Source organism: Hydractinia symbiolongicarpus, chromosome 5 (genome assembly GCF_029227915.1).
Source record: "Hydractinia symbiolongicarpus strain clone_291-10 chromosome 5, HSymV2.1, whole genome shotgun sequence".
Classification (NCBI taxonomy): domain Eukaryota; kingdom Metazoa; phylum Cnidaria; class Hydrozoa; order Anthoathecata; family Hydractiniidae; genus Hydractinia; species Hydractinia symbiolongicarpus.
The window spans coordinates 30120890-30693910 of record NC_079879.1 but is presented as its reverse complement, the minus strand read 5'-3'; the positions used below and the strand labels follow the sequence as shown (position 1 = coordinate 30693910).

Genomic DNA, 573021 nt, shown 5'->3' with positions numbered 1-573021 from the left:
TATCCAGGTATTACTTTCATTCTAAATTTAGTTTTCTATAAAACATTGAAGTTACAACAGCCATGCACTGTAGGAGTATATTTAATTGAATCTCTTTCTGTGTTATATTCTATAGGGCGGCACGCCTTACTATCGGGTTCGATGGCATGATGCATGGGTAGAGGAAGAATCTCTTTCACACACGTGGCAACATTTGATTGATAACTTTTGGAAGATTCAATCAGAACAACACAGCACTACAAAGTATGCGCAAAACACAAACAAATTATTGCCCAACTTTTCCAGTCTTTTGTCTAATAGTTGCATCACACAAGATGATAACCAACATTCCATGAATAGTAATCTTACTGAGTTAAGAAGTACTACTGTTCATCCAACAACTGCAACCACACTCTCTTTCAATAGCAGTTTCCATTACCCACAGGATAGCAGTCATCACGAGCAAAATAATGGACTTATTCAGTTTAACAATGACAGTCGCAACTTAACTCAGCACATATCTGGGAATGAGCAGTTCACAAAAACACCCCCTGCGATACTTGGTAACAACGATGTTTTTCGTCATCAGTCGAGTATTGAATACACACAACCGTTTCCACTTTCTGTACCAGACTTTACTCTCATGCCTGAGCGAACTGCACAAATGAAAGGTATCTCGTTTTCCTGCATCTTTTAATGTTTTATTCTCACAAATTCAACTAATTTCTTTTACTGGGTTTTGCTATACTTCTGCAAAATCTGCCGTTTGGATTAAATTAATTAAGCATTAAATTGGTTAGTTATTCAACCACTTATAAAAAAAGACAACTGTTTAGATAAAACAATATAACAATCCTGTTCAATCATTGAACAAGAACAAGCACAAAGAGAATCGCAACGAACAAAAAAGTATTTTAATTCTAAAGTTTTACTCGAAACGAAAATCTTCTTGTAGATTTGTCTCCAGAGGGTTACCCGTGGTATGTCTGAATATTTTGAAATTTGTATCTATTTGCAGATTCGTTGAAGGAGAAAGTTACCCAAAAATCACATTGTGTGAAGAAAGTAGCCAGCAAAGCACGTGTTGTTCGTAAAATTAAACCAACTTTACAAGCTGACGTGAGTAGCTGTAGCGATAATGTTATATGTAGCGACTGCGGGAGAGACTTTTCTCGTACTGTGAAGCCAAAGAAGAGATTACGTGAACATGTCCGCCGAATGCATTTAAAGAACGGAAAGTTCAAATGCTTGCAATGCCCAAAAACGTTTGTATGTCAGCAAGGCTTAAGAGATCACGAACCAGTTCATAGTAAGGAGCGGAAACATAGCTGCTCCTATTGCAACGAAACTTTCTTGAGGCTATCTCATTTATATATCCATCTACGAACACACGAAGAAGAGAAGAATTTTCGTTGCGAAGCTTGTTTTGGCACGTTTAACGTACAATCTGAACTTAAAGATCATTGTGACAGCAAACACAGCAGTGTTTCGGCTAACGTGAAGTGCGGAGTTTGTAAACAAAACCTTTACTCAGCGCAGTCCGTTTACTCACATAGCTTAAGACACTCCGGTACTCGCAATTTTAAATGCGACGTTTGCGGCTCGACATTTAAACGTAAACAAATATTAGACCAACATAAAAAACGGCACGAAACTAACGTGACGTCACAATCTTTTCAGTGCGACGTTTGCAAGAAGGAACTCACTACTAAGTCGTCTTTACGGGAGCATATGTTCTTAGTACATAAAAAGTCTTTGGAAGAAACTGATCACAAGTGTGAAGTGTGTGGGAAATGTTTTCGTAACTGGGCCAATTATCGACGTCACGTTCAGCTGCATCCAAAGCTGTTGGATAATTCCACTATCGCGCTGGCACAGGAAAAAGATGTTCTAAACACACTTGGTGCGAACAATTTAAGTTCGCATCGCTTCAAATGCAACATTTGTTCCCAAGAATTCGATACGACGAAGTTGATGCTAGAACATTTGAAAGAACATCAAGCAACTCCTAACACGGAAGTCGCAACTGGCGCAGGGAGTGTTGAAGGCCTGGCTTGTTCTGTTTGTTTAAAAGCTTTCACTAACCGGAAGTATCTCAGGAGCCATATGCAAATTCATAAATCCATTGAACTGAAGTGTGACGTATGTGGTATGTTGTTTAAAAGAAAAGACACGTTACGCATGCACAAGAAGAGACATATAGAGAGAAACGAAACAGCAAGCACTCTTACAAGCAAATCAGGTGAAATGTACAACGTCCGTAGAGAGTTAAGGGATAAAATCGGTAAAGCTGATCAAGATGGGCGTGTCTCTTGTCCATATTGTAAAAGGGTATTCAACACACGCAAGTTGCTGTTGGCGCATATTGTACTGCATGGCGATGTTTTTCATTCGTGTGATATATGCGGTAAAAGTTACAAACAGAAAAGCTGCTTAAATAAACATCGGAAAACCCATGTGAACAAAGCGACGAAAGCTAGTCGAGTAACGAAACAGAGGAACGTAGTAAATCATATAACCAAACTTAACCAATCGCGTTTAACTCGAAAAAAGCGAGACGAAGTTGTCGAGGAATCTTCAAACTTTGTAGGCGAAGCTAGATTAACACAAGTTTCTGACGAACATTTAAAAAATTCAGACCAACAAGGAGTTGTTAAGGAAGACAACGTGTCAAGTGAAATCAACCTTACAACTGACAAAAGTGAGTCTCACGAGGAGGATAACTCCATGTTTTTTTGTATAACGTGTGACAAAGTATTTCCCACGAAAAAACAATTGAAAAGTCATCAACTATCTCATAGCGATACTATACACAATTGCACAGTATGTGGAAAAACTTATCTCCGCCGAAACTTCTTGAGTAAACATATGATAAAAGTTCACGGTAGCCAAAAATTGGACAGCCAAGTAAGTGCAAGTGTGACGGAGGATTGTAATAACGAACTGGTTACAAATGCAGTAAAAATTATCATAGAAACACAATGCTCAAAATCATAAGAAGATCGTAAAGTATGCTTTAAATTTTTGGCTTCCAGAAATTTTTGCGAATTTTGCAAAGTTGTCATTTATGCAAGGAAATTAAGCTTATGCGAAAAAAAGCTTTATCTGTAATCAGTTTTTAATTTTATAATGAAAGCAATAACAATTTTCTTGTTTTTAAAGATTTTTTGATAATTTAATTGTCTTTATATTAAAGTTTAATGATTTGCAAAAATAAATTCTCGTTTAATCTTTTAAATTATTTACCATAATTATTATATGTTATAGCTTTGCTAGACGTCTCTAATAAAAAACGCTTATGTCAGCAAAAATAACTTTAATAACAAGCCGTAGATTCCACCGCCACCTCTTCTTTAATTTGGGGAACAGTCTGGACAGTTGAATTTCTGTGAAACAAAAAATTTGAGTTTCAAAGTTATTTTGGTGAAAACAAAGAAACCGGTAATTTTTCGTTTTTGAGAAACCGTTATATATCATTTCTCTTATCAAGTGACTAAGCACCAAGTCTAAAAAGTAAAGAGAATAATTTGCGTCCAGACGGTTTAATAACTCGCGATATTATTTTGATAAGAACTGAGATTTCTATCACAACCTAAGCAATTGTATTGCAACTGGCCAGTGCAAAAATTCGAAAAAGTTCAGTAATCAAGGCTGCAATTCAGATAGTATAACAAGCAATTTGCAAAGCAGTAGAAACAACTTCAAGGCAAAAATTGTTGGCTGTAGAAATAACTGCGGAATAGGACCTAAAGAATTGGGCAAAATGTGGAGTAAAAAAAATGGGAGTGCAAATTTCCTAATTTCCAAAAAAAATTTGGAACTTAGGGAGATAAAAGAATGCGAAATAGTAACCCCAAATAAATGAATATTTCGTTTATATCAAATTGCAAAAAATTGCGAATTCCCGTCCTTTTTTTAAAAAATAAAATTTACATATTACGAGGCAAATTCGCAAACATTAAGGCTGCATTCTTTTCTTCCGAAATCAGATTTCTTTTTTCTCTTAAAGGTAAAGTATCTGTGATTTTTCCCCAACGTAACATTTAGGTTCGAAAATGTTAAGCATGCGCCGAGACTTTAACCATTACGATTAGCAACTTCTCGGCAACTTCAAGGTGAAAATTAGAATTTTCTTCGTGTAACAAAAAACAATGTAAAGTAAAACTAAAATGTTTAATTCTTTGTTTATTACCCTTTTCTTCCAAAATCTATATTATAATGCCCGTATACGTCTGTCCGCCTGTCTGTCTGTCACGCAAAATGGTAGCTTAGCTGTGACGGGTGAACCCGTGGATTTTTCCACGGGCTAACGACTAGTCTATATTATACCCGTATACGTCTGTCTGTCTGTCACGCAAAATGGTAGCTTAGCTGTGCGATAGCGAGAAGCACGCAATGCGGTAAAAAGGTCGGGCGAACCCGTGGATTTTCTACGGGCTAACGACTAGTTTATATGTATTTATGTATATTTATTTGTAAAAACCATTTGATATATACGTTTGTTAGTCACTTTATTTTGTTCTTTTTGTGTTTAAACTCGTCATTTTTTATCTTCTTACCATAACAGAATATTTTTTCTTGACCAAATTTTGCGAATACTTTGCCAAACTGACAGTCTATAATTATAATAGTTTGCAAAATTTAGCACAAAAAACATAATTAATGCTAGCCACGATAATGACGCCAAGCTGTGTTAATGACAAAATACTTCTTTGCTATACCTTAAGAAAAGATGAAGGATCATAAATAGCACATATTTTGTTGAAATGAACCTTAAGAGTACTTTTAACCCCGCTCCTCTGATTGTTAACGCTTTTCATGCCACAGGCGGCGCAAAAATGCCTCACCTGAAATACTTTCGTCGTTAACATTAGAATCGTTAACCCAATGACTCGGATTCTTTCTACAGCTAGTTTTTTATCATTTTGGAATAAACGGACCAAAAAAATTTGAAAAAGCAGGTTCATGCTACGCCCATTTTTAAAAACTCCATCTAGTATTTTTTAATATATTAGTAATTTTCTACATTAAAGTTTTTATGCAATGTCCATATGTTAGAAATACTGCAAAAAAGCTTACGAAAATGTCTTTTATATCTAAAGTACCTTTTTAACCAAAATATTCAATATATGAACGCTATGTTTTATTGCTGGTGTATCAATATGTTCAGACTTTTTGCAAATTGGCATCCCAATAAGTTAGTGGATTATAATTATGGCTAAAATGTTACTCAAAGTATCAGAATAATACTTAATAAGGCATGATGCTCAATTGTCATGCGAGTCTCTATTTATCACCTATACTTCTATCTACTGACTACCCAACCTTGTCCCCAGGGTTTTTTGCCTTCATAATATAAGAGTAGACGGCGAAAAATTTCGCTGTCCTCTCTCAAATCTAAAAGACAAAAAACCTCGGGACGAGGGTGCTGAATACTAAACCCGGTTATAATGGACATAAAATACCGCGAAAATTAATTTCCCCCAAAATAGAACTCTTTTAATTCACAAAAACCAATTCTGCGAAAATTAGGTAGAGGTTTTTCTCATTTCTTTATTTACACTTCATTAATGTCACTTTTTTGAGGTTACTGGAGATATTGACACGGGTTGTTACGAATTTCTTGTATACCGACCAACTAAAATGTGGAACACTATCACCTTTTTGATTTTCAATAAGAGTTATAATTTTGTGAATATTTTCCTCCAGAAAGTCTTTATTTAAACAAATTTAAAGAAATTTGTATAAAAATCTATTTCTATTTAGTGTATTCTAATCTTTATTAAATGTCACCTCTGTGTTAATCTACACAAAGTGTAGAAAAAAACTTTTGTTTGGACCCCAGGTAAAAGAAAAAGTGTTTGAGATGACCTTTAATTATTCTCTATGTCCTGTCTGCTAACATCAAAAAGAAGAAACCGCGACTGTCTAAGACAAAATAATTCACAATAATAAAGCGAAAGTGAATTTATCATTCAAATGAACGCTCGTTGAAAATGAGTGAAGTTGTTATCAAAATTAAAATAAATGACGCCTTAAAAAATTTGTTTGCATACCATAAGACGAGTGTCACAAATGTCATTCTTTGAATATCTCATTTTGTAAATTAAAATTTGCCGCCTCTAAGTTTAAAAAACAACTGATAATGCATCATTTTATAACCACGCCTATCGTGACTAGACCTCCAACTCTCTGTAACATAACCCTTAATTCATCCTCTTCCTCAGCCTGATGTCAAAGCCCCTAGCGCTTACTTTGACGGCAAACAAGTCGCCAGCATCAATGTCCAAAAGGTGAAAACGCCTGAGGACAAGGTTGCTTTAATTAGCTAACGTTTTTTAATCATGAGTAGGCAAAAAATTTAACTTAATTATTATCATAAAAGTTTGTTTCTACATATAACGGAAAAGTTGCCTATGGGAAAAGTATAACCCCCCGCAGTAATGTCGACCCTCTGATTTTTATAAATAGAATTCGTACTTTGCACAAATCAAACAAACAAATAGTCACAGCACCACATTATTGTTACGTCTGTAGAACGCTTCTTCGCAGGTGTAGATGTATAATTAACATAATTCCGAAAGTTTGTGTACAGAGCATTCTGATGTGAGAATTAAATTTTGACATACTACTTCACCAAGACCTTTGATAAGGTACATGCATGCTGGTGGCTTTTTGGTGATCAAAGTTTTTCTCTCTCTATTGAAGCCTATTGAAAAACATTTCTAACGATGCATATGGAATCTTACTCAAATCTTTACAAGCAGCTTATTCTTTCATCAAATGAAGCCGAATTGCATAAAAACTGCTTTGTTCTGCAATCAGTTTGTCGAAAATAAATGTTTAATCAGAATTCTTTTTATAAACTTTTGTTTATGTACTTAAGCAGATGTATTTTTTTATATCACACGAAAAATGAAATTTTGTTGCTGAGAGATGTCGAGAGTTATTAGCATATCAATCAAACGAAAAGTAAAAAAACCACACACAGTATACTAGACTCGCAGAACCTAACTTCAAACCCCAACCCACAAAATCACTCCAGCAATGGAGGGTGAACATGGGATTAAAGTTGGTTGAAACAAAGATGATATTCACTTTGTTTATATTTGGCAAAGTCCAAATAAGGACGCAAATTGTGTAATACTTATTTATATGCAAGAATCAATGTGCTCTTTCTTACTATATCAACAATTTACTATAGTGTTTATGTCAAAACAAACACATTGGCTTCCTGACGTAATCTCGGTTGTTATTTCAAGAGCCGTTTTAGATCCTTAAGCTCCCAGCAAAACGTCGGCGCTCAATGTACTCAATTTCCATTACATTAAAGATGTCTGCGTTTCCTGAATTTTTATTGGTTGTAAAAAAATGTCCTGCCAAATACAAGCGTTGTGGCATTAAAAACATTTAATGCGCATGTCTGGACGATAAACGTTGGAAGCTTTGCCAAAGCCAGATTATGAGAAGCAGTCAGAAGTCCTTCCTAGAACATTAAATTCTGATAGCTAATAAAAATGTTTATTTTAGCTTATTGGAAGGGTTCTTGTTTGGCTTTGCACTAGAAATTTCGTTTTAGTAACAAGTACAAAAGCTGTAGTACGTCATACTTATTTAGGCAAAAAAAAATAAATTCTGTAGGAATTGCTAGGAGAAAAATAATTTAGCCAACTAAATATAAGTTTGTCATCTCTATGGCAACGATGTGTATGGTAGGAAACAGATTGCAAGTTTTAGAGTCATCATTAGCATGTGTAAGCGATGTGGCTGATACATCCGCCTCTTTTTCACAATCCAATCATAAAAACTCATTTTTCTAAAAAACTTTATTCACACATGTTAAAATATATCTTACTAATTATAAATAACAAAAAGAGAAACACAAAAACAATACTTTGAACATCAGATGCAATCAGGATGTGACACCTTTCGCCATGTTTAAAACTGTGAAGCAGAAAACAGTGTTACAATACTTTTTTTTAGTTTAAACACAAAACTGAACCTCCTCTTCAACACTTTTGATATTCATTTAAGCTTCAAGTAGTGGGAAATATGAAGGATGAGCTGAATCACAGTAAGTTTGCAAAAACAGTAAAACTTTTAACTTGCGCATAACGTAACACAAAATTAATTTTTGACGACAAACTTTCAATTGGTTGCGGACAAAAACAAAACAAAATATGTTCATTTTAAGCTCAAGTACGAGTTCTTAGCCAGTTATTAAAAAGAAAATACTTAAGGTGTTTAACAACATGAAAATAGCACTATAGCACTGCTATCTATAGGACGGGATTTTAAAAATCTAATAAAAAATTAACGTATAAAACAGGTTATTTTAGGCTATAGCCTTTGATCATCATTTGAGCGATGCGAACGAGTTGAAATACTTTTTGGAGAACCTGGCTGGTTGCCATGACTACTCCTTGGCAATGTCCCGTTGTTATATTGTGATGAATGCTGCGAAACAGAGCGCTGGTCAGATGAACTCCTTGAATAATTTTTTGAGGGTGGAGGGTTTGAAATTTCATCCCGCGTATTGTAAGCTGGTATATAATTATGATTGGTGGGATCGTATTGGCTGTTTACATCTGAATCAAAGTTCGAGATGGGAGTAACTGTATAACCCCTAGATACACTGTCAATTTTAGCGTGTGAAATAGGTACATTGTGCGCCTGCATGAAGCCGGTTGATGTTTGTTGTGTTGGAAAGAAAAATCTGGTTGGAGGTGGCATATACACATGCTGTTGTTGATTCATGTGGTTACTGCTACCGTGAAGCGTCGTGACTGCTGTTGACGGTACCCCAGACGGTGGGTTGATACCATCACTTGACGACCGGCGATTTTGGCGTTGTTGTTGATGCGACTGCTGCTTGTAGAGTTTCTTTCTTTCTTCTGGATCATCGCGTCCCGTTTTTTTCGCGTAAAATCTTCTCCAAGAATTTAGAGTTTTTGAAGTCCATATCCACACTCCGCTAGTCACACCTACGACCAGTAACATAAAGTAACGCAGGAAGAAAAGTTCAGGTTTGGGTAAGATATCATCTGTGCAATTTCGGTTGGTTAAACACACAAATATATTTTCTGTTTTCTCCTCCATTTTTTTTAAGCGGTTATACTCGTGTAGAAAACAGCCAACAACAACCGAAGCTGGCACAGAATACAAGACCGAAAATACTCCAATACGCAACACTAACCGCTCGAATTTATTCGTATTTCTCTCCCTGCGAAGCTCTTTCCGTATTTTCACCAACGCCACAAATCCCATGCACAAAAATAAAGTTCCAATCAATAAATAAATCAGCAGAGGAAGTGCGACAAAAAGTAGTAAGTCTTTACTGTTGGAGTTGCCGATGTAACACAGTCCAGACAGTTTGTCGGCGTCAACTTTTCTGGTTACCAAGGCAACAATGGTTTGAATAGTCGGTACCGTCCAGGATATGGCATGAAAAAGCGACGAATATTTCTCAATAGCTTCATGACCCCACTTTAAAGCCGACGATAAAAACCATGTCAGAGATAAAATTACCCACCAAAGCGCAGACGCCATCCCAAAAAAATAAAGAAAGAAAAACACCAACGTACAGGATGTAACAGACATTCCTTCGATGACCACGTGCTTGCCATTCTCAGAGTTTTCACAGATAATGTTTTTGTACCCGCCAAAAGCACGAATTAAATAACCAATCGAGTAGAGGTTATAACAAAACGATAAAAATATGATCGGTCTCTCGGGATATTTGAATCGTTTGTGATCGATTAAAAACGTAGTGACAGTAAGAGCTGTCGAGAGAAAACAAATAATGCCCCATGTTGAGATCCACACTGTGGCAAATTTTACGTCAGCCGACGTGAATGGCTCGTGGTTTTCACATTTTGGTGCGCAATACTCTTTTTTATCTTTCTTGATGTACACTGACTCTGGATCCATACTACATATCGTTCTAAACTTTAGATTTTTACCGCCAAACACTTTCACGAATACATTCCAATTACTTGTCTTTTTCAACGACGACAGCCAATCGATTCCCTTCGGAAATTTTTCAATAATCTGAACCCATGTCGGTTTTGTGGTTAAACTTAAAGCTTTTGTTGTTTTCCTTGATATTTTTGTTGGCTTGGTTGGTTTTGAGTCGGGTGGGCTTCCGCACAACGCATTGTCGTCCATACTTGATAAAAAATCGCATCTTAACACCTCTGGCCATTCGAAACGATATTTTTTCATTAAAGGTTCGCATCCATCTCGAGCCGCTTCACAAACATGTCGGCAGGGATATACCGGCGTCGGAGTGTTGTCGATAGTATGACAAATTGGTAAAAACATGTTACATATAAAAAACTTGAAGTTTTCATAACATTTCACCGAAAATAACGGCGAAAATTCACTAACACGTCGTGTCGCTTCATCCATTTTGTCGACATTCATTTTGACGTTTGGCATTAACGTCATGTTGTAGTTTATATCACTGCATAACTCAACTTCCAATTTTACGCATTTTCCTTCATCGATAAGTAACGATAACACGCTAATGTCACTATAAATTGATACGATAACAAGGACGGTTAGAAAGTTGGCCAACATGGCGGCGATAAAAGTTGGTTGTACCTTACAGAAAGCTTTTTTATGCGCTCTTTTCAAATCGGAATTGATGAATAATTCGATGAAGGATAATTTGTTTGCTTACGTTAACTAACAGCAGGATATCAACACAACCATACATAAGATATTTCTAAAAAAACCGACCAAAGAACATGTTAAATATTTACAAAAACAGTAAATGCACATGTTAAATTAATTATATTTTCAACTTCAAGCAAGAAAAAACTTTTCACCGTAAACACTACTTGAAAGTTGCAAATATTATTTCATTAATAATAAAAAAAAATCTATTCGCTTATGTCTTATAGTCTACATTCAAATTTGTAAATAAAAATAGAGTCAAATTAATTGACAACTTTAATGACAATCAGTGACGTCACAACCGCTAGAGCTGAATGACACAAATTTCGTCATGAAGACTCTAAAATTTATAAAATACACGTTCATTTAATAAAAACTTACTTTGAACTTCGTTTTCTGTTTATCACAGACCTACATACACTACTGCTATCGTCGAACCCCTATGTGGATATTACTTTTTTTTCTTTAATAAAGTTTTTCTTTCTTTTATGAACAGAAAAGCATCTGCAAGCTCGATAACAATCGGAAGGAACAATACGTATTGTTATGTTAATTTTAAGGTTGAAGAAAAGTTGTGAATAAAAGGCGAGCATTTTATCGTTGTGTTGTTAAACGTTCAGGCTAATGATTGTTGTGTTTATGAGGGGGTGTCCCAATGTTGATATTTCGAAGCAAGCCACAATTAGAAGTAATTAAAATATTGCACGCGTAAAAAAAAATGTGGCAGTTGGGAAATCAAAAAAATTGGAGAACAATTTGCACATCAAATATCTTTCACATTTTTTAGGATTATCTGTTTTGTTTGTATTGACGGAAATACTTTGTTTGTAATAAAATCAAGTTTTTTAAAAAAAAATTTCCAGAAAAAAAAACATATTCGTGCTAAAGTAAATTTCTTATTATTTCCTTCGCGCCATTTTCCTTTTTGAGAAAGTCATACAAGAGCAGATATCTTTATTTACAACCTCGATCCCAGGACCTCTTGCTGTCGTTCTAATGTCAGAAAATATACAAGATGCTCGGTGAACGAGCATGGTTTATATGAACATGTAAAATGTGATTTTGAGAAGCGAGTCTAATTATACAGGCCCAGTTCTTTTAAAAGACCTTTAGAACATAGAAGTTTTTAACCTAACCAGTTCTCGCTAAATAAATAAATTCATAAGAAACAAGGATTTCTTACCTTCGAAATATAGCGAACTACTTTTTTGTACTGTAGACACTGTGTTATGAAGCAATTAGTCAAGAAGAAATAACGTACTCAAAGTTCAGTTACAAGCAATTAGCGGAATCTTCTTAACTGTTTTAAAATCCCTTTAATTTTAATTCTTCTTTATCTGTCTATAATTGGAGATGTAATCCCATTTTTATATGTGTTTTTAGAAACAAACAAGACAAATGGATTACAGTCTTATAAAGTTGAGTTACATGACCAATAGTGTAATTGTGTGCCGAAATATAGTGATTTGAAAATCTTTCAGGATAATGCAATCCTAAAATGTGGAAAAATGTTTAACTTGCCGCGAGCTTTGATTATCGGAAACCGGCCGATTATGGTTTCATTCAAAAGTTACAGCTGGCTACGTGAAGTCTACGGCTGCTGAAAAGCATGGTTCCTGCAGGACCTAAATTCAACTTGTACATCCTTAGCATAAATTAGCAATTTGGCAGTCATTTGGAAAGGACGATATCGTTGTGGAGATTTCATGCTCATGTTACACAGATATAAGGACAAAGTGAGGATGCGGTGTACATAAAAAATCGAGGTTTTTTTCTCGACGACCAAGCTGATTACAATCATTTTATTTTGTTAAAAAACAAGAAACAAAAGTTGTATAAAAAAGTTCTGCCTGGTCGTCGTAGCAACTTCCATAATGTTGTCGCCATGAAAATCAAGAAAAAACACCGCCTGATAAATCTTTAATCACTTTCTTATATAGCGAATCAAAATCAAAAAATAACCACCCTAGTTCCCCTGTCCCTAAAAAAAAGCTCTACTCGCGTTTTTAAAGCCGGTGACTAATCATTAAAGTTAACTAAAGAGGGGGATAAACAGTTGCAACGAATAAATACAAATCAAAATTTCGCTTTATTGTTTTTCAAAAAAACCTAAAAATTTTTTTTTGTTTGTTATGGGTTCACAACCATTTCTCAACATCCTCCACGTATGCACGTACGCCTTTAGCCTTGCACTGATGTAGCAATATCCTATCCTAGTAATCTTGTGGGGCCCCATCAGTATATTAGATTAAAACGATTAAAATTCTTACGAAAATAACATTATTGAAATTAGAAAAAACTATGTAAAGTACATTAATGGCATGTCTGTATCTGACGTTATATTGTTGTTTTTCGTTGCCACAGATTATCTGGTCGGCGCGTTGAATAATTAAACCTCCGACAAACCAAAAGTATGTAAACAAACAGTATAACACGTTAGTTATTACCAGGAAATTAACGAATTATAAAATTGACGCGTATTAGAAAATCACTATTAACCCTATTACACCTGAGCTTTTTTGGCCCTTGTAACCCTGGGGGGGGGGGCACAAAGTGCCCGCGGGCCATAAATCCTGAACCACTTGTGCTTAAGTGATGAAACTTGGCTCAATTGGAGAATGTCTTAGTACAAACTCAATCCAGGTAAAAAAATAATTTGATGACGTCATAGGGATTAGAAATGACGTCACACATGTGAAAAATGACGTTTTAATTTCTCGCGTGTTACTAATGATATGTCCTTGATTCTTGGTAGATTTTTGGAATAAATACCAAAATATGTGATCCACATGAAAAAAGTAATTATAATGACGCCATTGGGGTAAAAAATGACGTCATTTCGGCAAAAAAATTTTATTTTAACGATAAAGATAAAAAGACCCGTTCTACCAGAAATATTGATACTCATGTCATTAAATTTGGCATATATGTAGAACAGGACATTTAAAGATAATCGAGGTAAGGAAAACAATATAATGACGTCATGGGGATCCGAAATGACATCAATTTGCTGGATCGATATTTCCTTCAAATTTGGTCTGCTTTTTGTCCCTAGTAACCATATATCACCTTAGCAACACCTTGGTTACCACGTAGTAACCAACATACATGTAATAATATATACCCAATAATTATATACCCAATACAACATCTTATAACATTCTTACATGAATGTCAACGGTTTTCAAAATTCCAAAAAATTAACCCCGTCCAAAAAAGCAATACCCCCAGCAAAGCACAAAATTTTTCCAAAAATTTTTTTTTCATTAGAAGCAATAATAAAATTTTAGCACTTAATCACAGGTGTATCTAAAGTTATGCCTAGTCATAAAGAGCAACGTGAAGAAATATCGATAGATGCTTTTGATAGGAAAGTTCAGCAAAAATTTCTGCCTAAGATTCGTTGTTAACTAGTAAGCATATTGGAGCAGAGAAAAATACTAATCAGGAAATTTTAAATCTTTTATATGTTTAAGAGTTTGCACAGAAGTCTTAGCCTGTGACTTCGTACATGTTCCAAGTTGGACATAACAGACTTTACAGTTTTGCAGATCTTGTTACGAAAAATTAAAAAATAAGATTTCAATTTTTTCTGTCTAAAAGAAAAAGATTTTTTATCTTGCTACTTTTGTGTAAAAAAGAAAACAAAGTTCATCCAAGATTATAGTTGAAATTTTCATAATGTTGCATAAAAATACAATACATCAAATTAAAACACAAGACAACGATAAAATTTGAGAAATAACAATTTTTAGGGAATTTTGAAGCGTGAGAACTCTGCCACGTAGAAGACGAACAATTTGAATAACTTAAACGTAGTATGAAAAATACAGAACAAAAAGCTCCAAAGTGCAGGTATATAACAAAAATATATTCACTAAAAATATAAAATTACATTTCTATTTTCTCAACACCATATTATGTGCTTTTCGCACAATAGCGCTGTGTCGTTTTGATGTCGTAGCAAATTCAGCAACGCCAGCCTAAACAACAGTACATAATCGAAACTTATTTTCAATATTTATCAGTAAACATTTTAATTGTTAAAGTTAGTATAAAAATCTAAAAAATCCACGAAAAGATAAATTTGGGAAAAATATTGTGCTGATTGCAAAGTAGAAATTATTTAAATCATTGTAAAATTTTCAAAATCGCTTATAAACCGTTTAGCCCAGCAGTACGGGAAAATAGCGACCGTGGTTGTGACTTCATGGACCGAACGCTGTGAGGTCCATGCAAACAACCGAGGTCACAATCAAAGTTGTGTACGAAAAAAAATTAAATATTTTCTAAACCAAATTTTAAAATCCTGAAATCTGAAATCACAGAAATTTTCATGTAAACATCGCTTGTATGTTAAGGTGGCACTAAAATAAAATTTATTAAAAACACATCAAAATTAACCCTGTTCTTCAACGAGAAAACACTTACAAGAGGCGAATCCACAAACAATTTGTTTTCTTTGGCTAGCAGTTTCTTTCTTCCTTTCTTCTTCGTAACATTTAACGATGAAACATCTTAAACAAAAACAGTTACGAAACATATTCTTTTTTTATTTCTCCACGCAAATGAAAACAAAGAAATAAAAATAATTTTTTAAAATTATATTTCTGAAACATAAGTCTGTCTGTAAATCAAAACTGATAAAAATTTATACAAGAATATTTCGCAGAGTGGCCACAGAAATTTTAAAACAGATTCTACGACGAATAAAGCTAAGTTCAAAACTGTTTGACAATATCAAATTCCACGTCTTCTAGAATTTGGTATATTTGTGATACCCTATATTGACGTGACGTCACACTTTTTGCACGGATATTTTTTCACACTTCACGCATAAATATAGAAACGTTTATCGCAAAATTCGCATAGTGACGAGTTTAAGCATATTTATTGGATGTTTATGTTTAAATATAAAAAATTACAAATTAAAAAACTACAACTACAAAATAAAAGTAAAATTTTGGATGTTCATTATCTTTCTTCGTTATATAAGGTTTGTAACTTTCGTTTAGCATCCACAGTCAATCTTTTAAAGTTGGTCAAGCGCACATTATCATGCAGAATCTGTTTTAGAAGTATTCGATCATGCACGGGATGACCATCTTTTTTGTAAACCTTCCATACTTTGGAATATCCACCTTGCCAACGTTCAAAAGTAAAATGGCTACCGTCAACATCCACAACTTTGCCAATAATTGGCGTCTCGTCCGACTCTTCGCTTCTCAATGCAACAAAGTTACCAACAACGACATCAATCTAAAGAAATTGAATATTATAATAACAATGTGAAAATTATTTGGTTATTCATCGTGTACGATTTATATATCTATAGATTAACCATATCGGATTTCCGAAACTGCGGCTAGGAATGTTTTAATTAAAAACGAACCTTACACTCAAACAACATTCGAAATCTAAAACAAACATACACGACTTGCTAGGTGCTATTCAAAGCAACTGATCTTAAACAGCCCTTAGCATTGCATTTTTACAAAGACCACAAAACAATAATAAATAACAAGTATAAATCACTAACCTTGTTGTCACAAAATACTTCCTCGTTTTCTTCAACTATCGAATGGAAAGGAGATAACGCCACACTAACAGAACAGACGAATGATTCTTCTTCCGCACTTGGTAACTCGGTATCTTGCGGCGCACCTTAAAATAAAGGAAAAGTTTAAATCTATATAATTTTTGATCAAAATCCCAAACTATTCAATCCTTTTTTAAGAACTTGATATATTATAAGGATCTAAACTTTTCCTTTCTTTAAGAAAAGCCTACGTCCGGCAAAAAAAAATAATTTACGCGCACTTTACGCAAACTTAATATACATTGCGTCCTATTGTCATATTCATGTAGGTAATTGGATTAACAAGGTCTAACTCACCAGAATCACTATGCGTTAAATCAGTGACATTTTTTACACTTTTTACCTAAAAAAAAATAAGTTTCCTATTACCGTATCAGTCAAACAGTTGCAAACCGCAAATCTTTTAAAAGATAAGGTTTTCACAAACAAAATCTCAAAAACGAAATTCATAGCAATACTCTGACAAGTTCCAATAATTTTTTGATACCATGATTTAATTCATCAACTCGTTTATTTTTTCATTCAACTATTTCTTGGACAGACGATTTGTGTGTATTTTAAAACTACATAGTACGTGTGAACCGAAAAAAAAAAAACATTTTTAAAATTTTCCGATTTGCAGGTCAGCTGTAACCCTGTACTGAAAATAAACTCTCATTGTACGTACGTTTAATGTGTCGTCAACCTTTGTCGCCCTAAAAATATACAAATAAAAATAAAATGTGCCATAAGAAAATTATTCACAGGGTTGCAAGTGACTTTGTTGAATGAAATTTTCTGTCCATCTGTTAAATTTGATAACCCTGGCACTGTGAGAAACGCTATGTACATCATCACTAAACAATTATAGTAACAATAACAAAATCAGACATATACCTTCGTGTTGATTTTCTGTATGGAGTTGCCTGCAACAACAACAAAAAAACAATAATAAAAATATTCAATACATAAATAAAAAAAATAAACACAATTTTTTTTACAAGATTACAACATTCCTACCGGTATTTTCCTTAACTTTGCTGGCGTAAAGTCCTAAACCAGAAAAACAGTTCATCAATAAAGTACAAAGACAATTTAAAAGAGAATCTCAGGTTTCAGAACGTATTGGTTAATGACGCCATCTGAAAAACTTACACATCTTCTTAATTATTTTTTAAAAGCACACGATCGTATGTTTTTGATCGGCGTTATAAGCTCTACACAACACAAGCAAAAAGTTTTTTTGTTTGTACATAGAGGGGTCATTGTTTATACTGAAATATGTTTCCTCCTGTTCATTCGCTGAATTCAATTCTTCCATAGACTTGCAGTTGGTTACAAAAAAACGCAGCAACTTCATTTAAAATTAGCTGGGCTTAAAAAATATCTTACTGGATCATCTTGGTCAGAGGGCGTGTTGGGAGAATCTGTAATATTATGTATTTCCAGCAATGGCCTTTTTGCAGGTTTCACTGCTTGTCTTCGCAGTTCATCCAGCGCCGCCCTCTTCTCATCTAACGCCGCCCTCTTCTCGAGTGTTACTTTCTCTAATTCCTTTTCTTTTACAGCCAGCATCTCTTTTAAATTTTTACTTTCTTCAGTGCACAAAACAATTTGTTCATCTTGCAGCGCATGCTCATTTTTATATTTATTCATCTCTTTATCTTTTTGAGTGATTTTATTTTGCAAACATTCTACCTCGCTCTTCAACGTGCTTACTTCTGCAGTTTCACTGGAATCCGCTTTTAAAGAATCAATGATAGCTTGTGATTCTGTTCGTTCTTGTTCCAAGCGATGTATTGTTTTGAAGTGATCTGCAAAAGATACCAATGCAGTTAAAATCACCCTTATGTCTATTGCAAATAAAATAGGTTTAATCCTCAATAAGGGAGAGTGGGGGTGGCAATTTAAAACCCACAGAGATTTTCCCCCAGAACGTTTTTCACGGGGTACAACTAGAAAATCGATTTTTATCTATTACAGAAGTATCTGGAACGTTTTCAAACAAGACAAAAAGTAACTTCTTTTTTTAAGAAATGGGACCAGCGTGAACCAGTTTTCTACCCTGCTCACAAAAATGCCAGATTATAGTGCAATAAAATATTAGAACCACAAACCGGCTTTTTCCTTTTCCGACAACTCCAATTCTCGTTCTAATTTATGCACTTGATTTCGACAGTCTTCTTTTTCTTTTTTTAACTCGTTCAATTCATTTAATTTGTCAATTAATTTGTTGTTTGTGTCTTTTTCTTTTTTCTCTTCTTCTTTCAGTTGTGTCTCTAATTTCTGTACTCGATCATCTAATTTCTGAGTTTGCTCGGCCAACACTGCTTTCAAGCTTTCCTCTAAATCACATTTCTCTTTAAAAAGTTCTTGAAGTTCAGATTTGTCTTTTCTCTCTAAAATAACATGAATTACAAATTGCAAGTATTTGGGAGTTTACGTTGTCTGGTCCGCATACAGTCCACACTCGAACTCTCAGGGGACCGGGAAGAGAGTTCGAGTTATTAAAAGTTGAGTTTCTAAGAGTTGGGTGAAAATTACACTATTCTTGAACATTTATTCAAACATTCAAATCTTTGAAATCTTATATCGTTCAGTAAGTCGGCACATTTTTCTTACCTGATTCATACTTCATAGTTAACTTGTCGATCTTAGATTGTGCATCGCGCAAGGACTTCTTTAACTCCCAATTCTAAAATTTCAAATAATCAACGCGTTTTAGTAATTTCGACACACGGTAAAAAATGTTAAACGTTTCTATAGTAAAGACAATGATTTATACGCGAATATTTAAAAAAATACTAAAATAAAAATTTCTAAAAATTCTATCAGAAAATAAGATAAAACAAAATGAAATTTAGTATTGATACAAGTTTATGGTAAGGATTTTGAAAATCACATTTAATTTCTTTGCAAAAGTTAAGAAAAAGCTAAGGCACATTGAAGAAAACATTTTTGAGGAAGGTGTAAAACAGATTTTGTGTTGTTTACTTGGCATTCCAGGTTCTCCAATAATATTTCCTTTTTTTGGGACTTTTTAAAACTAAAAATAATTTAATAAAATAAATAATTAAATAAAATCACCTCTTCCTGCAAATCATCACTCGTGCTAGTGAGGCGTTCAATTGAAGCTTTATACGAATCGGATATGTCTTCTGTTGCTTTCAATCGTGACTGACGGCGAGCTTCTAGTTCTTTCGTCAGTCTTACAGTTTTTTCCTCTGCGTTCTTTTGCTGATATGACAATTTCTATTAAATAAAGTGGTTGTGCAAAAAAATAAAAAAATAATAATAATAAATAAATAAAAAGAAGAAGATACATCTTACACAAAAAGTTATTTAGTAATACAGTCTTCCTCACTTTCTGTTTAAAAACAAACCTGAAGTAAACTTGAAGGTAATTGGACAGTTTTCGGGAGATTTTAATACTAAATCTGAGGTGCAATAAGATTGTAAATTTTTCTAAGATTTCTATTTGTATTTACCCAGGTACTAAAGAGTAAGATACTTTTATAACGTAAGAACACAACAAAGATGTGTTCCACCAGTTTATAGACACGTATGTACTGGAGGTTAGGGTAAAAAAAATAATTTACGACAAAGATGAATATAAATTGGAGATATTCCAAATCAAGTTTTTAAAAAGAAAAACACAAATTGCTTTCATTTTTTAAACTTGTAAAGAGGCGTAGTAACCCTGTAATAGAAAGGCTAACAGAAAAATTCTACCTCAATTATGCTTTCTTTATCGTCACATTTCATTTTTAATTCATTTACTTTATCTTTATAATTCTCCAAGTCAGTATTTTTAATTTGCAAGCTTTCGGTAAGTTCTTTGTTGTTTTGCTGTAGAGTATCTAGCTTGTTTTTTACGCTGTTTAAATCGTTCTCCATACTCGACAATTTCTCTTCATAACTACGCACTTCACCGCGTACGTCACTCTTTTCTCTTTTCAGCTCCGTCAATTGATTTTGCTTTTCTTCAAGCAGAGATTGCTGCTGTTCCACTTTGCTACCGAACACTTCAGTTTGTATTTTCAATTCATTTTTGAGCTCATTCAAAGTCGCCTGAGTTTGCTCCTCCTTCTTCATCCATGTAGTGAGTTCATCCTCTAAAGCAAAGCCGTTTTCTTTCTGATTTTCCAACTGAAATTCCAGCTCACTTATAACTGTTTTATATTTAGAACATTCATCTTGTACGTCATTCACTTTTTGTTTCAACAAATCCCTTTCAGCAATCAGCTCATTCATTCCTGTTTTTTTCTCATACGCACATAATTTAGTCTCTAGCTGTTGTATACGATTAACTTTTGTTACAACCAAATTAGTTTTCTTCTCTAAAGCCTTGCTTGTCTCGTCTAAAAGTTTTTCCAGCTTTTTAATTGTGTTTGTTTGATTCAGTTTTGTTGCCGGTGAGAATGGACTCCTCGCAGGCGAGTTGTGTTTCTTAATAGGCGTGGTAAACTGCTTCAAAGCATCCACACTTTTATTTTCAACAGGATGTTTCAATTCCGCAGCAGCTTCGTAACATTGTAGCTGCTTCTCCAGCCTAATGACTTTCTCGCTGTACTCTTTAACTTTCCCCTCAGCAGTTTCAACGTTTTCTTTTAATTGCACAACCTCATTAACTGGTTCTTCCTTGCAAACAACATCTGTTTCTTCTTTGTAAATATTTGGTAATGAAAGCTGCTCTTTCAGCGATTTGACTTGCCCATTCAACTGTTCAATGATGCTTTCGTTTTCATTTAAGACAACTTGATGCTCTTTATATAATGCTTCGTATTTTTCGAGTTTGATCGACAACTCATCATTTTCAAATTGAATCGTTTTGCAGTTATCTTCACTTATTTTTAACTTAGCACATAATTCTTCGCTTTCAGATTTAAGTTTATTCAATAAAGCATCACCTTCTTTCAGTTTTGTTGCATTATCTACGTTTTCTTTTGACAATGTTTCGTTCTTTTCTTTTGCTAAGTTGTACCACTCTTCGCTTCTTGATGCTAATTTAACCAATTCGGCATTTTCAGCTAAAAAAATAAAGCATTCTGTCTAACTCACAACTCTTTGCAGGCTGTTTAATCACGATAAAACATATTAGGGTAATAGATTGGTAAAAATATTATAGCAGGGAGAAACCAGCTGGTTTTACAGTGATAGTTGTTTGTTGTTAATTTTAATTCAGACAGGGGTCATTCAAAACCATCAAATAATCCAACAGAATTGTATTTCATTATAACAAATGTTTTACACACGCGAAAAAAAATTATTAAAAAAAATTACATTAAATATTTCATAATATGCAGGTTAATTGTTTACCAAAATTTCATTAAGGTGCTATTTATATTATAATACACACAAAATACAGACAAAGATATAAACAACTGGAAGATATGAAACTTTTTTGAATTGTTAAAAAGTCATTATTGTTTTTACTATGTACGCTATTGTTTAGTATCACGTGGTTTTTCTTGAATAGCAGCCAAAACACGAGGCTATTGCAAATGAGAGAAGCAAGCAAGCTGGGAAGTGACAGATTACATCCCCATAAAAAAATAAAAATACGAACAAGGTAATATAACCACAGTAAAACACCAAACACAGTGTGCTTCCCAAAACTCAATTAAAAGAAAAATATCGAACGGTTGCAGGATTGGGTTTGTAACAAAAACGCAAATTTACACCGCCGTTGTTTTAGGTGTTTTAATGCGTAAGCTATATTTACCTTTCTGAACTTCTGTTATTTTTTCTAATTCCTTTATTCTTTTGTCTCTGTTGTCTAGCTTTATTCTTGCTACTTCCAATTCCTTTATCGTCGACTCAAGAAGTTGCTGGAGTTCCTCAATCGATTTCTCCTGAACAAAAAAAAATGTACGATATAGCAATATTATGGTCACTGCAGTAATTTTTCGCACTCAAGTAATAAACTTAACTCAAAAGACTTTTTTGTTAAGATATTTGTTTTGCGAAAATAATCACCTGTTCATTGGATTGTTCATCCTCTTCTAACGCTTCTCGCAACTTGTCAATTTCATCATCTTTATCTTGCAGTTTCTGCTGCATATTCCTCATGTCGTCATTTTGCAAATTTAAAGTCTCCTTTGCTTCGTCCAGATCGCTTTTCAAATCTTCGATTAACTTAGAGTGGTTTTCTGGAGTATTTGACTTCTTTAGGAAATTACGTTCCGATTCCAACTCAGCCACTCTTGCTTGAAGGGTTAAGATCGCTTCGTCCCTTTCCTGCAATTTAAATCAATACTACCGTTTTAAATTACTTCAAGCAACAGACGTATAGAAGAAAAAGGAGGTTTTAGTTGGACATTCTAAAAGTTGCGTCCATATAACAGACACCAGAAATTGTATCTAAAACCTTTACATTTTCACATCGCTTTATTGGTTATTAAGTCAACTAGCAAATACTGCGTTAAATCATAAACTTTCGCGGTCACAAATTTTCGCAAATTTTAATTTTTCGAAAAGTTGATCACGAATTCTGAAACGACTTATTCGCGAAATATTTTTCTGGAAAAAGTCAACTTTAAACCAGATAGGGCCGCGCTTGAGTTTTTTATATTCCTTTATTTGCGAAAGATAATGCCTAGTCCACGAAACTAAAATATAAAGATTTCGCGATAGTTTATGGTCTTTTAAAGTACCTTCACTTTGCTTTTTTCTGCGTGCAGTAAAACGCTAGATACATATGATTCATCATAACTTTCTTCAGTTTTCTTTCTTTTCCTCTGTCTGTTTACAGTTTTAGTGAGCAAATCAAGACGTTTTTCCATAGTTTCTTCCAAGTTTTGCTTTTGTTCCATCATCTGAGCGCTGAAAAATATGCAAGACTTTTAATAAATTCGTGTAACAAACAGATTAAGTCACATTTAAGCATTAGGAACGTAGTTTAATAACGTACTTATGTGAACTTTCAATTTCAACAATAAGTTCATTCATTTCCATACTGACTTCCTTACGAATAGTTTTCTCTAACTGGGCTTTATCTCGTCGTTCAGCTTTTACTTTTTCACGAAGCTCTGCAACAATCGTCGTTAGTTCCTAAATATTTTTATAAGTACAGAAGAATTACCAGTGTGGATATAAATTTAAGTACCAATCTACCAAATGTTTGCACCCAACTCTCCAATGTCGACGCACCCTTAAAACGTATCATTTGTCCACTTTACTTTTGCATTATGGCATGAAAACCTTCCAAGCACTTTTAATTTTTGCGAATTTAAATGGGAACTAATTAGAGACACACAAAAATGAACAAAAGTTTTAAAATATACCTCATAGGAGAACGCTGTTGGATCTTCCAAGGTTCGTTTTTTACTAGCAGTTGCTGGAGTAATGATACACAACGGTGGTCTTTTATAACTGGGTGTTGCAGGAACTTTTGGTAAAGGAGGTGCTTTCCATAATTCTGTGGCACGTTCTGCTTTCATTTTGATCTGATAAACAATGTGCAATAAAAAATATAATTCCCAACCCGTCTAACTTTGTGCACATATTTTTTGCACACTATTTGTGCAATGTTAACTTTTGCCCGACAAAACAAAATTTTATAGATACAATTTTATTAAGAATTATTCAGCTTATTTAAAAAAATGTTTGTGTTTTTTTTAAAAAATGCGAAATTAGACAATATTTTCATACATTCCCAAAAAAATTTAAACTAGATTTCTAACTTTCACTAACCCTACAAATAAGCTAACTCTTCAGTAACAAAAATGGGACTGGGTGCCAAAAAGCAATATTTTCATGGCAATACTTATCGAATAATTTCTAAATGATTTGCACTCTCTTAACACTAGATGTTTTACAAAGATATTAACAATATTGTTGCTTAGCCTCAGTAAATCCTTCTGTTTTTTTGTGTTGTGTAACCTAATTAACACCACTATATACTGCCTAAGCTTGTCTTTTGTTGCATTCCTAGGTAAACATGAGGACATCTCATCTGATCCATATGGCTCACGATGCAGCGTTAAATTCTTTAATTTGCTTCTCAAATAAGCGTGACATAAGCCTGATTTCATTGACTTATAAAAAAACCATGTATTTTGTCAATGAGCTTCTTTTTTAAAAATATAGTGGTGCTTTCTTATAGTAAATATGGTATTTTAATTCATTTTGAAGCAAACCTTTACGAATTTGCACACACTATCATTTTTTGGCATATCCACGTTTTATGTTTGTTAAAATCAATATTTACCTGTTTTGCAATAGCAGAGAATTTCATCACATGATATGTCTCATCAAATAACGAAGCACATTGGCTTACATTCACAATCATTGAGGCTTTCCCTTTCCCAAGAAAAAAACTTTGAAACAGTCGAGTCAATTTGCTTTCCCGAAAAGGGACAATAGTTGGATGATTGCTAAAGAAAAATGCTTGCAAAATAAAAAGAAACAATACAAGAGGTTATATCTACATACAGGCTGTGTAACAGTTGTCTTATACTACATTGTTAACAATCAAACACTTACGGATGAAGTTGGTTATAACGCAAGGTGCTGATACATTTTCCAAGTGTCATAATAGAGGTGTTGATATTACTGGCTTCTTTGAGCTGCTCTCCATCAGCCTTGGTTTTACAATATCTCTCTGAACCGGCAAGATCCACAATTGAGAGTCTGCATTAAACAGATTTAAATAATGGAATAGTAAAAAATAGATAGAGAAAAGTTATTTCTGAAGAGTTTTTCCCACTTTTTGCAACTTTTTAGGAGTAAATTTCCATTTCTAGATCTTTCATGTTTCCTAAAATAGTGACGTCTCCTTTATTTTATTTAAAATAATACCTGCTTATTCTGGCTACGTGAGGCTCATCGACATCCACAATCTTTAACAATTTAATTGTAAAAATGCAGTGACTAAAAACAAAAAAATGATAAAAACATTAGGATAACCAGGGAACTATAGAAGGAAAATATTTCGGTAGATTCACGACGGTTTCGAAGTAGAATTATAAAGTCAGTTCACTAGACACTCTTTGTAGCTGGGCGCATTGTAAGTCACTTATCATCGATGCCTTATCAATAGTTATTTTGTTATTTTCGCTGTAAAATGATTCGCTAAGACGACATTTCTATTAATTCTAGGGTATATTTTAGGAAAATAAGCATGAACTGAACAGTAGATTTTTTAGACCAATGTAAATAGGATTTATTGACTAATTTTTTTCACTTACCTTCTACTTGACATCTGGTTCAATTTTGTGGCAGCCATGTGCCTGTTTCTCTGTCCCAGACGTAATACCTGAAAGCAAAATGAAAGGGTTGTCTGGAATTTTTTCTTTTATGCCATAATGTTTTTTTATAGAAAATGATAATTCCAAAAAGTAACAAGTAAACATTTTATGTTAATCAACTTGCAAATTTTTAGAAAAAAATCTAACTAATGCGTTTCTTTGATAGAAATGAAAACAAGAAGCAATTCGTTCAAGGCACTTTGAAGGAAGAATGAGTGTCAAATGTTTGAATTGCTAAGTGTTGAGTTTCTGTTACCTTGTATGCTTCATCTGATGAAGTAACAAAAACTTCAGTTAAACCTAAAAAAAATGACAAAGATTGGTTGTCACTCTTGTGGCATAGTTAATTGTTTATTAATTAGCACACTAAATTGATAACAAACCTTTTACATATGGTTTTCCCATTTTATCATCGCCCAGCTTTAACGTTGCACGTTTCTTTCCTTTGCCAATCGGAGTAAGATCAAGTAAGTCGTACATTAGTTCATTATAAATCTCCATGAAAGAAACCCACATCCCAAATTTAACATTTCCTTGCTGTTCAACATTAATAGTAGTTGAATCTGCTACGCGTTGTTTAATTTCTTCTACTATATCTGCAGCTAAGAAAAGAAAGCAAAAACGTTGCTAATTAATTCCTATTAATAGACATTAAAGATTCCCAGTACTTGATATTCATAATAAAGGGAAAAATTAATATTATATAACTTAAAACCATTCAACTTATATAATAATTATTAGCCAGTTCCATTTAAGGATACAGTAAACCCTTTTGATACACTCATATCTCCAAGTCATAAAAAATTTACATTTTTGAAAGTGTATTAATATAAGGAATTTCCAAGAAGAAAAAAAAAATCTGAACCGCATTATTTTTTTCCACCGAATAATCTATATTATAATACCCGTATACGCCTGTCTGTCATACAAAACCACTAGTAGCAAGACACACACAATGTGGTATAAAAAGAAGGGGAGAACCGGTTGATTTTTCAACAGGCCACTGAGTAGTATAAAGGGGATTTATAAAAAAAATCCCAAGCTATACGAAGAATACTACTTTAGGAAAAAAACAGTTTTTCTTTAACCTGTAAAAATGTGTTCAAAAAAACTTAACATTGGTATGTAAAACATTGAAATATTTAATTAACTGATTACTTGTTTATAATTTCAAAAGTTTAAGTTTCTCTTAATTTCGGAACGAGTAAGGTGTGAACAAAAATCCTAAATGTGCAAGATCCTTGTTTCATTGATTTATTAAATTTTGTAATTTTTATCTTAGAACAAAACATTTTACAGAAAAAAGATTTCTCAATAACATTTTTGAAAAAATGTATATAAAAGAGTTACGCAGGGTAATGAGTAAAGGGTGCAGTGCCCTCATATTTTTCCATGGATTTCGTAATTTTCAGTAACCTAACGGGTATTGGCCTGAATTTGTATTGTAACTTTTAAAATATAAGAGTAGCAAAATTTGTCACATTTAATGTCATTTGACATGGCTCAGAAAGACTTAGAGGATAAATATTTTTTTCCGCAAATTAGGACAAAAAACAAAAAAAGAAGTTATGAAATTTAAAGTAGAACACATGGGAACCTAGTCCTCATACATTGTTAAAGTTAACACTGAAGCATTACATAATTTATAAAGATTAAGCACATCTCCAGTCAAATTGAAACAAATTATAAGCATTTACAAAATTGTTTGAACTCCATGATCCTCATATTTTAAACAAATTTTACATCACTTTTAATATCATTTACAGGCTTTTTCATAAAACAAAGGTGAAAAGAAGGTTTGAAATGATTGTTTTTAATTTTAACCTGTAAACATAAAAATGATATGAAGTCAGTGGACTAAAAATTTGAAACAATTATTTTAAAAAAAACTTTTATATTCATAGAGATTGTTTCAAAAACAATTTAATGAATTGAAACAAGACAATCCATAAGTGTATTAATCACAATAAGTCTTTGATTATATTCTAAAGATATAATACCCACCATCTATATGATTTAGACTTGCAGACTTTTGAATTATGGATATATCTTGCAATGTGCAATTACTGGAAGCATTAGATACATTTGTTTTTGTTGTGCTGTTCAAAAGTTTGAAAACAGACAGGTCAATGTTCTAAAATAATAAAAGAATGTCAAAAAAATTGTAAACAAAACAATTTTTAAACCAATCCAATGAAAAATAAAGCACAGATTTCCTTTATAAAACTGACATTAAATTTTATCTTTTGTATAAAAGTTAACATTTTTAGGGTAATAAATACAAACTTAGGGGCTGTACTTATCAGGTAAGTTGGCTCAGTTAACCAGGCTGATAGTATTTTGTTCATCTAAGGCCTGGGCAAAGCAGGCTAGTTCGCTTTTCATACACAGGCTTTTTTATAAGGTTTTCTGAACCAGGATAAAAGCTAAACAAGGAAGCAGCAGGGCCAGCTTGTCTCCCTTTGAACAGACACTCAAAATAACCAGAACAAGAAAGAAAATGTCTGGAATTTGAGTCGAAAATGTCAGAAATTTAAGTCAAAAATGCTAGAAATGCGAGGTAAATAACCAGTGGAGAGAGAAGATGCATTTGGGATATTTCAAAACTTCCTGAGGTTCCTGGTGGAGTAGACAGCAGTAAAAATGAAAAACATACCTCCTTGTCATTAGCATGAAATATGGCATTGCGGATGTTATCTTCTCTGTTTTCCTCCTGTTCACTTAAACGTATAATATCATGGCAGTGTTTAGGTTTTAAATTTGCACGAGTGTAAAGCTTCTTAGATACACTATTAAATATTACATCCAATGCCCTTGGCAAAATGCCACCATCTTTTGGTGACCCTTGTATAGTGTATGTCTAAAATAAAGTGAATGAAGTGAATGAAAATTTACGCATTATTTCTTTTATCAACGAGGTCCTGCGAAGGGGGTCCTAGCATACTTAAAGTTTCTGTTTAAGCTACGAAAACTGTGCAAGCACAACAATCACACAACTAATTGATTCATACTTTTAATAGTCTCTAAATAACTTGACAAAGGTTTGCACCCTTGGCCTTCTGAACAGGAAGCTAATGAAAAAATGATGATTGCATGCCAATATTATGTTAAGGTGTGCAAAAAAGCATAATAGGCCACAATTATCTAATCTTTTCTCCCTCTCCATTTATGTATAGAATTTTCAGAGTGGAAATTCTGTTGAATATTGACGTGAGCTTCTTCCGAAATGTCAGTTTGAATTAAAAGCATGACCTTGCAGTGTCATTGTTATTTTGATTGGCTTTACTTTCTGAAAATGTCAGTAATTCCCGTCGACCCTAAGTACTTACCAACATAATTGCTGAAGTATTTCTAAATTAGATAAGCTTGCGTTGTCAATTATTTGCTAACGGTAAAATTGTACAAAACATAATAACAACGAAATAACAATGGAAAATAAATTATATTTCCTAGAGCAAAGCTGCATTGTCTTTTACTGCAATGAATGAAACATTGTAACTATTAAAAGCTCAAAGCCAAAATTCATTTGACAAGTACTTGCTTTAACATAATTAATACAGTTTATAACCATTGGGTTAAATTAAATAATTAGAAAATTAAAATTTATTTAAATAAACATTGTTTATTTTGTTATTGAAAGTTAATAATATTTATTTTTGCATTTGAACTATGTTTTATTTATTACGAATGAAATTAGCAAGTTTGCCAACATGTTTTTTGTAAGTTCAGAAAAATTTTGCGGGCTTGAGTATCAAAATTGCCACTGTGTCCTAATGAAAACCGAAATTGCACTTTTTCTAGCACACCACACAAGATAGCACCTTAAATAATTCAGCCGTTTTTAAGGAGGCGTGTGCGTGTGGCTGCACGTCATTCCTGACCAGGCCCGGGGCTTTTAGTTCTCTTTTTAGAAATTCAGGCACTAATATTATTTTACCTTTCCAGAGTTAGTTACTCCATATGTAAACACCAAGCCATTCTGACCATCTAAAATGTCTTTGACAAATGGTAACATAGTTTCGTCAAAAAATTCCTTTTGTTGTGTATTGTCCTGAAAAACGTGTGTAAATGAAAACTCATAGCTTTGGTTAGACAAGCCACGAGTACTTGATTTGAAAGAGAATGAGTCTGTTGGAGCATGAAGCTCGACTGATTCATAGTTTTTCGACTTGATGCAACCTATAAATCACAAAACAATTATATAATTAATAAAGGATAAAATAACAAAGAAAAAAATTAAACAAAATTATTAAAAAATACCTTGATTTTCTTTAGCACTTATCTCTTTGGCAGTAAAAGGCCTAATTCTTAAAAATACTTTCATAGGCTCTTTTCTTTGACGTATATTAGGTATTTCTTTTTCGCCATCATTGGTGCTTTCACCTTCATCATCAGAAGCTAATAAATATACAAAAATAAATAAAACAAATTATATAACAAAAAAAACAATGTTCTTATTATTGACCTCAATAAATATTTTATTTGTAGTACAAAGAATTGTTTCCAAAAACTAGTAGCGCAAATGGGGAATTTAAATAAGATTTCAATGAAAATGCTTCTGGTTTTGTATTATTATTTTTATCTAAATTTATGGTTATTATAAAAAAGTGCCCAAAGAGAATTAATTTTTTCGAGAACTAATTTTTGTGAGGTTGACATGTCCTAATACTTTGCAAGTATTGAATTTGGTGATGATGACATGTTTCCAATTTATCCGTTTTTCAGGGGTTTGAGACATAAATTTAAGGTTTAAATTTACATATAAATCATATTTATATACTAGGTAAATAAGACAAAAATAGTATACAACGATTTAAAAAAAGAAAAAAGAATTAAATTCTACACGATTTTTTTTTCAAAGAATCATACCCGATTTTAAATACTATTAAATTTTACGTTTTTTAAAAAGCAATTCAAAATTCAAAATCAGGCCCACTAGCGACTAAGCCTAACTATCATACCTGCTGTTTCATTGTGCCTACTTTTGTCACAAACTAATATGGTGAAAAACAACTGTTGGTCACATAAGCATAAATATTGGCACAAGCATGAGGAAAGGCTTGTGTTAACACTGGCAACATAAGCATAAAAACTCATAATGTGAATGACACAAGATATCAAACTTTTTGATATTCTGATGTCAGGCTTTCAGCATATTTCTTTGCAGGGGAAACCAGAAAAACATAAGCATAATCATTTTTTTCACAAAACTTTTAAGAGCTTTGGCTAATGGTTAAATGATTTTACATGCATCCGTGTGTGTATATCTATGAAAATTGCCATGAAATATTTAACTTAAAATAAAAAAATATTTAACCAATTTTTAAAAAAATTTCTGACCAAGGCATTTCTTTTCTTATTACTATATGTTTTTACTTTTTTCATGCCATAACAATGCTTAAAAAAATCAAATGTCCTCTCTGTCGTCTTCTGCTAAATGTTATGTTTATGTTACAGGTGGGACAGCATTATGCTTATGCTATTTTTTAAGGCATATATAACTATATTTATGTATTCATGTACTACTCATGCATGTCTTTTATGCTTATGCTTAGGTCACAGTCTGAAACGGGCTTTAGAATTTACATAATTCTTATATATCAGGAAAACAAATGAAAAATTATGGGTTAGATAAACACTTTAAACCAGAAAATTAAGGGTATAATTTCACACACACAGGATAGGAGGCTAGTGTAAGGTGTTAGGTAACTTACTAAAGTCGGAAATGTGCTAATAAGCGTTATGCGTATGATAAAAAAACATTTAAAATATTCTTGGCTTGTCCTACGCTACGGGAAATCATTCACGTTATTAAAAGATAGGAATGAAGGAGTAATGGAACGACTGTTACCCCCAAATTTCGTGGCCAGATTATTTAAACTTTTCTACTGGCCATTAGGGAGTGGGAAAGGGAGAAAGAGAGAGGGATCATTAGGCTGTTACCAGTGATGGTTGAGGGTTTTTAAAGGTAAAACAGATTAAAAAATGTTGAAACGAGACAAATACTATGGGTTGGCAACGTACCGGAAAATAACTTTTTCGCCAAAGTATCCATGACTGCGACCTACCATTGATTTAGATGTTAGAGCAGTAAACTTTTCCCACCAAAATATTGCTGTTTTTAAACTAGATTTAAACGGACGCAATATTGAAGATTTTGGCGCTTTGTGCTGGCCGCATTTGCGTATAATGAAGAAAATTTATACAACCTCTAATTTGTTTAGGTAAGTGCGGCAGACCTTCGCGGTCGTTGCGAAGTTCACATTGACATGCGGTCCGGTTCATATATTTTACATCGACCGTGTTGTCGATGTTATCGTCTGCATTATCAAAATAGGGAGGAATGCCTCGCTTTGTTGATATTCGACTCTGCTGCTCGTCGTCGAATATCCCAAGCTCGACTGAATTATTACGGATATTCAATTTTACCTTATCTGCTCAATTTGTTCAGTGATCACTGCGGCTGTCTTTTTTTATCCTAATCTGCTTGCAGATGCCGAAGGATATGCGCCCGGAGTTTGTCTAAAGGACGTTAATAAATAAACGGGAAAATAAAACACAAATTGCGAAAAAATAATTTGTTAGCCAAAATATTTTTACAGATGCACCTTTCGAAACAGACGCGTTGGTTAAAAAAACAACAATTATATTCATCCACAAGGTTTCTTGCCTAGAGCCATTGTCAAGAGGCGGCTGCCAAGTGTATTATAAAGGCTTGATGCCCTGGGAATGAAGGTGGACAATATTACCAACACCGTTTGCGTAAATATTACGTCAAAATAAATCGGTACTAGAAATACAAGAAATCAAAAAACAATTTGGGAACAAGAGAATATCAAGTTTGCACACGAGTATTTTTCGATAAAAATCGTCACTTTTGTTTTCTTCAGTACTTTTCTATGTACATGGTAAAAAAAAACACTTAAAAAACACCAGAGTTTGTTTTTACGTGAGTATTCTAATACACAGGTAAAATCTTCGTCATTCTACATGCATTCTGCAACCTGTCAAGAATTACGTAGAAATTGATATTAGGTTTGCATAAAAATTAAAGAAAAATAACCGTAAGCAAGAGGAAAATGTACCAAAACATTGACGTTTTTGTCGTCTAATTAAAAAGGTAAACAAGTCTCATAAAAAGCAAAAAATAAATACAAATATATATAACCTATAATCTATAAAATATGGTTTAAAAATCACTTGATAAGCGGCTCATTTAAAAAATTTTTAAAGTTGCTGACAACAAATTTTGACGCTTCCAAACTAATACTTTTATCAAAGAAAATTGGACCACGGCCTTCCATCGTAGCCAGAAAGGATTTGTGTAGCTTCTTCGCGATCGGCACAAAATGCTAGAAGAGTAAACAGAAATTATAGAAACAATACATTAGTGAGATTGTGGTACTGGTAAGATAGCACATTAGCTTTCTAAGTGTTGCAGTCGTGTGGGACTTTAACCTACGATCTCTCGCTTGCTGGGCGACTAACATGTTGTACAAGAGGCGAGGATACTACCTCCTTGCCACATACTACAAAGGTGTGTCCCCTTTGCGACCTTATTTTAACTAGCAAATACCAACAAAATATTAGGATAGAAATTCAGTAAGGTAGTCAAGAGAGAACTCGTGGACTTCCACTGTCTTTGTAACACTTTTGAAGTCAATGATATGATGACTATTATCAACTATATGATTTTATGGCTGTGCAGAACGAACAACCAGTTTTCCAAATCAAAAATCAGCTATTGGACCACACTTCTCTATAGTATGTGGCAATGCTTAGAATAAAGACCTTTGTGTTTTATATCGTGTAAATCCAAAAAAGAAATTTCAAAGCAAATCAGATAAATTCATCGCACAAACATTTATCGTACATCGAAAATCAAGGGTTGTGTAGTCGCCATGCCCAGCATCACGGGTATGTAGAAACGCTAATGCAACTCACTTACGTCGAAGGAGAAGAAAAAGCAACCGTTAGCATGGAATCCCTAAGTACATTAAAACTTCCTGTTACTTGTTTGCTGTTTTTAGTTCTTCAATTTTGTTTTCTATGTCTTTTGTGTTCTAAAGTTTTTAAAATCTGTGCGTAAATTTTCATGCCAGTTCTTTAGCTGTGACTTTTTTTACTTTCTGTTAATCTACAATTTATTATTGTTGAACTGAGTTTTGAATAGATGTTTAATTAAACGTTCACTTTGGAAAAAGAAATAGACCGGAACAGACAATTTTAGTAACCAGCCAGATCAAAAAATCACAATTTCGTGACCCCGCCACCTTTCGTTCTTGAGTGGAAACTCGGCTTTCCTAACTTTAATGTCTTACCTCTTTTTGAATAATCCCTTTCTTCATAAAAGCTGTCAGTTCGGCACATATCGTCTTTCTGATGTATTTTTCTGCTTCCACTTCATTTTCAGTGTCTGGATAATCCTTAATTAGAACGTTTCTTTTTGTAGGAACATTAACAATAACAGGTAAATCAGTTACGCTTGCGCTTTCGTCTGTCATATCAAATGGTTTCGGTGTCGGACATATCGTCATTGTCATGTTACTGAAGCATGCCACGTCATACAAGGGAGCATCTGGTACAGCAATTGTTCGCTTCTTTTTAACCGGCGGTGCCAGCGAAGGGGGTTGATCGTTGCTAGGTAGGGATTGATGGGATGTCCATCGATAAACACTGGCGTGAGAAACAACGATTCGCTAAAAAAACAATAAATGCATGCAAGATGTGAATCTAAATTATGCTCAACACCCAATTCCCTCTTCACTGGATTATTCTTATTTTACAGAAAAAATTAAAAAATTAGTTTGAAAAACAATGATTTGAGCAAGAGGCTCTTCTTATTTCTTGTCAAAATTTGAGGTTCGTGCTCTATCAAATTGTTTTTTTAAAACAAAACGGTTAAAGGACCAACCAACGAACCTGTTCACTTTTTTCAATAATTTCCAACGGTGGAGTTAATTCAGCAGCAAAAGCAATCAAGTCCTGATAAGTTCTCTCTTTACTTGCTTTAAACTCGACTAAATCCTGATCATGCGAAGGTACCACGGTAAATTCAAACGGGCTGAATGAATTCATCATGTCGATGCTCTTAGCGAGTAGCTCTTCGTAGGCGGGATCCATGCGAAGGTCTTTAAAATGTTGCTCGACAAGCAACCGGATTTCTACACGGCTCAAGTCAGTTGACAATAAAATTTGGTACGGCCGATCTTTGTCGTAGGTGTGTCCATAAGCCTTAATAGCTATGCCTTTGTGAAACATTTCGAGTGCTTCAGGATTATGATCGTTTAACGCTAAACAATTCACGTAAGCTTTCACTGTCCGTCTGTGGACATCGAGTTTTAAGTTGTTTATCTCGCTAGACACTTTGAGTGCTTCTTCTGGTAAGTTTAATTCGCAGAAGCTAGTACACACCTCGTTTATGAGCTTTGTCTTTACAGGAATCGACATGGTTGCATGCACATTTAAAAATGTATCCCAAGCTTCGACTGCCATTCGAATTTGCAGCAAACCTTCGATTAAACGGCCCGCGCGGTTATTTCGCTCAGAAAGTTCGTTCTCGTCAAGTTCCCCGCTCTCTGGAACTCCGTACTGACAATGTTTTAAAACATGATATCCACTGTCAATTTTGTTGTTACGGATACAAACATCAGAGCATAAATTCGCGATCGAACATACACTCATGTCTTCGTTAGTTTCCATCATGGTTCCAAACTGCCCACCGCTGTGCGAATATGATATCAAATGTTCATGACAGGTATGCAGTATTGTGTATGCTTCGGAAAAACTCTCTCGATTGTGTAAGTACCTAATTACACGAACTGCAAGACGGCCTGATGCCAAAGATACATCTTCGGGTAGCTCAATATCATTTCCTGCGTTGGTATATGTTTGCATAAGCAATCTAATAAATATATTAAACTTATATCCAGGTCGTTCATTGTTAGTTAGACCGAGAAATAAACCATTTAAAACGATGTTGTTATTTGCTGCATCCATTGACACCGCTTCCATATATAACTCCTTGAACTTGGAGCTATCTTCGCCATTTTCCTGGTATTAAAAAAAATGATAACTACAACGATCCCCGTGTCGAAAATAATTTCTGTAATACTGCAGAAATGTAATAAGCAATTAAAATATTTTCAATGAAAATACAGAGTATCAAGGATAAGAATTAAAAAAATTTTAGCGTTATGAAAGTGTAGGAACAAAAGAAATCTGTTTTAATTAAAGATAACGTCCCCCTCACATTAAGTTCAGCTGATATTCTCAATAGTTCGCGATGCGCTGTTGCTAGAACTTGCTCTTGATTGAACACACTACCATTAGAATCTAAAAAGAAAAATTAGAAAAACATTACTGGATTGAGAAAGTAAGGCCAAAATACACAATCAGTTTAAATGTAAGAAATCAAGATTTAATTAGCTAAATGTACTGTTCTTGTGGAACTCAATTAACTTCGTATTAATTCAACAGGATACCTGCGCTAGATCTGTCGTCATCACAAGATTTTTGAAACGTCTCAGAAAATTGGAACTTGCTAAATAATAGAAAATAGCATTGTAAACAAACTGATGATAATACACATTACTGACGTTTCATAGGACGTATGCAAGATGAGAACAGGCTAGCACCTTCGCAAGTAAGAAGTGTTCACTTTTTTTCCACAAACACATTGATGTTCTGGTCGCGGATATATCTCGCGCATTTTGGTGTACACAAATATAGAAGCCTCCGTGTTTGCGGTCCATTCTTCTAGTATAAGTACAACCCGTCGCAATTCCTTCTGAGATAACATATAACTTCGATCTAAACACTAAAAGAAGGAAAGCGTCCATATAGAACCCAGGGGTAGGAAAATGACCATGTACAGAGTTAATTTTTGTGTCGAGTGTCGATACAAACCTTTTTTACTAAATCTAAAATGTCGGGAAATCTTCTTTTTGCAATTAAAAGATTTAAAACTTGACTGATTCTTCTTTCTTCAGGCTGAAATAAGTACATAAATAAATTCTAGTTAGTTATGTACGAAAGCATCTACAGATTTTAATAACAATAAGCAAAACAATATAAACCGGTACCGGGATCTTCGTTGAAAGAAGACATAACACCATTTTATGATGAACTTTGTCTGGTCCAGTTTCAAGGGCGTCTGCAAGAGTTGAAGCAAACCAGTCCGGTATGGTTAAATCAGCCGGTACAATACCCTGTTCTGTTATCTCATTATAACGAGTCACAAATAGATCGTATTTCTTGTTAGCACATACCATGTTCAATACACGAAGTATGCTCTGGAATAAAAAGCATTCTTTCAACGTTGCTTGATTTTTTTAAAAAATGAATATTCTCATTTATAATAGAAAAAGCATTTGTTACCTCCTCCGTTAGTTGAATCGAAGCCTTGCGCATCAAAAGATAAATCTTCTCTACTACATCAAAACATTGTCCACCATTTTTGCAGAGACTGACCACTGCTTCATTAAATGACTAAACACAAATAATTTTGTAGAAATAGATAAATTCCCCTTGAAGATATTTAACAATTTGATCAAGATTGAGTAACACTTTAGTATGTGATTATACAGTGTAATCATCTATTCGCACATGGTTTCAAGCTCCTGCAAGAACTCGAAAAATAACAAAACTTTCTCCTTAAAATTGTAGAAATACAATCAAGGTGTGTTCAGAATTCAAACTTTTAAAGAAAATTCATACTTGATAAGACAAATAGGCTCAAAACAGACAAGGGATTTTAGTCATTTTAATAATCACAGAAGATTTAAAAGTTTCGTTTGCCTGAATACCTTGGGACTAGCACGTCTAAACTTAACTCTAACCTGAGTTCAGCCTCACATTTTTTACGAGTGTCTTGCGTACTAAATTGTGCACAAAACTCCCCATTGATATACTTCAGGGAAAGTTAAAAAAAATCTTACTTGAGAGGAAGATGAGCAAAGAGATAATGGCATTCTTTCCAGAAGTGAAATCGCTGCCACAACATTTGTATTCGTTTGTATGGAAAGCAAAAGTTTCTCTAAAGTGATCACTGGCACAACATTGAAGTCAACCCATGCATTCAGCAGTTCAGTCAGTTGACCAATGTTACAACATGGTGTGAACAATCTAAAGAAGAAAGGTCGAGTTATCCACAATTAAATTGTAAGAGGGGTTGTTCACAATTAAGTTGTATGAAGTTGAGTTGTTCACAAAGAAGTTCTTGCTTACTTCAAATACGTTTTTCTTGCATCGTTGGATAGCACCAAACTTCCATCAATTAATTTCTAGTAGAGAAAGTAACAAGCTACTGCGAGAAAGACAAGTTAGGGAAATATAGAAAAGACAAAAATTTGTGCAAAAAATTTCCTAATTCTATGAGATTTTGGGGGGCTAGGACTTAGGTTGTTAAGGCTAGAGAGTTGTTGGTGTTCAAGCTGCTTACTGTGTGCTAATATGTTACTTCTTGTCAGAGGAATGGGAATGGATGTGAGGCCTGAAGGTTCTTAAAATTTTCTAACATCGAAGTAGTTAGTTATAAAGATCTTTCTCACCTTACATATACATGTTAATGTTTCAGCTTTTATTTTTGGACTTAACACAGATATCTCGATTTCAACGAAAAATTTATCCAACAATCTATTAAAAATATTTTAGAATTAATTTTTTATAGGTTCGGCTGGAACTTTAAATACAGCATCAACTTAATAATACTACCTTTCCGAACTAACAAAATAGTTTTTAACATAATCCCATATCTTTAAAACACTAAAAGACAATAAAATTTTATCATTAGCAGGAAAGATTCGCATTTTATTACAAATATCTTTAAGATAATTTCTATGCTTTAATTCATTCTCTTTTTCTTTACAGAAAAGTTTGTAATCTTTGAGATCAAATTAGACATCACTGAAATAAAATTTAAGCCTAGAAACTTCTTTTACTCACAATCCTCTCTTGTCTGTACATAAGAATAATAATTTTTCCATATCGTTGCTATCAATTCTGTTACGATCAAAAGTTGTAAGCAGTTCTTGCAACACATCAACAGCACTACAAAGAAATTACAGAAATCTCAAACTTCATTTCTATTTACTATTACATCTACAAAAATTATTTTGTGACTACAAAATTTATTTATTACGTTTGTTACCTTGGATAGTCTCCTAGTTCATAATGGGACTGTTATCAATAAGTGTCCTCCATAGGTAGTTTTAGTAAATTTAAAGCTCCCATTTGAGCTGCAGGAGCCATGCAAGCACAGTATTTAGTTAACTAGACAACAACCTAAATCATCAATCCCCTTCTTATGTTGAACAATGCACAAAAAGAACTAATTCACACTTAAATATTATCTAGCTTGACTCAGTGGGAAGTTAAGACTGGCACTGATGATCTGTATATAGTTTCTTTTACTTGTAATCTTAATTCCCACCTCATAAAATAGATTTAAGACTTCTTACTTATTTATACGTCCAACATTTGCCAGTACTTGTGCGTGAACAAACAAGTCTTCCCATTTTAGTTTTAGCATTGCACGTTTCATCTCCACCAGTTGTGTTGCAATCTGAAAAAAGGAGCAACTTCAAGGTTGTATGGAGAAATCCATTACATATTGTGCAATAATATGAAACAAAACAAAAAAGTTAATATTGTTTTTGAGGTTTCTTACTATGCAAGCATAAAAAAGAAGCTATTACTAATAGTGTCAATTTTTATAGGTAACTAAAATAAACGTTTCCAAACTTACCTCAGCATTATCATGATTGGTGTTTTCTTTTATGCACAATAAGGTATGTTCGATTCCATGCCGAAATTTACTTTCATCTATCTTTTGGTAAGACGGTGAATTGCCTGATGTACGGTCCCTGATCTGTTGAATAATCAACCATGCTCGATCTAACAATAAAAAAATATAGATGTAACTACGTAAACATAAACAAACAAATAAAAATAACAGGGACCATTAATATTCTCACCAATGTTTGTAAGGTACTGCAGCTCTTCAAGCAATTCTAAATAGTAAGTATTAAAGATTTCTGATTCAGCAGTCAGAGTTTAACTGAGAGTGAAAAAATATTGTGACCCTATTATCCTAAAATGTATTATCCTGTTTGACCTACCAAATTTGAATGGATTTCAGAATCAATTTTATCTTTGTTTAATTTTAAAAAATTGAAAAATTTAATGAAATCATGTTTAAAACAAGCACTTAAAAAGGAAAAACGACAAATACAATTCAAAGAAGATTTAATGAACTGGAAATTTTAAAGACTAAACTAAGCTGATTTATACCATTTGCATTTCTGTTAATAAACTGGTGAAGAGGTGTAACTGAAGGCCTAAAAATACAAAAAGGGTGAAACAACATGTTAAATGCAACACATTTATTTTAGATCAAGTAGACATAGCTACCTTAGTTTCACCACACTAACAGAGGGTTCATGCAGTGAAGCAAAGAATAAAAAAGTAAAAACTGGGAGAAAAAATGAATGTTCATAAAAATTGCTTGAAAAGTCTTAAAATTTGAATAAAACACTTCACAAATGATATAAACACCCACCCACAGAATAATGACATTATTTTATGCTAAAATGCTGGTAAAAATGCACAAAAAATCACTGCATATAATCTGGACAACAGGTGAAAATATGAGGAGCAGTGGACCCATGGATTCCTTCACAGGTTTAGGATATACCAATGCAAGAGATATATACATACTACAGGAAAATTTCAGTGAATTTTCTACAGGCTAACAACTATATATTTAATAACATAGGTCATTAATGCACCACAATAACTGTGTATCTTTTAAAAAATTGTAACTTATACCTCAATCCACCATTGCTTTCCGACACCTTTCTTCCTTTATTCTGTTCTGCTGCATGAGTCTGATGTGAATTGTTCTACAAATAATTAGTACAGTTGACTTAATTCAATATATGTTTAATTTTTAGTCATTTTTCGACTAAAAATTATAGACATTTTTTATGTAACACACCAATATACTAAATTAATAATTTATATAATATATAATTATATACCACTACTGAGAAAGGTTTGACTCCAGCATTAACACCTCGTTTCATGTGATTATAACTGCACTTCTTTTTACTACAACGACCAAGCTGCCAATACTCAAAGCAATAACCTTTAGGACAATCAAATGGTGCAGAGATGTGTTTAGTTGGACTTCCTGCTACCTTATTTTTGGCTTCATGTTCACTATGTCTGTATTGGTCATTTTGCTTATACGCAAGCTTCTAAAGGGGTAATAAATTATTAAGTCAATACATTAACAAAACACAAAACAATTTATTTAGTTAGTGACCTAATACCTTTATTCCCTTGGGGGAACTGAACAGAAATAATTGTGTGTTTATTAGTTAAGAAACTTTTTAAAAGCCTTATTATAACTTTGAACAACTACAATCATCAATGGTTTCTGTTATTAACATCTAAACTCATGAATCCAAAAAATTACAGGTCCACGATAATCACAATTTCAGGTCAATTCAGGTGGGACACCACTATGTCAGGTTAGGAAAGGATGAACAAAAATATGTATTCCTTCTGTACTTTTGTAACTGATACTGGAGTTTATCTCCACAACTGCTAAAACAGTGACTTCTTGAAAATGCCCACATTTGTCCCATGGCCAGTCATAACATAAAATAGGCAGATTAAGGTTACTGTAAAGGAAAAAACTCACTTAATGAGTAGTCTCAGAAAAACCCTTATAATTTATCAATACTTTTACATTTTTTTAGATTTTTTTTTGTTTCTGAATGCTTGATGAAAGACTTTTTTGATGGTGTTATTTTCGTGAGATGTTAATTTTCCAAAAAGAAAATATAATGAATTAAACACACACTATTTTTTTTTTCACCGTACGTTTTAAAATCGCTTCTTTTTCCGAAAGCGTGGTCGCAGATGTCTCGTTTTTGCACTATTACATCCAGCATAAATTAAATTTAAAAAGGTTCCCTGTTTTTTTTGTAACAACGTCGTTATGAAATTATTTGTAATTATATGTAATCATTCAAAAAAATGCATATTTTTTTCTTTCTGTCGTCATAATTCGCTAATCAGTAATTTATACAAAAAAATCCAGGAACCTTTTGTGCATAAATTTTTCAGCTTTCCATTACCGAAAATTTCAATGAGCCAATTGGAAGCTTTCGGAAAAAGAGACCACAAATGTAAAGGCATGTATGCGAAAATTTACTAACGAGATATTTGTTTTTAAAGATTTTCGTAGGTGTTTTGAAAATGTGTGAACTGAGTATGCAGAAAGATGATGAAAGTGTGAACTTTTTCTTTATGCTGAATATTCGTGCACGCATTCAGAATTATTAACAGACAGAAGTCAGGGTTACAAGAGAAAGCTTATATGCATACTCCTTAACTTTGATTTTTTTTAATGATTTTTTATATGACAACATTTATATATATATATATATCGATGGTGAAAGTAAACTATCTAAAAATATTATTATGCATATATTTATACGGTAGTTTCATATCATGTATAATGTTTACAAAAAATATGCGTGACTCATTTTGCACATATTTTCTCAAAGGTGTGAAGGATATAACACCTGTAAAAAGGCTCTTTCCAGAAAAAAGGGATGTTCCAAATATTTTCATGGAATATTAAATATGTCATTCGAAAGAGAATTTTTTTTTTCTATATGTCATGAATTTTTTGCAAAAAACCTAAAAAAAAAAATTGTTTCCTTTACAGTAACCTTAATCTAGAATACTTTTACTATAATTCCCGTACCAGTCTGTCTGTCACGCAAAATGATACCGCAAGTAGCAAGATGCATGCAATGTGATACAAAAAAGAGGGGTGAACCCGTGGATCTTTCCATAGACCAATGACTAGTAATATTTACAATATCCACAATAGCAGAAAGAACCTTGATAAAAGCTGTGAAAGATTTTTCATAATAATTTATCTTATTTAGAACCGTAATAAAAATTATTTCCGAGGTTGCTAAGTAATATAGCTTAATTAATGAATAGACCTGAATGCTAAAAACATTTAAACACATTGACAAACTTCCCGTCTTCATTCAACAAATTTAATTACCCAGGCACACTGAACATAGGTATTTGTAAAGGAAACTATAAAGAACTATAAAGGAAACTATACTATGAATGACTGGTTACACTTTTTAAATAGGATATATTTTACTTGATTTGAACTTGGGTATAGAACAGTTCCTTCAGTTACACAACTTTTTTTCACACAGAAACAAGGTTTGATAAGCAAAAACAAACTTACATTAGCATTTGAGTTTTTGCGTTCGTGTTTCATCTGACATGGCTTAGGATTATTGCAAACTCCCAAATACCAAAACGATTGACAAATTCCAGCAGGGACGGTATTATCACGCTTCCGATTATAATCATTTCTAACATTTAACTTAGGAATTTTATCTATGCACATTGGTTTAACAAAAGCTTGTCGCTGCCCAATATGTGTGTTATTTTTATAATTTCTTTGTCTCGTTTGATTAAGCAAGGGGATTGATGCGATAATGGGATTCACTGGAGGGGTTGGCAATATAAAAGATTGATTTATTATTTTAAGCAACTCTAAATTAGCGATGGGTTGGGTTAACAGACTTGGTATTTTATCTCTGGGAAGAGGTGCTTTAAATTGATCAGAATATCTATCCTTCCAGTTATTAACTTTACTGTATGGCTCGGTAAGATCTTCATTTTTTCTAAAATTAAAATAATATAAATTGTTTATAGACACTATCATTCACAACTTCTAACTATTCTTGTAGTTCATACAAGCATGTTTACCTTTTTAAGCCAGTTGACAGATTTTCTGGAGGTTTTGTGGAACTAAATGTAAATTATATGGAATAAAAAAATGATTTGCTGTTAAATAATGTGATAGTAAAGTCTTCATCATTTAAAACATGCAGTCATTTTACCTAGTATTGACTTGGGTGTTTGTAGTTTTAGCATCAGTAGACTGAATATCGTCTTCATTAAACTCGTCATCAAATGCTGCAAGTGACACCAAATCAAAGTTACAACTAGTATCTATATCCCCATTAAACATGCTGTTATTATTTTGGTCGTTTTTATCAATTGGTTCAAAATCATTGCTTGTAGTTATAGGTTCAAAAGTGTTGTTTATATTTATTGGTTGAAAACTATCGTTCCTTTCTATTGGATCGTAACTATTGTTTGAATTTATTGGCTCAAAATCATTATTTGTATTTATTGGGTGAAAATCACTTGTTTGTTTAAAATCATCAGTCACTCCCTGGTTGCTCTCATCACCATATAGTAATGCATCTTCATTGATGTTATGGCTGGTTACAGAAATGTCATCTGTCTCACCAAGTAGTTGCGCTTCTGTGGAAAGGTCACAAGAAAAAGTATCAAATTCATTTGTAGCAATTTCATTTGGTGCGTTTGGAGTATCAGTTTCTTTGATATCACTGACAATGTCTGGGACAAAAGAGCTTTCAATCTCAGCCGTTGGAGTAGTATTTCCAAAAACATTATTGTTTTCAAGTGTAGTGTTTTTTCGTTTATTTAAGAAACATCGTAGATCTAAATTTGGAAGTGGTTCGATGGCAACCTTGCATGATGGACTAAAACCAAAATTAAAAGTTAAAGAGCATTTTTATTGTAGAAATACAAATATATTTCAGTAGAACTACAATGCGAAAAGAGTAATTTATTAAACAAAACATAGTCTTTACTAAAGATAATAATAACATATTATCAGCCTAACTTTATCAAGAAAAAAATAGCAAAAAAACAATTTTAAGGATGTTGTATAAAATCTGGCTAAAATTTTGGCTTCATACAATCAGTCCTTATTTGCTTCTTCATAAATAACATGTAACTAAAATACTTTTAGTGCTTTTTTAATTATGAATTAAAAAAATAATTGATCCTTTAAAAAATTACTGAAATTAGGTAAGTTTAACCTTGTGATTTAACAGGGGTGCACATGGTGAAATGCAGAAATATAATTAGCCGCAGTAAATTTATCCTTGTGATTTAACAGGGGTGCACTTTGTGAAATGCAGAAATACAATTAGCTGCAGTATGACTTTATTGCACAATGAACAAGAGTTCATAACTATACTTACAGTTCTTTCTTCACTTTAACAGACATTTTTGCTAAAATCAAAGAAGTATAATACAATGCTAAAAAATATAGCTATACTAAAGTAGAATTTGACATACATAACAAGATGGGGCAAATGCTTGCTTTTACATACATGCACATGATAATACAAATTCATAACATTTCAGAAACTAGGTGTTAATACTAACATTATTTTGAAATTCCTTTGAGATGCTTGTATTGTGATGTAAGGATGAAATTGATTGTGCAATATTGACAAATTTTAATGATTTCTATAAACTGTCATTAAAGGAAATAGAATAAGTTGCATGAATATTTGAACATGTTCTGATCTTTAGTTTTCAATAGAACGTTCAGGATAATGTTTTCTATATCTTCCAGTTTTAACAATAAAATAGGTACCTCAAAAAAAATTGCCCATCAATAAGAAAATCACACCCAAGCAATAATTTAAACTGGGCGAGCAATCTGAATAAATACAATAAGTTTATAAACGCATATTTGGGGGAGGAATTAATGGTTCAGCTAGTTTCTCATTTGTCGAAGAGAGTCTTTGCGTGAGCAAGAGCAATTGCTCTCCCCTTATTGATAGGCCTGAATAATGCGTCTTTTAAGAGCACCAACAACAAATTTCTCATAGCAAGGGCGAGTGTTTAAAATCAACAGGTTTTCCTGTTATTTGTCATAACAAAGCAGCTCTTTCCTGTTTACTATCAGAAAACTTAGAGCAGAACCTATGGAAAGTCTTGTTTTGACGAACCGCTCATTAGAAGTTAAGAAGTCTCTGTAATTTTTCATCTAAACTTTTCACTGATTTTAATCGTTAAGGTTAGAATTTGCAGAAACCACACAAGCGCTGCAAAAGCACTGAAACTTAACCCAAACTGAGTAAGGGGGTAGTAACCCTTTTTTAGCTTTCCAAATATATAGCTGAATTATTTACTCAGTGTATAAAACATACGATTTTTTTACTATTTCCTAAAAATATAGGTCTTTAATATATATCATAATAAAATGATTTTAACTAACAACAAAATTGCTGAGTCAGCAGAAATTTCTATTTAAAATGTATCATAAACAAGAAAAAATCGGCTTCTACGAGCTCCAACTTTTTACAATCTGGTTATTTTTCATCAGCTTCAAATGAAACTTTGGTAACCCTATTGAAAGGGTGTGCAGAGTTTTTTTGTTCATTTATATTTGTTTAACAATAGCCTTTTGTTGTTTCCAAAAGATTCTTTTTTAGCATCCCCTGCTGCATTGAATGCTGGTAAAAGAAAAATATTGCGAATAAAAAGATTTCCGCACACCATATCATGGCTGCATGGTTCACCAAGCATGTCTGAAAATCTTAAAGAAAATGAAAACACTATCGAAAGTTCAAGCTAGTGCAGTATAGCATAATGAAGATTGTCTTAAATATCTACATAGCCACCTTTGTTGTTATTTACGTTTCTCTTTGATAATTACGTCATTTCTTTCTGTACATTTTAGCAAGCGCGTAGACAGTAAACTATATTCGGCAGAACTAATTAATTATACATGATTTTAATTTAAAGAGAAATTGTTAAAGCTGGATATTTTTGGTGAAAGACAATAGTATTTTAGCTATAAAATCGTGACAAGTGTGTTATACCAGAAAAAATATGTATAATAGTCTGAAAATAACCTTTCGTAACTAATTATGTAAAAAAGGGTTACTGCCACCTTGAAATACACCCATAACTTCAGGTGTTTAGGATGTGTATATGCAGGGTGCAGGATGTTTATATATACACAAGCTCAGTTTATATCCAACAAAAACTTGTATGTTGTAGCATTGTGGAAATATATCTTACTTTCTTACTGTTTATTTTTGCCTCTTCCACTTTGCACACGTGGGAAGGAAAACATTTTTTGTATAAACAATTATCCTTTTGAAAAGCGATCATTAAAAAAATAGTGTGTTTCAGCATAAAAATAAAATTTACCAGTATTATTTAGTTAAAACGGTTCCATCATAATAAAATTAATATCAACACCAATTTCTTTGATTGCGATTGAAACAACGTGCGCAAACCTAGCCTGCCATTTTTACACGGCCGTCGTAACTTTGGTTTGCAGCATTTTACAGCCTGGTTTTTACACACACATGCAATTCTTGCTGCAATAACGTCAATATATATATTAAAAGGTAATAGTACTCTTATGCTCATAGTTTATCTTTGTATCTGTATTAATTGGTTAATTTCACCAGTAAATTTATTTCTGGAAATAACAGTGATTATTGGGTCGTAAATTGAAACCAGTTTATTTTTGGGAGAGACTCATACCATAATGATCCAAACAAGCGCCCAGGGCGCTTATTAAATTTTTCGATTTTTTGCATTAGCGCTTAATCGAGGGGGCGCTTAATCGCGGGGGGATCATTTCGGCATTTGCGGTGGTCCTATACCTGAAATGTAAAAAAATGGGATTTACTGCATTGTGTGCTTTTATTTTTTGACTGAATGTACTATTACATGTATAAAATACAATAAAAAGTTAAAAAATAATTTTTTAAGAGGGTGAATATATATATTAGTCAATATATACTAAGTTTTATGCCAAATAACAAGAGGAAAAGACGTTGCTAAGGCTGTATCCAAGGAGAATTTTTTTGATTTTTGAAAACTACTACTAATTTTTGATAACGAAATAGAGCAATTTCCAGGTTTTTTCATAAAAACGAACTATGCCACTGTTTTCTACGCATACCAAAATGTATAAAAACGATAAATTTAAAAAAATGATTCTTTTGTGATTTTCAGGTATAGGACCACCTTGAGCAACCGAAACACGGAGTCTTAAAAAAATGAACGACTTACATATTTTTGACTATGAAAACCCCGTTGTGTTTAAATATGGTTTAAAGGCTAAATTTAGGCCTCTGTCAAAAATCCAAATTATTTTCCTATTTGTTTCACTTTAAGAATTTTCCGTGAAACGGAACAGACAGAAGGATCAGAAAAGCTTCTGAGCTAAATTGATTACATCACGTGAGTGGAAACTTTTCGTTTTTTTTTCGGAAAGTAGAACTTTTTCTTTGCAATCTTTGCGGAAACAGCAGGTAGAAAATTAGAGCTTGATTATATGAGGCGAGTTGGCTCAGTGTTGGCTCGCATGATAAAATTAAACAGCTCAGCATAATGGCAGATGAGATCACTACCAAAAAATATTTGACACAGAACACCTTGGATTTGGAATAACAAACTACTGGCGACTAAAATACTTAATAATAATTTTGATTTAATTTCGCTTGTTTGTTTACATCTTGCATCCGCCATTTTCAAAAAAATATGCGTATTTTTTTCAACCCGGCACCAGTGTAGGTCTTGACCCGGGTTGACTTTTTCCATATAATATGTATTTTTTTCAAACGGGTTGACCAGCAAACCGGGCCAACACCGAGCCAACGCGCCTCGTATAATCAGGCTCTTAGATTATTTTATTTCGAGTAAATTGCGCAACGTGTGTTTACTTTCTGTGTTGAAATGTGCGCAATAAATAATATCAGGTGAAAATTACGAACAGAAATATTATGGGAAAAATATTCTTTCCATTTTTAATTGTCGAACACAGTTTCCGAATTCGCCGGCATGTCGTCGTAGCTGGAGGGAAGGGGGCAATTTTTTAAATCATTTTGGATTTTCTTTTGCTTATATGCAGGCGCAGTTGGTCGGCTTTAAACGTCAGGTGCTATGCATAATATTACAACCTTGTCTCCAGGGCTCTTTTTTCTTTTTTTGACGGCCATGCCACTATCAAAAAGTAAAAAAGGCCTTGGGACGAGGTTGCATGATATTTCAATTTTTCTTTTTTTCCATTTTCCTCGCTTTTGTTATTTCTCCTCAATATTTTTCCACTTAATTATTTTTTAAATTTTTTATCATTCTTTTCTGTTTAAGTACTTTTAATAAAAATTTGTGAAGATTTTACTAAATTTAGACATTACACAATGAAAGTGGAGCTCTCTAGCGCACTTTCGACTTTTCGCTGTTTTTTGAGTCAAGCCCTAATTTCAAGGGTCTAGCGCAGCACTGTTTCCTCGCTATATTGATCCTCTGCGCAAAGGGTCAATACCGCGGGCAATTACCGTTGTCCTGCAGCACTCTCGTACGACCGCAATGTTGTCACCCTGGTTGGGGTCACAACATAAAAAATAAAATGTCCAGTGCGTTAGAAAATTTTCCAACATATAATAAAGCAATGAGTTTCTTTAGAAATGCAATTAGTAAATTATATAGCGCTGTCTCAGCGCCAGTAGCAGCAACACGCGATGCACTCGCAGAGAGACTGCAGAGTGTGCGTGAAACTGCTTCTTTATTATGCCACAAGGCTAAGGAGAGGCTTGGTTACGGTCAAGCCTTGAGGAAGACTGTCGAAGACGCTGCTGTGGAAGAAGAACAAGTGGAAGAAGTGGATCACAGTGCTGTTGAAACGGAAGGTGGATTTGATGGTAATTATCGACATTTCCGAAGTGAAGGAACACCAGAAGGTCAACTGGTGAGTATTGAACAGTACCTGGATCAACAGAAACAACATGTGGAGAAAGTCATCACAGACTTGCAAAACACTAGACAGAATTGGAAGATTCAACTGAATCTCATGGTGGAGTTTGTGCACAAGGAAAATCCTTCCGACAAGTTCACAAAACCAATATGGAGTGAGGCTGTCACAATTATGGAAGGAAGTGACATCGAAGAATTGATCGAAGAGATGTATAAAAGCCTGCTAAAACGCTTTGAAATGACATCGGAGAAACTCAAAAAAAGCGACTACATCTTCAAGCGAATCACGGAAATGACGTTTCACTGCCACATGATTGACCTTATGAGAGGTAGATCATGGTTCAAGACACCCGAATGGCTGCAAAAAAAGCACTGCATCATCAATCCCAAAAATGAAGACGAGCAGTGCTTCAAATGGGCCGTCATTGCAGCACTGCACCACAACGAAATCAAAAACGATCCTCGACGCATCTCGAAGCTCGAACCGTTTGTTGAACAGTACAATTGGAGTGGCATCGAGTTCCCAACTCCCAACACACACTGGAAAAAGTTTGAAAGGCAAAACCCCAACGTGGCGCTGAATGTCTACTTTTCTGAAGAAGATTTTCAGGTCAGACAGGCATATGTTTCGAAACACAACACGACACTTAAAAAAGTGGCAGATGTGCTAATCATTCAAGAAGGAGGGAAAAAGCACTACGTTGCCATTAAAAGATACTCTGCGCTCATGCGCGGTTTATCATCTAGACATCGAGGTGATCACTACTGTCGAAACTGCATGCACGGATTCCGCAGTCAAGAGACACGAGACAATCACATGAAAGTGTGCATGGACCATGATTTTTGCGAGATTATCATGCCTAAAGAAGGAACAGTACTCAAACACGAAGATGGGCAAAAGTCGCTCAGAATGCCATTTGTCATCTATGCAGACACAGAATGTATCTTGGAACCTGTTCAAGGTTGTGATGGAGACCCTGAAAAATCACACACCAGAGACGTCAGCAAGCATGTGGCTTCAGGATATGCCTTCATAACCAAATTTGCACATGGAGAAGTAGAAGAATCATCCGACTGCTATCGTGGAAAAGACTGCATGGAAATGTTTTGCAAGGGACTGAGAGATCAAGTCAATAGAGCTATCAGACATCCACAGAAGAAGATGATCCCGTTGACACACGAAGAGAAAGAAGCCCACAAGTCTGCAAAAAGATGCTTCATTTGCAATGGGCTTTTCAAGAAGAACAACAAAGACATCACAATGCGCAAAGTTCGAGATCACTGTCACTACACTGGTCAGTATCGAGGAGCTGCACACAGTTCGTGCAACCTAAAATATCGCATCCCCAACGAGATTCCGGTGGTCATGCACAATCGCTCACGGTATGACGATCACATCATCATCAAGCAACTGGCCAGGGAATCCAAAAGCCACGAGTTTGAATGTCTGGGTGAAAACAGCGAAAAATACATCAGCTTCTCCATCAAGCAATCCGTCACATTTCAAGGAAAAGACGACGAACCGCTGAAGCAGATAAAGAAGAACAAGAAAACCAACCAAATGAAAGAAGTGGAATTCAGCACGACCTGCAAAATCAAGTTTATCGACAGCTGCAGGTTCATGCAAAGCTCATTGTCAAGCCTTGTGGATAATTTAGCTGGAACCAACAGTGAAAGTGTCAGCTGCAGCGACTGCAAATCAAACATGGAACTCATCGAGATTGACTCAGAGTACAAGGCGCAATTCAAGTGTCAAAACTGTTACCGCTCTTATAAGACGGTGGAACTGAATGAGCATTCTATGAAGCAGAAATTTTCCAACACATTCAAGCATGCAAGGGGCAATGACGAGCACTTTAGACTTTTGCTGCGTAAGGGTGTTTACCCCTACGAATACATGGATGCGTGGGAGCGTTTTGAAGAGACAGCACTTCCTCCAAAAGCACAATTTTACAGCAGCTTGAACCTTGAAAACATCACCGAAAACGACTACAAGCATGCTCAAAAGGTGTGGAGGGCTTTCAACATTAAAAACCTTGGGGAGTACCACGATCTCTACGTGATGAGCGACACGCTTCTTTTAGCAGACGTTTTTGAAAATTTTCGAGACACTTGTCAAAACATCTACGAGCTTGATCCAGCGTATTTTTACACTGCTCCAGGCCTCGCATGGCAAACAGCTCTAAAAGTGACGGGTCAGGTGCTCGAGCTTCTCTCAGACATCGACATGCTACTGATGGTTGAAAAGGGGCTCAGGGGTGGTATTTGCCAAGCAATCAAGCGCCAAGTGTTTGATATCAACCTGTTGATCTCGTATCTGCTGTACATCGATGCCAACAATCTGTACGGAGGTGCCATGTCACAAAAGCTGCCAACACACGGCTTTAAGTGGCGTGAAGACCTCGAAAATTTTACTCAAGCTTTTATAGAAAATTATAAAAATGGAGATGATGGCTATTTTCTTGAAGTGGATGTCCACTACCCGAAAAAGCTGCACAAACTCCACAACGACCTTCCATTCTTGCCTGAAAAGATGCGTCTGAACAACGACTGTGAAAAGTTGACGTGCAATGTGTTTGACAAGGAAAAATACGTGCTGCACATTCGCAAATTGCAGCAGGTACTGCAGCATGGATTGGTTCTCACCAAGGTGCACCGAGTCATTGAGTTCAAGCAAAGTGCTTGGCTGAAGCCCTACATTGACATGAACACAAAGCTGCGAAAGGATGCCAAAAATGATTTTGAGAAAGACTTTTTTAAGCTGATGAATAATATCGTGTTTGGCAAGACCATGGAGAACGTTCGCAAGCACCGTGACATCAAACTGGTGACAACGGAATGGAGGCGCAAGAAGCTCGCATCAGCTCCAAACTATCACAGCACATCAAGATTTGACAAGAAATTTGTGGCAATGGAAATGAACAAAGTGAAGGTCGTCATGAACAAACCTGTCTACCTCGGCCTCTCCATCTTGGACTTGAGCAAACTCACGATGTACGAGTTTCACTACGACTACATCAAGCCAAAGTTTGGTGCAGGCGCAGAGCTTTGCTACATGGACACAGATAGTTTCGTCTACCACATCAAAACAGACGATGTCTATAAAGATATCGCAGGTGACGTTGAATCAAGGTTTGACACATCGAATTAAAGTCCCGAAGACAAACGTCCCTTGCCTATTGGCAAAAACAAGAAAAAATTGTGCTTAATGAAGGATGAACTTGGTGGCAAAATCATGATCGAATTTGTTGCATTGAGGTCAAAAATGTATGCGTACAAGACACTCGAAGGATACGTGCAAAAGAAGGCAAAAGGTACAAAAAAGTGTGTCGTCAAGAAACAGATCACGTTCGCATACTATTTGAACAGCCTGCAGACCTATTAAAATTTGTATCGCACGCAACTGAGATTTACCAGTCGAAAACACGAGATTTTCACTGAAAAGCTGAACAAAATTGCGCTGAGTGTTGATGATGACAAGCGACTTCAAGCTCAAGGTGGGTTCACCTTTGCACATGGAAGCAGTCCTGGATTAGTTTGCAAGCAAGAATTGCTCACCAGGGTGTGGCATCCCAACCATGTTAAACCATGGATGTTTTGAGTCTCGCGGTTCAAAAATTTATTTGCATCTCACACACATAGTCTCAGTGTTTTCAAAATGTCAAAATTTTCTGTTTCAAACAGTCTGTTTGCATTCAGCATGGTCTTGATCACGACAATGCATTAATAAAAATGATACTTGAACTCTTGTTGGTAATGTTGTACGTAAGTTTTTTGTACGTCTGCTGCAAGTTTTCCTCTCTAATAAAAGTTATGTCAGAACTGAATGAAATTTTAGACGTCTTAGACACACCGTCACCAGCAATGAGAAAGCGGGAAAAAGTCAAGAAAAACTTGAGTCTCGTCAACTCTCTGGGAAAAAAGCAGTGGACGCCTGAGTTGCTGGATAAAGCGACAGAGAAACAACTTGACAACCTCTTGAAGAAGCTCGAGGCACAAGCGCAAAAATCAGCAGCAAAAGACTTCTATCGAAAATGTCAGGTGTTGACAATTTTCAGACCATGATGAGCGACATAAACGCAAACTTTCTGATTCAAAACCCGACCTCAGAGTTGATTGGTAATGTAACGGAGAAATTGTTCACCACAAGGAACTCTCCGATGGAAGTTGTAGGGTCATATATGTATGAAAAGTGCGGGCTGTGGCTCGCTCCCGTCTCTCTGTTTTGCACAGTTTTCAACCATCTGGACTGGAAAAAATTCAGCGAAATTGCCGAGGAGCGTCAAGCGTAAATCAAACTGCGAAAAGATTTTCCGGATGAAATAAATGGATCAACAGGAGAACCAAGTTTCGCAGAGCAGAAGCCGTCTTGATGTAATTTGTACGTCTCACGACTTACAAATAAATGAGTGAAGAACAATCTAAAGAATGAGGGTCGTGTTGCTGCTGTCTTGAATGGAACCGCAAGAACAAGGCTGACTTACAGAAGAACTTGGGCAAAAGTACTTCGCAAGAACAAGGCTGACTTACAGAAGAACTTGGGCAAAAGTACTTCGCAAGAGGGTCAGGAACCTGTCGCAAGTCCTCACAATTTGTACGTCTCACGACTTACAAATAAATGAGTGAATCTATCCAAGTCATAACCAAGAAGAATGAGGGTCGTGTTGCTGCTGGCAAGAGACTTGCTGAATGGAACCGCAAGAACAAGGCTGGCTTAAAGAAAGAACTTGGGCAAAAGTACTTCACAAGAGGGTCAGGAACTTGTCGCAAGTCCTCACAAGTTCTATATCGCTGGAGGTCTCGCTGCCGTTCTTACTGTTTGCGTGGCAGTCTATTATATACGTAAGAAGCCTAGCGTCACCGCAGGAGTACGCGTGTCAGCGGATCGCCTGGCGGCTCAGCAGCAAAAGCCTTCGAAAATCGATATTTTCGAGATGCGATAACCTATAATAAATGAGCAGCAAAGAGTATCAGAAAGAAGTCGTCGATTCCTTGTGGGAATCTGTCAGACTAGTATCCTATACTATTGTAGGCTAGGCGCAAAAAAGGCTCTGGGGGTTTCTAGACCGGGGGCCAAGATGGACATGGAGGACGGCTTGAAGCTCGCTGGCTATATGACAGGAGCAATATTATTCGACGATTACGCGATAAAACAAGGGTGGTATAAGCGTTCCATGATGCCTCCGAAGTAACTATCTAACTCAGAATAAATATGACTCTAGACATTATCAAAGACCCGCATACGGCAATCTTTACTGGACCGACAAGCTGTGGCAAGACGCAGCGTGTCCTGGATTTGCTTGAGAACGAGTATAGGCAGCATTTTGACAATATTATCATTCTCTGCCCTACAATCCGCTGGAACAAGACCTATCTCGAGAGATCCTCGCTATGGAGGGATGACTATGTGTTCCTGGTGGAGCCTAAGGAGCAGCTGTTCGAGTGGATCCAAAAACTATCGTCATTGCTGGCGGGCGAAGGGACGTTGTTTATCGTTGACGATATGATAGCCGACGAAAGTCTCGACAAAAAACGTCAATCCCTGCTTGAGCTTGCCATCAGTGGTAGACATCGCAAACACAGTCTCTGGCTACTAACCCAGTCGTATACCGCCTTACCGAAGAACCTCAGGCGACAGAAGAAACAGTTGTTCATGTGGTACCCCTCGGAAAGGAGCGACATGAAAACGGTAGACGAAGAGACCAATATAATCGAGGACTGGGAAAACATCAAGACTGAATTGAAAAAGTCCAAGCATGCATGCTTGTACGTAAGACTGGAGCATCCTAGAAGTTACAAGATCGCCTAGCGGCTCAGCAGGAGTATTGTTGGTTAGACTCTTGACATATAAGAAAAGATGTATAATGAGAGCGTAATTAAATCGTCTTTTGAGAGCCCACAGCAGACTAATAGATGCAGTGGATAATGACGATGACAGCAAACTGGTAAACACAACTCGGGATATTGATCGCCTGCGACTCCGTCCTGACGGGCAAGAGTTATGCAAAAAATATTCATGGCTTCCTCAGCTTGGTGGTCATTATTGGATCCAGTAATTTTGTGACATTTTGCGAATCACAAAATCCCTAGCTGAGCCTTGGCACCAGATATTTAACAAAATGGAAAAATTGAAAATGCAGTATTGGATGGCAGATGAAGACGAGTGCCAGATTGTTTTGAGAAAGACTGCGACGCTAGCCAAACTCTCGCGAAAGCGAAAAAACCACGCATACGTAGAGGAATTTCTAAAAGGGTGGGAAGCCCTGTTCGCGTACGGAACCTACACATTCGAAGGGGAGGTAGACCCCAACTTTTCAGCATCTGAAGCCTGGAACCTGATGCAAGATCCTGAGGACGCACAGGGCAAGACGAAAAGTTTCAAAAGGCAGATGATAAACTTTATGCGCGCTCTAAAATGGATGCAGGGCTGCGGACGTCTCACACCTGACAAAATCCAAACTATCCATGAAATCATGATGCGCGGGGAAAAACACAGGGGCGGCAAACCCGTGCTGGCAGGGAAATACAGGACGACTAAGGCATTCGCTGGTTTTCACGAATTTGCCCCTGTTTCTACAATCCCAAGGTTAGTGATAGACGCCCTGGATCGATACTACTCTACAGAAACTGACGATCCGATATGGAAGGCGGTGAGGTTGTTTATGGACTTGATTAATACCCATCCATTCGAAGATGGGAACGGGAGGCTATGTAGGCTCGTTATCTCACATGTACTTGTGGAGAGTGGAATGAGTCTCTTTCCAGTTTTACTTAGTTCGTTCCACAAACGCGGCAGGCGCTATTACATTCAGGCTGTTAACAGGTTTGAAGAGAGACCGTCGCTACTCTACACGATGGTCTGCAAGTCTTTGGTGAAGGTATGGGATAATTTCGAGCAAAACTTGGCTCTACTAGAAAAGTCGAAAATTCACTGGAGCTATTTAAAGCAGCGCTTTCAGAGAGTAGGTATTGATGGGGTTTTTGGTTGTTGGAAGGAAATTTTTTCTGGTATACCACAGGGGTCAATTTTGGGGCCGTTACTGTTTAACATATTTTTAAATGATTTTCTTTTTCAATATGACGTGAATATGCCGCCCTGCTCTGATATTCTAGTGTGTAACTATGCTGACGATAATACGTTTTGTGCATCAGCTGAAACCTTTCACGAAGTAAAATATATGTTAGAACAACTTTTTAGGTCAGCAGCTTTATGGTTTTCCGATAATGGCTTGCAATTAAACGCAAGCAAATGCGATTTTATAATATTCGGAAAGCCAGAAAGTCCACAAATCCGGCATTTAAATTTAAGTGGAGCAATTTTATCTGCATCCAAATGTGTAAAGCTTCTTGGTATTAAATTTGACAGTCAACTTACTTTTGCAGATCATATAAACACACTGTGCAAAAGAGCTAGCTGTAAATCTAATGCCCTGAAGAGAATTTCCTGGATTGTTGATAATAAACAGAAAAGTTTATTATATGCAACATTCATAGCATCTGAGTTCAATTATTGTCCTTTAGTCTGGGGATTTAATAGCAGGAAAGCTATTTCAAAGGTGGATAGAGTTTTAAAAAGGGCAAGGTCTCAGTCTAAAGTGGAATCCATTTCTTCTACGAAAAGAATTCATATGCAACATTGTAGACAATTACTAAAAGAGGTCTACAAGACGAAATGGAAATTGAATCCTTCCTACATGGAAGGTGTGTTTCAGTTTAGAAATGATACTGGATATAATTTAAGGTCATCAAGTGCTTTAGTTAGACCTAGAATAAAATCTTCAAAATATGGGCTGCAAACATTTGGATATATAGCCTCCCAATTATGGAATTCTCTTCCTGATGAAATCAAATCTGCAGAGTCTTTGGTTAAATTCTGTAGAGCTATGGGCGAACTTTCTTCTTTCCAATGCAAATGTCGGATCTGTGCAGAATACATAATTAATTTAGGGATTATTTAATTTTTCGTTTAAAAAGTCGATTTTAATTAGTCTTAATAGACTAACCATCTTCTCCAGTAGAGTCTTTCATGTTTTTCAGCTAAAAAGCTTCCGGATTGATTCTACTAGAGAAATGGTATTTTATTATTATATATTATTAAGTTTTTTTTTTTTTTATTAGTATATTTTATTAGTATATTTTAAATCTTTTGTACATTATCGACTATAAATAAAGCAATCTATCTAACTGATTCCTAGTTGAGCCTTGGCGTGTATAAGAAATATGTCTCTTGTGGTTGATTACTTTGAAGGAAAGCAAGTCCGATCATTCTTTGTTCAGGATAAAGGTCAATGCATCGTAGCCTCCGATGTTTGGAGAGCCGCGGGCTATAAGCGGGAAGCGGGAGTAAAAGCTATTCAGAGACTTGTTCCCAACAAGTACAAAATGCGGAAAGGTGACGCTGTTGTTGACCTCCAGAGGGTGGACAGATCTGTTCACCCTCAGCAAGATACAGTTTTACTAACGGAGCCAGGCCTTTATTGCTTCCTCTTGAGGTGTGGCAGACCTGAAGCAGCACTATTTTTGGATTGGGTTGTTGAAGAGGTTTTACCTCGAGAGGTCCGCAAGCTTGCTGGAATTGTAGAAGAAAATCTAGCGGCGCTGGCTCTGCTCAACGACGAATTGGAGGACAAAGATCGTCAAATTTTTACCCTAGAGGAAGATGTTGACGACAGAGATCGAACGATAGCCGTACAAGAGCAAGAAATTGAAGAACTACATAACCGAGCCGTTCCTCGCCTTGAGGACCCTAGAAAGGATAACGGAATGGTTATAATTCAAAAGAATAACGATGATGAATATCCGTATGTCGCTATATGTGGGCAACAAGGCTATGTAGCGCAAAAGATTCGCAACAAGTTAACAGATCATCCCAACGGTCAACTCGTCGTTCTTGCAGAAACTCCAAATGCTATTGTACATTACAGCTGGCTCCGAGAGCGTGGATGCATTGAAGTAAATCCTGAACGTCCAAGGCACTTACGATTAGGTCGTAATTATACACATCAGAGATTGATGGAGCTTGCCGAGATCTAGGATTTTTTTTGTAACCCTGATAGATTACAAAAAAACTACGCTTATGGGTATCAACTGAGCGGTTCCCCGTAGCAGGGGAACCTGTGAAATGGCTCGGGCTCGAGACCAAATCATATCTGTTTCACGTCGCTTCGCATCTCCATGCTCTTCGCCAGGTTGCATCAAATATCGGTAGAGACCATCTTCTGAAAGAGGCTTCTTGTCAGGCCCGTAGCTTGCTTTTTGTGAAACCTCGTCAAGTTTGACTGCATCGATAGGTTTCATCTTGATTCCAGCGGTTTTGGTGTTGTTCATCTAATCCACAATTTTGTAGAGTTGCTTGACCCATATCGTCGAGACCTTACCCTCTTCGTTGAGCTCTTGAGCATCTTGAGCCTTGAAGAGACGTCTCGCGAGCTGCTTGTTGAAGTTTTCCACAAAGGCAGTGTGTCTATGATGGTACTTTGTCACCGTCCTGTCGATCTTGACGTCATGTTTTTGAAAGGTCTTTGTAACGTCTGCAAGGAACTCGGTTCCTGCATCTATCATGACAGTCTCGGGCCACGCCAAGGGTCTGGCCTTGTCTCCGGGCTTCGCGTAAATGTCCTCTATCATTTTGGCTACCTCTGCAGCCTTTTTCGTTCGCAGGGGTCTCGCCACTTTGAACCTGCTGGCAATGTCAATTCCAGTAAGAATGTATTTATATTTCGAGCCATACAGGCCATCATGAGGCATGCTAAGCAAATCAAATTGATGTAATGCATTTGGAATGGTAACGGTGTAATGAGGATGTTTTACCACCTTTGGCCCTGGAATGTGAACCTGCCAGAAGGCCTGGTGAGCAAGGTAGATTTTGACCTTTTTCATAGACAAACCACTAAGTTCAACAAGTTTTTCAATGGCTTCGTTTCCGATCCAGAGATGTGTGGGCTGATAGTAAATACTGCTCAATTTTTTCGCTTCTTCTGGAGTAATGATATGTTTCGACATGTTTTATGTTTTATGATATGTTTCGACATATTTTAATATTCGACATGTCGAAAACGATTACGCCCACCGTCTAGGCGAACTTGTACACTGTAAAACCAAGGAGGGCTAAGGATCCTACGATGAACGTCAGCTCGCCGTCTTGTTGCTGCTTGCTGGGCGTGTAGAAGTCGGATAACTTAGGAGCCTTCTCAATCATTGCGATGTAATAGTCTCTCATACCTTCATCGAGCTCCTTCAGGCTCTCTCCAGCTTGCCTTTTCAGTTCTCGTTGATGGTTATACCAATCGATCTTTGCCTGCCGATCTCTTACCCACTGTTGCTGAGCTGCTTGAAGTTGTTCAATCGCCTTGTCGTGCCTTTTACGCTCGGCCTCACCATGGCCTGACAGCTTACTGATCAAATAGTTGCCCCCCGAGAACGCAAGGGCATTGATTATAGCCACACCCGCGGGTACTAATATGCTTGCCATCTTTATTTTAGGATTCTCGTTTAATATTTGATACTGTGAAAACACCCATCTAAGATGTTCAGCTGAGCATCTTGAAGTAGGAAAACGTAGCATTTAATATCCCCCGTTGTTCCGTCTGCTTTCTTGGTCATATGCAAGGTTATACCGTTTGACACTCTCTCTAATGGCCTTCCGGAACCGTGTAGACTATGATCAGGTGATGCTGGGAAATCAACAAACAGGGCGTATCTCTCTGTGAAGAACTGCCCAATCGTCACCTTTGAATCGTGGCTACCGAATAAGTTTACGATCTGCTTGAAGTGATCTTTCGGCAGCATCGCATGCGTATAGAGTTCATTAGGCTCACCCTCGACAGTGATTGATATTTTTTCGATCTTTGGGTTGTAGAAGACCTCGTTAGCGCCCGAGTAAGCCTTCACTTTCCCCGGGTCTACGAACAATAATAAGACGCCTTTTAAACTTTTTGATGGAGTATTAATTTGCAAATTGTAGCTGGTATCAGCCTTTTTTATCATGACAACTTTACTACGGAGTACCCTTTCATAGGGTAGCGCAAAACTCCTATACCTTGACATCATAGCGAGGGCGAGGACCTCGTTATTAACCTTGTCAAACTCTAAAGCGATAGTGATCTTGTAGGCAGCATCCGGTGGTTTAGCTGCCGTGCTTCCAACAGCTGGGGTACCGGCATCCTTTATAACGTCACCATATGATGCAAAATGTATAACGAATTGCAGATCATCGCGTAGCCCTGGCTGGAAGAACGGCAAGTCTCGTGTCAATTCAAACATTTTTCCTAGAGGAATACAAAACGTGCTGCCATAGGCTGCGACGAACCCCTATTTCCTCATCCGTTCCTACATGATCAGTCGCTTTTACCTGTAGGGCGCGGATTGTACCGTCGTTGGGATTGATCCCCTCTAGGATCAGGTTGTTTTCCCGATCAAACTTGGGCAACCATAGGTCCTTGTAGGTAGCGAGCACCCCGTAGTCTCCTATGTTTTGCACCTCTTCGTCCTTCAAATTAATATGAAGATTTTGCACCAAGGATTTACCTATGTTGCTGACGATAGTGCGCTTCGTGTTTGTTCCTGTAAGTTCCAGATTGAAAAGTAGTTTGATACTACCTGGAAAATTTTATATCGTTCTGCCCCATGTTGGGAATGTTAACATACAAGTCCTCATTCTGATTAATCATACTAGGCACATGACTTACTTTTACACGCTGCTTCTTCCCTTGCATAGCCAGCATTGTTTTAATCTCCGCGTAGGGATCGAGCTTAGTTCCGAATATGTTACTCATGCTTTATTATTAGCTGATATTCGTTTCAAATAAATGCCAATTAATCCAATATACGAAGGAGACGACTTTACGCCAGAACTAGACGAGGATTTCAGTACGCTCCAGCCTGATGCCAATTTAACACCAGATCGCCTGGCGCCAGATCAGGAGCAAGATCAGGAACAATCCGGCTCGGCACGAGGCGACCTCACAAGACAGAGGCAAGAGCTATTAAAATCAAAAGTCGACGATCTTTACGAACACCTTAGTGAGGAGCTAGGGCAGCCAATCGCGAGATTTTATAATGATTTTGAGGCACGGGGAAACCAGCTTCTTTTCGATGGCATAGAGATCACGAAAAGGCATGGTGAATTAAGGAGCGTTGCCGAGATAAAGAGAAGGTTAGGTACAAATCGCTTGCGAGCCATGGGGTTTACCGACTATACCACACCAAACAAAGGCAGTAAAGCAATGGCTCAGAAAATCCTTAACGAGATTGTTCATGTTGATCGCCTAGCGGCCCAGCAACAGAAGGCCGATGATATCGAAATGATGCCGTTGCTCGAGAACGTCCTTGATGAAACGGAAAGTCTGATCGAAGAGACTCCTTTTGGCGCCAGCGAAGCCTTCACAGAGCGTGAAAGAAGAGGGCTCAACCTCGAGCTTCAAACGCTAAGGGGTAACCTGAAGCACCTGAAAAGCAAGATGATCTTCCACGATGGTGAGATCGCTAAAGCAGAAGCCAAGGTGAAAAGGTTTGAGACGAAGAAAGCTACACCTGGGGCATCCGAGGAGCAGCTAGCTATCTGGAACGAAGACATTGCAAAGGCTAGGGAAGATCTAGAACGACTCCAAGATCAAAAGGAAGCAGTACGAGAAGCACACGGTTTACTTTCCTCGGATACCCAGAGCCAACTGAAAGCAATTAAAGAGACGCTGATGAAAATCGCAGAAGACGATAAATCTCTAACTGAAAAGCTTAGAATCTTGTTCAAGGAGCAAGGGATTACTATAGCAAGCATCGTCTCGGCTGTTGGTCTACTGATTTCCACCATCGTACTTGCAGTTACAGGTGGAGGTTCCGCAACAGGCGCAGGAGGAAGTGCCGCAGGGAAGGGTTTCATACAAAAACAGCTGGAAAGGTTTGGAAAATTTTTGAAATACCTAGCAGGTAAGGCGGGTGCGGCGCTACCAGGGATTATTGGCACGGTTGTCTCGTTCTTTTTCAGAGTGGCTGCAAAAGTTGTCGAATATGTAGCCAAACATCTATACATGATAATCGCTGCTGCCGTCGCTTTTGTTGTGGTCTACGTTGGGAAGGGTGGCAGGAAGTCGTAGATGATCTAGTATGTTGACGAACATATTAGATCGCCTAGCGGCTCAGCATGAGCACCCTTATTTAAGCCATAGAAATGCTAAGATGAGACCCACCCCCGCAGTAACCAAGGTTGCCTTGGTGTCCTCGTGAAGGTTTCCTAGATCTGACTGAGGTATCTTTTCAGACCTTGGTTTTAGGGCACCCCTCGATATTTCTTGCCGCGTAGCACCTCGTTTTAAACCCTGAGGCTGTGTGGTAATGGGCTTCGCGTTGTTTAGGTCTAGCTTTATACCAATCATCGCACTCGCCGGTGCGATCAAGATGTTGTTGTTATACCCCACAATTTTAACAATACGCAGGTTCATATCGAATGGTAGCATGTACACGTGGTGTATCACGGCAAAATTCACGGGGGTCCTGGCATATTGAAGCACCTTTTGAAACTCGGTGATATCGCGGCCTACGTTCTCCTCACGTTGTACCACGGCTTCGATAAACACGAATACTCTCGCTAAGCTTCGACAGACCTTCCGATGTCAGGCCTTGGCTCGTAGGCATGATAAACTTGGCCCAATCACCATCTACTTGCGGCCACCATCTACCATTTGTGAGCGAGGACATGAGAGCTTTAAACTTGTATTGGGTATTAGGGTCGGCACCATATTCACGACAAATCTGGGCATATCCAGATGTAGAGTAGGGGTTCTCGTATTGAGAAAAGCCGTCATCGTATGGCATGGGTACCTTCATTCTCGCTAGGATACGCCGCATGTGGTAATAGACGTGGAATTTAAAGATATTGTTGATGAGAGGCACGGAGCCATTCAAGTGCTTGGTGGATATACCTAGGGCGGTACTAGCGCAATGACAAGCAAAATTAACTTGTATATTCCAGTAGCCAAGGGCCTGGCCGGTCCAATTTACACTAACCGGGTCGTTCAACAGGTTAGTGGGGACTTTTATAGGGTATTTCGTAAACATCGAGAAGGTCACGGGAATGTGCGATTCTGTAGAAACGTAGAGGTCTTGATGTTCTAGATTAATTACACCGAGGGGCCATTCTCCTCTATTGGACTTGTATTTTGCCTTGTGGTTATAGCTATAAATGTTCATGTTTCTTTAAGAATAAACATGAGACAGCTGTATGTCACGGATATAGAGAAGCCCACGATTTTTGACAATTACCTAGGGCAGGATACGAAAATTGCCCTGAAATCGATAAGTATCAGGCCCGTATGGCTGAACCTCTACAGTAACAACGATTTTACAATACGCAAAGTAGGACCTGATCAGACTGTTACCCGAATTACAATAATGAACGGCCTGTACAAGATCGGGGATATCGCGGCCATCGTCAACAGTCAGGCAGGGGACAAGATTAAGCTGTTTGTCCTGAAAAATGGACTCTGCAGACTTAGGGTTAGTGACGGGTATACTGTGGTAATCCATCGACAACTGCAAGAGCTTATGGGGCTACCCTACGACCCTGCAAAAAAGTATTTTACCAAAGGCGATTATGACAGCTACTACAAAACTGACGTATACCAAAGATTGAGACTCGTTTGCCCCCAGCTGGATGAAGACGATTGCCTACTGGATGGGAAGAAATCAAAAATTCTTGCTTTGCTTCCCACCAAAGAGTTAAACGCATGGGGAGACATGCTTACATGGAGTTTTGACACTCCAATCTACCTTCCTTTGAAAGGCTCAACAGACAGACTAGAGTTTATGCTGACGGACGAGCATCATCATGAAAAAAATGTTTCGTTCGTCGGAATCACGGTGCATTTACTCATAGAATAAATGGCTGATACAATGAAGCTTTACCCAACTTTACCACCAAGTGCTCCTGAGCAGGAGCCTGATCGCCTGGCGGAAGAAAGTCAGGTCTACAGACTTAAAAATATCGAAGAAATCGAGCAGTACCTGCGGTCTGAGATTAAAGAGAGAGAAAAACTCTACAAAAAGTTCAAGCTTTGGGGAATGGGGCTTCGGTATGCTGATCATGGAATGATTGCCGTTACAGTTATCACCTCCGCAGCAGGTATTGCCACGCTTGCAACCGGATTCGGAGCCCCTATAGCAATTGGTCTTGAAGCCGCGGCTCTTGCAGTGGGCATAGGCCAAGTAGGTTTGAAGAATGCCTCGAAGCGACTAGAGCACAAGGTGCACAAACATGAGTGCATCAAACTCCTAGCTGAATCAAAACTAGACACTGTATACGATAAGATTTCCAGAGCGATCTAAGATGGTATAATTTCAGACGATGAGTTTACATGGATCATGCAGGAAAAACAGCGCTATATGGTGCTCAGGGAGCAGATTCGAAAACGAACGAAAAAAGCTGTGAAATCCATCAACGATAATGAACGCGCAGAGTTGCTAGCACAAGGCAGGCAAGAAGCTAAAGATGAAATTTTTAAAAAACTGCAATCTGCGCAGTATGCCAGCGCTACTTAGAGTCTCCACCTGCTTATTCGTAGATCGCCTGGCGTCTCTGCAAGAGCATCTAGTGTATTGTTCAAAACACTAGATCACCTACACAATCTCGATCACTTCTCCTGTATCTTGATCTATGAGCAAGTCGCCATCATGTACGACACGTCGCTAAGCGAGATCCCTCAAATATTGAGCTAGATTTTTCTGCCATGCAATTTTAACACAAGGCTCGCAGTACGGTCCGTCCGTTTGTGTCGACGCATCCTTATACTTGACTTTCCATATGGCTTCAACAAGGTCTATTCGCTTCAACGTGGAGTACCCTTTGAGACCTAAGGCTTTAGCTTCCTGTCGCAGTTTGTCCATTTGTTTATGTGGCTGAGCACAACCAGGCTTTTCGTTATTTTTGTGACTGTCTCCAGTCACAAAAGATTACTTTTTAGTCTCTTTAGTCTTCCACTTCCACAAGGTCGTAATCATAGTAAAATTGGCCAGGATTCTTCGTAGATTGTTTCTTTCCCAGTGATTTGATGAACATCTGACCTGTTCGACCTATCAAAGCTTCTCTCAGTACACTCGTTGCCCATGCTCGAATTCGTTCACCATCGCAATCGATCAGGGCGATGACAGTTGCATCACCTTTTTTGGTCTTGATCTCTTCAACATACTCAATTTTGAATATGATTCGAGTGGGAACATCACGCCACTTCTTAATACTCTCGTGTTCTGATTTCAAGGCATCAAATTGTTCTGCAGATAGGAAAGGCATCCCTTTATTATAGATTTTTTAAACCCCAACCAGGGTGACAACATTGCGGTCGTACGAGAGTGCTGCAGGACAACGGTAATTGCCCGCGGTATTGACCCTTTGCGCAGAGGATCAATATAGCGAGGAAACAGTGCTGCGCTAGACCCTTGAAATTAGGGCTTGACTCAAAAAACGGCGAAAAGTCGAAAGTGCGCTAGAGAGCTCCACTTTCATTGTGTACATTAAAAAGTTTATTTATGTAACGTTCTCTTCTAATTTAAAATACATCACTGGTTAAAAAACTTTTCTGGCTCAAATGACAACAAAAAAAAGGTAAGGCTCAAAATATCGAAATTTCAAAAGGGTTTAATGTTCCTTCCAAAACGTGGTTTAAAAATTTTGGAATGGCGTAGTTGTGTCAAGTTTGCAAACGTGATATGTGGGTATGTACTGCTTACAAACCGGTTCGTTCAACAGAATCACTTCTTAAAAACGTTCTGTGTCGTTTACTAAAAGACTGACGAAGCGTTTCAAAACGGCATAACACAGTCTTAACTGAAAAGAGCTTTTATAAAACATCTTCCCCACTTTCCCCAGGGAATTAAAAATACATAAAAAATAGACAACAGGCGCTGGGAACGAGGTTGAGATTTTCTGTATTCAGACGGAACCATAAACAAGTTTTAAATTACAAAAACTCACAAGACTTTTTATGTAAGCTAATAATTCACTTCAGTTTCTTTTAAACTATGGCTATCGCCATTGAGTAAAATGGACCTATTCTTCCGCACAGAGATCTTTGAGATTTCGAGAAAGAAATGTACCATTATTTCAACATGTACAAATTACCGTGATTTACCGCAAACGAATTTGTTTAATAAAACATAATTGAAACAATCCACAGAATCTTCCGTCAACAACAAAATCCTCTTTCCCAGAGCTTTCTTTTCAATTTCTGATGTGGTTTTCGCACTAGCCACAGAAAGCAATTAGAACAGAAAAGCAAGATACATTTAGCAGAAGACATCTAAAAAAAGTTAAAATCATTTGCCGAAATTTATCAGCAACTTATTGCAGACTCGCAAAGTAATTGTCTTTTGCAGCCATTTTTTCGTCCACATATAAAAACCCGTATTCGACAAAATAAATCGTGTAACGCCCGCTTTATGTCGCCAGCTCTTTTCAATACCTAATTTGTATTTTTTAAGTATCTTTAATCCCTGAACTCACAATCACTCTACATACGCGCTTCTGTGAAACGTGTGGATGACGAATTATTTTAAAATACTTTTTACTTTCTACGGTATTATCTCCAATTAACGGACACTTTAAAAGGCGGACACATTCATCATACATCATTTTGTCAAAGTCTCATAAAAAACTTTCCAAAAAGCGAACACTCTAATTAGCGGATAATATTTTTTGCACCAAAAACAAATATGGCTTTTTTTCTCCAATTAGCAAACAGTCCAAAAAAATTAAACATTACATTATTCCAAACATTTTACAAATTTTGTGTCCAAATTCTTTTTAATCTCGTCAATTTTCTTTATCAATAGAGAGATGAAATTATTTATTGAGTTTCCCCCATGAACTAATGTGCTACTCCTAGCAGGTGTTTTTAAGAAACTCGGAATGTCTTCCTGGACAACTATAAACTAGATCCTGTGCACTTCTACACTTTTCCACCACTAGCAGGGAAGCTGCACTTAAGCATACTGAAATAGAGCTGGAACTTCTAACGAATTCCCACATGCTCCTCATGTTCGGGAAGAAGATGCGGTGTGGAATCACTTATACCATTCATCAACATGCAAATAACAAGTACATGGATGAACAGTAGAATGCAGTATTTTGATGTTAACAATTTGTACGACTGGGCTATTTGTCAAGCCCTTTTAACGCCTGGATTCAAATGGCTCTCGAACATCGAGGAATTCACAGTGAAGCATATTGAAAAGCTGACCAGAACGGCTACATTCTGGAAGCGGATGTCTACTATCCTGAAAAGCTCCACGATGGGCAAAACGAGCTACCGTTCAAGCCAAAGCGGGTGGTGATCAACAACGTAGTAAAGCTACCAAATCTAAAAAACAAACGAAACTATGTAGTACATATATGCTGTCATTCCACAACGCACTAAAGCACGCCTAGTCTTTGAAAAGATACATAGGGTGATCAATTTGGTTGAAGCCATACACAAAATAAAGATGAAAAAAAATCATATCACGCAGAAGCGAAGCAGTCAATGCACACACTCTTTATAACTAGAGAATTTCAAGGTCAACAAACGTGATGGACAACCGATGATGTCATGCAAAAGGTGCCTGGATGTTTCTAAGGCGTCAAGGAAACGTAAAAAATGTCCCCGCGGAAAGGAGAAAACAAGATGTAAGGAGCATAGCGGAAGTGGTTTTTGCCCTTATGGTATTCAGAAGACCAGTTGCAGGGAGCATGGTGAATCGTCCTTAGTGTAGTAGGTTGAATTATAAATGTAAAGGGTATGGTGGTTCTTGTGTCTAATCTTAATACAGAGCCTATGTGACCAAGTGAAAATATTTTAAAAGGTTTCATCACAGTGTAGTCTAGTGTGCCAGGTAAACTTGACAATAATAATACTGCTATTGACGATCGTCTGCATACTCCTCCTTCCCACACAGCTTGCCTAAATGTTTCCAATATAGGGATGTTATTTCACATATTGTAAGCGTATAAGGAAGATGGATACACCTGCAGAGGCTGGAAAGGCTTGAGATTCGACAAGTCGACAAGTGCCAGGCTATAAAGGAGGCCCTTTAAAAAGGCGAAGCGCATCTGTTTCCGAATAAGTGTACATTAAATTTTGTGGCCAAAGCGCCAGATGAATCTATAAAGAAAACATATGTAGAGTACGTTTTACGAGAGCTGCACAATAATGGCAAAAAACAGCTGGGGCGCTCTCTGCCAGTGTAGTAACTGTGTATCCGAACGTCGTGATGAATTTTGTTCAACTCGACAATGTGAAGGGATTGGAGCGGGATATTCAGTGAAGATCCGAACATCATAAGCTCTCTGGCGAATCGTGAGGTTCCTTGTGTGCTGCACGTTCGGAAAACTTCTAGCCCCTTTGATGGTAGTGGGCCACACGCTTAACCACGCAGGGTTGTCCAGGAAGAAGAAGGAAATACCGAGGCAGAGAAAAATGGGGAATTGCCAATCAAAAATACCTAACTGATTTCGCAAAATGTTGGTTGTCAAGGTAAGCTTTTTAGGGAACCTTTTCTCCTTGAAATAAAGAGCAATAGTACACAACAGGGAGTAGATTCGCCACAAGTTAGTGAAACTGATGAAGAAGGAGGAACTACAACAGAACTGAGGCGCTACAGAGTCATCGCGTGATACCTCTACTGTGCACATCAACAGTCTAGCAATATGACTCCGGCGTATCTCATTGCTGGAAATGCTTCCGTCGTAGTCGCGAAAGGTGGTTGTTGATATATCCGCTGGGGCTAGTTTAGCGCCTGTCAAACCGATTGAGGGCAGTCAGCAGGCTGCACGCTCCGAGCCCGGAGTGAGTTTATCATGACATAGAAGGGAAAAACGTTTCTATATTTATTTTATAATAAACATGAGTTCTAAAGAGTATCAGCAGCTTTACTATAGTCACCCCTCTGGGAATGACAAAAGTACTAGGCGTCAGCGAATCTAGTGTTAAAATGGGCTTTAAAGATGGGATAATGCCTGCTGGTTGGGCAATATTTTTTAGCGACTATGCAATCAAACAATATTGGTATAATTGTACGCTGATGCATAAATAAATATGGCATTTTTAACAACCGCTATATTACAGAATAAAGTTTACTAGCAATGGCGAGAGGTACCTTAATATCGGGACAGGCATTTCCTATCGGGAATAAACTGATTGACATGACCATGTCAAGTGATCACGGCGAGGTTGAAAGAGAAATACATGATATTACTGTCAAACAACCACAAGCAGCTTAGGCACAATGAGTGCAAGATCGACAGGGTAAAATTGACTGCTATAATCATTAAAGAGAACTGAAAAAACAGGTAGGATCCTCAATAAATTCGATGATGGCGTGCGACAATACTATATAGCTACAGAGAACAAGACTCCAAGTTCACAGAGAACAAGGCTCCTCTAAAGATCACCCTAGTGAAGATCAGAAGAACGATGAACTCACGTTTATCTTAGGATTTTTGGTCCTTTTAGGATACGCTGCGTACAAGTATATTTTGAGTATGCATAAGACACTGTTTTCTCATATTATAAAGACATGCAAAAATCCAAGTCGCACACTGCGCTATACCATATCTGAGCAAGAACCAAAGCAACTGAGTGGCACATACTACCAGTATGAACATCTATAGACTGGGTGAAAAATCATCAAATTACTAGCTGCAGGCAGTAAAATGCCACGAAAGAATATCTCCTTAGTTGGCCTAGTTTCGCATACTCGATGCCCAAAAAAGATTGAGTGCTCTTATTCAAGATAACCAAGCCTAAGGAAATGCACTAATTTGACTTGTATATGCCGCACAATACGCTGTAAGGAAACACCCATAAGTATATACTAACAGGTATCGACCCTTGAAAAAGACGAAGGCTGCAGACGTCGCAGAAATGATCACAAGATTTCTTTTTACATTCCTGGCAAACACAAAAAACAACTGCTTTTTTGGTAAACATTCTGGAAGGCCCCTACAACGTCTAAGTGTTGGCATCACGTTGTACATTACTGAAAAGGCCGACAGAACTGGGGATTTTAGGTGCTACGTGTACCTTATGCAGGACGCGCAGTTGAATATACTTGATGGTAGGTTTCACTCAGTGGAGTATTAGTGACCACCAAAAATCGAGGCTCAGTTTTCTGAGACGAAACGGTTGCCTTTTGCAATGTTCTCACCTGCCCACATAGGTTGGGAATTGGTGTAGTGTAGCCCCAACCGAGAAAAACATAAGAACCTCTAGTTTGGCTGAAATCTTCAAGATCCGTCGTGAATAATGTACAAGTTTGAGTAATACAAGTAAAGTTTACAACGAGAACGTCGACGTGAGATCATTGCACAAAAAACGATTACTTTTATTGTAATCGCCTCCTACTTCAGGATAAAAACCACCGTACTCTGTAATAGCCAAACTAGAGGTTCTTATGTTTTTCTCGGTTGGGGAAACCTTTGAGATTGCTGCTCAATGACGACGTAAGCAATTACTAACATAGTTCCCTATTTAACAATGTTTAGACAGAATAATAGATATTGAATTATTGTTGATTGTTGCTTCATTCTTTATCTGCAAGGTTTATTTTGGGAGATGTTTTATGCTTTTGAATTGATTAGCTGGCTTCTTGCTTTGAGGTCAACATAATATATAAAAGAGAGAAAACAATTGTTAAGTGCGTCTTATTATTAAAGTTAACGATAACAGCTTGTCGCGAGAGAGAAAGAACTGTATTGAACTGTTGAAAATATATTAAACTCGCTTCTAACAGCGCATACGCGTAATTTACACACTGATTGCAGTGAAGAATCTCAAAAGAAACTTTGTTTCCCTAAATCCTTGAAATCAGGAAGCATCGCATCTACAAAGCAGTACCCTAAGGGTCCAATGTGATAACCGATCTGAGTTCAAGTCAGATGACAATAAAACTTCCAGAAGGTAAAAGTTGGCAGATAAACCGAGCAACAACCAAGTACCACGATACAGCGTTCGTACAGTCGTCCTTGCAGAGAGATTCCTCAATCTAAAGGACGCAGAGGGGTTACTCGCCGACAAGGATAGTACAACATGGGTGAATTACTTATACTCTGCTGTGAACAACACCAAGATGATCAAGTTCGACAAAGTTCCGCTTGCGAAGAGTGAAGAGTAACAGTACAGGTTCTGAGCGTAGCTTTGTTTGAAACGAGTCCCCTAAGATCACGTCAAAGCGTGGTTTTCATGTCTTTGTGTATCGTTGCAATATGAGAAATTCCCACTTATCTTCTAGATTAGCCCGTTTCATCGTACAAAATATTAATGGTTTCAGCAGAGAAGCAGACTGCGCTAGTAGGGATATCGCTTCTTCCTGGCTGACGATGTATGGGTGGGCACACGGCTTTGCCCAATCACAATCACGATCACCATCACTACCGCTACTACGCCTAAAATTAGTCACATTGTCAGCCTGGTAACGTTAGTCTTTGGCACATCTTCTCACAGACGGCGTATTACTCTTCTGTTATGCAGGTTTAATTGGTAGAGTCGAACATGACTATCACCACTTCGCTTAAACAACTTGACGTGAAGAACATAACTTGTCCGGCGCACTCCACAGGAGTACAGTCTTGTAGATTCCTTGTGCTTTTAGGATCGACGAACGGAAGTAGGAAGCCTTTCAAACTCATGCACGGTGTCAATGTATCTTCTTTCGTCATGGCGAACCTACTATACCTCGATATCATGGTTCACCCTATTAAATTCCAATGCAATGTTGTTGACCCTATAGGTAACGTCAGCGGTGTACTACAAACTGCCAGTTTATCGAGTAGCCCTAGTTCCCTCTAGGGATGCAGAAGGTATTCCCATAGGACGCGACCACCTTTTTCTTCTCGTCTGAACCAGTCAGATCACTAGCTTTAAATTGCAGGCCTCGGATCGTTCAGTCGTTAGGGTTAATCCTCTTAAGTATCAGATTGTTCTCAAGCTTAAACTTGGGGAGTCAGAGGTTCCTGTATGTGGCTTAGGATGTTATAAATGCTCGGCGCCTTGTTACCGTTGAGTGTAATCCGCAGATTGAACTCCTCATACCGAGATAGGATTTTTCCAAATATGTTGTTGTTCATGTTTGTTATAGGGGGGAATCCAGTTAATCCTCGCTCAGCAACAATTCATTTTTAAAGTCCTTATACTGACAGTTCAAAACATGTACCTGGGGGTAGTAGTTTTTACCTTGCACATACACGATGAAATAGCCAGGATGGCACTGGCTTGCCAGGGCTCGTCGTAGGGTACTGGCATACCATGGAATTTGGTTGTGATTGTGTTCTTGTAGCATTTGAGTTTAGCGTTCACGTAACGGTCCTTTTTCACAGGCTCTGTCGTCAATTGCTCAGATATCAAGCCTACTATCAAACCACCTCCTAAGCATACTACACCTCCTACACCACATACACATCCTGATCATAGTGTACAGGCTATACCATATACACCCCCAAGTCATGCCATACCACCCACGCCTCCTGATTACACTACATCGCCTGAACAACCCCCACAAAACCAACATGAAGATACCAAGACTGATTGATCACGACGGGGGTAAGCGTCATCATAGCCTACATCTGGCTCAAGTAACCTATTTTCTCTTTCCAACATATAGCACGACAAACCATGGCCGATGGCCATGTACAGGTGCTTGGCTGCATATTCGACAACTGTTGCCGCTACCCTGAGATAGAAGGATACAACCGTACCGATGATACCAGGCAATGCAGCACCAGCCTCACCCGCCAGATACTTGAGAAACTTTTCAATCCTTTCAAGCTGCTTTTCTACAAACCCTTTTCCACCACCCGCCGCGGCATTTCCTCCTGCAGCAGGTGCTGCAGTATAACCTCCTGTGACGAAAAGCACGATAGTGGAAACTAATAGGCCAATTGCCGACACGATACTAGCTATAGTTATACCCTGTTCCCTAAACAAAACCTTAAGCTTCTCCAGCAAAGGCATGTCATCTCCGGCAATTTTCATCAACTCAGCCTTGATATTCTTCAGATGCTTAAAAATTTCAGAGGAAAGTAGACCATGTCTACCCATTGCGACCTTCCTATCCGTCTTCAATTTATCAATATCCTTCTCAAGATTGGTGATTTCTCTATCCCTTTGCCCCCCCAGCCTTCTGCTTCTTGAGTTGTTTCAACTTGGCTTCCTTTGTTCTGATATCACTATCATATGAAATAATCTTACCCTTCAATTCTTTAATGCTATTTTGTAAGGTTTTAATTTCGAGCTTTATCTTTCTCATATCAACATCCTCGATGGCAGCGTCGTCGATAAACGAAGTATCGACAAGACCCTGCACATCATATGCAAAATTTTGAATACTGTCTATTGTTTTCATCTGGATTATTTCACTCTCCTCCTTCTCTTTACCCTCCTCATCTTCACCCTTATTCAACACAAGGACATCAACTTCATTCGCGAGGTTCTGGGCCCTTGCTTTACCCCCTTTGTTGGGCGTGGTGATATACTCTTTAAAGCCCATATCCCGCACGAAATCTGCCCCCAAATTTCTTAAAATGGTACTGGCAGCTAGTAAACCCACACCCCTACTCTTTAATATAAAACCACTAATATCTACACTCATATAGAAAAGACGTTTCCCTTCCAAATGAAAATCATTATAGGGGATCACATGGACGGTCCCCACACTCGTACAGATCGTCGACCCTCATTTGTACCAGCGTCCTGCCCGTATCAATACCCGTAGTCGTGGTGTCTCCATGCTGTTGTTGTCCCAACGTTGATGGGAGTTGCTGCGTTGATGGAAGTTTCTGTGCAGTATCTTTATTTTCATCCCCACCACCCTTATCATCCCTATCAAGATTATCAGCCATTTATTTAGAAGAATTCTTATATATATATAATAAACATGAGTGCATTCGGAGACAAAATCAACCCCTATGCGGAGACGAAGCAGCTCTTTGGTATTAAAGGACGGCAACAGAGGATTCAGATAAGCCATATTCCCTCAACCATCAATCAAAACGAATACCTCTATGTTGATATCCCAAACATGTCCCAGAATGATGTTATCTTTCCCGGTAGTCTCAAGCTTTTATTTGATCTTACACTGACGGGGACTTATACAAAGCGTGCGATCGTGTCGAATATAGGCAAAAGTCTGGTGAAGAATCTACGCATTACTTTGAACGGCAACGAGGTACAGAATATTGGCGACTACAATACCCTGGCAGTGGATATCGAAATTTGATCGTGACAATACCCTCTTTTAGAGGGTATTAATCCTAATGAAGGAACTATCAGGGCCTTACAGGTCAATGCTAGTGACCACGTTGGGACCGATGAGGAAAAAGCCATTGTTGCGGCGTATGGCAACACTTTCTGCGTCCCCTTGGGCAAGATGTTTGAACTGACGAGGGACATACCCTTTTATCCAGCGGGCTTATATGACAGATTGCAGTTTGTTCTATATTTCGTACCTCATAGCGACGTCATCAAAGATGCAGGGACAGCAGCCTAAGGAAGCACGGCAGCTAAGGGAGCTGATGCTATGTACAAGATCACCAACATCAAGCTGGAGTTTGACAAGATTACCCATGAAGGTCTCGTGAGTGCCATAATGTCAGGATATGCAAGATTGGCCCTGCCCTACGAACGCATACTCCGTAGCAAGGTTGTCACCATGAAAAAGGTAGATACCTCATACAATCTCCAAGTCGACACCCCCGCGAAAATTCTCAAGGGTGTTTTGCTACTCTTTGTAGATCCTGAAGGGAAGTGAAGCCATATGCTGGTGTAAACGGGGTCTTTTACAGATCTTTGAAGACCAGCGCGTCACCGTTAAGGGCGAGCCTAATGAATTGTATAGCCATGTCATGCTTCCCAAAAACCACCTCGAGCAAGTCGCGAATCTTTTCGGTAGCCATGACTCGAATGTGACCATTGGCCAATTCTTCAACGAAAGGTACGCCCTTTCGTTCGACTTCCGAGCAAGCCCGGACAATACCCTACATGGTTCTGGAAGGCCCCTACAACGTCTAAGTGTTGGCATCACGTTGTACATTACTGAAAAGGCCGACAGAACTGGGGATTTTAGGTGCTACGTGTACCTTATGCAGGACGCGCAGTTGAATATACTTGATGGTAGGTTTCACTCAGTGGAGTATTAGTGACCACCAAAAATCGAGGCTCAGTTTTCTGAGGGGATGACATGGGGCAACCATGGAGAGTGGCACATTGATCACAAGGTACCGCTCAGGTATCGAAAACATACTCCACTGCTTGCCGAGGTGGAGAAAAGGCTGCACTACACCAATTCCCAACCTATGTGGGCAGGTGAGAACATTGCAAAAGGCAACCGTTTCGTCTCAGAATAAAATGGCTACTCTTATGATCATAGTGAGAGGGGCGCTAATCAACGCCCTAGCATTTTCCGGCACCAACTTTCTATTTAGAAAGCTCTCGGGACACGGCGAGGCGGAGAGGAAAAGACACGACGAAGCTATGGAAAAGCTCAATGCAGCTCAGGCCCAGTGGATACGTGATAGGCGAGACAAGTTGGACTGTTTTAACGAACAGCGGGAAATGCAACTAAAGGCTGGTAACAGCCTTCGTTAATTGGATGACGATATGTACCAATACTACATTGCTTCAGACAAAAAGGCCCCGCAATTGAAAGATTTTTACGTACTCTCCAAAAAACAAGAAGATGGTGAACTCACGTTCATCCTTGGCTCCCTATCCCTGCTAGGCTTCGTTGCTTACAAGTATCTGTAAGAACGTTTTCTGACATATTATAAACATGTCAGAAAAATCACCACATGTTGTTACAGAAGAGGAGGCGGAAAATCTAAGCCAAATTTACTATACTAGTCGTTAGCCCATGGGAAATCCACGGGTTCGCCCGTTTTATACCGCATTGCGTGCTTCTCGCTATTGCGAAGCTAAGCTACCTTTTTGCGTGACAGACAGACGTATACGGGTATTACAATATAGATGCCAGAACATCTCTGGACTGGGCGAAAAGCTATTAGATTACTCGCTGCAGGACCCGGTATATTCAAAAAGAAGGCCAGTCACTGGCTGAGTAGGCAACTCTTGTGGCTACAACACATCAAGGGCCCTAAAAAGATCGATTATCCTCATTTTACCGTTACGAGGCCTAACCAGATGCATCAGTTTGATCTACTGTACATGTCTCATGATCGTTTGTGTGGTAATACATATAAGTATATTCTCACGGGGATTGACGTTGCCTCGAGATACAAGGTGGCCAGACCCCTGAGAACGAAAAAAGCCAGCGAGGTTGCGGAGATTATCAAGGATATCTACAAAGCGGGACCTTTACTATACCCTAAAATCTTCTAATGTGACAATGGTTCTGAGTTCAAGTCAGATGTAACGAAGCTGCTAGAAGGCAAAGGTGTGGATATTGAACGGGCCACTACCAAGTATCATCATACGTTCACGACCTTCGTAGAGTAGTACAACAAGGTACTTGCTGAAAGACTCTTCAAGCCTCAGAATGCGCAAGAGCTTGTCTCTAGGGAGCCTAGTACCATTTGGGTCAAGCACCTGTACACTATCCTGAAAAATCTCAATAATACCAAGACTGCCATGATTTAGATGAAACCTAACAAGGCGGTCAAGCTCGAGGATGTACCGCTTGTGAAACGTCAGCAATATCCCGAGGAAAGACCCCTACCTGAGGATGGGTTGTATTTGTATTTGCTACAACCCGGGGAAGAACATGGGGACTCGAAAAGACGCGCCACTGACGCTTTCTGGAGTAGGAAAATGTATAGGTTGGATCGTATCGTAGCAGGTAGCAGCGTTTTATGCTACCCAAAGGACGGTCCCGAAAGGAGCTTCGTTTTGGAGGAACTCATGCAGATACTAGAGGATGTTCAGGTGACTCCGGAACATGTGAAGGATTGGTAAAGAGTAATTTCAGAAGCACCCCTAAAGGTCTATCTTCCAACTCCTTACTCGGATCTCTTACATACAGCAAAGGAGGCTCGGTATAGAACGGGTACCCATAAACAATGCCTTTGATGACATCAGGTTCATTTTAAAATCAATATCAACCAATCGTCTATCCGGTATAGGAAAATTGAGGATATTGCCTATTGTTTCTATGTCAGCCAAATCCGATAGCTTCAAGTCCCTATCCTTGATAACCTCGTAACAGAGTGTGCCATAGTTGTTCTTTTTAGCCGCAACGATGTAGAGCCCTAGGGTTTGAATATCGGCCTCGAAATCCTCGTCGATTGCGCTCCTTGCGAGTGTTGCCAATGCCTTCCTACTTGACCATACCCTGTTTAAAAGCTCTAGGTTGCTAGGATATTCAAAGCCTTCATAGTATTCTCCATTTCGATACCTAAAATTTTCCAGGCAGGTAGGGCAATAGCCAGTCACCCACCCTGCCTTTATGCAGCATCGCAGGACAGGTACGCGGAAATCGTAATACTTTGTAAATCGCTGTTTTTGCGCATATGGTTCCATCTTTTGATATTTCGATAGCTTTTAACATACTGGTCAAAATTGATATCACATAGGGTGGGGTTGGAAACCTTACCAAGGGGGCCATGGGTAGTGAAAATTGTGTTTGGTTGGGTGTACGCAGATCTAGGTACACCCTCAGGACCGCTTCCGCAAGCTCTAGGAGACGTTCATGCGTGTAATGTTCACCAAGCCTAAAATGTCTCACACGCTCCGGGTTTACCTCGATATATCCACGTTCTTGAAGCCAGTTGTAGTGTACAATAGCATTTGGGGTCTCTGCTAGTACGACAATCTCCCCCCTGGGGTAGTCAACAAGCTTATTCCGAATCTTTTGCGCTACATACCCCTGTTGACCAGAAATGGCAAGGTATTGGAATGAATAGTCGTTGTTCTTCTGGGTAATTACCATACTGCTATCCTTTCCAGGATCTTCGAGGTGGGGCACGGCACGTTCCTGTAGATCCTCCATTTCATCCCTCAACACCACGAGCTGTTTGTCTCTATCGTCTAAGTCATCCTCAAGGAGCGCCATGTCAATATCCTTATCCTCAAGAGCTTGACGTTGCTCCTGGAGTTCATCCTGTAATTTCTCAACACCTTTTTGAGCTAACCATTTGATTGGTTTTACTGCCTTGGGTTTCCTAGAACGGTGTGTAATTTCAAGGACCCCGTCCAACGTGACAAATACACCATGTCGTTTTTCCTCCTCCTGGCATACCTGAACAAGTGTAGTCGCCGACTACACTTGGCATACCCGCTATTTCTCCTCTTGATATTGTCATATGGCGATCAAGACCATTTGGAATACACAGGAATCTCTCGAGATCAGCACATTTGAACAGGGGCTGATTTTGTTTATCAAACAAGATCTCAATCGATCCTGCCGGTATTGCCTTGAATAAGGCAAACTGTGAAGACATTTTCTATATACCAATGCTTGGCCAGAAGTTTTCACCGTGGTCACTCAGAATTTTCCAAGTCCTAGGGTGCTCCAATCTCTAGGCATGCAGGCATGCATGCTTGGATTTGTTTAGATCATCCTTGATCCTTCGTCTCTTCGTCTATCATTTCAATATCCGAGCGTTCATTAGGGTACCACAAATACAGGGCCTTCTTCTGCCTCCTCAGATTCTTGGGGAGAGATGTATATGACTGCGTTAAGAGCCATAAACTATGTTTTCTGTGCCTACCACTGACGGCAAGCTCAAGTAGGAGTCTGTCTCCGTTTGTCGAGGTGTTCGTTAGCAATGCAGTCGTCAACTATGAAGAGACTCTCCTCACCGGCCAACAATGGGGACAACTTTGTTATCCATTCAAAAAGAAGATCTACCTCGTGTTCGATAACATGGTCCTTGCATTTGGTGTGCCGCTTCCCCTTTGCCTTAGCCAGGCAACTTATACAACTCTTCGTTCAACTATAACCCCTAATCTTAAACTTGTCAAGTGTTAGGACGCATTTGCATCCCTTACAACGTTTGGCTTCCATTTACTATCCAGATAGTCGCCTTGTGCATTGCCTTAGCAACATCGGCAAGCGTCGGCTGCCTGCCAGTTTCTATATATTTAAACGGTACCTTGTGGTGTATGTGAATGAATTCGTAGTCTTCCCATGTTATACCCTCATGTAGGGGCTGATTGCCGGGGCTTACGTGCCGCCCTTTTGACATTTTCTTCTTATCGAGGCACCAGATGCATGTCCTTGTTAATTGACCATTTCATTTGATCTTGAAATTGTTCAAAGAAAGATAGTGTTTGCATCTCTAACACTCGGTTCCCTCCATATTGATTTCTATTTGCCTCTACGACAAATAGTAACTTTTGACTGCAGGCTCTACAGTATCCTCTTTTTGCTTCATTTCTTCCTTTCTTCTCTTCATCAGTGCTGCCTATTTGTGTCCTTGGGCCACACGCCCCGGGTGTTTTGCTGGTTTCGTGATGACTCTCTCTTCTTGTTTTTGTTCTTCTTCGCTTATGTATATTATAGCACCGTCAGAGGATCTTCTTCGCTAGTCCCCGCATCCTCCTTTTTCTTAGACATATATTGGGCGGTATGCCGTCCCACCAGGAGTTGGGGAAGGCATCTGCCGATGGTGCAGTACACCAGAATACCGAGATCTGTCATGAAATCCTTAATGATGGGGTCCTTTTCGATATCCTTGCACAATTCGTCAACACTGTCAATATCTACAATATTCCCAATCAGGTTCGCATAGAGGCTGATCACATGGGTAGTCAACGCCTTGGCAGTCTTCTCACCTTTCTCTTGAAGCTCACGTTGTACGTACTCAGTGTGCACATTGTCGATAGCCTCATCTGGAGCCTTGTCGACAAACCCTTGTGTGCATTTTTGGGGTAGGAGATGACCCTTGCCTTTCCTCGGGGCTTCCTTAAGGACCTGGCGTTTATCGATGGGCTTCTCTATCTGCTCATATTCCGCAGAGGCATTGTCGAACACTCTTGTGATATCAGACATCTTTATTAGAAGTCGTTTATAACGAAAAAGAACATAAGCGGTCATAGCATATGGTAGAAATATAGCAATATACAAACACACCTCTATTTTATTCCCCTGCATGCAGCAGGCGGTAATGGCCCCTGGCAAGCGTTGTAATTTGTTCAGGCTGTACAAGCCTTTTCTCGTCCGCCCTGTTAAGCGCTAACTTCGATACCTCTTGGGTATATACCTGGTGGTTCTTGCTTTGAATCAAGACCTGACTCTTGTAGATACCGACGCCCTCTTCACGACACCGTCGATAGTCGTCGAATGTGATGGACTTTTTGGTCACGCATATCTTTACGCCCTTGGCTTTGCGATCACCACCTCTTTCGTGAGGCTCTTGTAGGCATAGAGCTTGGCCCTAAGTGTAATAAACTCGGTCATGATCTTGCTATCCAATTCGTCTTTTATCAAGGCAACGACCTTTTTGTTCCTACCCACTGGGAGAGGCCTATTATCGTCCTTACTATATTCCGATGTATCGAAACGTGTCTCGACATCCTGCGCGATATCGCACTTAAAGTCCTCTGTTCGAATATGGTAAGCTGTCCGTGTCCATGTAACAGAGCCGCAGTTTGGAACCATATTTGGGCCGCATATAGTCGTGGTGAAACTCGTACATGACCACCTTTGACAGGTCCAGGATGGCCTGGCCTATATACACCGGCTTGTTCATTTTGACCTCCGTTTTACCCATTTCAACGCCTAGGACGTGCTTACTGAGCCGGCTTCCACCCTTGAAATTTGGCTTCATCACGAGTTTCGTGGACCATCGTGGACCGTCGTGCGTTCCGGTAGGAATGGCAGCTCAATATATTTGTCGTGTAGCCTCTCCGGATATTTTTTAATTTGCCTTTATGATGACTCAACCTCTGAATAGTACTGATCTCCCATGTACTTGTTATTAGCCTTGACATACCGGTGTACGGCCTGGGTTATACCTCTTTGGATACCCATCTCGAATATCAGGAGCATATCGGGGTCTGTGAGGAGCTCTAACCTGATTCCGGTATACTTGAGTGCTGCCTTCCAGGTCAGGCCGGGTGCACTGTAAAAGTGCGCAGGTTCAAGCGTATAATTTGTCAACTATACCTCCCGAAACGTTTCAAATACGTCGGCCAATAGCAGGACGTCTGTAGCGAGGTATACATCGTGGTAGTCGCCCATGGTGACTACATCACCCTCTGGGTAATAACATTCCATATCTTTTTGCGTATGCACATTCATTGTCGCTGATCCCCTTCATATTCAGCTTGCTGTAGAATCCCTCCTTAGGTGGTAGCTCCGGCTCTTCGAATTTTTGCCAATCATCCATATATTTGTATGGATAAAAACCTTTTCTGCGCATGAGTTGAAACTTGTCATCATTGTTGAATAACCAGCCGAGATGTTTGCACTGTTCATCGGCAAGATTACCGGCCAATTTGTCTAATGATGATGGCATTAATCGGCAAGAGTCGATGAACCTGATTTCTATGGTCTTATACGTCTCGCCATGGCCATATCCGAGACCTGCAAGCGGTACCTTGATTTTAACATTAAAACTGATGTATTTCTCAGTATTTTCAGCGATGCACCAAATGTCCTGGGTGTCATACTTTTCACCAAATTCTCCAATGAAGAGATGTGCGTCGTACCCGGAGAGATTATGGAAGATGACGGGAATATGACCAGGTATTTTGTATTTAAGGTTGCACCGGTTTGCGCTGCACCTCTATACAGCCCCGTATAATGGCAATGGTTTTGAACCTTGTGGCTATTCTCGCAGTCGTCAAAGGGTTTCATGCAGATTTGGCATTTCGATGCCTCGTCATGTTTCCTTTTTAGGACCTCCGTTAGAGGCAGAATGGGTTGTTGTGGGTAGGCATTGTAGAGCCGTTTTACCTCGTCCTCCAGGTGGTTGACGAACTTCGTCACACAGTCCTTACCCCTGTGGACTGTTAGAGAATGTGGTACATCCCCATAGGAAAAGGTATTAGATACGTACTAGATACGTGCACCACCACGATGGTACGTGCTTACTCAGCTTTTTGGTTTTCGTACCCCTTGTATCTTCCACCGGGATTAACAGACTCTCACAATCTGCATATATGGCAAAGAGTACCTTGAATTGTTAATGACCATCTCTTTAGTATAGCCATTTCTCGGCCTCTGTTGGCATTGTGATTTTAACAGCCTCGTGGTCTTTGCAATAGTCATGGTGTTTGTCCCTCGATTCAACTGTGGGAAAGGCCTGTAGGAAGTTCAGCCAAAAGTGCATCGCATTCCTATTTTTCGATGTCTCTTTCCCCAATAGTCGCAATAGGCTTTTGACAGCCGTATAGTGGGCCTTTTTATCATCCGTGATAAGCAGCTGGTTCACCTGTTTCATACGTCCGCTGTGCTCTGATCACCTCAGAATATTGATCTTCTTTCCCGTTATGTATATTCACCGCAATGTTCTTATTATTCCTCTCTAACTTGTATACGCTCTTGATGCTTGTCGGAAACTCTATACCCTTCCAATTATAGAGGTCTACGTATGGTCTCAGCTTAGTAATTCTTTGTGGATCTTTTTCAATCTCTTCATGGTGTAGGGATGCGATGACGCCCCATTTAAAACACTCCTCATCTTTATTTTTTGGGTTAATGATGGCCTTTTCTGAGGCTATCCATTTGGGTAGCTCCATATACGATTAACTCCTTGTTAACCGCAACTTATGGAAGTCTACATCAAGGTATAGGATTCGACTAATCGTAAAGCCACTTTGGGGTAGCGCTGGTTGCTCCACGTGGGTCTTGATTTGTGCAAACATCATGTCCAGCACGTCGTCTACATCGCTACCCTGGAAGATTGAGGCCATATTACTATTGAAGGCCTTTTTTACCTCAATTTACTTGTCGTTGGCCTCCTCCGGGTTTGTTTTCTTCTTCCACATGATCCATAGGGACAACTGTATCTCTGCTGAGCCCATATTCTCTACCTGGTCCTCAATCAATGTTTTTACGTTAGTTCGCACCATCCCCATATACCCGTCTACGTTGGTTCTCCCTATACCTGGAATGCGGAAACTTCAAAATGTCTCGTGGAGGGCATGCTTATGTTCCTGGGGGGTATAGTCTTGCCCCGGCCAATCATATAGATTTTTGATATCCTCTAGATAGTCTTTTTCAGCTTCTTTTTCTACCTCGTCATGAAGCGTAGGTTTCGTGTTGGCCGTCCTATTATAGAGGCCTATCACATTACGCTTGAAAGCTGCATGGTTCTCTTGACCCCCCTCCTTTATAGGCTTGGGAACGGCGTCCACAAGCCAGCTGTACCACCCTTTCATCTTATCCCCGACAATCGAACGATTTTTAGACAGTTCCTGTTGTTTAAAGAGATCCATCTCGGATGGGGGCAATACCCAGTTATGCTATTCCCTGATTTTGCCCCGATAGTTGGACGGGCCTTTGCCATCTCCTGTCTCTCAAAAATGACCATATCCTCTGGAGCCTGTAATACCCGGTTAAACCACGACCTTTTGCAATATCTTGTAATTGTTTTACGGTGTATGTATTCATTTCTTTATTGTAAGAGTTTTCCTTTGTCAGATGATTTTATTTTTTCTCAACTAACGCGTCTTGACTGCGCATGCGTTGATTATTAGCATCCTATAGAGGGAATCCCCCCTACTATGTGCGCTAGAATTTTTGACTCATTTGCAGTATTGATGACGTCAGCACTCTCTAGGGACTCAACACTACCTATTGGGATTTACCCTTGAATTCCATAGCTAAGCACCGCATGGTACTGGATTTGTTGTGGTTGGCTGTGACGTGTGTGCGTGAAGGGACATTTCTCTATCTCTCGGTTTTACCAGGATGATGTTCAACAGACAACATGAACCCTTGCATGTCTGTCGAACCTATAGGTACGTCAAAATTCCAGGTTGCTGCCAAGGTTGCTTTCTTTGTAATGCCATTATCTTCGACTTCTTATCATTCAAAGGCAGTGGTGCAGTTGGGGGCAGACAAGTCGTAGTCGACGGTAGACGTCTGTGTTGTACCTACCGTCGTAGTTTCCCTTGGTGAAATGCTTTTAGTAGGTTTAGAGAGCCTCATAAGCTCCATTAACTCGGTGTAGATGACTACTGTTTGATTTTTTGCAACACGGAGTCTGCAGAACCCGTGTTTACTTACAAAGCTTGTGACCTTTCCGTTGACTTCCTTATTGGTATACGCCGCAATATCCTCGGTCCCGTACAACCCGTTTAAGAATCTTGGCGGTTAGCATATTTGTTCGAATGAGGATTAATCCTAATTGTTTACCTTTTAACAAAATTTTAACCCAACTTGCACGAATGTGTGTTTTTCCATGCTTTTGTTTTGTCCTCCGGAAAAAAACGATCCCATTTGTGAAATGTTTACACGAAGCAAGTTGCGATGTGTTCATACATGAAGTTCTCAGTATAGTTTTATTTCCTCGGACTAACCTTCTTAAAACATTTTTTATTTGTATTGCCTTACGGTGTACTGTTTGCTGTGAGGCCGGGCTTGAAAAAGGTTAAAAAAGAGAAAAGTCTGAAATAGTTAATAGTTATGGTTCAAACCGTCTGTGACCCGAGAGGTGAGGTTAAAATTCCAAATGCTCGATTTTTTATATTTCATAGCAGCATTCATTATCTACTAGCTAGCTAGTTAATGAATGTTGCGACTTACCAGCTCGCTAGCTAGCTATAACTAGCTGAGTTGTTTACTGTTTGAGTTTAAAAGCTGCTCTTAAGCTGCTAGCTAGAAGTTACTTTTGCTAGCTAGCTATCTATGACTAGCTAGATTTCTTAACTAGAAAAGGTCAGTAGTGTCTGATTTAACAAAGACAGAGGAAGACATAGCTGCATCAGGTTAATTATTTTTATTAAATTAAGATTCCTCTAGTAAATCAAATTTAAATGCATTTTGATTGCCTTGGCTTCTCCTCAGTAAAAACACACATATTATATAATGGAGAATATTGTATTATGAAATAACTTGTAACATACATTATTTGCATGGAATGCAATTTGTAAATTTATGGAATGGATTAGGATGCCAAGTAGGAAAGGTCACTAATGCAAGACCCAGAGAACTGGCACTTTTCCCCGATTTGGAGACTCTCTCCTGATCTGGAGAAATCTCCTGACCAGGAGACTGCACAAAAAGATTTTGTGCAGTTTCTCCTGATCGGGAGACTACAGACTTTGCAGAAGTCTCCCGATTAAGAGACTGATACACCGATTGGGAGATTATTTTTTATGAGGCTCTTCTTTTTAGTTTTGTGCGTGCACTCCGGATTTTGTGCAGTTTAAAAGTTGGTTACATGAAATCATAATAAAATTTTGCACTGATTCACCACAGTTTATACTAAAAACTTTCACGCAGTATCTTTTAATAGAGAAGACTGCAAAACAAATATGGCCAACATTGAGTGAAATTTTTTTTATGCATTCGCTTTCACTTTTACAAGCTCTGCGATGCTAGCTAGGGAGTTTTCTAATGTTGTTGTCACTGTATCTAAAAAAAACAAAGAAGATATCATATCGAAAATGTATGGTTCTACAACTTCTCAACCTTGCCCTCAGCGTTTCTGGAACTTCAATTTAAATCAGCGTCGTAAACGAGGTTGACAACTTCCAGATCGATCCATCCCGATCGAGATTACCAGTATCAGCGCAGTCTCCCGATCAGGAGATTTCTCCCAATCAGGAGAAAGTCTCCCGATCAGGAGAGAGTCTCCAAATCAGGAAAAAGTGCCCTATAATCTTAAAATAGAAGTTCCAGTAATCTTAACATAAAAATCACAGAAAAATGCTTGCCCAACGCCGGTAATTACCTATTATTTATTTATTTACCTTACGCATGAAGGATGTTTTATTTCTCTTTACATTTTCATTCATTAAGGTACACTTTCACTATAAACAGATAATCACATGGAGCATATTTGTACACAATAAACACGTGTAATCAAATCTCATAACCTAAAGGTGCACATGTTGGTCCATGTATTGGCTCAGTGTGTGTTGATAGTAACTCATAATAATATTAAGTATTAGCACAGCACAGGCATCTTTCCAAATTTTTGTCTAACGGCCTGACATGCCTATCTGTTGAAAGGCAAATGTGGAAATAGAAATGAACTACTGCACCCACCACTGGTCAAAAACCTTACAACTCCTGTAGCAAAAATGGTTTTTAAGGAAACCATGTTGCTAAAGCCAGTGCAGCCACATTTTTCGCTCGGGCGAAATTATCAATGGACGAATGGGAGCTTGATCATCTGCCTGCAGTGCTCGGCCTTTTGAATGCTGCTCTCCCTCACAACTTTTATATCCAGTGAGAAATTTGAGTAATTGAAGATACTGCTCATTAGCAGAATATTCAAGGCCACAACTACTGTCAGTCAACAATTTTTTTGTTATGCAGCTAAATGAATATTTAGTCATGTTCATTGTGGTGACTATATAAATTTCATTAGTTTTAGTGATTGCTAGCACTTTTAAACAATAGCTTGTATGTTACATTACAGACTATTGTTATGGTCTGTGCACGATGATAACAATAGATAGAAATTAAATTTATATGTGAAGAAAAGATATATGCAAGAGATATTTTACACAGCTCGCCTCACAAATATTGAGGATTTGTGTCGAGGGATATACCCTATCTATTATTTCCAGAAGGGGCCATGGCTTAGATGGGGAGTACTAGAGTATTCAATGCTCATTTTGAGCAGACAACTTGTGCAGCATGCAGCGGCCCACACAGTGTGCAATCTCATGGCTTAGGTTAACTCAGGACTATGGTAATATTGACCCTACCATATAGAATTGCCACCAAGGGGAATCAAACTCCTGGTCTTACACACAAAGTGCAAGAGTTATAACCACTAAGCTACATCACCACAAGAAACATGTAAACAAGTTGTTAACCCAAAGTCTTAAAGTCTGGGTTGAACACATTAATACAGGGTAAAATGTGTCACACATCCAGGTATCCAGTCAACAGTAAATCGATTGGAGCTGGAAAAGTTTGTGTGTCAGAGATACTGTATTGTTTAGTACCAGAATTTATACCATCTTTAATTATAGTGTTAAATTTATGGACATAATCTGTCTTGTTAATAATAGAGTCTTTCAAGTCACCAAAATATTGGCATTAGGATGAAAAACAGAACATATATATATATATAACATGTATATGTAGAAACCATGTCTTCTAACAGTAGTAAACATTCAATCAACTAAAAATAAAACTTTCAATTATATGAAAATTTTCGAACCAATCAAAACATTTGTTCTTCTCTAAAGGATCTAAACATTGTTGTTTGTCTGATGGAGTGGTTGTGCTTGTTGTAAGATTAAACAAGGAATTGTTAAAATTACCATCAGAAATAATTAAAGAAGTTGTAGCAGCATCAAATGAAATTGTTTTTTTAAAAGATTTTTTAAGAGAGTTGATGGATGATTCATTTTATTTTATTCTTGTTTTAAAGATGTAAGACATTTAGAAATGTTGAGTTTTCTCAGCTGTTTGTAGCTTTTGAGGGAGTCTATATTTTTGTGGCCACTATGTCACGCAACACAACCTCTCGAAGGTAATAATTCCATATTTTGTATTTATAGCTTTCAAATTTCATAAAAGTTTGATTAATTTTTTTGTTCATATTTTAGCTTCCCACTCAAAAAATAGTGCCTGGTCAAGTGATGTCAATGAAAACATTGTTTTATAAAGAAAACATATAAAGAAGACGTTACACTGCCAGGTACTTAAGTCTGTAGTATAACAATCTTCCCGTTCTTTCTATTTGTCTTTAATTTTCCAAATTTTTTTAGTGGTTAAGTCAATTTGTTGGCAAAAAATAATTATTTGCACATGCTGATGTTACTAAACTGCTCAATTAACACAAATTAAATGAAATTAAATATTTATTATTATTATTATTATTATTATTATTATTATTATTATTATTATTATTATTATTATTATTATTATTATTATTATTATTATTATTATTATTATTATTATTATTATTATTATTATTATTATTATTATTATTATTATTATTATTATTATTATTATTATTATTATTATTATTATTATTATTATTATTATTATTATTATTATTATTATTATTATTATTATTATTATTATTATTATTATTATTATTATTATTATTATTATTATTATTATTATTATTATTATTATTATTATTATTATTATTATTATTATTATTATTATTATTATTATTATTATTATTATTATTATTATTATTATTATTATTATTATTATTATTATTATTATTATTATTATTATTATTATTATTATTATTATTATTATTATTATTATTATTATTATTATTATTATTATTATTATTATTATTATTATTATTATTATTATTATTATTATTATTATTATTATTATTATTATTATTATTATTATTATTATTATTATTATTATTATTATTATTATTATTATTATTATTATTAGATATGGTTCACAATCCAATTAAGTCTTCCGAGCTTCACCACAAATTGTCAGCATGAGTACAAGTATTTCCTTTCAAACTCACTGTTGCAGTACTATTTAAAGATTGCTGGATTGTTTCTACATTACCGATCCTTTTAATGTTTCAGAAACATTAAGATATCATTGTCAAGAAGTATCAACTACTCGCAATTTATAGATGTTTAGGTGTTTTGTATTTTTTCAGGAAGGTTACGGCTGTGGTTTACTTAATGCTACATTTGCCCAACTTTGACAGTAGGTACACCGACCTTGGGACAACACCTGCAAAAATATTTTAAGTGATAATGGATGATTAATTGCCAGATTTTATTTTATCCTGCTATTGAATTTGTCAGCGTCCTAATATCACTGGAAGATTTGAAGGATTAATTTTTAAACAGTTTAGTCTAAACAGGTATAATGAAGAAATACATGTAAAATTTACATAAATGAAGTTCTGAAATCCCCACTAAACCCCAGAATAGGTTTTTGAAGATAAGCCACCAGATTTTTACTTAATATTTTTAAAAAGGTACAAAATATTATCTCTGCTTGCAAAACTGCTTTATACCTTGAAATCTGGCATTGGTTTAACCCTTAACATCTATATGTACCTTGTCTAGGTCACTAGAGTTGGTGGTTAACCACTTCTCTCCCTTACAATCAGGTAATCGGTATTTTATAACCTGGGAGAATTTCCACCATAAATAAATATATAAAAAATATATAAATAAAGTCATAAAGGGAACCTGAGGTATAAAATGGATATTGAACTTATATTATAGAGCTTAAAAAGTTGGTTAACAAGTCCTTCTAACTTTTTTGTGATAGGCAATTTATCAATGTTTATTCTACTGCTATTTATGTTTTTTTTATTCCAAACTTTAATTAAATTTTAAGAAATAGTAGTGTTATCTTGTTTGACATGTGATTATCTTTTTGACAGATTTACTGATGAATAGATTCATTAAATATTAAAATCATTTGATACTGTTCTTTCATGATACAAAATGTGTACAAATGTTGAAATCTGAGTTGATACTCTGTGTGTTAAATGTGAGAATGTTTTCAATTATTCATCCCTGTAGTAATGGTTGCAAGTAAATCTTTCGTTATCAATTTGCAACATAAAAATTTTAAAGCAGTGAAATAGTTTTTTTTTTGCTCCAAACATAACCTGAAAAGTAATTTAGTTATATGTATGTTTACTTGATTTATTTATTTGCTGTAGTTTTTTCTTATTATGACTATGTAAAAATTCTTCGCAGTATGCTTTATTGTGTGTATTTGCTTCTGTTAGTTGTGTGGATTACTACTTATGGGAAAGTATGTTCTTAATGAACCAACAATGTGATCAACTTCTTTTAAGAGTCCTTGAACTGATGAATGATTAAAAACAAGTTAAAACATAACTGTATGTCCAGTATTAGTAATTTAAAAATGATCAAGAAAAGTACAGAAAGAGAACAGGCTTTCAAAAAACAATATGGTAATTTATTGATTTTAAAACAGAAACGCTGTATAAATGTGACACATGGTAGTAACAGACTTGTAACTTAAGTCGAATTAATTTTTTTCCCTTGTTTTATGATTAGCCTCATTCTTGTGTTTAGTAAGATCAGCATATCTTTAATATTGTGGACACTTTGGACAAATGACAACATGTTTTTGAGTAGAACAATACGCCTTAATTAGATTCCACCCTCAACAATTAGTTTCCATGTGAAATAAGAGAAATTATTTTCTGTGAAGGATTCATTACTACAAGCTAAAAAAGTTGAAGCATGTTAGTCTATTCTATTGAGAGTTGTATTGTATTGTAATAAGAGATCTGTTTGCTACATTCCATCAATTTTTTTGGTAAAGACATAATACTTACTTCAAAAAAATTAAATATACACTTTTTTGTGTTTGTGTGGACAATGATAAATAGATTATGTAAATGCTGACATTCTGTTTTTCCCTTCTGACCGTCATTTTATTTTTACCTTTGTTCTTGATGCAGTTTTGGAATATATTGGCATCAATCATATTTATTGTTTTTTTGTATTATGAATGATGTCATTAGAAATTATTTAGACAAAGGACCACAATAAAAGTTTTTTGTTTGACAGCAGAAATATATTTTTTTAAAAGATTTAAACTTATCTACTGTTTTTATTTTCATTGTTTTTTTTTTGCATTTTCCATTGTTTGATTTCAAAGTCTTTCGTTATTAATTTTTTTTAAATTTTTTTCCACGTGATTAAACATTGTGATTATTATAGTGATGTGTTAAAATAACAAGATGATACAACATCACTTCATAAGGTTTGTCACTAGTTGAGGACATGAAGACAAAAGAAGAGGTAGCAAGAACTTACGATAAAGATGGCTACAAACTTCGAGCTGGTTGCCTCTGTTATAAAGATGAAAGTGAGAAAGAGGTTTGTGTGCTCGTTTGTTATGTGCTTATATGTTTGTACATATCATTGTATGTCAGAAGAGATTGATACAATGTTGTTTTTTGTTAGATTTTATTAGTCACGAGTTCTCGTTATCATGACCGTTGGGTGGTTCCAGCAGGTGGAATTGATCCAGGTGAAACCCCGTGTGATGCAGCTGTTAGGGAGGTATTTGAAGAGGTAGGTTTTTAGTGAAGTATTTCTTGTCGTTGTTGTTGTTTGTTGCTGTGTGTTGTGATTGTTTGTTGTTGTTGTCTTTGTGTAAAAGCAATAAGAATGTTCATTTATTTTGTTTTGTTAATTTACCTAAAATCAATACACATTTTTAGGCTGGTGTGAAGGGCAGTGTGGGTGCCTTTCTGGGCATCTTTCAGGTTTGTTGATTTTTTTTGTTTGCTTGATACTTAAAATCGTTCAATATTTTCTTTAAAGTTTTTTTAAATATTTCAGAACGATAAAAGAAAAAGTCGGACATATGTGTATTCAATGGTTGTGAAGGATATGTTGAAACCAATTGGTAAGATATTTTTATTACACACTTGATAAATTTGTTTACAAACTGGATTTTCAGGTTAACAAAAAATTGACAAAAATGTCGCGTGCTTTGTGTGGCAAGAAGGGTTTTGCAATACATTTTTTGATATCATTTATCACGTGTAATACAATCCTATCACGTGTTATATAAATGTAAACTTCAAACTGTTTCCACCAATCACAAGGTTGTATTAAGAATATTCACGTCGCTAGAACATGAAATTGAATGTTTATTTTTCGTTCTTGTTATTTATATTTCTCTATTATGTCATGTCTTCAGTTAGCCGATAAGAATGGTTGTTAAACTTCACCTAGAAAACCTGAACTATTTGTATTCCTTTAACTTCTACTTAGTTTTGTCCACATTTAGAGTGCAAAGAAAGAAAGTGGTTTATCGTGAAAGATGCATTATTTATGTTAAATCACCGCCCCGTTCAACAGACCTACATAACAACCGCTATTGACAAGAAAGTATCCAACACTGTCTTGACATCCTCACAGAAGAAAGTTCTTGGAAATCTTCTGGGGTAAAAAATATTCGCAATCAAAACTTTTCTATTCAACAGGGTAAAAATCGCCATTTAAAGGTGGTTTACGTTAAACAGTCTGTCGTCGTTAAAGTTTTATTCAAAATAACTGACTTAAAGATATATGTCGACTTATTGTTTATCAAAATATACCATGCGGTGTACTTATGACAAAATAATTATTACCCATTAAGTTATTATATAATAAAATCGGGAAATAACCCTGTTTAATTATGCCATAGCGCATTAGTTTAGCTGAATGTTTCTAAGGTTAGGTCTTGGTGGTGTTTTTTTATTTTTACTTAGTAATTAAGAACGCCATCTTGAGTTTTGATTTGGTTAACTTTTCATTGCGTGGCCGAGACAAACGCGAGTCGTGCTTTCTGAGTTGCGTTGTTTCTCGTTTTCTTAAAACAATTGTTAATGTGATAAAAACGATAATGTATATAGATTTACTTAAATTTACTTTTGTATTTATTTATAGTAAACGAAATTGCAGCAAATAGTCTGTTGCTTCTTTCATATTTTGAAGTATTTTTTTTTGTAGTTTGCATTACAAGAATTTCTTGTCTAGGAACTCTTAACAATGGCTAAACTTTGTAAAAAAACCCGTCTTGTTTAAAATAGTTATGGTGGAACTTCCCTTTAGCTGACATTCACTAAAGACGATCACACTTTACTGGCGTAAAGATTTATGCTTTGCATTTTTTGTTTCTAATTTTACTTATTTCTATTTTTTTATAATCTTTCAAAATAGTTCTCTTTTTTTCATCCAATGGATTTTGCCTTGATACTCAAGCAATAAGTAATTTCCATCCGTATCAGCCAAGCTTGTAAAGCATAGAAGAATTTTAGGTCGAACCTCTTCGAGGCGAACATGACTATTGTGATCATATCTCGTAATATGGTTTCGGCTGCGGCAGAAAATAAAATTATAAAATCATGTACTACTTTTAACTTTGCGTACGAAATATTAGCTCGTTTGATAAATCTTTCAGGGAGTTATTTTAATCTGGTCCGAGATTTTTGATTACTGCCAGCGAAAGCGGAATACATCAAACAAAACTTGATGTATTCTCCATCTGTGAAACCAAAATTGATGACACCATCACTGACAATGACGTTAAAATTGATGGCTATGTTTGTTATAGGAATGATCAGAATAGACGAGGTGGGGGTGTTCTAATTTTTGTTAATGAAAACTTGGATAGCCACCTTTTGAAACACCTTTACTTCGAAAATGTTGAATCACTATGGGTGAAAGTGTGCCTGAAAAAAACTAAACCTATTTACGTGTGTGGGGTTTACAGGCCACCTGGAGGTAGTGATTTGCAGAGTACCGAAAACCTATGTACTCATTTTAAACAGTGTTTTAACAAGCTCCCAAAAGAAAAAGAAGTTTTTATCTTGGGAGATTTTAACTGTAACATGCTTTCAAAATATGCTCTTTCCTCCAAAATAAAGGAATTATGCTCCACTCTTTTCCTAAAACAACATATTACGGAGCCAACTCGTGTTACTGAAAATAGTAGCACTCTTATAGACTTGATACTTTCTAACAGTTCTTGTATTTCTAAAACTGGTGTCATGGATTTAGGCATCAGTCATCACAATTTAGTTTATGTGATCAGAAAATTCAAAAGGCCAAAATTTGAACCTAAAACATGCAAGGTTCGTAGCTACAAGAACTTCAGTGAAGAGGCTTTTCTGAAGGACTTCAGGAATTTAGACTGGTCATATTTAAATAATTATGATGACCTTGATGAAGCATGTGAGAAACTGAATAAAAATGTTAAAACAGTGGCTGACAAACATGCCCCTTTCAAAACACATAAATTTTCTGGCCGTGTTGAGGCATGGGTCACTGATGAATTAATAATAGCCATCAAAGAAAGAGACTTCTTGAAACGGAAAGCATCAAAAACAAAATCCATCATAGACTGGGAAGCTTTCAAACAAAAAAGGAACCAGGTAATAGGTCTCAAAAATCGACTGAAAAACGAGTACTATAATGACGTTTTGCAGGACTTTCAAAAACGGCCAAAACAACTTTGGAAAACCCTAAAAAAACTGGTTCCTGATAAGTCAGGCAATACTACCTCGATAAAACGAGTAGTCCAAAACGATGGTACAGAAACTTCTCACCCAAAAGAAATTTCCAACACATTCAATTCATTTTTTGTCAGTGTTGGTGCCAAACTAGCCTCTAAATTTTCTTCTGACACTACTAATGTTAATCCACCTGTTAGCGGACACGATTTTCGGTGGGCTCGTATTGAGACCAAAAGTGTCGAAAAAATAATTAGTTCACTCAAACTTAATAAAGCTACAGGCTTGGACGGAAAGCAGGTTCGTCAGTTTTAAGTATTTATTTATCAAGTCTTTTCAACAAATCTTTATTTACTGGTTATGTACCTAAATGTTGGAAGACTAAAAGGGTCTCGCCTATTTTTAAAAGTGGCAATAAAACAGATCCTACTAATTATCGGCCTATCTCCATTTTGCCAATTCCTATCAAAATTTTTGAAAAGTTAGTGCATGAGCAAATGTCTCATTTTATTTCTGAGCACAACTTCCTGAATGACAGACAGTCCGGATTTCGAAAACTCTTTTCCACAGAAACTGCAGTAGACGATGTCTCTGATTTTATTCTTACTGAGCTAGATAGATGGATAGATGTGCATATTTTACATGGCTAGCCTCACAAATATCGAGGGATATACCCTGTCTATTATTTCCAGGAGGGGCCATGGCTTAGATGGAGAGTCCTAGAGTATTTAAAGCTCATTTTGAGCTACGCAGACCCCATTAGAGCCCGCGCTCTACTAGACAACTCCCTGCAACATTCAACGGCCCACACAGTGTGCCATCTTCCTAATTTCCCTCACATAGCTTGGGTTAACCCGGGGCTATGGTAACATTCACTCGCCCGTGTTGAATCGCCGTCAAGAGGAATCGAACCCCGGTCTCCCGCACAGAGTACGAGAGCTATAACCACTAATCTACCAACGCAGCCATTTTTTAAACTTTGGTGCCCTTATATTCCGGCCACCCCAGTTTTTTGAAGTCTCTTTACGATACGGCCCGGAATGGCCGATTACCCAGACTATTTTTTTTCTATGATTTTAATCTTTGCCAATTTGATAACCAATCTGAACAGTTTGTGTACTCTTCATGGCCAGAACATTTTGTGTACGGCCATGAAGAATTGGGTCTTTTTAACACCTGTTAATTTTGTTAAATTTAGTAAGGCTGTTTGTCTTGATGCAGAAATCAAGACATTTGGTCTAGAAATCTGTTTGCTGTCTTAAGTGTCAAAAGTGACGAAGAGACCTGGGGACAGGTTGCTTTTACAGCGAGGGGTGAATAAGATAAACCTTGAAAACGAGATTGAATGTTATTGTTAGGAAACATCTATTTTGACCTTGTTCAAATTTTAAGCTATAAGCTTAAATAACATACGCATGTAGCGCTGTTTGGCTTGTGAGTTTCTTTCTCGAAAATTATTTTAAAATCTCTAATCAAGGCTAAAACGATTGTTTCAAGCAAAGAAAACGGAAATCACTTCTTCCAATCTGCTTGTGCCACACACTACACATTGCCATCATGTCATTAATAATGTTTCATGTTGTGTTACTTCCTTACCGTATTTATTGAGCATACCATATTTTGTATCAAATGTAGTTTGCTAATCTCTCCACAAGGATATTAAACAAACCCCTCGCACACGAAAGCTTAGACACAAACGAATGTGTCAAGCAAATCCTACCTAGTTTGAATCCGTCAGAGTAAACACAAAATAATTTCCCAAAGCAAACTTCCGGAATATGGAATCACAGTCCTGATATTTACTTGTACACGCATCTAAGTGATTATGTAGTGAATCAAAGTTATTTTCAGTCTATTTCAACGCACAAAGGCATTGTTAAGACTTTAAATAAATTTTAAAGAAACAGTTAAATCTCACAGCCCAGGGATTCTATTTCTATTGCCGGCAATTCAATATGGGTAAGTGAATGTTACCATAGCCTCGGATTAACTTACGCCGTGTGCAGGAAATTGGGGAGTTATCACACTCTGTGTGCTGTTAGATGTTGCAGGAAATTGGCTTGTAGAGCGCAGATCCTAATCAGGTTTGTGTAGCTCAAACTGGCATTAAATACTCCAGCCCTCGAGACCCTCCTGGAAAAAAATCCAGAGTATATTCCTTGAGGCTTGACCATGTAAATTATGCACATCTGTAGTAAACAAATAACATCGCACAGGAATTCATCTATACAGAAGTAACTAATCAAAAAGTGCTGACTGCAGAAGATTTGTTTCTGACCCAGCATAGTTTTTCTCACAACTTTTCCATTGGTCTCCCAGCTAAATCAAATGCAGCTATTTAAAAAAACTCTATACAACAAACTTTTTACAGAGGTCCAAGATACAAAACTGGTGCTATGCCATAACCAAAAATTATATGTATTTTTAAAGATATAAACTACCTGCAACATAGATGCAGGCTTTTTATGACAAATACTTACAAGACCACATTTTTTTAGCATATCTGTACAAAGCTTATTTTATGATTAAAGTGGTTGCAATACTTCCTACTGCCTTAGATGTAGCTAATGGCTGCTTCAATCATCGCAATGTATCTTTTTTACTGCTCAAAAAGCAGAAACATGGTGAAACATTACCAAAGAGCAATGAAAGTTTGTTCTTAGAAACATTTTCTAGCTTCTGTAGTTTTGAGGGTTTTTTGTATTTCATGAATGATCACAAGTAACTACACAAGTTTTGGTTCTTGTGAACTACACAAGTATGTAGATACTAAAAGTAGGAACCAGCAGTAACCAACAGTAACCAGCAGTATTTCAAAGTAACCACCAGAGAACCACCAGTATTATTAAGTAACCACCAGAGAACCAGCTGTTTTTTTAAGTAACCACAAGAGAACCAGCAGTTATTATTAATTTACTCCAGATAAGGCAGCAACATCGGCGCAAAGTTGTTGTGATTTTTATGCACAACACTTTATGACCTTAAAACTACAAAATGTGATAAATAAAAGGGCACCTAGTTACCAAGGCTTTTTTCTGATACTTTATGCTCTTGGTAACCAGCTACTTTTAAGTTGTTTTTGCGAGGTTCAGTAAATGAATTTCGCGAAGATTAATTTTCGAAAATATGAATAAAATTCGCGGAATTTGCGATAATTAACCAACTAAGTTATTTATTTATTTATTTCGCCTAAAGGCAATAATGGAAACAAGAAGAACAGAACGAAAATAGTGTTTTCGGGATTAAAGTTCATTCTTTAAAATAAAATGTAACACGTTTCAAGGAAAAAACGTTCATATAGAAAGCATATTTTTTTTACTTAAACAGAAACCATGTGAAAAAAACCCGTATATTTTCTGCTGGAAGCCACGGCGTTTCTCCACAACATTTATTAATTTATTCGAACTTTACTTTGTCTACCAAAAGAAAAAATGTCTCGTTTTGGACTCTGCTCCGTAAAGTGTTTTATTAGGTTTACAACACACAAATTGCAAAATGAAAATCCTTTGGTCAAATACATAATCTGATTAGGCAGAATAATTTTTTAGGGAGCATTGAAAAATAAACGTGTGTGATGTGTGTAATCGCTGCGAAAAATAAACTTAAATTTGATATGGATTCCTCAACAGTGGAAAAATGGCAGTAGAGGCATCTCTCACACTCGATGACTTCAAACTGTGCAGTTTATTAATTCTTTCAATTCATTTGAACTTTAACGTCTACCACAAGAAAACAATGTCTCCTTTTGGACTCTCATCCGTATAGTGTTTTTCGTTATATTTGGTTTACAATTCAGATATTAGTTTGTTATTTATAATATATATTTTTTTTGTTAATTCTCGTGTGTGGTTTTAAAAGACTTGTGTCTCAACTGTTTCATCAAGCCCGAGTCACACCAGACATAAACATTTCAGAAAAATAAGTCATGAACTGTTGTGTACATTATAAAACGTTTCATTTCTTTTTATCTATTTAACTGGTCGTTCTCTTGTGGCCACTTAAAAAATTGCTGGTTCTCCGTTGGTTAATTCAAAATACAGGTGGTTCTCTGATAATTACTTCAAAATACTGCTGGTTAATGCTGCCTCCCACTTTTAGTAAAAGCGACACAAGTAATCTTTGTCTTCACATGCTGTTTGGATAAACTATCTTTGTTATAATTGCCACATATACAGTACTGTGAAAAGGTTTGTTAACATCATGTTTGTGTAACGAGCCTGGTGCACATGAACCACAATAAAATTGTGGTCTTTATGTATAACAAACATTCAAACATTCTATCGTGGCCACCACGCTAATATTATTATCTCCACGTAGGATCGTGTGTCCCACGATTATTTTCGCGAGCTCCACGATTTTTATATCTAGTATAATTTAATTTTTTTTCTTTTCAAAAAAGTCTTTCATTAAAGTTAATTTGTTTGTTTCAGGTTTTATCAAGCTAAAAAAGCATATTCGTAGTTTGGACTTGGTGAATAATTTTTTGTCATGTACGCAATTGCATTTTTACGTAATGTCATTTGTCTGGAAAAGTTAAATTTGTCTGCGCCGATAGAAATGCTTTTTTAGATTGCATTTTAAAAGTTTAAAAACGAAAAGCGGGGATAGAAATGTTTTTTTAGATTACATTTTAAAAGTTTAGAAACAAAAAACGGCGATAGAAATGTTTTTTAAGATCGCATTTTAAAAGTTTAAAAACGAAAAGCGACGATAGAAATGTTTTTTAAGATCGCATTTTAAAAGTTTAAAAACGAATAGCGGCGATAGAAATGTTTTTTAAGATCGCATTTTGATTCACGAACGATTAAAATCTATTATATGACAAGCTTTATGACAACGAATCAAAACAACAAAGTGTTAATTTATTTTTTTGCCGTCGGGTTTTGATTTAATTGATAAACTAATACGGTCTTTGTTGTTTTACAATAGAAGTTATCTATCGTGGACACCACAGTGTAATGTTTAATTTTTGTTCGTGTAGTCCACGAAACATGATCGTGAGGTCCACGATTGTTAAAAAAATACGCATCGTGGGCTATCGCAGTTCGTGCGTTACATGAAATAAACACGAACCACGATGTTAACAAACCTTTTCACAGTACTATAGTGTAGTGTAGGTTTTATCAGCAGCTTAATTACTTGGGACAAGATCACATTCAACTCACTGCCACAATCAAATCTTACTTACTGCCGGCAGTATTTAGAAAGAAGTCATTATCTACAGACAACCGATCGTTTGCTGAAATTAACCAGCTTGTTATTACATGATTTGTATGATGTAAGCAATTAGTAAAAAAGAAGGAAAGGAAAAAGTGAACATATGCAAAACAAAAAGTCCCACTCATCTTGTTTTTTTATTATTACTTGACCTCCCTGTTAGGGTGAAGATAATATTGGAAGGAGATATTTATCTTCAGATGTACAACCTTTTTTAATTTTGTAGGAAAACATTCTACTTGAGATAATGAAGCAAAAGGTAAAGCAAAGAAATTCCTTCAAAAAAGGTGACCAATGTGTTCAAAATCCAGATACAAAAAAATTCCGAAATCAAGTAAAGAAGAATGTTTTTACTCACAAAAAATCACAAACTGGTAAGTTAAAATTGTTTTTCTTTTATTGAGATAAATGTTAACAATGTTTTTATTGATACACACTAAATTTAAATATTAGCATCTGACTTTTTCCATCGACGGTGGATTTCAATCTAAAATACATAAAGAGAAGTAGTGACACCTGATACTAACAAAGAACAACAATCAGATTACACTTGATACCTACTGTAACAAAATGACATATCCCTTACACCTTAGTTTGTTTTAGCTAAGTTGAGTACATTTTCATTAAACTTGTGAAACACTATTCAAGTCACATCCTATGTTAAAGTTGTGTATTACTACACAACGGCAAATTTTTAGATTCCCATGGCTGGGGTCCATTTGTTATATACTCTTTCTTTAACAAGTGCAGTAACTGCAATTGTTGCACCTGTTTTCCCATTTTGTGTAGTTTCAGTGCAAAAAAGAATGTTAACTCTAGTTAAACTGTTTTAGAGCAGAGTGAATAGCGCACTTGTTTCATCAGAAAGATTTGTAACTTACAGTTGACAGTCAAAACTCTATTCCATCAATTGCACGTGATTTTCTATTTCTTTAGTTCAAAACAAGCACCATTATGAAAAAATAATTAATTATCGAGGTTTCTCAACAACAAACACTAATTATTCATAAAATGTAAACAAAAAGGATAGCCTGCAAAAGTAAACAAAAGAACAAAAGTAAAGTTGCATAATTGTCGCATAATTAAAATCAACAGCACGTGTGAGTTTTTCATTTCTTTGGTAAAACGAGTGCAACTGGTGCAACAAATGAAAAGATATGCTTTTCTGTCACCAAGCGAATAGACCTAAGCTTTTTATTTTGCTGAGAAAAAATATTGATATATTATATTTTCAGTCAATGGTAATGGCTACAAAGGCTCCAGAGTTTGCGGTTCACTGGTTAAATTGTTAAATAGTCCCTGGTTTTTGTAAGCCTCAAATTTTACGTAATTGAGACAATTTTGAATTGAGCATGTGGACATATAAGTTGCATTATTTAAGATGCACTTTTCTTTAAGCTAGAACTTTTTTTTCTTTGTAAACCTGTTTTAAGTTATGCTGCTGCTCAAATAAAGGCTATGGATTTTATTTATAAATTTATGATAATTACACTTGCTGTTTCTGTTGTAGGTTTAACCTTGGCTGCGTTGGAAAAGCATAATGAAAAAGTAGAGGATGAGTTAGATATTGGTGATTTGGCAATTAGTGAAAAAACTGGAACATCAGTACAGTCTAAAGCTTTTTCTATCGGTGGATTAACAGATTGTTCCAACATGACTTTTAGCAAAGTAATGGATCATTGGAATTCAGGAAATATTATTGATCAAGAGGTTAGTAAATTGTAAAACAATTATCTAAACTTCACACAGGTTTGCAAAAATATATTAAATAACTTAGTTAATTGTCTTGATTAGTAGTCAGTAAAACCCGCATATTTTAAGAGAATATTGTATTATAAATTATAAAAAAAGTGTAAAAGTTTGCACTACTTGTTATTACTATTACAAAGCATATTCCACCTTGTAGTAGTTCAAGGTTGTTTCGTCAAAAAAATTTAAGATGTTAGGGATTAAATTATGTGCACCGATAAATGTCTATACAATGAACATCATCATTTTGTTTTAACATGTCTTTTAGAAATGTGCAATTCTTGCTGCTGTTACAGAGGTAAGTTTTAATGTATTTGTTGCATTGTGTGTAAATGCATTCTTTTTATTAGAATACTCATTCCTAATTGATAGAGGGCTACCCTGACTGTTAGCTCTTATTTTATTGGAGAGTATTAAATGAGTGCCTTTCTCAAACATGTCTTTTTCATATTTTCAATAAAGAGTGCTGATTCTATAAAAAGGTGGTCACTCTGTGTGGAGACAACAGTTTTCAGACAAATTAAAATTTCTTAATTTGAAGTTTTCTTATTTTGTTTTCTTTCTTTAGAAAAAAGCTTTTAGTAATCTTATTTATTGTAATGAAGCAAATGGAATAAATTAATAGTGTGGAGATGTATATATATATATCATTATGTAATGTGTATAGGTTGAACTTTTAGGATTTAAACTTTCTTTATAGGTTATCCGTTCAAAGGGTGGTTCAGAAACTGAATCAGAGTATTTTGCTGCTCTAGTAAGGACTAACTTTTTATGCCTTTAGCTTACAACAAATGTCATTTAAGGTAATGAATTTGCTTTGGAGAAAATAACCATCTAAATATAATTAAAACAGTTGAAATTTAGAGAAATAATCTCATATTGAAGAAGAACTACTTTGTTGATCACTAACATACTGCCTGGCAGTAAGCAGGATTTGATCTGCGGTCCCCAGAACTTAGAGCCACAGACCCACCCACTACACTATGTGCAGCAAAATGTTAGTGATACACTCAGATAGTTTATCCAGATGGTGTGTTCATAGGTGAATTCAAAAAATCTTGATTAATTGTTATATTTATATTATATTTTTGTTTCGAATTTTGTGTTTCTGTAATGCAGAAAAAATTACCAGCTGTTATATTCAAATAAATAACACAAATGTAAAGTCCAAAAATAAAATTTACCATTATTTTCAGTTATCAGAAAAATATTAAAACACTTTCTAAATTTTACTGTCTATTTGTGCTATATTATATGTAAAGCCATTGAGTAGACCAACAGGTAAGTATATATAAAACTTCTTAATAAACCTTTCCAATGTTTAAATGATCAGATTGCCTTCTAAAAATTTTCGTTACTTAATTGATGTAAGAAAATTTTCTAACATTATCACTATTCTAGACAAAAATTGTTGTTTTTTAAAAAAATTTGCAAACTGTTTTTAATAGATGACTGTTCTTGAAGCAAGTAAAGACAATGAAAATTCCATCGTAGCCATTTTGTATCTCCTGAATCTAGTTATCAAAAGGTAGTTGCTTATTATCTTGCAAACTCCTACTTAACGTAGAAGTTGATGTCAGTTATTTCCATCCTTGTTTGACTTCGTTTTTTCTACTCCCATGATAATTGGCTTTATTGTCATAGTTTTTTTAATTTTTTTTACTTATAGCTGTTTCTATTTTAGAATTCCAACTACTTTACTGAAAGCTAGATTCTCTGAAGTGTCAAAGTTGTTGTTGCAAGTGTTAGAAAAGTATTCTGTTGATGGGAAAACATCACTTGTGGCTTGTGTATGTATAACAAATAATTTATTTGTTGTGCTTCTTACATTAACTTATTTATCTCATCATTGAAATAAGAATAAGATAATATTGGTACTGAATATTTTGTTGTTGTTGTTATTGCTTCTTTGTAAACTTTGTTGGAAAACTTGTTTCTCTGTTTTTTCAGGCCACTTAATGTCCACTTATTTTAGGCCCCAATATCCATTTATTTTAGGCCCTGGACTGTTTAACAACTACTTTGTCAGCACAAGAGTCAGCTGTGTGGATGGAATCTTCAACTCAGCATTGTTTTCAAATCATGTTAAGGTTCACAACTCATTCTAAACCTAAGGTAGGCTTTGTCATATTTCCAGCAATCCCTGTTTTTTATGCATCAAGATTGAAGCTATAAAAATCTTGATTTAGATTCGCAAGCTGGCTCACAATTCAGTGAAGAACATAACAAAGATCAATCTGATAAACCATCAAAATCATCCAATTGGAACAGCTATCACAAACTTTTGTGTTCATATATTAGCACAACATACATCAGGTTTTCAAAATGTTTTTTCTCTTCTTTGTAAATTGACTTCGGTCAACAACTTTACTCATGTGCAATTCTAAAAACCTTAGTTGCTACTATTCTGTTTTGATTTTCAGAAAATGCAGCAATTTCTCACCACGTTTTAAATTTGTTGAAACTGTGCATTCAGTACTTGGGAGCAGAGGTATTTGATTCATTTATTTTTAAATTTTAATTAAGGGTAAGTTAACCCTGTTTTTGTTGTCTTGCTTAACCCTAATCCCTTAATTAAAACTGCATGTAAACAAATACTTTGTTCCTTGTGTTTATCATTCGTATTTCATACAGTTTAAAATTCTTTCTAGAGTTTAAAAGAAATTTGTGAAGCCATATTACGTATGCTAACAATTAATAACCCAGTAAGTATTTTCAGACTATAAAATATATAATTAGCATTGAACACCAATCCTTTGTGAAACATATAACATGCAAGAAGTTGTGTGCTCCAAATTGCGACTTCTGTGTTACTGCCAATAAGGATTAATACAATGAATGGAATAAAACTATATATGCTTTTGAATATTTATATTTTATTTTTGTATGAAGCTTGTCAACTATGGGCAAACAGCAGTAATTTAATGTCAAAATCATTCCATGTGTATAAAAGCTTACTTATGTCTACTTCTGATAAATAAGAAAATCATTAGTACAATATTATTTAAATAATGATTTTATGTATACGTTTATTGTGCCAGATCGCATAATATTTTCTGTTAGCATGCCCAGTTTTTTTCTACACGATTGTGTAGTACAAGCTTTACCAAGCTTGACTTCTTTATTTTTTGTAACCTGTTTTCTCGAAACTTTATTCACAGAGCGTATTAACACAATGGTTAGTTTCTGTTTAAAACCACACAAAAATTTTTAAGTCACAGTGAGCATGATAGTCTTAAATATTATTTGTTTTCATGGTTTAAATGAAGTTCCATTTTTAAAAAATAAAAAATTAATTTTCTTTTAGATTATAAAAACAAATTCCATGCAAACACTGCATGCTTTGTGCACTGCTAACCCGCCTGAAGAAAACTTTTCTGCGGAGTTAAATGCTAAGCTAATATCTGTAAGTGTGAGAAGATCTTCCTTGATTTATAAATGTATTTTTATTCTATGCTAGACAAGACTGATGGTGCAGTTCTTTTTAAGGGAGAGGTTTAAGATAGCACGTAGTACACCCCCATACACATACAAAACGATAGATACCACATGCAAAACGTTTAGGGAGTTAACCAATGTAGCAGGCCTAAAACACTTGATATGGCTGTACTTGTGTTAAAATCTTAATAAAAGAATCTGGTGTTATATTAGTTTAGTTTTTGTAGGTAACTGCATATGCAATATATATGTATATACATATTTTTTTTGTTAGGCTTTGTATGATTTCCAACCCAGCATCAATGATCCACACGTTACTAATGCTTGGCTTGCACTCATGTTGGCTGCACATTCAAATCTGTCATTGTAAGAAAATAAATTATTTTACTGCATGTTATACTTTGATAATCTTGTATTAATACTGATTTTTATTTGACTAGAATAAATGAGAAATCATGCTTGAAGCTTTTACCAAGATTTTATGGCACTGCAATGACCTACTTTACGTCTGATCACCGTGAAGTAACAAAAGCAGCCGCTGACATCATGAAGGTATGCAATAACAAAGTTATACAAGAACAGACGTAGGATGTGTTTTTTTGTTAATTTTTAATTTTTCTTTACTCAGGAAACAAGTGAAAAATGCTTAGAACCAATAATGGACACTATTGAAGAAGACATCAAAAGGAAAGATTCGTCATTCTGCAAAATATTCAAATTAATAGAATCTGGTCTGCGTTATAAGTACCAACCAGTGTGGGATATAGTGCTGCAGTCGTTACAGTATTTATATTCAAAATTTGGAAAACAGTGTGCCTCTGTTATGATTAACAGTGTAACCAGTCTAATAGACCTGCATGCTAGCCCTGCATTTCCTTTCATGTCTAGTTTAAATAGAGCTATAGGAGCTGCTTTCAAGACTTTTGGACCTCAGATGATTTTAAACGAGAGACCATTAAAACTTGTGAGACAAGAGTAAGTAGATTATTTGTGTATTTTTCGTGTATCAAACATGAATGAAACTTTTTATCTATTCTGAGCATATTTCAGCGACCAATGCGACTTCCCACTTGCTTGGCTGCTTCCTGTTATGAAGGATTGTATCCAAAACACACAGCTGGCTTTCTTTATCTCCTACTTTCTTCCTATGGCGGCTACATTGAGAGGCAAAGGTCTGTTTTGTTTTTGTCGTAGTTTCTGTGCTATCATGAAACCTAGATGATTGTAGTATGACTTTTGGTTTCAGCATTAAAGTGTAGAGAGTCGAAGCAAGACTTAGAAGCTAAAGTGTATGAAACGCTAGTTACTCAGGTAGGTACCAAGACGCGGTTTATACCAATCAAATACGAACTTATCACTCACCTTCACATGGATTTGACATTTATTTTGCTGGTGTAAACAAGTAAAAATTGGCAAGATAATAGGAAACACGGTTAGAGAAATATTACAGGCATATTGATGAAAAAGCTTATTTTTATTATTATTAAAGATTCAAATTCCTTTTTACATAAAAACGACAGACAAAAGTGAAATATATGGATGATATAAGAATTTCACATGATTGCTATGTCTCACCAAGATAGCATGCCTGAAGATTGTTCTGTGAAGAATTATGAGTTAGAAATTTCATAAATTTTGTTTTATGGGTTAATAAGGATGAAAAAAAATGGTGTGCTCTGTTAAGACACAAATTTTTTATACACAACGATCAAACACAGTTAAAATAGTTGTGCTTTTTTATGTTTTGAATGTTCTGCTTTTTTAGATTTGGGCTTTATTACCTGGATTTTGCACCAATCCCACCGATTTGAAAGAGGTAAATGGATGATTGTTGTTGTTGTTGTTGTTAAGTTTCTTGTCTCTGGTCATGATATGTTTGTACTATAAGGAATATGAATATATATATATATTTTTAGTCTTTTAAAAGTATTGCGAAAATCTTGGGAACGGCATTGATGGAAAGAAATGATCTGCGACCTCTGGTATTGCTAGCCTTAAGAACATTAATTAACAGGACGCTTGATGGTGAGTTATACTCGCACGAACTTACGTATCTAATGTAATAAACGATTTGCTTTTAAAAGTAAATTTTTTTAATTGCGAGTTCTAAATTTGAAATGCGAAACTTACACTTGTGTTTTGTTTTTCAGAAGAGGAGTTAACAGTTATTGGAAAGTTTGCAAAGAATTACATGCCTATTCTATTTAATTTGTACACCTCCAACGATGAGAACTGTAAAGCCATATCACTGTCCATTCTTGAAACAATCAAAGCATTTCTTATTGTTGCAGAATCCACAGTAAGTGTTAATTTTTATTGATTAAAACATCACAACTAAATAAAGATAAATTACATTATTCACATTAGTTTTTTTGCGTATTAATTTATGCGCAGTAAGAAAAATGATTTTGCGAAAAATAATTTTTGCGCAGTACATACGTACGTAATTCGCGCGCGTGATAATTTTTCGCATAAGTTCGAACTTTTGCACTAATAGAAGATACTAAAATTTAGGACTAAAAAATAATATAGATGCGTTTCTCTTATGTAAACTATAGAATCGTGATATATCATAAGAAATTTTTGCGCACTAACGAACTTTCTTGCGTGAACTTACAAAAGTTGATACACGTTAAAATAAGTACAAGATACCTCGTGCTGCTCACCTTCTCGATGTTTTTAGGTCTGCAGCTTCTTTTCACTTGTACTGTAGCTTTTTTACCTCCTGTAATAGGATTTTATATAGCCGATCTCAAAGTGAGATTATTCAGTACTTGTGTTAAGTCAACTTTGCTACGCAAAATGGTGCCTGCTGTTGATGGTTAGTACTTGGTGTCTGTTTACACATTACAAAAATGTAGTCCACTTATATGAATTGTATCTTTCGGTTTAGCTTGTACAAACATTCGTAAAGAAGATATTTGAAAAACTTAAAGAAGAAGACTCTGCAGAGAAAAGGTTTCATTTTATTTACAGGTTGTAAACACACCTGAGGCATTGTTAGGTGATTTCCAACACCAACCTTTTCTTTGTTGTGCGTGTATAGGCATCTTTTGATGGATTTAGCAGTATGTATGGTGAAGTACTCAACAGAGGAACAAGTACGAGGTTTATACCAGCTTGTCACTGGTCACGTGCAGGTAAGCTTGAAGTTTATTGGTTGAGAAAAGGTCTTAATACTATATAATATAATTTTATTTTTTTGTTCGAAAAGGACAAGGATAAAAGCATGCAAAAGAAGGCTTATCGTATACTGGAAGAAATCTGCTCCAGTAATTCTGAAAGTTGTAAAAATTTGGTGGAAGAAAAATTTGACGAGTTAATGTCAGTGTTGGTGGATTCGTTATCAAGTGCAGTTCCGTCTTCAAAAGCTGTGAGTTTTTAAAAAATGACGAGGAATATTCTCTGTATGTGTTTCAGCTATAACTGAAGTGTTATTTGACTTTTTAGCCACGTCTTGGTTGCATTTCTTCTCTTGTGAAGAAGTTATCAAATGAGAATAAAGATTTCTTACAAGTAATTATACCTGAGGTAAAACCATTGTATATTTTTTGAGCTGTTTGTTTATTTGTTATTCTGTTGATTTCAAACGAACCCGGATGGGTGCCTGTCGTAACTGATAAAACTTTTATTTCTATTTACAGGTCATTTTATGCACCAAAGAAGTTGGTGTTAAAGCCAAAACAGCTGCTTTTGATTTGTTGGTTGATATTGGATCATCATATGTTTTTTTGAGTACTCTACCCAAAGAAGGTAGGTAAAGACAGCTTTTATCACCTCACTCTGCTCCTGCTCAAATTGATGTACCAACAATTTGAGCAGAGCGCATAATATATTTTCTTCGAATAACTGATTTTTTTTTCAATGTTTAGAGTGTATTGAGCAGTATTTCCATTTCGTTATGGCTGGCTTGGCTGGCTCCCCTCACATGATCAGTGCAACGCTACTGGCTTTCACGAAACTTGTTTTTGAATACAGATGTAAGTATTTCCGCTACGTTTTGTGATGTAACGAATGTAAAGAATGGCGGTTTAATGTTAGTATTCGATATATGATGCAAGGATGGGGATGTGTTGTTACTTTGAAGCTTGTGTGTACTCGCTACTTTTCTTATATATTTTAGATTGCATATCAGCGAAGCTAGTCGCTACATTGCTCGATGCTGCTATAACATTATTGAAATCAAAAACAAGAGAGGTCATCAAGTCCTGTTTACTTTTCATCAGGGTGAGTATGATGATTAATTTTGTCTGAACAGACTTGATGCTTTTTTGTAACTTAGTAATGTAGTTTATCTTGTTTGTTTGTTTTTTAGGCCGTTGTCAAAATCCTAGATGCAAATGAACTATCTGGACACTTAGAGAGCTTGGTAAATCCTTATTTTGTTTTGACAGCTTGGATATATTTTTACTAACTACAGAATACTTAGATAATGTGTTTTTAGATCAAGAACTTGTTTGTGTGGAACACGCAGAATAGCAGTGCTTACAGACAACAAATCAGACGGATCCTCGAAAAACTCGACAAAAAATGCGGGTAAATAAATTTATTATTGTGTGGCCGTTGTTGATTTTGTTGTTGTTGTTGTCGTCTTTTTTGTTGTTGTCGTCTTCCTTGTTGTTATTGTTGTCGTTGTCGTTGTTGTTGTTGTCGTTAGGTTATTGTTGTTAAAATCGTTGTCGTTGTTGTCGGTGTCACGTTGTTGTAGTTCTAGTTGTCGTTGTTGACGTTGTCACGTTGTTATTTCGTTGTCGTTGTTATTGTTTTCGTTGTTGTTGTCGTTGTCGTTATTGTGGTTGTTATTTCGTTGTCGTTGTTATTATTTTCGTTGTTGTTGTCGTTATCGTTATTGTTGTCAGCATCGTTGTCGTTGTTGTTGTTGTTGTTATTGGTATTAGCATCGTTGTCGTTGTTTTCGTTGTTACGTCGTCTTCGTTATTGTTGATTTTGTGGTTGATGTTGTTGTCGTTTGTATTCTGGGTTTGTTGCGTTCTTCTGTCACGCATATATGTATTTTATCTGTCAAGTTATCATCTGGTGAAGTCTCTTGTTCCAAACGAGCACAAACGATTTATCGTTCAAATTCACAAAACAATTGAAAGAACAAAAAGACAAAGAGAGGCATATCGGAACTCTGTAAGTTCATCATTTCATCTTTTTTTGAAAATTGTAATCCTTCTCGCCACCATTTTATATTACATTCATGTTTTGTTTGTTTTGTTTGTTTGTTTTTCTTGCTTCCTTCCAATCTAAGTAGTTCTTCTAAATTTTTAGCAAGTAAAATTGTAGAGGTACAGTTTAGGTAAGGTCTTTGAGTATGATTGTATAGTCTCGAAATTCCCTGAGAGGTCTGTATTAACATTAGAAAAATAACTCTGAAGAGTCTGAGGACGAAACTACAAAAGAAACCACGTGGGATGATGTACTTGCAGATTCAGACGAAGAAGAAAACGAAGACAAGAAGAAAATAAAACAACAAGAAAAAAAACAGAAGAAATCTAAGGTAAGAAAAGTTCACAAAAGATTCTCTCAAAATTTTCACAAAGATTCTCTTACGATATAAACCTTATTTTTTATCAGCATGCTAAAACATGGATTGTGGAGAACGAAGAAGGGGTTGACTTACTTGATCCGACAGTTGCTAAAAATATTGTTGGTAAGTACACTGAAAGAGACGTCATATTTCTCAGCGCAGCACGATTTCGAAGTTTGATTATCATGCTATTCTCTTTTATAATCATTATCTCCGTAAATAAATGTAAATCTGGCGTCTTCTCCGTTAAAATTGATTTGCAACTTTGCGAGACTGACAATTTACAAGAACTATTCTTTTTTTAAGCAACAAAACCAAAGCATAAAAAGATGATCAAACATGATTTTTCATTCTCTTCGGATGGTAAAATCGTCGTCAAAGATGAAGACCAGGAAATCGAAAACAATGATGAAGCAGCGTTAGATGTTGGAGAGAAAGATATTTTAGGAGGTTTGTGGGATTTGATATATCCTCAACGCGGTTTAATTGGACTCACAAACATGTAATTACAGATCATTGAACTTTTTTGCTTCTTAACGAGGTTAATTTACGCAGTGAAATCTTTCTAGATTTTTTGTAAAAATTATTTTTGTGAAAATGATATTAAGTAAATTACAGAAAACACAATTGTGTATGATATCCAAAACTATATGTCAAAGAAAAGTTATTTTATTCCTCATTTTCTCGAATTTTGCAAATACAGTATTATAAAATTTTTCGGGAGATTAATTTTTGCTTTCCTATTGTCATTATTTTCCGCTAGTTGTTGTACGCGACTTTCCCCTAGTTGTTGTACGCGACTTTCCCCTAGTTGTTGTACGCGACTTTCCCCTAGTTGTTGTACGCGACTTTCCCCTAGTTGTTGTGCAAATTTATAACAACCTTTTTTTAGGATATGACAAGACACCAAAGCAGATAAAACTGGGTAAAAGAAAGCGTATGGAAGATATGCCAGAAGACGAGAACGTGTTTCAAAAGTACGAACATGGTGGAATTGGTATTCATCGACATCGAGATGCAGATGATTCTGCTAAAAAGAAGTTAGGAGCAGATTACAAAGCTAAGGTTTGTTTCTTCAGCACGGTTTATAAACGTACGATCGGATAATTCATTGTATCTTTTTATGAATTTAATTTGAGATATAACTTTTTGTTCACAGCGTAAAAATTAAAGAATTTGGGTAAAACAAAAATTTAGATTATTATTAAAATTGAACCATATGTTCATCTTATTGTCAGAAGAATATTTAATGTAAAAGTAACATCTCGTTGTTCATTATTATTGCTGAACAACTTGAAGTACCCGAATATGATCATCCACATATAGTCGCCATCATGGATTGATAAACAGACTCTATGTCTTTGCGAGAGAAAAAAATGAAAAAGAAAATTTTGCTGAGATCGACACGCAGAATTTTATATTTTTCTTTAATCTATTTTAATTGTAGAAAGCTGGAGGTGATATGAAGCTGAAAGGGAAGCCTGACCCGTACGCTTATATTCCACTCGATAGACAAAAGTTAAATAAAAGGTAGTTAATGAAGTTTTGATTTTTTTTTCTAATGAAAACAAAGTTATTTTATAATGACTGGTTAAATACTCCAACTTTTCTTTAAAGAGGCCGCGTTTACATGAAACTCGAAGTGAAGTAGCTAGAACCGGTTTAGGTTTACATTTCTTCAGCGGAAGTAATACTCACTTCAAATGAATTTCGGTCAAATTAAAATTCCCACTAGGTGCGAGATTCACCTGGACAAATTACACCCTTTACGCCGAAATTAGACATGAGTAAAACATGTAGACAGTCGCACTTTTCACTGCAGTGTGGGAATTTTATTTTCGCCCCAATTTCACTCCCGTGATATAAACAGCCTCAAGATTGATATTTTTTTATTTACAGAAAAAAGGCGAAACTTTCTGGTCAATTTCATGGAATGGTTAAGGCGACCAGGAAAGGAGCTGCAGCTGCTAATAAATACAAAAAGAAAAGAAAGTGAAAGTATTTTGTAAACGTTGTTTTTACTTGAAATATTTTTTACATACAAGAGTTGTCATTTAATACATACTAGAATTATAATTTAGAATGCTAACTGTAACTACGTATTTCAGTGTGCGGGCCTAGCTTGAAATCAGAAGATCTTGGAACAAATTATTTATGCGTGAAATTTTTTGTGAATGATTACATTTGCCTGAAATTTGCGATATTAATTTTATTACATCAAGTAAAAAAAAAAAAATTTTCAGGACAGTTACTTCGCGAGAATTAAAAAGCAAAATAGGAATTTAGTTACATTTTTTCTGTGTTAAAAGTGTCCGCTATTTTTTTTTTTTTTTTTTTCGATTTACCTATATATAAACAGATATGAAAATTTGACAAGTGTGTTTTATCGCGTAAGAAGTAACAAATGAAGCAGAAACCCGACCTACGCTTTTTACAAACATTGTGTTAGAACAAAAGCAGACTTTCTGCCTCATCACACTAATAATCTAGAATTGTCATACAATAGAACCCAAATGAAATTTTTGTACCCTGCACAATCCCTGACGGTTTTTTTTTAATAACTCCTGATTACTTTCCTATATAGCTATGATACTTACTGAGTTTCAACATTTATCTATTAGACACCTGCATGCTAAATTTTTAGGTCCCATACCTTTCAGAGGCTTTGATATTGGCCATTACTCGAAACTACCCCTAAAATCTCTATGAAATCCTTATAATGGGAAAAATATAATAACTCCTGTTAGGATTATCTTTAGAACTTGAAACTTGCAACACAACTTTGTTTCATCAAGAAGAATCATTTTGAATAATTTTGACACGTGACTAATCCGATTTCCCGATTTTATCGGATTTTACCCGAAAATTGGAAAAAAACGGATTTTCGGGCAATTTTTGGCAATTTTTTATCCGATCCATGTAAAAGATATGGTAAAAAAAATTTATTTAGCTTTCAAAAACTTCAAACAGAATGTAAAAATTCACTCTAGAACAAAAGTAATTATATTTTAAGCAGATAGTTGCATTTTTAACAATTTTCAAGCTTCTGATGACGTCACAAAAAAAGTACTGTAGCAAGCAAAAATTTATTGCTCCCATTTTGTTCCTTTTATGACGTACTATAAGTGTGCCAAGTTTGATTCAATTTGAACAATCCTATGAAAAGTTATTGAGGGGGGGCGGATTCCAGGACATAGTATGTTCGAAAAACCCCGGACCGAATAGGGTTAAACTCTACCCTGCTCCTCGGATCGTGTTTATCAGCAATGAACATAATTTTTTTCTTTCGAAAGCCACTTTGGTGCTGATACATGTTGCTTTTGGGAAGTTCAACTGGGAGGGATAGATGTGAGCCCTAAAAGCTGCTAAATTGGCTTGTTTATTAAAAATTAAACTTCTAAACATGTCTCATTTTATTTACAAAGTTCGTACATTCGGTTGCTTAACCATAATCTAACAAATACAATGATGAAGAATCATCGCGCTAGTAAATTGACAACAAAAAAACTACATTATTCGCGACGTTTCGGATGTTCACACACCCATTTTCAAGCAATCAAAAACGTACAATGTTCTCCTAAATATATACAAGTTTAACAGCAACCATAGTTACAGATTAAATACTAATTGTATAAATACAATGGAGCAGATCTAATGTTGTTATTCAACTGGGGACTATCCCGCATTATGAACAAACTCTCTTTAATCTCTAGCAAATACCGGTTGTTACCCCTAGAGAGTATACTAAAATCGTCGAACGAAGTTAGAAAAACTTTTTAAATCTACTTTGCATTGTTGTAAACTTTCTGTTGTTTTCAGAACTCACACTCGCTTATCTAAGTTCTTTAGATTTAAAGACCTGTTGCCCAAAGAATTAAAGTCAGGCGTCATTTACAAATATAAGTGCAGTGGCTGCAACGCCACTTATATAGGTGAGACGTCGCGTCATCTTAAGGTTCGGGCAAGCGAGCACCTCGGAGTGTCTCCCTTAACAGGTAAGAAATCAACCTCATCTAATTGCACGGCAATTAAAGATCGTCTTAAAGCCTGTCACACCACTTCATCTCTTGACGATTTTAGTATACTCTCTAGGGGTAACAACCGGTATTTGCTAGAGATTAAAGAGAGTTTGTTCATAATGCGGGATAGTCCCCAGTTGAATAACAACATTAGATCTGCTCCATTGTATTTATACAATTAGTATATAATCTAACAAAGTTAAAAATTCTACAAAACCATCCTTCTTTAAAATATATTATTTGTCATCATTAAAAATAATAAAAAATTATTTCCAACCATACCACGATTTTAGAAAGTCTCTTCGCTTCTACTAGTTTTAAGGTCAAATCCTGCTTTCTAGACTCTGTACGACTTCTGTTATATGTAGGTAAATTTTTAAATGTTTTAATTCTATCCGATACCATAAAATATTCCCCTGCCATAACACTTATGCGGCGTTTAAATGAATTTCACTTCGCGCTCTGTTGAGAAGCGTTGTATTGTCTACATGCGTGTAAAAACCTACCTTAAACACACCGAAATAAGTGCTACTGCACATACGCAGTTATTACTTGGTTGGTGTAAGAGACGGCTACGGTCTAAAATTTTACTTCAATTAAGACGAAGGAAACTTTCAACTCCACCTTAAAATTAAAAAAATATATACCATAATATTGATCTTTGATGTATAAATATATCTGAAAATAAATAGATGACACAATAAAAGCACTCTAAAATTTATACATAAAAATATTACAAAAATATACACATGATATATTACTATATAGTGAAATCTCATAAGGAAAATTTGTTCAATAAGAAAAGTTAGAGATAAATGAAAAAATAACAAATGACAAAAAAAACAAAGGCGATGTTCTATGAAGACATTTAGATAGAGACAGCCCACTGCATATTTCTTTGACTTTATTTACATAAAAAATAACATAACTTTCATCCAAATCTTTTATTTATCAGCACACAACAACATCCGCCATTATTTTTGGAGGTGGGCTTTCAACCCTAGGTCTTTCTTTCTCCATTTTTTTCAAAATGGTAGCAGTGCCAGCATTTCGTGGTAACCGTGGGTTTACAACATTTTTCACCGTTCTTTTAATAACATCCGATTTCGGATCACATGCATACTCAATCTTGGGAAACATCATCACATGTGTGGTTGTCGGAAGTGGAGCTGTAATACGGTTCAAAACTGAAGCATCTTTTAATGGTTTGCCTAAAAAAATTAAAATCGTTATTTACTGGTAAAATGAAAAAGATAGAGAGATTTCCTGAAGCTAGCAATCTGCGCAATTCTGGGCCAAAAGATATATTCGCGAAACTCAACACCTGTGCCAGTTTGCTTTGCTAAATAATAATTTTGGGCCTTTTTGATAGAAATTGGCATGATAAACCAAAAAGTATATAATGACTGACATCAAAATTATATATTTTGTAATCTTGATACAATTTTAGGCCAAAATCACTCCAAAAATTAACAATGCATTGTTTTCTACATGATTTGGCGTACAAAAATAAACATGCTGAATATAATGGCCCATTAAAAATATCGTTTTAAGGCGAAAATTTGTCTTCGTGTTAACAAAAATTGGCATAGTATGGAAAAAAATAGTAAGGATAATAATCAAGATGTTGATTTTGTGTCGCGTATTCCATTAATACCATTTTAGACCAAATAGGAAAATATTTCATGTTTTCACTCAACTAGTGGAATGATTTGCGACCAACAATCCAAGTTAATATTCTCTAAATTTCAAATTTTGCTATTTTTCTCTAAAGATACAGCAACGCATTAATTCTCTTGAAATTTTGTTTTCACAGAAGTTAACGGTTTCTGGTTTTCATATATACACTTGGATGCTTAGCAGAAGTGTGTTCAAAAACGTTCCTTTACAGTATTCAGGTTGAAGAAGAATAAACAAGAGGTATTTAGAAAATGAACCTCTGAACTATTTACCTTTTTCAGATTGCTCAAACTCTTTCAACAATTTTGCTGTCAATCGATTACCAGATTTCTTGCCCTCTTCTAAGACCTCTAGCTGACCACGTGTAAATTGATCGAAGTTCTTTTTCTCAGACTTACGAGCGCTTTTATCAAACCGAGATGTCGACTTTCCACAAGTACTGCTTTTTTGTAAATTTTGACTTTTGCGAGCAATGTTAAAATGCACGCTTGTTACTCTTGAAAGGCTTGGTTTAGATTCTCTGTTTGTGTTCTGCTCTAAACCTAAGAAAAATATAATAAATACGTACAGAATATTGAATAAAAACTTCTTGCGTTCGTTTTCCTCTAAAGCTAACAAACAGATTATAAACAGGAACAAAAAAAAATGACGAATTTCATTTTTGCAGACAAAAATATTGTACATAAACAGACTTACTGCATTCAAATAACTGACTCGTTTTGCGGTTGTTGTTGTTGTTGGATGAAGGCATCGCTAAATGTAAGAATGTATATCTTATTAGCATACATCCTGCGTAAAATTTGGTCTTTCAAATCATTCACAATAAGGAGATATTAACAAAATAACGTATACTTTTTGCGAGCGAAAAAAACGCTGAATTTAGTCCTACTAAATCAAGTTTTGATGGTTAGCTCGTTTTGTTCAATTATATATGTAAAAAATAATTTCTTTAGTTTTCTTTGCGACAAATATGTTAAAAAGTTTATCTACCTGCGAAAGTAATATTCGGGACATAAAAACAAACTTTTTTCCTCCTCTTTACTTACCATCCGAAGTAAATGTCGATTTGAAGGATTTTCTTGCCCCTGAAATGTCCGAAGTATTGTCACCAAGAGGTTTGTCTTTTAATAAATCTAACTTGTTTGATTCTGGAACGTCTTGTAGAGATATTCCTTCCTTCTTCATTCTTGCTTCCAACGACTTCAATTCAGTTTGAGCAATATATTTCGAGTAAGCGAACGAAGTGGTCAAGTGATCACTCTCTGCGTCGGCGTTCGATTCAATCGTCTTCGTCATGTAACTACAATAGATATAGTATTTCAATCTGTTTTATTGATCGAAATCTGACGTAACTCTAAAATTTTTTATTGATTTCGCTGTACCTTCAAATGAGTTTATTCGGTGTCCAAACCATACCAACTACGCATTAAAAGAAGCTACAATTTTTTAATTTAAAAAAAATAAGCACAACTCTTTGACTGATAGCCTTGTTGTAAAGCCTTTGCTTACGGCGATAAAGCCCCTGGGTTCAATCTCCGGCTGAGTCATACCAGAGATTATAAAAGTATGAATCGATCCTTTCTCCTTAGCGTTAAGAATGGGAACAAGATTGACATCTCAGGCAGTTGTCTAGTAGAGCTATTGCTGTGTTTGCACGCCGTCCGTAGCAGAAATAAGAGTTTAAAATGCACACGAACCCCTTTCGTTGATCGCAATACCAAAAGGAGCTAAGGACGCTACAATGAGTAGACAATTGTATTGAGGAATGTGTCTCTAAGGAAAAGCATAGAATATTTAATAATAATTATAATAATAATAACCCACCTAATCAAATCAGCAGGTTTTGATCTTTCTTTCGGTATATATTCTCGCTTCTTCTTCTTTTCATTTATCAACTTCGACAATCTTCTTCGCTCGATTAGCATTTTCTTTCTTGTGATGTCATCAGCATGCTGTTTTTGTAAATGTTGTAATGATTGAGCTGGACTTACTCCATCGTCTAATTGCGAGCGAAAGATGCTATACTCCTTCCAAAAATTATACAACAGCCTAAACACAGTCGCCTAAAAACAAAATTAAAGTTTTATTGTATATACTTGCAAAAAATATGAAAAAAGCATCCTGAAAAAAAAATATATGTTATAATAATAACTTTATTACCTGGGCTTCGCGAAACAAGTAGGGGCCACGCTGGGGCGGTCTTCCGCAAGCCTTGTCGTACAACCTCTCAGCTATTTCAATTGGTATGTCAACTTGTAACTCAGGTGGGAGGGATGATTTTATAAAAACATCAATGATAGTTTGAATTTTTTGTTTGATAAGCTTCCCTTCCACATGGTTGTGGCACAGCTCCTGAAAAAATTATAACTATTAAGTATCCGTGCTTGCAACTACAACTGTCGCGACACGACAAAAAAATGCCTTTACTTTCCTTTTCCTCCCTTCCCTTTCTTGTTTGCCATTTTTTTTTTCATTTCCCATCTAGCGCTACATCCAATTTAAAAAAAAAACAGTCAACTTACCTTATATTTTTGCACTTCCAACCAAAAGTTTAAATTGTTTTCCATCATGTCACCATGGATACTGATAAATCTTCGAAAAACTTCACGTTCACCGGGATCAGATAAAGCTTTGCGAAGCGCTGCTACATCACGACCTCCTGCGTTCCAACGGCTATTTAACAACTGAAAAAATAACAACTTTTTATTAAGAAGTACAAATTATGAAAAAAGGGATTAAATTTTAGACAAATGGCCCAACACTCATCAATGGTGAAAGAAAAAATGCTTTGATAAACCCCCAAGCCCTAAACTACCGCCCAGGAGTTTAATTAATGCATTAAATTGTACACAGTTAATTAAGGAGAACTACACTCACTCTCCATGCTTGTTCACTGCGTTGTAATTTTTTCTTCATAACTAAATCTTCAACAAGTTCAGCGACACAACTTTTCTTTTTCTTTCTTTCTTTATACTCCTTCGTTTCTTTGTACAACTTCATCCATCTTCGTTCAACACGAACGCGCGCGTATTTTTGAGTTTCAAGAATAACTGGACTACTTGGACGGGAAGGGAGAACCTTTACACCACCTGCGAGCTCTAAAATCTAAAATAAAATAAAAAGTTCATATCACCCCATAACAGTATCTGCTATAGTACCTGCAAGGTAGAAGGTACAAGAACTGTCACAGTTTCACAGTTTCATACAGATTTTACACCCCACTCATCGTTCTCTTTTGCACTTTATATTAATCAGAACCAGAATAAGTATTATTCAGGGAGAAAAGATCATGCTTAATTTCATTCAAAATATTCAGCGATAGCTTGTTTCGTCTCGAGCGAGCGTGTTCTTGCTAAAGGTTATGGCACACTGAATTTTTAGTGATCTTCAAACTGTATTTTTTAAGTACTCGAGTCGATCTCAAGATAAATAATTTTTTAAAAGGATAATTTTACCTGTTTTATAGCTTCTTTTGAAGCTGGTGAATTGCTACCGAAAAAATAACTTTTGTTCAACCACTTCTCGCGAATTTCGATACATAATCTATCTCGTTCTTCTTGTTCTTTGGCGGTAGTCGGTTGTGGCAAGCGTCTGAACAACTCCATGTCCGTCCACGCTGTTAAATCAATGATACCTTAAAAACAGAAAAATGAAAAATACATTATTTCAATAAATAAGTAATTACTTTAGCAAATAACAAAATGTCGGACAAAAGTGACAAAATGATGTATTAAAAGATTCATTTAAAGTCATTAAAAAAACGTAAACAGGAATTTTCAAAAATGGACGAAAGTGACAGTTTTTCTCTAGGTGGCGAATATTTTTGTCGACGTTAATTTTGTCCGAATACTAAAAAATGTTAACACGTCACCTTGTCTATGCCTGGATTCCAAAAAAGATTGAAAATATTCGAGCTCGGTTTTATTTTTTAGCAGGCCTTCAAAGTCAACACCATCTTGAGAGCTAGGAAATGGAGTGTCGACTTCATTAGGGGATATTTTGTCCTCCTCCTCATCACAACTTGTGACACTGGCATCAACAAGTTCGTCTGACGTCGAGTTATCCTCGTAACGCCATTTTTTATTTACTTCGATGTACTTTAACTCCTCTTCTGGTTTCAACTTAAATATTAAAAAATATAAATTAATTATCCGCATAACATAAGGCTAGTCTCTATATTCATACCCGTATTTTGTCTGTGTCTATATTGATACCCGCATTTTGGCTGTCTGTTCAAAATATAGCTTTTATTCCCGTGATTTTTCCGTAAATTTTTAGAAACCAGGGGGCTATCAAATCGAGAATTTACAAATTTGAATTACAATCCACCCTATAACATAGTAATGACACCCATCCAAGCAAATTTCATTACTTCTTGGTAACAGGGAGCAGGGATGTGCGAAATAGCGATGCAGGAAATACGTACGACGGGCGAAAATTTGAGGACCAGCGAACCTCTGGATTTTTTCACGGCTACCGATAAGTTGGTTTTCACGCTTTAGGACACTCTTTCTTTTACTAGTTAGACCTGATAATGACTTAAACTAACAATCTTCCATTTACAACCTTCCTTTTATGCTCATTAATAATATTTACCTGCTTATAGTTTAGCCTCTCTTTGATGCTTAACTGTAAGCACGGTTGAATAAGGATATCTAGCGCTCGTTGTTCAACACAATCAAACAAATCTTCGTATGGCGGATCCAACTGTTTAAATATCTTTGTTTGAACATCCACAGAACACTGCAAATCATGTTCGCTTTTTGATGTCACATACGCCGTGTAAATATACTGAACAGAAAAATTAATTTATTTTGCAACGAAGGGGGGCAGTTAAAAGGGTCTTGGGAAACTTTCATTGTCAATGAGATTTTTTTAGATAATGCTCTAAAGAAATATTTTCAATGAATCAATCGCTTTTATTATTAAATCTGGAAGTTATTCCGTTGTTTATTAAAAACATTACTAAAGAAGGGCTTTTGTTACAAATTTAAACTGACAAATTGAAATTTGAAAGAAATTTCGTCGCAAATAACCCTGAAAATCTGAAAAAGGGTGTTGCAAGTTAATCAGAAATTGAAAAGAAGAATCAGTGTGGAAAAATTCACTTACATTAGCTTTTCTTTTCACACAGAGAGGAGTAAAAACATCTGCGAAAAAGTGCTCAGTATACTCCTGCAACGCATGCCAAAACATATAACAGTCAAGCCAAAGCTAAAACAAACATAAACATTTTTTAAGAAATATTATTTCACATTCTCATAAAACCTTCTTAAACATGCGCATACTTTCACATTTTGCTGTTCCAGATATTTCAGGAAATAATTGCCAGTGTGTTTCTCATGTAACAAAACATCTACAAGAAAATCCATTTTTTTATCGTATTCTGTACTTCCGTTTAGATCTTCGTCCTCTTTAAAATTTGGTGTGCTAAACACAGCAATATATAGTTAAGTCAAAGCAGTTTTACATTGTGGAACTTATTTTAACGTTTGCCGTTATACGGATCAAATGGGACAGCATTACAGCGATAAAAATACGGCGTCATTAAACATTGGTACAATGCAACAAGCTATTAAAGAAATATGACATTAATTAAGCTTTGTAGATCAGTATTTTGACTATCTTATACCAGCTGCAGAAGTAAGAATGTTAGTCACGTTATTTCCTTGCCGCAAAAAAAACAACAAATGATGGCACTTGCAACGGCATTGCTAAACGTCGTTAACTTTCATGGCTGAATTATTGACATAAAGGTTGTCATTGCTACAACTGCAGAATGTTTTTTAAAGACAAAAAAAACAAGCAGAAATTAATTGATTGAGTAAAAGATACATACCTTTTTATATTCGATGCTGTCGAACTAAATGTTGGAATAGGTTGTATATAAAGACGAAAATTACTCTTGTGGTCATAATTTGAAGCATCATTATGAAAATACTTCGGCACGGGTGGTTTGAATCCGAAACCTCCGTCATGAAAACTTGATACAAGCTATGAAACATAAAAACAATTTCTCATCTGTTTTAACAACGTACCAAACAAAAAAGAATTACACTATTTACTTGTAACTGCTCGCTACCAGCGTTTGTTTGATGGGTTGATTTTGCTGACATCAGACGAGGGTAAGCAGATTTTACGCGCAGCATCTTTCTTGTGATACCGCTATCCAATCTTTCCACTTGATCTGTACAGAATATTCCAGAATCCGAATCAGTAAAGGAACCATTTAAACTGATCTAAATGTGAATCAAGATTCTGATGAAACCGTGTTTATAGACACACCTCATATTCACCGTGTTTTCAGAATAAAGAAAATAGTGTCCAGTGATAGCAAGCACGAAATTTCCATGAATTACAACCACAACACAAGCCTAAAATGTATTTTTAACTGTACCTTGCTTTCAGTTTTCAAGTGATTTACGCATGACATCGGTCTTTGAGCAAGCCTGTCACGTGACTCACGTCGCATTCGTTCATGATAACACAACTCATTATAATATTTCTTCTTTTCTTGATATTGATGATATGTGAAGCGTGGACACCTGTAACAAGATTTGGTCGAATGTTACACATCGTATGTGTACTGTACGTATGCACACAATACCTATACTATATGTATGCATAGTGTACCTATACTATATGTATGCATACTGTACCTTACTATATGTATGCATACTGTACCTGTACTATATGTATGCATATGTACCTAGACTATATGTATGCATACTGTACCTTACTATATGTATGCACACTGTACCTATACTATATGTATGCAATGTACCTATACTATATGTATGCATACTGTACCTATACTATATGTATGCACACTGTACCTATACTATATGTATGCATATGTACCTATACTATATGTATGCATACTGTACCTGTACTATATGTATGCATACTGTACCTATACTATATGTATGCATACTGTACCTATACTATATGTATGTATATGTACCTATACTATATGTATGCATATGTACCTATACTATATGTATGCATATGTACCTATACTATACTATATGTATGCATACTGTACCTATACTATATGTATGCATACTGTACCTGTACTATATGTAAGCACACTATACCTATACTATATGTATGCATATGTACCTATACTGTATGCATATGTACCTATACTATATGTATGCATATAGTACCTGTACTATATGTATGCATACTGTAGCTATACTATATTAGCGACTTTTCTTAGTTACTTTTGCACACTACATAAAGAAAATCTGAAAGATGAATATTGAAATTTTGCAGCATACATTTACTTTCCATGCTTAGGTTAGATTATTGTGCGTAGTTGCTCACGCTATTCAAAAGATTACATTGTATTTTAGTGGCACGTGACCTTGTGGTTACGGAGTTCGTTTCGTAATCACAAGGTCCGTGGTTCGGTTTACTAGGCATGTTTAGCAAGTGTCTTACCACAGCTAAGGGTTAACCCATGCCATGTGAAGGAAATTGGGTAGGTTATAGCGGTATGTATTTAATGTATACATTTAGAACAGATGACCCATATCAATAACAGTGTTTCCAACACTGAAGTGGCTATACCTCGCATAAATATTCGGGATAATAATATTTGTATTTCACTTAATCCTAGGGCATTAATTTTCATAAAATTATTTCAAAATTATCACATTACTCAAAACATTATTCTCATATGATGATAGCAACTACATAATCAAGAATAAGATGGTAACAGTACTTACCAGTATTTCAAAAGTGGATCAACAATTTTTTTTCTTATGAAAATCAACCTCTCCATACTAATCTCTGTAACATCAGTAAGTCCCCAACTTTTTCGAATCGCAGTAGGGACTTCATAAGGTGCTCCAGAACGTATAAATCGATCTTTCAAATTTCTCAACATTCTGTAACATGCAAAATATTGTTATTAGTTCGTATAAATTTTATAAGGCAGGTCACAAGGTCATGAACATGGTCTTTTGACAGGGTCTGACAATCCTGAATTTTTTTTGACCAGCATCAGTAACGATACATTAAAACTGTGAAAATACTTAAACAAAACACCAAAAGCATTTAAGTGTATACAAAGCCTACCCTAGACATTTTTACAAAAATACTTTCTTTTTCTTTTCATACCTTGCGATTTTTTCCTTTTTGTCATATTACATATTTTTCGTAATCCTAAACCTTTGAACAGGTTGCCTGCTACAATATTTTTCATTCTTCAAGCTCTTTCATACATAATTAGCTGGGTTTTTTCAAGATTTAGCTGTAATTTTTTGTCACATTTAAGAATTCTTAAGCACACTAGCTAAGGAAAACCTTAAGCACAATCAGGACGAAAGTTAAAAAGCTAAAAAAGTGGAATTGCCAAACATTGCATGGGAAAGGGAGTATTAACAAGATTCAATTTTCAGGTTCAGGACACAATCTGTCAATTTATACAAGACAAATAGCAGATACCTTTCTCTCTCTACTTGATCTAAATGTCTTGCTCTTTCAACATCTAACCAAAGCAACAAATTCTTTTCGCCAGGTGTTCCAAATAAAAATTCTTTAAACGCATCCAAGCCTTGCTTACATGATAAATTTAGAGGAAAACACAAGGGATATTTAAAAATACTTGCAGATAATTCATCAGATATCTTTTTTTCTAAGAAGAATGAGCAAATGTAAAATGTCGGTACTGTCAGAAATCAAATTATTAGAATCTTCATAGTAAATCACAAACAATGTTAAGAAGACAAGTGACTAACCATATTGAGTGTTGTGACGCTGATCTACAGCCAGCAATATTTCAGTGATATGTGCATCATCACAATCACTCAACACTTCACCCTGTTGTTCTGTCATACAAGATTTTACATCTTCCACTGATCTCCTATAAGTTAATTTATTCATAAAGTACTCAATCTTTTCTGCACTAAAGCCTCGATTAGTTTCATATATCAAAGGATTTAGATTGTCGTCAGGAAAAAAAAAGCAGTTGTCATTAATTTGAACGGAAATGTCACAGCTGGCAATGTTGGATGGTGTTGCTTCAACTACTATTTCATTATTGTCAAGTCTAATGCCACTAGAAGATTCAAGCGGCTTATTGTCTTCATCGAATTGTCCACCATAATGTTCATTATACTCTCCATTATACTCTCCATCCTCTTCTTCATCATATTCGGAATCTTTTTCTTCATCTACTTCTTCGACAAAACCTAAATCTGAATGTTGCCTGGCGAAATGTGGTTTAATACAGTATTTCTTTTTCCAGCTATCTATTGTCTCATCTACATACTTCCTCACGTCAGGTTTTATTTGTCTAACATTTTCGATTTTACTATTACCATCTTGGTTGCATTCTTCAACTTTCTTACCATCAAATACTTCGGATTCATTTTGTGTTATCCCTTCACTTAGTGAGTTTACATACAACTTCTGTTGCCACTTGGGTAAATTACTAATATCTTTACCATCTACATATGATGGTATTGTTAGTGACGCAGTCTCATCAGTAAGAGTTTGTATCAGCACACGATATAGCTGATCTCTCTGATGGGCTTGAACAATAGCTAAGTCCATCTTCACAAGCTGTGTATCCATCGCTTAGCAGCTTGTTTAAAAAAGCAACCTAAACGAAAAGGTAGAACAAATAATGACTAGAAATTGTAGCTTAAAAACTGTAAAATAAAAATTTAAATAAAATAAAAAGAAATTGAAGTTAAAATAAACTGCTTACTTGTGACTCTGATAATAACTTTGAAAGCTTATAATCAGCATATATTTCACTTTTTAAAAACAATGGGAAACGATTTTTTTTAACCCAATCCAAACCTTGCTGTTTGTCAAGAAACTAAAAAAAGGAACGTTAGAAGGGTTATTATGTCAGTACATGTAAAGATTTGGTAGTTTCTAGAGCATAGCCTGTAAGTATTGTATTTTGGCATGTTTTTGTATGGTGTAGCAGTGTAGCAATCAGAATCTCATTGCTATTACTTGCAAACATCGAAATCATTGATGTAGAGGGCAATCCTTTGTTGCTTGTGTAGAAACACGTTGTAAATGTAAAGCAATAATTTGTCTTATAACTTATTTCATTAAAAAAAACTATAGTGGATAACTACATGAAGTATGAGTTAGACAGTCATATCAGGATTGTTGCAGCAAGTTTAAGGTTAAAAAAGATTTGTAAACAATTATCAATGTAACTTGTGGGTAATGTAATGTGGGTAATGGGTAATATCAATGTAAATTATGCTAGTCTGTCAAATAAACTGCTGATATTTAAAACAACAAGCTGTCCACCATTTCACACAATGGGAAAATTCTACCTTCACATAGTAGCTTATTCTACTTCTGTTTTCATCTGTGTCACTCTTCGAAATGCTTTTTAACGAAGCTACCTGTTTTCCATCATTATCATTGACAAGAATATTTTTGAATTCTTCAAAACAACTACTAAATACGTTGTAAGTGAGACGTTGTGAAAAAGCCTGAAATAAAACGAGGTAAAATATATTTTCACATGTAGAGGAAATAAAGTCATTCACAAATCGAGGTTACGGTTTCACTTACTGGGAGAGATAGGAAATTGTTGAAATATTGTACGAAAACCAGATCCTCTGACAAAAAATACTCCTAAATTATATTAGAAAAATGTTAGTAATAAATTCTATAATAAGTAATCAAGTATCTGGAGTACTCATTTAAGATATTTATTTTCTATTTTCCTTCTTAATTTCTAGAATTCTTTAATATCAACATTATTAAGAAATGGTAAAAAAAAACAGAAAACAAGAAATTTTAGATAGAAACTCTCCACTAACTAGTCATCACTATTTTAAAAGACAAATATAAACCTTTTCTATGGAATTTCAGAGAGTGAATTAAAAAAACCTGCTTTTGAATTACTGGTGTCCTTTTTTTAAACTACAAAATGTTAAAAAATTGGCGTTCAACTAAGCCACAGGGAGTTTAAGAGCAGTGTAATATTTAATCTTATTGGGGAAGGCATACAAGACATAGTAAAAATTTAAAAGTGCACTTATTCAAGACAAGGTGTTAAATCAGCTATCTATGATAATACTCGCTGTCTGTCTGTATGTCAAAGTATACCAAGATTCTTCTCAAAGAAAACAGAAGGTTTTGCTATTGACAACACTATTATAATCAAATGTATTCTCATAGCAATAACCTCCGTCCAAAAAGTTTTAATACTTTATGCTAACAGGTGGGCAAGAAAAACAGAATTTCGTGACAAATACTCTGCAACCAGGGCTGTGAGTTGTCTGCTATGGCAGATGTGTAGGAAAGATGCATTAAAAATGTGCTAAGTCACAGTTTCTGCAATGTCTGCATTGTGGAACAATCAATGCGATAGCCCACAAAAGATCCAGGAATAGACAAAATAAGACATGCCGATTGCAGCAAGAATTATTACAGTTTGAAGTTTCAGACCTAACCAAGTAATCTAAGATCCTAAGTCCTAAGTTTGTTGTAAATATTGACAAGTGAACTTTGACAAGTTCAAAGTGTGCAAGTATTATATTGACACGCCCTAAATCATTCCTTGTGGGTATGATCTTTGAAATTCAGCCTTTATTTCAATAATATTTGAAATAAGATTGTAGTTAATTGTACTGACACAGGTCGAAAATAAAGAAAAATCATTGTACAAAAAACATACCAAACTATCTTCTGTTACTTCCACATCTAAAGTAAAAGGGTTAAAAAGATTATAAAATAAAGATAAGATAAATTAAAAATATACAATTATTGCAAAATTTCTCACCCAATGCTAAATTTTTGGTTTCATTTTGCTTCATATTTTGATCTAGTTCTGAACATTTTCCAATATGACACACTTTTCTCGCAATTTGATAATAAATTACATAGTCTAAATTATATAGTCACAATTACATCTTCCATCAATACTTTCTTGTATGCAAGTTCTCCTTTAACATGTTACAATACTTGTAACTCGTGTTGGCGAAATTTTGCTGACATGGTTTTTGAATTGAACAAAACACGTTGGTAAACTTACTACTTCAGTCAGTTTATGTTTCCACACATTATATAGCATTAAAAGCGCTCTCATTTCACATGTCATTTTGCTCTCAATGTAGTTTTAATTTTAGGTAAATGTTTCCTTTTGCTCGTGAAATGTTACAATTTTTTTACTGGAGAGAAGTATTATTTATCTTAATAAACTATAAAATAATATCCAATTCGAAAACATTAGTTTAAAAGTATAATTAAATATTACAAGTTCAGTGCAGAAAAAACAGCATTTAATTAAATAAATTTCAGTGTTTTCCTTGATGAATTAATTTAACCACAAATGGTTACAAATTGTTTTCAATGTTTTTTTATTTTTTTGTTTTCATGTGTGATCGCAAAAGCCATAAGAACTTCTTATGTGCGATTTTACTGCATCAAATAATTGCTGATACGAGCTCGTAAACTTTAAAAGTATGCCGAGTGTCAATAAGAATTGCGAAGGCTGCAGTACATGTTATGGAATCTTACACACCTACTAATCCTTCATGTAATTGTATGGCTGTTAAAAAAGCTAAAAACTTCTGAAAAGAAAAACTAAAAAACTTCTGAAAAGAAAAACGGAACAAGAGATTTATGGTTTGTGATAGAGCTGTTGATGTATTTGATGAACAAACTTGAAATCATTTAAAACTTTAACTGAGCAATTGTGATGGAGTAGATAAAAAACCTTGATGAAACAAGGAGGAATATTCTATAAAACCAACATGTTACGTCCTTTTTTATTTTAAAATAAGATGGCATATAATTTTTACCTGCGTCCTATAACTACTTTAAATAACAGTTCTTAAAAAAGTAAAAAAAAAATAAAAATAACTATAGATATCAATGATCGAATTAAGGAATCACTAACGGTGATGTGCAAGTACATGTTAAAATTCTTTCAAAATACAATCCCATGATGATTGTTTTCTCAGTTAACATGAATAAGCCAACAATCATCTTCTAAGATAAAGATATTAATTTATTCCCTGGATATGTTATCCACTGTCTATACAAAGGATAGAAACTTCCCAATGTCACAAAGATTGACCTTCGGCCATTCAGACAAGATAAACAAGAGTTTGAATAAAAAAAAATAATTAATCAAATTTAAATACCAAATTTAAAATAAAAAAGTTCAAATATTAAGTATAAAAATAGAAAGCAATCCTTAATAACTAAACAGTAACATGCATATAAAACTTGCATCGTAAACATGATAATTTCTTTAAAAAATATGTATATACAAACATAATCAAGAATAAAATATGATGTCAAAGAGTTACCTGTTAAATCAGCTAACCATCAGCTGAATTAGACTAGGAGTAAAATTTAATAAAAAATTAACTTTTGCTGGAATACGATTAAATCATGAAAGTTTAAGAAGTCATTTTTAACTTTGGTTACAGTGATTTCTATGTGAATTCTTTCATATTCATTTAGAGTTATTTAAAACAACGTTATCAGTTCCTCTCCCCTCAATTTTAAGTAAAACATTCTAACGATTAGTGTCAGGGAGCTTGGTTTATAATTATTTTTGTGTTCATATTAATTCAAAATAAAACACACACAAAAATTCTTGCTTTTATATCAATGTTGGCCTAACAAAATATCAGTGATGGTCACACTAAGGTAAATTAAACTGCCAAAATATTCATCACAACTTAAATAAATTAATAACAAAATTCTCCATTACTTCCTGAAAGAATGATTCGATGTAAAAACAGTAACAATGTCATAACAGTACCAATATTGCCAATTAAATTCTAATAATATTTTTTTTGTTTTTTTGAACTTCACATATTATTTTAAACTTTTAAATATTGTTTATAAAGTCTACAGCTCTTTATTATTTATCCAAGATTGACATGGCTGCAAGCACAATACAACAAAGTGTTGTTCAGCCACAACATTGTCATCAGGAGATTAAATTTATTGTTGTATCACCAAAAAAGTGTGATACCAATAAATAAATAAAAATCTGCTCTGCCTAATTCCAATTCTAATTTATAAATTCTTGCTTGCATTGTAAGAGGGTTAAAAACGTTTTTTAGCTGAAGCAAAAAAAGACAAAAAAATAACAAATCAAATCTATAGCATTTTTTAAGCTTATTGTTAGGTTATCTCATCACCTTATCTACAAGTAAATCAGAAAATTTAGCTTTATGAAAAAAAACCCTGCAATATATACATATTTACCTCTTAAAGAAATTAACTATAAAACATATAGTACAACAGCTTAAGTAACCCGTACAATTTAACTGTGTAAATATAATAAACTAAATGTGTCAATATTTCGTAAGGCAGATTGATACTATAAAAATATTGGTTGTAAAAATAAAAAAGATTTAAAGAATATTATTTCATGCTATCTATATTTTCCCCCAAATAAAATATTGTTAACAATTGCATTTCTTTTTACTATTTTTTTATGAAGCATTATCAACTATGGTTATCATTAAGTTCTTCTGTGGCCATACATAAAAACGTGGTAACGCCACCTAAAAAAATTAACTCTATTCTCTATAAACAATTACTTAAATTGTAGGATCAAAGAAAGATGAAAATTTAACCCTATTATACCTGGGGGGCACAAAGTGCCCGCAGCCTTTTTGACTAGGCATAACTTTGAATACACATGTGATTAAGTGCTAAAATTTTGTGACTATTCGAAAAACCGTTGACATTCATGTAAGAATGTTTTAAAATGTCGTATTGGGTATATAAATATTTATTACATGTATGTTTGTTACTAAGTAGTAACCAAGGTGTTGCTAAGGTGATATATGGTTACTAGGGACAAAAGGCAGACCAGATTTGAATTAAATATCGATCCAGCAAATTGACATCATTTCAGATCCCAATGTTGTCATTATATTGTCTTACTTCCCTTGATTATCTTAAAATGCCCTGTTCTACATATCTGCAAAGTTTAATGACATGAGCATTCATATTTCTGGTAGAATGGGTCTTTTTATCTTTATCGTTAAAATAAGATAGTTTCTTGACAAAATGATGTCATTTTTTATTTCAATTACGTAATTAAAAATACTGTTTTCATGTGAAACACATATTTTGGTATTCATTCCACAAATCTATCAAGAATTAAGGCCGTATCATTAGTAACAAGCGAGAAATCATAACGTACTGAAACATTGGGAAAATGACCATTTATCATATGTGTGACGTCATTTCTAATCCCTATGACGTCATCAAATTATTTTTTTAACCTGGATTGAGTTTGTACTGAGACATTTTCCAAGGCATGTTTCATCACTTAAGTACAAGTGGTTCAGCAGGGTTACAAGCACCAAAAAAGCTCAGGTATAATAGGGTTAAAGAGAATAAAAATAAAAATGCTTTCATAAAATTACGCACCTCATCAGGTTGTTGAAGATCATCAAAATCATGTGCTAAAGTTTCCAAAAAATCATCTGGTATTAAAACCTATAAAAGAACAGAAACAATCTTCAAAAACAAGCTTTAACTGATATATCCAATGTGAACAGCACCAAAGTAAAAAATTTGGGGGACAATGGGGACAATGCTGGTAAAATTGCGATATGCGACAGACATTTTAATATACAACATATCTGGTAGGTAACAAAAATATTTCGTTTTCACAATGATCTGAATTTAAAATTTCATTGATTTACCTTTAGTTGTTAAAAAAAGATTATTTTTCCATAAGCTGTGGTACAAAGTCTTAAAAATTAAAAACATAAAACAAATGACATGCTTACTTGTAACCATGACCGGAGAGCAGCGTAAGGATATTTCTCATCCACACTTGTACCAGTGATATCGGTAGAGACAAAAGTTATAGCACTGTCTGAAGACGCGCTTTTAAATGTGAAGTGTCTTCCATGAGCTAACCTCCCTCTGCAAAAGAAATCATAATATTTTCCAACATCTGTGAGTGGCTAAAATATCAACAAATTTAGTTAGCTTACCTGATAGCCAAAGGAAGCATTGCAGCCGCTTCAAGATTGAATCTCAACTGTAGGCCTTCAACGATGGGTCTGGCTCGAAGAAGGTCACTGACGGAGCTGTAATTTGACATGCGACTTGCAGAGTTCATGTCCTCATGCTCTGCTACTTCACTACGATAACTGTAAAAAAGGAAAAAATAGTTTAAAAGATAAAAGATAATATATAACATTAGACTTCCCAGTTGACCACACCACAAACATCACCGACTTCTTAAAAAATTAACAGGTTAGAATAGAAATGCTTACTTGGCTAAAGAACTTCGAATTCTCACAGACAAGCTTGAACTTGAGGGGTCGCTGTGACAGTTAATAGCTTTTGATGCAGAGCTTCGGATAGTTTCTTTACTGCATTCACCCCACCAACATTTCGCACTTACCCCACTAAGATTGGACCCATCTTGATCTATACCAATCTCAACTAACTCCTAACATTAAAAGCAAAGAAAGTATTGTAATGGAGGAGCATATGGTTATGTATCTAGTGTTTATCTTACATATTACATACCCTGAAATTTGTATTCATTTGAAATATGCTCTTGCTTCGCTTTACATCTGTTACCAGCCATTGCCCACCAGCACTAAGGAAAATTTTAAATTCTTTACCTACATCATTTAATTTATTTATTTTGAGGAAATATTAGCCTAAACATTTGTTTTACTAAAAATAATAAAGAATGTGTATTTAGAAGCAAAGAAGAATTACTAACACTGGTATTTGTCTTAACAAATTCAAAACAGCAGGACCATTCCACTGTTGAGCAGCTTGGAGTTCTTCTGTGCAAACACCAACAATCTTATTAGAAAAAATGTGTTATTTAATCTGTATGATAGCAGAAAACATTCAACCCATGGAAAAAAATTTCAAGTTCACCTGTACAAAGTTTACGAAACCAAATGGGGTGATAGTCTGTGATAACTGAGGGTCTTCTGTGATTAACATTTGTTGGATGAAACTGTTTTGTAAATCAAGTGGTACATGCCAAGATACATGATCACCACCACATAACACAGCATCTAAAAAAATCATTAACAAATAGCCCACTGTATCTAATATTTCCTTACACACATTCTTCAAAAAGGTTAGCAATGTTTTCATGAGAAACTAATGTAGAGTAATAGCTAAAGAATAATAGATTTTCTACAACACAATGATGTTTTTAAACTGTATTTAGAAATTTATATACTGTTTGTTTGAGGCTAAAAATAACTTGGTAAAAGGTGGAAAAAACTAATGTCATCTTCCATGTGGGTAACTAGAAAGCACATGGAAGCAAAATGGGTTCAAAATCGAACCAATTTTCTAAAGCTGGGTCAACATGCCTATTTTAAAGCAGACATGTTAATGGAAAACGATGAAATGAAATGAAATTATTCGCAAAGACGTGACTGAGAATACCATAGAAAAGCATACATACACAAAAAGAAAGTTTTTTTTTTCAGATGGTCATTTCTTTTCGTAAAGGAAATATAATTTATTTTTAAAAGTTATAATCAAGAGGATGATAAAAACATTCACTCTTAACTCTTATTCAATTTAAGGTGTGAAAAACCGATCAGAAAAAAAGTTAGTTATTTGGATAAAGTCAATATTTCCCTTTGAAAAATAAATAAATAGTTTCACCACTGGAAAGATCGTCGTTTCTTTACTATAAATGGCTAATAAAAAAAATCCATTTTTTGATGCAGTAAAGGTATACCGTGACCTTAATTGTTAAAAAAACATAATATTTACCCTTGTTTTCTTAAAGAGTTAGTTGAAATCTAACCTGTTGTGAAATTATTATAAAAATCATTTACATTCGCAGTTCCCTTTTTAATCAAATATACACACCTGACTGAAAAACATATTTAGCAAGGTTTTGCATGAGTTCTGCTGGCCACGTTGGAGGTACATGTTCGTCTGGTGCTCTCCTCAAACGAAAAGTCAATTCAAACCCATATCCACTGGGCCCATCATCTCGTGTCACACTGTACATTATAAAGATAATAAATTAAGTATGTTAGTATTAACTGAGAATTTTTAATTAGGTTTTAAATTTAGATGACAAACTTTTAATGTTAGTTCAATGTAATGTGTGTGTACATTACATTAATTTATCACCTGTGAACACGCCCATCTCCATGTAAATCTGAAAGTCCACAGCTGATGTAGTGCCAGTGTGGTGGAATGCCTTTTCTTGGATCACCATCATTAGCAAACATGCTAACATAATCTAAAGGATCTGGACCATTTAACCTGATAGAAGATGTGAAGAATATTAACTGCTGATACTAGCTTAAAGTTATTAATAAGAAGATAAAAACTAACAACACATGGTTAAGTATATAAACACATACAAAATCCTGCAAGTCAAGTGAAATCCACTAGATATTAGTTAGGAATATACTGAATCTCACTAAAGGATTTAAAAAAACATAACAATCGCATACCAATATTTCACCAAAGCTGTAACTTGCAATGGATTATGTTGATTGGGGTAAATTCTTCTAAGTTCTGAATATATGCAGTGTAAGCCAGGTGGTGTCACAGACGCAGGATGACTCATACTTATAAATTGAGATTTTTATCACTATATATACAAAAAGGGCATTTTTTAACTGGATTGTGTTGTGCAGAATAATTAAACATGAAATTTATGATTTCGAGATAGTAAGAATAGATAAATTTTGAGTCATGGAGTTGGGTAGTTAGGCAGTTGCCGAGGAAAGAGCTGAAGAGTTGCTAAATTTCAGGCTATTGAAGTTGCAAGTTAAATTTGCTCTCTTCTGTAGAGCCTATTACTTTTTCATACCTTTTTAACTTAGGTGAGATTGTGTCAGAAAGGGATTGATAATAATTACAGGTTTAATGATGGCACTTTTAACCAAGATTTTTGTTTTTTTAAAAAAAAAAGTTTAAAAGTTTAAAAGTTTAAAAAAGAATAAGCAGCGTTAGGTAAAACCTTATGAATTGTACAACCTGCATGCTTTGATTGTTCGACAACGTTCTATGTTTTTTAAAAAACAAGAATTGTCAATCAAACTATGGCAATAATTATATTAGAGTTATTGTGTAATTGTGACCATATGGCAAATTAAAATATGACTGCAAATAGAAATAAAAAAAAGTAAAAATGATGTCATAAATTATATAAACAACGGCAATAAGTTATGTTAGCCATTGTGGAGGAAAACCATATATTTATTTTCCATAATAACTAACATCAAAATAGTTTATTTAAGTAAGTAAGAGTTTATTTGCTGAGAACATAACTAATTACAAAAACAAAATGTTCTATAGGAAAAGGAACTTAAACTAGACAAATTGCTAAAACTTTAAACAAGCTGGACCATCACACTAGTTAAATAACTAAATCTAAGGAGATGGCCACCATTATATGTTTAGAATTTTCCATTATAAATAAATAAATATAAATTTTTTGTTTGTTTTCTTTAAGAAAATTAACTACACACTGTAACTAGGATTTTTTTATCTGTTTAGAGTATTATCATAAGTTAGTTAGGAATATTAATGAGGAGGGAATTTTTGCAGAGTGATTTTATTTTAGATCTTGATAGTGAAGAAATGTCTTGTCTAAGGAAAAGAGATTGAAAGAAGTTCCAGGCTAGTATATATTGATATAAAGTAGAATTGGTACCAAAGAAAAAGTTCTAACAAGGGGTTTGTCTAAAAGTTTAATAGAAGATCCTCTGGTATTGTAAGTATCTGGGCGAAACGCTAGACTGAAAAGACTATTTATGTCAAGTGGAGAGGTTTTGTTCAAGATTTGGTGAACTAGAGTTACATTAAAGATTTTGGTGGTATCAAAAATATCAAGAAGGTTAAGTTGCTTTAGTAGAGGTTTGGAGGGTTGATTAAGGTCGGCAAAGGTCATGAGCCTGACCGCTATTTTTTAAAGTTTAAAGATTCGATCAGTATGGATGTTATGGGTTAGACATCAAACTTGGGAGGAATAAGAAGCGTGAGAAAAAAATAAAGAGGAGTAGATAGATAGAGAGGAGTATCTTTAAGGGAACATAATGACGGAGTTTAGAAATTGCTTCATTACTTCTGGAAAGTTTGGTAGATAAGATTTTTATATGAAATGACCAATTAAAGTGAGAGTCGATAATAACCCCAAGACACTTAACACAAGTGGAAAAGGATATTTTTTTGCCATTTAGTTTAAGTCTAACATCATAGCTGATTGATTTATTGGGATGCCTGAAAAGAATAACATCGGTTTTGGCAATGTTAAGTGCAATTTTATTTACATTTAACCAATGCCATAGAAATGTTAGATCAATATTTACCCTTTTCTTAATGGTTTTCATACTGGGACTAGAGCATAATAGACTGGTGTCATCTGCAAAGTGAAAAACATCACCATAGTAAATTCCGTTTAGGAGGTCATTAATATAAATCATATAATATAAATGATATAAATCATTATGTACTAAGAACAAGCTAGTATAAAGTAACAAAATAACGTTAGAAAAGAATTAAAAGCGAAAAAAAATACTCATATGCATAAGAACACGCCAATATTGTCACTAAAGGTCTTCCCATGTGCATTTTCACAACATGCCTACAATTATTAATTTATAGATCTATGATACAAAAAAAATACAACACAACTATACAATTTTAAAAAATGTGCTCACTTAAAATTTTGATGCTAGGCTTTTAGACTTGGTGGACTTGAATAACTGGGCCGAAATAGGTTCGGATTTCAAGCCATGGCACTAATTATTATAAATAATGATGATTAAGAAATAGGATATTTAGGATATTTATATGTTCTATTCAGTAGCGTTTTAGTGGTTTTTTAATTCAAAATTTATATATAAAAACTTACTACAATATTTTTAAAGGGAAGCCAAGGTATAAAATAATGCTGAACTAAGATTATAGAGCTTAAAAAGTTGGTTAACAAGCCTTTGTAAATTTTTTAAAAAGCTCTTTTTGTTCTGAAGATATTCGCAATTAAAAAATTTTAGATTTAATTATGTTGCATAAATTATGATGTCATATTTAAGCAATAGCAATTTTTGACATTTTCTGTCATCAGTAATTTTAGACGGAGAGTTACTTCTTTTCTTGACTAGCAGTCTTGTCAATTGAGGTAAAAACTTGAGCTTAGATCTAACTGTGGAGATCATTTTGGAAGAGAGTTATTAATATGTCCTGTCCAACACATGGTAGCATAGAAAACGGGCATTAACCCAAGAATGATGATGACAATAATGCTTATTAGTTTAGCTATTTTTGTATATCAATATTATACTTCTGTAAAACAACACATTGTCAATATTGTCATTACATTATGACATTTTTACGAAGTGGATAGTAGTTAGGCTTAACTCATCTTATGACAAAGTTTTGGAAATTGTGATAGTCCCTTATTAGTTGTGCCTGTTCCATCTTATGACCTTTGCCTATAATAGTTAAGATAAGATCTTGACCGTTTAGAAAGGAATAATATGAGAATGGTTAGGTGGATGTGTAATGCCAGTCTGAGAGACAGAAAGAGTTCAGATGAGCTAAGAAGCAGGCTAAGTCTCTGTAGAATTAAAGATGTTATCCAGATAAGAAGATTGAATTGGCTGGGGCACTTGGAAAGAATGGAGGAGGATAATTGGGTAAGAAAGTGTAGAGACTTGATAGTTCCTGGGGCAAAGCCCAGAGGCAGACCGAGAAAGACTTGGCAGGAGGTTATATGGACAGACTTGATAGAGAGGAAGTTGAGTTTAGATCTAACACAGTCTAGATCAGATTGGAAGAGGGTCATTAATATACCCCGTCCAACCCATGCTAGCATGGAAAACGGACGTTAAGCCGAGAATGATGATGATGATGATGTCCAATCTTATGACAAGTTTTTGATAGTGCAAGAGTCATTTTCAGAAACTTTGCCTATCTTATCTTGAGGCAATTATGTACAATTGTCCGAGGTTGGATGAAGGCTGTAAAGCACTGACCTGTCTTTTGACAGGCTGTCCTGTCTAGACGATCAATCCCTCTCACACACTGAAGGTCATGTTACCTAGCTAGAACTAAGCTAGTTATTTTGTTATTTTATTTTTTGATGTGATCAAACAATCAAAAAAGATTTTTTAATAAAAATCACACAAAATAAATTTCTGTGAGCATTTTATTCTCCCCTAAATTCATAATTTTATCAGAGTATTTGAATTTTAAAAAATTAGCTAGCTAGCTCGTCGTAGCTTATCTAGCTAAATTCTAACAAAAATTTACCAGCTATAATTTTTAATGTTTTAAGAAACTAACACCAAAAGATGAACACGTTTTAAGAACGTGAAAAACAAGAGAAAACATAGCTAGATCATCCATCCATAATGTAGCATTTTATCCTGGCACCTATGGAAAACTTTGTTTGTTGATTTGATAATATTGCATGTTTACAGAAATAGGGACCACAAAAACCTGCATATTGCAGCAATAAATTGACAATCCTCTTTTGTTTTTGTCGTTTGTTCTGTATTTTAAATACGGTCTGCAATTTAAATGATACGGGAAATAAATATTAAACATGGCGGAGATAGTAGCGCAGTCGTCAGGAGATCCACAAAAGACAATCGATGATGTTGTTAACAATGTTAAATCCGAAGGCCTTTTTGACCAGTTTAGAAAAGAGTGCTTGGAGGAGTTTGAAAATATGGTACTGCTGTTTCACTGAATATTATTGCCAGCTACAGTAAGGCATGCACCCAGAGGGGGAGGAGTGATGGTGGCTGCTTACTACTAAAGCTTTCCGTTTACCTGTTTTTAGGAAACATATCACCAGTTGAAGCAGAGAGTAGAAAATCATGTTACCTCCTTCTTATCCAAACATAAGTACCATGATGGCCTACAAAAGAACTTGTTAAGAAATAACCTCAGAACTCACATTAGCAAGTATAAACTTTCTTTGTGTTACTGTTTGTGTTTGTGTTTATAACTAAGTGAACAATATCTAGCTAGCTAGCCAGCTACCCGGTAACTGGTAAAAAAAACAGGAATAAACATTCCTCACCACTATTTTAAAGTAATCAACTAGAGAACTGACCAAATCTTTTACTAGCACCAGAAGTAAACATGGTAGCTAGAGAGTAACCAGCCAGGAGGTATCCGTTAAGATGAACCACTTGTAATTTCCCAAAGTTTTAATTGTAATAATTCAATGACCAAAAAAAAACTGTATCAGTCTGAAATGCTTCAAACTTGTATGCTTTAATTATTATTGTTATTATTATTACATGTTGAAGTGTTATACCTAATGTTGTGATTTTATGTACATACAGGCAAAAAATATAAACAACAAACCGCAGTGATCAGTAAAGTCAAGTTAAAAAAACAACTTACACTGAAATACACAAAAAAATGAAAAGGCATTTTCATTTTATCTAGTAAATTGGTATCTAATTACTGCATATTTAAAGATGATGCTTGCTGTCTGGTGGTTTTCTGTTGATCACATCAGAATAGTCATGGTTACTGCTATTTCCAGTTACTATCTTTAACTACAGTAGCTAAAATCTATAAGAAACAATAACATTTAGTTCTGTGTATTTTGAGCAGTTATTTTATTTGTTTTAATTTATGCTTTGTTTATAGGTCCGATATTCTTCTCAATAGTATCCAGCAACTGGTTGATGAAGTGTTGAGTTTGAAAGGCCACAGTTTTTGCCTAAAAATTGATAAGGAAGTTGATAAATATTTGAATAAAGATGAATCTATTGTTAAAACTAGTCAAGATTGTTCATCTAAAACTGAAGAAAAGGAAGAATGTACAGAAGAGGTTCCCATCCAAGACGTGGGAGCCAGTAAAGAAAAAGGAAATAGAGATATCATGACGGAAGTCACTGAAATTGAAGAAGTTGAAATGGAAATAAATGATAACCCAAGTAATATTGAGTCTGAAGAGCATAATCCTTCAAATAGTAATCCAGAAATATTTGAAGTATCACTAGAATCAAAAAAAGATTCAATGGCCGCTGAAAGTCAGAAGTTAGATAATCCTGATAAAAATATCGAAAATAAAGACGAAAATAAAAAGACCCTTGATGAATTAAACGCAACTACAAAAAATACTGAAGAAAATTCCGACATTACCCATGTGATTTCAGAGGAAGAACCAAGTGATGACATACAAGACGTTGAACAAAAAATTGTTTGTGGTATAACTAAGAGCAACAAAAGTACAGATATTGATGAAAATGTCGACGCGAAGAATGGTGACGGTAGTGCCGTCGGCAAAGTTATGGATTGCGAAGAAAACGAAAAAGATGAACTTGCTGATATGAACTTAACCAAACAATTTAAAGAAAATAAAGTTATTGAAACAACAAATGAAATTAATGAATTTACAGGCCATATACCGCCTCTTATAACTGAACCGATATCTGATGACTCAGCAAGTAACCATAGTTCATTCACTGAAGAAACAAAAGCATTAGGCGAAGTAGAGCAGAGAAGAAAGTCGAATCGAGTACGCAGCCTACCCCTAAAACTTCGACAAAATGAAAGTAAGACTGCGTCAGATGATAATGATTCAATTTCTAGTAATGACACGGAAGTAAAAACTCCTAATGAAAGCTCGTCAACACAACGCCATGGAAGACATAAACGCAAGCGTTCCCAACACCCAGATGACAGCCGCGATTCGTACGATGCGCTTGAGAAACGATCATCTAGGGGGAAGCCACTTCCTGATTCAGATAAGCACAAGAAAGCAAAAAAGCGAGATCGTTCTGTGGGAGAGATTGAAGAGGCTTCTCGTAGTGGGGGCAGAAAAACTAAAAAAAAGGATTTGTCATCTGATCATCCAGATTCCGTAAGCCAAAGGGAAGACATAGTCGCGTCACCGGTTAATACTCCTGATGACAATGCGAACAAAAGGACGAGAAGGCCAATTAAACAACGGCGATGTTACTCGCCTTCTTGAGTTTTACATTCATATAAAGTTTGAAGAAACCGTCAAAGATTAAGAACGTCTTGTTACACTTCTAGCTGAATTGGAGCAGATATTTCGGCGGGATTGATTGATTTAGTATCGAAAGTTTTTGCGGTTTTATAAATATAAATCATTTCCTGGAATTTATTTTCGGCTCGATAACAAGTCATTTTTAAAAGAAAGTAAAAAACAAGTTAAGCTTTTTTGTTCAGTCAACAAAAATTTATCGATGCTTACCCGCAATTAGTGAGGAGATGAAGTAATGGAATAAATTGTCACGAGAATTAAATTTCACTAAATTTTGTGCTTTTCAAGAAAGCTTTAATTACCACTCCCGTTAACGAAAATGTGTCTTTGTTAATTCTGTCATTCCTCATTCGTATAAATTATTCGGAAATTCAATTTCTCAAGGCTTACAAGATAATAAGTCCTTGTGTTTACGTAAAATCACAAAGTTCACCGCCAACACTTTATTTTTATATCTTAATTACAGAAATAATTTTGATAAAATTAAGCCTTATTTTCATGTCATAATTTCTTAACTGTCCCCCCTCCCCGCCAAAGTCAATGTTACTGAAGAGCAAACAATAAATAAGTAAAAAACATCTTCAACTTTGACTTTTTGGGGGGAGGGGGCTTAAAATGAAATTCCCAATATATTTTTTTTTCAGGGTTTGTGTGAATTTTATTTATTTTTTTAAATTCCCCTTCTTTAACAATGTATTTTTTAAGAAAAAACAGACACCGTTTTAGAGCTTAGGATGCCCAGAACACTAATGTTTTAGTTTTGTCTCAACATTCAAAAATGCTTGTAAGGTACAAGCCTAAAACGTAGAGGTGTGAGCGAAATTTATCTTTTTTGTCAAGTTAACAGTTTCAATTTTTTATTTAAAATAAATACTCTATGAATTTTAAGCTTTCCAGTGATAGAAATATAAAAAAGTGACAAAAATACGGATTTGGTATTTAATGGTACATAATGTTGGGTATCGTTGACTAGCTCAATTCACTCTTTCTAATACATACGAATTATTTTATTGACACCCTAGTCCTCAGTAGTTACTCTCGACTTTTCAAATCATATAAAACGTTGCACTGTTTTTTCGCATGTATTTAAGTTTGGCGCAAGCATAATTATAACCTTTAAATTCTCTTTCTTATGAATATGTAAAGGATTTAATTTTCTCAAATTTCAGGACTTTTTGTCAATTAAGCGAAAGTTAGTTCCCGCGAAATTTTATTGGAAAACTCGATTATTTGTGAACATTAATTAAAACGAACTTTAGATTTTTCTTTCTTTTTGAAAAACGATTTACACTAATTTCATCTTCAACAGTCTAAATTTTAATGTATCCTATCGTAATTCTGCAATTTAATGCGGCCAAAAAATAATAATTTTAGGCAAAAATTTTATCGCAATTAGAGGGAAAAAATAACTATTTATTTATTTATTAATTTATTTTTATTATTTATGCAATTTTTTGTCTTGTTTTTGCCACTCAAACTTCTCAATTTCTTTATGATGCATTTAAAAAAATAGTTTTTCATTTCAAGTTTTAGAAGGTAAACTAGGCTGGTAACTATGAATTACCTTGCTTAACGTCCACTAAGTATCTTCTCGGTCCATTTCATTGAGCTTAATTTTTTTTCAACAAAGACCTGTTGAGATTCTTTTCCACCCTTGCCGCACTAAATAAGAGAAAAACTGAAAGCACCAAAAAATTAACGATATTAACTGTAAAAAATTCCTATTAAGCAAAAGTAATTCTCGCGAAATATTATGACTTCCCAACTTTGCAAGAATTAAAATTTATTCTTAAACAAATTCTCGTGAAAATTAATTCCCTAAATGTAATTGTTTTGAAACCGAATTCCCGGTCTGATATTCTTATAAAAAGTATTCTTGTAAAAGAAAAATCGTATACTTTAAAGGAGAATTGAGGTCAAAAAATAACTTAAGTTTAAAATGAGAGTTTTATCTTCCCCGAATGTATTGGTGCACATAAAAATTCTTAGATATCTACTTATAGCCCTACATAAGCAGTTTTTCAAAGTCACTTGATTAAAAATGTGACGTCACTAGTGCAAGACTATACTAGTTTCAAAGCCGCATGTTTAAACATTCATTTAGTGGTGGCGACTCCTTTGATGATACTTGCGAAGATAGCTCTGGTAGTTCCGTTGGTAGTAATAAAGATTATTTGTGTGGATATGTTGCAAATCCCGAATATAGCATAGAAGAACTGAAGAAAAGAATTTTTTCTTCTAGCAGTGACAATAGCGACGATAAAGACGTGTTTAACTCAAGTAGGACAGAAAATTGGAATTTGTGCCAATTTACGTTCTTTTATGCCGACATTTATAGAATAAAAAAAATACTGCATAGAATATGAAACTTTACTTGGTGATAAACTTGATTCTGGATGCATAATAAAACATCGCGACTTTGACACATTATGTCTCAATATATTCCGTTCTTTCATCAGAAACCGTCGACATAAAAATAAATTCCCCGTAGTAAAAGAAATGAATTCAAATTTAATTGTTTTGAATCTTAATTGAAGCTTAATTGAAATGGTCGGATTTTTTTTCGAAATTAGGAGTACTCTTGTACTCTTTCAATACAGCTAACTCTCTCTAATTCGAATCTCTATATTTCGAATATTTCTAATCTCGAACGAGTGATCAGTCACCGCGAATTTTTCTTAAGAATATAAAAATTTGAACAATTTCAATTTCTCAATTCTAAACTTTTTATAATTGGAACAGTTTTTAGTCTCTTCAGCACGATTCTCTCCCTAATTCGAATTTAAAAAAAGCACTTAGTGAAGCTACTTGTATTGCCGAAAGAGATCGTCTCTCCAATGTAAAGCAATCAAATATTTAACAGTTTTTCAATTAAAGTTTCTTTTTTGTGTAAACTATAAAAATAAAGATTGAATGTAACTTGAATTATGTTTTCTTGATTTTAAAATAACAGAAATTTATCTCTGATATTCAAATTTTCACTATCTGAAGCTAAAAGTTCGAATTAGAGACTTTCTGTAATACGAATCTCTCTATAATTCGAACAAAAATTTTTCCCTGTGGCAATTCGAATTAGAAAACACAAGTCAACTGTAAAAACATTTGACTTTGTGTTTTGTGCGCTTCAACCTCTCTCGCACTTGTGATATTATCACTGAATGACTTTGTAACCTCTATCTTTCAAAAATTGATATTGTATAATTTTTAGGGAACTTTTTTATTTTAATGGTATGAATAAAATTATAAAAAAAAAAAATCAAAAAAGTCAATTTTGACCTCAATTCTCCTAAGGGAATAAACTTTCATGAATAAAAATAATTAGCGATAAATAACTTTCGCAAATGATCATTTCAATGATAGGCACAGGTGTTGTTGTTATATGTTCAGAGGTGTAAAAACATGTAAAGTTACCATAAAATGAAACAAAAAAAACAACAGGATTTTGAATCGATTCAGTTTTTACCCATTATTACACGAAACCTAGGATGAAAGTGATGTATAATGATTTATTTTTTTACTTAACAGAAGGAATTTCAGAATATAAATAAAAGTTCATGAGTATTAGCTTTCGCGATTAGCCTATTTCAATACATTTTCAAAGAATAAAATTTCGTGATTCAGCCTTTTTTTAAAAGATATTTCGCGCGGCCTATATTTCGCAAATTCGGCTAAAATTCGCGAAATTTCTCATGCGTAACTGTCTTAATTTAAATTAGTCTATTTCAACAATGCTACAGAAAATAACCTTTTTAAAATTATTTACGGTGTCAAACTCGCTGAGTTTCTTTCGTAAAGTTTTGTTTTGTGTCCGTTGTAATCTTCATAAATCAAGAAAAAATTTCGCATTATATACCAATTGAAAAAATATCTAAAAAAATCAAACTGAAGTTTTTAATAATTTTTTTGTGATTATATCCATAAAAATTTAAACAAAGATTTTGCAATTCACGTTTAATCTTTAATCTTTAATATTTTTCTCATCCTCTTTGTTGTTGCCAGCAAGCACCAGGCTTCTTTATTTTAAGGAATTTGGTGCAAAACTTGTTTTCCTTTTTTCTTTTAACGGTGTATTTTCTTTAATTTTTGGAATTGCGCAAAACCATAAAAAACGTAAACCTCATACAAACAAATATTTACTAAAATTTTTAGGTCTGAGATATAGGAAAAAAGGAGAAATTATAAAATTTATGCTTCTATAAATTTTATAAAAATATGGAATAAAATAGAGTAGATCATACAGAATAAAGTACAATTATTGTATTCAGGATATAAAACGGTAAAAAAACAAGTTACAATTTGTTTATTTTTCACAGTAAACTAATGAATTTATATAACAAAGGGAATGATTGCTTTTCTTTTACGTGGGTAATCTTTGAATTCTCTTCTGTAATTTTTATGCTTTTTAATTGCCCAAAGAACCATCTGAAAACAACCAGCAAATGTAAATACACCAGACATTACTGTCTGGGTGAGAACAGTAAACCAAAACCATGAACCAATTTCATATGTGTAGTTCGGGCATGAAACTAGATTCAACAACCATGTAAAGGGGTTTGACGTTGGCATGGGAATTTTTCTTTCCTTTGTTCCTTCAGGTCTTAAATTTCGCAGGGCAACATGAATGGAATAATTACCAAGTTGGCAAAAAATAAAACCAGCTAGGCTGGCATAAACTTGCAAATCACCAAAAGATGCTGGGGTGTATAAGGGATGGTTAATAAAATAGGCAATGAAACATGTAAAACCCCAATAGTAAATAGAATTCTTGAAAAGATTCATTATGGGCATTGTACCATTGGAAAATCGGTGAATGAAATGTGTTTCTGCAAGCCTTTTACCATAATGAAAAACATAGCATGCACACGCAATATGAACATATGGGTGGATTGCCTTTGCACTAGCTCCAGAGCCATAAATAAAGCTTGGCCGTGCATAAAACAGAGGATACAGGAAGAAAGGTCCAGCATATTCTGTGAGAAAAACTGTTTTCCAACCAATTTGTGGACCCAAGTCTTTAAAGTAAAGCCTTGCAGTGTTGTCAAACTCCAATGACCGCAGTGTTGCATCATTGCTTAGAATTTTTCCACGGGGTTCTTTTCTGTATGCTTGTCTTGAGGGATAAAGCTTTGGCTTAACTTTTTCATAGGCTATCTTAATTTCTTCAATTGTGGTATAAATCGAGGCATCTTCTAAGGTGTGTAATACTTCTTTTGTGCGAGCACTTATGATTTCCACCTAAACAAAAAATGGCAAACCATAATCCTAACATTACGGTTACTGCGCCGCATCGTCTTACGGAATTTAATTTCAATCTTACCTTCATCTTTCGATTTTCTGCACTGTGCACCTTGTTGGTTCGAGCCTGCAGGCAACACAGAAAAGACCTGTAATTTGCTGACATCAACAAAATATATAAATCCGTTTCTCACTCTCTAAATTTTGAGCATCGTTAAATTCTCACTTTATTGCTTAGTAAAAGCGCTCATTATTTTAGTTTGCGGACGAAACTAATATGCCGTCGTCAAAGTGTAGATCATAATAAGCTTCTTTATGATTATGTTACACTTTCATGTAATCACTCCTTTTTCGCTCAATACTATTTAGAATTTCCATAATTTACCACGCCAGTGTGCATTCTTTGCTTTTCAATTAAAAAGCATATCTAGCTACCTTTTGACTGATTTGCTGGCAACTAAGGAAGCAGTTGGCAGCAGAGAACAGATTATTCAAACCTAAAAGATTTAAAAATAGAGACATCACTTTTCAGAATCTGACATTTTTTCTTATTCGTATAGCTAATATGGGCATTAAGTATTACCTGGAACTTACTTAGATTAATACAATTTATCTAGAGCGGCTTAACTAGGCTAGCTAAATATATTTCATATCTTTAGGTAAAGATAGATGTGCATATTTTACTTGGCTAGCCTCACAAATATTGAGGGATATACCCTGTCTATTATTTCCAGGAGGGGCCATGGCTTGGATGGAGAGTCCTAGAGTATTTAATGCTCATTTTGAGCTACGCGGACCCAATTAGGGCCCGCGCTCTACTATACAACTCCTGGCAACACACAACGGCCCACACAGTGTGCAATCTCCCCAATTTTTCTCACATGGCTTGGGTTAACCCGGGGCTATGGTAACATTCACTCACCATGTTAAATCGCCGTCAAGAGGAATCGAACCCTGGTCTCCCACACAGAGTACGAGAGCTATAACCACTAATCTACGGCGCCACAAACTTCATTGAAGAGGCTTTTCTGAAGGACCTCAGGAATTTAGACTGTTCATATTTTAATAAGTACGATGACCTTGATGAAGCATGTGGGAAACTGAATAAAAATGTAAGAACAGTGGCTGATAAAAATGCCCCTTTCAAAACACATAGATTTCCTGGTCTGTTGAGGCATGGGTCACTGATGAATTAATAATAGCCACCAAAGAAAGGGACTTCTTAAAACGGAAAGCATCAAAAACAAAATCCATCATAGACTGGGATGCTTTCAAACAAAAAAGGAACCAGGTAATAGGTCTCAAAAATTTGACTCAAAAACGAGTACTATAATGACGTTTTGCAGCACTTTCAAAAACGGCCAAAACAACCTTGAAAAACTCTTAAAAAAACTGGTTCCTGATAAGTCAGGCAATACTACCTCGATAAAACAAGTAGTCCAAAATGATGGTACAGAACCTTCTCACCTAAATGAAATTTTCAACACATTCAATTCATTTTTTGTCAGTGTTGGTGAACTAGCCTCAAAATTTTCTTCTGACACTACTACTAATAATTTTTGGTAGGCTCCTATTGAGAACAAAAGTGTGCCGAAAAAACAATTAGTTCACTAAAACTTAATAAAGCTATAGGCTTGGACGGAATTGGTCAGTTTTAAGTATTTTTTATCAAGTCTTCAACAAATATTTATTTACTGGTTATGTACCTAAATGTTGGAAGACTAAAAGGGTCTCGCTGAATCGAACCCTGGTCTCCCGCACAAAGTATGAGAGTGATAACCACTAAACTACGGTGCAGTTTTGAAGAAACTGCAGTAGTCAATGTCTCTGATTTTATTCTTACTGAGCTCCACCAAAAAAACTTTGTTTGTGCTGTGCCCTTTGACCTTATAAAAGCTTTTGACACTGTTGATCATAATTTTTTTTAAAAAAAACTTTATGGTGTTTTGGCATCAGAGATGCTGCCTTTGACTGGTTCGAGTCCTACTTAACAGGCTGAATACAGCTGACTCTTGTAAACAACACAGGATCAGATCTGCTTCATGAAGACGCTTTGGGGTGCCGCAGGGATCTGTGTTGGGGCCCCTGCTCTTTCTTTTGTATATTGATGACTTAAAATCTGTCATCAATTCAAACTACCACCATCTATATGCAGATGATAAAATAATTACTTCATCCCATGAAAACTTGCATACCCTTGTTAAAACTGAAACAATCTTTTTGGCAACCAGAGCCAGTTAAAAAAAGTTGAGAACAAAACTATCAACTATATGGGCATTCCTTTGAAAAGGAACGAAAAAGTTAAATATTTTGGAGTAACATTTGATCAAAAATTGCAATGGGAAGAGCACATTGATAGCATTAATAGAAAAGTACTAATTAAATATTCTAATATTAGAACTATTGTATTCTATTTAACACCTCACACAAAAAACCTTTTAATTAATGCACTTGTCATGCCATATTTCAACTACTGGTCCTCTGCATGGGTTTGTGCCACCCAAGGTAGATTGGGAAAACTAGAAAAACAATTAAAATGTATCCATACCTTTCTTAGGAAAGAGAGGGAATATTCACTGAATAATTTACTCATTAAAAACAATGCTATATTATTTTTCAAAGTCATGAATAACATTGCTCCTGATTACATGCACTCAAAATTCCTTTTGGCAAAAAAATGTCATAATCATCAAACAAGAGGAGCTTCAAAAAACAGGTTCACACTTCCCTTGGTCAACACGGAATTTGGCAAAAAAGCCTTCCCATTTAGAGCTGCAGAAGTGTGGAATAATTTTTCAGACCAAGTGACCTGTAATGGAAGTCTGCTTTCGTTTAAGACTTCCATCTCTAATGTATTTAGCAAATTCTATTGTAGATCACTTTTAACTTTTTAATTATTGTTTTTTATTCTTTTTCTTTTTAATTTTCACAGATTATAAATTTTCAGGAACGAGATTTTTAAACGTAAAACGATTCTCAATAAAATGTGTTTTTTTTTAACCTTATTGAGTTAAAATTTTATAAAATTTTATTTCCAAGGCTGAATAACCGACCTACCAACTGAACTACTAGACTAATAAGAAAGACTAGAAAGAACAAAATAAGAACAAACTAAAGAGGGCTTGAAAACTAAAGGGCCAGTACCTGTTAAGATTCGCCTGGCTTCTAAAAAAAGTTCCTATAAAAATTTAACTTTTAACTCTGTTGTCCAAACCATAGTGCACAGACTTTGGTAGTATTATATACCCATCCCATATTCAGGCCATTTCTTGAATAAAACTATGCCAGAGCTACAAAAAGCACCCGTTAAAAAAATTACGAGTGCTATGGTGTGTGAAAAATCGCACTCGTAAGCAAAATTTACAAGTGCGATGTGAATATCTGCAAGTGTGATTCACACTTAACTTTTTTTTTGTTTACCACAACGTTATATATGTTATTTAAGCTGTATAGAAATGGGGTTTAAGTCTTGCAAGAAATATATGATTAAAAGAAATATAAAAGGAAAATTTTGAGTTGGAGAAAGACTTGGCAGGAGGTTATAAGGACAGACTTGATAGAGAGGAAGTTGAGTTTAGATCTAACACAGTCTAGATCAGATTGGAAGAGGGTCATTAATATACCCCGTCCAACCCATGCTAGCATGGAAAACGGACGTTAAGCCGAGAATGATGATGATGATGATGATTCACTCTCATTGTGTATGAATAAAACAATTTTTTTTTAATATTTATTTTTGAAGGGCATAAAGATGAATATTCACGTCATACTCTTCTTGTGTACGAACAATTATACTTGTGGGCAACCAAGAAGGTGTTTTCTTCAGCCACCTGGTGGTGAAAATATAAAAATACATTTCAATTATTGCACAACATCTTTTTTTCTGCTATTCAAAAAAATGTTGTGAAATTGCTTTAACTTTCTATTGCTTGCTAATGTTATGAGCTCTCTCTGAAACACAATTCTGGAGATCATTTTTCTTTTGTGTTGAATGTAATTCTAATCTATTTATATTTTTGCAATCACATTGAGCACACTGAAATGATTTGCTTCTGGTAATATAGCAGGTATCATTTTTACGTTTTATTGACATGTATTTCACGACTTAATTCCCAGGACTTAATTATTAATTCCTGTTGAAAATATTGATAAATGTTAAAATAAATGGATAAATAGTATAGATGATAATTTTCTTTTTTTATGTTCGCTACCTTCAAGCAACAGGTGGCCACAGAGAATATCAAAAATAAATATAAAATACAATGAATTAGACACACGCAACTATCTCCTTTTTATTGCCGCCATTCATCATTTTATCATGCACACTGTGATTGCTGAGATATAAATAGATAACAAAATTCTATAAACATTAGAAAAGATTGTTCCGTACATCGCTGTTACAGACAACTCATGATAAATATTATGTTGTTTATTTTTATGCTAAAAAAATACATAAAAAAACGAATTTTTACTTTAGGTTTAATAGCCCTTTTCATCATTCTATAATATTTTAGAAAAATACAAAATTTATGAGTGCGATAAAAAGCACTCGTAAATTTTTTTACCAGTGTGCGGGCAAGTGCGCGTGCGATCGCACTCATCTCAAGGAATGGCCTGCATATTTGGTATTGTAGTCTTCTGGAGTTTATAACTTCAGAATCGAACAGTATAGGATAAGAGCTTGACATCTCAAGAATGTAGAAAAGCAGAATTATTATGCTAAAAGTCATTTAAATTACTTGATTTCAAGATTTTTCGATTTGCTAAGGTTTCTTCTGCCAAGGTTTATTTCTTTTTGACCGTATTTAGTGTAACTTTTAAGCCTTTCATTTAAATTTATTATTTAAAAACAATTTTAGAAAGTAAAAATGGCTGCAAATGAATTGGATGACTGGTCTACAAAGGAAAAGTTTGTACTGGCATGCTGTGTGACAAGAAGCGGAGATCAAAACTGGTAATTAAGTTAATGGATTAACATAGTATATTTTTTATTCGAGCAAGCGACTCTCTCAGTCTTAACTTCCTTATCTCTAATAGCTGAAATAATGTTGCAAAAATGAGATATATAAGTTTATTTTGATCTTGTGTTGTAAAAATATTTCTTATATATCGTCAAAACAAAGTTTAAATTTTAAATTTAAATATTAAATTAAAACATAATATTTTTTTTGTTACTGATTATCTTCCTTTTATTGTGATGAAACAAAGTCACTTTTCTGCTTTAAAAAATGTAAGCCATGAGAAAAGTTACGATTGCTACAACACAAGCTAGTCGTTGACGTCATTTAAAAGATAATGCTGAAAGACTCTTCGCAAAACTACATAAAGAAATAACACAAACTGTACCAAGGTCGAATTTCTCAATTTTTTTTTGTGCACTATTATTATTATTATTATTATTATTATTATTATTATTATTATTATTATAATTATTATTATTATTTAAACAGTTGTATATTTTAATTTGCCATTGTAAATATTTTTTAAGGTAAAGGTGAGTTTTTACTAAACCCACTTTTGTATTCTAGGGTATCTGTAAGTCGTACAATGCGATTGATTCTTGAGGCATGTGAAGAAGAAAAGAAAAGACCTGCTGAGTGGTTTTCCCAAAAGGTAATTTTGTCCTAGATGATGTATAATCCCTTAGCTGCAGATATTTAGGTGAAATATTCATGCATGTTCTTAAAGTAAATATGATGCTCCAATCTTGGACGAACACATATGGACAATTGTATTTTATAGTAATTTTCGAAAGTATCCAATAGTATAATACATTATGTTATTCTGCTTATCATAATTATAATTATAATTAATGCAATTCTTTCATATTAATTTTCACGTTAAAATATCTCTGATAGGAAGAGTAAAATTCATGATTTAAGTTTACTGCTCTCTTTGTTTTGTGTATAAAGTAGAAATCCAGATTAATATGAAGACATATGCTATCATTCACTTTTTAATTTAATACAACTAAAATTCATATTACATTTTTCTCTTTAGAATTTTGCAATCAAGTATAATGAATTGTTAAACACTGCCTCAGTAGCCAAGTAAGGGCTTTTTCTTCTTTTGGTGAAAATCACTCACTAGTCACCTTGTGTAGTGCGTTTCCTCCAGTGCAGGAGCTTGTTGGTTCAATTCATGGCTGATTTTTGCCAGAGACTAAAAGTGTGAATTGTCCTTTCTGCTTAACATTCAGCATGAGAATAGGATTGATGTTTGAGGTGGTTGTGTAGCTGAGCAGCAGTTGTGTTTGTATGCCTTATGTATAGCTCAAATGGAAGCATTAAATGCGCTAGGACCCCTTTACATTTCCTTTGATAACAATATCATTAGGAGTTAAAGAGGCTACCCTGAGTAAATAATATTAATAATAATTATAATAATGGGAATGAAATGGGAGTGAAATAAAGGTTTAAACCATTTTGTTTTTGTTTAGACGAAAAGTTAGAGGTGCATCGTCAGAATCGGGAAATGTTGGTGAGTTCATATTAACTATTTTCTTTATGTGCCAAAGTTATGTTCAGCATGTTTACTTGTTATTTAATTGCAAACTAGAAACTCCTGCTGAACAAATCCTACGGAAATTAACCTTTGAAAGAATTGAGGAATTGGATCGTGTTATAAAAGCTGAAAGAGAAAGATATAAGTAAGTGATCTGTAATTTGTAGGGAGGGTGTGGAATTAAAATTAGCAGAATGGGCAAATTTTATGGAATTTTTAACATTGGAGAGTGGGGTAATGAAAACAGCAATTTTCTAAGTAGCTTTGTTTGTCTATCATTTTCACACATTATTTTTGTTAAAAATATAGAGCAAATTGGAAAGGTTTTGTTTACATTTTAGAAAATTGAAAAGTGATATTCATAAAATTCAAAGTGGAAAGCTTGATGATGAACTTCCTAGGATATTGCAAGCAATGCAAAGGTATGAAATTTTTTAATTTTGTTTCATTAACTAACTTTAATACATAATTTTTAACAGGTTATAATACTGCTTTTTATGTAAGTCCGTCCAGAGTTCCTTTTTTACTAGAAATTATTTTATTATTTTTGATCAAGAATTCATAAAGCACAGAACAATTTTCAGGACAATGTTTAATTATAGTTAAGGTATGCTAAGTGTGTTCTTCTAAAAAACGATACAATGCTATTCTGGGATGGATAATTGATCATTTTTATATGAAAAAGCTTACCAGATATGACTTTTCTGAATTAAGCTTCAATATTATGCTTAATGTTTGGCTTTTTAGTAAATCTGAACCTGGATATGCTTAAAATCGTTCACTTTTAAAAAATATACTTTAAAAGATTGGTATAACTATCTTACTTTTTTTCAATAGTGATGAAAATGTGCAGTTAGAACAACTAATTAAGGAAGATCCTACACTTGAAGAACTAAGTGTAAAAACTACATTACAAGCAGCGAGTGGTAATTTATGTTTATTTTTGTTTGTCTGATGTTGCTACATTATTTGTTGCTGTCCTTACCCTGCTTCAAATTTTCTTTATTTTAGCTGTTTCTTCATCTCCAGCATCACAGAACACACCGTCTAGACCTCAAAGAGCAGCAAAAGAAACTGAAAAGTAGGTTGCTTGGATGTTGTATCTTATTTTTTAGACTTTAAAATAAAGTAGTATTATACGTATTTCAGGAGTATTTTTAAACTAAGTGGCATTATTTTTGGCATGATATTTAGGTGATATTTAGGTTTTCGTGGTCACATTTTGAGAGTTCTGTAAATTCCTAAATTTTTGCATTATAACGCTAATTTTACTAATCTAATAAGATATATCCATGAACGTGTGTATTAACTTATGTACGAAACATCATGGGGGTGAAATCTTAATTCATAAAGCTCTGCTTTTTTCATACGCCTTGTTATATTTTGGCTTTAGTATGTCAATAATACAGGATGCTGTTGATCTATTAACACTTTGAACAATGTGTATTAAAAAAACTAAACTTCTTATTTTCAGATTTAAAAGTTACATTGAGCAACGACAAAAACACAATGCTAAATACCACCATAATCCTACCACTACTTCAACATCAACTGCTGTAACATCAACTGTAGTATCATCATCAGTTTCCTCAAATATTACGACTTCTGCTGATGTTTCCTTATTTGCAACCACTGTTGGCCCTAGTCCTGCACAAGTTCAAAATATGACAGTAAAACACGATTCCATGGGAAGTATTGTTCAACCTCGTGGGTTGTTAATTACTAAACCTGAGCAACAACAACAAAATGTGAATGTATCTGTTCCTTCAACACCAGTACGAACAGCTGCTGCAGAAGCTAAAGAGAAGTCATTTCTTTCCAACCTTCTATCATCACCAGCCTCGGAAATTAAAGCTCAGGCACAACATATAAATAACACTTTAAAGGTAGGTTTTTTTGTTGTCTAAATATATTCATTGGTAAGCTTTTTAGTACAAATATATGATTAACAGGGAATTTGTTTATGTAACATTTTCTTTACACGTTATTTCTTGAGGCAATATTGGTTTTTGTCCTTGACTCGATAAAAAAGTTCTTTGGACATTTAAGCATTCGATTTAATGTCTTGTGGTTGACTCTGATTTCACCATTTATCAAATATAAAAAAATTATTTCTATTTTTTTTAGGAGCCTATTAAAAGTAAGTAAATAATATTAATATTTTTTGTTACTGGTTTAACTCTTTGGAATATTAAATATCCACTTAGCTCACTTGGTAAATCTATGTATTATATACCTGCTGTTAATTTGTGGTCTGTTTAGACCCTCACCATGTCACAAAAGAGTCATATGAAGCGTATAAAAAAGCACAACCTGCGGATACAAAGGGACCTGGAACTGCACCTATGCTCTCAAAGTTGTTGGAAGCAAATAATGCACCTCCATCTGTAACGGTACCTAGCAATAATGTTAAGGTGCCAACGCCTCAGGTAAATTTTTATCGCTAAAATTTTACCTAGTAAAAATAAAACTTACTTTCTGTTTGTTAATATTTTTTGTTGACCTAATTTTTTGTTGATGTTATTTACTAAACAACATAGCTTTAAATTAAGTTAATTATCACTTATATTTTGTGTACTTTATTCTTTTCCATGCAGGCTGCAGCAAAATCAGTTCCGGCAAAAGGTACATTAAACGAACCTATAAAAACAGCTCCATCCAAATCTGAACAAATAAAACCAGTCACGTTGCAAACGTCAGTACCACCATTAAAAACAAACACACCAAAGTCGGTAACGAAAAAAAAAGAAGCTGAGGTTAAGCAAACAGACTCTAAGGTCTCTCCTAGTTTGGCTGCAGATGTTAAAAGTGAAGTAAAGCCTTCACCAGAAACCAAAGTTACCCCCACGCCTAAAATTGCCCCTCTAAACGAACCCATAAACAGCAAATCATCAAAAAGAAAATTGTCTGAAACAAAATCCGAAGAGAAAAAAGAACTTGCTAAAACAGAATTAGTTGAAAAAGAACTGTTTAAAAAGGAGCCAATTAAAAAAGAGCCAGTTAAAAAAGAGCCGGTTAAAAAAGAGCCAGTTAAAAAAGAACCGATAAAAGAGGAACCTCAGGAAGAAGCTCCACCAATCTCCAAAACAGAAGAGGTAAAACCGGAAGCAGAAGCAGAAACCAATGTTAAAACACAAGAAGTGGTTAAAAAGGGTCGAACTCCAAGTAAAACTGGTAAATCTTTAATAATTCTTGGGTTTGTTTTTTATTTGTTTCACTATTGTTTGACGTAAACGTTCTGTTGTCTTTGTAGAACCTTTGACAATCGAAGTGAATGAATCAGCAAAAAAAAAGGTCAGTACAACTGCGCTATCATGTTTTCATTCACACAACATTATACTTAAAGCAACCCTGAAAGTTTTAAAATAGAACTGTTATTTTTATGCTTTACCTTAAAAAGTAGTGATTTTTTAGAATTGATTTAATTTTCTTTCTTTTTTAAAAAATTCCCCCCTGTAAGGACAAAAAAATTCCATGTTATTAGTGACAACAAAAATTCAATTTGCAAATACATCAAATACATGCATCTTCGGAATCTATTATTACAATATAGAATAATACTGATATCTAAAATTCTTCCAAATCGAATATGCGTTGAAATGCAGATCCAAAACCAGTATAAAAATTACAGTCATTGAGTAACAGTATCATATATTGTAAAACTTTCAGAACGATACCGTATCAGTGGATAGCACTCCAGAAGAACCACCTCCAAAAAAGAGAGTAGTTGAACAAATAGCTGTATCTGATCACTTAGAGTTACCCCTAGCAACCTCGCCCAAAAACAAAAAGAAAAAAGGTGATTTGTTTTAATTTTGTAGTATTTAAAACTAACTACACTTTTTGGAAAGTAGTGGAACTGCTCTTGCTAAAAATCCATTTAAGTATGTGAAACATTTGACTGTACTAAATAGTTAAAAAATTCTTAGTGTGCCAACATTTTTTATGTTTTAGGTCGAGCTGGACGTGGAAGAAAAAAAACTTTATCAGGTTCACTGAAGGTTGACATTGTGGTAGGTGCCATAAAGTGATAGCACACTTAAATATGACCTAGCCATGCTTTGTCTATTTTTAAATCATTTTTAATTTACATAAGGTGTGTGAAATATCTTTTCAGTGTATATTTTCTTTCCTTGCAACGATATAAATCTTTTTAAAATTTTGTTAGAGTGAAGAAGATTTAGAGCGAAGCGAAGAAGCGGAGCCTGATGTATCAGCTGACTTGAAGGACAGTGAACTAGACACTACGGATGATTCAATTGATCGGAAAGTTAAAACACCATTAACACCCTCCATTCCATCACCAGCCAGTCCAGCTCTTAGCACGGGAAGGTATAGCAAACTGTATTGTTTAGTCCTTGAGATGTCCATAATATCTCTTTTATCCATGCGATGATGAGAAAATTGTGTTAATTTTATCACAAGTAACATTTTTTTTAGTTGCAACTACAAATTTTTTGATTTAGCAACTGTGATCCAGAAACAGCACAACAACAAAGAGCATGGCGGAAGAGTATCATGCTAGTATGGAAGGCTGCGGCTAGCCATAAGTACGTATGTTTTTCTGGATGAATGGTATTATGCATCTGTAGGTTCTGCAAATAAGTTTGGGAGGTTTTTCTTAACAAAAACTTCTGAGAAAACTGTAACAATCAAGAAACCATTTGACAGCTAAATATTGTATTTTGTCAGTTCATAAAGTTATTTGAAGAAATATTTTATTGGATCGTTTACTTGATGCAATCTGTCTAATTCGGAACTCCTTAATTCGAAAAGCTTCATAATTCGATCGTTTACCAAATACAAATTCTCTAATTCGAATTTGCGTAATTCGAAAACATCTTTAATTTATTTAATTACAAAATCACTGTGAAATTTAAGAAACTCTCTTCTTAATCTCTGCAATTGGATTACATTTATAATTTATACTTTTATTTTCTTTTTGTAAAATTCAAATCAAAAATATTGTACTGTATGTTTTATATTTTCTGCGGAATTTTTTAAAAAAATGCTTAGTCTTTATGTCGCGTCTCAAAGGTTTGAGACATTAGCTTGATGGCACTAATATAAAGAAATTGTAGACCTGAACAGCTTTTCTCCAACCTGTTTAGTAAAACTGTCGAATGCTACTCTGTTTTGTTTTCCACCTGAAACACAGTTTCGTTTTATATACCGTGCTGATTTTAGATACGCTAATGTTTTTCTGCATTCAGTCACAGATGAAGAGGCTCCTGGTTATTCGTCCATTATTTTCAGGTATATGCCACGTGATCATGTCACTTGATTATTTTAATCGAAGGTCGTGTCTCTAATTTGTCTTTATTATGTTTTTGAAAAAATTATTTTTTAGACCGATGGATTTGTCGTTGATCAAGAAAAATATTGAAACTGGCGTAAGTATTACGTTCCTTTTTGTTCTCTAAATAAAGAAAAGAGAAAGGAAACTGAATCAGGACGATTTAAACATCTTAGAAAGTTTTAGATGTCAAATATACAGGAATGATGTAGGGTAAAAGGGTGAAAAGGCGTTTAAAATAGTGAATATACGGGGAAAGTGGTCTGGGAGTCGTCAAAATAAAGAAAACCGTAAGCCAGCTTGTTTTTCGTCGTAATCGAATAATACATAATAATAATACACTGTTTTCGCCGTTAATACATGATTTTGAAGTTGAAAAAACTAAAAAAGAAATAAATGTTAAATGGGGTGATGATCAGAATTAGTCGAAGGGTGGAGAGGAAAAATTATTTATTAACTCTTGTTACTATGGTGATTTTGGTCCTGTTTAGGTCATCCATACGACGACAGAATTTCAGCGTGATATTATGTTGATGTTTCAAAACGCTCTCATGTATAACCGAAAAGAACACGACGTGTAAGTATGCAATTACTTCAGTTCTCCTCCCTATATGATAAAGTGAAAAAAATCTCAAAGTTAACCCTGGGGGTGGGGAGCGCAAAGTGCCCACGGGTCATAAATCCTGACCCTTATGCTTAAGTGATGCAAGTTGGCGCAGTTGTAGAACGTCTTAGTACAAACTCATTCCAGACTCTTTATTCAAAAAAGGCAGGAAATTCCAGGAAATTGAATTTTTTCACCCACATTTTTTTTTTTCTTAAATCTGTAATAAAATTACGGAAAAGTCACCAAATTTCAACAATGTTATCCAAAACAAATTACATTTGCTGCGAGCACTTTGTGCCCTCCCCACCAAAGTATCATAGGGTTAATAACTTTTTTTGTAAGAGAACGAATAGTCTGTCATCTGTCTCTATTGCCTAACCTCTTTGTAATTCGACCTTGTCCGAAGGTTTATTTCGAAATAGATTTTATGCGTGCTCTGGATGTCTTAAATTCCTGTTTGTTTTGAAAAGTGTTCTGTTAAGTGATTTAGCTTTTGGCGATGGAACAGTTTTTCAAGGACCTCTTCATGAACACATTCAACTCAAGTATGTTTGTGAGGCTAAGCACTCTCAAACTCTCTCTTCATGACTTATCACTAAATTAATTTCTTGGCTAAGTGGGAGCCATAAATATTTTTTCCGCTCTTCCTGTTTACACTTCCCTTTTCTACATTCCACGTCCTGGCCACACCTTCCATTAAATAAATTAATTTTTTGTTTTAGGTACCGTATGGCACAGGAAATGCGTGATGACGTCATGGAACAAATCCAGGTCAGAAAATTTCAAATTTTAGTGTTGTTTAGCAATCTGCCCCCACCCAAACACCCACCCACCCTCCTTTTGTTATAAAAATGATTCTGCTCTCAAATTCAGAAAATTTTAACCTTTGCGAGCACATATAATCTAAGCCTCGTGTTGGTTATAAACTTGTTTCTTATAAGAAAAAAAACGTATCTCGTAAACAAACAAATAATTGAATGATTGACAGATACTTAGTACTATCATGATGAATAATTTGATTTCAAAATGACGATATAAACAACAGCAAATCTAGCAATTAGTAGGATTGACGATGACGTAAATGCTGGTTGTAGATTTCATCTGTTGACAACAACACGGCATTAAATTTGTTAGTTTTTTGCATGAGCACGCCTTGCTACGGGATGTGATCACTGGTTCAAACACTTCATTGAAGCACTTTGTTTGTTTGTAAATGCTATTAGTCATACGGTGTAATCGCATTCACGCGATTGCTTTTGATAAACAACCGAGTAAATGGCGCCATACAAAAGTTTTAATTCAGTATTTTTTCCTTTTTTTCATTGTTTGTCAGATTATCACATTTTTCGGATTAATTAATACTTTTATATTTCAAAAAGGTGTTTTTTACAACAGTTCTCCAATTAAAAACACTTCGAATAATCCAAACTGCAGGTTACACCGTTGCTGTTGTGCGGTAACGCTAGAGAATGCCACTAGCAAATTTTAAATACTGTTCTCCTGGAGTACGTGCGCGCGCCATTTGACCATTTTGACATGTTAAATAAAAATATTAAAGCGCAAGCCAGGTACAACTGTAACTTCTGTATCTAAGAATTGTATAGACTTAAAGAACCTATCATGTTTTATCCTTTAATAAATGTCACCAAAAAGGCGTAATGAAAGTGCAATAATTATTTAAGGTTTTAATCAAACCTGAATCAAGAGATGCGAAACAAAAATTGAATGTCACTGAAGTATTAATGTTAGTTTGGCGGCAATCAGCAGAACAAAGCTGTCAGACCAAAATAATTTAAGTGATAAGGGGTTATTTTTTTAAAAATAAATATGTACATAACTGTGTTGTTGTTTTTTTTGTTTTTTTGTTTGTTTTTTCTTGTGTGCCGTGTAACTCAAATACATCTGATATAACTGTTAGACTGAATGCTTGATTGCGTCGAGGGCGTCGAGTACCACTTTATGTACTTTCGAGTTATGCTAGACTCCCTGCTGCAATATATTTCATCTGCTTTACAATATTTATTTATTTTTTTAATTGTTGTTGTTATTTGTTTTAGTCCTTCATCTCAACGCAGTTGATGGTGCAAACCACTGAACGCGATTCAAAATTTTTACGTGGGAAAATCGACGGTAATTGTTTCGCTTCTACCCTTTTTTTCACGAACTTAAGAGCGTTTTAACTGCAATACTTGCACTTTTGTGGTATTGTAAGATGATACAAACGCAGGTAAACAAATAAACACTTCCATTGAGTAGTATAAGCACCAACCACTACACTCTGCACAAACCACCGCACAGAACGCAAACCGTTTTTTTTTCTTTTAGTTTTCCTGTTCTCTTTGTCTGTTTATTATAATCCGTTCAAGCTGCAAATATTCATAGGAAAGCAGAGAATGTCCTTTTTTTTATAATCACAAAATCGTGATAACGTGCAGGCAAATATCGGGTGCTTAATACGGTTCTCCTTTGTGGATGCTTTTCTATGCTTATCCAAGTAAATGCCGTTTGGAAGTCAGAGAGTGTCGTAGCATGTTATTTGTCCTGATTTTATAGGCATAGTGGTTAGCTTATGAGAAAAATTTTTCTTTCGCACTGATTGAGTTCCACATGTAAATAATTTGCTTTTAATTATTTATAGCCCCTGGCCACACGCGGCAATCATCGAAATCTGGCTTTACGTTTCTTTCATTGTAAGATCTACTGCACATTGTGTGTCCACTGATTGTCACAAAATGACGAGGATTCTTCCTTATATAAACAAATGATCTGTGCATGGCGCATCAACCAAAGAGAAAGACAATGAAACAATACATAGTAATTTAAGACTGATTAATTAAGAAAGAAAAAAATATGATAATGAAATTTTGTGTTTTTTTTTACAGTGATATTCGAAGTACCCGTCGAAAAGGTTTGACTTGCGTTGCTGTCTGTCCTTTCATCTAAATGTTTTTAATATCTCGCATTTTGCGTGTTTTATTCGGTGAAAGAAAATTGTTTAATTCATTTTTCACTTTAACCCTTAGAATACGAACCTGTATTTGAAATACCTTTTTTGGCCAAAAAAATATTAACTGGCAAAGGGAAACACCTAAATGGTTCAGGCTATCTTTAGATAGGCTAACTCAATCTCTTTGTAGAGCACTTGTCATAACCTAGTCCTCAAAAGTTATTGGTTTTAAACTGTGAGGCTCAACCAGATCTTCGTGATTCGTCGTCTAATTTTTAATGGTGGTTAGAAAGCTGTAAGGGGAAATCAGAAATCATTTCCTAACCACAAGCTACCCAATTCATCAACTCACTCTCCAGTCTGTCAAATCAGTGAAATCTAAACAAAGCTAATTACTGCACTTTGCTCTCTTACGTTTTTTTTTGTTCCGACAACGAGCTGAAGGTTAATTTTAAATGGTGTGGTTGTGCTCCGATCACTGTCTTGTATGTGGAATTGATTGTTGATTACTGTTGTTGTGATTGTCCACTTGTCAATCTATTTACAAACTGTTGAAAGTTTTGACAGTAATGCGGAAACATTACCTCAACTTCTCTTCTTCTGTTTCTATAAGGTTACACAGGATGTACCGAAACGTGTTCTTTTTCAACGCATGACGTTCCTTATTAATTAGATATAGCCTTTATCAGTCTCGCTTATAATAATGTGTGACCATTTTCCTTAAGATCGTGAATGTGTTAGCTTGACTACAAGAATCAAAGGTGCTTGGTAGGTTCATGTTTTGTTTTAGCTCCTGCGCACGCGTATGAGACAGCTGTTTGGTAACTAATTGCTTCATTGCACTAAGATTGAAGTTAAAAACGAACGTGTCGTTTTATGAGATATTACAGCTTGTTACTCTAGTCTCGATTTATTCATGCTGATTTACATATATATCTAGACTTGCTTACACAAACACAAAAACTCGCTTGCACAAGCGCAAAGAACAGGTTCTCTCGATGCTTATAATTTAGCATGCGAACTGCCTTCACAAACAAATTACGATACAACAACAGCCAAGAAATGAATAAAATCACTGACCGTTAAATTGTTTTTTCTTTTGTTGGAAATATAACGCGCCGGAAATTATTCATTTTAAAGGCGAGGGAGATGCCCGAAATAGAAGTGGTGCTTCGCGAGTTGTTTTTATGTGTGTTAATGTGAGTAAATAAGAGGTTTAAAATGTTTGCGAGAAATATCTTGAATATCTAGCGTTGGTGGCGGGGAATATCCTTCCGACTAATAACATGCTAAAATTTGCTAACAACTTGCACAATATGGCTTCTTCTTTCAGATTCAAACATCACAACAGGAAATGCCCAAATCTTAGTGAGTCTAATGAATGGACATGTTTTTCTTTAATCGCGCAACTGCAGTAAATTACACGTACATACAAGCTATTCTAATTGTGCAAACAATTTTTGAAAATTAAAATTAACATCGAAATTATTCTGGAAAATAGCCGTAATGTTTTTTACAAAAACGTGACACCTTACGTGGAAAAAAACGTGACACCTTACGTGGAAAAAAACGTGACACCTTACGTGGAAAAAAACGTGACACCTTACGTGGAAAAAAACGTGACACCTTACGTGGAAAAAAACGTGACACCTTACGTGACCAACTGCATCTTGATTCAGATTGTCAGGCGCCTGTAATTAAAGTGGAACACTAAGAAGTTATTATCAGTACCATTGTTAACACAAACCAATTGCAACAAACCTATAAAAGGGCGTGCATGTTTACCTTCAGGTACGTGATGTGTTCGTTATATTATTTCTAAATATAGAGGAACTGGATTCTTAAGGAATTGAGGAACTGACGGCAACATGGAATAATAGATGTTCTTTCATTTCTCTTCTTATCTTAACTATTTTTAGATTTTCTGCTTAATTTAAAATCGCTTTCTCGCATTGACATGTTGACATTACAAGAATTTACGAGCGTACCAACAAAAGTAAAGGTAATAACTGTAGACAAGTCGTGCGGTTACTGAAAATATGCTGACGAAATGTAAATTTTGTTTTCTGATTTCTTAAATGTGATTAGTTCACATAGTGACACAGGGAGCTCATTGCGCCACTCCAAGGTTCGTAATTCACAGAAAAATTGTTTGAAACCCATAAAAAATATTTCAGGGAAGGTAGCGGGTTCTTGTTCTGACAGGTCGAATTTGTGTTTTATTGATAGGCTCACCTTTCATTAATTAAGCTGTTTAAATGAGGAAAAATATTCTTAGAGATGTAATCTCGGATCATCGGAATGTGAACAAACATCTATTTGTGGGAATAACTTTTAGAGGAAGAACACGTTTTTTTATGAGAACACTTGAATTTTAACTAGATGTGCTTATTTTCAAAAGTAAAAATATGTAGTCTCGGATGATAATAAATCTTTAGAATCAAAAGAAGTATATTGGATGATGTTGAAGTATGTTATTGTAGAAACATACATATATTCTAGACTCATGTCTTATCCTATTTGACTAATTTATAGGCTGAGAAAAATACGCATGGACAAATACGGAATATCCAAAAATCAAAATTTCTGGGGGTCATTTTATACGCAGGGGTGAAAAGCATAAGATCTGATCATTTTTCTACGCAAGACATCATCCAAATTTTAAATTTTGCTATTCAATGGTTATACTAGCTGGTTACTTTGAAAAATTTTCGTGATTTTGAGTTCAGTGATTTCAAAAATTTGAATTTTCTGCCCAAATTATGTTACCCCTTTTTTAAAAAAAACGATAAATTATCCGACTTTTACACTTGAATTCGAAGAAAATAAATTAAAAAGGAATGTAAAAAAACTGAAGCAAGTACAAGGGCTTTCGTCACCAATTTGTTTGATCATCCATACTAAAGAAATAGTCATCTTTATTATAATGTCTGTTATTTGTGTCAGAGCCAAAGCTGTGAGAGGGATAAGGACTAGTCTTATGTAACCCAAATACATCAATACACAGGGCGTCATGTATCTTTGTGTGAACGAGGTTTGGTCAGAACCGTTAATCTCTGTTTGGGGAACATTCTATATATTTGTCATTTTATAGAGAGGAAAAAGTTACAGTTATAAATATTTGTCCAAGTAGTTGTTTGTTGAAGTTTGAACCGATAAATAGTTTAGGCGATTTTGTTTTATTAATATTATTATTTATAAGCCAGTGCAAAATTTTGCATATTATGTTATAGGCTTAGTAATTTTAGTTTTTTACAAGAAAATAAATAATCATGAAAATGCAAAATTGTGTTGTAACGTCGCTAAATCGCTTCGCTATGTCGCTAAAACAACACTCGACCCATATTTTCGCACGGCTCCAACTTTTTATAAGCGCTAAAATTCGTCGCCACTTCAAAAGCTACTGTTCCACTTCACCTGGAATTGTTTCATGTGTTACGATAAAGAAAGTGTTGAACGATTGATTTGTTTCGTCAACACATTTTACTTGTTGATATTGGACCGACTTCAAAACGAGATGTTGTGGAAATATCGAGCGTGGGTTAAAGAAATAATAAAAGCAAGTAGTTTATTTTTAAACAGAGCATATAAATTGCCCTTGGACATTCGAAGTAGCTATAGTTAATGTAAAATGATACAGTTTCTTTCTCTCAAGACGTTCCTGAGAGCTCTTTGTATTGAAATGTATCTGTGCCAGAGTGGTGAGTTATAATTGCTCTTCATCTCAAAGCACGCATTAAGAGCGTTGAAGTTTTGGGATGATTTTCAACCACTGAACACGTGTCATTGTTGGTTTAATGTCAATATCACTTATTGACGATGGGCCAAAAAGTTGACAATAGTGTTCTTTGTCTTATTTTCATATAAGAAGGGTTTGTCACGGAACATCTAACAGATGAGAGGCATTAGCAAGGTATGAAGTACTTATTTCTTAGTCTATATCTTTGTTGGATGTATCAATTGAGAAGAGTTAAGGGAACAAAATTAATCCGGAATATACTTTTCGTTAATTGAAGCAAGTTTAGGCAGACAAATTAAAAATTCGTGTTGAGGAAATGTAGCAGCTTAAAGTGACGGGGAAATGATTTATATCCAACCATTTCGCTTTTTATAATGTTACGAGAAATTTTTAATAGAAAAAACATTTTTCCCTATCGGCGTCTAACAGGATTGATGAGTTACATATACTATATGATACTAGTTCGGTAAGTTCTATTTTATTTTGAAAATCTCCTTTTTATATAACTATTAGATTTTTTTTTCTTTTTTATCTTTTTGTACCTTTAGGGAAGAAATAAAAAAGAAAAAATGCAGGGTTAATTTTTGCGAGTTTGTCTAGTATTCGCAAACTTGAGTTTCGCATTCTTGAAATAGTACGAACCTTCGTACGAACTAACCTTTATAATTATCCTATAAATTTAGCATTAGATTTTTTTAAGAATATTGTCAATGCAATTTTTGATTCTGCGTTCTACGCATTTCTTGATCTCCTATTTGCAAATTTAAATTCCGCAATTGTTTTTTTACGTCAACATAATTATTTTTTAGCTTTATTTTACTTCTACCTTACAACTCAATATAATAAACCGGATAATATCGAATCAAAATTCTACTGAAGGACATAGGATTTAGGATGGACCCAAAAATGTTCAGGATTCAAATATAAGGTAAAAAAAAACTGTGTCACTTCGTTCCAGCAATGTGGTTGGTGCAGTGACCAGCAGTGACCAGCAATCAACGGTAGTTAACAGGCATTATATCAGGTTAAACGGATGCCTAAAAGTCGTTAGGAAGGAAGAGGGAAACTCCAGGAAAAGTTTTATTTTTAATAACCATACCTGGATGTTATCCTTCCTGAGTACCATAAAATTAAAAACTTTTAAAATTAATCATTTGAAGATATGACAGCTTTATGTGCCCACTTAAACTTTCATTTTACTCTCCCGCTCACATGATGATACTACACCATTGAAGTGTTTTTCATTTTTTTAAGGCGTACAATCAGGTTTTCGTCATCCATGTATTTAAGTCGTGATATGATTTTAACGTCAAATCTTTCTCGTCATTCAATATCATTGCATCATTGGTTTAAATAATTTTAATTAGTATTGCACAGTCTTTAACAAGCACTGCTTCAAATATAATTTTGCATCATAACGGCTTGATAAAAACGGTTTATTGGAACGCACCACAAAAGAAGCCGACCTGTTACAATCATTCTTTCTTTAGGAATAATAAAATCTAACATACTTCCTCTCTTGCCATTTTTTAATAAATCCATTTTGCTAAGAGTGTACTTTTTTATTAAACTTGATGTTGAAAAATTTGTAGACCTTAGACCTCTCAGAACTTCAGATATTGTAACTAAAAAAAAATTGGATTTTGTTGCAATTTCGGTCTCTATTTAAATTATGCAAAAGCTAGTATGTGTGTATTCGTTGTTAAAAATAAAGTAAAAAAATTTTAAAAACATATTGTTATCGCGTTTTGTCTACAACACAACACTGTTAAGTTTGATATTTAATCTACGCCAGAATTTAGAATGGTTACGAGAAAAGAAGGAGGGGGATCATGTTTCTACAAACGGTACACCGAAAACCAATTTTCCTCCAAAAAAATCATACCAGGATTAAAATCGTTATCAAAAGACAAAAACAGGCAGGGTTAAATCTCTGATCTTCTATATAAAAAGAATTCTAAATTTAGTCCTACTTATGCTAAATTAACTTAACTGTAAAGTCTTATCAGTCACGCTTGACGTCATATCAGATTAAATTCATTAACACATAATATATATCCCATTCGCTTATCTCTTCACTAAAAAAAACAACCACGATAGTGCTTTTAAAGTATTACATTTATTTATACTTAAGCATGGCTTACTAATCTCTTCATTGTTACGTTCAAGTGTTTCTGAATTGATTCCATTGACGTCTCTTAATCTAGATCAAATGTTCTGTATATATTTGAACCGAAGTAAGTTTTTCCGCTGTTGGAATGATGCTTGTGATGTTAAGTACAGGATACAACGTGTACATTTACTTCTTTTTTTTCCAAATTGTCATTCATCATAACGTCTGCTTGAAACCCTTAATGTAAGTACCTCCATTTTGTTTGTTTAGAGCTTTTTATTTTTTTTAGATTTATTTTTTGAATGACGTTTCTAATTTGTTTGTTTTTGCTCTTGCGTGTTTGTTTTTGTACACACTCAAAAACACAATGAAAGCCATACATATGTCTCGTTACCAATGAAACCATTCAGCCGGTCACGTGGTTGTGGAAAGTGGAAGCCACCACGTGTTTCTTCTTGGGTAAAAGGTGCCGTTCCGCACCACAACTAAAAGGGCAATAGAAAAAGCTTCTTAACCCTCATTTAGTAGCTTTAGGCAACGCTTGTTAATTTTTTTGTTATATTTGAAAACAAACTACAAAAATGAGCAGCAAAAGTCATCAGGAAAGGTTAATAAATCCGATGTATACCTGTTTCTGTAGGCTTAATGGGTATTAACATATTGATTCTCAAATTCATCAGAAAATTAAGCATATACTTTAAATTTAAAACACAATAATTATTAGGTGTGAATAACCCTATTTATACTTGATGTGTAGGGTGGATGCGTTGTAACCCACTATCCATAATCTTATTTTGAGAGTTGGTAATATCTAGATGGATAGGTAATATTACAAAAGGTATTATTATCGGAAGTATTTAGCAAACAAACCTCACGCACCATCCAATTCAATCGACTCACAATAGTGAGCGGTAAAAACAATGCCTCTCCCTCACAAGAATATTTGATACTAAAAAAGACCATTATAAAAAGGGGTTAATAGCTGAAGGAAAAGGATTCAGCTCAAGAGATAAATATACTAATGCTTTAAAATGTTTCATAGCACAACATATTGTAGGTTAATTTTCTGCTCCATGTACCACCCAAAAAATTGTGATATATCGCTACGCAAGACCTCCCCTCTACAATAACACAAGTGGGTAAAATAGACATCTAAAATAGAAATCTTGTTTGGATGCATAATTTAGAATCACTACAGAAGCAGACAGAAATAAAACAGATGTAACTGAAATTCTTTGTTTCGCACCAGAGCCACTATTTCACAGACTGGACTTAGGTTGGAAAAATCAGTAGCGAAATTCAAACAGTTCTCTAAATATTCTCTGCTAAGTTAGTTGCACAAAAACGAATAATTGACTTCCTTTGATTTCTCTCCTTGCAACTTAGTAAGCGAGGTGCTTGTCTTAACTGTTCAAAATTAATTTTTTTTCTGGCAGCGACACTCAAACTGGGAAGTTGTCACTTGCAATTCAATTCTACAAGCGGTGTTGTAAACGACACACAAAAACTGACAAGGGTCATTAAAGATTTCGAAAAGTTGCATTGCCAATAAAAACATTAGGTATTTTTTTCCTGAACGGATTTCTTCGTAATAAGATATCAACATTCTTTAACTTTAAATCATTTCTCTTATATCCCCTCCATCTCACACCAGATGTGAAATGTATTTGATTGTAGTGTAAGTAAATGGCGGTGTTTTTTAAAAGATGAAAATCGAAAGGTAATTTTATCATTTTTTTTTATATATATGATGTTTGCGAGTTTGACTTCCCACTCTGGGAGTCATTTACTAATCTGGGATATGATATGGAAATAGCTTCATGCATCTTTAGTGGGCAGTATTTACGATTCTCGTTACCTATTTATCACAGTAGACTTTTTTTATCTCGAATGTGCAAGAAAACAGAAAGTTTCTTTAAGAAAGCACGATAGAAAGTGTAAAGTACACACGGAAGAAGAGTCATTTAAGAAAATAGTTTTGCCGAAAAAAATATTCGGTATTTAAGGAAGTGAAAACATTGGTTATAAATACTTCTTAAAATGTTCTAGAATTTCCAGGATGAAAGAGTGTACTGTATTTTTGATACTTTAGCAATATTGGTCGTGATGAATTGTGTATATTTTGAGCAAAGTGACGGCCAAGTTGGAATCAATGCCGCACATGTTCTTTATAACGCCGCTACATTAAAATTGCCGCCAATAAGGCGGGCGTTGTAAGATCAAAGGTTATATGCGACGGTGCATTGTTTCTTGAAATATAAACCTCTTGAAATATTGTAAAATATAAAGTGTGTAAGCCTGAAAGAGAAAGTGAACGAAACATAAGCAGAGAATCTTAAATTATTGTTAAAAAGCCAGTCTCCTACCCAATCTTTCAGAAAATTTGGTAGAATTGTGTTTTGTTGTGTGATGACATTTAACTTAAAAAAACTATAAAGAGTATTTCCGCAATAACCAAACACCGTGAATGAAAGAAACACCGGAAAACGAGATCATAATAGCCATTGTTATTATGACATCACACTGTCAAAGGAATAAGCCACGATACTTTATTCGTTTTCTATACAAAAAAGCAGTTCGTTCTCTACGTATACACATATTTCATACTTTCTACATCTCCCTAAAAATACATGAAATAACGGTTTCTCATTGTTCATTTATTTTTATTGTGGTATACAACTTCAATTCTTCCCGATGGTTGACATTTTTCCATAACTGTCAACAGAAACAAAAGCAAAAAGTTTGTTATTTTTTTATAAAAGGAGTTGTTATTTTTTATAACATTATGTGGCAAGGCCTTTCCTTATCTTGTAACTCTCTTCATGGGTGTTAGCAAACATCACAGAGTACTAGATTGCGCTAAAGCAAAAAATGCGGCCGAATGAAAACGAGATATTGGTATGAGAAATGTGAGTTTGACAGTTTGGACTTCCTTTTTTCTTTTTAAGTTTTTAAAAAATAATATCCAGGCTCAATTTTTTTGAAATATTGCTTGGAACTAACTATTCACTAAAAATTATGTAATTAACGAATTAATAGAAAATCTTTTGTTGGAACTGAGCTGATGTTACCCTGGCAACTATGTTGCATATGTGAGAATGTTTATGGTGCTGTTTATAAAGCATTTTGATTGGCTAAAACGCACGCCGATTACTTCTGATATGATCCTACATGACTCAGCCCTGGGTACGTGCATATTTTAAATATCCTGCTACGACCACTCATTCTTCACTTCCCAATCGTTAAACAAATTTACGTATATACAAGCCAGAGTAAATATAATGAAAAAAATACACGTGAGATAGGATTGACATATAATAGCATTAGAGGGCTTGAAACATGAATTGTTGATTTTCTTACGGATTAATTTGAATTGTTACCACATTTTCTATTTCTTGCTTTCATTAAAGTTTCAACAACTTTTTTCTCACGCTGTTCTGTGTACAGGTGGATTAGTAATGTACTCTAAATGCTTCTCTTGCTCATTCCAAACCTCTCAATGTTGTCACGCAAAAATAAAGATTGTTCAATAGGTATTTGAGTCATATTCTTTGGTGAGTATTTAAATAAGAGAACTTAAGGAGAGGTATATGGTTAGATCTCAAAAGACGTGGACTTTTGTTTTGATGTAAGTGACAATGATATTGTTGTTGTAAATATGTTCTGGCATTTTATGCAATGCATAAATAAATTTTACAGTACATTACAATTTTTTTACAACTTAAAACCTAAGTATGTTACGGAATGATAATTTAGGAATTATGCACATCGACTGCGGTTATTCCACATATTAGCCCTAAACTTTTATACATAAAACAAGGGGAATATGCATGATTTTCAATTGATCATGGTCATATATTTCGAAACAATGGATTCTGCGAAAATCTCAATTCTTTTTCTTCTGCGTTTGTTGTTTTTTTGCGGGGAAAGGAGTAAAATAAAAGCATTGCTATTTCTTCTATTTGTATTCATTTTCTTGGCCTTGTTCCTATAAAAATTTTGTTATAAAAAAATATGTATATAAAAGAAATAATATGCTTAAAATTGTATAAAATAGGGAGACTCCCATTTCATTGGCCTGATTTTTCCTGTGACTCACCTCAACCAAAAATAATTTTTTCACCATTGCGCAACATTTGGTCGAGCGTTATAATTTTTTGTTGGAAATGTGCCTTCCTCCGATTGACAGAACATTAACCATGCCCCTCCGGTTTGGCGAAAATAATAAACAAAAAAATTCACATATGTCAAAACTTAATCCCATCCGGAATATTTGGCTATTGTTCCCAGGGTCCACTTCATCACAGGGTTTTAGTGATTTATTTAGTTAAAAATGGGTAAAAAAGGTTTTAGTTAAAAGATCCTTTAAACAACCAGATTCAGAAAAATTGATAAGTCAACAAAATTGTAAAGAACGAGGTTGTCGCTCGCTATATTTTTGAATATCATTTTTCCGATTTTGTCTAAAGATTTAGATGGTTTTCAAAATAACGAATATATATTTATATTTATCTTCTCATATTTTTTATGTCAACATGTAAGAGCCCAATATATATCCTTTGACATCACAAAAAATGTCAAAATGTCTGATTGCATGCGAAAAAACACATAATAAAAAAATAAAACTATTAAATATGCTTTCTAAGTTGTTTGATTGTATGAACCTGGATTTGTGAATCACGAAGAAAAAACGTATTTCTGTTTCCATTTTGTTTATAAAAAAATCGAGAGAAGTTAAGACGCAGGAGAAGACTTCAACGTGCGGCTTTAATGTTGTTTTAGCGAGTTATATTTAGTTTGTAGTACAAAGAGTCGAACCCTGTGGCAAGCAAGCAAGCATTTTTCATTGGTTACACAAACAAACAGAACAAACAATAGGCGAATTAAAAGGGGGGAATGTTTTGCATCGGAAGCTCTCTTTAATGGACCATTTTTCGCTTTTTTCTGCATTTTTTGAACTGTGCTTGACATATTAAGTGGTGAAGGAAAAGAGTTGAACATTTAAAAGTGAGTGTTGTAAAGGAATATGTAGTAGTATCTTTATTATTGTTGTTACTTTTTTGATTCTGTTGGTTAAATCTAAATTCACGTGTAAAATTTATATGGTCTGTATATGTCTTTTATTAATCTTAAGGAGAATAAAAAAGAAACAACTTTAACAGAAAAATTAATCGGGTGTAATGCTTTCATGAAAACAAAATTAAAACACTGCCTTTTTCTTTTTATTTTGCAAAATAATTTTCAGGAGTTTTAAACTAGGGTAATTATAAAAGATCTAACGGTAGTACCAGTTTCTTACATTTCTAAAATATTTGTAATCCATAATAAAGCTTTGTTTCTGATTATTTTTACCTCTGTATAAAATTAACCAATCGTTTGACAGTGTACTAATTATCAACCAATCAAAATTAAGAAAGTGTAAACAAAATGTAAATCTGGAACCACCTTTAGATAATTGAAAAATCACGGTAACAAAAGTCAGAGAAGAAGATATATTCGTTACAAAAACTTGTTCACATTTTCTTTATACTTACATAAAAGTCGGCTGTTGGGGAATATTTTAATTACAACTGTAGTTTACTCAGGATATTTATGTTTTGTGAAGAAGTAACAAAGGTAAGTATACTCAAGTTATTTATCGGTTGTAGGTACACAACAAACAGAAACATAACGTTAGATGATGCGTCATTGATTGGGAAATTTTTTAAAAAAATTTATGACGTCACTTTCGCAAGAGGGGGTCAATTTTTAGCCAAAAATATGGGTTCGTTATGGTTGTTATTTCTTTACGAAAATCCCTAAAATCTTCATAAAACGCGCGTAATTTTTTATTGTATCGTAATAAGGCTTAAATGCTCTTAGTAAGTCATTGTGACGCTCTGAGTATTAAAAGCAATAGAAACGATCCGTTACTTTACTAGATATCCGAGATAGTATAAACGACAGCGTAAATTTTCATTCTCGTGTACTTATAAAGCGTGTTAGACACATCTCGTGTCTGTTAACAGTTACACATTCTTGTGTGACAGTTGACAACATCTTGCTAGTTGATAATTTAGTTTTTGTGGTTCAAACCGATGTCATGGAAAAGACACGCAAAGAAGACTTCTAAAATTCATCAACATAGAATTTAATGTTAATGAAAACATTTTTATTGCGAACACATACTAAACCAGACAACCATGACTCTTTTCGTCTGTTTTTGATGCAGAGACGTTGATTTAATGGGAGCAAATTCGTTCTCTTAAAAATATATTCTGATAAAATATTATCAAGAAAACGAATTAACAGTGTCGACGTCAAATTGAAAACAAAATTTCTCGTAATCATAGCAATAGAATTTATAATTATATTTTATTTGAGTTGTCAATTAAAATTACTTGATGTTTGCACAGCTGCTATATATGACAATCATCTCAGATATAAAATGGATTAATACTATTATAAGCAACCAGAGGTGGTCTCGTATGAACAATAGCGTAGCATAATATCATGGAGCCAATATTAGGACAGTTGGCGTAAAGGGAAAAACATTTATCAAATTCTGCATCATAAAACGTTTGCATCGTTGTTGTGGAAATGTTGTGTATTAATGGTTGCTGTTTTTATGTATTTTTGTTATATTTATTTAGTAGTTTTAAGTGAAATTTGTGTACTGATGGGAATTTAAAAATGACGGAACTTTCAACTCGAATATTTTGCTACCATTTTGAAAAAAATTGCAACTCGCCATGTCAGTCTTGCGCTTTAAAAAGCTAGTACGTTTTAATAAATCAAAAAGCTGTAAAAAGGGCGGGAAACTGTTCTTACTGACATATAATTTCCATTGTTAACACGAGTTAGCTATTAACTTAATCTCTGAATGAGCTGCAGGCTCATTAAACGAATAATTGAAATAGCGTTGAGAAATATAGAAAGTTAAAGTACAAATGTTTGTACCCGTCCCTTTTGAAACGACATTAGAATACACTAATTAGCAAGTTTCAAAGAGATAATCATCGCAAATTGTGCTAATTAACAAATGTATTTTAACATATTTAGCGCGCCATTTAAAAAATGTGCTTGCATAAATGTTGAGTGTTAAGTGTCAAAAGATTTGTGACAAGTTTGAAAATTTGAGAAAAGCAGAGAAAATGAGTTGATGGTTGAAATGGTATGGGATATCAAAGTTTTTGTTTATGACAGATTTTATGTAAAGACTAGGTGATGTTAACATTTTTAAACCAATCACAGGTCAGTATTTTTTAGAGTAGCCATTATAGTTTCGGAGAAAACACGCCGTTTACGAGATCAGCTCTTCATAAATAAGGAAAAAATATCTGATAAAATCTTCGTTGTCTAATTTTAAACCTGATAAAGTGTGTTAGAGTGTGACTATAAAAAATCTGTTTTTACCCTCAACCAAAAGTACCACGTGACACTCCGACCGGGAGATTATATCTTTTTTAATGACTTTTATTGCTTGCTTACTTGGTCTGTTTTCAAAAAATCAGACAGGTTTAAAGACGATTAAATAATTTCACAGTGAGGATTGACTCTTTTATATGTGACCACAAATCTATTTCCTCCGTAATAAAAAATAAAACATGTCGGTTAGAACGCCTTTAGTACCTTATCTATTTCCTGTTTATTCTCTAAGTAACCAATGATGTATACTGGGTACGAGTTGTCAATACAGATTTTCTTGAAGAATAGAACGTTAGCTGTAATAAGTATAAGGTCCTGGGAACAAGGTATATCTTTATCGATGGAACACACTTCAATATTTACGTGAAGGAAATCCTCTCTTAAAAACCAAACAGCGATTACTTTCGTATTATACCTCGTGGTATGTCTAATTGAACGAGAAATGTTCGAGAAATGTCATTCAAAGTTGACATAAATAAGCCATCATTACTGGATTGATGTTCAAGTTACTAAAGCGATCTTTCTTTTAGGTGAAACAAACATACACTGAAAGAATATACTAAACAATCATGATGGAAAAGACATTAACCAACTTTTACTTCTTCATATGGTTTATTATAACAGCACTGCTGACGAAAGATAAAGTAAACGCAACCTGTCCGACTGGCTGCACCTGTATCGCGCAAGAGAAAGCTATACCTGCTTCATACTGCGATAACCAAAAACTGACCAGAGTTCCAAAAAATATTGCTAAAAACACTGAAATTTTATCACTACGACTTAATAATATAAGAAATATAACCGACGGAGATTTCGTTGGATTGTATCACTTGAAAAAACTTGATCTTGTGTTTAATGGACTTCACACTATCTCTGACAACGCTTTTAAAGATCTCCGGAAGCTGCAAAGCCTAAATTTAGGCCACAATGCCATAAAAGGACTATCGACAAATATTTTTCGAAATTTAATTTCGCTGGAAGAATTATTTATTAACAATAACTTATTAATTACGTTACCAAAGGATATATTTAGATTTTTGCCTAACTTAAAAAAAATCTCATTACAATCGAATCAAATCATGACTGACTCAAATGAAGTTTTCTCGAACTTACACCATCTAGAAAAGTTGAATTTAGCGCATAATAAAATTAATGTCTTAACCAGCCGTATGTTCGAAAATTCGAGAGCTTTACGGTATTTATACTTAGACGACAACAAGTTGAAAAACATTGACCCAAACGCCTTCAGATCTCTAGACAAATTAACTGAAGTTTATTTGGATAACAACGCTCTCCTCACAGTAAGTGAGAATCTATTGAAAAATAAATCATATCTTTCCCGAGTTAGCCTTTATAACAATCCATTACAATGCGATTGTAATCTTTTCTGGGTACACAATGCGATGGTGAAGAAACGACCAGCATTCCAGCACGCAGAGCACATGATATGTCAATCACCACTTACACTTAAAGGAGAACATATCAGCTTAACCTGGATCAAAAGTCCCGAAGGCTTTAATTGCTACGGCTCGTGGAGTTCATGGCTAGCTTGGAGTGATTGCAGTAAACCTTGCTCAGGTGGATTACGTTACCGATCACGTGTTTGTAATAAAAATGTGGGTTCTTCTTGCAAGGGAGATGAGATGGAGTCACAAACGTGCAATACATTTCCGTGTTCAAACGGCATTTTTACACATTGGTCCGGATGGAGTGTATGTTCGGTAAGCTGCAACGAAGGAGCACGAAGGAGAGCGAGAAGATGTATCCATCCTTACACAGGGACTGAAACAGCTTCTTGTGTTGGACCATTATCAGAAACTAAGTTTTGCATGGAGAACCAATGCGCAGTAGATGGTTCATGGAGCGAATGGTCCTCGTGGTCGGGTTGTAACAAAACATGTGGTTTTGGAATGAGCAGTAGAACAAGGACATGCACCAACCCTCCTCCTCGGTTTGGTGGTTTACTTTGCGATGATAGCCACAAGCAGATGCAGAATAGAGTGTGTATAGCTGCCGTATGTTCCCCACATACATCTTGGGGATCTTGGTCAGAATTTTCCAGGTGCTCTGTCAGCTGTGGAAATGGTATGAACACTTTTTTGTGGCTTCGTTTCTTAATCATTGTTTCTTAATTATGTCACTGTTATATTGGTAGCCTCCATATTACATTTTTAGGACGAAAAGTACGTACACGAGAATGCTTGAATAAATTCAACGAACCAATCAAAATCTCGAATATTTGTCCTGGTAGTCAATTTGATGTGCTTCCATGTAATGCAAGCTCGGTCTCGTGTAAGCAAGATGGTATCTGGAGCAGTTGGCTGCCATGGAGTCGATGCGACTCATTTTCTTGCAGGCGATATCGCTCCCGAATTTGTGAAAGTTCAACTTCAAAATATGGCAAAAAGTAAGTTACTCTTAGGACGATTTCTTGATGGGATCCAAAATAAGGATAAAGTGTTTTATAAAAATTCGCGCTGATTTTTAGAGAGTGCGTAGGTAAAGCAAGAGAGCATAAAGCTTGCGATCCAAAACATTGTGTTTTGCTTGGCATCTGGAGTCAATGGTTATCTTGGTCAATATGTTCCAAGTCTTGTGGCGGTGGTACAAGAAGCCGCACTCGAAGATGTCCTGGAGAGCAATATAAGCAAGTCAGATGCGGAGTAAAGAGGTGGGAAGCCGGAAAATGCAATCTCCAACCTTGTAAATTACCATCCTGGTCGGGCTGGAGTAGCTGGACTAAATGTTTGACAAGGGGTGGGAAGGTAAATACTGTAGGGAGGAGAGTCAGAAAACGTATATGCAGTGGCATCGGTGGAGAAGGATGTATAGGTATGAATGTTTTAAAAAAGTTGTTTTAAGGTATAGTATTAAGTGGAGATGGTGCAGTGGTAGCGCATTCGGATGGCATTCATAAGGCTTCTAGTTCGAGTACCCACTCCGGTGCACTTTGAATGTAGTATTGCCAGCCGATATGAAGCCATCTACTAACCGCTAGCCGGCTTGTGTGGCAGGCAAGCAAGTTAAAGCAATGCTATACGTATCTCTGGCGGCAATGTAACATAGATACAGCCGGAGGGGAGGTAAAGCCAACTGTTAGGAAGAAATTTCCAAGGGCGTTTAAAACTTTCTGCTATTTACTTACTTAGTGTTACCTGTTCTGTTTGTTTCTTATTAAGAATTCGTCTCAATATAGGTTCAAGTAAAGAGAGAAAACGCTGCGTAGTAGCATCACCAGAAGTGATTAAAAGACCGAACGAGTGCCAACGAAGAATTCGCATTCGTAACGGTAAAGAAAAATACACCAGGAATGGAAATACAATTATCGCAGAATATTCATGTGACGAGTACTATAAGCTTAAAGGTACGTCTTTCCAAACTTTGTTATCGATTTTTACTCAATTCTAATTTGACAAAGCGATAGTAATACTTAATTGTTTTCAAATAGGTCCTTCTAAAATGACATGCGTTAAAGGGCGTAAGTGGTCATCACGGAAATATCCTTATTGTGTGCCTGTATGTGGGCGTCCTGTGTATAAACCGAACAGCCACTGGTCTAGAAGAGCTCGCTTGCGTGGCGGCAAATTAACAACGCGTCACAGCTGGCCATGGCAGGTGGCAATTGAGGTATTTTGATTTGTCGTTTTTTTTTCTATACACACACCCACCTAGGACATTTTTATTACTGATATAAGTAGGATACAAAGAGCCTGTGGTGGAGGTTGTACGTGCATTTCTTTCTTTATAAATTGGCTTTCTTATTGTATTGACTATTCTGTCAATAGTCAAAGAATCATGAAACTGCACCAGGCTTTAAGCTTGGTTTACATAGACGACGAAAATGTTTTAAGGTCTTAATACTAAGTTTCAGTCAAAGTGTTCTTATAAAAAAAATTTAAGTAAATTTTGTTTTGGTGGTCAATTTGAATCCTTACTCAAATATGCTTTTAAGTGACGTACTCTAGCTGTCATGACAACTATAAATTATCGATTATTGCGTCCAAACTCAATCCATAACACATCACTCAATTTCATGGATACAATTTTTAAATTTTTCAAATATCTCATTTGTAAAATATAAACGAAAATTGTTTTTTTATATTATTTTGATATTCTTTTTCTGACATCATAAAACCTGTCTCGAAACAAAATGACCTTCGATTTAAAGATACCGCTTACAATTAATTTAGTGGATGATGAGTTTGGAACGATTAAGAACTATTAGTGTGAAGTGTAGGGTAAATTATTGGTTTCATTATGATGTTTGATGCGTCAATAATAATTCACAAGCCTGTCAACAACTGTACTTTACTTAAATTTTTAAAATTATGTTTTGCCGGTAATGTTGAGAACTTTGTTTAATGAGAATGTCTCAAATAACCCAGTACAATAAAGATAAATCGAGTTTATTAAACATGAGATAAACAAAATTGTACTGTGACATCCTCGTCCCCAGGTTTCTTCTGTTTTTAATATCACAGTCGGTAATCAATAGCGGCTTTAATATTTAACAACAAGTTCTAGTAGAAAGTACAACAAAGAAGTTTTGATAGTCAGTAGAGAATTGTTTTATAGCACTTTTTTTCGGATGTGGTGTCCTTTAGGCATTACTCACACAAATCAAGAAATCAAAAAGTGTATGCTAAATGTCAATGGTTCAATTACACCTCCACCCTAGTTGGGACCACCTAGGAAGCATGTAGACAACAAATCAGTGAAGAATACATTTTTGAGTGTTTTAACGGATTTAAACGGATTTAGCTCCCTTCCTCCATAAGGTTAGATTACCGTCAGACTAACGTCAGACTAACGTCAGATAAACGTCAGATTAACGTCGGATTAACATGAGATTAACGTCAGATTAACGTTTAGGATACACATTTCGATTTGTGATTCACCCTTTATTTAAGAAAGGAAATTAAAACAAAAATTTACTTAGCATTCAATACAGTTTGAGGTTACATTTTCTTCCATACCTTGATTTTTTCGTTTTTGATTCGCTTCGTTTACACAATCCCAAGCAAAACTTGACACTTTCTCGGACATTTCTCGGACATTTCTCGGACATAATTTATAATTTCGCCACGCATCAAGATATTAAATCAGTGTTCTTATTTTAGGTAAAAACATCAAAGGAAGGTTGGAAACTTCGTTGTGGGGGAAGTTTGTTGAACGAGAAATGGGTTTTAACAGCAGCCCATTGTTTAGTGAAATTACAACAACCTGAAGACGTGTACGAACCACATGAATTTAGAATCTTCCTTGGCGTTCATAATGTCACTGAGCGATACAAAAATAAAGAAATTCAAATTTTTTACGGTAAATCCATCCACACACACTACGGGTACGTCCCAAATACGCTGGACAACGATATTGGTTTAATTGAAATTAAAAAAAGAGCCAAGTTATCAGGTGAGTTTGAGCACTTTTATTCAGCTGCACACGCTCCATTTTTTTATTTTCTGTTTTGTCTATCTTACGAAGTTACATCAAGGATTTTGTGTTACTAGACGCGATAAATTTCCTTGAAAAAATAAATTAAGATGAACTTTCGTTTATGTAGATAAAGTGTTGCCGGTATGTCTACCAAAAAGAAAACAGAAGGACGTGCCTTTAAAAGGCAAAGTTGGTACAGTGGTTGGTTGGGGTCAGACGAGCGAAAATAAAGCTTCTGACGTGTTAAAAGAACTTCGGCTTCCTGTCGTCTCACAAAGAGATTGCAAACTTGCATATAAAAACCAATATGACGTGACCGACAGTATGTTCTGTGCAGGCTTAAAATACAAATCACATGATACATGTCCTGGAGATAGTGGTGGAGGATTTGTTTTTCAAGATCCGACTAAGAAACGAGTAAAATGGATCCTACAGGGCATTGTATCCTGGGGTGGAGATCGCTGCGGTGAGCCGGGGAAGTTCGGTGTATATACACGTGTTTATAAATTTACGGACTGGATAAAACGGAAAATGTCTGAGAAATTATAGATGACGGAAGTGATAGGTAATAGTCGGTGCAACACTACCCCTTATTCACCGGGAAAATATACGACGTCGATAAATATATGATGTCCATAATCAGACAGATGGAAAGCAAAAATGATTGAAATTATCAAGACCACATATACTTGTTCAAAAAATACAGTCCTGAAAAAATTCTGTGAACTGAGTTAAAAATAAGCAGAGATATAAACTGCACGTCTAGATTAAATAAGATGTAATAAAAAAGATAAATAATCAAGAAACTAGATGATCTTATATTTATTAATGTATTCATTATTATTGTCAGATTTTTTGCGTTTGTCCTGAAATTTTAAATTTATGTAAAAACAACGTGGTTCAGGCAGACGCTGGTGTAATGACAATACCACTATAACAAAAAGATTCATCTTGACTGTTGACACGTCATTGCATCGTGACAATAATGTACATATATTTTTATTGATGCCAAATATTACCTTTGAGAAGAATTCGTGTTTTTTAAAGTAAAATCCCTGCGTCGAAACGTTTTGATTTTACGCATATAGGTGATCCAAAATGTTAAATTCTAGGTCAGATGTAGACCAGTCGTAAAAAAAGTCCAAGCCAATATCTACTTATTAATAATTAATAATTAGGCCCGTGAAAAAATTCACTGGTTCGCTTGTTATTTTTATACCGCATTACGTGCATTTCGCTACTTGCGGTACCATTTTGCGTGACAGGCAGACAGACGTATACGGGTGGATAAAATAATATAGATACAATACGATTACGTCTCTATATCGAACACCATTGGGACCACAAAACCTGTCTGCTACATAGAGGTTTATTTCCAAATTAGAGTGGGTATAGTGAATTCGAACGTAATATGAGCCAAGAGACTTATTTTCAAAGACAAAAAGACAATATATTAGTTGGTTATATTGGAATTATGATATCTTTCATTCAAAAATGTAAAACAGACTTGCTTTGTCTTAGTGCGGTAATAAAATATTTCATATCGTCTTAAGTGAAACATAGACAAGCCTAAATTTGTTTTATTGTTGGACGCCTTCGCTACAGAGGGTCAGTTTTATAAATTGAATCCTGTCGCCAAATGGAAATTGTATACGGCACATAGGCGATCAGCTGCTATAATGACGACGGCTATTTTGGAAGTTTCTCAGTTCAAGCATTCTGAAAAATTCTCTATATTTGCTAATAATTTTGTGTTTCAGGAACATCTAGCTTTCATTTGGTTCTACCTGAAGCAGCTCTACTTCAATATAACGACACTTTAAGTACAGAGATTATAATTGCTCTTTGTGATGGCACACCATCAAAGAATGGACATTTAAAAGAAAAACACAGTTTATGGTGCTATATTATATTAATAATAAATAATTTGTAATAAAATAGTGTAAATAATGAACAAAAAAGAAAAAAAAAATCGAATATATGGTATGGAATGAAATATATAACCCACAAGTGTGGAGATGGATGCATATGTTAAAATACGTAAATCGCAACTTCTTTAAAAAATCTTGTTGAAGTTGGATAAGGACTAGAAATCGAACTTTTCCTCCTTCAAAAACTTTTCTTCTTCGGGAGTATTGTTACGACCTAATGGCGCATTTCGTTTTGGATATCTCCCAAACCGATCGATCAATCCCTACAAAATAGACATCCAACCGTGGAATAAATATCTGATTACAGTGCTTTTCCATCTTGTATATTTATATATATATGGAAAAACGTTATAAAGAAATATTCCGAGCACTCCTTTTTCCTGAGTTACATAATCCCACAGTTTCCATCTAAATGTGTTCATGCAAAAATAAATAAACCCTTTCTCACTTACTTTGTGTTGTAAACTATATTTTACTCCTGATTCACCAAACATTGCATCTTCAGTTCCTTTAGTTTCCTCCGCCAACTCAGTATAAAGTTCTAAACATCGCACCTATGGAGAAAATGCTTTTAATAACACAATAGGTAACAACAGAATTACAAAGTGTTTAACTCTGATTAAATGAACATGTTAAGGGTGTTAACTAGCCTATATTTTGTGTCTTAGACATACCATTCCTAATTAAAAATACTTGTTGCCTCTCGCAATCCAGCATTTATTTTCTGTAACAACTTTCTAATTTTTCCCTATTATCGAACTGCTGTATTCATTTCTCGAAAGCTGACCAAGTCAGCTAAAATTCATTCATTGCATATGAACTTTTATATCTTATTTTTCAAGTAAGCAACGATAAAAGATATGTTAATAATAAAATACGGTAAAATCATTATGGCAATTTTAACAATAACACATAAAGTGGACCAATAATGTATTCATTTTGTAGACAATATATTGTCTACAAAATAAATACATTATTGGTCCACCTTATGTGTTAATAATAAAATTGTTTGCACATAAGAACTTGAATTGGTAGCAGGTAACTTAGAGGAAAAAAATAACACCATAATAAAACTGAAATCTTTGATCGATGTTACTAGAATAAGCTCGAAGTAACGTTAGGAGAGCCTAATTTGGGCATCTGACCTAGAATATCTATTTTTTTCCTTTTAGGCAACGTCATGCAGCATCAGCTGGAAAATTCTCATTGAGATTCCCAGTTGGGGCATAACAGTTGCAAATTTACCCTGGTGTTACCTGTGTTTCTTTATCTTCATGATGTTCAAGTGGTAAATATAAACAGAATCTTTCAGCCGGAGTGAACTGTTTGTATGAACCTTCATTTATAATCTAGAAAAATATAATTTAGAATGCTTATATGTAAGTGATAACTTACATACTGACCTTTCTTGTGTTTTCTTGTAAACAAACCATACAGACTTTATTCTCATAGATTAAAACTTTAGACAGCTATAGTCTTTAGTAGTCGAGCAGTAATCAGTACCTTTTATATCACCTATATAAACTTGTAAAATTTAAGTAAAAAAATGATGTGTGGTACATACATACCTTTAAAGCAACTGCTAAAGCTTTGTGATCATGGCTGAACATATCTCCTGTCCCCTGAAAATTCAGAAAACATGTTATAGTTGTACCTAAAATTAAAAAAAGTGTAAACGAACATAGTCAGAAATAGTGTGACATTCAAACTGCCACCCCACACTACTCATTGTTTTGCCTTATTTTCAGTAAAATGAGTAGTTATACTTACCATAGATATAGCCAGGTGATAAAATTTTGAGCATTTTAGTGGTGTTTTTGTGGGTTAAAGTTAGAAATAATTTTTAACGTAAGTATTATGTACCTATTTTAACAGTACCATATCTGTGGATTACAACAGTTCTGTTAACTCAAACTTAAAAAAGGCTAATATTGTAGCGACACAAATATGGACGGTAATTTATGATTTTGCATCGAAGTGACGTTTTGTGGATAACATTATATTAAAAAGGGGCTTTCATCAAATTTAAATTTCAGGGGATAGCAGTATGTAGTGGGTATAACCACACTAAAATATATATTGGGATTAACCTGACTGTTTTTTAAAAACAATATTTCTGTTTTGAGTTATACTTAGCGGACAACATCCTTTAAAATATAACAACAACAAAAAATATAACAAAGGTTAACATTGATTAAACATAAACAAAACAAAATGAATTTTGTAAGAAACTATAACTAACAAAAAACTTTTTGAAAAAAGAATAATAGAGGAACACACTGGGAATGTAATTTAAGTGAATAATTGTGGATGCTTTACAGGAAACTTGTACGCTTAAGGTATTGCAAAAACTAGGCAATTGTATAGACTTTAGCATCGATTTTAAAATCAGAAACTTTTAGAAAATAATTGTTTATGATGCACCTGAGAATAATCGAAATTTCTAGTCATAAAATTTTAATTGAACAAATGACTATTAAGATAAATAGCTATGAAAGTTATAAAAAAGATAAATTAGCGCAAAGCCAATGTTCTCAATATGATTATGATTTCAACCATAAGTTCATTGCTGATAAACAGCTTTTCACCTATCTCTTCGACACACACACAAGGATAAACCACTGACTCTTTATAAAAAGCAACTGTTTTTTTTACAATCCTTGTAAATTTTGTCATTTTTGTTTTAAATTGGAGCTCTAAATAATGTCCTGTGAGAATATGCCGCCAGGTTGAAATCATCAGTAAAACCAGAATCCGTTGCAGTTTCCTCATTGGATATTATTCTAATGAACAAGACAGTATCTGCTGATGCTAGGTCAGACACTACAATTGTATCTGGAACAAGGTAATCACTTTTATCAATTTTTTTATCTTCACAATCATATTCATATTTATGGAAATGTTCTGCAGACTTATATTGGGAACTAACTGCAGTTATCACTTTCTATTACTTTTGATTGCCCTTCATTTAGTTCTACAGTTGAGATCATTTTATTTATGCACAAGAAAACAAATTTTTGATTGTGTTTTAGATTCTCAGACAGGTAGGGGTGGTGAAACTTTTCACTGCACTCATTACTAGCTATATCACTCCCTTTGTATGACTTGCGATGTCTATTTAAACTATCCTTACGGTAAAAATGTTTTTTATAGGAATCACAGGTGTAGAGTTGAGACAACTTTGTTTATGTCTATTCTGACGATTTGTAAATTTAGATCCACAATGCTTACAATGAAACACTTTTGTTTCACTCATTTTATTACTAAATCTAACAATGGTTAAATAAGAAGAATAACTTGTTTTTAGAAAATGATAAAAACATAATATTTTCACTGACAATGCACATTTTTCACCTAATGGGACAAAAACATTTTTAACCATACTTAATAAAGTGGTAGGCATTTCTTGAGGAATCTACTGCAATAAATCTGGCAGAGATCAGGACATATTTGGATCCCTATCAAGTTATCCACAAAATGTCACATTGCTTTTCTCTAAATAATGGTTATTCGCTATTTTTCCCTGTACCCCTAACTTAAAAGGATGTGGAGTTGAGACAACACTGCTGTTTGAATATACTACAAATATAAAAATATGATATTTACTAAGGTCAAGAAATTAAATGTAATCCATATCATATCACCTAATGAGCTAAAATTTTGTTTTTTTAATGTTTAGGGGTATTAGATAAAGGAAAACTCATGACAAACTATTCTATTGCACTTCCCATGTGTATGCTACAATAAAAAATAAAGTTTATCCACAATTTATAACCTAATAACATTGTTATCCACATTAATTCACCCACCATAATGAAATTCATTATTTTCTCTATCAGATCACTAATTTTTTTTACAGATTTCAATTGTAACCTAATTGTTTGAAAATGTCCTACCAAGTTCTCCACAGTGAAATGTTATCCACAATTTTTTACTTGATTTAAATGGCTATATTATCAAAACTCCGGTGAATTTTTCCATTCTGAAAAATCCACAAAGAAGTTCAATCATTAGACCTCAGATTGCAAGATCAACCTAGTGTAATCCACAATTAGGTCACTTGGGATTTAAGCATTATTGAGGAAGTAGCAAAATGTTACCAAACAGGGGTTTATTTTTGTAAATTTTAAGCTTTGTTACTAAAATCTGACTTACTCCTCATAAAAGTTCACTATTTATATTACAATAACTTCAAAAGGGTTCAGTACCACAATATTCGGCTTAAAAAAGTTTATTTGAGTTACATTTTGGTTTTATAGTATTTTATTCATATATAAAAATTAATAAAACTCTAAAAAAGGTACATTGTTCTAAACTGAATTGTTTTTATTTTAAAAGGTTTTCATTCTAGTTCTGTCGTGCTTTTTTATCTATGACTTTTAGTTTAGCCATACAACATTATCATCTTCATCATTGATGTTTGTTAACTATTTTGTTTGCTACTATTTTTTTGACTTTTTTATTGAGTTATTTTTTAAATCTTGAAATTATGAACAATATATAAAAATCTGTCTGTAAATTTCTTCCACAAAGTTTATTCCGCCGAAACTTTATTTGCTAAAACCTCTTTACTGGATTACTGTATGCACATTGTAGTATGTTTTTCTTAAATAAGCTACCTACCCTGTAAATGTTTCTGCAGAACTGATCGATTAATAGGACAAACGCTAAACCAGACTTGGGACCTCCACAACTTAAATCCTCCCAATGCGATAATTCACCATTACGTGCTTGCTTTACCTGAACAAGAAATATAAAATTGTACAATGACTTAAAAATCAAGTCTACAATTTCTTGGGAAATGCAAAATCAGACACTTACTGGGTAGCAAAAACATGGGTTAAAAAAACTTACTAAGTCTCCGAATTTATCTTTGATTAAAGAATCCTGTTCAGGTCCACCACCGAACCATAACTTCATTCTCTCTTGATTGTTCTTAGGTTCTTCAAACCAAAAATGTAGAACATCCTGATAAGTTAATGTGGAGTTACTAGCCATTCTGTATCGGAGGGCTGGTGACAGGAAATTCTTTATTCTGAATTATATGTTAATTTTTTTAAGTTAACAACCTAAAGAACACTAAACAAACAATTGGAAATTAATCATATCTTTCTTACAAGACAAAGCATCAGTTAAATTCTGATGTAGTTTTTCTGTTAATCAAAATTCTGACAAAACCAACTAAATCACTTGAAAAATTTGCACCAGAAATAAAATCAGAAATGAAGGATTTTAAATCTAGGCTTATTTCTACCGAACACTGTGATATTTTTTTCTACCTTTTGAAAAAGTATTCAGGTCATGGATTCATAGTTTCAAAATCAAGATATGAAAATAAATAAACCTGCAATACTTTTTTTGTAAAACATTTTGATGCAGCGCTCTTCTCCACATTGTATGCAAGAACAATCCTCTCATTTTCCTCATTCTTCATGCAGGTAAATTGAATTCATTAATTTTTTCCTTTAACAATTTATACAATCTTTCTTAAATTATTTTTTGATGTCAATACAGGCATATTTTTGACATGTCTGTTTTTTAAAAAAGAATGTTTTATTTTTACAGGTAACATCAGAAACATCAGTAAAAATCCATATTTTTGAACCCGCTTTGAATCATTTTGCAAACGAATTTGCCATTAATGGGCATAAAAAAGATTTTCTAAAAACCGACTTCAACACACAAGGTTCAATTGTTCTCTTATCTTTGCGCAAAAAATCAGAATAAACTAATGATCCAATTCTTAAAAATATCGTAAAAATTATATTTTTTGGACCATTTTGGCTCATTTTGCACATAAATCCACCTTTTTTTAGCTGATAAGATTTATTCTAAAAAACTGACTTCGTCACATTCCATAGTCTATTATTTGTGGCGCCGTAGATTAGTGGTTATAGCTCTCAGCTCTGTGCGGGAGACCGGGGTTCTATTCCTCTTGATTCCTCTTGACGGTGATTTAACATGGGCGACTGAATGTTACCATAGCCTCAGATTACCCCAAGCCATGTGAGGGAAATTGGGGAGATGGCACACTGTGTGGTCCGTTGGATGTTGCCGGGAGTTGTCTAGTAGAGCGCGGGGGGCCCTAATAATTGGGTCATTAAATACTCTAGGACTCTCCATCTAAGCCATGGACCTTCCTGGAAATAATAGACATGGTATACCCCTCGATATTTATGAGGCTAGCCATGTAAAATATGCACATCTCTCTATCTATCAGGGTGGGTGGGGGGAGAAGGGGTGAGGGGGGGGGAGAAGGGGGCGGGGGGGCGCCTCTTCTCATCTAAAAGTGGCAGAGCAGATAAATTCTAATGTTGTGATAGTCAAAAATAGACTAGCTAATCTAGTTAATCTCATTTGCAACAACAAAACCTGGAAAGTTGAAAAATATCGGACATTCTTTCCTCAAAACTAGTGTTGCCGGCCTAAAATGGAAGAACTCCACCTTCGTTCCTTATGGGCATTACCTTCTTTATACTGGGAGGGTCGCAAGCAAATACGATAATTTATACTGTCTATTCATATGTAAGTTTTTATAAGTATATCTACTTTGCTCTGTGTGAGGACATCTCATCCAGTGTACACGGTACACGGAAAAGTTTTAAAACCCCGTCATTTCACCCCCCAATCGGTTCGCTATCAAATAAAGTTTTTTAGTTACATGACAAGTGTGTGCTTTCAATAAGTTTTGTATAGCTATATATTTATTCTTCTTAATGTTTGAAGTATTATTTTCATCAAAAGTTTATATGGCAAAATACATGTGTTATAACACAGAAAACGTGATTTCTCCAATTAAAATAATTTTATCATGCACAAAAATAGAAGTCAGCCCAGTTTGCTGAGTTGCTGCTATCACATGGAATTTTTCCAGGATCTCGCTGTGATAAAGCAAGATCCTAAATCGGGACAATGGTTTACGCCACTGTCAATAAACTTTTTTAAAAAGTTAACAACCACATTTCAGCACTGTGTTAACAGGGGCTCTAGCTACACAAGTCAAAGAATGCTGCCTGCCCAAGTTCTGAAACAACCACCAATGTCAAAATTTCAAATAAAGCACCGAGGCCAAGTGCTGAATCCAATATTACGGTGTATGTGTTGGTAATTTTGATTTTTACTTATGCTGACATAGATAGCAATATCTCCAATCTTTAAATCATTTATCTCTAGAAGTATGCAATTATGGGTTGTGTACACTTTTCAGTATACACGTTTTTCATATCCTTGTTGAAATAGTAGAGACCAGTGTTGTCTTGTAGTCTTGTACTACTCATTAATCCCTACATTCCGCTTTTATTGTATTTTATTGTATTCTCTACAACAACTAGCTTACAACAGTTTTCTTTCTCAAAGCCCTTAGAATGTTTAATTTACTTTCTGAGTCAATTTGCCACCCCTCAATATTAAGAATTTTTTGATTACAATTGGTGCAATACTTGCCATTTTTCCCCAAAAGTGGCTTGTGGCTGTTTTAAACATTCCCATGTATCTTTTTATTCATTAAAAACGTTAGGATATTTTTGCGCAAACTTGATGGACTTAATTAACGAGAAGGACGAGAATGTGTATAGGAGAGCACACATGGCAATTAGAATTTTTTCTTAAAACATTCCCTAACATGTATAGTTTTCATTAAAAGCCTTATATGTGTTTATTAATAAGGAAACAATAGATTAAAATGTTGTAGATTTTTAAAATGGCAAATTTTCTTGTTTGTGAACAACCCTAATGTTGCTGTGCTACCTATTTAAATAATTATATAAACAAGTTTTGGAACTAGTGAAATAGTGATAGATCCGAGACTTAAGACTGGGAATATCAAAAACACTCACTTCATCAGTCAGAGCATGATCTTGATTATGTCCATGGCATCACAACCTTGGTCACTATTTTCTGGACTGGATTTTTTATAATCTATTAGTAGTAGCAGTAACATTTCCTGCTTTATAGATTGTACTATTTTGCAATATAAAATGAATTCATTTATGATAGAATTAGAGTACCATGAATGTCATAACAGTGTTCAAATGTGATCTGACTAAGTTCGTTTTTTTATTATGCAGTCAGAAATTAAATTTATAACACGCAATTATTATTTGTTTTTAGATTATAAACAAATTTAGAAAGGGGTTAAGATGTCTAGCAGGTAAGTTTTAAAAATGTTTCAATTATGTATAAAGTAAAGATAGCTCACATGGCGCCAATATTTTCTTCTAATTTTTTAGAGATTTATAATAGAAATAACTCATTTGTGACTCAATTTAATGATTGTCAGCCAAACCTTATTTTTAAAAGCACAAGTTCTTTAATCTTGAACTTAGGGCTTACTTGTGAAGTAATAACGCTGCAGCTAGATAAAGCTGTGAAACTACTACAGTAAATCAACTACAATAAATCAACTATTACATTAATATCTATTATGAGAGATTGTAGGCTGTAAATTGTAGGCCCAACTTTTCTTTTGTTGTACTGAGACAGTTGAGTTCAAAACCAGTTGCTTATCCACTGAAAATGGAGCCCAACCTATTTTTTTTTATATTTGATCCAACTATTTCATAAAATGATGAAAAATATAACTTAGTTCCTAAATGTTGTGATTTCTTTATAAACTAGCTTTTGTTTTGCTTTGAAGATTTGTCTTTTTTTACAGAATGTGTTTTGTACTGATAATAATCTGGCACCTAACAACAATGTAAATTAAACAGAAAATTTAAAGGTCACATATAGGTGAAATGGTGAAAGGCATAGACTGGAAATGCTTCATATTTATTATATGTTCAATGCATCATGTCCAGTTTTCAAGCAACTTAAAGAAGATTAGGCCAATGAAATAACCAAAAAATATCCTTTTGAAAATGTATTTTTTGTATGCATCCAATATCCATGCTTTCCTTTTTCTTAACTTTGTTCACTGCTAAATATTTTTCAAAACAAGCTCGTTTTTGTTATCACCACAACAAAACAAACTTACTTTGTGTATTATATTGTGTTTGTTTGGGCTATTGAGTTCGCATTCAGGATACACGCCTGACATTACTAATAAATATAAATATTTAGAAACAGGCAGTTCGCTACCCATTTCAAATTTTATTTTATTTATAGCCCTTGTATCTATATAATATAAACATGCAGTGAGTCAGTGTGTTTGTAAAGGGCAATTTTGAAATGTGTTTATTTTTCTTTGAAGTCACCAAAAACTTATGCCTCAGATGGTAAATCTTCAGACATTACGGCACAACATTAATAACATTAATTTTTGATCCCTTTTAGCCCTTGTATTATATATAATTTTGTTACTATACCAATCACAATTGTTTTTAGATGGTTTCATTCTAACATTAATGGCAAAGAGTCAGAAGAGATATTGTTGGAATCAGGTGTAGATGGGAGTTTTCTAGTGAGACCTAGTACCAGTAAAGTTGGAGATTTTACCATTTCCGTAAGGTATAAAATAAAATGCGTGAATTATATTACGGTTTAATTTTAAAGGGATCCCAAGGTACTTTTACAAGTTGGACTTACCTGAAAGATTTTCATAAGGAATTCCCAATGACATATTCACTTTTTGTTAAAAGTTCATGTAACCCCAGATATCGTTTTTAAAATATTTGTTTTTCTTGCCGCCTAGATGGGCGCTTCGATCTTCTTGTTCGTTCAAAATTTCGGACTAGTTCTAGTCCTTTTTAGTAGCCTGTGACCTTATTACGTAGTATTTCATTAGCGCTCACAAATTAATGTCTTTCACTCACTATTATTAATGATAATTAATTATTAATCGTGTTCATAAAATATTATGGAGTATATATTATTTATTATGAAGAAAAAATTCACCGTTAATAAGGTCACCAGTATAATTGTTTTTGGCTATAAAAGATAGCCAAAAACAATTATACTGTCACAACAAAGTTAAAAAAAATTTAACGCACTTTCCACATCAATCTCTGTACGAATGATTTGTGGTTGTTTTTTTAAAATAATTCAACATGATATTCTAGCCGTCTAAGCAATAAAACAAAAAAATAATATATTAGCAGCAGGTGTGTGCATGATTTCTTATATTTCAAATTTAAAAGAATTTATTTCAACAAACAGGTTGAATAAATTTCTGATCTATAACATATCAACCTAGGCGGGGTATGATGCTCAAGTGGGTATTGCCAACCTTGTTCTCAAAAATCCTTGGGGACGAGGTTGCCTTAGTTGCCTCAGTAGATGGATATATTTTTTATCAAAAAATATTAAAAAATCAATAGAAAAGAAATACTACTTTAATTCATCCCACAATACAGAGAAAGGCAGAATTTACTGTCTATTTAAAGTTCGTTTTTATGATATTCTTCCAATATGTAGCGCAAACATCAACGAAGTCTATTAAACTAAACTCATCATTTTTCCCTTTTGTGATAGCACGCTAAAATAAGCAGGGTTACAAAATTAGGAGAGACATCAAAGCGCGCAAGCAGAAAAGAGAGACAGGTATCCTGTCTAACATCAATGCTGCTCTACACCTCAATGATTAGACCTTTTAAAAGCACACATCATGCATTAATGTCCAACAAAATCCTCATAATTCACCATTTTTAGCGTCAACAAATAACTACTGTGGCTATATTTGCACTTATTAGAATACTATGACAGCTTCTAAATTTCCAAACTTAACAAAACACAAAAAAATGTTTGAGCTACCTCCTAAATAAAAAATATTATTTTTACCGGAGAAAAGCAAAAAAAAATAAAAAATAAAATAATAATAGTTAATTGCGTAAATATTAAAGTTCAGCGCAGAAAAAAACGACATTTTATTAAATATATTTTAGCGTAGTCTGCAATCATTTAATCAAACTACATTGGTGAAAAACTGTTTTTAATGATGTAGTTGAAACGCAAAACTAACTGTGTTTTTGCTAAGAGTTTGTTTTTTGTGCATTGCTGTAGGAGGCAACTGAACTATGCTGTGGAAAAACAAATACTTTTTTCTGTTGTTATATCTTCGGCCATTTTTTACACGTCTGATCGCACAAGGCCTAGGGACTTTTATGTGCGATCTTACCACGTCAAATAATTGCCGACGCGAAGGTACGTTTTGAAAATATGTCAGTAATTGTCTCGGGAAATTCGAGTGCCGTCTTAAATTACAAAGGTTGCAACTGCCTTTAATCCTATTTGTCCTGGAGGTGAAAGGGTGATGCAGCCCCCTCTCCCTTCCCCTTTAACTTTTTCTATAACTTTTTATAGGCTTAGGGTCACACCTTGATATTTTGTTACTTATATTTGCCTTCCAAAATATATCCTTTTGAAATAAAAACCATACACAAATGTGTGACATGTTGAATGATCAGCAACTTTCACAACCTGATAATAAAAGTCCTTTGAAATAAAAATCATGCACAACTTGCGTCTCAAATAAGAAGTCCTCCAAATCCATCCGTCCAAATAAAAATCATGCACATTTTATTTTTCGTTTGGTTGCTCAGCCATGTGAGAACATAATTATTTCTATTTTTTTTTTAAAAAATAATCGTTCGTAAAGAACTTTATGCAGAATTATTTTATTTTTTTAAAAAACAATAATTGTTCTTAGAGAGCTTCCGTTTCACTTTGCTGCACGAAGGTTGACTGGAGCTAGAATGAAATTTTTTAACGAAGCAGAGGGTTGAGGATAATCAACATGGCGGTCGAGCGACAAGAAAAAAAATATTTAAAAAGATAAATCTGCAGTTACGTGAAGTTTTAACAAAAAGTTATTATATCATTTAGCATTTCTCATGCAAATCTTTCAGATGAGTCCAGCTTGTAAAAGTACCTTGGGATCCCTTTAAAGTGAACAAGCTATATTTGGAAGTTACCTATGTCAAATTAAATTGTCTATCAACTTTTCATAGTTACACAAATACAAAATGATATCAGTTTTTAAAAATTATCTTCTAAAGGTTTACATGAGATTGACATATTGAATCGATCTTGTCTATAATGTATAAATTTATTGTGATGCAATGTGTAAAAATAAATTACAACCATAGAGGTGAATAACAGCTAAATGTTTCTTTTCAACAAGCTTTAATGTAATGATGAATTCCATTTAAAATTTAGATACAATGGCGAAGTAACTCATATTAAAATACAAAATGATGGGGATTGTTATTGCTTGGCAGGTAGTCCTGATCCATTTGCTACACTCCATGGTTTGGTTCAGTATTACATGGATACACCAAAATCTATTAAGGAAAGATCTGGTGGCTTTATTGAACTTTTGTATCCAGTTCGTTCAAATGACCCTACAACCGAAAGGTATGAGTCCTATAAAAGCTTTAATGAATACATGATACATTAAAACAGGACCTAAGATTCTACTATATACTGTACAGTCTAAAGACTGGATTAAGAGCATGTTCCATTAAGGCCCCTCCCCAAAATAAGCAACCTCTCCCCAAAATAAAGCAACCCCCTCAAATAAAAAAATATTTAATAAGCGTCTTCTGTGGATATGCGCTCCCCATGAAAATTATAAGGCGACCCCTTAAATAAGCTCCCCCCCCCCATGAACAAGGCCCCCCTGGACAAGCGCCCCCATCCCCGTTTCTTGAAATATTAAATAAGTGCTTAAGCGATTAATGACAAAATTTTTTGTTTAGGTGGTACCATGGTCCCATTAGCTCAAAAGAAGCTGAAAGAATGTTATTGGCAAAAGGTCGCCAAGGTAGTTACCTTGTTCGAGAGAGCCAAAGTCAGCCCGGACAGTATGCGTTAGCTGTACGATGCAATAATGGTATTCAACAGATTATAATACGACACCGAGAAACAAAATATGATATAGGGTCTGGACCTACTTTTTTAAGTTTAAGGGAACTTGTTGAATACTATGTGCAGAATCCAAAGTTGCATGATATAAAAGATCAATCTCCTATAAAATTGAGAGAGGTATTGGAATTTTTTGATATACAGGTTGTGTACATCATTCGTAATCCTCAAGTAGAGTACAACTTTTGCAACTTTGGCACCTTATATAAATTCAAATAAATCTAATTTGTTATACTTGTCGCATCTTTTTCATGTTCTTTTTTTGCATTGGAAGTTCTCCTTTTATAATAGCTTTAATTCTCAAAAAGAACATTTTTTATTCTTTTTTAAGCCATTCCAAAGCACAAGTTTTATTGCATCATCTGTTGAAGAACGTATGGAAGTCCTGATGAAAGAAAATCCAAAAGGTGCTACTGGTTTTCGCGAAGAGTTTGAGGTTATTTCTACTTATTATTGTGCTTCCTCATAAAATCTAGAACTTTTAATTACCTTAGATTCACAGGTAAAAAATTAGCTTGATTGTTTGTTTCTTCATAGCAACTTCAAAGATTTGATCACAACGATGGTGTATATACTTGCAGTGATGGTCAAACAGAGGAAAATAAGTGGAAAAATAGATATAAAAATATTTTGCCATGTATGAATCCTTATGCTCTTAATATTATTAGGGCTTGTATATGTTGCTCTTTAATCTGTCAGTGTATTGCATTTTGTAACTGCAGATAGCCATTGAAAAAAACTAAAAGGCTATCATCAGTATGAAAGAAAACAACAACAATTTTTTTATTGATCCCAAAAAATCAAGAAAAAATCCAAGCACTTAAATATAGACATTTTGTTGATGCAACTCTTTAATATTTATTTTTCTGTTTCAAGTATTTACTTGTTCGAGCAGTTTATTATATTGTTATTTAGATGATCACTCCCGAGTCAGGTTAAAAGGTGGCAATCCGAAAGATATTGGAAGAGATTATATAAATGCAAACTATATTGATGCAAGTGTTTTTTATGATTTAATATTTTCATCAGTCTTTGTTTCTACTGTTAGATTACACAAAAAAAGCTATCTTGTTTGATTGCACTGCCTGCAACGATTAAATATGTGAAGATGTAGCTAAACAAATCTTTGGCAGTGTTTTTCCCCTTATCATGTAACTTGCGTGGAATAAAAACATTTTGTCCATTTTTTTTAAAAAGCAATGCATCAAGTTTGTTCTACCTTTTTTATATCGTGTACATTAAACATCAATTCATACCCACATTATGTCAGCATTGTTTTTCACGAGTTTTCAGATGTGAAATGTTTCTTTTCAACCAAAAAATTGGACATATTAATTTGAGAAACAACAGTAAATCTGTTTTATTTTTCCTTCTGAAATTTTTTACCTATATCCTCCCTTCATATTTATCTGTTATTCTGTTTGCATCTGCCATTGTCTTGATTTTTCAACGTTTTAAATTATTAGGTTGAGTTACAAAGTTGGAAAGTAAAGTATATTGCTTCCCAGGGTTGTCTACCGTCTACAATAGGCGATTTTTGGAAAATGATATACCAACATAACTCTTCCATCATTGTCATGTTAACGAACGAAGTAGAGGCTGGCAAAAGTAAATGTGCAAAATATTGGCCAAATTTAGGTATTGTATTTGTCTTGCATTCTATGTAGCTAAAGAAGTTGTTACATCGATCAGTGTTGACAAATTTTTATACCATGTTGTCTTTTGTAGGCCAATCAGTAGAATATGATAAGATAGTTGTTGATAATATGTTGGAACATAAAACCAAAACATTCACAATGCGCGAGCTAAGGATATATCACTCTGATAAGGTTTGTTATTTTTTTTGTATGTGTTTTGGTGTTATTTTGTCTTTACCTTTTTTTTAATTTATGGCTTGTTTTGAAGATCATTTTGCAACTTTTATTTAAACTTATTATTTTTTGTGTAGTCTGCCGTATTTCTCATTTTTAAGTCTGATATATTGTGCAGGCTAAAAAAGCTCCACTGATGGTTTACCAGTATCACTTTACTGATTGGCCGGATCACGGTGCACCTGATGACCCTGGCGCTATTCTTGGTTTATTAAATGAGATTCACACAAAGCATGATTCGTGCGGACGAAATGCACCTATTGTTGTACATTGCAGGTAAGACATTTACAGTGCGTTGATGTGTGCGTGTGCGTGTGTGGTAATGGAGTGTGTTATGGTTTGGTTTTGTTTAGTGCTGGTATCGGTCGAACAGGTACTGTGATGGTAATTGATGTATTGATGCATCTCCTTGACGAAAAAGGTAATTCATGTAACGCTTTATATAACTTGAACTTATGACTGTTTGTTTTCCAATATTAAGCACTTTGTTTCTGTTTTCCTGTTTTTCACAAAATGTCATTATAATATGAGTGATGTCTTTAGGATTAAACACGGAGATTGACATCAAGAAAACAGCTCAACTTTTACGTACACAAAGATCTGGAATGGTGCAGACCGAGGTGCTTAAGAAACTTTGTTAATGTTCACTTTTCATTTTCTATTTATTTGCATTAAGAAACGTTTTTAAGCTTTGGAAATCATGCTATTTTCAGATGCAGTACCGTTTTGTTTATCAAGCAATCAAACATTTTATTGATACAGAAGGGAAACGAATCGCGGCAAAAAAGGTGATTTTCCCTTAATTTGTTATGCAAACTTTATAAAGTAGATAATGTCAAATGTTATAGCCGGGTCGCATTGTAATAACAAATTTATTTCAGGACATGACTACCTCTGGCCGACCGTCTTATGGAAATATCGATTTCTCCAAGCCTCGAACTCCTCTATCTGAAGACGCGCAGTCTCCAACGTAAATATGTTCCCCCGGTAATAATACTTTATTCGATATTATAAAGAATTTCCAACTACCTTAATTTTTGTATTTAGAAATCCTCGCACATTGCTACCAGGAAAACCCGTACCACGCCCTCCTTCATCATCTGTAAGAGAACCCAAGGTGAATAATGTTTTTGTTGCAATTATTTTGCCTGTGACCTATAACCACTAATGCATTTAAATATTCGTACAGCAGTCTCACCCCCCAAAAAATATTTTCGCTCTTTTACTCCTTCCAATAAATAGATCAACTAAATATCCGATTATTTAGTACCGAAGCGAATACAGATAACTCAGGAAAATACTTACTGAGAAATTTTCTACTATTGGTATGAAAGTTTTCTAGTTTAAAGTGGGACCTTAATGTGTAGTTACGGGGACTGGAAAAAAAAGGGGCTGAAAAATACAGAAACATGAAGGACACGCTCATACGTGCATACTGATGTTTTTTATGGTAAATCATGCCTACTGAAACCTTACGTTTCTTTAATTCTCGCTGTTTTAGACTTCTCCACAAAGATCAAATGCACTGAGGTGAGTGTTGGAAAACGTTTTGTCATCTCTTTATTTTAATGACGTATAAAAGTCTTGCACATGCTCTTTCTTCTCTTTTATTGTACTTTTGGAATTCTTTTCCAGGAGGCAAACTGAACCATCAATATCAGAAGCTCATAAAAAGCCGAAACCTTTACCTCCTCTAAGTTGAACAAGTTGTAAATGAATAAAAGGTAAGAAAGAGAGAAGTCTCAACAATGTGTGCTTCTCTGAAAAGCCAGTTAAAGACACTTTCAACAGGTTAGGCAAAACAACAAATCTTTTGTCTCGTTTATTCCAGACGTGTTAAGCATGCCTTTGTTTTGATTCATCTAGCTTGCTGGTTGAGCTTGGTAATTATAATGTCGATCCCACTGCTTCCTCTACCATATTGGATGGCCTACCGTATTGTATGCGATGTATTTTCTACAGAAATTTGTTTATAATTATTCAGTTAATTTAACCTGAGAATGTTTATTTAGAATTTTGATGCAAAATGTTTTTTTTGGTGTTTTTTATATCCTAGCTATTTTCAGCTTCTTTTACAATATTTTATACGGTTGTAATAAGTTGAAATTTTATATGATTTTATATTCACGAGTAGAGTTATTGTTGACATGAAGGAATTTAGCATAGATCGGACTGTTTAGTGTCCTTTTGTGTAGGAAATATAAGCGTAAGTTATTGTCTAATCATTTCTCGTAGCTAGACGTTTTTCTCTAGATCTGTATACAGCATTTTATTGTTGTTCAATCTATCAACCTTACCATCAAATAATGATGCATAAAATTTCGTGTAGTTTAAATAAGATGTTGTCTTTTATCCTTTTTTTAAATGTTTGAATCCCTTTGATTTTGTAGTACTTTTTATGATTCCTGCTTTTTCAAAGTATTCGAACTTGTTAATATTTTGCGTAATGTATGTTTAAAACAAGAATAGAAAATTTATTGCTACGTAAGATTCTGTTGTTGTTTTTCCATTCTCATCTCGAATTATAACCACAGTAGTATATGCTTGATGAGGAATCTGCGGAATGACGAGCTCTCGACTGTGATTGGCTGTTAAGTTTTCCCTTGCTATTATCAGTAACATGTGAAACTGTTTAAATTTGGGTCAGAAGATTTTAAGCGCCGGAATATTTATTTCAATGCCAGTACACTGTTGCCGTTGTACCATTTGTTGTATTTTTTAGGGAAAGTAAAGTAAGGATAGTCAATAAAAATATTGTCAAAATTGTTGGATGTCAGCTTTGTTTCAAAGTGTTTTTATGTTTTATCTGAAGTACTTCGATCTACAATTTTTTTGTAACTTGTATCAAATAAGCGTAAAATTTATGTAAGAATTTTTATAAGTAGTGCTCTAATGTAATCTTCAGTCTAAGTATTTTACTCAAAACTTGTATATTTTACGTAACATATTTAGACTTAAATAACTTTAGAAATATCTGTTCAAGTCAGGAAATTGAAATCTAAAACACATTCAACCAAAACTGATTTTGTGTTAAGCTCTAAATACAGAAAAAGCAATATGGCGGACGATTTGGATGACAATTTTTGGGTCAAAGAAGACATCAGTGATGAGAAGATTGAAACCAAAGACGAGAATGAAAATACTCATTCTGGGAGTAGTAAGTTTTTTTTTGACATTTTGCTAATCTAGAAAAAACAGAACTTCTTTATGACAAGTTCAGTGTTTCTTATTCTCTTTTTTTTATATTTCGAAAGACAAGAAAAGTAATAAACGAAAAGTAAAGAAAAGAAAACTGAAAGATCTAACGAATGAGAATAAGCACGAATCACCTGCGGTGGAGAGCAAGAAAAAAAAGAAGAAAAAGAAAAATTCTTGCGCAGTGGAGGAGGTGGATTTCTCACATTTTTTTCTTGTTAAGATGTTTGATAACAAAAAATGTTATATTTTCTTATCATATTTTAGATCGAAAATTTACCACCTACTGTCACCCTGCTGTGGGATTTTTTTGAATCAGAACTGAACAAAAGCTTGACAACATTAGAAATAGAAGATCTAAAACCCAGCAACGGTAATTGTATTTTTTAATTATGTGTTCATTAATAAGTAGTAGCGCATGCGCATTACAACAGTACAATTTGACGGTTGAGTTTAAATTTCAGATGATTGGTTTTTGGACGAAAGCACCTCAGAACGAGACACAAAAGAAATGTCTGCTTATCTATCAAATGGTACGTTTTAAGAGTTCTTGTGTCATCCTTGCGTTCGGTTTGAAAACTCTTTAAGCTTGTATATTGTGTAAAGTACGAATTTTTTCCCGAATTTTTTTTTTTGCTTTCAAAGTTCTATAATAAGACAAGTTTTCAAGAATTTATTTTTATGAATTTGATGTTCGCGGTAAACTTCATTGAATTTATTTTTGCAAATGGGAGAACGATTACTGCAGTTGCAGGTTTCGTTGATTTTATTATCTGTGCTGATATCACCCCTAAAAATTTAAAAGAAATGAACGAAAAAAAAATGGAAAGAAGTTTTTTTGCGAATACAATTCAGTAATATTTTGATGAATTGATTTTTGCTAATCATTGATTCGCAGAATTTTTTTTTTTTGCGTTCAAGGACAAACCCGCAAAAAATTGTGAAAAAGTGATGTCATAAAATATCGATAACTTTTCGATATGATGTTGTTCATTCGAATTATTTTTGTAATGAAACTTGATGTATCTTTTTAGTTATATCAGATTGGACAGACAAATGTGTGAAATTAACAGAAGATGATTTGCATAGTTCACCAATACTTTTAATAGTCACGCTTTCAGCTATCAGAGCAGTGGATGTGTTAAGGTGCGTCTGGTTGTGTGATTGTTTGCTTGTGTGACTGTGTCCCAATATGGGGAATAAACTATTGAGACAACGCACTCAGTGCGCCCTTGGTACCTTAAGGGAATTAATTTTCACGAGTTTTTGTCAATTTCGCGAAAATTAGTTCCCCAAAAAATTAAAAAGTTGCTTTTTGCGAATTTCATAAAAATTAATTCCCGCAAAATTAGTTTTTTTAGAAAAATAATTTACAATTTTTTCTTCTGATTTACCTAGAACTACATTAATACTCTTTATTCAACTTCAGCAGTTTTTATAAAATGGCTCCTATATAACGTATATAGGAGACGTTCAAGACACCCTTGAAAATAATTAAGAAATGTCATCAAGATTCTTTGTCGCGAAATTTAGTTCTCGCGAAATAATAGGACTTGTTAGCTTCACGAAAATTAGTGCTTGCGAAAATTAACATTCAGTTTCAATAAATATCTCTAAAGATTAATTCTCCGATAATATAGAATACTTACACGCAAAAAAATCTGCCATATTGCATTAAATTGTTGTTTAGAGCTACTTCAACTTTTCGCGGCGAAAAATGTAAAACGATGAAATTATTCGCCAAACACATAAAGGTATGAGTAAGAGTGATACTGTTGTTGTAGAATATTAAAAGTGGTTAACCATTTTATTTTTTCTTCAGGTTAATGAGCAGTTGGAACGATTAAAAACTAATGTTGTTCACCTTGGTGTTGGAACACCTAACAGAATATCCAAACTCATAGAAGAGGGTAAGTTTTGTCAGTTACTGCATATCTTTTTTCTTTCGCATCTTCTCAATCACAAGTAAAAATTAAGTTTCGCGTGATGCTTTGGTAAACTCCTATTATTAAATTTTCAACTATTTGAGACTGAGTTTTTTAGAAATTAACTTTTTCTTATTGTGAATATTTAGTAGGGCAAATAAAAAATTATTATCGAACAGTCTGTCTAGAAATAGCCCAATGTTGTTATTTTGCTGTTGGCTAAATTTAAAGTAAAAAAAACTTTTAGAGTAAAAAAAAATTTTAGGATAGGCTTTCATAGAAGACAATGAGAAGGGGCGTTAATGAGGGGCGTTTACTCTACATTACTCGAAATTTGGATTAAATTATTAAATGATTTGACCGTACACTCTCGCGAATTTCATCTTGTTTTATTAACCGAGAAAAAATTCCGCAAAATTTTTAACATGAAGTAACTAATTAAAAACGACAAAAAATAATTTTTACTGACGTGATTATGTGTTTGATTTGATGTTTAGGTGGCATCAACACAAAACGTTTAAAATACGTCATCATAGACTGGTCGTGGAAAGACTTAAAGCAACGTCGCATCACTTCAATGCCAGGTGTTAAAGACGAGTTACTTTCGCTCTTTAAAACTTATTTTTTACCGAGATGCAAGAAAAACAAATTATGGGTCGGGTTGTTTTAACAAAAAATAAAATTTTAAGCTAAATCTTTTTTTGTCTTCGTAAATTATCCGCGTCAATTCGCCCAACTTTTCATCTGCGCGAATTCGCCCAACTTTTCATCTGCGCGAATTCGCCCAACTTTTCGTCAGCGCGAATTTGCCCAACTTTTCATTCCCATAGCGCTCTGACTTACAGCTAGGTATAATTTCGTCACTTTTATCCATTGCTAAAATTTTCTTTTCACTAAAAAAAGAAAACAGATATAAAACTAATTTTAAGTGCGTTTTCTAATACATAATTCGCCAGACAAAATTTTCTTCATCCCCCGAAAACTTGCTCACTATGTCTTATCCGACAGTACTCCCATCGCAAAATGTTTTAACGTATCTTCTCGCTTTTCATAAATACAAGTATAATTTTTTTTTATTTATTTTAAGAATTTGAGAACGAACCAAAGTTATTTTTCAACAATTTTTTTGGCAATCTTCAAAACTGTACGACTCTCTCCAAGCACCTGTTAAACGACTGTACTATCAATATAGAAAGGTATTTTTATAGCAACTCCAGTACCAGGTCACAACTCCAGTACCAGGTCACAAACATAAAAGATTTACCGGACAGAGTTTTCTATCATATGCGTATGTTTGCAGTTACAGAAAATTACAATAAAAAAGTTAAGATTCTTTTCTTCTTAAGTTAAGATTATTTTTTTCTAATCAAAGCCTAAGAAACTATTTATCAAATCATAAGTTTTGTGGGATTTCTGTGTTAATAAAATTGGTAAACAAATGGAACATTGTGAAGATCTGTTGTGTATATATAATATATAGAAATTTTTTAATATTTTGTTCCGTTGTTTTAATTTTAAAATCAATTTTTATTTATAAATATTAAGGTCAGGCAAAAAGGGGAGTGATGAGAAGATAAAAGCTGGGATAAGTTTTTAAATAATATATAATAGCACGCAATTTTTTGTTAACTATAGTTACAATATCATAATCGCAAACAGGAAAGAAGGGCAATAATCAATTTTTTAGGAACTCCCATAAAATCTTTCTTGTTTCATGTCGATCCAGTTCTATGTCGGTGTTATTTAGTGAAGACACTCAAGTTATTTTGAAACGACAGAATGAATACAACAAACGTAACAGCTACTAATTACGTCATTTATCCTATCAAATCATGGTGGACATATTTGATGACAACTATGTCTTACTTGGTCGTGATTCTAAATTCTCTCACTATGCATATTATTGCAAGAAGAGGTTTTACACAACACAGAACATGCAAAATGTGTTTTTGTTTTCTAATCATCTCCCATCTTGTTGTGGGCGTGTCAGGATCGATCGCTTTTACTGGAGAATTGTTCACTAACAGTAACGCGCATAACCGCGTCAACTTGTATGAAGACATCGTCGTGTCGCTCTATCATGCGTCATATACTGCTACCTTTTCAGGCATTGTATTAGTCACACTGGACAGGCTAATAGCTATCAAAGTTCCATTCTTTTATGCAACGTTAACAAGACAATTTGTTTTGGTTTGCATCGCTGGTGGCTTGTTACTACCCCTAGCAGTATTTTTATTGTTGATAACAACACCTGATGCAACTGCCTACATCATATTTATGGGTGCCATCTTTCTTTCCTCGTTAGTATTAGGAATTTCAAACATGATGGTTTATATGGAACTCAAGAGTCATTTAAAAGCAATTTTAAAAACTATGGTTTCGAACTCAGATAAAGAACGAAGAAACAATGAGAAAACCATGTACTCCAGACAACTACAAGCAGCTCGCGTTAGTTTGTTTATTGTTATTTCTTTTATTTTGTTTTGGTTGCCAACTGGAATCGGTGCTGCTGGTCGATTTCTACAAGGAAAACACTCAACATTTTCTCAAAATTCTTTGGTATATCGACTCGCTTTAGGCGCATTTACATATGGGAACTCTCTATCAGATCCGATCATGTACGTATTAATGAACAAAGAGATGAAGAAAGAATTATTTTACATGTTACGTAAGGTTAGGAAAGGTACAGTGCAACGGGAAGACGTTACTATGACTACCATGGAACACTTTACGTCCAATTAGGAAAATGTAGTGTTAAATTCATATAAGCGTTACAATTCAAACTCTGTCACAAAGACTTTGTTTGCAACACAACTATACGATTTCCCAACACCAGACGTACTTGATGTGACTGATTTAAACACAATAGAACGCCGATCCCTTTTTGCATCAATGTTTTTATTCATTGAAAAATTGACTACTTTTTGTAGAAAGAACGAGTTACTTAAATTAAAAGGGTTCTTTGGACGCACCAGTCGTTTAATTCAATGTTAATATATATTTTTTCATTTTTAAACCGATCCCTAGGCTTTTGTCTCGCCATCCCAAAAGTTAAGTACTTATTTATTTTCTCGCTGTAACTTTTACGCGCTAGCGCGCGCGAATTTTAGTATAGAAATTAAGTGCAAAATGTTTGATGCGGAATTACCCGCAAAGGAGTTTTTAGCTCATCTATTTTTTGTCTAAAACTACTACCTTAAGGACTAATTTTCGCGAGGTCAAAAAAAGTACATTTCGTGAGGATTAATTTTCACGAATCACAAGTTTTTAGGAAAAAATTTTTATCGAGTGTGGGGTAAAGAAACTATGTATTTGGTGTAGTAGTAAAGTTACAAAGATCATATGTCATCACAGATCCGCTTCACTATCAACAAAAAGACGAGACAAAAAAATAAATTGCGTGCGAAGTGATGGTCACCATTCCAGTTAATAGAATTAAAGCCCATTTGCTGTTGAAACGCTATGAAGAAATGGTATAAGAACTCTATTGTGAACAGAAAGATGAAGTTATAATGGGTATTTTTACTGAGGAGAATGCTAATGCCAACGTTCAGTTTGATGTACAGCCGAAAGCAAAAAAGAAGACAGATCCTGTTCAAAACCCACGCAGAATGCAAAGACATTCAATCTTTCTTTCAGAGACTGTAAATATTGATTTATGTATACTGTAAGCACGAGGCAAAAACAAAAATGTTTTTCTCAAAATTTTTGCGGGGATTTATTTTCGCGAGTGAATATCAATTGCCAATATCAATTGATTATCGAAATTCCTTAGACAAAGAGAGACTAATTAATGAGATAATTAAAACATACCAGAGTCATCCGAGTATTGTCAAAATTAAAGCCTGCAACGAAAATGTAATTTTTTTTAACTTTGAGGAGGTAGATGACAACACAATCAAAAAACTTTTTACTAATTTAAACATAAATTCCTCTCCAGGTAGAGACAAAATACCCCCAAAGCTTGTGAAGTTAGCTAGTGAATATCTGATTGGCCCATTGAAAAATGCTATAAACAGCAGCATAAAATTGAATATTTTTCCCGATGGAGCCAAACGTGCAACGGTAGCACCTCTTGACAAAGGAGGCAAAGACAAACATAGCATTAGAAATTTTAGACCTGTCAGTGTGTTGAATGTATTTTCAAAATTCTATGAAAACATAATGAAGGATCAAATCATGTCTTTCATAGAGTCGAAACTTTCAATATTTTTGTCAGCCTATCGGAAAAACTATAACACACAGCATGTCTTAATTCGTTTACTAGAAGAATGGAAAAAAAAATGGATATGAATTACGTGGTTGGTGCAGTCTTAATGGATCTATCAAAAGCTTTCGATTGCGTGCCACATGATTTACTAATCGCTAAACTTGAGGCATATGGATTTGAAATTAATGCCCTGAAATTTGTCCTGTCATACCTAACAAATAGAGAACAATCTACTCGTATAAACGGACCCTACAGTCTTTTCCAAATGATTCTTTCAGGTGTGACGCAAGGATCAATCTTAGGCCCGATAATTTTTAATATTTTTCTTAACGATATTTTTCTTTTTATAACCAGAAGTGACCTACACAACTATGCTGATGATAATACATTGTCAAGCTTTTCCAATTCAATTCCAAACCTCATTAAAAATTTAGAAGGTGAGTCTGAGCAGGCATTAGCATGGCTACATGAAAATAAAATGATTGCTAACCCTGACAAATTTCAATGCATTATCATCAGCAAAGATAGGATAGAAAACACAAGTAGTAAACTGATAAGAATCGGAGATAAAAACATATATTTGCAAGACACAGTCAAACTGTTAGGAGTTAAAATTGACAATAACCTTAGATTTGATCAGCACTTAAATGAGGTTTGCAAGAAAGCATCTGCGCAACTTAATGCTTTGTATAGATTCAAAAACATACTTCCTTTTAAAGCTAAGAGTGTCTTAGCAGAAAGTTTTGTGTATTCAAACTTTAACTACTGTCCACTTATTTGGAATTTCTCATCTTCAAAATCACTTTCTAGGGTCGAAAAACTCCATAAGCGAGCCCTAAAATTTGTAGATAGCGGATATTCAGAGAGAAAAGAAAAGTACATTTCTAGCAAGAACAAAAGTAACTACATGAAAATTATGCGAATAAGAAATCTATGTATAGAGATTTTTAAATCTCTTAATAATTTAAATCCGCCATTTATGTTAGACATCTTTCAACGCAGCGAAACAAACAGGCCAGTACGAAGTCAATATTTAAATAATCTTAAAACATTGAACTTTAATACTAAAAATTTTGGGGAAAAATGTCTTCGCTCATTGGGACCCAAAATCTGGAATACTTTACCTTCCGAATTGAAAAGTTGTAACAGCCTTAAAAAATTTAAAACGAAACTAAAGGAGTATGATTTCAGTCACTCGGTCTATTTAAATAACTTTTCATAATTTTTTTACATTTTTCATAAATCTATAAACAAATTTTTGTCGGATTTGATTAGTTTCCTGTATATTTATAAATATGTATTTATTTATTTTTTTTATATCAGGAAGCTATATGTACATAGTTATTTCTCCGACGTTAAATAAATTAAGAAGAAGAAGAAGAAGAATGAGCCCTTTTTAAAATTTTCACGAGGAATAATTTTCGCGAATTGGGCTTCTTCAAACTTCTCGCGAGTACTTATTTTTGCGAATTTGGTCGGAATTCGCGAAATTCGCGAAATTCGCGAAAATTAATCCCCGCGAAATTAGTCCACTTAAGGTAGTTATTGTTCGGGAAAATTAATACAAGGTAAATTTAATTTAGCGTGTCGGAATGTAGATTATTTTTATGGCAACCTCTTGTAAATGCAACTGTGGTGGAGGGAGATAATTGAGAAAAACAATCTCAACACATACAGGTGAACATATCGGAAAATTACTTTCAAAATATCAAGTGGTAAAATTTTAATGTGCAGTGCGTTATACCGTGATAATAAAATATTTTCTTGAAGTCAAAATCAGCCTTAGCGTCCATTAAAATGTTCCTGGTCGCAATCCTCCGCGTTTAAACGTCTGCCTTCAATGCTCAATTTTCTTATCTTCTTGGTGTTAAGATGCTGGTCTGTAAACGCTTAGAAGTTGACTTGTCTTAACTTTCAAACTGTCAAAATGCAGGCGTTGCGGCAAAAAAAATCTAATACGCATGACCAGGCAGTAAACGCTGAGACTTGCGACCGAGAACGCCACAATGGAAGGCGGTAATAAAGACGCACGCTATATAAACAGCCTTACACTACTAAATTATAAAAAGTGAAATTAAATGTCAATAAACATATGTTTGAATATAAAAACTTTCTTTTAATTATTTGGTATGAGAATCTTTTCAGGGTTGTCACTCTAACGTTTTAGAACTTTTTAGACCTTTACACCTGCTTTTCCTTTTTACCTTATTGGTATAAATCTGTTAGTTAAAAATGACGAATTTTTTGATTGGTAAAGAATGTTTTAACCGACGAATTTTTATTTATCAAAAAAATTAATAGCCGACGAATATTTTCCCCAAAGAAGGATTTTCTGTTAAATTTAAAAATGTTGATGTATTTTTTTTTTTGCATAAAAAACGTCTAAAGAAAGACCTTACTTTTAGGACTTATTAAATCTTATACTGAGAAGCCGTCTTTAATGACGGTAAATAATAAAAGCAATTGAGAACGCGAAAGAAAGAAAAAAAAATCGTTCTCTACAAACACACCTGGCCGAAATAGTTCGTCGGCTGAAAATATTGAATTTTCACTGATGGAATTAATAACTGACGGATTTTTTACCAATAAGGCCACAATTTTCAAATCATAATGAAAAGTCTCTGTCAGCTCTTTTAGGTTAACTGTAACAAATTGTGACCAATAATCTTATACGAAGTCTGTTGTGGATTATCCCGTCCTGACCAGTGATCGTTTTCTGTATGATAATGACAATCAAACATAATTTTGACAGGACCTGTCGCGTATGCTGTTTACACAAGCCTCCGTCATTACCGTCGAAATTTTGTTATAAGTAGAATTATTTAACAAACTTATTTGGCTTGAAATAAAAGAGGTTTAAGATTCATTGAAGCTTTGGTGATTCTCACGAAGAGTAAAGAATCTATTAGGATTAGGCATTTAGATTTTTCATGAAGAAAAAAGGCGGAAAATTTGAGCAGATTTGAAAAGACGTAAAATCCCTGTCTGATTCTAAAGTATTCTCCCTATTTTCCCTTTCGAAGTTTCTAAACTCCAATACACCAGTAAAATATATCATCTGCATCTTAAAAACCATCAAATTCCGTAATAATAGTGATCCATATACTTCACCATGACAAAATAGCATGCTTCGAATCAATCGAAATAATTTGATAGCTAAAAGAGAAAAGAAGAACATGTCAGTAAATGGTAGCTACTTTTTGACATAACAGTAACATTTTGAGCATCCACAACCCTTCCCTTCTCTAACAGAAACATGATTAAAATGTCAAACCTCAATATTATTGCAGGCAGTTGGGAAGATCATAATATCATCAACCCCTTTATCGTTTATTCGTCCGTGGCCTTTTGTAGCATAGAATTGAATCTAGAAAAGAATAACGTTAATGTCACAATATTTTCAAATGCGAGTAGAACATCGTACTTTTACAGCATCACAATAGCTCTCAGTTGAACGGCGTGTATATGTGTGCTTACCGCAACGAGATTTATTATAGCGACAAGATTAATTATCGCTACGAAATTTTCTATCTCAACGAGAGAAATTATTAAAACGAGATTTATTATCGCAACGAAAGAAATTATTGAAACGAGATTTATTATCGCAACGAAATAAATTATCGCAACGAGATTAATTATCTCAACGAGAGAAATTATTGAAACGAGATTTATTATCGCAACGAAAGAAATTATTGAAACTAGATTTATTATCGCAACGAAATAAATTATCGCAACGAAATTAATTATCTCAACGAGAGAAATTATTGAAACGAGATTTATTATCGCAACGAAAGAAATTATTGAAACTAGATTTATTATCGCAACGAAATAAATTATCGCAACGAGATTAATTATCTCAACGAGAGAAATTATTGAAACGAGATTTATTATTGCAACGAAAGAAATTATTGCAACTAGATTTATTATCGCAACGAAATAAATTATCGCAGCGAGATTAATTATCGCGATGACTTTGTTTCGCGTATGAGTAGTAAGCACGTGGATTTTTCTCAAAGATAAATTTCTGAGAATCGTGGGTAGCAAGAATAATGTTAACGGGAATTAAAAATATTTTTTTATGAAAACAGTGGGACCTCTTCAATGGGCATCCGTCAATTTTATTTGTTCCGGACGAATTCTCCAAGAAACGCTCCTAGCGTACCCTCTCTAAAACGGACACTCTGGAAACATTTTTGCCCTATCCCGCATTAAAATTCTAGCCGAAGCTGATCTTCATAAAGTGGAAAAGACGTTTTTTCCATTTATTCGCTTTTCCTACTTACATCGTATGTTCATTTAAATTGGAAATATATATTTGCAATGTGTACTAATTATCGCACGGTTTCAAGTGCAATATGTCGTATATTTTTCAAGTTCTTTAATTTTTGCATAAAGGCTGAAGAACGAGAAAATGTACATCATATTGCACAATTTTTCACACTTTGATAATAGCGATTTTGGTTTTGTTTTTTTTGGACTCATTCGCGCGAAACCAGCAAAGAATAATATAAAAATTTTGTTAATTTTATGTACTCTGATTCTTTTCTATCAGAAGAATTGTATTTTTTTTATTCGGTGAATATACCTCGTAGTTGTTGACTGTGGGGTGTAACGGAGCTTTCCGCGGTATCCAACTATCACTTGCTTGATTTTCATCAGTATGATACAAGATATGCTCTGTACTTGTCACTTGATCAATTTGCTTGACAGTGAATACTCCCATATCGTGGACGGTCGATTGTGACTGGTAAATTTGCATCCAAAAAGTAAAACACCTATCACCAGAAAATGGGGCCTGATCTTTTATTGAAATCCAATTGTAAGTTTGCTCAAAATCGTTCTCATTATTTAGATCTATATTATATTTTTCAGTGCTGCTTTCGAAGTAAATGTAGTAACCAATCGGATTAGATAACCCTTAAAAAAAGCAATCATCTAAATCCTCCATAAACATTACGTTAAAGTGACATACGTGGTCTAACTTACCATAAGTGTGGTCAGCCGCTGGACCAGTACCTGGGGAATGTGTGCTATTTGCCCACACAAACCAGCGAGTGTCAACAATATCAAATGTTATACCGCAATCTGTTGGAGCCAAATCTGCTGTCTCAAATGTGCACTTGTAATCTACAAAAAAGTAACGTAAAGTTAGTCTTATACAAACCTGACATGTCGGGGTAAGTGAGTCTTATACAAACGTTACATGTCGGGGTAAGTGAGTCTTATACAAACATTGCATGTCGGGGTAAGTAAGTATACTATGTCGTCAAAAAGTTTTAACTCGCCTGGACAGAGAAATTGGTTACAATTTTGATTTTCACTTTCAATCGTGTTTGTTCCTCCCGTCACAGCACAATCGTCTCCTCCGTTAGCTGGTGTTGGATTCGTACATGTTCGTGTCCGCACCATGTTACCTGTTCCACACGTTTGCGAACATGATGTCCACCCACTCCATGAGCTCCAGTCACCATTGACTAAAGAAACACGGATTAATGTTGTAGTACATGTTCTTATAAACATAACGCATGCAAGCATATATTGGGAGAGTGTTTTAAGCATATGCGAATAACGCATGTACTATTGATGTGTGTTTTTCTTGTGTTGTAGGCATTTTAATTAGACCAGATCAGGTACAGACTTTTCTAATTACTTATATATAATAAGACTTAATGAACACCACTATACTGTCTAAACTTGCCTTGTGTAATTATACCTTTAGTTTTGTGGCTGTGCTTTCAAATGTCAAAACCGGACCACTACATCTTACCCCGTAAGGCAAAGTTTTTATTCTTTGTCCAAAAAGCATAACATAAGTATATCTCATTTTGAATTACTTATAAGTAATGTATTTGGTTAAATGAGTTTTTATTCTTTATTGTGTCCAGAGCACAGGTGCAGAGATACAAACCTGGGCAAGGGTTTTGTGTGCATGGAATAGTCCCTTGCTCTGTCCATACTCTATTATTTTTGGAATCAAGACACAAATTCCCTCCATCAGATGGAAGTGGGTTATTGCAGATACGACTTCTTGTCTCTTGTCCATCTCCACAAGTAACAGAACAATCATTGTTGTTTATCCAAGCACTCCAGTTTCCATGCACTGAAAAGAAATGTGTAGCTTTGCATTAAAATTATTCAAGTTTAAGATAAAAAAACAGAAAGTCGCTTATTATTAGTCGGTTATTTTCGTTATTTTTGCTTCTTCTCATAAAAGCCTTTATCCATAGACAAAGAAATATTAGTAAATATTAGTAAAAAAAATTTTAAAAAATTACGACCTTAATTTTTGCGACCATAAAATTTCGAAAAGGAAAAGTGGTGAAATAACTTGTAAGTGACGAAAGGTGATGAAAAATGTATAAATAAAAGAAAGATTTAAGCATAAAATTGAGATTATCTTTATTTTTAATGATTTATTTATTGATAGATATATTCGAGACGGAAACATTTTCCTTCACCTTTCTATAGCTAAGTATTTCTTTGTTAGGCTGCTAAATATAAATGGCCTTTTGGGATCTCAAACTCCTTTTTTGCTACCTGTTTAGCCCCTAATTTTTTACCGACTTGAAGTCTCTTTATAGTCTTTATAGTCTTAAAACAACAAATTTCTTTCACTGATGCAAATTATTTCACTGTAGTAAACTCAACACACAAGTTCAAGTTAAACATTACTAACCTGGACAAGGACTTCGTGTGCATGGGGTAGTTCCTTGCTCTGTTAAAGCATTAGCACCATTTAAATCAACACATTGACTCCCTCCATGAGATGGAGCTGGATTATTGCAAGTACGTGTTTTTGTCTCCTGTCCATCTCCACAAGTAACAGAACAATCATTGTTGTTTATCCAAGCACTCCAAACACCATTCACTAAAAAGAAAAATGCAGCCATTTTTAGAAAAAAAACATTTGTGCATTGTGAGTCCAAATTTAATGTATCGCTCCCAGAAGAGGTTATAAACGCACTTTCAACAACACACGTATTTTGATCTTGTCGTAGTAGAAATGGCTTTGGGCTCCAGTAATACTTGCCTAAATTGATAGTCTAAAATCTTTTTATACTTTATAAGTTATTTATATAAAGTGAAATAAAAATTACAAAAAAGTACATCAAACAAAAACGTTAAGTTCTAACCTGGACACGAACTTTGTGTGCATGGAATATTTTCTTCCTCTGTTAAAGCATTAGCACCATTTAAATCAACACATTGACTCCCTCCATGAGATGGAGCTGGGTTATTGCAAGTACGTGTTCTTGTCTCTTGTCCATCTCCACAAGTAACAGAACAATCATTGTTGTTTATCCAAGCACTCCAAACACCATTCACTAAAAAGAAAAATGCAGCCATTTTTAGAAAAAAAACATTTTTGCATTGTGAGTCCAAATTTAATGTATCGCTCCCAGAAGAGGTTATAAACGCACTTTCAACAACACACGTATTTTGATCTTGTCGTAGTAGAAATGGCTTTGGGCTCCAGTAATACTTGCCTAAATTGATAGTCTAAAATCTTTTTATACTTTATAAGTTATTTATATAAAGTGAAATAAAAATTACAAAAAAGTACATCAAACAAAAACGTTAAGTTCTAACCTGGACACGAACTTTGTGTGCATGGAATATTTTCTTCCTCTGTTAAAGCATTAGCACCATTTAAATCAACACATTGACTCCCTCCATGAGATGGAGCTGGGTTATTGCAAGTACGTGTTCTTGTCTCTTGTCCATCTCCACAAGTAACAGAACAATCATTGTTGTTTATCCAAGCACTCCAAACACCATTCACTAAAAAGAAAAATGCAGCCATTTTTAGAAAAAAAACATTTGTGCATTGTGAGTCCAAATTTAATGTATCGCTCCCAGAAGAGGTTATAAACGCACTTTCAACAACACACGTATTTTGATCTTGTCGTAGTAGAAATGGCTTTGGGCTCCAGTAATACTTGCCTAAATTGATAGTCTAAAATCTTTTTATACTTTATAAGTTATTTATATAAAGTGAAATAAAAATTACAAAAAAGTACATAAAACAAAAACGTTAAGTTCTAACCTGGACACGAACTTTGTGTGCATGGAATATTTTCTTCCTCTGTTAAAGCATTAGCACCATTTAAATCAACACATTGACTCCCTCCATGAGATGGAGCTGGGTTATTGCAAGTACGTGTTCTTGTCTCTTGTCCATCTCCACAAGTAACAGAACAATCATTGTTGTTTATCCAAGCACTCCAAACACCATCAACAGCAGCTATAATTAGTTTAAAAAAATACTTATCCAAACACCATTCACTAAAAAGGAAAATGCAGCCATTTTTAGAAAAAAAACATTTGTGCGCATTGTGAGTCCAAATTTAATATATCGCTCCCGGAAGAGGTTATAAACGCACTTTCAACAACACACGTATTTTGATCTTGTCGTAGTAGAAATAGCTTTGGGCTCCAGTAACACTTGCCTAAATTGATAGTCTAAAATCTTTTTATACTTTATAAGTTATTTATATAAAGTGAAATAAAAATTACATAAAAGTACATAAAACAAAAACGTTAAGTTCTAACCTGGACACGAACTTTGTGTGCATGGGGTAGTTCCTTGCTCTGTTAAAGCATTAGCACCATTTAAATCAACACATTCATTCCCTCCATTAGATGGAGCTGGGTTATTGCAGGTACGTGTTCTTGTTTTCTGTCCACTTCCACAAGTAACAGAACAATCATTGTTGTTCACCCAAGCACCCCAAACACCATGCACTGATATGGAAGTGGGTTAAAATTATAAAATTCATTTCATTGAAACTAGTTACAATTAAAACAAACAATTTGCGTTATTAACGTCTCCAATTTATTAACAGTTACCGCAAAATCCCGGATATAGGCCCTCGACTTATATTCGGAAAAAGGTCCGTTGAAATGAGCCTATATTTGGGTGGGCTTACACGGAATGGCTTTTTTTTAACCAAAATAAAGCAATTTTCTTAGCATCGAAAAATTTGATACATTGTAGCTTTTGAAACATAAACAAAAAGACGTTCAAAAACTTTCTTTTCTTTGATTTTTGGGTCTCACCAACAACATAAAGATGCATTAAAACCAGATCGGGTGTATCTTCAATCGGGCCTTTATCTGGGATTTTACATTGTATATTGTGTTATATCCTATGATGTCACTTTGGACCTGTTAATTCAATCTATAAAATTATTGTTATGATTTAAGAGGTTAAAATATCCACTTTTTTGGTTAAAAAGGCTGGTTTAAATTTCAACAACAGCTAACTGTCATACTGTAAGATTATGTCGTAAAAAGAAGTGAAAAAAACAACTTTAAGTTTGAGTACATAAATTTGGACTTAACGTGGAGTGGCGATGCAAACAGTTGTGAAAACAAACTGCATGGCCATTTGTTGGATACCAAGATAGACAAAGTTATTTTCCTATTCCATGCAGGAATAAATAATTTTTTGTCAAATAAAAAAACGTCAAATGTAACTAGCACACGGAAGGCTTATGTTAAATCACCATGATCACGTGATTTTTTTATTATTTTCAAATGCAATCAAATTGAAAATATGCGGCCACGTCTTGCGAAGATAAACATTCACAGAGTTTTCAAATGAAGTAAAATATGAATTACTAACCTGGACAAGGACTTTGTGTGCATGGAATATTTTCTTCCTCTGTTAAAGCATTAGCACCATTTAAATCAACACATTGACTCCCTCCATAAGATGGAGCTGGGTTATTGCAAGTACGTGTTCTTGTCTCTTGTCCATCTCCACAAGTAACAGAACAATCATTGTTGTTTATCCAAGCACTCCAAACACCATCAACAGCAGCTATAATTAGTTTAAAAAAATACTTATCCAAACACCATTCACTAAAAAGGAAAATGCAGCCATTTTTAGAAAAAAAACATTTGTGCATTGTGAGTCCAAATTTAATATATCGCTCCCAGAAGAGGTTATAAACGCACTTTCAACAACACACGTATTTTGATCTTGTCGTAGTAGAAATGGCTTGGGCTCCAGTTATACTTGCCTAAATTGATAGTCTAAAATCTTTTTATACTTTATAAGTTATTTATATAAACTGTAATAAAAATTGTACATAAAACAAAAACGTTAAGTTCTCACCTGGACACGAACTTTGTGTGCATGGGGTAGTTCCTTGCTCTGTTAAAGCATTAGCACCATTTAAATCAACACATTCATTCCCTCCATTAGATGGAGCTGGGTTATTGCAGGTACGTGTTCTTGTTTCCTGTCCACTTCCACAAGTAACAGAACAATCATTGCTGTTCACCCAAGCACCCCAAACACCATGCACTGAAATGGAAGTGGGTTAAAATTATAAAAATCACTTCATTGAAACTAGTTACAATTAAAACAAACAAACAATTCGCATTATTAACGTCTCCAATTTATTAACAGTTACCGCAAAATGCCGGATATAGGCCCTCGACTTATATTCGGAAAAAGGTCCGTTGAAATGAGCGTATATTTGGGTGGGCTTACACGGAATGGCTTTTTTTTAACCAAAATAAAGCAATTTTCTTAGCATCAAAAGATTTGATATATTGTAGCTTTTCAAACATAAACAAAAAGACGCTCAAAAACTTTCTTTTCTTTGATTTTTGGGTCTCAACAACAACATAAATATGCATTAAAACCAGATCGGGTGCATCTTCAATCGGGCCTTTATCTGGGATTTTACATTGTATATTGTGTTATATCCTATGATGTCACTTTGGACCCGTTAATTCAATCTATAAATTTATTATGATTTTGTTTGTGATACGGTACTGTTACTGAGGTGGATGAAAGTAGCCTACAAATATTTTTTTTTAAAAGAGGTTATAATATCCACTTTTTCGGTTAAAAAAGCTGGGTTAAATTTCAACAACAGCTAACTGTCATACTGTAAGATTATGTCGTAAAAAGAAGTGAAAAAAAAAACTTTAAGTTTGAGTACATAAATTTGGACTTAACGTGGAGTGGCGATGCAAACAGTTGTGAAAACAAACTCCATGGCCATTTGTTGGATACCAAGATAGACAAAGTTATTTTCCTATTCCATGCAGGAATAAATAATTTTTTGTCAAATAAAAAAACGTCAAATGTAACTAGCACACGGAAGGCTTATGTTAAATCACCATGATCACGTGATTTTTTTATTTTTTTAAATGCAATCAAATTGAAAATATGCAGCCACGTCTTGCGAAGATAAACATTCACAGAGTTTTCAAATGAAGTAAAATATGAATTACTAACCTGGACAAGGACTTTGTGTGCATGGAATATTTTCTTCCTCTGTTAAAGCATTAGCACCATTTAAATCAACACATTGACTCCCTCCATGAGATGGAGCTGGGTTATTGCAAGTACGTGTTCTTGTCTCTTGTCCATCTCCACAAGTAACAGAACAATCATTGTTGTTTATCCAAGCACTCCAAACACCATCAACAGCAGCTATAATTAGTTAAAAAAAATACTTACCGTAAAATTAAGCCTCTTCTTTCAATAACCACCTTCAACAAGCCCTGCACGTATTATTCAACCCTCGCAACACGAGGAACCAAGGACGTAAACGGACAGACTCACTGTATTGTATTGTCAAAAAGCAGTAAACTTAAAAATACAGTGGGTGGAAATGCGAATAAGCAGATGTAAATATGCAACGCCGTCGTGAATTGCGAAGATAAACTTCCACAAAGTTTTCAAATAAAGTGAATAATGAATTACCAACCTGGACAAGGACTTTGTGTGCATGGAATATTTTCTTGCTCTGTTAAAGCATTAGCGCCATTTGAATCAATACATTCATTCCCTCCGTGAGATGGAGCTGGGTTATTGCAGGTACGTGTTCTTGTCTCCTGTCCACTTCCGCAAGTAACAGAACAATCATTGTTGTTTACCCAAGCACCCCAAACACCATTGACAGCAGCTACAAAAGTGTTTAAATGAAACTTTTTTGGAAGCCTTAAAAAATTGGAGCAACCTTAGCACTCCCAATAACATACGGACGGAAGTCATTATCACAGGAATGCATCGTAACAAATTTTAGGATGTTAAATTGAAACATCAAATGTTACAAAGAGCTATAATTTTCCAGTTTTTGCAGCAAAATATATTTCAGCAGTTTCTAACGTGAATGATACAAACCTGAAAACGCTTCACAATAGCTAAAAGGTTTCGCTATAACAAAACTTAAAATCCCAATAAGAGATTTGACTATGGCTCGTTTTAAAGCACAAAAAAATTTTTTTAGCGAAAAATAATGAAGTATAGACCAATTTATGTTTTACTCTTAATTAAACAAAGGACAGTATTACTTACGTGGACAAGACGACCTTGTGCATGCCACAACTCCAGATTCTATTAACTCATAACCACCCTTTGAATCAACACATTGATTCCCTCCATGAGATGGAGCTGGGTTATTGCAAGTACGTGTTCTTGTCTCTTGTCCATCTCCACAAGTAACAGAACAATCATTGTTGTTTATCCAAGCACTCCAAACACCATTGACAGCAGCTAGAAACAATAACATAAAAATGCTTAAAGTTAAAACATTGTTACTGCATTTTATTTTTTTATTGAGCAAAAGAGTTTTTTAATAATTATTTAGACTATCCCATTTCTTGCAACAAAACGTTTTGAGTGCTACAGAAATAACATAATCTTTTCACCATACCATGCTGGCAGAATTTTTTTTGAGTACCATTCAGATTTAACCAGTATTCACCATTTGGCAACAAAGGATAATCATCAAATAGTTGAGCACACGACACTGCAGGCTGTTGATATGTTCCATCAACTGAAATGTGAAAAATAAAGTTAAAAAATACTATAAAAACACCTTTAAATATGTTTCCTCTTTTCATTTATTGTACTCCAAAGGATAAAAACGTATTATAACACAAAGTTGCGCAGTGTTAAGGATCGTATGCTTAGCATAATGATAAAATTAACGTTTATTTGTACCATTTTCCGCTTTATTATTTTTGCGCGTTATTAATTTTCACGCACCCAAGTGTAGCACACATGTAATTTTCGCGCACTTCTCGAGGGTAATATGTAGAACAGGGGGCTTGACACTTAAATTATTTTTTCAAGTTTCGCCCAATCTAACTTTTGGTCACCTAAAAAGAAGTATTCGACTGCATTATATTTTGGCGCAATTTAAATGCGAAAAAAAACCCATTACTTTCATGCCACAATTGTTTTCGCAGCGGTTTCACGCCAAAATAAGACGTGCGCGAAAGAATTATCAATGCGGAGACGAATAATAGGCCATGCACATCATTAATAGTGTTAATATGCATGCTACGTACATTTGGTGTTTGAAACATCAACATAGTTATATTCTGTTTTCCCATTAGTTGAATTGACTAGCCAGTAAAAACCGTCCTGCAATCCGAACTCACGCTGACTTCTCAAGTATTCAATAGACCAAGATGGGTAATCGAAATGGGCGCCAGGACCTGGAAAAAATTCGGCATCAGATTGTACAGTGATTGAACAGGCTACCCTGAAAATGCTGCTAGTAAGAAAAAGAAATAGAGTTTATTTTACCTAGGTAGGATGTGCACTCTGCTCCAACAAAACCAGGTGAACAAAGACACCTGTAGCCTTTCAGTGTGCATGTATCGCGACATTTGTGCCCGCCACAGGGAGACATAATCTCACAATTCTCACCAAGCTATAGCATGTAGAAAACTCGTTAGAAAGAACATCCGAAATTTATATTTATCAAAAGTTGGGAGCACAAAACAGGTATTGTTGCACGAGGTTTCAGTTGCTGATTTATTGGTAAGTGATTTGTGTATTACTTTTAAAGAGCACGTGTGTTAGCAGCCTAACATGCTTAACCTTATTTTTGATGATTACTGGAAATGTATAGGTAACAATCAGCAAAGATTTGTAGGGGTGGTTTACACCGTAGTTTTTATTAATTCTATTATAAATTTCAATGAATATTAAAAAGGATTGTAAAACTGGTAGTGTAGTGTAACCTTAGCCTTTAGAATATAAACTGAGTAATTCGCACCGTAAGCTCGTCACCACTTGTCTGCAAATGACTCCATCCGTCACTTTCATTAAGGCTTACTCCAACATCCTGTGTCACCTCTCGCAGCAGTTCGCATTCCAACGTTTTACGATTGTAGTTAATGGAAGAACACTGTTTCTTTAACATGCAATGTGTTACACATGCGCTCCTTCTCTTCACAATGACACGATCAAGCGGCTGACCGACAGGAACAAGTTTTTTGTTTGTTGTGATATCATTAAATTTTGCTTCTTGTTTACATTCTAATCTTAAAATATCTGTGCTCACGCTTTTAAGTAGGTAAAGAAACACTATGTATTTTGTCCCCATGTTGTGTACCCTTCTCTAGCTCCTCTTCAAATGGTGCAGAAAAACACCCGAATCTAATTTTAAAAACTCTCCTCCTACCTACAAGTTATTATTTAATTATTAACAAAACGGAAAGAAGACCTGCGAAAAAACTTAGTGTGGTTGCAATTTTGTTGAATAAGTCATAGTGTTGCTACCGCTAGCTGTGAATTGTATTTTTAATATAGCTTTTAGTCGTACATATTTTAGCGTGAGAAAATTATGCAGAATATTGAAATACAATTTTAAAACTGTAAAATTACTAATGTCATATATAAATATCAACATGAAATATAAAATTTGAAGGAAAAAAATATTAAAGTGAAAAATTTGTTGACATGATAAAATTAACGAAATCAAAACAGAATCTTTATCCAGTAAATTTTTATTTCTTTTCACTTTTTTCTCATCGCAATAGCTAAGCACTCTAAAAAGTTTTTGGGATGTTCTGATTTCAGATCTTAAAAGTTTAGAAAACCAAATGAAATTCTACAAAAGTGGTATGGGGGAGGAGCTTGCATCCTAACATGGGAAAAGGTGAAAGAGGAAACAAACTAACTATTCACTTATTTTTAAATTCAATATCAATGCAATTCATTATGTCTTGGGAAAATCTTCTTTTTCCGATGAATTATATATGTGTTTTTGATCCATCACCTAGCAATTAAATGTATACTAAAAAATGGAAGTTAGTTTTTTTTAAAACTTTTACACTTCATTTTGTGAAACCCCTCCCAAATTTATGCATCGTTCACAACAACTGAATTATTATTTTTATTTGATTTTAACGAGCCTCCTCTCAACCTCATGTAAAGCATGCACCAATTACCTAAGTTGAGTAATTTTTGCGAAAACTTATTTTCGCGAATTTTATAAAAATGCTTTTCTGAACCGTTTTAAAGATTTTATCCGAAGAATAATTTTCAAAAATATACCTGTACTTTTTCGCATTTTTAATTTATTTCAGGTTTATTCATTGTAATAATAGCTTTTAAGTGAACTTGCTCATGTCACATAGGCTGGTCATTTTTTTTTATCAAATACAAAAATTTTTATAGTAATTGTTGTGAATATTTGTAAAATTCGAAAATTAATCAATTAAAAAGTACTTAAATTTATCCCTTATAGTATGAGCCGTAGCTGCGGTAACAAGCACTTGGCAAACATCTTCATGCTATGAACTGAACCGCCGTCCATATTACGAAAAGATATCGAACTACTTTACTGTCTAGTCGAAAGTTGATTTAAAATTAATGCATTCCAACCATTCCCATCTCGTTTTCTTATCTTCACAAATTCTTCCCACGAAAGAAACTATTTTTATATAAGTGATTTTTTTCTAAGAAAAATTCTTTTATTTTGAACGGAATTTAATAAATATTTTCATACCACTCTTAAATACTTTCTAACATTAGTACAACTTTTCACAAAAAAAACCCTGCAAAATCTTGGTCAGAACTTGATAAATATTTTCATATCACTTTTAAATATAATTTCTAACATTAGTACAACTTTTCACAAAAAAACCCTGTAAATATTTTGGTCAGAACTCGATAAATATTTTCATATCACTTTTAAATATAATTTCTAACATTTGTACAACTTTTCACAAAAAAAACCCCTGCAAATATTTTGGTCAGAACTCGATAAATATTTTCATATCACTTTTAAATATAATTTCTAACATTAGTACAACTTTTCACAAAAAAAACCCTGCAAATATTTTGGTCAGAACTCGATAAATATTTTCATATCACTTAAATATAATTTCTAACATTAGTACAACTTTTCACAAAAAAAACCCCTGCAAATATTTTGGTCAGAACTCGATAAATATTTTCATATCACTTTTAAATATAATTTCTAACATTAGTACAACTTTTCACAAAAAAAAAACCCTGCAAATATTTTGGTCAGAACTCGATAAATATTTTCATATCACTTTTAAATATAATTTCTAACATTAGTACAACTTTTCACAAAAAAAACCCTGCAAATATTTCGGTCAGAACTCGATAAATATTTTCATATCACTTTTAAATATAATTTCTAACATTAGTACAACTTTTCACAAAAAAAACCCTGCAAATATTTTGGTCAGAACTCGATAAATATTTTCATATCACTTTTAAATATAATTTCTAACATTAGTACAACTTTTCACAAAAAAAACCCTGCAAATTTTTTGGTCAGAACTCGATAAATATTTCCATATCATTCTTAAATATAATTTCTAATATTAATACAACTTTTCACAAAAAAAAAAAAAAAAAAAAACGTTCTCGTCAGAACTCGATAAATATTTCCATATCGCTCTAAATACATTTTTTAAATATTTCCATATCATTCAACATTGGTACATTTTTTTTTACAAAAGAAACTGTAAAACTTTCTCGTCAGAACTCAATAAATATTTCCATATCGCTCTAAATACATTTTATTTAAATCGTTTTTATTTAAATTGTTCCTCTTATCAAAATATGGCAAATCAGGTCAACAAGTTTTTTTAAGTAGTGAAGAGATGTTGAACAAATTCGCTGTCTAGTCGAAAGTTTATTAAAAATTAATTTATTCCAACCGTTCCCATCACGTTTTTTATCTTCACAAACTTTTCCCACAGAAGGAACTATTTTTATGTAAGAAAACTGTGAATTAAAACTGCAAACGTAAATCAAATTGTGTTTAATATTTAATGTTTAATTTGACAAGAAGGTATTGGGTCAAATTTTAAGAAGTCACACTGAAAATCATTTCATGCTTTAAGAGATTTTGCTAAAATTTTAAGCGAAAATTAAGATTTGCTAAAAGCCGATATGTTTTTTTATTTAGAATTGCAGTAGCTACCGATGAAAATATAATTTATCAGTTCTGTCTGTAAGATAAACATACAATTAGTAGCATATGCATGAGGGAGGTAAGAGACCTTTCTTGTCACCATAGATACTTATGAAATGTTATTGTAAAATACTAAAAACTAGCTAGATACTTAAATAAACGCCTAACAGCTTCTACGGTACGCGACTGTTAATACAACACATTCGCAAACGTCTTTAAGAACATAACCATTCAGGATTCTTCTGAATCTTTCTATTTTATTGATTTATGGTGAAAGTATTCTAGCACAGGTTTAGATTACGTGTGTATCTACAGTCCTAGTCAAAATATTTTTAGACAAGACAACTAACTTCAAAGTTCGCCACCACAAGTAATTGCAAAGGCTATTTCGAGATTAGATTTACACATTTGAAGTTGTCAGTGTTTAGAGTGGACGTAGAATTTTTGGTTATTTAGCCCACACTCATATGCTAACTGTTGTTGCCTCGACGTGGAATATTTCGCAGTGCGGGCGAGCTACAGAATGCGACTAGCACATTTTTAAATGCTGTTTGCCTATCCTACGTGTGTGTGAGACGTCGCGACTTTAAAATTTTGGTACCGTGTGAAGCTTTTGTCCCTATTTGCAAAATGACCAAGAAAATGTCTTTTTGCCAATATCTAGGATTGCAGAAACACTTTCAAGAATACATATAACCACCAAACTCTTAAACAAAACACTATTTTTTTGAGATAAAGAAAACACGAGATCTGCTATCTGTCGCTAAGATCACCAACTTTTCTTTCACATTATCATCAAAGTGATATTAGTCACTGCAGTTTTATTCTTCATCAAGTAAAACATCAGATAGCGCGTCTGGATAATAAGATGAACAATATTGAACGATGTGTCTTTTCAATTGGCGCAGAAATAGATCGTTCTAAATAAATACACGAAAAGTGAAGTAGGAAGATTCTTTTAAGCATTATTATACAATGTATTCGTTTGATGTGCTTTTAAACTTCATACTCTGTGCTACGGTTGACTAGTTGACATCATATGACAATTTTTTATATTTTGTTTATATGTAAAAAAGTAAAAAACACTGTTACTTTACGAGGCGATAAATGCAATAAAGCAATTGTTGTTCATTGTTGAGCACTTAACCTTTGATACATACGAAGTAAGAAACATCAAATAAATATTTTCCTGTTATTTTGATATTTTTATCAATCAGCAACAAACGTTTTAATGTTAATTTGAAAGTAGTGTATGTTCGTTTTATCATTACTCCTCTCAAATCCCACACAATTTATTGTTTTTAGGAGGTTTTATGGGAAGAATTGTTTTAAGGTTCTAAGAGAACCTAATACAACAGCATACAGTAGCATTGGTTACATAGCTATGCCCACGAACAGTGACTATAATGTTGCAATTTTTCACCAAAAAAACATAGAAGCACCCCTGAATAAAAAGTCAGATCACAGGTGAGTAAGCCGTTGTATTACTATTATACTAAAATAAAACAGGTTTACTAAATCGTACCGAACTTTGAAACATCTCCTGAACTTACCTCGGGTCCAATAAAGCGTGACATGTCCTTGTTTTCGAAATGTAATACAGGTGTCACACCAAGAATCGAGTCACCTGTTAGTAGATATAAGTAAATTTAATCAGTCAAACTGATTCATGATGTTCTTTGGACCAGTGTTCAAAAACGTTTGAAAAAATTACGTCATTTCAAATTTTTTTCTAAAGCGTCTTGCTAACTTCATTCAGTAAATTAAAAAAAAGTAAATGAATCAAAAATTACCATATTTCAAGGCCATTAGTTGTTCAAGTATATGAATGCTAACAACAGCATCATCCACCGATACCTAAGTAAAACGTAAAGAAAGTTTCTAAGAAAGTCAGTAAGAAAAGTGAAAAGCAACCGTCAGGACAGACAGTCAGCTTTTTTTATACAGGTTCTCAGCAGTTCCAGGGATAAGACGAGCGCAAGACATATCATGGTAAATTTAAAAAAAAAGGTTCATATAACTTTCAGGTGACAATTACATTTTTTGATGATTTTGTTTATCCTAAAGAGACACAAGATTCCGGATATGTTGTTGAAGAAAATTAAGCCTGTGAGTTTTCTGTGTAACGTAAAATCCGTGAATATTCCACACTTCTCGTCCCAAACTGTTGAGAACCTCCCTACACTAATGCGCATGCGTAATTTTCTAACGAATACTGCGCATGCGTAACTTTCCTACGAATACTGTGAATGGGTACACCTACCTTCTTATGTAGCATAAGTTTAGTATGAGCAGCAGATAAACGTAACCTATAACAAAATAAGCGTTACAAAATCAACATTGTCACAAAAAGCGTCGAAAATTTAACGAAAAATCTACCCCGTGTAAATCAATTTTCACACAAACTATGTTTTTAGAATCAGAAGAATTTTGGAAATATCAAAAAAAAAAATAATTTAAAGTTTTAGTAGGAAATATTTTAGCTAAGGAATTCATTTTAAAATTTCTTTATTTCCGTTAGGCAAATGCAAAGTTCTCGCAAGCGCAGTTATTTACCAACCAGAGTGCTTAATTTCACTGGCTATAATTAAATGGTCTGCCTGTCCTGAACGGTTCGAAACAAAAGAGCCCAACCCACAAAAGTTATATCAAAACACTTTTGATTACATCTCTAAAAAACTACTGCTAAAATAAGTCTTATCTTACAAAGTTTGCAAGGTAATATGCGTCACGTGACTGTTCACTCTTCTACTAACTAAGTAAAACGTTTTGATGAACTTGTATGCTTCTAAAGACATCTCTACAGTATGACTTCTTACACGTGATATCACCTATGTAAAAGGTATCAACACTCAAAAGCTGATTAAATTTGTCATCAAGATTATGTAAAGTCAGCAACAATAGCTACCAAATAAGGTTTTTTTATGCAAAAATATATGCTACGAAAGTTCTACATTGGATGCATTGAGACATGCGGAATTGGATATAGTACATACTACATGGTCAAAAATATCACAGGCAAAAACGCGAAATTTTCGCACTTTCGCGGAAATAATTTTCGCAAGTAATAGAAAAAAGCGAATTTGAAAAACAGTAAAAGTGTACTTTATGATGTAATTTCGTGTTTTCTTGTAATTTAAAACAATCCTAACCATTAAAATATATTCGCGTAAAATTAAACTTTATGATCCATATTTGGATTTGTTTTTTGGTGAATTTAAGCTTGGCTACCACTGCAGCGATAATCGTTATCTCCCATACTTCATCGTCGACGATGAGTTTGGTTGGAATGCTAAAGTTCGTCGTCCAACTTAAAACGTTCGGCGATAAACGCAAAAATGATGGGCGATGCTTGGTTCGTCGCCCTATTTCTTGATCTTTTCATTATGTCGGAAAAGATAAAAGACTTACAAAGGACACACATTATGGATTTAAAGTGATTTGTTTATGTTTCACCAAATCACGTGGAGTGCAAAAACTTTTTTTTTTTTCAATGTGATGATCAATGTACCCGTGAAACTTTTTGACAGGGACTTATAATGCAGCAAGTACTTACGTGATCTTATAAAATAGATAATAAGAAACTATGATGGCATGGCACGGCACCACAGAAAGCGAGGTTATTATCGTATATTTTTTGCTTGCTGTCGTCTACAAATAATGCTATTTGCTGCGTTTTCGAAAAAGGAGAAATGGTCAAATCGTTCGGAAGACATTCTCAAAAAAAGCTAAGAACTATCTGTCAGTCACACGTAACTTCGCCAGAATTTGATTATAAGCACTTTTGTTTTTTCTATGCTTGAAAATGTCCCGTACTCAAAAGCGTTTTTTTCTTTGTTTTTGTTCTCTTTTAATTCTGTTTCTTAAAACCATAACAAAATTTTCTTCTTGTCTTGCTAGCAACCATGTTTGCTTTACTTTCAGAACAATGTTCTTCTTATGTCAAAAATTCGACAAGAGATAAAAAATAAACAACCAGTGGGAACACATCGGCGATAATTGGTGGGCGATGAACTTTGGCGATAAATCATATAAGCGATGGGCGATAAACCATATAAGCGATGAGCGATAAGAGCTAATCGCCGCAGTGGGAACTAAGCTTTAGTATCACGATTTTGCTATGAAGCGCCAAACCTGTAATTTTCTGTAAATAAAGCACGGTGAAACATTCTACTTAGTGAAATATTTTAAATTGGATACTTCAAAATACGCTGCTGGATACTTAACTTGTTGTGTAAATACAGTAAAACAAACTTATTTTTACTCGTGCGAAAACGAGAACTAATAAACCACTACAAGATTAAAAATGATTTTTTGTTATATAGTGAACACACCTCCATCATATGCGAATGAGTTATTAACGTTCCAGTATATTGTTGCGTAGGCTTAGAAGCTTTTCCAAGTATATTCGCAGAGAGAACTTCATCAAAATTATTCCATTTGTTCTGCGTTCGATTAGATAACACAAGATGCAACTGACTAAAAACAAGCGTATTATTTTTTAATTTTCGATTTGAAAGCATAGATGAAGAAGAAAAAAATAGAGTAGCTACCTGAGAAATGCAGATGGTACCGTCTCCTATAATAAGCACAGCTTTTAATAGCAAAATAAAAAAGGCTGTTCTGTTAAGCAAAGACCAGTTTTTTTTAACACTTTGAATGTTTTCAAGGTTTTCTCCATTTCTTGGCTATTTTTTAAGGGTTTGTAAACAAGGAAAATGTCTAATTATCAAACTTTCTTACAGGAACAATTTAATAAAGATTTTTGCGGAAGAAACTATCAAGAACAGCTCCAATAATTCATATTTTAAGAGTTTCTTTCAAGAACATGATGGATTCTAGGTTTTTCCAATTTTGAGATTTTCAAGGACTGGTAACTCGACTGGTTAAATACTACACTTTCGTCCCAACAATATTTTCTACCCTCTTACTTACTTTGTGTGAGATATCGAACGAATTTTCACAACAACACCAGACAGAGCTTTTAAATGGTAGAACGAATTGTGATTGTTGAACTTCTTCGTGTTGTTTTCTTGGAATGTTGATTGTAATTGCTTCACTTTCACATGCTGTAAAAATATGAATAAACGCGAAGTGTTTGATAAAAATAGAACAGAGATAACAGTCGTCTCTATAATAATAGCCGTCGTCTGTCTGTCTGTTCAAAAGGGTTACCGATATTCCTTTGATCTTTCCGCGAATTTTTAGAAACCAGGGGGTTGTTTAATCGCAAATCGAATTATTGATTTAAATAAATCCTAAAAATTAATTTATTTCTTTAATTAATTGAATTACTTTAATTTATTACCATAAGTAGAAAAAATAAATTTAGTGATAAAAATGAATGCATTATTTTAATACGCCGTATTTAATAATAATTACCCCCGTGACCTTAATCGCCGTTTTCGCTCAGGAGCTACAGAAAACAAATGGGACAGTTTACTGATAGTTTTACTGACTTTGTTTTGACCGCTCGCACATAATACACCAATCAAAACGCTTGATTGTTTGAAAAACCAATCCAAGACTTTCGCGGCCTGGGCATGCCGACGAAGAAACATGAGGACCGAAACATGATGGCCATTTTAGTTTTTAGAAGAAGGTCAGTTCAGTGCTGTTTGTAAGTCTGTTTCACCTTTTTTCTTCTATAAGCTTTTTCTTTTCGTAATATTGGTTTTTTGTATGTTCTAAAATGTTAAGATAAACATATTGTCATGTTTTTAGTCACGTACAGATCTTAAACGCACCAGTTTTAGGATTTTTGGCTAGGAACGAAGATTTTGGAGGCTAGCTAGCTAGAACCTTACTTATTACTATTCTGTATGGTATAAGAGCTTTTTATCCTATCCACCATTAATTTTTGTGTTGAGACTGTAGCCATTTAGCTAGCTCCTATCTTTGGCTAGAAGTGAGAGTATAACGATAAATTATTTAACTTTCACAAACACTTATTCCGCAAAATAAAATAATATTGACTGATTGTTTTTGCTATGATGGGGTACCGACTGTTGTTTGTAAACAGCGTTTTATTTCAGCTATCGTTGCGGGGAATTTTTTTTGAAAAATATGATACAGTCGCAAGACTATTATGGTGTATACGCTTCACTTAATTCACGACATACTGTATACCTGTACTAAAGCGCTCCACCTAATCGTGTGGCACAGTTTACGGCTCTTATTAAGCACTCCACAGAGTGTTCAACGTCAGGACACACCTTGACTTTGGCTTACCCCGACGTTTCGACACCGAATATCAAATGCGACATATTTTTATCAACTTTGGTGCAACGGGTAAATTTAAGGGACTGGCCAAACCGTTGATTTTTCCACGGGCTAACGACTAGTAATAGAATAAACGTTTTAAAGCAACTTGTTTTCACGGAAAGACAAAAGAATAAAGTATGGTAACAAAACGTCAACAGTAACAACATAGTCAACATTGTAAATACTGTAATGGTTTGATTAGGAGAGTTTTAAAGAAAGAGACATAGATATGAAGATTTAAAGAAGCCAGTTTTAATCAAAAGACGGTGAGGGCGTTAAATCAAAGCATTACAGTTACGCAAATTTAAAACCAACCTTTCTGAAGCTGCTCTATGGTATTTTTCTTTAATTCAGTTATGTTTGGTATAACACATATTCCAGTTGATGCAAGAGACAAAGTTCCACCTAAATGCAGGAGAAACATGACACTAAAGGTTTGTTAAATGAGCTAGAATTAAGAATATCAATTTTTTAAAAATATCAGGACTATACAGTAACAACTTGCTTCCTTCCAGTGAAACTCTGCATGTGTAATCGAACTAATTTGGGGGAACAAATTGGCCTATATATTTATTCTCTGTCTACACATGCAATTTAGCGATCAATTACAGAAGTTTTAAGCATTTTTTTCTGCGAATTTACAAAGTATAATAAACCTATTTCAATTTTTCACATCACACATGCTTTTTATCTAAATCATTACAAAACAAAGAATATCAAAAAACTGGATACTTAAATACACGTGGTGTAAATAGATTTCTTGTGATAGTATCTAAATTTAAGTTCTTTTGAAAGACTTGTATCGAAATTCTCAAAAAGTGTATACTTTTTACTTCAACCTATATTATTATCTCATAAAAAAGTGATACAGAGAACATAAGATGAAGGAAAGAACAAAATGGCTCACCATCGACATATACAACTGAGCCATCATCGTTAACAGCACCAAACAAATAAAGAGGGACACGATGCACAACACTCGACTCACTATAACTGATCGCATACAACATTTGTCTTTGGTAGGCTAAAATTTCTTTATCTTCAACCAAGACATGCAAGTTGTTATTCGTGTTTTTTATCTCATCCTTTCCCTCGATGTTTAGAATAGATTTGTCACCCTCCATCACCAGACTGAACAATATTACCGTTTTAAAAAGATGAAACATTCCAGCCGGATACACCGTATCTGAAATACGCAAACACCAGTTAACATGTAGCTACTGAAAGGACATATACACATACAAACGTCTTCGAGGCTAAAATAAACTCACTTGTTTGTCACGTAAATATTTATTTAATTCAATGACTGAACAGATAAGTGGTAATATTTTTTAGGTTACAAAAGTCATTTAGTACAAACCAAATCTTCAATGCTTAATTACCAAGTGGAACTTAACTAGGTCGATGCAAAATAAAACTTCAAGAATATACTTACCAAGAAAAGTATATACTAAACTTGATGCAAAACTCCACGGTGATGTTTTTCGATCTGGGTTTAAAAAAAAAAGAAAACAAGTCTAACCGAAGATCGCCGAGCTTTTATTGTTAGAAAATGTTTTTTTACCTTGATATAAGGTACAGACAGGATCAGGGAGAAGTTTTTGAAAGCTTTTAACTTTATTTATAAATGGGACATCCTAGTAAAAAACAAATATATGTACAAAAAATGGAAAAGATGTTGACATTTTTTTATAACACATATAACTAGTATTACAATTGGATTAATAATACACTGGAAAATATACCAAAAAGAAAATATTTTAAGATAAATCAAAAAAGCGACTTACTGGCTCGACATTCAAAACTTCAAACAAATTTTAAACAATCAGTTGCACCGAAAACAAAAGCGGCTTACTGGCTCGACATTCAAAACTTCAAACAAATTTTGAACAATCAGTTGCACCGAAAACAAAAGCGACTTACTGGCTCGACATTCAAAACTTCAAACAAATTTTGAACAATCAGTTGCACCGAAAACAAAAGCGACTTACTGGCTCGACATTCAAAACTTCAAACAAATTTTGAACAATCAGTTGCACCGAAAACAGAAGTGGCTTACTGGCTCGACATTCAACACTTCAAACAAGTTTTGAACAATCAGTTGCACCGAAAACAAAAGCGACTTACTGGCTCGACATTCAAAACTTCAAACAAATTTTGAACAATCAGTTGCACCGAAAACAAAAGCGACTTACTGGCTCGACATTCAAAACTTCAAACAAATTTTGAACAATCAGTTGCACCGAAAACAGAAGTGGCTTACTGGCTCGACATTCAACACTTCAAACAAGTTTTGAACACTCAGTTGAGACGATAATAGTACATCATTCTTGTACACACCAGTAAACCAGAAATAACCTCCAATATGAATACTTTTACACATATCATCTAAAGATAATCAGATTTATATAAAAAATGTCAGAAAAGTAGGGTGATTTCTGAAAAAAAACTCTGATGACAATCTTTTAATGTGTGAAAAAATGAACATATGTTATGCTTAACTCTACTCATCAAAAAATGTCCTTTACTAGTTCAGTTTGGTATAATTCTACAAATAACTTATTTTTAGGTGCAAGTGCAATCATAAACTATAAACAATAACAACCTTTTAAAAGCATCTTGATAGCTTGTGAACGATGGTTATTTATGTTGTTGATACACCTCAAATTTTTAGCAGCTTCTTTTGGTATCACAAAACAATATATTTTGTCTAAAATAAACAAGAAGGTAGTAAGAAACAAAAGATACTCGGTAATAGCCTTTATGTTCATAGTGGGCAGGTGCTTACTATATAGAACTTTTATTCATTTTAACTTCTTGCATGACTTTCAGTTTTAAAAAGATCTACGCCAGTTGATTGGGTTTCATTAGAAACACAAAAATTTGGTGTCTAACTAGCTTGTTCTCTAAAATATTTATCAACCTAAAAGCCTCTCGAAAGACTGCAAAAAATGTGCAGTGTGGTTGTAGATTATTTCATCCTTTTTCATAAACTTAGAAAGCTCTGGCGAATCTTATTTAAAAAACAAAAACAAAAAAAAAATGAAATGAAAGAGATTTAATAAAGTTCGTTTACCAGCAAATGTTCTTTTAGATATATCTTCAACTAAAAAATTTCCACATCCATCACATTGAAAGTCTGTTCTAAAAGATAAATAAAAGAATTAATAATTAATTGCAGCCTAGTTCAAGCAAAATTCTCCATATTACTGTAAAATTACTTGTGCCACTGGATAGAGCTTAAATTAAGGATGGAAATAATAGCAGTGTTAGGATTATTTACAGTTGATTCGCATTTTATGGTCTCTTAGGTGTTTAAAAACAACTTTTAGCAGGTTAGATGTAAGATTTTAACAACAGCCGAACTTATAGCAAATTCCCCCTGGTGTCAGTATTTCTGTGTTAAATTTCATAAAAAACGAATGCAACCATTTTTAATATAGAAAGCTATTTCTTAAAAATAGTTTGTTTTCTATTTTTCATGCTGGCGCTTTACTTAGTAAAGCCGTCTGTCAATGAAAACAAATTTTCTTGACATCTTACCTGACAACATCAGCTTCCACTGATCCAACTGCTGACGTAATAAGGTAACAATGTTCACCAAACCAAATGCAATCTTCCTGCAAACATCTGTATTCTGCACTTTTACTACAAACACAGAAATTTTACGCTCCTATCATTACAAAAAACCTCTACATTCTCCTTGAAACACATAGATTATGTATTCTTTACATTTGCAAATGATAAATCTTGTACTACTTACACACGTGTTAAAATATAATTTACCATAAAATAGGCAAAGTAGACATTTTCTTACGTGTATGGTACGTTAGAGGACAATCCTATAACCAATCCACGAACTTTGAAAAGTTTGCCGTGATTGCGTTTCATATTGGCTATACACCTTGACGATTCTACTGTTGTCCTGGAAACAAAACAATTGTACGGTACAGATTTTTATATTGTATCCTGAGAAACAGAAATACTAAGTTAGTAGTAATTAATGAAACTTTAACAATAAAAAAAACGGGATTCTCTTAAAAATTCTCAAACAGAAAATTTACTAATTTTTAACTAAATTTCGGCAAAATTTCTGGGTATCTAAAACGTGTCAGTGCTAAAACTACTGTTGAATTCTTTAATGTCCTTTCAAAATATCACACCTAGTCACTGACTATAAAAGGGGCAGACAATTCTCTTTTTTGACTAAACACTGCGAATCTACAAAGCACAAACAGCAAGCATCTGTTTAACTACAAACCAATGAAGCACGACAAGACGTAAGACATACTCTTTAGTGGTCGGAACACTCATAAAGTTCGGTTTGATAACTACTTGATATGGTGAATATAACTTCATTAACATATCATTTCCTTTCACAATATTATAACAAACCTAAAATATAAACTACAAACTTGTACTTACAGAAAATAGCTGTTCAGAGTGAGAATGAGAAGCCTAAGATACTACAGAGTTTTGTGTAATGGTTGAGTTTTGTGTAATGGTTGAGTTTTGTGTAATGGTTGAGTTTTGTGTAATGGTTGAGTTTTGTGTAATGGTTGAGTTTTGTGTAATGGTTGAGTTTGTGTAATGGTTGAGTTTTGTGTAATGGTTGAGTTTGTGTAATGGTTGAGTTTTGTGTAATGGTTGAGTTTTGTGTAATGGTTGAGTTTTGTGTAATGGTTGAGTTTTGTGTAATGGTTGAGTTTTGTGTGATGGTTGAGTTTGTGTAATGGTTGAGTTTTGTGTAATGGTTGAGTTTGTGTAATGGTTGAGTTTTGTGTAATGGTTGAGTTTTGTGTAATGGTTGAATTTTGTGTAATGGTTGAGTTTTGTGTAATGGTTGAGTTTTGTGTAATGGTTGAGTTTTGTGTAATGGTTGAGTTTTGTGTAATGGTTGAGTTTTGTGTAATGGTTGAGTTTGTGTAATGGTTGTGTTTTGTGCAACGGTTGAGTTTTGTGTAACAGTTGTAGCACATTAGTTGAAAATGAACCCATGGATAAAAAGAGCAAGCTTTGTATGTTGTGAGTAAGGTGTGTTTAGAGAAAAAATATGCAATAAAATTTGCTATATTCATTTAGCTTTGATATATTTTTACGCACTACGCAAAACTTATAGCAAACAATATAAAAATATGCTAAGAAGTTTAATTTTTTTCCTTGCTCACTTGCCGGATCTAGTGTTCAAAATTCTGATTGGATAAAAGTCTTTGGTTAATCTTAAAAAGTAAAACATGTGCGACTTTTTAAAAGTTACATGATTAATCATAACAGCTAAATTTTATAACATTTTTAGAAACACACTGCATGATTTGTTAGAAATCAAATATTATTAATCATGTACTGTATTATAGCCTTAAAAGGAAGCAATGGTCTTTTCAATTTAAAAGAAGACATCCACTTCTAAATAACACAATGCTAATTCTTAATACTAAAACCTTACCAATGCCTTGATTAAAGATGGATTTCCACTCAAAAGCCAAACGGATCAGAACAGAACAATAAATACTAAAGTTTGATTGGTTATCTGTTAATTATTCTATTTCTTTAAATTTTTTTCGTTCCTGTCCACAAAAACAGTTGAAATGATTTTAACTTTCATTTTGAATCAGAACGGAAAATGTTATCAACCAACTAGGTTCCAGAAATCACAATTGTCTGTCCCGATCTGTTCCAATTCGTTTTTGAGTAGGAATTCACTTTAAAAGGCTCATAACATTCACGTCTTATGACTCTTGTTAACAGCTGAAAACAACAACAACAGCCGACAAAAATCTTTCTTATGTACCTGCTTAAGATGATTTAAAAAGGTTAGTGGTGATGTCAATATCAAATTTCCAAGCATAGCTAAAATAAAAAACAGAACATTATTTCCAATTTCCAAGCTACGAAGATAGGCAGTGTGTTTCTAAGACAAATTCTGTCAGTAAAGGCAATTTATAAATGTTATATCTTGAAAATTATTACAATTGAAGTTGAGGAGTTCATGTACATCTATGGGAATCGTCATTTCATAAACTGGCAGCACCTAAAGAACAGGACAGATTATTCTAGTGTTTTTAAATAAAATTAGAGCATTTTGCAGTTAAATTGCAGAAAACACTAGGTATTATCTCTGATAACCAGACATCACAAGTTTTAAAAACACTAAAGAAAGAGATATATCACACCTCTTGCTGTTCTTCATCTAATGGTGCACATTGTTTATCTAAGGTAGCACTCAGATTGATATGACGAGCCCAGTCACATAAGAGATCTTCAACTTCATTTTCAGGACATTTCATTGGTTTGTATGATATCCTAAAAATTACACCCCTGTACTCTTTAACCTCGTGTATACTAGGCTTTTTTGTTATCAAATATACTGACGGGTAGGATTTAAAAATCTTATATAAATGACATTAGCTATGTTGACCAAACTTAGGAATACAGTATACCATGAAAGAAATTTATTGGTGGGGATGTAAATTTGCTGACATCAGCAATTTTGTTATGCCGTCATCATTTATCTAAAAAACTTGTGTTTTCGCTGCTGGCTATTAGGAGTCGATTGGGTTGGTTTTGCACATGAATTTTGTTTGTTAAATGGTTCCTATGTTGCTACTCCTTATAAATTTACCTTGGAACAATACAGAAATGGAGTAAATAAATGTTAAAATCAGGAATATTTATTCTGAGACTACACATTAAACTTGAAAGATTTGTAATAAAAATTTGTATTAGGGTGAACTGAAATTAAAGGACTTATAAAAATATCAGATTTAAAAGATGAAAGTCACAAAAAGTATAGGAAACAAGTTCATAAAGATGCAAGTCACAAAAAGTATAGAAAACAAGTTCATAAAGATGCAAGTCACAAAAAGTATAGAAAACAAGTTCATAAAGATGCAAGTCACAAAAAGTATAGAAAACAAGTTCATAAAGATGCAAGTCACAAAAAGTATAGAAAACAAGTTCATAAAGATGCAAGTCACAAAAAGTATAGAAAACAAGTTCATAAAGATGCAAGTCACAAAAAGTATAGAAAACAAGTTCATAAAGATGCAAGTCACAAAAAGTATAGAAAACAAGTTCATAAAGATGCAAGTCACAAAAAGTATAGAAAACAAGTTCATAAAGATGAAAGTCACAAAAAGTATAGAAAACAAGTTCATAAAGATGCAAGTCACAAAAAGTATAGGAAACAAGTTCATAAAGATGCAAGTCACAAAAAGTATAGGAAACAAGTTCATAAAGATGCAAGTCACAAAAAGTATAGAAAACAAGTTCATAAAGATGCAAGTCACAAAAAGTATAGAAAACAAGTTCATAAAGATGCAAGTCACAAAAAGTATAGAAAACAAGTTCATAAAGATGAAAGTTTATAGGAAGTTCAAATAGCCTTTTTAGATATGTAATGAATAACATCAAGCATCTACAAATAACTAAACCATAACAAATAACAAACCTTGAATTCTGTACTGCAGAAACGAATGGTGACATTAACTCTTCCTTAATGTCTAATTCCAGCTCAGAATTAAGATAGTTTAACATGGGTAAATTTCTATTATCACTGCTATGTGAAAGATCGCCAGGTTCATTGTTACTCGCAGTTGCAGGACTTGTAAATTGAGTAAATCTCTCTTCAGGAGGCTCTGGTATAAGATACTGATCAGTTGAAAAAAAGGAAGTTTTCTTCTTGTTATTCCTCCGACTTGATTTACCAATAAATGTCTCTGTTGGTAAATGCGCAAAAAGTTTCCTTGCCACATCATCAAGATTTTGTTTTCTATTGACACTGCAGTCATTAAACAATAGCTGGCATGAAGGACTGTACAAAGCTATCTCTTCCTCAGTAGGACTATCCTCGAATCTGTTGTCAGCAAAAAAACTGAAACTAACATCACTTGTCACTGAATTCATTTTACTGTTATCTAAATACTGCTTTCAATATAACTATTGTCTAAAATAAAAACTACAAATATGAAATACTGGCTTTCTCTACAACATCTTTAATCTGAGAATCTAACCTAATCTATTAAAATCTAATTTAAGAAATATTGCAGTTTTGAGTAACCATACATTACAATGAAACTTGAAAATTTAAAACAGCAATACCAGCAATAGTTCTAGTAATGAATAGCTTATTAAGGGTTTCCACTTAAAAGTTAACCCCCATATTACTCCCCTACTTGTTACCATGACTATTAAAGGAAGAAGAAAAAATGCAATGGACACGAAGAAAAAAAGAAACAAAAGATGAAGCAAATACAAGCTGAAAATACATTGAAACACATCATATGAAAATAAAAAGCATATGAATTACAAGGACTTAGCGGATAGTTTAAACTTTAAAAAATAAATTTCATGAAAAGACCAAATATTTTTGATATTTTCCAGACATTTTGCCTATATTTTCAAAATTCCTGACATTCCTGCCATTCCTGACATCCTGTTAATTGAAATCACAGCATATGTATATATGTTAGTACTCTAAAATGAAGAAAAAAAAAGTAAATAGGTTTAGTGTGGATTTATTTTCTGTGGTTTTATTAATCCAAATGAAGTCCATTGTAAAAATCTCTATTACAATAAAAACAATAAGATGGTGATAATGATGAAAAAATAACAAGTATTAACAAAAATAAAAATTTTATTATTAAAAAGTTGAAAAATAAATGCAAAATTTAAATCTGAGTGATGTTTAATTTGAGCTTATTTTGCAACAGTACTTTTAAACATTTTATTTTTATTATTATCAATTATGGTTTATTCTTCTGCCAAAAGTTTTTTCACCAAAATATAAAAACAGAAAAAAAACGAAGCAATAAATTACAAAACAAAATATAAAAACAGAATTATAAAATATTTCTTTATATATTTAAAAATTAATTTGATTAATATTTGCTAAAAATGTAACTAACTAACTTCTGCGGGAGACCAGAGTGTAAAATTTGTTCAAATGTAAAATTCTCCAACAATTTGAGTCGACATAAATTTTTTAACGAAGTGTTATAGTCTTGGATGCTAAACAAGTATAAAATATTGTGTTGAGCAAAATAAACCTCATCACCATACCAATTTAAAAAAATCTGCCAGTCTAAATGTGGTGAGCGACGGAACTGCGAAACATCAAGTTGCAATAGAAATGTCTGCTGCCTTAAGTCATACACAAAGATAAAACCAACTTGTGATAAGATGAACATCCTGGTTGTGAATTTACAGATGCTAAACCATGATACCCGAATTCCTTCTCCCTTAACTTTATTATTGAGATCAATTGATGTGATTGGTATTTCATTGCTCGTTGATGCCTTAAAGTCCGAAATATAATACAAAACAAAAGACTGAGACAGTGCATAGACAAACTCTTTATCTTCTGTTCTATGCAAATCATCCACACTATAGTACACCAACTTATCTAGTTGAATTAGTTCTTCATCGTCTTCAAGAAACACTGGTCTGTTTTTTAAACAAATATCACTCTGATCGACAGATACATCACAAGATAGTGTCAAAGAAAACAACTGAAAACAAGTTGAAACAAGTAACAACTCCTTGCATTTGTTTATAAATAATAGCGAACTTACTATGCCACGAAGGGCTGGATAAGCTGAGCGCAAATCAACAAATTTTTGTAAATTCATTTTTGGAGTTAATTCAAATATGTACAGTATTAACGGTTGTGGATGTCGGGAAAAATCCATCAAAACAAACGCCAACATATTATTCTCACATTGAATTGCAGTAAATACAGTGTTGGTCATTGTGAAATGATAACCAGGCAAAAATGATTGCTCCACGTACCTCACTGATACATCATTATCACCATGGTTAAAATGGTAATGCATCAAAGTCATCTTTTTATCTTTATAGCTCCCGCAAATTATTAAAGATCTGTTGTTATCAGCTAACATCACTTGTTTTATAACCATATTTAAATTTAAAGAAAATATAGTGTGAAAAGAAACATATGAGCTACGATCTAAACAATCTATTTTTTCTCTCAGATGTATCTCCGAACAAACTTGCAAGCGATACTCTGTCATATCATAATTTTCCACTATAAAAAGCAGGTACTTTCCATTAAATATCAGTGACGCAAACTTTATTTTCTCAGCTAAGTCAGATTTGAAAACATATGTAAGCAATGGAATTTCGTCAGAACTGCTTTCCATACCATTTCTTCCATTTAAATAAGTTCTTGGAAATAATTTTGGATAAGGAAAAGACTCTTCTTGCTTACAAATTTTTGGTTTGTTATTTTTTATTCTTGATTGTATCTTTTTCCAAATATTCATTTCAGGTTTTTCTAAAGTATAATTAAGAATATACAATTTAGCACACTATGAAGAATAACAGCAATAAAAAATATTATCCAAATGAAAACACTGAATTTTAATTCATTAGTATAAAAATGATCATTTATTGACTGTTACATTCCACGAAATACAAAAAATTCTAACAACCAAATATAGGGGTTGTAATGTGAAAAATATCAGCCAGAGTGATCTCTAAAAAACAATTTTCATAAATAATAAGCAGCTTGCAAAAAAAAAATCTGATACATGCATTAAATTTATATACTATATCATGGGTCATAAAACCCTAGAAGATAGAGGATAAACTTTTATAAATATACCCTTTATTAGCTTTTACTTTCTCATATTATTGGATGTGGCATATAAATGTTACTATTTCACCATTACGAAGCAATTAATACAACACATGTGCTTGCAAAAATGCTAGATAAGAGTAATACTTAATATAAAAGAATTATTTTAAAAAACATAATAAGACTGACGCTGCATAAACTTTAATTCTTTCATGAGTTGCTCCTAATTTGATTAGCTTTTTGTTGTTAATTATTTTATCTCACAAAGTAATGCATAGCTGTCATTAGTACAATGAAGTTGGATGATGCAACAAGTTATGTTTCAAAATTGAAAGGAAAACAAAAATTTTAAAAATACTTTTGTATATTAATTGTACATTATACATTGACCATTTAAAATAAATATATTGGTAGCTATAAATAATAACATCTTTATTTACATCTTAAAATAACGTAAATCTTAAAATTATTGTTTTACAGCTGTTGTGATGGTGAATTTCATCATTTCTTTGGATGTGGTATTCAAAAAATGATGAAATTCACCAGGTATATAGGCGTAAGAGAAGTGGTACTAAGGATCCGAGACACAGGTTAATATTTTTAATGAAAATATTACCAACACAAGAATAATTTCCACTAGAATAACTTATAGGTAAGGTGGCACTATTTTTTCCATTCCAAAAATGCATCTATAAATGTGCTTATACAGACTATCACTTTGTGTAAATGTCTACTTCATAAAAGCTCAAAAAATAAATAAAGTTTTACTAAATTTACTTCACCATTTCATGTGACAACTTTCATCCAAAACGAAATCATAAGGGCAGAGTTTTTCTTAGCTGGGAGACCCAGCGAGAGTTCTCTTAACATCAGAAAACTGATGGGATAAGATGCTAAACTCAATTTTAAAACCTGAGAGAAAGCTTAGTTAACTAGTTTCAAGAAAAAAAATTTTGCATTGAGAATGTTGTAAGATAAATATGACAGAGAGAAGTATATCAAAATAAATCTAAATTGACTGTTACATTTATACATGGAAAGCTAGCTACTGAAGCTACTGCCATCTAATATTTTTGTGCCTTACTATGGAATTTGGAAAAAATATTTTTACCTTTATGCAAACTTCCTGGAACTCTCGCATCTATAACTTTCTATTTTAGGAATAACCCAAACACTGCTCAAAAAATAATCATCAAAATTCCCTCACTTGACTTGTCTTTTGTTTACGTTTGCAATAATTATGGTTTTTCTAATATTTTAAATGAAAAGCTCTAGGCTCCCTTAATCCCAGCTCGCACTTTTCCTGCATGCAACATCAAAAATGGTTGCAATTAATTCACCAATAATTCAATGTCACGTAAAAACATAACACATATAAAACAACAATGCTGATTAGCCATAACTAAAACTTTTTGTCAATCTTATCACTGTTGTGAACAACATCATCTGCATCATCGTCTGCACACATCATTTGTTATTATGCATCCAATACGTGAGAAGTGCTCACTCTTCTCCACAGTAATCTAAAAACAACACCAATATATCAAATACAAGAAAATTATTTTTCATAAACATCAATCACCTCCTTTTGGAGCTACAGAAACAGTTATGTCGCTACTTCTGAGAAATCAAAAAAGTTCCCTGACTTGTATCCATGTAAATCTTGTATACTAGTAATACAGTACTAGAAAAAATTCAATAAAGACAGTCAGTTTCGAAGATCACAATAAATTTGGAACAACATTTTTATCCAAGTCATACACACTTTAAACTTTTGTTAAATAATATATTAAACGTTAAATTAAACGTTAAATTTCACTTGTGGACATCATCACAATGGACAGAGAATCTAATGTTATTTTATTAGATCTTACATTATTTTATTAGATTAGATTAGTTTTTTTTTTTAAATTTTTTGAGTTCTCCTTGTCGTATGAATCCAGCAATTCTGGAAAGGTGTATAACGCTACAGGTGTTTTGCATTAGCCAGGCGATATTGATGACAAATGGTCAAAAACCTCCCATTCTGCAAAATATTAGGCCTTTGAACAAAATGTAGCCTTAGAAAAGTTTTAAGGAAAAAAAGAAAAGAATCAAAACCTTGCATCTTTCTTCTTAACACCAGCTTTCACCAAGACATCTTCAAGTTCTTCTTCCAGCTCCTAAAAATCCATTTAAACAATTGCCATAGTGTGAGGCTACAAGGCCACAAGTATCTTAAAAAGAAACTTACAAAAACAAAAAACACACCTCTATATTCTCTTCTAAAAATTCGTTCTGTTTACTTAATTTTTGAATATCAACCTAGAAAATTAAAAACATTTTTTTGAAAATAGGTAACATTATAAACATGGTTTTCAAACAAAATTTAAAATTCACTTTCCAAAATGACTGTCACTGTTTTAACAGGCACTTGCTTTTCATAATCAAATCTTGGTACACTGGAAATTTCATACACAATTTTATATCTGATTATTTAATATTGTTTTTGAAGTATCAGTGCTTTTGAAGACAGTGTCTTCTTAAAAAAAGCACTAGAAAACTGTGCCAGCCCATTTTTATGTAAAAAACCTCTAGGGTTCTGCATACTGAACACTGAATCAGCGATATCAAATATATTTTTACTTTTTTTAAATTCATTGAATCAAAATTTATTTTCTTGTTGGGCTCTGTTATTAAAAGTGCTTTAATAATCGACAAAGAGCAAGCCTATTAATAACATTATAATTCACTAACTCACTTCTGTTTCTTTAATGCAATGTTCCAATCTTTCACACACTGCTAATGGAACATAGTTTTCTTTCCTTGTTTTTTTCATTTCTTCAAGTTCATTCAATTGAAGTTCAATCTACAAAGAAATATAACATAGCTTACATTCCTACCATAAAAACATTGACAAACGTTTTAAAATAGCGAAAAAAGCATTTACCAGTGCATGCAAATGTTCCACTTGTCTTTCAAGATCATTCTCCTTGGTATGAACATAGTAATCACTTTCTAAAGATGGACCACTGCAACCTTCTAAACAAAGCAACATATATGTTATGCAAAACAGAAATATAAAACAAAAAAAAAGAAATTTATAATATTATGTTCAGTTAAGACTGGCACAAATTCTGTTGTGAACTATTTTGTCACAACTATCTCACAGCAGGGCCAACTTTTGCAAAGATCATCATACACAACACAAAACATTTTCATTTATAGCACAGGAAAAGTGTGAGTCGAAGAAATTGAACATTTACTTAAAAAAAAGGTGTTATGTTCTGGAACACAACATTAACAAGATTCCTTGCAACGATTTCGTGTGGCACGGAATCTAGGCCAAAATCTTTCTGTGTTTAAGTTTTCATCACCAGTCATGCATTAAGTGCTTACACTTAGCCATTTTTAATCTCACTATGAGATTTGGCATAGCTACAATTCTGACATCCTGACACCCTTACAGCAATTCTATTTACAATCAAGTCCCATTATTTGATATGTTGCAAAGATTTTTTCTTGTGAATGACCTATTTTAAGTTGTTTTGCAAGGATTTATTTTCACATTTCTAGTAGTTTTTTTGCAAAGTTTAATTTTTGTTAGGCCTAATTGTTAAAATAAGGTAGCCTTTAATGCAAATTGCTCATATTACAGATTTATTTTCGTGAATTGACCTTTCCAAAAATTTTTTTGTAGACAAATTTCACGAATATGGATAAAATTTAAGAAATTCATGAAAATTAATCAACTTAAAGTATTTGGAATTGCTCTGTCAAGTTTTCCTGAAAGAAGTCAATAACTCAAACATTTGCTACACAAATTTTAAAGACTTAAATGCAGACATACCTGCCCTGCCAAGCTTATCAGCAAAATCCTCTTTTTTTTCTTTGACTTCCTGTCGTAGCCTGAAGTAAAGACATTCAATTAACACAAAGCTGTTAGAGTTAATAAATTACAGTATTTAAAAGGTAAAATAAATAATTCTTCAATGAAACAAACCGGTTATTTTCATGCAATTCATGCATCACTTGTGCTTCCAATTTCTCTATCTTTTCCCTGTCCTCTTTGTACAGTGTTCGATCTTCCAAAATATTTAAATCATCCACTGGCGCAGAGTCACAGTTAATATATGCATCCATTAATTCACGTGCATATGTATCATAATCGTACTAAAACAGGTATGTATATATATATACTTTTGAGTCACACCTTCACTGAAGTAGGCACGTTTTTACTGTTGAAAAATATTCTTCCTTGTCAGGAAGTATAAAAGGGTCATAGTAAAAACACTAACTTTAATTGATTTTAACGTATCGCCATAGGTTTCTGATATGTTACAAATTTCATCCCATGCATCACTGTATATGTTCAACACATGAAAATTTGGATGGTCATGATTTTCTAGTGATTTTAATCTCTAAACAAATTAAAACTTAAATGTTATTTAAAAACCTAAAGTAACATATCTACGTAAGATTTATTTCCGTAAACAATATTTTGGTCAATGAATTTGTTATAAAACCGGTACCATGGGGATTTTTCGTGAAGATTAATTTTCTAGGAATTTGGCAATAAAAAAAATGTTCAAGGTAATTGAAGAAAGAAAAAAAATAATATATTTTAAAAAAAGTGACAAGGTATAATTTATGCTCAATTACTTCATATTTTATGAATTTCGCAAATACCAGAAGACCTATCTTGGGAAATATTGACTCCTATCAGTCTCAATTATGCAAAATTTAGACTTTTAAATAATTTATCTGGCTATGCATCAATGTGTTGCAAAAAAATTGAATATCGTATTTACTCTATTATTGCCGCATATCTGCTATTCTCACCAGTCTAATAAACTCATCTTTTTAGCAGAGGTTGAAAAAATAATCCCACCACCAATAATCTTGCAGAGTCTACTATGTTGTCCATAATTTCCAACACATAGCATTGTACCTAACATTTTATAACAACTTTATGCATAAGTTATATTTCCAATAAAAAGTTGTAAAATTTGAGTTTTTCACTGCACAGAACAGATTTTTTTTAAATTTATTTGTTTTCACAATTTTTGAAATCATACTTGTGATTGTTTAAAAACTAGTCGATAAGGCCCATGGAAAAATCCACTTGGGCAAAAAAACAATGGAAAAATAGGTTGTTTTATTCGTTGCCTGTAATAAGTAGATGTTGGAACGCTGGTAAAAATAATGTATAATGTGTGGTTTTGGCGAATGCTTAAGAAGATATAGGGGTTTAAAAATTTCGCTGACGTCATCAAAGTCCTGTCAAAACCCCCAAGAAAATGTATAGGGTCATGTACTTTTGACAAACAGAGACAGAGATATTAGGGTTTGAAGGTTTTTTGATAACGTCATCAACACGTCCATTCCAAAACGGATCTGGGGACCCAGGTTTGGGAAACTTATCCTAATTGGTCCTAGTTGGTCCCTAGTTACCCACGGGGTGAAAAATCAGTGACGTCACCACCTCGTTTCCAAGTTATTTGCTTGGCTTGGCTTCATTAGTTTATTATACTTTTCTTTGACGTTAATATTAGTTTAACGTTAAAGTTTGGTAAATTACAGAACAATTTTAGAGGTGATGTTTTATAGACTTTATTGAAGAAAATTAAGAAATATAATCGACTTTACGATTACGAAACAAATTTATAGGCGATACTATATAGACTTTATCTAAGAGATTTTATCCACTTTGCAAAAGTGACATACAGACACACGGAGCATATTATTTAGATTTCCTGCATTTCTTTTGTTAAAAAAATATTAATCTGATTTCCATGCTTTAAAAAAAATAATCCTTCCTCTCTGATATTAACCCACCTTTGGGTTTACTTGGGAGGTTGAAAGGCTAACTTCACAGAGGAAATAATAGAGTAAAATATGGTATATATCAATCTGATTTTAACACTGACTCAGGTAAGAGTAAATATATTCACATAATAAAAAATTAAGAAAATCATCATCACCAATATATGGCAAAGATACAGAAACAATAAAAAAAATAAATAAAAATATATTCAGAATATTGTTTTGACAAAATGAACAAAGATAGCAATTAATTTAAAAATTTTGACTATTTCAATTTTCACTATTTCAAGTCCTGCTATAGGCCTTGCTATTTCTTGTTACCCTAAACTTGATTCAGTTGCTTTTACCTGATAGAGTTTTCGTTCAATAATTTGCAGAGATGGTTGACTGTTTCTTCCGAATGGTGCTTCTTTACTGAACAATCCATTGTGAACATTCCTTATCTGCCTGTATTGTGAAGATTTGGTTGGTAAAATATGATGAGTTGGAATAAAAGTTTTCTCCAATGTACAATCTGTAAGAAATAAAAAAATTAAATATAGTAACTTGCTAAATTACTTTAGATAATTATATTCCTTAAAACAAACCTAACCTTTCTGTTTATCAGCTCTAGGTAACATGACATCAGGCAACATGCTTTCATGATGATTATTCTTATTTCTATTTTCATTTTTTAATGTCTCGATTCGTTCTTCTACATTATTAACCTTTGTCAAACGTGAATCTAAATCAATACATTTAAATTGTACAATTAAACAGCAGTATAAAATAAGAAATCAACAAAATATGATAAGATTATCTTTGTAATGTTACCATATGTTCCACACGAAAACTCAACAAAAGCATCATTCATGTCACCAACATGTTTTTCAATAGGTGGCAGTCGATTTGGAGTCACTACTTGAGTATTTGAACTAACTTTGTTACGAAGTCTAAATTTAAAAAATTGTTTTTTTAGCTCAGTTATGTTCAAATATTTTATCTGCACTGTATTCACAGGATACTACACAATTTAAATTCAAGCAACACTAGTTCTTTCCATGTATGAACGTTTCTCCCAACTTCTATTTTTAAGTCTGAATAAGTTTTAGATACTGCTAAACTAGACCTATTAAAACCTTATAAATTTTAATTTATGTAGCAACAATTATAATCGTAACTTGGCTTATTTGTTCTCCTCTGTTGGCACACACGTCTAACTCTTGTTGTAAAATATTATACCTCAGTGATGACTGATTTGCAGTATTCCATATCTTTTTTTTCTTCTTTTTCTCATGCCCTTTATCTTGCAGAAACTTATTTTCGTTCAAATGTCCAACATTAATCTCCTTTATATCTTTTCTATGAACATCGTTCATACGTTCTAACAAACTGTGCAGTGATTGCTTGCCACTCATCAAGTCACCATGGAAAAGTAAAAAGAAGATTTTTTTTTTTAGTTTTTAAGTCTAAATTGAAAAGTAAATCAAAATATTAAAACTTTTATGATTTTACCTTCTAAATGAAGCTTAGGTACATTCAAAAAGTATGCTAACTAAAATATCAACAATTTTTGTCCTCTCCACTTCTTGCTCTTTGCTTAAGTCGTTTCCCATTCTGTTGGTCTACATTTGTACAAACCTGGGACATCCCTACTTTTCTCCATGCAAATACAAAACATATTTCTACTGTAAGAGCCACTACTTGCTTAAATTAACTGCAATTATGTATTCATAAACAATGAATCAAAAAAATGTAAAGAAACATAGAAGAAGAACATTTTTATCCTCAACCGTATGCTAAACAAATATCTCCAACCCCTTTTTTCTTTCTAATCATTTTTACATAGCATTTTTCTTCCCATTCAGGATAAACTTACTTTTTACGCCTGATGGAAACAATGGGTGAGTCATCAAACGGATATATATGAGAAATATTGGTAAAATTACTCTGCACTTTATCTTCCGAAGTGTTGCAAAGATGATGGATCAAGTGTGCCTTGACCCTACTCTCCTTACTGTAAAAAAAAGTCTTTCTTAAAGTTAAAAAGAACAATCTATTGAATACTTATATTCAAGTAACAAGACAATGAGAAGAAATATAAGACACAATTAGTCTGATATAAATTTCTTTTTACATAAATGTATAACTAAATGACTTTTTAATAAATAATAATATGCCAAGCAATGCAATAGTATCTAAAATGTAATGCATACATGTCGGTTTACTTTAGATGACAAGTAAAAGAAATATCCTAAAATATAAAAAAATTGAAATAAAATATCTTATAATATTATGATAATAAATTAGAGGGAATCTAAACGGAACAATAACAAGCTTTTTAGGGATCTTGATAGAGTCAAAAACAAGTTTCAAGGGTTTTATTTTTAGGACTAGATTGTGCAGTCACACAGTCTGTAGACAATGGTAACCAAAACACTTTTTTTTTGAAAAAAACAATTATTATACTATACAAAGCACAAAGATGTAGAATTCAGAAAAATATACATAAAAAAATACAAGGTATTCAAACTAGAGAAATATAGTTACCTAGTTACTTTTATCAGAAAACGTTTGCGAATTTAATTACTTTATAGTCACTTCCAAGAAACTTTGTCTTACAGAAATTTCCAAATGACCATTTGCAAAAGTTTATTCAGTACAAACTATACATATTGTCGATTCATGAAGCTTTAAACTTCAGAAATTTTCAAATGGCCGAATTTCTCTTAAAACTTGAAACTAGATATGCATGTGTCCTCAACGAATCAAGCAAAAAACAAATTTCTGGGAATGATGTCACTTTGTTGTACTAATACTTTATTGGGTAAAAAAGGAAAAAATATCCATTCTCTATTAGACACTTATTTCAAATGCAAACCTTCTATTTGGTAAGAAACTTGAGAACTTATCATGAGTTGATCTTGGGAAAACTTCCAATTTCATATACCGGAAAAGTTTTTCTTCTGAAAATTTTTTAATTTGAGAATCCCTAAAAGTTCATTCAAAAAAATTGGGGAACTTTAAAATTTCTCTCTCAACCTTTTTCTAATTAAGTAAATGAAAAAATTTGTTTTGAAAAATCTAGCAGTATTTCTTAGCCACAATGTTTTAAAGTGAAAAAATATCCTAAAATTGCTAAGGATGTTAACTTCAATTTCATATTGAGTATATGATCAGCATTCAATGCAAGTTTTTTTTACTTAAAATTACTGAAGCTAAAAGTTATTCTGAAAATATATGTTTATTTCCTCCTTAATATTTGTGTAACTGAAAGAGTGTTTATATTGGAAAGTGTTGAAAAATTAGGCAAAAAATACTGTTATTATATGCATAGTGTAAAAATTAAACAACAAAAAGTTCAATGTTAGGCAAAAAGTAGCAGTTTGCACAATAATATTAAAACAGACACACAACACCACCACTACCAACAACATCAACACTTGGATTTATAAAAACAATTGTTTCTGTCATAGAGATAATTTGTTAGGTTTTATAATAAAATTTTTAGGTATAATAAAACCTGTATATTAACAGAAAATATGATTGCAATAGAAACAGTCCATAAGGAGTCCACGCTAAAGTGGTGCATTCAAAACATTAGGTGTGATAATATTCACAACCATGGGACTCTCTGGTTTCGTTTTGCAGGTACAATTTTCACAGTTACAACAGTTACATGTAAAAACCTTCTGATGTTTGTCTTGCTTATCCAAGTTATAATGGTTACCTACAGTTGTTTCAACCATTGTTTCAGAAACAGGATTATCTGGTAATTCTGAAGCAAGAAATAAGCTTTTATGGTTTAGTATGGGTTTGTTGTTTTCAATCCATTTATCTGATGGCTTTTGACAACACTTTGTGCTACCATTTTGCACAGGAGGTTGATGTGAAGAGTGCTGAATGTTTTCTTGACTTGCACTGACTGATTTAGTTGTGCTTCCATGAATCAAATTACTAACTATATTCTTGGTTTGACAATTCGTTGGGCACTTTATAACAGAATCTAGCCGCATGGTTGATTTGAAGTCATTTGTTGAATTTGCAACAATATTGCCAGTCTTATCTGTGTTTATTGCATTCAGTATACAGGATTCAACAAAGGTTGATGGATGAATATTTGCTTCTAAACGCTTTTCATCAATACCATTTTGTGTTTTTTCAATTTCCTTTGATGTTTCCAGGTCATTGTTAAAACTAGAATCACTGCCGTGTTCATTTAAAATATGCAAGTTTCCTCTTGTTGCTAAAAAAGACAGCAACTTTAAAGCAGCCTCACTGTCATCAATAGTGAAGTAAGACTGATTGAGTAAGCTCACAATATCAGATGGGTTGGATGTTGAAACTGTTTCCGATACATTAGTTGAGTCTGTCGAAGACACATAATTAAATTGTGTCTGAGTAAATTTAGGTTGAAAATGTGTGTGGGTAGGAGAATATATTGAAGATCTTGAATCGCTATCATAATCCATATTGTCATCTTCATGTTCCAAAGCTTGGCTATTATTATTTTGGAAATTATCTGAATGACTGGACAGAGTGTTGTCTCCAGATTGTAAAATATTTAAATCCAATGTATTTGTATTTACATTTTTTGATATGTGAATATTATCATATTGACTTGGAGATGTGTAAGAGCCATGTGATGTGAAAAGATTGCTTGTGCTGATTGAGTGCTTCTTTAAATGATCTGACAAACTTGATTTTGAAACAAAGGTTTTTGTACAGCCATATTCAGGACAACTGAGGTCCCCTGTACTTTTATGTCTTTTAATATGCACTTTCAAACCTAAAAAACAAAGCCCGATCAAAATTATTATTTGGTACATCTTTAGTTATGCACAATGTGATTGGAAAACATAAATATTTAAATTTGCTATACCATATTTAGAAGAAAATGCTCTTTCACAACCAGATTCATTGCAGGCAAATGGTTTATCCCCAGAATGTCTCCTTAAATGAGCTTTTAAATGGTGAGAAGCAAGGAAGGTTTGCTTACAATCTCCTTCAGTGCATTGGAAAGGTCTCTCCTGCGTGTGAATGCGAATATGCTTTGTTAAATCACTCCGTGTTGTAAATCCTTTTTCACAGTTTTCAAAGTAGCAGTCAAACAAGTTTCCTTTATGTAGACGTTGATGAGCACGAAGCCGATATAATGTGTTGAAAGTTTTCTCGCAACCATCTGAGTCACAAGAATAAGGTCTTTCGCCTATATAACAAACAAGCAAATAATGCAACAAATGCATTCATTAATAAACATTAATTAGTTTGGAGTTAAATCTATTGGTAGAAATTAAGTCAATTGAAAATCAATTAAAAATGTCTACCAATAAGTTTACTATCAAAAAGTTTTTAAATTCATGTCAAATATAAGAACAGCAAAAAACTGCTAAACTATTTGGTAAAATTACACATCAGACTATGTGAATAAATGCAAGAAATATATACTTCAATTAATGAGAATATAAAATCAACATAGCTATAGTCTTAAAATAGTCCCATCATAAATAAACCAATGTGAAACAAAACACCTTTAAAAAGTTATTGGAATAGTACAGCAAAATGAAGAGGAACAAGATACAATGTATTTTAAACCTACCTGTATGATGCCTGTAATGCACCTTGAAACTATAAGCTGAAACAAAACCTTTATCACAGCCCTCATAATCACAATAAAAGCTAAATTGACCAGAATGGATTTTTTGATGTGTTTTTAAATTTCCTTTAGTCTTGTAAGCACGATTGCATCCATCAATGTTACATGCAAAAGGCTTCTCGGAAGTTCCACTGGATGATGCCTCTGTAGTCTCCATTTATTCTAAACAAGTAAATAAAAAGGTTTCAAAGCTTAGACGTGTCATAAACATTTTTTTAGAATGACAACACGTAACACATGTATATACAACTTTTATCATTATAATATTGTTGTTCTATCTAAAACTATTAGCTTAACATATATATATATAAGCCAGCACAAACTCATTCCGTAACCACAAAAAAATGACCTATTAAATTTTTTATTTCTACCTTTACATATAGAAATTCTGATCATGTAACCACAAACTGATTTTCCATTTAAATTAACAATAGACATGAATACAAAATTATATTAAACAAATAGATATACAATTCAAGGAAGTTTCAAATCATTTAAAACATTTTCTCAAAACTAACCACAATCATTAAAACTATAACATGATAAGATAAAAATAAATCTATGTAAAACCTTCAACTCAAAACATAGACGGCCAAAGTGAACAATAGCAGCATTTGGTGTGTATTCATAATTGTCTTGTTGCCTAATAAAAATCAAAGGCTATGATTGGACATGTCATCTCAAATAAGTTAGTGTTGATATTGCATTTGCCTTGTGCAGTTAGACAAGAGATATTATTTGCTGGTTTTATAAGGAAATAAGGTGATTATTTTTTGTTTATTGCAAATAAATTGAATTACTGATTACTGCAAATAAATTTAAAAACAATTTTTTTGCTTTCTTTTCAATGACGTGTTTTTTACTTTGATTAAGTTTGGATTTAAATTCTCTAAATTACAATGATTTTTTTTAGACATATGTATTTCTATATCTCTTGAATCTCCTAAAGGCTCTGGTGCCAGAAAAAACACCTTATACCTGTATTTTTGAGTGATCTTACAACAGAACTGACCCATTAAAATGTTGTTGGCATAGTTAATTGGAGTTTTGAAGATGAAAAAATTGACCACCACTACCAATAATACCACAGAGATATGTAGCATGGCAGATTTGTTGTACAAAATCTTCCAATGTTTTTACCAGTTTTTTTGTATTATATATATTAATTTTCACATCATTGTCTTTGATACTGCATATATATCCTGGTCCTATAGAAGATTTATTGGTTAACACTTTATCCCAGTGTAAAAAGCTAAAAATGTATATTTTAGAATACCCAAGTATCTCCTGCTACTTCATCCTTTATCTTAGATCTCTTTACTATAAAGAAAATGGATTTCTCATAGATTCTCCTTAAAAACTCCTTAAAAACAAGTACTCCTCTAAAACCTACACACACAAAGAAAACCCTGAGAACTTCAAAAATCCAAAAAAAAAACAAAATAAATGGTTGTTTAGGTATCCCAAGGGATCAGGTTTGACATTAAAATATCAAATTTGTCTGATTTTTCAATATATAATGCTTGAAAATTCCTAAATCAAAATCAAATTTTGTATATATAATTTGTGATTTTGAGACTGAAATTGCACATTCACTGTTTCTCACAGATCTGATTCTATTTATACATCAGGCTGATAAAATAGTTCCTCAGACATCAGTAGAGAAAATATTACCAGTTACCATTACATATTAACAAGGTGCAGATACCTTCATAATGGTGACACACCCAATTTTGTTGTTTATTTACATTTGAAAAAACGAAAGTTTTTTCAAATGTAAATATGCTACTTGGCCTGTGACCACAAACCATGCTAGGTTTTAAAGCCTATTAAATGACTCTTTTTAGTTGCAAAAATAACTTTTAGGACACAATAAAAACTTAGAACATTAAAACAGATCTAGTCACTAAGTTTGCACAACATTAAAGCAGTTAAATGGGGGTAACCAACAACATTTTTTAAAACAAAATTTGTGACTAAACGATTTCAAAAAATATAATAAATAAAGTAAAAATTCTAATTATCATTTTTATTTCTTTGATTTATCTCTATTTTTCTAAACAATAGGTCATTTCCTTTACCATTTACTATTTCCTTTACCAGCAAACAAACGAAATTATTATAAAAAAGCATGACATATTATAACCAAAATAAATAAAGGAGCTACAGTGGTTGATAAAAAAAGAAAAACGAGGAGAACAGCGCTATTCTATATACACCTGGGAGTTATTGTATGCAGATGATTTGGTTCTCATAGCAGAGTCGATGGAAGAATTAGTTGAAAAGTTTGAGAAGTGGAAGAAAGGACTAGAAGAGAAAGAGCTAAAGGTAAACACAGCAAAGTCTAAAGTCATGATTGGTAGCATTGCAGCCAAGTGTGACCTTGTAGTTGGAAAGTGGCCTTGTGGAGTTTGCAGGAAAGGGGTTGGTAATAACTCAATTTTTTGTCAGACTTGCAAGCATTGGGTACATAAGAAGTGTAGTAGTATTAGTGGAAGATTAAGAGCTGACATTCAGTTTGTATGCAAGCGTTGCAAAGGTGAGATTATAGAGAATGAAGTATTTCCAGCTTTAATGATGTACAACAGTGGCTCGTTAGAGATAGTTAAGAACTTCTGTTACTTAGGTGATATGTTGGGCAGTGAAGGCAGTTGGAAGAAGTGTTACTTGCAGGATAGGTTCTGCTTGAAAAAAGTTCAGAGAGTTACTTCCTTTGTTGACTAGCAGAGTCCTGTCAATTGAGGTAAAAGGTAGGTTGTATGAGGCCTGTGTAAGAAGTGTTATGTTGTACGGTAAGACATGGGCAGTGAAGCAGGAAGATCTTGATCGTTTAGAAAGGAATGATATGAGAATGGTTAGGTGGATGTGTAACGCCAGTCTGAGAGACAGAAAGAGTTCAGATGAGCTAAGAAGCAGGCTAAGTCTCTGTAGAATTAAAGATGTTATCCAGATAAGAAGATTGAATTGGCTGGGGCACTTGGAAAGAATGGAGGAGGATAATTGGGTAAGAAAGTGTAGAGACTTGATAGTTCCTGGGGCAAAGCCCAGAGGCAGACCGAGAAAGACTTGGCAGGAGGTTATAAGGACAGACTTGACACAGAGGAAGTTGAGTTTAGATCTAACACAGTCTAGATCAGATTGGAAGAGGGTCATTAATATACCCCGTCCAACCCATGCTAGCATGGAAAACGGACGTTAAGCCGAGAATGATGATGATGATGATGATGAAAAGAGATTGTAATATATTTTTAAATTAAATATATATGACAGGTTGATTTATTTCTTCTATACCTAATGCTGGCTAGCATAAAGGTGGGAAGCTGGGAAAGTTAAGACTATAACGTACTCAGTCAATGACCTGAACATTGTGTTCAGTATTTTAAAGAAAAAAAAATTTTCTGCACTCACAAAGAGTTAATTCACATGTGAAAGAATTGTCATCAACACGGCAACCATTAATCAATGCGAAAAAAAAAGCACAAACCAATTTCCTTGTGACGAATTCTCCAGTGGATAAGACAAACCAGGGACCACAATGGGTACCCCTGTACAAAAGATACTGGGAGAACGCTGCCACTGGGCACATGCTACTGCCAATTCGTCCAAAACGAATTTTAAATGTTTTCCGAAAGGGATCAGTCTTGGAGCTTTTAATTGTCATGGTAAGGGTACCATTACATGAAGAGAGGCAAAAATCAGATGGGGATAGGTGAATTTTTGAATCAAATGTTATTTCTGATGGGCAAACATACTCTGATACTCCTAAAAGGCCAAAATATGCAAACAAAACTAGGCATTTCAACATAGCTTTATCAGAAGGTGTAAATCTGGATTTATAAATAAATGTTAACATTTCCTGTAAGTGGGATGGTGTGATGGGTGTTCCAGCATGGCTAACCTAAAAGAGGTTCCAAAGTTGTGGGATATACCTTTTGTATAAAAATTATAACAATTAACATTGTGTAGTTGTGTTGCTCTTTATGCGTATATTGTTGTTGATTATACGGAAACATAGTATTTCTCACCAAGATACTTAGATTTTCCTGTGTTATGCCTGTGCCAATTTGGGGATGTCAGGCTTCCTAAGTCAGCCAAAAAATTGGACAGATACACGTGTGTGGCCTGTTGATTATATCATTACTTGATATTATTACTTGATGCTATTATTAATTTATAATATTATTATTATTATTTATATTGAAGAATAGAAGAGAATAATGAGGAAGTAATGGAATACGTCCGTATACCTGGTTACTCAATGGAATATGTGAATAGAGACCAAATTCGAGGAGGGGGTGTTGGAATTTATGTGAACAGTTTGATCAAATATCGCATTCGAAAGGATATTAATGATATGTACGAAAATTTAGAGCATATATGGATCGAGGTAGATGGCCGAAACAAGCATAGTAAACTACTTCTTGGGGTCATATACCGCTCGGAAAGAATCATCTCCTTTTCTGACTGGTTAACTAAATTTGAAGATTTGATAACTTATATCCAAACAACATGGGATGGCCTGCTACTTATAACAGGGGACATAAACATAAATCTTCTCAAACCAGAATGTTGCCAAGTAAGACAGTACAACAATATTTTATCTGCATTCAACCTTAAACAGATAGTATCAAAGCCAACCAGGACGACTCCTTTAAGCGCAACATTGATCGATCATATGATAATTAACAATAATACCAAGATCGCACATACTGATGTATTACCATGCGAAACTATTAGTGACCATGATGGACCTTACGCTATCATCAACATTAAATACGATAAGTTTAAACCTCGATATAAAATGATAAGAGATGAAAGGCAGTTTGATAGGGAATCTTTTGTGTCGGATTTCTCGAACCTACCGACATCAGTTATATACGCTATAGATGATCCAGAAGAAAAAGTGGAGATACTTCACAAGTTCATGCAAGATTGCATTGATAGACATGCCCCGTTAAGAAGAACAAAAATAACAAGACCACCATCTCCATGGATTCATACTTTAAACATAAAAAGTGACCAAACGAAGCGAAATAAACTTCGAAAACTTGCTCATGAAACTAACGATCAAATGATATGGAACGAATTTCGACAACTTAAAAACTCTGTTAAGAAAAAGATCAAGAAAGCTAAAGTTTCCTTTTATAGAAAAGCACTTAGTTCTAAAAACTCAAAAGAAGTGTGGAACACTATCAATCGAATTTTACATCCTCCTTCGAAGCCTCTTCATTTTGACGCTGATAGTGTAAACACTTTTTTTGCCGGAACAGCTGAGCGAGTTACTGGATCAATTCCAAAATCTGAAATTGATTTAAAGGAAGTACTCCAAACATTACCACCATCGACTTCCAAAATGTTTCAACTCAGACATGTTAAGTATGAGGAGGTACTTAAAGAACTTAAAGGACTACATAACGATATATCAACTGGGTTTGATGATATACCAGTGAAATATGTTAAATTACTGGCAAATGAAATTTCTTCTGTTCTAACACATATTATAAATACGTGCATTGAGAAAAAATGCTTCCCGTGTCAATGGAAAGTGGCAAGAGTCGCACCTATTCCAAAAGTGAATGTTCCTACATCAATAAAAGAACTACGACCGATCTCCATCCTTCCTATTTTATCCAAAGTATTTGAACGTCTTATCCTTACACAAATGATAATCTTTATCGATGAGAAATCTTTATATTCCGAAACGATGTTCGGGTACCGAAAAGGACACTCCTCGACTACTTTGTTGATGAAACTTAGAACGGATATCAAAGAAGCAATGAGTAAAAACGAAATCAGTCTTGTAGTATTAGCTGACTTTTCGAAAGCCTTTGATACTGTTCAATATGAAACTACAATGAGGAAACTCAACCAAATCGGTTTTTCCAAAGAGTTTGTTGAACTAATTTTGAGTTACTTGTGTGGCAGAAAACAAATTGTGCGAATTAATGATAAGACCTCTGAATTTTGTAACATCACATCTGGTGTGCCGCAAGGGTCAATATTAGGCCCTGTTATTTTCAATTTATACGTCACTGACCTGGAAATGCATTTGACAACGAGTACGTTACAGTATGCTGACGACACCACTTTGTTTACGTCCACAAAATTAAATAATCTTGCGAAGGCAAAGGAACAAATAAACGGAGATATAAGTCAACTTCAAAGATGGTCTACAAATAACAATCTTGTTCTGAACAAGGAAAAACAAAGTTAATGGTGTTTTCAACATCACAAATGTCAAAACGACACAATCTCAACGACCTCGATTGTACTGATATCAAACTGGATGACTTCCAGATTGAAAGAGTTCCAACATGGTCTGTATTGGGTGTTAAATTAGATGAACACCTAAGTTGGAATGATCATGTACAGAGTGTAGTATCGTGTTGTCATGGCATCTTATCTATATTACGTAAACTAAAACGCATGGCACCATTTAAGTTACGAAAACAATTAGCTGAAATGCTAGTCTTGTCAAAATTAGACTTTAACGACACTGTTTATATTCCATTAACAGCCATCCAAATTCGAAAGCTGCATAAAGTGATGATATGTGCAGCCAGCTTTGTATGGAATAAGTACAGCCATACTGAAGATATAACACGTTTAGGTTGGTTACCTATTAAACAAAGACGAGAATGGCATTTGATGATCACAGCCTTTAAAAGTGTTCATCAGAATAATTGGCCAAAGTATTTGAAAAATGAAATTGTTGTTCACAAAAGAACTCTTCGAAATGCTGACGAAATTCGATTAAAAAAATCACTTCGCAAAAACACTTTCGAAGATGTAACAACTACGTCTTTCAATCGACTTCCTAAAGACATTCGCTCGATTAAAAAGCTGATAACATTTAAAAGAGAGACAAAATTATTTTTACTGAAAGAAATTTAAGTAAATTTTTGTGGATCATTCTGTTGTTATGCGTTAATTGACTTTTCCTTACTCAAATCGCGCACTTTCTCTTCTGTGTTTTTGTTTTTGTTTTTGTTTTCTCGTCCGTTTCTTTTAACAATATTATCATTAGTATTTTTTTTAATATATATTAGAAATTTCTTTTAGTGTAAGCATAATGTATATATATACATATATTTTAAATTTTATTAATCTCCTTGTTTAAAATTTTCTGGATGAAAAGCTATGTATATTTGTATATGGATATGCCAGAATATAGTCTTTTAATAATAATAATAATAATAATAAAGTAATGCCGTGGGAGACATTCACAATTGCAGTGCGGCCAAGACGTACATGTCATTGTGAGTGTGTCATACCATTAAAGTGAATTATGATGAAGAGAATAATGAGATATGCTGTGGTAGAGATTCAAGCTTGTCGTACCATTGAAATGCATATGTAATGCCGTGGGAGACATTCAAGCTTGTCGTTCCATTGAAGTGCATATGATGAAATTAATGCCGTGGGAAATATTCAAGCTTGTCTTACCATTGAAGTGCATTATGATGAAATGCCGTGGGAGAAACTAACAATGGAGTGCAGCCTAGATTACATGTCATTGTGAGTGGGTCATAACATTGAAGAGCACTATGATGAAGAGAAGAACGAGATATGTCATGGGAGACACTCACAATGGAGTGCAGCCAAGATGGGCATGTCATTGTGAGTATCTCATACCATTTAAGTGCATATGCTGGTGTTAGTACTGTTTTTCTATCTGCACATGTATCTGTCCTGCCTGCTATTGTTTAATCTTATTGCCTGGCATCCCAATCCATGCCCCAAATATACAATTGAGTTCCAATCCGAAGGATGTTGTATAAATTTATTTCATAATACAATGTTCTCTACCATTATGTGTTTTTACCGAGGAACCCGGACAATGTTTTGCAATCCAGGGTTAGGGTTAGGTTATTTTTGTAGGAATTCCATTGTCCCAATATGAATAGAATGAGTTGGTCACATGTCGTGTAGGTTACTTTTGTAGGAAATCCTTTGTCATAATACATAGCACGCGTTGGTGACGTAGATTACTTTCATAGGGTAGATTACAAGTAGATTACTTTCATAGGGATTCTCACATATTGCAGGGGGTATTCTAAAGTTGCTCCATTTCATTGCTTCATGGCTGACAATGTAATGCCCTCTGGTAAGAACGAAACATGTGTAAATGGCGTCTTCGTATTGAGTCAGTAGTTTTCTTTTGAGAAAAGGCCAGTAAAGTAGTTTTTCTATAGTTTTGCAGCCATATAGCTCTTTTAACTTAGTGGGGTAGTAGTTGCAAAGGCCATCGATTTAAAACAGCCTGGCTTTATCAGAAAGATGTCTGGCATTCATTAGAGGTTCTATATTTTTTATGCTAGTACATATCATGCTTCAAGTTAAAACTTCATGGTCTCTGTAGCTATAGTAGGATATTTTTCATCCACCAGGGATGGACTAAATAAAGTTTAGCTAGTATAGCTAGCTAGCTAGCTAGCTATAAATAGAATAAATAGTGTTATTGAAACGAAATGAAACTAAAAGTATTTAATACTGAGTAAGATAAAGATTGAGTCACCTAAGTAAATAAGTTAGGCATACAAAACATACGAAAATGTCATGGTCTAAGAGAGCTATATGTACCACCACTGTAGCAACCACCACTGATCCACAAAAACTTACTGCAGTGCGGACCAAATTTTGATCAGGCATATTAACGAAAAAAAATTTCCGCAAGTTTGTCTGATCTCTTTCCCTAAACCCTAACATTTCTTATTACCTGAAAAGCTGTCAAGAGTAGGATAAACGCGGCATAAGACAGAAAAGAATACTAAAATATAATTAAAGGGATAATTAAAAAAATACCAGAAAAGAAAAGTCTCAAAGAGAAAAGTAAGAAATAACAAAAACACCGTGGTGGAGCGTTTCCCGAAACGGCAAAGTTACCGTGAAGTTTGCAAAACCGACGATACTCGACGTTTTCGTCATTAGCGGCAGGTTGTTTACAAGGTTAAAACTAATAAAAAATGTTAACCCAACTGTGTAAGAAAGATGGCGCATGATTTTGTTAGCCAGGTAAATTAGCTATATTATAAACTAAACACAGCTTGTTATTTGTGAAAATAGTATAAAAACCTAAGATATAACCTGGTGATCCTGTGTTTTAGTTAATAACCTATCTATTGTACCTATCTGTTAATTTAGTCCCAGATAGATAGCTAGGATAGATGTACATATTTTACATTAATTGCTAGCCTACCAGAGTTTATGGTAACATCCACTTACCCATATTGAATCTTAGTCGGAGAATTAGATAGATATTTTATTTATCAATAGCAGTTATATGCAATCAAAATAAAATAGATAGATAGATAGATATTTTTATTTATCAATAGCAGTTATATATATACAATTAAAATTAAAAGAACGTAAATATAAAGAAAAAGAAAATTAATATAATAATTAGTCAGGGAAACAAAATTAAAATACATAATGCTATTGAAGGGAGACCATACCTAATAGCATAAAGCTAAGGCAAAGGGTATGGCCACCCTTGGACAATTACAGTAAACGATATTGAACCTTCTTGGTCTTATGCACAATGTGTGAGTTATAACTATTAGTAAGAGTTTATGACCATTCTACGTTCTCAGCACATAAATATTTCAATATATACGAAACCAATATATATACAGAAGAATTAAATGTGATGCTTTCTTTAAGTTTATCTAAAAACGAGAAAGAACGTCCAATCCCAAACAGTACATCCAATTAAGCAAACTTATCCAAAAGCATTTAAACCACCTAAATCATGGAAACACATTTAACTTGTCCTAAACAGCAAAATCTTCCATTTAAGGAAATTTATCGAAAAGCATTCAAACCACCTGTTCCACATACAGATGAAATTGTTAAATGAATTTAGGATTTAGATGATTTTAGAAAAATCTTCATGTTTGGACAAAATTACTATGGACACAACCTGTTTCCCCTGTGAATCAAAAGTACTGAAAGTCAGCACAATAGTGCCAATGTTAGACGGCTAAAGGTCAGCAAAATTTTGTAGACTCATAATGAAAATGAGGTTGACAAAACCTTAGAGTAGAGGCACTGCACAGGTCGGCACACTAAAATCTTCTTCACTCTGGACATTTAAAATACAAAATTTACCTCAACTAATATCTTTTGCAGATATGTTATTGTTCTTCCTATTTATTAACAACTTTGACTTGGTTTCCCATAGAAGGAAAGGTTGATTTTTCAAGGCCTGAAATAACTTAAAATGTGGATTTTGCGTAAAATCAAAACAGACAAAAGTGGTGTTTCTTTTTTCTACAATAAACGATGTAATAAAAACTTAATTTTTTGTTCTCCTTTTTTATCCTATACATCTTTTAAAACAAGGCTAGTTCTGCCGACATTATAAGAAAGGCATGCCAACCTTGGCACATATAGGGCATAAAAAAAGCTGTCATAATGTATCACAGCTTTCAGGTAGGCAAGGTGAATTCAGGGGTCTGCATTATACAGCTTTTATTTTCAGGGGGAAATCCTACAAATAATAAATATTTTCATAAATAGAACAAAAACAAATGTTATGTTAAATGATAATGAATAGGAAGAACTTTTATTATTTATATCCTTGTTGATTTTTCTTGTTTATTTACTCCTTAAGGTTACTGTAAAGGAAAAAACTCACTTGATGAGTAGTCTCAGAAAAACCCTTATAATTTATCAATACTTTTATTTATTTATTTTTTTTCTGAATGTTTGATGAAAGACTTTTTTGATGGTGTTATTTTCGTAAGATGTTAATTTTCCAAAATGAAAATATAATGAATTAAACACACACCATTTTTTTTTCACTGTACGTTTTAAAATGGCTTCTTTTTCCAAACACGTGGTCGCAGACTTCTCGTTTTTGCACTATTACATTCAGCATAAATTAAATTCAAAAAGGTTCCCGGTCTTTTTTTGGTAACAACGTTGTTATGAAATTATTTGTAATTATATATAATCATTCAAAAAATTGCATATTATTTTTTTTCTATCGTCATAATTCGCTAATCAGTAATTTATACAAAAAAATCCGGGAACCTTTTGTGCATAATTTATTTAGCTTTCCATTAACGAAAATTTCAATGAGCCAATAGGAAGCTTTCGGAAAAAGAGACCACAAACGTAAAGGGATGTTCCAAATATTTTTATGGAATATAAAATATGTCATTCGAAAGAGAATTTTTTTTTTCTATATGTCATGAATTTTTTGCAAAAAACCTAAAAAGAAAATTGTTTCCTTTACAGTAACCTTAAAACACGGACAATATAGACCTGAAATAAATTTACCCTTATTTCAGCATTTGAATTAACAAATTACGATTCGCAATCCATTTTGTTTTTGCATATCAAATTTACCTACTAAACATAAAATTCCCAGATCAAAGGTAATATCTTAAAAATTTCTTACATCACACATCTTCATTAAAAAATGATAGAAACAAAGTTTGTTTCTCTACACAATCATGTATATAACTTAAACAACATCAAATTGTACGAAACTAACAATGCCAAATTTTCTAAAATCGTCAAAACTCGAGTAAATCCATTGGCAGGAAAGTTTTTGCAGATTAGTGCAATTATTTAAATTCAAACCCTAAAGTTTACTGATGATTAAAAAGATCAAGCATCCAGAAATAAATACTGATCAGTTGGTAGATAGGAACTTTTCTTTTTGTTATTCTTTTGACTTGATTTACCAGTAAACCAAATTAAAATGATTGCACATTTTAAAATTAAATATGGTAAGAATTAGTAGAATGATAAAATATTTTGAACTTTTGGTAAATGTAAACTGGGCCACAACGTTTAAAACTTTAGGTTCTGTGAAATAACATCATTTAACAGTTCTGACTTAAATACATCTTTTTTGTTATTGCAATGCTCTTATTTGAGAATTGCAGAAAGGAAGAAAACTGTTATAAATTAAAATGGCTCTGATCAAGAGGCAAGTGAGATTTTTTTTGTTATGAATTTTAGAAAAGAATTTTTTTGATATTTCCTTCACATGTGTTTTAAGTTGGGTTACTGCCATTAACATACTAAATTTTCATGCCATGAGATTGAATATTTCTTTGGAAAAAAAAGATTTTTGCTGATAGTAAGAGCCTGATGAGAAAGTGAAGTAAAACGCAAAGACATTGATGTTTCTCAATGATTTGTGATATTTGCTTGGTTTTTAGTGATCTGGATGACATCTTCAACAACAAGACAAGGTTAGTCTCACACTTTCTTTGCTTGGAATGTTTTATGTTTTCTTAGTGTTGGGTTTTCTCATCTTTTTGATAATTCTTATTTGTGTCTATTCTTTTATTAAGACAATGGTAAAGTTTAACTAAATGTATGTAGGATTCATTAAACTGCATACCTATTAACTAGACTATCCAGGGTTGCCACGAGCCTGCAAACCTAAGAAACCTTAAAGAGCCTTGAATTTAAAAAGTGTGCATGAAAAAGCTGGAAATACCTTAAATTTTTGACGAACTTTTAAGATAACCTAGAAAACTAAATTGTGACAAGCCATTTTTTTGCGTTTTGTATTGATTACAATGAAAACTTTTATTATATGTCCTTGAATAGCTAGAGTGTACATTGCTTACTTTAGCTGGATGGTTATCCAATGAAAAATCAGCTACTTTATTCAGGAAAACTTTCACAAGTTCAAAAAAAAACTTTCCAAAATCCTCAAGTTGAGATATTCACAGTATCTAAAATTTGAAATTATTTGCAAGATAAACTCTTGCAATTTAGGATTTCGAATTGTTTTCTGAGAAAAAATTTAAAAAAGTTTCAATTTGGTTTTTATATGAAAGTTTTATTTAGTTTTTATATTTCTTGGAAGATAAAATTTAAATCATGTTAAAGATATAAAACATTATCTTCTTAGCGCGAGTCAAATTGACTAAAAAAATGTTTTTCCTAAATTTTATCAGGATACTCAAATACCATAAAATCTCCAAAAATTGTTGAATGGCAACTCATTATTGGATTGAAGGTTTTGTCTGTTTAATTGTTTGCTTACCACTAGTGCACTACCACTTGCAAGATATTGATAGAAATGTTCTAAGAAAAAAGGGAAAGGGATGTCACTCCTTGTGCTGTAAAATTTTATGATGGATAGACAAACTGTTTTTTTAGTATAACTAGATAGTTTAATCAGGATGTGGGGTGGGTAATCTTGTTTATACAACACGATAAAACTTTAAAACAACTTCTTATATTTTTATTGTGATAAAAATACATTTTTTGTCTAAAGGTGGAATAGATAAACCTGAGATGAATCAAAGAAAATGTCTCGTGAAATATTTAGTTCATAGAATTCTTTACAATTAGCACTGTCCAAATTTTTATAAGAAACGTGAATTTAAGAAACACAAGGCTGAAATTATATTGTTTCAACTGCAACTTTCGAGATATTTTAACAAATTAAAAGAGTTTTGCATGAAAGCCATTTAAGGAGGCATTTGTAACATTGATGTACTGTAGTCTCAATAGTCGTTTGTTTTTAATTTGTTTATTAATCTTTCATTTCTTACTTCATGGAAGTAAGAAAATAAAATTCTGAAAAACAAACATCTATCCTTTTAAAATCCTATTCATAAAATCAAATTCAAGATTTGAGTAGCAGACCATACAACCCCCTTGCAACTGTAGCTATGAATATAAAAATGTAAAAAAAAATTAGGCATTTCCAGGGGGTTGCTTAAATGATCATAGGATTTTTTAAATTATTCATGCAGAATAGGATATAACAAGACAGGTGATTTTGGAAGTTGAAATAACTCTTTGTAAATGTTTTCATAATCTTTTTTGATGTTTAAGTAAAAGAGAGAACAAGAGATGAGTTTAAAAAATGAGTTGTTGGAACCATGTTGTAAAAAACTGTGTAGTGTCCCCATGTGTGGCTGTAATGTTTTATCAGAACAGTACAAGTCATACAGTATAGACCTGTGGATAATTAAGATAATTAGAATGATAGAAAGGACAAATTACAACGAGATATATAGCCTGCTGACTAAAAAAGCTTTCTTTTGTATACATTGAAAATATTAGTTTTGTTTTCTGAGTATATAGCTTATAATGAAAGTATTAATCTGCTTTATAAATAAGTTATGTCGCACATACAACAAGACAGATTGTTCCATAGAGATGTTTGTCCACTTAGATAGGAAATACTTGTCAAAGAATGTGTACTTTTTGTGGTGGTTGTTTGTAATTATTCAAATTAAAGTTTTTTCGAGTCATTCCAACTTGTTGGGAATATTTTTATTTTAATCTGTTTGTGTAGAAAGACTTTCATTGGCCTTAAAGTTCAAGTGTTGATATAATGTGTGTGGATTATTAGTTTCACAACAACAAACGTATTCTTCAGTTAGTTTATCTAATAAAATAAAATAAAAATTAGCAACGATTAAAAATGTTTGCTGTTAAAAACAACTACATCGTCCTATGCAATGAGGTAATATTGATTTGTAAGCCCCTCATTAAGATTCATATCAAATTTCTGTTTAATTTTTAAGTTGTAGATTTGTGAATAACAGTACCGCGTGCAGATAATTTTTTATTTTGTTATTACTGTGTATGTTACGTACACATATTTCTAGCTTATATGCAATGGAAATACTGTTTTTGTTTTAGAACGATCAAGTGCTTATATCGAAGATGAGTGACGAAAAAGAACGGCTGCTAGACACCGACGGAGATATTGTAAGCCTGGTTTTGACTTATTTTTTTGTACATATTCATGACTTGAACTTCGTTTTAATTTAGTTGCGCTTTCTGTCGCCTATTTTCACTTTGAGTTCTTATATAAAAAACACGATTTTAGGTACAGAAAAAAATTATGAATTATCTAAATTGATAAATTAAAAGGGCTCCTGCTGAAATCATTATTAAGGCATAAAAAGCAAGGCTGTAAATTTTTAAAAGATCCTTTAAAGTTAGGAAGCATCCAGCCAGAACCCAAGAAGTATGTTTGTTATAAAAAAACATGTAGCCTCATTATACCCATACACGAAATAAGTCACGTTGAAATTTTACCACTAACGTCTTTGAGAGAAGCCTTACAACGTTTCATGACTCTCACAGCGTTTGATGACTCTCATAGCGTTTGATGACTCTCACAGCGTTTGATGACTCTCATAGCGTTTGATGACTCACAAAAGAAAACGATCTAAGGATTACATAAACGTGTTTTTCAGTCTACCCAAACGAATAAATTAATTTTCTTGCAGTAATAATTTGTGTTTTGATATGTCTGAATTCCACTAGTATTTTTAATTTTTTTTTGGCAGGGATACAAAAATAAAGGTTCAACTAATGATAATGAACAAGATTTATCGTCTGCCGTAAAATTAATCAAAGAACAATCAGAGGTACTGCAGCAACTACGAAGTAAACTAAAAGAGGAGCAGCAGAAAAACAAAGCTTTCGAAAGTAAACTTCAAAAATTACAAAACGACTTTGAAAAATTAAACTTCCTTTATACGGGGCTTGCAGACGCGAAAAATGAAGAATTGGAAAAATTACAAAATACATTTGAGGTACAAAAAGAACTTCAAGCATCCGTTGTGGATGAGCTGCGTTTTCAAATGCAAAGCATTCGTAATAAATTCGACACTAGCCGAAATCACTTAGTTGAGAATGGTGCGACATCTCCGTCTAAACTACCTCCATCCAATCCGAAGTTGGTGGCTTTAAGCGAAGACTCGCCTAAAAGAGTACTTCGTAAAAATTCCGATGATAGCACTGGTACGACTGGCTCTAGTCCGTGTTTATTATCGCGACTAAATACGATTCATCGAGGAGAGATCGTGTGGAGAATCAATGGATTCACTAAAAAGCTAAAAAAAATTCAGTCCGGTAGTTACGATGACCCGAGCCGATCTGAACCATTCACAACCGGTCCTTTCGGTTACCGGCTTTCTCTTTGGGCTTACTTGAACGGACGAGGAAAGGGCGATAAGAAATGTTTATCACTTTATGTTCGAGTTATGGCGGGCGAATTCGATCCTGTTCTTAATTGGCCGATCAAACCGTGTTATACATTTTACTTAATTAGTCAAGATAGTGATAGTAACAAACGATTAGACTTGGTGCGAGTGCGTGATCTATCGATAAAACATAACGGTATATCGCGTCCGCATAAAGATGACAAATCGATTATAGTAGGTTTTGATGATTTTATCGTGCACGAGGATATCGAGAAAAAGAACTTTTTGCTTGATGATTCGTTATTTATCAAATGTGTGGTAGAAGTACCACAGGCGTTTTAACACGAACATTTTTTTCATACGTGGTTGTGTGGAATTTAAAACCAAACGAACGCTAGTCATTTTGACTCGTACAAAACTTTGTCGTCTTTTTGAAATAACCTCAGAAATTTTACTTAAACATTTAAGGTCTTCCTGCATACGATTTCTCGCTTTTTTGCCTTCCAATCCTCGCAAATACTTTTTTGTTCAGCCAATTCAACTTTGGTTGGGTGTTAGCTAAAAATATCAGGATTGTGTGACGTTTATTGTACAATGACAAAAGAATTAAACTAAAAGAATAACTTTAGGGGTGTTTTTGATTGTTTTTATAATTGTGGAATTATACAACTTTAAATGCAGACTCCTTTTTAATTCAAATTTTTCAAATTTATTATTTTAGAGGTCTGCGTCTGAAGTTGTATATTAGCGTATTTAATTTATTTATAGCACTAATTGATAGTGCTCTTTTTACGATAATAATTTTTTAACCTTTTTCTTGTAATTTTTGTAATATATTCAGTCGATATTTCTTTTCATGATTCATTTATCAATGAAGACTGTAATGAACAAAATCAGAAAATCATAAAAAGTCTTATTCCCCTTTAAAAGTAGCATTATTTCAAGTTGCCACATCTTAAATCTCCTAAAAAACCTAAAATTTAAACTAAAGGTATTGATTCCTAAAACCTCCTAACCTAGCTTTTTATTTCGTAAAAAGTTAAAGTTGTGGACTCCCTAGTATTCGGAACTTTTTCCTTAAATTTCCTTTAACGTGACTTTGTACAAATGTATGCCATTTTAAAGTTTGTAGTCTCGAGTGACCCTCAAAAGTGTGCATTTGCCAGAATTTTGTTACATCCTCCAATCTTCTCTTTCTTTTTAGAAAAATCTCAAATGTCTTCCAATCAATATAAAAAAATTGTGAAGTCCTTATAGTCTTGAAAAACGTCAACGTTAATCAAATAATGGCAGAAAAAAAATGTCAAAAGTAGTAGGTGGTGGAAAAAGTAGTAGGTGGTGGAAAAAACCTTTAAATGAGTTACTTTTTAATAATTGACAATCTGAAAAATCTGCTTTGATTGATTTTAGAGAAGAAGCCAATCTCGCATTTATTTTGCCGTTTCAAAAGTATCTGCAACTATGCAACATAATCCAAAATATTGACATGGTGTCGAATCTTAATATTATCAATGTACTATTGTCATGCCATCGGGATTATCGCTTTTTCAATGCTTTTTGTCTTTTATCACTTCGTCGATATAAAGAAACGGCAATCCAAAATGCTTATAATTTTGATGGGGTTGTAAATCCTGGAAGTTTGTTAGCTCTAAAGAAACACTAACTTCTGTGGTAGAGCGTCACGTCAAAAATAACCCGCCGGCGTCACAAAAATAAATCTCGCCTGGTTTTTCTTTCATATTAATTTATTCACCAGTGACTTTCTTTTCTTGACACACAAAAAACAACTACTTTTTTGGTACACATTGGTATTTAGCGCTGGTTAAAACGAAAAAAGAACAGTATTGAGCTATCGAATTTTTATTAGATGCGCTACTAAAAGCGTATGCGCTTAATTTTCGCGTTTGCTTGCAGGGCAGAATCCGAAAAGAAAATTTCTTTCCCGAAATCTTTAAAATCGGAAAACATGTCGGTAAAAATTACATTTCGCGAGTATTGATTTTGGTGGATGATTCTTTGTAAATAATTTTGCGAGTATTGATTTTTACGAAATAATGTAGCTATATAAAATGTTTTTTTCAATAAAACATTCACAAATACATGCGACTCTGTGAAGCTAACGAATTATAGGGCTTTTGAAAATAGTACCTTGAATATGTAGTGGGTAGATAATTTCGTAAAATAAATACCGGCGAAAATTAATAAAACTCTTTCGCACAGTGAAAAGTAATTCACAAGTGCCGTTTCGATGCGAGGCGGCGCATAAAAAAGAGCGGGGGCTCTTGATCTTGTTTAAAATTCACACTTTTCAAAAAAACATAGTCGGAAGATTAAGACATGCCCTTTACAAAATGATAACCCATATGACACGCCCTGCTTGTCACCAGCACTGAAAGAATCAGTGCAGTACATGGGTACGTAATGTGGAGCTTAGGTGTAGGTCACAACAAGGTTTACTTCAATAAGCAGAAAGAATGCTCAGCAATAATTCTGACTGGCAACTACCTCAAACTTAACGTTAAATATCACCGAGACGCTTTGGTAAATCCGCCGTAAAGGTGGAAATTCGAATTATTCTATAAATTCAACGAAGTAAACAAAAATGTACAGACTCTTTTAAACACGCCTTGTAGGAGATTGATTTTCAACGGTCGCTGTTGTAATCATGAGGCCAAAATTGGTCTAAAGAAAAAAAGCATGTTAAGAATGATAATTAAAATGACGTGCCTGCGCCACGCCAGAAATACCAAATGGGCTAATTTCACTCCGCGTATTTTCATTCTCGCATTTTTTTATACTCTATGGTAAGCAACATCTTACGAGCAACAAGTCTCATATCCCTTTAAAATAACAGAGTAAAGTAAATCATATAGCAGCAAGCTTAATTAAAACAGAAGTTTGATTTTTATTAGCGCGTCAACCTAACTGAGCAATCCAACATGTGATAGTCAACCAATAAGAAACATTGAAGGCTGCAAATCTAGAAATATAAGCAACATTGAGGCTTAGCCAAAATTTTGTGTTTTTTTAAAAATGTGTGTGAAAAAAATGTAATTTTGCTTCACACTTTAATAATCTTTTTTCCCATCTACTTATTGTAGCATTGAGAAAAAAATTACAGAAGGTCTCAGATACTTTAAAAACATAAAATTTAAAATTAAAAAAATTACTTCATCATACAGGTTTAAAAAGTTTAAAAAGTAACATTCCGTCGTAAAGTCGTGGTCACGCTTTACGCGAATATCTAGCGCTTTTTCGGCTTAAAGTCGCTGTCGTAATCAGAAAAAGTGTGTTTAACTTTGGTGCGTTTTAGCCGTTTCTTTTTAAGTTTCTTGTGACGTTCGTCGGTAGAACTCTCTGTAAAACTGGAATCGCTATCACTACTACTAATATCACTCTCTTCATCACTGCTAGATAAATACTTTCGCGGTTTTTTTTTCGTTGTCTTTTTAACTTTTTTTTCTCGAATATACTTCTCATCATCAGACGAAATGTGCTGAACAATTTCAGACCTCTTTTGCTCGATCTTTTTTGAAAGCACTAACCTGCCATTTTTCTTTGGCACTTCACCGTGGATACTGTTTTTTAAAGATTCCCTGTTCACGCTATCATCATGTAATCTCCTCCACACATTCTTTTCACGAGAGTTATCGATAAACTTAGATGACGCAGACGATATTTCATTGTTAGCATTTACGCCTTTTGTGTTTTCCTCATCTGCAATGTTTGATGATGTGGATCGTTTTATAACCGCAAGGCTTTTTACTTTTTTCTTAGGACTATCACTGCAGCCTCCATCGTTGAGCTCATTAAATCCATCATGTCCCCATTTTTCGACAGTTCTAACTTTAATAGGTTTCTTTCTCTCAGTCTCCTCCAGTTCATCCGCGTGAAGGCCTTGAATTTTGCGTTCAATTTTCGGTGTCCTTTTTTTCTTTTTTAGACTTGTTTTATCTTCATTATGTTGATTCAAATTATCCAAAATTATTTTTTTGATGCTCACTTTTCTTGTGACAGGTTTTTGGACGTCATTGGACCTGCTGATTGTTTTTACCACACGTCTTCTTTTATTTGAACATTCTTCTTCACTTTCTTCACTTTCGCTTTCGGTACTACTTATTCGTATAGTGCTGCTCTTTTTCTTTTCTCTTTTTTTCGCAATTTTTAAGTCCTCCCTATAAATCGATTTAAAACCATCATGTCCCCAAAGCTCTGGGTCTTTTTCTTTTTCTTCCATCAATTTTTGAGTCCACTTACCAAATATCGGCACTTCATCGCGTGTCGAGCGAATTTCTTGAGATTTTACATGGGCTGATTCGCGGTCACAATACATTGACCCTCCGTATCTTGCATTTTTTTCATCCATACTAGCGCTCCTTGATTTTAATGAGGCAACCTGAAACAGTATAAACCATTATTACCTGACTGATACAAAAAAACAGTTAGTATGAACAAAGCCGATGATTTAATTGATTTACGGCTTATTTTAACATCTATGAAGCTATACTAACCGGTTTTGGAAGCCATCATTAAAATGGTGAAATAAAAACGTAAACAAATAAAAAACATTTTCATAGCACACAAAAAATGTAAAAGTGGCTCACTTAAACCATCTTTTCGTTTCAATTCACATAAACAATGATTCGAATTTGTTTTGCGTACTTACAAAATTTTAAAATAGAACGATCTTGAATTCAAAAATTATCAAAATCGAACATGCATTTTTTATTTCTTGGTGGCTTGGATATAGCAACTTAAATATATAGCATACCCAAGGTCAAAAGTACAAACCGAGGTTATGTGGCCTTGACCTTTGTATTTTACAGTACAACATCGAAACCGGTCAGTATCCGTTTAGAACTAAATTTATAATATTCTGTAATGATCGTTGTCTCTATTTCTTGTATTTTTTTATTGTAAGTGTATAATACATTAACGCTACATATAGTTATGGTTCAAATAAACATTGCTGTCTGTTAGACGCCCCATCACTTCAATATTATTTTTTCAATAAACACACATTTTAATGTTTATGCAGCAAGAGATGAACGAAGTTTAAAATACTCTCCTTTTTATAACATCAACTTCCCCAAAAAGTGTTTATTCCAAAACATTACAATATGTACATTATGCATCGAAAAGCTGTATCGCATTTTAACATATTTAAAAGGATGCCGTCTATCTAATTACCAAATTGGTCATGATGAAAGACATTATGTAACTTGATTCAAAAGAGCAAGCCTTATTTCAAAACATGCATTATTATTAAAATATATATTTACTAAAACGTGTGTCAAGATATGACCTACCATAATACAATGGGATCTATTATATAAAAATAGGGTGCTAAAATATGGAACTAAAAATAGTGTTTACTTTACCTGTCTTTTCTTTTGTAAACGATATTGATCCCACATTTCATCTTCTTCTTTTAAACGATTATGAACAGTAGTATGCTATAAATGTTAAATAAATGTTAAAGCTCCCATGACAAAAGAGTCAATTTATAAATTGACTGGATATTTGTTTGAATTTAACAAATATGTACTTATACTACGGATATAAGACAAATCTGTTCGCTCACTCATTACATTTACTTGAGCTAACTTTCGGTATATCATAAGTGGGGTATGCCAAAAAAACAAAACGTCTTAGAAATATTGGAAGTGTACTTTCAAATAAAAACCTATGTTGATGTTTTTTTTACGGAAACTGTATGCTTTTTGGTTGCTTTACAAACTTGGTCTAACAAAAGTTTTTATGCTGTTCCAAAGTCTTCTAGTTGGCTCAAACGAAATTATATATATAATTGCTTTTTCTTAGTTCTGATAAAATATTTCTTACCAATGTCATACTAAGTAAACTACTATAGGGTCAAATCAAATCATTAAATTTTGGCTTTATTTTCTTAATGGCGGTTATAAAACATCTTTACAAAATACTCCTCTACAACATGCAGCACAAACTTATATTGCATGTCAATATTGTGGACAGGTTATTTCACAACTTTGAGGGGAGTTATCTGGAAAAGTTGAAACTTGTGAACAAAATAAATATTTTCTTAACGCACACAATAATTTGAGTTGATTTAGATAAACTTTTTTTGTCAAAGAAGATAAGTTTTAATAATCACAATCTTGCTATATTGAAGAAGAACTACTTTGTTCATCACTAACATACTGCCTGGCAGTGAGCGTGATTCGATCCGCGGTCCCCAGAACTGGGAGCCACAGACGAACCCACTACACTACGTGCCGCAATATGTTAGTGATGAACTCAGATAGTTTATCCGGATGGTGTGTATACATATAGATGAATATTTATCATAGCATATCCGTATTTCATTCTCAACAGAGAATGGTTCACCCCGATCAGACCTCTGATCATGACAGGCGAGTATAATGCGTGTAAGTCATATTGAAGAAGAACTACTTTGTTCATCACTAACATACTGCCAAGCAGTGAGCGGGATTCGATCCGCGGTCCCCAGAACTGGGAGACGCAGACGAACCCACTACACTACGTGCGGCAATATGTTAGTGATGAACTCAGATAGTTTATCCGGATGGTGTGTATACATATAGATGAATATTTATCATAGCACATCCGTATTTCATTCTCAACAGAGAATGGTTCACCCCGATCAGACCATATTTTTTTTTTTTTTATTGTACCATTTCTTGAAGTATTTTTCAAAATTTAACTGAAACAAATTTACAAATATATATATATTGCTTTCTTCTGGATCAAATAAACCAAGACACATATGGATAAAAATTGTTCACAAGGGGTATTGTACAGAACCAAATCAAACTCTTTGTTAGACAAATTGAAGCATCAAACCTAATTTTTGATTTCTCTTGTCACTTGTGGTACATATACTGCAATTTTAAGTTTACCTCTTCACTGGTTTTTTAATGACTGTCTGCATGCCATGGCTGTTTCGCTACGGTCAAAACATGGACAAAATTAAAATGGTTTCCACAATTTTTTTAAAATTTTGTATTTTTATCATTTTTTAAGTTATTGAAACTTTTTTTGTATTGTTTTAATTTTACTGATATAAAAAATATTAAAACAATCTACTTTTCTACTTTTTAAATATATAAATAATTATACATGTGTGTTATGGGTTTCGAGTTAATTTGTCGAACAAAACACACAAAATTAAAAATAAAAAACATTATATATTTTTTGCCAAAGTATACCATCTTTCCAACCTTATGCCAACGCCACGCTATTAGCTACGGACTTGAAAATTGGTGTGGGGGCCTGGAAACATGGTTCTATCGGCCAGTACCGTGTATTGCAAACTTAAAAATACTTAAATTTTAACCTTATACAATGCCCCTTGCATATGCAAGGGGTATTGTATAAGGTTGCAGACTCGCCAAAAACAGCGTTTATATACATGAGGGCAAGTTCGGCCAACTTTTTGAATGAAATTTGTGTTTTTTTTTGCCAATAACTTCTCAAATTCCCACCATATATTCTTGTTGATAGATGAAGTAATGTTGACATAAATCGTTTTTGACTTCAAGATATAATATTGGTTCTTTACTGCAAATCAAATTTGTGGCACATGACTGAAGAATATAATTTTTGCTTACCTTTAAATGGTTATTTAATAATCGTTTGTCTAGTGTTATTCGATTACTTTTAAGTGCAATTCTTCGGGATTGTAGCATTTTGTGTGGCATTTCCTCCTGAGAACTTTTACTTTGATCAAACTCTGCAGCATCTGTTACAAGTTTCTTCACCTGTTCAAATGGAGTTATAATCTTCCTTTTAAGCTTCTTGCCTTCTATTTCCTTTTCTTCAGCAACATAGTCACTGTACATTGTTTTTAAAGGCGAAAAAGGTTTTAGATTTTTCTGTGTGTGTTTCTTTCTCTCGCTATTTTCAAATTTTCTATGATCTACAGTTTCCTTATGAGACTTAATTCGATTGTGATCGCCTATTTGTTTTAAAATGTTTTTAGCAAAGACTTTATTTACAGCTAAGGCAGGGCTATTACCACGACCAGACTTATCAACGTCTTGGTGGTGCGCCATTATTTTTTGCATTAAAAGACGACGATTTATCATGGCGGCACATGAGCGAAAAGAAAGAAATGTCATCGCTGCGCGCAGCGAAAATATTAGCTGTTGACGAAAAGTGGTTTCTATGTCAAACGGTAAGCGATCGTCAAGTTTTAAAAGACTTAAGTCAGCAGAGAAATAACAATCAGATAACAGAATATTTTAAAAATAATTTAAAGATGGCATCTGAAAAGCATGGTCGTGTTGTGTTGTCTGAATTTAATCTCGTCCCAAGGGGTTCTTGCTTTTTGACATTGAGTCCATCAAGTAAGCGCTAGCGGTTTTGACATAGTGAAACAAGCCCTAGGGACGAGGATGGTTTGAATTAGTTCAGCAACTTCTTACTACAAGTAAAACAAATATTAATATTAATCATAAAAAACATTATTATGATATAGAATTCTTTAAGAAATAAAAAGACATAAGCGCATGTTAAGATCAGCTACTTTATTCGAAGAAACTTTCGCGAGAGAAACTTTAGCGAATTTCGCGATACTTTGTCTCGCGAAACTTTCAAATGGCCATTCGCGAAAGTTTATAAGTTTATCCACCAAATTTTTTTAAAAAAATGCTGGTTTTAAAAGTTATTTTTGAGTCGCCCTCACTCGGCTTGCCCTCCCAATACAACTAGCGCTGGGAACGAGATTGGAATAAACTTAGAAATAAACAAAAGCGACGGTGTTTCAAATGTGGCGAAGAAGACGATGACGACGATGCGTGGGAGCCGAAAGAAGACGAGCCTAGAAATGTGTTTGATCTGTTTTGTGATTTTGACGATGAAACCAATTTGTAAATAGAAGTTTTTACATACCATTATAACAAATATATTTACATACATAACAAATATAGGCCACTTTTTTTATAAGAACATAAAAAATCACGAATCGCGAAATTTTATCTCGCCAAAACTTTCCAATTTCAGATTTCGCGAAAGTTTATCTCGCGAAAATTTTTTAATTTGTAGATTCGCAAAAATTTATCCAAAAAATTTCGCGAGTTTTTGGACTCAAAACTTTAACATGCCTCTTTTTTATAAAGAATATTTAAAGTTTCCAACAAAATTTCCAACCGTATTTTAAGATGCTTCAAAATCCTAGATCACAACCTCGTCCCCAGGGCATCTTGTATCTTTTCTGACCCTGGGACGGCGATACGAACATGGCCCTGGAGGAGGCCTCGTCACGTGACCCTCCAATACACAGTATTTCTGTGTGTAATATTTAATGAGATTTGTCTCAATGTACCAAAGTTTTAATATAACCTTGCAGAGCTAAGCGAGATCGGCCTTTTACGTCACAGATGCGTGCGGCGAGTTTGTTTTGATTCCTCTCATCGCAACACACAAACTTCTCGCATATTGCCCTTGATTGTTTTGTGTAAATGTATAAATATACAATAATGTTATTTAGGCTGCTGTTTACTTGAAGAAATTCAAGCAATTTAGTTATGTGTATTTCACTGAATTGGTTGACTAGCAAGCACTGGGTTGCAAAACTTGTAGCTAGGGGAAACTTGGAAATTAGTAAATGATTTGCCCATCTGAACATAGCACTTCGTTGGTTCTCTAAGGTGCAGATATGGCTACATAATTTTCAAATGTTCGTATCATTCTAGGTGCCCGACTGAAAGTAGCTAGGCAGAAATTTAACCTCATATTAACATTTACATTTTTTATTCATTTTGGCTGAACTTTAGAATTCTCATTTACCGTGAGTTCATATCTGTGTCTGCATTACTGCTTTTATATGATGACAAAGATTTTGCTGTATTTAAACAATACTTAGCTGAAACTGAATTCAACTATGGTGGACTCACTGCTTGCAGTTATATTGGGTGAAAAAGGCTTCAGAAGAGTATTTACTTTAGAAGTATTTTTTTCTTTTACATTTGTGGCCTTAACATTTCCAAAAAGCCACCCATTACTGATAAATTCTGCTTTTTCTTTTCTTAATGACATGTTTTAAAACGCCTTGCAGCTTTTTTATTTTTTACTCAGCAAGCTCACATTTATTTTGTATATACACTTAATTTGCATCTAATTTATACAAAAACAAGGTTTTTTCTGTTTAAAACATAAATAATTCAAAATTTTTATCAAAAGCATTATGCTGGTTTGAAAATCGAGAACGACAAGTCTGCGTGTGATCTGTTTTCTCGATTTAATGTATCACTGCCTTAATAGTTTAGAAAGAATTGATATACGACTTTACGAACAGCAAAGTATTGCTACCTTGAGAAAAAAATGTTTCGGGAATAATTTTTTGAGGAAATTATTTTGGGGATTTTGGACCAAAATTAGTTTCATAAATTCGCACTTTTTAGAGCTCATCAAAATTCTGCTGCTGTTCAAAAATCGATTTTTATTGATATATACATCTATTTATTGTTATCATTCTGCTTGGAAAATATTTAAAATGCCAAACTAGCTAACCGTGAAGATTAATTCAGTATTCTCATAAGAGCATCCTATCACAAAAAGATGTCAGCAAAGAGACATTCCTTGCAACTAAATTTTTTGTTTACTAGCATAATTTTAGGTTGAATCTTATCTGACATTTCTGAGGTTTAGAATAGCTTTTAAAATTTTCTGAATATGTATCTTGGTCAAAATTGATATGCTGTCAAAACGGCTTATCGGCGTCTTTGAAAAGGGCTAAATTCTGAAACTCAGAATGTATGATGATAATAGAACTATTTTTTGGCTCAATTTCATCAAACCAATCTAAAACCATATCATACCAAATCTCAAGTCAATATTTTATTTTTTACTGAAGTTATGGGACGCTTTATAAACTATATACTCGGTTTAGACTTTTTTTGTGATTTTTTATGTTCACTGCTTTGTAATTTGTATTAAAACTCTTGAGATAATATATCACAGTGGTGAGCTGTTAAATATCTACCACCATCTTCAATACATCCTGGATTTAACCATATGCCTAATTGAGCGCTCAATAAAATTTGATTAAGTTCGATTTTCTGAAATTTCTTCATAGCGTGTTAAAAAAGGCCTAGCAAGAATCAGTTTAAGAAAATCTTCCTACCTTTTTCTCTTCCTCAAAATGGCTTTTTAAATTTTTCATGCCTGGTGTAATTTTATATTTTATCAGATAGGTTTAAAGGTACTCCTTAACAAGTTTCAAGTCAATAACTTTATTTTTTTACTGAAGCATTGGCAATTTGAATTTTCTTGAATTAGGCCGGATAAATGTGCATTCAATGATAAAATGGCTCCGACGGTTAACCTATTGGCTTTTTATATCTTTTATAGTAACCAAAGCATATAAGGTAATAAAACATGCCAACTAATAACAACCTGATATAATTTAAAACGTAATGTATATATATTTTGTAAAAAAAAACATTTTCGATACTTTGTGCAAAATTATTTTGTCTATAAAGGACATGGGCGGCAATTTTATGCAACGTCAGTCTTTGCAAAAAGCTGTAAATCAAACCTGGCCACTTGGAAACAAATTGAGTTTCTTTCTTTTGTTCTTACCTTGATAGTGTGTTAGGTATAGTGTGCTAGCTAACAACTTTTCTAGCTTTATTAAACATTCCCAGCTATTGAAATATTGTCATGTAAGCAGTATTACTTTATGATGTCTTATTTTATACTCTCATTGCTTAGTAATGCTTTTTATTAAATTTTTCACTTTAAAAAAAACTTGATACTGCTGATACACCTCCGCCATTTTAAAACGAACAGCTTCCTCCTGTTGGTCACAGACTCGCCGCCTCGCCAAAATGTTTTGTATGACGCAATAATTATTTGACATATCCGCGCCAATCAGGTTTCATATCGGACCAGCCTCCTCCAGGGCCATGTTCGTATCGCCGTCCCAGGGTCAGAAAAGATACAAGATGCCCTGGGGACGAGGTTGCCTAGATCAGTGTTTAAGTTAAAAAAATACATTGTTATACCTTAATCGGGCAAATTTTCGCGCGGAGAAATTTTCGCGGTTTTCGCGAATTTTTCCCAAATTCGCGAAATTAAATCCCCGCGAAATATTTGCAAACAGTCAAATCGCGAAATTAAATCCGTGCGAAATATTTAGAAAGCCTGAATTCGCGAAATTAAATCCTCGCGAATTATTTTTTAATTTGTACCATCGCGAAAATTAATACTCGTGAAATGTTTTGTTCTCGATTATTTTTTTCTATGTAAAACTTACAAACAAAATTCGTTAAAAAATACGGTAAATAATATTATTTTATCTCTTTTGAAAAAAGTTTCGGATGTCTTTGCTCCCTGCTGTTGGTTGTACTGTTTTTTTTAACGCATTTGCGTTTTTTTGCTCTGGCTGGTTCGGTACGGCCAACATTGTTCTCAAGAAACGAACCCATGGTGACCTCATTCTTTGGTTGACAATATAATTCATCCACCATATCTTGGTAGCGTCGAAGAAGCATGTGCCCCTTGATACTTCCAGGCATCGAAACTGTTATTTCGCAGGCAATTTCAAGACCTCCTTGAAATAGAGGCAATCTTCTGTAGTGGGTGGCTGTCAGCTTTGCCACAACCGTAGCCCCTCTATCCAAAAGATATTTGGTAGGGCGAGAAATTTTCCTTGGTAAATGACCAACTGTTTCATTATTTTTGATGTCTTTCTTAGCATTAGGACAAGGTCTAACTTGGTAAGTATGCCCGCGAGGTGTGAAAAGATTTCTCAAAATTTCTTAAAAATGAAATTGAAATAGGCTGAGACCTAAGATTATCGATAGAGGTAGAAGCATATACTTTTTGAGACAAAAAGGCAAAATTCTAGGCAATCATGTAGGAGTAAATACTTTGCCTAGAATTTTGCCTTTTTGTCTCAAAAAGTGACAATCACGTAGGAGTAAATCGTAGGCCGGCTGAGATGGTTCACGCCTGCGTGGCTATTTCATAATTTTTTACTTTTTAGGCTGTACGCGGAAGAGGAGGAGTTATCACTTGGGGAATCGCCGAGTCAGTCGCAAAAGCATTAATAAAACGTCATCCCGAGATGAATCTCGATCATATTGATCTCAGCCATTCACACTGGGCACAAAGCTTGTTTCGAAGGATGGGCTTTGTCAAAAGATTCGGTACAACAGGGAAAGTCCCTATTCCTGAAGCACTTCGATAAGAGCTTGAAACTTCATATTTACATGGAATTGTCCGAAAGATCGAGGAAAACAATATCCCACCATCACTTGTTCTCAATCTGGATCAAACGCCTTCAAAATACGTACCCGTATCCAACAAAACGTTAGCACAAAAAGGATCAAAAACTGTTCCAATTAAAGGTTCGAGCGATAAAAGAATGATTACCGCGACCTTCACAATAACATTGGATGGTAAATTTTTGCCAATACAGTTGATATATGGAGGGGAAACACTACAAAGCCTCCCTAGAGTAAACTTTCCATCGTCGTTTTCACTTAGTGCGAACCCCAAACATTATAGTAATGAAGAGGAATCAATTAAGCTGTTGAATGAAATAATTGTTCCGTACGTCAAGAAAGAGCGAGAGAGGCTGGGATTGGAGAAAGATCAGTCGGCTTTAATGATTATGGATGTCTTTAAAGGGCAAATGACCGGTCCTGTCTTGAAGGTATTGTCTGACAACCATGTATTGCTAGAGAGCGTTCCTGCCAATTTCACATACCTCTTCCAACCTCTTGACGTCCAAGGAGGCCCAAATGGCTATGTTAAACGCATGATGAAATAGAAGTTTACCACCTGGTACGCAGATCAAATCACCCAAGCTATGGATAAGTTCAAGAGCTCGAAACGATTGAAGTATCACTAAAGCTTTCGATTGTCAAACCGTTACACGCGAAATGGCTTATTGAGATGTACAATGAAATGACGTCGGATGATGGGAAACAGGTGTGCTTGAAGGGTTGGCAAGTAGCAGGTATAAAGGATGCTGTAGCCAAGGGTATGTCCGGTTTACCAAGCCTTGATCCGTTTAACGACATCGACCCAATGTTAGACGAAGAACCTAATGTTCAAGCTGTCAATTCTTCTGGTTTGTCAACAGCTTCAAAATACGTCAGTGATTACGGGATCGAAGACGAAAGCGACGAAGAAGAATGGGTCGAAGAAAATGAAGAGGATGAAGATAGAAATTTTTTTGATGTTTTTGATGACGAAGATGATTTGTAAATAGATTTTGACTTGTAACTCGGAAGAAAAAGCATGATTCTTGACACTGATGACAATAAATCATTTTCTTTCCTTTACAATTTTTACGATATTCAAATGTTTCGTGAAAATTTGTTTTAAGTTAAGACAGAATTCGCGAAATTAAATCCTCGCGTAATTTTTAGAAAGCCTGAATTCGCGAAATTAAATCCTCGCGAAATTTTTGAAAAGACTAAATTCGCGAAATTAAATCCTCGCGAAATACGATTTATTTGACCTCGCGAAATTAAATCCGCGCGAAAATTTGTCCGATTAGGTAGTAAAATGGGGTTTAGCTTTTTCAAACTATATTCAGTCTTTTTGAATTTGCTCAATTCACAGAAATAACTTCAAATAACGTTAAATTTTCGAGCTGAAACTTTTATCACATTTTGAGTAAATATTTTGTTTTAGAAAATTATTGCATTACATATTTAAGGAAAATATGCTAACTAAGGATTACTCATCATAATAATACTCCAATTTTTACATTTTTGTATTCTTTCCCATTTAAGCTCGGTTTTTCCTCTCCTAGTAAAATTTTAAATAGGTAAATTAAATGTAATTTGTCAAAATCATCACAAAGGCAAGGCAAAGTATAGCTAACCGAATTGATAAATATGAAAAGATTTCATATAATTTTATAATTTCTTGCAGAAATAAAATGTTTATTACAAAAATTCTATTTTTTTTTTATAAAAATCACCCCTTGAAATAAAGTGTACAGAGCTAAATATACGAATCTTGTCCAACCGTGCTGTCACCAAACCATTTTCGTTATAGTATTCATAGATTAAATACCTAGTATACTGTATCTCCTCCTCTCTGGTTTCATGATGTATAATATTATAGCTGTATATTTAGCGAGCTAGTTCATTAGCTAGCATGTTATGTTTTGAACTAGAGTATCAGAGACTGTGCTACAAAAAAGGAAAAGCCATTATCATTAAAAAGTTAGCCAGCAACTAACGTTTTTTAATTTGCCGAAGTTGCTTCTTTTTCATTCTTTTTAATTTTGCCGAGTTTGTTATCTTTTGGACAATTTCGGCGTTTTTAATGTTCTCCTCTCTTCTTTTTTTGTTTTCCTCTGCTCGTAATCTTCTTTTTTCCTTTTCTTCACTGGCTGCCTTTTTAATTTCCATTTGAAATTGCTTTACGGACATCTTCTCGGCCCTTTCTTTTTTTCGCTTTTCCCACGATGTATGTAAGGATTTAACATTGATAATAGTTGATTTCTTCCTGCCTTCGCTTTTCCAAACCCTGCCGGATTTTGGTTTCCCCTTTACCACATGGTTCTTTTTCCTAATATTTGTGGGCGCCATTTTCTTTTCTTTTTTTTTTTTTTGTAAAATAAAAGTCATCGCCCCAAATACTATAAACAACAACGCACGTGACTAAACTGACGCCGTGACCAGTTCCAGAGCTACACGATGTCTCTTCGCTTGTCATCCTTGATTCTCAATTTTTAATGTAGTCTAAAATTGAAAAGGAGGTTTGCTATGAAGGACTTTTTGTCTCTAGATATATAATCATGAAATGCACCCCTAACTAGGTTTTAGCTATATTCTGCATGGGTGCTCCAGAATATGAACTTCTAATATTTGTATTTGACAGACACGACTCCCCACAACATCCAACGGTGCACACAGTGGTGTGCCATCTCCCTAATTCCCCCACATGTCTTTAGTTAACCCAAAGCTATGGTAAAATTCACTTGATATTGAATGCCACTAAGAGGAAATGAAGCCTGATTTTATGCACGAAGCACAACGGTTGTTTGTAACCACTAACAGGGCCACTAGGATATTTAAGCCATTTATCTCTCCTAATTAGTCTATCAACATGTTTTTTGCTGCATATCATTGTTCCGTTTCATTGTCACAACAATTTTTTAGTTAAAAACATTCTATGAAACCTAATTTCGATGCCCCAAATATATTTTTATTTATTTAAGTTGTCAGAAGACATAGCGTTTAGTTTGTCCTGATTTACAAACATACACACTGTGTTTCGGGTCCTTTGTTTTATGGTTAGCTACAGTTGCTTCTGGAAAAAAGGGTAATTTCTTACTGGATATTCACAACAATGTTGCACATAGCTAGCCCAAATAGCCCTGTCAAATCTTCAGAACAGCCTATGTAAAGACATGCCATATCATTTTTAGTCTTTCAAAGCAAATCAATATTATAATACCCGTATACATCTGTCTGTCTGTCACGCAAAATGGTAGCTTAGCTGCGCAATAGCGAGAAGCACGCAATGCGGTATAAAAAGGATGGGCGAACCCATGGATTTTCCATGGTCTAACGACTAGTTATATAAAATTTTGCTTGAACAAAGATAACTTAACAAGCAACCAAACTCAAAAAAGGATGGTGCGACTAGACATGGTTGTTGAGATAACAGTAAAGGAAGAGAACGAATATCTAGATAGGAGAAGATCTCTTAAGTAGTTTATTGGAAAAGGCCTAATTAAGCTACTACCCTAATTTGGCATGATATTCGAAGTTATGGTTGTCCCTGATAGTACAAAGGCACCCTGGAGGTTATTTTAATGAAATTTGCATTTTTTAGCTGACTTCTGAACTCACCCAACATATTATTGAAATGTAAAACAGTGCTTTTAATTTCATTGACTCAGCCAAAGTCACCCTTCGAAGTATATTACAGAATTGTCTAACATTATCAAAAGGACCTGAGGTACTTTTACAAGATGGACCTAATGGAAGATTTTCAGAAAAAATTCCCAATGACATATTCACTTTTGGTTAAAATGTCATGTAGCCCCAGATATTGCTTTTTTAATATTTGTTTTTCTTGCCACCGCTACCACTGCTTGGACCTTCTTGGTTAAAAAACATTTCTCTTTTCTCACAATACCAGATTACGTAGGATTTATTGTGCCACTCAAATTAATGACTTACATTCACTAGAATTACAAACTTTCATAGACAAAAACAATTAATATACCTTTACATCAAGAATACACAGAGAAGTTGACATTGACAGAAAAAAACATAGCATTGGAAGGAAAAATAAATGAAAAGTAGTCATCATTCTCGGCTTAACGTCCGTTTTCCATGCTAGCATGGGTTGGACGGGGTATATTAATGACCCTATTCCAATCTGATCTAGACTGTGTTAGATCTAAACTTAACTTCCTCTGTATCAAGTCTGTCCGTATAACCTCCTGCCAATTCTTTCACGGTCTGCCTCTGGGCTTTGCCCCAGGAACTATCAAGTCTCTACACTTTCTTACCCAATTATTCCCGCTCCATTCTTTCCAAGTGCCCCAGCCAATTCAATCTTCTTATCTGGATAACATATTTAATTCTATGGATACTTAACCTGCTTCTTAGCTCATCTGAGCTAAGAAGCAGGCTAAGTATCCTAAGAAAGGCTAAGAAAAAAAGGATTAATAATAGAAAAACATCAGAAAAAATGAAAAATAAAAACAGAAGGAAAGTAAAAAGTAAAGCATGAAAATTTCTAAGGAATATGACAGTATACTTTATAAACACATAAATTTTGAGGACTGAATTACGAGTGCTGGATATCAAATGTTTAATGTGTGGACCCCCTTTTAAAATGCCCAGCCATCCACATTGCTGAAACACATGCCCAGTGTTACTCCCTCAACAAAACAGCTGCCCTTAAGTGATGTACGGGAAATTTTGTTACTATTTTTACTTTGGTGAAATTTAATTTTTTGAGATTGCGCGTGCATAATTAATTAGGTGTGCGATCCACCTCAAGCCGACCTAAAATTAAAAAGCAGGTAATGAAGTTATATAAAATATAAAATGTGGTGTTCAAGGGGGCAAATCAAATTAGAATAATTGCCAGATATTATGGAAAGCTTTGTTGGAAGAGAAGTCTTAAAGTGCTATCAATTAAAACAAATTGGTGAATTGCTAGAAGACAAAAATGTTATTGTATCTGTTTGAAAAAAAATTGTCATTTTAGTTTATGATTATAGATAAATGCTGAAATAAATAATAATATAAGTATAAGATTATATGTGTGCCTTTTTCTTTTGTGTATTCGTATGTTTCAAAAAAAGTAAACAGATGGAAACTATTACTATTATATGTAAAATATAATTCATAAATTTTTTTCCATGTTTTTTTTTTCATTTGCTAGGAAATCACATCACCATTTTTCCAGTTTTGGGAATATTTTTTTTTTATGACAAAAGTTTTATTTCATTTCAAATTTGCTAAATGTTATTCCTGGTTTTCCTAAATTTGGTATAATGCTTAATTATTTTTTTAACATTTTTTTAATAATTTCTGCCCTATATAACAGTCCACCACCCTTTTTCTTTCTAAAATGATAACATTTTGTTGCTTTAAGCTAAAATAATCTAAAAAAACAAACAAAAATATTTTTTTTAAATGTTTTCACTTTCATCCTTAACAAAGTTGGTTATTGTTTAAATTTGGTTGGATTAAACCTATCTTGTTACCTAAGAAGGATGCAGGTTATGATGTCAAAGGATTGACAGAAAGTTGAAGTTTTTCTCTTACATCTATGTGTAATATTATTGTTACAGAGTGATATATCAATATTTTGTTTTATAGGAGTTTTTTTAGTAAGATGGTGTGACTATCTGAGCAGTATGTGTCACAGCTTTTAGAATTAGAATTCTATGTACTTAACTTTTGACATATTTTAGGTTTATAAAAAGATTGAAAATGAATATTTTTCTGATCTTGTGCTTACTTCTGCTGGTAGATGCATCAAAACAAAAGAAACCACATATTATTATGATTGTTGCTGATGATTTAGTAAGACAGTGTGAATTTTTTAAACAATTTCTTTTTTCTTTGGTTTTATTAAATAGAAAATTGACTTTGTGAAGAAATATGCACAATTTTCTTTACAGGAATAAACATTTATAACCATGAGTTTAATAATTTTTTACATTAAATCGAGAAATTTAAAGCCAATTTGCTTTTACAAATTTGTATAAAACTTGTAGTGATCGTGCTAAAGTGGTTTTCAATGCGCATTATAAGAAAAACCAGTAGCTTGTGTATTTTGTGACAATCATTGAAAAGCACCAACCAGAAATATGCGAAATGATTAGTTTTGCCTTTTAACTGAAGAAACAATAACTTAAAAAGAAGAGAAATTTCTAATTTCTTTTAGGGTTGGAATGATGTGAGTTTTCATGGTTCCCAACAAATCCCTACGCCGAACATAGATAAACTTGCACAAAGTGGAATTATTCTCAACAACTATTATGTTTTACCAATTTGTACACCAACAAGGAGTGCAATTATGACTGGAAGATATCCCATACATACAGGTTAGACAATTTTTGTGTTGGATAAAATAGTACATTTAAAGGGATTTCTAGAATAAAATTAAATAAATAAGTTGACATATTTGTAGGAATGCATGGACGTACGGTTCAATCACCTCAGCCTTGGGGAGTTGGATTAAAAGAGAAATTTTTGCCACAATATCTCAAAAAATTAGGTTACTCTACACATGCAGTTGGAAAGGTATATGTATAGACCGAACTAACTATACTAACCAACATTTTTGTGTGTTTTAAAATACTAGTTGCAAGACCTGTGAAAAAAATCACTAAAAAAAAGACCATTGGAAAGAATTATGAAGCAAATAATATTGCTGTTTTTTACTATAAATTTTTTGATCAGCATCTCAAATGCACAATAGAAACGGATAGTCAAATTGGGCCATAATTAATTAGAGTGTAACACTCACCAAACTCTCCTATGCAATGAATTTTTGAAAACGTTAGCAAGGTCTTTACATGGATGCGGTCACATATCTCACTAATGTTACATAAAACTGATCTAATCTCTCAAATAAAAGTTATGTTGGCTGTGTAAATATCTGAGGAATCAGACGAAGGGGACAGTTTAATAAAAGTTACTGGAAATGTAACACAGCTTTTCTTAAACATGAATTCGTTAATGCATTTCTAGGTAAAACTTGTAACTAAAGCGTTTTGATTTCAGGAATGCAAACTGACACTATTTTTGCTCCCAACGCATGGGCTGTTGGGCTAAATGAAACCTTTCTTCCACAGTATTTAAAACACGAAGGCTACAGGACATATGGCGTGGGAAAGGTATTTTTCCAAGGAAAAAAGTCAGAAATAGCTTTAGCAATTCAAAAAAATGTACAAGTTCCTACTAAACAACACCTTAACAACTATACTAATTAAACTTCTCAAATCAATGAGAATTTTCTAAAGCTAAATTGACTTTTTTGCTTATTGTTGAATATTTGTTCGTGTAGTGGCATCTTGGATTTTTTGCAAAAGAATATACTCCCACCTATCGTGGCTTTGATTCATTCTATGGATTTTACAGTGGAAAGGCTGATTACTGGTATCATGCTGTTAATCTTACATATTGTGGACTTGATTTGCATCATAATCTAGAAGTAAGATACCAAGGTGGAAATAGAGATGTTGAAATGGAATATTTCTATAAAATTGATATTTCAACCTCTCTTTTTCTGCCAATGTTTTTATAGATTTATGAGCAATGTTATTTTTTCATATAGTGGCACCTTGGATTTTATGCTAAGGAATTTACGCCAACATATCGTGGCTTTGAATCATTTTACGGTTATTACCTTGGAAAATCTGATTATTGGGATCATTCCGATGAGGAAACATATTGGGGATTAGATTTACATGAAAATGAGAAAGTAAGAAAGCTCAGTTCTGCACACAGGCATACAAAGTAGTAAGACAGGTGCACTTATCACTCAGAACGCAACCTAGTACGTAACAAAAACAAATGACTTATACTAACTCTCAAGAAAAACATCTACCTGATCTATTTTTGTTTTGTTTACTTACAGTATTATAATTGACACTAACCAAAAAACAATGGGAGATCATGTTAACACTTTCCATATAGATAACATACTGTGGATTGATTTTTGTTGGCTTTTGATGAGAACTTGAAACTTACAGGAATCTTTCGCAACGTTTGGGCAAGTGACTAACCATATGGAAAAGCTTGCCAAAAGATTGGGAGGGGTTGGAAAAAATTTATATTTTAGTTGGGACTTTAGTTAGAAGGAAGATCTAATAAGAGAAAAGTCACTTAAAAGTGGGAAGGCACTTACCTTTAGACCTTGGTAATAAGAAACAAACAGATTTGGTTTTGCTGATATTAGTCGAAAAGTTTACTTTGCTATTTTTAAGAAGAAGCAGGATTAAATTGTAGAATAGCATCCTTAAAGTCAAAATGGACATAAACAAAATAACTTACAATTAATGTTTGTTTTTTTTGGTTTTTTTTGCTAAAGATCTAAGCCTGCAATTAACAAAATTATTGCATAAATATAGCAAATTTCACCTGAGCCACAAACTGTTAAATTTTTATCTTTTTTCTAATATAAAGAAAGAAAAACCCTTGTGGTTTTAAGCATCTGTCCTCTGTGGATATATATAGACATTTTAGAGGTTAATGCAAGTCCAACTTTTTGGAGTAACTAAAGAAAATAAGTGATGGCTTTTTTATGTTTTAATATATATATTATATATATAGACTTTATTATGAGAAAAATCATTGTCAGAGTTCACAAACAAGGGCAGAAAATAATTAAACCAACAAAATCCCCTGTAAAGAACTAAGTGTATTTAATTATTGTTATCTAAAGAAGTGTATTGAAGAAATAGGTTAAAAACATTTTGTTCTAAGTGCTCTGTATAATCAACCAATATATGGAAAAAAGAGCAGTTGGAGTATTTGGTATTTTTCTTCCGCATAAAAGGAAAAAACCCTTGACATTTACTACTTTTTGTACTGACAAATACAAACAAACCTCTTTGTTAAACATTGAAATTTTGTTTTAACACTACCTTGTTTAAAGTTGCAGCATTATTTAATTTCTACCTTAATTAAACGTATAGCCAAATTTGATGACTATTTTTATAGCCTGTTTACACTCAATGGGGCAACTACAGTACAGAAATATTTACAGCGGAAGCAGAAGATCGTATTAGAAACCATAACATATCAGAACCAATGTTTTTATACTTGGCATATCAAGCCGTTCACAGTGCAAACCGACCTGAAGATCCTTTGCAAGCGCCTCAAGAATGGATTGATAAATTCAAACATATAAAACATAGAAAACGAAGAAAATATGCAGCTATGGTGGCATATATGGATTACGGTATTGGAAGAGTGAGTTTACTTCTAATTTATGGCAATTTCCAGTATTTTATTCAGTGTATAAAATTTTATTTAAAAAAGAACAATAACATTTTTTTATTATTATTATTAGTTAACAGTTCTCACTTAGCCTCCTGTGTCCTAACCGAGGATACTTTGTCCCCATTTTTTTTTTGTTTTTTTGTTTTTTTGAAAAAAGGCTTTGAGTAATGCAAAAAATTGAGTCTTAAGTACCTGTAACCTGACGTTACTAATGCTAACTTTCTTTTGCTAGTTTACATCTTTTTCATATAACGATAATTTACTCAAATAATCATCCATTTTTACTAACACACACTAACATCATTTCATCACAGGTTTATGATCAGTTAGCTGCAAAGGGAATGCTAGACAACACTATCATTGTTTTCACCACTGATAATGGTGGTCCAGCCAATGGTTTTGATTGGAACTGGGCAAATAATTTCCCCTTAAGAGGAGTAAAAACTTCCTTATATGAAGGTAAATAAAATCTTTTATTATTAGATATATAATGCATTAAAAGCAAAAGAAATCTTAGAGGATTCAGTCATTGTATTTACATCTGATAATGGTGCAGCTGTAAATGGTTTTAATTGGAATTATGGAAATAATTTCCCTTTGCGTGGTGCAAAATCAACTCTTTGGGAAGGTAACAAACAGTTTATTTAAATATGTTGATATTTTGTTTGGTTGTCATAATGAATTTTATAATTTGTATAACAAATTTGTGTGGTAGGAGGAGTGCGAGCAGCTGGGTTCATTCACAGTAAACTCCTAAAAAATCCTGGTAGAGTTTCCATGGATCTAATGCATGTAACTGACTGGCTACCAACTTTTGTAAATTTGGCTGGTGGATCTGTCAAGCCTAACAATCCACTTGATGGTGTAGACCAGTGGGAAACATTACAAAATATGACACCGTCTCCAAGAAAGGAAATTCTCTTAAATATTGATAACAGCACGTGGAAAAATGCAGCATTAAGAGTCGGTGATTACAAACTTATTCAGCAAGGTAAAATCAGGGGTAAGTTAAGCCACAGCTCAAAGGAGTAACTTACTAACAACTACTAACTGTGACTTAACTAATCTTTTTTGTTGTTTATTAAATTAATGCTTATGGTTAACAATATAATTTGCCATGTTGAATTTGTTTGCTGTATTATAAAATGTTTTATTTGTGTATTTTCTAATTGTGATAGTAAAACAATAATATTGTATGAACTCCTTAGGGGCCTAAAAAGGCTTTACTAGTTGCGATTCACATTTCCTTTTTTTAATTAGAAGAGAATTGATGTGTAGAACTATAACAAAATTTTATTTCTTTAGTTTGGACATTCAAACAAAATTTAACAAGCGTCTAAAATGATTTTAAGAATTATGTCTGGAAACAATGCAAGTGTGTGATTTCGACTATCTGCAATTTTTTGGCTAAGCTGTGCATAAAGAAAGTAACCATATGTTGCTTTGACAGAGATTTTCATTACTTTAAAAACATTTTACAGCTTATTTACAAACCCTGTCAAAAATGCAGGGGAAGTGACTTTATTCTCTGTGCTGGGTGCCATCTGGGGCTCGTGTCATACAGGTTATTATTTTTAACTGATTTTTAGTCCGAACACTTCTTGTTTTTTCAAGAGGAGAATTGGAGAAAACAGCGGAACAAAGGTATGCAGAACGAGAATTAAATCAAAATTTGGATTTCTGAACAATTATACCATTTCAGGCTTAAACTGATCTAAAATTAAAAAATTGTAACAGAAGAAGCATACCTGATATATGATGATGACATCAATATCTTGGCTTTTACATCCAATTTTTCTTTTAAGGTCAAAACTAATCTGCAAATGGAAACTTCTGTGTTTTAGGTAATTATTGGGATGGTTGGTATCCTCCACCACAAAGTCATAGGAAAACAAAAACAGTCAATTATAAGCCTCTTGCTGCATCTGTACAGTGTGGAAAAGCTCCAGTGAATGTAACACACTGTACAAGGGAACATGGATATTGTCTGTTTAACATTAAGGAAGACCCCTGTGAATATCACGACTTGTCAAAGGAATATCCTGACATTTTTAAACAGATGTTAGCACGATTGGATGAATATAGAATGACCATGGTTCCTCCCCGTAATAATAAAACTGTTGACCCGCTATCAAATCCGAAATTGCATAATGGTGTGTGGAAACCATGGGTTACATTGTGAACGGACTTGTTAATAAAGATTTAGTGACATCAGTACAATTTTATACATGTTTATATTTTTAACATTTTAACATTTGTTACACATAATAAAAAAACATTCTTTTTTCAAACAGAATTTAGAGAAAGTTTACTAAGCTTCAGTATTGTAATAAATACATATATTTACAAAGTGGTCTAAGTTAAAGAAATACCAGCTGAAATTCTCACATTCAATGTTGTCTTGAGTTGTTTGAAAGATGTTGCTTTAGTGGGAATCAGTTGAAATGCATAAATCCAACAGGGGGGAGTTTTGATAGATCTTTGATATACTGTCAATATTTATCAGGGTTTCTTTATTATTTTTTGTTTAGGATTGTATCCTTAAATTATAGTCAAGCGATGGTTATTTTTTATGCAGATTTAAACAACATTTAAAAAAGTAAAGAATGCTTCAAAATTCTCTTTCTCGATGTCTTTTGCAATAAAGCAGAAAACAATATGCAGTATTTATATAATGACTCAAGCCTATTATTATTATTATTATTATTATTGTCTATATTCATTTTTTATCTATGCTTAACGTTAAAATATTTAACTCAAATTTTTTATGTTTCAGCCTAAGTTCTTTGTACGTTTATATGAGTGAAATAATTGTTATATTTTATGTCATTTTCACTAAAAATTACAAGTTTGAAGTTTTGTGGTGTTTTAATCTAACATAGTTTACTTCGCACCCAGGGAAATGAAATCCTTAACTGAAGTGGATTACAATTGGGTTTACACTTACATTTTGCAAGATGTCTATTGTTACTCTATTAAGATTATAAACAATGTGTGTACGCAAAGCTTTTTTGTATCTGGTTTTTACGTCATTAATGAAGTTTTCTTTGCAACAAAAGAAACCACATATTATTATGATTGTTGCCGATGATTTGGTACGTACATTTAAGTTTTTAAATTTTTTTTATCAAAATATGCTTGTTTCTACTCATATGTTACACTCTTTTAGGGTTGGAATGATGTGAGTTTTCATGGTTCCCAACAAATCCCTACGCCAAACATAGATAAACTTGCACAAAGTGGAATTATTCTTAACAACTATTATGTTTTACCAATTTGTACACCAACAAGGAGTGCAATTATGACTGGAAGATATCCCATACATACAGGTACAATTTCCATGTAGTATTTCAGGTGGTATATATAACCCTATATATTTTTGTAAGCAGTTTGTTGATTTACTGTTACATGTATATGATTTTACAGTTTCTATAGAAAATTGTTTGGGCTTTTTGAGCTTTAAACTGGCAATGAATTCTTTCTCATCAAAATTATTTCAATGAAAATATGTGTTTTAACTATCTATAAAATAATATGATGCTACACACTTACTTGTATCAACTCCTTTGATATACAAACATTTTGCAGGTATGCAACATGGGGTCATACATGGGCCTAGTCCTTGGGGTGTTGATTTAAACGAGACTTTCTTGCCAGAATTGTTAAAAGCTCAAGGCTATAGCACTCATGCTATTGGCAAAGTAAGTATTATTTTAATCAGAAGATATGACTTAAGATTTCAATGTAATGAAAGTTTGGAGCTCCAACAAAAATTGATTCATTATTATTAGTTATAAATTATCATCAGTATACTGGCTTGTTCCTTTTTTCTAATCTGGTAATGTTTATCTCTTTAGTGGCATCTTGGATTTTTTGCAAAAGAATACACTCCAACATACAGAGGCTTCGATACATTCTACGGATATTACAATGGTAAATCAGATTATTGGGATCACTCGACTGAGTCATTATTTTGGGGATTAGATTTACATAAAAATGAAAAGGTACTCATATTTTTATTAATTAAAAAAATGTAAAATCAGAGAATTTTCTTATTATATTTCTTTTAGCCTTAAAACCTCCTTCTTAGGATATACAAAGTTTAATAATTACACTTGTGCAATATGCAATGCTCTGTAGGGAAACTAAAAGATTTTAAAGGTTACTTGTTGAGCTTACGAAGTTTACTAACAGTCAAACAGATTAAGAATTTTATTAGTTGACAATCTTGAAATACCTTTTGACATGTTGCATATTATATTATGCAGGCTGTATTTAATCAATGGGGAAATTACAGTACAGAAATATTCACTACAGAAGCCGAAACCTGTATAAAAAATCACAACACATCAGAACCTCTCTTTTTGTACTTGGCATACCAAGCTGTGCACAGTGCTAATCAACATGACCCTCTACAAGCTCCTCAAAGTTGGATTGACAAATTCAAACATATAAGCGATGAAAACCGAAGAAAATATGCAGCTATGGTAGCATATATGGATTTTGGTGTGGGCAGAGTAAGCTTTTTCTTTGACTATATGTAGGTGCTAAGTCATGTCAATTTGAAGATGGATTGATAAAGATTTTTCATGCAATCTCACTAAACAGTGTTCATTTACAAGCCACCAACAACACCTAAAATAAATTTTTAGATTAGTATCTGATATGTATGCGAATAGTAGGTTATTCGCATACATATCACATACTAATCTAAAAATATTCCGGAACGAGGCACGAAAGCATGAAGATAACGAAAATCAGGAAATATTCTGGATATTTACTACAACATTTAATAAGGGGCATTTAATTAATGTCAATTTTTAAAATTTACGTTAATTTTGTGCATTGTTGATTTCCTGGAATGAGATATATTTAAAAGGCAACTTCAGATTTCAAAGGACAAGTTTTTTCATAGAGTTACAACATTTGCAGCAAAATTAGCCACACTTTGACTTATTTTGTACTTTTCATGATAACATTGCAACAAATTATTATACTCTTAGGTATATGAAGCGTTACTTCAGAAGGGCATGCTTGAAAATTCAATTATTGTTTTCACAAGTGATAATGGCGGACCTGCAAATGGATTTGATTTAAATTGGGCTAGTAATTTCCCTCTAAGAGGAATTAAACGAACTCTGTATGAAGGTAATATTAAGCTTTGTTATTTCTGAAAGCAATTCATTATGATGTATGTCCTGGAAAAACAGTATCTGCTAAACTCATTGTAATTTTTGTAACCCAGGAGGAGTGCGAGCAGCTGGCTTCATCCATAGTAAACTTCTGAAAAGTCCTGGAAGAGTTTCCATGGATCTAATGCATGTAACTGACTGGCTACCAACATTTGTAAATTTGGCTGGTGGATCTGTCAAGCCTAACAATCCACTTGATGGTGTTAATCAATGGGAAACATTACAGAATATGGTACCATCTTCAAGAAAGGAAGTTCTCTTGAATATGGTAGATAATTCAACAGGTGCCCTGAGAATGGGTGACTGGAAAATATTACTGGAAGTAATGCCTCAAGGTAATTTATTAATAACAATTGCTAAAATAAATTTACACTGTTTTTAGGCATGTTTGCACTATATGAATACACTTGCATAAGTTTTTAAAAAGACCAATGGTGTAAATCATGTTTTAAGCCTGGTACAATTGATTTTATGTTTTAGAACATATTTATGGTAAAATCTCTTATGCAAAATCTGCCATGCATAATAAACCATGACTTTAAGTGCATATCTTAGTAGTAATAAATTCACTTACAACCGTTTCTTTTGTTCTTTTTGTTATTTTAAATCGGTATAGTAATAAGGTGGGTTTTTTTTTGTATTGACTCCTTGTACTCATGCAACTTGACCTGAAGGTTCACATACATTTCCTGTTTAGTCCACTTCTTTTTGATTCCGCTTTGTTCTTACTACTCTTTCATGTTTATTTTTTAAAAAAATAAATTTAAACGTATATATCAAGTATAAACAATGTATAATCTTGTGATTTTATAATGTAAATACAGCATTAATTTGATTAGAAATTTTGCAAATTTTTAAAAATCAAAATTATCTCAAATTAAATATTCTCTTTTTGGATATGTAATATTGCCACCTGTTATAATTATATTTTTCAGTATATTGGCAATGTAAAACCATAAAAATTTGTCTGTTTTACAGGAAAGTATTGGGATGGTTGGTATGCTCCTCCACAGGTCCAAAATAAAGAGTTAGTTGAGAAAATGTTTGTTGATGCATCTGTACAGTGTGGAGAAGTTCCAGAAAATGTAACACACTGTACAAAGGAACATGGATATTGTCTGTTTAACATTAAGGAAGATCCCTGTGAATATCACGACTTGTCAAAGGAATATCCTGACATTTTTAAACAGATGTTATCAAGATTGGATGAATACAGAAAGACCATGGTTCCTCCCCGTAATAAAAACATTGTTGACCCGCTATCGAATCCTAAATTGCATAATGGTGTGTGGCAGCCTTGGGTTAAATTAAGTTAACTTCTCCCCATGTTTTTCTTAAATTTTTTTTTTTATTTTTTTTTAAATCAAATTACATAATCTTTAATGTTTGAATACTAAAGCTTATTTCAGTGCAGCATTATTGTGGCAGCAAAAAAATAACTAGTATGCCATTTTAATTAAATTTAGAACTAATACTGTTCGTATACTTGAACACTTACACGGATACAAATGACATAATAGTTTGAAAACAAAATGTTTTAATTTGTTTCATTCGTTTACTCTCTTGTACCAAAATGTTTAAATTCTAAAATGATCTTCTTCGCATTGTAATATACAATAGTTATTCAGATATATGCATTATTTTCAGTTTACATTAGAACATGTGCATTCAAGAAATTATTATGGATTTAAATGAATCTGAAAAAAGTTTTTACAGAAAGTTTTTCATCTTTATTTTTTACCGTTTTAATGTCAAACCTGTATCTATTTTTAGTAAGTTACTAAAAATAGAAATTTGTAGACTCATGAATTTGGATATATATCAAGTGTAAACACAGTTTTTACTGTTGTAATTATATTAGAGCTAGGTTATATGACAGTTATTAGGAAGCTAGAAAAAAAATTTTAATTTGTTTAATATTAAAACGAGAATAATTTAATTTATAAACCATAGCAATTTTATATGTGACAATCCTGAGATAATTTAATTGTAGAATTTAAAAATAAGTAATATAAAAAGAAATAATTGTGTTTGTGTGTCTCTGACTTTTGCAAAGTTACTATATTTTATTTGTAAAACCCTGCTACATTAGATTCATCAATGACATTACTGAAACATTACACTTTTTTAATTCCCTCTTTCAAATTCCATAGGTCCTTACGGACACTCTGGAACCATTACTGATTATTTTCTTTAAAACTGAGTTAACCCGTTTTAGAAAAAAGGATTTTTTGACGCCATGAAAACCTTAACCTTTTGTCTCTAACTGTGTGTCAAAGCACACGATGATACTGTGCATTATTTTGATCGGGATTTTGGCAAGCCATAATGTTTGAGTTGAATATCTTTTCATCTACCCAAGTAGATTTTTTTACCAGTTAGACAAAAAAATACACTAATTTCAGTATTTTTATTGTAAAGCTCACCCCAACCAAGCTTTACCTTCACTGTTGCGAAAATAGATACAAAGTCAAGCAGAATTGTGGTGTTTTACTTATTTTTTTGTGTAGAAATATGACTAAACATTTATTTTGGATGATTATTGGACTAGTTTTACTAGATGTACGGCTATGTATTCCTCCTCACATTGTTATGATTGTTGCTGATGATTTGGTAAGTGTATTAATGTTTTTATTGAGAAGTCCTGATCCTTTTTTCACGCATACTGTACTTGCCTAAAGATTCCTCTGCTCAAGAAAGCAGACCTTCGAATAACTGCTCACTTTCTCCTGTTTCCCTATTTGTAAAAACAGTAATGGGCAAGACAATAAGTTAAGACCTCCAGACATAACTTATAAGACCCACTTTCTGCCCTGGTTGTATCCAAGTAAATCATCATACATAATAAGTTAACTGCGTATTGAAGTATTACTGTGTTTTTTATAGCAGTAAACATTAAAAAATACCAGCATTGAAAGTATTAATAAGTATGGTATCCTCATTTTTCAGGGATTTAATGATGTGAGTTTTCATGGTTCTAAACAAATCCCTACACCAAACATTGATTATCTTGCAAATAATGGGATTATTCTTAACAACTACTACGTTTTACCAAATTGTTCTCCCACAAGAAGTGCAATTATGACTGGAAGATATCCCATACACACAGGTAATGAACACACCTACTGTTCTATTTTTCATTGGTTTTTTTGTAGTTTTTTATTTGTTTTACAGGTATGCAGTCAGGGACAATATCCGCTGCTAACCCGTGGGGACTTGGTTTGGAAGAAAAATTGTTGCCTCAATATTTGAAAGAAATAGGCTATAAAACACACGCAATTGGAAAGGTTTGTTTCTCCTTTTATAATGTACAGTATCACAAAATATATGTTCATATGACACAGGGGGTATTATGTGAGACTACACCATCAACTATATCACGCAGGGCAAGCTATAAGTTCGAATTTTTGTTTTCAACAGTTTTACTGTTGGAAGCAAAAATTGTTTATTTTAAATATTAAAATTTAAGAAGGGGCCCTTATTTCAAGGGAACCTTATTTCATCAAGGGGAATCGTCTCATGGTGAGTGTGTGATTAACCCAATTTCACAATTTTTGGATTTTAGTGGAATACCCAAATTTTTTTCGGGTTATTTTTGACTTTATTTCATGCAAATTATGTAAAAACCGGAAAATATGTTAAACAACTTTCATTTGACTACTGGAACTAATGTAATTTCAAGCTTAGCAAAAATATATTGGTGCAATTTTGTTCCTTTTATGATATACTATAAGACGGGGAAAGTTTGATGCCATTTGGAAAAGCCTATCAAAAGTTTCCCCCCTCTCTAGGCCTAAAAAAGGCCAGTATATTTAGCATTAAACTCATTTTATTTTTTCATTATTAATTTAGTGGCATCTTGGTTTCTTTGCACGTGATTACACACCATCGCAGAGAGGTTTTGATTCGTTTTATGGGCACTACGGTGGGCATGGAGATTATTGGGACCATTCATTAGCATCAAATGGATATTGGGGATTGGATTTACATAAGGATACACCAACGACAAGCGAAGTAATTTTTGTTAAATTTTTTGATTTTAGTGAGGGTTGTATGTTTTTTAATGGCTTTCATGTTAAAAAGTCAGTTCTGTTTCATGTTAGCATATTTGGACACAATGGGGCAACCACAGCACCAAGCTCTTCTCTATGGAAGCAATTGACAGAATACGATATCACAGTATAGACGAACCAATGTTTCTATATGTGGCTTATCAAGCTGTTCACAGTGCAAACCTTGTGGAAGATCCTTTGCAAGCACCTCAAAGTTGGATTCAAAAATTCAAGCATATAAAAAACATTGGCAGGAGAAAATATGCAGCTATGGTGGCGTATATGGATCACGGTATTGGACAAGTAAGTATCAGTAGGTTTTTCTTACCATATAATCCCATCAACTTTTCTTTAAACAATCTATTCTCACTTGTATTCTTGTGATTACTCAGATTTACAAAGCCCTCAAGAAACGTGGCATGTTGGATAACTCAATTATAATATTTACTTCTGATAATGGTGGACCAGCGAATGGATTGAATAAGAATTGGGCAACAAATTATCCTCTGCGTGGTGCTAAAACTACTGTTTACGAAGGTAGGTTGTCATTTTAATTTTTTTGTCAGTGAAATAATGTGTAGGATAAAGTTGTTTCTCTATTTCATTTCGTTTAAACAGGTGGAGTCAGAGCTGCTGCGTGTGTATACAGCAAGTTCTTAAAACGCCATGGGATAGTATCACATGATTTAATGCATGCCACTGATTGGTTGCCAACTCTACTCTCGCTTGCTGGGTATAACACACAACAACTACAAAATTTGGATGGTGTGGACCAGTGGAACACTTTACAGCGGGGATATCCTTCGCCACGCACAGAAGTACTTGTAAATATCGATCCCTATGTGTATAAGAATGCGGCTTTAATAGTAGGAGACTGGAAATTAGTTAATCAAAGTATGTTTTCATTCTTTTTGTGAACAATCAATGTGGGGCATTCATAAGCTGTGAAAAATTATCTTAAGTAAACATTCTAAACTCTTTTCAGTTCTAGAAGTTCCTTGTGGTTCTAAACTTATTTATTTGATTTTAATTAAAAAGGTAAAGTGTGCGAAAAAAACAAATGTATTATAATTAATGCCATTTACCATTTAGGTCGTTTTTATGACAGTTGGTACCAGCCTCCTGGAAAAAGCCGCAATAACATAAATTCTTTTGTTGCTGGCAACAAATTAAATGATGCAAGAATACACTGTGGTTTAAAGCCAAAATCTCCATCTTATTGTGGTGGAAAGCGTCATCAGCCTTGCTTATTCAATCTTAAAAGTGATCCCTGTGAATACGCTGATGTTTCCAAGAGGTATCCAATTATTTACAAAATTATGCTTACACGGTTGCAGGAACATGTGCAGAAAATGGTACAATCCAGAAGAAATACAAAACGAGATCCTAAATCTAATCCAAAATTAAATAATGGAGTCTGGAAACCATGGAAGAAATTGAAAGAGGAAGAAACTTCATTATTTTCATTATTTAACAAATTCCCATACTCTTTAAAGTGCGAATTGAAAAAAACATGAGGTGTCAATTGAGAATTTTTTACCTTTCTTTGACAATGCTGAAGGTTTTCTCTGCTTTTTATATCTGTATTTATTAAAAACATAATATATTCATATAAAAATATTAATTGATATAAATTTATATCTGTATTTTTATTATTCTTTTTCAGTGTATTTATTCAAAGAAAGTAATTTATACATAAATATAAATTTGATTATGAACTTTCTACCTTTATTTTTTTAATGTATAATTTGATATATTTATTTCTATTTTGATGACTTATAAAATAATTTTAAATGCTGGTTATTTTTAATTTTTTATATGTACTATTTTATATATTCCAACATCAGTTATTTTTATGCTCAGTATGAAATTACTGTTACCTGTCTTAAAAATTTTTTACTATCCAAAAATAATATGTATGCTATTGTGGTGGCATTTGCAGTTTTTTCTGTTAGTAATACATTTTACATTTAGTTAATACATAAATAGAATGAACTTTCTACTTTTTATAGTTTTTCTTTCAATATATATATTTTTCTATATTTTCTTTTCTTTTTATATTTATCATTTATATTATATACTAGTAAAAAAACCCATGTATTCGCCCACTTCATGTATTCTAGTAATCAGGTTTTTGCCTTTCGTACGCAAGCATTGCTATTTTTGTTGTAGTGATTCTACTGCCAATTTTAACAAAAAACAGAATTATTATAGATATAACCTGATATAATAATTACTCCTCCTATATTTTTCATATATTTTAAGTGCTTATAAAACATATTTAAGTGCTGATTATTTTCCATATTTTATATGAACTATAAACTAAAACATGTTGTTTTATTTTGTCCGAACATCCCTTAACCCTATTTGGCCTGGGGTTTTTCAAACATATTATGACCGGGGGTTGGGGGGGTCTGCCCCCACGGTAACTTTTCATAGGCTTGTCCAAACTGAATCAAACTTAGCACACTTATAGTACGTCACAAAAGGAACAAAATGGCAGCAATAAATTTTTGCTTGCGTCAGCACTTTTTCTGTTCAAAAGCTTGAAAATTCCTCAAAATGTCACTATCTGAATTTAATCACCTTAGTTCTACATCGAATTTTTACATTCTGGTTGAAGTTAATGAAAGGTAAATAAAAGTTATTATATAATTTTTTACACGGATGGCATGAAAAATTGCCTGGAAATCCAGTTTTTTACTGATTTTTAGAAAAAATCAGGAAATTGGAATAAGCACGTGTTCAAAACATGCAAAATGATTCTTCTTTTTATTTTTGTGGATTTGAATTCAGAATTTTTTTCAAATATGCTTTTGTACAGTTCATTGTAAGAAATATTTCATTTTTAGATCAAACAAAACAATGTTTCGATATACGATTTTACTATCTGTCTTGCTGGACATGACGCAAAGCTCTCCCCCACATATTGTTATGATAGTAGCTGATGATATGGTTAGTTTGCGTTGGTAAATTTTGTTTAAATAAATTCCATCCTTATATAATATGAGTGATTTTTATTATTTTTTAAGTGTTTAATTTTAAGTCTGTATCCTCATTTTTTAGGGATTTAATGATGTGAGTTTTCATGGTTCTAAACAAATCCCTACACCAAACATTGATTATCTTGCAAATAATGGGATTATACTTAACAACTACTACGTTTTACCCAGTTGTACTCCCACAAGAAGTGCAATTATGACTGGAAGATATCCAATACATACAGGTGAGTAACTTTAATCTTTATTTATAAATTTTTAAATATACTTGTACATGCTTTAGTTGATACTTCTATTATTCTATTTTATTGATATCTTTTTATTTTTAGGTATGCAGTCAGGGACGATATATGCAGCTAATGCATGGGGTGTAGGATTGGAAGAAAAAATGCTACCTCAATATTTGAAAACATTGGGATACAAAACCCATGCTATTGGAAAGGTTTGTCTCTCCTTTTAGAGTGTTTACTGTGATTGTAAAAGCTTTTGTTGAAATATAATGTTTTTTTATGCTGATTTCGTTATTGTTACAAACTTCATATAAACAAACAATCTTTTGTGACTTAATCTTTAAGAAGATGCAGAAAAATTTAATTTATTCTAGTGGCACCTTGGTTTCTTTGCACGCGATTACACACCATCGCGGAGAGGTTTTGATACCTTTTATGGATATTATGGCGGTCAAGCAGATTATTGGGACCATTCATTAGCATCAAACGGATATTGGGGATTGGATTTACATAAGGATACACCCTCGACTAGTAAAGTAGGAGCTTCAAAATGAAAAAGTTATATCTTGTTTCTCGTATTCTGTAAATTTATTAATTTTAATGTAAAAATTTTTAGAATGTGTGGACGCAATGGGGTAATTATAGTAGTAACATGTACTCCCATGAAGCTGTAGATCGCATCAAAGGTCATAATTTGAGCGAACCAATGTTTCTCTATGTGGCATATCAAGCTGTTCACAGTGCTAACCTTGTGGAAGATCCTTTACAAGCGCCTCAAAAATGGATTGATAAGTTCAAACATATCAAACATAATGGCAGACGAAAGTATGCAGCTATGATGGCAGCAATGGATTATGGAATTGGCATGGTAAGATATATAGTAGGCTTTTGTTCAGCGCATCAAATTTCAGAGGGTAGACTTCTTGACTAACTAAGGATGGTTAATCCTTTGGTATGAGGGCAGGAAGTACCTGCAGCAAATTTAAACTTTGCTATTAATATTTTTATGACTAGTTTCTTCTTTAAAAATTAATTTTATAATTCTAATCTGAAATATATCAGATGTGTTAAACCAGTGCCTAGCACTTTCTCAAACACGATTTTGATAGGCAATGTTATTTTCAACGATAGTGAAATTTCTGCATGATGTCATTCAATAAGGGCTGACGTCAGCTAGGGAATAATTATGCCAATTTATACTTGGCTCGTACTACAATTTTTTGTCATAAGTATAACTTATGAACATGCCTGCCATACTTACAAGGGCCAAAAGAAACCCCAATAGTAAATAGGGCAATATAGAAAAATATATATTTCTCTTCATTAAATTTCTTCGTAGTTATCTTTAATAAATATTACATCAAATTTTAATATGTGTCGATTGTTGGCAAACTTTCTGAAAAAATATCTATATGTTATGCTGGGTGATACACTATATATTTTCAACCAGAGCTGAAAAAAAGAAGGAGATGATGAATTTAAAAGCATGCGGAAAACTAAGTGGAAACAGTTTTAAATACTTCTGCTTTGACATTTTTTTTTATTTAGATTTACAAAGCACTGGAAAAGCGTGGCATGTTGGATAACTCAATTATAATATTTACCTCTGATAACGGTGGTCCAGCAAATGGATTGGATATGAATTGGGCAACAAATTATCCCTTGCGTGGTGCAAAAACTACTGTTTACGAGGGTATGTCAAAATCTGGAATAAGAAGTTTAAATTCAGAAGACAAAACTTGTACCAAACATGCAAACAAAGCTCTGTTGTTCTCGTATTTACAAGATTCAATTTCGTTCTCGAAAACATGCCAGACATGACGGTGACGTCCACTTTTTTGACACCTCAACATTTTTATCTAAATTGATATTAGTACCTTTTTAGTTTTACATTAGTTAGCATACATTAGCCAAAGAATTCTAAAAAAAATTAGATTCCAACAAACAACATGTCTGAAATTTTGAACGTCCTCTAATGTCAATATTTTTTAATTTTTTTAAAAAATATAATTCACAAACAATTACAGTTATAAATTATCACCTTCACTATTATCATCAATGAAATAAACGTCTTTATCTTCGGTATCGTCATCGAAAATTTGATTTGTTAGGTTTAATTTTGAATTTTTTGCACTTAAATTAAACCATTCCAAATTAAAACAAATTTGAATTTTGAACCTACAAGAACTTCTTATTTACTTCTGCCGAATCATTCTCACTTTAGGAGGTGTCAAAGCTGCGGCTTGTGTTTACAGCAAGCTTTTTAAAACTCCAGGACAAGTATCACGTGATATGATGCATGCCACTGATTGGTTGCCGACTTTACTATCAGTTGCTGGTTACAACACAACAGATTTGCATTATCTTGATGGAATGAATATGTGGCAAACACTGCAGAAGAAATCCCCTTCACCAAGAAATGAAATACTTGTTAATATTGATCCTCATGTTTATCATAATGCAGCTCTTATTGTAGGGGACTGGAAACTAGTTAACCAAAGTAGGAATATTTCTTTGATTTTGATTCTAAGACAAAGTTTGCACGTTGCAAATAAAAATCATTCTTGAATATAATGTGTGCAGTTAAACTAGAAGGAGTCGCTACAAAAGCAAGTCTTATATTTCATTAAATGAGAACATCAACTTTAGTTTACCTTTAAGGTGCCATTTTGTTTCGCTGTTTTGTTTTGTCAACATGATCTTTCATATGACAAGGTGTTTATAGTATGTGCCAATAAATCTTTTCTGTTTTTAGGTCGTTTTTATGATGGATGGTACCCTCCTCCCGAGGTAGAGAATTCTTATGAAAATAGCCGTTACTCCTTCACTGATGACATGAATGATTATGTAAGGTTCGAAGGAAAAAATGATGCTCGTATTAAATGTGGACATAAACCTTTGAAAGTGTCTTACTGTGGTGGCAAGAAATATCGACCTTGCCTATTTAACCTTAAAGAAGATCCTTGTGAGTACACAGATGTTTCAAAAGATCATCCAATTATTTACAAGAAAATGTTGGATCGATTGCAAGAATACAGAGATGGCATGGTGAAGTCAAGACGAACCACATATCGTGATCCAGAAGCTAATCCTAAATTAAATAATGGTGTGTGGGGTCCTTGGAAGAATTTGTTAGTATGATTGAAACTTGCAGTATCTTGGTAACATGGTAGTCTAATCTACTGTATGATTGTATCGTTTCACGTTGGATGTGTAACACCATGTTGTTTCGCAGTAGATCGCTAAATGTGTAAAATTTTCTTCGAGTTGAAACGTTTTTTTGCCTGTATCGCATTATTTATAGATTTTTTTATTATCATATATTTGTTATTTATTGCTTTTTTGAATTAAACGCATTGTACGGATTAATTAAATTTGTAAATTTACTGTAGGAATTTTTAAATTTAAAATTTGTAAAAACAGTTTTTCTCTATTCAGCATCGTTGCGAATGTAACGTTAATTAGGTCTGTAATTATTGGGCTTCTCCATCCTGACTAGTTGTTTATTTCATACTTAATATTGTATTTAAACTTCTGAAACTATAAACTTCGAAGTATTGTATGATGATAGACTATTTTAATTTAGAAAAAATAGACACAAATAAAAATGGGAGGTATCAGAGCGAGAAAGACTCGGAGAAGAAATACAATCAAAATACTTAAAGGTACAAGAAAAAGAAAGAAGACCATAAACCCTGCTATTGGAGAGTAAGTTTTGCTCTGCTTGTAATTTCGTTACTATTGTTTTAGTGGCAGTCATTGTTGGGTGGTTGTTATGTTTTTTTGTCGTGGTGTTATTGTTGTGGTTGAAGCTTGTACTATTGTGATTGTTATTGTTGTGGTGGTGGTTGTTGTTGTCGTTGTTTCTTTGTATTGTTCTGGTGGTGGTTGCTTTTGTGGTGGTGGTTGTTATTGTTGTGGTGGTGTTTGTTGTTGTTGTGGTTGTTGTTATTGCGGTGGTGATAGTTCTTATTGTTGTGGTGGTTGTTTTTATTGTCGTGGTGTTGGTTGTTATTGTTGTGGTGGTGTTTGTTGTTGTTGTGGTTGTTGTTATTGCGGTGGTGATGGTTCTTATTGTTGTAGTGGTTGTTCTTATTGTCGTGGTGTTGGTTGTTATTTTTGTGGTGATGGTTCTTATTGTTGTGGTGATGTTTGTTATTGTTGTGGTGATGGTTCTTATTGTTTTGGTGATGGTTCTTATTGTTGTGGTGATGGTTGTTATTGTTGTGGTGATGGTTCTTATTGTTGTGGTGATAGTTCTTATTGTTGTGGTGATGGTTCTTATTGTTTTGGTGGTTATTGTTGTTGTGGTGATAGTTCTTATTGTTGTGGTGATGGTTCTTATTGTTTTGGTGGTTATTGTTGTTGTGGTTGTTTTTGCTGTGGTGGTTGATATAGCTCTTTTAATAGCACTGTTATGATTGTTGTTGCGGTTTTATTAGCGCTGTTGATTTTTATTTCTTTAGTGCTGATTTAAAGAAACATTGGGACAATACGAAGACTTTGCAGCAGAATTTAAAAGGTCTTGGCTTGGCTTACGATTCAAATGAAGTTTTAAGAATCCCAAAAAATAAAAAGATTACTAGAAAAGATGTAGGTCTTTGTTTATCCGCCTGTTTTTCTGTTTGTTAATTTGTTTCTTGTTTTCTGAGTGCGTGCTTGTTGTTTGATTTGTATTTGTGTTGTTTAGATTCTGAAGGAAGATAGAGAAGGTGCAAGCATGGAAGTTGAGAAACCAATCATCGTAAACACGGCCGTCATTGAAGGTACATTCCACATTTAATTCCTAGATGGATTGTTTCTTCTGGAGTAACACATCCAATGTCCACCTTTCTGTGAATGGTAATGATTAGACTTGTTTCGTTTATAAAAAAAACTTTTGTTTTTTTCAGCATTTGAAAAAAAGGCTGCGAATGGAAAAAAATTGGAACGACACATTTCTCCAGGAGAGGCGAAGTTTTTATTGGAATTGATGAAAGCACATGGTAGTAACTATAAGGTATGTTTTTAAATATGATGAAGTGGGCGCATGTGATATTCTATTTTACTTTCACTTTTCACTGACGTGTGTCAATACCATCAAATGTAACTCTCCCTTTTTGGTTTTAAGGATGCTTTATATTCTCCATTTTGGTAAAAACTAACACGGTCTTTAAACTAAAATTGTTCTAAAAGTGAAAATTGCTCTGTTTTCAAGAATAATTAGCTCGGCAGACAAGAAACTAAGTCAAATATGATGACGCACCTATTTTCACTCCAAATCCTGCTAAGGATTAATTATGCTAATAATCCGTGTTTACAATTGCTTTTCACTTTTAATTTTTTTTGCGTGATTTTTTTTGGCAGGCGATGTCTAAAGACAAACGCAACACGTATCAACACACGCCCAAACAACTACGGCGCAAATGTGAAGGACTTCTAAATTCATCATTATTACCGAAATATCAAGAATTGTTCCCAGACTTGCAAGCTGAAGAAACAATGGATACGTTATAAAAAAACACTGATATTTCAGATGAACAAAATGTACAACCGTTATTGGTCAGATGTTAATAGATGCTTTGTGATGTTTAAAAACTGCATGCAGTCAGCCCTTTGATGAAGTATTGTTTTGAGTCTGTTGAAGTGTTGATTTTTTAACATCTTGTCTTAATTCTTTCGTTTAATAGCCATTAAACGAAAGAATTTTATTTAAAATGTTACCTTCAGGAAAGAAATGGTTTGTGAAGAAATAAATGCGGATAAACATTTTTTATTAAAATTAAAGATTGCGAATTAGTAACTAAAATCAAATAGCTATTGATTTGCTTTTATCTGATGTCTGAAGTTAAATTTATAGAAAATTTCAATCAAAAACGAGATTAACATAAATTAAAATGCAAAATATAGGATTGTGAACGTCGGAAATTTAAGACTTTAGGTTTGCAGATACAAGGTACAATCATTTATTCCGCATTCATTTCTTGATGTTAATTCATTCCAGAGTGTCTCCAAAAAAGAAGATAGTAGTGCCGCAGGAACCGTGGTGAAGGCGGTGGATGCCCCAATCATTTTGTAAAAAAAAATATTGTTTTCTCCTCACTCTAACCCATAACAGTAAAGAGTGAGTGTGTTAATAAAGATAAATTTGAATAAGAAAACAAGATACTGCACTGGGATTTAAACCATAAAATATTTCCACGATAGTCGTCTGTTATCGCTTCAAATTTTATTGACGACAAAAAGAATGCCCGTAGAAAAACTTTGATACGAAATATTGCTTGTTTGGAAATATCGTATAAGGTAGCGGATACTGAAACGAAGTTTTGCCGTAAAAGTTTTATTTTTACGCGCAGAGCCATTTTTGGAAAAATTCGTAATTTATCTTTCTCAATTTTACTCGCGTGTCCAACATCTTTTGTATTTTATTTCTCTCTAATGATTAATGCGCAGCCTATAAAAAACATAAAAACTATTAATTGGGAATACAGTTCAACTCATGTAATTCGGATCTCCAAGGGGATTCAAAATTTGTTCGAATTACATGAGTTACGAATTATAGGAGTTTTTCAGCCGAATTTTTGTGGGGAAGTGTTAACGGGCGCTATTAATAATCAATGTTGTAACATCCTATGGAATAAAAGGGCGCGTAGTATTTGAGAAATAAGTTGCTATTTTCATGTAAAACAAGTGTTACAAATTTTAATTATCAATTTTTCTCAATAAAGTCCATGATTTTGCTCTGTTTTCTATTAAAGGGGCTACGGAACGGCTGTTGGTTTTCGACTTTAGTGACTTACACGAAAGTCGAGCTACAGACGGCGAAAAACAAAAATTGCTATTTTTCCGGCATGTATGTAATTTACAGACTCGCGCATATAGATTATCTAGAATTTTTATCTTCTCCGCCCTTGGTCATGTTTTCATCCAGAATAAGTCTTGCTGAAATATTTCTTTGTAAAATATTTTTCGGAAAAAAATATTGAACCAGCGAGCAAAATGCGCTGGTCTGTTCATTGCGCAAAACGCGTTTGCCGGATTTTTAATATGTGAGCGGGATATACGGATTGTGAGCATTTTAACCGGTTCGTAGCCCCTTTAATCAATTATCTATGTTCGAATTTCACGAGAAAGTTCGATTATTGGAAAAGTTCGAATTTCATTGAAACGGTCGATTGTTGAAAAATTTGAGTTTTGGAACTTTGAACGTATGAAAATTTTTAAAATTCGAATTACGTGATCAATATTTGCCCACGGGACCAAGAAAACTCGTCATTTAAATGATATTTCGAATTACATGAGTTCGAATAATGGGAGTTTTCTTATAAGAGAATTTTAGAGGAAACTCGAACGGGACCGGAGAACTCGTTCGATTTATATGATTATTCGAATTACATGAGTTCGAATTATAGGAGTTCAACTGTACTTGTAAAAAATTTTATGGAGGAATACGAGACTAAAATTAAAGAGAAGAAAAGGGAACAGGAGAAGAAGATTAAAAAGAAGAAGAAGAAATAGCTAGCTTTTTTTTTCTTTTTATTTATACGTATCTTGCTTTTACATAATATTCTTTTTATTCGCACATGTTAATTTATTAACGCGCATTCAAGCTCTATAATTTTTATAATTTATTTTCTTTCAATTTTCTACCCGTGACGGTCAAAATAATTACTTTTACCTGCATCTAGAATGACACAAATTTTTGCCGTTTTGATTGATTTGATAGCAGCGAAAATACCATTGTTAAACGCTCCGAAATAACGGCTCAGAGGACAAGAGACGAGAATGGTAGCTAATTTCATGCCACATTAGCGTAAGAAAATCGAGAAGAAAGCGTTGGGAACATGCGCATTAATAATTTCTATTCTTCCTTCTGAGTTTATTTTCTTTTTCGGCTTGTTTGAAGAGTGAATGATTAATTCACTTTGATCGAAATTGTTTAATTTTGCAAATTCCCCTAAAACTACGCTCTTTTCACAATCTCAGGTAGTAACAGATAAAATTCAATACACGACAACTGATGTTCCTTTTTCTCGTTTGTTGTCGTGGGAAAAAATGCCGTTGCCAATTGTTGACTATTTTATTCTCGCCTATCCCGCTTGAATAAAATAACCAACCTTTCCTAATTATTCGCGATGGCAAACTCTGCAAAGAGAGAAGAGGGGGAGGGGTGTAATTACAGTACCGGTATCAAAGGAGGGCAAGAATCCGTCGCCTTGATTTTGTTAAATATGCAAAAAAAATACTTGACGATCAATTAACCCTTCCCATCCTTTTATTGGGGGGTAGGCGAAAAAATTGAATTTGCGAAACGAAAGTAAAAAAGCTGCCACCTATAAAAGAATGTTATTCATAAGGTGTCGGTTCACAAAATTTCTTTGGCCAGCAGATGCTGCAATGAGTTCGTTGCCTCAAAAAAAACTAGGAAAAAAAAGTTTCAAATAGGAAGCCTTAAGGTCCTGAATCCGAAATAGCTTTTCTAACCATTATTATTTCGAAGTGTTCTGTTTGTTCTCAGCGTAGTACAGCTGTGAGACTCCTCAACCTCTTTCCCAGGGCAACTTGTATCTCTTTTGACTTCTGACATCGCTGTCCCGATATGCTCTGGGGACGAGGTTCACGTCTTTGCTTTTCCGAAAAATAGACTGCAGTATCTAAGAGTAGGCGGATGGTGGTGCAACTTATTCTACGATGTTGATATTTTAAAATTTCACAAGCATGGCCAAAAGTATTCAAAATCGTATAGTAATAAATGCAGACGTAGCAAAATATAAAAAAGATGATGTAAAACAAATAAAGAAATACGTTGTAGTTCTGGATGCTTCCCCGACACAATAGCATTAGCTCACCTAGTAATTATATTCGTGCTTGTAAACAATGCTTTTTCAAAAGTAACAGAGACAACGGTTAATAAAAGCCATGGCCGTAAATATAACAACAAACTTCTAGATAATTCGGATCATGTTCTGATGCACAATTTTAACTTTTTCAGCAAAATCTTTTAATGACAAAGCATATTTTTTCTCTCTTAAATATAAGATTGCAGCAGTTGTAGCAACATTCAACAAATTTGTTTTATCGAGGACGTGAAAAATTAAAGGAAAGAAAATGGCTCTTTTATCTGTAAAAGTTTTTTACGTAGAGAATAAGTCAACGAAAGAAATTCGAAAGTTCAGTGTTGATGGAGACGTTTATGAGAATTTTGAATATCTTATGGCAAAAATTCGACAAGTATTTCCTGATTTACTGAGAAAAGACTTAGAATTATTCTGGAAAGGTAAGACGTTATGCTATCTGTTTGAGGGAGGGAATGTTTAAATAAGCAAGGCAAATTTGAATGGACCTGCTGCTTCATATCTTTTTCAGACGAGTGTTTTCTCGATTTTTGTTTTTCTCGCAAGGGTAGTAGAACCTCACCAGATTTTATTTTGATAGATGGACTAATTTACATTAAGCATATCTTTGCTACTTTTTTTCAGTCTAAAACCTAACCAGTGAATCATTCCAGGTCCCCAACAGTTGTGGCTATTTGTGACACATGTTAGGTTTTAATTATTTTTTTTCAATTATTCAATTTTTTAAAATAAGCCACAACAGGACGTTTTAACCCAGAGCGAAAAAAAAGTGATGAAATTCTACCGTACTCTACCTAGCATAAAAATAGGGAATAAAAGCTAGTTAACGCAAAAAGCTCATCTGTATTATTATATGCATAAAACATGCCAATTTGATCCACAAAGGCGGTAAATGGCACAAAATAATTATATATACCATTTTGTTATTTAGCTGCAAAAGTAATGAAAGCTAATTAAAATTAGACAATCTGGAAATATGCATATTTTTTACAAAACCTTATTTTTACAAAACCTTACCCCAAACCCCAATTTGAAAATGTTGTTTGTGGATCCTGAGGGTCTCCGACAGTGAGAAAGAGGAAATGCTTTTTAGAACACAAATTTGTGCTTCATGCATCCCAATATATATACTAAGTGTAATATAGTAAGTAAAGGAATCAATTTGTAAATTTAAATCTCAAAAATAAACTTCCTATTTTTTGTTTTATGTTTTAGTTTTTTGTATGTTTATAATTTTTTATTATTATATATACATTCAGATGATGAAGAAGACTATATCTCTATTTCTTCAAATGAGGAGTTAATACAAGCCATTCATGCTCTACCTGAAAGGGCATCTTGCCTGAAGCTCTTTGTCAAAGGTATAAATACTTGATATTTCGTACATTTTTCTTGGTTAAATGCTTTTTCCCACCTCAGAGCAGAAATATTTGTACATATAGTTGCCAAGTTTAGAGTAAGTAATAGAGAGGAACATAGAGTAAATAAGACAATCATTCTTCCTCTAATATCTTCAATGCCACCAACAATAAGTAGTATTGTAAATGAATATACATGATACCCTCTTTTTGTAAGATTAATGAAATTTTTCTTAATTCTGAAGAAGAAACACAAATAGTGATTGTAAAAATCATTTCCTACATTAATTTTTTTAATCATTTAATTTTTTTTCTTTTATAGTAAAGCAACTTGACAAAGAAAAAACAAATATAAATGAAAAACACCCTGGTGTAGTATGTGACGAATGTAATTTAGAAATTAAGGGCATTAGATACAAATGCTTAGCTTGTTTTGATTATGACATTTGCTCTTCCTGTGAAGCTAAAGGTCTACATCCTGATGAGCACGAATTGTTATGCATAAAGAAGCCAAGGTCATCTTCATCCTACTTTGTTATGAGACCTGGTTTTCCAGGAGGTGCATTCAGAGGCAGAGGTGGACCTGGTGGCTGTAGGGGAGGACCATTTGGTCAACAAGGAGGAGCTTTCAAGGGGCGAGGAGGTGCTTTTGGTGGACGAGGTGGGCCATTTTGTGGACGAGGAGGGCCATTTGGTGGACGAGGTGGGTTATTTGGTGGACGAGAAGGGCCATTTGGCGGACAAGGAAGGCCAAGTGGCAGATGTGGAGGATCATGTGGCAGGCAAGGGGGAGCTTGTAATGGAAAACGACCATTTGGTGGGGAAGGAAAACCGTGGTTTGGACATGGACACTGGGGTTGCCATGGAATGGGTATGTTTGGTAATGGTGCAGATGGGCACTGCGTTGAAGGTGCTGATTCAAATGAAAATAAAGATTCATTTAAAGGTAATCCTTGTTGGGGACCAGACTGCAAAAGTCAGTTTGAGGAAATACTTAAAAATTTGGCTACCATGTTTGGTTTTGATCCAGAAGTTGCATTCAGTCAGTTTAACTCCATCTTTAAAAACTGTGAAGAGGAACATGACAATGAAAAAGGAAATGATGAATCTCAACAGCAATTTGAGAAGGTCCTTGCTCACATTGCCCAAAGTTTTGGATTAGACGTTGAAGTTTTAAAGCAAACAGCACAATCAATGTTGTCAAATTTGTTTCCAGTGCAAGAAAACAATGAATGTCCACAGAATGATGACAACAAAGAAACAAATAGTGGCGAAGAAAAGAAAACAGAAGAGACATCTGGCAATGAAGACGTGATGGAGACGGAAGTGGAACACACAACTGAGGAGGCCAGTGGTGACGCCGAATCTCAGGAAATGGTTAGTAGGCCTAATATATATTTTGGGACACAACAATGTAGAAGAAAGACGCGTCTACAATACTTTTATGTGTAACTATTTTTTACACATAGATACTTTTCAGTAACTAATTTTAATGCTTAAATTTGACAATTAAGTTATTGCATTTTTATGTACAGCCCTTACCACAAAAGTCTGAAGACTTTATTGTCGTGGAAAGTAAGCCAGCTAAGGAAAACAAGCCAGCTGAGGAAAGTTTAACAGAAAATCAAAAGTACGAACTGCGACTGGGAAAAGCAATTCGTCAAATGGAAGCCATGGGGTTTGACAATGATGGTGGATGGTTACGTCAGCTGTTGGTTTCTAAGGATCTCAGCATCGGAAGAGTTCTGGATGCTTTAAATCCATCTATGTAAACACGGAGCCAGCTAAATATAAACAAAATGCAATGATTTAGCCTTATTTAAAAGTTTTACTATTTTTAATGTTTAAATATTGATGTGCTTTTCGATTCCCGTGCTTTTTTTTTTTTGAGTGATTGAGTTGTTGTTTTTTTATCTTGTCTCTTTTTAATACAGTATAATACAGTATAAAATATGAAGGTTATAATGTTCAAGGGTTTTTCCTGCCTAAAAAGTATGCCATTGCCATAAATAGTAGAGCAATTGTCATTTATTGTTGGTGTAGTGTGTTTTGTAGCGATATATATGTTACGTAGATAAAAATAAAAAATAAAAAAAATAAAAAAAAGTTTAAAATATGAAAAATGTAAAAAAATTACGTATACAGTAGTACTGTAAATCATTTATTTGAAAATAAAATTTCTTGTACTTTATTTTAGTTTCTTTATCTTACCCTCCCAATCCCCTGTCAGTGAGGAAAGAAACAAGACGATAACAACGGACGATAACACATTGTACGCATGCGATTCAACCATTAAAAACGTTCTTCTTTAGCTAAATTCTGACATTTCTTGTGTTATGAGCTGGTTTAGAATCATTTCTAAAACCAACTCATAACACAAGATGGTTGTATAACCTGATAAACTTCAGGTAATGTTTTGGGGGATTAGAGATAGTCAAAATATATTTGTAGATAATGTTTCTATTTTTAGCTCTGCCACTGTCTGCTAGGTGTGAGTATTGATAAAAAGTTGACTTTCCAACCTTAAGTACACGATATTTGTTAGAGGGCAAATAACAAGATTTAAGCGCTTTACGAATACGACCGTATCTTGATTTAGCTAAAGCTGAATTGATTTACAATTCTTATATTGTTTCATGCTTTAACTACTGCCCAGTAAATTTGGATGTTTTGTAGCAGAGGTTAGAGTTTGGCTGTCTACATGAAATTTTCAGCGACTTATGAGGATCTTCTAATTGTTAGTAATCAATCAGAAAAACCTGTCTTCTCATGACTAAAGTATTTAAGTACTTAAAGAGGCTCAATCCGGAATTGATGAGGAAATATTTTATAAATAAAAAGATTCCCTCATGCATTTCGTTTTGATGATCATTTATCTCTCCCATCAAGACATAATACCGGATTACATGATTTAATATTCAGAGCCTGTCTGCTTTGAGGTTTTTAAGTCTGGCATAAACAATATAGACATCCCCTATCACGAAAATATGGCGTAAGGACTTGGTACTATGATGATCATTTATCTCTCCCATCAAGACATAATACCGGATTACATGATTTAATATTCAGAGCCTGTCTGCTTTGAGGTTTTTAAGTCTGGCATAAACAATATAGACATCCCCTATCACGAAAATATGGCGTAAGGACTTGGTACTATGATCCCGCCTAAAACATTAGACAATAGATATACATATTATTGAAGTGTTACTAAATCTACAATCATCAACATTTAAAATTCTAGCTTTGAATGTAATTTTAAATTGCATACGGTGAAAAACAACACCAAGTTAGCACAAGGAATACAAAGAAGATGTATAGATTATTATAAGAATCAATATCTTCGCTTCAGAAATTAAAAGCATTCACTTGAAACGGTGCGTCCATATGGTTTACATCATTGTTGCTGAAGGAATATGGATTTACATAAATTAAATAATTTTTGGATGCTCTATATTTTCGCTTTTGGCTTTCCTCTTCAAAAACTTCCAACAACAATTGTATATGGCGCACTATTAAACGTTGCACCGTTGCAAATGCAATCACATGGTCCGTAGGGTGGTTTCATCATTAGTCACCATAATGAGGTACGAAATTTCACTGCAAAACTACTAAATGAGATCTGTCAAGAATTCAGGACAAAATCATCAGAGATAGAGATATATTCCTTCTGGCACAGTCGACGTCGACCAAAGGGAAATTCCCTAAAATGTTAGTAACTAACACAAAATAATATGAAATAATATTAAATGCCAATAACCAACACAAAATAATATTAAATGTAAGATACCAGAAGTACAATGCTAACAACCAACACAAACTAATATTAATGATATATATCATTAAATACTAACACAAAATAATATAAACGAAATCATATGACGTCATGCGCAATAGCGTATACTCATATTATACAGAATATAAGTAAAAATTATTCAACTGTCCTAGAAAAATTGTTAGTTGGAATCAAAAAATTATATAATAAAGATGTCCATTAATGATCATCTCATAATGCCTGATCGAATAGTCCGTGCTAATTCATGGACACTAATGTTCGTACCAGATCATTTCAAAACGCAGGAAATGTGTACTGCCGTAGTTCGTGAACATCCCTGGACACTAATGTTAGTACCCGATCATTTAAAGACACAAGAAATGTGTAATGATGCATTCGGAAGGGAGAGCCTGATGTTCAGATATGTACCCGATCATTTAAAAACACAGGAACTATGTGATGAGGCAGTACGTGACAATCCAGTGCTCCTCGAATATGTTCCAGATCGTTTCAGAGCCCTCTCAAATAAATGACTCAGTATTGTGATGAATGTGAAAGCGTGCTCGATGGATATGATAGATGCTCCCGTGGACGGAGATTCCTCATAAAAGGTAAACTGCTTTGCTGGTACTGCTGGTATGAGTATATTACGTATAATGGTGGTAGCTGTACCTGTAACAAACCCTAGTTGAAGTTTTATTTCCTTAAATAAAAGGATGTTCAAATTCGGTAACGAGAATGTTAATTCAAGAGACTTTTATGCCAAAGCGATTCCACTAAATATCGAAGATGTAAACATTGAAAATATCGTGATGGGCGATGCTATCCCAGTAAACAAGGGTAAAGATGAACGCTTCATTATTGGCTATAAAAATAGTCACAACAAGCTATCACCTCTATTGATCAAAACACCTAAAAAGCTCTATTCCAATGGTACCTCGCGTTACGATGAAGGCTGCTCTCTTACCATGTCATTCGATTTACATCAACATCCAGAATGGTTGGAGAAATATCAGATCATCCTAGCCAGGATCGAGAAACTATATGGTAATGAATTCACAGCCTCGCCAGTAAAGAATGATCGATATATGAATGCAAAAGTCAAGGCATGGGATAGCAAAATAACAACTGATTTTTACGACGCCCGAGTACCTGAAAATCAACCTTGTGAATGTACGGCTATCATCAAGCTATCCAGCATTTATCGACAGGGATCCAAGCACTATCTGCAGGTCTTGTTTGAAGAGTGCAAATATAAGTCTGTGCAACAATCCAGGACCAGACATCTTATCGATTCAGATGATGATGAGGAACCATTCGTTGTGGTCTAGTTTTTGTATATTAATGTTGTATACAAAATAAACATGAACGAGTTAAAAAGGGAAGCGAGAAAATTAGGGATACGTGGTTATTCGACTATGAAAAAAACTGAAATTATAGCCGCGATTCATAAGGTAAAATATAAGGATACCGCAACGCAAACACTTGGGCCTCATTGCAAGCCATGTCTAGAAATCACAGCTATGAAAATATTGGATGAGTATATAAAGGGTCTCGAGGCAAAACAAAAAAGAAGTGTCATATACGACGGTGATTTTATGATCGATAAAGATACCGGTGAAGTGGTTGGCGTTGTATAATGTATTGTTAACAATACATTATAAATACGCTGGCGGTTCGTCTAAGTACCGCTGACATATTGAGCAGACTGCAAGTTTTTTAAGATTTCTACTCTTGCCTCATTGCGACCTTTGTCGACAAGTGCCTGTCTCTCTTATTCATTGATCGTCTCCACTATTTTTTTCATGCGCTGACAAATCTGCTCCTTTAGCAGCATATATTTTTGCTTCTCTTGGTTTATTAGTGAAAATTTATAATCACTTATCACTCCATTTTTAATCGCCCTTGATATCAAATCAACTATTGAATTCAGCTTAGTCTCTGCAAGAAGTCTTATTGAGTCATGTTTCTTACGTTTATAGTTCAATTTCTTACCACCCTGTTTTAGAGCTGTTTGTCTCAATCCCACGGCGATGGCTATTTCACCCATTGCCACTGCCAGAGGAACACCGATTCCCGAGAGCATACTAACAATTCCAACACCTGATGTTATAACACTTATTGCTAATAGCCCGTGATCCATGTAGTTTACCCACAGTCCATGCATACCAAATTTTTTAGCGAGTTTTTCACGCTGTTTAATTTCATTTCTTAGGTATATCTCGATCTCCTCGATCTTTTTGAGGCGATAGACCTGACTTTCGTTATTTTCTTGATCAGGCGCACTCGACGGTAGGCTCGGATATAGTTTCATGACTTCATCATTATTCATTTATTCTATGAGCAAGTGGATGGTAATTCCAACGAACGAAACGTTCTTATCATGGTGATGCTCGTCCGTCAACATCAACTCCAGACGATCGGTGGATCCTTTCAAGGGTATAGATACGACGTTATCAAAAGTCCACGCGAGCATATCGCCCCAGGTGTTTTCCTTCGTCGGTAGTATGGCCAGGGTTTTCGATTTCTTCCCGTCCAATAGGGCATGGTTTTCATCTAATTGGTGACATGTGAGTCTTAATCGCTAATTTACGTCCGTAGCATAGACTGCATCATATTCACCTTTCATATAATATTTCTCTTGGGGGTCGAATGTGAACCCTAATAGCTTGTGGAGTGCTTCACCGAACACTAACGTATACCCCTCATGAACGCGGATCCTGCATATGCCATTTTTCAATACAAAAAGCTGTACTTTACCCTGTGCCTGTGTATTGAGAATGGCTGCTGTATCTTCAATTTTGTACAAACCGTTCATGATTTCGATTCGAGTAACTGTCTGAGCAGGTCCTACCCTACGTATTGTAAAATCATTATTACTATAAAAATTTTGCCTCGTGGGTCGAATGCTGATCGACTTAAGAGCTATTCTGGTGCCTTCACTCAGATATTCATCGAAGACTATTGGTTTATCAATAGTAGTTATGTAAAGCTGCTTCATCTTTCTTTCTTTCTTTAAAGAAACATGAATATCTATTCGTATAATCCATCAGCAAAATACAAATCCAACAGCGAGTGGCCTCTCGGCGTAAATAACTTGAAGCATCAGGACCTCTACGTGTCTACTACTCAGCACATTTCCGTGGCGTTCCCACAGTTCACCAAATATCGTATCAAAGTTCCCACTAACCTGTTAAATTATCCCGTGAGTGTAAATTGGAAGGGGCAAGCCTTGAATTATTGGAACATCCAGGTCAATTTCGCCGCTCATTGCGCAACCACTGCATTAGGCATTTCTGCCAAGCATATACCCATCGTCAAATCGATCTTTAAATTCCATGTATACTACCATATGCATCGTATCCTAGCGAGAATGAAGCTACCCATGCCATACGAAGGAGGCTTTTCTCAGTACGATAACCCATACTCGAGCTCAGGACATGCCCAGGTATGTCGCGAATACGGTGCAGATCCCAACGCTTTGTACAAGTTCAAAGCCCTAACGTCATCGTTGACGAGTAGTAGATGGTGGCCGCAGGTTAATGGGGATTGGGCCAAATTCATTATACCAACCTCCCAGGGTCTGACATCGGAGGGGCTGACCAAGCTAAGTGAAAGTATACGCGTTTACGTAATCTTGCTACTAGGATCCCAAGCGAGTGCAAAGGCATCAATCCTAGGCTCTAATGCTGATAACTATACAGCGAGGCAAATATTATTGCAGAAATTCGAGAATATGGCTCAACGTAAGGAAAACGTAGGTCAAGACATTATCGAGTTTCAAAAGGTGCTCCAGTATGCACGGACTCCAGTCAATTTTGCCGTCATGCCCAGCGTCTACATGCTCCCTTCCGACATGAACCTGCGCATTGGAAAGATTGTGGGGTATAACAACAACGTTTTAATAGCACCTTCCAACATAGGTGTAGGTGTAGAGCTAAATCTGAATACCATGGTCAAATATAAGGCAGCCTTCACCACAACTCCGAGGCAACATATAAGGAAAACCACGCCTGATATCAAGGAAGCTGCTGTTCACGAGGATACCAAAGCGACGCTGGTTACGGTCGGAGTAGGACTTATCCTCGCATATATATGAATGAAGAAATAGGTCTAATGTGTTGAACAACATACTAGACACTTCATCGATTCTTACTCCTCCTGTTACCTACATACGCAACAACAATACCCACGGCTCCCGCAATCGCTAAATAGAGGTGCTTCGCTACATATTCGACAACCGTCGCTGCAACTCTGAAGAAGAACGACACAACAGTGCCAATAATGCCTGGCAGAGCAGCTCCCTCTTTGCCTGCTAGATACTTCAGGAATTTTCCCAATCTCTCCAGCTGCTTTTGAACAAACCTTTTTCTACCACCACTTCCTCCAGCACCTGCTGCTGCCCCACTACCTCCTGTGAGCGCCAGGACCAAGGTGGATATAAGTAAGCCCACGGCTGATACGATACTAGCAATAGTGATCCCCTGCTCTTTAAACAAAATGGTTAATTTTTCTCGCAGGGATGTGTCATCTCCAGCTATCTTCATAAGTGTCTCCTTAATCATCTTCAGCTGACTATGGATCTTTGAGAGACCATGTTCTTCTATTATCGCCTTTCGATCATCCTTTAGCTTTTCACGATCTTTCTTGGCCTTATCGAGGTCCGCATCCCAAATTTTTTCTTGTTCCTCCGATACGTCGGACCCAGCCTTTTTCGCCTCAAGCCTCTTGATCTTGTCATCTGCATTGGAAAGCTCACCATCGTAGTAGATCATCTTAATTTTCACATTATTCAAGTCGTCCTTGAGCGTTCTAACATAGAAATGAAGCCTCCGCCTTTCACGTTCATCAAAGGCTTCGGTAAAGGAAGTATCCTCCATCAGGCTCTTTGTGTCATCGAGAACATTCTCGAGCAATGGCAGCATCTCGATGTCATCAGCCTTCTCTTCAACGTGAACGATATCGTTAAGTAGTCCCTGCGCCATCTTCCTACTACCCATGTTGAGTGTTGAATATTGATCGAATCCCATGGCTCGCAACCTACCAGCGCACAAGGCTTTTTTTATCGCTCCCATGGCTCTCACCATTTCCTTTTGTAAGTTCTATCCCATCATAGAGAAGGTGGTTTCCATCCATTTCAAAATCATCATAATGTCTAGCGAGTGGTTGACCGAGCTCCCCACTAAGAGCTTCGTAGAGGCTATCAACTTTTGATGTTAATAATTCATGCCTTGCAGTCGCGGTGTCAGTGAAGTCACATCGTATTGCGGACGTAGTGCTTGTATCAGGAATATCCCCCGGTCGAAGGATCTCGCTCTCACTGCTGAACTCCTCGGCTTCGTCTTGAATATCTATTTCTTCTGTGAAGTCATATCCTGGCTTATCCATAGTTTATTTCAGCTCCAAACTACTATAAATAAACATGTCTAACATATTCGGAAAGCTAAATCCATACAAGGAAATCAAGATTATGCTCGGCATGAAAGGAAAGAGGCAAAGGGTGAAGATAAGTCACATACCCAGCACAATTAACCAGAATGAAGATTTGTACGTGGACGTCCCCAACCTTGGATAGAATGATGTAATTTTCCCCGGCTCAATAAACTTGCTGTTCGACCTTAAGCTGCAGGTACAAACACCAAGCGTACGATCGTATCAAATATCGGCAAAGCATTGGTACAGAGCTTACGAGTTACGCTGAATGGTAATGAAATACAAAACATACAAGATTACAACGTGCTTGCAGTATACCGTGATCTTTGGATTTCAAAATTTGATAGGGACAATAACATGATCCTTCAGGGTATCAATCCGAACGATGGAACGATTCGGAGCATCCAGGTCAAGGCCAGTGATCACGTCGGGAACAAGGAGGAGAAGGCCATAGCCGAGGCATATGGCAACACGTTCTGTATTCCCCTTGGGGAGATGTTCTCATTGACGAGGGTTCTCCCGTTTTACCAAGCGGGGCTTCACGATAGACTGCAGTTTATCCTGCATTTCTCGCCATACGGTGACGTTATAAAGGATGCCGGAACCCCAGCGTCTGGCAGCACGGCAGCCAAAGCAGCCGATTTCTCCTACAAGATCAGCAATATATGCCTAGAATTTGACAAGGTTGTAAATGAGGATCTGGCAAGTGCAATGATGTCAAGGTATTCCAGGCTTGCTCTACCATACGAACGTATACTAAGGAGCAAAGCGGTGACTATGAAAAAAATCTGATACGAATTATAATTTGCAAATTGATACTCCAGCCAAGAGGCTAGGCGGCGTGTTACTCTTATTTCAGGATCCTACCGTTGTCAAGGCTTACTCTGGTAATAACGAAAGATTTTACAACCCTAAGATCGAGAAAATCTCTATTACTATTGAATGTTCACCTAATGAATTGCATAGCCATGCGATGATGCCAAAGGATCATATGGAACAAGTAGCGGGGTTCTTTGGATACCATTATTCTATAATAACGATTGGCCAGTTCTTTACGGAGAGATATGGGCTTCTCCTCGGTTTCAGAACAAGTCCGGACCCCACCTTACACGGGTCCGGAAGACCGCTTCAGAAGCTGTCAGACGGAATCACACTTCACATGACAAAAAGGGCCGACGGCACGGGTGATATTAGATGCTACGTGTACTTGCTGATGGATGCACAATTAAATATTTTGGATGGTCGTTTTCATTCAGTAGAACATTAAGAGCATTAAAAATTGTTTTTGTAGGCCTTTGGTCTACAAAATAAACATGGCAAGTCTCGCGATTATGGCTGGAGGAACATTGATCAATGCTCTGGCTTTTAGTGGTAGTAACTATCTATTCTCAAAATTAAGTAACCACGGGAAAGCGGAAAGGAAGTGTCATGACCAGGCTCTTGAAAAATTACAAGCAGCCCAAGCTGCCTGGGTAAGGCAAAGACAAGCAAAAATTGACTGGTACAACCGACGGTGGGAGGAACAAAGGGAGGCAGGACAATCTCTTAAAGAACTCGATGAGGGAATGAGGGAATATTTCATTGCAACCATAGAGAAAGCCCCAAAGCTCTCCGACTTCTATACCTCAAGCAAACAGTAACAAGACGGTGAACTGACGTTCATTCTTGGCTCCTTGGCCCTCCTCGGCTTTGTAGTGTACAAGTATATGTAAGAACATTTTTGACATCTAATAAATGTCAAAATCACATATTGTTACAGCCGAAGAAGCTGAAAAGCTGAGTCAAATCTACTATCAGCCCGAACATCTCTGGACCGGGAGAAAAGCTATCAAATTGCTCAACGAGCATAGTGGTCTATCAAAGAAGAAAATTATTCACTGGCTATCTCGTCAACTCCTGCGGCTCAGGCATATCAAGGGTCCGAAAAAGATCAATTACCCGCATTTCACTGTTACAAAACCTAATGAGATCCATCAATTTGACTTGCTCTATATGCCACATGATAAAGTGTATGGCAACATCTATAAGTACATTTTGACGGGCATTGACATAGCTTCACGATACAAGGTGGCTCGGCCGATATGTAGCAAGAAAGCTAGTGAAGTCGCCGAGATGCTCAAGGATATTTATAAAGCAGGACCTTTGCGTTATCCGAGCATATTCCAATGTGATAACGGCTCAGAATTCAAATCGGACGTGACAAAGTTGTTGGAGAGCAAAAATGTCGAGATCAAAAGGGCAACTACCAAATACCATCATACTTTCACGGCGTTCGTGGAATCCTATAACAAGTTGCTCGCCGAGAGATTGTTCAAGCCTCAAGATGCGCAGGAGCTGGTCAGTGACGAACAGAGTACCACATGGGTTAAACACCTATATACTATCGTGAAAGGCATGAACAACACCAAGACGGCTATGATCAGCATGAAGCCTAGCAAGGCCATTAAACTCGATGAAGTCCCACTCGCGAAAAGCGAGGAATATCCCGATGAAAAGCCGTTACCCGACGACGGGCTCTACCTCTACCTCTTGCAACCTGGTGAGGAACAGGGAGATGCAAGGAGACGTGCGATGGATGCCTATTGGAGCAAAAAGACGTACAGGCTCGACCATATAGTGACAGGTACCCGTCTCCTATATTATCTTGATGGAGGTCCTGATCGATCTTTCGTATCAGAGGAGTTCATGCTAGTACCCGAGGATGTATTTCTACCTCCGGAGCAAGTGAAAAATTGGTGAGAAATTCTCGATTTTGTAGTTCATAAGAGCTACAAAAACTTATACCTAATCTTCTAGTGTTGTATCACTCAAATCATACAAATCATCGCGGGTAAGATCAATAAGTCTGAAATGGCAAATGTATCGCTCCATATGTCCTTCTTCTTCGAACCTATTAAACGCATGTATGCCATTGGCGTTATCGATGAAAACGATTTCTTCCGAATTTGGAAATTGAATCCTTACCCACCTCCTTTTCTTTAAAATACCACGTCTTTGTACGCGGGCGCAGTAATATGGAAGATGGTGGTATTTATCGTCTTCAGATGCAGTATGTTTACAAAAAATCATAATTACATTATCCTTGCCCGCATCATTAGCATGTGGCACCTATCTCTGACGTAGTCCTGCAATCTCCAATATTCGGAGATCAAGCTGGTTCTCTCTTTCGTGAAGATCCTCCTGGAGGTTTGCTATAGTTATGTCCCTGTCCTTCAAGTCATCGTTGAGTATTGCTAGAGCTTGGTGATGCTCTTCCATGGTTTCTTGTAATTTTTCAATCCCTTTCGACGCCAGCATTCTCATAATTTCAAGAGCCTTTGCTTTTTTTGAATGTATACAAATCTTTAAAGCATCATCCAAAGAGATGAACATATCGTGAGCATTTTTAGTTTCCTTTAGCCCGGCATGGTATGCCGGGTCCTAAGCATTTAGCTCTATGCGCGATTTCTCCGCTATATTAAGCGCTCTACAGGATGTTCAAATATCAGTAATACCTAAAAATCTTTCCAGATCTGCACGTTTAAACATTGGTTGGCCTTGATTGTTTACCAATATCTCAATGGTAGGCAATATGTTTAAGGTAAGTGACATTTTATTATTTACATTACTCCAACCAGGGTGATCATTAGGACAGACATGCATCCGAAAAAATACATGGTGTTCCTATAGATTCTTTCTCTCTCCAGAACATCACGAAGCTCTTCATCAAGAGCCTCTAAATGAGATTCAAGATAGGGTATTCTGTCCATCTCCTCGTGGCAGGCTTTCAACTGTTCTTTTATCAATCCATATAACATATTTATTTATTCCAATATGCTCCAATTTCTAGGGTGCTCGAGATAAATATATAGGCACGCGTGCTTGGACTTTTTGAGTTGGTTTTTGATTGGCTCCCAATCATCAATAATGTTCGTCTCTTGATCCAGCAAAACAAGATCACTTCTCTCGTGCGGATACCAGCAAAACAACTGCTTTTTCTGCCGGTGGAGATTTTTGGGAATTGCGGTATAAGACTGCGTTATCAGCCAGAGACTGTGCTTCCTATGCCTCCCGCTAATAGCCAATTCCAACAGGGGTTGGCGTTTTTTGTCGAGATTTTCATTGGCTATAATATCATCAACCATGAAGAGAGTACTTTCACCGGCGAGGATATTCGATAATCGCTGAATCCAATCGAACAAATTATCACCTGGGTCAATAAGGAACACATAATCATCCTTCCAAAGCGAGGATCTCTCCAAGGAAGTTCTATTGAAACGTATCGTGGGACAGAGTATCACTATATTTTGAAAGTGACCCCTGTATTCATTTTCCAGGAGGTCGAGCACGCGCTGCGTCTTTCCACAACTTGTAGGGCCCGTAAATATAGCCGTATGAGATACCTTGACAATATCTAGCATTTATTCTTCATGTATACCACATGGTATACATGAAATTTGCATGTGCTTTCTTAGTTGGCATCATCGAACGCTTGTACCAACCCTGTTTTATCGCATAATCATCAAATAAGATAGCCCCCGTCATATATCCGGCGAGCTTTAATCCATCCTCCATGTCCATTTTTGAACCTGGTCTAGAAATACCTAGCGCCTTTTTGGCACCTAATGCTATTACGATGGTATATGATACTAGCCTTACACTCTCCCATAGACTATCAACAACCTCTTTCTGATATTCTTTGCTGCTCATGCTTTATTATAGGGATCATCGCATGTGAAAAATGTCAATCTCTGCCTTAGGCTCCTGCCTCACGCTTGGTTGCTGAGCCACTGCAACAGGGAGCATTATGGTACTCGCGGATCTCTTACGGATAAAATAGTAGGCACCTCCAATACATACGATCGCGAGTAGGCTTCTACCAATGTATATTCCACTTCCTGACTGTACAGAACTCACTCCAGAAGAGGTTTTGACTGGCGGTTGTACAACACCCTCTTGTTGCCTTACTTCTTCCTTCCTCTTCTTCATAAGTGCGGCCAACTTGTGGCCTTGGGCTACTCTACCAGGATGCTTCACTGGTTTTGTTATTACCCTTTCTTCTTGTGGTTGTTCGTTGCTCATTTTTTATAAGCCACAGGGCTTATAAAATCTTCTTTTATGATGGAGAGCTTGTATCATTCATCGGTTCCTCCGATTCGGGAGAACCCTGTTTAGACAATTTTGTATGATTAATTGTATGAGCGGCTACCAACAAAGGCGCTAAAAATTTTCCGAACGCTGTATAAGCAAGGATTCCAAGCTCGGTCATAGATTCGCGGATGATCAAATCATTTTCCAGACCCTCCTATGGATTCTTTCTCTCTCCAGAACATCACGAAGCTCTTCATCAAGAGCCTCTAAATGAGATTCAAGATAGGGTATTCTGTCCATCTCCTCGTGGCAGGCTTTCAACTGTTCTTTCATCAATTCATATAACATATTTATTTATTCCAATATGCTCCAATTTCTAGGGTGCTCGAGATGAATATATAGGCACGCGTGCTTGGACTTTTTGAGTTGGTTTTTGATTGGCTCCCAATCATCAATAATGTTCGTCTCTTGATCCAGCAAAACAAGATCACTTCTCTCGTGCGGATACCAGCAAAACAACTGCTTTTTCTGCCGGTGGAGATTTTTGGGAATTGCGGTATAAGACTGCGTTATCAGCCAGAGACTGTGCTTCCTATGCCTCCCGCTAATAGCCAATTCCAACAGGGGTTGGCGTTTTTTGTCGAGACCCTTACGGAGAGCCTCTACATCATCGATGGGTACAAAATTGCTGATGGTTTTGCTATATAGTCCAAACGCATGATTGCTGATGGCTCTCGCTGTGGTTTCCCCCTTTTCCTGGAGTTCCTTTTCAACTACCTCTGCGTATATTTTTTCGACTATTTCATCTGATGCCTTATCAATGAAGCTATTGCTACATTTTTTAGGCAGTAAATGTGGGTTGGTCTTTCTTATATCTTTCAGGATTTAACGTTTATCTACAGGTTGCTCAAGCGCTTCTGCTGGCGTATCGAATATATCAACGAGATTTGACATGTTTATTATTACCCGTCTATATTTCAAATAACCGAGGATGATTAAAATATATGGGAGCAATATAGCGATAAATATCAATACATCCTCCATTTTTATTTCTCTTTCAACCGGTAATGGCTTCGAGCAGGCGTTTTTATTTGATTAACTTGTACAATCCGCTTATCGTCAGCTCTATTCAGGGCAATCTTTGTGAATTCCTGCGTGTATATATTGTGACCTTTGTTATTAATACAACGCCAAGTTTTGTTTACATCAATGCCTTCCATCAGACATTGCTCATAGTCCTCAAAGGTGATACATTTTTTGGTGACAGTTCTCTTCACTCCTTTGGCCTTTTTATCGCCGCCTTCTTTCGTGAGGCTTTTGTATGCGTAGGCTTTCGGTCTCAATGTGATGAAATGCGTCATAATTTTACCCCCTAATTCGTCTTTTATCAAGCGTATCACCTTCTTATTTTTACCAATCGGGAGAGGTCTGTTGTCATTCTTGTCATAATCACTCGTGTCAAAACGTGCCTCCACATCATCGGCAATATCACGATAAAAATCCTCCTTTTGATGTGATATACAAACGAATCCGTATCCATATAACACAGTTGTATTTTACTACCATACTTTGGCTGCATAAAATCATAGTGGAACTCATACATTAACATCTTGGATTTGTCAAGAATAGCCTGACCTACATATATCGGCTTATTCATCTTAATACCCGTTCTACCTATTTCAATACCCATGAGATTCTTACCAAAACAAGTGCCGCTCTTGAAATTTGGTTGCATGGTCAGCTTTGAATATGCGGCTTCGTTCGTGACTAGCTTGACATTGCGATGATTGCGGATACTCTCAATATTTTTCCCAAACACGCTCAAATTCATCAATTTATAGAAATCTTTCTCGAACTCGTTCTTGGCGGCAGTTCTTGGCCTCGTGTTGTGATCGATATAATCACGCAGCTATGGCTTTTGGTTAAACTGGATAGCGCGATGCACCTTTTTAAGCTCGAGCCCGTGTTTCAAGGCTTGATGAAGAGCCCCTATGTGTACAACATATTTCCGTTTATGTTCGAGATTTGGTATTAGCTCCTCTACTCTATGTACAAACTTGCGCTCTGGTAGGAGGGGGAGGTCGTTGTGTTTGTTGTTTAAATCCTTCGGATAATCGACGTCAACCTCCAGCAAGTAACCATATTTATTATCATATACCAATTTCTCGATCTTCTTTTCATCTATTACCTCTACATTTGATATCCATTTGAAGCCATGAGTAGGCAAAAGCTGTTGCATTGCCCATCCGTACAGGTTGTTGGCGTCTAGGTACTGCAGATACAACGATTCTTCATTAGGATTGTATCGATTACCCATATATTTGTTGTTGGCCCTCGCGTACCTGTGAACACTTTGCGTGATACCACCTCGAATACCCTTTTCAAACATCAATAACATATCGGGGTCTGTTAAAAGCTCGAGCCTTACACCCGTATATTTCAAGGCTGCCTTCCAAGCTAAGCCTGGAGCGCTGTAGAAATGAGCAGGATCTAGTTTGTAGTTCGCGTGGCTAGTGCTGCGAAAGTTCTGAAAGATATCGGTCAATAGCAGTACATCCGTTATTAAATATGCATCGTGGTAGTCACCCATGGTAGTCTCATCACCCTTTAGATTGTTCCACACTTTTTGAGCGTGTTCGTATTCTTCATCGCTAATCCCATTCATGTTCAACTTGCTATAGAAAGCCTCCTTTGTAGGTAGCCCAGTCTATTTAAATCGTTGCGAGGCATTCATATATTCATAAGGATATACACCTTTTCTACGCATGAGTTTAAAGGTGTCATCCTCAGTGAAATACCAACGGAGATTTTTGCATTGTTCATCATCGAGGTTGCTTGCCAATTTTTCCAAGCTTGATGCCATGAATCAACAGCTGTCTATAAATCTGATCTCGATCCTCTTATAAAATTCACCATCGCCATACCCCATACCCGCGATTGGGATATTGATCTTTACATTAAACGATATATATTTTTCGGTACTTTCCGCGATGCATCCGATATCCTAGGTGTCATATATTTCACCTAGTTCACGTATGAATAAGTGGGCATCATAGCCACTTAAATTGTGAAATATCACAGGTACGTGATTAGGTATCTTATATCTGAGATTGCAAATTGCGTGCGCTGCGCCTCTACATAGCCCCGTGTAGTGACGGTGGTCTCGAACTTTAAGGCTATATTCGTCTTTGTCAAAGGGTTTCATGCAGATGACGTACTCCCTCTCTATTACCTCCGTTAGTGGTAACATGTTCTGTTGAGGGTAGGTGCTGTAGAGTCGCTTTACCTCGTTCTCTAGATGATCGATGAACTTCTTTACACAATCTTCACCCCTGTATACTTTCAGTGGATATGGCAAGGACCCGTAGGCAAAGGTGGAATATGTGGCCCACCCGCATGGTACATGCTTATTCAGCGTCTTAGTTTTGGTATCGCGAGCATTCTCTTTCATCGGAATAAGTAGAGATTCGAAATCTGCGTATATCACAAACGGAACCATGAACTGGCATTGGTCATCTTGATAGTAAAGCCACTTTTACTTCTCGCTGGGCATCGTGATCTTTACAGCTTCATTATCTTTGCAATATGCATAGTGTTTATCGCGGGATTCTATTGTTTGAAACCCTTGTAGGCAATTCAGACAAAACTCATTTTTCCATGGTTCTTCGATATTTCACGCCCTAATAGTCTTGATAATTTTTGATGGCCACATAGTGGCTCTTTTTGTAATCCGTGAGGAGTAGCAAATTAACCCGTTTCTCTCTTTCGTTTAATATTGATCGACGGAGGATATTAAAAGTCTTACCTCTTGCATACAGGACATTCACCGCGATCTCTGGGTTGTTCTTCTCGAATTTGGTGATATCCTTGATGCTTGTTGGAAACTCGATGCCCTGCCAGTTGTATCGATCCATATAAGATCGCAGCTTGCTGATTCTCTGATGGTTTGTACAAATCTCTTCATGATGTATGGCGGCGATAATCGCATATTTGAAACACTCCTCGTCATTATTTATAGGATTTATGATAGCTTTTTTCATCAAGATCCATCTGGGTGTTTCAATGTATGAAGAGCCTCTCGTTAACTTCAATTTATGAAAGTCTATATCCATGTTATTGATTCTACCGATACTAAAACCACTTTTCGGTAAAGCGGGATTTTCCACATGCGTTCTAATTTGAGCAAACATTGTATCCATCACTTCATCCACAATGGTGCCCTGGAATACAGATGCCATGTTGCTATGAAAAACCTTGTCTACTTCTATAAACTCGTTAGTACCATCGATGGGTTTCCTCCACTTGATTCAGAGTGACATTGGATTTTCGCAGAGCCCATTTCTTCCACTTGGTTTTCAATAAGTGTTTTTACATTTGATCGAACCATACCTAAGTACCCATTAATGTCTGTTCTACCTATACCAGCTATACGATAATTTCTAAAAGTCTTATGAATCGCATGTTTATACTCCTGTGGCGTGAAATCTTGATTCGATTGCTCTGAATTATGATCTTCCCTTGCCTCTTGCTCAACCTCGTCATGAAGCGTTGCACCCATGACCCTGTTGCTGAGTTTCATCACATTGTTTTTGAACGTGTTATATACGCTATTGACACCCTTCTTTATAGACTCTGGCACATAGTCCCAAGCTCCCTAACTACTGGGAACTCATTTAAATGACGTTTCAGGACAAAATTAGTATTTGTTTTTGACAAAATTTGGCACAGTTAACAAAAAAAGTATGCTGAACATAATGGTGACATAATAATTTTGATTTTTTGCCACCTTAAATGTTATTTTAGGACAAAATTGGTCCAAAAATTAAAACTACTTCATTTTTAACAAAAATTGGCAAAGTTAACAAAAAAAGTATGCTGAACATAATGGTGACATCGAAATTTTGATTTTTTGTCAACTAAATGCCGTTTTAGACCATAAACGTTTCAATCGCAAGACTTTCAACCATGAATGATAGGCTGTATTTTTTGTTAGCAATTTATTTTAAAATGTGAGTTTATTATGACACGTTTCGTTTTGTTTGCGTTTGTTGTAAGATATAATGTCACTTGTGTGCTTTATCTTCAGAGGTTCATGCACCAAACCTCCTCGAATGTTTAGCACAATAACACAACGAATTAGCAGGTTTTCATCAAATATTTTGGTAGCAAGCGGAAATTCTTAGAGCCCCCAGGGCTTCTTGTATATATTTTTTTCAATCAGCAAAATTTCTAGCACGGTCATGATAATTTTTACTCATATTCTGTATAATAGCATATATGCTATTGCGCATGACGTCATATGATTCATTAATATGATTTTGTGTTAGTATTTAATGTATCTATCATTTCATATTATTATGTGTTGGTAGATGACGTCATGTATCTTACATGAAATATTATTATAATTAATATTATTTAATATTATTTTGTGTTGGTTACTAACATTTTAGGGAATTTCCCTTTGGTCGACGTCGACTATGCCAGAAGGAATATTTCTCTATCTCTTCATCAGTGCAACAATTATCTGGAGAAAAGTTTACGAAACAATCGATTCAACTGGAGATAAATTGATCAGATTTGGCAGCAAAAAACTTCGAGATTCAAGAACAAATGGAGTTTATTAACGTCACAGAAATCAAACCATTCCTGCAGTATATAAAAAGAATAAAGATGAAAAGAAAAGACAACTAATGAACGAATCATCAAATGTATATTTCGGTCGTTCACGCCCCTTGTTACTTCATTCTTTGATAAAATGTTTCGCAGATGTAGCAGTTTTTATTCTTGCACTTCAGATCTGTTATCCGAAAAAAGAAAATTACTTAAATCAGTTGTTAATAGACCTTTCGCAAATTTCCTAATTATGCCATACTCAATTGAAGAGGTCGATACTAAAAATGATTTTTATCCCTAAGTTCCTTAGCAAAAAGTATAACAAATTACCTAATTTCGTAAATATTTCTGTTCGTTAAGTGCCTCAATTCCAACTAAACGTTACGGTCAAACCCTTCATATAGCCGAGCTTCCTAAGAATAGCCTCGTTTTCCAAATTAAATTCAACCAGAATATTATATTGCCCTAAAAACTTCATTTTTGTCATAATAATTTAGTATTCAATCTGAATATCCTTATTTGAGCACAGAACCATTATAAAATTTTGAATGACGTCATAATTATTATAATTTATGAAATTCGGGAAAGGTGTATTGTTGTGGATGAAAACAAAACTTTTTTTTTTCCTAATTATTTTTTCCTAAAATAAAAATCAATTGTGAATAGGTAGGAGTATCATAGTGAACACATTTACGTAGAAATGCGAGCGTTTGATGGATAAAAAGATTTTTAAAAAGTAGAAAATTTTGCAACAACTCAGAAAAGACATGAGCAACGAGAAAGAGGTTTTGACGCCCAAGCTTATTTGGTAGTGATAATGCGTGAAAGTCTGCCCGCCCCTTGTCCTATCTGTTAACATCCTACTTACTAGACTACAGGAGTTCCAGAATCAATTATTCGGGACGTTTGAAGAGTTAGCAATAGAAGATGCAAAAGGACGATTAGCATGGAGTAACAAAAAATATAAGGACAAATCGAAAAATCAAGCACTGCGTTTTAAATATCATGCAATTGGAAAACAAAACAAGGAGAATGAAGACTCCTATTCAAAAGTTTGTCCAGGTCGAAGAAAATAAGAACATACCAAAGAAAAATGAGGTTCTGAAGATAGACAATGCATTTTATCTACAAAATACAAAATTGGCTGAAACGATTAGAAAATTAGGACAAAAATTAAAGGAAAACAGTTTTTTTTAAAAAAAAAAAACACCTTGAAGATCAAAATTGAAGAATATTGACATATCAAATTAAATCGTTACAACGCGAAATTGAGAGGTTGTGAGACCAAAAAAGCAATTCTGAGCATTGTATCTTTTTAATCAACAATATTATCGAACATTAAAGAGGAAGAGCTTCTGTTACTTTACAAAACAAGCATTGTTGCTTATCTCACTAGGGTCAAGAACGAGATAAGAAGAGAAACTTTTTGAAATGGAAAAGGGGTTATCAATGCTGTCATGATGTTAGAAGAAAATATATAATTTAAATTGTAACCAAGTAATAAATTACTTGCGAAATAGGATTACAACACAGGTATACGAGCAAAACAAGAAGGAATATGCAGGTTACCCTCCTCATATCGAAATGGCAAAAATCCTTGAGGACGAAGGTGGTGATTCCTACAATAAAATTGCAAAACAAGATAGTGTATTGAAATGTAAAGAACAAGATGATTATGCTGAATCATACATTAGAAACGAAAATTTTCGGACGGAAAAACTTTCGGGTTTTGTTTCTGCCGAAAGTTTTTTGGTCCGAAAATTTGCGTTTTTTTTAATTTTTTTAAAAAGGGACCAGTGCATAGAAATATATATAGGGTGATTAAAAAATCAATAAAAAACTGCAGTTTTTGAACTTCTTACTTTCGTTATTTTCACATTTGTCTGAGGCTCTATCTTTAAAGTTGGATCCTAAAGACCCTTTTTTAGATCTTGATTGAATATATGTACACTATAAATGCTTCTAGCCTTCTTTTTGTGTCATTTCCCGTAATCAATACTTTTGAAATTTGGTTAAAATTCGTTCAAAAGACTTACCCAAACATTTTTTGACTTTATAAACTTGTCCTAAAATTTTTGCGCTGAAATAACAAAAGTTTTTCCGCCAAAAATTTTAATTCTTAATGTACGTTATATGAATAAGTGCTGGAAGAAATGCAAACAGAGATTCTGTTGCTAAAAAAAATGATACCGAAGAAGTAAACAACGACAGTGAAGATATAGGTGATGCAGATGGTATTAATACGGAAAAATTCTATTAGTGAGGAGAAAGTAGTAGATAATCGAACGAATTGCTTAAAAAACGGTAACAGTAACTGGAAGCTTTTCAATTGGAAGACAAAGTAACAGAAATTATCAAAAGTCTGGAGCAATGTTAAGCTGCAAAGAAGACAACTAAAACTCAGTACAATCCACAACTGACAACGTAAACATAAACACGTTAAACTTAGGTCGTTTTTTAGAATTTAAGTTACTATATATTTAATATATGACTTCCAGAATTTCACTTGTACGGAGTACATGAAGTAACAAATTATTATTCTGGTCCTTAAAATACACATCTACAAACAATTTTAGAATGGCAAACACATTTAGAACAGAGCGATTTATATCTCTCAGCTCCTTGACTTTCAGAGAGACTAATTACCTCCAAGATTGTCTTTTTTATTTTAAAAAAAATAGATCTTTTAATTTTCTTCAGGCAAATTTAGGCAACACAAATAATTAGGACAGGTCAAGCAAATGAGTCTGCCAAGTAACACCTTGTTACTTGGCAGACTCAGAAAATAACTTAAAGTTTTATAGCTTATTTCCCCCTCTCAGAGACAGACATCTCGTATGTAAAGATGTAAAACGTAAGGGTTAGCTTTCTACTTGCAAATGTCATCACTTAAGCCCACTTTCGATTTAGATGTGTGTGGCTTTACGTGAGAAAAAATCGCACTGAGTGATGTTTTTAGTTCTTATCAGAGCTTTTTATAATAATGCCTATACTTTTGTTTTTCTACGAAGCGCGCACCACTGCTAAACAAACCATATTACATCTACCGTTGCTCGGTTTCAGCAATAAGGGTATTGTATTTTTACGCTCCAATTAATCATTTCAGTATCCCTTTCAAGTGCCTTTTCCTGTATCAATTAATTGACGCCCTTTTAGCGTGATGGCGGCTCCGACTTTAATTTTAAATTCAAGCAGGCAAAACAAAAACTGTAGTTGTGGATATGCATTTAAAGTTTAATCAAATGTGAGAAACATAAATTAAATTATATCCATCCATAAATAGTAAACTAGACTGGTTTCTGAAACATATTTCATGTTCCCTTAATTTTTCTAATTTCCAGTCAGCTGGCAATTTTATTAATTGTTGGAGCTGTAAAAGAGTGGCAATGTTGATGATAAGGTTCAATAAAATCAGACATGTAGACAAATTTTTATTTGGAGATCAATTTTATGTGACGTTTGGAAGGAAACATGCAGCATATTATACGACACTGTTCATCCGGCTTGTCGTCAGTTCCTACGTGATGTTGGGTGACTTCGGTAAAGTAAAATGTTGGAGCTGTGGGAAATTTGATACCTTGATGACGTCATTGCATTCCGTTGGTAAATGTTGCCAGTTTTTTGAAATAATTGCGAACGTGAAACTTGTTATAATTTATTAATGAACGTTTTAAGAGGCTCATTTGTCTTTAACTTTCCAATTACTTTAGCGATTTTAATCTACTTGTTGACCGGATAATCAAGATTTATCACTTCCTAGTTAATTTTAAGGTACAAAAACAATCGAGAAAGGGGGTAAAAATAACTATTGAAAAGTTTCGAAATAAGTCTCGACACTTTCGAGGCTTTCTCAAAGAGTTTTAGGACGAGAACAGATGCGAAAACAATCTATTTATTACAAAAAATTAAGTGGTTAGAGATACAGTTACAGAAAGACGGATAACGAGGAAGGGAAAGAATAAACGAATGATAAGTAGTTATAGTTTCCTTAAGTAAATAAAAAAATGATACATTATGATTTTTAATTTTTAGTGTCCTTGATTGACCCTTTTAACTATGCTACAATATGACATCATTTGCATTTTTTCTTAATCTTTAACAAGGGATATTAGCTATCAACTTGAAAAAACAAATAAAATATTTCCTAGACTTATCTTAAGACATCCAACTTATTTCTATCCTTCTTAAGTTCAGCCCTGCGAAAATCGTCATCTAGTCAACCTCGATCCCAGGGTCTGTAGCGTTTTTGATACGAGGATGAAACGCTTATCCTTATAATAAAAAAATACTACAGGCCCTGGGATTAAAGTTGTCATTTGGTGTCACGAATATAAACATGACGATTAAGAAAATTTTAGCAGAATTTTTTTTGTGCATGGAGATACAATGTTCCATCCAAACCTTATTTCCATTGTTTTTTCGCTTTTTTGAAGATTTCCACACACCGTCTTTGAAATCAAAAAAGCAATAAAAGGTCCTGGAAACAAAGTTAATTTTATCCGTGTTGCATAATTCTTGGGCAGACGCATCGGAACTAAAAATTTCGCCAATGGTTTCAATATTGTTTATATTAAAACGCTTTGAGTCTGGCTAATCTTTATCTATGTTTCGAATACTAAAGAAAAACAAACCACGTCAAACGTTATATTTCATCACACCTCGATTTAGTTCAATATTATGAGCGAGAACTCTGACCTGAAAATTCTGTCAAATAATTTATAAAGTAATGTTACAACATATAGAACACAATTCTGTCCTTGTCGTGAAAAATGTAGAAAACTCATTTAAGAGGTTTGTACGTAAATGAACAATCTACTCTAGATTTGCACAGAATGTTAAAAAATGCAGAAGTTTCTGTTTTTCGTGACAGCCTGGAAAACTTAATACGCAAAGTTACTGGCAATAAGTATGTCGGAAAAAAGATCGGAAAAAATTTTTTGGTCAATTAAATTATCAGTCACCTGCACTAAAGTTTCCTACTTTTGCCGACTAAATGGTCACTTTTTGCCCACTAATATTTCGAATACCTATTCAGTTTATAAAGTATTGGTTCCTGCTAAAAAGAGGAAAAAGCAAAAATCGGCAAAAAGACTAAAGAAACTAAAATAAAGTCAGAAAAAAACTTTACTCGGTACAAAATTTTGACAAAATCTTAGTGGCTAAGAAAAAAATGGATCACATCTTACCGTTTCTTTCTTTTACCAAGTGGAAAAAAAGGAACATATGAGCAATAAAAGACGCGCTAAATTAACATCATACTTTTTTTAGAAATAAGGAATTCACAAAAAATAGCCCTTAACAACAAAATAGCCCTTAACAGCAACCACTATGGTTTTCAAATTTTTTATTCGATGGTAAATGGTAATATATAATAGTAACACACAAAAAAAACAACTTTCCTTGGTCTAACGCACCTTTCTTCTCGCCTTTAGTGTACCCATCAGTTGTAACATCTTTTCTGACATCATAACGGCGATACGAACGTTCGATTATAGAAAAGTAAAACAGGCGCTGGGAACGGGGTTGTTAGATAAATTGTTTTGTTTGTTTATATCCAGAACTTTTTCGGAGGATGGAGAGTACAATTTCAGGTAAGAAATATCATCAGTCAAATTCTTCCAGAAGCTTCCACACTTGAACAGTGAGGTGATAAAAATGCATCAATTTGATTAGCTGTGAAACATAATCGTATCCATTACCTTATTTAGAAAATTTTTTATTGAAATCAACGACCAGCCATCATCAACGAAGAAGAGTTAAGGTTTAATCTCTAATTTTAAGTAGCGCCACTGATAGTAGAAGTAAGGGAACGGTAAAAATGAAAACAAAATCTTTTTTTCCACAGTTTACGGAAATGTTACTTCTGATTCTAGCACTAACATTGTATTTCATAAATTAATTTCATAAATCTAGAACGATACCGAAAAGTTTGTGCTACATTCGTGTGGGTGTATGTTCGCTTTTTTACCTTTCAGCAAGTGTCTGATACTACACACACTTATACTGGTGTTATTGACCGGTAATATACATCCACCTAAGAATTCGTCATGTTCAACCTACCCTGCCAACATATTATTTTTTTTTCATCAAACTGTAAAGTAGACTGTGTCTTATCACAAAGTTTTCAGTGCAGCTGAAACCCCTCGCATTGTTATTAAATACGCCTTTCCTTAAAATCCTCACAAGGATTTTGTATTACTTTAGGGGCAGAAACTTTCGCGAATTGTAACCTGTGTATGTGTGTGTGTATTTTTTTTTTCGTCAAAGAGAGTTACAAGTTCGTTTATATATACAAGTTCGTATCGTTTAAAAGTAAATAGAAAATATATACATACATCAGCTAGTAAAATAAAGATCTCAAACCATACGATGAAGTTTAAAAGACTGACTGGAGCTTGCAGAAAGCAATTTTGCCTTATCACCAAGCCCCCCCCTTAAGTTTCGTTAGAGTAGAGAGTTATTATTCCTTTTTGTTGTTTAAAAGAAAGTAACTTCGTTTTCAAATTTCGCAATAAAATTTTTCCCACACTGCTTAAAAACACATAATGATGTTAACTTTTTTAAATCTCTGTCTAAAAAGTTATTCCATAGACGTGGTCCTCTTTTAGATATAGCAAAACTAGTTCGCTGCGTAACAATTTTTGGCTGCCTTAGATTATTTTCACGAAATCTAGTCGGAAAATTGTGATTTATTAGCTCAAAACTATTGTGGAATGTTTGTGGTGCTAACTTATTTTTAACTTTAAACATGAAGATTAAGTGTTGATAGATATTTATTTGATAAACGTTAAGCGCCTTTAAATCTTTCATTAAATGCCTTGAGTGAGTGCCATGATCCTGGTGTTAAATTATCCTAGTTGCTTGTTTTTGTTTGCTCAGAATTGGTTTTAATTTGGTCCTGTGTGTACTTGCCCATGCAATGTTTGCATAGTTTATGTACGAGTGAATTAGTGAGAAGTATATGTTTTTTAAACACATCTGGTTCAAAATAGATTTAGCTCTACAAAGAATACCAATATTTTTCGAGATTTTGTTTTCTACCAATTCAATATGTTTATTCCAAGTAATATTATGATCTAGGATTACTTCAAGGAACTTACTTTCTGTTTCCCTTTCAATTTCTATATTGTTTATTGCTAATTTTGGTAGTTTTAAAGGAATGTGATCTCTTCTACTAAATTTGTGAAAAAAAGTATATTTCGTTTTTTTTATATTTAAAGACAATTTGTTTGCACGGAACCACTCATTTATATCGATAAGTTCCGTATTTACAGAATCGAACAAATCCTTTATGTTGCTATGAGAGTAAAATAAATTTGTGTCATCTGCAAACATTATTGGATCGAGCAATTTTGTAGCTCGTTTCAAATCGTTTACGTATATTAAAAATAAAAGTGGACCTAATATCGAGCCTTGAGGTACTCCACAAAGTATGTGTTCATAGTCAGTTTTACCTTTTTCATAGCTTATAAACTGTTTTCTTTGAGAGAGATAGCTACGAAACCAATTGAGTGATATGTTTCTGATACCATAAAATTCGAGTTTTTTTATTAGAATTTCGTGATCTACGGTGTCAAAGGCTTTTGATAAATCTATGAATACACCTATTGTATATTTATTTTCATTAAATGACTGGAGTATTTGGTCAACAAGTTGGACAATTGCATGTTCAGTAGCATGTGCATGTTGAAATCCAAACTGTTTTTCATATAAAATGTTATGCTCTAAAAGAAATTTATATAATCTATTGTACATGATTCGTTCAAGTAATTTTGAGAAACAAGGCAGTACGGATATTGGTCTAAAGTTTGTTGGTAACGAGTCGTCTCCAGTTTTAAAAATTGGAGATACTCGTGCTATTTTTAGTTGCTCGGGAAAAATACCTTCTTTTAGAGATATCGAAAAAATGTGTTTTAGTGGTTCAAATAGTTGATCTTGACAGTTCTTAACTACATTCGAACCGATATCGTCATATCCTGGACTTTTGTTAATTTTAAGAGAGAGGAAAGCATCAGTTATTTCTTTATCAGTCAATGTTTCTTGCTTCATGTTTTCTTGATTTCTGTTTATATACGCGTCAAATTTTCGCTGAGTGTTAGGAATTGCTGATGCAAGTTTAGGTCCGACATTAACGAAGAATTTATTGAAAATTTCAGCTATTGTTTTAGCGTCTGTTATTTCTTCACCTTTTGAAATCAGTCTCTTTGGGAATGAACTTACTGTCTTTTTATTCCCAATAACTTCTTTAATAATTTGCCATGTTTTTTTAATGTCAAACTGATAGTGTTTTAGTCGATTTGCATAGTGTTGTTTTTGTGATTTTAGTTTAATAGATTCAAATAAGGTTTTATATGCTTTATAATTATCCTCGTTCAACATAGTTCTCTTTTTAAGGAATTTATCGTATAATTTTTGTTTCTGCTTTGACGGCTTTATGAGCCCTCTTGTCATCCACGGACTTAGTAAAGATTTAGATTTTGCTTTTATTTCTTTTATTGGAAATGTTTTATCATATAATGAGAGAAATAATTTAAAAAAATTCGTTGTAGGCTATGTTTGCACCACTTATGTTTTTGATATAGGACCAATCTACGTTACTTAATTTTTCTTTGAAAATTGCAATTGTTTGTCATTTATATTTCTTTTATATATTATTTGCGAGTCTGATTTACGGTTCACTTGCTGAGATCGCGTGATCACAAAAATTGGAAAATGGTCCGAGATATCAGTCTTTATGATACCTGCACTTGTTTTATCATCTAGATTTATATTAGATAACACGTGGTCAATTAAAGTGTAATTGTAAATTTCGCATAAAAAAACTTTCGCGAAAATCCAAAATCAGTTTATTTGCTAGAAAAAATCTTCCTCTTCTCAATTCTCTTTTTCTTTCTCTTATTATTAGTAATCAAAAAAATCTTCTTCCATTACTGCTTCAAGAAATCAGGATATCCAAAAACTGTTCGTACACCCATGATGGTAGAAATTTTTCTACCTTCATGGTACACCTAAGAAGAACGAAAACACCAAATGTTATTGTAGTTTAAATAAATAAGTTAGAAGATCGTCAAAAGTTAGTTAATGTATATATAATTTTTAAAAAGGCAGGTTAAAAACACTATTTAAACTGAAAACACTTAAAACCAGATATGTATAAGAAGAAAACAATGTAAAATGAGCCACTCGGAACGAAAAAAAAGTTCGAAAAATAACTCAAAAGAAAGCAAAACATATGAAAGTAGCCATCACATCTAATAAGCTAGAGCATGACAAATAGTATCAGGGACTACCCAACACTACACTGCAATGATTTAAATAAAACTCAATCCTAGAAAAAATCATAAACAATTTTAAAATCTTGGATATATATATCTGTTTACAATAGCTACGAGAACCTCGTCGTATGCATGTATATGCAAATTGTAGTATAAATCACTAATTTCGAGACTTCTGCGTTTTTTGACTTGGGATAACAAATTTGCGTCATATAATTTCCAATGGCCTAAACATTTGGCCGAAAATGCCCTTGAAGTAAGAATAAACAGAAGTTGGTATCCCAAGATGCAATTATCCAAATAATTATCACATAATTTTAGTTTTTTGGTTTTTTAGATCTTCAACTTATCGACTTATCGATTAATCAATTAACACAGGTTAAAATTTAGCACTATAAAAATGACCATTCAAATTGTTGTGAGTCTAAATTTTCTACTCCAATACAACCTCAAATGTCGCAAAAACTGTTCTTATTGTGTTATAAGAGTTTCTGAATTCTTGAATGAAATTGAGCCTTAGGGTTTCTTAAACTATCTTCTTATAAAAATCAAGGAGGTACATTTAAGAGAACTGATTTACATTTACCTAATTTAAAAAAATTGAATTGTTACTAATTGTTAAAGTTTGCTTAGAACACCCTTGTTCTGTGATGCAAGGGTGAAAAACAATAAAAAAAGTTTCGAGGTCAAATATTTAATTGTTAGGTTAATTAATTCTCCATCGAAACTCTCTTCTTCTTGTTTTTATTGATTTATTTACCTCACCATTTCCGTTGTTTAGATTTCGTCGTCTTTGTTTCTATTACGTCACGACTTGCATTATATTCGTTGACAAAGTAAACCAACGACAACAATAAACAAATGAATCTTTCATGAAACAACAGAAATTAAAACAAACAAACAAACAAACCATTCGCTTGTAGAAAAATAAAAGTAAACAAAGTATTTCCAATAAATTTGTTTAAAATATGATTTGCGGACAAATCCATCCTTAAATTAATTGATATTCCCACAACAAATCAATGTTTGTAGAGAGCAAGAAACGCTATTCAAAAAAGAGGGGTCAAGAGTTGTTTAATTTATTACTTAAACATCACCCTACTAAGACCACGCCAATATTTGCATACAAAATTAAAATCATAAAAATTAAATTAGAAAAATCTATTTAAAGAAATAGAATCTTATTTGAAAGGGAGGAAAGTGATAATGATGAGTCTCCTCCTTGTGTGTTTTTTGTGATGGTATTAAATAAATACATTTGTTTTACTGAATAAAGTTTGTACTACTTTTGTTAAAACAAGATATCTATGTACACAGTAGATTTGCTTAAGCTTTAAACTCCCCTCCCCCTTGTCTCCTCTACAACATTTTCAAAACGTTTTTATGAATTCAACTCACTGCGAGTTTGATGGACAGTTCACATCTTTGTTGTTGCCTGGAACTTCCTTTCAATACAAAGCGACTATTTTTATTATTTATTTATTTATTCTTATATTTATTTTTGATACAGATTAAGAGAGTGAAGAATTTGAGACAGTGTGGTTTGACGTTTTGAAATCTTTCGGTTGAAAAGATTTTGTTTATCAATGAGACACTTTAGCTAAATAGACTTTGCTGTCTAATTAAAGTTGGTCATAACTTAAAAACACGTATTTACCTGCAAAGTAGATATTATTTTAACTGGAAAGTCCACTATGAGCACGCAGAATATATTTATGCATCTTTTGGAAGAAATGGGAAAAGTAGAGACCTTCTTAAAAGGTAAAAAATTAGCTTTTGTTATTAACTTTTAATATTTATTTCTGACTTTCAATTTTAAACCACATAAACTTAATTTTAAAATATTTACTGTTAAAAAGGAGCTAATAACAAAGTTTTAATTTTAGAATTGAAGTAGGCAAACCTGTCCGCACACTCTTGAAACGATGACATGAAAACATTCTAGTTCTCAACATCATGTTTTAACTTGAGTTAGGCCATGCATTTTGCAATAAAAAAAGCTTTTGCTAAAAAAAGAATTTGGCGAAATTACCGTGCAATACAGAAGCGGAAGTGTTGTGTTACCAAAAAAATTTTAATGAAATATACAAGTAAAATTATTTTTCTGGTATATTTTGTACAAGATATAAAACATATAAAATACATTCATTCATTTGCTTTTTTAATGTTTTGTTTAAGTAGCACTTCATTGTATTGACTAATTGATTAGGCGCCATGTCATTCATAACTTGACTTCATATTTTCTTTATGCTTCGTCAAAAGAAATTTGAAACATTTATACCAACCGAATATGTTGTGAGCTGGAGAAAAAGAGAATTTGCATAGCTGTATTAACCTTCGTGTTTTCTATACCACCCCTGAGCAAATACAGACTCATGTCTTTGTTTTATTCGTATTGGTTTATTTGTTTTGTAAATTACTTACCGGCGTCATGCATGTATGCAATATTTTTCCCTGTCATTTATCATCAATTTTGTCACTTCGTCAACATTTTTTTCTTTATTTTTTAATAAAACACATTTTAAAATAGGAATGCAATCGATTTAACATCGCAATTTAGCACCAAAATAGACGACAATGGATTAGTTCTCTGATTTTTTCTATTTCTGTACGAGGCCCATTGTTCAATGAAAAAGTGCTACTTTAAATGCTGTAAAACGTGTAACCAAGGGAGTTCGTTACAAAAGCTGTCAGCAAAATGCTAAACATTGTCATCCCTAGATCAAAGTTAAACTCAAGGAGATTTAAAAGCGGGATCATTGTGCATAATGCTACAATAGACAACAAAAAGCTTTTATGGAGACACTAAATGCCAGTGAGTGACAACTAATATAAGTTTCGCGGTCCACCACCCTGTACGATCGATAAAGTATCCTCAAGCATTTTTCTCGTATCGTGTCGTATTAAGTAGCTGCGCAAAAAGTGCGTAAAATGTTAAAAATTGAAAAAAAATATTTCAGCTTTGTTGGAAAGACATATTTCGTCGGACAAAATGTGTCTGTCACTGTCAGTTTTTTTGTATTTTTACTTTTTTTACATTGTAACGACTCGTAATTTTATAGTTAAAGAAATTTCGAACATTGAGGCTCAGAAGAGTGTCTGGCACAAATACTCCGATGGTATATCGTAACATTTTGCCATTTTAGTTATTGACGTTGGGGTAATTTTCATTTTCAAAATACTTTTCAAAAGAGAATACTTTTTCCGTGAAGCATTTCTTTAAAAAAAAAAAATATTAGTCACTTGTATGAAATTTAGTCACTTTTTACCGACTTGAAAATACTTGCTGAATTTGTAAGATATAAAACATAAATTATGTACAAGGGAATTTAACAAATTACGATATTCGTATAACAATTTCAACTAAAGTGGTAATTCGAAAATATTTAATTTTTGTATAAGTATTTTGGTTTCTATGAAAGTGAAAACTAAGAATTGGTAAAAAAACTTAGTTGAGTAAAAGTTGGTAAAAGTGTTTAGTCGGTAAAAAAAGTCAATGAAAAAATTAAACCATGAAGCGTTATTTGGGCTAGCATTGCAAAACCTAAAGCCGTAACATTTGTTATTATTACAAGAAATTTAATTGGCTACAAACGTGTCGATAAGCTGGGCCACAATATTCGCCAATGATTTCTATGCTGACAACAGTATCGAAAAATCATTTACTAACCTTATTACGCATTATTTCAGTGAATATCTCGTTCATCCAAACAGAGGCCAAAAATGATACCATCTTAAATCACAAGCTCTTACCCTGTGGAAACTTTATGTTAAACGAAGTTAAAAAGTAATTCTTCGATCACACTTGAAAAAAGTAAGTGAGTTTCTCATAACTTTTGAGTAAGTGAGTGAGTTTTCTACAGCTTTCAAATAAAACACTTTTGATTTGAAGAAGAGGTGGAGACTTGTAAGGTTTTGTACACATTACAACTTTTCTCATTAATTTAAGGTCTCTCATACATTATGAATTTTCTCATTAATTTAGGGAACGTTCTCACAAACCAAAAATTTCCAATTCAGGCTTTCCTAGCCTTTTTTTAGATTTTATGCTTATCTAGTTTCATATTTATGTTTTTGCCCGGTTTCACTAGGCGTGAAGGAAAAGAGTCTTGAGATTCAAGTGATACTCGCTCATTCAGATCTGATGTCACAGATTGTTCACCATATGTAGTAATAGTGTACGCCTATAATTGTGTGATCTGCAACAGTTTCGGAAAGCCAGTAATTATTCCAATTACGCAGCGTATGAAAAGTACATTCTAATTAAACTAAGCAATTAAAAGCGCGTGATACGCAGTCAGTCACATGGTGTTCCAAAGTTGTGACTGAACAAATACCTCAATTTTGTCAATACACTATTAATAAATTTATTAACGAGATGTAATTAACGAGGACTGGAACGAAGTGGATCACTTATAACTGTTAAAAACAATTAAAAATTACTTCATTGATACTTTTTATAAAAGTGCTGACGTAAGCACTGCTCATCAAATTAATCCTAAAATTTCAGACGTTGGTTTGGAAATTTTGATTGTTGAGAATTTTGAATATTGAAATAGTTGAAATGTTTCTCATCTTTTCTTCTGTGTGAAAAAAGCAGGGACTTCTTCTTGCGGTCAAAAATTCTTTCTGACGCTCAGATTGCATGTATATATGTATAGCTACTTCTAAACACACTTTTATTACGTGAAAGAATTCTGAATAATCAAGACCAATATAATTGCAAGCGAAACTGTATATAGTTTGGCTAATGAAGGCATGGTATATATATGCGCGAAATTGCTGACCTCTCCTTGAGAGTCGTCTGTTAAGAGCAAGCATTGAGTGAAGTTTGTTTATTTGGTGTTGTTGTGTTATGATATTAAAAGTTCAAGGTTTTACTATAAACAAAGAATTTTATAGTTCTCTTTTACAAGTACTCCGATGATTTGAAACACGTGTTGTAAGAACTGGTAATGTTTTGATGCTAGCTTGTCTACCAATCACTTTCTGGAAAAATATTTACTAATTAACAAAATTCCAAGTTTAAATGTACTTTTCAGTTTAAATTAACAACAGTGTTCTCTCAAGACTCACTTTTATTGAAGTGATGGTAAAACTGGTGTTGTTTTCTTTCTAGGGTTAAAAATCTTTGAAAATTAGTTCTTTCTTTTCTCTGTTAAAATTTGACTAAAACGACTTCGAAGTATTTCAATTAAAAATATAAAGGAATAATATGGATCCAAGAAATTCATTAGATAGCATGGCAGTTGTTACGTCGTCGTTTCTTGTCGACGATATTTTAAATAGACGTGAAGAAAACACCGACGTTTCCTACGAAAATCGTATCGCGGTGACAGTTAGTTTTAGTACACAAGGCCTCAACTTTTGTGCCTCAGCACCAATGTACAGCTATGGCGACAGGCGAACGACAAAAGAATACGAGACTCGCTTGCACGACGAACATTTAAGTCGGCATAGAGCGAGCCATTACGACAATAGGGAAGCAAGTTTTAATTTTGAGATCAAAGATTTATCACATGCAGACGTCACTAGTAGAGGGTATGAAGAGTTAAGTTGTATGGTAGCTGAGGCAGAACGTAAAGCGGAAAATGCGAGGCATGTTTTCGTCCAACCAAACGAAACCAGTAAGATTTCTTTACTTCGTCTCGACTGTATTGTTTTGAATAGGTGTTAGTTTTCTTGTTCCAGTTTTGGCGCGTGCGCATTGGTCAACCAACCAACCAATCAAATAAAATCAATATGTTACATAGAGTGTTATTTCTGCGCTGCTTGGCAAATATCTAAATGCTTTGAGTTATGTGTTTGATATTTTTGTTGTTTGTTGTTGTTGTTTGTTGTTTGTTTTTTACAATGTTGTTGTTCTGTCAATTATCATCACGCAAAATTTTAACAGGGCGGAAATGGTCAATTGTTGAAAACGTATCATTTTTTCTTGCATGAATCATTTCTTCTTCTAATTTCTTGTTTACTTTACTGAACTGTTGGTTTTAAAGAACAAATTATTTATTTTACTTCGCATGCTTTTCGTCAACTGCACAAATATATGATAGCCATCCACGTTATAGTTAAAATGTGCGTTATTATATTTCCATTTGTCAGCAATCTTGTTCAATATTTAGCTATGAAACATTTAATTTTCTTCTTCTGGTCCTTGGTGAAGTTTTTTTTAAAATAAAAAACATTGTACTGGCGGGAAAAAAGTTTAGGAATGTTGTTAAGAATGTGTGAAATAATTTTCAAGAAATGACAACTTTTTTATGACATCCCAATAACCATGCTGAGAGAAATAAACTATACAGTTGAAAAGAAATCGTTCTCATAACGTGTCTATGAATTCTCTTCTCGGTGAACTCTCGTTTCAAAAGTCATATAAAACTGGGCGTGAAAGATTCATTTTAAATTGCGTTCTGTTTTAATCGTGATTGTTAAAATTCATTCTGCACGAAAAAATAAATTGATGCAAAATATTTTCCGAAATAAAAAAAAATTACGAGACCGACATATAAATGCTGTCAAATTAGGTTTCAAACAATTTCTTGATCATTTAGTCACAATTTACTTGCTTGTGTATGGACCACAAAGTTCTCGTGATGCTTCTATATCTTCCAGCCAACAAGATAATTTTTACTGCATGACTCACGTAACGTTGATAAAAACACTTGAAAAGAAGGTGCATGTTTCCTTTATTTTATATGGGTGTGGCGATTCGAATACCAAATTTTATGCTCATCCCCAAGCCTCTGGCAGTTAAATAAAATACAGATCGATAGTTGCTTTTCAGATTTTGCTATATTTCCAAAAAAATAACAAGAAAAGACTTCGAATCAGTACACATTTTATTATGTAAGAAACGTCGTGAAAGATTTTTCTAACTTCTATCCAAAATTTTAGTTTTTTGAGTTACGTATTATTTTTTAAAGTTGCAGAAAAGTTAATTATTATACTTCTAGAAAATAGCTTCTTTTCAACAAAACATTTGTAGTACAATTGGTATGTTATATTTTGAAGAGAGTGTACCTGTTGGCTTGTCACTTGTAAGATCACATGCATCTTCTAAAATTTACCAAAAAATCAAATTCAAGTATTGTGTGTGAATGCGAAGATGGTTTAGAAAATTACAATGTTAGTGAGAGTTCTGAGAAGATGTGTCATTAATATTAGGTAATATTTCAGCTTAAGAATTTAATACCTAACCATGACTCAGCTGAAAATTATCGATAGTTGTAATAAACTTGTTATTTTGAAATTGCTGATACATGGTTAAAAATTTAACTAATGATGCCGATATTTCTTCTTCTCTTAGGTTGTGTCTCTTCTAATTTATCTATACGTTTTTCACGAAGAAGTACGAAGAGTTCCACTTTTTCCTTTTAATTTAAATTTTCCCATTTTATTTTGGTCTAATTTGGGGACCGACCTTTGTTTAAAAAACACCAATGGTGGCATTAAATAAATTAACGACAATTTATTTTTAAATACATTAGCTATGTTAGTCTTTTTAAGTCTTACACATTGATTTTTTCTTTGAACTTAATCAAAAGCAGGTCCAAAAGAAAAAAGCAATGAAATTGAATTATTCTTCTTAACCAGACTTCAAAAAATTGCTTTTGTTTTACCAATACTGCATAATTTCCAACGAGCTCCTACAACCGAGCAAAAAAAAATCAATTAAAAATTGTTTGTAGGTAATAGGAGAGGCTATGAGGGGATAGATTAAAGAGGGCATTCACCATTTTTTAGCCTATAGGAAATAAGTGTTTTTTTAAAAAGAGGCGCGTATTCAACGTAAACAATTTTATAATTTTGCAATAAATATTCGTGGAAAATGTCTGGAAAAAGAACTATACTTTGGTATTGAATTCCACAAGTTTATAAAAAAGGTTTTTATAACCCTGTCATAACTGTACTTATTAAAAGATAGTAGATTCTTTTCAGCCAATCAAAAAGAAGACAGCTGGGCAGCAAAATTTAGTCAGAAACTAATGACAACAAACGCACCCTATAAAATTTTGCTTGAAATTTTGCCAATTTTTTTTTGACAGATCGGTATCAAAGGAATGTTACATCTCTTTTTTCAAAATATTCCCATGAAAGAACACTGTCAAGATACAAATGACCCAAGCTTAACTCCAAGGTTCCAATGTTTTTCTAAAAATTGCGCAATGTGATTTCCAGCCTGAGAATCATAAGCTTTTGGTCAATTTTTCTCAACACATGAGTATTTTTGGTACATGTTATATTTATCGTTGGGATTAACACAATAATTTTTTTCTAATAGCCATCGTTAGCTGATGCTCTTACAGGAGCAGCTGAAGTACTTGCAAAAATACAGATGCTGTTTAAACGTTCATTTGCGCATTTGTTGTTATATTCTACTTAGTACGCGTAAGGTTTTTTTATTCGTCCCCTGAAAATGTTGTAGACGAGTATTACTCGTTCCATGTTGATAATATCCAGGCGTTCAACAATTCCTTTCTTTATCAAAATCATTTTTATCGCGCAAAAAATATAAGATATCCCTCATGAAATCTCCAGCATCCGCTTTTTTCCATTACATTTCAGTTCCTCGCCATAAAATTTCTACTCGCGTATTGCCACCCACTCTCCATCTTCGTTTCACTTGATGTACCTAAAAGAAGGCCATACCAGCGAAGGAAATCTTGTATTTGTGTAGGACTTTTGCGAAATAACCTTGTGAATTTAAATATCTGCAAATATATGACTAATTTAATTTAGACCTTCACCCTATATCAAGGGTATAATCAAGGGTGTCGTCGTTAGGGGAGGGGGGTGGGGGGTGAGGGGAGAATGGATGGGTGTTGGTGAATTAGTTTTTTCAGCCATTCCCGCTTTTGGCAAGTAATAAAAGTTTTTAGACGGAATGTGAGAAATGCCTAGAAATACATCATTAAGCATCTTTGCTGTTTCACAAAAGCACAAATAAAGAATTAAGAACAGTGAAAGCGGACGTGTAATATCTCTTTATGAATACAAGGTCATTTTTAAATATAGTTATATTTCTATTACATAAGTGCGTTGGTCCACACAAAGAGCATTTACGTAAAATACATGTTTTTCCGTGTCATCTGTCGGACGAAAAATTATTCAAATTATTTTAAAGACGTCGTGGGAAAAACTGTCTGACCAAATAAGAAATGACGTTAATGAGTACGCAAGAACCAAAACAATTCATGTTGACGTACGCTTCCCAAATTTTGTGACTCTTTTGCTTTGTTTATAATTACGTCATATTTCCGACTATTCGACGTCTTATGCAGTGTGTGACGGGATATCAACTTTCGTCGTCATCGGCCGACGCGAGCTTTGCAGAGACGAGCTCCTATGTTGCAAAAACAACTTGATGTCGCTCTTGTGTTAAGAAAGTGGCCTGGTATTTTTGCGAATTTTATTTTGGCGGCAGTTTTGGTTTTGGAAGGTCAATATTCTCACGCAGATAAGTATAAAAGATTCTCAATAACGCAAAACTTTGTTTTTCTTGCAACATGAGGTTATTTTCATGAAAAACTTGCCGCCAGGATTAAAAATGTGGAGATCAAGCTTTTTTGTTTGTTTTTGGTTAGCGTTTTATTTTGTTTTTGTTTTTTCACATCGCTTAAGGACAAGAATATTTGAGATATTGTTTATGTTGGTCAGACATGCATTTTTGAGTCGTTCTGAGTTCCCTTTCAATCGCATCATTAAGTCCTTTTTCTGTTCCTTACTTTTATTACCTATTAACAGTAATTTTAATATTTCTTTCTAATTTTATAATTTATAATAAATATAGAAGGCAAGTGAATTAAGACAGGAGGATATTTTCCTTTCTAATCTATTTACACAATTAAAAAGAAAGTTTCAAAGGAATGACAATAACCTTAATATTAGAAAAAATTCAAGTTTTTTGAAATTATTTGCGAAGTACTTACTCCCTAACCCGATTTGAAAAGAAAGAGACAACAGGTCTGTCATTTTTAAAATTGGAATTGGGAGGATACGTTTCCATTAGAGAAATGATCTCATGTTTTGTGCCACATTGTATAATAACCCTAGGTATGAATTAAATTTGATCCTATTTAAGTAATCGAGGCATTTTGCAGCCTTACTAACCTCAAGAATGTTGTTTTTGAGTTGGTTAGATATACTCAAAAATATCTCATGATATATTGCAAAATAACGGACCGTTCTTCAAAACGTAAACAAAACAATCTCGAGAAAAGGGAGACCACAATTTCATAAACGTGTCAAGCTTGCGAAAAAATACAAAAAAAATTGAACAAACTACAAAAACACAAAAATGCAAAAAATTAAACAATGGAAAAGTGAATAAACAAAACACAAAGAATTCTTATGAGCAAATAAGACAAAACATGAACTTTTTCGTGCTCTATATCCCAGAAAAGTCAAATTTTCAACCTTTGTGCCCATCTATATCCATAATTGATGGCTAGCCATAATCCAAACATAAACGTGTGAATCCAGTGAACACAGTATAAACAAACTTATTTCTACGTATTGGATTTAGACAAGAGATTGAAGAGTACACTACAATAGCTAAACAAATCCTTTCTTTTCCACAGAAGTATTTTTACAAAGAGCAATGATAGATATGTATGGATCAGAATTGACGTCTCAGAATTTAAATTTCATATATTTTAATTTATTTGAAAATGGTAAGGTTAAAATATGATTTTTATTCATATTTTTATTGGATTTTATAACTTTTATGAGTATAGCAAAATAATTTACAACACTATTTCTAACCATCTGTCTAGAGCCAATGATGGTAGCTGTTAGTAACAAAGAGTGATCTTTCGACGGGCTTACGCTAGTAATAAAAATTAAAAGCCGTGGAGCAAATTTTTTTAGCTTTAGCTTTAAATATATTTCCTTCTCGTTTGGAAAATATTCTTGAAATAAATGTATCACAGTATGTACTGATGTAAATATAACACGAAATGACACTGCAAGGACATCTACAATTTCGTAAAGCAATTTTCGTTCTTGCGTTATATATTCCATAGTTTTTATTTGTTTTGTTTTATAGAGGTCCATATTTTTTAGCGTTGTGGTAAATTTCGATATAAACAAACGCTGAAACTAACATAACTGTCTTCTAGCAATATACATAACTGTCTGACTGACAACAAATTGTTTGTTGTTGTTTGTAATATTCATTTTTTTCGTTAAGTTGATATTTCCTGCAAAGTTGTTTTGACCAAGTGGAGACCACATCATCATTAGATTGTTGAAGTCGCTTTTATGTTTTCTTGTAATTTATCAAGGACCATCATTAGAAAAAACTTTAAAATGAACGCGACAAGACGGAAATACGCATATTACGTCAAATTTCAGTACTTAGGTAGTTAAAATACAGAATTAGTAACACAGCTGTTACATTTGGCGGGATTTTTTTAAAAAAACTTAAATCAATGCTTTCAAACAACATTTTAATTTTTTTTAGAAAAATAATTTGTGCATATCTTTTTCAAGAAAAAGGTTAGATGGCGTCACAAAATCTTACTGAAAATTTCACTTGAATGAGAGACACCATAAGATAAAAAGATTTAAAAGCTAAAAAAAGTAAGAAAACAAAGACAATAACAACTAAGTAAACAAAAAATATAAAGCTTAAAAATAAACAACAAATACAAACAAATAAGAAATTTCTCTATGACGTCACGGTTTTCAATTAAATGGACGTACAGAAAAGGACAGAATTTTAAAGAGTGAGAGTTTCTGGTGAGAAAGGAGCACAAAAATGCTGTCTGAGGTTCTTGGTGAATTTTTTCACATCTCTGGTATTTTTTATCATTATTTTTGGCATCTGCCATTATTATTTTGTGTAACATGACACCGAAAAATGTCTTTTGTGAATCATAGTCGAATTTGTGGTTAGGTATTGTATATAAAGAATGATGGTTTGAGTTGTGTTTATTTCACAGGTGACCCTTTGAACGGCGCATTAACAACACAGAAATCTGAGTTTAATACCACGGCAACGGAAAATATGCATTCTACGGCAGATACGATGAACCAACAAGTTCCGACTACCGGTAAATTAAGAAAGAAACCTAGAATTTTATTTTCCCAATCACAAGTTATGGAGTTGGAAAAAAAATTTAAAGAGCAAAAATATTTGTCTGCATCTGAGAGGGATCAAATGGCTAGCAAATTAAATTTGACACCAACGCAGGTAAATTGTTTTCTTCAAACCATTTTAAGTTTTTTGTCTTGCAACAAGTTTGATATAATCATTCTACACAGCTGAGATGGGCGGTTCGAGTGGGTTGTCTAATTTTTTGAAGTGTATAACTAAAGGTAAACAAACCTGGATCATCGAGGCTAAAAAACAAACACTTTCGATATCTGATGATATCATTACCGCTTGATGTAATTTTTTTACTCAACCAAACATATTTTTTATTTTCAGGATGTATGACTCACTCTTTATTTGTTTATATTTCTTTGCACATGCACCTAATGAAAATGCTTTATACATTTCCATCTTTTTAAAATTAAACTTTGATGCTTTCCCTAGTAATCGAATAATCTTTTCTAGTCCTATACCTTGACATTAATTCATTTCATTTAGGTAAAAATTTGGTTCCAAAACAAAAGATACAAATGTAAAAAACAAACTCTTGAAAATCGTGCTCGCCCACCTCCATACGATTGGTTATATCAACGACAAGTTCCTGTTCTCGTGCACAATGGTCAAACTGCAGGCTGTTTATCCTATTGTGGCAATCGATCAGGATATATGCCCTCACCGTCTCCAGGTGATTTGAATTATCCTGCATTTTATCCTGATAGTTACAATACACAACATTACAATACAAACTATTCTGCTACATCAAGCTACCCCACTTCATGGCAGTCATTTTATAAATAGTCAGGTAGCTAATATATGTGTCATTCGTGGACGTATAACGTCTCCAAAACTATGCAATAGATTGAATTGGGCGCCGTTTTATAACAAAAATGAAAGAATGCAAAATCATTTTTAATGACGGTTTATGTGAGAAATGAAATTTCAGTTTCTTGTTTCGGTTTTTAACCTTATTCAGAGGACTCGGAAGACTTCTTTTTCTAATATAAGGCTTTAAATTCGTTTTTAAACTTGTTTTCATAACATCTAGCACAACGAGTTCTTATTGGTGAATTCAAATTTCAAGCAGCCAATCCGTCATTTGAGATTTTGTTTTTATTTTATTTTTGGAACGTCTTAGCTGTTAAGCCGCCACATGCACGCACAAAAAAACCACAAAAAAACGCACAAATGCATGTCGGGAAGAAAGGTGAAGAAACCATGTCGGTTTATTTTCATGCAACACTGAGGTGGTATCCGTACGTACGATTGTATGTTCTAAACAGACGTTTTTCTTATGTTTTTACGTCCAGACATATTTGTATATATATTTCATGTCATAGATACACGAAAACATAATGTATATAGCAGGTCGGTGTACATTTTAAATGCATTTTCAACTTAGTTTAAAAAGGTAATAACTTTATTATATATTTTACATAAGATATTTTCTATACGAAACGGATAAGAAAGAAAATCGAAAGAAGCGCTATAGTTTTTCTTGCACCTATTCCCACTTATAGAAGGTTATGTGTTTTAATCTGAATTTTTGTCGATTTTAAAACTTTAAATTTGAAAACGCTCTTGAATAAAGGCCCATAGTCATGTTCCGAAGGAAGTTGCGCGTTTTTGCTTCTGTATATCAAACTTAAGGGGGGATGAGAACTATTGTTTGTGAAAAAAGTCAAAACAAAAGAGGAAATAGTTGGAGGTTCCGTGTCAAAATGGTAATAAAGGACAAAAACATTATCTCAAAAAAACTAGGTATGTAATGAAAAAATTTGTAAAAAGAGAAAAAAATTGTTTAACTAATTTTATGGAAACCCGGGTACAAGCCTATGGACTTTTAAAAAGGGTGAGTTTATATGCAGGGAAGTAGGATACAATCATGCAACCTCGTTACCAGGATTCTTTGTCTTTTTTTATACGAAGATGACGGGACGGATTTAGGTTTCTTTTGTCGCGCAATCCTGGTTTAAAAAAGAGACAAAAAGCTCTGGAAACGTGTTTGACCATTATATTAATTGCATACGTGACTTGGAAAAAGTTTTAATTCAGAATTTATTTATGAAAAAAGCTGAAATAATTACTGTGAAAAGTGTCAAATTTCTTGTGTTGTAAGTTTTTTCATGATCTTTTGGTGCAGCAAAATTATGTACGTTTTGCAACTAGTTGTGTGGCGTTTTATTAACGCCCAGATATTAGACAAGGGTGCAAATTTCCTCATAAATTCAAGAACAAAGGCGTTTACTTTGTGAGTAAAGCAAGGATAAAAGAATTTTGATAAATTCTGTAAATAAATGAAAGAGTGGACTTATTATTTTGAGTTTACAAGAGTCCATACTCGTATCACAGGCATTGTTCGCGATAAAAAGTCTTAGAAATAACTTATTTGTACCAATTTTATAAATACAACAAAATATGGTAAAAACCGGCTTTTACACAAAACATAGATTCGCTTCTTTTATGTAAACTGAAGAACTATCCTGTTTATAACTGTTGCCGTGAAATAATCACGAAAAAAAGCCTTTTTGCGCGAGAAATATGATATTTTTTAGGCGTATCGTATTCCGCTCTCCACATTTTTTGTGTGCGTAATTTCTGTACTAAGTTTCGCGCACTTTTTAAGTGAATGTGGAAAATATTAAAATGCAGGAAGTAGCAAAAGCTCTTTTTCAAATTTTCCTCTTCAGTTTTATCAGAGGACTGCCATTTTTATTTCACTTCATTCAAGGTTTTATGCTAAAATTCTTCTCCATATTTCAACGTTTTAGTAAAATCTTTTTCCTCTTAAAGAGCTCTAGGAAATGTTCTTTTAAACTCCTGACTATACGAGACAATTGCGGCTGTACTTTTTTTAATAACGAAGTTGTCTCTGGGAGGAGCAACTAAAACGTAATCAAGCTTAACAGATCAACTAAACATTTGTAACAAATACATTGCGCATGCGCTAAACGAGTAAACATAGAAACTGTTTATTTTTAACTCTGATGGTTTTTAAACTTGAAGATCTCAAATAAGTTGACTCATTTTAAAAGTGTATTAAAATTAAGTGTTTTTAAAATACACTGCTATGAAAGAGAAACTTAGTAAAAGTCGGGTTCTAAAAAGTTTTCCAGTGTTTTAAAATCCTGTTGATCATTACAAATGCTACGCAGAAGCAAAAAACAGCCGCAGTAACATAAGCACAGTTTTACATTTTCACGGGAAGGATCTTCATTAGCAACTTCCATTCAAAAAACGTCCCAACTTTCTCATAACTAGCAGACAGAGTACTTTACTGGAGGGGGAGAGGATAAAACATTAGTAATTTTTTAATTAATGTACGTATACCAATATACATATATGAGGATTACATCACCTTCAGAGAAAACAAAAGCGGAAGAAACTAAGATTTACAATATCTTATTCCGTGAGCTAATCCGAATGAAAAATACACTGGAATTAAAAATGCATTATAAGCAATAGTCAAACCGTTAGTACCTTATTGGTCTAAATGTTTAGCGACAAAATTAGGCCCAAAGAACAATTTAGGCCATTATGAAATTTTCGAAAAATGTCTTTTCCAAATCAACAACAAAAAAATGAAAATAGCCCAAGTTATTCGTTTGCCTATGCTTTTCGCCAGACTTAAGTGATAAAATTTTGACTGAAGAAAAGTTTGTGTTGGTAAGTTATCGAAAAGGTGGAAGTCCACTCTCAAATATTGGTTATATAAAAGGGAGTTTATGGAACAAGTTTTATTTTGCAATCAAACGACAAAAGCAAAACAACAAGCGGCAAGAAATATATATATACCGTCATATATGACACGACAGTGGCGAACAATGCAACATTATATTGCTAAAAAATTATTTACAAATAAAAATATAGTAAAATAAATAAAAATGTTTATCTTCGCAACATCCACATGGGAAAAGCTTAAAATTTCAAAAAGGCAAAAATTCTGAAAAGGCGTTAAAAAAATTTGTCCGGAAATCTTGCAATACGTTCTTCTAAACAAACTCTATACGACGTTTTCTCAACCAAACGACATCTGACATAATACGTTTTCTCAACAACAAAATTTTTTCAAAGCTGTACGACGTTTTCTCAACCTAACGAGATCTGACGTAACACGGTGTTTTCTCAACCAATTACATGTGACGCCACGTGACGTTTGTCTCCACGATAATTTCGAGGGAGTATGAGAGCGAGTTTGCACCGCCAACACCATAAAATACACTTTAGACTTAAAAGAAAATTCTTTTAGCTTCTCTTGGATCCATCTCCATGGGACAATAGGGGCACTTTAGCCTGCAAAAATAAAAACTGATGACTTAGCATTTTACAATATTTAAGCATGTATAAAACTTTTTATACAAAATATAGCTAGAGATCATTACAAGCATAAAAAAAGAGTACCGTACTCCATTAAACATTATTTTTAAGCAATGAGCAGATTTGTAACAATTTTTCTATCGCTACTATAGGGGACACCACAGCTAAAATTCGAACAACTGAAACAGTAATTGTCTATATTTCAAATCTTACATCATTAAAAATAGTTGGGTTGTCTACGTAAATTTATTGACGACATAGACCGCACACAAAGTTGTGACCAGAATCAGTTACGAGACTCTTTTTTGTGAATGCATAAATTCATTTATTCAGATTTTTGCACATAAAAATAAACGCGTAACTTGAGATATAATATACAAAACACCCTCGCAAAAATTTCCATCCAATTTTTCTCATGAGAAGTAGCAAAGAAAAACACCCTGTAGATCACACCTTCCCAGCATATGTTGAAATCACTTTCGAGTGAAATTTTCGTGACGTGAAGGCAATGAAGTGTTTTCATTGTTCTATTAATTTGATAACCTGCTTAGACATGAAGTGTTGTGTAAAACAACAAGGCTACGTTGGTTGGCATGGAGACATGTACAACCAGAACTTGTAGCCAAACCACAAATACTCAAGGAGGAGGCGAAATCACTGTAATCTGCTTCTAAAAGTCACGGATCACCACCACCTTAAGGGGTGGGAAAATCTACTTTGAAATTTTATGGCATATTATAAAGTGTCACAGTTGAGCTTCTACATAATGTACACATTACGCATGTAAAACTTCACAATCTCATTAAACCATGACACTGTCCACTTCCGCAATGTGTCAATTAAAAGTAAACGAACAACAAACTAAAAATAACATATGCGCAAATATTGAAACATGTTGAGAAAGAAATAGTTTTGATGCGAGACTGTGTGTTATTTTGAAAAGCATTATTGCACGGTTGTTTACACCTTGTAATGAATGGCAGAGCGGACGTTATTAACATGGCTTCGTTCATATCAGTGCTATCAAAACATCGAGCAGATTAACTGAGAATGGAAAATGGGTTGGGACAGTGGTCAACAGATTAAATACATCCACCCAAATATTTTCTTCAAATATGTTGAGACTTTGAATGATTTTAATTTCTTTGTGAACGTTTTCATTGATAAAATGAAAACAATTTTTCACATAATAATTTGTAGTGGCAACAACTGTTTAACATTCTTTGAAGAGAAAAAAATTAATCCGTAAAAGAATCAATTACTCACTTATTTCCATGGGAGAGGCGTTGAAGGGCATCTTTTGAAATCACGTGACCACATACTAATCTCATTGGTGGGTTGCTTCTGCCACATGATTGGCGTAAAATTGGGCATGCAAAAATAGAATGATACTGAAACTCTCGACCAAGATCGATTTCAACCTAAAACAATATAAAATAATATAATTAATGATTGGTGGGAAAATCAGTTAGCCAAGATAAATGCATCATTAGAAGGCGCATGCACGTACATGAAATTTAAGATATTGCATTATTTTATGACCGATCGGTAATTTACTGATAATGCCTATTTCTTCACTTGTAAGTCTATTTTACATGCACAAGTTCTTAATCAAAATTGAATGCAAGGAATAAATACCGAAGTCTTGTGGCTAAAAATCTACTCTGTAGAACAGATATTTATTATTCTAATCTGGAAAGTACACATTATTTTTTTTGATTGATGACAGGCATTCGTCACATGTTAACAATATCTTTTACTGACTCCATACCCCTATTACAAATAAGTGGTTAAATTAGTTTTTAAAAAGCAAGCTTTGGTCAGTAAATTACACAAAGTCAAGTTTTACCACTTGAGCTGCCTTCAACTCTGGACAAAAATTAGTGGAACAGCGGGCGGAATTTCAAAGATAGTAACCACAACCAATGTCGTTTCGATCTAATTAACACGCACTTTAAACTTGTGAACATTCACTTGCCAATGTTCAAAGTCGACTTAGGATATTTGGATAGATCAAAATCTTACACGGTAGTAATTTCTACTGAAGTCAGCATGCCTCAATTCCGTTATTTTCGGACATTTCCAGATCTAGAATTGGATTGCCCCATAATACGGACATTGTGAAAAGTGCAATTGAGCCATTTTTGACGTTATTTACTTGACCTACACCCATCCCTGTCAAAATAAAACTTTTGCAGTTTACCGATTGTAGAGTACTAGCAAGTGATGTTATTTCAAGAAATAGCCATGAAAGCAGCCATTTCCACAAACATTATACCCACAATTGTAGGTACTTCTAGGTGCTATTTTAAGCATAAACGACTCCCTCCCTGTGACGCCATCTCCACAATCAGAATGGCCCGATAATTTTTAAATAAATTCTGAAACAAAAGTTTTTTGAGAATTTCAAGCTTTTCAAGCTGTTTTCCAACGTTTTCTTGTTGTAATTTCATGCGATATTTTAAGGTTTGGAAGCACACAGACATATCTAGGTACACAAAAAAGAAATGTAGAAAATACTCTTTAAAATGAAATTTCTGAATATATAGAAGGTTTACTATGAAAGTGTAAACACGTGCACCTAGAGAGAAATTAATATTTATGGAAAATTCATATTTTAAGATTTTCAAGGTTTTGGTATTTAAAACTTTCCACTTAGAGACGCAGAGCTAATAGAGACAGTTTATAGACGTGAAATTAAACTTAAATCATAATTTTTTGTGTGCATGCGCGTTGCATGTTTCAGTTATATTGTTATACGTACTGGAAGCTCTTCTTTCGAATTCCACATCCCTTCCACCTGTCGTTGCTGCATAACTTGCCTTAATTGTAACAATGTTGGTATCGCAATACACCCAGCAGTCACACTGACTTCCAATGGACTATTTTTTGATAATCCCAACAACATGCAAGCATCTTTAGCTAGATGTTCTGTAATCTCCAGCCAATTCACTGGATCCATTAAATCAGCATAAGGCGATTTTTCCAAACCATGCTTGATAAAGGCAAAACAACACATAAGTCGTTGGATTTCTACAAGAGAGCAAACATGGTATATTTTGCAGAACAAAAGATTTGATAAGTACTTTTTTCAACTGAAGTATATATTCATCTCACCTACGCTGTGGGAAGGAAACGTTTGAAATATCTTGCTATATTCCAAAGCTTCTTTGTATCTTTTGTTGCTTAAGTAATCAATAAACTTTAGTTTGTGTAACTTGAATTCCAAACTACTTCCTTTTGCTAGCAGTTCTGAATGATGACTTATAGCCCACCTAAAAAAGGAGTGTAATAAAAATTCACTTCGAAATCATGAGAAACCTAAAAAGATTATTTGCAACAATAAGCTAATACAATAATTTACAAGTGTATAAATACAACGCAAATACACAAAATGGAATTTGTCTTTAATTTTGTGCTCATATCTTTATGCCACTTATAAGGAAGTCAGCAAAAGAAAAATCATTCATACTTTAATGCAGGTTCCAAATTTTTCTCTTTACATTCATTCAAGATGTAATTTAGTTCCATAAACGGTTCCTTGTGTTCATGATCAAATGTTAGACCAGCTTCCTAAATATAAAATGAAACATGAACTAAATGTACACAATGGTCATGTGAAATGGAAGATGTTGACCTTGATTACATGGACATGTTATTAAATACTAATTCAAACTGACTCCCTGATTTCAATAACACCCTAACTCCAATAACACCCTAATGCCAATAACACCCTAACGCAAATAATACCCTAACACCAATAACACCCTAACGCCAATAATACCCTAACGCCAATAATACCCTAACGCCAATAACAACCTAATTCCAATAACACCCTAACGGCAATAACACCCTAACGCAAATAACACCCTAACGCCAATAACACCCTAATTCCAATAACACCCTAATGCCAATAACACCCTAACGCAAATAATACCCTAACTCCAATAACACCCTAACGCCAATAATACCCTAACACCAATAACACCCTAATGCCAATAACACCCTAACGCCAATAACACCCTAACACCAATAACACCCTAATGCCAATAACTATGGTCTTCACTTACACGTATTAATTTTTCAGCAACATCCACTTGACCCTGACGAAGAAAGTGCTCTGAGATTGCTTTATTTAATAACTCGCTAGACTCTCCAGTAAACAAGTTTTCTTGTGTCATGCCAGAAAAATCTGTTGTAAAGTTCTAAGGTGAATAGCAATAAATTAGATAAACGTTTTACAGCAAAAAGGAAAACCATTTATGATCCTTTAAGGGCTAAATTTAATGGTTTTAAAGGGTCTTGCAAACAATGAAATGATTAAATAAATTCAATAAAAACAGTAACTTTTACAGGATCATAATAATAACTTAAACATAACAACCGAGGAAATAAAAAAAATTAAGCCTGTCTTTCATATAAAAATTATCAGATGCTGTTTTAAGAAAGATTTCTTTCACTGAGGGTCATATTTTTAATTTTCTTCAAGTTGTACCCTTGTATTAAAAATGATACGAACCCTATCAATAGCTTTTCCAATCTTTGATACATAAGTATGCAGCTCTTTGTGTTCCAGTGCTACTTTGTTGGTACAATCTTTGATCTTCTTTGAACACACTGACACAACATGGAGCTGAAGCGGAGTGAGGACATCTTCTTCATTGCAATCTAAACAAGGCAATACTCAACTTTCTTAACAAATTGCATAGGGCTATATGTAAAATTATGAAATCCAAATAATTGTTGGTATAAAGCATTATGCATAATGTTCATAATGCCTATTCATCAGAGCTAGTTCATGATCTAATGCATAATTAGGGGAACTTTTAAGTCCAAAATCTTAAGAACCAATCAAAATGTGTCAAAACGATATAAGAGTTCCTAGAAAACTTTTCAAGCTTTTTCAAATATAATTTCCCTTTTCTTTATTGTGGGAAAAACAACTTTGGTTTGAACAGAAACAAATTACTAAATACATATTACCGTTTTGTCACTTTTTCGATTAATTTTCATGTGAAATGAACGTTTCTTAAAAATGTGTAAAGCACAACATCACACAGGTGCTCTGAATTTTAACAGTAGCACATTCTCACAAAAATTTACTTAATTTCTCTCTGTTTTACAGTTTGTGGAATCAAAACATGTTGCATTGGCCTTGCAAGTTGCTTTTTGTACATTATAATTGTTTTCCTTGTTGGAAACTAACTAGTATGTATATGTTGGTGTGGGCAATTGTATTAGGAATTGTTGGCCAACACAAAATCTTGATTCAAAAAGGCCAAATAAATTACTTCTACATACCTTGACATAAGCCTTCTTTCACACTTCTGACATGCTCGATCAAGTCATCAAGGTTTTTTGTCAAGTTCTTTCTGTAATTTGAATATTTGTTGGAAAGTCGATTCTCCTCTTTTTCCACAGCTTGTAGGGCTTCCATTGCACAAAATATTCCTTTAAAAAAGATATATGTTAATACACACCATGAATGACTGAACACACCTGCAGTTGAGCAGCCATTTCGTAAACCTACAGCTCTACACAACTATAGACATTGTCGTTTAAATAATACTAGTTGTTAGCCTGTGAAAAATCCTACTTCCTGCATTACTGTTCTGTGCATTCTTGCCTGTCTGTTAGCATAAAGAAATATAATTTACTTAGACAGGGTTATAACTATATGACTAAAGGTGTGATAATAAAAAACCTAGTTTTTAAATTACACAAAAAACACCTCATATTAGCTAGGTGGATTGTAAGTTATAAATTTTTTGCAGCATTTAACCAAAACTGCACTATGAAACAATATTTTCAGCAGAATCTGCATAAGTTTTTAAAAATACTACAATTCTCTTAACTCTATTTAAGAATCACAAAAAGTTTGTCATGAGAAACTGAAATCATATGCTAGACTATCTTGCTACATTCTGCAGAAAATTGGGCAAATTACTAGTAGTATAACACCCAATTAATTTTTTCTAGTTTTACTTATGGCTTCAAACCGGGGTACCAGCAGGGAAAGCTTGTGTCAGCAACAACAAATAACAAATCCTTTTTTGAGTGTTTTAATTTTGTTTTAATAAAAATAAACTAGGGCCATACAGTAGGTATACCTTTGACAACCCTCCTCTTTTCAATTTGTATTGCTCCCCATTGGAACTAGCACCTTAAAATAATGGTTCTATGCTAATAGTATAAGATCTTTTGTTTCAATATGGATTTTCAGTTACTAATATTATTATGTGTGTGTGTCACACGATTATTTTCGGGAGATCCACCATTTCTATAGCCAGCGTAATTATTTTTTTTCTTTTCAAAAAAAGTGTCTACCATTAAAGTAAATTTGTTTGTTTCAGGTTTTATTGAGTTTAACGAAGCATAATTTTAGCTCCTACTTGGTTATACTTTTTTTCATGGATGCGATTGTATTTTTTGTACGAAATGCCATTTTGTCTTAAAAATTTAAATTTGTCTGACCATAATTTAATTTTAGTTTTTAAAACTTTAATAACTATACGGCTGTTTCATAAACATCTCGTTGTTTATGAAACAGCCGTCTTGCTGATTTTTTGTTTTCAACAAAAAGAATTATGTTCAACAAAAAACGTTGAACTGAAAATATATCCAAAATATTCAACAGTAGGAAAATTAAAGTAGATTTCAAAAGCGTATTTTGTCATCAATTAGTTTTTCCTTTTATTTCTTTATCAATTTTGCTGATGTATATATATTTCTCTTATTTTATCGGAGTTTTAAAAAGTTGACTGAGCAATTAGTTTCTCTTTAAAAAAAAGTTAAATATTGATGTTCTGTTTGGTGAAACCATTTATACAATTTACAAATCAAGATATGGTGCTTCCAAAATATTTCAAATAGCGAATAATAAATCTTAAACAAAAAGGAATAACATATACTCAAATTAGCAAAATTATTGAAGAGGAAGATGGTAAAAAGATTTCACGGCAAACAATATAAAAATTGTTCTAAGGTTTCACAAAAGGAAATCGTTAGCTCCAAAACGATCAAAAAAGTGGTCAAAGAAGAAAACTTACTTGAGACCATTTATTGACAAATGCTATGAAAAAAATGGAGAATTAACTTCAGTTGGTAAGCTTCAAATATTTTTTAGCGTTTTATTTTTAGTAATACGAAATATTTGCATATGGAGAAGTTTACTGTTTTCTCATTTTTTTTAAATAAATAATAATGTAATTTTTTTGAAAACAATGAATAATAATATTGCGCATTTTAGTTTTACCGCAACAAATTACCATAAACAAAGAATTAACTGCAAGTGGCCTTAGCTGCTATTTGGCATTTCGAAGCAGTTGCAGAGATATCATTTGTTAATTATAAGCAGGTTTTTCAGGACTTAGGGCTGCCATTGGCCCCAAACAAGATAGTCACAGGTGCTTCTTATTTAGGCATTAAAATTTATACTACCCAATTTGTGATCTGATTACCAAGGGACAAATTTCAGGCTATTTAGTCTGTTTGGAGAGTTTAGAGGGTAAAAAGCATTATAAAGGCACTTCTTTTTCTTATTTGTTTGTTGTCTTTGACATTTAGGGTGGTTAAGTGTGGTTGTTGTCTTTTGTGTAGGTTGATTGACCTTCACACCAGCTAGTAGTCTTTACCATCACATCTCCATGACATTTGTATCTCAGACTGATGTTCAGTAATGGTTACAGTTTCTACCTATACTTGAAATGGTAGATCAGTAATTATTTACAATAGTCTACATATGAAAGTCCGAACATATATTCTGATGCTTATGTGGCTTGGGTGGTTTCTATAATGGACAATTATTCTCAATCGATTTCTCCAACTCAAATAACTACAGTATTACCTTCCTAAAATTCTTTGCAGTAGTAATAGCAGTAAATACTTGGGGTGACCAGTGGCCTGATACTCAAAAGTTGTTTTTCTTTTTACCAACCACCATGTCAATATTTCAATGCAACACATTTTCAGTACCTCGTATACTTATGCTAATTTACTCTCCCATTTACAGGCCCATCGTCTTAAGGAGCAGTGCCCATATGCCAAGCAGCGCCTCACCCCTATTTCACTAGATTACTTAGAGTGACCATGAATTGTTTCTTTAAAGCTGTCCTTTTAAAAAATACCAGACTATAACCGATACCATTCAGGACCTAAATCCTACCAAATTTTCTGGCATCAATTGCGTGTGTCTTCCTGGGTCAATTAATTCACCACTAAAGGTTACTTATGCAGAATACAATACCAAAGCTTAGCCTCTGAATTCCCTGAGAAAATATCTGATATGTGCAAATTGCTTTATGTATGTGATGAGAAAATTTTGATAGACTGTAAACACTATCAGACGACAAATGTTAAGGTTTCCTAACAAATCCAGCTACACACATACCTGATAAATGTGGAAATGTCTAGTATTGTTTGCCTTCTTTGGTCATTTTAGAGCACCAGAGTATGTTTTCCCACCAAAAACAGTTTTTGTTCCCAATACTCACTGATCTCTATTAGAGTTTTGTTTCTCACCATGTACACTTTACATGACAATCATAAGTTCTAAGATGTCTTGTGGGAAAAAATTAAATTGGGGGTTACCTGTGTCCGGTTAAAGCATTCTCATATTACCTTGCATACAGGGATACACATTATGATCTTGGTTTGCCTTCTTCAATGGGAAATTCATTATACTGTAAGGAAAAAAATTAAAACATGGAGTACCCCAGTTGGGGTAGTGTTTGGGGTAGTGTAATAATATTTATGGGCCCTCATTTGCTGCTGAGTTTTGCAGATGTAAACCGCCCATTATATTCAAACTGAATGGTTTCTATTAGCAGTAATTTTACATGCACACAACTTGAAAAAAGGCTTCTGCTTGCAAAGGTTCTTACAGTACAGTCTGAATGTAATCTACCGTGGACGCAAAACTTGCATGAACAGTTACACAGAACAATAACATTGCGATAGCTTTTGTTTTTTAGAGAAAATAATTGCCTCACTGATGAACAATGACCCCACGCGATCGATTGTTTAATCAGAATAAGTTGCAAGATCAATTTTAGTAATCTATTTTGCGCAAACTCTTTTGAAATTTTTAATTGCAGTAATTAAATATAAAAGTTTAGATTGCATTTTAAAAGTTTAAAAACGAAAAGCGGCGATAGAAATGTTTTCATTTGTTTCAATAAAAAAGTATGCGGAAGGATTATTTTACGTTGTTTGTTAAGAAGGAAATGTTTTCATCAAGAAATGTAGATATTGTATTTATTTCATAATGTACACCATTTAATAGTTGTGAACAATGCTTCTCATATAATTAAACGCGCTGGAATCTTTTTGAGTAATTAAATCAACAATACATTCTTGCGCAATATATTATAAAACTTTGCGAAAGATTTTTATTATCAAATTACTTCATGCTAATACTTAAGGAAATAGCTTATCAATACATTTACACAATGCATCTTGCTATTACAAGAAATATAATTGTTCCGATATTTCTTCGCGAGCGCATTGTTTTTTAACACGCAAATATAAACTCGCAAAACCATTAAGGGATTTAATTATAACAAAAGACAAGCGACTGCCGTCCTAAAGGTGTGATATTAGCGTGTACACAGTAGATTACATTCAGACTGTACTGTATGTCAAATTTTCTCCTTACGAAGTTGTCTTTAAAATGATCATATAACATGGAAATGTGGCTACAGCTATGTAGGAGTTTCAATAAGTCACATGCAATGTACAGTCAAACCTTTATAGCTTGAAAGATTGTTTGCACTATACGTGTGGCTACCATCCTTTAGGAACAACACTGTCGTAAAGCTGGGTTCACACTTCACTTGCCGTAGTCAAACGAATAAGCAACCATGAATCTGCACATGCATGTGCAATATTTATTTTTAGCATAATATATATGTAATTTTCTCTCATTTGCCGGCATTCGATGCAGTAGTTGGAATAAGTTCAACTACCACAGCAAATTCATCAACAAATCAGATTTTGAAATACAATTTCAAAATGAGGTGCAGAACTTCAAATGAACACAAAGTTGATGAGAAAGAAAAGTTTTCAGTAGCGAAGCCTATAAAAATTGCTAAACAGAAGAGGCTCATTTGAGAGTTTTGCAACTTTTCTTAAGATTTTTAAAATTTTATGTGTGTGTCAACATCATAGTTTAAGGCTCCCTGTTGTTTTGTAGCAAAATTATATGAAGTTTTAAAACATGTCAAATCCAAAGCGACTTGGAATTGAATTTCGTGAATCGGAACGTAATTCGAGGTCCAGGGGTCTAGGATTTAAATGTGATTTAAATTGATTTAAATGTTAAATGTAAACAAAAACGTGCCAAGATAAGTGATAAATCTCTAAAAGTAGCCTCTTCCGTTTAGCACTTTATTTATAAAAAATTAAAGAAGGTATCCTAATTCCGAAATCGCTTGTTGGGTGTGGTTTAGCTTAAAATTTAGCTTTACGGAACAATCTTTGTGGAGACTTATACAAACACGAGATATATACATTTTTTTAATAACCAATTCTAGATTATGGCGGATTTTTACTGTGGAAACATTTTCTAATTTGATGAATTTTTTTCATTTTCCCTAAAAGAAACAAAGGTGAGAAAGTGAAATTCGTCTCCATTTTTATATTTTTAACAGACAATGCATTACCCCCTCCCCCCCCCCCCCCCCCCCCCCTAACGGCCAATTTACCACTAACAGAGACAAAAACTGTTTGTTGACAGCTCCTAAAACTACTATGGGACTTCCCATCTACTTCTAAAATGCTATAATCCCTCCTAGAAATAATAGACATGGTATAATTGCGAGACTAGCCATGTAAAATTTGCACATCTTTTTTTATCTATCTAGCTATACTTGAACTTTTTTGCCATACTGGCATTTTTGTCTAGTTGTTTTAAGAGTAGGTTAAAATGTACTGTAGAAGAGTGAAGTCGTGCTTTAGCATTTGTTTAGTTCAGGTCAGACAATTTAATATATTTACTGTAATCAAATTCAGAAAACTGGGTAAAGAAAGAAAGACAAATAATGCAAATAAAAGCTGAAAATAAGTAACTATACTTACAAATTAATGGCAGATGTTATTAGCTATGACTTAACAGTACCTGAAAGCAGATGCGACAACTGTTAATAAACTACGGCTGCCTTAAAAGAAGGAAACTTCACCTTTGCTAGAACTGGGTTACGGGACTAAAAGTAATATGTAGAAACCGGCAACGTTGTTATTTTTCATCATGGCGGGCAAGCAAGCCAGTAAGTAAAGAAAGATAGGGACTTATGTAAGTCTTGATTGTGTCTATTTCAAGAGGCACAAGCTTAAGTTTTTATCAAGTTACTTTTTTTCTTTTTCTATTTTGCATATCATTGCATCTAGTTTTTTGTCTTCGCATATCTTGCTTCCATTTTCCAGTCAGGGTAAACACTTAATTAGGCGACGGTAGGCTTAATTAGGGCATACCACCTATCCAGGCGACTCATTGTAGCCTAGTTAGGCCATATGTAACCTAGTTAAGACATTACAATATTTAATGGCTTTTCACACATTCCTAAGAAAAAATTGCAAAAAATCTTTATTCAGAATGGATAGTTCTACACGCGACCATGATTCCAAAATTGTCACTCTTGCCTCGATATGTTCGCGCAACTAAGAATTATGTTAAAATGAAATATATAACCTAATTAGGTTAAGTGTCGCCTATTTAGGTGACATTTTCGTTCGCCATATTTATTTTTTCCTTGTGGCGTAAATGGCTGTAATCCATTATTTAAAACAACAAATAGTGCCACACGAGGTTTGGGCCATAAGTTACTAATGTGCGATGCAAATAAGACGATAATTGGTCAAAATTATCTGCAAAGTGGACAGATTTGATTCACGATTATATTTGTTCTGGAAGTCTCAAATATTTGACTGTCATACATAAGCCGGCCTTCCCCGATTATGTGCGTTCTATAATAAGTGAGAAATAATATTAGACTGTCGTATATAAACTGGCCTGCCCTGATTATGTTCCTTTTATAAGTGCCAAATAATATTTTTTGAGTAATAAGCTGGCCCGTCCTGATTATGTTGCCCTGATTATGTATTTTCTGCCCTGTTCTTAACCGAGGCAAGCCGCCGTACTTAATCAGGGCAGCGTTTATTATCCAGGCAGAACAGCGCCCCCACTTTGTATTGCTATGTTGCATGGCTATGATGTTTAACATAACGCTTCACATATCGTGACGGTATTCTCGATCCGCAATAGACGTATTTTTACTTTCAAATTGTATCAAGAGGGCTTCGCGATGCATCCGTCTCTATGTCATTCTCGAAGCTATTAAGGCCATTAACACTTTTTCATGATAGAACTATTTTAAAAATAAGAGTGTATTCAACAATGATCGCGGATGTTTAAATATAATTATACTTCCTTTGTGTTATATTTTTTTAACTTATGCATAACAATCTAAGGTATACAGCTTTATGCATAACAATCTAAGGTATACAGCTAGCGTTAATCTTTCTTTTTTACTTTTTAAAAATTTAAGAACGAAGAACGGCGATAGAAAAGCTTCGTTAGATCGCATTTTAAAATTTAAGAACGAAGAACGGCGATAGAAATGTTTTTTTAGATGAATTTTAAAAGTTTTTATAAACAAAAAGTGACAATAGAAATGTTTTTTAGATCGAATTTTAAAAGTTTAAGAACGAAATGCGGCGATAGAAATGCTTTTTTAGATTGAAGTTAAAAAGTTTATAAACGAAGTGCGGCGATAGAAATGTTTTCTAAGATCGCATTTTAAAAGTTTTTATAACCGAAAAGCGCCGATAGAAATGTTTTTTTAGATTGAATTTTAAAAGTTTAAGAACGAAATGCGGTGATAGAAATGCTTTTTTAGATCGAAGTTAAAAAGTTTATAAACGAAATGCGGCAATAGACATGTTTTTTAAGATCGCATTTTAAAAGTTTATAAACGAAAAGCGGCGATAAATATGCTGTTTTAGATCGAATTTTAACAGTTTAAGAACGAAATGCGGTGATATTAATGCTTTTTTAGATCGAAGTTAAAAAGTTTATAAACGAAATGCGGCAATAGAAATGTTTTTTAAGATCACATTTTAAAAGTTTATAAACGAAAACCGGCGATAGAAATGCTGTTTTAGATCACGTTTTAAAAGTTTAAGAACGAAGAACGGCGATAGAAAAGCTTCGATAGATTGCATTTTAAAAATTTAAGAACGAAGAACGGCAATAGAAAAGTTTTTTTAGATCGCATTTTAAAAGTTTAAGAACGAAAAGCGGCGACAAAAAAAGCTTCGTTAGAGATCGCATTTTCAAAGTTTAAGAACGAAAAGTAGCGTTACAAAAAAGAATATGTTGAAAAAGTAATGCGCTAGAATTACTTTAATAAATACGAAAGTTAAAAATTTTCTTATAATATACATATATTTAAAATAAATAAAAAATAAAGCAGAGATTTTTTTGAAATAAAAAAAACTTTCTCTCTATTCTGATTAAAAAAACTTTCTCTTTATTCTCATTATCACCTACCATTGCGACACATCGAGACGGATTTTGTCACGATACTAGTTTCGTGACAATTTATTTTAATTGTTTCTTATTATTCTAAACCCGGTACATCGCGTATCGAGGGAGTCCATGCACGTTGTGCGCTCGATATGTTAAACAACCTTTTTCCAGTACTATACTTACTGAGTTTCAATATTTATCTATTAGACACCTGCATGCCAATTTTTTAGGTCCCATACGTTTCAGAGGCAGTGATATTGGCTATTACTCGAAACTACCCCTAAAAATCTCTGTAATAGCTCTTGTTAAGATTATCCTTAGAACTTGCATAATTTGGTAAGGTGACTAAACCGATTTCCCACTTCTTTTGGATTTTCGGGCAATTTTTGGCAACTTGAGTCCTATGTAAAAACTCGGAAAATATGTTAAGTAACTTTTATTTAGCTTTCAGAAACTTCAAAGAGAATGTAAAAATTCGTTCTAGAACAAAAGTAATTTCATTTTAAACAGATAGTAGTATTTTAAACAACTTTTAAGCTTTTGATGACGTAGAAAATATGTTGACGTAAGAAAAAATTTATTGCTGCCATTTTGTTCCTGTGCCAAGTTTGAGTCAATTTGGACAAGTCTATGAAAAGTTATTAACCAGGATTTACTAGGGCTAATGTTGATCAAGTCTGTATTCTTTATAATTGCATGACTAATATGCACATTGACTGCACATTGAAAATTTTTGGAACAATACCCTTTGTGGGTGGCTTTGTTGATTTAAATAATGGAGCTTACTATGCAAAATATTAAATATGACAGATAATGCATCATCTAATTTATTTATTAAATATTTATATAGTATATTCTGTCAGTTAAAGTAACTGTTATCAATGAAATAGCTGTTTTAAAATATATATTTACTAAGAATAAAAATTGTAATACCAATATAAGTAAAGTTTATAAAACCTATTAGAAATCTATAAAAAATAATAATAATAAATGAATAAATAATAAAATAAATAATTCAAAAACCGCACAGGGTATGCAAAAACCACACACAATACAGTACTGGAATCAGGACACCTAACATCGTGAGTGCGTATCATGCGCGACACGAACAATCCGCAATCCTATCATGACCATCGCAATAGAAAAAATGTTAACAAAGAGTTTCGATGCTATCCCTATTGTCACTATTAATCGTGATTGTCGTGATGGATCATGAATAACATTAAAAATATTAAACAATAGATGTGTATAGCTAATCTTGTGTCTTTGTTTTTGTTTTTTTACATTTAAAAATTCTTTTGCATTTTGTATTTTTATTAGAAATTGGATTTTAGAAATAAGGTGACTCCAACTTAATTACAACTTAATAGTAGTTTACGGTCTGTCGGTCGGCGAAATAAAAATAATTTTATCGAGAATGTATAAATGGTCAGAACAACAAAATAATAATAAAACAACAACGGCAGAGGGTGTTACAACAAGCATATTTTTCTATGTATGTTTTGCTTGTATTAGCGAATGTCTGATTTAATGAAAGTTCATGGAAAAATAAGAGTGTATGGTCGGAACAACAACAAAGAGATAATAATAAAAATAACAACGGAGGAGGGTGTTACGACAACCATTTTCTATGTATTTTTGCATAACGCACGCAGTTTATATTTTTTAGTTATGAAGGAAAAGTAATAATAATTTGTCTCACTAAAGAAATGTAACTAGTACTCAAGGGAAAAAGATAAAAATACTTGCATGTTAAAGAACTTGTTTTCAAAAGTTATGCAGCAAGTTTTCTTGTGTTGTTTTGAAAGCTGTGCAGCAAGAATTATTCTTGTGCTGTTTTTCGAAAGTTATACAGGATATACCTGCGTTGTTTTGAAAGATATACAGCAGATTATACTAAGGTTGTTTTGCAATATATACAGCAAGTTATTATTTTCCCATTTAAAATAACAAAACACAAAATTTATTTTAATAAGAAAGTTAATTATTATATATTTAAGTGCAAAAAAGTTTCACGGACTATAGTTTAGTTGACAATATTTAAAGTCTTTCGCGACATTAAAATTATTTATTTATTTCATAACGGAGGAGGGTGTTACGATATGCGTATTTTACGTTGTTTTAGTTATTTTTCTAATATCATTGAAAAAGATTTAATGATATTAATAATGATATATGATATATGATATTAATAATGATATTGATATTCTTAAAACAATATCGACTAAGAAATTTAAGATTTTAGCAAGCAGCGTAATTTTAAACATATATTAATATTAACGAAGGAGGGTGTTACAACATTCATAATCTTTTTGTCACAAGATGGGATAAGAAAATGTTTGTTTGTTGATATTTTTATTATTTTTTTTATCTTGAAAGTTAGAGTCGGCCGGCCCGTAGAACAACTAAAAAAGTTAGAGTCTAAACAAGAAAAAAGCTTACGACAACAATAATATTTTTGATTCAAAAAAACAAAAAACAATTATTCATATTTAATTGTGCTAATCTATCATGACATTAACTACATGATTTTTATAATGTTTAAAGATGTATCATGACGGTCTCAATATGGATCGCGAAAGTCACGATGCATCGTGTAAGTCGATCCCACCATGGATCGTGACCTTCACGATGCTAAAAAGTTTTACTAACGCGACAGCATCGTGAATCGTGCGCGACGTGCATGATACACGATCCACGTTGTTAGGTGTCCTGATTCCAATACTGTATGTAAATGGCTGCAAAGAATAGGCTACAACAACTACTTGTACACAAAAATTGCAAACACACCAAAATGATCAGGTGAGTAAAGAGGCAAAGATTCGGAAAGTACGCAAACATTAAAATCACCTCATAAAATAACCGTTGTTCGGTTAAAGTAACCGTTGTTCCTAGTTGACATACCATGTTGAAATAGCTGGAAGTACCCATTATAGTTTGAACAACATTCCTCCTTGATAATTTTCTTAAAAAACATACAAGATCTGGGTCGAATTGCATCCATAGTTCTCGGAACTGGTTTTGCAGCAATACGCGACACTTTACACTCTAGCGCTTCAAGTTTCTTCTCTTGTGTGATGATAAAACAGGGCATAGCTGTGGACGGGTAAGTGAGCATGGGAAAGATCATGGTTACATAAATTCTTCTCGTTACTTCAGGACTCGCATGGTTTTTGAGCTTTACTAGTAAATTGACGCGTTGACTGGCCTTCTTGATAATCATTGTAAAGTGTTCAACCATTAATAAACCTGAATCTAATATTACAGCCAAATACTTGTAGGTGGTATTTGAGAGATTTGTTGCTCTCAGTAAGTAACTGTGAGGTTGTTGTTTGAACGTTTGCAATTAGTGCCCAACAACATGACTTCTGTTTTGCTTTTACCAAGATTAACAACTAGCTTGTTTTCAGAGAGGTAGTTGTCAATAGCTTTTAGGTCTTCAGTTAAGGGAAATTCAATGTTTTCTTTACGTTTTGCAGCAGTGTAAGGAATGGTATTGTTGGCATATTTTAGAATTCTACATTTTTTTACGCAGTCTGCAATATCATTAAAGAATAGAATAAACAATAACGGTCCCAGAATTGATCCTTGTGGAACTCCACAAAATAAAGGCTGTACTGTATCTGTCAAGCCACCAAATTCCACTGTCTGCGTTCTTTCAAAGAGATAGTCCTTAAACCAAATCAATTTAATACCCACAACACCATTCGACTTCAGCTTTTCTAATAACTTACAATGGCTAACGGTGTCAAATGCTTTACTTAGGTAAATAAAACACGATCCAACTAGATTACCGAGCCTTATGGAGTCAATCAGAAGAGTTGTTGCATGTGTGATTGATCTGTTTATTTTCGATAGCCAAACTGATACTCAGTAAAAAAACTGTTCTCCTCAAGATAATTGAGCAATTGTGAATGAACTGCTCTTTCTAGAAGTTTTGAGAAGTCTGACAAAATAGAAATTGGTCCATAGTTCGATGGATCTTTAGTATCACCTGACTTGTGGAGTGGTTTTACTTTTGCTTTTTTCCATATTTTTGGAAATTTTCCAGTTTTTATTGAAAGGTTTAACATGTAATAGAGAGGTTGTGAGATATATCAGCAAAATTTCCACACAAAATCCTTTAACAAAATAGATTTCTATTTTAATTTTCGAATAGCTGTTGCAAAATACGAACCAATTGAGCTTGCTGCCAACTTCAAATTACGAGCATTATTTGTGTTAATTGATTTTGATTTATACGGAAAAACCTTTTTAATGATATCCCAGAACTTTTTGGGATTGTTCAAATGTTCTTTGATTAGCTTTTTGTTGTAACTGGCTTTTGCAGATTTGATTTTATTGCAGGAGTTCCTAGCTTTTTGTATTGTTGCCAGTCACCTGTGCTATTTAGTTTTAAATTAGTTGTTTCAGTTCAGATGTAATCCATTCGCTAGGTTTTCCACGAATCTTTTTCTTTATAAATGGTTAAAAATAGATTCTAATACTCCATTAAATACTGTTAAATCTCTATCTACATCCGTTTCGTTGTAAACACAAACCCAATCTACCTCCGCAAACTTCTCATTCGTTTTGTTAGGATCATAGTTTTTGTAATCACGACAGGTCACTTCAGCAGATATAAATTTTCGGTGGTTAATTTTGCGAACACATAATACCATGTGGTAATCACTGATATGCGTTTCAATTACGTCACACAAGACAATGTTTGATATAGAATTTGTAAATATAATATCAATTAAAGAAGACGAGTCTTTCGTAACTCTTGTGTCCTTAGTAACGAGTTGTGACTGAAAAATTGCTTTTAATTCTCCATGCTCGTTACGTTTTTTTGTAGTTGATGTTAAAATCCCCAAGGACAATAATCTCTTTTGATTCGAAGGTAGCTTTCGAAAAGGAACAATCGATTTCATCATTAATTTTTTTTGACAAATTTTTAGATGAGTCCGAAAGGCGATAAATGAGCGATACAAGGAAACTTTTTTGTTTTTAAGAAAAATTTCAATCCAATTAGTTTCGATGTTGTTTTTTTCTAAATCAATACGCCTCTGCCAAATAATACCTTCCTTAACAAACATACAAACGCCCCCACCCTTTCCGGATTTTCTATTCCTCTTTACAAACTGATATTCTGGAATACGGTACAACGTATCGATATCGTTAGAACTGGAATCCGTAATGCGTGTTTCTGAAATAGTCAAACACTGATACCTTATTTTGTTTTGATTACCCAAGAAAGTAAGAGCTGAAACAACAACAGCTACAAACATGACTACTCTGTACTTCACCATCTTTCTTAAAACTGACAAGCGGATTTGCGAAAGTTTATCCCACGCGAAATAGCCTAGGAAGCTGATTCGCAACAGTTAAATTGACCTAGTTTTTAAGTTAAACACGAAAGATTATTTCACGCTAAATACATTTAATCACTCATTCGCAAAAGTAAATCCCTAAAATTTCTTGTTTTTTTTCCTCGCAAAACTGAATGAAAGTCATTATTTGGGTGGAACTGTATCTCTTATGTAATAGGGTCACGTGCCACAAAAAAGACTGTAGCTAGTTTAAAATTTAAAATATCTGGAGTTTCATAAACTTTTAACAAAAGTGGATATATCATTGGGAATTTCGCGACCTTGTGTGGTTTATGCACATAATAGGGCTAAGGAACGCGGTTACATATCTTGAAAGGGGAAGCCTAAATGTTATTTAGTTATGCAAATATTCTTCATTGTAGAAACCATTATTACCGCAATCCTAGAAATCAAGACCATCACGGTAGTTTTAATTAAATTAATTTTATATCAAAAGATAGAAAATTTTAAAAATCCTATTCCCAGCGGTCCACCTCTCCTGTAAGTTCACTTTCATTTCCAAAGTTAAAAATACTAATCTTGCTTCTTGTGCGAATAATAGAGTAAATATGGTATTTTCCCATAGTGTTTTTAAATTTTAGATAAATTTAAGCTTAAATACTTTTAAAACTGAGTTTTAATAAAAAGAAAAATGTGGTAAAACCTTTAATCATACAGTAATGGAGGTTAAATGCAAATCAGAAAAGATAGGATTTATTGTGTTTACACAAGTTTAAAATGAGTAAAGTCATAAAGAGTTTTTATCATTCATTTTCTACCTGGAATGCTCTCCCAGGAAAGTCAGAATTGAAATAAAATACCTAGAACACATCAATTTCTCTAGATTCTGGTCCATTTATTTGGGGTCTGCAAACCTTGTCGCAGCTCCTGTCAGTAGATTGCCGTCAAAAATTGTGTGACATTTTTAAAATTTGCAAAAACAACAAAAATTGAACTTTTTGCTATAAAATTTATTTCAAAAATTTAAAAGTTAATTTTAATTAATATCAATCAATGCTATCTCATTACTTTTGCATCATAAAAAAGTCTTGTGTTTTCTTCTTTACTGCTACTGCTATTACTACAACTACTAACAAAAAGAACGACTGTGTTAAACAGCAAAGCTTTTCATGACCAAACATAAAATGAAAGAACTATATATATACTCTAATGCTATATAAACTTCGCACTGGCTTACTTAAACCTAAACTGGATAAAATGTTGTAGAAAACTGACTTCTACCATATATTTCTTTATTTCATTACTAAATACTGTAACAAAGTTCATATCATATGCAGACATAATAACTCATTTTGTTCTACTTCAGTATGTTTAGTTGTCAATGTTGTATTTCTTGATAACATCTGTTCACATGATGCTGCATGGCTAGTGAAAAATAGTCATGCCTGTTATACACTCTTTTACACTTTTGGCAAGTATATGGCCGTCTATCATGTACCTTCTGATGTCTATTCAAAAGGGATTCTTTCTTGAAGACTTTTTTGCAAGTGTTACATTTATGCTCTGTTCTCTTTTATGTGCCTTTCCAAGTTTTGATATGCCTTACTAAAGACATCCTTTTCAGCAAATACCCTAGAACATTTCTTGCAAAAGTGATTGACATTACTTTTACCACATAATTTGGAATGTCTAAATTTGCTTTCTTTGTGGTTAATTGTTTTATTGCAATTTCACAGCTGTAGGTTTTCTTATCCATGTTGATGTTCTTTCTAATCTAACCAAAATAAAATAACAAATATGATGAATGTAATTGCAGTATTTTTATGTTGGGTTCTCCTGAGATATATATTATAGTTCAAAATGTAGCCTTTTGTTGTCACTAGGGAATAGCAGAACAAAAGATAGCAAAAAAGAGTAAAAATTCATTTCATTCATTATATAGTTCATTCATTTTACATTTCTTTCTATTTCAGAAACGTGCTGCAGTATATACATGTATTATAAAAAATGAATACTTTTAAAATGTTTTTGTGGCTGACAAACATTGTCAGCCACATTTATTGTAATAATTTCAATAGTCATATAACAACATTCAATCATTCAGAAAACAAATCAAATGCCATTCCATAACAATGACGGTTAATGATACCCACCACTACTTAATAGCCAAATGTCAGCCACAAGATGATACCCACTAAAAAAAATTGTTATGAAACTTGGAAGGAGTGTTACAGTATAATCTGAAACCACTACAATTAAGCTTCACACAATAGCAGTAGCAAACAAGCCTATCAGTTTTTGGTAAGCCACCTTTTGGATCCAAATAGCAATGTCAGTCATAAGTTTGGCCATTATATTATAATTCAATCATTTCTTTCTTTATTCCTGAAAAAAGAAAGATTTTTATTTTAATGTCTGGTATTGTTTTAAAGGGAAGGTGTGTAAGCCGTATGGCCTAGTCAGCCTCATTTTTGATCACTTTTTATCCAATGAAAGTTCTTGACTGTGACAACCACGCAGAGAAAAAGTTATGTCACTACATGGAGAATTTATTCAGCTTAACCATGGTGCCATTGAGTGTCAGCAGTTTTTATGGTTCTTGTATTCAACCAAAGTGTGGATGACACTAAAATGTCACAAATTGGGGGTTAATTTTTTACTTCAATCAGTATATAATTATTTTGCTAAACATCTTATTTTTTGTTTTTATGCTTCATTTTATCTCACTTTATTATTTCATCTATTTTTATATACCAAAGCTAAAAAGGATGCTGTCGTCATGGTTACATTATTCAAGATTGATTCGCAGTCTTGGAGTTTTAAACCAAAGCCACTGTTCTCATGTAGCTTTTGGTAAACGCTTCTTACAAATTTCATCCTGGTGCCATGATAATGATTCTCTTGAGACAAATCCATATTTTAAAAAATACTCACAAAAAATTAAAGCAGTTAAAGAAGTCGAAGATGCACATACTTCAAGAAAGATTGACCCTAATAGACATTTAGATACAGAGGCTGATTGGTGGAAATATAACATGAATTTGGTTGAAAATTCATTAAGCAATGAAAGAAAAAAGAGTTCTAGCATCCATGGTTCCAAATTACCTCGTAATCTTTCAGAAGTAATTCATATGGATTTATTAGAAAGTAAGAGCAGTGATGATATTAGTCATATCTGGATGGAATATTTCAAGGCAAAAGATTGTGTTTCTGGTATAATAACTGAAGAACTCTATGATTGTTTGATGACTCGTGCAAAAGATTATCCAATGTTTTTATATCCATTACCTCGTTCAAATGGTTATGAATTTATACTTTCCCAATTTTCAAAAAACAGATGCTATTTCACATCATTGATAAATTATCAAACACATGGTGAAGAAGCTCCCTGGCAGTTATGCCTAACATTTTATAATGAGTTAGTGAAAAGCAAAGGGATAGCGTTAATGACCAGTGAAATAGATTTGAATACTCTGAACATTTTCGAGGCACAATTTTTGGTCCAGCTACAAAAGATGTTCTACACAACAAATGAAGATGGTAAATTTGAACTTGTTACCAAGTTTAAGAATGATCCTGTTAATTTTGATCATATGGATTTAATAAAAGAAATTGAAGGCAGTGACATGGTAATGCCTGATACAAAATAATTGTATTTGTTTAATGTAATTGTAGAGATTTTATAGGTGATGATGTGTTTTGTTATTTTTCAACTAAGAAGTTATATTTTTTTATTTTTACTTTTTTGCCCAAGTTCCCAAAATAGTGTCATTCTAAACATTATTTGAAGCTAATTTTACAGTAACGCATCTTCTAACTGAAAGTTATTCAAATTTTTTTTCTGTCGTACATGATTATATGCACAGAATTTATATAATAATTTACTGTGTTTCCTCAAACAAATGCTGCTATTTAATAAATACCGCCTTGACCACACCTGTTGGCAAATCATTTTTTTTTTTACTCATATTCTTTGTTCAAAATAAATAATAAATTATACCTATCCCCCCCCCAAAAAAAAAGGCATGTCCAAATTTTGAAACTTACAATTCAAGCTGTAGGGATTTTTTGATGGAGTATGGTAATCGTCAGCCGAAAATTTTTATCAGTCTGAAATCTACCAACATTATTTTAAAACTATGGCAAATTCTTGAGAATCTAATTTTGTCAATAATTTGAAAAGTGTTTTTTGTGTTATAACACATTTTCTTATAGTTGTTTTTAAGTTTCTCTATCTAACATGTTTTATTTTTTATTCAAGTGCATGGTTGTTATATTATTGCTGACAGTAAAGCAAAATATGATTGTGTAAAACGAATTTCTACATTGCAATAAAAGTCTATAGGACGTTTTCAGAAGATAAATATAGAAATGTTCAAATTTCATTGTTTTAGCTTTTTTTTATTCTTTAAAGCTTAACGAATCTGATGTGCTAATACATTACATGAGTTATATTTTTTTAGCATTTAACCAAAAAAAGAATTTATTGCAAATGTGTTACTTGATGTGACATTTAGTGAATTTCTTTAATAACGAAGAAAAAACAAATTGGGAACCATATCCCCAATTATTCTTTTGTCCAAATGTCTAATTGCAGCCACGAAAACCAATGTTGTCATACTTTAGGCTCTTGCTCACAAACACTTGATGAGTTGGAATTTGAGCGAGGCATTTGGCAAGCAGCCATAGATGGAGACATTATTAAAATAAAAAAATTACTGAATAAAAACGTTAATGTGAATGTTACAGATTCGTCAGGCTACACTGCTCTGCATTATGCTGCAAGAAATGGACATTGTGATACTGTTGAATTTTTAATCCAGCAAGGCGCATGTGTAAATTGTCAAACTAAATTTGGAAAGGACACACCATTGCATCGGGCAGCTTATATTGGAAATGAAAAGATAGTGGAGTTATTACTTGAAAATAGCGCTGATGCAATGTTGCAGAATACTGATGGACATACCTGTTTGCATAAGGCTGCACAGAAAGGGCATCAAGTTATAGTGGAAATTCTTATGTGCAAATATCCCAGTTTGGTAAATATTATTGATAACAAAGGAAGAAAACCCACAGAATAATTTGCAAATTTATGAATCATATCAACATCATGCGCTATCAATATTAAAAAATCAATTTTGACTTAGATTTCACATTTAGGAGTCACAGTATTTTTTCAGAAAATTTTTTCAAACTTAACAGAAGTCTTCATAAGTAATGAATCCTAATGGAAGATTGTCCAAAAAACCCTCTTTGCAGCATATAAGCTGTATTGTATTAAACTGACAAAAATTATTGTTATTAAAAAAATAGCATGCTTATTTAGGCTTATTATTAAGACCGTACCAGTGAAGACTAACATGCTGTAAAGTTTACAAGTAATTGAGTTTTATTTTAATGGGGGCTTAAATTTGAAAATCAGCAAAAGGAAACTGATCCAGGGCAGGTAATCATAGAGAGGAATTGTCTGCAGGGGAGTGTAGTCACCTTTTTTAAGAAATTTTGTGAGTTTTGCAGAGTTAAATTTAATCAACTTAAAATCAGGAAAAAACATGATAAACTTGCTTTTCTTTGCAATTTCAATTACAAAATCTTTTTTCCTATTTCACTATTTTAGCATTAAACATTGAACTTTCAGAGATCTGTGTGTAAACTTTCACAATTTATAGTATTCTATATGAAAACATCCAATTTGTAGGATAAAAGACATGTGCAATTCTACCTGCATGATTTTTCCAGGTTAACACAAGTGCCCCTAAGTTTCTGTTCTTGTAAATTTTATGAAAAATGATAATGTTTTGTTTAAATTAACTTTATATCTTTTTCTTTTAGAAAAAAAAATGATGATTAATTTTTTTATGAAAACCTTTTATGAATTATGAAAAGAAAAATGCCTAAACTAATGTTATCAGCGGTCTCATATGAACCTTTATGTTCAGAGGAAATTGGTGATGTCAATGGTCCACCTAGAACAAAAAAGAAAGGTATACTATGTGCGTCATCTAAAAAACGTATGTATGCTTTAATGATCCTGTCTGGTGTTGCTCTTTTGTGGGTATTTATTTATTATAAGCTATTAAATCACCGATTTGAGCTTCCAGAACCATTAAGAGAATTGCGAAAGATGTTTGGGGATGGTGAGGTAAAAAAGAGGCGTGGTCGAGAAGATGAGACAGAAAATGTGGTTGTCACTACTTTGGCAGATACAGCATGTCTTCCTCAGTTTTCTAAAGAACGAAAACCTGAATATATACATATTGCTATTGTGTCCTGTGGAAAACTGGCGGATGAAGCCCTAGTAAATATGAAGGCAGCAACATTAGTTTCAAATGCTAACCTCTTTTTTCACATATTTACAGATGAAAAACATATAAAACGGAAAACATTTGATAAAGAGCTACAGAGCTGGCCAGCAATGACACAGCATTGGCTCATGTTTACAGTGTATCCAATATATTACCCAGTAAGCCAGGACCATACACAATGGTTGGAATTGTTTAAACTGTGTGCCTCACAAAGATTGTTTCTTGCTTCAATTCTTGTTCATATAGACTCAGTTATATATGTTGATACTGATGTTTTATTTTTAAGACCACCGGAAGACCTGTGGGAGTATTTTAATAACTTTAACAATACACAAATTGCAGGCATGGTCAGAGAATGCGAACCAAGTACTTCAAATTGTTGGTATAACAAACAACTCTCTCATCCATATGTCCAACCATATGGCGTAAACAGTGGTGTAATGTTGATGAATTTAACGAGAATGCGAAATTTAAAATGGGAGCATGAGCTGATCAGTATATACAACGATTATAATTCTAAAATTGCCTATGGCGATCAAGATATCTTAAATATTTATTTTCATCGCCACATGAAAAGTTTGTTTTTTTTATCTTGTGATTGGAACTATCGACCACTTCACTGCATACACGGAAATTTATGTTCCAAAGCAAAACGAAATGGTGTTTCCTTAATGCATGGTAATCATGGTGTATTTCGGGATAAAAAATTACTTCCTGAATTTTTTGCAGTGTACGATGCATACAGTGACTACGAATTTTCCCATAATGTATTTCAAAAGGACGTTGTTAAGAACGCATATGAGAAGCTTTCAAAGCTGGCTAAAAAGAAAGATGCTTCTAAATGCACAAGGATGAAGAATGCGATGTTGAAGCATATTCGCTGTAAAAAGACAGATAGTGCGCATTAGCATTATGAATAAATTGCTGTAGCACGTTATTCTTTATTTAATTTTTTTTCAATGCATGTGCATAAAAAAATGTTAAAGTTTTTAAGTCATGTAGGCATTATTCATGAATTCTGGTAAGAGAATAATTTTAGAGCAGAGTGGCCAAAAGTCCTTAAATCTCATAGACGATGTAAAAAATGGAGACCTAAAATCTCTTTTTAGTACTGTCATTGTTGTAACAAGGTGTTATTGTTAGTAGTAGTTTTATAATATTAATTGAAAACCAGTCTTTTTCGCAAGAGTATAGTAATCCATATGTTGAAAAATTTTTGCTTTATAGAACAAGAATAGGAATATCATAATAAATTGTAACTTGTTTGTGAACCTTTTCCAAATAGCACCTTGTATGTTTAGCAAAACATACAGTAGAATTTTTCAATTAAATTGGTTTCTCTATAGATATGTGTGATTATATATAAATGTTTATATAAATGGATCATATAATCTGCAGCATTTTTAAAAGCAAATTCTGTTACATAAAATATTAAACCCAGGCAAATTTATTGATTTGCACATGTAAATACGTATCACTATTGCATTATTTAAAGTTATTCGAGTAATTGTTTAAGAAATGGGAAAACTGAACACCTGTAAAACTATTTTTCTAAGAAGCCCAATTTAATTTAGAATATTTATGTTATGAAATGCTATTGTAACTTATTATTATTTATATTATTTTAAGCAAAGAAATCTTCTTAGATCAATATTGTTGCAAGGACTTTGTATTTACAAATTTTAAATGTCTAGAAAATACCTACTTTAAGGAGAGAGATTTTCATGGAGAGAAATTTTTATAACTTTTTATGTTGTTTTCTTCCAACAACCCATATTTTGGAAAGGAATTTCTGAAAGTTCACAAGTCTTTTTGCTACATTAAAGTAAAATTTTGACTTTGCTAACTCTCTTGTCATTTATTGGGTGTCATGAAAATATTACGCTCTAAATTGTAACTTGTCATTTTAGTTAAGAATAAAAATGCTGATCAATGATATAGTTGCAAAGGAACTTCCAGAGTTTCTGTCAATTTTGACAGATTTACATAAACAGGGTGATGACATAGCTTCCTATGTAACTGCTTTGCACCAAAAAATTGAATCAAACAGAGAGGATGGAATAAGTTTTCTGGAAATGAAATGTCATTTATTTCTTGAATATCAAATAAATTTGACTTATTTAATGATTTTAAAGATTGACGGACAGTCATTTGTGGATCAACCATGCATTGATCGTCTAGTGGAGGTAAGAACAGTATTGGAGAAGATACGACCTATTGATAAAAAGTTGAACTATCAAATTGACAAACTTGTGAAAATGGCATCAGAGGAATTAGGTGAATATGAGCACCATCCACTAAGTTTTAAACCAAATTTAGAAAACTTAGTTAGTAAAGAAGATGAAAATGAAAACGCTTCAGAGACAGAGGAGAAAAGTGGGGTTTATGTTCCTCCGAAAGTTACTGCTGTACCTTACGAAGAAGAAAATAAGTTAACACAAAAAGAGAAAAAATCTGAAAAGGCGAGACAACGTTCTCTAAATAGTGCATTGTTGCAAGATTTAAGAGAGGAATATGGCGATGCTCCAGAAGAGATCAAAAACATTCAAACTAATAGTAAGAGAGCCAAAATAAAGGAAAAAGAAGACGAACGCAGACGATACGAAGAAGATAATCTGACACGATTGAGTTTAACGAAGAAAGATAAAATGATGAAGCGTAAACTTAACGATTTAGATGAAATTGTTAAAATTGGTAGCTTCAAAGATGATGAAAGCAGCGATGAAGATGACTATAAGCCAAAAAAGAAGAAAGGAAAAGGAAAGAGGAAATTTGGTGGACAAACAAAAAAGTTTCAGAAGAGAATGCAAAAAAGACGAAAATAATAAATTTTATTTCAATAAACATCTTTTTCGTTTTCTTTGTGTTTAACAACTTTTCTTTTTGATCTAATCTTAACCTATTTTGATTTATGGAAATATTCCATAAATATTAGATTTTTATAACATGTGCCTTTTTGTCTAACTGTCAGATTTGCTTCTATAAATGTCTTTAAAATTATAGGCATCAATAAAATGTTACCACATTACAAATCTGTTTGGAGTGAGGAAGAAAACTTGGGAAAAAATGTTTGTAAGCCTATTTCTTCATGGTCATCTCAGAATTGGATAGCATTTACTATTGGTCACATATGGAAGCAACCCTCCCCAAATAAGATTGATACTGTTTTTATATGCAACCCGGATCAGCCCTGGGAATTATATACTTTGCAAACCAATCATGGCTGTGCGATTGTTCACTTGCAGTGGGAAGGTGATGGAATGGGGTTTATTACGGTTGATTCCAAGGGTATTGGTAAAATATGGCACCCTGATAAAAACTTGGTTAATATCTGGACATGTTCATCCACTATTGATATTGGCGAAGGTGATATAATAAGATGTTTTTCCTGGATTAATAGTCGAAGTAAATACAGTATTGATGTGGAGAAGCTATTTCTAACAAAAGATTTCTTTAAAAAATTTTCCCAAATCAAAAATGAGAATGCTCTTAACGGTATCGCACATGGACAAAACGGATTTATCATTGTAACATCTAGTGGTTTGTTTAAAATTTTTCTTCTTCAAGATGACAATGAACCTGCAATTTTTACCACAAGGCTTGGTAGCATCAAGTTTAACGTGCTTTATGCAGACATTTGCGTAAATGAAAATGGAAAAGTATGTATAGCTGCTTTGACTGATCAATGTATGGTGGAGTTATTTTCCATCACTTGCAAAGAGAATACTACTGGTTTGGAATTATCAGTAGATGTATCACCATGCATTGTCCCACATGTGGGCTCAAATGATCAGGATTTTATCAATTTTAAAATTGTTGACATAAAGTACATTTCCATTGGTTCCAGCGATCAAGTATTAGTCTTATCAAAAAGTAAATCAGCAAGTTGTGTTCAGGTTTTTGAGATTAAAAAAGAACAGGTTATGTTGCATCCTTGTTTTCCACGTGGACAGTCATCTCAACAATGTGCCGACACTTGTGTCTGTTTAAAAACTTTCAGATTCCAACACAACATCAAGTCCATGTTTGTAACAAACTTACGGTATTCAAATTTAGGAAAATCCAAGGATCTGTCATTATCGCCAAAACTTGTCATGTTAGATGAGGGAGGCGGTTTTCATGTGTATTCTTTATACAATTGGTCGCAAGTTGTGAAATTGAGTACTGTGCAGTTACTACAGACCAATCACATTACCTGTGCATCGTTTTCACCATGTGATCATTGTCTTTTTGCTGTTCTAAACAATGGTGACATAATGTTGTTCACACTACCGCACTACTCGATTTGCCAAGATAAAATCAAAGTAAAGAATCTTGTCAACTTACTCCAATATAGCATGGTTGAGGGCTGTATACCTTGGGATGTTATGATGTATTTTAGTTCAGTTGAAAAAAATATTTTAGACCAATCATTCCAAACCTTTTTGGACGATTATAATGAGTGCAATGCGTTTCTGCAAAACCTTTTTAACAATTCTTTTTGGAATGTTAAAATAATGTTTTATCGCCTGTATAAAGATTACTGTGGAGTAGTTGAAAGTTGTAATATTATGTTACTGCACAACCTGTATTATTATGTTGTGTCACGCTTACAAACTGACAAGGAATCTGTGTTAATGGACACAATACATAAAATCTGCTCATCAAATAAAGAAGCTGATATTAGCAAGATTTTTCCATTGATAGATACGAAAGATACAAACATCTTTTTGTGCAGTGATACCACACAACGACCTTTAGTTCAATGGGTTACTGATTATGCCCTCCATTTTGTTCGACTAATCCTATCAAAGAATCATCATGGTCAGAATTGGAGGCTGGCTCTTAAATATTTTGATCCAACATGTTTTTTACATTTGCGACAACTCTTACTGTTATTTCACATCATTTATCAGAAAAACTTTAAACTTCCACATGTCCATCCAGTTTTTATGACCATGGCAAGCTCTTCAGATATCACAGCACAGTTATTCAAGTTGGTAACTAAATTACATCAAATATCAACTGGGGAAGCTGGAACTGAAGTGGGTATGAATGATTTACCATTCAGTAACCTACCTGTGTTGTATTTGGAATTTCCTTCACATGATCCAAAAAGCAGTATATTATCTAGCTTGAATGTCACATCAAACAAGATTGATGAATATCAGCTGCAATTAAAAAGTGATCCTTGGGAGTATATCCATAAGACAGCACTGGAAAACCCTTTGAGCATGGGAATCTCTACTGTGAATACATGGTTACGGCAGATTTACGATGGAGTTAACTTCATGCCCAGCTCGTTAATGTTAAGCGAGGTTGTGAAGCAATGTTGTAATTGTGGATGCTTGACGATACATAGTGGACATAGCAGTAGAGTGTTTAATACGTTGTGGAAAGCATGCTGGGAACGAAAATGTTTTTGTGGTGGATGGTGGAAGCAAGTTGAATGGCATATTTAATTAAACATTTCATGTTTCTTTGAACAGTAATTAAAATAATAAAGATTTGTGTAAATTATGAGAGCGTTCTTGAATTAAATCTCGATATTCTCATTGTAATATTACCCGAAATTTAAAATAATGGCTTTTTCTTAATGGTGGGGAATTTTGGCAGTTTAAAATACTATTTTCACGATGCATTTTTTTTGGTTATTTTTTGATTTGACTATTAGTTGGCGTGCATTTCAAATTTTTTATTTTATTATAAATTGTCAGAAGAATAGAAAATTAGGGAAAATTATAGATTATGTCAGGAAATATTAGTGATACCAGATTTCTTAATTTCTAGTCCCATTACGAGTGAATGTTTTTTTTCGAAATACTTTTTTTTAGTTTGAAAGCTGTGTCAAAATGAAATTCTGTTGACATTGAGATTGTTTCCTGTCATTAGTTTTTTGGCATTATTTATTACTTTTTTCTCTGAGAAAAATTTAATTCTTTCTCTTTGTGTTACCCGAAATTTGTCACATGTTTTTTTGTGGCTCACCTGATAATCTAAATGATTCAAGTTTTATTTCTTAAACTTTATTTAAACATATCGTTTATAGTGGTTCTTCAGGCTTTTTAATTAGTTAAAAGTATATATAATTTTTAATTAACCCTTAACATTTACATTGATAAAGAAAATTCCCCCCAAATAATTGATATTTTGTAATTTTATTTTCAACATTTTCTATCTTATTAGAAGTTGATTATGTCTGATATTCTCTTTATATAAAGTAAACGCCAAAGCATCGAGCACAAATTAATAAAATGAGTAACGAAATAATGCTTAATCGTATAAGGATATCTACTGCTTTGTTTTTAATAATTATTTGCTTTTTACTTTATAATTTGGACTTGATTTTGTTAAACATCAAACTTTATTTCTTAGCTTTTTTCAATAGGTGGATTGTTTAGATTTCATGCTTGCTATAACATTTGTATTTACAACCTAACATGCATATGTTCTATTTGATTGTATCTTAAGAAACTGCTTATATTACACCCAAAATTAAACCTGGTGTAGAAATTGTTCATAGTTTAAATTATGCTTATTGCTATGAATAAACAAGGCGAAGAAAACACTTTGTATAATTTTTTATTTAACCCTGTCAGTATGATTAAGCTTGTATTTACATGCGTATAAAAGTATTTTATTATGTGTTCATTTCATGTCTGTTAATTTACGAAAAAATTGTTTACCTGTTTGAATTTTCTGATATAACATAAACATTTACTATGCACTACTTCTGATTACTTAAGATGTATTTGTTTAGTAGGTGAAATTACCTAAGAAATCTACTGGTAAACACGTGTGTATTTGTCAGGATGTCAAGGTTTCAAAATAAAGCAGAAACGTGTAGGATTGGTTTGAACATGACCCATACCTGTGATTCTGTTGATGTAGAGTTGATGCAGAGTTAGAAATCCAATATGTTCAAAATGTAAAAAATCTCAATTTATTAAGGTTTAAATCTGATAAAATGTGATAGAAACCCTCCATAGATACCCTTGTTATGGAGTTAAATGTTTGATTCTATGGTGAAGAATGGATAACGTTCAACATCGAAGAAAAGAGTTCGCAAACAAGGATAGTGGTTGTATGAACTCAAGTCACAATGATGAATCATCAACAGACAGAAAGACGGAGAAAGAACGAGATGAAGATAAAAAAGCAGAAAAAAGAGGCATATAGTTATTTAAAAAGATCTATCAACAATATTATCAAATAACTTTAATTTGAAAATATTGTTGTTTATTATTTTTTGCTATTTGTTTTATTTCAGGACTATCCCTCCTAACTTACATCGCGGATGAGTTGAAGCGAGATTACATGTTAGAGCACAATGAAAAGAAGTTAAAAGAACGTAGAAAGAGAGTATACACGTTTGTGAAGACGCCAAAAGAGTTGGAGAAAGTCAGCGCTTTATTGATTGATTTATTTTTCATACAGATCATTTTCTATTTACCTTTTTTTCCAAATTTTAAAATTAAACTTAAACGAACTTATAGTTTTCAAAAAGATTTAACAGTATCAAGCTATTCAACAAGGTCAAATCTTAATGTAAAAACTATTACAGGGTGCCCCTTTGTCAGAAAATACAAAAGTAGAATCAGGAATTCTAGATTTACCATGTTAAAATAGCTGGAAGTACCCATTATAGTTTGAACAACATTCCTCATTGATAATTTTCTTAACAAACATACAAGATCTGTGTCGAATTACATCCACAGTTCTGGGAACTGGTTTTGCAGAAATACGCGACACCTTATATTCTAGCGCATCAAGTTTGGTTGACAAGTATAAGTTTTAGATCTTTTCTTAAAAAAATAGTTTTAATTTTTACAGTTCATCAAAAACATTTGTATTGGAGTTTTCAGGGTGATTTAAGCTTTATTAGAATAATTGTTCTAATCCAAAAATTGCTGGAAGATGAGAAAAAATGTCAAAAGTGTCCGAAATATGGATTGAGACACTCTACGGACATTTTATTTCAGGGTTAATTAATCATATGTCTGTTATCTTACATTTCCTGTATTGTAACTCTTTCTTGTCTAGTTTTTGCTGTTTGGTTTTCTGTTATGTTTTGACGTCTTCTTGTTCATCTTCACATTTTTACCTCTACGTTTGCTGCTCGCAGCTTTTACAGTGTTACGCAGATTGTGCAGTTCAACGCACAGGTGGGTAAAACTTTTCTAATGGTGTTTCAGTTATTATAATACTGAGTGAATCAAATTCAAGTGAAGGAGATTTTTATTCTTTATAGAAATCTTTTGGATCCTGTTCAAAAAATAGACATATTAAAAGGTCAGTCTTTTTATTTGTTGTCCTATATTTTTTATCATGAGCAGGCGACGTAGGAACACATGGATTTGGTAGATAAATTATGTGTTAATATTGTTGAGAATTGTTAATTTTAGCGATAATCCTAGTAACTGTGATATCATTGATGCAATATATTGACACATCTGTCATCTATCATGTTGTCCGAATTCAGTCTGTCATCAAATTATATGTGGTTTACAATATGTTAGATGTAAGTTCATCTTTGTCATCAAAAGTATATATAATATCGTATTTTTTTAAGCGTTACTACATTAGGAAAACACGTCACGTCTGTTTATTTTCGCTAGACACAATCAGACAACAAGAACTAATTCTTTTACTCTTCTATCTATCTTAAATTTTTTTGCATGACAGAACCGCGTCTGCTGCTGCGTCTGTTTCTGGAGCTCGACCTTTTTGACTCGTTTGTTCGTAACACATAAAGAGTTGTTTAATACAGGCAAGCTACCCCGGTTAAACAGGTTGGCTCACTTAGTTAGAATCTCACTATTTTTGTGACCTGAACAAAAAAGATCAAAAATTTTCATATCAATAGAGAGGATTTGTTGGATGAATTGTCATACAATATACGTTAGTCCAGAAGAATAAAAATATGCATATAAACACAGCACAAATTTTAGCCGACCTACCCAACAAACTATTTTAGCCTACATGAACAGCTTCTAAATTTACATCTTTGGCATTACAGACATTCTGTAACAGTTGCAATTTTAGTAAACTTTTACTTGATTTTAAGATGGCGGACAAGTTGTTGGCTTCATTTGGCCAGGATGTATTGGACGCGCTATATTGGACAGCAACTGAACCACGCGGACGTAAAAGAGAGCACGTTGGAATCCTACCACACCTCGTGTTATCTTTAGTGTATGTCTGTATCCTTTCACAGAAATCAACAGCATACTTTTTTACGTCGGCCTTGTGTGTTAAAGTGCACAAAGGCTGGCGTTGTTTTTCTGTAGGGTTGCATTAAATATTAAAATTGACCTTTTGATAGAGAAAGGGGTTGTGTGGGTTAGGTAGCCAGAGTTGCACATTCCCTCTTATCGGTTCTCTCTTTTGATTAGCATTGATTTTATTGCAACTATTTGGTCCTTAACAGATTTTATTTAGCGTTACATACTTTACTGAATTTAGCACAAGCCATTGTTTTGAATGTGGCGATAAATTCTTTCAACAAAGCCTTGCTTACTATCATGATTTCCAACCAGGTGTGTATGTTATGCTCCTGTTCAATACACTTCACAATACCTACTTCTGCGCCTCTGTATCTGACTTGATTAACTGGCAAATGATATTGTTGCAACCATTGTACGAACATTTCATTTTCACATTTTTTTAGTTTATAGAAATTAAATCGAGTGTTTTCAAAAGATTTGAGAAGAACAACTTATTCCAAATGTCTTGCAGTGGTAAGTACACGGTGCGAAGTGATGTTAACAAACACACTCTCTTCTTTATGGGTTCAACCAAAGCTGGAACGTTCCTAAAATTATAGTGTAAATAAGACATTTGTGCCTACAGTGTGAAAGAAACTTGAAAAAGGGAGCTATTTTTCATTAATTGTTTCATGGTATTTGCATAATGACCAACGTTTATTGTAAGTGCTTCATCTGCAACGGTAAAAACAAACACAAAGTCAAACAGCTTGATTAAGCATCATGCATATTTCAAGACTTAAGAGTTTTTATAGACGTATTATAGTTATAATACATTATGCTTATCAAAATGGGTGAAATATATCCTGTCAGTATGTCAGAAAATATTCACTCTCCTTATTCACTTTCCTTAGATGCTCGCGAAAGATTTCACTACTTGATACTTTTACTTGTTGTTGGTCTGCGAAACCTGACAGAGTATGACTGGAACCTAGGTATGTTATGCATGATCATGCTGATTTCAGCAATTTTTTGATATCTCCGTAACCTGATGTTTGTGATGATAACCACGTGATTCGACTAAAAGTTTAGTTGTGTTGATGTGATTTAGAATACGCTTATCGATCGTTCGCTCCATTTGCAGCCGTGGTTATTGGTTCGGAATTTTTGGTTGACTGGTTTAAGCATGCATTTATCACGAAATTCAACAATATACAACCTGAGGTCTGTTGCGCTCTATAAACTTGTGGATGTAGAAAATAAAGGATTTCTGATTTCAGTGTTTTTTTATTGGTCTATAGGTTTACACAATGTATCGGACTTTTCTTGCAAAGAATATTCTTCACAGTAAACACGACACGGTAATATTATCTCCATTATTTCGGTCAGTCATCTCACTTTCTAATTTAAAATTGAAAACGTGTTCTTACTATTTTTTATTTTTATTTTATATTTTTTGATTACAAATGAAAATATAAGTTAAAGAATTGCCAGTTTGTTGTTTCGCGGTTCTTGTTTTTTTTTTTTTTTGCGGGTTAATAAGTTTATTAGCTAACATCTAATGCTAAACACGTTAAAGCCAACGTTTAAAGTGAGATTCTAGTTCTGGTGTTTAATACTCTCGCCTTTCGTGGATACCTCTTTACTTAATTTCGTCAATTTTCAATGTATTGAAGAAGAGCAGTCATTTTTCTTCCATTATTCAGTAAAAAAAATAGAAACAACTGCCCTTACTGATCACTACGGGAGTGAAAACTGGATTTCTGGCGTCGCCAAAATTTTAACGCCTGCAAAATAGCTTTTTGATGTTTGACTTTGGTGACTTACATAAAAGTTAACAAAGCAGCGGATTAGTTTATTAGTGTGATTTAAACTAATTTTTTTCAGGGTGCCAAGTCAGGGGTCAAGTCGTAATATAGTGACCCATATATATCATATTTTTAGGTATTCACTGGTCACACTGACCAAGTATCAAGAAGGATGGGATTCACAGCTCTTCCACTTGCAGTTCTTGTAAGTAGTGCGAACAATGAACTATTGCGAACTATTCAGAAAGAAGAAACTCTTTTCCTACATCAACCTTTTTTTTTTTAGCTGATTAAAATTATTGGTCAGTGCGTCCATTTATCAGGATGGCGTGGAATTTTATTTGCTACACTGGCCTATTTTTGGTGAGTACAGCTAGATAGAAAAGTTTGGATCAAGTAGCTAGTTATCTATAGTTATCTATATTTTCTTTTCAGTTTGTGCGCATTAAAACTTCTCATCAGCATCAGAATATTTGGAAAAGCATCCGAGTACGTTAAAGACGAAGTTAAAATAGTAGGAGACAGTTCAAACGAAAGAATATACAACCCGAGTTGGTCGTTTGAACCTTTAAGCAGTGTTCAAGAAATACATGGAGGTTTTAACAGTGACACTAAATTATTTTCGTCGAGAACTTCTGTTGTTGGAGAATCATCTTTTTAGTTTGTATTTTGATACCAGTAGAAAACTTCTTCGCTATTTTTGTTTTTCGTTTTGACGGTTTGTAACATGTGCGATGTAGTTATGTGTTCTCTATTAGCGTCCTGCAGTGTTTTTTATAGAAAATTGTTTCGTTTTGGGAATACTGTATTTAATTATTACGTTGTTTTATGTTTAATGCAACTTATTAAAAAAAATATAACACTTTTTCTCCTAATATCTTCTCCTCCTATTAATCTTGTGGACTGATTGTGATTGTAAATTTCTTGAATAGTCATGGCAGGTCAGAATGTTGCTGCGTGTGAATGTAACTATATTTGTACGAGCTGATTATCAAACTTCATCATCTTTTGGAAATAGAATTTGCTTTCGTTAAATTGCGTGATACTTGGATGCTAGATTTTTTTTAGTGAATTATCTTGCCTTTTTGTGACTTGCTAGAAATCTGAGGAAGTCAGGAAATATTCCACGTACAGTCGCGGAGAGTCGGGGTATTTGAAAGAACTTTTTTACAAAAAACCATAAGGCGTTGCATGGCATGAGTTATTTATTAATAAGACAGAGGTTACATGTGATGTATAATTCATCTTATAAGTAAAATGAAACCACAAAAATATAAACAAATGCCAACATTGAAAATTTAAACCACTACCAATTCTGAATAATTTATCTTTGAGATTAAATAAAAGTATAAATTAAAGAAGATGTGATTTTAGCATTCAACTAAAATTTTCGATTACGCCTCCTATTAAAAAGTAATAGATGCTAGGTAGCTAGAAGCCCAGCGTATTTTTTTTTTTTTTTTTTTTTTTTGCCAACGAGAAAACGGAAAAAATGAATATTCGCAAGGCTACACGTTTATCGATGTCGAAAACTGAGGTTTTTCAACGTTTAGCGCTCTGCGAATAATAAAACATATGCGAGTTACTCTTATATTTGGGAATAAGTATGACTTTCTCATGGCGTCTCACTCGTAAAATACATTATGTCCGTCCCCAAAACAAATGTTTCGACAATTCCTGTCAAGATAACGAGTTATTTCCTTTCCACCGACCAAAATGAATGAAAGGAAAACGTGATGAAAACATAACGTGATGGGATGCATGCATGTATGCCATGATTTAGACCTATCAAGTAACTTTTAGTATGATTTATTAAATTTAAGATTTATATATAATACACCTTTATGTTATTGATTGTTAGGATAAAAAGGCAAAGTAAAATTATCGTTTTTTTCTCAACAAAAAAAATTTTTACCCCCGTCAGGCTGATTTTAATCATCAACCGAAAAACCATAAGCCAAAATCACAAACAAAAAGGGTAAACACATTCAACATTTTTCCGACAACCTGGTATTTCCTGCACATGGATAGCTATTTGCCTAAATTGTCTTCTTGTTGAGGAAGCCCATGAGTAGGGCATCGAATTTAACCCGTGGGTCTCTAGACGCACACGAACCTGTAAAATGTGTTGTAGTTGGAGATACATCGGTTGGAAAAACTCGCTTGATTTGTTCCTATGTGTATGAGGAGGAAGGAAAGTCAATTAGTTCCTTGTGTACACGAAGGCATGTACCAACAGTTTTTGCAATTGACCAATACACATCAAACAACTCAATTCGAAGCCGTGTTTGTGTACAGGGTTTACAAGCACAGTTACGTATTTGGGATACTTTTGGTGATCATAGGAAAAATCTGAAGTTTGCTTACCAAAATGCACACGTTGTTGTCGTGTGTTTCAGTATTGGAATGGCTTCTTCTCTCAGAAGTGTGAATGCTAAATGGTATCCTGAGATAAAGAAATACTGCCCTAGAGCACCAATAATATTAGTTGGAACACAACTAGACCGTCGACATACAGATCGCACTGCTTTTAAAAATTTTCAATTTACAACTTTAACAGATATTCTTAATCATGGTATAAAAAGACCAGTGGCTCGATATGCTAATGCTGATGATAGGAAATGTATTCCACCAGAAGCTGGCAGGCAAACATCAAGGGAAATTAATGCTATTGCTTATTTAGAGACTAGTATTGTCACAAAATATGGCATAGATGATGTTTTTGAAAATGCAATTCAAGCTGCTTTTTCATCGTGGAGATTATCGAGACCACTTTTCTGCTCTCATCAGAAGATTGTAAAAAAGTCATTAATACAAAAGCCATTTTTGCCAGACATACCTGAAACACCAACTATCCACATTTCAAATGATAACTCAAGACTGGATTTTTCCCCATTACTAGAAGATGATAGCTTTAGTGATATAACATTCATGGTTGAACATGAATTGATACATGCACATTGTATTGTTCTGTTAGTGGGGTGCCCTGTGTTTTATTTACTTTTAACACATCCAAAAATCTTGAATGTGCTTGGATATGATCTATCGATTCAAACCAATTCAAAAAGTATATGTGTAACTACAGGAAAAATAAATGGTTCTGTTGTTGAAGGTGTTCCAACAGGTTTTGAAACAATTCATTTGCTAGCTGATGCACAAGGCAAATGTAAAATATTTGTTAAAGTAGCATCAGTACTAGCTTCTCATTTTAAGTGTATTTTGGAATTTATTTACACTGGTCAAATTTCTGGAAATCACAACCCAATGCACCTTATTCAGACAACAATATATCTTCAAATGGACTTGGTTTCAAAATATATCTCCAACACACTAAACCAGGACAGTGCTGCTAATTCTGAACTTCTCAATCAAGTGTTTATTAAAAGACACCTGAATGTTTACCAACATTTATTTAAAAGATCTCTTTATGCTGATGTTGCATTTTTAGTTGATAACACCATTGTACCAGCACATAAACAAATTCTTGTGTCTGCTTGCCCAGTGATGGCTGGTATGTTTAGGAACGATTGTTTTAAAGAAAGCATGACAAAAAATGTAAGTTGTCTTTATTTCTGTTTTTTTTTAATTTTTTAAAAAGTAGGTTTAATTATTTTAAGAGTAGCTATGAGAAATTTTTTTTTGCATGATGCTATATTTTCAACAGTAAAAACAGTTTATAAGATATTTCCTCCCACCCACATCTCAAAGATAAAATAATAATTAGCATATAAATGATCTTATCACTGATGAACAAAATTAACTATGTATATAGAACATCCTTTAGATTATCAGAACCTAAATATTTAAACATCCTATTTTTTCCAAATAAAGTGTTTTAATGATAAGAGAAATATTTAGTGATGTTATGAGAAAGTAAACATGTATGTTTGTTCTTAAATTTAACAAAGATTTATTATGATAATGTGAAGCACTCCTTACATACTGATTGAATTTTAATATAACAACAATTGAATTACTCAACCATGCAAAGAAGAATGACTATTAATTTTAACCAGTTATCACTCAATGCTTTTGTCTAAAGAATTTTGACTAAACATCAGTCAGCTTGTTTCAATATGTTATGTTGTCTTCCTGATTCATAATGTTTAGAAACTTTTCATCATTTCACTGTGTGACCTACTGAAAGTGCACATGAGTCACTGCATGGGAGATTATGAACAAAAGTTAAATATTAAAAAAAATATTAAGTTAAATATATTGCTAATATAGTTAGTTTGTCAGAACACAAGAGTTATATTATTTTCTTGTGTTTTTAACACGCATCAGGTTTCTTTATAATGTTAAAATTTTTTGGTAAACGTCTTTCGCTGACTAAAGAAAGAAATGTGAAATGTATCGTTGTTGGTGATACTGCTGTTGGAAAGACAAAATTAATTGGATCGTATATTTATAATAAACCAAAAGTTGATGTTTGTCAGCTAAATCAACATTGTCACATACCAACTATATTTGCTTCTGATATAAAGACAACGAAAAAATTGTTATTTGAAAATATACCTGTTAATCTTAGCATTGTTGATACATTTGGTGATCATGTTAAGGATAGAGAATATTCATATAAAGATGCTGACGTTGCAGTTATTTGTTTTAGCATAGGACAGAAAAGTTCTTTAGAAAGTGTTATTTCAAAGTGGTATCCAGAAGTAAAGTATTTTTGCCCTAAAGTCCCTATAATTTTAGCTGGGACACAATATGATCGTCGTCACAATGATCCTGAAATTTACAGCCACTGTGTTTCCAAAATGAAGACATTGCGTGAATATTTGTTATCAGAACCAACTAAATCGATATTAACTGAAGTCATTGATGTTGACTTATGTCGCTCTATTGCAGCCAAAATTAAATCAGAAATTTACATGGAAACAAGCATATCAACAAAATATGGTGTAGACTCATTATTTAGCAATGCTGCCAAGCTGGCACTGTCACAAAAAATAAAAACAAAAATAAATGTCACTAGAAGAAATCTTTTGCAAACACCGTACCTACCAACAAAAGATCCATGCCCAGTCATTAATATCTCAAAAATAACACCAGATGTTGTTATTTTTTCTAGTTTTTTCACTCCATATGAAAGAGACCAAATGACAGATGTGGCTTTTAATGTGAATGGAGAAAAGGTTTATGCTCACAGTGTTGTTTTGATGCTGACATCATCACTTTTCTACGAGCTGTTTAAAATAATAGATGATACATGTAGATCCAAGAAACATAATTATAAACAGGAGCTAGAATATAAAAAAGCTTTGTTTAATTTTGATTTTAGCTGTAACTTGCCACAGGGCTTTGAAGCTATTAACGTTGGTGATCAGGTTACTGAAATTAAAATAAAAGAGGCAAGCATCAAAGAAATGAGGCAAATATTAGAATTTTACTACACAGGAGAAATTCAAAGTCTTGATAACTGTCACCGATTACTAGCAGTTGCTAATTTTTTTCAGCTAGGCACCATGTTTCAATATGTGCTAGGTATTGTTACTGGTCAATTTATTGACATGACAGATGTGCTTTCTGTTAAAGTGCTTCATACTGGTCAGAAATTACTCAATAATATTTCATTTAGTGATGTAACTTTTAATATAAAAGGACATTTAGTTCCTGTGCATAAAGTGATACTGGCACGACGGTCTAAAATGTTTGGATCAATGTTTGATGGTAATTTTGTTGAAGGTCGGTTTGAAGAGGTAGATAGATTTTTCATTTCAAAAAAGAGACTGTTGTCAACTTTCTTTTCCTTCTTAAACAACTTAAAACGAGTCATAAGTTGTCATTCATTCATATTGACATTTCAGATAAGCTGGAAGGGGTAATTAATCATTAGTTATATTGTCTTTAAATTTGTAACGTCAGTCCTCTAATTAATCATCTGCCTACTTAATATCTTTAATCGACACCCTATTGATGTACAAAGACTTTGTGTTCATATTGCATAAGCATTTCGAAAAACTTCATGCAAAACAAAGTATTAAACTAAATATACACAACAGTTTAAGTTTTCTGTTTTTAATTATTAGACAAAATATGTTTTATACAATGATCATGTAAAACTCTTAAATTCAAATCTTAAATGTTTAACATTTTTAAATTATGATTTTTTTTTCTTATCTTGAAATTTAGGAAAGCTTATCCCTTTTTGTATCCTGCAGAATCAGCAAATCTGAAGGATACAAAATGAAAGTGAAAGCGAAGTAAAACAAGGTTTCAGCTCGTCGATAGTCGTTATCGTTCAAAAATTATTTTTAGCAAAATAAAGTGGAGGGGATATGGGTAAACCTTCACCACCAACCCGGTTTCGCTGGCACTGTTTTTTCATTATATTTCCTTGTTTTTCTTTCCTAACTTATATTTCTACGAACTGTTCTCAGTTTGAATATTTTTAAAAATTTTCGCACGCATAACTATAATGGTGTTTCTCTTGGTGAAGATTGCTGCTTCCACCTGAATTCATTATTAAATGATGAGTTGAAGCTTAATTTTGTCCATTAGGGACACTTTTATCTAAATAAGTCATCATTTAAAACCACCACCTTTTGCTGTAAGTTTAATTAATCATGCCATGCCTATTTGCTTTAATTTATTCATACAACAGAACTCACAAAGTTTTTGCACCTTTCAAACTATAACTTCGTCATTAGCTCTGTTTTCTTTTTTATTAACTTTATCAGAATATAGTAATAACATCCCTGTTAAAATACCAAAGGTAAAATATCTCGTCCCTTATTAACGCTAAACAAAAACAAGATTTAAAACAACATCGGCAGGCCTAGTAACATTTAAGGACAAAAAAATGTTAGCTGACCTGTTAATTCGAATTTTTAAAATATCACCTCTATAACGAATTTTTAAAAAATAGGAAACCTTACATCTTAGATTTGAAGTATTAATAAGTTAAAATGGTGGAAGTGACATGTTTAGTTTGAGTATCAGCTGTTTTAGGTGAATATGCTGCACGAATTGTATCTACTCAATCAGAATAGCAAATTTAAAATGCGCCATTTTGTTTCTTCTTACCCTGTTACCTTTTATTTTAAGGTTGATTTTCAAAACACGAATCTCGAAAGTTTTTTGGCCATGTTGGAGTACTTGTACACAGGCGAATGTCACCATTATGGCGACCTGCATGGAACCCTGCAGTTGGCTAACTTTCTATGCTTGCCAAGGCTTGTAGCGCTTTGTGAGAAAGAAATTGTTAATTACATCACGGAAATGCACGAGAACGAAGACAGAGAAGTGTATTCCGCTGTGTTAGGTTTGTGGAATGTTTTTTAGAACCTTGATGCCAATATACATTTTAATACATTTTTTTGGTCAATGTCTATTTTGCTGTGTTCTGTGCTTTAGCCACATACAAAATTGCACAACTGCACAAAGCACCGCAACTGTCTGCGTGGTGTTTACATTTCATGTCCACCAACTATAACCAGCTGTGCAAAGAAGAACAGAAGCAAGTGAAGCAGCTTGATGAGTCGACATTAAAACATTTAGAAGAACATCGATGGCCGCCAGTGTGGTATTTAAAAGAACAGGATTACTACGAACGAACCATAATGGAATTGGAACGTGAAGAAAACGAAAAGAAAAAACGTCACCGGAAATATACAACTTGTTTTTAATTTATTTGTTATGTGAAAGCTGAAACAAAAGTGAAAGTAATTTTGTTTATCATAAAAAACTATATGAAAGTATAACGTAAAATATTTCCTTTTATTTGAGGAATTCATTTTGCAGGTTCTTGGAAAGGAAAGTAAAAACGAGACTTTCACTTCCAACTATCATAAAAAATGGCCTCGCATCAATGTTTAAACTATGTTTTGTTTCGAACCGTGATATTCAACGCGGGATGAATTTGATTTATGATTTCGCAAGAAATTTTTTCAAATTTCAGGCTAATCCTAAAAAATAAATGCCACATTTATCCCGCAAAAAATAGGAAAATTTGAAACCACCCTGTCTATAGCAGGTACGGATGACAAAGGAAAAGAGTCCGCTTTGTACAGGTTTAAGTATTGTAGTATTAAATATGATATTTTTTTTACAACTTACGATACGAATATATGAGGAGACTAGTTTTGTTTATGTAGTTAATGAGCAAATTTTATTTAAAAAAAAAACATGAAAAATGTATTTCTCATGAAAAAAAAGAAAAAAAATTTTGCCGGTCTAAAAATCCGCTTTGTAGAGGTTTAACTTGACCCTCCTAAAGAAGCCTTATCAATTTTTTGTTTCATATCCTTGCATTATAATATTTATTCAGAGATTTTCTTATTATATAGTTTATATTTTTAAGTTTGAATTATTAGTTTTTAACTTATTTAAAATTGAATCATAAAATTTATAATGTTGATGTCAACTATAGATTGTGTTGTCGCTTTTATTCACGTTTAGACATATGTCGAAACCACGCAGTAAATATATCTGCTTTTTTTGGGACGTGAGAAAAGCGAATTTTGTTTATTCGGAATGACAGGAAAAGTACTTCTATACTTTCTACTGTTATGTTCTAGCAGAACTATCTACATACATAAAGCTACATGAAAGATTTCAAATATTTAAAGCGTTTAAATGTAATCTAAAGTAAACAGTCATATTGATCGGATAAGTTTTATTAAATTTTTCCTCTTTTGACGTTTATATTTGCGTTGATAACAGACTAATGATCACAGTTTTCGTCCTGACTAACTCACATGATAGGAATCTTTTTTCTCGCTGTCGTCACCTCTGCTGGTCAGAGAATGAATCGACCGGACATGTGTTTTAAAACAATTTCAACATGTGGGTGATACAGGACGACTTCCGCATAATTTTATTTCTAAGTAACAAATTTTTATGTTTATTTGAATTTTTCATGTAACAATTAAAAAAGTGTCTTGACACTACAAATTTTTATTTTGTTGTGGATTCTTTTAACAGTGTAAAATTGATTGTATATTATTGTTGTTTATATAGCTCTTTTTATTTATTTATGAAAAAATTTAAGAAAGACTGTTTTTTGTTTTTGCAGTTCTTCGTTTTCGTTAAAATTTTTTGACTAATTTATTCATTCATTGATTTATATTATTAATATTTTTCTAGCTTAATTTCCTTTGTGCTTGAAAAAGGAACAGTAAAACAATTAGAATCCTCGACTTTTTATTACCTCACAACAAAAACGTGTGTTGGGCAATTTCTCCTCTCAACATATTCAAATCTTAGTCGGTTGTGATGTAATAAGAACTTCTTAGTCGGTTGTTATGTAAATTAAATTTTAGTTTGTATTTTAAGTTTGTGTAAATTAAATAACATGTTACCCTAAACCCTGTTTTCTCTCTCCAAACCGTTAAAGCACTGTCTTTAATGTGCCCGCATCAGAATTGTATCACAGGAATTAAAAGTAGTTTAAGAGGTATTCTACAGATTAGAAGGTGGTGTTCACATCTGAATAAAAACAATGCATGTTTACAAATATATTAAAGATGACAATATACAAATAAAAATAAGTTATGTCACGGTTATGTACAATAACATATTCAAAAAAATAAACGCACCAATTCTGTTTATCGTACAATCTTGATTGCAATTTTCAATTACACATAAGAATGACCGCCCTCCTCATGGTTAATTAGACAGGTCTAATTAAAAAGAAAAAATAAGTCATGTTAAAATTCACGAAGTGAGAAAATTAAAAGATTAGTGGAATGATAGCCTGCAAGAAGATTACAGTATAAAATATATATAAAAAAAGTCTCTCTTCACCTATCGTATAAAAATAGTAAATCAATCAATTTATCAGAAAAAAGCACACATTTCAAAGCTTCAGAAATATTCTAAGTTGCACATTCGCTGCTTAAAGAATTCATTTCCCAAGTATCCGGTGTGAAAGTTTCTTAAAAGGTTTCGGACTCGGTATACCGGATGAATATCTTGATGGCTTATCTTTCTTACTGAAACTTAATCTCTTTTTGACACCGGTTCCACAGTTTGCACCGGATTTAATATCTTCAGTTGAGTCATTATTCGACGTTGAAGAAAGTTTACTTGAATGACTAGTGGATAGTTTTAATCTGTTTTTATCGACATGTTTATTGCTAGCAAGTACAGGAAACGAGTTTGAAAATTTGTTGATCTTTTTTGCTTCTTTGATAGCGTTTACAAATACTTTCTTCTCCTCTCCAGTCCTATAAATATGTAACAAGTATTACAAGAATTTCTCGCAGAGATTAAAATATATCGGTCAGCCATTATAAGTAATCCTTTTGAGAGCTTTTAAATATGATCCGACTAAATTGACGTCAGCAATGATGTCAACTTACCTGTTGACAAATTTGTACACCGTTTGTGATTCTTCATCTTCCATGCTAGCGTCGACTATTTCCCATACCTGGTCAGTATCTAAAATGAAAAGCGTATGAACAGATCATCCAGGGTCTCAGAATGTTTTAATTTTTCCTTATTAATATTTCTAATATTTCATATACTAAAGAAAATATAAACTCCTGGAAAGCATAAGATAAAATGAACAAACCATTCTCTGACCAGGCGTGATCTCGTAAGAGTAAATTAGAAAGAGGAACGAGCACGTGAAATTTGATCTCTGCTTTTGTTTTTAAATTCATAGAACTGTTCGGCGACATCTAGAATACACATGATTTTTATAAACAAAATAAAAAGCTTTATGATGTGGGTGCTTACATAAAGTACGTACGCATGTTCGGGACGGGGGGGCACAGCAACGCAGGGGACACATAGGAGTACAGGATGCGCACATAACAGTATGGGGGGCCAACGTTGTCTGGATATGCATTTCTAAATAGTGGTGAATATAACTGGCATTCACAAAATTTGCGATGATAATTAACAGTTTTCTACTTTTTCGGAACATTGTTCTGTCACTTTTAACACTGGTTTTATCATTGCCTGAATATATGCCAAAAAAATGGTGCGCAATTTATAAGAATCAACTTTAATTTTTCATTTTCAGAATTTGAACCACACGATGCTAATATGTTTATTTTTACTCGCTTGTGCTAAGTCTGACGTCTAATAGCTGGAGGTACTGAAAATTAAGCTCTTTTTCAAATAATTAATACTAATAATTAGCAGTATTCTTAATAGCAAATTCAATATATTTTATCCATTTTGTTGAGACGTATGAATTTCTGTGGAACTTAAGGACATGTGACGTGGTGGATTTTTCCACAGATTAACAACATAATTAATTTACAATTTTACAAAATTCTTTTTAGAAGTTAAAACGTATATACTTTCAGTTATGATATTTATTTTTTGTGTACAATATTCTTTAAGATTGTTCACGAGGTTAGACGGCTTTTTGAACCAAACTAATCAAAACTTTGTAGAAGACTCATTGCTACGCCTTGTGAAAACAGTCGATGGATTTGTGTTTTTTGCATTTTAAAAGTTTTCTTTTATGGCAGGATTAATTCAGTCACATTCCGGAGAGTGTAAGTGATTTTTTACTGATAGAATTTCAAACTAATCATTTTTTATTTAAAAATAAATAACCTGACATTGTCTTGCCTTCTAGATGCCAAGCTTGTTTCGCTACTGTCAGCATTTGATCAAATGTTTGATAAAAAAAGAAGGAGTTAAAAAAGAAGAAACCATCCTCATTGATTTACATTCTAGGTATGAATTTTGTTTGGAGATATCACCGTAGCAAAAAGCTGTACCATTAACAGTTTCTTACTTTGAAGCTTATTTTCCTTGGATTTCTTACATTGTGCTTCATAGTGCCTATATTCAATATCAAGAGTATCTTATGTAACAAAAAGTTTCGGATAAAACGTCCGTCGCCTAATGAAAATATTGTAACCGATATTTTTTTATGTGGAAAATATTTAGTTAATAAAAGGCATATTTTCTAAATTTTTAACATTTCTTAGCAGCTAATGTTTGTTAAATATCATAAGTTTCTTTTTCATTTAGAATAACGAGAATCCAGATAAAATAAAGCAAAGATTCCGTGTGGCATGCCGTCGATATTTGTCGAAAAAGGGACTTCAAAGAGCTTCGTTTTTGTCGGGTCACGGACTGTGATGTTATCACTTGATCTGAATTTTTTCTTTCTTGGTTTTTCTGAGCATGTTCTACGTTCTTGATGTTGAATATCCCAAAGATCCTATCGTTCCGCTATCCATCATGCATCGTAGAGTTTTCATGGACAACCGTGTTTCAGAAACTGAACTAGAGTTGTACAATTCCGCATGGAAGGAAATCTCGCCGTAATTTATTGCATGACTTATTTATTTTAAGCATGCCTGAAGTTTTTCGTTTACTTTGTACTTTTAACATATGGTTTTTACACCTGAATAAATAATTTTACACTAATATTTATTTTTCTTGCTCAATTTTCAATCCCTCCACGTACCGATTTTAAGAAAAGTTTACCGCATTTAAGAAAAAACACTTTCTTAAAATGGACCACTATTTACTTAAAATAAGAAAAATATTTACTCAAAATGAGAAAACCGCCCGCGAAGAAGAAATATTTTTTTACTTAATTTAAGTAAATTGATCTTATTTCTTTCAAGTAAAATTTTCTTATCAAGAAAAATAAACTTACTTCTCGGAATAGAAAACTTTACTTAAAACATGAATAGATTTACTTGAGTTTAATATTTTTTTACTCAATTTAAGATTTTATTTTTACCAGTGTATGCGTTATTTCGAACAGACTGATGGTCGTATTTGAACAGAATGTGCTAACATTGGTATGAAGATAGTGAATAGTTAACATGCCTCTTAATGATTTAGGAAATTTCAGTTTGAAGTGTATGTTTTAATTTTGGGACAATTCGTTCCTCGATATACATATAGCCTTTTATGCTTATAAAAAAAGTGTACACTTACTAGGAGCCGTCCGGCTGTGTACATCATTAAATGTTGCTCATTAGACAAATAAATAACAAGAACAGATGTGACTCACTTTTTTTCGAAGTTTTGGATCGTAGGATAACAGTACAACAGCTTTCTTAAAAACTAAATCAAAACAAAAAATCACATCAAGTTGCATACACGTAAACAACTCATAATCTTTAAGTTGACAACTCAAGTTGAAAGAAGTCCTACTAAATATTGTTAGATTCTCTGCATCATCTTGTTTTCCTGTGTAACTGTTTCTTTTACATAAACTTTCAACGCCATTCAGCCACTGTACACGCCCATAATGAAGAAGATTATCAACGCCCATGTCTGCTTTCTATGAACGAAACCATGTAAATTTGAAATGAGATCTCTTACATACCTTAAAACAACGCGGAACTTATTTTTGCGAATAATTGGTCCTAAAATGCTCAACTTTACGAAATATATATTTTCTGATAACTATATTTTCTAGAAATTAACTTTTGTTGATACTGAAAATTTAGTAATAAAGGTACTTTGAAATGAGCATTAATGGACTCAATAGCTAAGTCCTACACGAGATCAAAAAATGAATGAATGAAAAAGTTTGCAAAAGAAAATTTTGCAAACAACCGATTTGTGGAACTTATTTTTTTTTTTTTTTTTGTAGATTTGGGCCATAAAAGTGTATTACCTCCATCCAAATGTATTCTTCACACATTTCTTGAAAGATAGGTGTATATGTCTCACTTATTCGTTGCATCTCATTTATGTAATCTGCAACCTTTTCCACACTTTTTAAAGCGCCGTGGAGACACTGGTATTCATCACTATCTGTCACCATAAGTTTCATCATTGATTTCATCAACAAAGGATAGCGGAGGATTCTCTTCAAGAAAAAGTTCAAGTCAAACATCTCATGACAGAAAATACAGTGGAGCTCTTTTATCTCGAATATTCTCTATCTCAAACAAATATTTTGATCCTATGCAGGACTTCTCTTGAACTAATTTCCCGGCCTCTAGTTCCAGAAAAAGAAAGCGTTCATTCTAAACTATTTATTACATTTTTTTATCCTTAAGTGAAAAGTAAACCCATACAGAATTTATTGACCTGATGCTTAAAAGAGCTTCCAGGTTTAAGAATGTGAATAACAAAAATTTGATATTGTTTTTATATTAGAGTTTGCAAATATCCAGTGTGCAAAGTATCCAGTCCAAATAAGCGCCCCGTCAAAATAAGCGCCCATCTTAAAAGTTAATAAACACCCAGGGTACTTAATCGATCATTTGTGTTATCCAAGAGAGAAGGTAAATATACCTGGATTGGTGTGATTAAATACGATTCCAATGTTCCAGTGTGTTGTTGTTTTGGATTTCTGGCGATTAAGAATGCTTTCAAATCTTCATTTGTATCTACAAGAAACATTTCTTTCTTTCTCATTCTACTCAGAATGTACGTGAAAAACTACGTGAAGTACTTACGACTTACTTAGTTCTAACAGTTTGACAGCTCTTGAGTGGCAGGAACAAAAGGTACTGTACAATTTGAATTTGTGGACATACTCCAAAAACGTTTCGCCAATCAGATACAATACATTCTGAAAAAATCATAGACGAATTACACGAGCATGTTTTGAAAATCCCAGTTATATTGAGATGGTCCATAATAGAAATTTAAATTGTATTGTGAGCAAAAATATTCGTTATCTACAGAAACGACTATCACTTTGTCAAGAACATATATAACTGGTTTCATTATGCAATATTCATAACAGAAGGTAAGACAGCAAAGATTCGCTTCCAGCCTCGAGGAAAAAGATGACAAGCCTTGAAAGAAAGAAGATTACCTGAAACTCGTTAGCATTGCTGAATTTATCAAATCCCTTCTCGCTGCGCACGATTTCCTAAACATTACCAAGAAACAATAGAACATATGAAACATTTAAATAGTGAAAAAGTACAAGCTTTTTTTATAAGTATACAGAATATGAGTATGCTCATCTTGAAACTTTGCTTGCATCTGAAATTGAATATATAATCTTATTCTTTGTTAACTCATATAAACTTGCTCGCTATATCGTTGATAAATATCATATCTCATATTCATCTCATATTTTATTTAAGGATTGATCCCGCAAAACATAGTTATCTGTCAGTTGAGTTAGGCTGCTTAAACAAAAGCACCTTAAGAGTTTTTATACTAGTTTGTATTCTAAGATCTTACAATCTGAACTGTCCTAATAATATATCAGGATGATTTTTTTCTTAAAAGAATATTCATGTTGAAACGAAATAACACTATTCTTATCAAAAGTGTGTATTTGAATGCTCGCGTGATTATAATCAAATCTTGTTACCTTGAGTCGATCAAAAAACGTCATTTGAAAATCATAAATTTCTCGAACATTTGTTACCAGTAATTCGGCCTAAGAACAAAACAATAATTAATCCTTCACACCAGTACGACACTCGCTCTTCACACAACACGACAATTGCTTGCTTCTCACATCAACACGATTTAAAGCGAAAAAAATACCTCGTCCTTAGACAGAAAATTTTCTTCTTTCAAAGGAATTAAATATCTTTCTAACAATATCTTCAAATTCTAAATCACAAAAGCATATAAAGTGATACAAAAAGTGATAAAACGTCACGCTGGTCCGTATAATAACACATTGAGAACCTATGTAAGAAGAAACGTTCCGCAATGTATGGTAATTAGAAAGGTAATTCGCTCTTTCTAATTATTATTAAAAAAACCTAAGCTTAGTTTACTCCCCAAAGGGATGATACAGCAAGTAGGAGGTGTCGGCAAAGCATGAAAGACCAACAATAATTATTTTTAGCCAAGAAAAAGGGAGGGGGTGCAAGCTGACATGAAGCGGGGAAGGGGGCAAGCTGACCAAAGGTGGGGGCTCAGACCTCCCAAGGGAAGGCACCATCCCAGAACACCATGATGGATTTTATTCTTTTCGCAGATCCGCTAAATACTCGATCTGTAAAATGTACATATTTTACCATAAGCAAATTTAAATCTCTAGTGAAAACTTCATGTCCTTTAAATGACACGAAATAACATAGGTACCTTCACATATGTTTTTTCAGTTTCCAGCAGTTCAATAATAGCTTTCTTGAGTTTGACACCAGGTTTCATTTTGGCTGGTACTGCAGGTTTTTCCGACACGACTGCGTTCATTTCGCGGGTCATCATATTCACTTTCTCAGTTTGCTAAAAATTGACGACAATGATCGATACAATGTGATTCGTATTCACCAAAGAAATAGAAGGCGGACTTGTTAAATCATAAAAATTGCGGTAATTAATGCTTACTTGCAAAAAATTGTCGATATCTCCAACTTTCGCTTCACGAGTTGTTTTGTTGTGATCATACGAACGAGTAGTTACTATGCTTCCTCCGTCTTCATCAAAATCTAAAAAAAGGATTATAAAAGAAAGCCGAATTGCTACTTTTAGTTGATTAATATTCGCAAAATTCGATATTTGTCTGCGCGAAAATTTTTTGAAGATTCAATTTGCTAAAAAAAAAATCTTCGCGGGATTACTAGAAATGACTTTTCGCTGACATTAACTTCGCGAAACTTTGGGAAGAGGAAACCTTTTTTAATTGATAAAAATATGGCTCCGTGATATGAGCAAGTTCGATTAAAAGCTATCTCATCTTAATAATAGGCCTGACGTAAATTAAAATTGCGAAAACGTTTTGTGAAAATAATTCTTCGCAAAAAACCTTTTATTCGTGAAAAAATTATTAGCGAAATACTTCGATATGACTGATTCGCAAAAATTAATCCCTGCAAAATTAATCAACTTAACCCTATTCGGTCCGGGGTTTTTCGAACATACTATGACCGGATTCCGCCCCCCCTCAATAACTTTTCATAGGATTGTTCAAATTGAATCAAACTTGGCACACTTATAGTACGTCATAAAAGGAACAAAATGGCGGCAATAAATTTTTGCTTGCGTCAGCACATTTTCTGTGACGTCATCAGAAGCTTGAAAATTGTTAAAAATGCCACTATCTGCTTAAAATATAATTACTTTAGTTCTAGAGCGAACTTTTACATTCTGTTTGAAGTTTCTGAAAGCTAAATAATTTTTTTTTAACATATCTTCCGGTTTTTACATGGATCGAATAAAAAATTGCCAAAAATTGTCCGAAAATCCGTTTTACCGATTTTCGGGTAAAATCCGACAAAATCGGGAAATCGGATTAGTCACGTGTCAAAATTATTCAAAATGATTCTTCTTGATGAAACAAAGTTGTGTTGCAAGTTTCAAGTTCTAAGGATAATCCTAACAGGAGTTATTATATTTTCCCCATTATAAGGATTTCATAGAGATTTTAGGGGTAGTTTCGAGTAATGGCCAATATCAAAACCTCTGAAAGGTATGGGACCTAAAAATTTAGCATGCATGTGTCTAATAGATAAATGTTGAAACTCAGTAAGTATCATAGCCATATACGAAAGAAATCAGGAGTTATTAAAAAAAAACGTCAGGGGGGCGGATTGGACCGAATAGGGTTAAGGTACAATCAATGTTCACACGTTTTCTTAAAATGTAAAAAAAATGTCGACAATATTCACCTGTTGGAGCAGGAACTATCAAAGAACTCAAGATGTCGTCTGATAAATCTGGTTGCCTACAAAAAAACGAAGATATTGGCTATCAAAAATTTGTAAAAAGAAATCTTAACATAGCATATTATATGAACGCACATTGTTTTGGGTGGTGGTGGACAAACGAGAAAGCTGATCATATTATCAGTCGTTTGAAAAGTTTTTTTCGGGTCGTCGACGCGTTTTGATCGAAGTTTCATTGCAATGGATGACGAAGCTGTAAAAGAAAAAAAAAGATTTGGTTTAGAAATAGCGATGACAATAAAATACACAAATGATCAAAAACCCATCGGAAAATAAGCGTAAAACAAGTAAAATATCGGTAAAAAACGCAAAATAACTATATAAACCGTAAGAAACCGTGAAACCGTAAGAAACCGTGAAATCGTAAGAAAAATCCTCCATGAATATACTAATCACCAAAAAAAGTCATGTGAGAAATATCAGCACATGGGGTTTTTTTCAAAAAAGACAGTACTTACTATTCAACACTTCTTTTATGTCATTAAAACTGTTACTCATATCGCGCAAATTTTGTCCATTTATTTCGATGACTTCGTCATCAACCAATATTCCCAACTTTCTTGCTGGGCTGCCCTCTTCTACGAATGTGACAACAATTCGTTCGTCAAGCGTTTGTTGAAGCTCCAAACCTACAACATGTGTTCCACATTTAGATTAAAGTGCATTCACAAACAGGAAGATATTTTTCGAACGTGAAATAACGAACACTCACCGAACGCCCCGTGCTCATAATCAGCAGGATCACTCAATGTTACATCAAAAACAAATTTTGCGCACAGTTTTATACTAGAATACTGAAATAATTCGAGCACAGCTTTTTCTTTCGGTATTGTGTAGTCCAACAGTCCGTGGTGATTATTATCATCCACCATCAACATGATAAAAAAATCTGAAGAATCGAGTTTTTCCTTCATACACACGCGTTCCATTAAATCAGATATCTTTAGGTTGCTTTCGTATGGTATGACAGTCGTGTTTCCACTAGGGAGTTGGACATGAAGTTTATTTCCAATACGACCATGAAGCTTCTGTCCGCTTTTCGACGATGATGAGTTGCTTTCTACGTCACTACTGTCATTCGAGGAGGCTTTTTTATGTCTAAACAATAAATCATTTTTCCAATTTGGATTCTTTACTAGAGAATCTGCTAACAAATGTACACTTAACTTTCACTAATATATATATTGTTACCAATTTTTGCATTCTTCAAAATAAAATCCGCGAAAATTATTACTAGCGCAAAAAAACATGACATTGACAAACATGTCATTGTGAAATTACTCTACTTGTAAAAATTAAATTGTATCACACCCATAAAAACAAAGGACCTCACCTTATCTTTGGTGAGTGTCGGCTTCTTATAGCAGAGACCACGTTATCATCAGCAATTTTTAAAGAACTGAAAAGTCTTGCTTTTAATCCAGAAGACCTTGCTCTTCCTCTTTTTGGTTTTTCTTCCGCTGGAGGAAGGATCGCATTTCTTGCATTTACAAAAGAGTGGAAGGACGTCACAGAGAATATTCCTATTTTTGACAAAGCATGTTTTGTTGCACGCGAAATATGCATGAGTAAGTCTTGCGGATTCGGGTTTGAAGAACCTTCAACTGCACTCAAATAACAACGAAGTCTAAATAACGTCGCGTTTTGGAATTCTAAGCTATGTTCCCACGATAAAATCTAAGAAAGAAAGTAAAACAAAAGACAAGTAATGAAGCAATGTAAAAATAAATTATTTCATACATTTCAATGTATTTAACCTGTTCAGTAATGCTATGTTTCATCTGTGATTCTTTTTCCATCTTCAGTTGCAGAATAGCCATCTTTTTCAACCTTTCGTCAGACAGCAAAGCCTCGTTAAGTCGATCAATCTCCTGTTTCAGCATGACAGTGATGTTCTCTAATCCTTTCTTTCGTGCCATCGCCATAGCAGCAGCGGAATGAATACAGTGAATCCAGTTGTCGACTTCTGTTTGACTGGTAGCCTATAACATTACGATAGTTGGTGGAGATGCAACACAAAACGCATCAAAGCAATGAAAGAAACCATACAGTGAGTTTTACGAACAACTACCTTAATGCTGAAATTTTGCGAATCCAGGATAAAAAATGAATAAAACAATTATTTACCTGTAACCCCCATTGCTCAAAACATAAATTTAGCTTTAACTAAGATAGATTTTGTAGATCACGCAGAAAGCTTTTTTTTCTCGGGGATTGTATTTCACAAATATTTAATTTATCGCGAGTTAAAATTAGCGAAATTCGCAAAATTTCTGGCATTAAATTAATACCTGCAGATAGTAAGCATTGCCATGTTTCGAACTCAAACTAAACACATTTTCGAGGCGTGTATATTCAGGTACTGCTTGAACAATTGAGCAATCCACGTCAAGTCGATACGAAGGTTCGTCTAAATCATCCGTAGTCACAGTTTTCTCATCTGCATGATAAAACAACATCTCGATACCCTTTAATGCTACCCAATACTTCTTCCACTTGCGATGCGATGCCACTTCCACTTTTCCTTTCTTAGAGTGAATTAAAACGTTCTTAACAAGAAGCCAAGCTGCTTTACGTGTTGTCATGATCTGTCGATTGTATACAATAGCTGACGGTGGTCTAGTGTCTTGGAAATCTTCACTAACTCCTGATTGGCTGTCGTCACAGCTCAATGGTACGTACTATAGCGAAAAAAAATTATTTCTTCTTAAGTTCCTACACATTATTTGTTAGTTATAGCATTAGGGGTTCTCTATGACAACTATATATAAACTTTTAAAAGGAAAAAATTCATTCGCACAGTATTTTTTGAAACACGTTAAAATACCAGATGCAAAAGAAATCAAGACTCACCAAACTGGCATTAGATGGAGTCCTACCAGAAGCACTCAAGCCAAGACTTAAATTTAAATCGTCAATATTGTCATTTTCGTCTAGACTTTCCTGTTTTGTTAGATACTCATATTCCGTAGCGTCAAAACCTGTCGGCACTAAATCGTCGGTGACGCTGAAACTATTACTATTCCCACTATCATGACTATCTGACCTTTTGGGTATCAACGGCTTCCGTAAAGTCGGCTTCTTATCGCGTTCAATACCACTGTCGCCCAAATGGTCTGAAGATATGAATATCTTTGGCGGTGGGAAATTCGATGAACCAGCGGACGAACTTAGGTCTGTTATGCTTGAAAATTTTGATGAGTCAGCAAGAGATGAAATGTTGGTTAGAGAAGACGATTTTCTTCGTCTGTCTTCTGAAGGAATCTATAAACAGGTAAATATCTAGAAATTAACTTTCTCACATTCTGGAAAGATTTGAGAGTAACTTTATTAGTAGTCAACAATTTCTTTTATAAACATGATCCGGCGTTCACACTCTACATAAATAAACCATACTTTAGCTCGCATCTTTGGAGAATTTGAAAATTTTAACATATTCTTCGATTTGTGTTTATTTTTCGCGTTTAAATTCTGAAGAATTCTGTACTTGTTGATATAACAACGAATGCACGCAACAAAATAAACGTTATCGAATATATCCATGAAAAACAAACATTTGCGAACTGTTTTCAAGCAACTGAATGAAAGAATAAAAACTTTTTGAAATAAATGTTGATGTTAATATTGAAACTTAATAAATTATTTTCTTTAGATTTTTGCAAAGACATGATGTTTGTAGTATTTTCAAAACGCAATAATATATGTTGTAATAATGTTTATAGGAAAAAAATAATTTAAAATATTATAAGGAATTATAAGTGATCTCCCCTACCTGTACTACTCAAGCACCCAATTTTTATTTATTTTGACCTGACCATCTTTTGTAAAGATGTTTTAACAGTAAAATCTTTTGAAGGTTAAATTTATATACAAAAAAATTAGGAATTACAATAAATAATTGATCACAAGAAAACATACAACAATAAAAGGAGAAATAGGATTTGGAATTTTTATTTTATATTAAAATTAAAATTTATTAGCAGTAAATAAACGAAGACAGAGAAATATTACAAACAACAGTTTCCCAATCATGGCACTTTTTTTTCATTTTTTTTTTTACCTCATAATTCAATATTTGATAGAAATTGAATCTGTATTTCGCAACATCGATAACACTTTAGAAATTTCCAAACTATATATCCAATCTCTAAAAATTTGAATACTTGACAATAAAACAACGTTTTACCATAAAAAATAAATTTTCACGATTTCGCGAATTTTTGAGAAATGCTTTAAATTCACGATGTTTATCAATTCCTTCGTTTGCAGAATTGAATTCTCGCGAAATTTATTTTTCGAAACCTTATTTTTAGGAAGATTTGAGAATAATAAGTCCCTGCGATATCGTCAATTCATCTTAATAGCAGAAGTCATTTTTTCTTCGTTTGATGAATCTGATTGGGACACAGACTTTGATGTTGCGGAAGGAAGTATTTGATGAATTTTTATTTCACGAATAACCGAAAACTTGTGCTAAACGCTTTTCTCAAAATTGGAAAAGACGAAATCAAAAATGCCATATTATGAATTATTAAGGAAATTTACTTACAACACACATCTTCAAGAATTTTTTGATATCTTTTTCAGAAACAAAGTTTAAACCCCATGCACCACCTATGATACAACAAAAAAGTTTTTGTTATCAACGCATTCATAAATAACAGTGATGTCTGTGCACAAAATATGCATCTGTTTCTATAAAGAGTTTATCCATTTTTCAACACATTCAGATTTAAAACAGTGTATTATTAAGCATTTCAAAATAAATAACAAACCATATTCCTTGTCTCGCCATTGTAAGAAACAATCAGATGTCTTTTTCATTCGTGAAACTAAAATAAAACAGACACGTGTTGAAATCTGGAAGTAGATGCAAAACAAAACAATATATAATTATAAAATATTCAACAAGGTACTTGGTAATTTAATTTCAATTCCATAAACTTCTTGATCTTTTGTAGCTGATACACGAATAAAATAACCTTCTGCATTCTAAATCAAAAACCTAAGGATTTACTTGAACAAAATTGTTTGTCAAATGAAAAAACGTTTAGAGAAATAACACACAGTGTGTATCTTACACAACATGAAATCATTGAAATCATGTGGGCAAAACACAAAATACAAATTCATTTTATCAATAATCAATAAAACACTTGGTTAAAAAACAATTTATTTTCACGAAGCTTTTCGTAATCTAAGTTATACATTATCACTTGAGTGTGATGTATTGATACTTATTTATGGCTGAAGACTTACACAAATTCATTTTAAAAATAAGCTGAGACCAGGTCTATTAGTACAAGCGATTGCTCTCACTAGGCTTTATATCTCAGGTGAAAGCTTTAAAAGACTATTAGTCAATAAAAAAGATCTGTCATTTAAATCTTTAAGAAGTCAGCAATGACCCGTCAATACACAAAAAACATTTTTTCTGTTAGCCTGTTGCCCCTATATTATGTAGAGCTTAAAATACTGATCATTTGCTTTCGACGATCAGTTAAAGACTTTTTGGAGCTTAGAGGTCTTTTGATGACGTCATCAACCAACCAGTTCCGAATTGGGTGTGTTACCGAACTTTGAGAAATTGGTCTAATTTTGGTCTCAGGTGGTTCCTAGTTATTCACATAAGAGATGACATTGTTGATTTCCACTTTTTGATGTTTAAACGTATCTCAAACAGAAGGGCTCACAGAGGTTGACTTTTTCAGCCATAATTACCATGATACAACAGAAAATTCAAGTAAATTAATGTTGATTTTATATTCATGCTTAAGTTATGTAATTATTGTATTATGCAGATGACACTAATTTGTTGAAATTTTTTGTGAAGGTTTCGTAATTTGGGATCCTCTTGTTATTTACAAAAGGCTTAGGTATATTTACATGAAAAATGTTACCTCAAACGGACTGGCAAATATGGTGATAGGGTAATGTGATCAATAGTAGACAAATTTCTGTGTTTTGTGTGTTGGCAAAAAGATATAGGTGGTAGGTGAAGAAAGGTTTTTTAAGTACATCTTTTTGCTGCATTGAAAAGAAACACCACAGAAAAAATGATAACTTTAAAAATAGTTCAAAAAAAAATAAAACACAGCAATAAGAAACACAACATGCAAGTTTTCATTCATAATATAAATAGAAACAAGGCAATGATCCCTGGATAAAATATATCAACTATTCAAATCGCATAACTATTGAAAGTATGTTTTTCCAGCCTTTTCAGCCATAAACAAAACAAACATGTCTGATTCTAGCCAAAATGGTAACCCTTTGAATATCTTGTGGGGAAAGCATGATTTTAAATTATTTTGGATGATTCGTGTCAGTTAGATCAGCTGTTCACATAAAATTGTTGTACATGAGATTCAGAAAATAAAGGATCTTTTTATTTTATTTTGTAATTCCTTGTGCATTTTACTTGCAATGACTTAGTAAAACTCAAATTTCTGAATGCAGAACTTATCAAAGTTTAAAGCATAATACGTTAAAGTAATTATATTTAAAAAATATAACATCAGCACAAAAAACTAGTCATTTTTCCTTTTTCCGTTAATAAGGTGAGATGTACAGAAAATCAAACATTTTCTGAAATTTTAAAACCACAACCCATCTAAGAACCTTGATATAGAACACTGCAATGAAAGTACAATGTGTAGGAATAGCTCTTACCTGGCATTTAGAAATTGTCATGGGTACTACAGATGGAAACACTTTAATCCATGTTGTACCATTTGCACCTTTTGATAGTGTATTTACTTCTGCATAATAGCTAAAATGGAAAAAAAAGAATCTGATGACAAAAATAAAAAACACGGTGCTTAGAAGTTTTGTTTGTTTTCCCCAAAAAACTAGATTAAAAAAAGCATCCACAAGTTGCACAGACAATACTTGCATTCTGAAAATTTCACCTGTTTTTCATAATCTTTGATGAATGTGTTTTTTTTTAACTAGTTTAGCATTACAAAGGAAAATTTCACCTATGGTAAGAGGCTACATGATAACAAACTTAAATTCACTAAAACAATAAAAAACTGTCAAGGATAATGACAAAGATCAGTTACTTTTTCTGAATAATTTCTTCATCAACAAAGCCAAAAAAAAATTGCTAGGAGAACCGGATAAACAAAGAAAATGTTATTTATATAATTAACATAATTGATTTTATATTTGTTTTCCTATTTGAAACATTTTAAGAGTTGTATTCACCATAGTTAAAAAAAAGAATGTTCAACATTCTCCAGTTTTTCCAACTTTGACGTAATCTTTCTTACTGGTTGTAGCTAATTGTTTTGTCAAGAAAATGTTATGATAAAAAAGGGAGTGGAAAAGACAAGATGGTTTAGCAAAAGAAAATACTTCTATACTTTCAAAAAAAAAAAGATAAATGATATCATACCTTAGTTTCAGGAGTTCTTCAAACGGTGCGTTCTTAAATTTAAAATCTCTTATGCGGCTCCCTGAAGACAGGGAGCCATTTAAGCTTGTATGATTGTTACCAATTTTGTGAATGTACAAAAAAACAATGTGTTCAAACTACATCTAGAGTAAAAAAACAAAGTGTATTATTACTTTAAAATTAGAAACTTTTGTTAAGAGGATTATTCACAAAATTATTGCATTTTATCAGCATAAACTTTGTGATGTATCCATGTATCCATATTGAACTGAAACAATACATTAAACTTTCAAAACAAAATGTTTCTATCACCATTATTCAAACTTAAATTTCCAAAATATGACCTTACAAAGCTTTTTTATTGCCTTTTTTGTTTTTACTTTAAAAATCTGTACTGATATGAGTACAGTCACAAGTAAAAATATAATTGCATTAAGTAAGTGTTTAACAAATATGCAGCCTTGTGAATTAGTGGCGCAGTAGATTAGTGGTTATAGCTCTCGTACTCTGTGCGGGAGACCGGGGTTCGATTTCTCTTGACGGCGATTCAACATGGGCGAGTGAATGCTATCATAGCCCCGGGTTAACCCAAGCCATGTGAGGGAAATTGGGAAGATGGCACACTGTGTGGGCCGTTGGATGTTGCCGGGAGTTGTCTAGTAGAGCGCGGGCTCTAATTGGGTCTGCGTAGCTCAAAATGGGTCTGCGTAGCTCAAAATGAGCATTAAATACTCTAGGACTCTCCATCTACGCCATGGCCCCTCCTGGAAAAAATAGACAGGGTATATCCCTCGATATTTGTGAGGCTAGCCATGTAAAATATGCACTTCTATCTATCTATCTATCTATCTATCTATCTAATTCAGGCCAGCATTTGACAATGCCCACCTGAAAGCAGAGCTACATTGATTCAAGGACAGCTTTTTTATGCTGCCATATATGTGTGGCAAGGTCAACATGCCAAGGAAAACTTCTTTATAAATGTTGGCACAACCAAACTGGTTTTAAAGGACGTTGAAAAAAATTTAGAAAAAAAAATTACCTTAACTTTCTTAATACATCCTTTGTGGTAAACTAAGGAAAACCACTTCACTCCATTTTAATTGAATGAATAGGAAGAATAACATGTCTGCAAAAGATACTTGTTGAGTTAAATTTGGTAATTTAAATCCCTGGAGTAAAGGAGTATATAACATGCCGACCTGTGTAAAAACTCTCACTGCACATGTATTTACCAAAGAATGTTTATGCTCTACCGGCAACATATAAGTGTTTAATGTGATCTCAAAATCCTTATCCCCCAGATCTGTAATATAGCCTACATGGTCTTGAGGTGCACACTTCAGTACCACCAGTACAAATGTTTTAAAAGATTTTAAGGATTTGTGTATTTTGGTTATTTTGTTGCAATAATCATTATAGACATAGGTGACACAAACGATAAAATTCAACTTTTTCTTTGTAAAATGATTGCCCTTACTCCTAAAAATTTAAACCAAGTGAACCATATTACTACAAAGCTAAATTGACAGTATAAAATTGACTACCACGAATAGAGGTTTCTCTGGAAATTAGTAGGAACCTATATCAAAGATGCCCAGAGCTAGGACTAATAAAACAAGATTGTTCCTGATTATTATATATGTTAGCTATATAGATACGCCTATATGACATTATGTTATCATTTTATCATAATGTAGTGTTGCCACATTTGTTTACGTGTCTTGTGTCTATGTCCACCATCTTTTGTCCTAATGTCATATATCCAAACCAAATCAATGTCTTTGGTTACATCCTAAATGAAACCACTAGTAGTTGAACTGTTAAATAATAATCTAGTCAAGCCTCAAATACACATTTTTGTTATACCACACCCAATACAACACTGATCTTAAAGTTAACTATATGTTGCCACAATGTTATTTTCAATGCTTATTTTGTTAATGCATGGTCACCCTACCTTAGAGAACACAAAATATTGTTAATCAAATGATACCTATGCATAGTATAACAACCTTAGACATGTGCAAGCACACTAAACTTCATTGCATAAGTTGGTGGCAGATTTTGTGTATATTTATCAGGCCTGGCCATGAATCAAAAGCAAATGTTTGTTGCCTGAGCAATAAATCCCTCATGTAAATATTGATAAAAAATTAACAATTTTTCCACCAATAATACTAGAAGTACTTCCACTTTTTTGTGAAACACACAAAGTTTTAGCTATTTTAAAAGGTGGTAGACATTAACAGAGCAATCTCCATGAGCAGTGTGAATCCACGACACAGTGCCACTATAAGATTATAATCATTATTAAATGAGAATATTTTTTCTTTAATTTTCAACTTTTAATATAGCTTAGGGAAAGTTTTTCTTATCTTTATTTATTTGGAATTACTACCTGTCAAGGTGAAAAGAACCAAATACATTTATGCACAAAGAATTGTGATTGGAGGGATTACGTACGCTAATGATCGTTTGGTTGGGTCAAAAATATCTTGTTTCTGTTGTAAAGAAAGGGAAATTTTATAACATTTGTTGTGCAAGCTTGGCTGTTTAAGGAGTATGATTGTTTAATGGTCTACCACGGGCAATACGCAACTTGTCTGACAGTAAGGGAAAACTGCTAAACATAGGATCCTGCCTATTGCCATTTTTTCAATGTCATTTTGACAAATACCGTGATTGCGGGATGATTGCAGCATAGACTGTTTCAAATCAAATTTGGATTGCTTTCTTTTCACTGTTCCTGATGAGTGATTGTGTTCAGTTTTCAAACAAAGGCTAACACAAACACACATCGCCATACTCTCTGACATGGTGACAGAGAGCAGCATTCATTTCAAAGTATTTAAAGTAAGAAGTAGTCTAGTAGTTTTTCTGACTGTTTGTCAAAAATTGCAATAAAAAAATATTCAGGTGTGTCCTCCCTTTAAAACACCAGATACTTTTTTGTGCGCGGGCCCTGACGCATACAAATTTAGCTTAACTAGACGATGCCTTGGCTGAGGTTTACACACACATACACACCAATTTAGTGACACTGGGCATAAATTTAAAATCAAAATTCTAATAGTCAAGAAAACATTATTCTAAAAAAGATCAACCCGCTGAGCAAAACAAATCACAGCGCAATCTCGCTGCTTTTCCGCCATTAATATAAACAAGTGATCAAATGAGAGCATTGATTTACTTATTTATTCGGTCCGTGGTTTCCCGAGGCCCTAAGTTTCGCCCGCGGCCCGGCAGTCGAAAAGTCGCTATTTTTCCTACTTACATAAAACATCCTTTGACTACATCATCATTCTGGTTCTAAGTGGACTCGATAACTTGAATAGCCACGAGGAATAAAAAAATCGTTCGAGTTTAAATTCGAATAATAGAGAGTTCAAAGTTTAGCATGATTTTTTCTTTTATATAGAACGGTAACGAAATCATTAGCGGTTTTTCAATTTCGAAATAAAATTAGAATTCTCGATAATAATGTCACTCATTCGAATCACTTAAGGCCTCTTACACATGTAACTACCAAACATTCGAATCGGTAAGACCCTATCTACGTCAAATATAAGCAAATAAAAAGCTGGTAATGTCATTGGAATCATTAAAATCCTACATACATGACGCGTGGTTCGACTTATGGAGAGAAAATACGGTAAGGGACAAAAAAGGTTCGAGTAGAAGAAGTGTAATAGAGAGTTTTTTAGGAGTATTTATTAGGAAATTTCCGCCGTGCAGCAAAATTGAGGAGAGATTGGAGTAATAGAGGTTCGAGTTATTGAGAGTCCATTGTACTTATAGTAAAAAAACAAACATGCACTTTGAATGATGAATCTCATCATAAACACACCTTTGCCGTTTACTCTATACATTCGAGAACTACTTTTACATGTGAAATTTTGAAGACTTGTGGAAATGTGGTGCTGAAAAATAAAAGATCAGTGCATGCCTAGCGACGCATACTTCTCTGATTGATTGTTATTCCTGACACCTTTGAACCCCACCAATTGATCTAATGGAAGAAATACACTAAGAAACACGACTCAAATAAACAAATCGTTTCAAAAAAAAGGGTTAGTTTGTTCGGCATTGCATGCCGGAATTTTCTTCGTCATCATCATCGTCAGAATTGGAATCAATAGTTGCTTGATAACCCATTGTCCTTAACATTTCTTCCAAAGGATCTGTATTCATACGTTTCTGGTTAGCACGTGCTAACCCCTCCACTTCTTTTGCACGTTCGTCCGTCAGGTTGTCAGCACTGGAACGTGGACTCCATAAACGGACGACAGGGTCAATTCCACTTGATGCGACGAGACACACTGACGGGTGTGGCTGTACACAGTTAACTATAGACTCGTCTCCTTGCCAAGCCTCTATCAAGTTCGTAGTAGACCTATCCCACAATAACATGCAACCACAATCACTCCCTGCTATAACAAACTGTCCATTATTTCCAAAATAATTTGCTTCTTTAATATCTGTTGTTGTATTAGATGCACCTAAAAGTCTGCATTCATAGTCACGCGAGCTTTCGCGTCGAAAGCGTTCATCATCATTTGATGCACTATGCGGTAATCTGCGTCGATGGCGCGGCGTTTCGCATTCACTACCGTCTTCAGCGTTCTCATTAGTTTCTAGAAAAAAACACTAAATTATTATAGGAACAACGATGGGAGATATATTAGTATGGTTAAACCTGCGCATTAGCTTTTAAGTGCTACAAAGATAACGATTCAAGTTTGACTTTAACCCACGACCTTTTGCGTGTCGACCTCTTGCTCCACCCTTGCATAGACAAGGCGCGCAATACTACCTCCTTGCGACATACCACGAGAGTGAGGCGTATATCTTCCTTGCCACACATCTTCCTACTAACACGTACCAACGAAATATCACCAAATAATGCACAATGCAAACAAACCAATCAAATTTGTCTTAGGTAAGCTCTGGAGAAGTAGTTGCCCAACGGTGCTCAAACTCAAATACGTCCAAAAAACCCCACATAATAGAACTTCTTCTGAAAAACTTTCTACAGTTTCAAACCTCGTTAAAATAACAAAGAAAAGTATTTCTTCTAAACCTACTAGGAGCGTGCTGTTTAATAAGTTGTTTAACTTCCATCTCCAATTTTTTGATTGAATATCCATCAGCTTGCTCTGGAAACTTGGTTTTAAACAACTGCAAGCAGTTGTCAGCCTCTTCGTACCATTTTAGTTCAAATAAACATCTTGCTTGACGATAATACGCTTTACTGTGACTTGGATCGATGCTGACAGCTGTAAAACTGTCACGCAGGGCTGCGTATATGTCGCCATCCCTAAGTAAAATACAAAAGGAAAAAAAATCTCCAAAATATATAACACTAAATAAAAAACACTGTGACATTTTGAAATTGCATAACGGTATAACGGTGCAAATAAACAAAAATACCATACCATGCACGTTTAAGTAAAGCAGCCGCTCTGTTCGCATGCAACACAGAACTGTCAGGGACTAAATACAGGGCATCATTATAACAAGTAACAGCTTCAAAATAATTTCCCTGAGAGAAAGCGTCATTTCCCCTTAATTTTAAAATTAATGCTTTTTCAGGTAAGTCTTTATTTTCTGTGTCGACTATTTTTTTCAATTCACGTTTCCTGCTCTCATAGGTTGAAGTTAATCCGTTAAGTCCATTCTTATGTATTCTATTTTTTGTTTGATTCATGCCATTGAAATTGCTACATTTATGATTCGACTCTTCATGTGAGAAAAACGTCAAGGCTTTTCTGGGTTCATTAATTTTATATATATAAATATGTTCACCACCTAAGTTTTGGAGCAGCTCTTCACCGTCTGGACTAAAAGTAGCAAAAGTTGTGACGTAATGTCTCCTCCTTCTCTGCTTCACGCGGCCTGCACGTGACGGTAAATGTCCAGGAGCAAAATAATTCACACAACCATGAGGGGGTTGCAAGTCATTTGAAGTTATAGTTTTGGAATTACTAACGTTGGATAGTGTAAGCATACGTCTATCGAAAAGACGAACAAAGGGATCGCTGCAACCAACTGCCATATATTGAGGATTTAAAGGATGAAGTTGAATGCACTTCACTTCACTTGCAGGTCCAATGTGCCCAGTTAAATTTATTAGTACGTTCGAACAAGGAAGATTACTTTGACACGTATGTGGTTCTCGCAAATCGAATTCTCTAGAATATAAATTTCATTACCATGGTTACAACGACAATTTAAAGATTTATAGGAGGAGAGTTGTTTTAATTTACCTGACAGTACCATCTTCGGACCCACTCCACAATATAAAAGGACTTTCTTTTGTAATGGCAAGTCTTTTTATTCTGCGTGTATGGCACTCAAAATGGTTAATGCATTCTGCAGTAGACACACTATTGACTCGTACGGAAGCGTCTGCAGCAGCTGATACAATTGTGTTGTCATTGGAGTACGGAAGAAACTGAAAAAGGTTCATGAGGTATTATGAAAAGTGTAGGTACGAACTGCAACACAGAAGTTAACCGAACATACCTTAACTGCAAAAATATTTCCTTGGTGTCCAGAATCTAATTTATATTTGCGCATGCGCCTACAAACATCCCATACAATAATTTGAAAGTCATCTGAACCTGATGCCAGTAGTCTAAAAAAGAAACAAACAACTGCATTCTTAGATTCATCTTGCAATGCTGAAGAAAAGTGTTCATACAAAAAATATTTGATAAAAACAACTTAATTAGCTCCACTGTGATGGTTGCAACAGACATGTACCGAGTTGGCAGTCAATCTGCTAATTATTTTTATAGGTATTTTATATATGCACTACGATACACAAGTATAGAAAATAAGCAAAAAACTCACTCTCCACTTTCATTCCATTGTAAACAATTAACACATCCAGAATGACCCTAAACAAGGATGTATTAAAGCAATTAGAGAAACCTATATCTTAGAATACAACTTCGAAGCCTGTGCTACTAACGTTTTGATTTTATCTTTTCCCACTTAAGATAGCAGTACTTTCCAATTTTTTAAATATTATTTCATTTTTCACACACTGAGGAAGATTAGCCAATGAGGGACAAGAGTGTCCCTCATTGCCTAGTCTTCTCAGGAATAGGATAGGAGCTAATATAAATCTTTCCATTCCTCTCTCAGTAACTACTCAATAAGCCCATGCGAAAACGTACTTAGGCAGAAGACAACAAAAGAAAGGAATGAACAAATGAATTCGAAGATTTTGATGACATCAGCAAATATCCGTACAATATCATTGGAAAGCTTATAATTCATAGAATATTTATTTTTATAAATTTTTTTTTTCTTAGTTCTTTCCAATAACTTTTTTTTACATATTTTAAAACGTTATATATATCTCAAAAACAAATTTTGCTTGATACACCTCTATGTTTTTATGAATATAGAGACAAAACTAATATATTAATGTTCCGGGCATCCTAAGCTCTAAAACGATGTCTGTTTTTTCTTAAAGTGAATGGTTAAAATTTTATCACAGTGTGAAAGTAAAAAAAGGACAAAGGAGAAGCATGAATAAGAATAAGAATTTAAAACTAGACCTTTAAAAGCAAGACTAGGACACCATTTTAGTACCAAGTGGAGTAGATCTGAATAGTGTGATTTTTATGCGGTAAGTTTTAAATGCTTCTACCTTTTAGGCTAGAGAGTCGGCAACTCGAAATAGGTGTCCAATAATTTTTTATGTCTTCCCAGTTTATTATTTTATGACAAACTTACACTACTTGATAGAAAATTTATCAAAAAACATTTGGAAAAATTCTTGATGTACTAATCTTTCAAAAGGTCTCGTTTTCTTCAGTAGGCAACGACATTCTATTGTGATTAAAGTTGTAGAAGACAAGATGTTGGAGTATGGTGTATTGATTTTAAAAAACTTAAAAAATATAGGACACAAAATATTACAAATTGAAAGATTGTTCTACCTCAAGTTCCTGTTCCAAACCAAGTCTTCTTGCAAATGGAGTATTAACTTGTAAATTCCTTTCAAATGAACGATTTATATCAAACTAAAAAATGAAAACATGTATAACTTTTAGATATATATACATTAACTTTGATGTATTGCTAAAACTAGATATAGAATATATTTCACAAAACTGAAAATTGACTTGAAAGATCAGAGAAAATAAAAAAATAAGAAACATCATACAACAGTCTCTCGCCGCTCCAACCATGACACTATATTTCGTTTCTGCATCCTGTAGCTTAATTATTTATAACATCTACAAAAAAAGGAAACATAATTGTTTTAAAAAATGTAATAGGTATTAATTTAAACATTTTTACATGTGCGTACATACTAAAAAGGATAACACCCTAGAACAAGCTAGAACAACTTGGAATGATCTAGAATAAGCTAGAACAACCTGCCAGCTGCGTGAGGGAAGCTGGGAAGATAGTGTGCAGTGTGGGCCATTTGATGTTCAGGGAGTTTTCTGACAGAGTCAGGACCCAATTGTGTCTGGGCAGCTCAAAATTAGCATTAAATATTCCAGAAATGATAGACAGGGTATATATATCCCTCAATATTTGTGAGGCTAGCCATGTAAAATATGCACATCTATCTAAAAAAAACTGTAAAACAAACTGTAACAAAACAGTATTTTTTTTCTCAGGCATACAGTAATTTCTTTAAAACAACTGATAATTTAAGTGAATAAATATCAATAATAATTTATAGTAATACACTAAAAAGTGAGACTTCCCAATATTTGTTTGTACACATAATGTACAATTCTCAATTTTTTCGCAAAATTTTTGCTTTCACTTGAAAACCATATTCAGTATCATTGATTGGTGTGTATAAATTTTCTTTCATTAAAGTTTCTATAAGCTTAATCCAACAGGAAGTCCCTTCAATAATTTTGTCATTTCCATACAAAAAAACGCTTTTTTTAAATAAAATAATTTTATCATGCACAAAAATGAAAAATTCAACTCAGTTGGCCAGGCTTGTGTGTTCACAGGGTAACATTCCATCCACCCAGCCTTGATCGCTTTTTATATGAACACATGCACTTTTATAAGGTTTTCTGAAACATGGCAAATCTTGCCTAAAGTGGAGTAGTAAAAAATGTGTATATACCATCCATTTTATTTTGGGAAAGTATGTTTACAAAGTGCATCAATGTGATGTTTCAATTTTGTTGAAGCATATAAGAAAGAATAACATTATACTTTATTTTACGAACTGTCTATTCTGCAACCTGGTTGGCAATTACGCTTCTTAAAGAGCAGAAAGATGTCAGAAAATATGAAGTCTGTTTCAACTTGCTAGCTGACCTCTGTTTTAAATTTATACCATTGATGTGTCTATGATCTAAAGGAAAGATGGGTCTTTCATATACCCTGTTACATGTTTTTCATTGAAGCTTATGCAGGGCTTTTGGCTAACAAGCTCAATGCAGTTAATAGACACTCCTGTCACTAGGATAGGCATGTTTGCATCATTTAATTCTGTTTGATTTCCTGTGTTTTTCTGCCTTAGTAAATTCGCCTGGGAGGTCGTAAGATAATACATGGTGCTTTGCTACAATCATAAAGCAGTCCATTTTGTGAGAATTTAGGTAGGCATGCACACTAAATTGCACGCAATTGTTAAAGCCGAAAGGGCTTACCACGGAAAATGTAAACATTTAAAAAGGTCTATTTATGCACTATGAAAAAAGTGCATTACATGCTTCATTTTTATGCATGGCAGAAAAAAAAGATGCTGATGCTAGGCAAAGATAAGTTATTTTTCATCTATGTCTTCACACAAAGGTATTGTTGAATTTCCGCGCCTGAAGGCGTAGGAAATTCTTTAAAACCTGCGGTTTTTTCTTTTGAAGCATTTTTTGAGAAAAAAATCGACCCTGGGATTTCACGTTCCTCTGAGAGGGGGATAGCATTGGTTTCCCACTGCTAACTGACTAACTAACTAACCCTGTCCCAATGGTCAATTGCAGATTTAACCTTCGTACCAAAACTCCCTAAGTACTGGGAAGTCATCTAAATGACGTTTCAGGCCAAAATTGGTATTTTTGTTCAGCAAAATTTGGCACAGTTAACAAAAAAGTATGCTGAATATAATGGTGACATTATAATTTTGATTTTTGTCACCTAAATGGCTATGCTTGGTCCAAAAATTAAAACTACTTTACTTACGACAAAAATTGGCACAGTTAATAAAAAAAGTACACCGAACATGATGGTGACATCAAAATTTTAATTTTTTGTCAACTAAATGCCGTTTAAGACCAAAAACGTTTCAATCGCAAGACTTTCAACCATGAATGATAGGCTGTAATTTTTGTTAGCAATTTCTTTTAAAATGTGAGTTTATTATGACACGTTTCGTTTTGTTTGCGTTTGTTGGAAGATATAATGTCACTTGTGTGCTTTATCTTCAGAGCTTCATGCACCAAACCTCTTCGAATGTTTGGCACGATAACACAATGAATTAGCCGGTTGTCATCAAATATTTTGGTAGTGATCGGAAATTCCTAGAGCTCCCAGGGCTTCTTGTTAGAACTTTAAATGGATAAAAATAAATCAGGAGGCATCAATTTATTCTCAATGATATTTGCAAACCTGAGTACTTACGTGTGAAGAAATACACAGACCTGTTTCAATAAGTTCAAGCATATATTTCTTGTGCCATGCAGATACCAGAGCTGAATGTGACTATTGCAAAAAAGTAAACAAATGATGGGAATTTACCTATAAAATCAAACTGCTAAAGTCATATTCAGCTTTTACTAGCTAGTTAGATAAATATTAAAAATATCTGTGCTAGAAGTAGGTTTAATTATTTAACTAGCTATGCAAGCGATAACTTAAGATAGGAGTAGTAGTTCAACTTATATATGTGAATAAAGGCGACGATGACGTTAAGAAAAAATTAAAAAAGCCTGATTTTTTTAAAGCAGTCAGGCTGAAAAATTAAACATTAGAGAGGAAAAATACAATTGATACAGGTCAGGTAAAAATTACCTTACAAATACTATGACATTTCTAGTTCGAAACTTGTAAAAACATATTCTCAATTCAAATTTTTCAACAAAACAAGTTTTCCTTTCGAAATCATACCCATGTTATTTATTTTTTCTCCGTCGTGGTGTGTCAGCGTCAAAGCTATATAACCCTGAGCCAAACTCGCAGGACGCTGAAACCTATATTAAAGACCAGGCCGAGAGGATATGGCCGTGCTGCAACTCTTAAAAAGAACGGGTTTTGTGTTTTTGTCCCATTGTATTTTTTATCATATCTATGACAGTTGTAACTAGCTGAAAACGGCATATATTTTAGCTTATTTCCCACTTTAGGTGCTTACAAACAAAAACGTACTTTTATACATTTCATGTTTTTCTGCGTGGACCGATATGGGCGGGTGAATGTTACCATAGCCCGGTTTGCGCTGTAATAAGCCATATTACATCATTTGGAGTCCTGTGCTCACAGTGACCGGCTGAGAATCTGCGGCTAAGGAAAACGGCTCGGGACATCGTAATCCCTCGAGACTGAAAGGACAAAACTTATACGGCTGTGACAGGCCAAATTACATAATAAATTCCGCTAAATGTGGTGATAAACTTCATGCTCCTTAAAAAAAATGCTATTAGCATTTAATTGGGAAATATATAGAGCTAACATTTATGAATGTATTCCATTCGCAGATATTAGTTCTACGTTTCTTTATAAATACTTCCAATGACAAAAATAAGTTCAACAAATCGCCAAAAAATCTTTAAATGTATTCCGCAAAAAATTACATCTGGATACTTGAGAGTAACAAATTACCACCCACTTTATTTCTTTATATTTGAGGCACCCTTAACTAATTTTATAACACCCGCATCTTTTCACCCCTTCCATCCATTAATCTATTGAGATAAGCGAAGTAGTTAACTCCTGTTTTCAATCACCCCAAAAAATTGCTACAATTTGTTTGGGGCGAATTAGTGATATATAATAGTATAAATTGTTTTAATAAACTTATTTACTTAAATAATGACTAAACAATTTTTTGTCTATAATCAAGTTAAAATAATGTATGAAGAAACGATGTTGCATTGTAGTGACCTTACTTAGAAAAGTTTTTCTTTCAAATTATATATACAATAAAAATACATCAAAACTATTTCACATAACCGTTATCTACATTCTCATTGGAATAAATATAAAATCAAAAAATAGTTAAATAGTTCTCCAATTTGGGAACTTAAAAATGTTTTGGAAACTTCATCTCATAGCGATTTTCATATGTCTGGACATTTTTTCTTAAAATTGGGTAAAAAATCCATCACGGAAATGATTTTTCTTTTAGGTGATAAGGTTCGTTTGTCTGTACTTTGTCGATCAGAAACATGGCCTGATTGTGATTTAGATTTTACAACTACCGAACTACGGGGATAGTTTTTCGAAGGACGTGGTTCGCTTTTCTCCAAAGTTATTGGGATAGAAGAATGAGCATCTAACTTCACTGCCAGCGTGCGGGAAGTGTGGGTTTTCTTGTTGCTGACAATTGATGATGAGACAGGACTTGTACACACTCCAAGTAAAGGACCGACATCCTTTGCAATAGTTGGATTTTTAACTGTAGTATCTTTACCCTCAGTGAGATTGCTATTCACTGACAAAGTGGGTGAACAAACAGATATTTTATCGGAAGTTTTTGATCCTACTATACCATTGCTTTCTGCAGTAAATTTGGTTGTTTTCACTTGCGCTAGTTGTAATTTCTTAGGTACGTTTGATATACATCCTGCACTCTCCTTCTTAGATGTATTACCTGCAGCCTTGACACCACTTATGGTGCGTTTTAAATTCCGTTCAACTGATATGGCAGAAACTTTTGATAGAATTGGAGTTAGTTCTGAAATTTGTTGTGTAAGTGTTTTGCTACTTAATTTGGTTGCAGCTGAATTCTCTGAAAGAAGTTCTTTAGCGGCGTCTTCTCTATATACCTTAAAACTTTTGCGTGGATTTGCTTGAGCAAGTGCGTCTAACACGCTATTGACGTCATCACCCTGTGCCACTTTCACGACTGCAACATTCTTTTTACTTGCAGCAATTTTCATTTGCGTCACAGAAAATGTAGATTTCTCCACCTTTGTAACACATACAGGAGACACGTGCGAAGAAGAACGTTTTATATCATTTGAAAAATCATGTTTCACAGTTAAAACTTCAAATGGATTTTTCTTACTAACTGCATTCGACAACAGGTCGTTTTTTAAAGACTGAAGTTCATGACGTAACGTTTTATACAGTTTTTTATCCTTGAACAGAATTGCTAATTTATCAAAATGCAGCAAAAATTCGTTGCATTGCTGAAGAAAGTTTTTGTCAATGAATGGAGGACGGATGAACAGATTATCCTCATTAAAATCTTTTTGAATCTCGACCGACGGACTCGAAATTGTGGTTTGACAACAAGCATCAGAAGAAGAACTTTTATTGTCAATTTCTGTATCTACACAAGAATAATCGAAATGAAGTACATTTGCAAAACGATATAATGGAGCCAACATATCATATTTCCAATCAGGTACTTCACAGAAAACTGCAAACATATGAACGCACGGCAGTTTATACATTTGCCAGTACGAACATGTGCAAAACGGATAGTTCCATAAATCACCAAATGAAACAGTAAACTCTCCAGATTGTAAAACATCTTTGCTCAACTCTTCAATCTTGCCATCTATAGTAGCATCCGCTTTTGGAGACGTGCCAGACTCTTTGCCAGGTTGATCAGCGGTTGTTTCCAGTTTCTTAACATCAGCAATGTCAACAAATTCAGGTTCATACTTTACAGTAAAGAGACCTAACTGATTATCTGAAATTTCAAATTTATTTTGTTGAGCAATTACACCGACATCGTAGACATGAGGTAATATTGCCATGGGAACGCCTTGGTAACAACTTGATATCGGGTTATCTCTATAAAACTCTTTACTTGTCAAATAAAGCTCTTTATTTCGGTTGACGTACCTAAAAAGTGTATAAACTCAAGTGATACAACATTATCTGGACAATATTGACACCGAGTCATGTGCCAAAAATTTACCGAAACTACATTCATCTGGATACACGAGGACCAGCAAACATAGATAGGTTTTCGTACATACATCGTCATCTGGTGAACTTTTTTAGGTATTAGTTGTTAAAGACAAGGTTCAGTCAACACAGAACAAGTTTTTCACTTAAGTTTGCAGCGAATACAAAAAATAAGTCGTAAACAAAAAGCTTGGATCTAAGATTTTATTATTTCTTACGTAGTATTTTTATTTTTAATACCTAATTTGAAACACAAAACTCGCAAAAACTTTCAAGTTTTTGTTAAAAAACCTTTTTTTAGGAACAGACATGCAATACTTTTCCTCATTAAATTTGTTTTAATTGATAGGTCACATAGATAATCTAAACTTATAGCAGTTGAAGTAACTCTTATAAATATAGTAGAAACTAGAAACACTTACTCCTTATAATCATCTTCAGAAATCTTTGTACATACGCTTTTAATAACAGTTTCCAACCAATACTTTGTATGTGTCACCTCTACTAATGCTTGTTCGTACTTTTTTACGCACTCGTTTGGACTCACCTTCCAATGGTTTGTAATTAACAAGTCTTCTGGACGGTAACCAAATACCCATTTCTAAAAATAGATACACGTGAACCCTAGCCTGCAATGAAAACTGTTTTGATATAAAAACATTAGATTTCCCTTACCTTAGCCATATGCAACCACGTTGTTTGAAACCATGTCCTCAACTTGGACGAATTATTCCATGCACTACTACCCTCAAAAAGTGCTGCTGCGATTGTCAGAGAATCTTCTGTGGTAGAGTACGCCATATTTCTCAAGAAGGCCATCACTTCTTCGGCTTGATTAACTAGTTCGTTTGAAGGTGTGTTTAAAAAGTCCATCCATTTGTCTTCATAAGATTGAGGATTTAAAAAGTACGATGCTTCTAAAATGAATATTTTTATTAAATTTTAAATGTGTAATTACATTTTTCTCGGAAAGGAAAATTAAAATCAAACCTGGAAATAAATCATCAACAGCATTGTATATCTCTTTAACGCTATCCACAGCAAAATATTTTGGGCTCCAGTATGTGTTCCATTCTTTCAACAAAGTCATACCGTCCTTTACGCCATCTTGATTGTCTCTACTCACAATCATCGAACACACAGTTTGATAGTCAACATTGGTTTGAACAAGTATATTGTACATGTGAAAAGGTGCTGCACGACTTTTATTTTCCACACGAACAACAAATACTATCCCACCGTATCTCTTCAACAGACGCTGTTGTTTTTGTGTTTGACAGCAGAATAAAAATGTTTGTTTTTTACTTTCGGGTTTCTTGGGTTTTTTCTTTCTCTTATTTTTTTTCCATTGGAATCTGGTTCAAAGAACTCGTCCTCTGATGACTCTGCGTCAACTTCTTGACTATCTTGGTATTTGACATTAAAGCATGCATTTAAGTACTCATCTTCGACTTTGGCTTGTTCAATAAAATCAGAAATTCTCTTTTTCTGTTCTTCTGAGCAATGGCACAATCTTCGCATTCGTGCGATAATGTTCGTTATGTCTTTACCCGTAGGATTATATTTTCTTCTAGTTTCGTCGGAAGGCTTCTGCTTATAAAATAGTTTATTTAGGACAAAATCTAGACAGCTTGCTTTAATCTTATCGTTAGAATAGTTCTGCATAAAAAGCTCTTCTATGTGTGCAACAATATCAGGATGGATGGACTCCTTGAAGAATTTTCCACCCTGCAAAGAAGAAAGAAGCTAAATAATTTGGATTGTACGCATGTATGGTGTTTCCTGTCCTTAAATATAAATCATGACAATAAATGGCATGTTTCCACTCTTATCGAGCTTTATATTCTCCGTATATTTTTAATCAAAGCTCTTTTTAAAAAAATTTTTCAAACAAAGAGCGCACTTTTCACGGCAAAAAATATATAATTTATTCCAACTCAGTTAAGTTAGTAAGTCAAGTGTAGTGACTCAGTTTTAAACTTATAATAAAAGGTGCGGAACTTATCAGTGCGAATCTGGGTGAAACCGCACTAACTAGTCGTTAGCCAATGGAAAATCCACGGCTTCGCCCGTCCTTTTTATACCGCCTTGCGTGCTTCTCGCTATTGCGCAGCTAAGCTACCATTTTGCGTGACAGACAGACAGACGTATACGGGTATTATAATATAGACTAGCCGGGAAACCAGGCGTCGAAACGCCAGGGTAAGCCACAAGTCAAGGTGTGACCATGCGTTGAACGCCCTGAGGAGTGCTTAATAAGAGTCGTAAACTGTGCCACACGGTCAGGTGGGTGCTTTAGTGCAGGTATGCAGTATGCCGTAAATCAAGTAAAGCGCATACACCATTATAGTGTTGCAACTGTCACATATTTTTCAAAAAGTAACTTTCCCGCAACAAAAGCTTAAATAAAAAACAGAGTTTACAAACCGTTGTTACTCCGTCATAGCAAAAACAATTAGTCAATATTATTTTATTTTGCGGAATAAGTTTCAGTAAACGTTAAAAAATTAATCGTGACATCGGGCTAAGCGTTTAGTACAGTTAAACAGAGTTGAAGAGCCGTGTAGGGACAATACCCTTTTGAAAAAACTTTCTCGCCTGTTTAATTAAAAACATAAGAAACAGTCCATTACCAACACGGGGTTGAGCGGTTAGTCCAGGTAAACAGTGTTGCACACCCGTACAGACGTGATTCCCGAGAAAGTTTAAAAAGTAATTGTCACAGTGGGCTGACCCCTTAGTACAGGTAAACCACATCGCACATGCTCTAGGCGTAACAGCCTTTTCCAAAAAAACAGTTCATTGTAACACTGAGCTTAGCACTTAGTACAGGTAAAATGTGTCGCACATGCCTATAAGCTTAATAGCCTTTTCCAAAATACTTCAGCTTAAATAAAAACACAGGAAACAGACCGTCGTTTAACAACACGGGATAGGCACATAGCACAGGTACTCTGTGTCTCATTAATAAACTTTTGACTTTTGCTAAATTTTATATTACAGTAAAGTGGTAGCTAACTACTTAATTGCATTTAGTATGAAAAAGATTACTTAAAAATTCTGTTGCAGCCAACTTTATTTGGTTACTTTGACATTTTAGCTAGAGGTAGCTAGCTAACCCCAGTTCACAACCAAGTAAAAATCAGATTGGCAAAGTTAACACAAAAATCAGAAATGTTAGCTAACATCTACGTTGGTAGCCAGAATCTTAAAATTGGTTTTGTTTAAGATTAATATATGGCTAGAGAACGTAACAGTAAGAGGCAAATAAAACTAATACAAATCTTTAGATGGCTGATTAGGTAGCTTAGCTAGTAGCTAACTATAAAGTATAGGTGAATAAACATGTAAACAAATAAAAAAATACCCGAAAGTAAAAGAAACTGCAATCTTCTTAGAATACAAATAGAAGTATCAGAAAGAAAAATTAAAGCAAACAGTTAAGAAACTTTTTTTCTCCAGCAATGAGTTGGTTCAATCTGTACGATGGCCCCTATGGCTCACTTCTCTTCCAAATCAAAATCACTTCTCTTCTATATAACGAAACACTTCTCTTCTGCATTTTGACACTTCTCTTCAGTATTTTGACACTTTTCTTCTGCACTTAACACTTCTCTGCATGTGACTCTTTACAACTTGAATTCTAAAATCTGGTCCGCAATTTTTAAATGATACATTGTACTTTGTTCGAGAATTATATGGTTGCGAGTCTTTTAAAAAAACTTTAGATCTTAATGAGCTAGAAGAATTTAGCCAACTATCTGTACCAGATCACGATAATGAGCCTGAATTTATTGAATTTGCGGAAACAATTCTTCCAATGGAGGGTTTCTCCAAACTTAAGCCAGATACAGCTCATGAAGCTATTGATTAATATATCGCCTTGATTTGTGCAGTCAAAAGATATATGTAATACAACACCTGTAACAATGTAAAATGCTTGGATTTTAGAAATATATCTTGTTTTTTGAAAACCACGAGTTCTTTTCCCAACAAAATCACAATTTTTATTGCTGCAAAAAAAATATCTTGGTTTTTGTAAACCACGAATTCTTTCCTAACAGACATCACAATCAATGTTTATTCCCGGATAAAGTAGGGTCAATTGTAGTGGAAACTAGATAAAAAAAGCAATCTCGTATTACGCTTCTGGGACCGTACAAGAATATAGCTTGAAATTTCGCAAAGTTTTTCCCGCGAAAAATCTAATTTTGTAGAAACGTTTTTATGCCCCCGTAGTAATTTATGCAAACTTTACTGGGTACAAAATTTCCTATGCGCAGAGCGCGGGGTGTGCCATTTATTCATAAACAAGATCTGGATAAATTCATATATTAAGGACCAGATTCAGTCTGGGAAATTTTCGAGCTTATGAAAGAGAAGTGTTTCGCACTTGGAAGAGAAGTGTTTCGAACGGAAGAGAACTTTGGGTATCAAAGTAGAGAAGTTTTTTATACAGAAGAGAAGTGTTTTTATACAGAAGAGAAGTGTTGTTATACAGAAGAGAAGTGTTTTGACTAAGAAGAGAAGTGTTTTTATTGAGTTTTTATTGAGTGAGCCATAGGAGCCATCGTAAATCTGCTTACCGAAATTCGCGGACCAATAACGTAAAAATCGTTGCTAAGAAATGTAAAGAGCTTTAGTTTCTGATTCGACATTTATATAAAACTCTGCTCCTGATTGGACCAGCGGGAACCCGTCCCTGTGCAAGCGGGGGCCCGACGGGTTTCTCGTCTCTGCGTATTTTGTATTTCCTGCGTGGTTAACACAAGTCGCTTTTGACGCACGAACAGACAGACGGAATACGGCTATTATTATAGAGATAATATAGATTAACTTCACACAGGCGCTCCAGAAAATGACATTAATAAATTTTGTACTACGCAAGTTTTGTAACGTAAACGTAAATCGGGTTAGCTACTGACGCATAAATACTGCTTATAGTATTTCATGAAAATCCAACAGCAATACATTTAGCCCTAGCATTGATGCCGATTCACATTTATTGGTTCCACCCTAATCTAAAAAGTTAGTTCCACACTTTTTTTGTTCGCACACTTTTTTCAACCGCAGATATTTCTAACTGGAGACCAAAGAAATTATAATCCATTCTTGTTTTCTCATCAAATATTTCAAAATTCCTACAATCAGCTGAAATCCTTAGTTACAACTAAAAAGCATCAAACCGAATACGTACCTGCAACTTCTCGTGAAATTTATGTTCGCATGCGTCAGGAAGTTTTCCTATGTAAAATGACTCGATGCAAACACTTTCCTTGTGAGTTAAAAGTGCTTTTTTTAATCTGTCTGAGGACTCACGCAGTCTTCGGTTGGTATTCTTAGAAACCTAAAATATATTGCGACACAATTTAACTCTGTTACCTTGAAGAAAGTATTTTCGAAAAATACATTTCGCCTATAATATTAAGTCCTAATATTTTGGGAGAATTATAAAAGTGACAAACCATATCCTAGGTAAATCGAAAGAATAAAACCGCTTTGCAAATAATAAGTTTTGCAAAAAGATTTTGCGAATTTTGAGAATTCCGTAAATAATGAGTTTCCCCGATAATTTCTACAGGACCTAATTTTTACGAAATTGACAAAAATTCGCGAAAATTAATTAAAACTTACTGTATGAGAAAGTGAAATGATTAAGACAGTACTATATTATAACTTGCACATCTACATATCACACAAGCATAAACAATGGTATAACGAATAGTGCATACTTTATATTCTGGGAACCTGGCAATTTGCTTCACACTAATTTTAGCTGGACAGCCACACTTTTTACTAGGAGTTGGTTTTCGCATTTTGATAACTACATCTTTCCCATTTTCTATTTCTTTTTCCTGTAGAAAAGAAAAATAAAATAAAAAACAAACATGTAGGCGGGTGTGCTGGTAAGATGTTGTAAACACGTGACTGCACGTTAAATGTTTCTGAAGGCAACAGTGCATTTAAGATCAACAACAAACAACCTAACCAATTTTGATCTTCTCTTTTCCCTTCTTCTTGACTTGGCTGTCATGCACATATCGGAACCATATTGACAATTAAGATAGAAGTTCCCAACATTTATACGTGGAACCCCATCAAACGGGATATCGAAACCATTTCGACAAAAGTGTGGCTTTTGCGTATCTTGCCAAGAAATTCTTTTCGTAGAAAAATCTATCGCTGACCCTGAAGGATAAAAATTAAATTTCACTTTTTTTATAAACAATGTCAACTTTAAACAATCCCTGCTAAAACTGTTAAAATTTTCCTACACCTCTGTTGATATTGATCAAAAACTTTAAACGGAATATCTCTTTAACTGTTCATCGAAAAAGCATATGATAATATAATTTTGATCAGCTTTTAAAGCTCTACACAATAGAGGCAAAAGGTAAATCAATTTCTAAAAAATGTTTGTTGTGTGTATCAACGGGTCATTGATGTAATGTGCAATGCGTATGTGTTATTTCTATTTTTCATTTTATGACATTGACACTTCCGATACATTACTTAACAACAACAACAACAACAACAACAAATATTTTGCCAACAAACTTCCATATTTTTACAGAAATATCATGAAAAAATTGCAATATATAGCTGATAGCTTCCATAAGGAAAAAAGCAAAATTGCACAATTAGGCAACGAAACTTTTCAAAAAGCTGCAGTATATATTTAAACAAAATGGTGATTTAAAATTAAAAAAGGCTGAAAAATTTAGGAAAATTAAGAAATTTAAATTTATTTATAGATAAACGCACAACAACAACAAATTAACTCTCACATCACAAAATATTTTCTATAAGAATATGTAAACTTGAATGAATATGCCAAAGGGCAAATTAAGAGAACTAGTTGTTAGCCTGTGGAAAATCCCCGTCCTTTTTATACCGCCTTGCGTGCTTCTCGCTATTGCGCAGCTAAGCTACCATTTTGCGTGACAGACAGATAGATGTATACAGGTATTATAATATAGATAAATCTCCCTGAATAGGTCTACATAATACACTCCATGCACTCTAGAATTCACAAATTTTACAAAAGTTCACCTCTATGAATTATATCATTCATTATTCATTGTGTCTACATTAGATTTTTACATCTAAAATTTTTGAAATAAATTAAGCCTATGATTCGTAGAAAAATTGGTAATGATTGATATATAACACAAGGTTTTAAAAACTGAGATTAAATTCATACCTTCGCAACCAAATTCTTTTGTTTTTTGAACAGTGACAAATACACTTGAAGTTGATACATAATAATTCTCCAGAAGTTTTTTAAGTTCTTTATATGACGTTACCATAAAGATTTCTCCAGGTTTAAAAGAAGATGCATCACCAGATTTAAAAGTAAGTGATTGATTTGATGCATTTATTCTTTCTTGATTGTCTATGATTTTATTGAGCAGTGTACTGTTAGGTGCCACTTCGTTTATATCTTGAAGCTTTTTACCCTTTTCTACACAATGCACATCATTAAGAAAAACACTAGTAATCTCGTCTGTAGCAGTTTTTCTTTCCTTACTTTCCACTGTTGCTACTGTAGACTCTGTAGAATCATCATTATAGTCTTTCTGCAAGTTTTCGGTTCTCACCTTGTTGATGGGCAATGATTTATCTTCCATTTCCTGAAAATTCAAGAAACTATATACAACATAAACAATCAACTGCATTAAAAATGTCCTATACATTAGCCATGTCTGTTAAGAAAAAAGAACTCAATAATACAAGGATAATGGAAATTTGAAAAAAATTAAATGTTTTCCATATCTTTAGCAACATTGTATGTGTCTATAACAATAGATTACAAGCAACTTACTCATTCATGCTGACAACCAAAACATAACATATATAATTTGTAAAAAAAAAATAATTTGTAACAGAAAGGTTTAGGTCCTTCCTGTCAGCATATGCTATACCTACTTTTTCTTTCTTTGTATCTACTTTACAGATTGCACAACATGAATAAAACGTTGGCAGTTGTTTTGGGAAGGAATAGTCCTCATGAATTTTTAAACTGCATCATCAGTAGTTAGTAACTTTAAATTTGTTATTGTAAAAGAACACATCCTTTTTGCATGTTTATTCAGTTTCTAAACTAAAATATTTAAATTGTGAAAAAAATTGTTGTTTTTACTGTTTTGTGAATGTGAATTAGATGTAGGCACGGTTTGGTTTGTGGTGTAAATTAAAACAACAAGAAAAAGCTCCTGAAAAACAATGTTGTCCATTACGTTATGTTTTGGTTCCTTTTATTGAAGTATTGTTCCATTCATCAAATTTAAAGTCACTGTAATACAGGTCAATAGTCAGAATCAAAATACACATAACATTGCTCAGTTAACCTTTAATTCTGTTTTTATTTCTGTTTTTAAGGTTTTTTACTAAGTAGGTATTCAGATTTTGGATTTGGATTCTCGTTCTCCAATTTTGCTAGATTTTTTGTTAAACAAATAGAAAAAACCCTGGAAACAGAAAAGTGTGTTTGATTATAGAAACTTTAGATAATCTATGTTACAAAGTATTTGATGCTTATACACTCTAAAAACGAATGCATATTGTAAATACCTTTTCCCAGGGCTTATTTTTTCCCATCTAATAGGGGCTAGGGCCGCTCCAGCACACATATAGTAAAAAGTAAAAAAGAAAATCTAGGGACGAGATTACATTTTACTCAAAGACCTTTTTTTAAAATTTATTTTACTGTCAGTCGGGAGATAACACTAAAAAGGAAACGGTTCCCATTCCCATGTCATACAGGGAGGAAATGGTTTCCCATATGGAAAACCATTTCTTAAACTAATTTTTTTGATTTTAATTTGGGTTTCCCTTTTGGGAAACCGTTACCCATTTTCAAGACATTTTTACGGAATTGCGGAATGAGGCTACAATAATTTTTCTTCCTTTTGTAAAAATTTGTGGGAAAATATTCCCTTTCTATTGGTTAAAAATTTGTGGTGCGCTTCTTAAGCAGCTCTTGTGCAGATTCCTTTCTATTTTGGTGGTTTCCCGATTGGGAAACCATTACTGCATTTCTCGCCTGTTTAGGTAACAGTTGCCCAAATTGGAAACCGTGAAGTTTCCCAAATGAGAAACCGTTTCCCAGATGGGTAGTGGTTTCCTTTTTCGTCTCAACTCTCGAACTGGCTAGCTATATACCACTCAATCATAGTGCAGTGTTTTTCCTGCGTGCGCAGAAATAAAGATAACTTGTCCGCTTGGTTTGTTTACATTTTTACCTCCATTTCTGTGCACGCATTGTGCATTACGTAATCACTTAGATGCGCGCGCAAGTAAATATCGGGACCGTGATTGATTCCATGTATTGAAGTAGGTAAAAGTTATCTTTGTATTTGTCATAGGGTATGAGGTAAATATTTCACTTGCCAACATAGGGACTAGTAAATAAACTACTAGTAAATTCTGCTGGGCATAACTTCATGAAGTACACCATATGTATAAGGACAGGATAAAATCTATTTCAAAAAGAGAACCGCATCATTACAATGAAAAAACTACATATAGAACCGGAGACATTAAGCGTGAAAAGATAACACTAAACATTTAAAAGTTGACACTACAATTCTAGAAATAATCAGGATTGAGTTATCGGGGAGCATCTGCTTTTTTTTGCATATCGGGCATCTCGATAAATCTCCTCTTTTTTTGTGCGTGCGTGACCCACGGACATAGGACAAAATAGACAAAATCATCAATCTCAGCAGACTGTAATTATCTCGTGTTCGTACATAACTAACAGTTGCACTAAATTCGTTGTTCTTCTTTAGCGATATATGCTTTGCTAACTTAGCCCTTTACTAACTAAGTTTTGCTATATCTAAAAGAGGACCACGTCTATGAAATAACTTTTTCGACAGAGATTTAAACAAGTTAACATCATTATGTGTTTTTAAGCAGTGTGTGATTATTGCAAAATTTGAAAACGAAGTTACTTTCTTTTAAACAACAACAAGGCATAATAACTTTCTACTCTAACGAAACTTATGGTGGGGCTTGGTGATAAGGCAAAATTGCTTTCTGCAAGCTCCAGTCAGTCTTTTAATTTTTTTTCGTATGGTTTAAGATCTTTATTTTACTAGCTGATGTATGTATATATTTTCTATTTACTTTTCAATACGAACTTCTATATATAAACGAACTTGTAACTCTCTTTGACGAAAAGAATACACACTACACTACTAGCGTAAAATCTAAGACACTCCCGTCCCATTCCTCCAGTGGCGCTAAATAAAAACATAGTCGCTCGAAAAAAAACAAGTAGTGTGAACGAACAATTTTCAGTTTGTATGATTCTATCATTACATGCTGTTTTCTTAGACTTTTTGTTCGTGTCATACGCTTTTTCCATAGAAATCTTGGCATAGCATCAAGCTTGTGGGTTGAATACTTTTACATCGAAATACGCTCTCTGTCCACAGCACCAAAAATCTCTGGCTGCAATGTCAACACGGGCCTTGTCTTGTTGATTGTTGGATGCAATTCGCTCACCAGTTCGGGATCTGGCTCTGTTTCAACGTCTTTGCACAATTTAGACAATACCTGGGCTGCAATATCCCTTAATTCGTTGTGTCGTCTTTTGCAATGAATCCTCCAGTATGACAACTTATGATGTGCATGCTGCACAAAAAATGGTGAACCGCATGCACATCGTGCTGGTACTCTAGTAAGTGGTAGGCTGTATTGCAAGCTAATAGCATCCCAGAACGATCGTTTATCTAATGTAAAACCGCACTTTATATATATAAAGCGCCGGGGATGACAGTCAGGGCCAAAACAATTTCTGTTACTTTAAATCTTTGCAAATGCTTTGCTCCGTGGACTCGTGTGCAGGAGGTAGAAATTATAGGTGTCGGTCTGGGAAAGAATAGGGAAAGTAATTTGGCTGCCACAAAAATTTATCGCTTCGATTTTGTCAAACATGTAAAAGAAATACAATTATACCTGCTTTGATGAATGGGGAATCCATGTTGACAAGTAATTCCACCCCTTGCGTTCAAGACATATAATAAATCCAGGTGGCTATTTCTGGAGACGGCGAGTGCAATTACAGTGCCAGAGAGTGGGACTCTGCGTATTTGCGACCAAAATCCAAGTTAAGATCAAAGATTTTGCGACAGATTTGAACTGGCATTTGACCTGCCTCATACATACAATGTATCATTCCATGCTGCCCTGTCACATGTCATGATGTAACTCCACCATGTTCTATGTTCCTTTTAGATAGACTCATAACATATACATGTTCTGTGTTTTCGGTATTATTTAGTTGTACTAAGAAGTTTAGTGTTTTATCAATGATATGCCACGCACAACGTGGCGGGAATTGGGGTGAAGTAATTATTTTTAAAATTGTGTAGCATCAACTTTTAAAATTTCAATGTTATCGTCGTCTAAAGTTTATTATTATGAATCTAGAACCCCCGTAATCCTATCCTTATTAATAGGATCCATTTGCCATGTGGGCTTCTTTGGAGTATGCATGTGTACGGCTTCGTATAGCTATGTCGAACGTAGCTGTAAATAGCAACATGTCTACTGGGTGAAAAATAAACACGCAAAGTTTTTTAGATGTACTTTAGAAGTCTGTTACCACTTATACCACTTATGAATATAAATAACGACCTCTTTCACACAACAATTACGAATAAGCATATTCGTAATTTGCATACGTACGATGGACCCAAAGTTAAAAAAATATCAAAACAGTTAAAAACATTCTTAGAAATATGTGAATTTGGTTCAAAAAGGAATGGAGAAAATGAACTCAAGATCATACGGGTTTGCCAACATACATTGTCTAGAAAGTACATGAGGAAACGAATGCAATGTGCAAAACAATAAAAGATATAATAGTCGACAGTCAAGATATTTTGCAGAGTTTGAAGTTCCAACTTTTGGTACACGTTCTTATATAAATATTGGGGTGGATATATTCATATCTTAAGAGTTTTTTGCCTCAAATGTTATTATTTGTGTTCTTTAGAAAACTATGGCCAAATTTAAGGATGAAGGTAAATGTTTTTAGGATTAGAAGAAATATATAAAGTTGAAATTGCCTTATTGTAAAACCATACAAAGGAAAATAATATCTATGAAAGAATTTAGGTTGAAATCGTTCCTAATTTGTAGCAAAAATTTAGCGACAATTTTTTTATGAACTTTGTTGGTGCCATCTTTTGACCGCACTTGCTTTTGTGGCAAGCAAGCAAGTTATAACAATGCTATGCATATCTCTGGCGGTAACACAATTGTTACTGTCGGAGGGGAGGAAGGGCTAGCTGTTAGGATGGGAGCTTCAAGGGTGTTAAAATTTCTAGTTCCCTAATTACTTATTATTCATCGCACCACAAAATTTTCTCTGAAAGGAGGTTTAACTAAATATAAAACATTGTATTAAATAGGTCGCTCTAAAGCAGATGAATTTTTATATAAAAATGGCAAAAAAGTATATAAGATCAATTTTTGTTGTGTAATTAAAACAGCTAGAATGCGCAAATTCGTTGTATTTTTTTTTAACATATTTACACCATGTGACTAAAAAGCAAACTTATTCTTTTATTCCTTGTATAACTCTTTTGTAAGGACTGCCATCGTAGTTTTTTTAGGTACTGCACCTTAATTTTCCAGGCGTTGCAGACGTTTTCCAGATAATCTTTTTATCTGGAATAAAAAATAATTTGTTTATAAAGTAAATTTAGCTACAAACTAAATTAAATTAATTGACTGTTGGTCCGAATCGGCCAATCATAATTCTTTTTTAAACAAACTAACTTTCCGCAGGAAAATTTAAAGATAAGCTCGTTTTCTTTGAATGCGGCACCTGTTTTTGCATCATGCATGATTTGAATAGCTGAAAAGAGGATGTATGTTCTCTTCTTTTGTGACAAAAGTTATGTGTCCCCGGGCATTTTAGGCAGGGCTTTCCGGGAGTAAAAAGAACACTTAATTTTGCCTCTTGTGTAGTTTTTATAAGCATTCACATGGTTTCGGGAGAAATTCAAGAAAATTTGGAGATTTATAATGATATTTTTTGTATTACGTTGTCTATAGTTTTATCAGAGAAACATTGGATGTTGTCATCTGAAAAGTTACACAGTGAAGAGTAAGTAACAATAAAACAAAAATTTTGATTAAATCGCCATCATTTTAAGTTCGTGCGCATATTCTTGTTTCAAGTAAACATTGTATCGCTCGGGCGTACGACCGCACAGCGCGAGCAACGTGCTTTGCGATCTAGGTCGACTTTCGCATTAATAGAGACCTTATGAAACAAGAACAAAGGTTCACTGCAGCAGCGTTTTCAACAATGTCTCATGAAAGTATGTCATATAAAAAACACGCCAAACACCGATTACGAAAGCGACGTTTGGATAAAAGTCAAAGCAATTATGGCTGTCCGAAAAAACTGCGAAGCTGACAGAAACACTGACTGCTAAAAGTTTTCAGAGCACACAAAATTTATTACGAGCATTTTAGTTTTGTAAAATTTTGTTTTTCATCAGCAGTATATAACGGATAAACCTTTAATAATAAGACTCAAAATGAATTTAAAAAATTATCCCCTTGACATACAGGTGAAAGGCTACCAATGTTTGTCTTTGGAAAATCAAAGAACCCGAGGTGTTTGAAAGGCGTTAATGAATTCAAAAAATTATCCCCTTGACATACAGGTGAAAGGCTACCAATGTTTGTCTTTGGAAAATCAAAGAACCCGAGGTGTTTGAAAGGCGTTAAAAGTAAACCTTGTCGTTACCGAGTCTAGCCAAAAAGTTGGATGTCATCCATATTGTTCGAAGAATGAGTCAAAGAGCTAGACTGTAGCTTTGGTATCACAAAGAGGAAAGTTGTTTGAGTATAGATGACTGCTCTGCTCACCCAACCGTCACGGGACTCAAATGGATTGAACTTATCTTCCTTTTACCTAGTACAACATCAGTATGGACCAGGAAGTTATCAGAGCACTCAAAGCTAGTATCGTTTTCTTGCAGTTAAGAAGCAACTTACTAACTTAGGAAAAGAAGATCAGGTAACAAAGTTTGCAGTATTGACGGCAATGACAATGCTTAACAAGGCGTGTCCTGATGAAACTTTCTTGAACTGCTTTGAAAAATTAGGAAGGTCTTAAACGACGATTATGACCCATTTGCGAGCTTGAATAAAGAGTAGATGTCATCGGGAATTTACAAGGTGAGCTTCAAGTGATTAACGAAAGGTTCAATGTGAACTTCGAATTAACCGCCAACATCATTGGCATAAGGGAAAAATTAAATGTTTTATATTTCTGCAGCATGCAATTGAGGCTTATCTTCAACTTCCACAATCGGAGTCACAACTCTCAGTTTTTTTTTAGAAACCTTTCTTGGGAATATTTTTTAAACAAAATTGTTATGCAAAATCTTTGTAATTCCATCAAATTTGTTTCGAATCACAGTGGCAAAACCCTTTGTTCGCTGTTTGCATTGGGCGTATTGCTTATGTTGTTCGACAATTTTTTTTACAGATCTTTTACCGGCGGGTTAATCCATCTTTTTCTTTAGTCAAAACGTCACATTCTCCTTTTACCACCAAGTCTTTAAGTAAGTGTATAGGATCATGTACTTTTGACAAACGGTTGCAGAGATATTAGAGTTTGAAGGTTTTTTGATGACGTCATTAACCCGTCCATTCCGAAACGGATTTGGGACCTAGGTTTGGAAAACTTACCCAAATTGGTCCTAGGTGGTCCCTAGTTACCCACGCGGTGAAAAATCATTGACGTCACCACCTCGTTTCCAAGTTATTTGGCCTCAAAGTTTTGTGCACTGTAATGGCTTCACTAATCTTTTAATTAACTTTCCTTTGACGTCAATACTATTTTAACGTTAAAGTTTGGTAAATTACAGAACAATTTTATAGGCGATGTTTTATAGAATTTGTTAAAGAAAATTGTGAAGAATATAATCCACTTTGCAAAAGTCAAAGACAGACAGACAGAACTGGCGTATTATTATATAGACTAGTCGATAAGGCCCGTGGAAAAATCCACTTAGGCAGAAGGACAATGGAAAAATAGGTTGTTTTAGATTTTTTGCTGACGTCAGCAGTGCAATTACAAAAATTTTTGGCGAAATTTAATTTATTCGTTGCCTGTACTGTGCAGAGGTTTAAACGCTGACCAAGAAAATGTATATGATCATGTCTTTTTGATAAGCGTTTAATGAGATATAAGGGTTTTAAAATTTTGCTGACGTCAGCAATGGCCAGTCAACCGCCCAAAAATTTTTTTTTAGAAATTTGTATACCTGCTGCCTTCATTGTATAGGTCTTGAAACGCTGATCTCAAGATAATGTATAGGATCGCGTGTTTTTGACAAACGGTTGCAGAGATATTAGGGTTGAAGGTTTTTTGGTGACGTCATCAACCCGTCTATTCCGAAACGGATTCGGGGACCCAGGTTTGGGAAACTTACCCAAATTGGTCCCAGGTGGTCTCTAGTTACCTACGCAGGAGATGACGTCAGTTATTTCCACCCGTTTCCAAGTTATTTAGCCTCAAATTTAAAAGTGCAATGCAATGGCTTCACTAATTTTAATATACTTTCGTTTGACGTCAATATTACTTTAACGTCAAAGTTTGGTAATTTACAGAACAAATTTATAGACGATGTTTTATAGACTTTATCAAAGAAGGTTTATCCACTTTGCACAGAACTGGCGTACTATTATATAGATGACTAGTCGATTAGGCCCGTGGAAAAATCCACTTAGGCAGAAAAACAATTGAAAAGTTCTGTCATTTAAATTTTGATGACATCAGCAAATATTTCAGCATATTGAATATGCCTTTTACTGAAAAAAATAATCTGAAAATGCATAAAAAGAAAGTATATAAGTCATAATTTAACAAAAAAGTTCTTAAAATCTAACACAAAATATCAAATGTCAAATCGCATGAAATCCTCCCAACAAAACTTCAGACAAAATATGAAAAACAACGGCGTGCAAGGTGTAAAATCTAGTTAGTAGAAAGTTACAACATTAAGACTCACAACCCAGACAGTTACGACAACAATAATAATAATGTCAGAAATAACACATATCTCAAATATGTATACATCTTATTATGTGATTATGTTGAAAACCTTCAATATTTTAATCTAAAGTGTCGAAAAGAAAGGCTTGCAACAGTAAGCACAGATCTATGAAATAAGTTCTTTACGCATTTTAAACAATATCAAAAAGCCAAACTTAAACAAACACAAAACACCTAAAAACAAAAAGTTAAACTTTGAAAAATCATTTATTCGGTTGCATACCATCCTCTCCCGCAAAAATATGCACAAAATCTAAAAATTAACCGGTTAACAAAACAATTTTTTGTCTAATGATCCGTACTGACTTTACCAAACATTTTAACCTGAAATGTCGAAAAAGCAATATGCAAGGAGTAAATTTCAAATCAACAAAAATCATTATTTTGAAAACATTGTATATATATATATGGTCCTTCCTCACAAAAGTTTACAATAAATGTAGAACACAAAGGTTTATGAGGAGCAAATCAAAATATGAACAAAAATCAGTTCAATTGGCATGTTCTATATTGTCTTCAGCCATAAAATCTTCCACAAAATTGATATGAAACCCATCAAATTCAACTCAGAAAAAGCAGTCATTTAAGTGCATACAAAAATACAACTTGTGGAATATCAAATTATTATTTTTAGTATATATAATTGCATATGGTCCTCCCTCACAACAGTTAAATTTTTGCACTAAATTTGCAACACAAAATACAAATTCTAAGTAATTCCTATGGTTTTCCTCAAAAGTTTAATCAAAATATAAAAGATGAGAGGTGAACGACAAAATCAAAGTTTGCAGAATTTAATTATTTTGGTATATATATGTCTATTGATATATGCCCTTTATAACAATATTTCAATCCAAAATGTGAAAAAGAAAAACAGTTTGCAACAAAATCAGTTATTCTGATGATATTGCATACACTTTTTCTCCACAAAAGTGTAAAAAAAGAATGGTTGTAGGAAATACTTCTGATTCAACAAAAATCAATATTTGCATCTTGTACTCATTAAATATTACCCAAAATTTCAAAAAACTGTGATTTGGAACGCATCAAATTTATAAATAGAGAGGGATCAGTCATTTCGGTATGTTGTACAGAGTCCTGCCTGGTAAGAATTTATACAAAATATAAAAAAACACAAGTTTTTTCGGTGTTGTACTCCCTGAAAAAAGTTGAAACTTTTCTTAATTGAGACAAAATGCCATAAACAAAAACATTTTAGTCAGAACATCTAGAACAACAAAAATCACTACACTTAAGGTACCAGAATTACTACATGTTAAACAAAATCATTTCGTGATATTGCATGTAACCGAAGTTTAGTTAACTACACAAAATGTGAAAAATACATTATTTGCATACACAAATTGTGAAAAATACATTATTTGCTCAAAAACAGTCCTTAAACTCTTCTTAAATATTATGTAATACTTTCTTAAAAGTTGTTGTGGCTTGTTAATTTAAGCTTAAAATGTCAATTAAAATAAGTTAGCTACAGTCACATTCTTAGCAAAGACCACTAAGATTAGCTTACATGTAAAAAGCAACATAAAACTGAAGCTAACATAAGGTAGCTACAGCAGCTAATAGCTGGTCACTTAAATATAAACTGGAGAGTTAGCTAGGTATAAAGAACATGGCTAGCTACATATTTATAAATTCCTAGCTACCTAGCTAGTTGTTGTTGGTGTGGTTGATGCTAGCTAACAAACATGTCTCGCATCAATAATACCATCAAAACTTTAAAAAACATAAACAAACCCTACAGAAACCTTTCTATACTTCATTTATATACCATGACCCTTTTTAAATGCTTTTGTAAAGATTTATTTTGAAGGCAAGAGAAGACAAATGCTTAAAAAGGACAGCCATATTTTTTGCAAACACAATTTCCGTTACTTTGTGCTAGAACTTCATTTAACAAACCACACAAAACTCGCGGCTTTTCACGACAAAGAAGACATATTTTTTTCGGCAACATCAAAGATTTTTTTCGGCAACATCAAAGGAAAATGACGATATCAACTTTGCCTGTCACAGACAGACGGACACACTCTCCGTATTATTACTAGCCATAGTTACCACTAATGCGCCCCGAATTACTAATAACGATTTCAAACATTCAAATTTAGAACGGGATTTTAAATTAAAATGGAAAATGGTGGACGTTTGAAATCTATAAAAACTGCAGTGTTAGAACTTATTATTTTCGTTATTTTCACATTTGGCTAAGGCTCTATCTATAAAGTAAGATCTTGATTAAATATGTTGTGTAATTTCACGTAATCATTGCTTTTGATTTTTGGTTAAAATTCGTTCAAAAGACTTACGCATACATTTATGACTTATCCAAACTCCAAAAATTCTTGTGCTGTAATAACAAATTGTGTCTGAAAGCTATTCTGCTGAAACATTTTCCGCCAAATATGACGAATATGATAGAAATGCAGTACGGAATTGCATAGAGGCTTGTGAATAAGCTTATTGCCCAGGGGAAATTTTTTAAATAAGAAGCCCTGCGACTTGAAGATTTCCGTCATTAGCCTAAAAGATTCTGAAATTTGAAGTAGACTTTAAAACGGAGAACAATGGGGTATATAAACACATCATAAGTATCCTAATTCTCAATTATTATTGCGTAAAATACAACTTGATAAATAAAAAATAATTTTTTTTTTACATATATATATAGTATATATTCTAAAACAATAGTTAAAACTTTAACTGGATTTTTTTATAACTGATCTCGAAAATTCCAGGATGCAGGATTGCTATGTATGAACTTCACGATTCGAATATATATAATAACTTCTGAACAATTTCAATTTCAATGAATTATTACTCTGTTAAGTTACCAATAAAATCCTTAAAAATTTCTCTCGTTGAAGATTTTTCGAAACTGCTGATGGTGCATGGTTTCATAACAAATGATCTGAAAAAGAAAGTATATTTAAAATTGAGAAAGAAGAATACAATTTTACCAGAACTGAATTAATACTAGTTTGTTTAATTATTGTCTACTTATCTGATTTAAAGTTAGAATTTATTAAAAAGATACAAATCAATGCCATGTGATACACAAAAGGTATACTATATAAATAAAAATATATATATAAATTTAGTCAAGCTGGCTTTGATATCATTGTTAAACAAGTATAATATTAAGCAGGCGATACAAGATTTTCAAACCTGTGGACAATACAGGACTTATTTTGTTGAAATCGATTTATTGAATTTTACAAATTTGATTGTTTATTATCGAGGAAATTGATTGGTCATTGTTTTCGAATTGAATTGAACAAGTTGATACAAAAAAGGGTAGACACTCAATTAATAAATTTGTCAGATTTGATAAATCAACAACATCATTTATAATTTCAAGAAAAAACATAAAAAAGGGAAGAAAACAAAGAAACCTGTAACATACTGTGGGTAGCGTCTAGTTGTACTGCAAGGGCTAACTATGTTATGTTATTGGTTAATTTATCAGTTCAACTTGACTGTTCCGTGCAATGAACAACAATATTTTTTCATGATTAAACAAATATCTTTTTATATATATTCTTGCGGTCTGATTCGTGTCAACCAATCACGGGCAGCCATTATGAAATGGGGTACAAATGCCGTAATTAATGTTTTTGTGGTGAAATCTTCATAAATACAATACTGGATTTTTCAAGGAATTCTTTTTTTTTAGTCAAATCTTTAATATGTTTTAGATACTGCTTAATTTTTGCCATTTTGCGACATTTTAACGACGTTTTACTTGTAAATTCTGTTTAAGTAAGGTTGCTACTTTGAAGGTTTGACCGTGAAAAGTCCACTTTGTTCTCCATCGGATAGCAACGAAGGAGAACATTCTGACCGCAAGAATACATGATAGCAGCCTCACAAAGGTTCCTTTAGAAGTTATTTTACTCACCCAAAACGCCTATACTTTTTACGGTGTATGTGGCTTATCAGCACCCTCGTTGATAAAATTACACAGGGCAGGATAAAAGTTTTTTGTTGCTTCTGAAAAAAGGGACTCTAATGAAAGCACTATTTTGTGCAGTTCTAGCTTGATAGCTGTAGTACAAGTGAGAGTAGTTTTACGACTATTAACTTATAAAATGCAAGAATTTAAAAATAAGTATTTAGCTCCCTAGCTACATCATTAAAGCTATTACGACAAGCCAGACCATCGGGAAGGGAAGACCGACAAAATGCAAGCAGTTTTAGTCATGGCCATATACACGGAATGTTCTGTTCTTGATTGACTTTAAATTGTGATGCATTTATAAATTGCGGCCTTTGGATCAACGCCATAAACCGTTCTGAGTTTAATTTCATATAAAATATAAGTAATCCTTCTACTTACTGTTAACAAGTTTCGAAACAACTTGGACAAAGAAAAACAAACCTTTTCTTGAAGATAAATTCACGTGGGCTGCAGTGACATTTAAGCATATTAAACGAGACAATATTACAAAGCTTTAAATTAACATAACAAAAGAATCTCGATTAATATTTTTTATGGCAGTCAAATCTTCAGAGACAACAAAGAAACCGAGACAAGATAAGTTTTGCTCGATCAGTGTTATTTTTGTCTTGATGGTACCAAACACACAGGTTGTGTTATATCAAACCTAGGTTGGATGTTTGAGCCGAAGTTCCCCCGCGAAGTTGAGAGTAAGAAAAAAACTTCTCCCATGCATAAAACTAGCCATAGTTACCACTAATGCGCCCCGAATTACTAATAACGATTTCAAACATTCAAATTTAGAACGGGATTTAAAATTAAAATGGAAAATGGTGGACGTTTGAAATCTATAAAAACTGCAGTGTTAGAACTTATTATTTTCGTTATTTTCACATTTGGCTAAGGCTCTATCTATAAAGTTAGATCTTGATTAAATATATGTACACTTTAAACGCCTCTAGCCTTCTTGTTGTGTAATTTCACGTAATCATTGCTTTTGATTTTTGGTTAAAATTCGTTCAAAAGACTTACGCATACATTTTTGACTTATCAAATCTCCAAAAATTCTTGTGCTGTAATAACAAATTGTGTCTGAAAGCTATTCTGCTGAAACATTTTCCGCCAAATATGACGAATATGATAGAAATGCAGTACGGAATTGCATAGAGGCTTGTGAATAAGCTTATTGCCCAGGGGAAAATTTTTAAATAAGAAGCCCTGCGACTTGAAGATTTCCGTCATTAGCCTAAAAGATTCTGAAATTTGAAGTAGACTTTAAAACGGAGAACAATGGGGTATATAAACACATCATAAGTATCCTAATTCTCAATTATTATTGCGTAAAATACAACTTGATAAATAAAAAATAATTTTTTTTTTACATATATATAGTATATATTCTAAAACAATAGTTAAAACTTTAACTGGATTTTTTTATAACTGATCTCGAAAATTCCAGGATGCAGGATTGCTATGTATGAACTTCACGATTCGAATATATATAATAACTTCTGAACAATTTCAATTTCAATGAATTATTACTCTGTTAAGTTACCAATAAAATCCTTAAAAATTTCTCTCGTTGAAGATTTTTCGAAACTGCTGATGGTGCATGGTTTCATAACAAATGATCTGAAAAAGAAAGTATATTTAAAATTGAGAAAGAAGAATACAATTTTACCAGAACTGAATTAATACTAGGTTGTTTAATTATTGTCTAATTATCTGATTTAAAGTTAGAATTTATTAAAAAGATACAAATCAATGCCATGTGATACACAAAAGGTATACTATATAAATAAAAATATATATATAAATTTAGTCAAGCTGGCTTTGATATCATTGTTAAACAAGTATAATATTAAGCAGGCGATACAAGATTTTCAAACCTGTGGACAATACAGGACTTATTTTGTTGAAATCGATTTATTGAATTTTACAAATTTGATTGTTTATTATCGAGGAAATTGATTGGTCATTGTTTTCGAATTGAATTGAACAAGTTGATACAAAAAAGGGTAGACACTCATTAATAAATTTGTCAGATTTGATAAATCAACAACATCATTTATAATTTCAAGAAAAAACATAAAAAAGGGAAGAAAACAAAGAAACCTGTAACATACTGTGGGTAGCGTCTAGTTGTACTGCAAGGGCTAACTATGTTATGTTATTGGTTAATTTATCAGTTCAACTTGACTGTTCCGTGCAATGAACAACAATATTTTTTCATGATTCAACAAATATCTTTTTATATATATTCTTGCGGTCGGATTCGTGTCAACCAATCACGGGCAGCCATTATGAAATGGGGTACAAATGCCGTAATTAATGTTTTTGTGGTGAAATCTTCATAAATACAATACTGGATTTTTCAAGGAATTCTTTTTTTTTTAGTCAAATCTTTAATATGTTTTAGATACTGCTTAATTTTTGCCATTTTGCGACATTTTAACGACGTTTTACTTGTAAATTCTGTTTAAGTAAGGTTGCTACTTTGAAGGTTTGACCGTGAAAAGTCCACTTTGTTCTCCATCGGATAGCAACGAAGGAGAACATTCTGACCGCAAGAATACATGATAGCAGCCTCACAAAGGTTCCTTTAGAAGTTATTTTACTCACCCAAAACGCCTATACTTTTTACGGTGTATGTGGCTTATCAGCACCCTCGTTGATAAAATTACACAGGGCAGGATAAAAGTTTTTTGTTGCTTCTGAAAAAAGGGACTCTAATGAAAGCACTATTTTGTGCAGTTCTAGCTTGATAGCTGTAGTACAAGTGAGAGTAGTTTTACGACTATTAACTTATAAAATGCAAGAATTTAAAAATAAGTATTTAGCTCCCTAGCTACATCATTAAAGCTATTACGACAAGCCAGACCATCGGGAAGGGAAGACCAATAAAATGCAAGCAGTTTTAGTCATGGCCATACACGGAATGTTCTGTTCTTGATTGACTTTAAATTGTGATGCATTTATAAATTGCGGCCTTTGGATCAACGCCATAAACCGTTCTGAGTTTAATTTCATATAAAATATAAGTAATCCTTCTACTTACTGTTAACAAGTTTCGAAACAACTTGGACAAAGAAAAACAAACCTTTTCTTGAAGATAAATTCACGTGGGCTGCAGTGACATTTAAGCATATTAAACGAGACAATATTACAAAGCTTTAAATTAACATAACAAAAGAATCTCGATTAATATTTTTTATGGCAGTCAAATCTTCAGAGACAACAAAGAAACCGAGACAAGATAAGTTTTGCTCGATCAGTGTTATTTTTGTCTTGATGGTACCAAACACACAGGTTGTGTTATATCAAACCTAGGTTGGATGTTCGAGCCAAAGTTCCCCCGCGAAGTAAAGAGTGGAAAATTTTTTTGCCATACACAACACAAACACTATATACCCGCGGTCCACTAAATGTGCGCCCCTTCGGTGGGGCGCAACAAACACTATATACCCGCGGTCCACTAAATGTGCGCCCCTTCGGCGGGGCGCAATAAGAGATTTCCGATTCACATTGCGTAAAACATGCTGCAAACACAAACTAAAACGCAAGAATAAATTTTTCGTTGATCGAATTTATGTTTGCCTTCATGTTTGCAGTCTCTCATTCTCGTTCCCAGAGCTCTTTGAGATGAAAACCTCTGAGGTTGAAAATGACAGTCTCTTTCTTGGGCTTGTGTTTGCGCTAGCTTTCGCGGTACAACATATATATAATACGATGGCACTGAAGGGTCAAACTTCTATTCAACTTTTCGGAACTTCTATTCAGTAGTTCCTCAAGTTTCTATTCCGGAAAAATCTTGAACTTCTATTCAAAAAAAATCTCAAACTTCTATTAAAAAAAACCCTCAAACTTTTATTCAAAAACCGTCCCGAACTTCTATTCAAAAAAATTTATAAACTTCTCGTTACCGTTTATTAGCAATTTCTATTTTGTTTTGTTTTCACCACGAGGAAGCCAGTTAAAAACACTATGGAGAATGTGGTTAGGGATATCGTTAAGGAGGAGTTGAAAATGCATGTTACAACCAGCACAACTTCAACCAGCACAACTTCAACCTCTGTTGCAACAACAAAATCAGCTAGGACGGATGGGAGACTGAGTAGTTTGATTCATATCAATCAGAGCTTTTGATGTTTTTAGAAATGAGTTAAGATAACACAGTCAACTTTCAAATTAACGGATGCTTTAATTAATAGTAGTACCATGATCATTATTATTCGCTGTTAGAAAGTTGACTGTCGCAGTTGACTTTTTTTTCTTAGATTTCTTTGTATTTTATAATAAATCTATTATTTAAACCATCTGAACTCTCATGGGATTTCAGAACAAACACAAACGCAGTGCATTTTATTTGTCTTCATAGTAACAATCCTAGTTTAAACATTAGTTTTTACAAAAATGTATTCAATAGTATTGTTCAATTTTACCAAGTAGATAAGTGTACAATTGCAGGTGATGCGTCTTCAGGGGGGATAATCCGTCTTGTTGCATGAAATGTTCAGCGAATTCTTTAAAATCGGTTGATACATCATTCAAGCTACCATCTGCAACACTGGGATAAAACTGATCGATCTCTTCAGGTTCTGTAGGGATTAAACAGTTATTTACTCCATATAAATGTGGCAACTCGTACAATACATCTGGAAGTCCCCTAGGACCGTTATTTCAGCTTTTCGAAATTATATTTACATTCCAATCGTTCCTAACATTATTGATATCTTTCCTCAACAACTCCATACAACAAAATCGGATGCATTCAATTAATGCGGGATCAAAGTTTGTGAACATCTCAAGGTCAACCAGATCTTGAAAAAAAAAAGTTCCCACCAACCAACTGTATCGCGTTGTAGAGTAAACCAAAATGTTTCAATTCTTTGGTTCTCGGTAGATGAGATGATGATAAAGGACTCGGTTCCAACCTCCGCATTATTCAAGGCTCGGAGATAAATATGTATCGCCTCAATCAACGAGTGTTTAGTACCATTATCGGCCTTTATAAATCTTGGTATACCTTTAATTTTTCTCACTGCATCAAGATAAAATTTTGTCACAACTTCCGGTAATTTGTTAGAAGGCCCAACCTCGAGCCGTATAGGTTTTCGCGAAAAACCGTCTATAGCCCCATGAATAGAAAAGCCAAAAGGCTTCAATTTATCATGGCCATCGATATGCCATGGGTGATTTGGGCCTTGAAATACATATTTTCGACGATGTAATCTTCGTTTTTTGCGAAGCTCTACCCCTTCGGCATCTAGGTTCTTAATAATTTTTCTTACATCTTGGTATCGACATATTATTGACTTGGACACCAAGGATGCTCCCATTCCACGATAACCGATGTTGGAATCACTACCATGAATCTCCTTCAGGATTGCCTCCTCAATTTGGTTCTCATCGGAACGTACTCCTTGAAGAGCCCTTCGTCGTTATCCACTGCTCCTTAAGCGTCCTTTTAATGCTGATAAACTGATATTCACACCGTGCTTACTGTGCAACATTCCTCTTATTTCAGGATAAGACAGGTTTACGTCGCAAATAAGCAACAAGAAGCCCTGGGGGCTCTAAGAATTTCCGCTCGCTACCAAAATATTTGATGAAAACCTGCTAATTCGTTGTGTTATTGTGCTAAACATTTGAGGAGGTTTGGTGCATGAACCTCTGAAGATAAATTACACAAGTGACATTATATCTTACAACAAACGCAAACAAAACGAAACGTGTCATAATAAACTCACATTTTAAAATAAATTGCTAACAAAAAATACAGCCTAACATTCATGGTAAGTCTTGCGATTGAAACGTTTATGGTCTTAAACGGCATTTAGTTAACAAAAAATCAAAATTTTGCTGTGACCATCATTTTCAGCATATTTTTTTTATTAACTGTGCCAATTTTTGTCGAAAATAAAGCAGTTTTAATTTTTGGTTAAATTTTGGCCTAAAATGACATTTAGGTGACAAAAATCAAACTTTTGTACCATCATCATTTTCAGCATACTTTATTTGTTAACTGTGCCAGATTTAGCCAAAAATAAAATGGTTTTAATTTTTGGATTAATTTTGGCCTAAAATGGCATTTAGGTGACAAAAATCAAAATTTCGATGTCACCATTATGTTCACCATACTTTTTTTGTTAACTTTGCCAATTTTTGTTGAAAATAAAGTAGTTTTAATTTTTGGACCAATTTTGTCCTAAAATGACATTTAAGGTGGCAAAAAATCAAAATTATTATGTCACCATTATGTTCAGCATACTTTTTTTGTTAACTGTGCCTAATTTTGTTGAAAACAAATACTAATTTTGTCCTGAAACATCATTTAGATGAGTTCCCAGTAGTTGGGGAGCTTGGGTGCGAAGTTTACATCTGTGACGGAGGAACGTGTAATCCCAGGGTTGATTTTTTCTCAAAAAATGCTCCAAAAGAAAAAAAACGACGGTTTTAAAGAATTTCCTACGGCTTCGGGCGCGGAAATTCAATGATGTCCGTAAATTTTGAAGCGAAAAAAGTCGAGCGGAAGTTTCTCTTAACTAGAAAAAATGTGAGCACCAGTTTATATAAAAAATTTGAACAGGAGTTCTGAAAAAAAATCTAAATAAAAGCTTCTAAAAAGTTTGAACAGAAGTTCCAAAAACAGTTGAATAAAAGTTTGGAAAAACAATGAATAGAAGTTCCGAAAAGTGGAATAGAAGTTCCGAAAAGTGGAATTGATGTTTCAGTGCCATTGTAATATAAAAAAAATCTTGCGTTTATTTTAAATAATATTTTCTTTTTTTTGTATTAATATTTTTGACCTAAAAAATCAGCACTTTGTTTTGGATAATTTCGCATTTCTAATAAAATAACACTTTTGGCTTGCCATACTAAACCCTAAAAAAAGTAAAATGGCGGTCGTTTGAGTGAGGTCCGTGCTGGGGTATGTTTATTGTTTTAACGGATTTTTGCCAAAATTCGGTTTTTGAAGTAGATTATTGAGTTTTTAATTCCAGCACTAGATTAACAAGTTACCTCCCAACATACTTATGCATTCAAAAGTAACCTACGCGACCTACGTAACCAGCACGTTCTATTTGTATTTGGGACGATGAAATTCCTAGCTACAAAAAAGTAATCATAAACCATCTCGCATGTCAATTTGTCAATTACACATCACTGCAACAATATATTTTTAATTTATTAACAGGGTCATTTCACAAAGCCTAAAAATTGATTTGCAGCTGTTCTGGTGTAAGCCCACTGTCGAAAAGATGTTTGGTTAGCATCATTTCTAATTACAAAAGTGAGTCGGTCGGATAAAATTTTTTCGGAGAAACTAATTATTTTTTCACTTTTTTCTTTTTGTTTGACTTTATTTTATATTTGTTATTCTTTGAATTCCAGGTTTTAAACAATGAATTTAAATCAAGAAAATAAGATTGGTAAGCAAGCATGTGAGGATAATGCAAAAGATACCATACCATTTAGCAGAAACAATGATGAACCTGCATCTAAAACTAAACATACGTTGACAAATGCAGGTATAAATGTTCATGTATCAAGCTCATTGGATGGAAAAGACACAAATTTAATAAACATGGAAAAAAATAATGATATAGTTCATTCCAATGAAAACATGACATGCGAAATTATAGAAAGTAAACAAATGAATAAAAACTTTAAGAACCAAGTTCTGGACATCTGCAGTGATAGAGTAGAAGCAGCAACAGAGTGCAAAATAGATGAAACATCTAATTTGAAGACACCACAAAAATATTTTGGAGAATATTTTACTGCTCGAACTTATGAAGAATTTCAAACTCTTTTGGAGAATTATTTTGAAAGAACTGGAACTCGTTTTACTGTGTGTAAAAGATCTAAATATTTTGGTCGCAGTAGTAAGTACAATTGTACCTTTGCATGTTATTGTTTAGTAACTGATTCTACTGAAAATTATAATTTCATTATGTAGGTACAGAGTGTGATTTTTCAAATCACAAGGTAACCTGGCACGAGAAAGAAAATCCACTGAATCCTATTGTTAGTTTTGATATGCCATACAATGGTATACCACGCATCAATGTTGGGGATTTCTACTTGCAGTGTCAATTTGGAAGTGATTTTGGTGCTTCAAAGAAGCTGAAGAGGGAGAAACAAGAGAAGTTGGTATAATCCTTTATAACCTTTTAATTTTAAATGCATAATGGATATTTTAAGATCTTTACCTTTTTGATAACTGAGCTATATGTTTTAAGAATAGCTCTGATACGTTGCCTTAATGGTTATATTAATTATTAATACTTTGACAGAACCTTATTTTATAGGATAAAAAAAGCAAAAAACGAAAAAAATTGTATGTTTCAACCGTACGTAGAAAAGTACACTATAAATAAAAAAACAAAGGCACAACTGAAAAAACTCTTGTGTAATTATTTAGCAAGCAAAACGCCTAAACAAAACAAAAAAGTGTCCTAGTTTTACGTAAATATAATATGTATTCTAGGTGGCTGAAAAATGAGACTGTAAACCGCGTATTGCACAACCTAAAAATGTGCGAAATTGTCTACAAGTAAGCTTGTTGGATAACGCAGCCAAATAAAAGTATATTGATATAAATCTTCATATCAAAATTATAAAAAAACTAATTAAAGAAGAATTTGAAATTCTGACTCTTAAGTATAGGTCTGGAAAAATGTTGCCTTTTTTTTAAACAGCAAAATTAAACTTTCCATGCCTAACGGGGCAACACTGTTGTAGCTGTCTCCATTAACTTATACGATAATGACACATAGATACATTTTAATTGTTTATGATTTTAAGAGAGATCAAATTGGAGAAGGAAAGGACATCAAGAGACGCTCGTTAAAAATTCCAACTAAGAAGTGTGGCTGTCCTGCCAAAATGTCAGTAAAACAAGTGGGGACTTTTCCTGAATATAAGGTACGTTATTGATAATAGCTTTCAAGAGGTATCTTCACTATGGGTAACATACAAGTTTTTCCACTGTTCTACAAGTTCTATATGTGGAGGTATAAGTTTTGCTTTTAACATAAATTATAGGTAACAGGAAATACTTCTCAGAGAAAGCATGCAGCATCTAAAAAACTGAGACTTTATTAAGCAAGAAAATGTTAAAACAGAAATTTTGGAAGAGTATCAGAACTGTGTGAACATATATTTTATGGAAATTTACAGGCAGGTTGTTTTTATATTTAGATCCCAATTAATAGTGAGTTTCGTAGAAGAACAGCTGCTGTTAAATTAAGAAAGCAACTGATTCTTGATCCGAGCAGCGTGCACTGTGAGATGTACATACTTGGTAGATTTCCTGATATGTCAGAACACAAAAATCATGGTGTTTTTGAGGCAAGTGCGTTAGAGTGACATCTAACTACATAATATGTTCTTTAAGGGTGAAAAGAGTTTGCAAAAGAAAAATTTACTGAAAAAAATTTGCTAAAAAAACTTTGTGGTTTTACAAAATTAGAAGCTTTTGTTGAAAATTATTTACAGTTCTATAAATTTTTTCCTCCAGTTCAGACTTGTTCTTATGATTTTTGCATTTCGCGACTGTCCTTACTGTTACAGAAACGAATTTTTTTAATTTTTCAAACACTGCAAAAGTTTCTTCTGTAAACACTTTCTTGCTTTTTGTTCTACAGCTTTAGCCGTTAGAACTGTAAGATGGGCTCTTTTTTTTGTCACCATTTTTACTACCAAGACTAGTAAAGCACCGCAGAATACCAGTCTAGTGTGGCGGTACAGTAATTATTAGTTTTTGAGTGTTATACCAGACTACTCTGTTGTAAGTAAAAAAAGGTACAAAAACCTATTATTTTTGCAAGTTAGTCATTTGCATTATTATTTTATGTTCAGTTGGTTTCGCTAGTACCAAGCTGCAATGGTCGTTAGTTATCTTTTAAGTGATCTGGAATTTACCGAAGCTAGATTTGTATTTCGTACAACGAGTTTCAACAGGCTAAATTTTGTTTTAAAAGACAAAATAAATCAAAAATAGTTGTTTTTATTAATTTTTACGTTTCATCTAGGTTTCCTAAAATCAGTGTTTACAAGCTTGAGCTCGTTTTTCTGCTTTCATATTTTTTCTTTCGTCATTTGCTGTGCCAGTTGAAATAATTAATTATTAATAACGTCAGCACTTTTTGGAGAGTTGAAGCCAAATACTCTACCGTAGATGACTACTAAACCAGTAATACGACGTGAAACCTCCTGCCAAAACGGCTGGTTTATATATATTTAAAACAAGATAAACAGCAAAAGTCATTTTTGTTGGCTGAGGCAGAGACTCGAGTTATGGCCATTCTTAGATCTATATAGTCACCTGTATAAGGAACAAACTAAAGACTGGTAAAAACTCATTTGCTTGGCAAACCTTTTTTTCTTGTAGGGTGAAAGTCTCTCTGGACTTGTGCTTGCATTGTTGCACTTCAAATTCCTCCTGTATTTGCAATAAATCAGTGCCGGCTAGTTTATCTCGTAAACTTGACTTAGGAAAACCAAGTATTAAAAGGATATTATAGTGAAGAAAACACACATTGTGTATACTCACAAAATAAAGAAAAAATGTCATTATTTTAAGTTCTCCTAAAAATCACTTCTAAAAATTGCATGTGCCAAATGGTTGATTCATAGCAAATTTGCAAAAATTAACATAAGTATAATACTGCTTGGGACCCAATAAAGAAATCTGTGAAGACTTCAATACAACACATTCTTACTAACATGTTTTAGACTACTTTTAATTTTCTCTTTTTTAAATTTTGTCTTAGGGTCATGAGCATGATAAGGAGATGATAGACAAAGATATCGTGTTAAAAATACAACAGCTTCACATGCAGAATCTTACAATTAGTGCAATCATAAAATCGTGTGAAGACTTCGTTTTAAATCAAATATTTTACAAGCAAAAACCGCCTGAAAGGAAACGTCGAAAATATTTCCCCAAATCTAAAGATATACGAAACATTGTCACACGCATGCGCATTTTATGCCATTGCTCAGAAGAACAGGAAAAGAGAATTTCTGATTTTATTGAACAAGCCAAAGGCGAAAATGAGTACTTGAATGCATGTTTTGATGTCAAATACCAAGATAGTCAAGAAGTTGACGCAGAGTCATCAGATGACGAGTTCTTTGAACCAGATTCCAATGGAAAAAAAAATAAGAGAAAGAAAAAACCCAAGAAACCTGAAAGTAAAAAACAAACATTTTTATTCTGCTGTCAAACACAAAAACAACAGCGTCTGTTGAAGAGATACGGTGGGATAGTATTTGTTGTTCGTGTGGAAAATAAAAGTCGTGCAGCACCTTTTCACATGTACAATATACTTGTCCAAACCAATGTTGACTATCAAACTGTGTGTTCGATGATTGTGAGTAGAGACAATCAAGATGGCGTAAAGGACGGTATGACTTTGTTGAAAGAATGGAACACATACTGGAGCCCAAAATATTTTGTTGTGGATAGCGTTAAAGAGATATACAATGTTGTTGATGATTTATTTCCAGGTTTGATTTTAATTTTCCTTTCCGAGAAAAATGTAATTACACAGTTTAAAAATAGTTCGATTTAAAATTTAATAAAAATATTCATTTTAGAAGCATCGTACTTTTTGAATCCTCAATCTTGCGAAGACAAATGGATGAACTTTTTAAACACACCTTCAAACGAACTAGCTGATCAAGCCGAAGAAGTGATGGCCTTCTTGAGAAATATGGCGTACTCTACCACAGAAGATTCTCTGACAATCGCAGCAGCACTTTTTGAGGGTAGTAGTGCATGGAATAATTCGTCCAAGTTGAGAACATGGTTTCAAACAACGTGGTTGCATATGGCTAAGGTAATGGGAATCTAATGTTTTTATATCAAAACAGTTTTCATTGCAGGCTAGGGTTCACGTGTATCTATTTTTAGAAATGGGTATTTGGTTACCGTCCAGAAGACTTGTTAATTACAAACCATTGGAAGGTGAGTCCAAACGAGTGCGTAAAAAAGTACGAACAAGCATTAGTAGAGGTGACACATACAAAGTATTGGTTGGAAACTGTTATTAAAAGCGTATGTACAAAGATTTCTGAAGATGATTATAAGGAGTAAGTGTTTCTAGTTTCTACTATATTTATAAGAGTTACTTCAACTGCTATAAGTTTAGATTATCTATGTGACCTATCAATTAAAACAAATTTAATGAGGAATATTGCATGTCTGTACCTAAAAAAAGGTTTTTTAACAAAAACTTGAAAGTTTTTGTGAGTTTTGTGTTTCAAATTAGGTATTAAAAATAAAAATGCTACGTAAGAAATAACAATAAAAGAATATAAAATCTTAGATCCTACAAGCTTTTGGTTAAACAATTGTTTTTCTAATTTGCAGCAAACTCAAGTATGAAAATTCATCCTAAAAAACTTGTTTTGTGTTGACTGAACCTTGTCTTCAACAACTAATACCTAAAAAAGTTCACCAGATGGCAATGTGTGTACGAAAATCTATCTATGTTTGCTGGTCCTTGTGTATCCAGATAAATGTAGTTTCGTTAAATTTTTGGCACATGACTCGGTGTCAATATTGTCCAGATAATGTTGTATCACTTGAGTTTATACACTTTTTAGGTACGTCAACAGAAATAAAGAGCTTTATTTGACAAGTAAAGAGTTTTATAGAGATAACCCGATATCAAGTTGTTACCAAGGCGTTCCCATGGCAATATTACCTCATGTCTACGATGTCGGTGTAATTTCTCAACAAAATAAATTTGAAATTTCAGATAATCAGTTAGGTCTCTTTACTGTAAAATATGAACCTGAATTTGTTGACGTTACTGGTGATGAGAGACTGGAAACAACAGCTGATCAACCTGGCAAAGAGTCTGGCACGTCTCCAAAGGCGGATGCTACTATAGATGGCCAGATTGAAGAGTTGAGCAAAGATGTTTTACAATCTGGAGAGTTTACTGTTTCATTTGGTGATTTGTGGAACTATCCGTTTTGCACATGTTCGTACTGGCAAATGTATAAACTGCCGTGCGTTCATATGTTTGCAGTTTTCTGTGAAGTACCTGATTGGAAATATGATATGTTGGCTCCATTATATCGTTTTGCAAATGTACTTCATTTCGATTATTCTTGTGTAGATACAGAAATTGACAATAAAAGTTCTTCTTCTGATGCTTGTTGTCAAACCACAATTCTAAGTCAGTCGGTCGAGATTCAAAAAGATTTGAATGAGGAGAATCTATTTATCCGTCCTCCATCTGTTGACAAAAACTTTCTTCACCAATGCAACGAATTTTTGCTGCATTTTGATAAGTTAGCAATTCTGTTCAAGGATAAAAAACTGTATAAGACGTTACGTCATGAACTCCAGTCTTTAAGAAACGACCTGTTGTCGAATGCGGTTAGTAAGAAAAATCCATTTGAAGTTTTAACTGTGAAACATGATTTGTCAAATGAAATAAAATATTCTTCTTCGCACGTATCTCCTGAATGTGTTACAAAGGTGAAGAAATCTACATACTCTGCGACGCAAATGAAAGTTGCTGCAAATAAAAAGAATGTTACAGTCGTGAAAGTGGCAGAGGGTGATGACGTCAATAGCGTGTTAGACGCACTTGCTCAAGAAAATCCACGCAAAAGTTTTAAGGTATATAGAGAAGACGCCGCTATAGAACTTCTTTCAGAGAATTCAGCCGTAACCAAATTGAAAAGCGAAACACTTACACATCGAATTTCAGAAGTAACTCCAATTCTATCAAAAGTTTCTACTAGATCAGCGGAACGGAATCTAAAACGCACTGTCATTGTTGTTAAGGCTGCGGACAAAGCATCCAAGAAGGAGAGCGCAGGATGTTTGTCAAACGTACCAAGGAAATTACAACCAACGGTGTTGAAAAAAACTACAAAAATGTCTACCAAAAGAACGACGAAAGGAATCGTTAACGAAAAGTCTGAGTGTTCATTCGCAACGTGCGCTTCGTCTATAAATAGGAGTCTCACTGAGGATACTACAGTTAAAAATCCAACTATTGCAAAGGATGTCGGTCCATTACTTGGAGTGTGTACAAGTCCTGTTTCTTCATCAATTGTTAGCAATACGAAATCCCACACTTTCCGCACGCTAGCAGTGATGTTAGATGCTCATTCTTCTATCCCAATAACTTTGGAGAAAAGCAAACCACGTCCTTCGAAAAACTATCCCCGTAGTGTTGTAATTGTAAAATCTAAATCACAATCAGGCCATGTTTCTGATCAACAAGATACAGAGAAACGAAATTTATCACCTAAAAGGAAAAGCGTTTCCGTGACGGATTATTTACCGAATTTTAAGAAAAAATGTCCAGACATATGAGTATATCAAAACTATACTTCAAAATCTTTTGACTTCTCTCATTACAGCATTAAAAAAATAAAATTGCAGTTTATTTTTAATTTTTATTTGAACGTGGTAATAGTTATGTTGTGATGTGTACAATATGTTAATATATTGTTTTTGTTTTTCAAAAATCTGTGAGCCTATGTGCCACGGAAAAGCATTTTGAATATTTTTATGCCTTGTGAATGCAGCGATAAAATTTACGTGTTTATTGCAAAATTTTCTGTATCGTATAAAAAAGGAAAAATACACGCAGTGATCTGGTGTAATTTTGCTAAGTATACAAAAAATTGCTTCATACCCCCAGTGCTAAAGTTTTCGATTTTTTGATAAATTTATACGATACATTAGTGATTTGAGAATTAATTTGCGTAAATCGAGGCAAACTATATATTTCGCGTAAATTTATTTTCGCAAATTTTGAAGTGTCTATTTTCGAGTACCTCACCAAGTATGGTAGCATGTTAAAGTCAGTAACGACTGATGTTACGCAAAGCATAGCAAAATCCTTTCTTCTTTTCATCTTTCGTGCTTTGGTACTGTATTTTAAACAAATTGCATGTTTATTTATTTTTGCGAATAAGATATCAGATTTTGCGCTAGATCGTGTGCGTGTATATTTCAACCTCGTCCCCAAGGGTTTTTGCTAGCGGCTCTGGCATAGGCAACAAAGCCTGGGGACGAGGATGTGTATTTTTTTATTTTTTTTATTTTGTAGGCAGAAGAATTCAGAAATGGCCTAAAATAGGGCTGACTGTGAGATCAATTTTTTGCGATCAAAATGCTCACTGTGATGATAGATTAGCTGCCGTCAATTTTCCGGATTCGTGAAAATGATGGTGAATTCCATTTCAGATTAACATTCATAATTATCGTTGCTTGTTTTTGAGTTTGTTTATGTTGTAAAAATGTACATTTAGGGATCAGCATGGATTTTTCTGAAAATTTATACAGCTTAGCCCCAACTTTCCAGCTGGAACATAGCAGACAGAATCATGGAGAACTATTTTCAAACGGCGGTTGTTTCTGAACATAATTTTTGTTTGCCGACCAACTGACCAACCCAATTTTTATTGCTCAAATAAATTACATCAAATCTCTGCCCTTTTGAATGTATCTGCTTGTAGAAATAAATTGTTTAGGTATCTTAGAAGAAAGAATTATTACAGAAATAATTTTTTGCAAAACTTTATATATTCATTTTAAACCTTAATCTTCAAAGTAAGTTCCGCAAATTTACAATTGGGCCTGTTCTTGGCCACGGGCTTACCTGTCCTTTATATATCGCATTTCGTGTTTCCCTTACAGAAAGACAAACAGACAGACAATTATAAAAGAGACGTTTATTTTAAACAAGAGAAAACATTTTGGAGCAATTAAGGCTGTTCCCAATTTCACCTCTTTCGACACACTGAATCCTTTGTTTACACGCATGAACGTTCTACCCTCTTCTCCTTCTCTACGGCTATGAAATGTCCCGGCCTATGAATGAGGTTTAATGGAAAAGGATTTACATTCTATTTAGTAAGTGTCACTTTTTATATTTGCACAACTCTATCACAAGTGTGTGGAGAATTTCGACGTTAGAAAATCCTGCGGAATCGGCGCCATGTTGTCAACGTCGTGGCTCCCGTAAAAGAGGTGAATTTCTGTAAAAATGATGAATAAATATCCGTAAAAGCGAAACCGCTAGTTCGTCAGGGAGTTTTTACAATTTAAATTCCCTGGCGAAATCCGGTTAAATGTAAACATAACCATAACATAACTGCACACATGCAGAAGTGTTGCACTCGCAAAAGCTCTCTCAGTGTGTCACTTTTATGAGAAAGAAGTAATCTCCACAAAAAAGTTCCTTTGGAGTGCCGCAGAACTTTTTTCTTTTGATTTTTTTTACCTTGAACTAGCTATTATTGTTCTAGGGTCTCTTATGACTGAGCTGCTCTCTGGGCTTTTTTTGCCGTCATTAAACATGCGGGCAACCTATACTTTATAAAAAAAAGAGTATTAAAAATCCAGAAAGCTCTTCGTGCGCAACACACACACGCCGTACATTCGACCCGATCCAACGTCGGCAATAATACGAACATATTCGTCTCGCAGGGCCATCATCTTCAACAACATCTTTCTTAGAACGACTGTTTAAAGGGGCAGAAGCCTAGATGCGCCGAGTTAGAAAAGAGATAACAGGCCCTGGGAACGAGGTTGATCCCGATCAGCAGGACGAGTATTATTTCGCGCCTAGGCTAGTTTACTCAATAGAACTGTACCCTTGGCTAGTGTTTTGTTTTACGCAAAATGGTGTTTGACGTGTCCACAAAAGAGTAGAGGTGGCAAAAGTCGAAAATCAGATCAAATTCGTCTGGCTAAACTTGTCTATAACCTGAAATATTACTAACCCTCGTGAAGTAGAAATAACATTAACATTTTTTTAGAAGAAAATTCGTAAGTTCTCGTACATTCTGCACTAATTCTCTAATAGTTCTGAGTTAATATAACAACATTGACTTTTTAAGATAAGATAAGATAATTTTATTAATCAAAAATAGCTGTACAGTTCAAATAATTAAATAAATTTTAATATGAAGAGAAAAAACAAACAGACTATTTTTGAAGGGAGACCTTACCTAATAGCAGAAGCTAAGACGAGGATAAGGCCACCCTTGGACGAGTACACAGGACACACAAGACGGCACGAACATTATAATCGCCAGATAAATGAACCGTGTGAGAACAAAGGGAAAATTTGTTACAAATTAATAAGAGGCAATAAAATACTTCTTTAGATCACTTTTCAGACCAAAGTAATCTATGGAAACAAATTTTTTAGTCATTGATGTCTGTATCTTATTCCAGGATTTAATGGTGTTAAATCTAATAGAATTTTTACCAAAACAAACGGTATTGACAGTAGGAAGATTGATCAAGCCAGCCTTTTCTGCCAAGTGCTCTGGGCATGGTTGAAGTCGACCGCAAAAGTATTCTGGATAGTAGCAGGCATTTTATCATGAAAGAGCTTATGCAAAAACAGAATGTTCTGACACTGGACAATATCATTGAATTTGAGGATTTCCAGGTTGCCATAGATGATACTAGATGATGCTCTTCGAGATTCAAAAGTCATTAGTCTGATAGCAAAATTTTGTAAAACAGCAATACGATTAACATCAAGACTATTTGGTTGACCCCAAATTTGATTACAATATTGCAGGTGGGAATGAAAAATGGCATAGTAGACTAGGATAAGGACATTTTGAGACACAAAATGACGAAGTTTAGCTAAAGCTCCATTAGCCCTCTTGAGCTTGGCAACAGTATTATTGATCTGAGTCTTCCAGCTTAAATCAGAATCTAATAGAACACCAAGATATTTAATAGAATCACTAGGCATAAGCCTTTTACCATTGATGAGAAGCCTAAAATCATAATTAAGAGGTTTATGTGCATGTTTAAATATAATGTATTCTGTCTTGCTAGCATTAAGAGAAATCTTATTAGCATTCAGCCAATGGCAGAGCTTGAGGTCTAAATTCATTTGTTTGGCCAGTTGTTTCAAAGAGTCACTGAAATGCAGGAGGTTTGTATCATCAGCAAAGTGGTGTACCATGAATAGTTAATTGCACAATTCAAGTCGTTTATATAAATTAAAAATAAAAGTGGTCCTAAAACAGAGCCTTGAGTGACACCATGTCTGGTAAGATTATTTGCTGATCTAGCTCCATTTAAAGACACAAATTGTTGACGACCTATTAAGTAGGACCTAAATAAAGAGAGAGCATTACCTTGAATTCACAAATGATGAAGCTTTGTAAGCAGAATTTCATGATCAACAGTATCAAAAGCCTTCTGGAGATCAATAAACACTCCACATGCATAATTTCCTTTATCAAGAGCATCCATAATTTTTTGAGAGATATTCATTAGTGATTGACAGGTTGAGTAATTTTTTCTGAAACCAAATTGTTGCTTATACAGGACATTGTTAGCTTCAAGAAACCCATACACCTGTTTATATATAAGTTTTTCAAATATTTTATCAATGTTTGAAAGTAAGGATATAGGTCGATAATTTGTAAGTTCCAATTTGGATCCTTTTTTATGAATAGGGATAACCCTGGCAGTTTTTAAATTAAAAGGAAAAATGCCTGAAGTAAAAGACAAATTTATAAGTTTAGAGAGTGGAACGGATAATTCAGTTTTAACAGTAGAAAAAATTTGGGCAGGAATGCTAAATGGCCCAGAAGATTTACCAAGGTCCAAGGAAGAAATACAATGGAGAACTTCAATATCATCAGTTGGTGAAAGAAACATTGAATTAGGAACAGAATCTTTTAAGAAGGAAGAGAAATGTTTTGATGTGAATGCGATGCCCATTCTTATATTTTCAGCAATTGATGAAAAATAATTATTAAAAGAGCTAGCAATTGTCACTGGATCAGTGACAAGTAAGTTATCAATGTTCATACAGGTTGGAGAAACAGAAGCAGAAGAACGAACAGAAATTATATTTTTAACACCTTTCCAAATGTTGCCAATATTTTTTTGGTTATCACTAAAATATTTATTGAAAAAATTACTCTTGCTCAATCTACACAGAGTTACAATTTTATTGCGGTACTTTTTGAAACGCTCTAACAAGAGAGACTTAAAATATGGATCTTTTTCTCTTAACAAACGTTTATGAAGAAGGTCTCTTTTAGTAATAGAGGTAAGGATACCATTAGTAATCCAAAGATTGGATTTTTTTCTACTTTTTTTATTACAAGTCGTTTTTAATGGAGCGTATTTATCCAAAAGACTGTTAAAACTGTTGTAAAAATTATCAAATGATACATTGGGATCATCTGTGCTTGGTTGAAGTATAGCATCCCAATCCGTATATTGTAGTTCAATGCGAAAGGCATCATGACTGAATTTTTTCCAGTTACGAGCATAAATATCATTAGATACATGAGCCGGATTGATAGCAGACAAATCTCTTAACACCAAGAACTGGGGGAAATGATCAGATATTGAATTAATAATATTACCAGACAAAGTATCCCACTTGGCAGAGTTAAAATAAATATTATCTATAATTGTGCTGGTAGATTCAGTGACTCTTGTGGGCAAAATTATATGAGGCATTAAATTAAACTGGGAGGTAATATTAGTGTATCAAGATCAAGACGTTCAATAAATTGCAAGTGATTAGAAACATACAACAGAGCACCACCTTTTTCACCTTTAGTAGGCGTGTGTGTAAAGGAGTAACCAGGTAGATCACAATTAATAGGAGGGACATTAATCTGGAATTTAGTTTCAGTGATACCAATAATACTGAAGTCATGCACAAGTTGTTGTAATAGAACCTTCAATTCATCAAGATGTTTTGAAAGAGATGCAATATTCATATGGAAAAGGGAGAATTTATGAGAAGTAATTTGAAGGTCAGTGAATTCATTTGGATCATAATATTTGCAGTTGACACCACCCATGATTTCAGGGATGTCATTGATTTTAAGAGTATTAAGCTTTGTAAGAAATGTTTTGATTTCAAGGGAAGAAAGTGACTTGTCGTAGACTAGAGGGGGAGCGTTTATGCCAAAGGAGAGATTTCATTATTACATTTACAGCAAAACCATTTCTGGGTAGAATTTTGAAGAGATTCATAATCCTTGACGTTGAGACCATTACATTTAATATGAATCCAGAAATCACAAATATCACACTGAATTGCCTTTTGATTACAGTTTACAGACTTCCCACATATTCCACACAGATAGTTTATCATAAATATAGAGAGAAAACAAAAATGACATAAAACAAAAAACTATAGTATATACAAAAGTTTATTTAACAGACTCTATAGGCTTTCCCCTTCCTTAAACAACAAACGAGAGGAGGAAAGGCAGAGTCAGTAAAACTCAAAAACACTAAAAGCAGAACTAGCCAGTTGCTAAAATAAATAAATAAAACAACAGTTTAAAAGTTTATAACAGGAAATGATGTTGGGATGTATAATACCCAACAGGGAGGCGAAAGAACCCGCCCCCTCTTGGGAATTCAGTTCAATCGATACATACACCACATGAGACAGCAACAATGTGCAATAAATATCAGAATTATCTATCGGATGAAACAAATGTTAGGCATGTCTTACAAGAGTATATCAATGAAACAAAGCAAAGTCTAAGATAGCTATATAAATTGTATTTAGGTTATGACAGAAAAAGTTTCGATATCTGTAGAAGAGGGAATGGGTGCTAAAAAGCCAACAACAAACAGTAATTTAAAATATGCAAGTTTGGCCATTCTGGTGTTGCAAAATGCTGGATTAATTTTGACCATACGATATTCTCGTACATTGACAGGTGACATGTATATATCAAGTACAGCTGTTGTCTTTGCAGAGGTAAGCTATTTCTGTTTTGTACGCTTAATATTTGATACATATTTATATTCCTAGAAATTGACTAACAGGCAAAAAATTGCAGGCAGTAAGCTGTAGACCAGTTCATTTCAAACTTTATTCCTAAGTGGAGTCATCTTTTACTCTTGAAGTTAGAATATATTTTTTGCATTTGGTTAAGATTTAGCACCTATACGAGTGAAGCAATTAGCAGCCAGGGAATGGTTTTTTTTCTACACTTTTACTTCCTTTACCTTTATTTATTGCTATATAGTTGTTGGGAAAGTTATGATTATACCTCTCCCTGTTCTTTCTAAAGTTTTGTGCACTTGCATTACCATTTTGGCACACCTGTCAGTATTTTAGCTTTTCTTTTGTTTCTAGTTATTTAAATTGGTAGCCTGCTTGTTTCTGACATTTTTGGAGATAAAAGATGTTCCAAGCTGGTTTAGATATCTTCATCAAAATATTTTTGCTGATCCTATGGCAACCATTAAAGTTGCAGTTCCTTCATTTATATATGTTATTCAAAATAATCTTCAGTTTGTAGCAATATCCAATCTTGATGCAGCAACCTTCCAAGTAACGTACCAGTTAAAGGTTCTGACCACTGCAATTTTTTCTGTGTTTATGTTGAACAAAACATTGAGCAAAATGCAATGGTTTTCCTTGTTTCTGCTTTTCTCGGGCATTGCACTTGTGCAGTTACAACCAAGCCAGTTAAAAGCCAAAAATCCTGATGACACACAAAATCCAATGATTGGGTTTCTAGCAGTACTTGTGTCTAGTGTTTGTTCTGGTTTTGCTGGCGTTTATTTTGAGAAGATCTTAAAAGGAACTGGAAGTGGTCAAGGAGGGAGCATTTGGTTACGTAACATCCAACTTGGTATGTTTGGAACACTTTTGGGAATAATAGGAATGATGTTTAATGACGGTGCTAAAATCAGAGAAAAGGGGGTGTTATATGGTTACAGCAACTTAGTTTGGTTTGTAATATTTATGCAAGCTTTTGGTGGATTACTAGTAGCAGTTGTTGTGAAATATGCTGATAACATTTTGAAAGGATTTGCAACATCTATTGCTATTATTGTATCTTGTATTGTGTCGATTTATGTGTTCAACTTTGTTCTTAGTTTGCAGTTCTGTCTAGGAACATTGCTTGTAATGACAGCAATCTTTTTTTACGGTAGGCCACAAAAGTAGATCGCAAAGTAAATCAAATAATTTTTGCAACAAAGAAAAGTAATATAAAAATTTTTGCCAAATAACGGCAATCTTGGGAACTCTGAGTAAAATAGGTAGTAATTTAAAAAAAGGGGGTTATTTTAATTTAGGTTCTAAGATACAGTGTCAAGTGCAATGGTAAGAATCGGTTAACCAGTTCATGCACCTCTTTTGGAAATAATTTTTTTTCTTAAATTAGCCTTACTCTGTTTTTCAAATTTTGCTTGAGGCTCAGGCATTTTTTAATTATTTTAGAATACTTTTTATTACAAATTTTGCAATGCAAAATCTAAGCAAAAGTTATGTAAAAACTCCTGCTTTTTAAAAGAGATTTTCCAATTTTTTGTTGTTGTTGTTTTCAACCTAGCTATTGCCTCACTGTCCTTATATACAAAGATGTAACAACAGTCCTAAAAATAGAATCAACATAAGCGAAAGAAACGCTTGTGGTTAACATTTCACGATTGATTCAAGCATTTATCCGAGCCTGTTGCTTTTTAGGCATTTTGATAGGCGTTTCATATCAGTTTTCTAAAGGGTCAAATCATTTTTTGTGTGCCGTATTCGTTACTCAAGAATTTCCCTACAATTTATATATTTTTAAAAATTGAAGTGTTACAAACTTCAGACAAAACCTAGTTCAGTGACATTTTTTAACTCAATAGATTTTTAAAATCAGTTTTTGGTTCAGTTTCTGTGATCAGATGAGTTGTTATTTATTTATTTATATTTAGTTGTTAGTGTTGTTTTGTGTTTTTTATATTTTTAACCATGTGCTCATTATTTGTGCTGGGTTGCACATCGAAATTAATATAATGTCAGAGTGCATAAATAATTTTTTTGCAGTGTTAGCCATAAATAAATCGTCCGATAGGAAATAGCATTTTGTTTTCTCGAAAGTCGTGCATACTACCCTGTATTGAGTAAAACAGAACCCTCCCGTATATAAATAAATAAATGGATGCTTGGAAAACTCTAATTCAGGAATGCAGTGTTCTTTCTAAGCCTAGGGTAAGGTAGGGTTAATTGTACTGTAATGGTCCATTTAATAGAGTTATACTTTCGCAGTTCAATTTTTTAAATTTTTTTTAATCAATCGCCATCTTTTTTAAAAAATCATTCACAAATCTCATCATATATATTTTTACATACTTTTAACATATTCAGTCGTAGAATATATACAGTTACTGTATTTATCTTTGTTTAAAAAATAAACTTACAGTGTGAACGATAAAGTATTAACGTTGTATTTATGTATTGTGAGTGAAAGCGATTATTCAGTAAAGAAATTATTTTTTCTATGTTTTGCCGATTAATCCCGATAACTGAAATACCCAATAACCCGAAGTTCCAGTGAATTCACCTTGACACTTCTGTTACTTCTTCACAAAAAACACATGATATGTCGAACCCCCGCTAACTTGAACATTGGCTAGGTCAAGTCCCCATAGACCATAGTTATTTATGCGGGGGAAATTTTAATTGGCGATGAGTTGAATTTGTGATAGGCATATATTATGGCGGATCATAGCTTTTATAAATTTAGCGTTGATTTTAACAGGCCAATGCCCTGATGTGCGTTTCGTACCTCTATGGCTCTAGCTGCAAAATGAAAAATCGAAGTCACTCATTTTGTAGGTCGTGCTGATGAGCAAACGTGAAGAAAAGTTATAACCGCTTGGATCTGGAGAAATTTTAGCCAGCACCGAAAAACCGAGAAAAAGGCTTTTAATTTTTATTTTATGTCGAGTTTTATGAGCTGTGAAGTTACGAGAGCTCTCACGCTGTGAATTGGACATTTCTGCACCTACACGCCTGAGCACCTAACTCGAGATGAGTTCGCTTTTCAGAGCACACGGTGCGCTTTGTAGCAACTTCTGGGTTAATTGAATTTAGTATCCCTTTTCCGAAAATTGTATGCTAATAGCCCTGGTACCTGGTACCCTGAAAGAAGTTAATTGGGGATAAAATATTGGAAAGCTACTTAAAAGCGGCGGAAATGGTTGCTATGGGTATTGCTATGCGCTTAAATTGACGGTAGGTCGCGGAAAGGTCAAGTGCTATTTATTTTTGAGAAAACATACAATTTTCCAACGAATTCTCTATTCAATTTAGCATCCCATAGGAAGTAGAAAAGTATTATATCCAAGGGGGTAACCCTTAGCTTAACGTTAAAAAAGTTCAGGTTATTCTCGGCCACGGAGCTATTTGGGATGAACTCAAAAGATGTAAAGTTGGACCCGCAAGGTCATGTGATGGATTTTGATTGGTCTATTATTAGAGATTTATGTTTTTCCTCAAAAAGATTGCATTTAGCATTTAAATGTAAACAAACATGGCGGTGAAAATACGAAGCATCAAATTATGCTCGCGTTTGATTATGTCGTGACTGAAGTTATAGCAGATATTAAGAGCTATATATATATATCTACCAAAAACATTATTTGGCTCTCTCTTTTAGCAAAATTTACTGTGTTAGTATTTAATCATTCTCAATATAGCTAGTTTTCAGTTCCACACATATGAACCACCAGCCAGCCTGTGTGGAATGATCATTACGTTGACGCTCTTGTTGTGAACTCTACTTGCATTAGTTGTACTTGTACATTATTCACGACAATTTCAGCTAGCGCGATGAATTTCCAGCGCAAAATATCAATGTTGTGTTGTTGTTGTAACCTGACCTTCCTTTAATTTTTCTGCAAATTCTTTTGTCGCTAAAAAAGAATTCGATATACCTTTTTTGTATAGTGACTTTAAATATGAACGCATTGCGAGATTCATTTCATGCTACTTCATGCTCATTCGGTGAAATATGGCCGCTATGTAATAAAACGACGTTTCGATGCTTATAACTTTTTGCGCGCTCCCAAAATGTACCGTAAATACTTAACAAATAATGACATTCAAATAATACAAATGATTTAAATAACGTTTGATTTGATTTTCCTAGAAACGTAGTGCTCAAAATGAACAGTTAATAGTCTTGCGAATCCTGCAAAATGTAAGACGACCAGTACCTTATTTTCTGACAGAAACTATGACAACAACATCAACAACTGATTACAAAATTATCGTAACAAAATCTATAAATATCATATTCGAAGCAGCATCCTAAAAACTTCACCCAATATTTCCATTTTTTTAACATCTAGTTCAGAGTTCTGTTTTCACTTCTTTGATAATTGTCTGTCCCGCTTCGATTGTTTCTAAATAACAACAAGACGTATGTTATACGTAAACAACCTCGCGAGTAAAGTTTACAAAAAGCTGTCAATCAGATTGTGATTTCTGTTACGAAGTTAGACACGACATATTATGCTATTCAGATAGGCTATAATATTTGTTACGCACTATGCAGTTATTTTTTCAAAATTGATTTGTGATATCTTTTTGAACGGAAAACTCCTCGAATGTGAAGTCCAGAAGAGGAATGCAGAAAGTTGATGGTTCATAAGTCTTCGTTTCTCTCTTACGTAATGTTGTGGAAATTTTGCAGACTACTTTCCAGGCATTTGGGAGACCTTAAGTCTGCCTACATTCACTTTTGTAAACTTTGATGGAGACACTTTTACTTTACCAGTTAGTTAAAAAATGATTTTGAACACTTATCTTATATAACAGCAAAAAAAAAAAGTAAAAATAATTACCAAGATGAGATTTGAACACACGACTACTCCCATTTCGGTGTTCAGAGAGGCAAAAATTTCCATTCTTGTGGGACACATTTGCGTTTTAATACAAGCTCACGAGCTTGTAATAATTAAAAGATAACAAAAAATGATAGTTAACAAATTTGCTTGGATAAAAAAAATAGCAAAACAAAAAACCTACCCTCTTTTAATCCAACTTCATCCAGCTGTTTAGTTAAAATATCCTGCATCTTATCCAACTGTGAATTCAGCCATCTTTCTAATTCCTAACAAAAATCCTAATAATACAATTTCTGACAGAAAATGATGGAGCATGTAGGCACATACGAGTCTTACGTGTTCTTTGTGTTGGTCTTTAGCTAAAAGTTGGAAATCTTCTGACTTCAAATATTTATCCCCGTCTGCATTCAAAGCTTCAAAAATCTGAAAGTGACAGAATCAAAGAATGAATGCAGTAGTAAATTTACAACTTACAGTCACACGCGAATATCAAACACGGAAATGAACAATGAAACTATGAAATTTTTAGACAAACATGAAACCTTATTACAGTAAATTTAGGGTAGTAGTTAAGGCGTAGCAGAGTTTTTCTAATGAACAGAAAATTTTTTTTGTAAATAATGTACTGTTCTCAGGTTATACCTTAAGTGGATAAATTTTGACGAGGATTAATTTTGGCGACTTTGGCGAATTTTGATAACTGACTATTCGCCAATTTAAATACTCGTCAAATTTAATATAATTTACCGTTCGCCAAATTAAATCTCCGTCAAATGTTAAAACAAATACGTTTTTTTAATTAAGAAAAAAAAGATTTTTTTTTATATTCACAAGTTTTTATAAATAAAATTCATTTCTTTGTGTTATTTGCCAAAATAAATCCCCGCCAAAATAAACATTTTTTGGTATTTGCCAAATTAAATCCTCGCTAATTTGAATCCTAGCCAAATTTTATAAAATTTATTATTCGCCAAATTAAATCCCCGCCAAATATTTTTTTTGGTCATTCGCCAAATTAAATACTCGCCAAAATTTATCCACTTAAGGTAAAAAAGTAACAAATAAATTTGAAATGTGAAAACCATATTTTTAGCTAATTTTGAAACCAGAGTTTTGCTGCATGCGGGACCAAATGAAATTTGTAGATAATGATCTATTCTAACATTTTAGTCTACTAGTCTACTAGGCGTTAGCCCGTGGAAAAAATCCACGGGTTCGCCCGTCCTTTTTATACAGCACCACGTGCGTTTCGCTACTTGCGCAGCTAAGCTACCATTTTGCGTGACAGACAGACAGACGTATACGGGCATTATAATATAGACTAGTCGTTAACCCGTGGAAAATCCACGGGGTCGCCCGTCCTTTATATATCGCATTTCGTGTTTCTGTAACAGGACGCGGTTTTCGCGGACAGACAGACAAAATACGGCTATTATTAAAGAGATTTATAGAAAAATGTAATGGTACCTTTTCAAGAAACACGTGAGGAAACCGTATTTTGGGGCCAAATTTATTATTTTTTTTACCTAAAATGGCGCTATTACGATTTTTTTAAAAAACCCAAATTGTCAGGCATTTATTAATAAGTAACTTTGTGCAAAAAAATCAGAAAAAATTAATAAGCGGATCCAAAGAAAAGATTGAACGGACGGACGGACAATTCTCGCTATCGCGTGTAACTAAATGCGAACGAAAATGGATGATAGAATGAAGGAACAAGATAAAACAAAAGAAACAATATAAAATAATATCTAAGATAAGCATGTACTTCTCTAGCTAGTGCATTAAATTCCTCTGTCATGGTCAAATGATCAATCACTTCTTCGACGATTATTCCAGGTACCTAAAAACAAAAGTTATCATTACCTCGACAATAAATTCTTTTAATTAAGCAAACCCTTCCAACAAAAATTAGCGCTTTAATGACAAATTGTGCTGTTAATTCTGCTCATACCTTTTGTAATAACGACTGGAATGTTTTCCAACTTGCACGTTCGTATTTTGTTTTCGAAAGAATGTACTCAAACAATGATCTGAAACACATCAAAAGATATAAGTCTAAATGACAAGTCGTTAACATAAAAAACAAGAATAGAAACTTTAAAATGTTTTTCCCCACAAACTTACATAAGAGGAAATGGATTTTCTCCTTCTTCTCCACCGTCACCTGTAAGACTTTCCATTCCAGGAAACTCCCATTTATCTAACGAAGCGTCCTCGTCAGAAACATTACAAAATTCAGGTTTATGGTTTGCTTGATGTTTGAACCAAATGTTCACTGCGATATTTTGTTTGTTTTCGTTCGCCGCAGAGTTCACTTGATGAAACCTAAAAAAAGCTCATTAGATGTAAACAAATATGAAAACACAAGGTTTGTGACCCAGGAAAGCTAATGTTTGTCAACTAAAGAGATATTGCAAAAAACAATTACCATCTGAATGGAATAAACAGACAATCTCCTTCTTCCATTTTACAATGCACATATTCTACTTCTCTCATGCCAGGGAACTTTGTAAAATTGACTCTAAAAAATAAGTTTCAACATATTTCCATGTTTTTTCGCAATGTTCCACATCAGTAACTGTCAACTTACTTGTCAACATCTAAGGAAGAGTATCCACCTCTTGGTCTGTCAATTGGAACCTAATATTAAAAAGACAATCTGAATTCACAATTTCTTACTGATAAACGAAAATGATAAAAAATAACACTTGCTATACTTTGGAAAAACGAGAACTTAGGATTTATACAACTGATATTTTCCTCTTTTATAAAAAATACAATCATTTTGATATACCTTTTTCCCAAATTTTTTCGGATCAATAAGTAACAGCTCTTTAGTACCTCTGAAGAGACAATTGATATTATCCAAATCGTCACCGTGTAAAACTGATTTGGTACCCCCACTGCTCATCCATGTCACCTACATCATATGTTAAAAATTTACGTGAAAGTGTGTTGCACCTTGGAGAAAAGAATACTGTATTTCTTCCTCCAAGGTTGCAAAAGCAAGTCAAATAGACAATCGTTATTAGTAAGTACTGTTGACTCTAATGATAAATAAACTTGTCAATGTAAATTACATGTTCGCATTTTTCACCACATTTAATTTTTGGGAGGACAAGAGAATCTTTTTATCAGGACCTTAAATCTGCATTTGGGCTAAGTCAACAAATATCTTAAGGAAAAAATTATTTTCCGAAGAAAATCTTGCAAAAGGTTTTGTTTTCTATTAAAACTAGTAAATCTTCAGCATGAACAAAAATATTCTCTGTTGAGAATGAAATACGGGTGTGCTATGATAAATATTCACCTATGTATACAACCATCCGGATAAACTATCTGAGTTCATCACTAACATATTATGGGGACCGCGGATCGAATCCCGCTCACTGCCAGGCAGTATGTTAGTGATGAACAAAGTAGTTCTCTTTCATTATGACTTACACGCATTATACTCGCCCGTCATGATCAGAGGTCTGATCGGGGTGAAGCATTCTCTGTTGAAAATGAAATACGGATGTGCTATGATAAATATTCACCTATGTATACACACCATCCGGATAAACTATCTGAGTTCATCACTAACATATTGCCGCACGTAGTGTGGTGTGTTCGTCTGCGGCTCCCAGTTATGGGACCGCGGATCGAATCCCGCTCACTGCCAGGTAGTATGTTAGTGATGAACAAAGTAGTTCTCTTTCATTATGACTTACACGCATTATACTCGCCCGTCATGATCAGAGGTCTGATTGGGGTGAAGCATTCTCTGTTGAGAATGAAATGAAACTGAACAGAGAAGTGGCAATATTTTTAAAACATACATGGTCTAACATCAAGTTACGAGTACTGTTGCATCTGAGTGGTGCTGGCATTAACACATCTTTCCTGAAGTAAAAAAAAACAAGTTATAAATAAAATTAATAACAGTAAAGAAAAATATATAAACCTCCTTACAGATTCAAACACATAAGTTTGTAAAAGCTAACAAAAAAACTACTTGGAAATTATCTTCTCACGACTTAATCATTATCCAAAATCAGTAATTCATATACTTACATTAAAAACGATGGCACTTTATTAACCATATAAACTGATTCTTTTTTGTATCGTTCTATAAATTCTTTTAGCGAGATTTCAAAGCCTGGTGATTCCCTGATTTCTTTCAAGTTTGGTTCCACCTGTACTAATTCTTTTTCAGCAGCAGGAAAGCTTTTCATATATTCATCTGTCCATTTTTTAAATGCTTCTTGTTTTTTGGCTCCATTTTTTAACAAAAATGGTCGCCCTGGTGTAATATAATGCTCAAAGAAATCTAAAATATAACATTCCACGTGTAAGTCATTGAAAATATCACCCAGCTTGTTGTATAAAATCTCGGTTCAGATTACGGATTTAGGGGAGTTTAACAGTTAACAATTTAGAAGCTTTTAGGAGGTTTTTGGGCCAAAATTTCAGAAACACAAAAACAAAACCAGCCATTCAACACTTTAAGGGAAAAACACGAACTAATAAGTAACTGTCCTGACAAACATACGTCAATCTATTTTCAAAATGTGCTGATAAAAAGAAATTACTTAGATAGAAATACATGCCAGAATAAATGATTTTAAAGTAAAGTTTTAGGTATTCAATAACTTCAATACCAGCAAAACTTCAGCAAAAAATATTTCAGACAGATATACTAAAATTCTGGACTATCAGTCAATAATTAGGAAATAAAAAAGGAGTGTAAACCGACATAATTTATATTTATATTCATTTTAAAGATGTAAAAAAGTTTAGTCACACTTTAATAGATTTTGTGCATATAAACACACTTCATTTGGCTGAAACTTTCTGATGATATATATAAGTTTCGAAAAAAAGGTTTTAGAGTATAATCATTTTCTTCAATTTATATATATTGTGTACATTCATAAGTATTAAAAGGATCCCGAGGTACTCATCTGAAAGATTTGCATGAGAAATTCTAAATGATATATTTACTTTTTCTTAAAACTTCATGTAACTCGAGATATAGCTTTTTAAATATTTATTTTTCTTGACGCTCAACCGCCATCTTGGTTATCTTCTACCTTCTTCTTTGTTAAAAATTTTTATTCTAGCTCCAGTCTTTTTAAGTGGCACATGACCCTGTTACGTATTATTACTGACTGTATAGCCAGAACATATATAAACTTTCGCGCAGCAAAATGAAACGGAAACTCTCTACAAACAATTATTTTTTTAAAAAAAAAATTAAAAGAATTCTGCATAAAGTTCTTTACCAACGATTATTTTTTAAAAAAATAGAAATAATTCTGCATATGTTCTCACATAGCTGAGCAATCAAAGAAAAAATAAAATGCGCATGATTTTTATTTCAAAGGACTTTTATTTGAGACTCAGGTTGTGAAAGTTACTGATTATTCAACATGTTACACATTTGTGTATGGTTTTTATTTCAAAATGATATATTTTGGAAGGCAAATATAAGTAACAAATTACCAAGGTGTGACTATACGCCCATAAAAAGTTATGGAAAAAGTTGAAGAGGGAAGAGAGAGGGGCTGCATCACCCCTCCCTCTCCAGCACGAAGAATAGGATTAGGGCAGTTACAACCTTTGTAATTTGAGACAGCACTTGGCATTTTCCGAGGTAATTACCAACATATTTTCAAAACATGTACCTTCGCATCAGCAATTATTTGACATGTTAAAATCGCACATAGAAAGTCCCTAGGCCTTGTGCGATCAGAGTAAAAGTGTAAAAGATAGCTGAAGATATAACAACGAAAAAAGTATTTGTTTTTCCAGAGCATAGTTCAGTAGCCTCCTACGGCAATGCACTAACAACAAACTCTTAGCAAAAAAAACAGTTATTTTGCGCTAAAACTGCATCATTAAAAACAGTTTGTCACCAGTGTAGTTTGATTAAATCATTGCAGAAAACACTAATATATATTTAAAAAAATGCCATTTTTTCTGCGTTGAACTTTATATTTACGCAATTAACTATTCTTATTTTTCTTTGCTTTTCTCCGATAAAAAAATATTTTTTATTTAGTTTCGTTGAACATTAATGTATGATGTATATATGCTTTTAAAAGGTCTAATCATGGAGGTGCAGAGCAGTATTGATGTTAGACAGGACACCTGTCTCTCTTTTCTGCTCTCGCGCTGATGTCTGTCATGCTTTTGTTACCCTGCTTATTTTAGCGCGCTATCGCAAAAGGAAAAAATGATGAGTTTAGTTTACTAGACTACTTTGATGTTTGCGCTACATATTGGAAGATATAATAAGAACAAACTTTAATCAGACAGTAATTTCTCGCTCTTTCTATATCATGGGATGAATTAAAGTAGTATTCTTTTTTATTGATTTTTTAATATTTTTTAATAAAAAATATATCCATTTACTGAGTAACTTAGGCAACCTCGTCCCCAAAGATTGTTGAAAACAAGGTTGGCAATACTCACTTGAGCATCATACCCCACCTAGGTTGACAGGTTATAGATCAGTAATTTTTACAACCTGTTTGTTAAAATAAACTCTTGTCGATTTGGAATAAAAGAAATTATGCAAACACCTGCTGCTAATATATTATTTTTTCGTTTTATTGCTTAGACGGCTAGTATATCATGTTGAATTATTTTTTAAAAAAAACCAGATCATTTGTACAGAGATCGATGTGGAAAGTACGTTGAATTTTTTTAAGTTCGTTTTGACAGTATATATTAATTGTTTTTGGCTATCAAAGTCATTAATAATAAAGAGTGAAAGTCATTAATTTAGGAGCGCTACTGATATACTACGTAATAGGGTCACGTGCCGCTAAAAAGGACTGGAGCCAGTCCGAAATTTTTAACGAACAAGAAGATCGAAGCAGCCATCAAGGCGGCAAGAAAATATTTAAAAAACAATATCTGGGGTTACATGAACTTTTGAAAAAAAGTGACCATGTCATTGGGAATTTTTGATAAAAATCTTATAGGTAAGTCCGACTTGTAAAATTACCTCAGGATCCCTTTAAACTTAAAATCATACCTGCTAAACCTGAACCAAGCTAAAATACGAAGAAAAACATACCTTTTTCACTTGGATATTCTGTTAAAGTCTCAATTTCCACTTGTGGTTGCTTTGAACCCAGTGGTTCTAAATGTCCTGGAAATAGGCTGGGATCATCATTGAGAGACACTTGATGAATATCAGAGCCATGAGCTGCCCAAAGGCCAAAGTAAACAATTGAAAAAATGTATGTATGGAATGACATTATGTGTATATATGTCTAAACATAATATATAATGAACATATTAAGTTGCACTAGAAAATTTTAATTGAGATTTTACTACATAAGAACTAGATTTAAATTATGTCAAAAATATAACTTCACAAACAACAAATACTTACTCCAAGAAGATAGTTCAACATAATTTTATTTTACTTTGATGTGGCTGCAAAATACATGTCTAATTTGTTAACCTTTTAATAAGATTGGTAAAGCCATTGCATCACAGTTATAACTTTGAGGCCAAATAACTTGGAAAAGAGTTGGTGACATCAGTTATGTTTCACTGTGTATAGGAAACTAGGGACAACCTGGGACCATAAGATTCCAGGACTTGGGTGCCTGAATCCGTTTTGGAATGGACGGGTTGATGACGTCATTAAAAAACCTTGAAACCCCAATGTCTCTTCAACTGTTCGTCAAAAGTACACGATCATATACATTTACATATAAATTTTTTTTTTGGTAGGTCGAAACTCAACGGACAGTTCTCTTTTCCATTGTTCTCCTGCCTAAGTGGGTTTATTCACAGGCCTTATCGACTAGTTTCACAAAGATTTATTTTTCTAAAATGACCTTTCCAAAATTCTTGCAAACACAAATTATTAAGAATGGGTAAAATTCAAGAAGTCTATATTAACGTTGGTAGAATTTTAGGTTTTGAAAGTTTGCACAAAAAAAGGAAATAATAATACATGTGTCAATTTCTCATTTACACACATTGTTGATGAATATTTTTAGGACAGTAAAAGAATTAGGGAGGTGGTAAATGACTTGTAACAAAAAGGGAAAGAGAAAAGAAGTAATTTTCCATATACTAAATCTTACTGCTGCAAAACCAAATACAATGGAAAAAGCTAAGTGCCATGAATGAACGTTTTTCAGGGTGAATAGGAATGTGTGGTTAAATTGTCAAAACTATACCATGCAAAAAAATAAAAGAAACAAAATAGGAGTAGCAGCTGGTTAGTTGTAGGCAGCGATCAAATTATACCTTTGTTGACATCAAGAACGTGCACTAAGTCATTAACAGTATTATCTCTAAAAAAAATACTCAAACTTCTTAGCTAACTTTTATATCATCCCGTTATGTAAATAAACGAAAGTAAAAGTAGTTGCAAAGCGGAAGAAATGCATTGTTCTATACCACCCGCGATCCATGTTGTCTGATATTTTAAATTGTATAAGAAAGACAACATGGTCATTTTTTCGACAATATGGGTAAACAAATAATTTGGCGCAATGTGGATGAGCTTGAGCGATATTTTATCTAGTGAGTTTATTTATATTATGTAGTGTTATCAGAAAAAAATTTAGATGTGGATGCTACTGGTATTTTTTTGTAAATTTCATTTAAAGGTCTCATAGAGGGTCTCAATAGTTCGCATCTAACACAGGATACAGTTTCTAAATTATGCGAAAAAGTGTATTTTACTTAATCCGACAATATGGGGTCAGCTCGGACAATATGGGTTGTTGCTGTTTTTCAGACAACATGGCTCGACCGGACAACATTGGTTGGCATATTTCATTATGTGCCATGTTCAGTTAATCACTCTTCGCCTTGGGTGTTTTGCGTAGAAGAGCCCTGGGGTTGAGATCTCGTTTCCAGAGCCAGTTTTGCGTTTTTTTATATTCGAACGTAAAGCAGCATCGCTTTATGGTGTATTGCACTGTCATTACTTAGTGATGCTTTTTATTAAATTTTTCACCTTTTAAAAACTGCATGCTACATGCTACAGCTCCTCCGCCAACGTTTTTCGTTAGGCAAAATAAGTATGCGACGCATCCGCGCCAAATAGGGTTCATATCAAACAAGCGTCCTCCGCCATGTTCGTATCGCCGTCTCAGAAAAGATACAAGATGCCCCGAGGATGTGGTTTGAATAACTTGTAACTCGTGATGGGCAACTCTTAACTTGTAACTAGTGATTTACTTAACCTCGACTCGGAACAGGCAAATCGTAACTCGCAAAGTGATTTACTAAACTTCGAGATATAATGTCTTAAGTCATAGAAATATAATGAGCTGCTAACTGTCTTTTCGAATATGGACGTTAAATTCCACATTTATCAAACGTTACTGCACTACGGTCGACATTTCAAATCAAGATTTTTACATTATCGTCAACCATCTGTTTTTTTAAGTCAGTCGTTGTTTTTATGGTGATAAAACGTTAAGAAGAAGCCTTTTAAAACCTGTTCCGGATGAAAAAAAGCGGTGTGTTAAAAATAGCATTCTCGTCCCAGAGCTTTTCGAAATAAAAGTTTATCTCAAAAAGATCTATGGAATAAAATGCATATATAAGTCTGGATATGTTTTATTTGTTGTTTAGCGTTTCCATCACTTCTTTTATACCTTCACCAACCTCTTCCCCAGGGCTTTTTTCTCTCATTAGCGATGCGCGTATTAATAGGTCAAAAAAAGACAACAGGTCCTCAACCTTGTCCCCAGGGCATCTGCTATCTTTTCTGACATTGGGCGTCGATCGCCGGTCCTGGTTATAGAAAAGAGAAAACAGACGCCGGGAACGAGGTTGAACAGGTCCTGGGATCGAGGTTGATCTTTTCCCTTTTATTTCCAATGAAAAAACCTGAAAGGCTTCGGTGCCTTATGCTTTCAGTAGAAGTTTTAATTGTTATTATTGATATAGATATTTAGGTTTGTTCTCTAAGTCACAATTTTTTAGATATGACTTCCTTTGAAAGATAATAGGGAAATTGAGATGACAATCAGTGGAGGTCAGTCCATCTATTTGCAATCTATTCAATCACTTTAAAGTGAAAACCCATCCATTGGGCTTATGCTTTATTTTTGTAACAAGGCGCAGATTCGACGTAGCAATTGCAAAATGATGCAGGTGTAAGGTAGCGGGCGCACAAAAAATTAGCTGACCTCATAAACGTTTTTAGTTTTAGAAATTAAGAACACGTTAAGTCGGTTAATCCTCGTTTAACCTCGTTCCCAGTGACTGTTTTTATTATATCAGGACGGTGAATTCTGGTATAAGAAAAAGCGGCAACAGAAGCTAAAAATAAGAATAAACTGGGTTAATTTTATGTCATTTCATATCTAATCGTCTTGTTTTTTAAGTAAGTATCTCAAAATATTTTTATTTGCAACCTCGATTCCAGGTAATAGAATCTAGGGAGGAGAAAGTACTATTTGGTTGTAAACTGAACTTATTACATCCCGCGCTCTCCAATAAATACATCATACCAGCAATAATATCAACTGCATGCTTGGAGTATTTATCTTTTGTTTTTGTGTATATATCTTTATCGTATTAAATAAGGTTGATTAAAAGAGCTTTTATAAATTATCTTTCATGAAATTATAAAAAAACAAAAGTTTCGAAAGTAAATGTAAGTCGATGTCACTCTCGCTCTCAGGGATTTTTGCATCTTTGAATAAATGCATGGGGACGAAGGTGAATATGAGACATTATTTGAATGGTTTCTTTTATCCTAACATCAAAATACGAATTAAGAGCTGACAGTCATTACCTGCAATTTTAAGCATTTTGTACTCTTATATACTTGGATATGTATATGAAATAATGGCGGAACAGCTGTTGTCTGACGTGTTAAAAGCATACCGTCTACCAGTTCACTTGCGTGTTGTAACTCCATGCTCTTTAAAAACAAAAGTCGTTCTATATGAAGGTCAAGAAATCACTGTTCTCGATAAGAAGTCGAGTTTGCTGATTATTGCTGAGACAAGAGGTAAAAGAGTCCGATTTGATGTTGATGAATGTCGAGAAGAAATTGTTGATTTAATGGAGGAATATGTTCCTGTGACCGAAGAGGAATTGGTTCCACAATCAGACGAAGAAATTTTTGGCATTATAAAAAAGGACTTTAATTTCGGTGGACGTGATTTTAAACAGCTCGAAATGATTTCAGTTTCCTACGTTGGTGAATTTATAGCTACCGATGAAGCTGAATACGAGTGGAAAACGAAGAGAGAGAAAACTGCTTTGATAACCTTTGAAGATGAAAGTAATTTCTCCTTAAAAGCTAATTTCCTTCTTAATAGAAGCTTATTTGATTTTTACAAAGTAAAAGGCACTGTCAGGTTTGAATCACTAATTGCTCCCTTTCACCCTCATGTCATCCGCTTTCGCAAGAATGACAACCACAGAATTCCCACAGGAATAATACGTCTGAAAAGTGAACGCGCATGCGATTTAATGCTGATTACTTTTCGGCCAGACTCGCCAGCTCCCATCACAAGGTACGAAAGATATCCTGTTTATGGAAACATACAAGTTACCGTGCGTAACAAGAAATTACCAAACTATGTTAAATGTCTTGGAAAAGATAACTCTTCAACGTATATAAAAAAGATATGGGAAGTTCTTGATCTTTTACACTACGATCTGTTTGGGCCGAGATTTTATGGTTTCTTGGACGTGGAAGACGAATTGTATACACAAGGCTTGGAAATATTCGACAAGAAACCAGAACAGTATTAGATGTGGTATATTCTCAGTTTGTTATTTAAAGTACGTATCCAACTAACTACTCGAGCGATGTGTATTGTATGTATTATATTCTCTATGGCTGATCTTCGCCAAGCAAAAGGGAAAAAGAATCAATTAAAAAAAAAGAAAAAAAAATTATCAAAAAAAAATCTACTTAGTTACCACTCCACAAGTTTCGATTAGACGAGGTAATTATCCTATATGCCAACTGTGAATGTGTGTCTGTAACTTTTGCAAAGTGGATTTAATTTGTAAAACTTTCTTAACGAAGTCTAAAAAAATATCATCTTCTAGTATTTGTAACACTTTTGACATTATTATATTAGTTTGGTGCAATTGCATTGCGCTTACAACTTTCAGGCCAAATAAATTGTTAAAAAAGAGTGACATCAGCTGATTCATCATTACGTAGGCAGTTCTAGTGGTCACCTGGACCAGATTGGTCACCCAATCCCTTTAGGAATGTACTTTTGGTGACATCTGGCCTAATTGCGAAATAGCAAATGACTTAATGATAATCTATTTTAACAGAAGATGTTAACTGTAACAGCTAAATTTTTTAAATTTTTCCTGACGTAAAGCTTGTGTTTTCATGTAATTTTCACTTCACCATAGCATGTGACATTGTGAAAACATTTCCCAGGGGTCTGGGAATCATAGCCAAATTGGTGATAAGCTTAAGGTCCAACCTTGTCCCGAGGACTTGTTAGCTTTTTATATTTACGCCGACTAGATATAAAAAGCCTACCAAGTCCTGGGGACGGGGTTGCTCAAGGTCATCGCTTCTCTCCACTTATTTTGCAAGAATTATTTTTATAAAAATAATCAGTAACTTCCGACCCTTCAATGTTCGATTCTTAAAAATAATCAAAAAAGTGCGTACCGGTTCCAACTAAAAGATGTTCCACGTAGCTTTTTCGTAACTTAACGAAACAGCAACCTTTTTTTTATTATTATTTTTTATTTTTCATTTTTTTATTCTTTATTTTTCATTATTGTGGAAAAAAACTTTTTTGATTTCCGCCGACCGCTACGCGGAATCTTTAAAATCGCCTTGAGGGATACAGGGAGAGACAGCGCAGCTAGGCTGGATGCACGGGGTTGTGCTATTAAGGCTTTAGGCTAAAATATTTGCGCGGACCCTGTCATTGTTATTACCTGAGAACCAATAGGAAAGCTTCGTTTGGTTTACAACTAATAAGAGTACAGATTGTAAATAATCTGATCTTCACGATCTTCTAGTATTCTACATTCCTTGGCCAAAGCTTTGGGCTATGACCAAAAGCATTTTGAATCCTTGTTGTACAAATCTTGTCCTTTGGCTGTGCCTGTGGGGAATTTCTTTTAGGGTTGGCTTGCTGGTGGGAACTCCAGAGTAGTTTATATTATAGTATACTTGATATAAGGTAAGAATTATTGTATTTTGGTTATAGCTAGCTGGTGTTTTTTAGCTGATCTGCGCATGTCTTTGTCTAGTCACCAAGAAGCTAGCTAAGCTATAGATGAATTCCGTGTTTACATTATTGTGCACATGCGCTCTAAATGGCAGGAAAGAAACCACAATGTACGGAAGAACAACAAGGGTTTAGACCGTGCTGTAGCCAGATATTTCAGTAGAGGATTTATTTTAAAACAGTTTTAAAGTTATTTCAGAGTTGGTTGTTAAAGATGCCTGATTCATGCTGTGCTGCACAGCCGTAATGATACCACTCTATTTGGCAATCTTTAGCATCACAAGCAATCATTGGTGGGAAACTTGGACGCTGGCATTTGCAATATAACTTGACAAGCATTTCATTTTTGGGATCTTTTTCACGGCTAACTTTTCCAGGGAGAATAAATTTGTAAAAGACTTCAGATAATTTTGATACCAGTAATTCACAGAATTTTTCATCTTTTTCTATATTGATAAGCATTGTGTCACCTGACTTGTCTCCTTGTGTCCAAATAAAAAAATGGCAATAATTTGTGTTTGTGACTAACATTTGCTGTTGTACTTGATACCCTGTGCATCAACTGGAAATTCTTTATCTGATTCACAACCGTCAAGGCCATTCTTGTATTTATAAGGACACTTGACTTCAACCACACCAATGCCATGGCACTGACAACTAACCATGCTGTCAAGAGAAGCTCCAATGAAATGGTATTTTGCATTGACATGTAAACCTGCTTTACTAATGGTTATATTTTCATGATTTTTTGGAACTAATTTTTTATATTGTTCTAATGCAAGGGATTCCATTTTTCTCCCATAATTTGTAGCTGCAGTGTTTATTTCTCTGTTGTATTGCATTATGTTATTTAGGATTTTTTCCATATTTAATGTGTAGGCAGATTTTGCAACTGATGCTGTAATTCTACCAGCTCTGTGTAATTTCCAAATTTTGCTATCACTTTGTATATTGGTAACTTCGGTTAAATTGTCGTACATTTTTTGACTTTGTGTCATTTCATAATCAATAAATCTTTTTTTGCCTGTAACATCCAAAGTAATATCATCGAAATTTATTGCTTCTGGTAAATAAAGAGTGGCAAGGGGTTCTGGCAGATTACAAATTTTGTTTTCACTGTATCAGTAGCACTTGTGTCATAAGCATCAGGAAGTATATCTATAGCCTTTAAAATAGCTGATTCCTTGCTAATATTTTAATATAATTCTAACATTTTCCTCTTTTTGAATTCACATGAACCAGCCATAGGATCGTCGAAGCTATATGGTTTTTTATCTTGACTGTTTTGATTTTCAACTACTACTGGAATTTTTTGTGCAAATTTGGGCCTGGAGAAATTAATTACAGTCAATGGAACAGGAATTGCTTGTCTCCTTGATTTTTGTAAAACCTTTTATGTGATGTAGAAAAAGCAGATAAATTGTCAGTATTTCTGAAGTAATGTTTGCCATGCTTACCCTGCCATACACTTGCAATTAGCAGTAAAGATCCACCCTCCAGACTTGTTTACTGCATACTTCGTAGCATTGTTGTTTCTGTCCTTGTCTCTGACTAGACAATACCTGAAAGTCAAAAAAAACATGTTTAAAATATTTATTAGTTTCATATGGCTAGCTAGCTGTATTAGGAAAGAATACCTTCCTCAGATTTAATAAAACAATAATCATAGTTATTGTCGATTGCATGGTAAAATACATCCTGTACATGACCACTCACATAAAAGTTATAGGCTTCCAACGACCTGTATGCTTTCATAGCTTCATGTGAAAATTCGCTCAGATATTGGTACATATCACCCCAAGTTAAATCAGGCATTAAAGCAACCTTATTACTCCAGTTCTCCAGTATATAAGGATCAGGCAATATTGTCTCGTCGGATAAAGTTAACTTCTTTTTATATTGTTTTCTATCATCCTCGTGCATGAGGCATAATATTCAGATCCCTTCCACATGGCTAGATCGCATTAAACGTGCTCAACTTAATTTTGTTATAATTCCTGCCAGTTCCTTGCGCGTCCGCAAAAATGTAAACAAATGACATCACACGGGAATTCATCTATAGCTAGAATAGGTAAAGCGAGCTAGCTACCAGAAAAGCAAAGTTTTTAGTTGTGTTAATAGTTAGCCAACTGGATGTAGGTAGCTACCCCTTTTGTCTTTAGTTTTACAATGGTTTTAATTATCCATTTCATTCTCCCACTAACCAGAGACGCATTCTAGGTACAAAATATTTTTTTGATTGGATGAAATTATACTTGAATTCTGTAAAATCACTTGTCCCTAGCTACAGTTAACCTCATCATATAGTAGCTAGCTAGTTAGACATGTTTCATTATGACACAATGGTGTTTATATTTCCAGACCCCATACGCAAATTGACAGGCTAAAATATGCAGGGGATAAGCCATAGACTATTTTATTTCAAAGCTCACTTATATACTATGTTTTAATCATTTTTTACATCTATATTATAACCAGGACTTGTATTTTTTTTTTGTAAGCTGAAAATCCAGTCCAGATATATATATATATATATACGTTTAGCCTTTCTAATTCACGACATCGTCGACACTGCAATTGGCCCAGGCGAATACCCAGGCGTTAACAAAAATTACCGATTTACGTTGCCATGTATTCGCCATGGGGTTTATTGCAGTTGGTGTGACTTAATTTACATATATAAGTTTTATTCTCATTTTCTTATAAATTTCTCTCTAAATGTAACTACCATTTGTGTATGGGAGCATACAATCACAAACAAAATATAAATTGCCCACATGAAACAGAGTTTGCTAACTTAGAGCAGGAAAATGGTAGTTCATGTTGAATTTTTTGCCAACAAGAAATAAATTGAATTAGAAAGGCTGATGTTTAAATACCTTCATAAACTATAAGAACAAAATTATGCGTCTACAATTGCTATATAAGACAATTAAAAAACACTTGAGGGTGACAAAGCGTAAAATCTGCTGAAATTTAGAAGTTACTATAGAAAACCTGACCCTATTAAAATGAAAGCAGCTTTAAACTTAGCCAGGAGACCCAGCGTAACCGGGAAATCGGAGTAGTTAAGGTGGGAAAAATTACGCTGGGTCTTAAACGATTTTTCTGCGGCCAAAATCTGGCCGCACTTTTTGATTGGCTAATTCTATTGTTCTCTGCTCACGTGATTATTATCGGGGATAGCCCTTTTCATCCTGAATATTCCAGCGAGTGGTTTCACTCACCATATTAAACATTAGTATTCTACAAAGTTTTTACCAAAGTAAGATTTGGCCAAGCTTGGTAAACAACTCACAGATAAATTAAAATGTCCTCTGAAGCGATTAGTCACATTGTTCGATTTAAACTTGGGGTTTCCGCTGAGTAATTCTTTCGCGTCTAAGCTTTAATTTGAGAGAAGCTCATTTTATCAACTCGAAGAAGAAAGCTTAGTTAATTAGACTACTTTAAACTTGGAAGAAAAAATGTTTTTTCGTCTTTCTGGTGATATTTCAGTGAAATTGTGTTGTGCAAATTTTTGAAGAAGTATAACTAAAAAAATCAAATATTCTCACAATTACCAATATTAGGACCAACAATGAGTATGTTTACTATTTTTTATTGACAATATATTTCGGATAAAAATTATCCATCATCAGGTCTAAAAGCAAATAAATAATGTTAAAAACAGTTAAAAACAAGTATAAAATTATTCAACATATCATACATAAACTACACCTCACACTACAACAAATCAAATTTAAACGGTCAGTCGTATCCGGCCTAGTTCATCGAATACATCGAGCGTGTAGCACATGGTCGAATTTTCACCAAAGTCTAGAAAAAGGTAAAACTGTTCTTGAGAAAAATCAATATCCGAAAGCTTTCTATGACCCGATAATTAAAAGTACGATATCTAAGATTATGGAAAATAATGATAACGAGAATCCTGATGAAGAAAACGAGAAAGAAGAGTCTGAAGAGAAGATGATTTTCATTCAATATCGTGGGCGAGTTTCGGAGAAATTTGAAACTTCTATGAGAAAGTTGAATATTCCGTGTAAAATTATTTTCACATTGAAAAAGTTGAAAAGTTCTCTGCCTCCATTGAAACCTGTAATTGAAAAATGTTTCAAAAGTTGTTTGGTATACAAAATAGAATGTCCACGATGCAACTCGTGCTATGTCGGACAGACGAGCCGACATTTAATCAAACGACTTAAGGAACATAAAAGAACTGGTCCGGTGGGAAAGCATTTCGACGATTGCAATAATCTTTTAACAATGGAAAATGTATCAATTTTATGTTCATCAACACGGAACGTTTATCATTTAATGACTCTTGAGGCGTTAATGATCAATTACATCAAACCGGTTTTAAATACAAAAGACGAATATAGAAGCAGAGCATTGGTAATAAAAATTTAATTACCTTACTCTCTTCTAAACTCGTTTTGTTTTTAGATTTTCTTGTAAATTTGATTTGTTGTAGTGTGAGGTGTAGTTTATGTATGATATGTTGAATAATTTTATACTTGTTTTTAACTGTTTTTAACATTATTTATTTGCTTTTAGACCTGATGATGGATAATTTTTATCCGAAATATATTGTCAATAAAAAATAGTAAACATACTCATTGTTGGTCCTAATATTGGTATTTTATCGTGAAGCCACAATGTTTTTATCTTATTCTCACAATTAATAATAATTTTTGTATTAGTCTTTCTTACATGTGAAATATGTTGTGAACACTGAATAAAATCATGTATATATCTGTCATGTATATACGTTATTTTTCCTGATGGTTTTAAATTTGATGGTGGGTAAAAATGAAGGGGTAAGTATGTTGTGTATGGAAAAGTATCCAATTGTATTATTTTTCCTCATTTTTTGAATGTTTTTTCTTTTTCTGATCAGCCTTTATCAAAACATCCACCGTCGGCATTTTGAGCGAGAGAGCAAGAATAACGTCTAAATTCTGAAACATTCAGAAGTTCAATGTTACATAAAAGAATTTGTATATATCATAAAATGTCCAACATTTTCTAGATTAATTTCAAAGACATCAAGCTAAAGCTTTTATTTTTTTAGAAAATACTATATGTAAAATATTTTATTTTTATTTATATATAGACAATGAATATAGAACATGAGTATGGAAGAAAGCCCTTTCAATGTTTTTAACGTTTGAAATGCAGCCTATAAATATTCTTGAGATGTTCTTAATTTACTGTAAATGACGAATAAGCACGTGGAGAGGAAGCTTATTTGATTTCGCCTATTATAGGGGGCGCTTAATTGGCAGGGCAGTTAATTAAGTAGTAATGCTTATTCAGCAGGGGATGATTATTCTGTTATTTACGGTGTTACCGTAATTTGATGATAATTTCTACAGTTTGTAGCACTTGGAATTTTTATATTTTTTTAATATCTTTATTAAAAAAATTTGTAGTCAAGCTTCACAAAGCCTTAGAATAATCTTAACATTTTCTTAGATTTTATTACTTATGTTCTTATATACTTTGTTTCGTCCTCAGAACAAAGATATTTACGCTGGGCTTACTTTGTTTTTTTCTGTTTTTTAACATGTTAAACTTTAGTTGCAGATAACATGCATCGCGTTTTCTGAGAATATTCTCTCACTTTATGACATATTTTAATGCCATACTTATTATCTCTGCTGATGGCGGAAATCTTCAAGCCATCGGGCTTCTTGTTTATATGAATTTTAATCAAATTTTTTTTATTATTTCTTTTTTTTGTCTGTTTGCAAAGATCCGCCACCATTGATTCTTTCCTAGCTTATATCCAATCGCATATTAGTTACTTCAAAACACTTGTCAGATTTGGCATCAGAATCATATGATAAAATTTATACTTTATATTCACGACTCACTTGTCAATAATTTGCGCCTAAATGTTAAAAATGCTATTTATGTGTGCTACAGTATTCTTGATATCAAACTTTGGTTTACCTTGACATAAAAGTAACTCGATATTTAACTAATCCACAAAAGTTAATGGTAACTGTTTAGCAAGTAGGTCTACATGTCCAGAAAAGGTATCGGTTAAAAGGTAATTACACTCCCTAAGAAAGAAGAAGAATACTAGAAAAACTACAATTTTTATTAAATATTTTTTCTTTTAATAAGTCTTAAAATATTAAGTCACCACCACCCTCGCTAGGCTTTACATTACAAATATAGGAACACGATTCCATACAGTGGCACTCTTCTCCATTAGCGCAAACGGCACCATCACATGGATTATCTTCACAGTGGGAACAACCTAAATGTTAAGTAAATAGGATGCTCTTTAAATTTCGTTCAAATTAAAAAAAGAGGTTTTATTTAAAAAAAAGAAGCTTACCTCCAGCAGCATTCAACGCATCCACAGATGTCATACAAATCAGTAAAACAACAACGAAGAGTTTCATCTCGCAAAACCAAGTTAGAATAGAAGAAAATAAGTTAACGATTGATGATCAAGAAAAATATCCAGCTTTTTAAACAGTTGCGCTAGCTGATATTGCTTCTCTATCAAATGGAAATTTAACTTTTCATAAAAGAAAAGACAAGTCCGCCTTCTCTTTTGTTTTCTTTTTTATATATAAAATAGCACATCATCTTAAAGAGGACGTCGTTGTACATTTTCCGATCTTGATGTTGTCGCTCGCCTAGCAACTTTTTTTACATGCTTCTCTCACCCCAAATTTTACCAACTATTTATCTAAGCAATAATATTTTAAATTGCAGGAAGTGAATTCTGTAGAATAAACGTATTGCAAGTTTTGCTAATGGTGATTCGTGTAACATTTTCATGCAACACGTATGTGGAGTCCTTATATGGGCCTGCAGGAACAAAAACTTTGCTTCTTCATCACCCTGTAAAGGCACACGAGCTAATGCACATTGGTAATCTTTCTCATTGCTCGCAATCTCGTGCGTCTCAATAATTTGTTAGGGTTAGGGTTAGTAGAAAAAGCATTATTTTATAGCGGATAAGTTTGCCATTTTTTTTAATGACATTTTTTTCCTGTTCTGCTTTTAGACTATTGAAATATTAGCCATTACTCAACGTCACAAAAAAGTGCTGGCATAAACAAAAAATTACTGCTGTGATTTTTGTTTCTTTATGACGCACTAAAAGTGTGTCAATAGTCACAGTATGTTCGGAATACCTTAGACCGAAAAAATAAGATTTAACAAAACTTCAATTTCGTGAATACCAGCAAATTAATGAGTGTGAAATATTTTATAAACGTACTTAAGCTGAATTTCATCTCTATAATAATACGCTAAGTGTGTCTGTCTGTGTGTCTGTGACAGGCAAAATGGATGTCTTCATTTTCCTTTGATGTTGCCGAAAAATGCATCTCTGATATGTTAAATTTTCTGACGTTATGGCGCGACGTCAATAACACTACTTTAACGTTAATATCCTATACTAAATTACTGAAGCCATTACAGCGCACCTAAAACTTTGAGGCTAAATAACTTGGAAACGAGATGGTGACGTCAATGATTTTTTACCGCATGGGTAACTAAGGACCACCTAGGACCAATTTGGGTAAACTTGGGTCCCCAAATCCGTTTCGGAATAGACGGGTTGATGATGTCATCAAAAACACCTTTAAACCCTAATATCTCTGCAACCGTTTGTCAAAAGTATATAATTCTATACATTTTCTTGATCAGCGTTTCAAGATCTATACGGTGGAGGCAAAAGGTACACAAATTTGTAAAAAAAAATCATGGTTCTACTTGTTTTCGGATCTATTGTCGCAACCCTATGTTTTTGTTGAAAAATCTCAATCTGATTAGTGAAACGAAATTTAAAATGCAACAATTAGTTTTATTATCATTTTTGTAAATAATCTATTTGGGATGTTTTTTTTATCGAAATTCGTTTATAACTTTAGTTGCCCCATGAGGATGTGAAGGTCGTGAAAAGTATTTCTCCGGAACTTGTGAAAACTTGTGAAAAAAGTTTGAATATCATGGTTATGGTTTACAAATTAAAATTGTGAAAAATGTGTTAAATAATTGCCATGATGACAACTGGTTGCTCAGCAAAACCCATAATATTAAATATCATAGGTTTTCTGCTTATGGTCACAGCATCCTAAACTCAGAAGTTCTTGTGATTGCATTCGCTAAAGAATCTGTTATTTAAGTAAAGCAATTTTTTTAAAAACTTAGTTTTCCTTCTTTAAAAAATTTTGTTCAACTATGTGTCCAAACGGGGTGAAATAATCCCAGTAAAAAATGGTTACACGGAAATGTCAACATAGTTCTTTCCACAACCTTGTTCCTAGGACTCTCATAAAAGTGAAGAGTCCTGGGGACGGGTTGGATTTATTTCTAGCTGTAATTTGTTACAAAAAGACACGCACATGCGCTATAAGGATGCACAAAATTAAACGCAAGAGATAAGCTGCGTAATAATTTCATTTATTTTCTAATATTTTGTTTTACAATTAGTTGTCTTTTAACCCTCTCATTGCGTAAGAAAAAAGATCAAAGCTTAAAAGTAAAGGTGTCAAAACGTAAGTATTTACGATATTTACTTATCAAAATCATTTTCAAAAAAATTTCTAAAAGAAAAAGGAAAAATCAAATACTTAATAATATGTATTCGCATAAATTCACTTCACTGACGATTCATAAAAATAGTGCAAAGAAATGCATTCAAAATTATAAGAGAAAGCGATCCCACACATGCCTAAAATATTAAATTTCTTCATAACTTCTTGTATATTAAATTTCTTAATAACTTCTTGTATATTAATTTTAAAAAATTTAAAAATATATACTAAAAAAAACTACAATATAATTTAAAAATATAGCTATGATAAAAAAAAACTTATCCTGTCCATTTTTTTAATGTTTTGTAAATTCTAAAAAGCGACAACCTTGATGACAAAGGTTAGAAAAGACTAATACAAATTTGTAACAATAACGTATCATAGTAAATAAGAATGGATTAGAATGTATTTTTTCAGTAAGAAGCGTTTTCAACCTCGAAAAAAAAAAACATATTTTAAGGCATTATCCAAATATTTAACAGAATAGATTTCTAGAATACTGTAAATCCTGAAATAAACGCTATTACGTGTTTATCAACTTTCGCAGAATTTACCTGCTGTTTCGAGTAGATTTTATTTAAAAATGATTAAATAATAGACCAGTAGCAACCTGGGGACAAAGTGAGTAATCTGGCCCTCTTATTAGTTTTTTTAACATAAAGTATAGTTTCATGCAAATTTAGCTTGGGTCTTTATTCGAAGATTAGCAACCATAAAAATTTATTTTGTGATATTTGCCAAAAATAGAGAATATTCACAAAAATTTGTTACATCGAAAATATTGTTGTCTTTAGGGTGCTTTATTTCCACATGTTAGTGCCCAGTCTTCTACGCGATATTTACCAACCAAATTTAAAAATCTAAAACAGGAAAGTTCATTTACTTTTATTTATGGTTCGAATATATAAAAAAATATCAACAAAGACATTTTATGGTTCACCAGGATTTACTTCTTCAACATTCATCCTCTAAGATCTTTATATAGAACAGAAATTCACTAGCTATGAGACATATATAATAAAGTTTTTCATATTACGCTGTTTATTATTAAAAACACATTTAAACCCGTCTACAGGGTGGCAGAAAACATTTTTATAGGATTTTCCTATTTTTTTTTGCAAATTTCAAGTAGTATAATTTAATTCCAGGAGCTTCAGCCAGTTCCAGGGAGTAGTGGACATCCTGCATATAGCCAAGTGTAAAATTAAATCAGTCGAAGATAAAAAGGCTGGCAGGAAAAGAAAAAGAATGAAAGAACAATTCGAACATATTTTTAAAGAGTTTACATATGATTCTCTAACATAATAAAGCCTCGATTCTCGCGAGTGATGTCAAAAACAAGTCTTGTCATGGGAAGAAGTTGATCAAAAAAATTACCAATGAGCGCTCTCAAAATGATATCAATGACCCATTCATAATCTCAATGTACGACCACGATATTTACAGACTACAATTACACCGAGAGCTTTATGGATTTCTTGTGGATGTAACAGAGAAAAGGCTTAATGATCAAGAAATACTTCCTTAGGGTCAAGAGGTTAAGGTCGTTGAAGTCGAAGATAATGCAGATGACAAAGACATAGTGTTAAAGAAATCGTTAACTATAGTTTATTTTTGATGGAGGCGACTTTCGCAGGTTACTTTAACGTTGTTACAGATCAAAAATTGCTCAAACATAAACCAAAAATTCAACTTTATTTTTCCAAAAAAAAAAGTATAACCGTATATAAAATTTTTTTGCTTACAATAAGGCGTGGTTAAAGTAAAAGAAGGTAACGAAAATCTTTGCTCTAAAGTTCGAGAAATTTTTTCGGTTCACGTTACACTACGTTGCGTTTAAAACTCTTATTTTACGAATATTCTGACAGTCACGTAATGCCGTCTAGTAATGACTAATATGTATTTGTATTTTTTTATTAATTACCTTGTTTTAATGTTCTAAATGAAATATTAAACATACTTATCCACAGCAATAAATTCATTTCCATGTTCTTTGTCCACAATCAATGCTTCTCCATTATACACTACGCGAATGAAAAACTTTGAATCCTAATTAAAAGACAGAGAATTATATCAACAAACAAACAAACAAACAATTAAAAATACAAGCAAACAAACAGACTAACACAACAGACAGATCAGCTTACCTTTCGCTTGTATAGTTCCAACGCTAGATAAGACCCAAACGGTGGCCATTGCTTATTAAAAACATCCAATACATTAAGTATAGCAATTAATGTAGTGTCGTGTGCAGAGTATAATAACAACTTCGATTCCCTATGTATAAAAGCAATAAATATTTCTTTAATAGTAATACTTTTATTTTCAGAAAGCGACAATGTAAAAGAACTGTCGGTCATCACAAAAGCTTTAGAATATACACGAACCAGGCTGGCTTTTGTTCAATAATAGCGGCGATAGCTAGCGAAATGATTTTTGGGTGACTAAATTAGGAATTTGGCGTGTAGGTTTCGTAATATGTAAGAGTGCTTTAATCACAAAAAAACATACATGCAGGTTTTTTCGTTAGTTCATCTTTAATATAGACTTAGGTGCTACCAAGACGCTTATTGTAAAATTCAAAGGAGGGGGTTTTGAATCTAGTATTTACAGTACGTTACATAGATAGAAAATATTTAAGGTTTTACCTGGGTTCATTTATCCATTCTGTAATACGACAACAGAAAGTATTGATAAGTGATCCAATACCACATGCTAACATTGAACTAAAATTTAAAAATTACACTCTGTGCTATATGTCTAAAGTTTAAACTTTTTAATGTATACAACAAAATAAAAGTTATTCATTTTTTTATTCTAAATCCACACGTTCGAATTTAGCTCTATTCTGTTTTTTAACTCTTTTTTACTATGATGCATACATGTTACACACCTACATGCTAAATTGTTAGGTCATATACTTCCCAGAGCCTTGGATAATGGCTACCACTCGAAACTACCCCCCCTATGAAATCCTTATTAAATAGAACATATATTAACTTTCGTTAGCATTTTCTTTAAGAGAAACAGGGGAATCATCCTTTTGAATACGTGATTAATCCGATTTCCTGAATTTTTTGGACTTTATTCGAAAATCTGGAAAAAACGTATTTCCGACAATTTTTGGAGTTTTTTCATGGGAACTATGTAAAAGGAGGAAAATATACTAACTAACTTTTATTTCGCTCCCACAAACTTAAAACAGAATGTGAAAAGGTTCGCTGAAATTTTCTCTTTGTCAGTTTAACATTTTTTGCATGTTGTCTTAATTTCTTGTTGTTGTTGTTGTTGTAAGTAATCAAATTTTGATATTTTTCATACATAGGGCTTTCATAAAAGTTATTGCCGACAGTCCCCATTCTTGTTTCACAAATTCCCTAATAAATTCTTCATGACATTATACTAGTTATAAAACTCATTTACTTGTTTTCTCCACCAATCACATGAGCTTGTAGTTCCGAAGCCCTTTTTACAATGAGCTTTTCTTCAGCAAGTAAATCAAGAGGAATAGGTATTCTGTGTGCCTAAAAACCAATTTAAAAAATGTCACTTATCCTGCATAGCAATGAATAAATTTCGTTACGTCAAAATCATACTTCTTAAATACACGTTTCCCAAATTACATGTTTTTTAAAACATTTTGATGTTTTGACTTTATTATCATATTCAGCATCAGTAAATTGGTGTGTGTATAAATTTTCAACTTAATCCGACATTGGAAAGTGCTGTTTTGTTGGCATCATTGTTACGGTCAAAGCCTTCTTAATTTTCGACTTGTGCCTCATATTCGAGCAAAGGTTAATTAGTACAAAATTAAAAAAAACTGTTGTAGCAGGTTGTTTGTTTAATGTATGAATATGAAAATTTCACAATTTATCAATTTTTATGTGAGGATTTCGTTTTCTTTAAAAAAGTTGAAATAGAAGAGCTGCGGCACATCAAAGAAAATAAATTCGGGAAAGGTGTATTATTTTTTTAAAATAAATTTTACAGATGGCCACAAAACAGATGTTTACTATTTCAAAGTAAAAATCAAATATATATGTGTTTTTACTCTCTAGGACAACTTCTAACGGTCAAAATACTTTAACTTTTTTAAAAAATTTTTGAAATTAGAATGCATTGAAATGTTCTTGACATAGGGTTACTGCTGAGTGGGAACAAACAGTCAAATTAATGAAAGGTTGCTGAGTACTACGTTTTTAAAATCTGTTTTCTGGAATCAAATATACCTTTGGACAGTAGATGTAATCAAAAATACCATTCCACAGTAGACGTAATAAAGCATACCTTTCGACAATAGATGTAATCAAGTAAAGCAATAAAATGAAGAGGCTTATCATCTTCACCACCAATCAATTTATGGATTTTTTCTTGGTCTTCCTTATGTCCAGGCAAGCAATCATGATTCCTCATAACATAATTTGCCCATATTTTTAAATTATTGCACTGTCCCCAATTTGGGTAGATATCTTCTTCTGTTGGCGGTTTGGTAAACATTTGCACAGGTTCTATAATCAAAAATCTATTTACTTACTATTGTAATTACAAAATATCCATTAGTTTTAAGTCATTAATACTGTGCTTTATAAAGTTTATATATACAAAATGTGTTTGTAAATTACAGTGGTACTTTACCTGGGATGTTTTCTTTGCCATAGAGCCCAGCTAACAGTGAAGTAGCTGATAAAATTGTTCTTTTAATATTTGAACTTCTGACACTAAAAAGAATATTTGGTTTAATCAGCAACTTCCATGTTAGATCAACTGTAAAATGTTTTATTGTCAAGCGTTTTATCCAGCGTCCCATTTAAAAATTACAAAATGATTCATGAAAAATTACCAAAAAGACAACAAGCAAATGGATTCTAAAAACAGCTAAAAAACTAGATGAATACTTGTTTTCGTATAATTAGCATTTCATATTCTCCCAGTCTTCAATTTTAAATATTATTACATAATATGTGAGAATTATGTGCAGCAGTTTGCAATCGGGTAGTTTTGAAATAATTTTTTTTTCAAAAACAGACGGATGGAAAGGATGTACACCTTGCTTACCAACAGTTTTTGTTATCTTTTTCATGCTGGGGAAAAGTGAGGGGCGTCTAAAGTCAAAATAATGTGCAATTAGAAATAATTTTCTGATGCTCTGAAAATATTTACTTGTATTTTATCAAACTGACCTGGACTCAAAGGGCTAAATTACCGTTGGTAAATTAAAAAAAGCAAGACACAATCCTTTCCACCCCACCACCACAGCATATACTGCCATTTGGTGTCTAAAAGTTAATTCAGATTTTACTTTAATAAATCTTTTTATTTAATTTTTGTTTAAACCAATCAGTCTAGTTCGTTAAATTCTTAAACCAATCATTTATTCCTCAAAATCATAACAAATATCTATATTTTAATGCCAATATATACGTATGTCACGCAAAATGGTAACCACAGCAGTGAGACGCACAAAAATGCGGTAAATGAAGGACAGGCAAAACCGACCACCGACTAGTAGAATGTGTATTTACACTAGACAAACTTGTGATATTTTGTAAAACACAATCTAGAATGAAAATGTAGTATAAAAAACACTATAATAAATATTATTTCCTATTTTAAAGTGTTTATAAGTGCATCATTTTTTAATAAAAGTTAAATAATTGGCAACTTTCAAAAAATTGTTCTTTAATCTAATTGTAAAACCTTAACTGGAACACTGGTATCTAGAACTATACCACCTCATATGGATAAAATTCCAATTCACCGCACATTTATATGTTCCGAAAAATGATGACAACAAAATTTTATAAGGAACTTACTTATAAGGAATATGAAAACCAAAATAATATTTAATTTACAAACGCTTACTAAACTTCAGTTGGTGAGTACACAGGAGATATCAAGTCATGTTTATGAATGTATTCTTTAGCTAGTAACTTGCCGACATTATACATTCCTTCTTTGCCAATTGCTGTTAACTGGCCTGTATAACAGCCACCCTAAAATAGGTATCTAATTACATAAACTAACCGATTTCTCTGACTATATTACATTTTACAAAGAAAAAAACTCTTCATGTGTTAATTACATTGGCATAGTAAAAATTTCTATGACACAACAAAAAAACAAAAACGTTCTTGTTGAATTACCATGATTAATTGCAAAAACCTAATTTTGCAATTTAAAGAAATCGAATTTTTGTGTCATGATTTCACAGAAAATTACAAAAATCATGTAGAAGTTGAAATCTTAAAATATATCCTAAAGCTTACCTTCTTTGGTGAAAAAAGTTTATCTGAATTAAACTTAAATTAATGTGCAGATTAGGAAAAAGTTATTTATTTTGCTTAAAACTTGCAACTTTACCTGACAAATCAAAGTCGTAAAAACGAGCAGCCTTGATTTAACAATTCATATTTCTTTGGTAACACATTGATAAGAAATATTTTTTCAGAAGTGAGAAAATGCGATCTTATGATTTTGATAAGGCGACTAGAAAAATTTGGAACAGCATAAATATTGTTAACTTATTTTGAATTGGAAGGTAAGCTTTAAAAGTTATGCATTCAATAGGACAAAACACTCAACGTTAAAAAAAAATGCTGTTAAACACAAAGAAAATGAGTACCCGCAATGTTCCACGGTTTAAGTATACACTTTCTGCTTCTGATTTTGAAGCTTCCATGCCATTGTCTAGCATTAATTTATATCTAACATCCACTTTCGAGTTTTTTTGCATTAAAGATTCAGCATCCCAGATTGACTCTTCAATATTAGGAATATCATAAGAATAATTTAAGTTTACTAGTGGTGTCCGTGCACCATGTCGAAAGATAACTTGAACCTGTTGTAAGCACATTTCATTTTCAGCTGCTTGAACATGAGTGGAAAAAAGATTCTTTCTGTTCTTGCAATAAATAACAATAGATAAAATTGGTGTCCCAAAAGACAAGGTTTTTGCAAGATGGAACATGGTTAAAGCTAAAAAACACAAGAAAAATTATTATTAATCAATGTTAGCCAAGCTAAATGTGACAAATCAATATTTATTTAAATCCAAACAGACTTCTTGAAAAACCCAATGTAACTTGTCCCCATCCGAGTTTAGCTTCTCACCTTGCAACAATACTCTTTATATGACTATCAAAAGTTCTAAAACCGATCCCTTTAGGAAAACATTTCAAATTAGGTTTGGGAGGATTAAGGGTGATTTGTGTCCTGTCAAAGCTTTCTCTCAATTTCTTGTGTACAGAGGTACTCATCAGGGTCCTTGGTTTGTTCTCTCCAACGGCGAATTTGTTACTAGGAAGTTAGTTTCTGCCTTTGTAAAAATTAGCGTAAATGGGCCCGATCTCAATACGCATAGCTTCAGGATTGGTGGGGCCTCTGCCGCAGCATCTTGCGGTATTCCAGACTCTGCCATTAAGATCTTAGGCAGGTGGTCCAGCGACTGTTATCGTCGATATATCCATCTTCCCAATAAAGTGTTAACACAGTGGTGTTCTAAAATGGCCAACCTCAATGACGTGCCTAAGTTGTGGGACATTCGATCCATTTAAATTTACAGAGTGATCTTTGTTATTTATTGTATTATAATTACTAGACTAGGTCCTGTGGTTACATACACAATTCGTGTTGTAATATGGATTTTATATATGTCAAGTATTATGACTTTGTGTTTATTTTGGCCATAGACTGTTATTTGCTTTTTATGGCTATTGTACAGTTTTAACGTGTATCTAGGCTCCTTTGTATGTATGTATGTTGTTGACGCATATAAGCCGGTACTCTTAATGACTGACTTTTTCCTCCAATACCCACACTAATTTGGGGAAATTTGGGGATGTCGGGCTTCCTACGTCAGCCATATAACATTTGGACAGATGCGTGTGTGAGGCTTGTGTATCTTATTATTACTTGATATTATTATCACTTATTATCATTACGGTGAGGCACACCCTTTTATGAATCCTGATATTATTATTATGTGGTAACACACGCTGGGCCAATACTGGACCAGCTTGTGCATTCCACCTTTAGCTCATGATTATTGATAACACATGTTTATTGGGTGCAGAAGACACCATATGTGATTATCGGTTTATAGTGAAGTGCAGTGTACCTTCATGATTGAAGTGGAAGAGAAACAATATCCTTCATGCATGAGAATAAATTATTAAATAAGTATATAATTAATAAACTAAATAATTAATCATTAATTACAAGTGACAAGTAAATGTATTATTAGTTGTGAAATGTACCTCGTGAATAGAGGATATGAGTATGTTATTCATGCATGAAGAGATCTGGGTCATGCCTTGGAAACCGTTCACAATATTATGATCCATGAGGACATAAGCTTGTGAGGGGCAACCAAAACGTGCATACTCTTAGGAAATTACCCTCTTTGCCTTAGGCAAGCATTTTGGTGTGATTACCTTGTTATGATTACTAGCAGCATGCGTTATCTGTCCTGCCTTACTTATTTATTTTCTTACCCGGCATCCCAATCCATTCCCCAAATTTACAAATTGCGTTCCATGCGGATGATGTTGTATACCAAAATGTGCCATAATACAATATTCTCGATTAATAAGTGTGTTTTTACTGAGTAACCAAGACAATTAAGCACATTTCATTTTCAGCTGCTTGAACATGAGTGGAAAAAAGATTCTTTCTGTTCTTGCAATAAATAACAATAGATAAAATTGGTGTCCCAAAAGACAAGGTTTTTGCAAGATGGAACATGGTTAAAGCTAAAAAACACAAGAAAAATTATTATTAATCAATGTTAGCCAAGCTAAATGTGACAAATCAATATTTATTTAAATCCAAACAGACTTCTTGAAAAACCCAATGTAACTTGTCGAAAACTATTAAAACAAAATAAAGAAGGCAAAGTAGATCACTTGAAAAAAATTAAAACATGATTGCAAAAAACAAAAAAAAAAACCTCTGTAAGGCATTTAAAGACTGTCTTAACGGGATCACCAAAACAAAAACAATTTGTGGATCGCTTGAAAAAGCATTGGAAACTGGATTGTTAAAAGCAAAATTGTCGTAGATCGTGTACAAATCACGAGAATTGTATTAAGGAAAGCACAAACATGACTAATGGAAGGTTTCATAAGAAACATCACAACTGGTTTGTAGAATGTGGAAATATAATCATTGAGTATTTCAGCAATTTTAAAGCAAGAATGTTTTTATAACTTTTTTAGTAAAATATTGAGATTGTATATATTTTTCATTTCACAATGCAGCAACAGTTAAGCTTCATTGGTTTTCTCTGCTTATTTTAGGACTCAATATAGAGATTTTAAGCAGGATGAGTTATTATGATTATTCACACAAAATACAGTGAATTTTGCGTTTTCATTATTTTAGAACAAGTTATGGTTACTTCATAGGTAATTACTTTAATGATCTTGCCAGAGCTATGTTGCAAGTGGTTTAACAATAGTTTTGCAATAAAACAATACAGTAATTTTTTTCTCATAACAGTGAGTTTTTTTGTAAAACTTATTGAAAATAAAATCTCATTAGGTATTAGCACGATGGTTAATGGCTTGTTAATTACCTGAAATAATCAAGCCCAAAACTATTGTTATTAAAAAAGCTTTATGCGCATGTTTTATTTTATCTTTTTAGGACCACTTTTACATCTGATTACATTAAAGGGGATTACCCTGTAAAGAAGCCGTATTAGCCTTCTAGGGTATTGTTTTATAAATTTTCAAAGCAATCTACAAGTGGGACTCTAGACGTGAGACTTGGGGCGTGGAACTCTGACACTGGGATAAGAGACCCTGATTTTGGGACGTGGGACACAGGATACAAAATATGGATGATGCAAAATACTGATGCTATAACAAAAAATATCATAAAGTCAGCCCTGTTTATAATTTTTGTTCTATAAAAAAGTGTTCCTACTGTCAGCATGAGTGTGATGAAAAGTGTTTAAAACACTTACATTTTAAACATTTACAAGATAATAACAGTGATTACCTTGGAAAAGTTTTGTTTTCACTGTTTGTATTCGAATTAGTTTGGGTTGTTTAGTCTCTCAACAATCCAACATTTTTTTTCTTTTTTACGGTCAGTTCTTGGTTTGAGGTTCACGAGTTTAAACGTCCCCCACTTGTCTCAAACAAAAAAAAAATAAGGCAGGAAAGTAAAGCTCGCAGGTCACAAAAAAATACAAATTCTCGTCGAAAAACGAGTCGAGTATGTCGAAAAACAAGTAGTAATAAACTAGCCAATAGTAATTTATCTATGATGTTCCCAGGCCACATCTAGATGATGGTTTACTTCGTTACAGAGTGCCGAAATTTTTGCTAACCAACCTTACTTTTCTAATTCGAACCTTGAAAAAAAAAACACTTGCCAACTCAAATTGTAAACAACAAAAGCTGTGTCTATGTGGGCATTCTTGTACGTTTCCTACACTTTTGCAGAGTTTTCCATGAGGAAAGTAGTAAAGAGTTATTGCTTATATTCATCACCTGCTATAAGCTTATCTTCAGTATATATCTCTTACAAATATTAAAAAACAAAACAAAAACAACTGCGCATATATATAAATATATAAAACTGCTTTGTAGATATAAAATCCTGAGCAGCGAATAAGATAGTGAAACCATCTGGTAAATGATGCACAAGCCCTTCCACAAAGGAATTTATTTAAATTCTCAAAACAAATCAAGCAAGTATATAAAAAAATATTATTTTTGTAATACTTTAAGTTGATTTTCGATTACGTTTTTCTAAGTGTGAGGTAAGCTTGAAATTTTAGAATAAAAGCAAAAAATCTGAAAAATCCGTTTAACTCATCACCATACACTTCAGGTCAACATAGGGTTAAGATAGCTCAAGACAGATGAGATAAGAGTCAGTGTTCAACTTATGACCGAAAGGTCTTTGTAGGCTGCTGTCTTGGCAAAATAATTTAGATATTTCTGTAAGATTACATGGGAACTTTAAGGGAGCTTTAAACTCTTTAGAACTACCTTTTCGCTCTCTACTGGAAACAACACACAAGTTCACAGTTTTAAATTACTATTTTTAAATAAATGTATCTTGTGTTAAAATGTTCCTATTGAGAATTGTAAAAGGATCGGAAGTAAACTGTGATGAATTTTACTGGTTGGACTGAATTAATTTTATAAGCAGGGTCACTGGCAATAACATACTAAAGTTTCATTTACTCTGTTTACAAAATTAATGAGGGTAACCATATAAATCACTAAAATAAAATTAATGACACAAGGGAGGGCAAATGAATTTTACTGGTGGGACCTACACAATTGCTGCATGGGCTGATTTTAGGAGAAAAAGCTTTATTAGCAGCAAAAATAAACAAAACACGATATAGTACCTGGATATGTATAGCTAGCTAGTTAAATGCTAGATAAAAAATTGTTATGGCATGGATGAATGAGACTGGTGGGTGTATTGGGTGGCATGCATGGCCATGAAGACAGTATTGTGGATGATCATCTTGGAGCATCACTTCAAAAGGAGTATTCAGAGTGAATTAAACAGATAAATTATTTATAGCTATAGCGTTGTCTACCTAGAATTTTGCAAAATGGACTGTTTATAGATCATCTAGAAAATGGTGCATTTTATGTATTCTAAAACCTCATTGCAACTTTGATGTTTGAAAGTGTAGGATAAATTGTCCTCTTCATAGCCCTGGGTTAACCCAAACCATGTAAGGAAAATTGGAGAGAATGCACACTGTGGGGGCCGTTGGATGTTGCAGGGACTTTGCCGGTAGAGCGCTGGACCCTAAGTCTGCGTTGATAAAAAAAAGTAGCATTAAATACTCTGGGACTTTTAATCTCTAAGCCATGGCGTCTCTTAAAAAAATAATAGAGAAGATATATGCCTCAATATCTGTGAGGCTAGCCATGTAACATATGCACACATCAGTCTCCCCCTCCTCTAGATTGTGGCAATCTAGGGCTTGAACTTCGTTGTTGTTGTTCCGTGTTTTATTAAAAAGGATCACATGGTGTTTAAAGTGCAAAATGGTAACCAAAACTTTGGATAAACGTGCTCACTACATCAAAGTTTATTATGTATTTGTATTAAAGTAGTATTCGTCAATATTTTAGTCTGGTTTGTTTCGCTAAATTAGAAGAATATAATAATTAATATATAGAGAAGAAGCGAAAGGGAGGATCTGGCAGAACTTTTCTTACCACCAGGAAATTAGCTATAGCTATAGTATAGCTAAGCCAGAAAAATTAGTGGCCTATTTGAATTTATCAGCAAAAATTATTAACTACGAAATTTTGAATACTGTAGCTTAACTATCTATCGTGCCTCTTTTATGGGAAATGCTTTTTGTTGTGTTTACGTTCAGAATGGGTTCCTGAACCAGAGCAGTGGATATTCTGTCCTTCTCATAACACAGAGGCTTCAGGTAACATCTCCCCCTTGTTTTCAGGAAGTTCTGGTGTATACACTGATGTTCTATGAATAAAGTATATATCCCACACCCTCACGAAAAAAATCATGTTCCTATAATATGCAACATAAAATAACAAACTATTTTCTTGTTGTTGTTGCTGTTTCTTTACAGGTCTTGGTAGTCAATAGGTCTTTTTGGCTTCACTCGTCTGCTATGGAACTTTCTTATCAAAAATATTGTTTATAAACAAATCCTCACCAGAATCGTTGTTGCCATATGGAATCGTTGCATTTGAGTTGCTGTCTTCTTCATGTTTCTGTAGCTAGAGTTCATTGATCGTTTAAACCCTGTGTATGTGTTGTACTAATTGTCACCATTGGTTCAGATTCTTTCAATGTCAGCGTGTGAACCATTTGAATGTCTGACATTTCATGATTCCTGAATATATTCGATTGAGCATGTCCTTTTGCATTTTTGCTGGTATTACTACCCTGTCACACCTAATATCAATCTGTTAATTTCTGTTAGTTCCTCTCCACTGTCCCAAGGTTGTACTTCTAGGTGACATCTTGATCTTGTGCTGGGCTATTCTGTTTTTATTTGTTTTAGGAGTTGCTGCAGTGTAACATCTTAAGCATTTTCCTGCTGTATTTTTTTAATCTTTTGATTCCTGGCTGACATTGCCATGATGATGGAATGAACATGTGTGATATATATTGTTTAATGTTATTTTTTGCTGACTGTGGTTGTTGCATTGGTGCTCTCGAGAAGACATCTGCATCCAACATATCATTTTCTTTCACATATTCTACTGTAAAGTTAATTGTTTTGTTCCCATGGGGATAGCACTCCCACACCTCCACATATGCGGTTTTGCGGTTTTTAGGTCTTAATCGCATGGGTAAAATCCAAAGTGCACTATGTAAATTATAATATTGCAAGACTGTTGTTTAACAATACATACAAAAAAGGCAGGATATGTTTGTCGTAACACCCTTCCCCTTTATGGACTTGAACTTGAATATTACCAACTATACTATATTTTCAAAAAATATTGTGCACATCCTGGACTGCGCAAAAATCATTAAAACAACACTAAAATTTTCACTAAAATAATTTTTCTAACGTTTGAAACAACACAAGTATATTCTGTATAACTTTCGAAACAACACACCCAAAAAATTGCTGCATCACTTAACAAGTTTTTTAGCATGCAAGTATTTTTTTCTTTTCACTGTGACAGCTACAGTACCGTCTGAAAGTAATCTACTGCGGACGCGAAACTCGCATGAATAGTTACATCATTCATCATCATCATTCTCGGCTTAACGTCCGTTTTCCATGCTAGCATGGGTTGGACGGGGTATATTAATGACCCTCTTCCAATCTGATCTAGACTGTGTTAGATCTAAACTCAACTTCCTCTGTATCAAGTCTGTCCTTATAACCTCCTGCCAAGTTCTTTCTTGGTCTGTCTCTGCGTTTTGCCCCAGGAACTATCAAGTCTCTACACTTTCTTACCCAATTATCCTCCTTCATTCTTTCCAAGTGCCCCAGCCAATTCAATCTTCTTATCTGGATAACATCTTTAATTCTACAGAGACTTAGCCTGCTTCTTAGCTCATCTGAACTCTTTCTGTCTCTCAGACTGGCGTTATACATCCACCTAACCATTCTCATATCAATCCTTTTTAAACGATCAAGATCTTCCTGCTTCACTGCCCATGTCTCACTACCGTACAACATAACACTTCTTACACAGGCCTCATACAGCCTACCTTTTACCTCAATTGACAGGACTCTGCTAGTCAACAAAGGAAGTAACTCTCTGAACTTTTTCCAAGCAGAACCTATCCTGCAAGTAACACTTCTTCCAACACCCCCTTCACTGCCCAACATATCACCTAAGTAACAGAAGTTCTTAACTATCTCTAACGAGCCACTGTTGTACATCATTAAAGCTGGAAATACTTCATTCTCTATAGTCTCACCTTTGCAACGCTTGCATGCAAACTGAATGTCAGCTCATAACCTTCCACTAATACTACTGCACTTCTTATGTACCCAATGCTAGCAAGTCTGACAAAAAATTGAGTTACTACCAACCCCTTTCCTGCAAACTCCACAAGGCCACTTTCCAACTACAAGGTCACACTTGGCTGCAATGCTACTAATCATGACTTTAGACTTTGCTGTGTTTACCTTTAGCCCTTTCTCTTCTAGTCTTTTCTTCCACTTCTCAAACTTTTCAACTAATTCTTCCATCGACTCTGCTATGAGAACCAAATCATCTGCATACCATAACTCCCATGGACAACCTGTTCTGAACTCCATCGACAGCGCTTCTAAGACTAGGATAAACAACAAAGGACTAAGTACAGAACCCTGATGTACACCAACATTTACACTAAGTTCATCACTAAGCGAATTGTTAATCCTGACACGACTTCTAGCATTGCTGTACATAGACTGTACCATCGTAACTAGCCACTCATCCACACCTAATTTTCTCATAGCCCACCAAATAACTTTACGTGGCACTCTATCAAAAGCTTTCTCTAAATCTACAAAGGCAAAATAGAGATTTTTTCTCTTTCCTAAATACTTTTCCTGAAGCTGTCTGAGTAAAAATATTGCATCTGTAGTGCCACGCCCTGGAACAAAACCAAATTGCATCTTATCTACATCAATTCTTTCTCTAAGTAACTTATCAATCACTCTTTCAATAACTTTCATTACTTGATCAACCAACTTCAAACCTCTATAGTTACCCCTTTCTAATGCATCACCCTTGCCCTTGAAACAATTCACTATTACACTCAACTGCCACTCACTCGGAATAGCACCATCCTTTATAATCTGGTTAGCAAGACTTGTAATAAGCTCAATTCCCATATATCCAGATGCTTTTACCATCTCTGCAACAATACCTGATACTCCTGCAGCCTTGCCAATCTTCAATTTCCTAATAGCCTCCACTATCCATTCTGTCTTGATCTGCATAGCTGGCCCTTCTACAACATCATCATCAGACAAATTATCCTTGTCCCAATCAAACTCAGTGTTAAGCAACCTCTGATAATGATTCTTCCAAGCTACCCTTTTCTCCTCCTCTGTGCTAGCCAAAACACCTTCATCATTACGTATACACTTCTCACCTACAACATCTTGATTAGTCTTCTTCGTTTGCTTTGCTATCTTGAATACCTCATTGCGCTGGTCTTCCCTTCTTAACACATCTGCATATCTGTTTCTCTCTGCTTCTGATTTTGCCTTATACACTGCTGTACGAGCGCGACGCTTAGGTTCTAAGTAAATATTTTTACTACCACCTGACTTCCACTCTTTCCAAAGTTTCCTCTTTTCCTTTATACACTGGTCAACCTCATTATTCCACCACCAGGTCTGTCTATGTCTAGCTGGTCCTTTCGTCCACCCACAGGTATCATCAGAAGCTTCTAGAAGACAATTCTTCGAAGTAGTCCAAGTACTTTCAACATTGTCACTATCACATTGACCATTGTGGGCTAACTGCTAAACTTTTGCACTAAATTGTCTTGCTACAATCTCTTCCTTCAGCTTCCAGACTTTTCAACGGGGCCTGTACTTTCCCTTGGCTTTTTTAACACTCTTCAAGATAATATCACAAACCAGCAACCTATGCTGGGAAACACACTCTTCCCCTGATATAACTTTCACGTCCTTCACCACTTTCTTGTCTGACTTTCTAACCAGGAAGTAATCTATCTGTGTCTTACAACCACCTGACTCATATGTTATCAGCCTAACCTGTCTCTTACTGAATGATGTGTTGCAAACCACCATGTCCGTTGCCATTCCAAACTCAAGCAATCTCTCCCCTTCCTTATTTCTGCTCCCAAATCCATAGCCTCCATGCACACCTCTATAACCTTCAGATGACTTCCCAACATGACCATTAAAGTCGCAGCCCACCATGACAAGTTCAGTGTCTCCAAACTTTGGTGTGACTGCTATTAACTCATCATAAAACTTATCTTTATCCTCCTCACTGAGTCCACACCGTGGAGCATAAACTGACAGAAAAGTGACAATCCTATTACCTATCAAAAACTTTATTACTATAATACGACTATTAACACGCATAACATCTATTACTTTTTCTACCCACTTCTCTGCAACAAATATGCCAACTCCTCCATATCCATCACTATTACCAATCCAAAAAAGCTTATACCTTGCCCTCCTACCTTCCACAAATCTCACTGAAGCTCCTCTCCATCTGACTTCCTGAACACAACACATATCAACAGATCTACGTTCTAACATTTCAACTACTTCACCCGCTCTACCTCTCAGAGTACCAACATTTACACTAGCCATCCTCAACCTAGTGTTATCTACCTTGTGATGTGATAGCTGGGTAACGGTCTGACGATGCTCACACCTGTCCTACCGTGCGTGACACTTTCACTCCTTAGAGTTCCAGCCCCGTTTACGCAGTTTGTCTGATCAACTATTCTTACGGCCATTAATAAAGAGTTTTGGCATTGTTTTACAGCTGGATGCCCTTCCTAGCGCCAACCGTTCACAGACCGAACTGGGTGTTTTTTAAAGTGACACCATCACCATGTGGCATTTCATGGGACTTCCACAATCGGCCCTTTAAACTAAGGTATGGTGGAGGATGTTCAACTCCTCTCTTGTCTCTTAAAGAGACCCTTCACCACGCAGAACAATAACATTGCGATAGCTTTTGGTTTTTTAAGAAAATAAATGAAAAGCGGCGATAGAAATGTTTTTTTAGATCGCATTTTAAAAGTTTATAAATGAAAAGCTGCAATAGAAATGTTTTTTTAAATCGCATTCTAAAAGTTTAAAAACGAAAAGCGGCGATAGAAATGTTTTTTATGATCACATTTTAAAAGTTTATAAACGAAAAGCGGCATTTAATAGTTGTGAACAATGCTTCTCGTATGTTTCTTAATTAAACGCTCTAGAATCTTTTTAAGTAATTAAATCAACAATACATTCAATACATGCAATGTATTATAAAACTTCGCGAAAGATTTTTAATATTTAATTACTTCACGCTAATACTTAAGGGAATAGCTTATCAATACATTTACACAATGCATCTTGAAATTACAAGAAATATAATTGCTCCGATATTTCTTCGCAAGTGCATTGTTTTTTAACACGCAAATATAAACTTGCAAAACCCTTAAGGGATTTAATTATAACAAAAGACAAACAACTGCCGTCCTCCACGCAAAGGTGTGATAATGTAACTCTACATGTATGCGAGTTTTACGACCTCATGTAGCGATCTCATGTCTACATAAAGAACGTTCACATATCTTTTGTTTCTATACGAACTTAATTGCTTTTTACTGTTATGTTGTGCGCGAGTCAGAACAATAAGATTTGATGAATCCTTTTGTTGTAACTTGTAACATGCATGTTATTGTTTAAAAGTGTTAAAGATTACGCAGGCTATTGAAATACTATTTTAGAAAAATGAACGAACATAACACGTTAAAAGCATTTCTATCGCCGTTTTTCATTCTTACATTTTAAAACACGATCTAACAAAGCTTTTCTATCACCGTTTTTTCATTCTTAAATTTTTAAAACACGATCCAACGAAGCTTTTCTATCGCCGTTTTATGTTCTTAAACTTTTAAAACTTGATCTAAAAAGTATTTTTATCTCCGTTTTTCTTTCTTAAACTTTTAAAATGCGATCTAAAAAGCATTTCTATCTCCGTTTTTCGTTCTTAAACTTTTAAAACATGATCCAACAAAGCATTTCTATTGCCGTTTTTCGTTCTTAAACTTTTAAAACATGATCTAACGAAGCATTTTTATCGCCGTTTTATGTTCTTAAACTTTTATCATCTCACAAAGCATTTCTATCGCCATTTTTCGTTTTTAAACTTTTAAAACATGATCTAACAAAGCATTTCTATTGCCGTTTTTTGTTCTTAAACTTTTAAAACATGATCTAACGAATCATTTTTATTGCCGTTTTATGTTCTTAAACTTTTAAAACATGATCTAACAAAGCATTTATATCGTCGTTTTTTATTCTTAAACTTTTAAAACATGATCTAACAAAGCATTTCTATCGCCGTTTTTCGTCTTAAACTTTTAAAATGCAATCTAACGAAACTTAAATCTTTGTTAAGTTTTATTTTCTTTCGCTGATCTCTTAACGACTATAGCAATTAAATACAACAATGGGACACACACAGTTCACATGAGCTAATTAAATTTCGCGAACAAGACATGAATACTATTGTTTTGAACATGCAAAAATGTATTTAACAATAGGTTAACAATAACAACGAAAGTTCTGACATGTAATGTTACATTCGAGCGGTACTGTATGCTTTCTTCAAAGTCAGTTTCTGTTCTTTAAGCAGTTTTTGACTATCATGACAATTTTTTATCACATTGTTAAGGTTATGCCATTCGAGAGATTTGTTGACTATACCCTTTGCAAATGTTTCCATTGCCTCTATGTTTTTTTGTCATGTCCCTACAATTATCTTCTGATAGAAAAAGAGAATCATATATTTTTACAGTCTCCTCTGAGAATGCACATCTCAGCATTTAACATTGATACAATCCTTAGTGTTCAACTGGGTTACCTCTGCATATTTCTCCCAGAGGGACCACCTGTCTGTCTACAAATGCTGATAAAATAGCACTTATCTAGACTATTAAAAATGCTCTTTTTTGTGATTACAATAAAGATATTGATAGATATTTTCTTCTTCTTTCACTTTTATTTTCTCGCAGTAAATTCGTATCACAGCGTCATGTTGTGTTTACCTTTAGAATGGATTCTTGAACCAAAGCAGTGGGTATTCTATCAAACAAGATGTAGTATGTTGGATGTTATACTTGTAGTGTTTTCTGCACATTTATCTTTGTGAAATATGATATACTGTCGGAATATGGTAATAGTCACAAAACTTTCATCTCTTTTAAACATCAAGAACATATACTAAGTTTATTATTTCAATTTTTGCTGAAGCTATAAGACTTTTATTTTCAATGGAAAGCAACTTTTTTTATGCTGCTTACATCAATTAATTTTACATATTGCAAAAAATTTCCTTGTATTTTTTTTTCTGATGTACATACCAACAAAATATGGCCAGTGGTTAATCCAGGAAATTACTTTAGGCGTCGGTAATCCCCTAAATTGTCTGTCAACCTTTTCATAAAACAAGAAACTTAATTTTTTTTTATCAAAAGTTAATATTTTAAAGTGAACCTACAAGGTCTAGAACCGTTACCACCACATTTTTTCCCTATCTATCATTAGAAGAAGTAAGGCAGTTTACATCTCTCTATTTTGGGCGCTAAAATTAGATGTCCCCAAAATCGGTATAACAATGTCTTAATTGACCAGTATTAGCCTCTGATGTCAAACAATTTCCCCACAGATGTTCCCAAATATGTGTATCTATTATAAGGCAAGAAACTGTAATGTAATTTCCCTTTCAGGTTTTGACTTTTAACTAAGCTAAATCTTTAGACTTGTCCTTTCATAGTTACTCTAGCTGCAAATAGAAGGGGGGTGATATTTAAGCTTGAATCATTTTAGTACTAATAATGCTAAATACTAGCTATGTTTTAGTAGGATTAGTCCTTAAAGATAAAAACTAAGCATTTGTACTGATTTTCTCTGTCTTTACTCTTTGATAGCTTAAGCTAAAGTAATCAATGCAGCAACATTGTCTACATCCTTAGTAATGCAGCTATTTTCTGATCTCTTGTAAGGTTGGGAAAATGTGTTGGTTTGGAGTGGAGTATCGACATTTTCTGTTTATCATGTTATTATAGATGTAAACAAAATATGGAGGTGTTCCAACTCTTTATTTATGATGAATTAAAAGAGTTTTTGCAACTTGCAAAGAATGCTCAAGTGGTTTCTCCTGAAATAAGAATATTGGAAACAATTGTGAAAAAAAAGGTAGGAAAATAATTGTGTTTTAGAATCCACTTAAATGGTTTGTTTAGGTTATGAATCTTAACTTATAATCCTTACTTGAAATAGTAATTCTTTTTTGCATGTCTCATATTACACAATTCTTTACCTATTATTGCTCACTAAGATTTTATTAAACCACTCATTAACTTATTATAAGTTTCAACCAAACTTAAAAAAAACTATGTATCTATGCAGCTTTTTTAGATAAGAGACACTTTATTTAAAAGATTAACTAAGAAAGTTAAGAGTTTTTTTGAGAAGCACTATGGTAAGATATATCATGTTTAGTAATTTCTCATGGGAATTACAGTTTATTTACTATGGGTATAAGAAGCTCCAAGAAATATGTCATGAAGCATGACATGGACACACCAGAAAATATTAATGCAAGAACTAATGAAGCAAACAGACTCCATGCAGAATCGGGTGGTGCTGATGTTCTTACATTACATTTGCAAACAATTAAACGATATAGTAACAGACGAGGTGCCATATTTGAAGATAAAAAAGATATTAAAAAAGACCTTGAAATCAAATTACGACAAAATTATTTAGATGAATTTATATGATAACATAATTTTGTGTTTGGCATATGTTGTATTTTATTTTTCCTTTTAAAAACATTAAAATGTATATATTTACCTTGAATTATGATATTTTATGCTCGGAATGTTTTTTAACATGTCTGACATAATTTTCATAACAAACTGCTTTTTCTACTTAAACTAAAGTACGCACGTACTTTCTTACTTTCTTTAATACCTGTGCCCTTTTTTATGTAGTTTGTGAATTTTTGACAAGACATTCAAAAATCAACAAAATATATTTGATGCTTCTTTATGTGTTTAATTATCTTTTTCTACTAGCTGGAATCATTTAGCAAAATGATGTGCGACGATCACACACCTAATGTGTTTTATGAATGTTTTTGTTGTCAATAAGCAAAAGTGGTAGATATGATACACTTACAGTTTTTACCATGCCAAACCAATTTCCACAAGGTATTTGCTGTCAGACATAATTCAACCAGCTTTATTTTGCGCATCCTTAGCATCAGGAAGCAATTTAACTGACATTTGGAACAAAAACCCTCATATGTTTTGTGTGGACTTACGAGTTTTATTTATTAATAAATTATTTTTAGGTGTGGTCCATATCAGATAAAAATGATTTGCTACACAGCTTGTCTATGTTGTTGTTATCATCCGAAGAATGTCTTTCTGGTATCCTGTCATCCGCTTTTGCTTTTTTGTTACCAGAATTATATTTCAGAGCTGTTGAGACAGTTACAAACACAAATGATAGAAATTTAAACTTCTCTAGTTTGCTTGCATCACTCCTGAGGAACTCATGTGAAATACTTAATTATGGTGTGCTTGTGGAGAAAGAAATATTTCGATTGTTACAATGGATGAAAGAAGAAGTTCAAGAATTTGTTGACAATTTTAATGTTATTTTCAATTATTTGAGTTTACTAATCACTTTAATGGATGCTGGAAATTGTAGCTGTGAACAGATTTGTTCATTAGAACATATTCACACGTTTACTAGCAGTAGTAATGTGGAACTTCGTTGGTATTCTTTCAAAATATTATCAAAATCTTTGAATATTACAGACACTGATTCTTACATGCAAACTTGGTTCACTTTAAATGAATATGAACAGATGATGTTAAAAGATTCTTTAAAAAGAGTTAATCATAGAACTTTGTCTGAAGTAAAAAGGGGAGGTCATTCAGCTTCAAGAACCCTATTCTTAGATAAAAGCAACTTCCGTGGTAACTATGTTCCTGTCATGAACTTCTTGTTTACCTTTTTTGACAATGGTACTGCATTACCACTAGAATCCTCAATGGTTTTAACAAATTCAATGTATAGCAACTTAAAATCACTCATATGTGCAGTATTATCAAAATCTGCTGTTCTGTTATCTGGAGAAATGGGTTGTGGTAAAACAACCTTGGTAGAATACTTAGCAGGATGTCTTGGTCGCACTAATCCTCCAGGGTTATTAAAACTGCAACTTGGTGATCAAACCGACAGCAAGGTGGGGTATTTTACATTTTACCCTTAATAAGGGCATTCACCATTTCTACAAATCTCTTTTTTTACATACGGCTGTTTTTTTTATAAAAATAAGTTCCTGATTGAAAATATGGAACAAGATTAATTAATTTCCACTTTTTGATTATATATACTTGTTTAGATGTATTTTGTTTTTATAGTCATTGCTGGGAACCTACATGTGTTGTGAACAGCCAGGGACATTTAAATGGCAACCAGGCTCGTTAACACAAGCTGTAATGCAAGGAAGTTGGGTGCTATTTGAAGATATCGATGCCGCTCCACCAGATGTAATGGCAACTTTAGTTAGCCTTATCAAATCAAAATGTTTGATTATACCTGGACATGGGGAGGAGATTACACCTGCTGCCGGTTTTCAGATCTTTGCAACAACGAGGTATATACTGTTTTTAATCAACATTTTTTATTTTTTTGAGTTTATACAGTAAGGTGGAAAAAAATGTTTTGAAGAGGGACTTGAAATATTACTTTAGGTCACACAATGGAACATTTTAATTGTCCGGGTTCCTCAGTAAAAACACATCATAATAGTAGAGAACATTGTATTATGAAATAAATTTATACAACATCCTTCGCATTGGAACGCAATTGTATATTTGGGGCATGGATTGGGATGCCAGGCAATAAGATTAAACAATAACAGGCAGGACAGATACATGTGCAGATACAAAAACAGCACTAACCCCAGCATATGCACTTAAATGGTATGAGACACTCACAATGACACGTACATCTTGGCTGCACTCCGTTGTGAGTGTCTCCCATGACATATCTCGTTCTTCTCTTCATCATAATGCACTTCAATGGTATGACCCACTCCCAATGACATGCAATCTAGGCTGCACTCCATTGTGAGTGTCTCCCACGGCATTTCATCATAATGCACTTCAATGGTAGGACAAGCTTGAATGTCCCCCACGGCATTAATTTCATCATATGCACTTCAATGGTACGACAAGCTTGAATGTCTCCCACGGCATATCTCATTATTCTCCTGTCACAATGCACTTCAATGGTACGACAAGCTTGAACGTCTACCACGGCATTTCATCATCATTTCATCATAATGCACTTCAATGGAACGACAAGCTTGAATGTCTCCCACGGCATTACATATGCACTTCAATGGTACGACAAGCTTAATGTCTACCACGGCATATCTCATTATTCTCTTCGTCATAATGCACTTTAATGGTATGACACACTCACAATGACATGCACATCTTGGCTGCACTGCAATTGTGAATGTCTCCCACGGCATTACTTCCTCACATCTCATTATTCTCTTCTATTCTTCAATATAAATAATAATAATATTATAAATTAATAATAGCATACAGTAATAATATCAAGTAATGATATAATCAACAGGCCACACACGTGTATCTGTCCAAACTTCTGGCTGACTTAGGAAGCCCGACATCCCCATCAGTTAAAACGCGCAATGTGTAATTAGCCAGGACTCTTGCTCCCACTGCTGGACTAAAACCTTGACAACACTGCTAGCCAAATAGTTGTTCAAGGAAACCGTGCAGCTAGAGCAAGTGTCTCCATCTTTGTTGATGCGTGAGCGATAAGCCATTTTAAACCAGTCATATACTGAACTCGGATAACTGTGTCTTTAACAATGGTTGCGGTGACGAACGCTATGTGGTGATGAGGCAATGATACTCCGCATTGGTTGACCGAGTGACATCACATAAAACAAAACAAAAATGTTGTTAGTTTGGCAAACCCTACACAGCATTATGAATAGTATAGGGAGGGCGGGTGGGAATCTTTAGCTCTAACTGGTTGTTTGCAGAGCCAAACTTGAAATGGGTAATATACAGGTATTTATAGGCCTGTCCTAATAAGCGAGGCATCTTAAAGCTGGTAGGCGAGGCAAGTCTCCCATCCTGTATTGACCAATATTGTTTCAAGTAAAGTTTCCTTATATGTGATCCTAAGAACATTAGTAAGTACAAGGCAACCGAGACATTACTGCAGTCACCACAATTAACATGAGCTAAATGTTCATTTAGCTCCATTTATAGTTTTTTTAAGTGAGATTACAAAGCCTAAAGTTTTTCAAATGTTAAATTATTATTAAAAATCAGAGTCGTGAACTGGTGTTGGGTTAGAAGTTCTAAAGGAGGCAGAACGTTTAGGACTATTCAAAAGCAGATATTTGGAGCACTTTAACTGTATTTTCATCAGTTTTTGTTGGACCTCTTCTTGTGAAAAACGTTTTTGGTGAATCCTTCACTCAAATTTTAGGTCTGGACACCACAGTTTCTCACAAAATCAAAATATTTCCATGCAAATGCTTGAGAAGTTGTGTCACAGAATACACATGGAAGCTCCCAATAAACAGGAATTAATACAGGTAATGTTCAATTATTGATATTTGTGACATTTTGTTATGCTTTTGCACCAAAAAAAATACTTTTGTTCTTTGTTGTTCTATTTCAGATTGTTCAGACAAGATTTAACAATCTCTCTTCCATTGCTTCAAAAATGGTTGATATATATAGTCTTGTTTCATCTGACGTTACATTAGAATCTGATAATGATGTAGCTCAAACAAAGTTATCAGCAGGCAGCAGGCAGAGTACACCTCGTGATTTACTAAAATGGTGTTGCCATACATCAAGATCAATCGAACAGTGTAATCAAATCCCTGCACAAGAGTGTATATTTTTAAAGGCTTTAAATTGTTTTTGTTTGTCAGTGCCAAAAATAAAAGACCGCCATGCTATCGCATATTCTGTTGGAGCTAAACTTGGTTTAACAAAGGAAAAAGTTGAATATTATTTGTATAATTACAAACCAACTGTCGTAAAAACGGATTTCTTTTTTAAAGTTGGTGAAGTAAAGTTAAATAAAGAGGTATGTAAAATAATAAACTTGCACTCATCCAAGCAAAGATTTTCATTTACAAGACATTCCCTGAAACTTTTGGAAGACATCGCTGAAGGAGTTATGAATAATGAGCCTATTTTACTTGTTGGAGAAACTGGCTGTGGTAAAACATCTACGGTTCAGTTTCTGGCAGAACAGTGTGGTCAAACAGTTAATGTTGTAAACATGAGTCAACAGAGCGATATGGCTGACTTACTTGGGGGGTTTAAACCAATGGATATGGGACAAGTTGTAAAGCCATTAAAAGAAATGTTTGTGGACTTGTTCATTGAGACATATTCACAAAAACAAAACCTGAAGTTTTTAGGACATGTGGATCAATGTTTTGGTCAAAAGAAGTGGAGTACACTTATCAAGTTGTTTGTGTATTGCTGTCAAAAAGCACTAGGGAGAAAAAAGAAGGACACAGAAGACGGTAATTATTTTTACTTGTTATCAGTATTCATGATTGGCAATTCATCTTTAGCATGGCTAAAATATGTTTTAAAACATGTTTAAATATGTTTAAAAAATACATATTTGAACACCAAAACTTTGACAGAATGATAAAATTCGTTTTAGAACTAAAGTAAAATTGTAAAAAAAATGTAAAAGATAAAATTGACTTTGCCTGTTACAGACAAACACACGCAATTTATGTATTAGTATGTACAAAGACTTAATGTATTTCTTTTGTTGTAATATATTTTTAGATGAAATATTCAAAAGTTTGGGAGCAAAATGGGAGGCTATGCTTTCAGACGTTAATTCTCTGGAAAAGAAACTTTCCACTCAAGAAGGATTAGTGTTCAACTTTGTTGAAGGAACTTTAGTTAAGTCTATTAGGTCCGGTTATTGGATTTTACTGGATGAAATAAACTTAGCAACAGCTGAAACATTGCAATGTTTAAGTGGCTTACTGGACAGCCAATCCGGATCCATGGTGCTAACAGAGAGAGGGTAAATCTATGTTTATTCTACTTGACTCTAATTTTTAACTGTAAACCTAACTGGTGTTGATATTTTTTTTAGTTATAGTTTTTAAGCTCCTTGCTGCCTAACATGACAGTTAGGCACCAACTGTCAGGTACTTCTATAGTACCACTTTAATGCATGTTAGATGCCAAATTTAAAATCGAAATTTCTAATTTTTTTAAACAGCTAATAAACAAAGAAATTTTGCTGCATATTCTTTCATACTTAACCTTTGCATTATATTCTCTACAACAAGACAATATAAACATTATTGCACAGAAAGTTTACTATTAAAACATTTCATAAGTTGTGTGTTTATCCAAAAATAGGAAAAGTTTCTTCTTTTAGCTGGGTTAATAATAATGATTTTAGCTGTATATTCATTGATTTATAAGGTTTTTATTTCACCGTTTTCTAGGGATATCAATCCAATAACACGTCATAAAAACTTTCGCTTGTTTGCATGCATGAATCCTGCAACTGATGTTGGCAAGAAAGATCTCCCATATGGTATAAGAAATAGGTATGTAATTTGCTAATTGGTCTTAATCATATGTCATCTCTAAATATTTTTTCCCTTCAAGATGTAATGTATCTAACAGTATGTGAAAAACTTTGTTTCTTGTTTAGATTTTCGGAAATATATGTTGATGAAATGGATGATGCATCTGATTTAAAAACATTAGTTGCTTATTACCTGAACAACTTAAATGTATCTTCGGACATTATCAGTGGCATTGTTAAGTAGGTTAACTTCTTTAAAAAAACTTGAAATGTTTGTAAATACACAAATGCTTTATTACTAAGTCTAAAATAATTATAATGATCAGTATTGGTACTATTTGTGTATCTGTCCAACATGGTGTCTATATAATTGTTATATTTTTTGCTTTATTAACATATCAGTAACAATCGCTATTATTATAGGAGACTGTGTGTCTGTCTGTAAGGTGGATGTGTTCATTTTCCTTTCATGTTGCTGAAAAATGCATGTCTTATAAGTTAAATTTTCTGACATTACCGCATGACGAAAATAATAATACTTTACCGTCAATATAGGATATATTAAATAATGAAGCCATTACAGTGCACCTAAAACTTTGAGGCCAAATAACTTGGAAATGAAGAGGTGACGTCAATGATTTTTTACTACGTGGGTAACTAGGGACCACCAATTTGGGTAATTTTCCCAAACCTGTGTCCCTGAATCCGTTTCGAAATGGACGGGTTGATGCGTCATCAAAAAACCTTTAAACACTAATATCTTTGAAACCATTTATCAAAAGTACATGATCCTATACATTTTCTTGATCAGCGTTTCAAGATCTATGCGATTGATGCAACAGGTACACAAATTTCCAAAAAAAAATCTAGGTATTGACGGGCCATGCTGACGTCAGCAAAATATTTAAACCCGTATATCTCATTAACCGCTTATCAAAAGTACATGATCATATACATTTTCTTGATCAGTGCTTTAAGCTCTACACAATAGAGGCAACGTGAAAATAAGCTTCTGAATTTTTATTTTTTTTGTGGATTGGTTGCTGACGTCATCAAAATTCAAATAACGCTTCTTTTGCATTTTTATCCTGCCTTAGTGAATTTTTCCACGGGCTTTATCGACTAGTTAGTAATATTTTACTATCATAATTTTATCCATTCAATTTCTATAATATTTTTATCTTAGCATGAAACGTTTTTTGTTCTTTGTTCTCACCTGTAATTGACATGTTTTTAAATCAAATTTTTCAGCTTTTACTTCACCATTCGGAATCTTGCAAAAGACAAACTTGTTGATGGTTCTGGTTACAGGCCACATTACAGGTAACGTTTAGCGTAACTTCTTTCAATGCAAATAAACCTGCTTATATTGATAATCTGTAGTGTCAGAAATCAAAGTTCTTGTTTACAAATGTTTTGTGTCATTGTGCATGCATTGTTTTCTTAAGCTTGCGAACACTGTGTCGTGGATTACAATATGCAGTTAACCAATTAAATTGCCCACCTCTCAGAGCTGTTTATGAGGTATGCGTGTTAAACACAGTATCTTTAAAAGTTTTTCTTTAATTTAACAATATAATAATCTTATTACAGTAGCTTTAATAAAGATAAATACCATGTTAATGAAAAAAAAATTGTTTGACTTTTTTAATTTTCTTATTACACCACAGGGTCTATGCATGAGCTTTTTAACACAACTTGATCGACCGTCACATCCACTGGTGACTGCACATATTAAGAAAAATGTGTTTACAAATGTGAAAAACGTATCAAGTGTATTGTCTTCACCATTGCCTAAACCACAGCATGGAAACAACGTTTCTGTTCAAGGATATTGGATTAGTGTTGGTAGTAAAAAGGCTTTTAATGATAAAGGTTATGTGGTGACAACAAGTGTCAGGAAAAATTTGCAAGACCTAGCAAGAGTTGTGGCTGGAAGGTTATTTCATTATTAGTTTGATTTCACATAATGCAGTGTTATGGAACAAAAAAAACTCTCCTGAGTGTCTGAATACACAAGGAAAGCCCATGCTCTTATAATATCTTTTTTTATTAATAAAAGGTGAAATGATCTCTAGCACTCTTTGCTAACTCAGAAGTGACACATTTTAAATGTTTTGGCAGATATTTACAATTGCATGTTGGAGGCACCTCATTTGTAACAACAACCGTAAACAAAAAAAGATTTGCTTGTAAAAATTTATAGTCAACATACAACTCTTTTTCTTTAGAGAAATAAAACACTACAAGTCCTAACTAATATAAAAAAAATAACATCAGATAGAAATTTGGATTAAATTCTAGTACTTTATATTTATATTTGATACCATTAAAAGCACAATTTGTGTGGACTATAAAACTTTTCGAAAAATAAGTAAAAAGCATTAAAGAAGTTTTTTCCTAGGTATGTGATTTTTTGTTTAAATTATCCAATAAACATCGTCATTCTCAGGGCTTGGAGTTTCAAAAGAACTCAATCAATTTAAATTTTTACTTTTTTAATCTTTTAATACTTCCTTATAAAGGAAGCATGGCATCTGTCAAAAGATGCCATGGTGCATTGAAGTTAGATTGTTTACTGTATATATTAAATATTTCACCATAGAAAGTATCCTGTGTTACTGCAAGGCGAAACATCTGTTGGGAAAACAAGTTTAATATCATATCTTGCAAAGTTAACAGGTAACCACTGTGTTCGTATAAACAATCATGAACACACAGATATTCAGGAATATATTGGTTGCTATGGTGCGGATGACAATGGAAATCTTATCTTTAAAGAAGGTTTGTATCTTATATTTTTTGTAAATTTTTCTACCATCATTAAATGTTTAAATAACAAAGCTGAAGTAGCTTAACACACTTTATACTTTAACACACTTTATGCTTTATACAACTTTTGCAAGCCAATTTTATTTGTGAAATTGTAAGACAAAGATTGTCCATGTTGTGTAAATGTATTTTATACTTTTGAATAACAATGATTACATGTTTATTTGTTTCAGGTGTTCTTGTAACAGCCATGCGGAGAGGTTACTGGATCATTTTAGATGAATTGAATTTAGCACCAACAGATGTTTTAGAGGCACTAAATAGGGTAAGATTTATCAAAGTTACAAAACTGATTTAACAGGAGTGAGAACACAGTTTCTGGTTTTTCACTTTTTTTTTATTAAAACAATGAACATGCATGGAAATTCAACTACAAAGTTTATTATATACTTCTTTAAAGTTGTAAATTAAACTTATTATTAAAATGATCATTCAGGACAATTTGAGAAAGACAATTTTGCAAGTGCTGCATCCATCATCTGTTTTAAGTACGCCACAAAAAATAATGAATAAAGTATCCCAAAGTTGTGCAAAAAATACAATGGGCTTAGGATCCTCAATTTTTCCTGTATTTTCCTGTATTTTCTGTTTTTTTAGCTACTGGATGATAACAGGGAGTTATTTATTGCTGAAACGCAAGAAACAATCAAAGCCCATCCACATTTTATGTTATTTGCAACACAAAATCCTCCAGGTCATTATGGTGGAAGGAAGGTAAAACAATGTAGCATTTCTTCTTATTAAGATAGAGAAAGTGATTCCCCCCCAAAAAGACATTAACAACTGGATTCTTAAGCGTTCTGAAAACAGCTGGGAAACTCTATAAAATACTTGTGTTTATATTCTCCCAGGTTTTTAATTTGATATGACGTATGTGAGAAATTACATCCGGCAGTGTGCAAATGCATACTAATTATTTTTTTAAAACAAACAGATAGATGGTAAGAATTTTCTTACCAAAGGGTTTTTTTTTCATGCTGGAGATAAGTGGGACGTTTAAACTTTACACTTAAACTTAAATGAAAATAGGAGAACGAGTTGACCAAAATAAATAAGTCAAATTTTTTAAAACGTTTTCACATTAATAATTATGAAATACTTAAATTAATTATTATTAACTTATTAACTTATTCAACACATATGCCAGCCTGGTAGATTAAATTTTTTTTATTATTATTTTTTTTACATTTTTTATTATTTTTGTACATTTTTAAATTTAAATTATTTTTTTCAAAATCTTAATGAATATATTTATATTTCCACTTCATATTGTTGCAATGTTTAGTAAAAGATAAGCTAGACTGACAAATTAGCATCACAAAACAAAAAACTAACGAAAATTGTTATTTTTTCTTATTTTCAAGTGTTTACGGGTTCGTGATTTTAACTGATAGTTCGATTTGTGAATTGCAAACTATTAAATTGCAACACTGTAATAAAAGATTTGGGATCATCTCAAAATGTTTGTATGTTCTTTTCGTATAATTGTACTTCGTTTCGTGAAACGAATGTCATACGAAGTGCTTTGTTTAAAATAAATGTAAACAAAGTTTATACAAACTTTTTTAATATATGATACGAACTTAAACAAAGTTTTTTTATTGTACAAAATGAAATGATACAAACTTTGAACAAAGTAAATTGCTATACGATCTTGAAACAAACTTTAAAAGTACCAGCGTAATTGCGCATAATTATTTCAATACGAAACTAGAAGCAAAAAAAGTAAAATATACGAGCTTGAGTTCTTTGAAAAGACTAGCAAAATTGCATATTCATAGGTTCAATCTACACAATCTATGGCGATCTTTTCACTTTATACGATCCCGTTTTCATGATTTTTGAACGATCTATGGCGACCTTTTCGTTTTCTATGATCTCGTTTTCATAATTTTTAAACGCTCTACTGTGATCTATCCGTTTTTCACGTTCCCGTTTTCATGATTTTAAACGATCTACGGTGATCTCTTAGCTTCTACGATGTCGTTTTCATGATTTTTAAACGTTCTACGGCTATCTTTTCGCTTTCTACGTTCTTGTTTTTATGATTTTTAAACAATCTACGGCGACCTTTTGGTTTTATACGATCTCGTTTTCATGAATTTTAAACGTTCCACAGCGATCTTTTCGCTTTCTACCATCCTGTTTTCATGATTTTTAAACGATCTACGATGATCTTTTGGTTTTATACGATCCCGTTTTCATGAATTTTAAACGTTCCGCAGCGATCTTTTCGCTTTCTACAATCTTGTTTTCATGATTTTTAAACAATCTACGGAGATATTTTTGCTTTCTACGATGCCGTGGAGACGATCCCTTAGACGAAAACCTTTGATAATAGTCCAATTATAATAAACGAACTTCATATAAGCAAATTTTTATACAAACTTCTTTAAAAATGATACGAACTACATACAAACTTTATTTTAAATGATAAGAACTTTATACGAACTTGTAATTTTGATGATACAAAAAAGTTCATATTAAAAATAAAACGATACGAAAGATTTAATAAATCGATATGAAGTTTTTTTTATGAATTATACGAACTACGTACAATCATTTTGAGACGGTCCCTTATTATGGTCAAAGGTATTGGAAGATTTACACATTTTACATGTACACATTTATGTATTTACAAGAAATTTTTAACTTTAGATTTTATCAAGGGCATTTCGAAACAGATTTGTTGAATTACATTTTGATGAAATTCCAAGCAAAGAACTGGAAGAAATTCTTCATAAACGCTGCAATTTACCACAATCATACTGTCGTAAATTTGTAAAAGTTATGCTTGATCTACGAGTAAGCAATTGAGTGTTGTGTTAATATTTATGTTTAATAGGATTTTTGTAGCATTTAATCTATATTTAAAAATAACTTCTAAGCATAACCAATTGGTATCGTATAGACTGTAAAAAAAGATTAGTAAGTAAAGGTAATATTTCTATGTTAGGTCAGAAGACGCAACTCTGGTATTTTTGCTGGCAAGCATAGTTTCATGACACTTCGAGACTTGTTCAGATGGGCAGAACGATATCGACTCTCTGAGAATGTTGATGGATTATATGACTGGGAACAGTGTATTTGTGAAGATGGTATTTTAGCTTGTATTAGTTATGCATCAGCGATATAATTTTCAATTTTTTGCTAAGTTCTATTTTATGATCAACACTATAAGATTTATTTTGGCCAATTTTCCTCAAAACATGCTACAATTTTTAACGATTGCCAGGCTTGCAAGGTTCTAATAGATAGTGAAACAATTTAAACATATGATAAATCAGCCAACAAATAAATAAGAAAAGTTTTAAAAACACATGTTAAAATTTTATTTTTATTTTATAAAGTAGCACGAAGCTTTTCGTAACTGAGTTACATTTTCAAGTGATAAAAATATCCTAAGCTAAAAACTAAGCTAAATATTTTGTATAAAGGTTTTTAGCTTAGGATATTTTTATCACTTGAAAATGTAACTCAGTTACGAAAAGCTTCGTGCTACTTTATAAAATAAAAATAAAATTTTAACATGTGTTTTTAAAACTTTTCTAATTTAAACATAATTTTTCCCAAATACAGGTTATTTGCTGATAGCTGGTCGATGTCGCAAAGAAGATGAGACATTCTTAATTAAAGAGGTTTTGGAGCAAAACTTTAAAAAGAAAATCAATCTCAAGAGTTTGTATGGTGGTAATGCGTTGTCTTCCTCTAAGTTATCAAAAAAGGTTTGAATTTTAATCTCTTTATTAATGTTTGCAGCAAATTTGTGTTACAAATTCGACATTATTTTAATGATTACTGTGGATTTTCTATGGGCTAATGGCTATTTTATTTCTCATTAAAAAACTTTTTGTTTGTTTTTTGTCTGCAATAAATATTTAAAAATATAATCTACTTTCATTGCTTTCGAAAAAGACTTATGTGTTGTTGTTGTAGGTACTAAATTGCACACTTGAAGAATTTAAGCATATTGTGTGGACAAGTAACATGAAACGGTTGGCATTTCTTGTGGGAAGAGCTCTCCAGTTTGGTGAAGCAGTATTACTGGTGGGTGAAACAGGGTAAGGAAAAGTTTTTATATTGTTTCATGAACATGTTTGGCTTTTTTTAATAATTTTAATCCGCAAAATGATATATTTTGAAACCTGAAATTATTTATTTATTGAATTTAGTTGTGGAAAAACTACGATATGTCAGCTGTTTGCTTCAATCAATGCACAGCAGCTTTATGCCGTAAACTGCCATATGCACACCGAATCAGCAGATTTTCTTGGAGGTCTACGCCCTGTTCGAGCCAAGGTAATACAGCATATGCAATATTGTGTTTTTAAAATATATATAAGCCATGTTTTACTTAACCTATATTTACTTAAATATCTCTCAGGATACAGATGACAAAAGATTGTTTGAGTGGTGTGATGGCCCATTAGTAAATGCAATGCGTGAAGGACAGATGTTTTTAATTGATGAGATATCATTAGCTGACGATTCTGTGTTGGAAAGACTAAACAGTGTCCTTGAGACAGATCGATTGTTAGTTTTATCTGAAAAAGGAGAAGTTGAAAATAAAGTTGGTAATATTGATATAATAAAAGCGAAAGAATCTTTTCGTCTTATTGCAACAATGAATCCAGGTGGTGACTTTGGCAAGAAAGAGGTTAGTGACTCAGTTATTTTAATGTCTTTATTGGTGATAATGAGAAAAATAAGCAACACATTTCACAAAGTATACATAACTACTTTATCATTAGCCCAAAAATTGTTCTCTCAAAGTGTAATTGACCTTCAAAAGTGTTGTTTAATAATTCAAGAGAGAAAACGTGGTTGTTTCTGTTTACAGTGTACACATTTCAAAATGTGTTGTTTAAAGTAGTATTAATATGCATCTATTTTATTGTTGTTCTCAATTTTAGCTTTCGCCTGCATTGAGAAATCGTTTTACAGAAATATGGTGTTCACCATCAGATAGTTATGATGATTTAAAAAAGATTATTGAACATAATATAAAGTATGGATTAAGCTTGAAAGCATTTGCTAGCTGCCAAAGTAAGAATATACAATTTTCATTGTTTATGTCATTGAAATTGTTACACCAATGAAAATAATTTCATCAACTTTAAATTTTAAACTAACAATTGTTAGCTTGAATTCTATTATTTTTTGATTAATTTACAATTTATCTTTGTGAGAATTTTTGCGTTTAGCTTCAGGTTTTGGAGATGCTATTGTTGATTTCCTCAAGTGGTTTAAAGAAACAGAAATTGGCAACAGGCAAGTCACCTTTTAAATGATTCATAACCATTTTTCAATTTTTGCTAAAACATATTTTAAGTCATGTTAATTGTTTTAATTCCTTTTCATTAATTGCAGATTTACTATCAGCATTCGTGATCTGCTTTCGTGGGTTCAGTTTGTAAACACAGTATGTAAATTTGAAGAAAATGATGCAGCAATGGAAGAGCTTGAAAACCTCTCCGCTGCAATCATATCTGCTGAGCATGCATATGTTCATGGTGCTTGTTTGGTCTTCATTGATTCTATTGGTTCAGGAAATTCTTCACAAGTAGCTGGCACAAGGGCTGCTAGTATTAAAACACAATGTATCAATTTTCTGCACAAACAAGTTGGATTGGAACCAGTCTCAGTTGCACCAGCAACTTATTTTACAAATCGTAACACCTTTAGCATTGGCCCTTTCCACATACCTAAAGGTAAGTTATATACATTGTTGCAGATGAAGGATATATAAATTATGGGACATATTTGTTAGACAAAGATACAGTTAGAAACTTCAATACTTATCACTATCTGAGTAAGTAAAAATATTGATTAGAGTAAAACAAGGTTAAAACCAAAATACAAAATAACATAAAACACGGCATTGCGAGAATGAGTTTACAGACTAATTTGATGTATTTTAAAAATGCCTGATAAGTGAAATCTATATTATAATACCCATATACGTCTGTCTGTCTGTCACGCAAAATGGTAGCTTAGCTGCGCAATAGCGAGAAGCACATGATGCGGTAAAAAAAGAACGGCCAAACCTTGTGGATTTTCCACTGGCTAACGACTAGTCTACCTAAGCTCTTCTCTTTGGTAGATGTAGAAATAATTGTGAAGGTAAGAAAAATGATAATGTAAATGCCTCAAAGAAGGGGTAACTAGTTGATACCACCTTCAAAACTTTAAAAGGGTGTACAAAAGTATCAGAAATTTTCAAATAATTTGAAAATAAGATTTGCAAGTCGAAAATTCTACTTTTCTCAGGACATTTGGCCGGAGCTGAGAGAGACAGCTACAATCTGTCTGCGAAAACAACACTAAAGAACGCACTACATTTACTTCGAGGTTTACAACTTACAAGGCCAATTTTGTTAGAAGGATCACCTGGTGTAGGAAAAACTAGTTTAGTGATGGCTGTGGCAAGATTATCTGGACACAATATTGTAAGAATAAACTTGTCAGAAGAAACTGTAAGTTTCATTTTGTATTTTTTGCTACTACTACTAACAGACCTACCAACATTTATATTAAGTAAAAAAAAAATTGTTTTTGTATATTTAACTTTTACGGAGATAGAGATTTTGTTGTCTTTTCTTAAGGATGTTTCAGATTTATTTGGATCGGATTTACCTGTAGAAGGGGCTACAGGAGGAACTTTTGCTTGGAGGGATGGACCACTACTGAAAGCTTTAAAAGCTGGAATCTGGGTGGTGTTTGATGAGGTATTTAATTATTTCATAAATCTACTTCTTCCTATAAATGTTTAGTATTGTTCTTTTACTATCATAACAGTTTTACATGAACTTGATATTTTTATGTGAAATTTTTGTATACTTTTACAAATCTTTTTAATCAAGAAAACATTTTGTAGTAGTTATGGTTTTTAGTACTATAATTATCTTCACTTTTGACAATTTTCTTTAAGCCTAATGTATATATCTTGTCTGTGTTATTATTGTAGCTTAACCTTGCATCACAATCTGTATTGGAAGGTCTGAATGCATGTTTTGACCATCGTGCTGAAGTAAGTTACGGCATTTAGTTTAAATTTCTGGATAAGTAGAACAATAATTAGAAAAATAATTAGAAAGGAAGTCAATATTTTTTATTGATATACTGCTGCTGAACATGCTGCTTCAGTTTTACACAGAAAATACAAACAGGGATAATTTTTTAAAAGTCTAGTAATGAAATAAGAGGATATGGGGACTAGTTGGGATCAAACAGACTGTACATTTTAATCCCTCTCTTCTAGAAATACCACTTTACATGTTTGATAAAGATATAAAATGAACATAATATGAAGTTAAGATTCCCTAAACAATTTTATTAGCAAAAATTTAGGCCAACTTTACAACCTTGAAATTATTAAAATTTATAAAATCCAAAAATTTTTCCTTAGACTTTTTTTTGGAATTTTAAAAATTTGATAAAATTTAATACAATATATTGAATCTTTATTAATGCAATATTAATAAAGCTTGACCCATGGATTTTGTAACCTGTTTTTGCTTTTAGGTTTATGTGCCCGAATTAAACAAAACATTTCAAGTTCAAAAAGAGAAGACAAAAATATTTGCTTGTCAAAATCCATTGCGTGAAGGTGGTGGAAGAAAAGGATTACCAAAATCTTTTTTAAATCGATTTACAAAAGTAAGTCTGTGTCTTTTGGGAATGATTATTAACCTTGTGTCATGTTTTAGGTCCTAATCACTCTGGATAACTTATTTTTTGCTGTTGAAATAGATTAGAAATATAATTTTATAAGTTTTATAATTTGGTTTGTTATTCTTTTTATATTTTGAATTTGTCTAGGTTTATGTTGATGCAATGACACCAGAAGATTTCCATCTTATTATTAAAACTGCTTTCCCTCAAATTGATGAAGTGAAAATCTGTAATATGATTAAATTTAATGCCACTGTAAGTATCAATCAGGCTTTTCGGAATGAAAAAATAGTGAATAACTTGTTATTAGTATTTATTATGACTTCAATTTTATTTTATTAATAATTTTCATTTTAATAGTTGCACAAAGACATAGTTGTAGATGGAAAATTTGGTAGAAAAGGAAGTCCATGGGAGTTTAATATCCGTGATATAGTCAGGTGGTGTGAGCTTCTATCATCTTCTGTAAGTCTATTAAAGTACATATCAGCCTCAATGTGATACTTGACCCTTTCTAATTATATGCTAAAGCTACATCATGTTTTATTCAAATTTTGTTCTTTCAATAATCAGGCCTATAAATAAGAAACAGGAACCTGCACAATGAATTGCATGTCCTAAGGTCCAATAATTTCAGTTGGCAACAATCCCAAAAAATAAAAATTGCAAAAAAAAAAATGGAAAAAGTGAAGTAACGAAATTTCTTTGTTCCTGTATACTTCACGTGATTCAGTTTTAGTGTGAGGAACAAACTTGCTACAAGATCAGGCAATGTTTACAGCCAGGAATTTTCACCTGTATATAAAAAGTTGTAAGGGTAGTTAGTTTAATTAAACTAATGACTACTTGTGGAACAAACAAAAATATAAATTAAATTACAGAAAGTTCACTAGTGGCTAATAATGACAATGGGGATGATAAATTATAAAAATTATTACTGAAAATAATATTTCATTATTATTAAAGATTTTTTATCTTTTACTCATTGTATTTTTCTCCGAGAGACGACCATACCAGTGCTTAAAATAACATTTTCAAACCTATCAATTGTAAGATCATTATGTCAACAATCCTGGCTGTCATGCATGCACCTGGGTTTAATAATCATTTTGTTTCTGTTGCCAAGGAATTAACCAACAAAACCATGTTTAACCCTATTATACCTGGGGGAGGGGCACAAAGTGCCTGCGGCCTCTTTACCTAGGCATAACTTTGGATACACATGTGATTAAGTGCTAAAATTTTGTGACTATTCCGAACTTTTATTAGGGTTTCTGACGAAAAAAATTTCGGAAAAATTTTGAACTTTGCTGGGGGTATTGCATTTTTTGGACGGGGGTAATTTTTTTGGAATTTTGAAAACCGTTGACATTCATGTAAGAATGTTATAAAAGGTTGTATTGGGTATATAAGTATTTATTACATGTATGTTGGTTACTAAGTGGTAACCAAGGTGTTGCTAAGGTGATTATATGGTTACTAGGGACAAAAAGCAGACCAGATTTGAAGGAAATATCGATCTAGCAAATTGACGTCATTTCGGATCCCAATGACGTCATTATATTGTTTTACTTATCTCGATTATCTTTGCATGCCCTGTTCTACATATATGCCAAGTTTAATGACATGAGCATCAATATTTCTGGTAGAACGGTTCTTTGTATCTATATTGTTAAAATATGAATTTTCTGCCGAAATGACGTCATTTTTTATCCCAATGACGTCATTAAAATTACTTTTTTTCCTGTGAAACACATATTTTGGTATTCATTCCACAAATCTACCAAGAATCAAGGCCGTATCATTATTAACACGCAGAAATTAAAACGTACTGAACAATTGGGAAAATGACCATTTTTCACATGTGTGACGTCATTTCTAATCCCTATGACGTCATCAAATTATTTTTTTTACCTGGATTGCGTTTGTACAAACACATTCTCCAACTGAGTCAAGTTTCATCACTTAAGCACAAGTGGTTCAGGATTTGTGTCCCACGGGCACTTTGTGCCGCCCCCCCCCAGGGTTACAAGGGCCAAAAAAGCTCAGGTATAATAGGGTTAAAGCGAATCTGTACATCCTACTTATCCATTGACTCGCAACTGAGAAAAAAATTACTTACACTAAGATATCATCAACACGGCCCCTATTTAGTTAGTAACCATAGATTGCAACTGACACCTAGTCATGCAATCCTTAACTGGTCCAAAGGTGAATTAAATATGTAAATATTGCATTTTATTTTTAAACTGTGAAAAATATTTTAGGGTGAAGATGATCCTGGAAAGTTTGTTGGGTTGTTGTATCAAGATCGTATGAGAATTGTTGAAGACAAACATCAGGTTAGTAAAAAAAGCAAAAAAAAAATGTTTTTAAACTTGTTTTGGTTTGTTTGAGGTTTTTTAAATTGTAAAGTACTGGGAAACTAATTTCAACTTGAAGGAAGTAACAAAAAAGATGGTTATCATATGGAATGTACATGTTTAATGTTTGATAAACTTCATAATTTTCACAGTGTTTAGCAGAGCATATTATTGAGTAATTGAATTAGAAGCAGTTTTAATAGTTCAGGATAATTTCCTCTTACAAAAAATAAGTACTCACAAAAGAGGTTTTTAACAAAATAAATACCTACCCAAATTTTGCTAGTTCGTATCCATTAGAATGTACCAAATGCAGTAAAAGATCAACAACATCTTTTGCAAAGAAACGTTTCTTCAGAAACACACTAGAAAAAAATACACATTAACAAGTTAGGACGAATTTCACTCAAACATATTTTTGCAAATGTATAAATAGGACTTTTTTTATTGATACAGATAAATTTCTTGTTTTAGGTGATTAAAAGATATCAAAATATCTTTAAGGATTTCAGCCTACCTGAAAGATGTAAAACACGGCAATGTCATTTGAAACTGACATCATCAGAATTTACGGTATATTTTAAAAAAACTAACATTTATTTGGACGGACGTTTACCCCTGTTTTTTTTCAGATAAAATTTTACTTGTGCTCTCCATATGTACAGCAAAACTTGCCATCATACTTTATTGTTATTTTGAAAGGCTTTCATAAAAGTTTTGTTTCATGGGCTTGGTGCAAATAAAATGTACTAGGTACTCTTTGAACATATTGGTATCAGTTCAATCCCCAACTAGGGCTGTCTGGTTAAAAAAACTCAGTGATTTCTGCTAGTTTTAATGGGATCTTCAAACGGCTTACAGGAGCTTTAACCACCCTTGTGGTACATCCTTCAAAATTAAGGTGGCTGGCCACATGATATATCAGTCACTGGTATTCACAAGTTTTATGCATGCTTTAATTAGATTGGTTCAACCAGCATTAAGAGACACAATGACATGTGTTCTCCCCAGAGACAAAATTATCAGTTGTTGCGATCAAGTATACCTCACTTAGAGTCACTCATGATGTGCGTAAAAATGAAGTGGTTAGCTATCTTGGTAAGAACTCAATTTCCTATTGCGGTTTGCTACATGGGAATATATTGATGTATTTATTACATAGTTGCCTATTAAAATACTTACCCATTTTAGGTTGGGTCGGAGGCAACAGGAAAAAATTCATTAGTGCATATTCTTTCCAACTTATCAGGTAAAAAACTAGATGTGCTTTCAATGAATAGTGGTATGGATACGTCTGACTTTGTTGGTGGTTTTGAACAGGTGATGATTAATTTAAATATTGAATTTTTTTCTGTTTTTATGATTAACTCTGCATGTAAATGTGTGAACAACATGTTGCTAGATAGAGATGAAAACTTGCAGTTACGTTTAAGTTTCCTAAATTATACTTGTAAACACGATAGTGATACACTGGTTGCATGGACCGTAATATTATCTACTTTGTTTCACCTTTGCTTAGCGCGTTTATACGCTAATCAAAATGAAATATAGAATCAAACTCCTTTGATAAATAGTTAAGGTAATATTTAAATGTAAATTTTTTGATTACGTCCAGTGCGTCCCGAAATGAGTGATCTAAGTTCATTTTAAGGAATTGGACCCGATTTGGTCTCAGGTGACCCTGAAGAAAAAATAAGTAATAGGTTCACCAAAATCAATGAAAATGTGCTTGTGTGGATAAACTTTTCATACAATATATTTGAGAATGGCTCTAGCTATATTTTAAAGATTTCATATGTAATGGATTGGCTTCACCATATAATTTTGTAACAATCTCACTTTCTCTTTAGCTTAATGTATCGTTTCACATAAAGAAGTTTTATAAAGATGTGTCTGCGTTGATAGACACAATGTTATGTCATTGTTTGCAGCATAACCCACATGGTGAATTTACGCTGCTTTTTCAAATAAAAGAAAAGCTGCTTGAAAATTTACAAGGTATGACTATTTGTAAATTTAAAAGATTCTTTAAGTTGTTCAGTGTGTCATTTCACACGTGAGTACTAGCAGATTATTTGCTTCATCCTTTTTACCAGACCTGTAATAGACAGTTTAAACGGAAGGTTTAAATCTGATGGGTGACTTGCAAGATTTCCTCTTTTATTTTTAATCAAGGTTTTATTCCGACCAACATTTTCCTTTCCTTTTTTTCTCTGCCTTCCAGAGAATTGTAATGATGACAACCTTCTTAGATTTTATTTTTATTTTGTTCACTATTTGGATGAATTAAAAGTACAGATTTTGATGATGTAACAATAATTGACATGACAAAGCAAGAATTGTTTAGATTATACCAACCACAACTTGTGTGGTCCTTTAAAACAGCAGAATAACCAAAAAGAGTGACGGAATAATTTTTTGTTATTATCGTCAAGATCCCCAACATTCTGTTTTAAAAGCTCCTTTGTGCATCACTTATGTACTACCTGGCTGTACGCAGGATTTAAACTAGAATCACTAAGTAGCTTGGCTTTAATTTAATTTCATGGGTTATACTCGCTGTCTTAATAGGAGGTTACCAAGAAAAACATCTCAGTAGAAAATGGACACACAGATATGCCATGATAAACCTTTATCTTTATTCTGTTTTAATTAATGTTTAGAAAAAAAGAATTGAAACTCTCTTGTTCTATCAGTGTCATTATAATTACATATGTTTTAGCTGTTACACATGACAATGAGAGGAATTTAGATGAATTGAGTGCAAGTTTTGATGTAATGATGGATAAATACAACCAAGTATTACAGTCATTCTCTGCATTAAGTATGCCTAAATTTTATAAACAAATAAAAACTACTCTCTATAATTAATTTGCAATGAAATACTGTAATTGGCTATGTAATATTTTAGGAGATTTTAAAGAAAAATTGACCAAGTTACGTCAAACAATTGCACAGAGTAGGGAAAGCAAAGGACAATTTGAATGGGTGGATGGCATTTTTGTCAATGCTTTAAAGAAGGGCCATTGGCTGCTGATTGAAAATGTAAATTTTTGCAGGTACACAAAAAAATTATTTTTTAATGTTCAAACTTTCTCACAAATATGACAGTAGAAAATAGCAACAATTTCTGTGGGACAATTTTTGTAGAATACTTAATTGTCAAAATCTTTTATCATGAATATTTAAGAACAAAAAAATTGAAAATGCTTCTTGAGTGTTTGACCTGTGCGAAATAGTTTAATCATCATTTTGTCACCTTAAGATCAATATGAATGTGTTGTTCCAAGTAGTAGCCTGTATGTTTTATGTGTTAGCTCGTCCATATTGGACCGATTAAATGCGTTACTGGAACCCAATGGAGTTTTAACAATAGATGAAAGGGGTGTGATAAATGGTGAAATACCAAAAGTGGTACCTCATCCAAAGTTCAGGTATGAATTTGATTCTTTTCTTGTATGTATTGATCTGTTGTTGCGTTTGTGGAGAAAAGACAGATAAATTTAAGAACTTAAAGGAGAATTATATGTGCAGGTTGTTTATGTCAATGGATCCAAAATATGGCGAAATATCTCGTGCTATGAGAAACCGTGGTGTGGAAATATACATACCATCAGAGGTAAAGATAAAACACTGTTTTTATTAGCATTTTTTAGGATGACTTTTACAAGCTTCTTTTTATATTTATGTAGCGAGATGGTGTTATTTTGGATACAATTGATATCAATCTGTTAATGAAGTCACAAGCCTTGAGTGACCATTCAATGATATCCTTTATCCAAAAAATTCATCTTGAAGTTAAGAGAAACAACAATAATGGTAAGGAAAAAGTTGGTGTTTAAATTTTCAAAATGTTTTTTTGACTATTTCTTTCAATTTTAGTCAGGTCATCAAAAATGTTGCAAGCTTCATCTTTGACTTCTAAACTTCTTACAAATGGATGCAGTAAAGAAACAGCTGTGAAGCAAGCTTGCTACGAAGTATATTGTAAAAGCGAACTGACTTTTCATATCAAAATGGTAGGTTTTGTACCATTAAGGTGTTTTGGGTACATTTATGTTTTGTGTACACAATTTGTTTACAATATTAAAAAATTTCTAGAGTATCAGTCAATTTATCACTGAAGCTTCATTAGATGAATTTCACAACAGTAAAATTAATTCGTTAATCCCTTGTGTGAACGACTACTGTGATTCACCTACACTTGTGTTTTGTCAGCGTGATAGTATCCCTATTCAAACTGATGTTTTCCAAGACACTATTTCATCAAACACAGCTTTGTTGTTGTTTATCGAGCGTTCATCAGCTTCCAATATGATATTACGACTGTCTTACCTAACGCAACATTTGACTAATTCTTTTAACCTGGACAGCATTATGGCTTTTAGGAAATGGTTTCTAAATGCAGAAGTACAAAATCATGATGGTAAGTAATGATTCTTTTTAACATTGCAAAGAAAGACACTTTGATTTTAATTATGTGTCAGCTGCATCATTTGTTTTGTAAAAGATAAACTGGTGTATTATTATTATGTATTGAGAACATTATATGGTATAATTATAGAAAGTCATACAATATGTGAAAGTCTAAATTATTACCCTGATGTAAGTAATTTTGCTATATTAAAAATACTTTTTGAAGTATTCTTTACTCAACAATTTGAAGTATGCTTGACTCAACATTCTGTTGTTTATCAAATGCTCATCTGCTTCCAATACCAATATCAGTTTCAGTGAATACATAATAGCTTAACTCTTTTTTTTTGTCTTAGATATGCTAATTAACTTAAATTTCTTTATTTCTTTCAGTGTGTTTCTTTACATGCTGCAAGAAAGTACTTCTTCCTGCTTATCCAACAACTTTATGGTTTGGACCAAGTTCTAACTGATAGAAGCCCTGCCAGTCAATCAATCATGTCAATTTCAAAGTCTTTCACTGAAGGTTTGAGTTTGTGTTGTTTTTTTGTTGACTCACTGTTCTGCTTGTTGTTCTTATTTCTGTTGTTGTTGTTGTTTTGATATTTTGTTTGGGGACTAATCAATTTTGAAGTAAATGGAAATTACTGGTTAATAACTTAGCTGAAAGATTGCTTAGTTAATTCCTATGTAAATGGTTTAGCTATGCTACAGCGTTTTTGTTGAGTTATCCTGAAATCTATGAGTATGATGTACTAATTTAATCATTTTTAAATTAATATAGGAAAGTTGTCAACGACTTCTCTCCAACACAAGTCTCTGATGTTTATTTACAAATTTTGTAATTTGATGCTTGCGTTCATCAGAGAAACCTGGTTTAAACAGCTAACAATAAATGAAACCTCATATTTTGCCATGGTATATTTCGTATAGTATTTTCACTTCGCAGCTTTATCTGACCAATACAATATTTAAAAATTCAAAATAATTATTTAGCTGGAAAATTCATTTGCATGGTTTTATTTATTTGTTGGCTATTGCAAGACTGAAATCCCTCGAATGTCAATATCAACACACTTGTTCTCACTAAGTTCGTTAGCACTGCATTGGAAATGGCTGAAAGAAAGATTTCTTATAAATTTTATTTCGTAAGTTGTGTCTATTTTCTGTTTCATTATTTTGTTTATCAGAGGTTATAAAATATCTAACAAAAAATAGTTAACGGAATGCTGAGTAATTGGCAATGTTAAATGATTTTATTTTCTGTTTTTATTAGCTGGATGATACATTGACACAATTCTAAAACAAAATACTGTCTTCCCTTTATATTTTTTTACTGACATTAGTATTTCTTTAGATCTGTACCAAATGATTGCAAGTTTATAATAGATCAGTTAGACATGGTAATTGGGCACGATCAAATTGGTAGTATCATGTATGGTATTGTGAATTTAATTGGAAGACCAAAAGGGTTTTTGTATATTGGACAATTTGAGATGATGGTAAGTTGATGCATTGCTAATTAAACTTGTTTAATGATGGAAATGATTTTATTATTTGGCTATTAAATTTTGTTTTATGTTATACATTTTATCTTATTTAAAGTGGTATTTTCCCATCAAGCTGTTGGTTTGATAAATATGAAATCAAATACAAAATTTTCTCAAACTCATCACAATTTTTTTATGTTATAGAATGAGCTTCTCGAAATGTATAACCAAATGCAATGTGAAAGCATCCATGACAGCAAAACATCATTAAGACATTCTGTGATTGGGACTGTGAAAGAAGTTTGGTGTAATAAAACTCTCAAAAATGACGTGAAACATAAAGGTTAGACCTCGTAAGATATATAAAAGTTAATGTGCATTTATTTCTAACAGTTATTGTAGTTCAATTTATTTTATTGTAGCAAACATGTTAAAATCAGAAATGCAAGAATATTGTGTTACTGGCACAATAAATCCAATGACAAAGAATTGTTTAGTTCTAAGCAAAAGTATTTTTCATTTGTCTTTATGCGGCTTTCTAACGAAAGCTGTGTTTTGTATGGATGATTGGAACAAAAAATATTTGGAAGTTTTACTGCAATATGGCTTCACCTACCACATTGCAAATGGAGATCAGTTGATGGTACTAGATACCTTCAGAGAATACAATAATCAAGTAAGACATTTGAATTTGCCTAAATTAATTTTTATGTGTTATAATGGAATTGTAAGTTATCCATACATGTTCTTGATAGTTTTTGATACCTGTTGTAAAAATAGCTATAATATATATTATTTAATTTCTTTAATTGTTTGAAAATTATAGCTTTGTAATGAGATGAGCACGACAAACAATAATAACAGTTGTATTGTTAACACTTTATTTTATGACTGAAGTTCTATCGTGCTTAAATATTTGCAAATAAATAAATAAAATTTATAATTACCAATAATATGATACATAACCTTTTGTTTCTTTAGAAGCATTGCCATATCCTTCCATATTTACAATCGAATATGTACTCTGTTTTATTCAATGCTGTATCTACTTTCTTTTTGGAAAATGATGATTTATCATCAGTAAGTTTAGTATTGCAAGATCCTTCTTTACAATTTGCACTGGTTTTCTAGTTTTGTTTGCATAATTATTATTATTATCTTTTTGCATTCACCAGCAATTGAGTTGAACTTAAACTTGCAATAGTATTACATTAGCTTTCACATCTGCAATTGTGAATGTAAAAAAAGTCCAGTAGTATGAAAGAGGTTGTCTTGGGCAATTACTTAAATATTATTATTTTTAAAAACATGTTTGTTTTTTAAAGTGTGTCTATTTCTTTTTCCAATGACAGTTATAATTAAATTGCAAAAAAGTTGAGGACATTATGTTGGCTACTTTTCTTATAAAAAGCTTTATCTTTAGAGCACAAAGCGCATAACACTTTCTCCATCCTTTCCAATTTTATCAATATTACAAGATTTGATAAACACAGATAGCAAAGATTATGTTCTGGATATATCCCTTCAAAGTTTTAGAGAAACTATGGATATGCTGAGTCATGTTCATGTATTGTTATGGTCAAATATGGATAAGATGCTATCATTTAATAGCATTTATAAGTATGCATCACATTTGTATCAGTAAATTGAAATTTACTATTTCCAGTTTTGTTGGTCAATAAAAGAGAAATCTTTGCTAATCTAATTCCTTCTGTAGTAACCCTCTACATGAACATTCTGCTAATGTTTAACCATCCACAATTATTTATGTTTATAATTTAATTTTTATGAATTCCTCATGTTTTAGCTATCATTTAAATTTACAGTCATGGTGTGACAATGTCAAGATTTTAAATGCACTTGGTACAACATTTAATAAAGGCACTCACCACAATTTGGTTATAAATGAAGCAGATTACAAAATAAATAGAAATGCAGTTATTGGTCAAATCTGTCACGTCATGAAGACAATAGACATGTCAAGTTTGTTGTTACCAAGTACAAGTATGATTGTAAACACTATTATAGAAACGCAAGAAGAATGTACAAACAGTAAGTTGTCCCTACACTGTTAAAACGATTAAACAAGTCCGAATTGCTAAATAAAGACTCAAATGGTTTTAACAGTAACTTCATGATTTTTGAATCCATGGTTAGAAGCATCTTGTTTTTAATCAATACAGTAAATAATCTTTCTTCGTGTTTAATTTTTAGATGTAAGTGTTAAGTCTGCTGAAACAGAGCAAATATTTGTTGCAATGCAAATGTGTTTATCAGGTCTTCTTATTCTTGACATATCAAGACCGTATTTGAAATATGATCCAGTAGAAGAAGTTAGTATGAGATTAAAGAATCTAAAAGAACAGGTGAATTGCACAAGAATATTTTTCAGAAGACTTAGAAAACTCTCCTATCATAATATTATGCAACAAAAAATTTAAAAATAGATTTTTTCTCTTTTTAGCTCTATTCCATTAATACGGAGTTAAAAGTTCGGTACGATGCAGAGTATATCTGGTCAGGTTTTGAATCTCCAAGTTTTAAAGATTTTACTGTCAAAGTTGAGCATTTTACCTCGAACCCAGAAAGAGTACACACTCTTCTTAAACGTAGAGAGATGATTGCCAGTGAAATTCAAGCTATTCAAGATGAAGAAACTATTCGTCCAACACCTTCAGAGGTATTAAAATATGATTTCATTATTCCATTTCTTTCCACTGAAACATGATAAGATGGGGTTTTTTTAACAATTCCATGTTTGATGCATTATATTTGCTTATTCAAGATGTTTCCATAAGGAATTAGCTATTTAATATTTTAACGTCTTTATTAGAAAAAATGTGCAAAGTTAGTGTGTAACTTGCATACTAAGTTTGATATTGTGTGTATAAGTAATTGGAAAAACTAAGAAAACAAAACATACAAAACAGTGTAAATAGGGAAGAATAACACAAAAAGAATGTAAATATGATTGCGTATGGAGGAGCTTGACAAAAAAAGGCTATATATACATAATTTACCTAGAACTTCACTTGATTCTGATTTTTTGTGTTGGAAACAGATATGTGGTGAATCTCAAAATAAACTTGTCATGGTCATGGCCAATATGCCATTTATCATATCTTTGTGACTTTTTTCTTTTCTGTGATTATTAAGACGGTATTTCTTTTTCATTCCAACTTGCTTTAACAGTCATTCATTATTAAATGTATATGACAGAATTCTGACATTTTCTGTTCTTCAGTACAAAAAGTTCCATGTTTACAACTTTTTGCCTTGTGCCAATTTAGGTAATATTTATTTATTTTAGTACAACGTTCTTTATCAAGATTTTCAACATTTCATGGAGACTATAGGTGATATATCCAAGATACTATCACTTATAAAAGAACAGAAAAGACTTCTACTAAATTGTACAAGTAGTTTGTCGCAAATCAAAAGCATGCTAAGTGTCGTCCAGAAATCTAAGTTATGGGTCAACTCTGCTGATAAGTTTGTGGAGAAAATAAAGACTTCATTTCCCTTGTACAATGACATAACATTGCTCCCCTGTTATGGTTTGCAAAAATGCAAAAATGGATCGCTGATAATGATTGATTGCATCAATCAGAAACTACAGCAGTTACAATTCAGTGAATCTGCAACTGTGCATTTACCATCACAATTTTTTGATCATCTCTGCAATTCACATGCCAATCGTCCTATTAAGAATACAGAATACATGTGTCGGAGTGATGTAGTGGAATTGATAAATTACTTATCGAAAGATACATCTGGAAGACTTGTTGGAGTCCAATCCACGGTGCTCAGTTTAGCATTATTCAGTCTGAAAAAGCACTTTTGCTTTGGTGAAAGTCACAAAATGTTTGCTCAGGACCATTCACATTTTTTCACATTATTGAAAATAATCTTAGATTATGCTTATTTGTTTTGGTGTGATCAGAAACAGAAGCAAATTGAAGAAGAAGAAAAGAAAGCCTCCTTGTACAAATTTCGTGCAGAAATTCATTGCGAAGAAAAAACGGACGAAGAAGAAACATTGGAATCACAAAATAAACTATTTCCAACTTTTGAAAATGAGTTTGAAGATTTAATCATTACAGACTCTTTAAACAATCCCGAGTCAGCTGAAAAGAAAGAAAATAGCAATGAAAGCAAACATGATGTTAAAATAGATGAGGATGTTATTTTTGAGTTAGTTAGAGATATCTATTTCCATCGTTGCGAGGAAGATCCATCAACACTTATGAATAATACCTTAGTCCAACAAGCACTAAAGTTATTAAAAATTCCACAAGTGTTTACATGTGAGTAAAGTTTGTATAAGTAATCCTGCACATTATTTGTTTTCAATTTTTCTAAAATTTTAACTGAGAAGTAATTTAAAAAGTTATAAGTACTGGTGTCTGGTGTGGTTGCTATTTATATACATAACTATACCTAACAATATTATTTGTGTTGGGTGATAATTGGAGTATTGATTCAATAGAAAAAGCAAATAGATAAAAAAATTATCACATTTTGTGTTTTAGGTTTGGATTATGAAACGGTTCCATACATATTGCTACTTACAATATCAAAAATGTTGGATAATCTGTCGAAAGATACAGTGTTAGATCCTACTGTATTCAATATATACTCCGATCATTGTGTTCATGAAGCACTACAAACAAGAGATATTTTGATTGAATTTACTCAGTACATCGAAAGTTTATTGTCTCAGTTTGAAGAACATCCAGCACTTCTTCAGGTGCGTGCGGTGTATATTCTGAAATGTTTTAAAGAATGATTTCTTTGAGGGGTAGATGATAATTACGATATTTTATATTTTTTCTTTTTAGATTAAGGAAATAATCCAAAGAATTTTATCATTTTCTATATACAGTCCTTTGATGAAGTTTGTGACCGGTTTTGAACTTCTCCTCAAACAAGCCCAGGTAATATTTTTTTGTGTGTTTAAGGTATTGACACCTGCATTAAATTTATTTTTGAACTATTTGTGTTTTTTCACTTTTTGTATTTATGTGCTATAGAAACTCCTAAACGAGAGTGCTTGATTAGGATAAGCACGCAATAAGGTTACTTTATACATCACACACAAAATGCCAATTTTTAAGAATAAGTATATTCCGAATCACAACTAAAATACTGAAGGTTTGGTTTTTACTGAATGCACCAAAATCTTTACCATAGTGGTCATACTATTAGATTATTGTGATATATATCTGTGATTGTTTTTACTTTAGAACTGGGAAATGTATGCTGGAAAGCATGTTTCATTACGAAAACATCTTGAGGATATTTCATCGAAAGTAATTGAATGGAGAAAGCTTGAACTTAAGTAAGTAACTGCTGTTTTTTACTTTTTTTTACTTTTGATTTTCATTTATTTTAATGTTTATTTTATTTTATCAATGTAGAAGTTGGCCATTGTTGCTTGAGAAAGCAGAGAAGAAGATTACACAATCTGTTTCCAAATGGTTTTTTCAATTTTATAATTTGATGGAGGAATCGAGAAAAAAAGAAGAAGCTGGTATACAAGTTGAAAAAGGTTTTGAGTTTATATTAAAAATGTAGAAAATTTTTTTTATGGAAAACGCGGTTTAAATTGAGTGCGTTAATTAAGTGGACGGTAATTTCTTACTGGTGGTAATTTAAACTACAATAATTAAGTTAGAAGACAAATCTACAATAATTTCTACAAAGGCCATGAACACTTTATTCGTATATTTTTTGCTTCTGGTTGACAGGTTGTTTTTTCTTATTTTATTTTTATATTCATTGAGTTTTGTTGCATTATATCTTTTTGCCACTAACCACCGCTTTAAATTTTGAAGTTGACAAACTGCTTTAATTTCATTTGTGTAAGAATTTCCACTTGTTTTATCGCGTTAATTTTTTGCTATTGCGACGTTAATTTTTTCGAAACTTTAATTTCCTATAATAATGTACCCTTAAAAAGAAATTAAAAATGCTTCAATGTAGTACTTAAAATAGGACACTGAAGATTATTTTTAATAATGTTAATTCAGTTTGCATTTCTGAATTAGATGTATAAACTTTTGATTTGTTTGTTGAAGAAATTCCCCATAACCTTCCATCATTTTTTCTAGATGCTGTTGTAATAGCAGTGAAAGAATTCTTTGAAGGATCCACTATTGGAGAATTTCAAGCCAGACTTGAAATGATTGAAACCATTTTAATGCATCTCCAAACACACAATATCTGTAAAGGTAGCAAAACAATATATTTTATATACGTTTTATATCCGTTTCTTGACAATTTCTGCATTCTTGCGCATGGGAATAACCGTTTCTCACTTGAAATCAAAGAGAGCCTTTTCATCTTGCGTGATAATCCCGACAATAACAATAACATCAGAACAGCGCTGTTGTATTTATTTAATTAGGCGTAATTTTCCATTGTTTACGTTTTAATACGTTTTGTAATATATATATATATATATATATACACCGTAAATCTCCAAATAAACGCCTGGGGCGTTTATTTAATTTTTCGAGTTTTGAGGGGGGCGTTTATTAGAGGGAGGCGTTTAAAAGAGGGAGGTGTTTATTTAGGTTCAGTTATATTTCTTTTACACAACAGTTAAAAAATCATCTTCTTCATCTTCATCTAGAAGATTACCAGGATCATTCCCATCCTGGATGTCAGAATCGGTAGGTTCGAATGGGTTAATTTCATTAGCATCGGTATTATTTACCACCTTAGTTTGGTCTTCCAAAACTGATGCACAGGCAGAACAAGGTTGGGTACTTTTGAAGCAATGAATCTTGTTGTCTTTACTCCCGTCGTTTTTTAGATTTAGGGCACAACCTTTAAATGAATAAATGATGAGATCTTTTTTTATCCCAAGCACGTAAAATCCATTCTACAACTGTGCGTCGGGGGGCTTGTATCATGTTTCCTCCTACCGTATATTGGTGGACACCATTAGCCAACCATTCATCGTACATATCAGAAATAAATCCTTTAAACAGTTTATTCCAGTACACATCTAGGGCCTGAATGTACTTTGTACACCCACCTGGAATTAGAGCACTTTCGACTTTCATTTTTTTCAATGACACTTTAACCTCGTCGGTCATATGAGCTTCGAATGTATCCCACACAAAAAGTCTTTTACCGAAGGAGAAAGATCCAACAACTTGTTTGCACCACTGTAGCGTAAGTTCCTCGTTCATCCAACCATTGCTTGATGATGCAACGATACATTTTGTTTTGAACTCTTCATTTAATGCAGCTGACTCTCGTTTAGCTCAATTTGATACCGTCTGCTTTGGCAGCTAGGCAGACAGTAACGCAAACCTTTTCATGACCAGTTGTTTTGAGCATAACATCTTTTTGACCAGTTTTGTTGACTGTAGTACTGCTTACCATATCTGCCCAAACTGGTGTTTCATCCATGGCTATGATATTGGAAGGGTTAAATTCAGCTTTCATATTCAATCGACGGATATGGATAACGAACGCTACCAACTTATTGATAAGTTGCGCTGGGTCTTTTTGGGCCATTGTTGTTCGCCGTCTGTAAAAGAAGGTATGTAAAAGTTGATACAAAAAAACCCAGCTTAAAATTTTTCGGGTAAGGGAATTGATATAAACAGTATAACGTGAAAAACACTGTATTTTTACATGAGTACAAAGGTAGCAGCAAACCCGTTCTAAATTAACGTTTTGGTTCTAAGTAGAGCTCACCTGCACGAGAGATGATTTCTTTTCATAAATTTCTGCAACCACCCACGACTTGCAATAAATGAATCTTTCAATTCGTTATCTTCTCCACATGTCTCGTCAAACATAGACTTTGCTTTAAAAATGATGAGTTTACGAGAAACACGAAGCATATTACCACGCCGTTCTAGTATCCATTTTAGAATATCATCCTCCAGTTGTTGGTCAATTAACTTTCTACCACCGCCCCCCAGCCTCTGACGTTTGTCTTTCATAACTACAATTTTTTCCTTGTTTTGACGCCATTCTCGTACTCTTTTTACCTCAATCTTGAATTTCAAAGCAGCACTTCTGTTTGAATTTATTTCTGCAAACGTTTCCTGTAATTTCTTAAAAAAAAAAAATTCTCATCATTAATTGGTTTCTCTTCCTTCTCTTGTATCATCTATAAGCTATTACATAATAGGGGTTGACCCGTTTGCCAATAGGGATTTATTAAGGGGTTTATTAAAAGTGCTTCTATAAAACGCCCCTCTCGAAGGGGGGCGTTTAATAGAGGGGGCGTTTAAAAGAGGGGGCGTTTATAAATATTTCGGATTTTAAGGGGGGCGTTTATTAGAGGGAGGAGTTTAAAAGATGGGGGGCGTTTATTTGGAGATTTACGGTATATATATATATATTTGTGTTAACGAAGTACTGAAGACTTGAAAATGGGTGTATGGAACACCCGAAATGTAGTCAATTCGTCGTATTTTTTTGTTCAATATTTTATATCAATCTATATTATATATCAATCTGTTCACAACAACAATTTGTTTACTAGATCTTCAAAATGGTGTTTGGAATGTGTTTATGTATTACACACAGTTTGTAACACCTGTTTTACAATTCAAACAAGATGCAAAGAGACCTATTGAGAAGGAATTAAAGGTAGTTAGCTAATTGTTTGTTTGTTTGTCTGTTCGTTTTTGCGTTGTTTGTTTGTTTGTTTGTATTATATATTTGAGACGATTTGTCACATAAAATAAATTTAATAGATGTTTTTAATTATGTTTTTCAGGACTATGTCAAAATTGCTAAATGGAATGACATTAACTTTTACGCAATGAAAGAAGCTGTTGACAAATCACATCGAACTTTGAATAAGTTTGTGCGAAGATACGAGGTAATGTTCACCAATCTATCCTCTCTCTTGATCTACTAATGCCTTGGGTGCCAAAAATTTTGGATACGTGATAATACTGTGACCAATGATGTATACTTTTAATGTCAGGAATTTTCATGTCCAAAAAGTTTTGCGAATTTTACAAATTGGCCTTTATATGAAAAATTAAATTCCGTTGAAAAAACATTTGTTGTTATCTGCAAAGCTATTCGTTGTAAAAACTAATTTCATGTTGCTACCAATGAGAATTTCATGCTTATCAAGGGTTTGATTAATGTTGGTCTAAGATTGGATCAATTTACAAGTAAATTATTGTTTATCTATCGAATTTTGCAAATAAATAGATTCATGTATATTTTTGAACGCGAAATGATCTAACATATAAACAGTTAGTATTTTGATTTTAAATTGTGTAAAAAATATTGTTTAGTAGCGAATGAACTGGATTGTTTTACAGTTTGTCATTTGTTTCTTTTTCTATTTTAGCGTGTTCTTCAAGAACCAATCCAACAATTTCTGCAAGATACAAAAAAATTTATAACTCCATCACCATTTAAAGGCAAGCAGTTTTACTATGATGATAGTAAACATGAGGCTATTCTATTGACGCAAACAGATGTTCTTCCAATTGATGACTTTGGTGATTTGTATTTGAATAAAATCAACAACTTGCAGTTAAAGATAAAGAAATACATGAAAGAAGCTTATACTAAGATGAAGTATGGAATGCTGATTGAGAATTTAGATGGATTTACTGGTATGCAACCTATGATTTAAAAATGTTTATAAATGTATTTTTGTCTTCGAGGCACCATTTAACAAAAAAATTTTCAGCATAGTATTCTTCTGGTAATACCTCTGTTATCACAAGACTGATTTTTTAACACACGCCTGTCATACTAAAATTTATTTCTAATAATATTGTATGGATAAAACTAAAAGTGTTGTGTGAATACTTCTTGTGCCATTTAGCGTGTTGTCATAGGCTACAAACCACAGTGATCACGTCTATTATACAGCTTATTAGTGTCTTTTTCAGCGACAGTCAAATTTATACTTAATAATTGCTAATTGATAAATCTATTTTGTATTTTATTTGGCAAACTTATCCCCTTTTTTTGCTTTTTTGGTTGTTTATCTAACAAATTTAATTATAGTTATAAATCATGATGTTGGCTAATTGCTTTAAGATCTTTTATTTTTGAAATTTTTACGTAGTGTTTACTCTGTTAAACACACCACATTAAGCTATCGATAAATTTCTAGGTGATATTATTGATAGTATTAAAGAACTTCAAACAGAAGATGTCTTGGCTTTAGTAAGAATTTACGTAGTAATTTTGCCTATCTGATTAGGTTTGGAAAATTTATTTTATGTGACTTTTGTTTTTTTAAGCCTAAAGAGAAACAAAAATCAGCCAGAACGAATCTCCAGCAAAGAAAACGCAAAGCACTTGCTAACTTGTTTAAAGAATTGAAATTAATAGGTATGCTTGGCATGTGAAAATGCAGTCCATGTTTATCTATATTTCAATAGCATCACTCCCACTTATAAAATTCTTAAAGTAAAAATTCGTTATTATGCGTGATACCAAAAAGTATAGGTTTTGGTGACTACATTAAGATTGGTTACAGTAAGCCTTGATGAAGTGTGCTTGCTATAAATAAAACATCCAGAGATTATTTCACATTTTCGTTTTAAAAGCAAAGTTCTTAAAAATTATTTAGTAGAATCTTAAAATACAATTCTTACATGGTTGATTCAGTATTCTTTTTAACACGACGACAACAATAATTCCTATTAAATAACCAGAATGATAAATATAAATATTTAGCTAGTTCTGTAGCTGAACAGAATTGAGCTACATATGAAGGGGCACTAAAAACTAAACATTGCTTAATTTTACTGATCACTGTGAAACCAGTCTTTGTTCAAAATGTGAAATTTTTTAAGTTGGTAAGAAGAAAAAGGGACTTATAACGTATATATTATATCCTAAACACATCACATTTTGCCCTTCCTCCCAAAAAATCTATGCATATTTTTAGGTTTATATTTACATATTTGCTTTAAAATTATTTTAGGTATATCGTACAGAAAAGGTCAACAAATATCAGAAGATATTCAAATTAATCTACCAATAATTAAAGTCCAAAACTTTTTCAGGTTGGTATTTGTAAATGCCAGCAAGATTTTCTAGTTCATTTGTATCCCACAAATTCTTTGTGTTTCTAAAGAAAATGTTTGTTTATTGAATCATGTCACGATTGTAGTTTGATAATAAGAACTAGTACTAAATACGGGTCAGTCATTTAAAAGGTCGGATTTTTATGGTGCCAGGTTTCTTACAACATAGTTTAATAGATTTAATTTTCAACTTAGCTTTAATTTCCATTTAGAAATGATGACTCAGCATATTTGGCTAAGATGTTACATTCTTGTAATGATTATTTTTTTGGTTGTATGGCAAAACAAGCAATGTTTCAATCTGCGTCTCTTGTGCCATCAAAGGTAAAATTTTGTTTACAAAAAAACTAACTATCCATGCCTAATTATTCCGCCCATATTGTATATTATTTGTATATTTTTTGTATATTATTTACTACCCATTGAAATTACTGATCGCAACTTCGAATGTACATTTATTTATCTACGCTTAGGAGTTAGGACCTGGTGAAGTGACGAGGTTTAAAGGTCTAACTGCTCATCTATTTCACATTGCATGCGAACAAAGAGAGCGGTTGCATAAAGTTTTAACAGCTCACACAGATATCAGGTGGTTATATATTTTTGTTTTTTAATATATGAATTAATCTTTTTCATATTTTTGGAAAGAAGTACTGACGTTATTCCGTGTAAATTCTTTTAGTCACATGGTTGCCAAATTTAAAGGCATTGAAAATTCGTTGGACCAAGAATCTCTTCTTCCATCTCAAAAATTCACAAAAAATTTTTTAGTAAGTTACTTTTTCATCGTAGTAAATTTCTTTTTTGTAAATTGAAGGCATACTTTTTAAAAAATTCTCGATCACAAGGACTTGGCGTAGACACTTTGAAATTATAGTAACCTAGTTCATGGTAACATTTGCATTTTATTATTATGTGCAATTCTAAACTTTTATATTTAGCTTAAAGTCAGAGATCATATTTCGCAGTCATTAACCCGCCTTCAGTACTTCAAGGAACTGTTGCTTGCTTGTCCTAAAAACCAAGTAGACCAAATTCTTTCACCTTTTTCCAGTGATGAGCTATCATCTGCAGCTTTGTATAAGCTAGGTGATGAAAATATGAATGAAATACTTCGGTTGCTTCAGGTAAATATTCTTGTCATCAGAAAGTTTGATGTGACTGCAGATTTACTGAGTGAAGGATGGTGAATACATAGTGACATATTTATCTATTTATAATTTTTCATTTTAGAGTGTCACTGATGTTCATTGTGAGTTGAAGAATGAAATGGATAACATGCAGTTTGACGAACAAAAGTTTCCATTATTGATCTGGTTTGTTAATTATCTTTTTTGATTTTGTAATGATCTGGAGAAATTTTATTGTAATAAATTTAAATTAAAAAACCAAGACGTTTTTTATTCAGAATAATATGTTTTTTAAGTAAAATTAATATCATTTATGGAAATTTAAAATGTATTTAAAACTTAATCAAGATCAAAGGCTTATTTTTTGTGCAGGTCTCACAGCACATTCATTACACATGCATTGTCCAAGTTACAAAATGAATTAACAACAATTGATCGAATCGTTCAACCATTCCTCTCTCCAATGTAAGTTATGTAGTTGACTCATATTGAATTCCTCTACCTGGTATATTATATATGGTACTATATATTTTTATAGAGATTCACAAGAAAGATGTTTAGCTGAAGTACTTGTAAACATAAAGAAGGATTTGTTGACGCTGACAAAAATGTTTGATGTTACAAGTCAGCATGAAAGTCAAAACAAAAGTACTGTCACACCAGGTCTGTCCTCATCCTCGTATTGTTAGTTGTTACATTTTTTATAGTTTTGTGATTTTTTGATTTATAAAGAAAATATTCAAAATCAGGCGAAAATATGCGAAAAATACAATACAGCTTATAGCATTATTAAGTTACCCTTATTGCAAAAACAAATTAAAAACATAACAGTGCCTTAGGGAATAAAAGGTAATGGTCCTGTTTTTACCTTTGAAAGAACAGTGACAAAACTAAAGGTATAATTACACAAGGAACTATACTGTCTGAATAGACAGTATAGTGGTGTTCATTAAGTCTTTTTGTGAATGGGGAATTAGAAAAATCTGTGTCTAGTTAAAAGACCCATAACACAAGAAAAAACACACATCAGAAGGTTTCGTTAATGTTTAAAATGCTTTAATATGCTTCACATATGCTTTAAAACTTTCCCTATCTGAGCCTAAATATGCTTAAAAAACATGTAATCATTAGATATTGTTGCATAAGATTTAGTGCTATGTGTTAAAATCACTATATTTTATCAAAAAATGCTTCGAAGGTCTGTTATCATAATGTAGGTTATTGCTTTCTTATTAAATTTGCTATGTCTTTAGATTTGTTGTTAAACAAGGTTGAGACTTTTATTCAGCGTTTGTTATTATGCGTTCAGTCTGTTATTAAAAAGGCTGATGAATATCAACAAACACTCGACGATCTTCAAGACAGTGAGTTATTTTAATGTTTACATTGCTTGTACGAATATTTGTGATTTTAGGGATTTGCAAAGTAAAAAAAAAAAAGCTTATCTTTTCTTTTGTTAAGCTCAAACAGAACCAGCTAGTATATTTTATATTTGATCTCTTATATACAGAGTTAGGCCAAAATTCAACTATCTAAAGAAGATGTTTTTCATCCTAAAGGATGTGGATCTTTTCCATTGTTCTTTTGCCTAAATGGATTTACCATGGGCTTAACGAGGAGTTCTTTTTAATGAGTCAGTTCTATCGTTTTTGTATTCTGTCGTAAGAAGTAGAAATTGAGGTTTCAGTGAAAGTAATATTCACTACAGCTCGCTGTGGTAGTTGAAAGCCTCTATTTCTATTTTACTTAAAGCTTAAAAACTTCTGTGTTTTTTTTGTAAACCCAGTATGCTTTGGAAACTAATATTCACATTGGCTAAGTTATAGTGGTATATTTAAGTTTGTTTCCATTTGGCCGCAATTTCTGTTATAGCATGAAAATCTGAAAAACGTTTTGTTTGCTCAAGTGCATTTGAATGAAATTACCATGTTTACAAGTAATTCTTGAGCTCTGCAATTACCTTGATTTCATTCTCTCTTCAAGTTGCTTTCTTCTCTCTCACAAGATATATTAAATATTATATGAATGTTATAAGCATTATATGATTTTTTCGACGAGCTTCAGCTTGAAATTACAGCTTGTTTCATCAGCAACAACAAAAAGGAACTGATTTTATCATGCTCCTAAATTTATTCAAATTCTAAATCTTAAAAAATATACAATGAAAAGTGTATTCTGTTCAAAATTGCTCCACCCAAAATCTATAACATAAAAATGTGCAACGAATTTGAAAATAACTTTTAAAACCTTTTTTGTTGAAAAGGTAATAACATGTCTAAGTTAGACTTTAGTTGCAGTGTCACACGCTGCTTGTGACATGCAGTAAAGAAAATAATAAAATATTAAACACTGTCCCCGAAATAATTAGGTTATGGGAAATTTGTACCATTAAAAACAAAGTAAAAAGACCAGTCATGTATCAAAATTTGGTCAGTCATGACCAACGACCGGCTGTTCTTTTACATCTGGAAACACAAGAAAGAAGTACCTCAAAAAAAAATCAATTGTAGATTCTTAGGAATGGTACTTATAATTTAACAAAAGACAGTACTACTATTAATAATTTGGTATTTAATTATTGTTTTGTTTCTTAGCTGAAGTTTCAATGCTTAAAGGTCATCTCTCTCCATTGCTTACGACAAATTTTTTAAAGCACATGCAATCATTTGATTTGGATTGCATAGTGACTTCGTGTAACGATTTCATTAAACAGTTGTCATTGGTGTTTGAAGAAGGTATAGACGAATCGCCAGTTTACAAAGCATCTCTCAACATGCTTCGTCTTTTGGAAGAATTCGATGGTCTGCTTAAATTCTACGTTTTTCACTCGATTATGCTGCATAGGACTTGCTGCAAGTTGTTGTTTGTCCTGTATGAGCTTTTCACCAATCTACTTAAAGAGGTTTGTGTTTGTGCTTCTAATTTAGTAAATAATTTATGTGAAGAAAACTTCAAATTATATTGCAACATTGATTATTTTTTCCATAATATATATAAAACAAACAAGTTAAAATAAAGCAAAAGCTTTTCGGTATAAAACCATCGTCTGTGCATATAAAATGTTACTATGTTACAATTATTCAGTTAGTATATATTAATATAATCCTTAACAATTAGGGAATATTATGTAGAATATTTTTCCTGCAAATTCAGTATGACTTGTACTAACGTTTGCAGTTTGTAATACAAGAAGTAAATACGTAGGGTTATTGTGTCCCACCTGAAGAAGACACTAGTATGAGTGGTGAAGGTGCTACTGAGTTTGAAGATATTCAAAATGGAGGTCTTGGTGAGGGAGAAGGAGCTAAGGATGTCAGTGAACAAATTGAAAGTGAAGATCAGGTAAAGAAATATTTGTTGTTCTTTTGTATGGTCAACTTAAAATTTTAGCGATGTTTTATACACTGGCCAATTTAATGTCTAAAATTTTACCAAATTTCACGAAACCTTGCGAAATTTAATTGTTATGAAAAATGCTTTGAGCTGATTCGAGGAAACAAATTCTTGCATAAATTGTTTCGCAAAATTAATTCTCTTGGATGAAACCTAGCCGAAAATAAATGTCAAGTGTCCAGTAATTTGCTAGTATTGTAACGAAATATGGTTTTTGTAAATACTCTTTCAATTTCTTGAACAAGTGTACTCGCGAATATAAATTCCCATTAAATATCTGAAATTGATCAATTTATGAAAATAAATTCCTACGAAATATCTTCATTTGAGCTATTCACAAAAATAAATTCCTACGAAATGTACAAATTTGAGCTATTCACAAAGATAAATTCCCGCGAAATATAAAAATTTTAGCAGACATGGTTCGCGAAAATTTAACTCATTAAAGTAGCGATTTAATGTTTTTCTGACCATAGAACAAAAAGTAAAAAAAAAACATAAACCAATTTTTTTACCTGAGCTGCACTTTTATTTCAGTTAGAAGACACGAAACATGAAAAATCAGAAGAGCAGAAAAAAGAGGATGATGAAGATGATATCGCAGAGGAGAAAGAAGGGGTCGAAATGAGTGACGATTTTGAAGGTATGCTAAAAAAATGGATCACATGAAAATAACATTTAAATGGTTTCTTGTTTGGTATTAGCATGCAAAAGTTTTCTGTTGCATGATTAAAATTCAACTTTTGATATAGTTATAATCAACGTGTATATATCTTTTTGCAATGTGTTTACAGTATACAGTATTATGGTTATTATTTTCCACAAGACACGGAAATATTTGTTTGAAAATTTTCTTAAAAAGGTTGAAGATATACAAAAAAACATTAATTAGAATAAAACGCCACTATTGTTTTGGGAATGCAAACTATTTTGTTAGGACGCATTCTTTATATTAGCCAAAGCTTTCTGGCTTTTTCATTTGATAAAGTTGTCATCAACAATCACTTATTTCTCTAACGTTATACCATGAACAATAATATCAGCCTGTAAATTTGAAGCTCTACCAAAAACCAGCTTTTGACAAACACAATTGCTAAATATTTTGGAATTCTTGTTCTTTAGGCAGCTTGATTTTTTTATTTATATTTCTTTTCAGTTTGGTTAAATTTAACCATAGTAGTCAAAAATTGGTTACTGTCAAACCAACAGCACAAGTTTTAATTTTGATTTTTATCGTGGTAAATTTGTAAGATAAACACAGTAACCTTTTATTTCAGGGAAACTACAGGATCTTGAAATGGACGAAGAACAATCATCTGGTGAAGAAGAAGAAAATGAAGAAGACGAAGACGAAGCTGATAAACAAATGGGAGATGTAGATGATGAACAAGAAACACTCGACGAAAAAATGTGGGGAGATTCTGATCACGAAGATGAAAATAAGAACGAAAAAAAAGAAGAGAAGGGGAAAGGAGCTGAAGGGGAATCAGAATCCCAACTTGTTGCTAATGAGGATAACAGAGGTATAATATTCTCGAACTTAATTCAACAATAATATGTAGTTATGAGTTTGTGTAAATGAGCTTAAACTGCCTTGCCAAAATTGCAGTAGCAATCAGAACCGATCAACTTACTTATTCTGTTGCTTTAGGGGAACAAGAAGGTGAAGAAAAAGACAGAAAAAATGAGAAAGATAAACTGGAAAATGACCAACAAGAATCTGGTGATTTTGATGAACAAAATGAAACAGATGATGGTACGCAACAAGAAGAACAAAACAATGTGGACGAATTTGATGAAAACAAAGAAGATATGGATATTCCTGATGATATAAATCTTGATGGAGATGAGAAATATGGAGAGGACAATGATGACGATAAGAATGATGAAGATGGGAAAGATGAAATAAAGGAGGACGGTATGTGTTGTTTCTGTTGTTTCTGTTTTTGTTTTTGTTTTTGATGCTCTTTGCTGTGATAGTGATTCTCTTGAGTTGTTTGTCAAGAATTATTCAACTTTTAGATCACAATGAGCAAACAGAAGAAACAATGGATGAAGAGCAGTTAGAAAATCAAGATCAAAAGGCGCTTGAGGTTTATCTTTAGATATTATAGTTTTTATGTTATATCAGCCGGGTTGTAAGCTGGATTGTTTGTTATACATGTCTTGTTAATACGCAGTTATGTTTATTCTGTTTTCAGAAAGGAGACGAGGAGGAACAGGATACTAGAGATGATAAAAATAACCAAGATCTTAACACAGAAAATAGAGTGAGTGTTTTCATGGTATATGCTACACGAAGTTTGTGTTTGTATCCTATACATTATACAAAGTGTACAATCGATTCAGTGATGCAATGGTTGAAGTAAAAAACACAACTCTTTGACGAAATATCTAAATATAGTTCCTACGACGTTTGTCCGTACAACGGCCATTCTCAAGTATAAAGTTCAAACAACAACTTCGATATATATATATATACAAATGGTACGCGAATCATTAAATGATTGGTTCGTGTTTTCTTGCTAAACATTACACAAAGTTCTTGTTTTCTTGCTACACATTATACTAAGTTCTTGCTATCAATATCATGATAAGCAATTGTGCGTACTTAAGTAAGGAAAATTTGCATTTTAGTCAGGGAAAAGTCAGGAAACATGAACACGAAAATTTAGTCGGGCTCCCAAAACATTAATCGTCCTCACGCCTCTCAGTAGCGTATAGGCGAGTGCTCATGATTTTACGGATATACGATACATAAATGTTGTATTTTCCATTTTGGTGTTTAGGGTAGGGGGTGAAATATGAGCGTTGTATTAACGAGTAACTTACCCTAACTACTTATTACTAGTAATGATTTATTTTGCATGCTCAGCTTCAACAAGACGACGCGACACCTGTTGATAATGTCGAAGAAGCTCCGTCTGATGTCGACATCAAATCGAGCACAACGGAGTCATCTCAACAAGAAAATTCAAATGATCAAGGTGTAGGTGCTGCAGATGCTGAAGGTGAAGACGGTCACCATGGTAATGAAAATGCTGTCTCCAAGCAACGCATGGAAAAACAAAAAGTAAATAGAAATTTTAATTAATTTATTTGTTTTTGCGGTTCGAGTTACCGTAACTGTATACTTTGACAATACGATGTTCAAAGTCAAGTCGAAAAATTTTTTTTTGTCGTTCTGATTCTAGGGAAGAAAAAGGAAAGAGATGCAGCATGCAAATAAAGATCGTTCGTTGCAGAAAGATGACATACAAGGAGCGAAGAAACGAAAAGCTATGGATGTCGAAAATATTGATGATGAGAAAGATGATGAACAGGTAGTCAGGACAACATACTTCTTGAATTTTTGTAAATTTCCAACTGATATAGCGTATTTTAAACAGTAAGAACGTTTTTCTTAACTGTTTTCACTAATTGTACCAGGAGAAGCCCTCAAATGATGCTGACACTTTCCAGCATATGAAAGACGATAGTATGAAATTTGACGAACTTACTATTGACACGGCTACAAAAGAACAGTTAAACGAACATTCTCAAACGATGAAGAAGAATGATGACGATGATGTTGAAATGGAAAATGAAGCCGACGTGTCTGGCGAAGAAGAAGAAGAAGAAGAAGGAATTCAAGAAGACAAAGATGATGTAGTAAATAAAGTAAGATGTATTGATAGTTTGTTATTTATCAGCCAAGTAAAGTTTTTGCTGCTTGTGCCAATTTAACTAAACTAGTCGTGGGCCCGTGGAAAAATCCACGGGTTCGCCCGTCCTTTCTATACCGCATCGCGTGCGTCTCGGTTCTTGCGCAGATATGCTACCATTTTGCGTGACAGGCAGACGGACAGACGTATGCGGTTATTATAATGTAGATGATGATTATATTTGTTTTTGATATTTGCAGAAGGATGCAGTATCATCAAAATCCTACGATATACATGGTGAGGTGGAGGACGAATCCATAGAAGAAATCAAAAATGAAGAAGAAAAGAAAAAATTTGAAGATATGGAAACAGATGAAGAACGAGAAATTAAAACTGATTTCTTCACATCTACAACACTCTTGGAAGTACCTTTGCAAAATATTCACGTATGTAATAAATTGTATTTTTAAACTGCTTATAAAATTGAATGGAAAATTAAAAAAATTTCACAAAATTGGTGCACTGTTTAATACTTGATCGAGTGTAGTGAAAGCAAGAGCATAACACGACTCTTTTTAATGAAATAAAGTATTAACCTTTTTTTAGCGACATTACAGCCATACCAAAACCATTTTTAAGTACAATGTTTAAATCAAAACTTACACTTTGTGTATATTTAATAATCTATTGCATATTTAATAACCTATTCGATGTTTTGTTAAATACTCATTCGCTCGGTTACAACTAATGTCATAATTTTGTGTTGATTTTTTTAGGAAAAAGAAAACTTCATAGAAGAATTACGGCATGAATTAGAAAATGAATTAGTTTCTCTTTCTGTCAACAAATCGAAAATAAACGATGAAAAAGTTGCTATGGAATTATGGATGAAGTTTGAAAAGCTGACGTCAGGATTAGCGCAGCAGTTATGCGAACAGTTAAGGTTAATATTGGAGCCAACTGTTGCCAGCAAAATGAGGTGAGAGTTTTGATGATCTATTTTAAGGCATACTGGAGAACCAGGACCCAGGACCCTAAAGGAGGACGCAAGACCCCGAACCCTAAAGGACCCAAGACCCCTAACCCTAGATAAAAAGAATTATCAACCAATCGTGTTGCACAATTTTGATTTTTTATTAATACAAAGAATATATTTTTTGTGTTGTAGCGTTAGAGTAAAAAAAATGCATTGTGTAGATATTATTTTGTTTTACACGCATTTCTTTAAATCATAGCGAAATTTAAGAATAGTTTTAAAGACGTACTAAACAAGATCAACATGTCTTAGCAGCGATGATCCTTGTGTATGTGATATTTGACAGCAACATATTAATGATACTGCACACATTAGAAGCAAATAGCACCAAGATTTTTTGATGCGAAGCCGATCTATGCACGTCTAACCAACATGATATTGAGCACAAAATACTTAAATATATATCACTTCAAATAAAATATGCAAATGTTTCTATTTTTTTATTCAATACATTTACTTTAAACATTTCAAAGGTGGTGTGACAAGAAAAAACATTTGCGGCATATCTTTATGTAACATAAAAAGACCAACACTTATGTTACAAAACATTACTTACCAGCCTTTATTTACTCGCATTTAACTTCTTTGCTCCTTCGGGATCCTGCGTTCTGGTTGCTTTTTTAAGGTCCTGAATCCTCCTTAACGGTTCTGAGTACTCCTTAAGGATTTTAGGACCTGGTTTTCTGATATGCCCTATTTTGATGTGTTCTAGCAATGTGACCATGACTGGTCAAGACCAGTTTTTAGAGAAAAAATTCCGTGTTATGTGTTTGAAAACAATAAGCAGAGCCGATAAAACCAGGGGTGATTTTAATTGGGACTTTTCTTAGCTTTTGTGCTAAAAAGAGCTTAAAATGTTTGCTATGTGACGACTAGAAGTATGTTGTTGGAGGTCGATGTTGTGGGACTGTATTTCGGTTAGCGTCCCACTTAAGTATGGTTTCGCCAGCCCTGATAACGTTAGAAGATGATAAAAAAAATGGGGAAACGGTACTGAATAAGTATAAAGAAGTAATTCTTAACCATGCTCTAAAATATTTGTTGTTTAGAGGAGATTACCGCACTGGAAAGAGGCTGAACATGCGTAAAGTGATTCCCTATATAGCGAGTCAGTTTCGTAAGGATAAGATTTGGTTACGACGAACAAAGAAAAGCAAACGAAAATATCAGATTATTATGGCTGTCGATGATTCATCTAGTATGACTGACAACCATTCGAAACAAGTGAGTTTTACTGATCTCTTACACGTTATCAATCCCAACTCTCTACATCCTTACTAGTGTTAAATATGGTGTGTTTGTTATCGTCGTGTTATAAGTCCATGTAGTGGTCACTTGTATCTGATACTCACTCACTATTTTGATTTGCAGCTTGCTTTTGAATCACTTGCAGTTATCAGCAACGCTTTAAGATGGCTTGAAGCTGGTGATTTAGCTGTATGTAGGTATGTGGCGTGTACTTTAAAATTATCTGATAGTTTTTGTATTGTCATCTACGCATTTCACTCTTTGATACAAGTACGCAAATTTTCAATACATTTAGAGAAAGGTTATTTTAACCCACCACCACATTCTTCAACCTCCCAACACATTCTCCAACTCACCACTATATTCTCCAACCCACCAGTGCATTCTTCAAGGCACCACCACAGTCTCCAAATTCATCAGCACATTCTTTAACCCACCTCCACGTTCTCCAAATCCACCCCCACATTATTCAACTCACCACCACATTTTTTAATCCACCACCGCATCCTCCAACGCACCAGTACATTCCTCAACCAAGCAGCGCATTCTCCAACCCACTATCATGTTCTCCAATCTACCACCACATTTTCCAACTCTTACAACTACCATGCTCAAATTTTAAACGTTTAACTTTTTTTTTGATTTAGCTTTGGGGAGGAAGCACGACTTATTCATTCGTTTGACGAACCCTTCAGTGAACATTCAGGAGCTTCCATTCTGCAGCAATTTACTTTTGAACAAAAGAAAACGAAAATAGCTCAGTTACTGAACATGTGTACGGTCTTGTTGAACGACGCAAAGTCGCATCAGAGAAGTGGGAACGCGGTGTCGCAGTTGCTACTTATAGTTTCAGATGGCAGGGGAATATTTTTAGAAGGAAAAGAGGTATGTGTTGTAAACCTGTAAAATTAATCAAAGGAGACGGAATGAACAATTATTTCTACATCAAGTTGATAACTTTAACATAAGGTGAACTTTTCTTCTGGGCAGCCGAGCTAAGTGTATTTGCACATGCGCACTTCACAAAAATAATTCTTTGCAAGCCATGTCAGTTAATTTGGACGTGTTTTCATTCATAAATCTCTGCATGCATGTTATCCTGAAATTAGTTTTAGAAGTTCTTCTAAGTTTTTACTCTTAGGTTTCTGTTTTACATAAGAAGTTTCGCGTTTTCAAAATTTTACCTTGTTTTTCTGTTAGTCTTATGGTAGCTGCTTTCTAGAAGATGTCTGTTGTAACTTTTGTTTTTAGGCGGTGTTGAAAGCAGCGTCACAGGCTAGAGAGTCTGGTGTTTTTACCGTCTTTCTTATTGTGGACGATCCAAAAAATCGCAACTCTATCCTCGACATAAAAGTTCCAATCTTCAACCCTGCTGGTGGCGTTCCAGAAATTAAATCATATATCGAAGAATTTCCGTTTCCATTTTACTTGCTTCTTCGAGACATCAATTCTCTACCTAATGTTCTTAGTGATGCGTTGAAGCAATGGTTTGAATTAGTGACGCAAACCACGTGATCAAGAGTTGGTGCGAACCAGGCGTATCAATTGTATGAAAACCGTACTGGTTTCTATATGTTGCATTAAGAGTAATCGCGAATAAGATGTTTTGGGGTGAAATATTTTCAATTCGACGACATTTTATTTATCGTATTTAAAGCATAAAATTTTAGACAGTATAATTTTATATACATAGAAAATTTTATAAACTTCTTAAAGTAGATATGAAAAGTAAATTATTTTTAACCTGAAAACAATTTCTTTATCGTGTTTAATACGTATCTTAATATACGAAATTTTTGGGTGTTATTTTTGTGCCCGAAAGGCGAGGGAATAGTTAAATTTCCATGAAATTAGCCTATTTATCGTGAATTAAGTGCAAAATTGTTTTCCCCGAACCCTAGAATTTGAATTTAATTGTGCTGTAATGGCAAAGAAAGAAACTTGTTAAAGAAGTCTTTATCTCTTAGCTAATGAAAAACGCTGTACCCTAAAAATACTGATTTTGCAAAAAATTGATGTCCGATTTTACGATGTTCGTAGTGTTATATTCTACGTTGCGCTTGTATGTGCACATGTAGACGCCATCTTGTTGGTGGAGCTGGATTAACAACAATACTAAATATGCAGCATGTTAAGAAAGAAAAAAATATGCTTAAAATTATCTAGACAGTATTGTTATTGCATCCTCTGTAACATGAATTTGATTTTGTTTTATTTAATTTTTTTTGTGTGTTCCAGATTTTACAAGGTATACATCTGTCTTATTTTAACGCGATTCTTGTATTTTTTTTGTCTTTCTTTTCTTTTTACCCCATCATTTCATCGTCAAATTTCGGTTTGGAAGTTTGGAAATATTTGTCTCAGAACAACCTGCCGGGAAGAAATCAATGCGGATTTTATGTTTGCGAAAATTGTCTCATTTGCAAACATAAATTATGCAATTATTTTAAGCAAAGACGAACATTTGCTAATTTTCAATTCGCATTTTAACTTATTTCTTGGCTTGTTCGTAGCCAAGATACCCAACATAATTTTTCTTACCACCAAGAAATCGAAATAGTTAAGGTGGGAAAAATTACGCTGGATTATTCTGCGGTCAGAATACTGACAGCGTTTTTTTGATTGGTTAATTCTATTGTTCTTCGCTCACGTGGTCGATATAGGAAAAGGTTTTGTTTTAGCGAGAATGGTTTCACTTATCTGAAGAAATATAAATAATTTTTGTACTATTTAAGAGGGAGACATGTGACCACGCCTGTTTTGTGCTTATTGGTTGATTGTAATTCACGGGGTTGCACTGAGGTGGATTTGAATTTTAAGGATTTGCTCTGACATTTGTTTGCGTCGGAGCTTTCGTTTAAGAGAAACCGAATTAGATATCCTCGAAAAAAGCTTAGTTAACTAGGCTAGCTTGTTTGCAATTTGCCTGTAAATCCGCCATCGCTTAGAATATCACAGGAGTAGAAGATCTGTGGAGACTTTGAGGATATAAACAAAACAATTGCTACTTAAGGTTTCTATTAAGTAACTTTCACTATTTTTATTCTACAATTTAATCAATTTTCGATGTCCTATTTGCAAACCTAATACCACTATCTTTTATTGCGCAAGCATTTTATTTCCTTAATGTGGGTTTGTTTGAGTGGTTATGCAATAGTGAAGGAGAATAACTATACAGACACCTTACATAATCCGCGATAAGCACAGTTAACTTTGTTACCACAAGTAAACGAACTTTCGATTTGCTTAGACTTCCCTTAGTTAATGATGACAATATTTACTGACGCTAGCTCAAGCTCTTACTCAAGTTCCTAATCTACCAGGACCGTAAGGTACGTTTGATGCGCGGTTGGTGCGTGTTAAACATTAAATAAATGGCCCACTCTGCTGCGAGCTTGGTGCATTGGAAGCCTACCGGTAGCATAGTTTTCGTCAGTGCTTTCCAAAATTTAACAAGATATCAGAAGAATCGATAAAAATAATAGTCACTTGTTCCCAGATGAGAAAGTTATTTTAAATTAAAGTTGTCAAAAATTAAAGTATTTAGTTCTGAAAATTTAATATCGCCACGTTTGAATACAGTTTTTTTATGTTTACATAAACAGGACTGCCGAGAATTCTTTTTTTAAAAAAAATTCTAACGTGCGTGATCCTTAACTTAAAAAAAGTTCTGTGTTGTTGTTTTTTTCCTCTTCATTCAATTTCAATCATTTTTTCAAAAGGAGGAATCACAAAATTAATTACATTTTAATTGAGGTGTGAATAACTACCGACGCAGCAAAAATTGTGAACAAAATTCATTCACTTAAGAAAATCAGCATTCTTGATAGCAACATTTCTATGCAAAGTTCACGGGGCAAATATTTGTATAAAAATAAACTTTTTAGGATACACAACATAAAATGTAATTCGCGTAAAACTTTAAACTCAAGATAGCATTTTGTAGCATTTAAACGCCTACGATGGTGTGCAATTACCAAGGGAAGAAAATGAGATTAACATCTGCGAGTTGTCATAAACAATGTACAATTCAAAATGGCGGTCAACCTAACAACAACAGCAACTGCAAATACACCAACACAAACAAGAACAGCAAGCAACATAGCAACTAGAAGAGTTCTTCTTTCTTCTTGGTTTCCACTTACGTTCTTTGGTTTATTTATTACTGTATGGAATGGACTTCTCATAATTGCGTTCATTATCAACAAAAAAATCCGTGGAAAGTCATCGAACATTTTAATATTCAATTTCGCACTGACTGATTTTTTTGTCGGAGTTATTTACATCCCTATTCTTTGCGTATCCAAATATAACGCCGATGAAGAAATGACTGTGTTTTTATTTATCTTTGCTTTGTACGTGACAGAATTTTGTTTGGTTTTAACGGCAGCCGAAAGGTATTTTTCTTTGAATTATATTCTTCAAGATCATCATTTGAGTGCGAACCGTTTGTATCGTTTTATTTTCGCCTCATGGATTGCAGGATTTATTCTTACCATGATACCTGCTGCATCATATTACTCAGAAGATGTGGAAAAACGGAAAACCATATTAGAAAATCATGGTATCTTTCTCTTCTTGGTATTCATCATTCTTGTACCCGTAATATTTGTCCTCCATGCTATCACCATAGTAAAAGCGAAGAAATTATTCACCGCGAAACGTTCATCATTAAAAAACGTTGCAGATGCAAAAGTAGCTATTCAAACACAGACTGAATTGAACACCATCAAAGAAGAAAATAAAATCATTTTAATTTTTCAAACCTACACACTTCTCTTCTTTTTGTGTTTCTTACTTCAAATGGTGGTGTACTTATCTGATTTCATCGGTGACGTAAGTTCGATGGTAACCGAAACGGCGATGTATTGGTACCTATCAAAGAGTATAATTTTCCCGGTTGTCGCACTGTGGGAGAAAGAATACCGGCAGACGGTTTACACGTTTTTAGGAGGTCGATAAACTGAATACGCTAAAATTACTTTCATAACCTCGTTCCCAGGACCTTTTTATCTTGGTTGATTTTGCAAAAGGGAATCGTCTTAGATATCAAAAAGGGGAAAAATACTCTAGGGACTATACTGCAGTTTACTGGGATAACTTTTT

The 573021-nt window shown here is 33.6% G+C and overlaps 52 protein-coding genes and 2 long non-coding RNA genes across 83 annotated transcripts in view; 30 read left to right on the top strand and 24 right to left on the bottom strand.

The window, feature by feature from the left end:
- LOC130645886 (zinc finger protein 616-like) overlaps nucleotides 1-3217 on the top strand; it is a 3619-nt gene extending 402 nt beyond the window's left edge. Inside the window, exons 1-3 of the mRNA XM_057452013.1 lie at nucleotides 1-7; nucleotides 116-650; nucleotides 998-3217. The exon at nucleotides 1-7 is cut by the window's left edge and continues 402 nt beyond it. Of these exons, the coding sequence (XP_057307996.1) occupies nucleotides 1-7; nucleotides 116-650; nucleotides 998-2976 (2521 nt within the window). The 3' untranslated portion in view covers nucleotides 2977-3217. The remainder of the gene's footprint in view (nucleotides 8-115; nucleotides 651-997) is intronic.
- Nucleotides 3218-7790: 4573 nt separating this feature from the next.
- Nucleotides 7791-11193, bottom strand: LOC130645888 (frizzled-10-B-like). The gene is made up of 2 exons (XM_057452015.1): nucleotides 11041-11193; nucleotides 7791-10708 (listed from the first exon to the last, which is right to left on the bottom strand). Exon 2 carries the CDS (start codon nucleotides 10558-10560, stop codon nucleotides 8320-8322), a length of 2241 nt encoding a protein of 746 aa, XP_057307998.1. The 5' UTR covers nucleotides 10561-10708; nucleotides 11041-11193; the 3' UTR covers nucleotides 7791-8319.
- Nucleotides 11194-14491: 3298 nt separating this feature from the next.
- On the bottom strand, nucleotides 14492-31628 carry LOC130645882 (kinesin-like protein KIF20B). Of its 2 annotated transcripts, none has more exons than XM_057452010.1 (27): nucleotides 31513-31628; nucleotides 29749-29886; nucleotides 29426-29667; nucleotides 28145-28348; nucleotides 27493-27622; nucleotides 25872-26090; nucleotides 25745-25788; nucleotides 25429-25496; nucleotides 25040-25111; nucleotides 24725-24871; nucleotides 24450-24615; nucleotides 23524-23685; nucleotides 23151-23290; nucleotides 22894-23062; nucleotides 22217-22477; nucleotides 21963-22092; nucleotides 19970-21267; nucleotides 19325-19489; nucleotides 18860-18932; nucleotides 18355-18636; nucleotides 17630-18051; nucleotides 17258-17290; nucleotides 17135-17163; nucleotides 16926-16953; nucleotides 16556-16601; nucleotides 15091-15176; nucleotides 14492-14642 (listed from the first exon to the last, which is right to left on the bottom strand). In XM_057452010.1, the coding sequence occupies exons 1-27, from the start codon at nucleotides 31541-31543 to the stop codon at nucleotides 14559-14561; spliced, it is 4869 nt and encodes a 1622-aa protein (XP_057307993.1). In that variant the 5' UTR covers nucleotides 31544-31628; the 3' UTR covers nucleotides 14492-14558. The 2 variants fall into 2 exon arrangements, with proteins under 2 accessions (XP_057307993.1, XP_057307992.1); XM_057452009.1 differs by lacking the exons at nucleotides 14492-14642; nucleotides 15091-15176 and adding exons at nucleotides 15463-15918; nucleotides 16199-16323.
- Nucleotides 31629-32517: 889 nt separating this feature from the next.
- LOC130645887 (uncharacterized) lies at nucleotides 32518-38150 on the bottom strand. The gene is made up of 12 exons (XM_057452014.1): nucleotides 38040-38150; nucleotides 37717-37772; nucleotides 37428-37614; nucleotides 36868-36978; nucleotides 36573-36782; nucleotides 36397-36480; nucleotides 36126-36307; nucleotides 35973-36031; nucleotides 35741-35823; nucleotides 34411-35541; nucleotides 33810-34187; nucleotides 32518-32840 (listed from the first exon to the last, which is right to left on the bottom strand). The coding sequence occupies exons 3-12, from the start codon at nucleotides 37458-37460 to the stop codon at nucleotides 32685-32687; spliced, it is 2427 nt and encodes an 808-aa protein (XP_057307997.1). The 5' UTR covers nucleotides 37461-37614; nucleotides 37717-37772; nucleotides 38040-38150; the 3' UTR covers nucleotides 32518-32684.
- Nucleotides 38151-38414: 264 nt separating this feature from the next.
- On the bottom strand, nucleotides 38415-39375 carry LOC130645890 (uncharacterized). Its single transcript, XR_008982756.1, has 3 exons — nucleotides 39236-39375; nucleotides 38949-39052; nucleotides 38415-38538 (listed from the first exon to the last, which is right to left on the bottom strand). It is a non-coding gene; the product is annotated as an uncharacterized LOC130645890 (long non-coding RNA).
- Nucleotides 39376-39724: 349 nt separating this feature from the next.
- Nucleotides 39725-46069, bottom strand: LOC130646117 (uncharacterized). The gene is made up of 8 exons (XM_057452256.1): nucleotides 44809-46069; nucleotides 44622-44652; nucleotides 43443-44114; nucleotides 43309-43350; nucleotides 42779-43223; nucleotides 40530-40748; nucleotides 40318-40391; nucleotides 39725-39827 (listed from the first exon to the last, which is right to left on the bottom strand). The coding sequence occupies exons 2-8, from the start codon at nucleotides 44645-44647 to the stop codon at nucleotides 39725-39727; spliced, it is 1581 nt and encodes a 526-aa protein (XP_057308239.1). The 5' UTR covers nucleotides 44648-44652; nucleotides 44809-46069.
- A 2736-nt stretch (nucleotides 46070-48805) lies between these two features.
- On the top strand, nucleotides 48806-52300 carry LOC130646116 (uncharacterized). The gene has a single exon (XM_057452255.1). The coding sequence runs from the start codon at nucleotides 48806-48808 to the stop codon at nucleotides 52298-52300; it is 3495 nt and encodes a 1164-aa protein (XP_057308238.1).
- A 38602-nt stretch (nucleotides 52301-90902) lies between these two features.
- Nucleotides 90903-92662, top strand: LOC130645881 (diphosphoinositol polyphosphate phosphohydrolase 1-like). Its single transcript, XM_057452008.1, has 5 exons — nucleotides 90903-91061; nucleotides 91149-91259; nucleotides 91409-91453; nucleotides 91530-91596; nucleotides 91984-92662. The coding sequence occupies exons 1-5, from the start codon at nucleotides 90966-90968 to the stop codon at nucleotides 92142-92144; spliced, it is 480 nt and encodes a 159-aa protein (XP_057307991.1). The 5' UTR covers nucleotides 90903-90965; the 3' UTR covers nucleotides 92145-92662.
- Nucleotides 92663-99636: 6974 nt separating this feature from the next.
- On the top strand, nucleotides 99637-112170 carry LOC130645880 (RRP12-like protein). The gene is made up of 35 exons (XM_057452007.1): nucleotides 99637-99780; nucleotides 100917-101116; nucleotides 101424-101453; nucleotides 101856-101909; nucleotides 102604-102683; nucleotides 102840-102945; nucleotides 103154-103270; nucleotides 103345-103471; nucleotides 103579-103646; nucleotides 103807-103860; nucleotides 104463-104561; nucleotides 104868-104959; nucleotides 105034-105145; nucleotides 105222-105568; nucleotides 105644-105765; nucleotides 105840-105904; nucleotides 106359-106409; nucleotides 106510-106618; nucleotides 106744-106892; nucleotides 107487-107551; nucleotides 107640-107733; nucleotides 107808-107966; nucleotides 108044-108124; nucleotides 108238-108346; nucleotides 108466-108573; nucleotides 108717-108820; nucleotides 108909-108962; nucleotides 109038-109129; nucleotides 109621-109729; nucleotides 109959-110096; nucleotides 110174-110249; nucleotides 110433-110576; nucleotides 111019-111191; nucleotides 111574-111656; nucleotides 112026-112170. Exons 1-35 carry the CDS (start codon nucleotides 99654-99656, stop codon nucleotides 112120-112122), a joined length of 3795 nt encoding a protein of 1264 aa, XP_057307990.1. The 5' UTR covers nucleotides 99637-99653; the 3' UTR covers nucleotides 112123-112170.
- Nucleotides 112171-114466: 2296 nt separating this feature from the next.
- LOC130645879 (uncharacterized) lies at nucleotides 114467-119441 on the bottom strand. Its single transcript, XM_057452006.1, has 8 exons — nucleotides 119281-119441; nucleotides 118348-118930; nucleotides 117986-118177; nucleotides 117650-117888; nucleotides 116872-117125; nucleotides 116522-116578; nucleotides 116098-116367; nucleotides 114467-115356 (listed from the first exon to the last, which is right to left on the bottom strand). The coding sequence occupies exons 2-8, from the start codon at nucleotides 118393-118395 to the stop codon at nucleotides 115097-115099; spliced, it is 1320 nt and encodes a 439-aa protein (XP_057307989.1). The 5' UTR covers nucleotides 118396-118930; nucleotides 119281-119441; the 3' UTR covers nucleotides 114467-115096.
- Nucleotides 118679-125641, bottom strand: LOC130646115 (regulator of G-protein signaling 22-like). Its single transcript, XM_057452254.1, has 13 exons — nucleotides 125547-125641; nucleotides 124573-125438; nucleotides 124280-124469; nucleotides 123559-123720; nucleotides 122223-122370; nucleotides 121891-122064; nucleotides 121665-121819; nucleotides 121114-121255; nucleotides 120938-121039; nucleotides 120422-120616; nucleotides 119697-119946; nucleotides 119281-119459; nucleotides 118679-118930 (listed from the first exon to the last, which is right to left on the bottom strand). The coding sequence occupies exons 2-13, from the start codon at nucleotides 125408-125410 to the stop codon at nucleotides 118679-118681; spliced, it is 2787 nt and encodes a 928-aa protein (XP_057308237.1). The 5' UTR covers nucleotides 125411-125438; nucleotides 125547-125641.
- A 4561-nt stretch (nucleotides 125642-130202) lies between these two features.
- On the bottom strand, nucleotides 130203-134436 carry LOC130645878 (suppressor of fused homolog). The gene is made up of 11 exons (XM_057452005.1): nucleotides 134269-134436; nucleotides 133940-134074; nucleotides 133670-133806; nucleotides 132710-132852; nucleotides 132546-132631; nucleotides 132344-132416; nucleotides 132085-132263; nucleotides 131800-131958; nucleotides 131590-131728; nucleotides 131225-131293; nucleotides 130203-130347 (listed from the first exon to the last, which is right to left on the bottom strand). The coding sequence occupies exons 1-11, from the start codon at nucleotides 134382-134384 to the stop codon at nucleotides 130276-130278; spliced, it is 1308 nt and encodes a 435-aa protein (XP_057307988.1). The 5' UTR covers nucleotides 134385-134436; the 3' UTR covers nucleotides 130203-130275.
- A 3904-nt stretch (nucleotides 134437-138340) lies between these two features.
- LOC130645877 (biorientation of chromosomes in cell division protein 1-like 1) lies at nucleotides 138341-140967 on the top strand. Its single transcript, XM_057452004.1, has 3 exons — nucleotides 138341-138500; nucleotides 138612-138736; nucleotides 139436-140967. The coding sequence occupies exons 1-3, from the start codon at nucleotides 138372-138374 to the stop codon at nucleotides 140763-140765; spliced, it is 1584 nt and encodes a 527-aa protein (XP_057307987.1). The 5' UTR covers nucleotides 138341-138371; the 3' UTR covers nucleotides 140766-140967.
- A 4076-nt stretch (nucleotides 140968-145043) lies between these two features.
- On the bottom strand, nucleotides 145044-146856 carry LOC130646312 (probable very-long-chain enoyl-CoA reductase art-1). Its single transcript, XM_057452484.1, has 2 exons — nucleotides 146119-146856; nucleotides 145044-146036 (listed from the first exon to the last, which is right to left on the bottom strand). Exons 1-2 carry the CDS (start codon nucleotides 146200-146202, stop codon nucleotides 145128-145130), a joined length of 993 nt encoding a protein of 330 aa, XP_057308467.1. The 5' UTR covers nucleotides 146203-146856; the 3' UTR covers nucleotides 145044-145127.
- A 4022-nt stretch (nucleotides 146857-150878) lies between these two features.
- LOC130645876 (bromodomain-containing protein 8-like) lies at nucleotides 150879-154462 on the top strand. Its single transcript, XM_057452003.1, has 9 exons — nucleotides 150879-150990; nucleotides 151565-151649; nucleotides 152037-152086; nucleotides 152476-152516; nucleotides 152595-152685; nucleotides 152882-152962; nucleotides 153378-153466; nucleotides 153552-153621; nucleotides 154015-154462. Exons 1-9 carry the CDS (start codon nucleotides 150905-150907, stop codon nucleotides 154445-154447), a joined length of 1026 nt encoding a protein of 341 aa, XP_057307986.1. The 5' UTR covers nucleotides 150879-150904; the 3' UTR covers nucleotides 154448-154462.
- A 189-nt stretch (nucleotides 154463-154651) lies between these two features.
- Nucleotides 154652-161285, top strand: LOC130645875 (bromodomain-containing protein 8-like). Its single transcript, XM_057452001.1, has 13 exons — nucleotides 154652-154969; nucleotides 155138-155714; nucleotides 155794-155834; nucleotides 156210-156339; nucleotides 156495-156553; nucleotides 156709-156872; nucleotides 157007-157090; nucleotides 157728-157796; nucleotides 157891-157933; nucleotides 158328-158413; nucleotides 159166-159214; nucleotides 160501-160573; nucleotides 161082-161285. Exons 1-13 carry the CDS (start codon nucleotides 154886-154888, stop codon nucleotides 161135-161137), a joined length of 1515 nt encoding a protein of 504 aa, XP_057307984.1. The 5' UTR covers nucleotides 154652-154885; the 3' UTR covers nucleotides 161138-161285.
- A 12448-nt stretch (nucleotides 161286-173733) lies between these two features.
- LOC130645874 (thrombospondin-1-like) lies at nucleotides 173734-177150 on the top strand. Its single transcript, XM_057452000.1, has 3 exons — nucleotides 173734-174475; nucleotides 175180-176734; nucleotides 176825-177150. The coding sequence occupies exons 2-3, from the start codon at nucleotides 175219-175221 to the stop codon at nucleotides 177058-177060; spliced, it is 1752 nt and encodes a 583-aa protein (XP_057307983.1). The 5' UTR covers nucleotides 173734-174475; nucleotides 175180-175218; the 3' UTR covers nucleotides 177061-177150.
- Nucleotides 177084-181172, top strand: LOC130646114 (clotting factor C-like). The gene is made up of 6 exons (XM_057452253.1): nucleotides 177084-177106; nucleotides 177138-177481; nucleotides 177846-178013; nucleotides 178098-178276; nucleotides 179770-180061; nucleotides 180213-181172. The coding sequence occupies exons 1-6, from the start codon at nucleotides 177084-177086 to the stop codon at nucleotides 180632-180634; spliced, it is 1428 nt and encodes a 475-aa protein (XP_057308236.1). The 3' UTR covers nucleotides 180635-181172.
- Nucleotides 181173-181978: 806 nt separating this feature from the next.
- On the bottom strand, nucleotides 181979-187458 carry LOC130645873 (uncharacterized). Its single transcript, XM_057451999.1, has 7 exons — nucleotides 187370-187458; nucleotides 186871-187051; nucleotides 186640-186756; nucleotides 183585-183638; nucleotides 183273-183365; nucleotides 182469-182570; nucleotides 181979-182279 (listed from the first exon to the last, which is right to left on the bottom strand). The coding sequence occupies exons 1-7, from the start codon at nucleotides 187441-187443 to the stop codon at nucleotides 182172-182174; spliced, it is 729 nt and encodes a 242-aa protein (XP_057307982.1). The 5' UTR covers nucleotides 187444-187458; the 3' UTR covers nucleotides 181979-182171.
- Nucleotides 187459-190110: 2652 nt separating this feature from the next.
- LOC130645871 (tyrosine-protein phosphatase corkscrew-like) lies at nucleotides 190111-199132 on the top strand. The gene is made up of 18 exons (XM_057451998.1): nucleotides 190111-190165; nucleotides 191341-191463; nucleotides 194110-194307; nucleotides 194652-194937; nucleotides 195149-195253; nucleotides 195355-195454; nucleotides 195733-195812; nucleotides 196284-196455; nucleotides 196546-196646; nucleotides 196807-196964; nucleotides 197042-197109; nucleotides 197232-197308; nucleotides 197402-197476; nucleotides 197570-197658; nucleotides 197736-197805; nucleotides 198190-198218; nucleotides 198324-198412; nucleotides 198555-199132. Exons 1-17 carry the CDS (start codon nucleotides 190155-190157, stop codon nucleotides 198388-198390), a joined length of 1809 nt encoding a protein of 602 aa, XP_057307981.1. The 5' UTR covers nucleotides 190111-190154; the 3' UTR covers nucleotides 198391-198412; nucleotides 198555-199132.
- Nucleotides 199133-199549: 417 nt separating this feature from the next.
- On the top strand, nucleotides 199550-202555 carry LOC130646311 (protein CMSS1-like). Its single transcript, XM_057452483.1, has 8 exons — nucleotides 199550-199845; nucleotides 199943-200076; nucleotides 200151-200256; nucleotides 200348-200416; nucleotides 200918-201029; nucleotides 201574-201637; nucleotides 201706-201793; nucleotides 202306-202555. The coding sequence occupies exons 1-8, from the start codon at nucleotides 199746-199748 to the stop codon at nucleotides 202476-202478; spliced, it is 846 nt and encodes a 281-aa protein (XP_057308466.1). The 5' UTR covers nucleotides 199550-199745; the 3' UTR covers nucleotides 202479-202555.
- A 1032-nt stretch (nucleotides 202556-203587) lies between these two features.
- Nucleotides 203588-204550, top strand: LOC130646113 (uncharacterized). The gene has a single exon (XM_057452252.1). The coding sequence runs from the start codon at nucleotides 203588-203590 to the stop codon at nucleotides 204548-204550; it is 963 nt and encodes a 320-aa protein (XP_057308235.1).
- Nucleotides 204551-210196: 5646 nt separating this feature from the next.
- On the bottom strand, nucleotides 210197-220387 carry LOC130646112 (SCO-spondin-like). Its single transcript, XM_057452251.1, has 19 exons — nucleotides 220058-220387; nucleotides 219583-219709; nucleotides 219342-219491; nucleotides 218702-218824; nucleotides 218344-218541; nucleotides 217754-217951; nucleotides 217279-217476; nucleotides 216625-216709; nucleotides 216142-216350; nucleotides 215647-215844; nucleotides 214572-214763; nucleotides 214066-214263; nucleotides 213609-213977; nucleotides 213152-213343; nucleotides 212695-212886; nucleotides 211927-212118; nucleotides 211304-211492; nucleotides 211005-211145; nucleotides 210197-210935 (listed from the first exon to the last, which is right to left on the bottom strand). The coding sequence occupies exons 1-19, from the start codon at nucleotides 220385-220387 to the stop codon at nucleotides 210544-210546; spliced, it is 3873 nt and encodes a 1290-aa protein (XP_057308234.1). The 3' UTR covers nucleotides 210197-210543.
- Nucleotides 220388-223991: 3604 nt separating this feature from the next.
- Nucleotides 223992-238070, bottom strand: LOC130645866 (uncharacterized). Of its 2 annotated transcripts, XM_057451991.1 has the most exons (22): nucleotides 236952-238070; nucleotides 235675-235804; nucleotides 235472-235532; nucleotides 235293-235351; nucleotides 233796-233899; nucleotides 233322-233429; nucleotides 233048-233152; nucleotides 232581-232648; nucleotides 232110-232214; nucleotides 231768-231892; nucleotides 231069-231141; nucleotides 230940-230993; nucleotides 230412-230690; nucleotides 229820-229909; nucleotides 228176-228309; nucleotides 227794-227819; nucleotides 227575-227719; nucleotides 225947-226071; nucleotides 225504-225549; nucleotides 225034-225097; nucleotides 224794-224867; nucleotides 223992-224160 (listed from the first exon to the last, which is right to left on the bottom strand). In XM_057451991.1, the coding sequence occupies exons 1-22, from the start codon at nucleotides 237404-237406 to the stop codon at nucleotides 224062-224064; spliced, it is 2529 nt and encodes an 842-aa protein (XP_057307974.1). In that variant the 5' UTR covers nucleotides 237407-238070; the 3' UTR covers nucleotides 223992-224061. The 2 variants fall into 2 exon arrangements, 1 of the variants encoding a protein (XP_057307974.1); XR_008982753.1 differs by lacking the exons at nucleotides 223992-224160; nucleotides 225947-226071.
- Nucleotides 238071-239991: 1921 nt separating this feature from the next.
- LOC130645869 (uncharacterized protein C6orf118-like) lies at nucleotides 239992-247351 on the bottom strand. Its single transcript, XM_057451994.1, has 12 exons — nucleotides 247125-247351; nucleotides 246717-246835; nucleotides 246496-246627; nucleotides 246251-246417; nucleotides 244376-244498; nucleotides 244081-244250; nucleotides 243928-243986; nucleotides 243028-243119; nucleotides 242839-242946; nucleotides 242349-242402; nucleotides 242199-242260; nucleotides 239992-241621 (listed from the first exon to the last, which is right to left on the bottom strand). The coding sequence occupies exons 1-12, from the start codon at nucleotides 247298-247300 to the stop codon at nucleotides 241576-241578; spliced, it is 1308 nt and encodes a 435-aa protein (XP_057307977.1). The 5' UTR covers nucleotides 247301-247351; the 3' UTR covers nucleotides 239992-241575.
- A 441-nt stretch (nucleotides 247352-247792) lies between these two features.
- LOC130645868 (zinc finger protein 76-like) lies at nucleotides 247793-253312 on the bottom strand. Of its 2 annotated transcripts, XM_057451993.1 has the most exons (5): nucleotides 252517-253312; nucleotides 252109-252181; nucleotides 251482-251700; nucleotides 250765-251091; nucleotides 247793-250671 (listed from the first exon to the last, which is right to left on the bottom strand). In XM_057451993.1, exons 3-5 carry the CDS (start codon nucleotides 251693-251695, stop codon nucleotides 249461-249463), a joined length of 1752 nt encoding a protein of 583 aa, XP_057307976.1. In that variant the 5' UTR covers nucleotides 251696-251700; nucleotides 252109-252181; nucleotides 252517-253312; the 3' UTR covers nucleotides 247793-249460. The 2 variants fall into 2 exon arrangements, with proteins under 2 accessions (XP_057307976.1, XP_057307975.1); XM_057451992.1 differs by lacking the exons at nucleotides 252109-252181; nucleotides 252517-253312 and having other exon boundaries at nucleotides 251482-252093.
- Nucleotides 253313-260426: 7114 nt separating this feature from the next.
- On the top strand, nucleotides 260427-268410 carry LOC130645870 (TNF receptor-associated factor 5-like). Of its 3 annotated transcripts, XM_057451997.1 has the most exons (4): nucleotides 260427-260553; nucleotides 263718-263750; nucleotides 266173-266241; nucleotides 266829-268408. In XM_057451997.1, the coding sequence occupies exons 3-4, from the start codon at nucleotides 266197-266199 to the stop codon at nucleotides 267807-267809; spliced, it is 1026 nt and encodes a 341-aa protein (XP_057307980.1). In that variant the 5' UTR covers nucleotides 260427-260553; nucleotides 263718-263750; nucleotides 266173-266196; the 3' UTR covers nucleotides 267810-268408. The 3 variants fall into 3 exon arrangements, with proteins under 3 accessions (XP_057307980.1, XP_057307979.1, XP_057307978.1); XM_057451996.1 differs by lacking the exon at nucleotides 263718-263750 and having other exon boundaries at nucleotides 260458-260553; nucleotides 266829-268410; XM_057451995.1 differs by lacking the exons at nucleotides 260427-260553; nucleotides 263718-263750 and adding an exon at nucleotides 265631-265993 and having other exon boundaries at nucleotides 266829-268410.
- Nucleotides 268411-270472: 2062 nt separating this feature from the next.
- LOC130645865 (uncharacterized) lies at nucleotides 270473-275636 on the bottom strand. Its single transcript, XM_057451989.1, has 3 exons — nucleotides 275078-275636; nucleotides 272849-272923; nucleotides 270473-271863 (listed from the first exon to the last, which is right to left on the bottom strand). The coding sequence occupies exons 1-3, from the start codon at nucleotides 275585-275587 to the stop codon at nucleotides 270712-270714; spliced, it is 1737 nt and encodes a 578-aa protein (XP_057307972.1). The 5' UTR covers nucleotides 275588-275636; the 3' UTR covers nucleotides 270473-270711.
- Nucleotides 275637-281826: 6190 nt separating this feature from the next.
- Nucleotides 281827-283140, bottom strand: LOC130645864 (coiled-coil domain-containing protein 86-like). The gene has a single exon (XM_057451988.1). It carries the CDS (start codon nucleotides 283064-283066, stop codon nucleotides 282671-282673), a length of 396 nt encoding a protein of 131 aa, XP_057307971.1. The 5' UTR covers nucleotides 283067-283140; the 3' UTR covers nucleotides 281827-282670.
- A 3196-nt stretch (nucleotides 283141-286336) lies between these two features.
- On the top strand, nucleotides 286337-292274 carry LOC130645862 (arylsulfatase B-like). Of its 10 annotated transcripts, none has more exons than XR_008982752.1 (9): nucleotides 286337-286495; nucleotides 286860-287019; nucleotides 287702-287814; nucleotides 288255-288401; nucleotides 289643-289894; nucleotides 290408-290552; nucleotides 290640-290915; nucleotides 291230-291488; nucleotides 291769-291897. XR_008982752.1 is itself a non-coding variant. In XM_057451985.1 (9 exons), the coding sequence occupies exons 1-9, from the start codon at nucleotides 286403-286405 to the stop codon at nucleotides 291770-291772; spliced, it is 1245 nt and encodes a 414-aa protein (XP_057307968.1). In that variant the 5' UTR covers nucleotides 286337-286402; the 3' UTR covers nucleotides 291773-291909. The 10 variants fall into 10 exon arrangements, 8 of the variants coding, with proteins under 8 accessions (XP_057307968.1, XP_057307967.1, XP_057307969.1 ...); XR_008982751.1 differs by having other exon boundaries at nucleotides 290640-290927; XM_057451985.1 differs by lacking the exon at nucleotides 291230-291488 and adding an exon at nucleotides 291514-291568 and having other exon boundaries at nucleotides 291769-291909.
- Nucleotides 292275-292768: 494 nt separating this feature from the next.
- LOC130645860 (arylsulfatase B-like) lies at nucleotides 292769-296485 on the top strand. The gene is made up of 8 exons (XM_057451977.1): nucleotides 292769-293019; nucleotides 293094-293253; nucleotides 293513-293625; nucleotides 293782-293928; nucleotides 294193-294441; nucleotides 294928-295072; nucleotides 295170-295451; nucleotides 296095-296485. Exons 1-8 carry the CDS (start codon nucleotides 292915-292917, stop codon nucleotides 296430-296432), a joined length of 1539 nt encoding a protein of 512 aa, XP_057307960.1. The 5' UTR covers nucleotides 292769-292914; the 3' UTR covers nucleotides 296433-296485.
- Nucleotides 296486-297604: 1119 nt separating this feature from the next.
- Nucleotides 297605-301380, top strand: LOC130645857 (arylsulfatase J-like). 2 transcript variants are annotated; one of them, XM_057451973.1, is made up of 8 exons: nucleotides 297605-297729; nucleotides 298066-298225; nucleotides 298291-298403; nucleotides 298969-299130; nucleotides 299220-299471; nucleotides 299561-299705; nucleotides 299787-300062; nucleotides 300261-301378. In XM_057451973.1, exons 1-8 carry the CDS (start codon nucleotides 297631-297633, stop codon nucleotides 300683-300685), a joined length of 1632 nt encoding a protein of 543 aa, XP_057307956.1. In that variant the 5' UTR covers nucleotides 297605-297630; the 3' UTR covers nucleotides 300686-301378. The 2 variants fall into 2 exon arrangements, with proteins under 2 accessions (XP_057307956.1, XP_057307957.1); XM_057451974.1 differs by lacking the exon at nucleotides 297605-297729 and having other exon boundaries at nucleotides 298094-298225; nucleotides 298272-298403; nucleotides 300261-301380.
- Nucleotides 301381-301973: 593 nt separating this feature from the next.
- On the top strand, nucleotides 301974-305892 carry LOC130645858 (arylsulfatase J-like). Its single transcript, XM_057451975.1, has 8 exons — nucleotides 301974-302123; nucleotides 302235-302394; nucleotides 302497-302609; nucleotides 302772-302933; nucleotides 303014-303265; nucleotides 303946-304090; nucleotides 304622-304897; nucleotides 305153-305892. Exons 1-8 carry the CDS (start codon nucleotides 302034-302036, stop codon nucleotides 305536-305538), a joined length of 1584 nt encoding a protein of 527 aa, XP_057307958.1. The 5' UTR covers nucleotides 301974-302033; the 3' UTR covers nucleotides 305539-305892.
- Nucleotides 305893-305947: 55 nt separating this feature from the next.
- Nucleotides 305948-308022, top strand: LOC130645863 (nucleolar protein 16-like). The gene is made up of 5 exons (XM_057451987.1): nucleotides 305948-306105; nucleotides 306864-306990; nucleotides 307088-307163; nucleotides 307290-307396; nucleotides 307744-308022. Exons 1-5 carry the CDS (start codon nucleotides 306005-306007, stop codon nucleotides 307891-307893), a joined length of 561 nt encoding a protein of 186 aa, XP_057307970.1. The 5' UTR covers nucleotides 305948-306004; the 3' UTR covers nucleotides 307894-308022.
- Nucleotides 308023-311394: 3372 nt separating this feature from the next.
- Nucleotides 311395-314780, top strand: LOC130645859 (keratin, type II cytoskeletal 1-like). The gene is made up of 4 exons (XM_057451976.1): nucleotides 311395-311653; nucleotides 312491-312592; nucleotides 312912-313966; nucleotides 314125-314780. The coding sequence occupies exons 1-4, from the start codon at nucleotides 311485-311487 to the stop codon at nucleotides 314359-314361; spliced, it is 1563 nt and encodes a 520-aa protein (XP_057307959.1). The 5' UTR covers nucleotides 311395-311484; the 3' UTR covers nucleotides 314362-314780.
- A 28360-nt stretch (nucleotides 314781-343140) lies between these two features.
- On the top strand, nucleotides 343141-355329 carry LOC130645856 (homeobox protein Nkx-2.5-like). 3 transcript variants are annotated; one of them, XM_057451971.1, is made up of 3 exons: nucleotides 343141-343513; nucleotides 353698-353948; nucleotides 354348-355329. In XM_057451971.1, the coding sequence occupies exons 1-3, from the start codon at nucleotides 343447-343449 to the stop codon at nucleotides 354645-354647; spliced, it is 618 nt and encodes a 205-aa protein (XP_057307954.1). In that variant the 5' UTR covers nucleotides 343141-343446; the 3' UTR covers nucleotides 354648-355329. The 3 variants fall into 3 exon arrangements, with proteins under 3 accessions (XP_057307954.1, XP_057307953.1, XP_057307955.1); XM_057451970.1 differs by lacking the exon at nucleotides 343141-343513 and adding an exon at nucleotides 352310-352425; XM_057451972.1 differs by lacking the exon at nucleotides 343141-343513 and adding an exon at nucleotides 352567-353553.
- A 2525-nt stretch (nucleotides 355330-357854) lies between these two features.
- On the bottom strand, nucleotides 357855-369317 carry LOC130645855 (E3 ubiquitin-protein ligase RMND5A-like). Its single transcript, XM_057451968.1, has 9 exons — nucleotides 369240-369317; nucleotides 363465-363614; nucleotides 362683-362831; nucleotides 362234-362368; nucleotides 361636-361736; nucleotides 361281-361438; nucleotides 360928-361196; nucleotides 359430-359584; nucleotides 357855-358139 (listed from the first exon to the last, which is right to left on the bottom strand). The coding sequence occupies exons 2-9, from the start codon at nucleotides 363598-363600 to the stop codon at nucleotides 358076-358078; spliced, it is 1167 nt and encodes a 388-aa protein (XP_057307951.1). The 5' UTR covers nucleotides 363601-363614; nucleotides 369240-369317; the 3' UTR covers nucleotides 357855-358075.
- Nucleotides 369318-369430: 113 nt separating this feature from the next.
- On the top strand, nucleotides 369431-382654 carry LOC130645854 (ankyrin repeat domain-containing protein 39-like). Of its 2 annotated transcripts, none has more exons than XM_057451966.1 (2): nucleotides 369431-369453; nucleotides 379760-381440. In XM_057451966.1, the coding sequence occupies exon 2, from the start codon at nucleotides 379769-379771 to the stop codon at nucleotides 380648-380650; it is 882 nt and encodes a 293-aa protein (XP_057307949.1). In that variant the 5' UTR covers nucleotides 369431-369453; nucleotides 379760-379768; the 3' UTR covers nucleotides 380651-381440. The 2 variants fall into 2 exon arrangements, with proteins under 2 accessions (XP_057307949.1, XP_057307950.1); XM_057451967.1 differs by having other exon boundaries at nucleotides 369433-369453; nucleotides 379760-382654.
- A 142-nt stretch (nucleotides 382655-382796) lies between these two features.
- Nucleotides 382797-384956, top strand: LOC130645852 (glucoside xylosyltransferase 2-like). The gene has a single exon (XM_057451965.1). The coding sequence runs from the start codon at nucleotides 382879-382881 to the stop codon at nucleotides 384211-384213; it is 1335 nt and encodes a 444-aa protein (XP_057307948.1). The 5' UTR covers nucleotides 382797-382878; the 3' UTR covers nucleotides 384214-384956.
- A 271-nt stretch (nucleotides 384957-385227) lies between these two features.
- Nucleotides 385228-386130, top strand: LOC130646111 (neuroguidin-like). Its single transcript, XM_057452249.1, has one exon. The coding sequence runs from the start codon at nucleotides 385228-385230 to the stop codon at nucleotides 386128-386130; it is 903 nt and encodes a 300-aa protein (XP_057308232.1).
- A 189-nt stretch (nucleotides 386131-386319) lies between these two features.
- Nucleotides 386320-388746, top strand: LOC130646109 (mediator of RNA polymerase II transcription subunit 16-like). The gene has a single exon (XM_057452248.1). The coding sequence runs from the start codon at nucleotides 386320-386322 to the stop codon at nucleotides 388744-388746; it is 2427 nt and encodes an 808-aa protein (XP_057308231.1).
- A 1219-nt stretch (nucleotides 388747-389965) lies between these two features.
- LOC130645851 (transmembrane anterior posterior transformation protein 1-like) lies at nucleotides 389966-395333 on the top strand. Its single transcript, XM_057451964.1, has 14 exons — nucleotides 389966-390455; nucleotides 390555-390685; nucleotides 391328-391449; nucleotides 391536-391576; nucleotides 391690-391805; nucleotides 392352-392487; nucleotides 392726-392823; nucleotides 392955-393024; nucleotides 393405-393485; nucleotides 393602-393714; nucleotides 393792-393851; nucleotides 394435-394503; nucleotides 394585-394661; nucleotides 394734-395333. Exons 1-14 carry the CDS (start codon nucleotides 390317-390319, stop codon nucleotides 394957-394959), a joined length of 1479 nt encoding a protein of 492 aa, XP_057307947.1. The 5' UTR covers nucleotides 389966-390316; the 3' UTR covers nucleotides 394960-395333.
- An 892-nt stretch (nucleotides 395334-396225) lies between these two features.
- LOC130645850 (rho-related BTB domain-containing protein 1-like) lies at nucleotides 396226-403319 on the top strand. Of its 2 annotated transcripts, none has more exons than XM_057451962.1 (3): nucleotides 396226-397853; nucleotides 401352-401568; nucleotides 401661-403319. In XM_057451962.1, exons 1-3 carry the CDS (start codon nucleotides 396366-396368, stop codon nucleotides 401930-401932), a joined length of 1977 nt encoding a protein of 658 aa, XP_057307945.1. In that variant the 5' UTR covers nucleotides 396226-396365; the 3' UTR covers nucleotides 401933-403319. The 2 variants fall into 2 exon arrangements, with proteins under 2 accessions (XP_057307945.1, XP_057307946.1); XM_057451963.1 differs by lacking the exon at nucleotides 396226-397853 and adding an exon at nucleotides 397891-400003.
- Nucleotides 403320-403747: 428 nt separating this feature from the next.
- LOC130645849 (protein still life, isoform SIF type 1-like) lies at nucleotides 403748-419371 on the bottom strand. Of its 4 annotated transcripts, none has more exons than XM_057451960.1 (26): nucleotides 419232-419371; nucleotides 418505-418604; nucleotides 416749-416824; nucleotides 416608-416664; nucleotides 416382-416446; nucleotides 414686-415096; nucleotides 414124-414513; nucleotides 413590-413814; nucleotides 413166-413509; nucleotides 412545-412930; nucleotides 412291-412461; nucleotides 411908-412025; nucleotides 411776-411831; nucleotides 410496-410596; nucleotides 410250-410393; nucleotides 409701-409769; nucleotides 409522-409590; nucleotides 409012-409068; nucleotides 408654-408762; nucleotides 408483-408577; nucleotides 407857-408051; nucleotides 407388-407517; nucleotides 407245-407297; nucleotides 404821-404929; nucleotides 404609-404687; nucleotides 403748-404473 (listed from the first exon to the last, which is right to left on the bottom strand). In XM_057451960.1, the coding sequence occupies exons 2-26, from the start codon at nucleotides 418523-418525 to the stop codon at nucleotides 404152-404154; spliced, it is 3852 nt and encodes a 1283-aa protein (XP_057307943.1). In that variant the 5' UTR covers nucleotides 418526-418604; nucleotides 419232-419371; the 3' UTR covers nucleotides 403748-404151. The 4 variants fall into 4 exon arrangements, 2 of the variants coding, with proteins under 2 accessions (XP_057307943.1, XP_057307944.1); XR_008982749.1 differs by having other exon boundaries at nucleotides 404412-404473; nucleotides 404821-405101; XR_008982750.1 differs by lacking the exon at nucleotides 403748-404473 and adding an exon at nucleotides 405001-405101.
- A 3675-nt stretch (nucleotides 419372-423046) lies between these two features.
- On the bottom strand, nucleotides 423047-427513 carry LOC130645848 (WD and tetratricopeptide repeats protein 1-like). Its single transcript, XM_057451959.1, has 8 exons — nucleotides 427417-427513; nucleotides 427190-427273; nucleotides 426090-426136; nucleotides 425760-425871; nucleotides 425501-425688; nucleotides 424670-425425; nucleotides 424319-424551; nucleotides 423047-423868 (listed from the first exon to the last, which is right to left on the bottom strand). The coding sequence occupies exons 1-8, from the start codon at nucleotides 427462-427464 to the stop codon at nucleotides 423306-423308; spliced, it is 2031 nt and encodes a 676-aa protein (XP_057307942.1). The 5' UTR covers nucleotides 427465-427513; the 3' UTR covers nucleotides 423047-423305.
- A 3807-nt stretch (nucleotides 427514-431320) lies between these two features.
- On the bottom strand, nucleotides 431321-434635 carry LOC130645846 (uncharacterized). The gene is made up of 4 exons (XM_057451956.1): nucleotides 434301-434635; nucleotides 433986-434227; nucleotides 433733-433911; nucleotides 431321-433244 (listed from the first exon to the last, which is right to left on the bottom strand). The coding sequence occupies exons 1-4, from the start codon at nucleotides 434491-434493 to the stop codon at nucleotides 431507-431509; spliced, it is 2352 nt and encodes a 783-aa protein (XP_057307939.1). The 5' UTR covers nucleotides 434494-434635; the 3' UTR covers nucleotides 431321-431506.
- Nucleotides 434559-442611, bottom strand: LOC130645847 (uncharacterized). Its single transcript, XM_057451957.1, has 5 exons — nucleotides 440515-442611; nucleotides 439300-439499; nucleotides 439043-439165; nucleotides 438508-438657; nucleotides 434559-435038 (listed from the first exon to the last, which is right to left on the bottom strand). The coding sequence occupies exons 1-5, from the start codon at nucleotides 441005-441007 to the stop codon at nucleotides 434559-434561; spliced, it is 1446 nt and encodes a 481-aa protein (XP_057307940.1). The 5' UTR covers nucleotides 441008-442611.
- A 12071-nt stretch (nucleotides 442612-454682) lies between these two features.
- LOC130645845 (uncharacterized) lies at nucleotides 454683-457240 on the bottom strand. The gene is made up of 2 exons (XR_008982748.1): nucleotides 456426-457240; nucleotides 454683-454999 (listed from the first exon to the last, which is right to left on the bottom strand). It is a non-coding gene; the product is annotated as an uncharacterized LOC130645845 (long non-coding RNA).
- A 2971-nt stretch (nucleotides 457241-460211) lies between these two features.
- Nucleotides 460212-468621, top strand: LOC130645843 (uncharacterized). 4 transcript variants are annotated; one of them, XM_057451955.1, is made up of 10 exons: nucleotides 460212-460298; nucleotides 460566-460661; nucleotides 460763-461256; nucleotides 461331-461524; nucleotides 462179-462298; nucleotides 462575-462724; nucleotides 464149-464887; nucleotides 464981-465219; nucleotides 465294-465472; nucleotides 465989-468621. In XM_057451955.1, exons 3-10 carry the CDS (start codon nucleotides 460773-460775, stop codon nucleotides 467721-467723), a joined length of 3840 nt encoding a protein of 1279 aa, XP_057307938.1. In that variant the 5' UTR covers nucleotides 460212-460298; nucleotides 460566-460661; nucleotides 460763-460772; the 3' UTR covers nucleotides 467724-468621. The 4 variants fall into 4 exon arrangements, with proteins under 4 accessions (XP_057307938.1, XP_057307935.1, XP_057307937.1 ...); XM_057451952.1 differs by having other exon boundaries at nucleotides 464978-465219; XM_057451954.1 differs by lacking the exon at nucleotides 460566-460661 and having other exon boundaries at nucleotides 460241-460298; nucleotides 464978-465219.
- Nucleotides 468622-470004: 1383 nt separating this feature from the next.
- Nucleotides 470005-476660, top strand: LOC130645842 (UDP-galactose translocator-like). Its single transcript, XM_057451951.1, has 3 exons — nucleotides 470005-470189; nucleotides 473944-474138; nucleotides 474520-476660. Exons 2-3 carry the CDS (start codon nucleotides 473947-473949, stop codon nucleotides 475336-475338), a joined length of 1011 nt encoding a protein of 336 aa, XP_057307934.1. The 5' UTR covers nucleotides 470005-470189; nucleotides 473944-473946; the 3' UTR covers nucleotides 475339-476660.
- A 1704-nt stretch (nucleotides 476661-478364) lies between these two features.
- On the bottom strand, nucleotides 478365-486282 carry LOC130645841 (uncharacterized). Its single transcript, XM_057451950.1, has 12 exons — nucleotides 486085-486282; nucleotides 483072-483327; nucleotides 482837-482900; nucleotides 481810-481935; nucleotides 481606-481655; nucleotides 481444-481536; nucleotides 481140-481340; nucleotides 480967-481045; nucleotides 480781-480855; nucleotides 479349-479435; nucleotides 479194-479278; nucleotides 478365-478568 (listed from the first exon to the last, which is right to left on the bottom strand). Exons 1-12 carry the CDS (start codon nucleotides 486266-486268, stop codon nucleotides 478516-478518), a joined length of 1353 nt encoding a protein of 450 aa, XP_057307933.1. The 5' UTR covers nucleotides 486269-486282; the 3' UTR covers nucleotides 478365-478515.
- Nucleotides 486283-495290: 9008 nt separating this feature from the next.
- On the top strand, nucleotides 495291-497334 carry LOC130645840 (uncharacterized). Its single transcript, XM_057451949.1, has 2 exons — nucleotides 495291-496618; nucleotides 496781-497334. The coding sequence occupies exons 1-2, from the start codon at nucleotides 495884-495886 to the stop codon at nucleotides 496784-496786; spliced, it is 741 nt and encodes a 246-aa protein (XP_057307932.1). The 5' UTR covers nucleotides 495291-495883; the 3' UTR covers nucleotides 496787-497334.
- Nucleotides 497335-500384: 3050 nt separating this feature from the next.
- On the bottom strand, nucleotides 500385-512495 carry LOC130645839 (lysophosphatidic acid phosphatase type 6-like). Of its 3 annotated transcripts, none has more exons than XM_057451948.1 (11): nucleotides 512366-512495; nucleotides 509289-509546; nucleotides 507419-507771; nucleotides 506659-506789; nucleotides 505432-505514; nucleotides 505084-505304; nucleotides 504217-504317; nucleotides 503442-503519; nucleotides 502941-503070; nucleotides 502754-502842; nucleotides 500385-501653 (listed from the first exon to the last, which is right to left on the bottom strand). In XM_057451948.1, the coding sequence occupies exons 2-11, from the start codon at nucleotides 509293-509295 to the stop codon at nucleotides 501584-501586; spliced, it is 1263 nt and encodes a 420-aa protein (XP_057307931.1). In that variant the 5' UTR covers nucleotides 509296-509546; nucleotides 512366-512495; the 3' UTR covers nucleotides 500385-501583. The 3 variants fall into 3 exon arrangements, with proteins under 3 accessions (XP_057307931.1, XP_057307930.1, XP_057307928.1); XM_057451947.1 differs by having other exon boundaries at nucleotides 512168-512465; XM_057451945.1 differs by having other exon boundaries at nucleotides 509289-512465.
- An 8031-nt stretch (nucleotides 512496-520526) lies between these two features.
- LOC130645838 (midasin-like) lies at nucleotides 520527-570190 on the top strand. Of its 3 annotated transcripts, XM_057451943.1 has the most exons (90): nucleotides 521050-521179; nucleotides 522064-522198; nucleotides 522342-523244; nucleotides 523423-523658; nucleotides 525542-525650; nucleotides 525737-526601; nucleotides 526879-527125; nucleotides 527559-527663; nucleotides 527771-527884; nucleotides 528896-528967; nucleotides 529093-529168; nucleotides 529315-529583; nucleotides 530250-530428; nucleotides 530650-530741; nucleotides 531074-531190; nucleotides 533135-533281; nucleotides 533433-533574; nucleotides 534056-534201; nucleotides 534413-534537; nucleotides 534649-534775; nucleotides 534861-535133; nucleotides 535390-535522; nucleotides 535681-535747; nucleotides 535847-536187; nucleotides 536747-536952; nucleotides 537082-537204; nucleotides 537444-537506; nucleotides 538001-538135; nucleotides 538298-538405; nucleotides 538511-538615; nucleotides 540418-540492; nucleotides 540988-541086; nucleotides 541477-541611; nucleotides 541705-541833; nucleotides 542364-542511; nucleotides 543236-543337; nucleotides 543425-543572; nucleotides 543831-543947; nucleotides 544048-544132; nucleotides 544206-544332; nucleotides 544396-544532; nucleotides 544615-544939; nucleotides 545078-545118; nucleotides 545323-545455; nucleotides 545714-545847; nucleotides 545926-546077; nucleotides 546287-546431; nucleotides 546624-546762; nucleotides 546842-547095; nucleotides 547401-547499; nucleotides 547843-548039; nucleotides 548227-548471; nucleotides 548634-548785; nucleotides 548884-549099; nucleotides 549730-550726; nucleotides 550952-551169; nucleotides 551261-551356; nucleotides 551666-551760; nucleotides 551840-551970; nucleotides 552533-552652; nucleotides 554935-555041; nucleotides 555172-555276; nucleotides 555763-556033; nucleotides 556543-556595; nucleotides 556673-556763; nucleotides 557362-557443; nucleotides 557677-557788; nucleotides 557938-558053; nucleotides 558147-558234; nucleotides 558406-558591; nucleotides 558698-558780; nucleotides 558967-559059; nucleotides 559133-559257; nucleotides 559848-559958; nucleotides 561189-561496; nucleotides 561799-561936; nucleotides 562525-562630; nucleotides 563265-563510; nucleotides 563639-563905; nucleotides 564010-564080; nucleotides 564189-564257; nucleotides 564863-565060; nucleotides 565182-565310; nucleotides 565417-565647; nucleotides 565892-566077; nucleotides 566408-566610; nucleotides 567717-567891; nucleotides 568039-568112; nucleotides 568563-568800; nucleotides 569167-570190. In XM_057451943.1, exons 2-90 carry the CDS (start codon nucleotides 522154-522156, stop codon nucleotides 569428-569430), a joined length of 15387 nt encoding a protein of 5128 aa, XP_057307926.1. In that variant the 5' UTR covers nucleotides 521050-521179; nucleotides 522064-522153; the 3' UTR covers nucleotides 569431-570190. The 3 variants fall into 3 exon arrangements, with proteins under 3 accessions (XP_057307925.1, XP_057307927.1, XP_057307926.1); XM_057451942.1 differs by lacking the exon at nucleotides 522064-522198 and having other exon boundaries at nucleotides 520527-521179; XM_057451944.1 differs by lacking the exons at nucleotides 522064-522198; nucleotides 556543-556595; nucleotides 556673-556763 and having other exon boundaries at nucleotides 520527-521179.
- Nucleotides 570191-573021: the final 2831 nt, after the last annotated feature.

Coding starts and splice junctions, on each gene's coding strand:
- LOC130645852 (XM_057451965.1), top strand. CDS start 382,879: ATGAAAAGAAAAATGCCTAAACTAATGTTATCAGCGGTCTCATATGAA.
- LOC130645864 (XM_057451988.1), bottom strand. CDS start 283,066: ATGACTTTTATTTTACAAAAAAAAAAAAAAGAAAAGAAAATGGCGCCC.
- LOC130645848 (XM_057451959.1), bottom strand. CDS start 427,464: ATGCAGAAACGAAATATAGTGTCATGGTTGGAGCGGCGAGAGACTGTT. Junction 425,689..425,759: donor GAAATATTTTTGCAGTTAAG/GTATGTTCGGTT, acceptor AACCTTTTTCAG/TTTCTTCCGTACTCCAATGA. Junction 423,869..424,318: donor TATTAAACAGCACGCTCCTA/GTAGGTTTAGAA, acceptor GTTTTTTTCTAG/AAACTAATGAGAACGCTGAA.
- LOC130645870 (XM_057451995.1), top strand. CDS start 265,952: ATGTTTGCTGTTAAAAACAACTACATCGTCCTATGCAATGAG. Junction 265,994..266,172: donor ACATCGTCCTATGCAATGAG/GTAATATTGATT, acceptor TTTTTGTTTTAG/AACGATCAAGTGCTTATATC. Junction 266,242..266,828: donor TAGACACCGACGGAGATATT/GTAAGCCTGGTT, acceptor TTTTTTTGGCAG/GGATACAAAAATAAAGGTTC.
- LOC130645879 (XM_057452006.1), bottom strand. CDS start 118,395: ATGATGGAAAACAATTTAAACTTTTGGTTGGAAGTGCAAAAATATAAG. Junction 117,126..117,649: donor AAACCTGCTGATTTGATTAG/GTGGGTTATTAT, acceptor TATCTATTGTAG/TTACATGACGAAGACGATTG. Junction 116,368..116,521: donor GAGTCAGTTATTTGAATGCA/GTAAGTCTGTTT, acceptor TATTTTTCTTAG/GTTTAGAGCAGAACACAAAC.
- LOC130645842 (XM_057451951.1), top strand. CDS start 473,947: ATGACAGAAAAAGTTTCGATATCTGTAGAAGAGGGAATGGGTGCTAAA. Junction 474,139..474,519: donor CAGCTGTTGTCTTTGCAGAG/GTAAGCTATTTC, acceptor TTTTGTTTCTAG/TTATTTAAATTGGTAGCCTG.
- LOC130645854 (XM_057451966.1), top strand. CDS start 379,769: ATGCTGTCGTCATGGTTACATTATTCAAGATTGATTCGCAGTCTTGGA.
- LOC130646117 (XM_057452256.1), bottom strand. CDS start 44,647: ATGTCTGTTAAAGTGAAGAAAGAACT. Junction 43,351..43,442: donor AACACCCAAGTCAATACTAG/GTAAAATGACTG, acceptor ATTTACATTTAG/TTCCACAAAACCTCCAGAAA. Junction 40,392..40,529: donor TCAAACCTTTCTCAGTAGTG/GTATATAATTAT, acceptor AATTATTTGTAG/AACAATTCACATCAGACTCA.
- LOC130645841 (XM_057451950.1), bottom strand. CDS start 486,268: ATGTCATTCCATACATACATTTTTTCAATTGTTTACTTTGGCCTTTGG. Junction 481,341..481,443: donor CTGTTTATTCCATTCAGATG/GTAATTGTTTTT, acceptor AGCTTTTTTTAG/GTTTCATCAAGTGAACTCTG. Junction 479,436..480,780: donor TTAATGCACTAGCTAGAGAA/GTACATGCTTAT, acceptor TGTCACTTTCAG/ATTTTTGAAGCTTTGAATGC.
- LOC130645878 (XM_057452005.1), bottom strand. CDS start 134,384: ATGAGTCATCCTGCGTCTGTGACACCACCTGGCTTACACTGCATATAT. Junction 131,294..131,589: donor CTCTCCGGTCATGGTTACAA/GTAAGCATGTCA, acceptor GTTCTTTTATAG/GTTTTAATACCAGATGATTT. Junction 130,348..131,224: donor ATCTTCAACAACCTGATGAG/GTGCGTAATTTT, acceptor TAATTTTTTTAG/GTGGCGTTACCACGTTTTTA.
- LOC130645887 (XM_057452014.1), bottom strand. CDS start 37,460: ATGCCATTATCTCTTTGCTCATCTTCCTCTCAA. Junction 36,481..36,572: donor TTCTTTCAACGAAGATCCCG/GTACCGGTTTAT, acceptor TACTTATTTCAG/CCTGAAGAAAGAAGAATCAG. Junction 34,188..34,410: donor TTATTGAAAAAAGTGAACAG/GTTCGTTGGTTG, acceptor TTGTTTTTTTAG/CGAATCGTTGTTTCTCACGC.
- LOC130645850 (XM_057451962.1), top strand. CDS start 396,366: ATGAGTAGGGCATCGAATTTAACCCGTGGGTCTCTAGACGCACACGAA. Junction 397,854..401,351: donor AAGAAAGCATGACAAAAAAT/GTAAGTTGTCTT, acceptor TTTTATTTTAAG/GTTGATTTTCAAAACACGAA. Junction 401,569..401,660: donor AGTGTATTCCGCTGTGTTAG/GTTTGTGGAATG, acceptor TCTGTGCTTTAG/CCACATACAAAATTGCACAA.
- LOC130645856 (XM_057451970.1), top strand. CDS start 352,353: ATGATAGATATGTATGGATCAGAATTGACGTCTCAGAATTTAAATTTC. Junction 352,426..353,697: donor TTTTAATTTATTTGAAAATG/GTAAGGTTAAAA, acceptor TTTATTTCACAG/GTGACCCTTTGAACGGCGCA. Junction 353,949..354,347: donor TAAATTTGACACCAACGCAG/GTAAATTGTTTT, acceptor CATTTCATTTAG/GTAAAAATTTGGTTCCAAAA.
- LOC130645840 (XM_057451949.1), top strand. CDS start 495,884: ATGTTAAAAACAGTTAAAAACAAGTATAAAATTATTCAACATATCATA.
- LOC130645839 (XM_057451948.1), bottom strand. Junction 504,318..505,083: donor ATTACATCTATTGTCGAAAG/GTATGCTTTATT, acceptor ATTGGTTTTTAG/GCACACAGAATACCTATTCC. Junction 503,071..503,441: donor GAATGGATAAATGAACCCAG/GTAAAACCTTAA, acceptor TTTTATACATAG/GGAATCGAAGTTGTTATTAT.
- LOC130645876 (XM_057452003.1), top strand. CDS start 150,905: ATGGCTGCAAATGAATTGGATGACTGGTCTACAAAGGAAAAGTTTGTA. Junction 151,650..152,036: donor CTGAGTGGTTTTCCCAAAAG/GTAATTTTGTCC, acceptor TTTTCTCTTTAG/AATTTTGCAATCAAGTATAA. Junction 152,963..153,377: donor ATATTGCAAGCAATGCAAAG/GTATGAAATTTT, acceptor TTTTTTCAATAG/TGATGAAAATGTGCAGTTAG.
- LOC130645847 (XM_057451957.1), bottom strand. CDS start 441,007: ATGTATAGGACATTTTTAATGCAGTTGATTGTTTATGTTGTATATAGT. Junction 439,166..439,299: donor AAAAGAGAAGATCAAAATTG/GTTAGGTTGTTT, acceptor TCTTTTCTACAG/GAAAAAGAAATAGAAAATGG. Junction 435,039..438,507: donor AATTTCACGAGAAGTTGCAG/GTACGTATTCGG, acceptor TCTTCTTTGCAG/GGTGGAAAATTCTTCAAGGA.
- LOC130645858 (XM_057451975.1), top strand. CDS start 302,034: ATGTTTCGATATACGATTTTACTATCTGTCTTGCTGGACATGACGCAA. Junction 302,124..302,234: donor TGATAGTAGCTGATGATATG/GTTAGTTTGCGT, acceptor CTCATTTTTTAG/GGATTTAATGATGTGAGTTT. Junction 302,610..302,771: donor AAACCCATGCTATTGGAAAG/GTTTGTCTCTCC, acceptor AATTTATTCTAG/TGGCACCTTGGTTTCTTTGC.
- LOC130645851 (XM_057451964.1), top strand. CDS start 390,317: ATGGATAACGTTCAACATCGAAGAAAAGAGTTCGCAAACAAGGATAGT. Junction 391,806..392,351: donor TGGTTTACAATATGTTAGAT/GTAAGTTCATCT, acceptor CTTGATTTTAAG/ATGGCGGACAAGTTGTTGGC. Junction 392,824..392,954: donor CTATCATGATTTCCAACCAG/GTGTGTATGTTA, acceptor ACATTTTTTTAG/TTTATAGAAATTAAATCGAG.
- LOC130645857 (XM_057451973.1), top strand. CDS start 297,631: ATGACTAAACATTTATTTTGGATGATTATTGGACTAGTTTTACTAGAT. Junction 299,131..299,219: donor ATACACCAACGACAAGCGAA/GTAATTTTTGTT, acceptor GTTTCATGTTAG/CATATTTGGACACAATGGGG. Junction 300,063..300,260: donor CTGGAAATTAGTTAATCAAA/GTATGTTTTCAT, acceptor TTTACCATTTAG/GTCGTTTTTATGACAGTTGG.
- LOC130645873 (XM_057451999.1), bottom strand. CDS start 187,443: ATGAGGAAAATGAGAGGATTGTTCTTGCATACAATGTGGAGAAGAGCG. Junction 186,757..186,870: donor AAGATAAATTCGGAGACTTA/GTAAGTTTTTTT, acceptor TTTCTTGTTCAG/GTAAAGCAAGCACGTAATGG. Junction 182,571..183,272: donor ATGAAGATAAAGAAACACAG/GTAACACCAGGG, acceptor TTTTCTCCATAG/GTGCGATGTTTAGAACTTTA.
- LOC130645849 (XM_057451960.1), bottom strand. CDS start 418,525: ATGACAATTTCTAAATGCCAG. Junction 416,447..416,607: donor ATGGCGAGACAAGGAATATG/GTTTGTTATTTA, acceptor GTTGTATCATAG/GTGGTGCATGGGGTTTAAAC. Junction 415,097..416,381: donor AATTCTTGAAGATGTGTGTT/GTAAGTAAATTT, acceptor ACCTGTTTATAG/ATTCCTTCAGAAGACAGACG.
- LOC130645843 (XM_057451952.1), top strand. CDS start 460,773: ATGAATTTAAATCAAGAAAATAAGATTGGTAAGCAAGCATGTGAGGAT. Junction 462,299..462,574: donor GGACTTTTCCTGAATATAAG/GTACGTTATTGA, acceptor TTTTATATTTAG/ATCCCAATTAATAGTGAGTT. Junction 462,725..464,148: donor AAAATCATGGTGTTTTTGAG/GCAAGTGCGTTA, acceptor ATTTTGTCTTAG/GGTCATGAGCATGATAAGGA.
- LOC130645875 (XM_057452001.1), top strand. CDS start 154,886: ATGCTCTCAAAGTTGTTGGAAGCAAATAATGCACCTCCATCTGTAACG. Junction 155,715..155,793: donor TCGAACTCCAAGTAAAACTG/GTAAATCTTTAA, acceptor TTGTCTTTGTAG/AACCTTTGACAATCGAAGTG. Junction 157,934..158,327: donor AGAAAAATATTGAAACTGGC/GTAAGTATTACG, acceptor GGTCCTGTTTAG/GTCATCCATACGACGACAGA.
- LOC130645869 (XM_057451994.1), bottom strand. CDS start 247,300: ATGAGTGGCAAGCAATCACTGCACAGTTTGTTAGAACGTATGAACGAT. Junction 246,836..247,124: donor GCAAATCAGTCATCACTGAG/GTATAATATTTT, acceptor TTTTAAATTTAG/ACTTCGTAACAAAGTTAGTT. Junction 246,418..246,495: donor TAGAGCTGATAAACAGAAAG/GTTAGGTTTGTT, acceptor TATTTCTTACAG/ATTGTACATTGGAGAAAACT.
- LOC130646116 (XM_057452255.1), top strand. CDS start 48,806: ATGTCCAGTGCGTTAGAAAATTTTCCAACATATAATAAAGCAATGAGT.
- LOC130646113 (XM_057452252.1), top strand. CDS start 203,588: ATGAATACAACAAACGTAACAGCTACTAATTACGTCATTTATCCTATC.
- LOC130645877 (XM_057452004.1), top strand. CDS start 138,372: ATGGCGGAGATAGTAGCGCAGTCGTCAGGAGATCCACAAAAGACAATC. Junction 138,501..138,611: donor TGGAGGAGTTTGAAAATATG/GTACTGCTGTTT, acceptor ACCTGTTTTTAG/GAAACATATCACCAGTTGAA. Junction 138,737..139,435: donor CTCAGAACTCACATTAGCAA/GTATAAACTTTC, acceptor CTTTGTTTATAG/GTCCGATATTCTTCTCAATA.
- LOC130645863 (XM_057451987.1), top strand. CDS start 306,005: ATGGGAGGTATCAGAGCGAGAAAGACTCGGAGAAGAAATACAATCAAA. Junction 306,106..306,863: donor ATAAACCCTGCTATTGGAGA/GTAAGTTTTGCT, acceptor TTATTTCTTTAG/TGCTGATTTAAAGAAACATT. Junction 307,397..307,743: donor CACATGGTAGTAACTATAAG/GTATGTTTTTAA, acceptor TTTTTTTGGCAG/GCGATGTCTAAAGACAAACG.
- LOC130646312 (XM_057452484.1), bottom strand. CDS start 146,202: ATGTCAGCAAATTACAGGTCTTTTCTGTGTTGCCTGCAGGCTCGAACC. Junction 146,037..146,118: donor CAGAAAATCGAAAGATGAAG/GTAAGATTGAAA, acceptor TTTTTTGTTTAG/GTGGAAATCATAAGTGCTCG.
- LOC130646311 (XM_057452483.1), top strand. CDS start 199,746: ATGGCGGACGATTTGGATGACAATTTTTGGGTCAAAGAAGACATCAGT. Junction 199,846..199,942: donor AAATACTCATTCTGGGAGTA/GTAAGTTTTTTT, acceptor ATATTTCGAAAG/ACAAGAAAAGTAATAAACGA. Junction 201,638..201,705: donor TATTCGCCAAACACATAAAG/GTATGAGTAAGA, acceptor TTTTTTCTTCAG/GTTAATGAGCAGTTGGAACG.
- LOC130646111 (XM_057452249.1), top strand. CDS start 385,228: ATGCTGATCAATGATATAGTTGCAAAGGAACTTCCAGAGTTTCTGTCA.
- LOC130645862 (XM_057451986.1), top strand. CDS start 286,403: ATGAATATTTTTCTGATCTTGTGCTTACTTCTGCTGGTAGATGCATCA. Junction 286,496..286,859: donor TGATTGTTGCTGATGATTTA/GTAAGACAGTGT, acceptor AATTTCTTTTAG/GGTTGGAATGATGTGAGTTT. Junction 290,384..290,639: donor AAAAACTTCCTTATATGAAG/GTAAATAAAATC, acceptor TTTGTGTGGTAG/GAGGAGTGCGAGCAGCTGGG.
- LOC130645888 (XM_057452015.1), bottom strand. CDS start 10,560: ATGTTGGCCAACTTTCTAACCGTCCTTGTTATCGTATCAATTTATAGT.
- LOC130645860 (XM_057451977.1), top strand. CDS start 292,915: ATGTGTGTACGCAAAGCTTTTTTGTATCTGGTTTTTACGTCATTAATG. Junction 294,442..294,927: donor TGGATTTTGGTGTGGGCAGA/GTAAGCTTTTTC, acceptor TTATACTCTTAG/GTATATGAAGCGTTACTTCA. Junction 295,073..295,169: donor TAAACGAACTCTGTATGAAG/GTAATATTAAGC, acceptor TTTGTAACCCAG/GAGGAGTGCGAGCAGCTGGC.
- LOC130646115 (XM_057452254.1), bottom strand. CDS start 125,410: ATGGATACACAGCTTGTGAAGATGGACTTAGCTATTGTTCAAGCCCAT. Junction 124,470..124,572: donor GCGTCACAACACTCAATATG/GTTAGTCACTTG, acceptor CATTCTTCTTAG/AAAAAAAGATATCTGATGAA. Junction 119,947..120,421: donor AGAGGCTAAACTATAAGCAG/GTAAATATTATT, acceptor TTAATATTTAAG/TTGAAACCAGAAGAGGAGTT.
- LOC130645855 (XM_057451968.1), bottom strand. CDS start 363,600: ATGGAAGCCCTACAAGCTGTGGAAAAAGAGGAGAATCGACTTTCCAAC. Junction 361,737..362,233: donor TTGCTGAAAAATTAATACGT/GTAAGTGAAGAC, acceptor TTTTATATTTAG/GAAGCTGGTCTAACATTTGA. Junction 358,140..359,429: donor CGCCTCTCCCATGGAAATAA/GTGAGTAATTGA, acceptor TTATTTTTGCAG/GCTAAAGTGCCCCTATTGTC.
- LOC130645871 (XM_057451998.1), top strand. Junction 195,254..195,354: donor GTTTTCGCGAAGAGTTTGAG/GTTATTTCTACT, acceptor GTTTCTTCATAG/CAACTTCAAAGATTTGATCA. Junction 196,965..197,041: donor CCTATTGTTGTACATTGCAG/GTAAGACATTTA, acceptor GGTTTTGTTTAG/TGCTGGTATCGGTCGAACAG.
- LOC130645880 (XM_057452007.1), top strand. CDS start 99,654: ATGAAGCAAAAGGTAAAGCAAAGAAATTCCTTCAAAAAAGGTGACCAA. Junction 102,946..103,153: donor AAACATCACTTGTGGCTTGT/GTATGTATAACA, acceptor CATTTATTTTAG/GCCCTGGACTGTTTAACAAC. Junction 110,250..110,432: donor AGTTGCTAAAAATATTGTTG/GTAAGTACACTG, acceptor TCTTTTTTTAAG/CAACAAAACCAAAGCATAAA.
- LOC130645866 (XM_057451991.1), bottom strand. CDS start 237,406: ATGAATTCAGTGACAAGTGATGTTAGTTTCAGTTTTTTTGCTGACAAC. Junction 235,352..235,471: donor TGAACTCCTCAACTTCAATT/GTAATAATTTTC, acceptor TTTTTATTTTAG/CTATGCTTGGAAATTTGATA. Junction 231,142..231,767: donor AAGTGTTGAATGTCGAGCCA/GTAAGCCACTTC, acceptor GTTTTTTACTAG/GATGTCCCATTTATAAATAA.
- LOC130645865 (XM_057451989.1), bottom strand. CDS start 275,587: ATGACATTTCTTTCTTTTCGCTCATGTGCCGCCATGATAAATCGTCGT. Junction 272,924..275,077: donor TATTAAATAACCATTTAAAG/GTAAGCAAAAAT, acceptor TAACATTTATAG/CATACTACTGTTCATAATCG. Junction 271,864..272,848: donor GTTTACAAAAGAAAAGACAG/GTAAAGTAAACA, acceptor ATACTGTTTCAG/GTTGCCTCATTAAAATCAAG.
- LOC130645838 (XM_057451942.1), top strand. CDS start 521,063: ATGGAGGTGTTCCAACTCTTTATTTATGATGAATTAAAAGAGTTTTTG. Junction 556,596..556,672: donor CAGAAGATGTCTTGGCTTTA/GTAAGAATTTAC, acceptor TGTTTTTTTAAG/CCTAAAGAGAAACAAAAATC. Junction 558,054..558,146: donor ACAGCTCACACAGATATCAG/GTGGTTATATAT, acceptor AAATTCTTTTAG/TCACATGGTTGCCAAATTTA.
- LOC130646114 (XM_057452253.1), top strand. CDS start 177,084: ATGGGATCCAAAATAAGGATAAA. Junction 177,482..177,845: donor CGGTGGAGAAGGATGTATAG/GTATGAATGTTT, acceptor GTCTCAATATAG/GTTCAAGTAAAGAGAGAAAA. Junction 178,277..179,769: donor CATGGCAGGTGGCAATTGAG/GTATTTTGATTT, acceptor TTCTTATTTTAG/GTAAAAACATCAAAGGAAGG.
- LOC130645881 (XM_057452008.1), top strand. CDS start 90,966: ATGAAGACAAAAGAAGAGGTAGCAAGAACTTACGATAAAGATGGCTAC. Junction 91,062..91,148: donor AAGATGAAAGTGAGAAAGAG/GTTTGTGTGCTC, acceptor GTTTTTTGTTAG/ATTTTATTAGTCACGAGTTC. Junction 91,454..91,529: donor CCTTTCTGGGCATCTTTCAG/GTTTGTTGATTT, acceptor TAAATATTTCAG/AACGATAAAAGAAAAAGTCG.
- LOC130646109 (XM_057452248.1), top strand. CDS start 386,320: ATGTTACCACATTACAAATCTGTTTGGAGTGAGGAAGAAAACTTGGGA.
- LOC130645868 (XM_057451993.1), bottom strand. CDS start 251,695: ATGGAGACTACAGAGGCATCATCCAGTGGAACTTCCGAGAAGCCTTTT. Junction 251,092..251,481: donor GCATTACAGGCATCATACAG/GTAGGTTTAAAA, acceptor TTTGTTATATAG/GCGAAAGACCTTATTCTTGT. Junction 250,672..250,764: donor AGCATTTTCTTCTAAATATG/GTATAGCAAATT, acceptor TTTGTTTTTTAG/GTTTGAAAGTGCATATTAAA.
- LOC130645846 (XM_057451956.1), bottom strand. CDS start 434,493: ATGTACAATATACTTGTTCAAACCAATGTTGACTATCAAACTGTGTGT. Junction 433,912..433,985: donor CGTGGTTGCATATGGCTAAG/GTAAGGGAAATC, acceptor ATCTATTTTTAG/AAATGGGTATTTGGTTACCG. Junction 433,245..433,732: donor TCTGAAGATGATTATAAGGA/GTAAGTGTTTCT, acceptor TACACTTTTTAG/GTACGTCAACCGAAATAAAG.
- LOC130645874 (XM_057452000.1), top strand. CDS start 175,219: ATGATGGAAAAGACATTAACCAACTTTTACTTCTTCATATGGTTTATT. Junction 176,735..176,824: donor CTCTGTCAGCTGTGGAAATG/GTATGAACACTT, acceptor TTACATTTTTAG/GACGAAAAGTACGTACACGA.
- LOC130645859 (XM_057451976.1), top strand. CDS start 311,485: ATGGCTCTTTTATCTGTAAAAGTTTTTTACGTAGAGAATAAGTCAACG. Junction 311,654..312,490: donor CTTAGAATTATTCTGGAAAG/GTAAGACGTTAT, acceptor ATATACATTCAG/ATGATGAAGAAGACTATATC. Junction 313,967..314,124: donor ACGCCGAATCTCAGGAAATG/GTTAGTAGGCCT, acceptor TTTTATGTACAG/CCCTTACCACAAAAGTCTGA.
- LOC130646112 (XM_057452251.1), bottom strand. CDS start 220,387: ATGGGGACAAAATACATAGTGTTTCTTTACCTACTTAAAAGCGTGAGC. Junction 219,492..219,582: donor AGAGTGCACATCCTACCTAG/GTAAAATAAACT, acceptor AATTTTTTCCAG/GTCCTGGCGCCCATTTCGAT. Junction 215,845..216,141: donor CACACAAAGTTCGTGTCCAG/GTGAGAACTTAA, acceptor AACTAATTATAG/CTGCTGTTGATGGTGTTTGG.
- LOC130645882 (XM_057452009.1), bottom strand. CDS start 31,543: ATGGATACTTTGGCGAAAAAGTTATTTTCCG. Junction 24,872..25,039: donor CACGTAGCCAGAATAAGCAG/GTATTATTTTAA, acceptor TGTTTAATGCAG/ACTCTCAATTGTGGATCTTG. Junction 22,093..22,216: donor ATGAACAATCCAATGAACAG/GTGATTATTTTC, acceptor TTTTTTGTTCAG/GAGAAATCGATTGAGGAACT.